Source organism: Bos indicus, chromosome 6 (assembly GCF_029378745.1).
Source record: "Bos indicus isolate NIAB-ARS_2022 breed Sahiwal x Tharparkar chromosome 6, NIAB-ARS_B.indTharparkar_mat_pri_1.0, whole genome shotgun sequence".
NCBI lineage: Eukaryota > Metazoa > Chordata > Mammalia > Artiodactyla > Bovidae > Bos > Bos indicus.
The window spans coordinates 91972288-92380612 of record NC_091765.1 but is presented as its reverse complement, the minus strand read 5'-3'; the positions used below and the strand labels follow the sequence as shown (position 1 = coordinate 92380612).

At 43.3% G+C, this 408325-nt stretch overlaps 1 protein-coding gene, 2 long non-coding RNA genes and 2 other non-coding genes across 13 annotated transcripts; 2 read left to right on the top strand and 3 right to left on the bottom strand.

Annotated features, from left to right (window-relative positions):
* Positions 1-8781: 8781 nt before the first annotated feature.
* On the bottom strand, positions 8782-8853 carry TRNAA-UGC (transfer RNA alanine (anticodon UGC)). Its single transcript has one exon. It is a non-coding gene; the product is annotated as a tRNA-Ala (tRNA).
* Positions 8854-71232: 62379 nt separating this feature from the next.
* On the bottom strand, positions 71233-402604 carry SHROOM3 (shroom family member 3). Of its 9 annotated transcripts, none has more exons than XM_070791627.1 (11): positions 401680-402604; positions 287494-287648; positions 129263-129394; positions 112282-112413; positions 102348-105546; positions 94652-94725; positions 90350-91156; positions 88603-89109; positions 86409-86559; positions 76189-76461; positions 71233-72231 (listed from the first exon to the last, which is right to left on the bottom strand). In XM_070791627.1, exons 1-11 carry the CDS (start codon positions 401845-401847, stop codon positions 71863-71865), a joined length of 5967 nt encoding a protein of 1988 aa, XP_070647728.1. In that variant the 5' UTR covers positions 401848-402604; the 3' UTR covers positions 71233-71862. The 9 variants fall into 9 exon arrangements, with proteins under 9 accessions (XP_070647728.1, XP_070647730.1, XP_019818522.2 ...); XM_070791629.1 differs by lacking the exon at positions 401680-402604 and adding an exon at positions 346994-348153; XM_019962963.2 differs by lacking the exon at positions 401680-402604 and having other exon boundaries at positions 287494-287891.
* Positions 144054-144126, bottom strand: TRNAG-CCC (transfer RNA glycine (anticodon CCC)). Its single transcript has one exon. It is a non-coding gene; the product is annotated as a tRNA-Gly (tRNA).
* On the top strand, positions 253744-257777 carry LOC139183653 (uncharacterized). Its single transcript, XR_011567237.1, has 2 exons — positions 253744-253863; positions 256167-257777. It is a non-coding gene; the product is annotated as an uncharacterized lncRNA (long non-coding RNA).
* LOC109560604 (uncharacterized) lies at positions 272650-295852 on the top strand. Its single transcript, XR_002180951.2, has 3 exons — positions 272650-273015; positions 286968-287153; positions 295166-295852. It is a non-coding gene; the product is annotated as an uncharacterized lncRNA (long non-coding RNA).
* Positions 402605-408325: the final 5721 nt, after the last annotated feature.

Here is a 408325-nt window from a genome sequence, read left to right as displayed (position 1 = left end):
TTAAGGCAAAGAAAGGACAAATTGTTAGCTCAGAGTTATACCCTTAGCAAGCAGCAGAGCTGGCAATAAAATTGGTTGAGTCTGCTGTTGAAGAATCTGATTCTCTCCACCATACTATATTAATATAATAACATAATAAAAACTTGATCAATGTAAATATATTTTTAAACAATTTTTTAAAAAGAATCTTTGAAAAAAAAATAAATAAAAAAAAAAATAAAAAGAATCTTTGGCCTCATGCACAGCATGTGGGATCTTAGTTTCCAGACGAGGGATCAAACCTGCACCCTTGCATTGGAAAAATGGAGAATTATCCACTGGAATGTCAGGGAAGTCCCAACGTAACTGAAATCCTTTTTACCTGAGTTGACCTGCTTCTTCTCCCTGCTGTTAAATCACCCTTTCCCCTTTTGTGACAACTTCTGTTACTCATAAACACATTTCTTAAAATTGTACATACTGTGAAGGGGTTTAGATGAGATAATCAGGTTTCCTCTAACTAAAATCCTGTGATCCTGTGAGATTTGTTGTAAAGAAAGATGTTATGCCTATGACAGTCATCCAAATAAACTGAAGTGATAAAATATGTTAGAAATGCTGAGGGGAAACAGGTGCACTCACATATGACATAATTCATTCATTAAATTTCTTTTAAGAGCAGTTTGAATGTGTCTGTGTGTGCTTGCATGCGTAGGTATAAAAATCTGGTATTTCCACTTTTAGAGGATTACGTCAGTTAGGAATGTTGTGGCCGTAAATAACAAAAATCTTGACGGGGCTTATGATGGCTTAAATGTGTAGGAGTTTATGTTGCTGGCCCAGCACGAGGTCTGGAGGTAGGGTTACTGACAAAGTGTTCCACATCCAGCCTTGTTCAGGTTGGACCTCTGGGACACTCTTGCTTTCTTGTCTAGTCACAGGAAGACTACTTTTGGCAGCCACAGATGTCCACCATCGAAACCCCTTGGTGCGGAAGGAGAATTCACTGGCAGCCTGTCTTTCTGGATTCCTGGATGGTGTTTGTGTTGCTGCTGCTGTTAAGTCACTTCAGTAGTGTCCGACTCTGTGCGATCCCATAGACGGCAGCCCACCAGGCTCCCCCGTCCCTGGGATTCTCCAGGCAAGAACACTGGAGTGGGTTGCCATTTCCTTCTCCAATGCATGAAAGTGAAAAGTGAAAGTGAAGTCGCTCAGTCGTGTCCGACTCTTGGCGACCCCATGGACTGCAGCCCACCAGGCTCCTCCGTCCATGGGATTTTCCAGGCAAGAGTACTGGAGTGGGGTGCCATTGCCTTCTCCGGTGTTTGTGTTGAGCAGGCCCATTTCTGCAAGATGTTTGTCAAAAGGACATTAGGGGATGGGCGACAATTGAATAAGGTCTGTAGATTAGAATATAGTAATGTCCTTTGGCCACTGGATTCGAAGAACTGACTCACTGGAAAAGACTGTGATGCTGGAAAAGACTGAAGGCAAAAGGAGAAGGGAGTGGCAGAGGATGAGATGGTTAGATAGCATCACCCACTCAATGGACATGAATCTGAGCAAACTCTGGAAGATAGTGAAGGACAGGGGAGCCTGATGTGCTGTAGTCCATGGTGTCACAAAGAGTTGGACATGAGATTGAACAATAACAACAACAACAGCGAATCAAAGTTAATTACTTGATTTTGATAATTGTACTGTGGTTATGGGGGGAAAAAAGTCCTTGTTTTTATTTTTAATTTTTTGGCTGCACCGCACAGCTTGTGGGACTTTAGTTCTCTAGACAGGGTCTGAACCCACGTCCCTTGCACAGGAATATGGATTCTTAACTCCTGGACGACCAGGGAAGTCCCCCACATATCCTTGTTTTTAGGAAGTACATACAGAAATCTTTAGAGCCAAAGGGACATTATATCTACAACTCAATCGCAAATGGTTAAGGAACAAGTGTAGGAAAGAACGGTAAGCAAACATGGTAAATGTTAATATTTGGGGAATCTGATATACAGAAATTTTCTTTTATTTGCAACTTCTCTGTAAGTTTGGAATTGTTTCAAAATAAAAAGTGAAATATATTTAAAAAATACTCAGATTCAAATTCAGTCTCACAATACTTGTGAATTTGTTAGGGATAGTTAGCGGAAACATATGATAAATTGTTAGCTGTTTCAGTTCAGTTCAGTTCAGTCGCTCAGTCATGTCTGACTCTTTGTGACCCCATGAATCGCAGCACGCCAGGCCTCCCTGTCCATCACCAACTCCCGGAGCTCACTCAAACTCACTTCCATTGAGTCAGTGATACCATCCAGCCATCTCATCCTCTGTCGTCCCCTTCTCCTCCTGCCCCCAATCCCTCCCAGCATCAGAGTCTTTACCAGTGAGTCAACTCTTCGCATGAGGTGGCCAAAGTATTAGAGTTTCAGCTTTAGCATCATTCCTTCCAAAGAAATCCCAGGGCTGATCTCCTTCAGAATGGACTGGTTGGATCTCCTTGTAGTCCAAGGGACTCTCAAGAGTCTTCTCCAACACCACACTTCAAAAGCATCAATTCTTCGGCGCTCAGCCTTCTTCACAGTCCAACTCTCACATCCATACATGACCACAGGAAAAACCATAGCCTTGACTAGACAGACCTTTGTTGGCGAAGTAATGTCCCTGCTTTTCAATATGCTATCTAGGTTGGTCATAACTTTTCTTCCAAGGAGTAAGCGTCTTTTAATTTCATGGCTGCAGTCACCATCTGCAGTGATTTTGGAGCCCAAAAAAATAAAGTCTGACACTGTTTCCACTCTTTCCCCATCTATTTCCCATGAAGTGATGAGACCAGATGGCATGATCTTAGTTTTCTGAATGTTGAGCTTTAAGCCAACCCCTTTTTCACTCTCCTCTTTCACCTGCATCAAGAGGCTTTTGAGTTCCTCTTCACTTTCTGCCATAAGGGTGGTGTCATCTGCATATCTGAGGTTATTGCTATTTCTCCCGGCAATCTTGATTCCAGCTTGTGCTTCTTCCAGCCCAGCGTTTCTCATGATGTACTCTGCATATAAGTTAAATAAGCAGGGTGACAATATACGGCCTTGACGTAATCCTTTTCCTATTTGGAACCAGTCTGTTGTTCCATGTCCAGTTCAAACTGTTGATTCCTGACCTGCATACAGATTTCTCAAGAGGTGGTCTCATCTCTTTCAGAATTTTCCACAGTTTATTGTGATCCACACAGTCAAAGGCTTTGGCATAGTCAATAAAGCAGAAATAGATGTTTTTCTGGAACTCTCTTGCCTTTTTGATGACCCAGCGGATGTTGGCAATTTGGTCTCTGGTTCCTCTGCCTTTTCTAAAACCAGCTTGAACCTCTGGAAGTTCACGGTTCATGTATTGCTGAAGCCTGGCTTGGAGAATTTTGAGCATTACTTTACTAGTGTGTGAGGTAAGTGCAATTGTGTGGTAGTTTGAGCATTCTTTGGCATTGCCTTTCTTTGGGATTGGAATGAAAACTGACCTTTTCCAGTCCTGTGTCCACTGCTGAGTTTTCCAAATTTGCTGGCATATTGAGTGCAGCACTTTCACAGCATCATCTTTCAGGATTTGAAATAGCTCCCCTGGAATTCCATCACCTCCACTAGCTTTGTTCGTAGTGATCCTTTCTAAGGCCCACTACCCTTACTTAAAAGTTTCGCTACTGATTGATCTAATGCCTATAGTAAATTGCTACTCCTCAACATAAATTAAAAACAAAAATCCTGGGACTTCCCTGGTGGTGCAGTGGTTTAGAATCTGCTTTGCAATGCAAGGAACACCAGTACGATCCCTAGTCTGGGAAAATCCCACAGGCCTTGGGGCAACTAAGCCCTGTGTGCCACAATTACTGACTTCGAACCTAGAGCCTGTGTTCTGCAACAAGACAAAGCACTGAAGTGAGAAGCCCGCACCCTGCAACTAGAGTGTAGTCCTCACTCACCACTACTAGAGAAAGCCCATGTGCAGCGTCAAAGACCCACCACAGCCAAAAATAAAAATTAAAAAAATTAAAAAAAAACCCAAATTCCATTTTTAAAGCCCTAATCTTACAAGGGGCTTCCTTGGTGTCTCAGACGGTAAAGAATCCACCTGCAATTTGGGAGACCTGGGTTTGATCCCTGGGTTGGGAAGATCCCCTGGAGGAGGAAATGGCAATCCACTCCAGTATTCTTGCCTGGAGAATCCCATGGACAGAGGAGCCTGGTGGGCTACAGTCCATGGGGTCGCAGAGTCGGATCATGACTGATCAACTTTCACTTACAAGGGGAAGTTGGCAGGAAGCAGAACTTGTTCAGGTGTACCCCTGCTGATGCACCTGCCTCCGTTTCCCTCTGCTCACCCGTGGACCTTACGTCCAACCTCTGGGCTCTGTGGTCCCACCCTTAGTTCCTTTCTGCCAGCCCCTTTGGTCTTAGTGCTTTGTGTTTGCCCAGGCTGAGGACCTTGAATCTCCTCTACATTAAACTCCCATTCTGATTATGTCTTTGCCAGATAGCTTTTAAATAAATTCCTTGCCTAACCCTGGACCCTAGAAGCCACCACTCCCTCCTGTCCATTGGTTCAGCAAAGCTTCAGCTGTCCTATCCTCCCATCCCCAACCTGGAGAGAAACAAAACCCTTGTGTTCATCCCTTCAACAAATACTTACTAAAAGTCTACTGAGAACCAGGCACTGTTTTAGGCCAGAACAAAACAGACCAAAGCTATGCCCTCATACAGAACCTAAATTCTCGTGAAGGAAAGCAGAAAACAATATAAATAGGCCAAGATATAAGGAAAAGGCAACCCGCTCCAGTTTTCTTGCCTGGGAAATCCCACGGAGAGGGAAGCCTGGGGTTATGCAAAGAGTCAGACATGACTAGTTACTAAACAGCAACAATAGTTTGATAGATGGGGATAGACTCCTACCGAGAAAAATAAAGCTTGCCTTTTGGAGCCCGAGGTAGAGAGAGGTTCATTGTGAATCTTGAGAGGTGACCAGAGAACACTTTTCTATTAGGAGAAACAGAATACCTATGACACCAAATCAAGCTGGTACAAGTGATTAAGTTCTTTCTAGAGAGGAGAAGTGTAATTGGACCTTCTTGGGAAATAAGTGATAGGATCATCTGATAGTAAAGATAAGAAGTACCTCTCTGAGAGCTGACATCCTGATTTCCCTCTGGGTGGCCTGTGTGCTGCTACTATTGAGATTCCTGGGATGGGAAGATCCAGGGTGTGATTTGCTGTCTTCACCAAGGTAGTATGTGCTGCAGTTTACAAAGGCATTTACAACACTGCATAACTGTTCCAACCGGTTCTAATCGTCAGCCACATGATCAGTGTTAGGGTCGGGGCTGGTGTTTGGTGGAGTTTGGACAGAGCGATTGTCAGGAGGACTGGAAGAAATGGAACTTCTCTGTCGAGGCTCCTCCTGCCTCACCCCTACTCCAGCCTCAGCCCCTAAATATTGCAGAGCCATCCTTAAGTTTCCCTGTACCCCTCATCCTGCTCGACCTTCCCCCATAGCAGAGATAATGGTCTGTTCCAAAACTGTATCCACTCCAATATGACATTTCATTAAAAAAAAAAAAAAGGCAGGGCTTCCCAGGTGGCTCAGTGGTAAAAAACCCGCCTACCAATGGAAGAGACAGGGTTTGATTCCTGGTCAGGGAAGGTCCTACGTGTGGTGGAGCAACTAAGCCTGTGTGCCACAACTTCTAAACCTGTGCTCTAGAGCCAGGGATCCACAGCAAGAGAAGCCACCACAGTGAGAAGCCCGAGCACCACAAATAGAGAATAGCCCCTGCTTGCTGCACTAAGAGAAAGCCCTCGAAACAACGAAGACCTAGCACAGCCAAAAATAAATAATTAAAATAAAATTTAAAAATTCGGTCTTTCATGGTAGGGAATTGCAGAAGCAAAACAATCTGCTGAAACTATCTCATTCTTGGCTGTTCTCAAAGTTGAGTGTTCACATCAGACACCTGGGGGCATAAAATGATGATTCCTGGGCCCCAGACCAGATCTACTTAGAATCTCTGCAGTGGACCCAAGGAGCTGGTGTGGTCATGAAGATGGAAAATCTCTGTCCTTTTCCACACCTTGGATATTCCAATGGCTTTGTAAAACAGGTATCACTTTCTACACTGCTCTGGTGGCTCAGGTGGTAAAGAATATGCCTGCAATACTGGAGAACTGGGTTCAGTCCCTGGGTGGGGAAGATCCCCTAGAGAAGGGAATGGCAACCCACTCTGTATTCTTGCCTGGAGAATTGCATGGACAGAGGATCCCAGTGGGCTACCATCAATAGGGTTGCAGAGTCAGACGTGACTGAGTGATTAACACTTTCACTTTTCACTGAGAAGACACACCTAGAAACTCATTAGCCAAACTAATTCACAAGCCCCATCCAAATCTCTGAATCAGAATCTCCAAGACAGAGAGGCCTGGGAATCAGTCTTTTAAATCAGCCCCTTGCATTTTTTTTTTCCCCCAATCATCAGAAAAGTATGATCATGCTCCTAGATGATTTAAAAAAAAAAAAAAAGGACAGGGAAGCCATCATCAGTCTAGCAGAAAACACACATCACAGATAAACTATGAATGGCTACCTTTGGATTAAGTATCCAATTCCAGTTCAGTCTGCTGTGGCCAGTTAGGATGGGGTCACATGGTATAAAATATGACCATTTATATCATGGAAAGAAATGCCAGGAGTTCTGGAACATAACAAGGACGACAAAAAGCAAAGGTAGGACTTCCCTGGGGTCCAGTGGCTAAGACACCAATGCAGGGGGGCAGGATTCAATCCCTGGTCAGGGAATTAGATCCCACATACCTCAACTAAAGATCTCACATGTTGCAACTAAGACCTGCCACAGTCAAGTAAATATAGAAATATTTAAAAAAAGAAAAGAAAGAAGCAAAGGTGTAATCTAACTTCTAAGTAAAGGTTTGAGTGGTTTTCAGTTTATTGCAAATGAAATTGGCAATTCCAAGATGAATGAAGTGAGAAAGGATGTGAAATAAGGGGAGTTTGTGCTGGAAACCAAGTACAAGTAGAGGTCACAGTCTGTGTTCTCAGCGGTGGACTTCATGTTCCCCTTTGCTTGCACTGTCCTGAGTGGTTCAATGACTTTTACAACTAATGGAGCTCTGCCCTAATCGGAACAGTTGCTCAGAAGCCAAGGAAACGGATACATTATGGAAACTTTGATTCCAGGATCCCCATAAAATTCCTAAAAGTCTTGCCAATGATGAAATAAGCTCTGAATATAAAAGTAGAGCCCACTTCAATCCAGTGATTACCTGCTACAATGCCAAACTATTTGGCCCCAAGATATGTCATGTGCTCTTCTAGGCCAATTTTTTGGGTTTAGGACCCTCACACTATTAAAAAATGAGAATTTAAGAGCTTTTCTGTGGGTTATATTTATTGATATTTACTGTACCTGAAATTAAAGCAGAAATCTTTAACATTTTAATCTATGTATTCATTTTAAGTTAACAGTAATTAATGTGTATGTTGAGTGCCAAAGAACTGATGCTTTCAAATTGTGGGGCTGGAGAAGACTCTTGAGAGTCCCTTGGACTGCAAGGAGAACAAACCAGTCAATCCTAAAGGAAATGAACCCTGAATATTCATTGCAAGGACTGATGCTGAAGCTGAAGCTCCAATACTTTGGCGAAGAGCTGACTCATTGGAAAAGACCCTGACAATGGCAGAGATTGAAGGTAACAGGAGAAAGGGGAGGCAGAGGGTGAGATAGTTAGATCGCATCATCCAATCAATGGACATGAGCTTGAGCAAACTCCTGGACATAGTGAGGGACAGGGAAGCCTGGTGTGCTACAGTCCATGGGGTCTCAAAGAGTCGGACACAACTCAACAACTTAACAACGGTGTTCACATAAATATTTTTCAAAAAAAATTAATCAATAAGACTGTCATTGTTTTACATTTTTGGCAAGTATTGTTAATGTCTGGCTTAATAAAAGACAGCTGGATTTCTCATATCTGTTTCTGTGTTCATCAGGTATGACATCATATGTTCGTAAGCCTCTAGGAAATGCCAGGGAATGTGAGTGAAAAAATGAGAGTGAAAAAAGGCGTCCGTGACTTCCTCAAAAGTTTTGGGGGATTCTCAGATGTCCCCAGACTACATTATGTGAATTGGTGCTGCAGCTATTGCAGTGAATAGGAACTGGATTCACAAATTATTGAAAAACATAAATTATTTTTCCTTCTTAAACCTAAAGTGTCTTGGTTGATTCTTAACCTCTTAGTCTTTAGCTTCATAACTCTTTCCATCCCCTCACCGAATTCATTTTCCACTGCTAACAGCATCTTAAAATAATGAGTTAACATTTATGCAGCAGTTTTTACATGCCAGTAAGAAAGAAAGATAGTGCTAAGTAAGTCATGTCCGGCTCTTGCAAATCCATGAACTGTAGCCTGCCAGGCTCCTCTGTCCATGGAATTCTCCAGGCAGGAATACTGGCGTGGGTTGCCATTTCCTTCTCCAGGGGAACTTCCTGACCCAGGAACTGAACTCAAGTCTCCCGCATTGCGGGCAGATGCTTTACTGATTAAGCTACAAGGGAAGCTTCAAAGCAAAAGTTGCTTAGTCGTGTCCAACTCTTTGTGACCACATGGACTGTGGAATATTCCAGGCCAGAAAACTGGAGTGGGTAGCCTTTCCCTTCTCCAGGGGATCTTTCCAACCCAGGAATTGAACCCAGGTATCCCTCATTGCAGGCAGATTCTTTACCAGCCGAGTCACGAGGGAAGCCCAAAAATGTGGAGATGCCGGGGATTGAACCCGGGACCTCATACATGCAAAGCATGTGCTCTACCACTGAGCTACATCCCCTACCCTCTATATGCTAGGTCGTAGACAAAGCACTCTACATGCATTATCTCTTTTCATCTTCAACCTGTGAGATGTTAGAAAAATATATATTTAGTTTCTGTCTGTGGTTCCTGGCACAGAGCTTCTAAAACCATTGACATTTGCTAAGTGATAAGAGCACCCCTCTCCAGTACTCTTGCCTGGAAAATCCCAGGGACGGCGGGGCCTGGTGGGCTGCCGTCTATGGGGTAGCACAGAGTCGGACACGACTGAAGCGACTTAGCAGCAGCAGCAAGAGCACTGGGAGGAGCATCTTTTGTTTAAAGATGTTCCTAAATCCCTTGGAATTTCCTGGGTAACAGCAGTGTCTTTTGTTCTAGTCAGGTGGCCCTGGGTGGGCTCCTGCACGGGGCCTGGTCACCAGAAAGATCAAGCCACAATCAGAAGCTTGGAATTTTCAGCCACATCTTCCATTCTCCAGAGAAGGAAGAGGGCTGGAAATGGGTTGATGATCAATCATGCCTACCTGATGAAACCTCCACAAAAGTCCCCAAAGGACCGGGTTCCGAGAAACTTCTACGTTGGTGAATGCATGGTGATGCTGGGGGAGGGCACACCCAGAGAGGGCAGGGAAGCCCCCACATATCTGACCCTACACATTCCTTCCTTCTGGATGTTCACCTGTAGCCTTTATCATATCTTTTTACAATCGACTGGTCAACAGTAAGTGAACTGTTTTCTTGAATTCTCTGAGCTGCTGTAGCAAATTAATTGATCCTGAGGGGGGAGGGAGTCGTGTATAGTTCATCAGTCAGAGCACAGGGAACAACCTGGACTTGTGATTATCATCTGAAGTGGGGTTGGGACAGTCTTGTAGGACTGAGCCCTTCACCTGTAGGAGTTGACAGTATTGTTAGGGGAAGCACACTGATTGAAACCGCCCACCCTGGCCAGGTACCATAGTAACCATTGGCATGAGTTGTTTTATGACAGGAGATCCTGGTAAGAAATTCGGAACTAATGAGCCACCACCAACCGGAAGAGTTCAGGAAAGGTTGAAAGGAGACACTGCATGTCTGTCCACTTCCCAGAATTCCTCTCGCTAGCATCCATCTTGGCTGAGTGATGCCTGCGCCACCAGGAAAGACTCTGAATTAGAATGATTGGCCAAAGACCACCTGGAAACTAATCCCATCGCCATAATACCTGAGACTGCAAGCCACGCAGCAGAGCAGTTCTCCTGGGTTCCCTTACCCTACTGCTCTCCACCCGGGTGCCCTTTCCCAATAAAATCTCTTGCTTTGTCAGCACATGTGTCTCCTCGGACAATTCATTTCCGAATGTTAGACAAGAGAGCAGTTTCGGGCCCTGGAAGGGGTCCACCTGCCTGCAACAGTATCTCCAGGCAGAGTGTCAGAACTGAGTAGGGTTGTAAGACACAGAACTGGTATCACAGAGAATTATTTGGTGTGGGAAAAACAGCCACTCATCTGGTAGCAGAAGTTTTGAGGGACTTCCCCATTGGTACAGTGGATAAGAATCTGCCTTCCAATGCAGGGACACACATTCAATCCCTGGTTCAGGAAGATTCCACATCCCAGGGCCAGTGGGGGTGGAGGTGGGGGCAGCAGCTAAAATCTGTGCACAACTCCTGAAGCCCCTGAGTCCAGAGCCTTTGCTCCACAAAAAGAGAAGCCACTGCAATGAGAAGCCCAAGCACTCAATGAAGAATAGCTCACTGAAACTAGAGAAAGCCTGCTCAACAGCAGGACCCAGTGCAACCAAAAATTAATTAAAAGTGAAATAGATTATTGTGAATTAAAGGAAAAACATATTAAAAAAAATATTCTGAGTGTGGCAATAGTGTGAGACTAAGGGAGACACAAAGGAGGAAAACTGAGAGTGTTTTCTTTTTTTTTTCCCCCACAATCCCTGAAGACAGTTTTATCCTGGGGAAAATTATTATCCCTAATTTACTGATGCGGAAAACAGGTCTGGAGAAAGGCAGCAACAGGCTCCGAATTACAGATCAAGTAAGTTAAGAAATTAGGATTCTAACCCAGGGAAGCCCCTGTAGTGAAGGACAGTGAAGCATTTATTGCAGGGCACCAAGCGAGGAGTCCTGGCTTCCCTGGTGGCTCAGATGATAAACAATCTGCCTGCAATGCAGGAGACTTGGGTTTGATCCCTGGGTCGGAAAGATCCCCTGGAACAGAAAATGGCAACCTGCTCTGGTATTCTTGTCTGGAAAATTGCACGGACAGAGGAGACTACAGGCTACAGTTCATGGGGTCTTGAAGAGTTGGACACAGTGGAATGACTAACACTTTCGTTTTGAAGCAAGGACTCAAGGACAGTTGGTGCTTAAGACTCTGAACTCCACAAAGCTTGCAGGGAAAGGTTTTTAAAAACAAGATAAGGGAGGGGGGTGGTATCAGCTCAAGTACATACTTCTGACTGGTGGTGAGGTAATTGTGGGAATCAACATCATCAGCCTTCTGGTTCCAACTGGTCTGGGGTCTTCATCCTTGTGGGCGGCAGACAGTTAACTTCTTCCGTCTGGTAGGGGTTTCAGTATTTGCAAAACAGCTCAAAGGACGTGACTCAGAGTATCATGTATAGCCCTCGAGGAGGAACTAAAAAGTCCTTCACTTTGTTTAATGGCTGAACTGTTATTATTTTGTCTTGCTTGACTGTTTTCCTTTCTGCATTTTCTCTTTCCTCTGATTAAACTCACTTTGTGGAACTCAGGGAAGGCCTACAAGGCTACAGTTTTTCTACAGACTAGGGGCAGGCAGAGGACAAGGAGACTGGGGGAGTCTGTTCCAGGAAAACCCCATAGAATCCTGCTCAATTACAATTTTATGCATTCCAAGTGCATTTTAAATTGTTTTAAGTTTTTAGAAGTTCAGCTCAGGAGATTACATGTCTATTGGGAATCCTTCAATTTGAAGTTTTCTGTTTTTCTGTGTATTCATCAGGGTTGCTCTATAATCTAACTTCAGAAAGTTTTCAGTCTTTGGCTAAATATTGGTTTTGGGGAAACCTTTTCTTAAACATACTTTGCATTTGGGAGGAGTATTTTCGTCAATACTGTTTTTTTTTTCTGGCCACACCATTGTAACAGGAGGGAAAGGGGCAGGGCACAGCTTTTGAAAGAATGACATAGCCCAAGGACACAACATAAACCAGTTAGAATCAAGTGGGACAAAGATGGCAGAAAAGACTAGACCTTGATCCTCAAGCAGCAAGTGAAATGACACAACCAGAGGTGCCATGACAGTTCCAAGGGGCTGTCAAAAAATCAAGGAGTGGGTGGTGGCCCCAAACCTGGAAATATCTACCCCTTCCCCCAAATAGTTGGAATAATCCTCCCACTGATGCTGAAGTTGAAACTACAATCCTCTGGCCACCGGATGCGAAGAACTGGTTCATTTGAAAAGACCCTGATGCTGGGAATGATTGAAGGCAGGAGAAAAAGGGGACGATAGAGGATGAGATGGTTGGATGGCATCACCGATTCAATGGACATGAGTTTGAGTAAACTCTGGGAGTTGGTGATGGACAGGGAAGCTTGTTGTGCTGTGGTCTATGGGGTTGCAAAGAGTCAGACACGACTGAGCAACTGAACTGAACCAAATCCTCCCACTCGTTAGTATATAAAATTCAGCTCAGTTCAATTCAGTTGCTCAGTCATGTCTGACTCTTTGCAACCCCATAGACTGCAGCATGCCAAGACTCCCTGTCCATTACCAACACCCAGAGCTTACTTAAACTCATGTCCATTGAGTCGGTGATGCCATCCAACCATCTCATCCTCTGTCGTCCCCTTCTCCTCCCACCTTCAATCTTTCCCAGCATCAGGGTCTTTTTCAAATGAGTCAGTTCTTTGCATTGGGTGGCCAGAGTATCGGGATTTCGGCTCCAGCATCAGTACTTCCAATGAATATTCGGGACTGATTTCCTTTAGGATGGACTGGTTGGACCTCCTTGCAGTCCAACTGACTCTCAAGAATCTTCTCCAACACCACAGTTCAAAATCATCAGTTCTTTGGTGCTCAGCTTTCTTTATAGTCCAACTGTCACATCCATACATGTCTACTAGAAAAACCATAGCTTTACTAGATGAACCTTTGTTGGCAAAGTAATATCTCTGCTTTTTAACATGCTGTCTAGCTTGATCATAGCTTTTCTTCCAAGGAGCAAGCATTTTTTTCATTTCATGGCTGCAGTCACCATCTACAGTGATTTTGGAGTCCCCAAATTAAAGTTATGGCAGAAAGTGAAGAGGAACTCAAAAGCCTCTTGATAAAAGTGAAAGAGGAGAGTGAAAAAGTTGGCTTAAAGCTCAACATTCAGAAAACTAAGATCATGGCATCTGGTCCCATGACTTCATGGGAAATAGATGGAGAAACAGTGGAAACAGTGTCAGACTTTATTTTTTGAGGCTCCAAAATCACTGTAGATGGTGATTGCAACCATGAAATTAAAAGAGAATTTTGAGCATTATTTACTAGCGTGTGAGATAAGTGCAATTGTGAAGTAGTTTGAACATTCCTTTGCATTGCCTTTCTTTGGGATTAGAATGAAAACTGACCTTTTCCAGTCCTGTGGCCACTGCTGAGTTTTCCAAGTTTGCTGGCATATTGAGTGCAACACTTTCACAGCATCATCTTTTAGGATTTGAAATAGCTCAACTGGAATTCCATCATCTCCACTAGCTTTGTTTGCAGTGATGCTTCCTAAGGCCCACTTGACTTAGCACTCCAGGATGTCTGGCTCTAGGTGAGTGATCACACCATCATGGTTCTCTGGGTCATGAAGATCTTTTTGTATCATTCTTCTGTGCATTCTTGCCACCTCTTCTTAATATTTTCTGCTTCTGTTAGGTCCATACCATTTCTGTCCTTTACTGTGCCCATATTTACATGAAATGTTCCTTGGTATGTCTGATTTTCTTGAAGAGATCTCTAGTCTTTCTCATTCTATTGTTTTCCTCTATTTCTTTCCATTGATCACTGAAGATATGAAATTACCCAGCCTATAAAAACTAACTGCACCACATTTCATGGCACACTTGCCCTCTGCAATGGCCCACACTCTGTCTGTGGAGTGTGCTTCTCTCTGAATCTGAATAAATCTACTTCTTACTTATCACTTTGTCTCTCACTGAATTCTTTCTGTGATGAGATATCAAGAACCTGAGCTTCATTAGGTCCTGAAACCAGGTACTGTGTATTTTGACTGGGTTTTCATCCCAGACACGTGGGTTCAAGTCCCAAGCAGGGTTTTGGCTGGGTTCGAGTCTCAATCTGAGGTAAATGGTTTCACCATGAAGCTTGCAGGAACCTAGTTCCTGACCAGGGACTGAACCCATACTACCTGCATTGGAAACATAGAGCCTTAACCACTGGACTGCCAGGGAAGTCCTTGTTGTTAATGGTGTTCTACTCATTTGTAGTGGGTTGGATAGTGTCATTTAAAAACCCAGGTTGGGATGTGATCTTATTTGGAAATGGGGTCTTTTGCAGATGTAATTAAGATATGGCTTAAAATGGTATCATACTGGATTAGGGTGGGCCCTAAATCCAATGAATGTCCTTAGAAAAGACAGAAAAAGACACAGTAATGTTGGGAAGGTCCATCTAGTCAAAGCTATGGTTTTTCCAGTAAACATGTGTGGATGTGAGAGTTAGACCAAAAAGAAAGCTGAACACTGAAGAATTGATGCTTTTGAACTGTCATATTGGAAAAGGCTCTTGAGAGTTCCTCGGACAGCAAGGAGATCAAACCAGTCAATCCTAAAATAAATCAGTCCTGAATATTCACTGGAAGGACTGATGCTGAAGCTCCAATAATTTCACCACCTTATGTGAAGGACTGACTCATTAGAAAAGACCCTGATGCTGGGAAAGAATGAAGGCAGGAGGAGAAGGGGACGACAGAGGATGAGATGGTTGGATGGTATCACCGACTCAATGGACATGAGTTTGAGCAAGCTCAAGGAGTTGGTGATAGACAGGGAAGACTGGTGTACTGCAGTCCATGGGGGCACAAAGAATTGAACATGAATGAGCAACTGACCTGAACTGAACGTAGGGAAGAGGGCTTTCCTGGTGGCTCTAGAGGTAAAGAACCTGCCTGCCAATGCAGGAGACATAAGAGATGCCAGTTCAGTCCCTAGGTTGGGAAGATCCCCTGGAGGAGGGCAGGGCCTCCCACTCCAGTCTTCTTGCCTGGAGAAGCCCATGGACAGAAGAGCCAGGTGGGCTATGGTCCATGGGGTCACAAAGAGTTGGACACGACTAAATCTACTTAGCACACAACCCAGGAGAGAAGGACATGCAACGAAGGGGACAGAGATGCGAGTTGGCTGCCACTGCCAAGGAGCCACCAGCACGAGGCAGGGGCAAGGAAGGATTCCCCTTCAGACTTCTGGACTCCAGAACAGTAAGAGAAATTTCTGTTTTTTCACATCTCCCAGCTTGTGGTACTTTGTTACAGCAGCCCTAAAGAACTAATATACTAGCCTTCGAGATCTGGCCCCAAATTGACCTCCTTTCTATGGCCTTCCCTCGTCATTTAAGATATAACTATTTCTCCCTCCTCTGAACCCCAAGCATCCTTGCTGTCTGCACCATTCCTGAGGACTCAGGGTTTTATTGTGTATGTGTCAGCTTCTCCAGAGAGAAAGTTTGGTTTTTAACCCTTCCTTGAGTCTCTGGTTATCTCCTAACTCAGTGATGTTGTTGCAGGAAAAGTGGAGAGCAAGAAAATGGTCGTGTCCCAGGTCTCAGGCGAGTTCCTGGGATGGCTGCCAAGTGAGGGTCCTTGGCTTCACGCAGGAAGGAATTCCAGAGAGAGCCGAAGCAGAGTGAAAGCATGTGTTTATTCGAGAAGATACACACTCCACAGACAGAAGTTTGCACTGTCTCAGAAAGTGAGAGTGGACCTGAAATACGGCCTTGCCGTGCCAAGTCACTTCAGTATGTCCAACACTGTGCGATCCTATGAACTGTAGCCCTCCAGGCTCCTCTGTGTGTGGGATTCTTCAGGCAAAAATACTGGAGTGGATTGCCATTCCCTTCTCCAGGGCATCTTCCTGACCCCAGGGAAAGAACTGGCGTGTCTTACTTTTAACCTGCAGTGGCAGGTGGGTTCTTTACTACTAGCATACCTGGGAAGCCCGAAATATGGGGTGGTTTGTTTTCATGGGCTGGGCAATTTCACAAGCTAGTGAGTAGGAGGTTTATTCCAACTATTTTGGGGCATAAAAGTGAAGTCGCTCAGTTGTGTCTGACTCTCTGCAACCCCATGGACTATAGCCTACCAGGCTCCTCTATCCATGGGATTTTCCAGGCAAGAGTACTAGAATGGGTTGCCATTTCCTTCTCAGGGGATCTTCCTGATTCAGGGATCAAACCCAGGCCTCCCACATTGCAGGCAGACACTTTACCCTGTGAGGCACCAGGGAAGCTCTGATTTTGGGGAAGGGGCGGAGATTTCCTGGAATTGGGTCACTGTCCCTTTTTTGACCTTTAATCATCAACCTCTGAACTGTGAAGGCACCCGAGGGTATGATTTATCTAATGTGTTACGATGAGCTCATACTGAGGCTCGCCGTCTAGTGGAAGTTGACTTGTCTGCCATCTTGGACCTAGTTAGTTCTAACTAGTTTATGTCACGCCCTCAATGGTTATCATTCTTTTAAAGGTTGTGCCCTGCCTCCTTCCTGTCTCAATATATATTAAGCACATATATTAAGTCCTTAATATGTGATTGTTGAATATAGTTTCCCCAATACTTTCTTCTCATTTAATGAATCCATTCAACAAATAATTATTGAGTGCCTACATTGTGTCAAACATTTTTTCTTACCTCTGGGATAAATCTGTGAACCAAAAAGACAACATTCAGTCCTTATGAAGCTTACTTTCTAATGAGAATGTAAGTTTCTGTGTTGAAATTCACATGCCCTAGTTGCAGGTTTTAGACTAGTTTCTGCAGTTTTTCATGTCTCTTTCTTGTCCAGAGCCAGTTTCTAGTACTAGGACTATCCTGGCATCCTTTCAGATCTTCTCCTTGACTGCCAAGGACAGAGAGGAGGGGGTGAAGTGATTTGAAGAGCTCTCAGTTCATGCAGAAAGTTTCTCTCTCATAAGCCATCCTTGTCTCCTGAGCTTCTCTTTGCCCACTGAAACATGCTTGTAAGCTGTGTTGGAGCCAGCTTGTGGAGACCTTTTTTGTAGTCTGGATGCAAGCCGAGAAAACAGGAAGGCACATGCAAATCTGGGCACAGTGTTAGCTTTGGTCTAGTACCAGGCAGGCGGCTGGTGCCCTTTTGCCAGGATCTGTGGCTCATCAGCTGTCTTCCATTGCTGCCAAAATAAGGGATTCTTGCCTTTCTAAGTGGGTACAAATTCTAGGCAGCAGGACCACAGGTGTGGGATAAGTAGGGTGTATTTCCTTTAGGAGAAATATGTAAAACAAAGAATGGTGTTGTTCTCTAGTCTTATTTTGATGTTCAGCTCCAAGTAAATCTGATGAGAGCCAGTTGCTCTGTAGCTAACTGAAGGGTGGGGGCTGGTGACTGTACAGAGAGAATGGCAGTGTGTCAGTCAACCTTCCAGTAGGCAAATGCATGTTTATAGATCCGTGTGTGCATGCTCTGTCGCTCAGGTGTGCCTGTGGGACACACAGAATCTATGGGATTCTCCAGCCAAGAATACTGGAGTGGGTTGCTGTTTCCTTTTCCAGGGGGTCTTCCCTGACCCAGGGATCAAACCTGTGTCTCCTGCCTTGGCAGTTGGATTCTTTACCACTGCGCCACCTGGGAAGCTCCTTGTATAAAGATTAATGCTTAGTTATTTGAGAATGTGGTGAAATACACTCAGAAACTGTTATTGGGAGGAAGAAAGGTAAATTAACACAGACTTTCTAATATGTATTTTGTGAACATATTTCAAAAGCCTTAAAGTATTTATCCTCTTTAATCAAGTAATTTTATTTTCAGGAATTTATCCTGAGGAAATAATCTTATATTTGTGCCAAGACTTATTCAGAAAGATCTTTGCAGTGTTATTTACAATAATGAGAAACAGCACAAAGGTTCAACAACAGAATTGGTTGAGTTAAAAATGTTACATCTATGTGTTAGAATATGAGCCATTAAAAATTATATTCAAAGGTTGAAAAATGTCCATTTTAAAATTAAGTGAGAGTTACATGTACAGGAGGATTAACTATGGTATTCTGTGTTCCTTGGGGGTATGATGGAAATTTGTGATAATAGAAACTAAAATATTCTCAAAGAATGTTTACATCTAATCTCCTCCTCCAGGGGATCTGATCTTCCCAATGCAGGGATCAAACCTGCATCTCTTATATCTCCTACATTGGCAGACAGATTCTTTACCACTAGTGCCACCTAGGAAGCCCTTACATCTAATGGAAAATGCTTATAAGGCATGATTGAGTGGAAAAAACAAATTATTAAGCAGTATGTATTGAGATAGGGTAGGATTCCATAGGATTTTAGTTTTGTAAAACAAACTAACCTTTCTGTTCATTTTATATATTATATATATACATATATAATGTTAACAGTGGCTGTCAACGGATGGTGCAAATACAGGACCTGCAGATTTTTTTCTCTCACATTTCTTTATATTTTGAAACATCTATTTAAAAAGCATGTAATAATTTTTTATATAAAAAAAAAATTAAAAGGGAGGAGAGCCTTTTAAAAGAAGAGCGGAGAGTCCAACGGGCTTCTGAATACTGTTTCATAACTTACTGGCTACATAACCTGGGGCATTTCTTTGACTTCCTAAGCCTCAGTTTTATGTCTGTAATAAGGGAAAAAGTTCCCTACTTTGTGGGGTTTATATGAAGATTATATAAAACAATGCAGATAAAGCTTTTAATGTGATATTCTAATAGAGTAAGGCTTGGTAAATGTTATTTTAATAAAACCTGTTTGACTTCTGCTGTGGTCATGATAGCATAACTGGTATTGGTTAGCCTCCCTGCAGTAAATAACTAGAAAACTGGACAAAGTATGTAAAACAACTGTCCGCAGGCACTGAACAGCAAGCACTCAGAACTCTGATTCCTGAGAAAAATAAAACAAATTTGGTGAGCCCTCTGATTTCCCAGGCTTTCTGGACGATAGTACAGGGGAGAGAAGCTGCAAGCCGAACGTAGCAGTCTCACTGAAGTGAGGAGACAGATATATAAACAAATCTGAGTTTGTGCAGGTTGAGGCAACTGGAATTTGTAGGGCAAGTTCCCAGACCAAGTGAAGGTTTACAGAAAAAGGGCTTTTTAAGTATATTCTTTTTTTTGTTGTTTAGTTCCCAAGTCATGTCCAACTCTTTGTGACCCCATGGACTATAGCCTACCAGGCTCTTCTGTCCACAAGATTCTCTAGGCAAGAATACTGGAGTGGGTTGCTATGCCCTCCTCCAAGGGATCTTCCTGACTCAGGGATGGAACTCGAGTCTCCTGCATTGGCAGGTAGATTCTTTATTGCTGAGCCACCAGGAAAGCCCATAAGTATTCATGCTGCCAAGTCACTTCAGTCGTGTCCAACTCTGTGCGACCCCATAGATGGCAGCCCACCAAGCTCCGCCGTCCCTAGGTTTCTCCAGGCAAGAACACTGGAGTGGGTTGCCATTTCCTTCTCCAATGCATGAAAGTGAAAAGTGAAAGTGAAGTCGTTCAGTCATGTTCAACTCTTCTCGACCCCATGGACTGCAGCCTACCAGGCTCCTCCGTCCATGGGATTTTCCAGGCAAGAGTACTAGAGTGGGGTGCCATTGCCTTCTCTGATAAGTATTCTTAGGATCCCCTTAAGTCTTTGCCCAAATATTAGGCTGTACATGTGTAAAGTGAGACTCCATAAGCTGGGCACATAGAATAATTACCAGAGAAATAAAAATTACCGAGAACTTGCAAAATAAGCAATAACTGAAGCTTGGAGAGGGTTGAGAGACATTCTAGTTCCAATTAGTCAGAACTCAGTAGACCCTAGAGATGCCATACCTTAGGAGCAAGGCTAGAGTAGTCTGAAAATAAAGGGGACTTTAGATCCTCCTAAGAAGAGCTTGAAAATAAACCTCAAAAAGACCAAGCTGATCCTCAACTAAATTAACTGCCTCCAAGAATAAAGCTCAGCACTTTTTAAGGGAAAGCAGAAAATCAGACACTCAACAACATGACACAAAATCCAGACTCTGGTAAAAAGATTACCAGATATGTGGGAAAACATGAAAATATGATCCTTAGCCAGGAAAAACAAGTTAGCTGAAACAGATACATAAATGACAGAAATGATGAAATTAGCAGACAAGGACTTAGAGAGAGCTATTGTAAATATGTTTAAGGATCTAAAGAAAAACTCAGTGAACACAATGAGCAAGTGTGTGTGAGTGTTTAGTCATGTCTGACTCTTTGTGATCCCATGGAATTTTCCATGCAAGAATACTGGAATGGTTGCCATTCTCTTCTCCAGGGAATCTTCCCCACCCAGGGATCAAACTTGAATCTCCTGCACTGGCAGATGGATTCTTTACCACTGAGCCACCTGTGAAGCTTGAACATGATGAGAAACATGGAAAATAATAATGAAAGAAACAAATGTAACTTCTAGACCTAAAAATCAGAGATGCATAAATCATGGGATGGGCTTAGCAGATGACTGCACACAACAGAAGAAGAAAAAGGGCTTGAAGATACAGCCCCCCAAAAAGTTCAAACTAAAGCTCAGAAAGAAAAGGAGAAAGAAAATTAGCATGTACATACTTACATACATACAGAAACAGAACCCCAGTGACCTGTGGATCAATATCAAGCAATCTAACACATGTAAATTTAGTATGGGAGAGATATTTAAAGAAATAATAACTGAAATTCCAGATTTGATTTTAAAAATATATACTTATCAAGAGATGCAATAAGGTCAGCAAACTCCAAACAGAATAAATAGGTACAAAGAACCATATCTAGATATATCTTAATCAATATTCTGAAAACCAGTGGTAAAGTACCTGTATTAAAAGCAGCCAGGGAAAGAAAGACACATTACATTCAGGGGAACAAAGATAAGGTTTTCCACTAACTTTATATCAAAAATAATGTAACCCAGAAGACACAGAGTGGCATAGAAAGAAAAAATTATCTGAGAACCCTAATATGCAATGAACATAACCTTTAAAAATACAGGTGAAACAAAGATGTTTCTAGACAAATAAAAGCTAATTAATAGAAAGTAATTATTGCTTGCATTATAATAGCTAATGATTAAAATAAACAGCTGCTGCTGCTGCTGCTGCTAAGTCGCTTCAGTCGTGTCTGACTCTATGCAATCCCATAGACGGCAGCCCACCAGGCTCCCCTATCCCTGGGATTCTCCAGGCAAGAACACTGGAGTGGGTTGCCATTTCCTTCTCCAATGCAAGAAAGTGAAAAGTGAAAGTGAAGTCGCTCAGTCGTGTCCGACTCTTCGTGACCCCATGGAGCCCACCAGGCTCCTCCGTCCATGGGATTTTCCAGGCAAGAGTACTGGAGTGGGGTGCCATAATAATTATTACCTATAATGCAAGAGATAGAAAAGGAAGTTCTTTATTTATAAGGAAAAAATACCAGCTTTACACAAAGGAATGACTGTCACTGAAAATCGTAAATATGTGGGTAAATTTTTTTCATTAAATTTTTCTTTAAAAATAATTGAGTTTTTAAAGCAAAAGTAATATCAATATACTTGTGATCAATAATTTTATGCAGCAGTTCAGTTTGATGGTAAACTGTGATAAGGTAAAGATGCATATTGTAAACACTACAGAAACCATTATAAAATTTTAAAAGGTGTACAAACTAAAAGAGAAGATTAAATGACATATTAAAAATACTCAGTTTAAAAGAAGGCAGGAAACATGAATAAAAAAGAACAAAGAAGAGATGGGACTATAAGAAAACAAATAGCAAGATGGTTCATGTAAAAAATACATCAACATTTGCATTAAATACAGATGGACTAAGGGGCTTCCCTGATTGCTCAGTGGTGAAGAATCTGCCAGCTCATGTAGGAGACATGGGTTCGATCCCTGATCCAGGAAGATCCCACATGCTGCAGAGCAACTAAACCCATGCACCACAACTATTGAGCCTGTGTTCTAGAGCCTGGGAGTCACAACTACGGAAGCCCAGGTGCCCTGGAGAACCATCACAATGAGAAGTCCTCGCACCACAACTCTAGAGGAGCCCCCACTCACCACAAGTAGAGAAAAGCCCTCACAGCAACAGAGACCCCGTAGAGCCAAAAATAAATAAATAAAGTATTTTTTTAAACAAAAAAATATATATAAATGGACTAAACATATCAACTAAAAGCAGAAATTGTTATACTGGAAGAGGACAAGATTCACATAGGTTGTCTAAAATAAACACACTCTAAATATAAGGACAGAGTTTAAAAATAAAAGAATGAAATAAAATATACCATGCAAAATGTTAATCAAAATAAGGCTATATTAAGGGCTATATTTGAACTTCAGGACAGGGACCCTTATCAATGACAGAGGGACATTTTATAATGATAAAATGGTGAATTCATTACAAAGACATAACAGTTCTAAATGTTTATTCACTTAGCAACAAGAGCTTCAAAATCTGTGAATTAGGGACTTCCCTTCTAGTCCTGGGCTTCCCAGGTCGGGCTTCCCTGGTAGCTCAGATGGTAAAGCGTCTGCCTACAATGCAGGAGACCTGGGTTTGATCCCTGGGTCGGGAAGATCCCCTGGAGAAGGAAATGGCAACCCACTCCAGTATTCTTGTCTGGAAAATCCCATGGACTGAGGAGCCTGGTAGGCAACAGTCCATGGGGTCACAAAGAGTCGGACACGACTGAGCGACTTCGCTTTCTTTCTTTCCCAGGTGGTGCTAGTGGTAAAGAACCCGCCTGCCAATGCAGGAGACGTAAGAGACTTGGGTTCGATGTCTGCAATATCTAAAATCAATATCTAACCCAACACTGGGTTGGGAGGATCACCTGGAGGAGGGCACAGGAACCTTTTCCAATTTTCTTGCCTGGACAATCCCATGGACAGAAGATCCTGGCGGTCTATAGACCATAGGGTCGCAAAGATTTGGACACGACTGAAGCGACTTTGCATATAGCACTGGTAGTCCAGTGGTTAAGACTTCACGCTCCCAAATCAGGGGCCTGGGTTCCATTCCTGGTAGGGGAACTAAGATCCTGCATGCCACACTGCACAGGCCAAAAAGAAAAAAAAAGTGCATGAGGTAAAAACCGATAGGATTAAAAGAAGAAATAGACAAATCCACAATATTTAGAGATTTTAATACTCCTCTCTATATAATTGATAAAATAAGCAGATAAACAATGGACATCTATTTCTGCTTTATTGACTATGCCAAGGCCTTTGACTGTGTGGATCACAAGAAACTGTGGAAAATTCTGAAACAGATGGGAATACCAGATCACCTGACCTGCCTCTGGAGAAATTTGTATGCAGGTCAGGAAGCAACAGTTAGAACTGGACAGGGAACAACAGACTGGTTCCAAATAGGAAAAGGAGTATGTCAAGGCCATATATTGTCACCCTGCTTATTTAACTTATATGCAGAGTACATCATGAGAAACGCTGGGCTGGAAGAAACACGAGCTGGAATCAAGATTGCCGGGAGAAATATCAATAACCTCAGATATGCAGATGACACCACCCTTATGGCAGAAAGTGAAGAGGAACTAAAAAGCCTCTTGATGAAAGTGAAACAGGAGAGTGAAAAAGTTGGCTTAAAACTCAACATTCAGAAAATGAAGATCATGGCATCCGGTCCCATCATTTCATGGGAAATAGATGGGGAAACAGTGGAAACAGTGTCAGACTTTATTTTGGGGGGCTCCAAAATCACTGCAGATGGTGATTGCAGCCATGAAATTAAAAGACACTTACTCCTTGGAAGAAAAGTTATGACCAACCTAGACAGCATATTGAAAAGCAGAGACATTACTTTGCCAACAAAGGTTCGTCTAGTCAAGGCTATGGTTTTTCCTGTGGTCATGTATGGATGTGAGAGTTGGACTGTGAAGAAGGCTGAGCGCCGAAGAATTGATGCTTTTGAACTGTGGTATTGGAGAAGACTCTTGAGAGTCCCTTGGACTGCAAGGAGATCTAACCAGTCCATTCTGAAGGAGATCAGCCCTGGGATTTCTTTGGAAGGAATGATGCTAAAGCTGAAACTCCAGTACTTTGGCCACCTCATGCGAAGAGTTGACTCATTGGAAAAGACTCTGATGCTGGGAGGGACTGGGGGCAGGAGGAGAAGGGGATGACAGAGGATGAGATGGCTGGATGGCATCACTGACTCGATGGACGTGAGTCTGAGTGAACTCTGGGAGTTGGTGATGGACAGGGAGGCCTGGTGTGCTGCGATTCATGGGGTCGCAAAGAGTCGGACACGACTGAGCGACTGAACTGAACTGAACTGAAGGATATATGATTAATTTGAAAACACTATCAAGATGACTTAATTGGCATAGATGAAATGTTATACCCAATAGTGGCAGAATACATATTCTTTTTAAGTACACATAGAATACTCACTGAGAGACCATATGCTAGGTTGTAAAATGTCTCAGTAATTTTAAAATAAGTATATTTTTAATGACAATGTAATTAAATGAGAAAAGTATACTTGTAAAATCTCCAAATATTTGGAAATTAAAGAATACATTTCTAAGTAACCCATGGGTCAAAGAAGAAATTATAAAAGAAGTTAGGAAATATCTCGAGTTGAATGATGATGAAAGTACAAAATATTAGAATTTGTGAGATTCGTTTACAGCAGTGCTTAGAGGAAAATTCATACTGTTAAATGCTTATATTAAACCCAAAGAAAAATTCTAAAATCAATATCTAAGAATTCCACTTAAGAAGGTAACAAAGAAGATCAAATTAAACTCAAAGTTAAGTTAGAAGGTAGGAAATAAAAAGAGCAGAGATCAATGAAATGAAAATTGGGCAAAAATAGAAAAATCAAGTGAGACAAATATTGGTTTATTTTAAGAATCAATACAGTTGATAAACCTCTAGCTGGACTGAGGAGAGAACACAGGTTACCAGTATCAGAAATGAAAGAGGGGATTTCACTTCTGACTTAGAGCATTTATTATGCCAGCACATTTAACAATTAAGATGAAATTGAGAAGTTCTTTAAAATACAGAGACTGCTATACAGAGTAAAGTAAGTCAGAAAGAGAAAAACAAGTATCATATATTAATGCCTATATATGGAATCTAGAAATATGGTACAGATGAAACAATTCGCAAAGCAGAAATAGAGACGCAAGCATAGAGAAGAAACATGGACACCAAGGGGGAGATGTGGGGTGGGATGGACTGGAAGGTTGGGATCGACATATACACACTTCTATGTATAAAACAGATAAAGAGGACCTACTGTGTGGCACAGGGAACTTTTCTCAATGCTCTGTGGTGACCTAAACGGAAAGGAAACCCAATAAAGAGGGGGTATATGTATACGTATAGCCGATTCCGTTTGTTGCAAATCAGAAACTAACACAACTTTGTGAAACAACTATACCCCAGTGAGACTAAAAGTAAACTGCAAATAACTGAAACATAACAAGAAATGCAGTATTTTAGAGTCTGGTTACGAGGATTCGCAACTCTGCTCTTCCACTTATCAGCTGTGTGAATTTGGGCAAATGCCTTAATTTTTCTGTGCGTCGGTTTCTTCCTCTGTAAAATCAGGATAATAAGGTTTTTCTAAAGGTTAAATGAGTTATTTTGTAAAGTAGTGCATAGCACTACGTAAATGTTAGCTTTGATCATTTCTTAAATCTTAAATGGTTTTTCTGGATTGAGACTTATAATTGGCTCTGATGGCTCAAATAAGAGAGATTTGGGGTTAGTGCTAGAGCTTTTTTTGGTCAATAAGATGGACTATTAATGGATACAGCTAGAAAATTCATATATGGAGTTCAAAGTCTATTGGCAGTTTAAGTTCAACATAGGAAATCAATCGACTTCAAAAAGTAAAAAAAAAAAGCAAAGAAACAAATCCTGATGTAACATAGTCCCCTTTGCCATGACCCCCTACCCCCTGACATCACTCCCTTCCCCACATAATACTTGACAGCGAAAAGGTTGACCTCATGGTGCGTTGGGACAGAGATGTGTGTTCAGCAGTCAAAGTACAGCTAAAAGTGGCTGTTGGAAACTGGAGGGCTTCCTGGGTCAGCTGGCAGATGGAAGGAAATACAGCTTATCTTCTACAGTTTCCAATCAATTAGGAAGGAGCTTCTCATCCCAGTTCTGAAATACTGGAAACGTTTTGCCCATCCAATTTCCTGCTTCTGATGAGCCCCAGAGTCTGAGCCAGGCCGTGCACAGTCTCAGGTCACGGCTGTGCAGTGGGCCTGCCAGCCTGCTCCCATCCATCATACTGAAAGCCCTGGCGAGAGGCCCAGGGCTCTCTGCCAGCAGGACTGGCAGCCAATGACACGCCAACGGCCAAGGCCGGCTCCTCCCTAGAGCCTCTGCCTGCTGCCTGAGGAAACCAGAGGTGGTCTCCTCGCATGCCCTGCTCAGCAGGCTGTGGTCCTCCTCCTTTGCTTTGTGGGGACTCAGTCTCCACCAACCATCAGTTGGGTGGCAGTGCCTCAGGCAGAGAGGTGAGCCAAGGAATTATCCACCGCAAAGGAACATGAACCCAAGCTGAATTTGAACATCTGTTTCCTATGTAACGCCCTTCAGAAAGCATGGCATTGTTGGCTTTCCAAATCAGTTCCCGGCAATCCAGGGAAAAAATAAACGATATTAGTCTTTGCAGTAAGGCTGGGTCTTCTCCGAGAGGACAACAGAACTTCTCTTTGAACCTTGTGGCTCAGCTGGTAAAGAATCCGCCTGCAATGTGGAAGACCTGGGTTCGACCCCTGGGTTGGGAAGATCCCCTGGAGAAGGGAAAGGCTACCCACTCCAGTATTCTGGCCTGGAGAATTCCATGGACTATACAGTCTATAGGGTGGCAAAGAGTCGGACATGACTGAGCGACTTAAAAAAAAAAAGTGATCACACAGACAGTTGTCCTGGCAGGGTCTGTGAATGTCGCTCTTCATGAGAACCCTGCTGAACTTCTCTAGGGAAGGGAGAGAAATAGGCAGGCACTTGAAATCTTCAGAGAACTGGGGCAGGGACTAACTCCTTAAGGCAGAGTATAGCAGTCAGTCTAGAGTCAGGACCTGCTGACCTGGTGAACATCTCATGGCCAGAGATTCCATGGTCATAATGACCAGGGCACTGGCGTGAGGTTACACAGGCCCTGGAATTTACGAGCCATGTGACCTTGGGCAAGTAATATAACTTCAAGGAATTTTTAATGGTCAAACGGAAATAATAATGCTAATTTATGAGGATATTGTGTAAAATAATGACCCAGTACTTAACAAAGCACGTAGATAGCCTGGTGTTGAGTAGATGCTTAGTATTATCAGCTATTTTTATTATTGTCATTATTAGGTTTACATCATCAACAGTTAATCCTCATGAATCCTGTTTGGTACCTTCATTTTTACAGAATACTATAGAAATATTCTGATATAGTCAGTCTTCTGCGAAACTCATGGCAGATCAAAAATACCTGTGAAAGGGACCTCTCTGGAGGTCCAGCAGTTAAGACTCTGTGCTTCTACTGCAGGAGGTATAAGTTCAATTCCTGGTCAGGAAGCTAAGATCCTGCATGCCACATGGTTTGGGGAGTTGGGGTGGGAGAACAACTTGAAAAAAAGTTCCAGAAAGTTCCCAAAACCGAAACTTAAATTTCTGTGAGTTGGCAACTATTCACATAACACTTACATTGTATTTACAACTATTTATGTAGCATTTACAGTGTGTTAGGTATTATAATGGAGAAGGAAATGGCAACCCACTCCAGTGTTCTTGCCTGGAGAATCCCAGCGACAGGGGACCCTGGTGGGCTGCCATCTATGGGGTCGCACAGAGTTGGACACGATTGAAGTGACTTAGCAGCAGGTATTATAAATAATCTAGGGATGATCTAAAGTACACAGGAGGATGTGTGTTATATGCAAATACTACACTATTTTATATCAGAAACTTAAGCATCTGTAGATTTTGGTTTCTAAGGGGGCCCTGGAAGCAATTCTCCAAATCAGGGACAACTGTATATAATATTACAGAAATAGTCAGAAATATTCTCTAATAGAAGATAAAAATGCATGTTGGGTTTTCTTCAGAACATAGAAATATGTAATTCTGCCTTCAAAGAATTTATGTCCTAGGAGATTTAAGATGGTCTAACACAAACGGTGATATTCGCTAGTTTATAATGGTGGGAAGTCAATTAGGAGGGGAAAGTTTTAGGAAGGAAACTGGAGAGTAGGGCCTCAGTAGCCGAAATGACCATTCTACTGCTTTCAAATTCCATCTATTCGTTCACTTAAGTCATTTAGTTATTTATTTATTCATCAAATGTGTTAACCAGTGTTTGCTAAGGGACTTTCTATGCATTAGCCATTAACTCGCAATATGAAAGGCCTAGAGTGTTGCTGTCATGGTATGGAGTGGGAATTAGGGCCTGGTAGTGAGATTTGAAATGAGACACTTTGGTCAGCAAACTTGTTTTTGTTGATAGAGAGTGGTAGCCCCTAAAGAAGTTTTGAGGAGGGTAAAAGCTGGCTACTTCCGGGACTTCCTTGGCGATCCAGTGGTTAGGATGCCACACTCCTAATTCATGGGGCGCAGGTTCCATCCTTGATTAGGGAGCTAGATCCCATATGCTGCAACTGAGAGTTCTCATGCCATAACTAAAGATCCCACATGCCGCAAATAAGACCAGGTGCAACTAAATAAATAAATAAATACTTTTAAAAAAAGATTGGCTATTTTCCTATATTTCACTTCAAGGTTATAATGAAAGCAAGTTTCAGACCAAGTCCTGCCACATATACTGACATAAGTAGATAAATATTTGCTAGTCAACACACACAACAGTTCATCTAACGGTTCTCGGAGCTTAAGTCCAAGATCTCAGCCCTTTGAGGTGTTTCCGCTAGTTGCAAGGGAAAGGTTTGTTCCAGGAAAGCATCTATGGTTTCTAATGGGCACCAGACAATCAGAAATTCTCACAAATCAGTACCTCATCATGGAACCAGTTAGCCTCAGATACCCTCAGTAAAGATCTGGGCGCAGGCCTCGCCGGATTTTTATACTTCATTCGTGGGAGGATAGGGATTACTTTTATTATTTTCTAGCCACTCTGTCTACTTAGAATTCCTTTAATTTCACCACTGAAAGCCCATTTCTAACATCAGTTATGTGCATTAAAATATCATTACTGGGACTTTCCTCGTGGCCCACTGCAGGGGACACATGTTCCATCCCTGATTGGGGAACTAAGATTCCCACATGCCACTACCTTTTACCTTCCTAATAAAAACCCATTTCTGACACTGAGTACAGCTTTTGGAAAATAATTGGTTGTTGATTGAAGTATGATAATCCAGATACTGGCTCTAGAGAAGGACACTTTGATGAAATGCTAGCTGCCCGATGCTTCACTGAGCTTTCTTGGTTAGTCCAAGGATTTTGGCTTAAGAAACACACATGTAATATCACATTGTAAACACTTACAAGTGTGCTAAGTCACTTCCATTGTGTCCGACTCTGCAAACTTATGGACTGTAGCTCAAGAGGCCCCTCTGTCCTTGGGGTTTCCCAGGCAAGAATACTGAAGTGGTTTGCCATCCCCTCCTCCAGGGGATCTTCCCGACCCAGGGATCAAACCCACATGTCGTGCATTGGCAGGTGGGGTTTTTTTTGTTTTGTTTTTAAACCACTAGGGCCACTTGGGAAGCCCTGTAAACAAATGCTTTAGAATAAATTACAGACACTAGAACACCTGGTGGAAAGAGGACTCACAGGATGATCTCAACATCCTTTGAGAACTGACCATCAGTTTCCTGGGCCAGAAATTTTTGTCCTCGAAGCACAAGAGGAAAGCTCAAATTAAGCATGCTTAGGGAGCCTGATGTATAAAACCAGAAAGGCAATGTGTTTGCTTACGGTGAGATCTCAAATCATTGTGCAGCTTTAATTTTGATGGGATAAATGCATTTTCTCCTTGGGCACTATTTCAGGGGGAAGTTATCATCACCAAGTTATTTGTTGAATATTGCAGTTTGAACTAGAGGCTGTGGTTAGCTCATCCACAACAGGTACAGATCTGCCGGAAGTACTTGAATCTCTGAGGGAGCATGTTGGAATGCTTTATGTCTGGTTTTCAGGACATCCTCCACGCCCACATTTAGCCGTACCTACCATTTTGATCCCTGAGCCAGGAAGATCCCCTGGAGAAGAAAATGGCAACCCACTCCAGTTTTCTTTCCTAGAGAATTCCATGGACAGAGGATCCTGGCGGGCCACAGTCCATAGGGTGGCAAAGAGTGGGACACAACTGAGTGATTAACACGGTTTTGACAGAAATACCCACTTCCAGTTACACTTTAAAACCCATAACCCTGGGACTTCCCTGATGATCTAGTCATTAAGAATCCACCTCTGACGCAGGGGACTTGGGTTCTATCCCTGGTTGGGGAACTAAGATCCCACGTGCCTTAGTGCAACTAAGCCCAAGCACTGCAGCTAGAGAAAGCCTGTGTGCTTCAACAAAGCCGGGTGAAGCCAAAACACACAAACAAAAAGTCTATAGCCCCTCCAGACTGATTCCTCTGCCCTGCCTTGCCCTACTTTTATGGCTTTGGCTGGAACCAGAGCCCGGGTGTCACAGCCTCTGGGCTGAAGAGGGCAGCTGAGTTGGATCCAGGAAGCAGGCAGGGTACAGGCCTCTCTTGACCTTAAGGAAGAAAGCAAGAGCCTTATCAGATCTACAGGACTGGCCAAGTGGTTCTTCCTGGGGGTATGGGTACAGACCCAGAGGAAAGGATTTCAGAGTTTGCTTGAAAAAACCCAGACTGTGTGACCTCTGTCAGCACTTAATCTCTGCGGGCAGGGAGTCCTGACAGGCCCAAGCTGCAATTCCATGGCCTCCAACCCTCGTAGTAGCCGGTAGGTTTACATTCCAGGTGAAAAAAACACACTTCTATTTAGCACACTTTGCCATTAGTTATCATTTTTGCCCGACACCCCACTCTGCACTGGTTAGCTTGAGCATGATTGTTCTAAATCAAAGGCTGTTTCCCCTGCAGAAGGAGGCCTGGGCACACCCGTGGCTCTCTACAGCAGCTTTTCTGAGTTCCCGTTCCCCTTCTGTCCATCTTGGGAACTGTGTCAGCATTTGGGGTTAGAATAAGAGAGTGGAAGGTGGGGAATTCCCTGGCAATCCAGTGGTTAGCATTTGGCGTGTTCACTGCCTGGGTTGGTTCACTGGTCATCAAACTAAGATCCCACAAGCTGCTCAGTGTGGCCAAAAAAAAAAAAAAGTGGACTGTGCTGTTTTTATTATTTAAACTGAATGACTAGCTCCCTTACAAAAGCTCTCCCGGAAGCGGAAGAGATGGAGCTGAAGGGCAGACAGACCCCGGTGAGCCTCTCCATTTTCTTCTCTGCCTATTAGTGCAATGCTTTCCCACCTGGTTTCCCTGCTGCTCTGCCTTCTGCAGTCCTCCCACCTCTGCACACTCCTCTCCACACTCCTTTTCCTCCCTCTTCAGAGTTGGGCTAAATTTGGAGAGCTGCCTGGAGTCCCCTTCCCAGGAATAGGGGCAGGAAGGGGGCACCCAGGACTGCTTCCTACCCACAGGGGAATCGCTCAGCCAGAGTGCCTTTCAAACTCTGACCTGTGCTTCTGACCTCTATACCCTGGTGTCCTCCCTGGCCCCAGGTTCTTGCCACTTAGCTCAGGGCAGGCAAATTCAGGCTTTGGCTCCCAGACAACAATATTTGAGCCCAGGAGAGCCTGCTTCACTGCACTGACTCTCCTGGGCTTGAGATGCTCACTGTTTTCTTTCCCGTAACTCCGCACACTTCCTCCTCCCCATTTCATTCTGTTCTCAGTTTTCACTCTCTTTGGAAGAGAAGTGCGGTTCTAACTCCTCCTGTGCGACGCCTGGTACACGGATGGCTTCTTGCTTTCAGCTTCCTGGCTCTGCTGCAGTGACCTTTGGAATTTCATGGCTCCCTGCCACAGACCTCCCTTCTTCCCAGCATCTGTTTAAACACCACGCTTCCGGTGGCAATGCCCTTTGCCTTTCTAACCTTTTTGTCATCTGGCTCCAAATTCCAAAGGGGATTTTACTGCTTGTCAGGTCAGAAACCATGCCCTGTGGCTGGAAGAAAAGCCTTAATAGTACATTTTCCTTGGATACGGGGTTGCCAAAATCTTAAAGGCTGGCACTTGGGAAAATTTCAAGACTTTTCCTCACAAGCTGAACAAAAAACCACAGCCTGTAGCCCAACGTTCGATGCTTTCCCGCATGAGGGCCAGTTTGCCTGCAAGCCTTTCCTCCAGTCCACCCTCCCTTCCTTCAGCTAACACTTGAACTTTATCCAGTACCCTGGCTTCCTGGACTTTGCTTAAGCTCTTACCTCTGCCTGGATCACCTTCCCCCACTCCATCTTCTATTTCTGCATGGCACAATTTCTACTATTTTCTTTTCTTTTTAAAAAATATCTATTTATGTAGCTGGACCAGGTTTTGGTTGGAGCATGGGGGATTTAGTTCCCTGCCCAGGGATCGAACCCCGGTCCCCTGCATTTGCAGCTTGGAATCTTAGCCACTGGAACATCAGGAAAGTTTCTCAACTATATTCTAAGTATTAATGCCCATGCCTAAAAGTTTTCCTTGGTCCCTTCCCATCTGACTTAATCTCTCCCCAAAACCCCTGCCCTTCTATTGTGTTATTTTGAACTATAGCTTTCTTGATACAGCTATTGAGATATAATTCACATACCATCTATCTAAAGCATACAATTCAATGGTTTTTAGCATAGTCACAGAATTGTGCCACCATCTCCACCATCAATTCTTGAATATTTTCATCACCTACCTCCATTCCACACTTTAACTGTCACTCACCAATCTACACCCCTAAACCTTTCCCAAATCTTCTCCGGCCCTAAGCGACCATGGTCTACTTTCTGTCTCTATAGATTTGCCTATCAGGACATTTCATATAAATAGAATCATATTGTATGTGGTGTTTTGGAACTGACTTCTTTTAATTAGAATAGTGTTTTCAGCACTACTTCATCCAAGGGGCATATTTTAAAAACATTCTAACATCTCTGAAATAAGAGTACGTCTTCACATCAAGGCTGTGTATAGGGTAATTAGCAGTAGTCTTTGTCTCTTAGTAATATCTAAAATAAGGATGCACCTTCCAATCAAGGGCATCAAATTCAATGAAATGTTTTATGTCTCTGCCTTACTGCCTATCACAATCTGCTTTATAGTGAACTCACTTGTTTATGAGCTTCCCTGGTAGCTAAGATGGTAAAGAATCTGCCTGTAATGCAGGAGATCCAGTTTCAATCCCTTGGTCAGGAACATCCCCCGAAGAAGGGAATGGCAACCCACTCCAGTATTCTTACCTGGAGAATTCCATGGACAGAAGAGGCTGGTGGACTATAGTCCATGGGGTCGCATAGAGTCAGACACAACTGAGCGACTAACACTTGTTTGTGTATCTATCTTGTCTTGTAACCTATAGGCTCCAAAAGGACAGTACCTTTTAAAGGATGTAGCAGAGTACTTGGCTTTCAAGAAATGCTCAGTAAATATGAAAAAGAGCTAATGCTATGTTCAGAGACATAGTCTCCAATAACACAACAGAGCAGGAGAAAGGTACAGATCTTCATGCATACTTGTTAAGAATGAAGTGTTCTTACTGTTGTAAAGTTTCTGGTGACTGATATCATCTGAGCACCTGTGTGCCAGTTCCTGTGTTCTGAGAAGAGAGTGTTACAAAGATGGTCATGTTCCCACTCCTACTGCTACTGCTAAGTCACTTCAGTCGTGTCCGACTCTGTGTGATCCCATAGACGGCAGCCTACCAGGCTACCCCATCCCTGGGATTCTCCAGGCAAGAACACTGGAGTAGGTTGCCATTTCCTTCTCCAATGCACGAAAGTGAAAAGTGAAAGTGAAGTCGCTCAGTCATGTCTGACCATCAGCAACCCATGGACTGCAGCCTTCCAGGCTCCTCTGTCCATGGGATTTTCCAGGCAAGAGTACTGGAGTGGGGTGCCATTGCCTTCTCGGTCCCACTCCCAAGGAACTCATGTTTTGAAAAGATATTTATATAAATGGTTATACAACAGGGAGGACAGATAAATGTGGCATAGGGGCTGCCAATGCTATGAGACAGAGGTGGAAGAGAGAGAGAGAGAGTGGCATCTGTACTTGAGGCAGGAGGCAGATGCCACCCCCTACAGGGTAAAACAATTACAGATTCATGAAATGTCAAGACAATATAGGACAATTAAGGGAGGAGACTGGGCCCTGCCCAGACCACATATTCTCCATGAAGTCAGGAGACTTCTCTGACCACACATAACCAGAAAAGGCTCCTTGCAGGCCAAAGGGGAGTTATGTCAAGGGATGTTCTACCCAGATGTCTTTTCAGTAAAATCCATCTTGGCTAAGAGATGCGTGTGCACACACAGGAGGATCCTGAGATCTACCAACTATGGTGATCCAGGCAAATCAAAGTGATTGGCCACAGGAAACCCGGAAGAAATATCCCATAAAAGTGATTCAAACAGCCATGAGGGCATGACTCAGTTGCTCTCTCTCTCCCTGAGTCTGCCCATGTGTCTGTCCACATGGACTGTACTCTTTTCCCTTCTAATAAATACTTTACTTGCTTCACTACTTTCCATCTTTGTGGGAATTCTTTTCTGCAAAACCAAAGGGCCAGGGCCCTTGTCACTGACCATTGGTGTAGTGGCTAGGATTTGGTGCTCTCACCGCTGTGACTTGGCCTCAATCTCTGGCTGGGAACCCAAGCCCCACTCCAAGCCATTGGAGGCCAAGACCACCCGAGATCTTACTTAACTCTTAAGCACCTAGAATATGGGCTTTATAGTCTGACAATCCTGGGTTTTGCCATTTCTCTGTAAACTCGGCCATGATAGTGAACTCTCCATGGCTCCATTTTTTTTTTTTTTTTAATGTATTGATTTATTTGGCTGTGCTGGCTCTTACCTGTGGCCTGTAGAATCTAGTCCCCTGACCAGGGATTGAACTCAGGCCCATTGCACTGGGAGCTCAGAGTCTTAGCCACTGGACTACCAGGAAAGTCCCCATGGCTCCATTTCTTTATACAATGGGCATTTAAAAAGTGTGTATCTCTTATAGCCATTGTAAGAGTCAATTGAGACAATGAGTGTAAAATACCTGGCATATTAGTAAGTGCTCAAATAAATGATAATTATTCTTGTGAATTTTATTTATTTATTTACTTTTGGCTATGCTGCCAGATCTTAGTTTCTTGATCAGGGATTGAACCTGGGCCCCAGCAGTGAAAGCACAGAGTCCCAACCACTGGACTGCCAGGGAATTCCCTCTTGTGAATTTTAGATCATTAAACCTTTGGGGATTTTAGAAGTTATTTAATCAACCCTTCTCCTGTACACCTAACTTTATGCTATAGGATCAAAATAGTACGTGGTTTAGTATTGTGGAGGAGGAGGTAGGAGCAGGCTTCCTGGAGGGGAGATGCTGGAAGACTGAGAGAAGTTAAAATGTGGAGAATTTTCACGAGTGAGATGGGGACTTTGAAGGTGAGTTTGAGGAGGCCTGTTCCTCTAGCCCAGCCCACTGGCTCTCCTTTTCTTCTCCCCATTTGCAGCCACTTAGTGTATTTTAATGGAGACTTTACATTTACATATGTAAACTCTGCCCTGTATTTGAGCTGTTCTAGGCAGGAAAGTCTCAGCCGAACGTGAATGACAAGCTCTGATCCTTCTTGTTGTGTATTATTTTTCCCTTCTCAGCAAACTTTTCTCTGGACTATCAGGGGCTGAGCTTGCTGCATTTTCATTCCTCTAGTATGATGCGCAAAGGAGTCTTATGTAAGTGTTTTTGGTTTTCTTTTTTTAACTTTTTCTTAATACTAACAAGAGTTGTTGAATGAAAGAATGACCATTGAAATATTAACAAGAGTTGTTGAAAGAAAGAATGAATGACTATTGAAATACTGACAAGAGTTGTTGAATGGAAGAATGAGTAACTATATATTCTGAATAAATAATGAATACATTAACGAATAGTTACTGGGTGGCCTTTAACAATAGGCTCACCAAAAAAATTACATTTATTTTCCCAGAGAAAAATCAGGTGTAGATGAAAGCTAAAAGAATTCATTCATTTATTAACATTTCTTTTCAGTTTTAGGAATAATATTTCACTTATATCAGTTTAATCAACAGAGCTAGAATGATTCAGTTTATATAGTTGGCTTCTTTCCTGATAGGTGCCTGGGAAACAGTGTTTTTTTATTTTTTTTTTTCTGCTAGTATACAGACTAATAACATTGTTAGTCCTGTGGCTTCCAAACTATGTCTAAAAGAAGATGTTGAAAGATACACCAGGCCAAGAAACACTTTTGGAAACCGAGTCTATGCTCTTTTCTCCCCCTGGGTGTAGAGCAAGGTGGTCTGGCTCCAAGACCTGCTTATGGAATTTAGGCACAAGCGATAAGGTCTCCCTGGGAGCTCCCACCCATCCTCTAATCTGTTTAAGATCTTGATCAAAGGTTTGTAAATTTCACCAGGATCTGAACCTTTTGAAGGTCCCAACCCTTCCTGCCCTTCCCCTCCTTTGTAACTTTCTGTCTCTTACAAAATCCTTTTCACTTGGGTTAATGATCAGTTACTCAACAAATATTTGTATCTAGAACCAGTTTTTGTCTCTTAAGAATTGACAGTCTTCGTGGGGAGATAAGTTAAAGACAATTAAACCGTGTGATTCAGCAATTGTATTTCTGAGTATAACCCAAAAGAATTGAAAGCACAAACTTGAACAGGTATTTGTATACCCACATTCATAGCAGCATTACTCACAATAGCCAAAGTGTATAAACAATCCAAATGTCCACTGATGGATGAATGGATACACAAAATGTGGTACATACAGGGACTTTCCTGCTCGTCAGGTAGTTAAGAATCCACCTTGCAATGCAGGGCACACAGGTTCCATCCCTGGTTGGGGAGCTAAATCCCACAAGCTGAGGAATGACTAAGCCCGAGCTCTGCAACTAGAGCCGGTGTGCTGCAAAGAAAGATGCCACATGACACAATTAAGACCCAAGGCAGCCAACTAGATAAAAACAAATAAAATGTGGTATATAAATACAATGAAATACTATTCAACCTTAAAAAGGGAGGACATTCTGATACATGGATGAATCTGGAAGGCATTATTCTTGGTGAAATGAGGCCAAAAGAAGAGGACACACAAGATTCCACTTATTTGAGGCACATAGAGTAGTCAGATTCATAGTGACAGGGTAGAATTGGTTGCTAGGGGCTGGGGGACGAAGAACGGGGAACTAGTGCTTAACAGGCATGTGGTTTCAGTTTGGGAAGATTGAAAAGTTCCGGGGATGGATGGTGGTGCTGGTGGCACAGGTATGTGACTGCATTAAGGCCACTGAACTGTACCCTTAAAGTGAAGTCACTCAGTCGTGTCCGACTCTTTGTGACCCCATGGACTGTAGCCCACCAGGCTCCTCCATCCATGGAATTTTCCAGGCAAGGGTACTGGAGTGGGTTGCCATTTCCTTCTCCAGGAGGTCTTCCTGACCCAGGCATTGAACCTGGGTCTCCTGCATTGTAAGCAGACACTTTACCGTCTGAGCCACCTACTAGAAATAGTACCCTTAAAAAATAGCTGTAATTGCTAAGAAGGGCTTCCCTGGTGGCTCAGTGGTAAAGAATCTGCTTGACAACGCAGGAGACGTGGTTTGACCCCTGGGTTGGGAAGATCCCCTGGAGAAGGAGATGGCTACCCACTCTAGTATTCTTGCCTGGAGAATTCCATGGCAGGGTATAGTCCATAGGGTCCCAAAGAGTTGGACACGACTGAGCAACTAAACAGTGACAACATTGCAAAGAGGCCACATGACTCGAGCAACTCCGTCTGCTCATCTACTGAGTCCACTGATAACTTTGTCTCTTCAGCTCCTTTTCCTTGGCTGGTCTGGAGGCTTTCCTCTCTCTTGGCCCTCAGTGTTGGCCTATGGGGACTGTTAGGGAGGTTAGCCTGGTTAGTGCTGTAGGTTAGCGCTGTAGGAATCCTGCAGCCAGTGTGTGGGTTGCTGAGGTCTGGACTGGGACAATGTGCAAAGAGTCTAGGCATACAGGCTGAGGCTTGAAGCCTTTACAGCTGTCATTTAGCAATGCAGGTGTGAGACGATGGGAGCCTGCATCAGATGTGGGGTTGAAGAGATGGAGCGAAGTGTAGAGATTTGCAAGAGCTTAGTGGTCGCCGACAGGAAGAGCAGCATAAGGAGAAAGAGCACTCGAGGCAGACACCAGATTTCTGGTTTGGGTGACACGGTGGATGAGAAGGCTGCTGCTGAGAGGTGGTTACAGTGGGTCGAAAGTTTTAGGGGAAACAAAGACGTCTGTTTTCTGTTTTTGGACATGCTGAGTTTAAGGGGCTTGCAAGATATCCAAGTAGCCATTTATTCTAAAGGAAATAGCAGTTTTAATTTCATACAAAGAAGACTCAGAAGGATCCATTAGAAGAGCAGACTGAGACTAAAAAAAAAAAAGGGAGAAAAGTAATGTTCAGAAATCTTCCAAAGAGAATATAGGACCAGATGTGCAGCTTGAATACTTTTGGCATCTTCCAGTACAAGTCTGATTTCTGATTTATGTTTATTTTCAGCAAGTAACCCACACTCAGTTTGCTTCTCTTGGTTCTCATTAACAAAATCACTGATTGGGATCCAGAACTAGTTCTGTGGTCTTGCTGATTGAAAGCCAAGCCATGATTTTCAGAGCTTAAAAGGAAAGAATAAGACCCTTTAGTTGTTCCACATTATAAAATGCAACCCCCTAATTTTATCTCATTGTGAATGGTTTCTTTGTTCTAAGCTTGACTTGCCTTCAAAAGGATTTTCATTGGGGAGGCATTTCTATTATTTAATTTGCTTTGTTTTTAGATTATGCGTACCTCCCATTTTACATCTATCATCACTGTGGCTGCAAACTTCAGACATTACTTCTGGGATCAGTGATTGGCCTTGGCTTTTCCTGCCTGGCCCTGCTTTCTCAAGGCCCTTGCAGGCTTGAAGATTCAACCACATAAATCATCAAGCTTATACCTGAGACCTTCCTCCATCTGCCTAAACTTGGCTCAGTTTCTCTTCACACGCTAGGCGTCCGTCTTTTGAGACCCCGTGCAGAGAACACTGAAGACAGAACATTTGGGTTCTGGATACTGTCTCACTGCTAGTCAGTCTGTGTGACAAGAAACAGTCTTGCTTTTGTGTACTGTGTTGCAATATACCAGGTACTTTTGTGTGTGTTCAGTGGCTCAGTCCTGTCCAGTTCTTTGCAATTCCATGGATTGTAACCCACCAGGCTCTTCTGTCCCCGGAATTTTCCAGGCAAGAATACTGGAGTGGGTTGCCATTTCCTACTCCTAACCCAGGGATCCTCCTGACCCTGGGATCCAAACCACACCTCTTGCGTCTCCTGCATTGGCAGGCAGATTCTTTACCATTAGTGCCACCTGGGAAGCCCAAGGTACTTTTACATTCTTTATTACATCATCACCTCCTGGGCCTCAATTTCTTCATCTGTGAAATGGGGATAAACATATGTGCTTATCAGAACACTTGTAAGGATCATGACTGATGAGATACAGAGTTCACAGGAAGACACCAAACATGATTTTAAAATATATACAGTATTAAATTTACAGCTCATGTTTCTGAAACTCCTCAACAGTTATCCTCCTGGTCTTCTTTCCATCAAAAGTAACCGGCAGTTCCTATTCCAATGCTCTTTTTACCAGGGTAGATTATTATTGCATTAAGAATCCCTGTTAGGGACTTTCCTGGTGGTCCAGTGGCTAAGACTCCTCGTTCCCAATGCAGGGGGCCCAGGTTCAATCCCTGATCAGGGAACTAGATCCCACATGCTGCAAATCCGGCAGGCCACAACTAAAGATTACACATACTGAAACTAAGACCCGGCACAGCCAAGTAAATAAATATTAAATAATAGAATCCCCATTTAGTTTGCAGTCTTGAAAGTAGGTACAAATATGTCCATTTTGCAGATAGGGAAACAGAGGCTCAGCGAGGTGAAAGTAGCCAACCCGGTTTCACACAGTGAACATGTGGCAAAGACAGGATTGTAAACCAGTTGGCTGTGAATCTGGACTTCTGCTCTTAATCGTTACCATTTACTGACTCACTCAGCTCTCCACTTTCCAGTTTAGTTTTTCTTTTTTATATACTCTCTTGAAAGTGAAAGTGAAGTTGCTCAGTCGTGTCTGACTCTTTGCAACCCCATGGACTGTAGCCCACCAGGCTCCTCTGTCCATGGGATTCTCCAGGCAAGAATACTGGAGTGGGTTGCCATTTCCTTCTCCAAGCTCTCCACTTTTCAAAGCAAACTCTTCTTTCCTTCTTCTTCCTCTGCCTCCCTCTATCTCTTTCCTAAAAGTAACTTTACTTCCAGGCCTTGAAAACGCCTATTTTGGAAACCACAAGTACATAAAAGAAACCTGGTTGGTGTTCTTCACCGACTTGGGGCCAGACAGAGGTGAGGGGTTAATGGACAAAGGGAAAGCACGTTTGCCATGTTTGCGTCACCCTGTGGTCTTTATCCGGACAAGAGATGCCAGAGCAGCGGACCAGGTCTCGAGAAGAGAAGTGGATCCTCCTCTGCCTTTCAGCTGCCCACTCCCTGGACTCCTCCTTTTTGACTTTCAGGCTTTCTACCCCAAATCTTGTATGACTTGGGGGCTGGCCAGAGGTGGGAGGGTTTGGGAGCCCAGCCGGAAAGGGGGATGGGGAGAGGAAGAAGATTAAGGAAAGAAAAGCAGCTGGAACTCATCTCCTGGGGACTGGCCAAGAAGGAGGCCCAGGCCCTGGGAAATCTGCTTGTCTCCTGTCTCCTGTTACACAGCCCCCTCCCAGTCTCCTCTGCAGCCTGTGTGACACAGGACTTAGCCCACTACTGGCGGCTCCCAATAGAAGGTGCTCCCGCTGTCCGGCAGATATGGAGACCCCCCTGGGAGAGGAGACGTGCTTCCAGGCTGCAAGGAGGTCCTTGCCAAAACGGAGAGACATCCTTCCAAGTGTCAACACTGCAAATCAGAAAATTAAACAAATCCCCGGGTGGGCAGGACTGCAGTCAGCAAGGCAGTGTGGTGAGCAAACATGTGGGTATTTAGGGATGGGAGGACAATAAAGGTACTGATCTCGATAGAAGGCGAAGTCTAAACCTTCAGTCTTTTCTGCAAAACTCTGGTCTCCAGAGGAGCCCAGCAGAGGGTAGAAGCTGGTGCATAAGGGAAAGAACCATGGAAGGAATTTGACGGAATGAATTTGGGGTGAGAAAAATCCTCTGGAGGATCTTAAAGTCATTCCAAGCTTGTTTTCAATTTAGAGAAAATTAGGTCATCCTGGAATCATCCTTGGTCTGTGCATGAGGTCAGGAGAAACTATTTTTGAAAATAGATTATGTCATGTCACTTCCCTGCTTGAAGCCACTGGAGTTTCCGTCAGAATAAAACTAAATCCCAAAGTTCCTGCCGTGGCCTGCAGACTTCATGACAGGTTCCTACTGATCTTTAACACCTCATTTCCCATCCAACCAGCTCCAGCCCTGCTGGCCTTCCTAGGTTCTGAGAACTTCAAACTTAGGGCCTTTGCATCGATATTCCCTTTACCTAGAAGTGTCCCTGGCCTCTGCTTATGATAGTACTTTTTAAACGACAGGTCATGACCCATCAGTGGTCAGTGAAATTAATTTAGTAGGTCATAACCAACTTAAAAAATATTGTAGAAAATGGAGAATTCTTAAAGAGATGGGAATACAGACCACCTTAGCCACCTCCTGAGAAACCTGTATACAGGTCAAGAAGCAACAGTTAGAACTGGACATGGAACAACAGACTGGTTCCAAATTGGGAAAGGAGTACATCAAGGCTGTATATTGTCACCCTACTTACTTAACTTACATGCAGAGCACATCATAAGAAATGCCAGGCTGGAAGAAGCACAAGCTGGAATCAAGACTACTGGGAGAAATATCAATAACCTCAGATATGCAGATGACATCACCCTAATGGCAGAAAGTGAAGAGGAACTAAAAAGCCTCTTGAAGAAAGTGAAAGAGGAGAGTGAAAAAGTTGGCTTGAAACTCAACATTCAAAAACGAAGATCATGGAATCCAGTCCCATCACTTCATGGCAAATAGATGGGGAAACAATGGCAGCAGTGACAGACTTGATTTTCTTGGTCTCCAAAATCACTGCAGATGGTGACTGCTGCCATGAAATTAAAAGATGCTTGCTCCTTGGAAGGAAAGCTATGACCAACCTGAAAGTGAAAGTGAAAGTCACTCTTTGCAACCCCATGGACTATACAGTCCACGGAATTCTCTAGGCCAGAATAGTGGAGTGGGAAGCCTTTCTCTTCTCCAGGGGATCGTCCCAACCCAGGAATCAAATCGAGGTCTCCTGCACTGTAAGCAGATTCTTTACCAACTGAGCTATCAGGGAAGCCCTATGACCAACCTAGACAGCATATTAAAAAAGCAGAGACATTACTTTGCCAACAAAGATCCATCTAGTCAAAGCTATGGTTTTTCCAGTAGTCATGTACAGATGTGAAAGTTGGACCATAAAGAGCTGAATCCTGACGAATTATTCTTTTGAACTGTGGTGTTAGAGAAGACTCTTGAGAGTCCCTTGGACTGCACAAGGGATCAAACTAGTCCATCCTAAAGGACATTAATCTTAAATATTCATTGGAAGAATTGATGCTGAAGCTGAAACTCCAATATTTTGACCACCTGATTCGAAGAGCTGACTCCTTAGAAAAGACCCTGATGCTGGGAGAGATTGAAGGCAAGAGAAGGGGATGACAAAGGATGAGATGGTTGGATGGCATCACTGACTCAATGGACATGAGTTTGAGCAAATTCTGGGAGATGGTGAGGGACAGGGAGGCCTGGTGTGCTGCAGTCCATGGGGTCACAAAGAATCAGACACAACTGAGTGACTGAACAACAACAAGAAATATAATAGAGAATATATAATAAGGACTTGTCTTATGAAATCTATGTGGATACATATATTCTGGATTATGATATAAAGTAAAATTCTTACTAATGAGTCTGAGTCCTTAAACTTTGACAGTCACTAGCTCAGGAGGTGGTTGTACATAACTCAGGCTTTTATTTTCCTAACAGGGGTAACTTTGATTTACAAGAAGCTTTCTCATCTCTTTGGAGAGCCACTACTATGAATGTTTGATAGAAATGAATTGATCCTGGCCTCAAAAATGAATCAGATTAGATCAGATCAGTCGCTCAGTCATGTCTAACTCTTTGCGACCCCATGAATTGCAGCACGCCAGGCCTCCCTATCCATCACCAACTCCCGGAGTTCACTCAGACTCACGTCCATCGAGTTCAGTGATGCCATCCAGCCATCTCATCCTCTGTCGTCCCCTTCTCCTCCTGCCCCCAATCCCTCCCACCATCAGAGTCTTTTCCAATGAGTCAACTCTTCGCATGAGGTGGCCAAAGTACTAGAGTTTCAGCTTTAGCATCATTCCTTCCAAAGAAATCCCAGGGCTGATCTCCTTCAGAATGGACTGGTTGGATCTCCTTGCAGTCCAAGGGACTCTCAAGAGTCTTCTCCAACACCACACTTCAAAAACATCAACTCTTCGGCGCTCAGCCTTCTTCACAGTCCAACTCTCACATCCATACATGACCACAGGAAAAACCATAGCCTTGACTAGACGAACCTTTGTTGGCAAAGTAATGTCTCTGCTTTTGAATATGCTATCTAGGTTGGTCATAACTTTCCTTCCAAGGAGTAAGCATCTTTTAATTTCATGGCTGCAGTCACCATCTGCAGTGATTTTGGAGTCCAAGAAAATAAAGTCTGCCACTGTTTCCACTGTTTCCCATCTGTTTCCCATGAAGTGATGGGACCAGATGCCATGATCTTCGTTTTCTGAATGTTGAGCTTTAAGCCAACTTTTTCACTCTCCACTTTCACTTTCATCAAGAGGCTTTTTAGTTCCTCTTCACTTTCTGCCATAAGGGTGGTGTCATCTGCATATCTGAGGTTATTGATATTTCTCCCGGCAATCTTGATTCCAGCTTGTGCTTCTTCCAGCCCAGCGTTTCTCATGATGTACTCTGCATAGAAGTTAAATAAGCAGGGTGACAATATACAGCCTTGACGTACTCCTTTTCCTATTTGGAACCAGTCTGTTGTTCCCTGTCCAGTTCTAACTGTTGCTTCCTGACCTGCATACAAATTTCTCAAGAGGCAGATCAGGTGGTCTGGTATTCCCATCTCTTTCAGAATTTTCCACAGTTTATTGTGATCCACACAGTCAAAGGCTTTGGCATAGTCAATAAAGCAGAAATAGATGTTTTTCTGGAACTCTCTTGCTTTTTCAATGAGCTACAAATGAAAGCCTACTCAAACGTTGTTGGAAAAGTTTTTTTTTTTTTTCTAATAAAAGAAGCTCTAGTTGGCATTGTCTCTACCGCTCCTTCCTGCTTTGAATGAAGATGTGATTCCTATAGCTGTTATGGATCTGCAGCTATATTTTGATGATGAGGAAAAGTCCTAGGGACTTCCCTCATGATCAGGTGGCAAAGACTCCATGCTCCCAGTGCATGGGGACCAGGTTCCAGTCCTAGTCAGGGAACTAAATCCCATGTGTCACAACCAAGAGTTTGAATATGGCAACTAAAGATTCTGTGTGCTACAATGAAGAGTGAAGATCCCACATGCCGCAATCAAATAAATAGATTTTTTTTTTAATAGAGAAAGTCCTAGAAAATCAGAGCTGCTGGCTCTGATAATTGGGAGTTCTGCAAGCTTTGTTCATGTCACATTTGTTGATATCCCAGTGGCTAAAGCCAAGCTCAGAGAGCTACACAAGACTGAGGATACCGGGAAACATGATTCATTGGAGCTGTTACTGTAACAAGCTACCATTCAGTTTCTCAAGACACTTGATTTCCATCTGTTGGAAAATTGTTATAGCATATTCATTTTATTGGAACAAGACACTTCACAGTTATCTGCTTTAAAAAAAATCATTGTAGTAAATATGTAAATGTGTGATATCTAAAATGGACAAAGTACCCTTTTAGATGTGGCATCTTGGTGCAGGGCACAGCCTGTATGACTATGCCTAGTGGCCCTAATAAATCTTACCAGCACACTTTGATTGTTTATGTGAGGGTTAGGTTCAAGTTTTATGTGTCATTGGTGCTTCACATTTAATAGCGTGCCTGACATTTTAGGAATATTTGTCTTCTGTCACTTTCTCCAAATTCCTTTTGCCTACTACAGAGCTGCCAGGGTTAACTTTTTAAGCAAAATAACAATAGCAACCAGTATATTTTGAGCTAATATATTTTCTAATATTCCAGACACTGTGTTAAGTATCTCATTTAATACTCACAGCTACTTTAGGAAGCAAGCATCTTTATTATTCCCATTTTATAGGTGAGAAAGTTGACATTTAGACATATTATGTGGTGGTGATGGTTTAGTTGCTAAGTCATGTCCAACTCTTGTGACTCCATGGACTGTAGCCCACCAGGCTCCTCTGTCCATGGGATTCTCCAGGCAAGAATACTGGAGCGGGTTGCCATGTCCTTCTCCAGGGGCTCTTCCTGACCCAGGAATCGAACTCAGGTCTCCTGCATTGCAGACAGATTCCTGTAATCGGGTATATTATTAATATGTGCATGAAGACCAAGGACCTCATTGGGGATGTTAGAGAATATATATGTAGACCCTGTGTTACTGTTTCTTGTTGCCCTTTAGGCTCTAAGTCGTGTCTGATTCTCTGTGACTGCCAGGCTCCTCTGTCCATGGGATTTCTCAGGCAAGAATATCGGAATGGGTTGCCATTTCCTTCTCCAGACATATTATGTAGCCTGTCACAAATTTGCCAGGTAATACAAGGCAAAGTAAAACTGAAATTCAGGTATGTTTGCCTCCAAAGTACATCGGGCATCCTCTGAATAGTATTTCTTATAGTGATCTCTCTGGATCACCTCCATCAAAATTATCTAAGGTTCTTGTTAAAAATGCAGAGTCCTAGGACCCATCCTAGACCTACTAAAGCTTGAACTTTTTTTTGTAAAACTAAAAAAATTTTCATTGCAAGATAGTTGATTTACAATGACATGTTAGTGTCAGGTGTACATACAGCAGAGTGATTCAGTTATATATATGTATATTCTTTTTTAGATTCTTTTCCCTTATAGGTTATTACAAGATATTGACTATAGTTTCCTGTGCTATAGGACTTCCCTGGTGGCTCAGACGGTAAAGCGTCTGCCTACAATGCAGGAGACCCGGGTTCCATCCCTGGGTCAGGAAGATCTCCTGAAGAAGGAAATGGCAATCCACTCCAGTACTATTGCCTGGAAAATCCCATGGACAGAGGAGCCTGGTAGGCTACAGTCCATGGGGTCGCAAAGAGTCGGACACGACTGAGTGACTTCACTTCACTTCCTGTGCTATACAGGAGATCCTTCTTGATTATATTCTTCTCCAGCCACTAGGGAAGTCCCATTTTATATATAGTAGTGTGTACATATTAATCCCAAATTCCTAATTTATCCCTCCCCACTTCCCCTTTAGTAATCATGTTTGTTTTCTATGTCTATTTCTGTTTTGTAAATAAATTTATTTGTACCATTTTTTAGATTCATATGAGTGATATCATATGGTATTTATCTTTCTCGTCTGATTTACTTCACCTAGTATGATAATCTCCAGGTTCATCCATGTTGCTGCCATTGTATTATTCATTTTTTATAGCTGAGTAATGAGTCTGAGTGAACTCCGGGAGTTGGTGATGGACAGGGAGGCCTGGTGTGCTGTGATTCATGGGGTTGCAAAGAGTTGGACATGACGGAGTGACTGAACTGAACTGAACTGCATATTCATATATATATATATATATATATACACACATATATGTCTTCTTTATCCATTTAACTGTAGATGGACATTTAGGTTGCTTCCATGTCTTGGGTATTGTAAATAGAGATGCTATGAATATTGGGCTGCATATGTCTTTTCAAATTACAGTTTTCTCCAGATATATATCCAAGAGTGAGGTTGCTGAATCATATGGTAGTTCTATTTTCAGTTTTTTAAGGAACTTCCATACTGTTCTCCATAGTAGCTGTACCAATTTACATTGCCACCAACAGAGTAGGAGGGTTCCTTTTCTCCACTCTATCCAGCATTTGTTCCTAGCCTTCTTGATGATGGCCATTCTGAGTGATACCTCTTTGTAGTTTTGATTTGCATTTCTCTAATAATTAACGATGTGGAGCATCTTTTCGTGTGACTGTTGGCCATCTGTATGTCTTCTTTGGAGAAATGTGTATTTAAAGTTTCTGCCCAATTTTTTTATCGGGTTGTTTGGTTTTTTTGATATTGAGCTGTGTGAACTGTTTGTATATTTTGGAACTTAATCTTTTTTTGGTGGCATCATTTGAAAACATTTTCTCCCATTCCATAGGTTTTTGTTTTGTTTTTGTTTTGACTCAATGGTAAAAGAATCTGCCTGCAATGCAGATGTAGGAGAGGCAAACTTGATCCCTGGGTCTGGAAGATCCCACCACGGAGGAAATGGCAACCCACTCCAGTATTCCTGCCAGGGAAACCCTAGGAGCCGAGGAGCCTAGCGGGCATGGGGTCGCAGTCAGACACATACACATACATATAATAATCTGATACTTGTATTAATGGTGAAATAATCACAATAAGTCTAGGTAACGTCTGTCTCCACACAGTCACAAAATAATTTTTTTCTTGTGATGAGGACTTTTAAGATATACTCTCTTAGCAAATTTCAAATATGCAATACGATATTATTAACTGTAGTCCCCATGCTATACATCGCTTCCCATCACTTGTTTTATAATCAAAAGTTTGTACCTTAATAAGTCTTAATAAATGTTTTTCAATAAGGTCAAATGCTTTAAAACAATAATAGCTCTAATGTAAAAATCACAAATTAATAATAAACTAGACCTTATATTTCAGATTATACCAAAACAAACAAACAAACAAAAACACACAGCCACTTAAATAAAAGACAGGAAATAGAATGGAGTAAAAAGTTGTTTCTCAACTTATAAAAAAAATTCAAAATAATTTATTCTAAATGCTAATATTGAGAGTAAATATAGATTCAAGAAGAGTTACTTGTTTTTATTTTATTTTTGTTATAGAAAATCACATATACACAAAACTAGAAACTGGCACACTGTCTATCATCTAATAATTACCAGCATTCTGCTGTTTTTTCAAATGATTCCTGTTTTAAAACACTTTTATTAATTCATAGACAAAGGGCTACAAGCAATTAGGTTGATTAGAGAATACCCTTCTTCTTCTTCTAAGTCACTTCAGTCGTGTCCAACTCTTAGTGACCCCATGGACTGCAGCCCACCAGGCTCCTCCCTCCATGGGATTTTCCAGGCAAGAGTATTGGAGTGGGGTGCCATTGCCTTCTCCAAGAGAATACCCTAGTGTGTAATATTGGAAAACCAGCCTTAGTTTGAAAAGAATGACCTTAGCAGCTATTATCTAGTCATCAGTGGTGAACACCTAAAGGCAAGAATCAACAGTTTCCCACTCTAAGCATCTTTTGGGGAGGAGTGAAGTGTGTGTGTGTGTGTGTGTGGTGGGATGGAGAGGAGCTGTCAGGAGAGATGTCTCAGACTCCCCTGGCCTGGGTGCTGGGCTGGTAGCTGGAAGGAATCAAATACCCTTTGCTCTTCTGCTCCAACTCATTAGTGGCTGGTTGAAAGCTAGATAAGAAGAGTGATGATAATTGGGCTAGAAGTTTCTCTGAAGGGAAATGGTATCAAAGGTTTTGACTGGATTTTGACAAATTCACAATGAGTCTTACATTTAGGCTTCTGAGGACGTCTTCTGAAAGCAACCCAATTATGTTGCTTTGTGAATGTGTAATTTAATGTAAACATTAAAAATATTCTACAATTTGTAGCTATTTGGCGTTTATAAATTTTAAAAAAATATTCTGAGAGTTTCAACAAATAGAAGAGTCCTGGGGTGCTCTTGATCCCTGCAAGACTCCAGTGGTTAGAAGAATTCAGAAAATGTTGCTCTATTCTATTCAGCGTTGATCTGGGGGGTTTCTTCACAAGTGGCTCCCTCTGAAGCTGGTGGAGATAGTGGCAAAGTTAGAGTTAGGTCCAGGAGTGGCAAAAAAAAAAAAAAAAAGGAAAGGAAAAAAAGATCAAGAAGCCTTTCGGTAAGGAGGGAGAAGACATTTGGTTGGAGAAACAATACCGAAAAAAATAAAGAGAGACTGGGTGGACATACTAAGACCAGACCTAGGAGAAACAGGAGGAGTTCCATGGTCTCTGGGTCCACAACAGGAAACCTGGATTTTAATTCAGATTTGTGTGTGTGTGTGTGTGTGTGTGTGTGTGTGTGCCTTTCTTAGAAAGGAGAAATCAGGGAAGTTACAAAGCCAAGGTCTTATTAATTACATTTTTTTTTTTAAATCTTGAAAGCACCTCCCAGGGTGCCTGCCCTAGCGGGATGTTCAGGGAGAGCCTGAGTTCCCTTGTTTTAGGAGAAAAGCCCTGTCACTTCCTTCTCCCCTCAGGCCAGGCAGGCAGCTCTGGTAGCTCTCAGATCCCTGGAAGCGATACCCAGCTTCACGGTCAGGGGAACAAGGAGAGGAATTCAGAGTTTCCTGGTAGGTGCGCTGACCCGCGAGGGGAAGCAGCCCCTTGGCAAAGCAAGGAACAAGAATTGCTGGTAGGTTCACCCTCCCTCCCCAGAACCGGGGAGGGTTCTGGAGAGCTGGTGGTGTTCGGGAGAAAGGGGGGCCTTTGTGAAAAGTGTAACTAACGTCAGCGGGTTGCTCGGAATGACTGCTCCCACCGCGCGTTCAAGTTCTCCTCCTGGAAACGCGAGGACTCTCTCTGCGGGACACCGAGGGCCTGTTAATCTCAGCGGGTGAAGAGGACTGGCGTCTGGGAGACCCGCCAATAGAAAAAGCCCCTGGGGCTGCTTGCTAACGAGCTCATCCATCCAGGCAGGTTAAATGACCGGCAACTGGGTCGCCCGCAGACACAGCTGAAGGTTAGAGAGCCAAACCTGTGTGACCGTAACCGTGACGGTTTCTTCTACACGTGATTCACAGTGGGGAGGGCGGGAGAATAGACTAGAAGGGAGAGAATGCCTCTTTTTCTTTCTTTTCTAGTAGTGGGTGTGGTAGAGCCTGAGCATCAAGTCAGAAATGTATTTCTCAGAAATCTAAAAATAAAGTGTCATAGATTTAATTCTTAATATTTCAAAACGATTTTTGACTTGCACCATCTAACTAATTTCATTGATTATAAGATGGCAAGCCTCTTGTTAGTGAATGAACATATGGTCTTGGGGGTGTTCCCCCATCCCCCCAATATAGGCAGAAAACAGAACGCTGGGATTTGCTGTCTGACAAGTATATGCGATCTTTGGCATCCTTTTTTCTGTTTATGCATTAAGAGAGGCCACATGGAAATGTGGATGAGGCATGGCATTCCAAGATGTCAATAAATACCAAACACGAAAAACTAAACTACTTGTTTGGGATGAATGCTGTTCTTTGCCTCTTGGTTTCAACTCAGAAAGTTGAGAAGGAAGGGAGGGAGAGGGGCAGGAAGGAAGCCTCTTCAGAGGGCATGCTGTAATGCGTTCCTGCTTTCCACGTGCACTCACTGGTGACTTTCTTCTTTAGAACTCTGTTTTTATCTTTGTTCTCTTTATACCCTCTTTCAACATTTTTCAGCTTAAAAATGGGTGAGGAGGCATGAAGAAGGTGAAGTACTCAGTCTGGGTCCCCATATGACCCTGGTTTCAAGGAGAGTTTCTTTAGCCCTTGGGTAAAGAATCCACCTGCCAACGCAGGAGACACAGGAAATATGAGTTCCATCCCTGGGTCGGGAAAATCTCCTGGAGAAGGAAATGGCAGCTCACTTCACTATTCTTGCCTGGAGAATTCCATGGACAGAGGAGTCTGGTGGGCTACAGTCCATGAGGTCACAGAGTGGAAATCGACTGAGCATGCGTACTACACCCCTGGCGCAGGTTTAATCCCCCACCCACTCTCTCAGGCTACTTCCTCTCCCATTCCTGGGCTTTCGCAGGCACAGAGCCCCTCTTAGGGTGGGCAAGGAGCAGAAACACCATTTGTTTCTGGCCTCATGGACATCAAGGGCCTCACATATGGCCTTTGGGCATCATCTCCAGATGAGTACCCACATGGGGTCACTGAATTTGTGCATACATGTCAAGAGCATTGGTTTATTAAAGGATCTTTAAAACACACCACCATTCGAATTCTTGTAACTGTTTTGGCATGTCTTCATTTCAAAAATAGGCTCAGAGCGCTCACTGAAGTAATTTAGGCCTCTTTCACCCTCTGTGAAAGTGCACCGAGGTGCGCTGTCATCCGAAGCACAGAAGCAGAGAGTAATCGTTCCTGCACACAGCACTATCCTCGTTGAATTAGGGTGGGGTGTAGAAATTCTTCGCCTGTGAATATATATATTCGTCCCCACTTAGAAGCCAAAGGAAAGATGACGGAGTCTCCGTCGTAGGCGCACCCTTGGTCTCCAGGAAGACTTTCTGCGCTCTGTTCACAGCCTTCTCCGGAGCCGCCAGTGGAGTCTGTGGGTTCGGGGCCGAGGTGGCTGGTCCCCGCCAGGCTCCATCCTCCCTGCGCCCTGCGACCCCTCACGCAGGCCGGCGCGGGGTTTCCTTACTCTGTTCCCTCCTCCTCGAAGGACAGCCGCACCACCAACCACAGACGGCCCTTGTTAAAAGGAAACGTGACGAACCACGGCTGTTTCCCCTTTGAGATAATGCCCACGCCCGGAGAGGTGCCCAACCTGGGGTGGGTTATCACAGAGGGGTTTAGATGGAGCCGGCGCTGGCGACCGCGTCCAAGCAGCCCAGAGGAAATGCGGGATAGTTAGAAGAAGAAAACGAGGTTGGGGACCTTGATAGCGGCTTTTCATCTTCGGATGCCCTAGAGTAGCCGAGGAGATAGGGGAAGGGGTTCCCGGTGGGAGCAGACCACGGGCTACTGGAGAAGACCACTGGTTACTGGAGGAGACTGCGACCTGCGGAGGGAAGGGCAGTGTCGCCTCCCTCCCCGGTCAGTGCCGCCACCAGAGTCTCGCTCCTGCGGTCACGGTCACGGAGACTATCCCAAGGGCCCGGGGGCTGCCGCTGCCAGCGCCGCGCTAGGGCAGGAGGATCCAAAGGTAAGGAACGTGGGATCTCCCAGGCATCCCGAGGCCCGCAGGCCTGGGAGGAGATAGGCGGTGGGAAGAGAATTATCCCAGGAGCGGGGGTGCTAGTGTAGACCTTCTAGACCTATTCACCGAGGGGGGTCGGCGCACAGGAGTGTAAGTCAGTGTTGCCACGGTTATTTATTTAAAGATGATTATCTAGGAAGGCCAAGCACCTGGAGGAGGGCAGGGGGACAACTGTGTTTTTCTCACTGCTGTCTTACTGCCATCTAGAATAACTGCTGGGAACTAGAATGGGAGCGTCCACTGACTTAAATGCCTATGAAATATATTATGTACGTATGTACAGTATATATGTATAGTGTGTATATATTAGTGTGTGTATATACCTTATATCGGAGAAGGCAATGGCACCCCACTCCAGTACTCTTGCCTGGAAAATCCCATGGATGGAGGAGCCTGGTAGGCTGTAGTCCATGGGGGCGAACAGTCGGACACGACTGAGCGACTTCACTTTCACTTTTCACTTTCATGCACTGGAGAAGGAAATGGCAACCCACTCCAGTGTTCTTGCCTGGAGAATCCCAGGGACGGGGGAGCCTGGTGGGCTGCTATCTATGGTGTCACACAGAGTCAGACACGACTGAAGTGACTTAGCAGCATACCTTATATATATATGTTCATATATATATATATATATATATATTCACATATATATGAAGTCATCTGACCCTCAGCATAATTGCATATTAGCCCCATTTTACAGACGATCAAACTAAGGCTTGGAGTGATGGAGTAGCTTGCACAAGGGCACATAGTGAACATGGGTTTGTATATAGGCTGTCTGGCTACAAAACCTGTGCTTTAAGTCTAGATGAGAAATAAATTTTGAAATGAGAAATTGATTTACCAGGGAGAGTGGAAAGCCTTCAGAGATTGGGGAGTGCTTGAGTTTTTCTTAGGATGAAGGATCTTTGCTTTTATGCTCACATTTCTGCTCTTCCAGCAGTTGAGAGTAGGACCCCTAAAAGTCTCCCTTCTGTTTTGGATTCCTGGTTCCAGGAGAGTTGGGCCAATTGCCTGTCTTACTGAATTCTGGAGCAGGTGGCTCAGGTACCTTTTAAAAATATATATTTATTTATTTTATTTTTGGCTGCATCGGGGTTTAGTTTCCTGGGCTTCTCTCTAGTTGTAGCGCGTGGGCTTAGTTGCTCCAAGGCATATGAGATCTTTGTTCCCCCACCAGGGATCGAATAGGCATCCCCTGCGTTGGAAATAGGATCCTTAACCACTGGATCACCAAGAATGTCCTGTCTCAGGGACTCTAGTTTATAGTATAGTGAATAAAAAGGGCAAAACTAAGTTCTAGTATCTTTGTATAGAATGATATTCTGGGTGAAACAAAGAGGTGAGGCCAAATTCAGCTGGACAAATAAGAACTGAAAGGAGTTTGTTTTTGCCCACTCTGAGTTATTTACATTTCCCCAGTAGACTTTTCTAATCTCCTAGATACTGAACTGTTTTCTTTGTCTAGATCTGTAGAAGGGGATGACAGAGGATGAGATGGTTGGGTGGCATCGCCGACTCTATGGACATGAGTTTGAGCAAGCTCTGGGAGTTGCTGATGGATAGGGAAGCTGGCATGCTGCAGTCCATGGGGTCGGAAAGAGTCGGACATGACTGAGTGCCTGAACTGAACTGTACGTGAAAACAGAACTGTAACTCGTTAGTGCATGTGTGTGTGCTAAGTCTCTTCAGTCATGTCTGACCCTTTTCTACTCTATGAATTGTAGCCCGCTAGGCTCTTCTGTTCATGGGATTCTTCAGGCAAGAATACTGGAGTGGGTTGCCATGCCCTCCTCAATTCATTCATACTAAGGTGCAAATTGGAGAAGGAAATGGCAACCCACTCCAGTGTTCTTGCCTGGAGAATCCCATGGACCGAGGAGCCTGGTAGGTTGCAGTCCATGGAGTCGCACAGAGTCGGACACGACTGAAGCGACTTGGCAGCAAGGTGCAAATAGCTAATAGCATTTAATTTTCAACAAGCATTTAATGAGTCTACCCTGCAGCATAGATAGGTGGATAGAAGGAATGGGTAGATTAGTGATAAAACAAGAAGAGTAAAATGTTAGTAGTAGAATCCAGGCAGGGAGCATATTGTTCTCACTGCAAAATCCTTTATTTTTTGTTGATTGTTCGAAAAATTTCAAGGCCTTGATAACTATATGGGAAAGGGGAAGAAGAAATACTGGTAAGGAAAGAAAGAAAACAGATCTTTGTCTCCAACGAGCTTTTAGTCATTAGAGAAGATAAAGTGTTAATCACTCAGATGTGTCAGACTCTTTGTGACCCCATGGACTGTAGCCTGCCAGACTCCTGTGTCCATGGGATTTCCCAAGCAAAAATACTGGAGTCGGTAGCCATTCCCTTCTCCAGGGGATATTCCCAACCCAGGGATCGAATCCCGGTCTCCTGTATTACAGGCAGATTCTTTACCATCTGAGCCACCAGGGAAGCCCAGAGGAGATAAAGCACATACACACAAAAAACTGAGTTCTAACGCTAAGATATTTTGAGATCAGAAGTCAGGTTTTTTACCTTTCTCTATGCTCTCCCGTCCTGCCTGCCCCCGTCCCAAGCAGTGGATATGGCTGAATGCAAAAAGTAGGAGGAGGCTGTAGCTCTTTTTGGCTTTAAATTTTTTTTTTTTAATTTATTTTTGGTTGTGCTGGGTCTTCATTGCTGCCTTCTCTAATTGTGGCGAGCTGGGGGCTACTCTCTAGTTGCGGTGTTCAGGTTTCTCATTGCAGGGGCTTCTCTTGTTGTGGACTGTGGAGCATGGGCTCAAGGCTCACAGGCTTCTGCAGTTGTGGCTTGGGCTTAGTTCCTCCACGGCATGTAGGATCTTAGTTCCCAGACCAGGGATCGAACCCGTGCCCCTCAGCATTGGCAGGCAGATTTGTAACCACTGGACCACCAGGAAGTTCCTTGTTTTGGCTTTTATGTCAAAAAGTCCAGACTCTTAGGAGAAGGAAATGCCCTAGAACAGAAATTCACCCCTAAAAGAGCAGAGAAGGAGCATTACTTCCTAATCCCTCGGATTATTAATAGAAAGAGATTCAAGAAACAAAGTGGCTCTGCTGGCCTGCTGGTTCATGCTAAGTAGTTAAGTGCTCAGATTAGAAATGATTGGTTTAGGAGAAAGTAACCACCTGCTTCTAATTTATTGATCAGATTAGGACACATTTGACAGTGATGAGGGTACTATCGATAATTATACCAGGGCGGTAAGCATAAGGCCTCCCTGGTGGCTCAGGCTGTAAAGAATCTGCCTGCAATGCAGAAGACCCAGGTTTGATCCTTGGGTTGGGAAGGTCCCCTTGAGAAGGGAGAAGCCACCCACTCCAGTATTCTTGGCTGCAGAATCCCATGGACAGAGGAGCCTGGTGGGCTACCATCCATGGGCTCGCAAAGAGTCAGACACGATTGAGCAAACTTTCAGTTTCACAATAAGCATGAATCAAAACTGGCCTGGCCCAGATAAACTGGGATGTATAAACTGGGAACAGGGGCCTCAGGAAAGAACTGAATATCCTAAGCAGGGCGTGTGCGCATCAAGCACTGGTCCGGAAGGGGCCCTGCAAACAGAACTGATGCATGGAGTCCCAGTGGTATCTTGGGTAACAGTTAATTGATGGTGTTCTCCCCTCCCTCTGGGGCCTTTGCTTAAGTTCCCTGGAACCTTGGCATAGCTCAGGGTGATGCTGGGGGAAGGGAGTGGGCCTAGAAGTCATCAAGATAAAAATGAATATTACTCATCTATTCACTAAACTTGGAAGACGAGAGAAGGGATAACTAACTAGACGGTAATAAACTACAAGTCTCATAAGAGCAGGGATCATGTCTGTCTTGTTCAACACCTAGCAAAAGCATTTCAAAGTCAACTTTAAAAAAACTATTTGCTGAATAAATGAATGAATGAGTGAATGAGGTAAATCTGTGCCCTGGGAAGAAAGGCAGTGTTAATAATAGAAACAGAGACAGGAAGTGAAATGGGTTTAGAAAGGAAGATAGTTTTGGTTTGAAAAGCCTTGCTTTGAGGGGCCAGTGGTATAAGCTCAGTATCTAAATGTGAATCAGCTGGGCAAGTGCAGATGGAGCTTTAAGACTGCGGTCGGTGCTGGGCTTGGGAGCCAACTACATGTTGGTAGTGAGTGTCATGGAATAAATTCAATCATTTAGGAAAAACAGAATAACACTGAGCTTTAGGGATGGGGGGCTTCCCTGGTGGCTCAGATGGTAAAGAATCTGCCGCAATATGGGGGACCTGAGTTCAATCCCTGGCTCAGGAAGATCTCCTGGAAAAGGGAATGGCTACCCACTCCACTATTCTAGCCTAGAGAATTCCATGGACAGAGGAGTCTGGTGGGTACAGTCCATGGGGTTGCAAAGAGTTGGACATGACTTAGGGGTAGGGGGAGTGAAGGAAACAAAGCCAAAGGAGACAAAAAGGAACAATCAAGCTATTTGAATTTCAATAAGGTCAAATTTAAGTCAAAGGAGTGACTCTCTAAGAGTGGAATATAATTCCCAGGAAAGGTGGGATGGAAGGGACTAGGCCACCTCAGTTAGCAAGTAAACATTAACCACTGAGGAATGCTGTTAACTGTCTCCAGTATCCATTTTTAAATTAAGTTTTAGTAATACAGGACCTTTGCCCTCACTGAGTTCCCCCTACCCTGCCCCATGACAATTTATTTCAAAACACTTTAAACATAAAACAAAAAGAATTTTACAATGAACAGACATAGACGCAGATTCTACCACTAACATTTTACTCTTTTTGTTTAATCACTAATCTATCCATGCTATCTCTCTCCACCCATTCATTTGTCTATTTTAGTTTTTGACAGTTTCAAAGAAAATTGCAGACATCCCCTATATCCTTCAACATACCTATTATCAACCAGAATTCAGTATTTATTTTTTCTTTTGATGTAAAATTTGAATACAATAAAATGCACCGGTCTTAAGAGTATATTCACTGAGTTTGCCCCAAACATTTATTATAGAGGTTTTCCAAACACACAGCAAAGTTGAAAGACTTTTATAATGATCCCTTACTCATCAACTAGATTTTACCATTAATATTAACATATACTTGCTTTATCATACTCTGTCCATTCATCTGTTTTTCTAAATCCATTAATCTACCTCATTAAAGATTTTGGTTTGACATTCTACAGTTCTTATTTTATTCTGGTCACACAGAAGACTGTGTTTCCTAGACTCCACATTTTTAGAAATGACATATGGTTTCTTCTGATAAAAAAAAGTAAAAGAGAATGTGTAAGATCCCTATATCCTGTTTTTAATTAGAGGATTGCTTTACCAAGTTGCGTTAGTTTCTGCCATACCACAACGCAAATCAGTCACAATATGTATATCTCCTCCCTCCTGGGCCTCCCTCCCGCCCCTCTAGGACATCACAGAGTGTCAGGCTGGGCTGTCTGTGTTACACGGTAACTTCTCACCGGTTATCCATTTTACACGTGATTGTGTATATGCCACGATGCTGCTTTCTCCATTCGTCCCATCCTCTCCCTCCCTCATTGTGTCCATAAGTCCATTCTCTATATCTGCGTCTCCATTCCTTCCCTGCAAATAGGTTTGTCAATACCATTTTTCTCGAGTCTGTATAAATGCCTTAATATATGATATTTGTTCTCCTCTTTCTGACTGACTTCACTCTGTGTAACAGGCTCTAGGTTCATCCACCTCTGCTGCTGCTGCTGCTAAGTCGCTTCAGTCATGTCCGACTCTGTGCGACCCCACAGATGGCAGCCGAAGAGGTTCCCCCGTCCCTGGGATTCTCCAGGCAAGAACACTGGAGGGGGTTACCATTTCCTTCTCCAGTGCATGAAAGTGAAAAGTGAAAGTGAAGTCACTCAGTCGTGTCCAACTCTTAGCGACCCCATGGACTACAGCCCACCAGGCTCCTCCGTCCATGGGATTTTCCAGGCAAGAGTACTGGAGTGGGGTGCCACTGCCTTCTCCACATCCACCTCACTAGAACTGATTCAAATGACTGAGGATTATTCCATTATATATGTATGTGTGTGTGTGTATATTTATATATACCGTATCATTTTTATCCATTCATCTGTAAATGGACATCTAGGTTGCTTCCATGTCCTGGCTATTGTAAACAGTGCTGCAGTGAACATCAGGGTATGTATGTCTTTTAGAACTGTGGCTTTCTCAGAGTGTATGCCCAGTGGTGGGATGGTTGGGTCATATGGTAGATTTATTCCTCGTTTTTAAGGGCTCTCCATGCTGTTCTCCATAATGTCTGTATCAGTTTACACTCACATCAGTAGTGTAGGAGGGTTCCCTTTTCTCCATACCTTCTCCAGCATTTCTTGCTTGTGGATTTTTTGATGATGGCCATTCTGACTGATGTGAGGTGATACCTCACTGTGGTTCTGATTTGCATTTCTCTAGTAACTAGTAATGTTGAGCATCTTTTCATGTGTTTATTGGCCATCCATGTGTCTTTGGAGAATTGTCTGTTTAGATCTTCTGCTTATTTTTTTGATTGGGCTGTTTGTTTTTCTGATATTGCACTGTATGAGCTGCTTATATATTTTGGAGGTTAATCCTTTGTCAGTTTTTTCGTTTGCAATTATTTTCTCCCATTCTGAGGGCTGTCTTTTCATCTTGTTTTAAGGTATGTAAAGTCCCTCTTTCAGGGAAGACTAGGAGATGGGCATTTCTGTCTCTTCCCTTTGCACTGAGCCTGAGGGTGATAGCTGTTAAGAACTGTTTCTAGTTTACTACCGTCCTGTTGAGCCCATGAACAGACATCCTGCTGGCCACCAGAGCCAGCGTGGGATGTGTCCTCTGGGCAGCTGCCATGAAAGCCAAGATGCCAGGTGTGTGTACAACATCCTTTCTATGGAGACGCTGGTAGCCTGGAGCAGGGTAGAGGAAGAGCATGGAATGGTTCCCACTGGTCTCTGGAGATGATTGCGGTAGGCCCCCACATATGTTGGATTAGAAGCCTTACCCTCAAGCTACAGCTTTTAAGATCTGCAAACAGGCCTCTTTCACAGAAAGATGGGGCTTTTCTGTCTGCTGTCTCTGTGCTGTGTCCTGGGTCAGATAGCTAGTGAGTCTGTGCAAGCGCTTTAAACACTCTTCTTCCTTCACTGTAGCCTTATGAGTCTTAGGGACAGGAAGCCCTGCTGGCTTTCAGAGGAAGGTACTTTGAGGGGCCATTTCTTAAGTGGAAGTCTTAAAAGTTGGGGCACAAGGTGTGTAATACAAATCCTTTACTCTTCATGGAGAAGCTAGGAGTTAGGAGTCCCCCATCCCCAGTTGTTGTCAACTACACCCTGGTGGAGTTTGGTGAGACGGTGTTTCAACCTCTCTAGCCTGTTTCAATGTGTGTGTGTCTAAGAGTTGCTCGGCTAGTTTGGGAATTGTTCTATGCGTAGCTGTAGATTCAGAGGGAGGAGGTAAATTAGGGAGATTCCTACGTTGCTGTTTTGAACTGGATTCTATTTTTAAAAATCTATTTGTTATAGCAGCTTGAGCTACATCCTAGCCATAATAAAAAATAATCCCTGGGAGTTTCTATCATTATGATCTCCAATAATTGTATGAAGGATAAAAACCAGTTACCTATTTTGTTGTCATTTGCTGTTGTGTCAGACTCTTTGTGACCCCACGGACTGACTATAGCCCGCCAGGCTCCCCTGTCCAAGGGATTTCCCAGGCAAGAATACTGGAGTGGTTTGCCATTTCCTCCTCCAGGGGATCTTTCCAGACCAGGGATCGAACCCACATCTGCTGAATTGGCAGGAGGATTCTTTACTACTGAGCCACCAAGGAAGCTCAGTTACCTATTTAATTAGTATCAAATAACTAATTTGCCATAATTTCTCACTTTTCCTCATCACTTTTTTTTAAACTGAGGTATAATTAACAATCAGTATTATGCATAGATCTTAGATGTTTAGTTGGAAGAATTTTGACAATTCCATATACCTGTATAACCACAACTCAAAGCAGTATACGGAATATATCTGTCATCTTAAAGGTTCTCTTTTGTTCAGCTTGAATACATCAACTTCTGTTCATCCCCAGGCAATCATTTTATCATTTCTACCATTACAGATTAGTTGTGCCCATTCTTGATAGTTTTGCCTGAATTTGATAGGAATGGAATCATATGTGTAATTTCTTTTGCTTAACATAATGTTTTCATCCACATGGTTACATGTATCAATATTCTTTTTTTTTTTTTTAAGAAATGGATTGGTAATATTCTATCATATTAATATACTACAGTTTGGTTATCTGTACCTGTTGATGGAGGTTTGAATTGTTTTCAGTTTTTTGATATTGTGATTCAAGCTGCTACAAACATCTTTTTTGTGGAGATACACTTTAATTCCTCTAGAGTAACTACCTAAAGGTAGAACTGCTAGATCATGGGGTAAATGCATATATATAATTTTTTTGTAAAGAACTACCAAACAGTTCTCTAAAGTAGGAAAAGAATGTGGAAGAACTCCACTTGCCCCCCCACTAACCTGATCTTAGTCATTTTAGTGAGTGGGCAATGGAATCTCTTGTGTTTTAAATGTCTGTTTCACTGAGAATTTGTAGATGTCCATCACCTTTCTGTGTGCTTATTGGTCATTCATATATCTTCTTTTGTGAAATGTCTCATTACTTCTTTTGCCACTTTTTTGGGAAATTTATTTTATTTAGTTATTTTTGCTATTCTGGATCTTCTTTGCTGCACTCAGGCTTTCTCTAGTTGCAGTGTGTGGGCTTCTCACTGAGGTGGCTTCTGTGTTGTGGAGCACAGGCTCTAGGGCATGTGGGCTTCAGTAGTTGTGGCTCCTGGGCTCTCTAGAGTCCTGGCTCAACAGTTGTGGTGCATGGGCTTAGTTGCTCTGTGGCATGTGGGATACTCCTGGACCAGGGCTCTAATCTGTGTCTCCTGCATTGGCAGGCGGATTCTTCACCACCGAGCCACCAGGGAAACACTGCCAAACTTTTAATTTGATATTGGGGTATAGCCAATTAACAATGTTGTGATAGTTTCAGGTAGACAGCAAAGGGACTCAGCCGTATGTATACATGTATCCATTCTCCCCCAAACTAACCTTTGCCAAGCTCTTTAAACTGGGTCATCTTTTTATTGCTGATTTGTATTCATGTGTTATGCATATTTGTATTTGTGCATGATGGACAGAAGTCCTTTTGTTAGCTACCTCCCAAGGATTTTTTAAAAATACGTATTGATTTTGCCATGCCAGGTCTTAGTTGTGGGGGATCTTGGATCTTCGCTGCAACATGCAGGATCTTTAGTTGCGGCATGTGGGATCTACTTCCCTGACCAGTGATCGAACCTGGGCCCCCTGCCCTGGGAGCGGGGAGTCTTAGCCACTGGGCCACCAGGGAAGTTCCCCTCCCGCTGATTTCTGATCAATTCGATCTGAAGAGCTGTGGTTCTGCCTTTGTTGGTAGGCACATTATAGACCTTCTCAGCCATGCCAAAGCACGTATCCAGAATAATGGCACACATGCACACTTCCTGCTGTACTTCTCAAAGATGCTTTTCTCTTAGCTACCTGGGGAGGCACATTATTTAACCGCATCTTGAAATTATTTCCTTACTTATTCCTAAGCACATTATTCTTTAGTTAGCTTTTAACTGACATTTGCAAGATGGCCTTACAATTTGTTGTTCAACCCTGTTAATATATCACCTTCAAGTTTTACTGTTCAAAAACCAAGAAGTCTTTGGTAAGATTTGTAAATGGAAGATGTGAAGGATCTGCATCCTTACGGTAAAGAATACGTTTCTATTCAGGGTTTCAAACATGGATTAAAGTCATTATTCCTTAATTTGAGGAAAGTTTCCTCAGAGTATTAAACAATAATATCAAAACATGTCTAGTGATGTAGTATTATTATGTTGGTGTAAATGTAATTGTGGTTTCAGACTGAATTTTAAATCATTATACTTAGGCTCAAACACATCTTTATTAAGCAAAATAAGAACCATTACAATCAACACATTTTTTGCCAATGAGAAATAAGTTGGTTTATTCTTGTAGCATAAAATTCTGTGCTTTGGGATTTGATGAACTCTTGGAAAGCATTTTCTGCTTCCTGCTGGTTGTAGAAGTGTTTTCCCTGCAAAAAGTTGTCAAGATGCTTGAAGAAGTGATGGTTGGTTGGCAAGAGGTCAGGTGAATATGGCTGATGAGGCAAAACTTCGTAGCCCAATTCGTTCAACTTTTGAAGCGTTGGTTGTGTGATGTGCGGTCAGGCGTTGTCATGGAGGATAATCGGACCCTTTCTATTGACCGATGCTGGCTGAAGATGTAGTTTTTGGTGCACCTCATCACTTTGCTGAGCATACTTCTCAGATGTAATGGTTTCACTGGGATTCAGAAAGCTGTAGTGGATCAGACTGGCAGCAGACCACCAAACAGTGACCATGACCATTTTTTGGTGCAAGTTTGGCTTTGGGAAGGGCTTTGGGGCTCTTTCTCAGTGCAATCACTGAGCTGGTCATCACCGGCTGTGGTATAAAATCTACTTTTTGTCACACGTCACAATCTGATTGAGAAATGGTTCCTTGTTGTTGCATAGAATAAGAGAAGATGACACTGAAAAATAACAATTTTTTTGATTTACAGTCAGCTCATGAGGCACCCACTTATCAAGCTTTTTCACCTTTCCCATTTGCTTCAAATACCGAACAACCATTGAATGGTTGACATTGAGTTCTTGGGCAACTTCTCTTATAGTCGTAAGAGGATCAGCTTTGATGATGGCTCTCAGTTGGTCATTGTCAACTTCAGATGGCCAGCCACTGTGCTCCTCAGTTTCAAGGCTCTCGTCTCCTCTGCAAAACTTCTTACTGCACTGTACATTTGTTAGCAGTTCCTGGGCCAAATGCTTTGGTGATGTTGCAAGTGGTTTCCACTGCTTTAAGACCCATTTTGAACTCAAATAAGAAAATGGCTTGAATTTGCTTTTTGTCCAACATTTCCATTGTTGTTGTTCAGTCGCTCACTTGTGTCCGATTCTTTATGACCCTATGCACTGCAGCACGCCAGGCTTCCCTGTCTTTCACCATCTCCTGGAGTTTGCTCAAACTCATGTCCATTGAGTTGGTGATGCTATCCAACCATCTCATCCTCTGTCACTCACTTCTCCTGCCCTCAATCTTTCCCAGCATCGAGGTCTTTTCCAGTGACTCAGCTCTTTGCATCAGGTGGCCAGAGTAATGGAGCTTCAGCATCAGTGCTTCCAATGATTATTCAAGGTTTTTCCTTTAGGATTGACTGATTTGATATCCTTGTAGTCTGAGGGTCCCTCAAGAGTCTTCTCAACACCACAGTTCGAAAGCATCAGTTCTTCAGATCTCAACCTTCTTTATGGTCCAGCTCTCACATCTGTACATGAGTACTCTCACATCCATACATTTCCATAGTCTAAAATATATATAAAATAAACAGCAAGTAGTAAGTCATTAATAAAAAAATGTAGAGTGAGAAATATACATTAAAATGATGTATAACATAATCACACTTAAGAATATATTCCAATATCAAATGGCAAATTTCAACAATGCAAAACCGCAGTTACTTTTGCACCAACCTAATAAACTGAGTTGATTATTGAAGTCATCATTACGCTTTTTGAGTAAATTTGGGAAATGTCTATTTACATCCTAAGCTGAAATTTACCTTCTGCCCACCTACCTGCACAGAATCCTAACCTTGGAAGGGATGTCAGACCATCTTCTTGCCTTTTAATAAACTGCTTCCAAATCATATCATACCAGGTAGACCTATATTTTATTTTTTTAATTGTCAGGGAAGAAGATTAATGTTCTTAAGTTCTCAGTTCAGTGCCTATGAGTCCTCTTTGTTGGGTTGTTCCTTCCTATCCCCTCAGTGCCTGAAAAATAAAGCAAATTCCTATATTCTGTTCTCATTAGAGAAGGGAAACAGCTCTCACTCACTCTTATACATATTACAGATTTGGAAAGTCATCCTGTACCTGTCTCTCTCTTTTTGTATGCGCTTGAATGCAGTGAAAATTTTTTCCTAAACTGGAAAAAAGAAACTCATCCTTAACTTTACACTCAGGTCATCTTCCCTTCTAGCTCTTTACTCATTCACACTATCCTAAGTTACCCGCCGCCCCTCCCCCCACCCCCCCCAAAAAAGAAAATTGGACTCATTTGGGAAATGAAAGAGCAGAGAGATGACAACGGTAGAGTGAGGTAGACAAATACAGAGAAAGAAAGATATCCATGTGGAGACATATCTGGAGATGGACAGACTCACAGAGGTGTGCAGAGGCAGAGGCAGCAGGCACAGAACTGCGCGAGCATGTTCAGTCATGTCTGACTCTTTATGACCCCGTGGACTGTAGCCCGCCGGGCTCCTCTGTCCATGGGGTTCTCCAGCCAAGAATACTGGAGTGGGTTGCCATTTCCTCCTCCAGGGGATCTTCCGACCCTAGGAGCGAACCCAGGTCTCATGTCTTCTGCGTTGGCACATGGGTTCTTTACCAGCTGAGCCGCTGGGGAGGTGCCCCAAACGTAAACTAGTTCTCCAGGAACCAATACGTGCACAGCGCAGTCTCCGTGCAATGTGAGGATTTTAGAGATCTTCTAAACTTGATCCACAGTGCGTTCTTCATGACAGAACTTCCACATGCTCTTAAACAGGCCTCATTCTATCACTTTAGGTGTTTTGAGGAATATGAATGTGTGCCACACATTTAAAGTAAAGTGAGAAACTGCTTTCCTTTTGATACCTTCTTCAAAAGATAGGAATTGTCCATTGATGTTTTTTTATCATCAGAAGAATAGTTCTTACAGAAACAACAACTACACAATTCTATATGATACCAGAAGATAATGTTAGGGCAATGATCTAGAAGAATAAATCTGTACCAGTTACCAGTTATCAGTTTATCGCCTCTTAGCTTCACAGTCACCCTTTGCTCTGCGTCAGTGGGCGGTCACTTTAATCACCTTCACAGTGAGTGTGATGCTGGGCTTTCTCAGTAGAGGGCGCTAGAGGGCAGGCGAGGACTACCCTGATGTCTGGGCTGCTGCCTGGTGCAGGCGTGGCGAGGGTGTGAGGACATTTGATGGAGTTCGGCTCCATCCATGGGTCGCCTCAGTCTCAGCTCTGTGGTCTAGAAACTACACACCCTGAAGGATTTCTGCTTGCATCCATGTCCCAGAGGCATTCTGCCAGCACCCACCCCCAGACCCTGTGCAGATAACCTGACTCACAGGCCACTGAGCGGCCACCCCCCTCTGTAGACCCCCACTCCCTGTGCAAAGCTATGCTGTGGGTTGCCTCCTGCCTGCCCAGGGACTGCAAACTGACCTCTGTTCTGGGAAAACCAGCAAACTTCTCTGGTGTCAGTGGACTGAGTTCTCCAAGGAGCTCTGAATCCCAGCCTTTGTGAGGGAGGTGGCGGGGCTTTCCAAGTTTATCTTTCCTTGGTTACTCCTCCATAGCTCAAAGGTATTTTACAGAATTTTGTTATATTCAATAGACACTTGTTTATCAGAATTCAGTAATTTCTTAAACTTCCATGGGTAAAGCAATAGCAATACTGAGGTTTTAGAAAGAAATGCAGCTACTTTTCTACGCACAGAAGATTTGAGAATAATTTTTAGGATGACGTAAGGGATAAGGGAACTGGTTTCTTCATTCACAAATTTTTCTTACCTACTTTCGATTTTGCTTTTGAAATCGGGTGATGGCATCTTTTACTTCTCAAAGGAAATGAACATAGTTTTGTTTCATTAGCTTGACTGTCAGATTCAAGTCAAGAGAAATTTTAACTCATAGATAGTATGAAACTAGTGGTAAAGCAATAGAGATCTGGGTGTGGTCCCCGGTGGGATGGCAGTCATGATTTCAGGTTAGTACAGGTATCATGTATGTGCTTGGGACAATGGCTCAGATGGTACAATCTGCCTGCAATGCAGGAGGCCTGGGTTCAGTCCTTGGGTCAGGATGATCCCCTGGAGGAGGGCATGGCAACCCATTCCAGCATCCTTGCCTGGAAAATCCCATAGACAGAGGAGCCTGGCAGGCTATCGTCCACTGCTGCAAAGAGACATGACCGAAGTGACTGAGCATGCACGCACAGGCATCATGACAGCACTTCAGATTAGTGACATTGTGTGATAAGCTGATTCCTTCAGGGGAAAAATAATTAGTGCACTTGAGCCTGAATAAGAACTTGCATGTGTGTGTGTGCTTAGGAGTGTCCGACTCTTTGTGACCCCATGGACTGTAGCCCACCCGGCTCCTCTGTGCATGGGATTTCCCTGGCAAGAATACTGGAGTGGGTTGCCATTTCCTACTCCAGGGGACCTTCCTGACCCTGGGATCAAACCAGCATCTCCTGCATTGGCAGGCGGATTCTTTACCACTGAGCCTCTTGGGAAGCTCTTAGGAAACAAATTGAGGGGAGAGTGCATAGGGGGAAAAAACCCTACATCACAATCCTGGGGATGATATAATCACAGGGACAATATTAACGCATAATGATGTAATTCATGAGAGTAAATGTGACAGGGCTTTGAACTTCTGGGATTTTTATGACATGTATTTATGCTAGTCTAATTGTGATCCTAAACGACAGGTGTAAGAGGCTCTTGGATGTGAGAATACCTTAGAATAAACTGGGGAACTTGTTCACGTGCAGGTTCCCAGCTACTTGGTTGTGTCCCAGTAACTGGCCTTTTTAATCAAGTACCCCTTATTCTGATGAAGATGCTGACTGTACTTTGAGAAACCATGACTGAGTTAGTGCCTGAATGAGCTCCCTTAAGAAAAGTGGAGTTTAATTTAGAAATAAGAATAAACTGAAACACTGTTCATGTGTCCCTGATACTAAAATGGCCTTTATCATTTTATTCTATGCTTCGTCCCAGAGTTCAGGCAGTAATGAATACCCTGTCCCCAATAACCTGTTTCTGTGTAGAAAGGCCCCCTCATGTTTGATTTGCCTGGCCATGTCTTGCTGGAGATGGAGAAGTTATTTATGGCTGAAGTTCTTCCTTTTTCCTCCCAGCAGTAAGGTGAATAAAACTCATTTTGTTTCAAGAAAGGAAAATAATTCCAATCCAACAGAATAAAGCCAATAATATCATGGAAAATTAAAGGGAAAAGTTTGGAATCATGTTAAGAATAAAAAGCTTCCCTGGTGGCTCAGATGGTAAAGAATCTGCCTGTAACTCAGGTAACCCAGGTTCGATCACTGGGTCAGGAAGATCCCCTGGAGAAGGGCATGGCAACCCACTCCAGTATTCTTGCCTGGAGAATTCCATGGACAGAGGAGCCTGGCAAGCTATAGTCCATGGGGTCACAAAGAGTTGGACATGACTGAATGTGGTGTTGGAGAAGACTCTTGAGAGTCCCTTGGACTGCAAGGAGATCCAACCAGTCCATCCTAAAGGAGATCAGTCCTGGGTGTTCACTGGAAGGACTGATGTTGAAGCTGAAACTCCAATACTTTGGCCACCTGATGCAAAGAGCTGACTCATTTGAAAAGACCCTGATGCTGAGAAAGATTGAGGGCAGGAAGAGAAGCGGACAACGGAGGATGAGATGGTTGGATAGCATCACCGACTCAATGGACAGGAGTTTGGGTAAACTTCAGGAGTTGGTGATGGACAGGGAGGCCTGGTGTGCTGCGGTTCATTGGGTCGCAAAGAGTTGGACACGACTGAGCGACTGAACTGAACTGAGTGACTAACACTTGAGTGAAGAATAAAAAGCCAGCATTTTTTAAGGTCTCCAGAAAAAAAGCCCAATATCTTAATAAAACATGCCGGAATAAGCTGTATGTGTGCTAAGTCGCTTCAGTCATGTCTGACTCTTTGAGACCCCATAGACTGTAGCCTGCCGGTTCCTCTGTCCATGGGATTCTCCAGGCAAGAATACTCGAATGGGTTGTCACGCCCTCCTTCAGGGAATCTTTCAGACCCAAGTATCGAACCTGCATCTCCTGCATTGCAGGCAGATTCCTCACCACTGAGCCACCAGGGAAGATCCCAAATAAGGTAGAAATCATATTAGGAATGACTGTGATCTACCTTTTAAACTCAGAAGTGACTCTGGATCAGATAGTAATAATAGAGTAATAGGAAAACTGGGATGTCCCAGGCTGGTTTCTGCTTTATATGCCCCAAAGAACCTCGGTTAAGCCCTCATTCCTCACCTGAATAGACTCTTGGGAGCTGACCCAAACTGGCTAATGTTCAAGTCTGAAAACAAGTTGAACAAAACAAAACCTAAAATGATCCCCTGGAGCAAAAGAAAAAAAAATATTTGGTTTCGACAGTGCCTCTGGGAGGAACTCCAGACACTTTCACTACGGACCCTCCCTGCATTCTTTGGGGTTAAGCAGCCACCACAAGAAGCAAAACAGCATGAGAAAAGGCTGAGTCAGATGACATGTAGCAACAAGCCCAGGCACTCCTCCAAGGGCCCAGCAAGTCGGAGGCCTCCCAGCGTTGTCCTTTCTTGGAACTTTGAAGGCTTCTTGAGTTACCAGCAGCAAGGCCATCCTTGCTTCTCATGAGATTTACTCTCTCTGAAAGGATCGCATCCACAGGGACAATTATTGATTGAACGAACATTCCTGATGATGTCATTTGTGTCCTGAGATCTTGACCAACAACTTGCTCGTGGTTGCTGTGCTCATGATTTTGGCTGAGGATACTCTTTGGAGGGAAAATGTGGCTTCTACTATAGATGATTGTTTTTTAATAGTGGGGAAAGAATGTGAAATAGGAAAGGGATGAAGAATAGGCTGATTTTCTAGTTAAAGTTAATAATGAAACATGTATTAGAGATTCCCTCTCATCACAGCAGAGGTCAAGTCCTGTTATAAATAGCACATCCACTTGCAAATTAATTTCATAGTCCCACTTGGTTCCTCACTCCTCTCACATCACAGAACAACATTTCAGTGGAGCAAAAGAAGGGATACCGTCCTCGAGTGTCAGCACTTTTGGGTGCTTGGGGTGCCCTAAAGCATCACCTGCTGTTCTTCTCTGGGGGTCACTTACTTTGACATGTATCAGTTAGAGAAGTGATGAAAAAAACGGAATGTGTACAATGTTCCCAAATGCTTAAGGAGAATTTAGAAGAGTGCAGGGGACTTCCCTGGTGGCTCAATGATAGGCCCCTGCCAGTGGGGGAGACATAAGTTTGATCATTGGTCCAGGAGGCTCTCACATGCCGCAGCACAGCCGGGCCTGTGCACCTCAACTACTGAGCCTGTGCTCTAGTCCTAGAGCTCCTACTGCGGAAGCCCTCATGCCCTAGAACCTGTGCTCCACAACAAGAGAAGGCCTCTCACCGTGTGAGAAGCCTGGATGCTGCAGATTGCTGCGACTAGAGAAAAGCCTGCACCAGCAGTGAAGACCTAGCACAACCAAAAATAATAAATAATGAAATTGGGAATTTAAAAGTGATGGGAATTGGGAACCCCAACCCGAATCCCCTGGGGAATTTCACTAATAGCTGCTGGAGATACTTGCTGGTTACCTTTAACCTGCTTTGACCTCAAGACATCACCAAGTGTCAGCGAGACACCCCGATTGGTTAACTACCAGCTGGAGTTGCTCTCAGGCTCCTGTGTTGGCCTAATTCTGATGAAAGGTCAGTAAGAGGCACTGTTTTTTACTTCAAAATGACCACACAGTATGGCTGTTGCATGCTGTCCCCGGCTCTACTAATTTCCTGGGAGTCTGGAGCCTTGAGATGCGAGAGAAGCTTTTGAAAACATTCCTGGGAAAGCAAGGTACAGTCTTGTAATGCAGTCTGACAGTGTAAAACCCCCAAAGAATGTAGCAGTGGTTTTGCGATAGTTCACAAGAAGTCTGTGGGTGGCCTATTGATTCTAAGTTCATCAAAATACATCTGTGTCAGGGACCAAAACTACATTTTTGAAGTGCTTAACCAGAAATCTTTCATTAATTAAACTGTACCAAGATATTCTATGAATTTTACTCTCCCAGTTCTCTAGGACTGGCTGCTATCGTACTTGTAGCCCAGATCAGCACAGGTGGCCCCCAGCTGAGGATTCAACTTGAAAGCACAGCTAGGGATGTACCACCTGCTGCGTGCATCAGGCTGTTGCCATCTCCAGCAGCTGACAACACAGCCGGGTCCCTGGCCCATCACCCCCGTCCATCCTTCAGTCTATCTTAACAGGCTTACAGCTTGGGCTCACGAGGGTCCTCTCAGATGTTGCTATTGAAGCAGAATAGTGCAAAATCCATCTCCAGAGTTTAGGGAGGGGATTTTTCATAAGTGTGGTTGATGAGTTTGACATTTCAGGAGAAGAAACTTTTGTGAAAAGCATGATTAAGACAGCCTGCTACTGCATCTCACTAAATAAGCTGGATTTAGCTCAAATCTCATAGCGGGACAGCAGAAACTCAGTTTTGAATTGACTTGAGTTCCAGTTTCCTTGTCAACAGGTTGGAGTGTTGGCCTCATCAGCGGACTTGAGCTTTGTCTCTGCCCCAGGGATAAAGACCAGCAGCACTAGGGAAGGCTGTGATGACCGTGGTGCACAAAGCCTTCCTGGGAAGGAGTGTGGTGTTCCGCTTGTTGCAGGGGTAAAGTGGTGAGCTGCCAGCAGTGGCGGCTGGGACTTTTCCATACTCAGTTTAAAACAAGCGCTGAAGCTCAACTCACATGTCAGGTAAGAAAAAAAGTCTCCACACTCAAGGTGACTGTCTTTGGAATTCTTGGTTTCATTAAGGTTCTCACAAAATACAAAGCTCAAACATAACTGTCTACATCCACCACAGAACAGAATCAAGTAAGTGGTTAGCACACAATGATCTTTTTCATTTTTAAAAATATAAATAACAGTGTTCAAGGTTGGACAATTTTATCCCGTGTGTGTGTTTCTCTGTAAGGCGTTATGTCGCAGGCCCTTCACTGATAAGTACGCTGTACTTGTCGTCAGGAAGCACTGCCCACAGGCAGGGAAGGCCACTGTGGATGCGGTCCTGAGGGTGACACCCACGGATCCGTGTTGCCTTGGCCTGTGAAAACTAAGCGATCAATCAGACACCCTCCGATCAGTTCTCACAGTTTCATTAATTTTCTTTCTACTACAAAGTAACAATAGAAAGGGGGTCACCTCCCAGTGGCATGCAAGCTCTCGGGAGATCAATCATGAAGGGCAAGAAGGAGAAGGACAGGCTTTTTCCTGGATGGAATTTTTTCCTTTTATCCAGAAAAAAACCCCCAATAACCCACAGAGCTTAATGGGTGGCTTGTACTGAAACATTTTTCAGATTAAATAGTGTTGAGAGAAGGGGTAGTCTTTTGGGTGGGTACTGGAGAAGAGGTTAAAGTGGGGAGGTCACCGCTGGGAAAACACCACTGCCAGTCCAGCCCCCCACGGGAGTCACATCGCCGGCGAGGCCTGGGGGCAGAGCCAGGGCCCCCGCCTTGGGCACGAAGTCCGAGGGAAGGCTCTCTAGCAGGCACTTGACCTGCTCCTGGCCCAGCTTGATCTTGTCATCCAGCTCTCGCTGCTCGATGAGGAGTGTCGACTTCATTTTCACGAAATGCCGGTAATCTTGGAGCTGCTCTTCGGAGAGGTAATTGGCCAGGATGTCCAGCACCACGCGCTCCCTCCGATCCACGTTCTCCTTGAGCTCCCGGGCGTCCTCGTGCTGAGCAGACAGGACCTTCCTCTTCTCGTTGAGTGAACTCTGCCAGGGCGAGATGAGTGGGTCAGCAGAGGGCCAGTTTTGGGGGGGGGAAGAGAGCCACACTGCCTGTAGAGAGATTTTTTTACAGGACAGGACAATATCTAAGATGCTATTTCAACTGTCACTCTTAAGTAGGGAGGCGCAAGTGTTTTGAACATCAGCTTATTACCCTTATGGTGCTTATGTATGGTCCAGCTTTAATTAGACAGGCATTACATTCAACTGGCGGGGGTAATGGCTTTACTTTAGGCTTCTAGTCTTAAAAGGACAATCAGGATTCCACTTGTAGGGGGTCCTTAAGAGTAGTCAAAGTCCTAATGGCATGAAGTAGGACGGTGATTGCCAGGGCCTGGGGGGTGGGGAGAGTGGAGGACTTGTTTCAATGGGTATAGAGTTTTGCGAGATGAAAAAAATTCTGGAGATCTGTTGCACAGCAATGTAAATATACTTAACACTACTGAACTGTACAGCTACAAATGGTTAAGACAGCAAATTTTATACGTGGTGGGGATGGTTTAGTCGCTAAGTCGTGTCCAAGTGAGCCCATGGGAGGTAGCAACCCAGGTTCCTCTGTCCATGGATTCTCCAGGCAGGAATACTGGAGTGGGTTGCCATTTCCTCCTCCAGGGGATCTTCCCGACCCAGGGACTGAACCCTCACCCCCTGCATTGGCAGGCGGATTCTTTACCACTGAGCCACCAGGGAAGCCTAGGTGCTGTGTGCTCAGTTGTCTCAGACTCTCTGTGACCCCATGGACTGAAGCCCACCAGGGTCCCCTGTCCATGGAATTTTCCAGGCAAGAATACTGGAGTGGATGGCCATTTCCTTCTCCAGGAATCCAGGTTGGGATCATCCTACCCCAGGGATCGAACTCGTGTCTCTTGTGTCTCTTGCACTGGCAGGTGGATTTTTTTTCAGCACTGAGACACCTGGGAAGTCCTTTATGTAGTTTACCATAATTAAAAAATTGAAGGGGAAAAAAAGGCCAATTATCAAGGAAGTCAAAGTTATGGTTTTTCCAGTAGTCATGCATGGATATGAGCTCTGGACCATAAAAAAGGCTGAGTGCTGAAGAATTGATGCTTTTGAACTGTGGTGTTGGAGAAGACTCTTGAGAGTCCCTTGGACTGCAAGGAGATTAAACCAGTCAATCCTAAAGGAAATCAGTCCTGAATATTCACTGGAAGGACTGATGCTGAAGCTGAAGCTCTAATACTTTGGCCACCTGATTCAAAGAGCTGACTCACTGGAAAAGACCCTGATGCTGGGAAGGATTGAAGACAAAAGGAGAAGCCGGCAACAGAGGATGAGATGGTTAGATAGCATCATCAACTCAACAGACGTGAATTTGAGCAAACTCTGGGAGACAGTGGACAGAGGAGCCTAGCATGCTGCACTCCATGGGGTTGCATAAAGTCAGACCTCACTTAGTGACTGAACAACAAAAAAACTAATCCTGATGTATTCTGCAGGTGAGCAAGCGCTTATGTGTACTTAAGAGTATAGATGGCATTTAAGTGTTAAGTTGAGCTCAATTCTGGAACAGCTCATCTTCCTCTAAGTACCGCTCCAGTGTTCCCTATCTCACAGACCTGCAGCATCCAGCCAGGTGACCAAACAGGAAACATGGAATTACCTTCTGTTCTGTCCTTCCCCTCATCTAACATGCCCTGCCTGCTGATTCAAACTCATGCTCTAAGTCACTCCCTGTTCTTTATCCCCAAGACAATGGTCTAAATTAACAGCCTAAACCCATCTTTCTAGAAGTCTCCCCATGGTAACATCCTTCTCCCCACTCCCTAGGCCGATCAGGTAATGAAATGAGTTCAAGGCTCTCCAGGCTAAATTCTAAAGTACTGACCCACAGGTCTTGGTGAGGATTTTCTGCACTGGATTCTACTATCCCTCCAGACCCACTCTCCTAGCCTGTCTCAATGTCTGGTGAAGCTGAACCCTGCTGGGTGCTGGGTTCGGCCAGTGGCAGCCACGGCAGGGGACTGGGGGTGGGAGAAAGACGACACTGAGGCCTGTACTCCTGGCTCTCTCCTTGCCAGGTGGCAGTGGCTGAAACCTCTCCTCCAGAGCTATGGCTAAGTTCCGATAAGGGCCCCTTCCTTCTGCTTCTCTGGGTCCAGAGGTGATAATGGCTTCCCCACTGATGCTAGCCCCATGGGGATAGAGCAGCTTCATTATCCCTTCTTGCCTGTATGCTAAGTCGTGTCCAACTGTTGTGACCCTATGGACTGTGAGCCTACCAGGCTCCTCTGTCCATGGAATTCCCCAGGCAAGAATATTGGAGTGGGTTACTGCCCTCCTCCAGGGGATCCTCCTGACCCAGGGATTGAACCCATATATCTTACGTCTCCTGCACTGGTAGGCGGGTTCTTTACCACTAGTGCCACCTGGGGAGCCCTTCCTGGTCTCCTTCAAAAACAAGTCAAGGAATCACTCTATGCTCTAGACATACCAACCACATGTAACTCAGTTCCTCAACATGCCATGGTCTGCCTGGGCTTTGTCTATAACATTCCTTCTAAATGGTGAAGCTTTTCCCATCAGTCCGCCTGGCATAAAGAAAGCCCTCTAGACGCCACTCAAGCGGTACTCGTGTGAAGTCCCTCCTGACCCCAGCACCACATAAGAGTGCTCCCGTGGCCCTGAGTTTATCACTGCGCAGCAGCACACTAGACACAATTGCTGCTTCCACACTGGTCCTCCTCACTGGTGAGTGCCTTCGGTGGAGGGGCTGTTTTTTAGCCAGTGTCAGCCCCAGCACGCGGAGCAGCTGGAATTTGACAGGTTCTTGTTCTCTGCTCGCTGGATGGAAGGAAGGCGGGAGGGACAACACTTTGGAGGCAAGGACAGTTAGTTTCTAGGGAAACTGTCTGGAGGGAACAAAGGCCTGGCACATACGCACAGGTGGGCACTGGTCCAGGGTGCGGGTTTGGGGTCCTGGGCTCTCAGAGTCCCATTCCTAAATGCTTACCATCTAGATCTCTTCTAATCTTTCAAAAATCTATTTGCCAAGACATACCTTTCCTTTTAAGGCAGTACATTCGGAGAAATGACTGGGAAATCCCTAATTTCCAGGATCCAGGAAGCAAAAGAGCTGCCTCTTACTGGCTGGAGTGCTGGTCAGTCGGCATGTACGTGAAGTTACAGCTCTGTTTATTGTCTGACCTCTTTGGTAAGTAAGTCCCATGCGGGCGGGGGTCTGACTGCTTTATTCAGAGTATCCCAAGTGCCTACACCAGATGGTGGCATATACCAGACACAGAGGAAATATCTGCTGCACAGATGAGCAGGTGAAGAATGCTCTATAGCTCTGCGATGAAGTTCAAGGAGGTGGATAACGCCTGGGGACCATAGCAGGACTCCTGTCCTGGCTGCGTCGCTTACGTGCCTCTAGTGAGAACTCCTTGAGGCTGCGCCTACAGCGTCTAAGGCCAGTGCCTGACCCAGAGGGCGCCCTGGGATTCTGCGTCATGTCACCACCGCTGTCGTTCCATTCTTCCAGTGAGGGGTGCGGTGACGACAGGGGGTACGTCCTCCCTTGGCGTCCCTGGCCCCTCACCTGCAGCTTCCCTGGAGCCTGAGCTCAAGTTCCTGGGCCCTCTCCTCATCCCCAATAGCTTCGTCATTCCTCTCTTGTTTTTAATATCCATCTTCATTATGCCTTTTGCCTTTTTCTGGGACAGAAAGGAAGGAAAGGAACTCTGGCGCCCACATTTCTACTTTCCTAGTAAGTATCCCTGAGGCTGAGGTGTCATGACATGACATCCTGGCATGGGAGCTGCCTTCCCCTCTCTGCCCTGCTCACCTGTATGCCGGACCCCCTTCCCTGCCCCAGGGAGATGGTGGTCTTCTCTAGGACTCCTGTCTCACCATACTTCTCTATGTACATGGGACTCGGGGGAGGCAGGGAGGAGACTTGAAGGGAGCTGCTAGGCCGCCTACCCTTTCCTCGTTACTGGCGTCTTCACCAAGGCCGCTGAGCACGTTCTCCACGCGGGCCAGGCGCCCCGAGAGGGACAGGAGCAGGTTCACCACCTTGTCCAAGTCCCCGATGAACATCTTGTACTTGTCAATCTCGTTGGGCTTGCAGAGCTCACTGATCCAGGCCTCCACCTCCTCCCCCAGGGCGTTATTGAGCTTGATGTCCATCAGCAGGCTCCCCTTGGCTTCCTGGAGGGTCTCGAGCTTGTGGGTGAGGCTTCCGATCAGCTCCGCCTGTCACGAGAGAAGAGACACACAGCAAAAGTTAGCCACCAGAGTGGTCAGAGGTGACAAGATCCACTTCTAGTTGCATCCTTCCTTTTTTTTGACGCTCAGCTGAAGGCCCTCCTCTGCTCTGTATGGACTGGCCCCAACCTTAGACCACAGTCTCCTTTCCTTTCTCAGAACCTATTCAGTCCTCACAGGCTATGCACAATCACACGTTGCCTTGGAATATTGTCCAGTCACGTCGTGCTGTGCACAACACTGCCTTCCCAGCTGGTTTGTTCACTGCTCACTTTTAAAAGTCTTTTCAAGACATGTTCTCATTTGATCCTCACAACAATACCACAGGCAGGCAGAATATATATTCTTGTTTAACAAACAGAGCAGCTGAGAGTCAAAGGAACCAGGGATTTGCCTGCGATTACAGAGCTGAGTATTAATCACAGATAACCACTTGTGGAGCAATTACTATGAGCCAGACATGGTGAGGAAGTCTACAGATTATCTCCCTGAGCCTTCCCAGCGGTCTTGTAGGAGATACTCGCTCATCTACGCAGTGCACGAGGGGAGGAAATCGGACAGTGTGCTGAGTTTTAATCGGCAAGTGAGCATTAACCAGTAAGTCTGTCCTCAGGTGTCGAGGTGAGTGGTGAAGAGGAGGGAGAACTCTTCTTCGGAGCTTCTACTGAACTTGGCTCCCTAATTTTCTCAGGCTCCTTCAGTTTAAGTAGGGTTCACAGATGTCCTTGAAATGTCCAAGTTCTGGCTTGAATTAAAGGTGACAGGTCAGCGGTACTAGAAGGGCAGTCACCAGGTGAGCGGGGTTCAGTGGGTAAGGATGGGTCAAAGAAGGCTGAACAGCCACCGGGGTCAGCATCTAGCCCGCTCAGTCTTCCCTCTGCGGACCCTGCCTTTTGTATTTCGTTTCTTAGCTTTAATTTTATTGGAGTCTAGTTGATTTATAATGTTATGTTTCAGGGGTATGGCAAAGTGTTTCAGTTACACATATTCTTTTTTAGATTCTTTTCTCATATAGGTTTTCACAGAATACTCAGTAGTCTTCCCCATGCTATACAGTAAATCCTTGTTAGTTACCTACTTTATAGTAGTGTGTATATGTTAATCCCAAGGTCCTAATTTATCCTTTTCCCCCCACGTTTCCCCTTTAGGAACTGTAAGTTTGTTTTTGATATCTGTCAGTTTCTGTCCTCATTTCTGTTTATTCTGTTTCGTGGCAGCAGTTTCTACCGTTCCGTCTTCCAGCTCACTTATCCATTCTTTTAACAACAGAATAATTGACTCCTTCAAGCGTATTTTTCATTCCTGTTTATTTGTATTGTTGCTCTGTTCATCTCTGTTTATTTGTTCCTTAAATCTTCTACTCTTTGTTAAACATCTCGGGTATCCTCTTGACTTGCGCCTCCATTCTTTTTCTGGAGATCTTGGATTATCTTTGCTATCGGTACTCTAAATTCGTTTCCAGATAGGTTGCCTCTCTCTACTTCACTTAGTTGTGGGTTTTATCTTGTTCCTTCATCTGGAACATATTTCTCTATCGTCTCATTTTGGCTTTCTGTGTTTGTGGTCTCCACCTCTTAGGCTGCAGGATCACAGCTCCTCCTGCTGCTAGTGTCTGCTCCCTGGTGGGTGAGGCTGGTCCCGGGGCTTGTGTAGGCTTCTTGGTGGGAGGGACTCGTGTCTGCCCCTCTGGTGGGCAGGGCTATATCAAGGGGTGTGTTTAGAGGTGGCTGTGAGCTCAGCCTGTCTGCTGATGGGTGGGGCTGTGTTCCTGCGGGTTGTTTGGCCTGAGTGTTCCAGCACTGGTCTGTAGGCTGTTGGGTGGGACCAGGTTGTAATATCAAAATGGCAGACCTCCAGGAGAGCTCACACTGATCAGTAGTCTCTGGGGCCTCTGCCACCAGTATCCTTGCTCCCCAGTGAACCACAGCTGACCCCTGCTTCTCCAGGAGACCTTCCAGGACTCATAGGTAGGTCCAGTTCAGGCTACTGTGGTGTTGCTGACCCAGTGTGCGTGAAACCTTGTGTGTGCCCTCCAAGAGTGGTGTCTCTGTTTCCCCCGGTCCTGTGGAACTCCTGAACTCAAGCCCCACTGGGGGTTCCTCCTCCCGATCCCAGACCCTCAGGCTGGAGAGCCTGATGTAGGGCTCGGGACTCTCGCTCTTGCAGGAGAATGTCTGTGACATAATTATTTTCCAGTTTGTGGGTCACCCACCTGGCAGGTATGGGGTTTAATGATGTTGTGAAAGTGTCCCCCCCCACTCCTTCTGTCTTACTGAGGCGGCTTCTTTGTCTTTTGATGTAAAAATCTCTCTTCTGGTAGACTCCAGTCTTTTTGGTCACTGGTTGCTCAGCAGTTAGTTGTGATTTTGGTGTTTTCATGAGAGGAGGCGAGCTCAGGTCCTTCTACTCTGCCATCTTTCCCAGAACCGAGGGGCTGCTTTTAGTTTGGGTGCTGGCTGTCTCCTTCCCCAGCATGTGCTGGCCGCTGTCCCCTTGATACGCACTGTGCAGATGCAGAGGCCCGTGCACACTCCTGAGGGGGGGGGGGGGGGGGGCAGTGCTTGGGGCCTGCTCGCAGGTCTCAGGCAGGCAGCTGCTGTCTGCACACTCTTGGGACAGCAGAGGCAATGCTTGGCGCCTGCTCTGTTTTGTTTTTCAAAGACACCAACGTTAGCAGAAGAATCATAGGTCTGCCTGTACAGGAGGTGACGTGAACTCTGGGCTTCATGAGACAAGGATGGACAGAATGAGAAGAAAATGCCTAGAAGTGATGCAGGGAGGCTTCTGCAGGAAGAACCATCTGCATTCTGCATTTTGATTTCTGAAAGCTGTTGGCGGGGCTGTAATGTGATCGTCAGAGCCCAGTCAGATCGGCTAATACCAGCATCACTGAGCAGTCACACCAATCACTCCTGACCCAAAGGTTGCACATTTGGATGGTATTTGAATTTTTCATTTTACCAAGCCCTTAACATGTGGAGATTTGGATTTTAAAATGTAGTTAAAGAGGGCTTTGAATAACTGAAGGTAGCAAGGGACAGTTGGCTGTATTCAATAGCCATTTCTCTGCCAGGCAGATCTTTTCAAAAAAACCTACCAACTTATACCCATGGAATTCAATGAGGAGAGAGGGGAGAGGTGTTTTGATTTTTTAAAAATAACTTACTAGTCTCTCAGGAGCTGATTAATTTGCAAAATCATCGACATATAACCACTTCTCATCTGGCATAAACTGTTAACTCACCTGCCTAAGCTGCTGTTAATAAGGGTTCTCGCTGGAAACATAGTTTAACAGCCCCTCCCTCCCACCTTGCCATCTGCAGGCTGAAATCCTTCTGGGCCTGGTCCACCTCCTCACGGTTCCAGCACCAGCGCAGACACTGGACCAGGAGTCAGGAGATCTGGCTATGACAGAAATTCATTCTCAGGCCAGTCACTCGACTTTTTGTATCTGTTTTTCTCATCCACAGCACGGGCATCCTAATGTCTGCCTGAAAATAACCATTCTGTGTAGTTACAGAGCTCTTTCTCTGTGCCAGGCACCATTTAGGCATCTTCCTATTTTCAGTTACTACCGACAGCAACCCAGTGAGACGGGTGCTGTTATCCCCCTTTTACTGATGAGGAGAGTGAGGCGGACATCAGTTATGTCACTTGCCCAAGCTCAGGCAGACAGAAAGGGGCAGCACTGGGCTTAGACCCAGGTCTCCAGCTGCAGGATTCAGGCTTTTTGTTGTTATGTTAAAACAGCTCAGAGGAATGTTGTGAGGCTCAGGTAAGATGAAGCAAGCACTTTGGAAAATATAAAAAGTGTTACACATTCAAGTTGTTCCTCTTTTGTGCTATGGTTAAAATTAGGTAGCCCCTTGAAGAACATATACCAGTCACTTGGGTAGATGACCCTAGGGGAAGATAGCCAACCACTCCCCACCCCCAAGACTGTTTTGCCTTCTGCTCAGGGGACTTGTGCTGACAGGGTTGCCAATAACGTCACTACACACACAGTCAGCCTCGACCAATGGCCTGTCTTCATCTAAACTGAGTAATTCAGGACCTTAGGGCTTCCCAGGTGGTTCAGTGGTAAAGAATCCATCTGCCACGTGGGAGACCTGGGTTCGATCCCTCAGCTGAGAAGATCCCCTGGAGGAGGGCATGGCTACACACTCCAGTATTCCTGCCTGAAGAATTCCATGGACAGAGGAGCTTGGCATGCTACAGTTCGTGGGACAGCAAAGAGTCGGACGTGACTGAGCAACTGACACAGCCCATGGCTAGGGTTTGAGGACAGAGAAATTTAGGCTCCTGCTGGTAAAAACTGGGACTAGTTAAAGACATTCAACTTGAGGATCCAAGCAGCAGCATGGGCTCTTCTCTTTAGCTGCGTTTCACTCAAGAGAGAAGTCAGGGGCGGTTTCTGTCCCGAGCAAGTCTGCATTCCATGTTGGTGGCCTGACAAAGCAGAAAGGTCGGGGGGGACCCACTGCCAAGGCAGATACTCTCCAGCATGCTCTCTGTCAACAGTGGTTCTCATTTTCTCTCAGGAAGGCTTATGACCAGAACGCTGTCACATTTACCTAGTTTGATCTCTTGGTTCTGAGATCTCTTGGTTTCTGGTAATAGGAATCTCTGACATACAAGAAACATGATTAAATTCCTCAAAATTCAATGCAGCTCATCTTCCTCCTTCCCTCTGCTTTCCTATTTCTGTTACAACAGTCCCCTCAGCCAGGAACTCCGGAGTCAGCCCTCTTTCCTCTCTTCCGTGCTCCATGTGTAATATTAATCTGCTACCAGGTCGTCCACTTTTACTTCCTCTTTTGAAAACTGAAATCCATCGGCTTCTCACTGCTCCTCCTACACCTCCCTCTCTGACCCGTATCATCACGTTCCTGGGCAGCTGTAACCCTTCCAACTACCCTCTCTTCCTACTGTCTGAGTCCACACGTAGCTACTAGACTTTCCTGGATGTAAATCTGCCACATCTCTCTCCCTGATGATAAACCCTGGGAGGGGGCTGATGGTGGGCAGATGTCAGAAGCCCGTCAGGCCCCCTCCCCCATTCTTACAGCTAACACCCTGACCCCGCAGAGGGCTCTGCAAGGTTAACTGGCAGCTCGCTGGGGAGGGAGCAAGCCTGAAGGATGACCCAAACGGGGGTGAGTTTCCGGTTTCTCCCCCTTTTTATGTTCTAGCTCTGCTCTGTGAATAGCCTCAACACTGAACAGCAGAGATAGTATGGGAGCAAAACGGCTAAAAGAAGCCCCGCCTTCTGTGGGATAAAGCTTGTGGCAGAAATCCTGTTCTTCCCCTTCCTTCTCATTTTTTCCTCCCTTTCCCAGCCCCGTTCCCTGAGGCGACTCTCCTTGCACAGCCACATGGCGTGAGCACTTAGAACTCCAACAGAAAACCCTTCTTTCTGTCTAGAGGAACTGGGAAAATGACCCCATGGACTGAAACTGTAAGGGGGTCTCCCCACTATTTCTTTCTCTTATTGAGGGGAGTCCCATGTAGACAGTACAGCCATGCAGGCTGCTGTGACGTTGCGAGAACTTGTCTTTCTATTTCTAGCCAGAGGTACAGGAAAAGAGGCCTCTGGGAGCCAGATGGGAGGGGGATGGGAGGAGGCATGGAAATACTGGACAGGAGAGAGCAGGAAAGGGAGACCCCCTAACTCTGGGTCGGAACTGCCTAGGTCCTGGCTCACCCAGAAGCTGTACGTGTGGGACAGACCCAAAGCAGCACAGCTGAGGCTTTCAGGACTGAACTGTGACAGAACAACTCAGCCGAGCCCCCAGCTCAGCCCTGAAAGGTGCCCATGGGGAACAGACACACAGGAGACAGTAGAGGTTCTGAAAACTGAACTGACACCGGGACCAACACCCAGGAGTGGGACAGAACTTACAGCCTGAACCTCACTAGGCTGACTGCTTGCTAAAAAGAACAATGAATCCACATTCTCCAGAGGATTTTCACAGAACCCAGAGTCTCACAACATAATACTCAAATGTTCAAATACCATATTACCCCATATGAAAAGAACCAGTAAAATGTGAGCAGCTCTCAGGGGAAGACCACCAACAGGTGCTAACCCTGAGATAAACAAATACTGGGACTATCGAAGCCTTTAAAAAACTTTTGTAACTATGCTCCATGGTAAAAGTAAACACTCCTGAAATGAACAGCCAGAAACTACAAAACAGTAACTGAATGGAAATTTTACAACTGAAAACTGGAATATTTGAAATTAAAAAAAAAATCACTGGCAGAATGCAGGAAAGTCAGTGAAATTGAAGACAGATCAATAGAAATAATCCAATTTGAACGAATGGACAGAAAACATCAAAAACATGAACAAATAGTTTCAGACTTGCAGGGCCATATCAAAAGGTCTAATATTTGTGTCACTGAGTCCCAAAAGGAGAAAAGGTAAAGATTAGCATGCTAAAAAAAAAAAAATTGAAGACATACTGGCTAATAACATCCTGAATTTAGTGATAGACATAAGTATAGAATTAAGAAGCTTAGCAAACCCCAACAGGACAAACGAAAAAAATAAGGCCCATGCACATCATAACCAAACTGCTAAAAAAAAATCAAAGAAAAATTTGAAAGCAGTCAGATAAAAACAACACATTCCATATAAAACGAACAAGTATCCAACGGCTGTGCATTTCTCATCAGAAACGATGGAAGCAAGAAGAAATGAGACATTTTTACAGTGCTGAAAGAAAAGAATAGTTAACCCAGAATTCCATATCCAGTAAAATAAAAATTCTTTAGAAATGACAGTAGAATATGGACATTCTTAGATGAAGGAAAACTAAAAGAATTTGTCACCAGCAGAAAAATGCTTAAAAACAGAAACATTAAAGGAAGTTTTTCAGGCTGAAAGAAGACAGACCAGAGGGAAGCTTGGAACTTCAAGAATGAAGCAAGAGCAACAGAGACAGGCAGTTGAGAGTCATCTGGGTCACTACTGGTCTCCTGGGGAAAGCCAGTTCTAAGGAACAACAGATTTTTTTTGAAATATTCCACCAAGTCTCTAAGCCAAAGTCTTCTGGCCTTCAGAACAGAGAATCATGGGATCTGGTTAAGCAGATCTTTGTCTAACAGATATGGCAGGGTTTAGCCAGTTAGAAGTATTAAACTGTCTTTAGATTTTATGTCTGTCAGAAGTTCACACAGTGAGTGTTTTATATTTTAAGTAATACTTATATAAAGTATGTTAGTCGCCTAGTTGTATCTGACTCTATGTGACCCCCATGGACGGTAGCCCTCCAGGCTCCTCCGTCCATGGGATTTCCCAAGCAAGAATACTGGAGTGGGTTGCCATTTCCTTCTCCAGGGGATCTTCTTGACCCAGGAATTGAATCCAGGTCTCCTGCACTGCAGGCAGATTCTTTACTGTCTGAGCAATATTATAATTCATCATCCAGGATATATAAATAAAAAGTATGTTAAAGGAGAATGGATTCAAAATGCTAATTTTAAGTTTTAAAATATTAATAAATCAGGACCATAGTTTCCACTGACACTTAGTGAGTTCCATGCCAAGAAATACACGTTAGGTTATTATTAACTTTAAACATTAGGGAGCATATTATTGCTTTGCAGAATTTGGTGGAAGGCTATACTCGGCCTCAAAGCAATCTTGACCAAGCATCATGTTTTAAAACCATCCTTAGAAAAGCTTGTTATATATCAAGAAAGTGACAAGTGAAAGTGAAGTCACTCAGTCATGTCCGACTCTTTGAGACCCCATGGACTGTGGCCTACCATGCTCCTCCACCCATGGGATTTTCCAGGCAAGAGTACTGGAGTGGGGTGCCATTTCCTTCTCCAGAGGATCTTCCTGACCCAGGGATTGAACCCGGGTCTCCCGCATTGTAGGTAGACGCTTTACCGTCTGAGCCACCAGGGAGAGAACTGCATTTCAACTTCATGCTGAATCTATTGATAAATGCCTTCAACAACATCAATTAAAGCCTACATATTTCCTGTTTCCTGACCAGATATATAAATGCAAGTCACACACACACATTCTATTACACATTAATAAACCTGCAGTTTATTAAAACAATCTCATAAGGTTCTCCACTGTCACATGATAAAATCCAAATTTTAGCATTTCAGACAAAGCCCCATGTGACCTCCATGACCTCCTGCCCCCATGAATCCTCCCCATTTCATCTCCTTCCTGCCATTCATGGCCTTTCTTGGTTAGCCTCTAAATTTGGTAAATTCTGATTTAATCATAATATCAAGCCTCCTGGAAGTATCTCCCTTCAATACATACTAGCTCCCAATGCTTTTTCACACCTCTGCCTCTTCTCCCGGGCTACACCCTTAGTCTTGAATGCCCCTCTTCTCTTTCTCTCCTGACTCACTCTAATTAATTCAGCCTAAAATGTGACAACACAGGCATCAAAGCAGTTTTGTGTAAATTAAGAAGGTAATAAAGCACTAAGTAAAAAAAACACAGCCCACATCTGGGACTAAGACTTGCTCGACAAATAGTACCTAACGTCATTTCCTGTGAGGATTAATCCCCTGGTCCTTCAGTTCTCAGTCTAAAAATACTTCTTGTCACATAATCCTTAGAGTGAGAGGGTGATGATAAAGTGATGAAAAAGCAGTGAAAAAAATAAAATTAAGATGGGGAGGAAAAAGCAACAGATAATTTGCCACACTGCTACTGTAGGGCAGGGTATGTCTACACGCAAAAAACAAAACAACTGTAAGATATTCGGTTAAAGATGTTATGGCAACTTGATATTTATAAGAGTGTTTCTATAGCGCCCCCTCTTTGGGATAAATATAGACAGACTATAGCAAGGTGGTTTCTTCCTCCAATCCCATTGAATGGGGGCCAGGAGACAGGCTATGGCGTGGACGTAGGGAGGCCCTGGGCTAGGAGAACCTGTGTTACCACAGCAGCTGCATCGTGTCAGCATGTTAGCCATGTGCTGTGAGTCAGTAGAAGAGAGAATGTCACTGACGGAGGTGTTTCTAAAACCCCTAAATCCTCCTGCCCCATTGCTCCTTGCTCCCACGGTCTATATCCTCTGGTCTCATTCCAACACATAAACAAGAGAGCTTAGGACACATACTATGGAATAAATGAAACAGAATCACATGAGAAGCTTTCCTGGAACTGGCACCACTGAGAAGCACTTACATTCCTGGCTCAGCACGAGGCGAGTTTTTCAACAAAGAGCCCTTTTCAGCAGACTGGCCTGAGACGTATGAAGAGCTATAAGCACAGAGGCAGGCAGCCCCTCTGGGGCTGTGGGGAAAGCAGCCGGGCACAGCTGGGCTGAGATCTCCAGGGCGTGTGGGAAGACGCCAGCATCACGGTCATTCTGAAAGTGCTTTACATTTAAAATTTCTGTAGGAGCAGCAAATGCTAACAACTCAATTCTAACACTGTGCTTTCAAGCTTTTCCCTGTGGTACAGGGGAGGGGATCTAAAGAATAATACTTCCTTTTCTCGAAGTATCTTTTGACAATCAGTCTCTTTTTCCTTAAAGTTTCTAGACTTCCTAGTTTCCTTTTGACCGTGAAACACGAAATGAAAATGACATAGACCACTGGCATTGGTTGGTCAACTGCTGAGAACAGTGTCGGGATCCCCGTGTTGAACCAGGAAGCAGGGGACCTACCTGGGTTCTAGTCCTAGCTGTGTGACTTGTACGAAATCCACCTTAATCCCTCTACCCTTCACTTTTGCCATTTGTAAAAAGGACAATGACAGGACAGCTGTGAGGCAACTGCTCCAAGCGCCTTGCACGTGGAGAATCTCTGATGGCTCCACGAGGCTGGTGATGTCACAGGCCTCCCCCCGGCCCCCACCCGCCGCTACTGTAAGGCACCAGTAAGCCTGCAAGAACTACCTTTCTGGGGGAGCAGAACAAAGTCCCCCATTCTTTCTTTACCTTCTTTTCGTTGATGTCTGCCTGCTCCTCTTCCTCGTTCACCTCTTCTGGCATAGCTTTGATTTTGTTGAGAAGCTCAGCCTTGGGAGCAGAGACGCTGTAGTAGGCAGGACAGTTGACCAACATGCCCACTGCTTCCTTGTCGTCACTCCTGGGTCAGAGAGAATAAGAGTACAGCCACATGCAGCTTCATTTCACCACACGTCTGTCCATTTGGAAACACGTAAAAAAAAGTTCTGGGTGATATCTTCCCAGGGGTTAGGATGACCTAATAAATATTTACGATTGACTGATCACGATGTGTGGGGCTCTTGAAGCCAGAGTACTTGGGATGGAAAACCACTGAGGGCCACATTACGATGGGGAGTGGACTGTGGACGTTTAACCTTTCTGCATGGTTCTCCTCTTGTGATAAATACCAGAATGACACTAACTTCCTGTTTCACAGAGAGACAACAGGGAGCCAAGACTTAGTCAACAGGACAGTGTTTTCAAGGTGCTACACCAACCTCAGGTTTTAGGTTAATTATTTCCTACTCCTCCTTGGTTTCCATAATGTGTCTGATGCCTACTGTAATTGTTGCTTGGACATTTACCAGTTTTCCTTTTTCATGAACGCTTGAGGCTCTAGGTAAGCCTGAGAAACCTGGAGCTTGCTGGTCAACAATGAACACATACAAAAAGTAAAACCTACTCACTGCTTACACAGCAGGGGGGTTTTCGAGGATGGAGGACAATCTAGAAACTGTGGACCTGACAACTACGGTCTTCGTTTTACTATAATCAAGCTGTCTCTCACACTCTATAGGTAAGACTCTCAGTTCAGTTCAGTTGCTCAGTCGTGTCTGACTCTTTGCAACCCCATGGACTGCAGCATGCCAGGCTTCCCTGTCCATCACCAACTTCCAGAGCTTGCTCAAACTTATATGCCATCCAACCATCTCATCATCTGTTGTCCCCTTCTCCTCCTGCCTTCAATCTTTCCCAGAATCAGGGTCTTTTCCAGTGAGTCAGTAGGTAAGACCCTACTCACTGAATAAAGGACTCTGTAGGCATAATTAGTTTTCTCGGACATAATCTTGTGACATTATTTAACATCTAAACCACCATTTTACTATGGAATCCAGAACCACCAGAAGACTGTTTTCACTAATTTCCCAACTGGTGAGGTTAGCCTCTAAAAAATATAGTTACATTAATCCAGTTAGTGGGGGTGGGGAAAAAAAACCAAACATGGTAAAAAGTTCTTCTGATATGCCCTGCCTCCCCACATATTCATTGCCTTACAAATGGGCTTCTTGGGCATCTTATCTGATTACCTGAAGCCCACAGTGGCTATCTGCAGTCTCACATACAACAGGACTATGCCCACTTTAACCAGAAGATGGCGCACATCATCCTTCTGAAATCCCTCAGGAAGCTTTCCATGCTGCCAAAGCCACGTGAGGATTTCACTTCTAAACTTTTGTTCTCAGAGATAATGCCAGGAAATGCTTTTCTAAGAATGTATATGTCAACTACTCTGGTCTTCCTATTGCGAGTGTCTGGAAGACAACCACCCATGGTGAACCGACTGACACATCCATAAAAATTCATCTGTGGGTCCACAGGGGACCCAGTGGACTGCCCTGCACATTGTGGGTGCTTAAGAAGTGTTTGCTAAACACATGGCCCTGGATAAGTCACTTCCTGTTAGTCTCTGTAAGAAACTGAAAGAGGAGGCTGGACAAGGTTACCGTTTAAGGCTTGGATAAAGTGATCAGAGCTTCTGATAACATAGCGGACAGCCTGGAAACACCACGTAGTTCTTCCCTTTCTCCCCTCCCCCACAACTCAAAACACAGTGTTCCCATAATTCAGTTAGGATCAGTTGGAAATTTCTAAAATGCAAGCCCAAATTTAGATGAAATGCTCTCTGATTTTATTTGTTGGTGGTCTTGAAGCCACCAACTGTGGAGTTCCAGCCTGTTGATTCATATAGTTTTCACTGAAAACTTGTAAGAAAATAAAAAAACACTCTAATCTCTCCCATAGTAGCTTCAAGGAAATCAAACATGCAAGAAAATACTGCAGTAACCCAGGAGAAATCAAAAGAAGGAAAAATACAAACTGCTCATGATCCTCTCACTGGATCATCACCCCCTCGGAAGCACTTTAATTTGAAGTCTGTTTGGGGACATTGCCAGGGACTTACCTCTTGGTCTCACATCCTGGGAAGCTGATGGTTTTCTGCACGGCCTTCTTCTTTACGCTGTTTTCCTTCAGCAAATTAACATCTCGAGGAAACAAACCTTCCATCAGGTCCATAGTTGTCTTCATTCTGGAGTCTGGGTCCAAAATGTCTGCCAGAGATTTGTCTTGGTGGATAATTTCCTTGGCTAGCGTCTCTGTTCTGATGTCTTCTGAGGTCTTTTGAGGACCAGAACTGACATTCTTTTCTAAACCTGCAGTCCCAATGGCTGGCTCGTGGATGAGGCTGTGGGTCTGCATGGGAGGTGGCTGTCCTGGGCTTGGCTGCTTGCTTAGAGACCCAGCAGGCTGGGGCAGAGCACCCGTGGTGGAGGGCGGGTTGGTCTCCTTGGCCTCGAAACTCTTGCCTGAAGTTTGCGATCTGGAACCCAGCAGCTGATTATCAACCGGATGGGCTGCACCGGCCATGGACCTTTCCTTGGCAACTGTCACCTTGGCAAGTTTGCTGGAGCTGTCAGGGATATTCAAAAAAAGAGAGGGGTGACAGAAGAGTCAGCAGAGGGTGAAAGAAGACAGAGACACTGGCACAGGGGTGCACCTTTCAACACATAAGGAGATTCTGAGGTTGTTATCCCCACAAACAGCAGGTTCAAAAGGGTCACAGAGAGGCTTTTAAGGCAGGGTGTGTGACTTTCAAGGGGGATGTGACGTTTTTAAGGGGGATAGACTGAATAGGAGTTCAGTTTTGGTGAATGTTGCTCTCAGATTCCAGAGCTTTATGAAAGTGAACTGAGGATAATGTTCACTTTATCACATAATAGTGGTGTTTAGAGGAAGTTACCACAAAGGTGCTGATGTATCTTCAGTGTTGTCCTAGGGAGGTATGTGTTGGGAAATGCTCCTTCCCCATTCTTCTGGCTTCCAAGAAGAGGTTTTCCCTAAACACTACTGACCTTCAGCCTTCCTCTTCATTCCTTTCTATGGATACAGAGTGACTCTGCAAAGAGAAGCGGCCCACAGCCCATTCCTAGTCCAGCCTTTGTTTTTAGAGTAAGGCTGCCTCTAGACTCGCTCTGGCATGCTCACGCGTGCTCGCTGTGTGTGTGTGTGTGTGTCTAGCACAGCCTATGACTAGTGTCAGGAGACTCACTTATACTCAGACAGAAGCCATATTCTCCATGATCAGCTCTCTCAGTAATAAGAGTGATTATTTTTGTCTTCTGTATACCCTTTCCTTTTGCCTTATTTCTTCACTGATCAGGATTTGGACTCTGAAGCTGCCATGCCCACAGAACTAAACCTGGCCTCCTGGGTTCTGGTTTCCATTTCCACTAGTCTCACTCCTCAGCGCCCAAGGGCTGCTACCATAGTGACTTGTTGCTGTGCTTACTTGTGTCTGACTTTGCGACCCTGTAGCCCGCTGTAGCCCGCCAGGCTCCTCTGTCCATGGAATTTTTCAGGCAAGAATACTGGAGTGGGTTGCCGTTTCCTCCTCCAGGGAATCTTCCCCACACAGGGATGGAACCCGCATCTCCTGCATCTCCTGCACTGCAGGTGGATTCTTCACTGCAGAGCCATTGTGGAAGCCCTGCATAAGGACTACCCAGGTCAAGAGAGGAAACAGTTCTGTCATCTGGTGAAACTGACATGGCTCTCCAGGGGCCAGCAGAGGCAGCTCAGGGCAGCCTGGAGTGTGGAAATCTTACCAGGGTGGCAGACCCTTCTCCACTGGCAGAGGGCTGCGATCTCACCTGGCACGGGGCTCCAGGTAGCCCTCCTCCCACTGGGCCGGGCACATAGCTTCGGGAGGAGGCGGAGGGAAGTGGTCCAGGCCCTGGGCCAGGGATGCCTGGCTGGTTGTTGGTGGTGGGGGCGGAGGCGGAGGGGGCAGCAGCAGCTCATCGCAGCGGGGGCTGGAAGTGGCGGTGGGGCGTGGGTCCCTCACAAACACCTCGTCATCCTCGCAGTCCTCGCGAGGTGGCGGGGAAGCCAGCAAGGCCGACTCGGAGATCCGGAGGGAAATCCTGCCCAGAATGCCTGGGGCCCCGAGAGGCGTATCCGGGTCAGAAGTGCTGCTCGAGCTGGGGGCATCCGGTGGCTTGGGGTAGTGCTTCGGGGGGTCCTCGGGGAGGCTCTCCTCTCTGACTATGTAGGTCCGCTTCATCCAGGGCGGGGAGGCCCGCATCCCTGCGCGCTCTTCCGTCTTGCGCTCAGGGCTGGGAGGCTGGGCCGGGCTGTGGCCACTGCCGCTTCTGGGGGTCCCGGCTGGTGTGGAGGGCTGGGCTGCAGCCTGTGAGCAATAGCTCGAAGGGCCAGGGGCAGACAGGACCGAGCTCAGGGGTGCAGCCCTGGCGTCTGGAAGATGCCCATGAGCTCCCGAGGACAGTGGCAGAGGGCAAGGCGTTCTGCTGGCCTGTCTCGGAGGGTCCAGCGGCCCCGGACCCCCGCTGGGAACAGAGGCACCACCACTACCTGCTTTGCAGCCCGAATCCCCCCAGTGAGGGCTGGGGTGGTGCCTGAGCGCTGGCATCTCTTCACGGCTGGAACAGCTGAACGGCCTGGAACAGGATACAGACATGTGGGTTAGTGCTGATGAAAAGGGGCAAACGCTGAGCCCAAGGTGCATTCCACAGACTGGAAAAGCCTCTGATGGGGAGAAGGACCCCAGAGAAACTGCACACTGCTTCCCCCTGGCTGCTCAAAGAACCTGAAAATTGCAATTCAACGGCGGGACAGGCATAAACTCCTGCAGGAAAATGTCACAGGGCATTTCTTTTTATTAATTCTCTCTCATCCCCCTTCCTCCATGCAAGGCAGCATTTGAGGACAGGCTTCAGGACATTTCTTCTGGTCCTTTTAGACCAGGTTTGGGAACCAGCTCCTGACTTCTGGGGGAAAGAATGCTCCCTCATTCTCTTGCCAGTGAGCCCCCATGGGGGTGGTCTGTTTGGAAAGTATTTGCATGGGCTGCTGATTCCGCAGGTTTTATTTACAACTTTCTCTTGGATTCCCAGTGTTTTCATTTCTCCAAATGGAAAGAAAGAAAGAAGTGTCTCACCTAAGGAGCTAATAAGCAGTTACCTCTGGAGAAAGAGACTGACAATAATGAGCAAACAGAGAGCATGGTGGTTTAAACAGCTGTCCTCTAGGCTCCAAGGAAAAACCCAACAATTTCCAGTACTTTTGTTATTGTGTTTGAAAGGAAAAAAAGGAGAACAAAACAAAGAAAACACGTCTGCAGCCCTGCCTGCCCGCCATGCAAGAGTTAATGTGAGGATTAAAAAGTCTCCAGCAAACATCCATAGTTCGTAAACCCCACATCTGTAGCTCCCTGACTAGTGTGCAAGTGAATCTGGAGAGCAGATGGTACTCTTCATTTCACAGACCTGCATCCTAAAGGGGGCTGTGGCTCGGTCCCCAGTCAGCCAGCACAGTCCTGGCCACAAAATCATCTAAGGCCAGATGAGAGTAAAGCAGCATAAAGAAGGAAAAGACCACAAAGAACCCAACTAGCTCTTCTGCTGTTATTTTCTCTTTAATATAAAATGTAGTAAGGTACCCATCTTCCGCTTAGATGCAAACCCTCCCTCCCACCACAGATCTTTTCATTTATAGGCATCTTCTTTATCAGGAACCTCTCAGTATCCAAGAGTGGCTATTCTGTCCTTCTTGGCGGGTTCCCAAATGGGTCCACGAGAAACGCAGGGGTGGGAGATTCGCTGAGGGTGCTCTCTACTCCCATGTCTTATTCACTTTGGGGCCCCCAGATCCGGGCACAAAGTACCTTCTCAATAAACGTCTTTTGAACAATGTCTCTTTTGCCCGCTGCTATTTAGATCGTAGGGCATGAAATATTTCTGAACTTAGCATCCTCTAATAGGACATGGAATAACTGGAATCTGATGTTTTAAGGACTAATTCATGTTGTAATTTCATATTGTTTTAGGGGAGACATCACTAAAACACACAATAAAATAATGTGTATCTTTTAAAGATCCAGCCAAAATAAACCTTGAAATAATGTTTTTAGTTTATACTTAATATTCTTTTATAGAAACTACACTTAAACTGTGTATTTTTGAAGATAGTAGTTTAGTTAAATGCTTAGTTTGACTGAGAATACTTCTTCCTGGGGATTGTTTTCCAAGAATAAAAACTAGTGTCATAAAGATTTTGTTTCAGTCTCTTTTATAATCGAGGGTGAGAGAACGAAGTTTGATTAGTCTCATTTTCTTCCTCATAGCATTTTTTAAAATATGGTTAAAAAAATCCTATAACATAAAATTTACTACTTTAAATTCATTTAAAAATGTTCAGTTAAGTATATCCATATTGTTGCAAAACAGACCTCCAGAACATTTTCATCTTGCGAATCTGAAGCTACGTAACTAGCAAGCAACAACTCTTTTCCCCACTCCTCCAGCCCTTGTAACCGCCACTCCGCTTTTCTACAAATCTGACTACTTTAGATACCTCATACAAATGGAACCGTAAAGCATTTCCGACTGGCTTATTTCACTTAGCATAACGTCCTCAAGGTTCATCCGTGTTGCAGGCTGTGACAGCATTTCCTTCCTTTTAAAGGCTGAACAATATCCCAGTGTGTGCACACACCTCATTCTGTTTATCCACTCAACCACCTGTGGACAACTCAGTTGCTTCCCCCTCTCTGCTATCATGAGTAGTGTTGCAGCGAAGACGGGTATAAAAATCTCCCTTCAAAACACTGCTTTCAATTCTTTGGGTTTATACTCAGAGGTGGGGTTGCTTGGTCATGACAGATTTTTAATTTTTCAAGGAACCTCCATAGTGTTTCCTATGGCAGTTACACCACTTTGTAATCCTACCAATGGTGCACAGGGGTTCCAATTTCTCCACATCTTCCCCAACACTTGTTAGGTTTTTTTGATTGTAGCCATCCTCATGAGAGTGCTTTTGACTTGCATTTCTCTGTGGATTAGTGATGTGCAGTATCTTTTCATGTGCCCGTTGGCTATTTGGAGGAATGTCTATTCAAGTCCTTTGTGTAATCGAGCAATTTGATTTTTTGTTTTTTTTGACTTTAGTTTCACCTTAGACTTTAGAATAGTGCTCTTTTGGCAGAGCTCTAGTTCTAGTCAACCTTCTCTTCTTTCTAGCTTTGAATTAAGGCACCCAAACTAACGTCCTTAGCCTCACCTTGACTCCTTGCTTCACTCTGAGAAGAGCTACAGGAGCAAAAGCAACTATACAAGGCTGCCCTTGGCAGCGAAGGAGGTAACTTAATACTTACTTCCTGACCATGCTGGCAGTTACTAGGCTGAATTATGGAGAAGATGAATACAGAAAAAGAGAGAAACAATGACTGAGTGAAACATAATAAATATTAAAGAACCAGCCTAAAAAAAACAAGCGAGATTAACTATATGACCATCAGTAGTAACCAGATTACAGTAGACAGTCCTACAACGCTGCATTAAAACTACATACAGACACGTGGTTCAGAGGAAATCCTCTTTGGAAATTCCTACTCGTTAAGCTCCAAGTGAATAGTCCGAAGATTCTACTTCTAAAAATTATCCATAATATTTTTCTAAGGAGAAATGATTTCGAAGGCAATAAAAAAAAAAAAAAAAGACTTTCTTGCTGTCTTCTAAGTGCCTACAATGATTGGTCTTATGTGAAGCTGTTCATGAATGCTTGTGCTTATTCAGAGACCTGATCCTGTGGGTCACAGCCAGAAGAGATCAGCCACACCAGAGAGGACCCACGTGAGAAAGTCAGAGGACATGCTGGAGAAGAGCACAATCATCAACCATTCTGATGTAAACACGCGAGAAGTCAACCACCGCCTCAACAGCACATGTTCAAAACCTATTCTGAATAGTATCATTCTTAGACAAAGTCATCTGTGGATAAAAAGGTTTCCCATAGCCTAGACAAACTGAAAAAGGCGGCACAAGACACCATGAAACATCATAACATCTTAATTCAATTTCTAGTAGAGATGAACAGAAGCATTTAACTCCAGCAGCATTCATGAGGCAAAGAGCATCATAACTATAGACACATACCTGGAACCTGGGCCAGTCAAATAACACGGATCCTTCATGAGACCAAAGCTATTGTTTTCCCCCAAAAGCACATCCTTAAAACAGAAGAGAGGCACAGCGTTAGTACCAACAAACGGTGTTTAAATTTACCAAGGGGGTGGAGGTGTAAAGGAGATGAACATTTATTGGTGGTCCACTCTTTATTGTCAGGCTCATGGCGGCACTGTTACATACTAACCCATTTTATCCTCAAAGCCTCAGGAAGTACTGTTAACCCCACTGCGTTGATGAGGACACACACCCAAGAGGTTAACTTTTCCAAGGTCACAAGTGGTAGAACCTCAGTCTATCTCACTGGGTGCCTCTCTTAACCAAGACATTTTCTAAACAAGAGAAGTCTGATAACAATTACCTTCAGAGTTCAGAAACAACTGCTATATTTGAAGTATAAAGATGAAAATTAATTCAAAGGGCAAAACTTTCGAAATAGCAACAGGGAAATACGGGAGATGACAAGAAAAGGACAGTTTACTACATTTAGCAAAATCCCAAGAATCAGATAGGAATCTGGCTTGTAATCAGGTTGATATACATTCTTTCTGGGAAAAACATCTCATCCACATGTCATATCAGTAACTCTGGGGACACTTCAAGGGTAGTCATTTGTTTCTGTTTTTAATATGGGTATATAATGGTTTCTGGTGGGTTATAGGTCAGTTTTTGATAGTGTAAAATCAGGTCATACGTACAGGTTCCTGATGAAGACAATGATGTTGCTCTTGATAAAACTCTCAATTATTTATGATAACAGGAGTCAGGTAGAAAACAAGAAAATTAAATCCACAGGTAATCCATAAACTTAATTTTAGCATTTCCCCCTTTATTCTGTCCAGAGGGCTAATTGCTTTTCATCCCCTTTCTCTTTTTCTTTCCTGCTCCTTCCCCCCAATCAGTGGTAGAGGTACTAAAAAGCAAGAAGAGCCAGAGGTGGGTGGGAGCAAGCCCAAAGAAGAAACAAACCTGAATATTATTAATAACCACAGCTTCCCCTTACTGGGCATTGACTGTGTGTTAGATACTCTGCCAAGTTCCTTATGATCCTCAAGTGAAGTGCCTGGAGTCATGTCAGGCACCTGACATTTCTCCTGTAATTTAATCTATAACAATGGGGAGCAGGGCGGAAACTGCAGCTCAGAGCGAGTGAGTACAGTGCCCACAATTAAGCAAGGAGCTGGGATTCAAACCATGATTTCCTCAAAGCCTAAGGGTGATCTTTAGAACCTTAAGTTGAGAGGTGGCTGAGTTGGATGCAATAAAACATCAATGCTTTGAGAAAAAAGAATTCCATGCGTCTCTGATTTGCTCAAGTATCATTAGATGGAATAGGAATTCCTACTCTTCACAAAACCTTACAGCCCATTTATAACAAGCAAGGACCTACTGCACAGTACAGGAAATTCTGCTCAATATTCTGTAATAACCTAAATAGGAAGTGAAGTGAAAAGTTGCTCAGTCGTGTCTGACTCTTTGCAACCTCGCCTGACAGACTTCTCCGTCCAGAGAATTCTGCAGGCAAGAATACTGGAGTGGGTAGTTGTTCTCTCCTCTAGGGGATCTTCCCAACCCAGGGATCGAACCCTGGTCTCCTGCATTTCAGGCGGATTCTTTACCAGCTGAGCTATCAGGGAAATCCAGGGAAATAAATGGGAAGAGAACTTGAAAAAGAACAGGTCCAAGACAAATTGCCTTGCTATACACATGAAATCAACATAACACTGTTAATCAACTATACTCCAATATAGGGGGAAAAATGTACACATTGTTCAATGAGAGAGAAACGAAACAAAACCAAACTCTTATGGTCTCTTTAAAGTCTTTCTCCACTCCACTCCCTCACTGACAAGAATATTCAGCTTCACCAGTTGTTAACTGGAAAAGCCTCTGCTGCTGCTACTGCTGCTAAGTCACTTCAGTCGTGTCCGACTCTGTGCGACCCCATAGACAGCAGCCCACCAGGCTCTGCCGTCCCTGGGATTCTCCAGGCAGGAATACTGGAGTGGGTTGCCATTTCCTTCTCCAATGCATGAAAGTGAAAAGTGAAAGGGAAGTTGCTCAGTCGTGCCCGACTCCCAGCGACCCCACAGACTGGAGCCTACCAGGCTGTTCCATCCATGGGATTTTCCAGGCAAGAGTACTGGAGTGGGGTGCCCCTAGGTCCCCTCAAAGCTAGTAATGTTCAAATACATACTTCCATTCTATTACTTCCTTTAAATTATAGCATGAGCTTGATATTTATGAGGATATGCATAAAATAAAGGAACTGAGAGCCAGTAATAGACAACTGAGAGAAATTTTTACATCTTCTGTCAATGGAAACACCATTTGGACTGAAGGGAAATTCCTTCCCAACCTAGTAGAAAACCCAAGGAGGATTCATTCCTGCTGCACATATTTGCTTTGATTGGGTAAGTATGCACTGCCAAAGACTACTTGATTTTCTATAAACTGGTAAGCAGTATAAACTTCTATGACAATTTAGGAAAAAGCAGTGGCTATGAGGGATACAGAGTGATACCACTCATTAACTGTCTTTTTTTTGGTCTCTAACTTTGTCTGACTGACTGAGAAGTACACCAGTTCTTATTCTTTATTAGGCACCCTACACTTAAAACTATAAACTTAAATCCTAGCAAATTCTGATTCTCACTTTTTGAGTTCTGAATTAAGATATCCTAATATCTCTACGACCAATAAAACATGAAGACAATATTCATCTACTTTGGAGTATCAAGTATCTGCTAAAATGAATTAGAAATTTTAAAAAATATTATTTAAGTAGTAGTAATTGATAAATGTTAAAATGAAATCAATTCACTGGCTAGAGTTTTCAGATATAAGATGTTTAACTCTCATCTCTCAGTCTTTTTTTATACCAGGAGGCAGCACGGTATAGTGACTTAAAAACCTCTGGAGTTAAGACAGTAGGGAGTCAAACCTCACTTCCACCAGGTAGGGCAAATTCCTCAGTTTTTCTATGCCTTAGTTTCCTCATCTGTAATATGGGAATAACAACAGTATTTCCTCCTTTGCATAGATGTAGGATTAGTTTTATGCTTATAAAACACAGTGACTAGCACATCGTGAACATTTAGTTAATAGTAGCTATTTGCAACTTCACATTTTGTGGAAAGTGATTGTTACTTATCTCCAAGCTTGAATGGGTACTTGTTGAGAAGTACTAAAAATGATTGGCAAGCTGTATCCTACAGAATCGAGACTATTATCCAACATTGTGGGGTTCCATGCAAATTTCCTCAGCAATGAAATGTTTGTCACACCTTCACATGGTGAACGTGTCACATACAAGAAATGAAGATCTTTGAAAACACAGTGAGAACCAGAGAAGACTCTACCTCAACATCTGGGGGAAAAAAAAATACCCCACCAGAAATCTCACTTCTCCAAAAGATTTCTTTTTATAGCTTCTGCTATATTTTAGATCTATGCATTGAATGGGTATAAATTTCCATCTCCAAGGCAAAAATGTTTGAATTTTTTCCAGCTGCTTTGCAGGGCCTACCTAATTTAAATCAGTTAAGTTTTCTAAAGTGTCTTAGAAAACAGAAAGCAGCCAAGAATTTGATGGGCACTTCAGCTGCATCACTAATATTCATTTGTTCTGCAATTACACTTTTCAAATTAAGAGGAATTAAAGGAGAGGGAACAAGGGGTGGTTTGTTCCGAGATGACCACAGCTGGCTAAGGGGCTGGCCTGGGTCTGCTGAGTGTCTGAGCAGGTCTTAGGCTATAAGTGGCAGCAGCCTTCTGCAGCCATCATTTCAGACCCAAGAACGACCAAATTTTATAAACAGAGAAATCAATTTCTGCGCTGACCTTGTTTTGCAAGCAGAAACTATCCTCACTAATGGACCTTTGAAACGGAGCTGAATCCTGGTCCAAAGCTTGCAAAATCCTGTGCTATTAGCATCTGGCTGGCAGGAACAAGCCGCAGTTGTTTGGGAGGCTATTGACTGAGCTGGCACCAGAAACAGACTCCATATTTTCGGTTTAACTCAGGCAGACGGTTTAGTCTCTACAGGGTCACTTAATTTCTCAGAGTTCTCTCAAGCTGAGATGAGAAAAATCCTTATTTAACACCTTCACCAAAGCTTAATGACAATGGTAAAAGTTCCTGGACTTTATTCAAATAAATAATAGTATCTTGAAATAATAACCACAATAATTACGTGGAGACTAGTTTTGTTTTTAACTAGTTCTACAACCAAGGAAGACAATGGATATATGAAGAAGATGTAAGGGGCAGACCTTGCCGGGGAATAGGTCTCAGGGCAGGCATGGTCAGACTGCTGAGCAAGGGGATGCAGGGGGAAAGCTGAGAACAAGGTCTTGGTGAAACTGCCATCTGGGGGTGATAAACTATGTTCAGAATCTGCAGGAGCAAAGCAGCAATATTTCACGTTGAAATATTCCATTCCCCCCATCACATCCCCCACTTTCTAAATATGGCAGTTGCTATATTAAAGAGGACATAAATAATGTTGTGTGTTTAGCTATCTCTAGAAAGTTTTTCAAATAATACCCAAGAATTGGGATTTAATTGGGATCATTCTTCTATACTGCCTATGTTTGAGCTCTATTTCCCAGTTTATCAGGTTTAAGAAATATTTGGAAGGGAAGGCAAAATAATATTCAGAACCATCCAACCACTTCCCCAGAAGAGAATAATGACATGTAGCGAGGAATTAACAACAGAAGAGGATTTGGTTTTCACCTAAACATTTCCATTTTCTTTAGAACATGGGGAGAGAAATGAAAATGCTTGCCCTGCTATGTAGTGAGCCTCTGAAGCCTATCAAACTAGCTGGAATGGCATGCTACATACATGGACCATGTTTTTTCTTAGTTCCCGGACCAGGGATCAAAACCGGGCCCCCTGCAGTGGAAGCATGGAGTCTTAACCACCCACTGGACCACCAGAGCACCTACATATATGGATTGTTCAAGTGTTCTTAGAGGTAGGATAAGCACTGGAAATTAGCTCTGTTCATCATTCCAAGGGGAGAGAAACAGCAATTGGAGGCTTATGGAGGATTGCTTCTATAGATTCTGTGTGGATGTGTGTGGGGGTGGTGGTGGTTTATACTGGGGAGAAAATATTTCTTAAGAGAAAGTGTGTGGACGGGAGTGGTATTTTCCCTCAGAAGGCTGTGTGTATGTGTGTTTCAGAAGCAGCGCAGCAAACAGATCTCTCAGGCAGTGATGGCTAACTGTGAAGCTGTTTCCTCCAACTTATAATGCCTCCGCACACAACCTGCAACCCTTTGCCAACATCTTGCCCATCCTTTACTGCCTGGTTCAAATCCCTTCTCTTTCAAGAGATGCTCTTTCAGATCCCCTCAATTAGAACTAACCAGTGTCCCTCCCATAGCATGTTATTTATGATCACTCCCAAAGCACTCACCATTTGTGTTATCTGTATATAAGTACATATTCTTTGCTCAATTGTAACCCCCAGAAAGGCATGACCTTTATTTCCCTTTATGTTTCCTTCAAACCTATAATGCAGTCCTGTTCATAAAACAGGCTCTACAAATGCTTGTTAGATCACTGTACTCTCTACTGGAGAAGAGACTCTCTGAAGGGTCAATGGAGGGGTGTTCTCCCCTTGTGGTAAAATATATGTGACTTCCTTGTATCTTCTGATCTGGGAAGGGAATCATGAGGTATGCCACCGAGCTGCAGTGCAAGTAAAGCTTGGAGACAGGCCATGAAGTAGGGAAACTAATAGAGCCCTGGGAGTCAGAGTGCTTGGACTTTATTCCCAGCTCTCCTAACATTTCCAGGGGAAAGTTCCTCATGATGTATCCACAGCTGGGAGACTTTATGAGAAAAATCCTTTAATGTGAGAATTTGAAAGTCTGGCATTCTCCTATCTCGTCAAGATAATATAAAGAAAGAGACAGAGATATGAATTTGATATGGATAATATGGGCTTCCCTGGTGGCTCAGACAGTAAAGAATCCTCCTACAGTGGGTTCCATCCCTGGATTGGGGAGATCCCCTGGAGGAGGGCATGGCAACCCACTGCAGTGTTCTTGCCTGGAGAATTCCCATGAACAGAGTAGCCTGGTGGGCTACAGTCCATAGGCTTGCCCAGAGTCGGACACAACTGAGGGACTAAGCGCAGCACGGCAAATGGATAATATATTCTACTACACAGGATTATTTTGAGGATTAATGAGACAATAAATGTAAAAGTGGGGCTTCCCAAGTGGTGCTAGTGGTAAACAATCTGCCTGCCAGTGCAGGAGGTGCCAGAGATGTGGGTTCGATCCCTGGGTCGGGAAGATACCCTGGAGAAAGAAATGGCAACTCACTCCAGTATTTTTGCCTGGAAAATCCCATGGACAGAGAACCCTGGTGGGCTACAGTCCATGAGGTTGCAAAGAGTCGGACATGACTATGCATGTATCCACTCCTAAATGTTAAAGCATTCTGAGTTGAGGGCCTGGAACTCAATAACAAACAATGATCAAAGTCAATAACAATACCTATTGTGTTAATGCAAAAGTCCAACAGAAACAAAAGAGGGTACCAAGATAAAAATCGTTAAAATACTAAGACACAGCTTCTATTGCACGAACTTGGGGGGGAAAAAAAAAAGCAAAACAAAAATCATGAACGATAAAAAGATAATCCCTAACTTTTCCTAATGTAATTCTTACACCGAGAAGTGGATGACACTAAAATATAATTTTTACACGTACATACTGCAGTCCATGGGGTCACAAAGAGTCGGACACAATCGAACAACTCAACAATAAATATAATATGCACATACTACTTTTCACTTTCATGCATTGGAGAAGGAAATGGCACCCCACTCCAGTACTCTTGCCTGGAGAATCCCATGGACAGAGGAGCCTGGTGGGCTGCAGTCCTTGGGGTTGCTAAGAGTCCAACAGGACTGAGTGATTTCACTTTCACTTTTCACTTTCCTGCACTGGAGAAGGAAATGGCAACCCACTCCAGTGTTCTTGCCTGGAGAATCCCAGGGACGGGGGAGCCTGGTGGGCTGTCGTCTCTGGGGTCGCACAGAGTCGGACACCACTGAAGTGACTTAGCATAGCATAGCATAGCATATATACATATATGTGTAAATATATTATATACAGTTGTCTTCGAGTGCTGTGCTCAGTCACCTTTGACTCTCTGCAGCTACAGGATCCCCTGGGATGGATAACAAAATCTCCCTGATGCTATGTAAAATGGCATAATATTTGCATATAACCTACTTATAATGCAAATACTATATAAGTAATTGCTGGTGTGCTGGCAAATTCAAGTTTTGTTTTTTGGAACTCTCTGGAATTTTCCCGAATATTTTCCATTCCAGTGCAAAACCAGAAATGAGGCCTACTATGTGTGTGTATATGTATCTATAGATACACATATATAGATATCTATATTGACATATGTTTCTACATAAGACACAACTTTATAGATACCTATGAATATCTCTATTTCTGTAAGGATCTCATCAGATAGGGGCACTGAGAAAGACATCCCCTTAGGAAAACAAATGCTGCTCTCTTGCACGCTAAAGAAAAACAAAGGGGGAAGGGGGGGTTAGAGGAGTCGAACTAAGGCTTTGCGGACTGAAGCGGTAGTGCTAGGATCCGCTGGCTGCACGTACCTGGCGCTTGTCGGCGGTGGGAGATGACCGGGACCTCATGTGGACAGGGACAGCCTGGACGTCTGAGCGCTCCAGCAGGTCCTCAGCCGACATGGACTTCGCGGCCCTCCCAGCTGTGGCCCCCCACGGGGAGGGTTCCCCTGGGGTACCGTTCAGTCTCTGGGGGCCCTTTGATCCATTGTTAGCTCCACTGAGCAGTTCTCTCGGCGCTGAGTCCCCGCGGTGCTTTTCCCCAAGGTGGCGGCCACTGGCAAACGAGCTGCTGCGATCTCGGGGGCCCCGCTGGGTCTCCCCAGTACTCCCCACCACAGTGGCTGGCAGAAGGGCGGTCTCCCTGCGGGGCGGCAGGCTGGGCTCCCGAAGCGAGCAGAGACTGGAAGCCGCGGCGAGGCCCGGGCCCTCGGGCTGGAGGTAGGTGCTCTGGGTGCGCTCCAGCAGCCGCCCCGGCTCCTGCAGGCCACAGCCGGCGCCCGCAGGCCGCTTGCCGGTCTTGCGCTGAATGTAGTCGGCCAGTGCGCTCTGCTGGAACTGCTTCAGCTCAGGCCCCGACAGGCTGAGGGTAGAGCAGGCCCTGCCGTCTCGCTCGAAGATGCGGCGCCGGTCAGTCACTGAGCCCTCCATGAAATGCGGCCCCTTCCTCGGCGGCCCAGGGGGCTCGGGCTCGGGTTCCTCCGAGACCCCCACCTCGTGCATCTTCTCGGGCTCTGAGTACGAGCGCTTCTTCTGCTCGGTGGTCAGATGCCGGCGCGGGCCCCTCCGGGCAGCAGGGGGCGCGAGGCGGGCAGGGTCCCCCTCGGCCGGGGTCACGCTGTGCCGCTCGCGCGGGGTGTGCGGGGAGGCGGAAATCGGTGCCTCCGGGCTGCGCAGCCCTACGTGGGCCGAGGCGGGTCGCAGGCGCCAGGGCCTGGAGGCCACAGACGCCCCAGGCTCGAGGTCCCGGCGTCGGAAGGACGTGGCTCCCAGGACGCGGGACTGTGCATCCTTGATGCTGTTCCGGTAGGCGCGGCTGAAGGGGGCGTCCTGCACAGTCGACTCTGGCGTGCGGGGCCTATCGTCCGACCACATGGCCTCCTTCTCGGCCTCGCTGAAGAGCTGGAAGCTGCTCTGGCTGCGGAGCAGACGGGCGTCCCGCCTCGGGGGCTCTCCACCCCGGAGTGGGGCACCCCGGCCACCCTCCACAGCGCGCCTCGGCTGTTGACCACACGGCTGCCAGGAAACCTCTTCTGACTTTGGCTCCCCGTTTTTGAAGTGCTGTTCTCCATTGCCTAGGGGTTCAGTGAGTTCGGAAAAATGTATACGGCCTTTAGTCTCCTCCGAGTCATTCCCCAAAGTATTGGAGGCTGGGAGTGTCCTGTGGGGCCTGTAATTATAGCCATAAGTAGAGCCGCCGGCACTCGGGGGTCTCTGGCCAGCCTGCTCTCGCTGCTCGATCTTGGAAACCTTCTCCAGCACGGAGCAGTGGGGCTTCCCGTACTGAAAGCCCTGCAGAGCCGAGGTGCTGCTGGAACTCAGCCTCCTCCGGCCCAGACTGGAGGTCTCCTGTGGGGATGGGGAGGGCGGCTCTTCATACGTTGGGTCTGAACTCTGGAAAGAGGCCAAGGTTCTCCCCTCGGGCCTTGGATAGGACACCGACCTGTCCAGCTGGCTCTTGTGATCAGCAACAGCAGTCCTTCCAGACTCTTCTCCCTTGGTATTGACTGCGCAGGTGGATGAGCCTTCCAGGTAGACTTCCTGGGCTGCTGCTCCGAGATCCAAGCTGCTTTGCCTTCTTAGACTCTCAGGAATGTTCTGGAGGGAGGAGAAGGCAGCTGCAGTCTTGCCAAAGCTGCCTGGCATACTCTGGCCCAGGCTGCCTCCGTGGAGCCTCCCCCGGAGGTTGGCATTGTGGTCTTCATGGGAATCCCCCTCCCAAGGCTCTGAAGGCAGGAAGGATCTCTTGTCTTCACCCACTTCGCACACCTGAGCCTGAGGGGATTGGAGGCTGTGGTAATTAGAATATCTGTTGCCCTGGGTGCTCTTTCTCTCACTGGGATGTGGGCTGTGGCCTTCTAGAGGTGTGAGAAGTCTCTTCAGGGAGGTCTCCTCCTCGTTCTCAGGCACTGAGGGAAAATGGACTTTATAGGGGACACATTTGGCTGAAGTTTCAGGTTTCCTCTCTACTAGGGACACTGAGTCCCGTTCTAAGGCCTGGCAGAAGGCGAAGCCAGGCCTGCTAGATCCGTTTTGGTTCCCATTCTCATCAAGGGCAGCCATTCTGTCGCACGCTCCCTGAGGAGGTGTGTACCCACCCTCCTTGGCCAGGGCAGGGTAGAGGGTACCATTTCCACTCACAGAAGGCCGGGGCACCTGGGCGAAGTGTGGCTCCAGGGAAGGTACCGGGTAGATGCCAGTCGGCAGCAGAGGTTGGCCGGGCTGGGCCTTCTGGGTATAATTGTGCTTGGGCTTCACTGGAGGGCTGTTTTCTGGGCTCTTCTCTAGCACAGTATGCAGCTGTTCCTCTATGAAGGGAGATTTCAGGGTGCCTGCAGAGTTTGCTGGAGGTCGGCAGAACCGTTTCTGATCTAGGCTAGACCAGGAGCTGGGCCTCTCTCGCTGCCGGAAGGCTGCATAACTGTCACTCCGAGCTGGGGGCAGGGGCGCACCCACTTTAGGAGGCAAGTTGTCCACAGTGGTCTCTAAGGAACCGGGGCACTGCTGGCTCCAGGAAGAGGGTGGTGCGCCTTTGCCCCGAGGAACATTATGGAATTTATTGTAGCCCTGACCATCAGTTGAGGCTCGGGTCTCCCTACCTTGGAGAAGCAGGCCTGAAGAGTTCACCTCATACTCTGCTGAGACCCCCCTCCGGGGGTCATAGACTGTCTTAATATAGCGAATATCTGCCTGCTTCATCCCTTCTAGGAGGCCACCTCGAGCAGAAGTGGTGTCCATGGAGCCCGAACGCTCCCGGCCAGAGACGCCAGGGGGTGGATACTCGAGGATGCTGGAACTGGTGGAGAAGGAGCTGTAAGCCGAATCTCTCTTGCTGTGGAGGTGGCTGAGCTGGTCAATGCTGCTGGTGGACTTGGCCGGGGAGAGAAGGTGGCAGGGTGGGTATCCCCCGCCGGCCTCCAGGCTCTCCATGCTCCCCTGGGAGCTGCACCGGTCAGGGCTCTGCCTCAGATATGCGTGGTCATAGCCGGAGAGGTCACTGGTGGAGGAGCTGGAAGAAAGGGAGGCAGGGCAGTCAGCGGTGAGCCCTGATTGTTCAGTAGGCTTCCAGGCACAGGACTAGCTTATAAATGGACTGTTGTGCAAGATGTTTGGTTTCTGGAAGGGTGGGTAAAAGGACCATATTTGGGCCTTGCTCGGCCTCCCTACGTGTCATCACTAGGAGTAACTGCCCAACACCGTAACCTATGTGTCTCTAATTAATCACCCAGGCTCGCCAGGGGAGAAGTGGGGAGCAGGAGGACACCACGTGGGCCTTTGGGCTCAGGCAACACGATGATATACTGTGTTCTGTGCCGGAAGTGACATTCTGCACGTGCCCCAAAAATGAGAGAGGTGAGCGAGGAAAGCGGAGGGCGAGATGAGTTAGAGGGACAGAGACTGACATTTTGTGTCTCTTGGGGCGTCTGTGGGAAGAAGGGGAAAGCTTAGTAAGAGACCAGGCACGCGGATGGGTGAGGGAGACTGTGCACATGTCCCCGGTTTTAGTTAATATCTTTCCTTTTTATGGAGTTGAAGGGCTACTCCCTGGCAATCTTCCTGGAATTTCCACTGTACAAGAGACAATTTGTTTGTGGTAAGAAAGCCAAACACAAAACTGAATGAGAGAATACTCAGAAACATTGAGAGCTAGCAAAAGTGGATGAGAGAGGAAAAGCAGACTGGCTAAGAAGTCTTAATCACGGGAGGCTCTCAGGTGCTGGGAGACCATCACCCATGGACAACTGCCCAGAGTCTGGGCAAAGCCTCATACGCTGGACAGTAAGACATTTTCCTTCACTAGCTCCTCCAAAAAGTTGCCATAAGACAGAATTACTTATAGCTAACTTTAATTATAAACCCCAAATATACTTCACCCAGCATGGGCGAGAGAGAATAGAGATATAGGAAGGAATAAGTAGCTCAAAAATCAAACAGCAGTCTCAATAGTTCAAACATTTGTGATTCACTGTTCTCTAAAGAGGGCTTCCCTGGTGGCTCAGCGGTAAAGAATTTGCCTGTAATGCAGGAGACACAGGTTCGATCCTTGGGTCAGGAGGATTCTCTGGAGGAGGAAATGGCAACCCACTCCAGGATTCTTGCCTGGAAAATCCCATGGACAGAGAAGCATGGTGGGCTACAGTCCATAGGGTCACAAAAAGAATAAAGAAAACGAAGAGTTCTTGCCTGAGGCTTTTCATTTTTAAATGAATAGGCATTTAAACACTATTAAAATCCATGGAGCTATTATTATATTTCTAGATGTCGTATAAGTAAATATGGTGTCTTAATGGCTGAGTAGGTGATAATGCTTTGCTGGACTGTCTCCAGAGTATACGGGAGGACACTAGAAGGATCATATTCTGAGTCAAAACTGGAGCAGAATTCAAGGAAAAGAAGACTACATTTTCAGCAATTGCCCCCCCAGAATAATATTTCTTTTTCAGGGCAAGTAAACTTACTGAATGGAACATCTTGCTTTGGCAGGGACAGGTATAAATTCAAGGAGGAAGGAAGGGTTAATCCCAACCAGATTAGGGAAGCCAGTCCTGGCACTCCATGTCACGGCATATGTCACTACCAGCATTTACCCCCCCACCCCCAAATGAAGAGGATGTGCTGAAGATGCACATGACGTGACTGAGGATAATCCCCTATGACCCACTTGTGCTCCTGTTTATCTCCTCTAACAGAAGACTCAGAGTTAATACTTCAAGGGGACACGGAAGCAGTAGATTCCACAAGGGCTGTTTTTGCTCACCAATTCCATGCAGGTGGTAGACACTACTTAATCCTCCTCCCCACTGCTAAGAATTTTAGCAGTCTTTCACTAAAAGGATAAGCCAGATCTAATTTAGGAACATGTGAAAAAAAAAAAAAAATCAAAGTGAATAAACCGATGGGTTAACTGAAACACTGCTGAATCGGAGGAAATGCCATCGCAAAATACAGATGGATCTAGAAACATGAACTCACTGGTAAACGTATCTCGAGCCAAGCAAGGGTAGAGTGGGTTCCGTCTTGCGGCCAAAGGACACTTAACCCACCAATCCTCAGATGGAATGCATCCCATGAGGACCATTCTTACTCTTCACTGCTACTCAGGGAGGGCTTTGTCTCCCCAAATTCTCATTTCCAAGCTGCCTGGGGACTAAGACCCAGTGACCTATGCCATGCCACGGAGTGCCCTGACATCACCCTGTAGGAACAAGTTCTTCTACCACATTCTGAAAGCAGTCATTCTGATCACCCCTGCCATTCCTGCTTCCAAGATGGCACTCTTACAGATGGCTGCCAAGAACCTGACATGCAGGTCTTCAATCCTGCAGCAGTTCCAGCCCACACAGAGACATCCTTACTCTCAAGATGAGTGTGTCAAGCATGTCAGAGTTCTCACTGTGGTCTGACGACTTCTCTACCCTCGTTTCCCATTGCTCTCTTCCTTGCTCACTGCACTCTGGCATAATGGTCACTGATGGCCTCTCAAACCCATGAAATATGTTCCCACATCAGGGACTCAGGGCCTTTGTACTCACTGTTCCCACCATAAGGAATGCTCTTCACCTGGCTCACTCCCTTCCTTTATTCATGACTGCATCGGAGAATACTTCCTGCCATTCACTATCTTAAAAGTACCTCCCCTCTCCGTATTTCTTGCTGCTCTGCTTTATTATCTTCACAGCACTTACTACTACTTGATATTACATCACCTCTGTTTAAAAGTATTTCCTAAATACTTAAAACATAACAAAGAGCACAAAACAATTATATGAAAACATTTCCTAAAGTGTACTACCAGAACATTAATTAATTCCTCAGATGATAAAATGTCTGGAAAATACTGGGCTGCTGCTAAGTCACTTCAGTCGTGTGCGACTCTGTGTGACCCCATAGACAGCAGCCCACCAGGCTCCCTCGTCCCTGGGATTCTCCAGGCAAGAACGCTGGAGTGGGTTGCCATCTCCTTCTCCAATGCATGCAAGTGAAAAGTGAAAGTGAAGTTGCTCAGTTGTGTCCGACTCTTAGCGACCCCATGGACTGCAGCCCACCAGGCTCCTCCGTCCATGGGCTTTTCCAGGCAAGAGTACTGGAGAGGGGTGCCATTGCCTTCTCCAGATAAGATAAATAATTGTAATTTAAGACATCCGAGTCCTTAATAAATTTGTTCATGTGATATTCTGCAAGGCAAATATACTAAGCAGTGCTTTAAGGTTTTTTTTAATGTAGACCACTTTTAAAGTCTTTATTGAATTTGTTACAATATTGTTTCTGCTTTGTATTTTGATTTTTTGGCCACAAGGCATGTGGGTAATATCCCACATGTTCTCTGACCAGGGGTTAAACCCGCACTCCTGCACTGGCAGGCGAAGTCTTAACCACTGGACCACCAGGGAAGTCCCAAGCAGTGATTTCTAAACTTACATGACCCTAGACAGTTTTCCCCAAGGAGCATCTAATGGATTATCATTCCATGGAACATACCTGGGGAAACAATAAATACTACTTTTTGATGTCTTGCTCAGTCTTGCACTCTCAATAACTAAAAATTATCTCAGACATAGTAGGTATTCCATACATATTTGTTAGAGGAATGAATCAATGAGCATGTACTGGTTCTTTAGTATTGTGATGGTGTTATTTCAGCCTCTTGGGAGGGGACTAGACTACAGGATTTTTTGGAGGTTTTTCCTAAAGTACTATGTACTTTAGAAGTCCTAATACTTTAGGACCATTGTGAGATTTCTGTAGGACAGCAGAAGGACAGTGACAAGGATCTGAGAGAAAGCAGCTGGAACAGTTGCAGTGAAATTTCAGATCTGAGCCAGTTTGCAGGCAGTGAAAATTACATATCTTCTGTCTCTTTGAATGTCTCTCTCCCTCTCTCCTGCCCCTCCCCATCCCTTGAGCTCCCTCTCCTTTTCCTGCTTCTTAATGAGAAACAGATCCACATATTTAGGACGAGGCTGTGTGAACGCTGTCACAGGGATGCTGCCCACCAGACCACTAGATGCCACTGTGCCCCTCAGAAATGTACCAGGAGAGCTTCTCCAGCTACAGCTGCCAAAGGGCAGCCCTTGTGAGCAGAACTCAGAGCTGCGAACCCAAGGCATGGAATGAACAGACCACAGGATGCTTTGAGCTGGGGTAGAAGAAAATCCACATGGATGTGTCATTTTGGGGTAACCCAAGCTTTCCTTTCTCCTCCTGTACCCCCACCCAGAGCTTTTGTGTTGACAGTCATTGTGTCAGGGAAGGCTGCTCCGAAGCTTGCATTAGAGGGCAGAGTGGTAGGTCCAGTGCAGGCTCCATCTGCCTAAACCCCTCTGGAGGGTGGGATGAGGAAGAAACAGCAAGTGGAAAAGCAGAGCCTGTAGAGTACTGCACTTCTGATGTCAACACTGCGACTCTCCTGGGGCCTCTAGAAGCTCACCATAGTTACTGTGGGCAGTGACTCTAGGCATCAATTGCAATTGTCTTATTTCTGTCTTCAGCCCAGTGTATATTTAGGTCATAGTATGACTTCAGATTTAAGGGCCTCCTAAGGTTAATGGGCTTCCCTGCTGGCTCAGTGGTAAATAATCCGCCTGCAATGCAGGAGACCTGGGTTTGATCCCTGGTTTGGGAAGATCCCTTGGAGAAGGGAATGGCTACCCACTCCGGAATTCTTGCCTGGAGAATTCCATGGACAGAGGAGCTTGGCAGGCTCCAATATGGGGTCTGACATGCCGTCGCAAACAGTGGGACACAACTTAGCAACTGAACATCAACAAAGGTTAGTGGTTAGGAGGGGTACCCTGTTAATACTCCTGCATTTTATAAATGTGTACTGGTTCATGCCATTAACCTCGTTCATTATTATGTTTCACTGTGTCTCTGACAAGTTTTCAGCCTTAATTATTATAATTACTTTTCATAATTACTGAGTGCTCACTATGTTCCAGGAACTACACTGTCTTACATCTTACTTTGTTTAATCCTCACTATGATCCAATGAGATATATATTATTAATTTCATTTTACAGACAAAGAAACCAAGATCAAAGCAGTTAAGTGCTTTGCTCAACCTTATGCAGTAGGTAATGAAACTGAGATTGAAACTGAGGTCTGATTTATAAGCCCAAGTACCTCACCATCTGGTGTCACTTCCACAGCTGGGCCCCCGCATCTAACCTAAAAGCCTGTAACACGGCCATGCCCACAGAGCAAAAGCACTGTGCCTCCACGTGAGCCCTGCTGGGGCTGTGTTCCTGGAGCACACAGGGCTCAGACGGTGAAATTTTTTCAGGGTTACGGGGAGCGCTGTGGGCAAGGGAAAGGAATGTCTGTAACAAGGAGGGCGATCAAAAAGTATCCTAACAGGCCATGCCCACCAGTCAGAGCTCTAGGATTTATTTGGCCCTTGATCTGAGCAGACGTGGGTCATGGGGATTCTGAGTCTCGGCCTCACCAAATGTGTAGCCACCATCTGTTTGTTAAGTAATCCTTCCAGCAACATCCTCCCCTCCCTGATACTGACCAGCATTTTGTGCCTGGCCACTCAGTTGTGTCCGACTCTTTATGATCCCATGGACTGTAGCCTACCAAATTCCCTGTCCATGGAATTATCCAGGCAAGAATACTGGAGTGGGTTGCCACTTCCTTCTGCAGGGGATCTTCCCAACCCAGGAACTGAATCTGCGTATCCTGTGTCTCCTGCATTGGCAGGCGGATTGTTTACCACTGGCACCACCTGGGAAGCCCTCCTGCCTCACTACTAATAACCTATATCCAAGTACTTCCAAAAAGTGGTAAGCAACAGGGCCTGCCTCCCTGGCTTCAGGAGATGGACTCCAATTTGCATGGCTCCAAGTCTGAAGTAAATGCAGGGGTGTCTTGACTTCATTCTTTAATAGGTCTGGGGCGGGGGGCGGGTCAAGCTTGGCTCCCTTCTCCTCAGTCCCCTTCAATTGTGTCAGGTCTGATTACTGTAATAAATCCCTTCTCCTGCATCACTCGTGATGGCTCTGCTTTTTCCAGACTGGACCTTGACTGCTGGAGCAATAAGACAAGCAGAAGAAAGATGACTCATACAGCTAGTATAGAGGAAGTACATGAGGTTATGGGCAATGGCTTTGAAACCTGGCTTGGATTTGATTCATGACTCAGGTACTGAGCAGATGTTTGAGCCTGGACAAACCCATCTCTCCAGCTTCAACATCCTGTCCTATGAAATGGAGTCAAGAAGACTATATATGTTTCAAAGGTGCATACGAAGGACCGCATGAGATGATGTACATACTGAACAGTCCTCAGTGTGTTAACTGCTTTGACTGGAGCTAAGTTGGATAACTGGCTTTAACAGAGAGAGAAAAACCAAGTGGGAAGTTCAAACACTGAATAAAACCATTCAGATAAAAAATAGATACCTATTTGACTAAAAGGATGTGAAGCATCAAGGGAGGGAGCCGTCCGTTTTTCTGCTATAGTGCTATGGTGTGTAATTGAGAAATGTCTGATTGAGGATCAATAAACCCCATAAATATCTCAAATGGCTAGTCATTGTTCAAAATAACCCTGGCCTCTCTCCACGCTAGTCTAGCCCAGAAGGTGATGACTCATATGCACATCAGGGCTTTTAAGACGATGCGGATAGTGGGTAGAGAGACTTAATACTTGGGGTGAGTAAAAGAAAACAATCCTTTCTGGGAACAGAGCATTTGAAAGCAAACCGCACCCCCACCCCCAGGTCTCAGCTGTGGTCACTTACCTGGAATGGTAGCTCTGGGGCCAAGGCGTGCCAATCGTGCCCTGAGATATCTGCATCATGCTGGCATCGGGTTGGTTCTCCCCAAGTTTGGTCGAGTGCCAAGAATGAGGCCGGCCTGCAGGTTCAGTGCGTCTGGGGAGACACAGCATACGAACGCCCGTGTTAGGAGCAGTCGCCACTGATCTCTTCACCAGTGAGATTTATGGACTTGGAAGCAGAGACTGCTGTGTCTCAGAGATGGAACACAGTCGAGTAAATACTGGAAAACATCTTACTGTTCATTTCTCTTACTAACCATTGTTTTTTTTTCTGCTTTATTATTATTTTTATTTTCCTTTTCATTTCGACATGATTTCAGTTACATACAAATATTGCAAAGTTAAAGAATTCCTGCATAAACCCTTGTGCCCTGTTGAGAGTGCAAACTGGTGCAGCCACTATGGAAAACAGTATGGCGTTTCCTTAAAAAAAATTTAAAATAGAGCTACGATAGGATCCAGCAATCCCACAACTGGGTATTTATCCAAAGAAACTGAAATCAGGATCTTAAAGGGGTATCTGTACTCCCGTGTTCACTGCAGCATTACTCATAATAGCCAAGATATCCCCTAAGTACACACAGAACTGACAAAGCTGAAGGGGAGAAGTGGGTGTTCTTCAGACTGCACGGCTGGAGGTTGAATTTGGTAGGGAGGATTACACGATTGTACAAGTTCAGAGTCAGAGAGTGGCTGAACTTTATTTTTGACAAAAAAAAAAAGCGAGATGTTTACCACTGACTTCAGGGATTTCTAGACTGAAATCTCAATGGTGAGAAGAGAGGAGGTACCCTGAAGTAGCATGGAGCTACCCAGGCTTAATATCAGCTGGTACACGTCCTTCAGGAAGGAGCAGACATCTTGCTGAAAGTTCTGAATCAGACTCTGAAGCAGGAAAGGCGGCTGTGCAGAGAACAGTGAAGATCAGTGGAACTGTCTCATCTAGATTAAGTGAAAAAAAATTATCTATGTGCTTTTAAAGACAACAGTAGGCTCTCTTTTAAATCAGGGGTCCCAGACCCCGAGGCCATGGACTGGTTACTGGTCCGTGACCTGTTAGGAGCCAGGCCACATGGCAGGTGGTGAGCGGCGTGTGAAGAAGCTTCACCTGTGTTTACAGCTGCTCCCCACTACTTGCATTACAGTCTGATTCTGCATTACGGTGAGCTGTGCAATTATTTCACTATGTATCACAATGGAATAGTCATAGAAATAAAGTACACAATAAATGCAATGTGCTGGAATCATCCTGAAACCATCCCTGACCCCCAATTACTTGGGGAAAAACTGTCTTCCACAAAACTGGTCCCTGGTGCCAAAAAGGTTGGGAACTGCTGTTTTCAATCTAAGCTGTCCAGACAGCTCTTCAATTTCCTTCCCTTTCATTCGAGGGGCATCCACAGACACTTTCTACATGGCAGCCATTATGCTGGCACTCAGGTTACAAAGTATCATTAGACGCAAATAGCTCACAGAGTAGTAGAAGTGACAGCCAAGCAGAGCACTGTAATACACTGAGACGGGGTCCCTAATAGAGATGTGTACAAGGTGCTCGGTGAACTCAGGAGAGGGAGTCACTGGGGGTTTCACAGTTAACTAAGCCATGAAAGATTTCTCCAGATGGAAGGGGATGGGAAATGGAAGGGAAGCACATCCAGGTAGAAGAGACAGCATGGCAGATGCATGAAAATACAGAAGAACGTGGTACAAACAGCTTACATAAGTGGAGACTAGATGATGAGTGAGGGGGAGGCAGCAGATGAAGATGAAGAGGATCCAGATCTCAGCCGGCCTCACTGAAGGCAACAGACAGTACCCTATGGAACTGGAGGCCACTGAAGAACCTTAGCCAAGGAGGGCCATGTTCAAATTTGAGTTTCAGGAAGATACTGCCAATAATGAAAATAAATTTGAGACAGAGAGAGGATTGGAGGCTACTGGACTGGCCACGGTAAGAGATTAAATAAAGACCCAGCACTAAGGCAGGAGCAGTGAACTTAAACAGACAACAGATCTAATGCCTAGCCTAGTGAGCACCTGGATGTGGCTGGCACAGAAGAGTACAGTCCAGGAGGAAGGATGGCCTTTACGTTTGTAGCCTGAGCTAGAATGGTAATATTCCTCACCTATATAAAGAACTGTGAGATGAGGGGCGGGAACAGAGTGCGGAAGGAGGGAGACAGTGGGGTGTGCAATGTGAGGTGCCTGCGGGGTTGCAGTGGGGGACAGGAGGCAGTGGCAGCTACAGGACTGGCGTCTGGGCTAAAGGTAGAAACTGAGGAGGCACGAAACACATGGCCTTTGAGAAAAGATGAGCTGCTTGGGCAGAGCGCCTAGGAGACTGAAAGGAAGTCCCTTAAAGATAGGCCTCTGAGAACTGTCCCAATTTGGGGGTGGAAGGGGGCTGGAGGGGGCTATCAAGAGGCTTCCAGAGGAGCAGGAGGAAAACCAGGAGGGCGTGGGAATTTCACAGAATCCCCCAGTGAGAGGGTGGGGAGAGCAAGGAACTGCCAAGCATTCCAACTGCTACAGAGAGGCTAGTCTGATGCCGGTGCCTGCAAGTGCACTTGACTTGATGGCTGATAAGTCTCTGCGATGGAATGACAGGGAAGAGGCCTGAGTAGGATCAGGTAAGAGGTGAGTGAAGGAGTCCGTCAAGGCTGTATACTGTCACCCTGCTTATTTAACTTCTATGCAGAGGACATCATGAGAAACTCTGGGCTGGAAGAAGCACAAGCTGGAATCAAGATTGCCGGGAGAAATATCAATAACCTCAGATATGCAGATGACACCACCCTTATGGCTGAAAGTGAAGAAGAACTAAAAAGCCTCTTGATGAAAGTGAAAGAGGAGAGTGAAAAAGTTGGCTTAAAACTCAACATTCAGAAAACAAAGATCATGGCATCTGGCCCCATCACTTCATGGGAAATAGATGGGGAAACAGTGGAAACAGTGTCAGACCTTATTTTTTGGGGTCCCAAAATCCCTGCAGATGGTGACTGCAGCCATGAAATTAAAAGACGCTTACTCCTTGGAAGGAAAGTTATGACCAACCTAGATAGCATATTCAAAAGCAGAGACATTACTTTGCCAACAAAGGTCTGTCTAGTCAAGGCTATGGTTTTTCCTGTGGTCATGTATGGATGTGAGAGTTGGACTGTGAAGAAGGCTGAGCCCCGAAGAATTGATGCTTTTGAACTGTGGTGTTGGAGAAGACTCTTGAGAATCCCTTGGACTACAAGGAGATCCAACCGGTCCATCCTAAAGGAGATCAGTCCTGGGTGTTTATTGGAAGGACTGATGCTGAGGCTGAAACTCCAATACTTTGGCCACCTCACGCAAAGAGTTGACTCACTGGAAAAGACCTTGATGCTGGGAGGGACTGGGGGCAGGAAAAGAAGGGGATGACAGGATGAGATGGCTGGAGGGCATCACCAACTAGATGGACATGAGTTTGGGAGAACTCCAGGAGTTGGTGATGTACAGGGAGGCCTGGCGTGCTGCAATTCATGGGGTTGCAAAGAGTCAGACACAACTGAGCGACTGAACTGAACTCAAGAGGTGAGTGAGAGAGAAAACGGATATAGCAAGGGGAGATAATTCTTTAAAGAACTTGGCTCTAAAGGAGATAAAGAGGGTGGTAGCTAGAAGGCTGGGGCTTCCTTGGTGGCTCAGGATCAATGCAAAAGGCATGGGTTCGATCCCTGGTTGGGAAGATCGCCTGGAGAAGGGAATGGCTACTCACTCCAGGATTCTTGCCTGGAGAATTCCATGGACAGTGGAGCCTGGCAGGCTACAGTCCATGAGTTACAAAGGGTCAGACACGACTGAACAGAACAGCTAGAAGGCTAGAAGGGGGCCAGGGAGTGTTATTGCTGTTTTATTTTAAATGATGAGAAGTACGAGCACGTCTATATGAGACAGAGAATGGATGTATGTGCAGCTGAAGAGAGGCTGCCGCTCCTTAAGACTCATGAGGAAATAGGAAAGGACAGCATTCCAGAGCACACGAAGGGCATGAAGGACATGAAAAGCATGACTTCATGTGGAAGAGAAGCCAGATCCATTGGGATGAGAAAGGAGGAGGTCAGGTGGTGCTCATATGAAAGAGGGTGGGAGGACAGCTGAAAGGACTGAACTTCACACCCACTGTCCTCTAGAGGGATGAGTGAGAGGCTCGATGCGGTGGGTGGGGATCAAGGGGCATGACAGGTGAGGACTGAAGTGCTGAAACTGCACTAATGATATTGAAAAGATTTAATAACTAAGATAGGTTCTCTGCTCTTAAGCTTACATTCTGGGGGGGGGGGGTACCAAATGAAGTATTTCTCTAATACATAATAAACTATAAAGAAATAATTCTTACAGTAAAGATAAAGTGCCCAAGACTTGCAATGCCAAGACAGGACACTCACTTGGAAAGATGCTTCTCCAGAGTAGACTGCAGAGGTTGGCTGTTTGCCTTGGATTAGGGGTGGGAGTTTCCCTTGTGGCTCAGCTGGTGAAGAATCCACCTGCAGTGCGGCAGACCTGGATTTGATCCCTGGGTTGGGAAGATCCCCTGGAGAAGGGGAAGGCTACCCACTCCAATATTCCAGCCTGGAGAAATCCATGAACTATAGTCCACGGGGTCACAAAGAGTTGGACAGGACTGAGCAACTTTGACTTTCAGGGATGGAAGTGTGTGTGGGGAGGATGCGTAGATTTCATCACAGTTGTAACACATTAAGAACAGGATGCTTGTGAAACAAACAAATCATAGGTCCTGAAAAACACAGCCCTTTCATTTGGATGCAGAACATATGTTGGGAGGTTTCAGAGATAAATCTGTTTTACAATAGTCTTCCAAAATATGCAATTTAGAAATGACATGAGGAAAAAGAACAATGAAAAAGATGACCAAAATACAGCCCACCAACATTCAGTCTGAATAAAGAGCAATTTGGTAACATTCAGCAAGACAATTTTTAAGTAACATATTCATCAAAAGACTGAAACACAACCTAAATGCTTATCAACAGCAGACCAGTTAAGTCAGTGTGGTACCTCCATACAGTGGAAGATGCATGTAGTCATTGAAAGAACTATACATGTTGACTTGGAAATAGCTCCAAAATATATGGTAAAAGAAACAAAATTAAGACACAAAACTGTGCATACAGTATGCTGCTGAACATGGGGGAAAACATACTTCTGTTTATTAATGTAAAGAATATTTCTGGAAGAATTCTTGAGAAACTAGAACCAATCAATGACTGCCTCTGGGGAGAAACATTTATTTTTCAGGTATTTCCTTTTGTAACTTTTGAATTGTATACCATGTACATGTGTTACCTATTAAAAAGCCAAGTATTAAGAACTCATTTTTAAAATAAAATTCACTGTACCTCGAGATAACCAAAAAAGTCGAACAGCTGTTTACTGACCTTTTCAATGATGCAAGTAATTTAATAAGCATTCCTAAAGAGCACAGCGTGCTTTACCTTTTAGGATCACTTTGATCTTAAAGAAGATAAGCAAATATTTTCCTAAAGCACATTACATCATGAGCATATCAATAAGAGTCAGAGGACCATTTAATTTTAAAATTGAGCAAACTAAGTTTTGTGTGTGGGTGTAATTCAAACAAAGCCCTTGTGTTGCATTCCTAACCACAAACAAGGAAGCTTCATTGCGTGGGATGGGTAGGCTGATGAAACTGGAACTAGGAAAGTGACATAATGTCCTTCTTAGATGATTTTGTCCTAACACACAGAGAGATTTGAATGCAAAGCGTGTTTTGGAGAAATTTACAATAAACTAGTTCATGTCTCTCGAGCAGTATTCACTCATCTCCTTCCATGTGCCTTCTACCTTGCTGGGACTGTGGTTTTCGTTCAATTTAATTCAGACTTAAACTGAAGAAAGTAGGGGAAACCACGAGGCCATTCAGGTATGACCTAAATCAAATCCCTTATGATTATACAGTAGAAGTGACAAATAGATTCAAAGGATTAGATCTGATAGAGTGCCTGAAGAACTATGGACAGAGATTTGTAACACTGTACAGGAGGCAGTGACCAAAACTATCCCAAAGAAAAAGAAATGCAAGAGAGCAAAGAGGTTGTCTGAGGAGGCCTTACAAATAGCTGAGAAAAGAAGAGAAGTGAAAGGCAAAGGAGAAAGGGAAAGAATTACCCAACTGAATGCAGAATTCCAAAGAACAGCAAGGAGAGATAAGAAAGCCTTCTTAAGTGAACAATGCAAAGAAATAGAAGAAAACAACAGAATGGGAAAGACTAGGGATCGCTTCAAGAAAATAAGCGATACCAAGGGAACATTCCATGCAAAGATGGGTACAATAAAGGACAGAAACAGCAAGGACCTAACAGAAGCAGAAGAGATTAAGAAGAGGTGGCAAGGATACATAGAAGAACAACTCAAAAAAGGGCTTAATGATCCAGATAACAACGATGGTGTGGTCATTCCGGAGTGTGAAGTCAAGTGGGCCTTAGGAAGCATTACTAGGAACAAAGCTAGTTGAGATTATGGAATTCCAGCTGAGCTATTCAAATCCTAAAAGATGATGTTGTTAAAGTGCTGCACTCTATATGCCAGCAAATTTGAAAAACTCGGCAGTGGCCACAGGACTGGAAAAGGTCAGTTTTCATTGAAACCCTGAAGAAGGGCAATGCCAAAGAATGCTCAAACTAACACACAGTTTCCCTCTTTGCATATGCTAGCAAGGTAATGCTCAAAATCCTTCAAGCCAGGCTTCAACAGTATGTGAGCGGAGAACTTGCAGAAGTACAAGCTAGATTTAGAAAAAGCAGAGGAACCAGAGATCAAATTGCCAATATCCACTGGACCATAGAAAAAGAGAATTCCACAAAAACATCCACTTCTGCTTCATTGACTATGCTAAAGTCTTTGACTGTGGGGATCACAACAAACTGTGGAAAATTCTTAAAGAGATGGAGATACCAGGCCACCTAACCTGCCTCTAGAGAAACCTGTATGCTGGTCAAGAAGCAACTGTTAGAACCAGACATAAAACAATGGACTGGTTCCAAATTGGGAAAGGAGTACGTCAAGGCTGTATATTGTCACCCTGCTTCTGCTTATTTAACTTATATGCAGAGTACATCACGCAAAATGCCAGCCTGGATGAAGCACAAATTGGAATCAAGATTGGTGGGAGAAATATCAATAACCTCAGATACACAGATGGCAGAAAGTAAAGAGGAACTAAATAGTCTCTTGATGAAGGTAAAAGAGGAGAGTGAAAAAGCTTGCTTGAAACTTAATATTCAAAAAACTAAGATCATGGAATCCAGTCCCATCACTTCATGGCAAATAGATGGGGAAACAATGGATACAGTGGCAGATTTTATTTTCTTGGGCTCCAAAATCACTACAGATGGTGATTGCAGCCATGAAATCAAAAGACAGTTGTTCCTTGGGAGAAAAGTTATGACAAACCTAGACAGTGTATTCAAAAGCAGAGACATCACTTTGCTGACAAAGGTCTGTCTTGTCAAAGCTATGGTTTTTCCAGTAGTCATGTATGGATGTGAGAGCTAGATCATAAAGAAGGCTGAGCGCCAAAGAATGATGCTTTCAAACTGTGGTGCTGGAGAAGACTCTTGAGAGTCCCTTGGACTGCAAGGAGACTAAACCAGTAAATCCTAAAGGAAATGAATCCTGAATATTCACTGCAAGGACTGATGCTGAAGCTCCAATACTTTGGCCACCTGATGTGAAGAGCCGACTCACTGGGAAAAAACCCTGATGCTGGAAAAGATTGAGGACAGGCAAAGAGGGCAACAGAAGGTAAGATGGTTGGATGGCATCGCTGACTCAGTGGACATGAATTTGAGCAAACTCTGGGAGACAGTGAAGGACCAGGGAAGCCTGGAGTGCTGCAGACCCCTCTTTGGGGTCGCCAAGAGTTGGACACGACTGAGCGACTGAACACCACCACCACCTTAATGCAGTACAACTGGACCTCAGGGAGGTCACAGATGGCCTCAAGGAGTTTATAATCCTACTGGGGAGCCTTGAATGGGAGAAAAAATATTAAACAGCATCAGAGTATTACTCATTCACTCAAAAAATACTTCGGTGCCAACTGAGTGCCAAGTATCATTCTGGGCATTTTCTCACGTAACCTTTATGCTCTATGATGTAGGACACTTATGAAGTCTTACTCTTCCTCCCAGCCCTCTCCACCCATTTCTCTTGTCCCTCCATCTAATCTGTGTGGTTAATTTCTTATCTATCTTTTCTAGTGATTTGTTATGCAAATACAAACAGAAACAGATCTCTTTCACTCCCTTCACAATAGGAAAGTTATGTGGTGCTCTGCTGCTGCTTTTTAGTTGCTCAGTCATGCCGACTCTTTGCGACCCTATAGACTGTAGCCCACCAGACACCTCTGCCAGGCAAGAATACTGGGGTGGGCTGCCATTTCCTATGCCAGTGGACCTTTCTGCCCCAGTGGATCTTTCCGCCCCAGGGATCGAACCTGTGTCTCCTGCAGCTCCTGCATTGGCAGGCGGATTCTTTACCACTGAGCCACTGCAATTTGGTAGTTATTGCTAAATTGCTCCTTTTATGCTTTAAAGGGGAGACAAATAACATGAATAATTAAATGTCACTGTGCAAGTGATTCTTAGAGGAGATCATATCTTCTTTAGTATAGAAGAATAGATTATTTGTATTTGAACAAAAATGCCTTTTCAGGCATTTCCAGTTTATGGGAAAATGATGTACCTCAAACACGAAACCCATCATCTTCCAAAATGTTAAAAAAAAAAAAAAAAGGTGGTAATTGTTCTTTGGCAAAGGCACTGCTTTTGAGATATCCTTTAGCCCTTTTCAGCATCCCTCACCTCTAGTTTCTGTGACTACCGGGCTCCTCAAAGCTATACTTGAGATTTTTTGGATTCAAAGAAAAATCTAACAAGCAAACCTTTCCAAGGCTTTCATAATTGCCTAACCTCTGTGTCTTTAAAAAGTGGCTCAGTGGGTAGAAAGGTATGCGTTAGGTAATATAACCCCATAGCAACACACAGTCCTTTCTGGAAAGAGAAGTTCTTTTTAAATGTCACATCCTGATAATATGCCCTGGGGACTTTTGGCTTTGGCAACTGAATCACAAGTAAGAGTGAAGTCTAACATCTAAAATTTGCATAAAAAGTAAAAGCAGGATCTTTTCTTGTAAGAAGCTTTACCCCATTCTTCCACACCTGTTCCAACATCCTCTCACTACTAGTTTATGTCCTCCTCACCCTTCATTTTGAAACATTTTTAAGCTTAAATTTTATTGATGACCACACAAAACTTACCATAAAAAAAAGGGACTAGCCATGGGGGTGGGTCGGTGTTTCTCACTTAGTCACCAGTGGGTGATAATGCTGAAATGTCTTTTCTCACTATGCCCTCTTTCTTTCGTCCTCCCCTCAACTCTGACATCTACAGAGAAATCAGAAGTCAACTCTCCTTCCCACACTTCACAGTCTGCCTATAAGCGATGGCAGAGGTTGACACTAACAGGATCTTTGTTCTGTAACAGCATTCATCTTTGTTTTTCTTTGCCTTTCAAATATAACTACAGTATAATAGCATAGAATAAATAGATAAGCATAAGCTCTAATTAACAACAGTTTCTTCTTCTCAACTCTCAACTTGGAACTAGACATTTTTTTGTTGGAGGAAGGAAGGAGGAACTGGTTTTTACTGATTTCTTCAGATATCAGACACTACAAGTTAAATTTTTTCTTCCCTACTTCTTCTTTGTGCCATAGAATATGTTTAAAGGGTACCCTTTACATCAAATACCAACCAAGCTATTTCCAAAGCAAGCTAATTCATTTTTATCCAGTGCTAAAGTATGAATTAAATTTCATTTGGCAAAACAAGGAAAGAGGGTTTTTGGTGTGTGTAAGGTAGAAGCCTTATCTTTTGGTAGTGACTTTTTTCTAAACACCATTCAATTAAAAAAATAAAAGAAAGAAATGCTCCGCAAATCTCCGACAGTGAAGACACGATTCTCTTCTGGAGCAAGTGTTATGCATTGTATTAGGTTTTTCTCTTCTCTATACCAGTTTCTCTTCATTTAGAGGAAGAAGACACAAATGAGGAATTAAAGGCAACAATAAAACAAACGAAAGAATAGAAAGCATTAATTTTAGATAAGAACCTTAATCAATGGTCAAAAGAAGGATCTATATTTTAAAATCATTCCAGGAAAGAATGTTCATTAAATTTTTCAGATATTATTGAAACTAGAATGAAGAGAATAATGAAAGTTTTAAGGCAAAGAGGCTGAAAACTTTATGAACACTTGCTCCAGCCCTTCAGTTCCTACTTGCTAACATTTCCACGATAAATTTTACAACAAGGAGGAATTTCATTGCTACCACCATTCACACATAACCTGACACTCTGGGGAGAAAATAATAAAACTTGGAAGAATGCTCTCTCTTATTCACCTTTAAGTGAAAGAATGCCAAATAAAACTTGAAAAACCAGCCCTGGATCCTTCTCTCTCTCTACGTGCTTTATAATCTAAGCAGTTCATTTTCCTTTTTACCTTTTACATGGTACAATAATAAAAATAAATAAATGTTCAAGTCACATTGAGATCCAGGACAAGACCACAACCGGTGCAGCCACCTGCTCTTTGCCATATCATATTTTCTTTCAAGTAGAAGCATCCCTGAGGCAAAGCACTGGCACAGCTCTGAATAAAATTTTCGAATCAAAGACTGTATAAGGATACAAGCTGAATTTGAATTATTGTGAATAAAGGAAAAGATAGTCAAATATTTACGCCTTCCATTGTGATGGATGTCAATAAGGGCCACTCAAACAACCTCAATAAACACTTCTTTCATGCAAACTCAAAGTTAAAGGAGAAGACTATGCCTTTCCTTTAAAACTTTAAAGTTGCAGGTTCCTTTTCTTTATACAAATGTTGGCAAAGAGAATAGAGAACTTGGTTACAAGTACATAGATAAGTAGCCATTCCTTGTGAGAAACAGAAATTATTACTCTGAAATTCCCTGGGGAAATGGGGAAGCAAAACCACGAAGTTACACAACACAAAGCAATTGCTAACTTGAAAAAGATAAAAATCACTCTAAACACATACATCATAAGAAATACAGTGACTGTACACGTCAGAGAGGGAATGACTGAAAATTCCCACACAGGACTATTGATAGTACACGGAATAATCAGAGGTGCTCAAATAATGAGAACTTACATGACAATTTAGAGAAATGGGCTTAAACTTAATACAATATAGCACAACATCAATAGACACCTGTGAAAGGCTTGTCAGCTGAGAATCCTGCAATGCAAGATTCTAAATCTCACTCTAACATAACCGTGGGCTTACCTTGTGGCAAAGAGAAACATTCTAGATAACAATCCTCTGGCCACCTGCATGTCATACTCAGGAGTGGGATAAAAAGCCATTGCACTCTACTACTGCTCTTTCTGCTTCTTCTGGGGCTGCCACGGCTCCTCAGTGATGCCAGCATCTCCCATCAGACAGCTTGAACCACCCAGAACTCACTAAGCTTCATGCAAGTGGGAGGGACTCATTTCCAGCCACCTCTGTAAATTGCCAATTAAAACTCAATTCCTGCTCTCTAAGAGGGAAGAAGAGAAACTGACCCTTAGTAACTTCTGAGAAGAACCAGCATCTTAGACAGCAGCACGCAGCTCAGGAATGCCAGAATTCTATTCTGTGGGCAGGAGGAGGAGAGGAGGAAGGAAAACCATCTGCTGATAAAATGCATCACACTGTACTCAGGAAGTTTCCTTTTTAATTGATCTTCTCTGAACCCGAGCCCTCCTCCACATCCAAAAATGCCACTGTCTGCAAAAATGCGTGTTAATGGCGTTAAGCCTCCCACAGTTTGGGAGACTAGTGAAGGAGGTCCTATACCAAACATCCACTGAGGTTTCCTGAGACACGCTGATGGGGACAGAACTCACTGCCAGTGGAAGTGTAAAGTACCTGCTGAGCTAAACTTGCTGCCCAAATGAGAAGGAATAAAGAGTCAAAGCCTGAGTTTCTACGGCCCATTCATCTCAACAGAGCACATATCACCATGTATGGCAAGTGAAGTGAACTCGCTCAGTCGTGCCCGACTCTTTGCAACCCCGTGGACTGTAGCCCGCCAGGCTCCTCTGTCCACGGGATTCTCCAGGCAAGAATACTGGAGTGGGTTGCCATTCCCTTCTACAGGGGATCTTCCCAACCCAGGAATCAAACCCATGTCTCCCGCATGGCAGGCACGTGCTTTATCCTCTGAGCCACCAAGGAACTTTCACTTTCATGTATGGTAATAAGCACTTACTAATTAGATGAGACGGTCATTACAATGATGATGGTGACTGGTGGTGGAAGGTGAGGAGGGGACAAGACGTTTATGGAGAAAGCACTGGCTTGGAAAATCTTGGGTTTTAAGCTGGAACATTTTGTCTCTTGAACTAACTCACTGGACTACTCTAGCCTGAGGCTTGACAGAATTTAGGTAGAAGTTCTGCCAAGGTAAGTTAGATCATAGGATTCCTATTGACAGGTTGGACAAGAGAATTCGGGATCCAACCAGGAAAAGAATAGGACTGGATCTGTGAGAATATTAACCCCTGGACCACTAAGAGCTTCACTTTCTCTCTAACTTGATGATTTAGCAGGTCCCTATATATACCTGGAAGGAGGGAGTTTTTGTTATTTCTCTTATAAATAAGCAAGAAAATAATTTCTATTTCTCCATGAAAAAGGAGCTATATATATCCATGACCCCCTCGGCCTGGAATTGGCTCATGACATGATCCCAGCCCTCTTCAATTTCCATATTGGTGTAGGCTTCCACGGCCTGTCAAGAATTAGACTTGCTCACTGTCCACTACTAACCTTCCACCTCAAAACCTGTAGACTCCTAAGATGATCAGCACATCATTTCTGCTCTCTCTAAAGACATCAGTGTTTCACCCCTTCCCCTGTTTCAAAACAGGACTTAGCAAAGAGATCAAACCAATCAATCCTAAAAGGAAGCAACCCTGAATATTCATTGGAAGGACTAATGCTGAAGCTGAAGCTCCAATACTCTAGCCACTTGATGTGAAGAGCCAACTCACTGGAAAAGACCCTGATGCTGACAAAGATTGAGGGCAGAAAGAGAAGTGGGTGGCAGAGGGTGAGATGGTTAGGTAGCATCACTGACTCAATGGACATGAATTTGAGCAAACTCTGGGAGAGAGTGAAGGACAGGGAAGCCCAGCGTGCTGCAGTCCCTGGGGTCACAAAGAGTCAAACACGACGGAGCGACTGAACAACAGACCACAGCCAACTTGAAAGAACTCTTAATGGCCAAAGCTGGAACAAGTTGAACAATAAAATAAATAACCCACAGAGTAAAATAATATGAAGGAGTTCTTACTTATACAGATAGTCGAATAAATAAATAAATGGAGGAAAAGAGAGCTCTTCCTTACAGAAGACATCTAATTAATAAAGGTAGAAGGAATGAAGGAAACAGACTCATCTTTAGAACATTACACTAATAATTGTCATAGGCAATATCCATTGACAGATGCTAAAAATCAGTGGGAGATAGTTTGAGGAGAAACAATCTTTGCAGAGCCTCAAAACTACCTCCCTGCTACTGAAGATATGTGTCAACTGCAAGGAGACCAACAATGACTTTACAGTGAAGAAACCTCACCTTTAACCAGGAAACAAAGGTTAACATCACCAGTAATAACACATATTGACACCACGTAACACTGGAAATGACCCACTAAAAAGGACACATCATTTCTGTGGTATTCTTGCCGAAAATGCTTAACCTCTATCCAACCATGAGACACCACCAGACAAACCGAAATAGAAAACATTCGACAAAACAATGGGTCCATACTCTTCACAAAGTGTCAAGGTCATAAAAGATGAGGAAAGACCGAGGAAATATTGTGGATTCGAGAAGACTAAAGGAACATGACAATTAAAGACAATGTGGGATCCTGCATGGAAAAAGGACACTGGGAGGACGGGTAGGGGAGGTGATATCTGACTAAAGTCCATCAAGGGTTATAGTCTGTAGTTCCAAGTACTACACCAACACTAAGTCCTTTGTTTTGATATTTACACTGTGGTTTTACAAGATATTAACATTACAGAAAGCCGGGTGATGGGTGGATAGAAAACCTCTGTACTATTTTCACAGCTTTTCTGTGAGTCTAAAATTATTTCAAAATAAAAAGTAAAAAGCAAAACAGGCAGGATTTGAGATCTGAATAAACTGGATGAGAACCAGACCAATTTCCAGGTTCAGTCCTACATCAGTAAAATGTGGGTTGCAGAGATCTAAGAGCATAGGAAAGAATATGGGTGTACTATTGTAGGGGCTTACGATATACCTGTGGAGATAAGATACATACACATGTGAAATCCTTAGAGGACAAGTAGAGTAAAAATTCTGGCCAACAGGACATGAGCAGGCATGACCTTTTCAAAAGGAAAAAGTCTATCTGCTCCCTTCCAGTCTCCCTTCATACAGACCCACCATCATGAGCCAGTTTTGACCATGAAGATGACGGCAACCCCAGCTTATTTCAAAGATAATCTCTTCATGGTTATAAGCACAGTCTCTGCATGGTTAGGACACCACTTAGATATACATTTAGGTTTGTCTGTTTTATCCAGCTGTTAAGGGTTGTTTTATGAAACACTTCAATTGTTTCAAACTCAAACCCAGGTCTGTGTGATCCCACTGTTCACGTTCTCAGCCCCCATTTAGTCTCAGTTCTACCTGCCTTCATCTACCTGTTGAAAGGCCCCACAATTACCCATGTCTGATGGCAGAAACTTAGAGGAGTCACACTCTTTAATCTCTTCTCCCACCCTCACCTGTTCTTGATATGTCTCCTAAATTCATCTCAAATCTGTCTCATCACCTCTTGCTAAGTTCAAGTCTTGATTATTGTCTGCTCAGGCCAGTAACTTCCTAACTACGACTTTCTGGCCTGAAATCCTTCAACACTGATGCTACATTAACCTACACATCTCATGGAGTCTCGTGAAATAAAAGGCTCTGATCCTCTACATTCTGAAGATCCTAGGAGGCTGAAGGGAATAGAGATAACCCTGGGGCTTCTGTTTCTTTGGGCTGTCCCTGGGCTAACCTTACACCAGCGGCTTCTCTCATAGACGGAGGCCTCTGCACATCTCAGCCTGTCCTCATTTGGTATGTTCAAACTGCTTTTGAATCTTTTTTTCAAACGAAACCTTACAAAGAATCCTCATATAAACATCAGATACAAATATTGTTTGATTATATAAAATATATTTTATGTATAGCTGCATATTCATAAAATGGGTCACTGAATAAACCTAAATTTATGTTTATTTATAATCCAAGCTCACACATCTACATGAAAGAACTGCCCCTAAACTGAAATCAGGATAACTGACAGCAATGATAACTGATATACTGAGTGCTTATGATGGGCTGGGTTTTATGTGCATCAGCACTTTCAATCCTCTCAGCAACTGAATGGAGAAGATTAGTAATTAAACACATTTTACCTATTGGAAACAGAACTTAAATAACTTGCCTGCAGTTATATATATAGACATATTTTTTTATTGCTTATGGTTGCTTTACAATGCTGTGTTAGTTTCTGCTGTACAGCAAAGTGAATCACATACACATACGTATATCCCCCCATTTTGGATTTCCTTCCCATTTAGGTCACCAGAGAGGACTGAGTATAGTTCCTCATGGAGGTTCTCAATAGTTATCTATTTTATACGTGCGTGCACACGTGCAAAGTCACTTCAGTTGTGTCTGATTCTTTGTGACCGTATGGACTGTAGCCTACCACGCTCCTCTGTCAATGGGGATCCTCCAGGTAAGAATACTGGAGTGGGTTGCCATGCCCTCCTCCAGGGGATCTTCCCGACCCAGGGATTGAACACATGTCTCTTATGTCTCCTTCGCTGACAGGCAGGTTCCTTACCCCTAGGCACCACCTGGGAAGCCCAATCTCCCAATCCATCCCACCCCATCCTCTTTGCCCCTGCATTATATATTAAATGGCAGAATTAAGATGTGAATTCCGGTAGACTGATTCCATGGACCCCATCTTACTATATTATACTGCCTTTCATGCTGGCACACAGACTTACATGACAGTGACGAAAAGGATAAGAATGAGAACATCATCAATATACCAGCACCTAATATTTACTTCACCCGACAATGAGCAGGCTCTGTGCTAAGTGCTTTGAATATCTCATCTCCTTGAATCCCCACAACTGTCCTATGAAGTAGGCTGTTATGCTAACTGCTGAGTGGAGTCGGTGTGAGCTCAAACTGTCTGAATTTGAACACACCACCTCCTAACTAGATGCCTTTACACTTGTGCAAACCTCATAGCACTGGGGTGAGAATCTGATGAGGTACGCAAAGCCCTAGGACACAGGAAGCACAGATAAGTACTTACAAATTTTCATTAGGCCAACTTTGTAATCTCAGGACATTTCTCAATTAGAGAAATTTTCAATGAGTATCAGCTCAAAGACGAATCCACCTTGTACAATGTAACACACGAGTCATTTCCAAAGTGTAGGACATTGGCCCATCTCTTTGAGAGTTTTTAATTAGTTTTAAAAACAGCTGTGAATGTATTTTTTAGATATTTGCATCAAATGATTTGAGGGACCCCTCAGATTACCTGCCAGGAACCTGATGCTTCTTCAGAACCTAGTTTGGAAACTGTCATCAGGATAGTTATCCTTCTGAATTCCGAGCTTCTGCCTGACCTCCTCACCTCTCTCTCTCTCATCTGTATTCGTGACCAGCCTTGGCCCTCATTCCCTCTTCCCGCAGCCAAGTCCCTCTTCCAGACCACTCAACAAGGTCCTCCGTGCCTCTTACCTGTGCTTCAGCCGAGGTTTAACCCCTCCTGACCATGCTACTTTTCTGTGCTGGGGGTCAGAGGTGAGGTGCTCTGGGCCGAATGAGTCAGAGGTGCCAGTGTCTGCAGGGCCCGGGTCTGCATGTGCATCTCTAGAGAAAAGAGGAAAACAAGAAGTTGAGTGTGGTGGTGTTCACGGGCAGGGTGGATAAACAAATCCAACACGGACAAGGTATGAGAATTCACTGTGGAGCTGGCGCGGAGCAGCGCAGCTGAGCACAGAGGTCTAAGCCTGCACCTACCCAGGTACTCTGTACTGGTGGGGGTTGTCACCTCCCCTATCTGTGTTTCTACAATAAGCAATAAGGTGTACTTCCCAATCTCAGATTTCTAGATTTTTCCAACCAAGCAGGGAGAAAGACTCTTTTGACCATTATGAAGAAGAACCCACCTATAATTCAGGATCTGCAGTGAATAAGTGAAAAACTTGAACTCACTGAAGGAGGTGGTTTCCTGAGACAAGTTTTTGCTGCCTCCCGACCCAGGGTAACTGGAAGGACAGCAACTCCCAGAGCACCAGCCCTGGCTCCGTTTGCACAAGCCAACGCTCGAGTCCAAGCTATTCCAGATTGTTTAGATTCCACTGCGCTGGAGGCAAGCCTTTTGTGTGTCCATTTAAATCCACCCTCCCACCCCCAGTCCCTAACACCATTTCCCTAACACTTTTCCTCCACACACCCAGGGAGCCGGAGAAAAATGTTAAGCCCCAAGTGGCCAGTGTGTTCCCCATGGGAACAGATGCACTCTCCTGTGGAGAGTCTTGGGTTCTTAATTTCCAAACACCCTGTCTGCACCTTCAAGGTCTGCTCTTGATCACTGAGTCTGTCCCTGCATCAGACTCTGAGGCAGGTTCGCCACACTGGGTACCAGTGATATGCTTTCATGTCTCTTTGAGAGCTGACCAGTAGCCCCTGCACTACATCCTATAAGCAGGAATCTGAAGAAGGCGCAAATGCCTGCGGTTTCTCTTCTGCACAGGCCTTGGGTGAGAAGTGGTGGGATTAGGCATGGTATTGATTTCTTTGTATTTCAGGACAGGGAGGGAGATGATCAGGCAGTCAGCAGGGAGTCTCCACTTCGAAACTTTTGTCTAGTTTTGTCTAAGTGTAATCGCCTCCTTTGTTACCTTACTTTTCTCAACGATTTGAGGATGCTTGACTTGAATATATTCAGTATTCCCCTAGACCGGAAATCTGAAAGCCTGGTTGGGGTCCTGTCACTTGTGAGCCGAATGACATTGGGCAAGTAAATGGTGAGCCCCAGGCTCCTCATGGGGAACCTGAGAATATGGCAGAACCCACAGTGTAGGAGCCTGGCCCTGGAGTCTGAGTCAAGTCCTGGCCCCAGCCACTGAGCAAACTCTGTGACCTTGTCCTCTCTGTGCCTCTATTCTCGGATCTCTGAAATAGGTGCAAAAAACAATGGCTTTCATAGCATTGTTGAGAAGTGTTGTGTTAGTTGCTCAGTCATGTAGGACTCTTTGCAAGCCTATGGACGGTAGCCTCCATCCACGAAATTCTCCAGGTAAGAATACTGGAGTGGGTTGCCATGCCCTCCTCCATGGAATCTTCCCAACCGAGGATCGAACCTGGGTCTCCCACATTGCAGGTAGATTCTTTACCATCTGAGCCACCAGAGAGGCCCAATTCAGGTAAAGCACGTAGAATAATAATGATGTCTGTACCTATTCAGTTCAGTTCAGTTCAGTCCCTCAGTCGTGTCCGACTCTTTGTGACCCCATGAATTGCAGCACGCCAGGCCTCCCTCGGAGAAGGCAATGGCACCCCACTCCAGTACTCCTGCCTGGAAAATCCCATGGATGGAGGAGCCTGGTAGGCTGCAGTCCATGGGGTCGCTAAGAGTCGGACATGACTGAGCGACTTCACTTTCACTTTTCACTTTCATGCATTGGAGAAGGAAATGGCAACCCACTCCAGTGTTCTTGCCTAGAGAATCCCAGGGACAGCGGGGCCTGCTGGGCTGCCGTCTCTGGGGTCGCACAGAGTCGGACATGACTGAAGCGACTTAGCAGCAGCAGCAGGCCTCCCTGTCCATCACCAACTCCCAGAGTTCACTCAGACTCACGTCCATCGAGTCAGTGATGCCATCCAGCCATCTCATCCTCTGTTGTCCCCTTCTCCTCCTGCCCCCAATCCCTCCCAGCATCAGAGTCTTTTCCAATGAGTCAACTCTTCGCATGAGGTGGCCGAAGTACTGGAGTTTCAGCTTTAGCATCATTCCTTCCAAAGAAATCCCAGGGCTGATCTCCTTCAGAATGGACCAGTTGGATCTCCTTGCAGTCCAAGGGACTCTCAAGAGTCTTCTCCAACACCACAGTTCAAAAGCATCAATTCTTCAGCGCTCAGCCTTCTTCACAGTCCAACTCTCACATCCATACATGACCACAGGAAAAACCATAGCCTTGACTAGACGGACCTTTGTTGGCAAAGTAATGTCTCTGCTTTTGAATATGCTATCTAGGTTGGTCATATCTTTCCTTCCAAGGAGTAAGCGTCTTTTAATTTCATGGCTGCAGTCACCATCTGCAGTGATTTTGGAGCCCAAAAAAATAAAGTCTGACACTGTTTCCACTGTTTCCCCATCTATTTCCCATGAAGTAATGGGACCAGATCCCATGTTCTGAATGTTGAGCTTTAAGTCAACTTTTTCACTCTCCACTTTCACTTTCATCAAGAGGCTTTTTAGTTCCTCTTCACTTTCTGACATAAGGGTTGTGTCATCTGCATATCTGAGGTTATTGATATTTCTCCCGGCAATCTTGATTCCAACTTGTGTTTCTTCCAGTCCAGCATTTCTCATGATGTACTCTGCATTTAAGTTAAATAAGCAGGGTGACAATATACAGCCTTGACATACTCCTTTTCCTATTTGGAACCAGTCTATTGTTCCATGTCCAGTTCTACTGTTGCTTCCTGACCTGCATACAGATTTCTCAAGAGGCAGGTCAAGTGGTCTGGTATTCCCATCTCTTTCAGAATTTTCCACAGTTTATTGTGATCCACACAGTCAAAGGCTTTGGCATAGTCAATAAAGCAGAAATAGATGTTTTTCTGGAACTCTCTTGCTTTTTCCATGATCCAGCAGATGTTGACAATTTGGTCTCTGGTTCCTCTGCCTTTTCTAAAACCAGCTTGAACATCAGGAAGTTCACGGTTCACGTATTGCTGAAGCCTGGCTTGGAGAATTTTGAGCATTACTTTACTAGTGTGTGAGATGAGTGCAATTGTGCGTTAGTTTGAACATTCTTTGGCATTGCCTTTCTTTGGGATTGGAATGAAAACTGACCTTTTCCAGTCCTGTGGCCCCTACTGAGTTTTCCAAATTTACCTATTCAGCACTCAGCAAATCAGCTCCTATAATTATATGTATCCTGCGGAGTTGGTATCAGGCTTCTAGATAATGTCTGTTAACTGTCCTGCATACTGCCTACACATGGGGTATCTGCTTAATTAATGCATCATTTTCATTATTGTCTTCAACCTTCATTTTAGAACTCCTTTCAGCCAAGATCGTTATGTAAAACAGACACAACTAAAAGACCTAATTTATGCTGGAAATAACAGCAAAAAGAGCCTTGTCTGGAGTTAGCACATCAGAGCCTTTTGCAGAATTCATCATGTGGTCTCTAATTAGGTTTCTCCTACAGCCCTAAGCCACAAGAAAAAGCTCTGACGTGCTAACTCTGGACAAGGCTCTGTTGGCCCCAGTGGCCATCTGATTTAAGCTGAGGTGGAAAGTAGACTCAGAGGCATCTTATCAAATCCATAAACGTAAAGATGACACAGCACATCCACAGCCAGCCATTGGTAGAATCCATTTCGACAGCAAGCTTGACTTTCTGGCTTTCCTCTAGACCCTGCTGCTGTCCATGGGAGAAAACAAGAAAGACCAGGCCTAAGCTTTCACAAAACCTTTGTGGCATTTAATAACTTCCTCATTTTGGGGCCTAAAACACAGTTGTTGGCTCTGCCCTCTCTGAATATGGCCGAGTCCTTTTCTCTCTCCTTAGCCCCTACCCCTCTCTGGGAAGCACCAAGGGATGGAAGGTCCAAGGTGCAGGCTGTCTGGAGTGAAGGGCTAGCAGGAAGAGCAGGCAAATAGGAAAGAGATGGAAGCAAGAAGAACAGGAGGCTGTTTCATCTTTTTAAGGATCTTTTACGCAGGATTCTTCTCACCCCTAGCAGAGACCAGCACCCCAGCAATGACCTCTGGGGGACCAGGCTGAGGTTAACAACCGGGTGTGAGGGCTCAGAAAACCTGGGTTGCATGTTGCTGACGGTGGCACCCAGGCTAAGTCACAGCACAGCCTCCCTGCCAATCTTCACCTCCCCGGACCCTGGGTGGGCTGGCTACGAGGCTCCCGTGTGGGCTGCCTGGATGCTCGACACCAAGGAGGAAGCAAGGCTGAAAGGAAGGCAGGAAGGATGACCAGCATGCAGAACACACGGGACAATAAATAAACACTTTTAAACATGCTCTAGTGAAAAGAAATTCCATAGTGAATCTTGCTGGCCAAACTGGTGAGATGTTTTTGAGGGTTGTTTTTAATATTGTTTCTTACTACTGTCCGTCTCAGTACCACAAACTATGAACAAGGAAACAGAAATCAGAGCTGACTTGAAAGATTTACCAGGGGCCAAAACAAAATGATTGTGATGCACTAGCCCAGTGTCATCTTTCTTCGCCAGATAAGAAACAAGAAATCCAGGCCAACCACCTACATATTTCTACTTCCTACGCTAAGTACATTCATATTCCCAGCCCCCACTGTTCATACATGAATGTGAGAACTGGACCATAAAGAAGGCTGAGCACCAAAGAATTGATGGTTTCGAACTGTGGTGCTGGAGAAGACTCTTGAGAGTTCCTTGGACAGCAAGGATATCAAACTAGTCAATCCTAAAGGAAATCAACCCTGAATAAGGACTGAAGCTGAAGCTCCAATACTTTGGCCACCTGATGAGAAGAGCCTTACTCATGAGAAAAGACTCTCATGCTGGGAAAGACTGAGGGCATGAGAAGGGGACAACTGAGGATGAGATGGTTAGATGGCATCACTGACTCAACGGACTCAAAGAGTTTGAGTGAACTCTGGGAGATGATTAAGGACAAGGAAGCCTGCTGTGATGCAGTCCATGGGATCACAAAGAGTCAAATATGACTTAGCCACCAAATAACAGCACAGTTCATAATTTATAAATATATAGTAACTGCTTCACTATTTGGTATTTAAGTGGAGTCCTTAACTGCTTTCTGAACTGAGCTTCAGCCAATACTGAAGAAGCAGTTCCAGATGGCCCTGTTCCTGTAGCTCTCTTGAACTCCAAGGAGAGGTGTCTGGGGAGGGTCTCTCAGATCCCTTTAGCTCCTGATTTCTACTACATTTCCATGAGGATGGGCAGAGGGGGCTCCAATCTCCTTAGCGTGGGCTGTTACAGCCTTAGGAAGAGCTCAGTTCTGACAATCAGCAGTCTTCTTTTGGTTGTGTTTTGCCTGGGGAAGCTTCCTCGCCAGCCACATCCACTCCAGTCCCCCTCCAACCCAGGGGCCAGCGCCATCTTTAAAAACAAAACTAAATGGATTATGTCATTTCTAATAATAAAACTTGTGTAGCTTCCACATGCACTCTGGAGAAAATCCAAATTCTTATAAAGAACAACATAAAGAACAAGCCTGCCACGCTCTCCACTTCACACATGCAACTCCCTCCGCCTGGAAGTCTTCCTCCTGATTCTCCGCTTGACCGGCTCGTCCTCAGCCTTTTGGTCCAGGGAGCACACCACCTCCTCAGAGACCATTTCATCTGCCTCATACAGTCTCTGCCCAGCACCTGGTCTTTCCTGTCATTGCACCTGGGGCCACAGGTAAATGTTTATTTCCACACGGATTGCACTGGACAGAAAGTGCAGCCAAGTCAGGGTCCACGGCTGGCTTTTCTTCAGTTTTGCGCTTTTAAACCATTACATACCCAGGGCCTCAGTGAGTGGCTCGCGATAGGCACACAATACAGATTTATAGAAACAATCGCAGTTGACTGTAAAGGGAAAAATTGTGTGATGCATCCAAAATGGAGCTCTATGCCCTTCAACTTTTAAAGGCATTAAATTGTTTATGCATTTTGGGAAAGCTGGGGACCTCTTTTAGTCACTTTCTATATAAAGTTATGAGGGCTTCCCTGGTGGCTCAGCAGTAAAAAAAAATTCACCTGCCAATGCAGGAGATTCGAGTTCAATCCCTGGGTTGGGAAGATTCCCCCTGAGGAGGACATGTAACCCACTCCAATATTCTTGCCTGGAGATTCCCATGGACAGAGGAGCCTGGCGGGCTACAGCCCATGGGGTCACAAAGAGTCGGACTCGACTGGCTGCTAAACAACAACAATATGTAAGGTTGTGAGTTGATTCCTTTGTGAAGTAGAATTCAGCTCTAACTGTTGGTCCCTGTCACAACAGCTAGCTTTTGTGGAGTAGACAGGAGCAGTGCTGGGGGAATACCCCCTTCGCCCAACAGTTGGCCCAGCTCAGCACCATCTTGCTGCCTTATGTTTCGAAACCACCAGAATGCCTTTTGAGATTAAACAGACAGAAGTGCATTTATACAGGGCTAAGTTGTCCTCAGAGTCTCCTAGAGAAATTCCTTTGGATTTAGGCGGGGTGCCTGTATGTATTCATTTTCATAATTTGTTCTGTGAAGTTGCGTTTGTGGGTGCCTGGGTCTCTATGTTCTCTTTCTGCTGCTCCAGGTCCATCACGCAGGAAGCTGCATGTCATCATCTCTGCATCCTGTTTCCAGGCCTCTCCTCGGATCAGAACCTCAGGTTCCCAAGCCCCTTTCTTCCCTTCAGTCTCTGGGAGGCAGAGAGGGTCTGGATTCTCCGCCCCTTCAGTGTGTGGCAGAAGATACTAAGAACCCATGCCCTCTGGCTCAGATTTCTGCTCTTAGCCTAAGGCAGCTGTTCTTTGTTTGCTGATGACTGGGCATCTATCAAAGGTGTCACAGATGTCCTCAATGAACTGCCCTCTCTTGAAAAGCCCCTTGTTTCTATTACTGATCTTTTGGTTCCTAGGTATTTAGACAGAACCTTTTGGGTCACTGTCCCTTCATTCTTCCCCTCTCTTGGGGCTTCCCTTGTGGCTCAGCTGGTAAAGAATCCGCCTGCAATGCCGGAGACCTGGGTTTGATCCCTGGGTTGGGAAGATCTCCTGGAGAAGGGATAGGCTGCCCACTCCAGTATTCTTGGACTTCCTTGGTGGCTCAGATGGCAGAGAATCTGCCTACAACACAGGAGACCCAGGTTCAGTCCCTGGATAAGGAAGATCCCCTGGAGGAGAGCATGGCAACCCACTCCAGTATTCTTGCCTGGAGAATCCCATGGACAGAGGAGCCTGGTGGGCTACAGTCCATGGGGTCCCAAAGAGTCAGACACGACTGAGCGACTAAGCACAGCACAGCAAAGGGCATGCTTACAGTGGAACGCACTGAACAGGATACAGGCCTGAGGCAACACAGAGTGAACTTCTTAGATGGTAAGTAATAATTTAAAAAGCAAGTGAAGTGCAAGTCTCTCAGTCATGTCTGACTCTTTGCGACCCCATGAACTATACAGTCCATAGAATTCTCCAGGCCAGAATACTGGAGTGGGTAGCCTATTACTTCTCCAGGGTATCTTCCTGACCCAGGAATCGAACTGGGCTCTCCTGCACTGCAGGTGGATTCTTTACCAGCTGAGCTACCCAGGCATCCCTTTACTTGTCCTCAAAAAAACCTCTTCCTTCTGTTCACCCACCTTGGTTTGGCAGTATGGTTATTACAGGAGGCCACGTATAACCCTTCAGCCGTGCATAGAGGTGCTTTGTAGGTCTCGGCCCTGTGTCTACCTGTACCTCCTGTGCCTCTTGTTGACGCTTTTTCTCACTTGATTTCCCCTGAAACCTCCCAAATGGAACAAGTGTACAACTTACAACACTAACATTCAGCATATTTCTGACTCTTTCCGAAACCATAAGCCTAACTATCTCCAGATCTTAAGCCAGTGACCTAGATGCCAACCTTGCATCTGGAAAAGGGTGGGTAGGGGAAAAAGCCAAATGACTAGCCAAATCTTTTAACCTACCTATTAAATACTTAATCTGCGTCATATTTACTTTTGACTGCAATGCTACCACCTCCAGGGCCCTAAGACTAGTCCAGGGCAAGTGCATAGGAAAACCAAGGGCCCTCATGCAAGGGCTTATATTAAACTGGTGACATCTTTACCACTGGAGTGTATTGTCCTAGACACAAACACTCAAGAGTGTGACCTTAAATCAACACAGTAAGTGGCAGGCTGCATAACTTGTATGAACAATGCGGATTCCGCAGCCAGCTGCTTGGGTTCCTATTCTGGCTGTGTCACCTCGCAGGTGTCTGACTTTGGGCAGGTCACTCAGCCTCTCACGCCTCAGTTTCCTCCCCTATAAATATTAAAATACGCATATCAAAGTGTAGTTGTGAGGCCTGAATGAATATGTGTAACACACTTAGAACGGTGCCTGGCAGTGTTTCCTTCTTACCAATGGCAAGGAAATTTACATTTCTTGGACACATGGTGTGTACCAGATACTGTGCTTTAATAGGTTATTAATCTTATTGTTTGAGACGGCAATGATCCTCATATAGATAAAGAAAGCAAAAAGAAATAAGACAAGTAGAAAGCAGTCCGGCCGGAGACCACACCACCCCTCACGCAATGCCTGAAGGTCCCAAGACTGTGCGTGCTTTTTTCTTAGGCATCAGCCACATGCCAATCCACATGACCATTTCTGCCACATGACCCTTTTGCCATTCATACATGACAGAAAGCAATGAATGAAGACAAAAAACCAGAAAAAGTACCAAAATGTTACTACTGGGTGATAGGATTAAGGGTGATATTTTTTCCCCCTTTTCTGTATCTTGCAAATTGTTTACAATTAACATTTATGACTGTAGTTATCAGAAAAAGTAAAATCAGCCTTAATTTTTTTTCCCCTCACTAGAATGAATCTCAGCCTGATTTCTCCATATTTTTAAAGGAAAATCTTTGTCGGGAAATGGAGTGGATGTACTACCCTGGGAGTAAGTCTGGGCAATGGAAAGACTTCATGCCACTATTCCATCTGAGCCCTAGGACCTCATCTGTAAAAAGGGGACAGAGTTCTATCTGCCTGGTGACATGGCTGTGGGATCTGGTAAGCCTGGCACGTGATAACCACAAGAAGGGAGCTATTATCATTTGATCCAAGTGGCCTACATGAGAGAGATGAGTACGGGAAGGCACCCAAGGGGTGTGACAGGATGCAGGTATAACCATTGGCTCTTTCATTCCTTAAAGAGGGCAACTGCAAATGTCCAAAGCATTTGGTGAGAGATATAAATGTCACAGTTCTCGCATATAAGAACAGGAAATAAAAGGCGTTACCTGGGCCCCTTAGGAACAGACCAGGGCAGAAGGCCCAGCAACCAGCGTGAAAGAAATGGTTTCTGGAGTATCAAGGCTGACAGTATCAGCCTGAGGATTCTTCTACAAGCCTCGTTTCAGCAGAGGGAGCTTCAGGCGCTGAGCAGGGATGGGACTCGGCGAATGTGTATGCATGGCTGTTTTCAAAACACGATAAGGTTGGGCCCAGGTCTTTTTAGATCCTGGAGTCCTCTCACCTCAGGCTTTAGGGAGTGAGACCCCCTATCCTCCTGCAAGTGGGAGTGGATGACAGACCCTGGCTCTGGAAGGGAGGCGACTGCAGTCTGTGGGAGGTGGGGTTTCTTTCTCCCATGCGTGCTCAGCCATGTCCAATTCTGTGACCCCATGGACTGTAGCCCACCAGGCTCCTCTATCCATGGGATTCTCCAGGCAAGAATTCTGGAGTGGGTTGCCATTTCTTCCTCCAGGGGATCTTCCTGACCCAGTGATCGAACCCAGGTCTCCTGCATTGGCAGGCAGATTCTTTACCACTGAGCCATCAAGGAAGCCCTTCTCTCTTCCATCTACATGCAAATAAGCTGCTCCTGTCCTAGACCTGCATGGAGAAGAGGGATGGACGTGCAAAATGTAAATGGAGGTGGTCATTCATCGCAAGAAAATAGGTCCCTGGCTAAATTTGGCAACAGCTGAGGGATCTTAGCAAAATGGAACTCACCCCCTTGTTTGTGGGGGAGGCCTAATCCTTACTTTGCCCAAGAGGATTATTGGGTCTTAGAAAGAAGCTCACATGCACTTTTTTTAAGCTCGTGCCAACTGCATTTGTGTCCACAATATCTAAGATTCGTTCTGCTTTTTGGGGTAGATAATAGACATTCCATGCTATTTACATCCCTCCAAATCTCAAACCTAAATGTTTCCAACCTCTGCTATCACCCAAAGTGGGACTCTGTCTCCCAAGCTTTGCCCCAGCTGTTGCTTTATATTCTTTGGAAGTATATTTTAAATGGAAGGCAAGGTACCCAAACTGCAGTCAACTTGTGGAAAAGTAGGTGTCTGTGGATTTTAATATATCTTTTCAAGGTGTTTGTAACTATGGTTCCACTGGCTAAGTTTCTACTCATCCCCATCATTTTCCCTTTCCTTCCGTTACTATGTGCTGTGCTATGCTAAGTCACTTCAGTCATGTCCGACTCTTTGCAATCCTACGGACTGTAGCCCACTAGGCTCCTCTATCCGTGGAATTCTCCAGGCAAGAATACTGGAGTGGGTTGCCATGCCCCTCTTCAGGGGATCTTCCTGACCCAGGGATTGAACCCGTGTCTCTTATGTCTCCTGTACTAGCAGGCAGGTTCTTCACTACTAGCGCCACCCGGGAAGCCCAGCACCTGAGTAGGGCTTTACAAAGTATTTTTACGTAACAAATTCAATCCTCATAATAACCCTATCAAGTGTTTTCCCTCTTTCATAGAAAAAGGAAACCGGGGAATGGGTAATTTAAGTAAATCGCTCAAGATCACAAAGACAGTGGTAAAGCCAAGACCCCACACACGATAAGGCTCGGAAGCATGCCCTTAACCTTGATCTGCACATCATCTAGGGGCTCAGATACTTGTAGGTGGAGTGGACTGTAGAATAAATAGAGCTGCCTGATTTCAGGAAAAGCATGACAATTCTTCCGGTCCTGGCATCCTCAGGAGCCACGATCTGTGGTGCCTTCTACAGTAACTTCTCACCTTCACCAACAGGGCTGTTTAATTTCCACCTGCAGTTACAGTTCCTGTTTCTGGGGCCAATGGAACTCTCAATGAGTAGGAATCTGGGCCTCAAACTGCTTCTGATTTGAAGCTTCAAGACAAACTCTGAGCTGGCTGTGCTCTCCTCTTGAACCTTTGGGCTGCCCACGATCCCTAGGTTTCCTGAGCCTACCTGGTCCTCCAAGCTGAAGGAAAACCTGCCATGGACACCAATTCCTTCCAGACCAGAGCCTGGTCTTGTTAACGTCCCAGGCATAAACAGATGGTACTGGGCACAAAAGCTAAAACAAAAGCAGGTGGGAAAGTGAGTGGTCATCTTCTTCCAAATGGGCACAGCAGGTCCTACCCCCTCGCCTGGGCACCAGCACACAGAAGGAGGTGCCAGTGGGTAGGGGCTTGGCAGGTCCACCCCAGGCCAGCTGAGAGCAGGAAATACCCTGTGAGCCGCACATCACCCCTCGTCTCCCCTCCCACTAGAATGCCAGCACGCCAAGCCTGGGAAAAGTACAGAATCCACGACAAAGAGAAGGTACTGGACTGTGACCCCATGCCACGAACCAGGGGCGGATCAGCGGCCTCCGCCCCAGCCAGACCTGGCTCAGTGGGGAGGCGGCCTCCTCTCACTACTGAATTCCAGCTGCTGGTGGTGAAGAGGTAACCATGGGAACCAACACAAAGGGCTTAAGTTGAGTGAAAGAGGCTGGAGGCGATGGGGAAGAAGCAGAGGGACCTTCAAGTGACAGTCCTACGATTCTCCCAGCACAGTTACTATGGATCAGACTAAGAGACTAGTGGAACCTGAACAGAGCCAAGCAGCCTCTAGGGGTCAGAGACAACCAGAGAGCTGTAGGGTTTCCCTCCAGATTTCTTTTCTCCCCTTCAGAGTGATGCCCCCAAAGCTTCATCCGCCAGGACTTTTGCCCTGAGATAACATGGCTCACTTGGGTGGACAAAACTGGTACACGGTGACATTCCTTTAAACACAAGCAGCACTTTGCAAAGAGGTTCCTCTCGTGCCCCCTGGCTTCAGCCTGTTGTCCCAGCAGCACCCACTCTGCTTGCTGAGGGGCTTCCCTGGTGGGTTTTACACAGACCTGGGTGGTTGAGGAACTGGTCCGGAGGTTGGCTGACAAGCTACACTACAGAAGACAGCCATGGATGCTGAGAACGTTAAGAGAGCATCTTGCATAAAAACCTGCACTCTGGTGAGGTGGGCTGGGAATTCCGTGAAAAGGCTCATATCTACGTAGGGAATCATGTCTGTATACTTAACTACCTTCCCCTCAAGGCATATTATTTTAATTGGCCAATGTGACTTTATGTGTCTTCATTAACTCAGAAGGGTTTTCAATCTACCACTTGGGATTTTTTCTTTTATAAAGTTCTAACTCAGGGTTCTCCAGAATCTGGCAGTTGAGGAAACGCCATGAAAATGGGGAATATAAAATATCCCGGGGCAACAGTTTAATGTTCCTCTTAATTTTTTAAAAATATAGCTGATTTATAGTGTTGTATTGGACTTAGGTGTACATCAAAGAGATTCAGTCATATATATATTCTAACATATATAATGGAGCTAAAGCTCCAATACTTTGGCCACCTGATGCAAAGAGCCAACTCACTGGAAAAGACCCTGATGCTGGGAAAGATTGAGGGCAGGAGGAGACGCGGGCAACAGAAGATGAGATGGTTGGATGGCATCACTGACTCAAATGGACATGAGTTTGAGCAAACTCTGGGAGATAGTGAAGGACAGGGGAGCCCGGCGTGCTGCAGTCCATGGGGTTCCAACAACAATATTCTACCAGATACACACTAGTATACACGTAAAATAGACAACAAGGATCTACATTTCTCTCGCTTTCAGGGCTTGTGGTACACTTCTCATCTTGCCTTGCTGGTAGAGACCAAGATAATACTGCCCTATGTCAGCCCCTACTAGGGCTTTACAAAATCTCAACCAAATCCACATTCTTTGTTCACAAGTCACAGAGGGCCGCTGACAGGAAGACTTTTGAGGGCCTGGGGAAAGACCCTGACCACATTCACAAGCGTGTCTCCTGTGAGTCCCCCTCCACAAGGTAGAAAGTAGATCCATCAACTATTTAAGATATACATACTCTCCATCACTGGTGCTCACCTGCACACTGCCCAACATTGTAGCCTGAGTGCCACTTACTGGTGTTACTTTCTACCTGCAGTAGTTAAATCTTAAGAATAATTTCACCTAAAAGGGAAAGGCAAATTCCAGGAGATAGTGAAGGACAGGGAAGCCTGGTGTGCTACAGCCCGTGTGATCGCAAAGAGATGGGCATGACTTAGCAATTGCACAAGGGCAACAAGAAGAAGGGAAAAGTAACTGGTATCTATTAATAACCTCCTCAGTTGAGAGGCAAGATCTGCGGGGTTCCAACCCTGGCACCTCCATGCCCTCAGCAAGCTAGTTCATCTTTTCTGTGGTTTTGGAGTTTTCTCACCTTTAAAGGGCTCAATAAGAGTACCTACCTCATACAAGCATGAGGAAGATACAAAAAGAGTCTCAGACAGCACCTCTTAGCAGGGACTCGATACATATTAGATATTAATTCCCACTAGGTGCCAGGATAGTTATTTTTATATTTTAATCCTTAAAACAGCCTAATCTGATCATATATATTAACACTTCTTTTATCACCATTTTACAGATATGGAAACTCAGGCTTAAAGAATTTAAGGACCTACCCTAAATTACTAGGCAGTAAAGCTCAGATTTAGGAGAAGGCAACGGCACCCTACTCCAGTACTCTTGCCTGGAAAATCCCATGGGCGGAGGAGCCTGGGAGGCTGCAGTCCATGGGGTCGAGAAGAGTCAGACATGACTGAGCGACTTCACTTTCACTTTTCACTTTCGTGCACTAGAGAAGGAAATGGCAACCCACTCCACTGTTCTTGCCTGGAAAATCCCAGGGATGGGGAAGCCTGGTGGGCTGCCGTCTGTGGGGTCGCACAGAGTTGGACACGACTGAAGCGACTTAGCAGCAGCAGCAAAGCTCAGATTTGGGTTTCCAGGTGACACTAGTGGTTAAGAATCCACCTACCAATGCACGTAGACATAAGAGATTCAGGTTTGATCCCTGGGTTGGGAAGATCCCCTCAAGGAGGGCACGGCCACCCACTCCACTCCAGTAACCTCGCCTAGAGAATCCCATGGACAGAGGAGCCTGGAGGGCTGCCGTCCAGTGTCACAAAGATACGGACACGATGGAAGCAAGTGAGCACGCATGCACCCAGAGCTCAGATTCAAACCCAGGCTGCTCTGTTTTCATAGCCTAAGACCCTTCCACAATTCTATACTGCCTTTCTAGGAGACCATGTTGTTGTAACTAAAAGTAAGGATAAGAAGAAATTCTGGTGTCTAAGAAAACAGCATCAAAACAAAACAGGATTTTAAATCTCCACCTTAAGCAAGAGGCTTTTTTAAACTAGTTTTTAAAATTAAAAAAAAAAAAAGCATTTATTTGGCTACACTGGGTCTTAATTGCAGCATGTGGGATCTAGTTCCCTGACCAGGGATTGAACCTGGGCCCCCTGCATTGGGAGTGCAAAGTCTTAGCCACTGGACCACCAGGGAAGTCCCTAAAGTTTTTTTTTAAACTAACAAAACCAGCCTAAGAGAATGCCTCTGCCCTGAAAAAAAAAAAGCGCATAAGAAATGGGCACACATTCACACAATCAGGGCAGCTGTGAACCTTTGGGTGTAAAACGTTTTATTATTCATCACCGAATTCCCAGGGGTTAATATGTTCTCAGTAAACGTTTGGTAAATGCTTAGGGAATGAGTTAAATCATTCTAACAACAAAATGCTTCTCTTGGACTTGGCTAAGTTTACATTGTCTTTCCCGAACACTTTGCTGAACCTAAATAATTGAAGATTAACAGATTAAGTAAACTAGTATTATATTTACCACTCTGTACAAGGTATTTTACTGAAAAATCCAGTTATATAATGTGTCCCTTAAAAAAAAAAAGCACAATATTAATTATATAGAGATGATTTTTCTTTCCCCTACTTCTTTGGAAAGAGTTTATAATATGTAAACCTTTCACCTGGATTCTGTGAATGCTGTGAGCCTGGTCTGGTAGTTCAGTTTCAACTACTCTCATGAAATCCTCAAAAACAGAGGGCTTTGCCTAGCGGGTATTTTCTCTTTGAGGTTTACATTTGATAGCAAAGCAAAGCCCTAGTGGTACTTTGATCAGGTAAGCAAGAACTAAATTTAAATTCCCTACAACCTGGGAAAAGAACCCATTAAAATGAAGATACATATAATGTTAAGGATATTTGTTACTATAAGATCCTTGATAATCTTAAATAAATGAGGTGGCTTTTACAAAAAATGGAAATCACTTTCTCATTAACAACAAAACCACATATTTATCACAATACATGGAATTATGAGGGGACACTTACCGAGTTCTTAACTAAGCTAAATACTTCAATTATCTAACAATTCTTAAAACCCTGTGAAGGAGGTATTTCATTACTGTCCAATGGCTCCGGGTTCAGATGCATTTAATAACTTACCCAGAGTAACATACACCTAGAGACAGAGATGAGATATATACTCTTGTCTATCTCTAGGAACTATGCTCTGCTTCGAATTGAGCTAAGGCTTCGAGTACAATAAAATACATGTCTCAAATGCTCAGTTCAATGGAGTTTGATAACTGTGTAACAATCGTTCAAATCAAGACATACAACATTTCCATGGCTCCGAAAGTCACCTCTTGCCAGTCAAACTCTCTCGATCCCCACCCCCAAGCAACCACTAACATCCATAGTCATAGATTAGTTTTGCCTGTTCTAGAACTTCATAAATAGAACTGCTACATATTCTTTTGTGTCGGCCTTCTTTCAGTTTAACATAATGGTTGAGGTTCATCCCGGTTCTTGTGTTTATCACAAGCTCACCCCTTTTGATTGCTGAGTGGTATTCCCTTGGTGTGGCTGTACCACAGTTTATCTGTTTTCTTATTGGTGGACACAGGGTTGTTCTCAGTTGTTGGCAATTATGAATAACATTGCCATGGCCACTCTGTACAAGCCTCTTTGTGGGCATCTGTTTTCATCAGTTTGGGTAAATAGCTGGGTGTGGATATGTTGAGTCATAAGGTTGATGTATGTTTAACTTTATAACAAACAAGTTCTTAACCCCTGTACTCTATTCCCTCAGAATGGCACTAGCTTATTGACATGTTTGATTTCTTCTCTTACATGACGAATTCCTTGAGGACAGAGGACCAATCTGCAGTTGCCGAGCCTCCCACATAGCAAATGTTTGTCGAACAAATGAACGATCATTGTTCATACTCCTATTCCTTCTCTGGGTGTTACCAAAGCATAAGAAAACATGCTTGGCATGCATGGAGAAATAGGACAAGCTGAAGGGTTGTGAGGTGGGGGTAAAAGAACCAGCCAGCTAGGAGACTCCTGACTTGCCCGTTTTTTGTTTTTTTTTTGACATGACCTTTCCTAGAAAGTAAATCCCTCCCAATGATCCTGCAGGGAGGGCGAGGGGTGGCTATTCCTGATCAAGTGACCACGGAAAGGGAGGAAGGTGTCGCTGCAATTGAGGTCACATGGTGGTTAGGATTACAGGATACTTCTGTCAAACAGGAGGGTGGAGGAAGCAGCAACCCATGAAATTCTAGTGGCAGAGCAGGAGCTCAGGAGGACGGCCTCCAACACAAGTTACAGGAATACTTGGTTTTGGTGAAAGTACCACACCGTTTCTACATTGGAAACGGAAAGTCAAGAATACATTTGGAGGAGAAAGTAAAATGTTCATGTAAAAATGTATCAGACTTAGGGTTAGTTGCTCAGTTGTGTCCAACTCTTTGTGACCCCATGTAATATATATAGCTCGCCAGGCTCCTCTGTCCATGGGATTCTCCAGGCAAGAGTACAGGAGTGGGTAGCCATTCCCTTCACCAGGGGATCTTCCCAACCCAGGGATCGAACCCAGGTCTTCTGCACTGCAGGCAGATTATCTACTTTCTAAGTCTTGGGAAGCAGAACTTTTAATTTCCATAAATCTGTTCATTTACTTGAAATTACGGAACTTATGCTACAGTCAACCTAGAACTTCTTAGAAAATAAGTTAATCACTGTTGATTTTTTATCCATCAACAGAAAAGGACTGGCAAGTCCTGGGGGTAAATTTAAAATCTTTTTAGCCAAAGGAAAAAAAATTTTTTTTTTTTTTAACATAAATCAAAACAGGGCTTTGCCACATCCTGAGCTCAGGTGCTTCTGAGGCAATCTTTATTTCCCTCGATTCCAGGTTGCTGAGGACTGAAATTTGTTTAGAATTCCTCAATTTGGGGGTTCTGAGAAGTGACCTTGCCTGCCTTTATCCAAACAGTATTGCACCAAAGCCATCCTAGGCAGATGGATGTTTATCCTATTCTTAAAATCTCCAGGGAAGTAAATTCTCTACAACATCCCTTGGTAACCTTCTCCAGGGTTTTATCAAGTGTACAGCAAGGAAGTTCTGATGCAGAAACCAATAAAAATATTAACTCTATGAACCTAGTTACCAGCACTGAAAAGGCGTATGTGTTTGGGCACTTTGCCTTCATGGTAGAGATGTATTTACAAAACAGGCTATACAAACAGAAACCATTTGTCTGGAGCAGATGTGGGAAGTTGATTCAAGAGAAACTGCCACAATAAATTCCGTCCCATGAACCATGTGAATAAGTTATTGTTGGTTATAACATTTTTTAAAGTACAAATTTATTTCCTTGTCAATTCCTAAACCAGGTTTGTTAGCAATTTTAAAAACTCCAATACAGCTGCAAAGTTTTCAAATAACTAGGCTTCCATGAAAAACTAGGCCTTGACCAATCGAACGTAAATATGATTGTTAAGGACAGTTTACTTCTGTATATGCCACTTTTCTGCCATGATCATGAAACACTTTTGTAATTAAAACAAAATTTTTTTAAAGACAAAAATTAACCATCGAAATTAATTAAAATGTAAACCAACTTCCGGTGAGATTATTTGAGGCAAGATTAAGCATATGTCTGACCAATGTGCTTTTTGCTGGAAATGATAATTTACCTAGCCTTAAAATATTAACTAGTTAGAAATAGGAGACGCACAGAACTATCATCAGAAGCCCCTGTGCTAAGATTTCCTGCCTCACCCTGACATCTCAGAGCAATCTCTCCATGGAGATTATATACATGTGGGCTTCTATTCCCTTCCTCTCAAAAGCCTCCATGCACAAAAGTGCACCACAACAATAACACGATTAAAAAAAAAAAAAAGTAATGCCAAAATACATCAGAGAGAAGAAAAAGCCGGTCACACCTCCCCCACCGGATGCTGGATGTATTGAAATTTCATTACCTCTCCTCCACCCCTCAGCAAAGCACTTTCCTCTCTCTGGCAGCTCACAGTAAAGCGTGTGTCAGGTATCATTTCATTTTCGTGATTTAATTCCTGCAACATGACAGTGGGACACACCTTTAAAAAGAAACTGCCTTAAGAGGTGGAACAAGTGCAAGGGGGGAGGGGCAGGCATGCGCCTCAAAGGCACTCTTGGGATCTTTCCTACAGAAACAAATCCAGTAAAACCAAGAAAGGCCAGTCGTTCTAAACTCAGTAGGAGCCCTCGTAAGAAGCAATTTATCAAAATTAAAATATTTCACAGATCATTTCTCCTGAAAAGTTTTCATGCTGTCAATAATCTGCAATTCTTTTCCTCTTGGAGTAGCAGTTTCTGCCTCCCTAATAAAATTATTTTTTTAAAAAAAAGGCCAAGGTCCAGGAGTGTCAGGAGGACCCTCGGAGGGCGCCACCTACCCCCATCAGGCCGGCCGCCGGCAGAGAAAGCCCGCCCGAGGACTTATCCTTGCAGAGAGGGTTCTTCAGAGTCGCCGCGGGGACCGAAATAGACACCCTTTAGAGAGCAGAAGGCTGGGTACCCGCCTTCCCTCCGCCCCGCCCGGGGAAAGCGGACCCGAGTCCCACACTCACCATCGCCGCTCGCCGAGCCGCGGTCGCCCCCCGGGGCCGCGCGGGGCTCGGGGCCGACGCCAAGTTCAAACCTCGCCGCCGCTCGGAGGAGGCGGCGCGGGGCATCGCCGGCGGGGCCGGGCCGCGCTTAACAATGGGAGGCTCGGCCGCGCCCTGCGCCCCGGCTACAGCCGCGAGCCCGGGGCGCGGGGCTGCTGGGGGTGAAGCGGGACGCCGGGCCCGGAGGGTGCGGGGGCGCCCGATCACCACGCCTACCGGGCCGCCGGGGCCGAGCCGGAGGGGCCGCGCTCGCTCCGCGCTCGCCACCAGGTAATCGCACAGGAAGCCTCGCCGATTGGCCCGGCCGCTCAGGACGGGATTTGCATTTCAATGGCAGCGCTAGCTCCCTAAGGTTTGAAAAAGGATTCCCGGCTACAGGAGCCGGGCTCCGCTCGCCGCCGCTCCGCCGTCCACGTCCTCGGGTCCTCGTGGTATTCAGGGGGCCGACTCACACACTCGGGCGCTGCTTGATCGGTTCACAGTCAGAAAGGTGTCTTAACTCCACCTCCCCGCCCATTTTGAAGTGAAGGGGGGGATCCCAGAACAAAATACCCACTTCAAAAAGCCCGCGCTCGCTTTTCAGGGGCTATATAGTTAGTAATTGATCAAATGAAGCATGAATGAACAAGGTAAAAAGTTCACATCTTTAAAAAAAACAAAAAACAAAGCTCGCATTACATGGAAAATAGCCATCCTTTTTCTCCGTGTGTTCTTTTTCCCGTATAAATCAACTGGAGAGCTTCAGGTTGTTTCTGATAGCTAATGCTGTTGAAACCTCCCTTCCCAGTTCTTTTGTTTCCTGAGCATCATCTCTAGATGAGGAACAGGTGATTATTAACAGGTTATGACTGTAATCTTACAGGAAATTCTGGATTCAGCTTTGCAAACTTTGGGGTCTTAGGCAGTATACACACCTGAATTTATTTTGCATTGAGATAGAGGTACTCCTTTAATATTCTTAAGGAGGGTATGGTGCTATTTTCAGTTTCATCTTTCTTTAAAGGCTCTTCCAGCTCTAACAGAGGTGGGAAAAAAAATTTTTTTTTCTGTAAAAAGTGCGTTTCTTAATGACTTTCACATGCATCTCCAGGGATCAACAGTAAGGTTTGAAATTGGCTTTATTTCTTCTCCCTCAAGCAGAATGCCTGTTAAAATTTTATTTTATATATAGTAGTTTTTAATATATTATTTTATATATATCAGGTTCTATATTTAGGGTGATAAACACACATATAGACCCAGAAAAGAGAATGTCTAATTAGGTAGGAACTAGAAACCTCAGTTCCCATAGAGTTAATATTATTTGCCTTTACTTGGCTGTGCTTTTTATAATATCCTGGCACAATGCAGAAGAATTGGGGGCTACAAAAACTACTAAATAAACCTCTTTATAGATATTTTCAAGAACAGGATTCCCCCTCCCCCAAGGTATTACCCCCCTCCCCTTGAAGTTGTATTTTCTTTGCATCATGGTATCACTGCTGCTGCTAAGTCGCTTCAGTCGCGTCCGACTCTATGCCATCCCATAGACGGCAGCCCACCAGGCTCCGCCGTCCCTGGGATTCTCCAGGGAAGAACACTGGAGTGGGGTGCCATGTCCTTCTCTGTCATGGTATCACAGGCATGTACAAATATATATACACCTGCCACACAGCCAGAGGAGTACCCACCCACATTGTTGCTAGGTGTTAGAAGCAGGGAGGCTAATGTTGCCTGTTCTGTGTCCTAATGTCCTGTGGGGATCTAGATTTAGGTGGAAGCAGATGATGCTCAGAACTTAAGCTTTAAACAAGGTGGTCAGTCCTTACTGCTTAGAAAGCACATTGCAGCTGCCGCCATGTCAAGGAAGTAAGGCGTATTAACTGAGGACACAGCCAGGAGCTCTGTAGGCAGAGGAGATAAGACCTCCTCCCCTGCTGCCCTGCTACCTTGTTTCCTGAGTGCCCAGGGTCAGGTGAAACCTTGTAAGGCTGGACCAGATTCCTCTACTCTTGTGCAAAACATCACTTTAAATTGGCGATTCAAAACACACTGTGGCCACTGAAAATAAATGCATGGTTACCAAAGGGGAAAGGGGGGAAGGGATATATTAGGAGTTCGGGATTAGCAGATACAAACTACTATATATAAAATAAACAAGGTCCTGCTGAAAAGCATAGGGAACTATATTCAATATCTTGTGATAACCTATAATGGAAAAGAATATATATATATATATTTAAACCACTTTGTTGCACACTGGAAACTAACATAACATTGTAAATCAACTATACTGCAATTAAAAAAAAATGTTTTAGAAACACTTTAGATCCAATTTTTACCTCCCACATAGACTTCATGACACCGGTTAAATCCATCACTATGACAGGAATTCCTGGGCTTCCGCTGTACCACAGGTTCTGGAAAAACACTTTTTACTTCTACCTATAATTTAGATGTATTGCCAGATACTTGTAGATAAAAGGAAAACAAATTATCTCCTGGGATCAAAGGTGAGATTGGAAATGAAAAAATCTACACAGCAATAGAAAATTCGGCAAACTGCGCTCTGTTTGAGCTAGGAGTAAGTTCCCTCACCGGGTCCTTCAGTTCCCCTTCAAAATGGCCCATCCCTTCCTCCCAAAGCATAAATGATAAATGACTGTAAACCAGTTACACGTATCAGGTGTATATATGGATAAATGCCAAGACGGTTTCTGTCAAGTCATGCTGCCTTTTAGTTCCGACATCAAGATCACTCCCAGAAATAGTGCATTACACTAGAATCCAGAGCGTTTTATTTTTTCTAGTGAAAACAGATATACTGATCAAGAAATAAAGCTTTAAACATGCTACAATATTTTACGAGGGGGTAACAAATATGAAAAATACACAACCTAATCTTAGAGAAAGGGTTTGCTTGGCCAATCCGCAACCTGCTGTTTGCATATTTTTTCTTTTGTTTAAAGTTATGATTCTTTTAAACATCTTTATTATGATATAAGGCTTCCCAGGGTGGTGCTAGTGGTAAAGAATCTGCCTGCCAATGCAGGAGACCAGACGCAAGGGATGAAGGTTCAATCCCTGGGTCAGGAAGATCCCCTGGAGTAGGAAATTTGACTCTAGTATTCTTGCCTGGAAAATTCCACGGGCAGAGGAGCCTGGCAGGCTACAGTCCATGGGGCTGCAAAGAGTCGGACATGACTGAGCAACTAAACACACACGCATTATGACATAATTTACGTACCATATGGTTTACACTTGGTCAGAGGCACATTTTTGCCCTTTCCTCCCCAACTTTCGCCAATTCCTTTTCTTCCCACCTCTCTCTCTTAAAAAAAAAAAAAAAAAAATATATATATATATATATATTTGTTGTGGACCATTTTTAAAGTAGTTATTGAATTTGTTCCAATATTTCTTCTGTTTTATGTTTTGGTTTTTTGGCCAGAAGTATGTGGGATCTTAGCTCCCCAACCAGGGATTGAACCCTCACCTCCTGCATTAGAAAGTGAAATCTTAACCAGTGGATCACCAGGGAAGTCCCTTCCCACTTTTCTTAATTAGTTTAACCTGCAAACCCAAATTTCAATTTGAGTTAAATATGATAACCTAAAAATATTTAAAATCACATTATATTAATCTATACTGATTAAGGACCTGACACAATTCGAATGGTCTGATTCATTCTGTATACACATTTAAAAGTTTGTCTTTCCACTACGATTATCAGGTCTTATTACTAAGGAGAAACCTGTGAGAATGAGTGTCTTTTTCAAACAAAAAGCTTAAGACATTTAGGATTACTGCCATATGTCTCTAAATTCCAATCTCAGCAGTTATTCTTTGAATTTTTAAATTTTAGTCTAATACATTTAGTTATATCTTTAAAGAAACTACATATAGAAATCATATATGTGATTTGGATTTGAATTTATTTCACAAATTTAGCTTCTTTTCTATATTACGGTAATAAGTTTTTAATATATATTGTACTTTCTTAAATGTCACTTAGGAATAGTCAGTTATTCAGGTGGAGGTGGGGTTAGTCACTCAGTCATGTCCAACTCTATGTGATCCCATGGACTATAGCCCGCTAGGCTCCTCTATCCATGGGATTTCCCAGGCAAAGATACTGGAATGGGTTGCCATTTCCTTCTTTAGGGGATTTTCTCAATCCAGGAATCAAATCCAGGTGGCTCACAATGTCTGCAGATTCTTTACCACCTGAGCCACCAGGGAAATCCAGTCAACCATTACTTCTTACCAATTCAGTTTGGCCTTTTTCTATTATTCCAAGTAAATAAAGTTTTCATATGAAGAATGTAAGTATTTGAAACATGACTCTTTGCTAAATAGTAACAGTAACAGCAACTATAAGCTCTTGCCATAGCTATACAATAAATTCCCTGTTTCATCTGTGCTCTTCTTTTGGATGTTGACACCTTAGAAAAACAGTGTCAAAATCTGTTGAATATTGAAAATCAGAAATAATACTCTTGATTGATTCAGAGAGAAAATATTAGGAAGAACATATGGGGTCCTCCCTTCTCAAATGGCTATTTATTTGGGTTTAATGTGAACTTTTCATAACTTCGAATGTAATATTCACTTTGGCAAATATTTTTATTTTTTTGAACCACTCACAGAAAAATGTGAAAAACAAGTGAACAACCATCCTAACTGAATAAAATGTTAAAATGGATATTGAAAGTAAGGAAATACATTTAAGACTGCTTTAAACCTGGGAAAGACTTTATTTCATGAAGTGATGATTGTAACAGGAAAGGGGGAAACCCTATATACTTTCAGCTTCTCAGAGTTAGTTACCCTCTCTCACAGAGACCTTTCTCATAAATAGCCCAGTAAGCCTGCAAGTCCTCGGAGCTGACACTTTCCTCACTCTCTCTCTTTGTTGAAGGCATCTTCTGCTGCTAGCAGCTGATTCATACTGACAAGAGCACCTCTGTGTTTCCTGCTGTTCTTTGTAGCCTCAGGACCAGGGCCCCAAGTAAAGACCTTTATGCAACCTAGTTATTACCAAGAAAGCTATTTAGAATCTTGCAAAGGTCAGAACCCAAGGAAAATAGGGAAGGACTAGGTAGGCCAAAGTTCAGTTACTATCTGCGACACTACAAATGCATGTCCGTACAGCATCCCTGGTGGCTCAGATGGTAGAGAATCCACCTGCAATGCAGGAGACGTAGGTTCAGTCTCTGGGTTGGGAAGATGCCCTGGAGAAGGAAATGGCAACCCACTCCAGTACTCTTGCTTGGGAAATCCCATGGACAGAGGAGCCCAGCAGGCTGCAGTCCATGGGGTTGCAAAGAGTTGGACTCGACTGAGCAACTAAGCACACACACAGCACTCAACAGCAGCAAGCATGGTTTTGTGGGTCAGCTGTAGGATCCAGTATCAAATCTGTATGCTGCTAAGTCACTTCAGTCGTGTCCGACTCTGTGGGACCCTGTAGACGGCAGCCCACCAGGCTCCTCCATCCCTGGGATTCTCCAGGCAAGAACACTGGAGTGGGTTGCCATTTCCTTCTCCAATGCATGAAAGTGAAGTCTCTCTGCCATGTCCGACTCTTAGCGACCCCATGGACTGCAGCCTACCAGGCTCCTCTGCCCATGGGATTTTCCAGGCAAGAGTACTGGAGTGGGGTGCCATTGCCTTCTCCTTCAAATCTGTATAGGTCTAAACAGAAGCGAAATGAAGAACAGAACTAGCAGAAGGACAGTTTTTGTCGGTGAAGGAAGACAGCAAAATGGAAATATAAGAGATAAAGGCCATTTTCAATGTTAGCAGGGAAGGGTGGTTCACTGATTAAGCAACAGGTCAGCAGCTTCAAGTGATACTGGAGACAAGGATTGACAATATTCTTTCTAGTTTGAAAGACTGAAACACGTCCTGGAGACTGGAAACAACCTAAATGTACATATAGAAAATGGTTAAATTAATTGTGAAGCATATCGTGCAGCATTTAAAAGGCAAGAGGCAGACCTATATGTAGTGACACAGAAAAGACACAGTGATTAAGGAACTTGCCCGGGGTCATATGGGTACTAAGACAGAGAGCCAGGATTCACACCAGGATGGAAGAGAGCACAGCTCAAAGTGTTAACCACGAATACCTACTTAACAGGCTCATGGGGGGATTCATGGTATGATGCAAGATGTGTATTGTCATTTTGAAAGAATAGAGAAGCATTTCCTGTACTTGTTTATGTCATTATAATTACCTGCTCCAATGTAAGGTGATCAGTATACAGTACAGTGTAAAATCTGTAATAGGATAACATGCTTTTCTTTTTAAACATTGATATTCCTAATTTAAAAATGGATAATATTCTTTATAAACATTCAAGTATTACAGAAATAACAGATATAGAATGAATGTCCCATGTAATCCTAAATTGCTCCCCAAATCATTATCCATTGTTGGGTGGAAATTCCTCCAGCTCTTCTCTTTTATGGATGCTGACATGTTATCATTTTGTATGTTAATATTAACATATTTTTTCCAATAGATGATCACACTGTTTTCTAACATGCATTTTCATTTAATAATTTCAGACACCTCTCATGATGAAGGTGAAAGAGGAGAGTGAAAAAGTTGACTTAAAACTCAACATTCAAAAAACTAAGATCATGGCATCCAGTCCCATCACTTCATGGTAAATAGATGGGGAAACAATGGAAATAGTGACAGGTTTTATTTTCTTGGGCTCCAAAATCACTGCAGATGGTGACTGCAGCCATGAAATTAAAAGATGCTTACTCCTTGGAAGAAAAGCTATGACCAACCTAGACAGCATATTAAAAAGCAGAGACATTACTTTGCCAACAAAGGTCCATCTAGTCAAAGCCATGGTTTTTCCAGTGGTCATGTATGGATGTGAGAATTGGACTATAAAAGAAAGCTGAGCACCGAAGAATGGATGCTTTTGAACTGTGGTATTGGAGAAGACTCTTGAGAGCCCCTTGGACTGCAAGGAGATCAAACCAGTCAATCCTAAAGGAAATCAACCCTGACTATTCACTGGAAGGACTGATGCTGAAGCTGAAACTCCAATACTTTGGCCACCTGATGCAAAGAGCTGACTTGTTACAAAAGACCCTGATGCTGGGAAAGACTGAGGGCAGGAGGAGAAAGGGATGACAGAGGATGAGATGGTTGGATGGCATCACCGACTCAATGGACATGAGTTTGAGGAAACTCTGGGAGATGGTGAAGGACAGGGAGGACTGGTGTGCTGCAGTCCATGGGTTGGACATGACTGAGCAGCTGAACAACAACTCCATGTCAGAAAATACAGTTTCATTTTATTTCCTTTAAAAGTTGTGTAGGATTCTCAGAACTTTCTAAGCTCACAGAAGAGCTTAGATAAGAGAATTTTCCCATTTACCTTTTCCTCTCCACCTCTGCCTTTTCCTTCTCTCTCCTTCATCCATTTCAGTTCAAATACCACTTACTAAGTGCACCTGCTAACTGCAGGGTATGAAGCATACAGGATGGATGAGGTTGTAGTCTTGACTTCAAGGAGCTCAATTTACTGGGAAACTCAGATATCTAAAGAAATTATTTCAGTAGAAGGTGATAAGGATAGTTAGGTCTTATGGTCAAGAGCATGAATTGGATTCAAGATCTTGCTAGCAGTCTGCGAGGTTAATTGATCTCACTAAGCCTTAGTTTTTCCTCTATAAAATAAGAATAATTACACCTCCCATTGGTTTTTGCAAAGATTATATGAACCAGTCATTCAGTGTGTGTCTCTGGGAGACAGGAGTAACTGTGAGATATTAATGGTTCTTATTCCCGCCAATGGATTTCCTCATAGTCCTGTCTTTCCTCCCAGTTAGTGTCACTGACTGACCAAGGAAGGGATGACTCAGCAGAATTTTTATATCATAAAAGAATCCAGACTTAAGATCTGAAAGAATACTCAGTTAGAGCCAGTTTTTCTCCAAAAGACATTACAGCTTTCTAGAATGAATAAAGAAGGGCAAGGAGAGTCAGAAGGGAAGTGAAGGGGAGCTAGAAGCTGGAGCCCCTCTAAATGCTACCCAATGCAAGATGGAAGCTCCAGGTAGGTGAAATGATTTGAGAGCAGAAACTACGGGGGTTCCGATCCCAAGCAAAAGCCTGGAGAATTGGCTCAATCCAAGAGCTGCTGGGAACTCAGCACAGAGGAGGAATCAAAGAAATGTCTATGCAGTACAGCTGGGCAGGAGAGAGGCTCAGGCTTTCACCAATCCTCCTAACCCAGAGTGGTCCAGGAGAAGCAGAAGGTGTCTGGTAAACCCAAGGAGGGCACAGGTGCCTGATGGATCTGAGGAGGCTGCAGACACCACTACCCCAACTTGGATGTGATCAGACATGTCAGACACCAGCATGGGGAGATGGTGACATGGAGACCAAAGGGACAACTTTATCCAACTTCCCTACAACATACACACACACACACACATACACACCTGGACTTTGTCTCAGCACCTCACAACTCAGCTGCAACCTTAGGAGCTGGAAGAGATGGGTTGGCTGACACTGCTTGTGTCTCCTTGCTGAATGAGGTCTCAAAACAGAAATTATAGTCTTTTTTTTTTTAAGGAAACAGATACATTTCTCCCATAATTGTGTTTTTGGCTCAAGATTTGTAACCACTGCTGCTGCTGCTACTGCTGCTGCTAAGTCACTTCAGTCGTGTCTGAGTCTGTGCGACCCCATAGACGGCAGCCCACCAGGCTCCTCCATCCCTGGGATTCTCCAGGCAAGAACACTGGAGTGGGTTGCCATTTCCTTCTCCAATGCATGAAAGTGAGAAGTGAAAGTGAAGTCGCTCAGTTGTGTCCAACTCTTAGCGACCCCGGACTGCAGCCCACCTGGCTCCTCCATCCATGGGATTTTCCAGGCAAGAGTACTGGAGTGGGGTAACCATGCAAAATGCTCAGCCCTATCCCCGTGCCTAGCACACAAGAGCTCAAACATAGTATCTCTTTTTATCTCACTAAATAGATGTATGTGCTGGTAGCAAATAGAGGAGAGGAGATTTATGTCCGGGAAGGATGTAGAGAAGCTGTTTGAGACAGGTTCTGTAGGATGTACACGAGCTCACTTGCGTAGGAAGAGAGGAGGAAAAGGTCAGGATGGAACATGTTTAAAGGTCCCGAAGTATCAAATAGCACAGACCGATTGGGGAACCGGAAGAAACATGGCAGGAATGGGCAGGTGGTGAACAGCATAGCTACAGAGGCAGATGGTAGCAGAGGAGGCTTTTAGATCACTTTCAGGATTTAGACTTTCCTTTGTAGGCAGTGAGAAACACTTTCCGATAGTGTCATGATTGGATCTGTACCTTCAAGAAGTCATGCTGGTGGCATGTGAAGGATGAACTGAATGGGAGGTGATGGGCTCATTGATTTTACCACTAGGGTGGGCTCCCACTCCTGTGGGTTCAGTGTTGCATCGTGGTTAATAGTGCAGTCTCTGGGAGGAGAATATTCAGATTTGAATCCTGGCCATAGCACCTACTATGTGACCTCAGGCTGGTCATTACCAGCTCCCTGAAGCAATGTTCTCTTCTATAAAATGAGAGCTAAAACTGAACCTGAGTCATACACTTGCTGGACTTTTAGATGTAAAACTTTATATGATACACTTAGAAGAATGCCTGGCATAATGCCTGCCTATTCAATGTTCAGTCAGTTCAGTTTAGTCGCTAAGTCATGTCCAACTCTTTGTGACCACATGGACTATACAGCACACCAGGCTTGCCTGGAATTTGGCTTCACCATCTCCTGGAATTTGCTCAAACTCAGGTCCATTGAGTGGGTGATGCTATCCAACCATCTTATCTTCTGTCGTCCCCTTCTCCTCCTGCCTTCAATCTTTCCCAGTACCAGGGTCTTTTCCACTGAGTTGGCTCTTCACATCAGGTGGCCAAAGTGTTAAAGCTTCAGCTTCAGCATCAGCCTTTCCAATGAATATTCAATGTTAGGCTGTACTTATAATCACAGTTAACTTTGCATAGAGGAGAATGATGACCATGCCAGAGAATGATGGTAAAATCTTCAGTTCTGGATATTCATTTCAATTTTGGTCCAAATTTCATGGGAGAAAAGCCACTTTGTAAATTCACTTGTAAAATGTGCTCAGGTCAAGCACAATTCAAACAATGAAATCTCACTAGCTTAAAAGTGACTATAGTCGTGCTGGCAAAAGGGTTTTCCCTTTTAAGTCCTAAAGCTCCAAACAGGATTGATGTGAACTGTGAACAGCTGCCACCTCCCATCAGCGGCAGCAACCTTCCGGAAGAAGGTGAAGTGTGCTTGGTATGTGAAGGGGAAAAAAAAAAGACATGTGATCTAGGTGACAATGAGAACTGTCAGCCCAGAACCCTGAAAGTTAAAACTCCAGAAGTGACGGGTCCTTAAGAGCATGGGTTCAGCTGGAGTGCTTTCAAATACCAGTACGTCCTTGTCACCAGGAGACTGGGGAGGTGGAGTGGCCAAGGGCAATCAGGGCTAAGCCAGCCAGCATTCTCAGCCTAACCTGGGCCTGCACACAAGCGTGAACACTGTTTTCTATCAAGGGAGCTGAGTGTCTGCATTGATGGTGCCTAGGAAGCCTAAGAACTGAGGATTGAAATCTTTTCTGGGACATAACCCAAAATGTTTTGATGAAAGGTGTAAACCTTATTTTTTTTTCTTTCTAGAAAAATATTAATAAGTTAATGAAGATATAGATGAAGATAAATAAGGACTGGGGAAAGGTGTGAGGAAAGGGAGGCATAATCAATTTAGGGATGCAATGCAGTGCAATTTCTGCCATTGGTTTGCAGCTTGTATTTTAACAAGGACTGCTTCCTTGTCTGAGTGCCTGCGTGGTGGCTGGGTGGGGAGAAATTGCCACTGAGACAATGCAGGAGATAAGAGAAGAAAAGGAAGAAAGACTGGGCAGCGTAGACTTGAGAAGAAAACAGCTGCATGCCTATGGGGCCATAGGAGGGGTGTTTTATGGTCTAGTTGAGTATCTGAATCTAATCATATGTAATATATAAATACAAAGCACAACTGGAAACAAAGACAGGTGATACTGTGATAAACTGGCATACATATTGAACAAATGGTTTCTAGAAATGTAACTTGGCGCTTCCCTGGGGGTCCAGTGGTCAAGAATCCGCCTTGCAATGGCAAAGGCCAGCTGGTTCAATCCCTAGCCCAGGAAGATCCCACATGCCTCAGAGCAACTAAGCCCGTGAGCCACAACTTCTGGGCCAGTGCTCTAGAGACCTCAAGTCACAGCTACTGAGCCCACGCACTGTAGTTGCTGAAGCCTGTGCACCTAGAGCCTGTGCTCCGCAACAAGAGAATTCACTGCAATAAGAAGCCGGAGCATGCACCAAGCATGCTCACCACAGCTAGAGAAAGCCTGCTTGCAGCAATGAAGACCCAGCACAGGCTCCCCCCATCAAAGAAAATAAACAAATAAATCTTTTTTCCAAAAAAGAAATGTGTCTTAATGTCTAAAGGCACCATGATATTTCACTACTTACAAACTCTTTTTTATTGTAAAGAGCTCCTCCCCTGACAAAGAGAATTCATCAAAAACACCAACAATTATTTCTTCATAATGATACAAAACATCAACAAAACCAAATTATTATTCTTTTAATTGATTTGGTCTTTCTATCATATCCAGAATTTTAGGCCTTTCAAAAAGGACATCTTATTCATAGCATCAAGACATCTATTCTACTGACTAGGTTTTCTTCCTAAGTTTGTATTATAGGAAGTCTTGAAAGTGAAAAGTGAAAGTGGAGGTCGCTCAGTTGTGTCCAACTCTACACAGTCCATGGAATTCTCCAGGCCAGAATACTGGAGTGGGTAGCCTTTCCCTTCTGCAGGGGATCTTCCTGCCCAGGGGTCGAATCCAGGTCTCCTGCATTGCATGTAGATTCTTTACCCGCTGAGCCACAAGGGAAACCCTAAATATACATAAGTATTTTAAATATTTAAATGACATCAACATTGCTAAACGCTGCTTTAAGAACAACCCACGGTGCTACAAAAGTATAACTTCAAGAGATAAAAACAAGAAAGGCTGTTAGGGTAAAACCAACCGGAATTTTTAAAATGTAAATGACTTGCTTTGATAATTTACTGTTAATGAAATTTAAGCAGCATGGTATTTAATGTCTACATATTTTTTTAAAGGGAGTTAAATCTCTTAGTTTTTTTTTTTTAATTACCTTATCTTCATTTGTAAACTTATTTTTGAAAATAAAAGTTTTCCACTAGCTAGTGGGCAGCTTCATTGTTTTTGAAGTATTGGGGTCTCTAGCTCTCCAAATAAAAACAAAGAAATGCAGCTTCTGTTTACTTTTTTGGCAGTCTCATTTTAACTACTGACTTAAGCCAATTTGTCTCCCCTTATTTTTAAAAAAAGCTATAAACAATGTGCTTTACAAAAAGAGTCTAGTCACCAAGCACTATGATCAATAGTTCATTTACCAGGCTCTTTTTCATTTGCCTCAAGTCACACAGTTTTATTTTATACTTTCACATGTAGATTCCACTAAGAGGAAAAACGTTCTCTGCTTTCCAGCTTGTTTGCTTTTAAGTACAACTTTCTCCCAGCAGGTGTTCAGGAAACTTTTCTACTCCAAGCCGGATGTCAGCATTATTCAGCATACTTTAGTTGCTCCTGCCTAGGAACCAGAAGATAAGATGGGGGAGAAAATTTATTTTTAAAGTTCTTATAATCAGCACCTGTGGGAGGTGTCCAGAGGGTGTTTGATTGACCAAAGGCAATACGATAGCAGAGTCCTGGGCAGGTCCTTGCAGGCTGCTGGCTGCCGTTTCTCACTGGTAGACCAGAAACAGCTGAGCGTAGCCTATGAGTAATAGTACCAGTCACCATCCATTTTGTGCCCAGTATTAGTTTTACTCCTGCCTCGGGATTTATATACCTTATTTCTAATTTTTACAACAATACCTCAGGGTAGCCATTTCTAGTCCTGTTTTACAGAAGAGAAACGGAAGCTCAGATTTTATGTAACTTGCTAAGGTCAAAGTGTAGAAGGGGCAGAAATGAAGAGTTAAAACAGTTGCCTGACTCTGAAGCCTAGGCCTTGTGCTCACACCATCCTGCATGACCAAGAGAATGCAGGCCAAGCCACTTTCACCAGAGGACGAGGTCTTGCTGTTTCCTAGAGCAAGGGTCACCAACCTCTGGGATCGAATGCCGGATGATCTGAGGTGGAGCTGATGTCATAATGATCGAAATAAAGTACATAATAAATGTAAGGCACTTGAATCATCCCGAAAACATTCCCTCCACTCCCATCCCATCTATGGAAAAACTGTCTTCTACAAAACCAGTCCCTGGCACCAAAAACACTGGGGACTACTATTGTAGAGGATGAAGGAAAATGGGCACATTTATCCTGTGTAGGTAGAGACTTTAGTGCCATTCAGAGCACCAAGACAAAGAAAGCTACTTAAAAATACTTTTTGCCTATATGTCTAGTGGAATATGAGGAAAGCCTCAGATCACTCCAAAATATTCTTCTTTCCCTTGAGTAAATGGAAAGTTACTATATTTTCCCCTTAAAAATTGTGCTTTTTCCCAAATGAAGGACATTTCACTTTGCTTGATTCCATCCATACTGACTCACTGACTTTTTTGTCAATGAGTCCAGTAATTACCATTTTGCAAGCATGCCTTGGTTTCCCTCCTTAGCACTTGACTCACATTTTCCATTGTCTGGATGGAGGTTCCTTCTTCAACTCCAATTTCTACTAAGGAAATTCTTGCCAACCTCTCAGGACCTGCAAAATATAGTCTTTACTCAATGAAACTTCTCTTATTCTTCAGTTCAGTTCACTTCAGTCGCTCAGTCGTGTCCGACTCTTTGTGACTCCATGAATCGCAGCACGCCAGGCCTCCCTGTCCATCACCAACTCCTGGAGTTCACTCAAACTCATGTCCATCGAGTCGGTGATGCCATCCAGCCATCTCATCCTCTGTCGTCCCCTTCTCCTCCTGCCCCCAATCCCTCCCAGCATCAGGGTCTTTTCCAATGAGTCAACTCTTTGCATGAGGTGGCCAAAGTACTGGAGTTTCAGCTTTAGCATCATTCCTTCCAAAGAAATCCCAGGGCTGATCTCCTGCAGAATGGACTGCTTGGATCTCCTTGCAGTCCAAGGGACTCTCAGGAGTCTTCTCCAACACCACAGTTCAAAAGCATCAATTCTTTGGCACTCAGCTTTCTTCACAGTCCAATTCTCATATCCATACATGACCACAGGAAAAACCATAGCTTTGACTAGATGGACCTTTGTTGGCAAAGTAATATCTCTGCTTTTCAATATGCTATCCAGGTTGGTCATAACTTTCCTTCCAAGGAGTAAGCGTCTTTTAATTTCATGGCTGCAATCACCATCTGCAGTGATTTTGGAGCCCCAAAAATACAGTTCGACACTGTTTCCACTATTTCCCCATCTATTTCCCATGAAGTGATGGGGCCAGATGCCATGATCTTCGTTTTCTGAATGTTCAGCTTTAAGCTAACTTTTTCACTCTCCTCTTTCACTTTCATCAAGAGGCTTTTTAGTTCCTCTTTACTTTCTGCCATAAGGGTGGTATCATCTGCATATCTGAGGTTATTGATATTTCTCCTGGCAATCTTGATTCCAGATTGTGCTTCTTCCAGCCCAGCATTTCTCATGATGTTCTCTGCATACAAGTTAAATAAGCAGGGTGACAATATACAGCCTTGATGTTCTCCCTTTCTTATTTGGAACCAGTCTATTGTTCCATGTCCAGTTCTAACTGTTGCTTCCTGACCTGCATGTAGGTTTCTCAAGAGGCAGGTCAGGTGTCTGGTATTCCCATCTCTTTCAGAATTTTCCACAGTTTATTGTGATCCACACAGTCAAAGGCTTTGGCATAGTCAAGAAAGCAGAAATAGATGTTTTTCTGGAACTCTCTTCCTTTTTCCATGATCCAGTGGATGTTGGCAATTTGATCTGTTATTCTTAACCAAAAGTAATTTCTCCTACCTCTGAATGTTAAAAAATACAGCATTGAATCATCTTCTATAGCTCTTATCACATTTTACCTTGAACAGAGCCACTGGTGTCATTAAACAAAAATCTCCCCTCCCAGATTAGGTGTGTTAGGAAAGGGATTACAACTCCTTCATCTCGATGCCCAAGGTGCATGGCACATGCTGGTACTGGGTGAATTAATGCTTCCAGGTCATTACACCCATGCCCATCACCTTGTTTTTATGAGTCCATGTTGTTTTTGTTCTCTTTGTTTATGTTAAGTCCTAGTCTCTTAAAACGTTTCCCCAACCTTTCTAGCCTTCCCCCCAACTCTTGGAATTTATAGACTAAAGTTTTGGTACTTATACACAGCTTGGAAGCATTATTTGTTTTAATACAGAGTGTACGCTCTGTATTACGTCTACTCCTGGGAGCTAATATCTATCTGGATGATGCTATTATTGATATTAATAAACTTTGTCACTTAACAAACACTATGTCTCTCCACTGAGTGCTTCACTTACCTTATCTCATCCTCTACAGAACTCAAGGGTTGCCTGACTCTGTTTCTTAGCCTGTAACAGCCTTCTCTAGTGTAATATACTCCAGGGTTCTGACAACTAGATGGACGGTTAGATTCGAAAAGGCAGGGACCACATCCTTCTTATCCATGTCTGTTGCAGGGCATGGTAGAGGATGCATGTGTGTATGCTCAATCGTTTCAGTCCAGTCTTGTGTGACTCTTTGCAACTCTATGACTGTAGCCTGCCAGGCTCCTCTGTCCATGGGATTCTTCAGGCAAGAATACTGGAGTGGGTTGCCATTGTTCCCCTCCAGGGATCTTCCCAACCCAGGGCTCAAACTGGAGTTTCTTGTATTTCCTGCATTACAGATAGATTCTTTACACTGAGCAACCAGGGAAGTCTCATGGTACAGAATAAATCCTCAATAAATGTTCCATCAGAGTTTTGGAACTATAGTGAGTTAACAAAACAAACAGTGCTTTAAAACTTGTTTTTTAAAAAATACCAGTGGAAATTTCATATTACTAATTGTCAAGTGAGAACACTTCCTCTATCAGTTCATTAAATGGATGAGTTTTAGGCAAAAGAATGAAAGCCAATGCTAAGCATCTTGTCTTTAAGCTTCCCTCCAGCTTCCTGCCGGCACCCCGCCTTGTTTATCTCTGGTCTATATTCACATTTGTGTCTGAAGAGAGCATCGGTCTCCTCTTCATGAGCTGGAATGAATGAAAAGATCTGATGGGAACTTAAAAGCTCCCCCACAGGAAACTGTCCGAGCCGTGATTTACATCCTAGTTTTCTTATTAACTAACTGCCAGGCTTCAGAAAACTGGAGCCAACCCAAATGGGGACCCTGGCAGCTGGCATGAACCGTGAGACCAGAAACCAGCGAGTCACAGTTGCTAGAGAGTGGAGGGAAAGGGGAGGATAGGAAGGGCAGGAGGACGTGGCTTCTGGAAATTTACTGGTGCTCCTGGTAAGGAGGAAGTTTCTCCATGATTAGAGGACAACTCACATCTTTGATCCCCATGTTAGGGGGAGAGTCAGAAAGGCCAGCCTGCTAAGGGTTTAAGAACCGGATTTGCTTTCTTCCTCACCAGGGCTTCCCTGGTGGCCCAGTTGATAAAGAATCTGCTGCCAGGGCAAGAGATGCAAGAGACATAGGTTCGATCCTTGGGTCAGGAAGATCTCCTGAAAAAGGAAATGGCAACCCGACTGAGAGACTAACAATCAATCACCTATCTTAGGATGTGTAGGAGAGAAGAAAAGATGAACGACCTAGACAAACGTAAACAAGGGATGACTGTTCATGGAAAACAGCTATCTTTCACATTACCTAAGAAACACTTGAAAATTTTGACTTCCTGACATACCAGGTAATGCAGACATTGTACAGAACCAGAAGACCATCTTTTCAATTCCAGTTTAAAAATAACAGTGGTGGTGGTGTTGGTTTAGTCGCTAAGTTGTGTCCGACTCTTGCGACCACATGTACTGTCCTGCCAGGCTCCTCTGTCCATGGAATTCTCCAGGCAAGACTACTCACTCAGTGCTTCACCATTTCCTTCTCTAGGGGATCTTCCTGACCCGGGGATCAAACTCACATCTCCTGCATTACAGGCGGATTCTTTACCACTGAGGAACCAGGGAAGCCGGAAAAACAATAGTAAAAGGGAGAGATGGGAGTTGTCCCTTCATGGGTACAGAGTTCCAGTTTTGCAAGATGACATTCTGGAGAACTGCTGCACAATAATATGAATATACTTAACTACTGGACTGTACATAATGGCTGAGGTGGTACATTTTTTAAAAAAATATTTATTTTTATTTATTCACTTATTTGGCTCTACCAGGTCTTAGCTGCAGCATGCAAACTCTTAGTTGTGGCAGGTAGGATCTAGCTCCCCAACCAGGGATTGAACCCAGGCCCCCTGCACTAGGAGCGAAGAGTCAGCCACTGGACCACCAGGGAAGTCCCAAGATGGTAAATTTGATGTCATGTTTTTTTTAACCACAATTAAAAATCTTTGAAAACTTAAAAAAAAAAAAAAAAAGGAAAAATAACACAACCAAATATATTGCAAAGAAGAAAATAAATTACAGCTCATTTGGCTGTCTTATCCCCCTTTTCTTCTCTTATCAAGTTGCCTGGTGAGTGAAAGTTGCTCAGTCATGTCTGACTCTTTGTGACCCCATGGACCCCATGGAATTCTCCAGGCCAGAATACTGGAGTGGGTAGTCTTTCCCTTCTCCAGGGGATCTTCCCAACCCAGGGATCGAACCCAAGTCTCTCACATTGCAGGTGGATTCTTTACCAACTGAGCTATCAGGGAAGCCTCGTAGTTATACACATATATTATTTCTCTTTATGTGGACAAAAGCAGGAAGCAGAAGAGAAATACATAGGCATTTGCAGAAACAGAGATCTTCCTCTGTCTTTGGAGAATATCTCTTTTTGAACCACTGGCCAATAGGATAGTTTAAAAATTACATTATGTGTGATAGGGGATGGCAAAGAAGCTTTTGAGGTTCAAAGAACAGATGACATTAAGTCTTTACTCAACATGCTAAGTTGCTTCTGTCGTGTCTCTTTGCTACTCCATGGACTGTAGCCCACCAGGCTCCTCTGTCCATGGTGTTTTCCAGGCAAGAATACTGGAGTTGGTTGCCAGTTCCCACTCCAGGGGATCTTCCTGACCCAGGAATCGAACCTACATCTCTTATGTCTCCTGCACTGGCAGGGGGGTTCTTTATCACTAGCACCACCTGGGAAGCCCAGTCTCCATCAGACTTTGTTTTAGAATCAAGTCCTTCCTACTCAATTCCCAGACAAAAGTCTGATGGAAACTCACAGAGCTAACGATTAAGGACAGAGGCCAACAGGAAAAGTAAGGAATCGAAATTTCTTCCCTTCTCGATTCTTATTCCTACCCCCCAACTCCATCCCCCCTCCCCCATTTTTTTTCCTCTTTCTTATCCAGTTGGGAGACTAAGCTGTTTATATTGACTGCTTTGACTTTGGGAATGGACTGTTTTTGAATCTGGCTTGGTTTGCAGTTTTTTTTTTTTTTTCTTTTGGAGATGGGTGTTTGTTGATCAAAGCGACAAACAACAATGTTGTTTTAATTTATGCTTCCTTTAGTTCTGCAAATTTGGGGAGGAGGGCTTTTTTATAAGAGGTAATGAGGCAGAATCTTCTTAATGGCAAGGATATTTTCTCACCAAATTAAAACCCATGTATGCTTAAAAAAATAATGAAATCAAAGTAGCTTTTCTTTAGAGAGTAAATAAATCTTAAGGCAGGAAATTTCCCACACAGTTTGAGCTTGCTGTTCCTATCAATACAGGCTGGGGAAGGGGATAAACAAGACATTTTCTTTTCCTTTTTTTGTTCCTAACTTGAAGTAACAGAATGATTTACAGTAAGAAGAGTCTGATCAAAACATTTAAATTGTAATGCCAGAGAGAATTAAAGAGAAGGGCCAGTGGGGAGAACAGTTAGGAAGTGGAGTGGATGGGCCTTGTTAATTTTGTGTGGACCCTTCTTTAAAATCTCTTTCCTGATACAAGCAGCCATGTTTCTTTGCATCCTGCCCATAAAAAATCTATTTGATTCATTACAAAATATCTAAGTTACTTTCCAAATAAGATGCTAACTTTGTTGTTGTTGTTCAGTCGCTAAGAAGTGTCCAGCTCTTTGTGATCCCATGGACTGTAGCCAGCCAGGCTTTCCTGGCTAACTTTTTGAAAGTGTATAAATCAGGGATTTTTAGAGACTCCATAGATTCTTGCAACCATTGCCATAATCCAGCTTTAGGATATCTTCATCACCTCAGAAAGTTCCCTTATGCCTAATCCCTGCTCTCACCCTCAACGTCAGGCAACTCCTGATCTGTTGTTTGTCTCTACAGATTTGCCTTTTCTAAATATTTCAAATAAATGGAATCATACAGTATGTAATTCTTTATTCCCGGTTTCTTTCTCTTATCATAATGTGTCTGAAGTTCTGCTACAAGCATCTGTATACGAGTCTTTGAGTGGACAGACAGAGGCTCTGTTACTTTGGATTAAATGTAGGAGGTGGTAAGAAAAATCAAGAGCTCAAGGAAGATGCCCAGATTTCAAGCTTAAGCAACTGGTTGGATGATGACATAATTCACTGAAATGGGGAAGGTGCCTCGGTACCTCATATAAGTGGAAAGTGAAAAGTGAAAGTGTTAGTCGTTCAGCTGTGTCCAGCTCTTTGTAATCCCATGGAAGTGGAATCATACAGTATTTGCTCTATTTGTGCCTGGCTTACTTCACTGAGCATAATGTTAAGTTATGCGTACATACTACGTTTTACTTATCCATTCATCTGTTGATAGACACTTGCTTGAGTGGCTTCTACCTTTGGCTACTGTAAATAATACCCCTACGAATGTGGGTGTACACATATCTCTTCCAATCCCTGCTTGTTTGCCATTTACTTTCAAAAAATTTCAAGATATAAGAGTTGGAAGATCTTTGCCATACTGAATCAGGCGGGAAGCGGGCAGGGCACAGACTTCAAAAGAATAACATAGCCCTGGCTTCCATGGTGGCTTAGTGGTAAGGAATCTGTCGGCCATTTCAGGAGACATGGGTTCAATCCCCGCTCTGGAAAGATCCCACAGGCCGAGGAGCAATTAAGCCCACAATTACTGAGTCTGTGCTCTAGGGCCCAAGACCTGCAACTACCGAAGCCCGAGTGCTCTAGAGCCCACGCTCTGACATGAGAGAAGTCACTGCAATGAGAAGCCTGCAGCCTGCACCCCGCAACGAGAGAGTAGACCCTGCTCACCACAACCAGAGAAAGCCTGTGTGCATCACTGAAGGCTCATCACAGCCGAACAAACAAAAAAGAATGACATAGCCTGAGGAAAAACAACATCAACTGGCTAGAATCAGCTAGGGCCAAGATGGCAGACGAGTTGACTTCCTCTAGACCTTGAGCCTCAGTACGAGCTCATTGCAACACATCAGCAAAGCTAAATGACACACCCCAGACTCCATGACAGTTCCGAGGCCAACAGTAAAGGTGAAAAAGTGAGAAGTGGCCCAATTCCTGGAAATCTCCACCCCTTCTCCCAAAGAGCTGGAATACTCCTCCCACTCATTAGCCTGTGAAATTACCCACTCCTATAAAAACTGATAACCCCATACCCTGGTGCCACTCTTACCTTCTAAGATGACCCACACTTTGGAGTGTTTCTAAATTAATCCACTTTTTATTGATCTCTTTGTCTCTCACTGAATTCTTTCTTCGATGAGACATCAAGAACCTGAGCTTTATTAAGCCCTGAGACCGTCTGTGATCTCAGTTAAAAGACAGTGGGTTCAAGTCCCTTTCTGGGTTATACCTTTTCAATACTTTAACTCAGGAAAGCTGTAATAATGTATCATCACTTGAATCAGGTTAAGGTGATCAGGTTAAGATTGTAATTACAAATATTACCTGCACTGAATGAGGCCAAAACTTTCTCCAGCTTTAAGAGATACTGAGTTTCACTGGACTTTTCTTAAACTCTAGACCTACAATTCAGCAAACTGTTCTTTTTTACTTTTTGGGGATTTTGATGATACCACCTTGAATTAATCAAAACTTGAGGCTCAAGTTCCTTATAAAATTTTTCCAATAATCTGTGGGGTCCTGTGCTCAGTTGTGTCCGACTCTTCATGACAGTCCCTACTTTGTGAGGTAAGGATTCAGTGAGTTTACAGCTCTAAAACCACATTCCGTGTATTTGTGTGTGTGTGTGTGTGTTCAGTCACCCAGTTGTGTCCAACTCTTAGAGATCCCATGGACTGTAGCCCACCAAGGCTCCTCTGTCCATGGGATTTCTCAGGCAAGAATACTGGAGCAGGTTGCTATTTCCTTCTCCAGGGGATCCTCCCAACCCAGGGATGGAACCCATGTCCTCCTGCGTCTCCTGCATTGGCAGGTGGATTCTTTACCACTGAGTCACTTGGGAAATGTGGGGTCCTGAAAGTGACCCAGTTCTCTGCTTTTGTGATAAAAGTGTTCACTGGCACTTCATAATGTGCTTAAAGTTTTCTGTGGTTCATCAGGTCAGACCGGTCTGCAATGAGACAGTTGAATTTACCGAGACAGCACTTATCAGGGAATGAAGTTATGACATGGGGTCAGGATGTCACACCTGATGGCAGAGAGAGAGATTAGACACACACCGGCAAACTGCAGGAGAGGTTTTGAAGGAAGGCGCACACACAGTCCTAGTTGCACTAACTTGTATTTTACTCTCAAAAACACCACTGTTCTCCGCATACAGAGCATGCAGCTCTTGGAAAATAACAGTACAGGGCAATGTTTTCACTCTACCTAGCTCGTGAGAGACTGCTGAGAATTGCTAGGAAGTAAGTTAATAAAATCAGCAAGCTTAGATAGCCACGAAGGTCAGACAACAGCATTCTAATGGTAAGAGATGTGGCAAAAAGCAGCGAAATCCACAGAACAGTCCAGCATGCCAGGAAAGGAGTCAATCTCAACATTGCTGGAGGGAAAACCACATGGGCCTGGGCCTTGGGAACATGCTTCCTGCAATGGCTGTTCCTTCTGTTTGATTCCAAGCTCTATGCCCAGGGCGCAGAGGGAAAGCCACAACTTCCTGGAATACCTTCTAGAATGCCCCACCCTCCACTGGAATGGAAGGTGGGACAAGAAATTAAACACAGGGTATCAGTGGCAGGGAGATAAAAGATTTAAAAAAACACCACCACCAAAACCTGTACCCTAGCCAGGCCACACACATGAATTAAGTGCCTCATAGGCAGAGCTGTGGCCACTTGCAGATTTGGAGGTTCTGATGTAAAAAGCCAGCTCACTGAAAAAGACCCTGATCATGGAAAAGACTGAAAGCAAAAGGGGGAAGCAGAGGATGAGATGGATGGATGGCATCACCAACTCAATGGACATGAGTTTAAGCAAGTTCCAGGAGATGATGGTCAGAGCAGCATGGCGTGCTGCAGTCGATGGGGTCTCAAAGAGTCGGACACGACTGAGAGACTGAACAACAACAACACTAATATAAGGCCCGTGGGCAGAGGCTCATTTTTACTCAAAGCCCTCAGAGGTCTTGTTATACAGGCAGTAAATCTATCCTGCCTACCTTTGGATGGCATGGTCAGCTGTGGACTCCCAGGGGAGAACTGCAGAAACCCAGGCCCTTCTTTAGGAGGGGTATCATTCCCTCTAAATCAGTTAATTCTCACTTTAGTCTGTACCTGCAAACCGCTTGGGAGGCTTATAAAACCAGAGGGCCAGGACCAACCCCAAACCAACAAGTCAGAATTTGGGGCGATGATCCTGTAGTTAGTTATAAAGGATCCACAGATGATTCTTATGTGCAGCTAAGGAATCACAGCCATCAGTCAACTTGGGCTTCTAGTTGCATAAACTCAAGAGGAATTATCAATCAACAATGTATTGCATACATTTCATAAGGTGAAACAGAGGTTCCTCTCAAGAAATATGACTTAGGAAGCTCTATTAGTTAGCTAGGGTTGCTGTAACGAAATACTTGTCTTAAGCAACAGAAATGAATATTCTCAGTTCTGGGTGCTAGAGGTTCAAGAATAAGATGTCAACACATTTGTTTTGTCCTGAGGCCTCTCTCCTTAGCTTGCAGGTGGCCACCTTTCCATTGTGTCCTCGTGTGGTCTTTCCTCTGTGTTATCCCTTAGTGCTTCTTTGCATGTCCAAATTCTTCTTATAAGGACAGGAGTCAGGTTGGATTGGGGCTCACTTTAATGGTCTCATTTTAACTTAAGTATATATTTAAAGGCCCTATTGCCAAATATAGTCACATTCTGAGATATTGAGGGTTAGGACTTCAATATATGAATTTTGGGGGTAGGGGGGTGGAGCCACAATGCAGTCCATAATATAAGTTCTTCAGATGACAAGGTGGCTATCCTAAATAAATTCTTTGACTTCACAAATACCAAATGTTTCATTTACTTAAGAAGTCAAAATTTCCTGATGACTAAGCAAACCCATTAAGAAAAGAGTAATTTTTGAAATTATGTGTATGCTGAGCATCCCACATGGTAACTAAGGGCTTACAGAGAGAACACTCTTTTAAATGGCCAGAATTAATGCCAGGAAGTAGCTCACCTATTTGAAAATCTGGCTCATTATTTTCAACTGCTAGGAAACAAGTGCCAGACATATTTGGTATGTGTAACCCAGATAAGAAATTGTTTGAACAGTCTGACAAGGTGTCTCAAAATGGCAGCTTGGGTGAAACAGGTGTCATGACTCTGGTTCCTATAGAACCGAGAAGGCAAATGGACTAAGCTGAACCTGGGGGATTGGAGTAAGTGCCTGGGCCTTGCAGAAAGTGGGCTCACTGTTCCTTGAGCTCCAACTTCTAAAAAAAAAAAAAGGCCATCTGGAATTTTCACATGAAAATTTCCAGTTTTCAATGTTGAAAATGAATTCAAGTAAAAAAAGCACCACCATTCTGTGGGCCAAATAAAACATAGCTTCAGGAGAGTCTGGGCTGCTTTGCTTTTGCTGTAAAGCCATAGCGTGACCAGGTTCTAGTCTTGACTTGGAAGCTGTGTGACTCTGCTATCAGTTCATCTGCAATTCATCTTGAAAAATATGAGATGCCTTATGAGAGTTGCATGAAAGTCAGGTACACAATTCTTTCATTCTCTGTTGGAAGAAATGCAGAGTCCCCAAGTCCAGAAAGATTTCAAGCATGGACTCAAGAACTCCTAAGACCCTAGCATCTGAATAGAAGCAGGCCAATTTCACTGGCTCCTTCCCTCCTTCAATTAGTTTCAAGCCGATTGAAGATAACCTTTCTTGGAATGGATTTAGTTAGTTGAAAAGTTTTGATTTGGAACTAATACTATATACTAATATACTAATGCAAATTTAGGGCTTCCCCAGTGGGTCAGACAATAAAGAATCTGCCTGCAATGAAGGAGACCTGGGTTCAATCCCTGGGTCAGGAAGATCCCCTGGAGAAGGGAATAGCAACCCAGTCCAGTATTCTTGCCTGGAGAATCCCATGGACAGAGAAGCCTGGAGGGCCACAGTCCATGAAGTTGCAAAGAGTCAGACACAACTGAGCACACATGCATGCAATGCAAATTTATTGAAATAATGCATTATTTCAATAAATACTTTCTAGAGTTCCAGAGATTGATGCGTGTTAAGTTGCTTCAGTCATGTCTGAACCCTGCAACCCTATACTGGAGAATACTGAAGTAAGTTGCCATGCCCTCCTCCAGGGATCTTCCCCACCCAGGGATCAAACCTGAATCTTTTATGTCTCCTGCATTCGCAGGCGGGTTCTTTACCACTAGCGCCACCTGGGAAGCCCGTCAGAGATTTATACAGTGACTTAAATCAACAAACCTCAAAATCCCCTTTCAGGAGAAGATACCCCTCGAGAAGCAAGGGCTAACTATCCACTGCGGGATAGTTAATAGAGCTCTACCCAGGAACCTAGGGACATAGCTCTGGGCTCATCTCTGAAAAACCAACTCTCTAAATTAATTTCTCTGATCTTTGGTTTGACTATAAAGTTCTTGGGACTTTTAATCCCTAAGATCCATTATTCTAGTTACCAAAATTAAACTATTAATTCTCAGTTCTGCAACCAGCTATAGGCCCTGCTGCTAAGTCACTTCAGTCGTGTCCGACTCTCTGCGACCCCATAGACGGCAGCCCACCAGGCTCCTCCATCCCTGGGATTCTCCAGGCAAGAACACTGGAGTGGGTTGCCATTTCCTTCTCCAATGCAGGAAAGTGAAAAGTGAAAGGGAAGTCGCTCAGTTGTGTCCGACTCTTAGCAACCCCATGGACTGCAGCCTACCAGGCTCCTCCGACCATGGGATTCTCCAGGCAAGGGTACTGGAGTGGGTTGCCTTTGCCTTCTCCGTATGAGGCCCTAGGAAACAACAAAAATCAACTTGGTTAAATCACTTTAACCTGTGTCTAAGTATTCCAGTCTTATCATTGCCAGCTAGAGAACTTGATCATGTTGGATGGGTGTCAAAACTCAGTGTAGAAGCACTTAGATGTTTTCAAATGCAGGGAGTTTTATAAATGCATAGAACACAAGTGGCAAGGGATAATTCTTGAAGCCACAGTAAATACAATTCTTTAGCGGGAAAATATTTTTGAAATCTCTGGCTTTAAAAGCAACCGGATAGCTCTTTGGTCTCAGCGGCAGAAGCAAGATGACAAACGAACGTCATTGCTTGGAAAGAGTCAGAATAAGACGCACACGCTGTGCCGCCACTGTGGCTCTAAAGCCTACCACCTTCTGAAGTTGACCTGTGGCAAGCGTGGCTACCCTACCAAGCAAAAGAGAAAGTATAAGTGGAGTGCTATAGCTAAAGCTAAAGGATGAAATACCACAGAGACTGGTTGAATGAAGCACCTAAAAATTGTATACCGCAGATTCAGGCATGGATTCCGTGAAGGAACAACACCTAAACCCAAGTGAGTGGCTGTTGGGTTTCAGTTCATCTTAAGGATTTCCACGATTAGTCGGGCAATAAGTGTTCTGTTTTGTTTTTTTTTAAGGAACTGGATAATTAAAAGTGATGCTGGTTTTAAAATTTCATCATGGACTGCTGTGATAGGCAGAACTCTAAAGATGGTCCCAAGACTTCTGCTCCCTGGTTACTCGATCAAGCATTAATTTAGATACTACTGGGAAGAGAGTGTGCAGACGCAGTTATGTTTCTAAGCTGAATGACCTTAAGATACAGAGATTATTCAGGTGAGTCTGACCCCATCAGATGAGTCTTTTTAAAAGCAGTAAGGAAGACAGAGAGATTTAAACCAAGGGGCATGGAAGTCTAGGGAAGCGGGTGAGAAATCAATGTATTTTGCAAACTTGAAGATAGAAGGGGCCATGTGAGAAAAAGATACAGGCTGCCTCTAGTGCAGATGGGCTACCCAGCTGGCTCAGTGGTGAAGAATCTGTCTGCCAATGTAGGAGATGAAGGAGATATGGGTTGGATCCCTGGGTCAGGAAGATCTCCTAGAGTAGGAAATGGCAACCTACTCCAGTATTCTTGCCTGGAAAATTCCTTGGACAGAGGAGACTGGAAGGCTATAGTCCATGGAGTTGTAAAGAGTCAGACACAACTGAGCAACTGAGCACGCACACACTAGGAGCAAAGAACTGCTGTAAATGATAGCCAGTGTGGAAACCACAGGAACTGAACTGAACCAACAATCTGAATGAGTTCAAAAGTGGATTTTTCCAAGAGCCTCCAGATAAGAACCCAGCCCAGGTGATACTTCATTTCAACCTTAAGACCATAAGCATAGAACTCAACTGAGTCATACAGGACTCCTGACCTGTAGAACTATGAGCTAATATATTTGTGCTGCTCTAAGATGCCGTGTTTGCAGTAATTTATTACACAGCAATAGAAAACTAACACATTTGTTGCCAGCAACAAATGTCAAGAAGGTTGTGAAGCCACTGGAACTGTATTGTAGGATGGTGCCATGACTTTGGAAAATAGTATGAAAGTTTCTTATTAGGCAAACATACATCTACCTTATGATCCAGCATCTCATCTAAGAGAATGAGAACATATGTCTACAAAAGGGCTTGAACACTAATATCCACAGTAGCTTTATTCATAATAACCCCACACTGGATACAGCCCAAATGTCCATCAACAGGAGGATGGATAAACAATGAACATAGACAACACCACGGATGAAGTTTAAAAACATTATGTTGAGTAAAAAACGACCATACAAAAGAGTACGTACTGTGTTATTTCATGTATAAGCTTTAGAAGAAGCAAATCTAATCTATGGTGAAATAAATCAGAATACTGGATGCTTGGTGGGTGGGGGATGGACTGGGAGGGGGCATGGAGTTTATGGGGGTGATGAAAATGGTCTGTCTTAACAGAGGTATAGATTACACAGGTATATACATTTATCAGGACTCTGAAAATGGAACTGTAATACTGAAGCATACCTTTCAGCTTGTAAATGATATCTCAATAAAAATATATTGAAAAATAAATTAAAAAAAATTCAAGCCTGTAATGTTATAGACTGGTTGTTATTAAGGTGTTAATTGGTGGATCAGATGGTAAAGAATCTGCCTGCAATGCATGAGACCCAGGTTCCATCATTGGGTTGGGAAGATCCGCTGGAGAAGGGAATGGACACCCACTCCAGCATTCTTGCCTGGAGAATCCCATGAACAGAGGAACCTGGAGGGCTACAGTCCACGGGGTAGCAAAGAGTCGGACATGACTGAGCGACTAATACTAGGAGTATCCATTTAAAAGCACAGGGGGGAAGAATTAATCAGAGGTGAGGGCATATGGCCCTCTGAGCAGCTAGATGAAAAACTGTTGGGCAGTGAGAATTATCTTCAGTTCAGTTCAGTTCAGTTCAGTTGTTCAGCTGTGTCCGACTCTTTGCGACCCCACAGACTGCAGCACACCAGGCCTCCTGAGGACCTCAAACCACTCCAGAGACTCAAATTGTCCTGTAAAAACCTACTATAAGTTTATTTTATGCCCAGGTCCAAAATGCTAAAATGGGCTTCCCTGGTGGCTCAGATGGTAAAGAATCCGCATGCAATGCAGGAGACCTGGGTTCAATCCCTGGGTTGGGAAGATCCCCTGGAAGAGGGCATGGCAACATACTCCAGTATTCTTGCCTGGAGAATCCCCATGGACCAGAGCAGCCTGGCAGGCTGCAGTCTGTGGGGGTCACAAAGAGTTGGACACAACTGAGCGACTAAACACACACGAACAGCATAGAAGACAATGGGGCTGCAGTGACCCAAGCAGAAAGGTCTCTGAAGGGAGCTGAGAGTACAGGGACAAGTGGGAAGTGCCCTGAGACTCCCGTATGAGGGAGATGGAGCTTCAAGCTCTCAGATCTGATGGCCAAGGGTCAGCAACCCACAGGGGTGGCCTCCATGTGACAGCCAGCACTCTGGCCTCCAAGGCCTCCGGGGATATTGCTGCACACCTGCATTCCTGGTCTCTTTAGTATCAACACACTGGGGAATACACAACACATTGTGATGGGCTGCTACAGGTCTTCCTTTTACTGAAGTATAGTTGATGGATCAATATAATATTGTATAAGTAACAAGAGAACAATGTAGTGATTCGAAATTTTAAAAGGTTATACTCCTACAGTTATTATAAAATATTGGCTATATTCCCCATATTGTACAATATATCCATGCAGCTTATTTTATACTTAATTGTTTCTACTTCTTAATCCCCTACTTCTATACTGCCCTTCCTCCCTTCCCTCTCCTCACCGGTAACTGCTAGTTTGTTCTCTGTGTCCATGTAAACTCATCTTTTCTTAGTTGGTGGAGAGGCTTCTCAAAGCTCATAAAAATGTCATTGGATTCTGCAGACTTACACTTTGGTACTTGGGAAGGGACTTTAAACAGAGCCAACAATTGTAGGCTAAAATTTTCTGTTTGACTGACATGGGTTTAAACCAAAATGACCAACATGAGAAACTGTGTTTTAAAATGTGGGCTGCACTTTTTCTAAGGGGCTCTAATGGTTATACAGTGGTGTGTGTGTGTGTTTGTGTGTGTGTGTGTGTGTGTGTGGAGGGGGGAGTGTAAAGTAGTAGAGCCACTTGATTGGCAAGGTGTCTTCGATCTGTTGGACTCTGTCCTTAAAAAGTTCCATGTGTATGTGGGAAGTGATTGGTACTCAGCCCTCTCCAGAGCAGAAGTCAGTAAGGTCGCATGGGGAAGCTGTGCTAGGGAGAGGAGAGGGGAGCTAAAGGATGGGCCTTGAGAATTTATAATGAGAGTTAAAATGAGACCAGTTAGTGAGAGCGGGCACTAGAATCAAACTTTCAGGTAGTCAACCGGAGAAGGAAGAATGGAATCTCGATGATATTCTTTCTTACATGGGTCTTTTGTTTGTTTAATCATACCAATGATTTGGAAAAACTTTGCTAGTGAGTCAGTGATGGGTTTGGCTACATATACCATAAATCAGGACTTCCCAGGTGGCACTACTGGTAAAGAATCTGCCTGCCAATGCAGGAGACCCAAGAGATATGGGTTCAGTCCTGGGGTCAGGAAAATCCCCTGGAGGAGGGCATGGCAACCCACTCCAGTATTCTTGCCTGGAGAATCCCATGGACAGAGAAGCCTGGTGGGCTACGGCCCATAGGGTCGCAAAGAGTCAAAAATGACTAAAGCGACTGAACACACACACTATAAACTAGTTACAATGCCCTAATTATTTCTAAAAAAAAGTTTTACCAGGAAATGATGCAAAATGACACTGAATCCACAGGTTTTGTTCTTTTATGTAAGTGTTAGGTATCTGACTTGTCAATTTTGCAACCTGATTGATTTTGATACTAAGCAGTATTTGATATTTTGGCTTTGAGTGGAGCTGAGACTATTCACTCATTTTTCCATCCAAAGGTGCCAACATTGGCCATTACTTGGATCCTACCAGTTATGTGTGCATGTGTATGCGTGTGTGCGTGCGCTTGCACGCATGCACACACACACACACACACACGGGTTAGAAGGGGTTCCTGCAGGAACGCTTACTCTTACCACACAGTTAGAATTCATTGTTCCTAGCTTGTGTCCCTCACTTGAAAATGAGGTCTTTGGGTGAATGCAATGGTTTGTCTTCTTTATCCTTTATTCTTAATACCTAACAGAGTATCTGACACATAGTTGATGGAAGTATTTTTAGTTTTGCTATTTCCTGTTATGTTCTCTATGGAGATGAAAAAACAGCCCAGGTTTTTCTTTTTCTACAAGAAGACACACATTCATGGCTCAATCTCAAATCCAGCCACATAACCTTTCCTTGGCTTTTGTATCTTTAGACCCTGCCCCACCCCCAGCAAGGTTCTTCCAGAAGTGAAGCAAGAGATTCTGAACAACCTGGTGAATTCCAATTAGGGCTGCTGCTGCTGCTGCTGCTAAGTCACTTCAGTCGTGTCCGACTCTGTGCGACCCCATAGACAGCAGCCCACCAGGCTCCCCCGTCCCTGGGATTCTCCAGGCAAGAACACTGGAGTGGGTTGCCATTTCCTTCTCCAATGCATGAAAGTGAAAAGTGAAAGTGAAGTCGCTCAGTCGTGTCCGACTCTTCTCGACCCCATGGACTGCAGCCCATCAGGCTCCTCCGCCCATGGGCTTTTCCAGGCAAGAGTACTGGAGTGGGGTGCCATTGCCTTCCCTGCCAGTTAGGGCAGGGAACACAAATCACCAACCCTTGGGGTTTGAACACCTGGCATTTGGGTGGCCAGCTCCCCTCCTTCACAGTCTGGTGGGTGCCAAGCACTTTCCTAATTTTCACATCTTGTGTGACTGTGGGGATATATTATCAAGTGTGCAGAAAAGCCCTTGGTCACTGCAAAACAGGTTATCAGCTTCACTTCATGTAGAAAAGGTTCAGAGGTGAAGGGAGATATCTGAATTGCAAACCAATGGCTTCCCAACAACCCCACGAATGTACTGAACTCTACAAAAAATAGGGCCGATTCCAGGACTGCCCCATGTGACCAGAAGAAAAGACCCAGGCGGACACAATCTGAGAACGTGAGTCCTTGGAAAGGGTCCTGAAACCAGTACAGTCTGCAGGAGACCAGGTATAACTCAGTCTTGACTTGTCAGGCTTGGCGACAGTCTGTTCTCTGTGTTTTGTGTGTATCAGGAAACCTAATAGTTACAGAGCTGAGAAACAGGCTTCCTCTATAATTAGTGCAACAGGCCAATGGATGTCACTGTTGCACCATGGAAACCGAATCTCAACCCTGATGGGACTTGGAACAGCAACGCACTCACTGCTTGGTTACTTTAACAGAGCAGAGAGCACCTTGAACCAAAGGGAAAGTACTTCAAGTGGATGGTCAGATGTTGTGATTTATACATATATTCGATCACTCAGATCTTCACTTGCAGTTCCTGGCTCACAGCTCCCAAACTCTGGGAATTTCCTAAGTGACAGGAGCTTACAGGTGTCTCTTATTAGGTTAACAAGGTCTGGTTGCCAATGCAGACAACCTTGTGATGAGAGGGTTGGAACTTTCAGTCCCACGCCTAGACCCAGAGGGCCTGGAGGTTGACTTCAATCACCAATGGCCAGTAGTTTAGTCAATTGGGCCTATGCAATAAAGCCTCCATAAAAAAAGGATGTGTGTGTATGTGTGTATCGGAGCTGGGGGGAGTGGCGGGGAGGTTTCAGAGAGCTTCAGGCTGGGGAGCACATGGGCCTTGGGGAGGATGGAGCACCTGGAGAGGGGATGGAAGCACATACCCTCTACATGTAGCTTGCCCAGTGTGTCTCTTCCATCCAGTTGTCCTGAGTTACAGTCTTTCACAATAACCAGTGATCTAACAAGTGAAATGTTTCTCTGAGTTCTGTGACCACTCTAGCAAATTCACTGAACCCAAAGAGGGGTCTGAGGGCAATGCAGGAGGACCCCGGTTGAACCCCTGGGTTGGGAAGATCCCCTGGGGAAAGGAATGGCAACCCTTTCCAGTATTCTTGCCAGAAAATCCCATGGACAGAGGAGCCTGGCCTGCAGTCCTTGGGGCCGCAAAGAGTTGAACATGTCTGAGAGACTAACACACAGGTAGCAACCTGGACTTGTGATTGTCATTCTGAGTGGGAAGGGATCACTACAGCCTCCCATTTGTAGTGGATAGGTCAGAAGCACAGGTAATCGCCTGGGCTGCATCTACTTCTGACGTGTGTGTGTGTGTGTGTGTGTGTGTGTGTGTGTAGGAATGAACCCTTACCTACGGATCTGATGCCATCTCTGTGTAGTGTCAGAATTGAGTTGAATTCTCAGACTTCCACTGGTGTGGAGAAATCCCCACCACACACACACGCACATACTGAAATTGGAGTCAGAATGCCAAAAGAGATGGTAATTAACATTCCACTTTTAATTTTTAGAGCTAGCAATGAGCAGGTACATTTGGGTTAAGGCAAAACATTCAAATTAAGGCAAATAGCTTTGAACAGAGTAGGGACCTATGGGTGAATGTGTCTGTCACCTACCTATCAGGGGAAAAGCTGAAAAAACAAATCAAACCAAGTCCTTGGACTTCAAATATTGGGTTTCTTCCACTCCACATGACTGCCTTTCACAATTAAACAATGTGCAAAATTATTTTTAAAATACATAAGCTGATACTTACAGTGAGACCTCTCATCATATCAATGGCCTGGCATAAATATTTTGGAAGGAACTTCTAATCCTCAACCTGAATAATGAAAGCCTCCTTGTTTTCCAATGACCCGAGAGAGAAATCCCAGTGGCATTTCCTGGCAGTTCTTAATGTCTTTAGAGCTGTCACAGGTCACAGGTTATAATCATTCTTGGGTTTTCTGATGATGAGAACTGTCACTGCTGTCAGACAGGCTTAACTGGCCTTTGGGGACACTTTCTTAAAATATAAGTAAATTGGGCAACTAATCCTATACTTTTGTGTGTTGGTTCTTCTAGGAGCCTTGAAGTCTAGATTTGGAGAAGGAAAGGTTAAGGGAGCAATCCTGGAGAGAAGTGACACAGGAATTTCTTTGTGTTTATCTTAAAGACATCTATACCACTCAATATTTAGCCCAGTAACCATCACCCCCATTTTCTGGCATATAGTCATTCTTGGTCTTGGGCACATTTAATATTTTCAGATAGAAATGATGGGAGATCATCTTATTGACCCAGAATTTATATATATATATTCACAAACTATATTATATTATATTTAGTGATTTAATTTATATAGTTAATGATTACACATTTATAATTATAAATTTAGTATATATATAAATTACCAAATCATTTAACAAGTATGAGTTATACTCATGTCCCTGGCCATGAGTCTGAAAAGACTGACAATGGACTATGGGCCCCAAGACTTCACTTGTAGGTGCCAGGAATCTGAGATTAAAGCTGCCACTTAGGTGGGTGCCACTTGTATGTAATACTTGGTAGGCTGTTTCTTTTTCCCTTAAACAATTTGGAATGCACTAAAATGATACACAGACATTGGTTTAATTTTCAGTGACACCAGTCACTCCTCTATTTAGTAAGTACTAAGCACCCACTAAGCATAAAGGCCAGTGGTAACAAAGTTCACTTCTTTCTGACTGAAGTAATTTTCACCAGTTTAATCCACACATAGCCAAAGCCACACAGCAGGACAAAGCAGAAGTTAAGACAGCCAAACAGAGCTCAGGTCACTAGCTGTGTGACTTTGGGTTAACCACTTTCCTCCTCTGGGTTTCAATTTTCTCATTTGCAAAATGGAGATAAGAAGTTGTTGATATGACAGCATATTACAGTGGTTACCTTCACTCGGTTATTTTCTACATGCTAGACCCTGAGAGTGGCACCTTAAAACAAATGTGACTGGCAGTCATCCTGACTTGCTCCCTCTTCCTCTACTCTCACACCCAAAGAGTCACCAAGTCATGCAATCTTATCTCTGAAAGATTTCTCAAATCTATCCCCTCCTTCCATGGCCCTAGTTCCAGCCCTCATTATCCCTTGGCCTCCTAACTTGGCCTCCCTGCTTTCACTTTTGTGCCCCTTAAATCCATTTTCTGCATATTGACCACAGCAATCGGTTTAAACAAAAGCATGCTACTGCCTCACTAACAGCCCGTCAGTGGCTCTCCACCTTCCTGACCATGAAATTCTCCAGGCAAGAATACTGGAGGAGGTTGCCATTCCTTTCCCCAAGGGGTCTTCCTGACCCAGGGATCAAACCTGGGTTTCGTGCATTGCAAGCAGACTCTTTATCATCTGAGCCACGAGGGAGGCCCAGCAAAAAGCATAAGCTCTTAGATTGGCAAACAAGGTCATCCTGTCTATCTATCCCGGATTTAGCATCCCCTGCCCAATACACACACACTCTCTAGGCTGCTTTTCATTTCTGCATCTTGTTTATGCTTCAGTGTTGCAACACTGAATTACACCTCTGTTCATCTTTTAAGACTCAGCTCAGTTTAGGCAACTCAGGAAAGCCTTCTCTGATGCTTTTGCTTTCTTGGGTTACCTCCCAAGCTAGGTCAGGCGCTCTCTCCCCTGACCATCTTCACATGCTTGCAGCTCCTGTACGTGTCTATTTCACTGCATCTGTTTGGCAATTTATTTATTAGTATTTCTCCCTTACTAGACTCTTCTCCATAAGGACAGAAAGCATGTCTTCTTCATCCTTCTGTCCCCATCACCTGGCACTGTGCCTGGCACACAGCTAGGGCTCAGGAATAAGTGAACGTGGCAGTGAAAACAACAGTGTGAGGCCTAGGCCATGCTTTTTGTGCACACCATGCTCCATCTCAAATATGCCCTATGTCTGAAACACTGGTTCTCAACTAGGGGTAATTTTGCTCCCAGGGGGACACTTTTCAGTACCTGGAAACCTTCAGGCTATCACGACGACGGGGGTGAGGGAGTGGTGGCGGCGGAGAGAGGGAATGTGCTTCTAGCATCCAGTGGATAGCGGCCACGGATGCTGTCTAACAGTGCCTAGGACAGCCCTACCACACAACCCACAACGGAGAATTATCCAGCCCCAACTGTTAATATTGATAAGAGCCCAAATTGAAAAATCCTGCTCTAGAACAGGATCTGGAACATGGAAGATCTCAATACAGGATTCCTGATGCTGGTGCCAGTGGCAGGAATGATAATCATGATATATATACATCATATAATTGGACAGCATACTGTTTTCAGTTTATTGAGCAGTTCTGCATCATATTCACTCACTTCACAGCATCAGGCCAGAGGGAGTTCCATTCTACTTTTACAAACACACTTTACATAAGGCAAAGTCCAGTGGAGTATGACACATGCCCTCTCTCTCCTAACACACACGTACACAACCTACCTGCTTCAGGCCTCCAACCCTGAACAACCAGCTAGAATGCCTGGACCATGTGGGTAAATCTGTTAGTTCACCAGCTATGGTGTTGTTGAAATACACACACACACACACTCAAAAGTATTTCATATCTTGTGTGAACTCATAACTTGAACACCCTCTCCAATAAGGCCTGGCCTCCCTGGGATCGCAAGGGAAGTGCAACAATGAAAACTTTCAAGCTGTCAGGTGAGTTTTTTTTATTAGCCATCTGACACAGCACAGGCGAGGCAGTAGCCTGTGACATGGCACACAAGCTGACCCACTTCTCAGGGAATGTCGTCCAGTCAATGACACATATACTAGAGTTACTTAATCATCTTGGGCGATTCTTTTCATCCACGTGTATTTCACCCTTGAGAGTTTGGAGATGAAGTGCATGGTGAAGGAGGCTGCCTAGAGGTAGCAAAACCAGGACGTAAGTTCTAAATTCACCAGAGTGACCCCTGCTTATAATTCAGCTGCATGACCCCCTGTCTGAACCCTGAGGCAAATTTATGATCAGTTTCTCATGGTTATCTTCAGCTCCTCTTTCAGCTGTCCTCTTATCAGTCCAGATGTCTTTTTGCTTTTGAGACAAGCCATTTTTCTTGTCTTACCAACTCCCTTTTTTCTTTATCTATTCAAATTATTAAACTGCTAAAACTGATTGCAAACTCTGGATATGTTCGTCCTTGCTTAATACACACTGGCATAGAAGTGGTGGGATCCATCTTTTTGGTAATTAAATTTAACACTCAACTCAGCCTAGAATTTCCAAGCTGAGATGAGGCATCCCCTTCTGCCAACACAAATCATATGGTGAAACCCTAACTTTCAATAAAGTAGCTTTGAGTCCTAATATAAGCAGGAATGACTTGCTTTATTCTTGAAAACCCTTTCAATTCTGAAATAATGGCTTTGTCCACCATTAAAACCATATCCAGGTAGAAGTTCAGGGGAGGTGAAGCTGGACTCTGTAAAGTTTCCCTTGCCAAGGACCTGATTTGCTGGATAGATAATCAACATCCTAAACTGATGTGTTATGATGGAAAATTTCCCCTTGGCTACAGTGCCATTAAACATTACCTTAAGGGAGTTCAAGTAAATGTGCGATGAAGAGGCTTCTGTTGGTTAAGCCGAGGATGTGGTATTCCTTAGCTTGGGCAATTAGCTCATTTAGAATTTAAACAAACAGAAAATGCAGCACTAGCCTGCTGATAGGTTTCTGGATGGCTTGTGAGCTACCCATCCAACTATCCTCAAGGTGGCAAAGGCATTACCCACTGATGCGCACGGGTGCACTGATGTACCCACGTGGTGGGAAGCCTTTTCCAGCTCAACAGTTCCCTAACTTCTTACTTATTATTAGTAGTAGTTTCATCACTAAGTCACGTCTGACTCTTGAGACCCCACAGACTGTAGCCTGCCAGGCTCCTCTGTCCATGGGATTCTCCAGGCAAGAATACTGCAGTGGGTTGCCATTTCCTTACTTATTATGTGGTGTCAAAGACTGAATGTTTGTGTCCCTTGCCAAATTCATATGTTGAAACCCTAACCCCAATATGGTTGTACTTGGAGATAATGGCCTCTGAGAAAGTAGGGTTAAACAAGATCATAAGGCTGAGGCCTTAATTTAAAAGGATTAGTGTCCTTCTAAGAGACACCCGGAGAAGGCAATGGCACACCACTCCAGTACTCTTGCCTGGAGAATCCCAGGGACGGGGGAGCCTGGTGGGCTGAGTCGCACAGAGTCAGACACGACTAAAGCGACTTAGCAGCAGCAGCAGCAAGAGACACCAAGGGAAGACACAGGGAAGTCTGTCACACTGCAGTCCATGGGGTCACAAAGAGTTGGATATGACTTAGCCACTGAATAACAACAACAAAAATAACAAGAGAACCAAAGAGCTCATTTCTCCTTTCTCTTTCTGCTACACTTTTGCATGTACCCAGGAAAGGCCACAGGGAGATACAGAAGGTGGCCATCTACAAACCAGGAAGAAAGCTCTCACAAGAAGTCAAGACTTGCTGAAACCTTGATCTTGATCTTGGACTTTTCAGCTTCCGAAACTGTGAGAATATAAGATTCTATTGTTTAAGCCATGCAGGCTATGGTATTCTGTTATGGCAGACTGAGCAGACTAATACAGATGGTTATTATGAACTGTTTTAAGAAGTGAACAACCTACCAAGGTTGCAATAATTACCATCCACAGCAATCACCTAATAACTGTTATTGTGTACATCACAGGTCATCAAAATACTAGATTTTAGGAATTAAGAAAATAATCCCACTTACAGTTGCATCAAGAATAAAGTATCTAGCAATAAATTTAACCAAGGAAGTGAAAGACACATACACTGAAAATTGTACAGTCACTGATGAAAGAAATTGTAGAAGACATAAATAAATTGTAAGATATTCTGTACTCATGTACTGGAAAAAGTAATAAAATTAATATTGTAAAATTTCCATATTACCTAAAGCCACTGATAGATTCAATGCAATCCGTATAAAAATTCAATTGGTATTTTTCATAGAAATAGAACAAATAATCCTAAAATTGTATGGAACTACAAAAGACCCCAAATAGACAAAGCAATCTTGAGAAGGACAAGCTGGAGGCATCACACTTGATGATTTTAAACTATATTACAAAGCTATTACCATAGCATATAATATATTATAATCAAAACAAAATGGTGTTGGCATAACAGCAGACACACAAAGGAACAAAATGGAAAGCTCAGAAATAAACCCATGCATATATGGCCAATTAATTTGTGACAAAGAGCCATGAATATACAGTGCAAAAGGAAAATCTCTTCCATAAGTGATGTTGAGAAAACTGGACAGGCACATGCAAAGAATAAAACTGGACCAGTATCTTACACCACACACAAAAATCAACTCAAAATGGACTAAAGACTTGAACATAAGACCTGAAATCATAAAACTCTGAGAAGAAAACATAGCGGGTAAGCTCCTTCACATCCGTATGGCAAAGATTTTTAGATTTGACACCCAAAGCAGAAAAAAACAAGCAGAACTACATCAAACTAAAAATCTACACAGCAAAGGAAGCCATCAACAAAATTAAATGACAACCTATGGAATGGGAGAAAATATTTGCAAATCATATATCAGATAAGTGGTTAATATCCAAAATATATGAAGAAATCATACAACTCAGTAGTAAAACTCCCAAACAATCCAGTTAAAAAATGGGCAGAGGGTCTTCCCTGGTAGTCCAGTGGCTAAGTCTCCATGCTTCCAATGCAGGGGGCCCAGGTTTGATCTCTGGTCAGGGTAGAAGTTCCCACATGCCACAACTAAAGATCCTGCATGCCACAGTGAAGATGGAGGATCCTGCATGCAGCAACTAAGACCCAGCCCAGCCAAATATATAAATAAACAGAGAAACTGAACAGATATTTTTCTAAAGACATACAGATTGCCAATAGTACATGAAACAGTGCTCAGTATCACTAATTATCAGGAAAGTACAAATCAGAACCACAGTGAGATCTCTTCACACCTGTTAGAGTGACAGTGTGGAGGTCCCTTAAAAATTTTAAATAGAGCTACCATAGGATCCAGCAATTCCACATCTAGGTGTTTATCTGAAAGAGATGAAGGCACTAACTTGAAAAGATACCTGCACTTCCATGTTCACTGTAGCATTATTTACAAGAACCAAAGGAGGAAAGCAATCTAAGCATCCACTAACGGGGTGAATGGATTAAGAAGTCGTGTACATACACACAATGGAATATCATTCAGCCAGAAAAAAGAAAGAAAACCTGCCTTTTGTGACAACATGGATGGACCTTGAGGGAATTATGCCAAATGAAATAAGTAAGGCAGAGAAAAACAAATACTATATAATTATATAATCTCATTTATAAGTGAAATTAAAAAAAAAAACAAAAACCTCATAGATACAGAGAACAGATTGGTGATTGCTACACACAGGGAATAGGGGGTCTGGGATGAGTAAAATGGGTGAAAGTAGTCAAAAGGTACAAAATCATAAATATAAAATAATTAAGTGCTGGAGATGTGGTATACTGCATAGTGACTTAGTTAACAATACTGGATTGTGTATTGGAAAGTTGCTAAGAGAAAAATAAAATTTAAAAGTTCTCATCACAAGAAGGGAGAAGGCAATGGCACCCCACTCCAGTACTGTTGCCTGGAAAATCCCATGGATGGAGGAGCCTGGTGGGCTGCAGTCCATGGGGTCGCTAAGAGTCGGACACGACTGAGCGACTTCACTTTCACTTTCCACTTTCATGCATTGGAGAAGGAAATGGCAACCCACTCCAGTGTTCTTGCCTGGAGAATCCCAGGGATGGGGGAGCCTGGTGGGCTGCTGTCTATGGGGTCGCACAGAGTTGGACATGACTGAAGCAACTTAGCAGCAGCAGCACAAAAAAAGAATTGTATCAATGTGTGGTGATGAATGTCAGCTAAACTTATCGTGATCATTTCACAAGATATACATACATCAAATTATTATGTTGTATACCTAAAACTAATACAATGTTATATGTCTATTATATTTAAGTTTTTTAAAATGCTCACTTTTAACTCAGGATTTATTTTATGTCAGATGAGGAATCAACTGACAATTAATCTTATATATACACTACTTTTTATTATTATCATTTTAATATATTTATGGATCATTTTATCTAATTTGCAAGAAAAGATAATTTATCTTTCATGACATTATCTTATATTTATGTAATACATTTTTCCCAAGAAGTTCAAAGGATTTTTCCCAAAACTTCTCACTGGTTTTGATTGAAGCCCCAGGATCTGGGCAAAAGGCTGATTTCCATTGCCCTAGTTTTCATTAAATTTCATTTTGCTTTCTCTTGGTATTTGATGAGAGAAGCAGCCCTTTGATTTGGGGATCTTTTTAAAATTGACTTTGTTCTATTTTAATCCCAACTGCTCCAGGCATCATTAGCTCATCTTAATAGAAGTTTCAATTTCCTTTTATCCCTTTGAGTTTGGATTCCAATGTCCTCAAAGCAGCACCTTTTAATTGGCCTGGAAAAGGTCACCGTTTCAAGGAAAGGAAGCCATATCACACATTTTACAGAGTCAATGAGGGTCTCTGAGATCAGACAGGGATGGTTGCAGAGGGGGGATTCACCCTCCAGCAAATGTTTAGGTGGCATGTGATTACCTCCTAAACATTTTCAATGTAATGTTCCATATAATTACATATACCCACTCTTATTTCAACACATTCCCTGCTACAATTAATTGGCCTTTATTTAAAATTCATTTGTCTTTAAGATTTTGTTCTCCTTTTTTAGTTTAGCCAGTGGCTAAGGGGCAGTGTTAATTTGGACAGTGGTTTTTCCTTATATGTAATAACTTTCAGTGACACTCTCCTATACAGACACCCCAGCCATACGCTTTTTAGAAAATGATACAAGGACACCTAATGTATTCTCCTAATAAAAGGGCATCTAATGTATCAGATCAGATCAGATCAGTTGCTCAATCGTGTCCGACTCTGTATAGATCTGATGTATTCTCTGCCTTCAGGAACTCCCTACCACATGTTGTCTTGTATATTCTAGCAGTAATTTCTCCAAAGTCTAAAGTGTAATCAAATCTTACATATACATGGACACAGTTTACCATCAAAGAAAGTTTTTGAGGGAAGCCTCCCTGATTACTTTACTTTCTTCTAGTGTTACAAAAGCTAATCTGGATCTAGAGTGGGTACCTAAATCCTGCAGTGGAGGAGGAGGTAGTAAACCTTTCAAGGATCTGAAAGAATTCAGAAACTTGACTCCATCGGGGCAGCAGTAAGGAAGGGAGGAGGAGAGCTGCTGAAAAAAATCCTAGTCTTTAAGGGGCTAGCCTTCCACTTCAAAGACTCACTGATGTAAAGAAATACTCTACAATATTTCATCTCTTTAATTATCAAGACACTCTTAAGAACCCTCAATATTTGGTACCTTAGGAGTCATTACTCAGACACTTATGAAAATTAAGCATTATTTTTTCCACACAATTCCTATCTTACAGATGGATCATGGATACATATTGTGGAAAAGTAGTATATTAGAAGGATAATAGAATACACAATACACCTATAATACATCTAAATATCTAGGTCCACAGGTTTCTTTTTTCTATATTATTAAAAAAATAAATTGATAAAGTGATTTTTTTAAAACAAACTTTCCAGAATAAAGTTCCTTAGTGTCCCCTTCTTTTGAAGAGTTGGGTGGAATTCTAAGTTGAGTGAACCTAATAGAAGTAGACCATCAAGAACAAGACAAAAAACTGTCCTCATCTAGTTTGCACTGAAGCACTGTGCTCTGCTACATTCACCCACAAAAGAGAGTGACGTGGACATTTGGGAACACAGTCAAGGAAGAGAGACCTTAACAGCCTAGATCTCTGGATCATGACATGGAAATAACAGGTGAAGGAATTCAGTTCAGTTCAGTTCGGTCGCTCAGTCGTATCCCACTCTTTGCGACCACATGAACCGCAGCACGCCAGGCCTCCCTGTCCATCCCGGAGTCTACCCAAACCCACGTCCATGCAGTCAGTGATGCCATCCGACTATCTTATCCTCTGTCATCCCCTTCTCCTCCTGCCCTCAATCTTCCCCAGCATCAGGGCCTTTTCAAATGAGTCAGCTCTTTGCATCAGGTGGCCAAAGTATTGGAGTTTCAGCTTCAACATCAGTCCTTCCAATGAACACCCAGGACTGATCTCCTTTAGGATGGACTGGTTGGATCTCCTTGCAGTCCAAGGGACTCTCAAGAGTCTTCTCCAGCACCACAGTTCTAAAGCATCAATTCTTCGGCACTCAGCTTTCTTTATAGTCCAACTCTCACATCCATACATGACCAGTGGAAAAACCATAGTATTGACTAGACGGACCTTTGTTGACAAAGTAATGTCTCTGCTTTTTAATATGCTGTCTAGGTTGATCATAACTAAAGACTAACTAACCTAGAAAAGATTTGGCAGAAAAATGTTAAATGTCCTCAAAAGGTCAGAAGATGGTGAAATGGAAAAACCATTCAATATCTTCTATTTGGTTCAAGAAGGATGAAAGGACTGAAGTTATGATGGAATTAGTATAAAGAAGAATACCACTGTAATTTGAAGTGGTCTGAAAATGAAATCGTGTGCTTTGGTACTTAGGGGTTCACTTTCCCAGACAGTGTTCAAGTACAGGCTGGCACACCACTCTAGTGAGCTGCTGTAAAATGCGTGCGACAAGAAACTGAACCGCCTGCATTTTCAGTTTGCTTCTAACCCTCAAGTTCTATGAAAACATCTGCCTTGGGGAAGATTATTTGATGCAACAAAATTAGGTACAGCCAAATAATTCAAATACTAACGGTTTCAGGGATCCAGGATGTAGGATTTGTGTAGGCTTTCCTACCACAAAGCTGGAGTTATTTTGTTCCATTAAAATAGATTGAATGTTAAACCAGTCTACTTGTGCGTGTGTGCTAAGTTGCTTCAGTCAAGTCCGACTCTGTGCAACTCTATGGATCATAGTCCACCAGGCTCCTCTGTCCCTTGGATTCTCCAGGCAAGAATACTGGAGTGGGTTGCCATGTCCTACTCCAGGGGATCTTCTCTACCCAGGGACTGAACTCCCATCTCTTATGTCTCCTGCGTTGGTAGGTGGGTTCTTTACCCCTAGTGCCACCTGGGAAGCCCGTACTTGACTTAGATAAGACAAAGCAAAACAACAAAGTCCTCTTAAGGATGCTCCACCGAGACTGTTTATCTACACTCATCTACTTATATTGGCTCTTCTGAAATGTCTGTGTGGGTTCTGTTGGGAGGAGGGATGCGGGCTTTATGCAGCCGTCATGTCACTCAGCTGGGATGTGGAGAAGGCTCCTCCACTCCCCGGAAGAGCCTTCAGCAGCTCCTCCCTGAGGGCCTCCATCAGTAGGGGAGGAACTAAATGAGGTTTGAGCCCTGAGAAGCATCATCTGACTGTTGAGAGGCAGTGGGTCAAACCCAGACCACCTAGTGACCTACAGGGAGGGGATGAAGAGAGAAACAGCAGAAAGGGAGGTGTTTCTTCAACAACTCTCTCTTCGTGCTGGTTATTTGTGAAGTGTTAGTCACTCAGTAGTGTCCGACTTTTGCGACCCCATGGGCTGTAGCCTGCCGGGGTCCTCTGTCCATGGGATTCTCCAGGTGAGAATACTGGAGTGGGTAGCCATTTCCCTTCTCCAGGGGATATTCCCAACCCGGGGATCAAACCCAGGCCTTCTGTATTGCAGGCAGATGTTTTACCATCCGAGCCACCACTTCACAGGTATTTGTGAAGTGCATCATAAAGAGAAGAATTAGAGCTCATCTTTACTAACTGTTACTCCACAATAGACCTCCACATGATGCTACAGAGACCACTTCATATTAATCCATTTAGGTAAAAGACTTGTAAAAGAGATAAAGAGATGGTGTGTTGCTAAAATACACTTAAAGAGCCAGGGTTCAAGTTCTGACTTTCTACTTTCTAATCTTGAGCAAGTAAATTGCTTAACCTCTCCAGGTCTCAGTTTCCTTGTCTATAAAATGGGACTAGGAACAGTGGCTCGCTCTCCCTGAGTACTAGATAAACGATAGCTCCTGTTACATTCACAGAAACAGAAAATTGAGTCCCTCCTGAACTTGCCTCTCCTTGAGTCCTGTCCAAGACACAAAAGGAACAATAGAGGCATTGAGCTAAGAATCTAGGTCACATCAGACCTGTGGCTTTGCTGATTGGAAAAGAACATGAACCCAGACTGGGGCGTGCTGAAAGGGAAAGCGAATCCTATACAACTTTTAAAGGAAAATAAAATGAAACTGTATTTTCTGACATGGAGAGGTGTCCAAAATTATTAAATGAAAATGCATGTTAGAGAACAATGTGATCATCTATTGGAAAAAAGGATTAATATTAACATACATAATATTATGTATGTTAACATACATATGGTAACACATCAACATCTATAAAAGAGAAGAGCTGGAGAAATTTCCACCCAACAATGGATAATGATTTGAGGAGCAGTTTAGGATTACATGGGACATTCACTCTATATCTGTTATCTGCTGTATCTGTTTATAAAGAACATTATTTATTTTTAAATTAGGAAAATCAATGTTTAAAAAGAAAAATCACACTATCCTATTACAGATTTTACATTGTACAGTATACTGATCACCTTCCACTGGGACAGGTAATTATAATGAGATAAACAAGTCCAGGAAATGCTTCTCTATTCTTTCAAAATGACAACACAATGCATTTTAGAACCTCTTTCATCACACCATGAGTCCACCCATGAGCCTGTTAAGTAGGTATCTGTGGTTAACACTGTGGGCTGTGCTGCCTTCCATCCTGGTTTGAATCCTGGCTCTCTGTCTTCGTAACCGTAGGACCTTGGGCAAGTTCCTTAATCACTGTGCCTCAGTAACTTGACCTGTTAAATGGGCCAACTGTAGTACTTCAATGGGGTATTGTAGGTATGAACTGAGATACTCTAGGAAGCACTAAATAAAGAGTTTGGCTGTCATTATTTAATTCCTCATTTAGAGAAAATTGTGGATTCCAATGATACCTTTATCTCAAACAAAACAGCAAACTTCCCAGAATCCTGATATTCATCCCCAGTGGTGCCTCTGTAAGACTGGGATTTTATCACTTAATTCATAGAATGTTGCTGTTATCTTCCCATGTAGGCTTCTTACCCCAACATATCTTTCCTAGAACTGATGGATTCAGCTCTTTTGAGCTTTCCTGCTATCTCTTACGGTTTGGCTTAAATGGCTTCAGTAGCTTCCCACTGTTGAAAGCTTAAATGTCAAACATCTTCATCTGTCCCTTCATACACTGGCTTCATCCTACCTTACATATATATATTTTTTCTTTTTTTAGATTCTTTTCCATTATAGATCATTATAAGATATTGGGTATAATTTCCTGTGTTATACAGTTGGTCCTTGCTGTTTACCTATTTTGTAGATGTTAGTGTGTATCCAAATACCAAGTGTTAATTCCAAATTCCTAATTTATCTCTCCACCTCACATCATACCTTTCTTATCTGTGACACAGTATTTCTAACACAAACCCTCTGCTTCAGCCACACTGTTCCCTGAGAACCATAAGAGCACCCCTGATTCTGAGCTTTTGCCACAGGTCATTGTCTACCCCCTCACCTGTTAACCACCTCAGCTCAAGATTCCAGCCAGTAATACTAGATTCAAGAAAGCTGGCCTCTCACATCCACGGTTACCTCTATCTTGAAATCTTAGAGCATCTGACATCCTGGTCCACTCTCACTGGAAACTCAATTATAGTCACTGAGGGAGGTATCAGATGTAAATTCAACAAGCGTTTATGGATCAGACTTTGGGAATTGAGAGATGAAGAACACAAAGTCCCTATCCTCACTGAGCCCGTGTTCTGTTAGAGAAGATAGAATGTAAGCAAATGGTCGTGTGGCCAGGAGTGGCCACATGCTTTGTCAGAGGCATATGCAAGGAACAACGGCGGCCCGAAGACCGTAGTAGTACTGTTAGTTGCTCAGTCATGTCTGACTCTTTGTGACCCCATGGATTGCAGCCTGCCAAGCTTCTCCTGTCCATGGAATTTTCCAGGCAAGAATACTGGAAAGGGTTGCCATTCCCAAAGACAAGAGACAACCACAGAAGAATGAATCAACATTAAGGGCTTCTCTTTCTCTCTCCCAACCAGATTTGTCCTTCCTCTGATCAAAAGCACAGAGCTGGATCTGAAATGTGTTAAGATCCTGTCCTACTTAAGGTCCCCAAATGACAGGCTCTGACTGGTTTCTCCTCTCTGGTACCAGCCTCTCCCTGGAGTATATTTCCACCTTCCCTGCTACTCAGTTCACCCCTGTCTGCCTATTTGTTTGTTTAAAATGTGAACCAACTGGTCAAGTACAGTAATCTAATTCTGCATTTGGTCTGAGGCCAACGCATTGAGGGCATTCAATAAATAATGGTGCTCGGTGTGCATTTCCTAGATCCTGGCTATGTAGGTCTGAGACGGCACTGGGATCCCAGGTGGCCAGCTTGAGAGAGGTGGTGGATGAAGGGTGGTAGGAGTCTGGAGGCCACGAAGGCAAATGTGTTCGGATTGTCTGACACAGAGATTATACACCTGTAGGGCTTGCCGAAGTGAAACCTACACATGCAAATATTATTCTACTGAGTCGGTTAGGGTGTGACCTTCTTCCTGACATCATTTTCCCAGATTCAATCTGGGTAAAAGTACATCAAGGCCTTACTCCCTATGAGCACACAGACCAGTGTTTACTTGTCTTCATTAAGGGAATTCTCTTTCCTGTGAGTGGGTGGTTCTGGGAGGGGCAAGGCAGGATTATCTGGGCAGTCCCAAAGGAGGAAGAGCATGAAGAAGACAGAAAATCCTCAGAATAGAATTTCCTTGACAATGTAGGTCCACCTAACCATCAATCCATTCATTCTTCTTATCTATCTACCAAGAGATTGGTGGTGAAGCTATAAAGATGAATGACATAAGTCCTCCTGGTTCAAGGGAGACACTCAAGAAAAATTTATGGAATTAATGATTTAAGAATATGCATTAGTTTTACTTTGATTACCATTTCCTACTGGAGAACATTCTGTACTTTCTGTATGCCACATGTTATCAGCCCATAGTTAACAGAGGCATCACAGCCTGCGTAAAAAGGATCTTCCAGCATATCCCCTACATTCCTGAATTTAGATCCCAAATTGCTTTATTTTTAATGTTCTTCCCTATGTCTTCTCCCAATCTCCATTTATGATTCTACTGACTGATCTACTGTTTGGCTTCTCCAGGCTTCTGAATGATAATTCAAATACTGTTTGCTTTCAGGCTACACTGGCGGTTCCAACTTCGCCTCGAGCTCTCCCTTCTAAGCCCAGTTGTCTCAGACAGCAGGGGGCTGGAGAGAAGTCAAGGGAGTTGGCTCCATGTTCTAGCTAGATCACCTGGCTGGAGGGCAATCTGGCTTGTCTGGCTGCATCTCCCATTCCCCATCTGTAGAATGGTGATGAGGCCAACTGGCCCAGGGATCGAGCAAGGGTTGGTGAGCACATAACTGGAAGGGATGATGTATCCAAGAACAAAGCAACATCATGAGGTGAAATTCTGATTTTATGGTTCATCAATACCAAGTCTCATACTGTTTCTGGCTTTTCTGCTTCTGTGATTTTTGGCACGTGACTTCTAAGGAAGACATCCGGATAACGAGCACAACTCGTCTTCTCAAGCACAGACTCCCATATATAGAATGGACTTGGCACAAATCGGAACACCCGGGTGTAGCTGGCTGCTAATCAAACACCGCCAGCAGGTGAACAAGAACAGCACCTGGTTTGGAGAAGCACTTCTGAGGTGGGAGAACATTTTCTAAAGTGTCACTCAGAGCTGGATTCAATTAAACTACAAGTTTGAAAAGAACTCATGCTACAAAATGAGAAATCCCTCTTGATGCTTAAAGATGCAGAATCTCAGCAGATTACAGCTACCACAAAAAGCAAGACAAAAACCACACACACACACACAAAGACACCAGTGAATTATTTTGTTTCCCTTGCAGAGTATACAAAACAAATTCTTTGATCATGAAATGTGGAAGTCACTCTAAAAGAAAACTCCCTTTTCTATCTGATTGTAATATCTGGCAGCTGACAAATATGTTAGTCATGTACACAAAAGAGCAGCTAAAATCCAAAACAAATACTGCTCTCATAAGTGGAATAACAATTGGCAAAAATCAATGTCCAGTAGAGTATGGACAACTGTAGTTGTTCCTCTATTGCAATGTTTAAGCTTAAGAAGGAACAAGCAGCTATTTCTATTAAAAAAAAAAGAAAAAGAAAATTTCCAGAAACAGAATTCTTCTCGAAGAAAGGCCATTTAACCTAAAATCGTCCCCCAGGTTGCTGGAAGATACATTCAACACCCATGTTTGGTCTTGTGTGCCACGCAATACTTTCAATTTACCTAATGGAATAAGTAAGAGTACTTTCTGCTGTATTACTGCCTTCACATTCGCCACCTCTCCCCAGAAGCCCTCACGGAGGAAATTGACTAATAGGAAACAGAGGCCAAGGGCTGCCCTCACTTACGGATTTTGCCGCCTTCTCGAGTTTTGGGTCCCAAGCCTGGGGAACATCAGAGCCAGGCAGCCGCCCTTGCTTAGCACCATATCCGAAACAGGCCAGCAACAAGATTGGGATGGGAGAGGAGGACAGCCCAGAGGGAAGAGGAAGAGGCTCTTACTCACCATCCACTCAGAGCTGGCACTGGTTCTAAAAACAACAGCACTCCCCCACACAGGGGCACCTCCCCGCCACCTTGCCTCAGCTCCCATTTGCAGTAACAGGCTGTGCTGCGGGCAAGAAAGGAAGAGAGCTGGACGAGGGGAGATGGCCAACAGGTGGGAAACAAACCAGAGACCCCAAGCACATCTCAGAGAAATATTCGTTTCCTTGGGGGCACGGCGATTCCAGGGGCTTTTCAACAAAATGTAAACCCCTCCAGAGCAGGGACCGGGGAGGTATACATGGATTGATCAGGTACTCAGTACAGGGCTATGGGCTTCTGCTTAGCTATAACCAGAACCTCCTGCCAAAGGTGGGAGCAGTTCTTTGAGACCCAAGTTATGGAGGTTTCTGAGACCCCCCTCCCTCAAAAACCTGGCTTCTGGCTGCTTCAAGGGTTGTTGTTGTTTAGCTGTTGTGTCCTACCTCTTTGAGATCCCAAGGACTGTAACCCACCAGGCTCCTCTGTGCATGGGGGTTTTTCAGGCAAGAATACTGGAGTGGGTTGCCATTTCCTTCTCCAGGGGATCTTCTCAGATCAAGGATTGAACCCGCATTTCCTGCATTGGTAGGCAGATACTTTACCACTGAGCCACCTGGAAAGCCCTGCTTCTAGGGTACTGCCTTATTCTTATTCACTCTCTTCCCCTAAAGCCCATTCCAGTTTCTATAGAGACAAGGGTTCCTAGGTTCATAGAGTTCTGGGTTGTCTGTGTCACTCATGACCTAAAACCCCTCTCTCCTCAAGAGGTCAGTTTGAGGATTGGCAAAAGCTATAAAATTTTCAGAAGTAGTAAATATACCATCTCTCTTGATCTGATCCATGGGGACTCATTCCTACAATCAGACTGCAGGGGAAGAAGATCTGAAGGGATCATTTCATTTCTACCTTTTTTAATTTCCTTAAAAAAAATTTTCAGTCATGTCACCTTATTTCCTCAAGGTAATTTTCAAGTTTTGCAAGTGAAGACTCAAGAAAATGAGACAGGATGGTCTTCACAAACGACTCATGGTATTTAAAGTATTGAATCTACCTGGCCTGATCCCATCGCATGATAGACAATTAACCTTCAACTTGATCCCTTGAAAGAATATTTTGACTATAAGAATTTTTAATTTCTTTAACACTTTCGCCCACAGTATGAAAGCAATCCAAGCACTAAATATAACTAGTGGCCCAGCAATCCAACCACTCTCTCTTTTTAGGAGTAAATGGAGCATGCAATATCAGACAATTCATTTCTGAAGTTTCTATGCATTCGGTGCTATAAAAAAAAAACTAGGATCGACAAAAATAGAGCTTGAAGTCTCTCGTTGACTCACCTAACAGGCTTGGCAAAAGCTTTCTCTGACGTTCCCAAGAAGACAACTTCTTAGGTGTCCAGGTCCCAGTCACTCCACCCAACCTCCAATCCCAATTCAGGCTACGGGGTGTTGCCTAGTTCCCCTGGGCTATCCAGATGCCACTCATTGCAGAGATTCAGAGTCATTAAATCCTGCCAGACTTGACCTGGAGACCTGGGAGGGGAAAGGCAGTAGAAGAGGCACTGAACCCAGAACCTTGCATACTCCTTTCAAGACTCAACAACACACACTGACTTAGCAAGGTTCCTCCAGTTCCTGGCTTTGATTCATCATCCCCAGGCTTCGTAATGAGGGTGTCTCCCCAGCACAATTGAAAGGGTTTTGCCTCACTTCCAATCAAGGACTTCCCACAACCTCTAAAGTTTGGAATCATCCTAGAAAACATAGGTTCATCATTTGGGGCAGAATTTCTGCCTTCATAGTTGTTTCTCCTTTATCAAATCTCTCATTGGCCAGTGGAGTAAGTGACTGTGAGGTTGCATCAGCTTCTAAAGCCCTATCCTTCTTCTTAAACTAACATCAACCTCTGTAGAGGCCACATGGAGAAAGGAAACACTGAATTTCACACAAGAAAAGGAGAGAAGGAGGACTTTCCTGGTGGCCCAGTGGATAAGAATCTGCCTGCCAACACAGGGTACACAAGTTCGATCCCTGGTCCAGATAGAGTCTATATGCCTCGGGGTAACTAAGCCCATGCACCACAACTACTGAACCCACATGTCACAACTACTGAAGTCCGTGCACCTAGAGCCTGGGCTCCACAAGAGAAGCCGCAGCAATGAGAAGCCCATGTACTGTAACTAGAGAGTGGCTCGTACTCCTCACAACTAGAGAACAAAAGGCCCAACAATCAAAAATAAAAATTAAAAAAAGTGCTTTTAAAAAGAGGGAGAGAAGGAGCCTGAGTTATTCAGAGTGGTCTCTTTCTTGAGATGTTTCCTTCCCCTAAACATAATGATACTTCTCTTGTCCTCATTTTTGCTACCAAGGTCCCATTCCTGATTACATTACCAGGGTGAGGCCAAGACCTCAAACTTTGTTTTCATTAGACCTAGAAAAACATGCAACACCGAGAGGCCTTCTCTATCAGTGCAAGTGCTGGGGTTCAACCCTTCCAGGGACATTTTTCCATGACATAGGATGAAGTGAAAGTTGCTCAGTCATGTCCGACTCTTTGCAACCCCATGGACTCTTCAGTCCATGGAATTCTCTAGGCCAGAATACTGGAGTGGGTAGCTTTTCCCTTCTCCAGGCAATCTTCCCAACCCAGGGATGGAACCCAGGTTTCCCACATTGCAGGCAGATGCTTTACCAGCTGAGCCACAAGGGAAGCCCATTCAGAAAAGATGCCCATTCAGAAAAGCACTGTCATATCTTCTTTCTTGTGAAAACTATTGGTTACTTAAATAAAACTGTATGTTATACAGAACTATCTTTTTCCCCATTTAGGAGTGAATACAAATACTATAATTCTAGGGAAATTATAGGCAAATGGGATTGCTAGGCAGATTAGGAAAAGTGACTTTAAATTAGTAGTAATTTCAAGGATGAAGTAAAAGCCTGCTTTTGAGTCTCTACCTATACTTTCTGTGAAAATAACTACACAGGATGTCCATTAAATACTTACTAACTTGTTTCCCCTTGGGTTGCTAATGGTCAGAGTATTTGTTAAACAACAAATGAACTTGCCCTTAAAAATCAAAATTAAACACTGTATATCTATACTTTCCTTTTGGAAAGCTTTTGGTATTTTTTGACCTGACGGCTAGTAAATGCGATGGTTGATGGATTGGTTGCTTTTATTACCTTCCAGACAGACTCTTATTTTAGGTGTGGTCAAAGTGAAAATATGAGGAGTAATAAGCTCATAGGAGTAGTCCTTATCCTGTAAATTAGAACAGCCTAGCAGTCATTGGAAGTGCCCAAGACTGGAATTGTTGTTTTAATCTGAAAATGACAACACAGAACACAGCCAACAGGCATGCAGCACTTTATCATGGGTGATGCAGCTTTAATTGGTATGTAGAAGGCATACCTATGGAATTAGTTCTTGGAGTATAAGCCAATCAGATCACTTTCAACATTTCTCAATGTTTAGTTTCATCTTATAATTAAGTAACAATGATCATTTCCTGGCAGCTAATGACTGGCTAGAGGAGTTAGAAGCTTCATTAGGTTTATAATTTATTAAATTCTAAGCTCCTCCTCTGCAGTGTTTCAAAAAGAGAAAGCAACCTCAAATTCCAAAATGATTAAAGACAACCTTCAACCATATTTCATATGTATAAGTGTTCACTTGTTCGTCAAAGGCTGACTTTATTATTTTCTGAGTTTAAAAAAAACAACTGTGTATTATTATATAAGCAGGAAATAATGATGTTGATGTAGATTTGACAGAGATCTATTAAACTATGTTAACACACATACATGCATACGCTAAAACCAAAGTAGAGTGAATAGCTCATGCTTCCTTTAAGATTCTTTCTGTGACAATTTCAAACCGTTGACTATTCATTAATTTGAGCAGTAGTATACTCTTTTACTTCTTGCCCACGTTTTATGCATTATAACTTTTGTGCACTTTTGTATCAGCACTGGTTTTATCAAATGTCATCTGCTTTTCTTTTCTGGAATCTCCTTTTCACATGCCTTGTGATAAAGGATGTTGAAGAGCTAGTTTCTGGAGCTTTCAGACTGCCTGAGTTCCAAACGCAAACTGCCATGTAAGCATGATTTTTGTTATTTGGGTGAGGAGAGCTATAAAATTTGAAATTTTGCTGAAAAACAAGCATTTCCAGTACAAACTGTGTTGCAAGATTTCAATGGTAAGTTAGTTACCTGGATTTCAAAGAGTGCAGTGTGACCTTATTGAAAGGGGTATGACAGTCCCTACTTTGTAAGCTAAGGATTCAGTGAGTTATTATATTACAGCTCTAAGAACACACTCCGTGTGTATGTCTGTATGTGTGTGTGTGTGTTCAGTCACCCATTTATGTCCAACTCTTAGAGACCCCATGGACTATAGCCTGCCAGGCTTCTCTGTCCATGGAATTTTCCAGGCAATAATACTGGAGTGGGTTGTCATTTCCTCTTCCACAGGATCTTCCTGACCCAGGAATCCAACCTGCATTTCTTGCATCTCCTGCATTGCAGGCGAATTCTTTACCATTGTCCCACCTGAGAAACTCAAGCAGCACACTAAGTGCTCTGTAAATGCTGGTTTTTCATTATTATTGCCTCATGTTCTACTTGGTTCTGCTGTAGGAGACAGACCCAAGAAACTAGTGGAAGTGAAAGTTGCTCAGTCATGTCCTACTCTTTGCGACCCCATGGGCTGAATAGTCAATGGAATTCTCCAGGCCAGAATCTGGAGTTTGTAGCCTTTCTCTTCTCCAGGGGATATTCCCAACCCAGGGATCAAACCCAGGTCTCCCTCAATGCAGGTGGATTCTTTACTAACTGAGGCACTAGGGAAGCCCAAGGATAATTAGGAGTAGCATGGATAATATCAGGGTGACTCTGTGAAAGCTTAATCCCCCAAGTAGACACTATAGAGGTCAAATTTCCTAGGAATGTATATTAGTTTTGATTCACCATTCTAAAACCTGAGACTAGGAGACTTTCTAGCAATCTTAGTAATGGTCCTGCCTCATGACAAAATCTCCAGCTAAAATGGTCATAGAAACCATCCATGTTATACTGAGTGAAGTAAGTCAGACAGAGAAGGAGAAATCATATGACATCCATTATATGTAGAATCTAAAACCAAATGATATAAAATGAACTTGCTTTCAAAACAGAAAGATACAGAGATCAAATTTATGGTTGCTGGAGGGAAGGATAGAGGGAAGGGATAGTTAGAAAGGTTTGGATGGACGTGTGCACACTGCTATATTTAAAGCGGATAACCAACAAGGACCTACTATATATATATAACACAGGGAACTCTGCTCAATGTTATGTGGCAGCCGGGATGGGAAGAGAGTTTGGGGGAGAATGGATACATGTATATACATGGCTGAGTTCCTTCACTGTTTACCTGAAACTATCACAACATGAATTGACTATCAGTTCAGTTCAGTCGCTCAGTCGTGTCCAGCTCTTTGCGACCCCATGAATGGCAGCACACCAGGCCTCCCTGTCCATCACCAACTCCCAGAGTTCACTCAAACACATCCATTGAGTCGGTGATGCCATCCAGCCATCTCGTCCTCTGTCGTCCCCTTCTCCTGCCCCCAATCCCTCCCAGCATCAGTCTTTTCCAATGAGTCAACTCTTCCCATGAGGTGGCCAAAGTATTGGAGTTTCAGCTTTAGCATCATTCCTTCCAAAGAAATCCCAGGACTGAATTCCTTTAGAATGGACTGGTTGGATCTCCTTGCAGTCCAAGGGACTCTCAAGAGTCTTCTCCAACATCACAGTTCAAAAGCATCAATTCTTTGGCGCTCAGCTTTCTTCACAGTCCAACCCTCACATCCATACATGACTACTGGAAAAACCATAGCCTTGATTAGATGGACCTTTGCTGGCAAAGTAATGTCTCTGCTTTTGACTATACCCCAATACAAAATAAAAGCTTTTTTTTAAACTGTGGCAAATTTTCAATAAATGTGTGCATGTGTGCTAAGTCGCTTCAGTCATGTTCAACTCTTGGTGAACCTATGGACCATAACCCTCCAGACTCCTCTGTCCATTGGTTGCTCCAGGCAAGAATACTGGAGTGGGTTGCAATGCCTTCCTCCAAGTGATCTTCCCAACTCAGGGATAGAAGTTCCAAAAAAAATAAAGAAAGAAACCATCCATGTGGATACACTTACCACTTTATCATCTCCTGCTCTCTCTTCAACCCACTGCAGTCCAGCTGTCATCCTCAGCACTCCCTTGCCACTGCTCCTCTCACAGTCACATCATTCTCTGTTTGCCAAGGTCAGTGCTTTGTGATCATCTCATGAGATCCCTTGGCAGCAGCATACAACACACATGGCTGTTCGCTCCTTGAGAAACACTGTTCTTTCTCGACTTCAACACCACCACACCCTACTGAGTTTTGCCTCCCTCTAATTTACTGACAGTTGCTTTCCACCTGCCTTTGCTGAGTCTTCTTCCTCTCAAGCTTGCTGTGCCTTGGGGTTTGGTCTTCACATCTTTTCTCTAGTTACACTCTCTCTGATGAGTGAATCAGGTCCTGCGACTTTAAATAAACACTTTTTATATATGGATGACTCTCAACTTTCTCTTCTCAGCTCTGACCTCTCCCCTGGACTCCAAATTCTTATATACAACTACCTACCCAGATATCTGATTGGCTTATCAAAAATTCTATGTTTGAAAGGACTTCCCTGGTGATCCAGTGGCTAAGACTCCACACTCCCAATTCAGGGGGCTCAGGTTCGATCCCTGGTCAGGGAACTAGATCCCATATGTCACAACTAAGAGTTCACATGCCACAGCTAAAAGACCCTGAGTGCCACAACTAAGACCCAGGACAGTCAAATAAATAAATATGTTTAAAAATATCTTTGAAATAGAACTCTTGCTTCTGTTATTCCCTGGCACCCCCACCCCTATCCTCCAAACCTGCTGCTTTCCAGCTTTCTCCATCTTAGTTCCCTCCTTTAACCTTTTATTCAGTCCCTCAGTAGGTTGCATGAGTGTGTGCATGCTAAGTTGCTTCAGTCGTGTCCAACTCTTGTAGCCCACCAAGCTCCTCTGTCCGTGGGATTCTCCAGGCAAGAATACTGGAGTGGGTTGCCATGCCCTCCTCCAGGGGATCTTCCCGACCCCAAGATTGAACTTGCATTTCCTGTGGCTCCGGCATTGCAGGCGCATTCTTTTACCACTGAGCCACCAGGGAAGGTTAGGTGATGCTATCTCAGAAATCTGTCTCCAATCTCAACACTTCAGCCATCTCCACTGCTACCCTCCTAGAAACAAGCTACTACCACATCCTCAGATTAGTGTAACAGTGTCCTCACTGGTCTCCCTGTGCCTACACATGCCCTTATATAGTCTAATCCTCAGAAAGGAATCTCAGTGTTATTTGAAAGAAATCAATTAAAATTTTTGTTTTCTGACATGTACACACTGCTATGGGCTTCTTTGGGGACTCAGCAGTAAAGAATCTTCCTGCCAATGCAGAAGATGATCTCTGGGTCAGGAAGATCCCCTGGAGAAGGAAATGGCAACCCACTCCAGTATTATTGCCTGGGAAATCCCATAGACAGAGGAGCCTGGTGGGCTACAGCTCATGGGATTGCAAAGAGTCAGACATGATTGGGTGACTAAACAATGACAAACTGCTGCATGCATGTGTGCATGCTAAGTTGCGTTAGTCGTGTCCAACCCCTTGTGACCCCACGGACTGTAGCCCACCAGGCTCCTCTGTCCAAGGGACTCTCCAAGTGAGAATAATGGAGTGGGTTGCCATGCCCTTCTCCAAGGGATCTTCCTGACCCAGGGACTGAATCTCGATCTCCCTCATTGCAGGTAGATTCTGTACCATCCAAGCCACTAGGGAAACCCTAAAACACTGCTATATTTATTTATTTGCTTATTTTTGGCTGTGCTGAGTCTTCGTTGCTACATGCGGGTTTTCTCTAGAAATACCTTACCTATCTTATTTACCACTGCATTTCCCATATAGAGGGAAACGCCTGGCTGGTGGTGGGTACTCTATAAATATCTGTAGAATGAATGAATGATTTCTAAGTGTAAAAACAGCAGGGGCAACGCTTTAGTTGTAGCACATGGGCTCAGTGGCTCCAAGGCCTGTGGAATCTTCCCGGACCAGGGATAGAACCCATGTCCCCTGCATTGGCAGGTGGATTCTCATCCACTGGCCACCAGGGAAGTCCCTCAAAGAAATCAATTTGGTAATATTGTTGCCTTGCATAAAATCCCCCAATGGCCTCCTGCTACACTTGCACCACAATTCAGTTCCTTACTGGGGCCTATGAGGCCCTTCACCATGTGGCCCCAGCCTATGTTGTTCACGAGGCTTCAGCCATACTGGCCTTTCATTTCCTCCAACAACCTAAGACTGCTCCCACCTCAAGGCCCTAGCTCTTGAATTCTCCCCCTGCCTGGAATGCCCCACACCTCCATATGGCAGGTTCCTTCTTATTTAGGTTTTAGTTCAAAATTCACCTGACCTTCTCTGACCCTCATACCTCAGGTAGCCCACCAATCTCTATCATATGACCCTGTTCTATTTTTTTTCACAGCAAAAATTACTATCTGGAGTTATCTTCTCCACTTATTTGTTCACTTGTCTATTATCTACATGATCCCATGAGAATGTAAGGTCTATGAAAACAAATACCTTACCTATCTTACTTACCACTGCATTTCCCATACAGAGGGAAACACCTGCCTTGTAGTGGGTACTCTATAAATATCTGTTGAATGAATGAATGAATGATCTCTAAGTGTAAAAGCAGTTTGCAAATTCTATATAATGACCCAATGGAATTCAACAACCAATCCAAATAATTTAGGAATTCATCCTAAATCCTTGTTACTGCCACCATCATCTACAGAATACAAACAGTAGAGAACCCTATACTGGAAGGAACCTCCGCCCAGGGGACATCTCATTGCCATGATTTTAAGACCTAAAACTTAGGTTTCTGAACACATTGCTGCTGCTGCTGCTGCTAAGTCGCTTCAGTCGTGTCCGACCCTGTGTGACCCCATAGACGGCAGCCCACCCAGGCTCCCCCGTCCCTGGGATTCTCCAGGCAAGAACACTGGAGTGAGTTGCCATTTCCTTCAATGCATGAAAGTAAAAAGTGAAAGTGAAGCCGCTCAGTAATGTCCAACTCTTAGCAACTCCATGGACTGCAGCCTACCAGGTTCCTCTGTCCATGGGATTTTCCAGGCAAGAGTACTGGAGTCTTAACACATTAGAACTAACTAATTCATCCACATGTCCCCAAAGACGTGGCTATTTTGTTGATTCTTATTCTGGAGGGTCTGACTCAGGCCCCAGGTTTTAGACAGTTTTTAAGCTTTACATGAACCCTAGGATCTCCCCTCCTCCGTAGGCTGCTCTTCAGGAGCTCTTGATTTACCTCCTGGAACTAGTCAGGAAGCCAGAAGGAAGTCTAAGAAAAATGTTAGAGAAAAACCCATGCCAGCATCTGCCAAAGTGATGTGAGCTTAACAATAACAAACAATATAACACGGGCAAATATGGACTATGTACTGTGACAGGTCTATAGAGTTCTGAGAAACACAATCATAGACTCATCATTTGTGGAAATAACTCATCATTTGAGCTTTTTAGACAGATTCCCAACAGTCTGAATTAAAATCCCAAAGTTCTGTGCAGACGGTCTGTGATTACAAATTCAAGAAATGATGAGACCAGGCTAATGGTGGCCACAGCAAAAGATAGCATTCAACAATGATAAGGGCAAACTTACAATGCCTGGGAAAATAATGAAGCTCTTATTATAATGGAAAAGTATATAGTGAGAACAGGGCTTTGGCACAGACCAACCAAATTTCAAACCTCAGATCCGTCATGAACCATGTGATCTTGGAATCTGTTTCACCTCCTTCAACTGTAAAGAGGGACCAGTACATCTACCTATCATGGTTGCTGAGATGATCAGAGATGAAGCAGCAAAAATGTCTGATATCAACTCCACATAAATGGAAATTATAACTACATTATAATTCTACCTAACTTACACTGAAATTATATTTCTAAATTCCACCAACTTCTTTTTCTTTTTTTCCAACAATTTCTTAATTGCCATTTCTTAACTGAAAACATTGTTATCAGAGATTTTTTTCAGCGCAACTTGGAGGTGAATAGCAAGCAGAATTTAAAACAGGCAGTGGGCTACAGTAAAGTTGCAGGATATAAAATCAACACACAGAAATCCCTTGCATTCCTATACACTAATAATGAGAAAACAGAAAGAGAAATTAAGGAAACAATTCCATTCACCATTGCAACGGAAAGAATAAAATACTTAGGAATATATCTACCTAAAGAAACTAAAGACCTATATATAGAAAACTATAAAACACTGGTGAAAGAAATCAAAGAGGACACTAATAGATGGAGAAATATACCATGTTCATGGATTGGAAGAATCAATATAGTGAAAATGAGTATACTACCCAAAGCAATTTATAGATTCAATGCAATCCCTATCAAGCTACCAACAGTATTCTTCACAGAGCTAGAACAAATAATTTCACAATTTGTATGGAAATACAAAAAACCTCGAATAGCCAAAGCGATCTTGAGAAAGAAGAATGGAACTGGAGGAATCAACCTACCTGACTTCAGGCTCTACTACAAAGCCACAGTTATCAAGACAGTATGGTACTGGCACAAAGACAGAAATATTGATCAATGGAATAAAATAGAAAGCCCAGAGATAAATCCACGCACATATGGACACCTTATCTTCGACAAAGGAGGCAAGAATATACAATGGATTAAAGACAATCTCTTTAACAAGTGGTGCTGGGAAATCTGGTCAACCACTTGTAAAAGAATGAAACTGGACCACTTTCTAACACCATACACAAAAATAAACTCAAAATGGATTAAAGATCTAAACGTAAGACCAGAAACTATAAAACTCCTAGAGGAGAACATAGGCAAAACACTCTCCGACATACATCACAGCAGGATCCTCTATGACCCACCTCCCAGAATATTGGAAATAAAAGCAAAAATAAACAAATGGGACCTAATTAACCTTAAAAGCTTCTGCACATCAAAGGAAACTATTAGCAAGGTGAAAAGACAGCCTTCAGAATGGGAGAAAATAATAGCAAATGAAGCAACCGACAAACAACTAATCTCAAAAATATACAAGCAACTCCTGCAGCTCAACTCCAGAAAAATAAACGACCCAATCAAAAAATGGACCAAAGAACTAAATAGACATTTCTCCAAAAAAGACATACAGATGGCTAACAAACACATGAAAAGATGCTCAACATCACTCATTATCAGAGAAATGCAAATCAAAACCACTATGAGGTACCATTTCACACCAGTCAGAATGGCTGCGATCCAAAAGTCTACAAATAATAAATGCTGGAGAGGGTGTGGAGAAAAGGGAACCCTCTTACACTGTTGGTGGGAATGCAAACTAGTACAGCCACTATGGAGAACAGTGTGGAGATTCCTTAAAAAACTGGAAATAGAACTGCCTTATGATCCAGCAATCCCACTGCTGGGCATACACACTGAGGAAACCAGAAGGGAAAGAGACACGTGTACCCCAATGTTCATCGCAGCACTGTTTATAATAGCCAAGACATGGAAGCAACCTAGATGTCCATCAGCGGATGAATGGATAGGAAAGCTGTGGTACATATACACAATGGAGTATTACTCAGCCATTAAAAAGAATACATTTGAATCAGTTCTAATGAGGTGGATGAAACTGGAGCCTATTGTACAGAGTGAAGTAAGCCAGAAGGAAAAACATAAATACAGTATACTAACGCATATATATGGAATTTAGAAAGATGGTAACAATAACCTGGTGTACGAGACAGCTAAAGAGACACTGATGTATAGAACAGTCTTATGGACTCTGTGGGAGAGGGAGAGGGTGGGAAGATTTGGGAGAATGGCAATGAAACATATAAAATATCATGTAGGAAACGAGTTGCCAGTCCAGGTTCGATGCATGATGCTGGATGCTTGGGGCTGGTGCACTGGGACGGCCCAGAGGGATGGTATGGGGAGGGAGGAGGGAGGAGGGTTCGGGATGGGGAGCGCATGTATACCTGTGGAGGATTCATTTTGATATTTGGCAAAACTAATACAATTATGTAAAGTTTAAAAATAAAATAAAATTGGAAGAAAAAAAAAAAAACAAAAAAAAAAACAAAAAAAAAAAAAACAAAAATAAAACAGGCAGTGGGTATGTATATTTAAGAAGGATGGGGAACACGTGTACACCCGTGGCGGATTCATGTTGATGGATAGCAAAACCAATACAATATTGTAAAGTAAAAAAAAATAATAATAATAAATAAATGATAAATGGTTAAAAAAAAAAAAAAAAAGAAGAAGGACTAGTTCAAGGAAGCGGAGAAGGCAATGGCACCCCACTCCAGTACTCTTGCCTGGAAAATCCTGTGGATGGAGGAGCCTGGTGGGCTGCAGTCCATGGGGTTGCGAAGAGTCGGATAGGGCTGAGCGACTTCACTTTCACTTTTCACTTTCATGCATTGGAGAAGGAAATGGCAACCCACTCCAGTGTTCTTGCCTGGAGAATCCCAGGGATGGGGGAGCCTGGTGGGCTGCCGTCTCTGGGGTCGCACAGAGTCGGACACGACTGAAGCAACTTAGCAGCAGCAGCAGTTTAAGGAAGAACAGTTTAAAGTCACTTTTTAGTGGAAATGAAGAAACAAGGAACATGTGTGGAACTCAAACTTCAATACCAACAATTAGTGTTCAGACAAGTTGGATTACTTTTAAGGGAACAGATGATCCACTGTCACTAAAGAGGCAAATTTTAAAATAATCTCGACCTAGAGATGGAAAATCCCATGATTATTTTTACCACTTGGAAGCACTGTTCACTTGGAGTGATTTTTCTTTCTTTGGATTTCCTAGTGTTGTGGATTGCATGATTGAGGATTAGCCCTGGGGGCTACTGTTGGCCCTACTACTGCTGCTGCTGCTACTGCTAAGTCTCTTCAGTCATGTCTGACCCTGTGTGACCCTATAGACGGAAGTCCACCAGGCTCCCCTGTCCCTGGGATTCTCCAGGCAAGAACACTGGAGTGGGTTGCCATTTCCTTCTCCAATGCATGAAAGTGAAAAGTGAAAGGGAAGTCACTCAGTAGTGTCCGACTCTTAGCAACCCCATGGACTACAGCCTACCAGGCTCCTCCATCCATGGGATTTTCCAGGCAAGAGTACTGGAGTGGAGTGCCATTGCCTTCTCCAGCCCTACTACTACCTCATCACAACTCTCTTATGCTTTAGTCTGAAATCTACATGATGCCTTCCCTGCCCTCAAACTATAAGAAGTTGACTCCTGCACAGTTATGAAACACCTCTAAGTACACTCTACCCCTCTGCTCCACCTCCTTCATTAACAAAAAGGAAGGTTGGACTTCCCTGGTGGTCCAGTGGTTAAGAACCCACCTTGCAGTGCAAGGGACGTGGGTTTGATCCCTGGTCTGGGAAGATTCCACATGCCTCGGAGCAACTGAGCCCGTGTGCCACTACTAGAGAGCCTACCCATTGCAACTATGACCCAATGTAGCCAAATACATAAATGTAATACAATGAAAGATCGAGGGATTTTTCTCCAGGTAAAGCCATTTGAGTGACACCCAGACTCCACTGAGCCTTCAACAAAGATTTAGTGACCACCTACTCTGGCCAGGCACTGTGCTAGGCTCTGAGGGGAAAAGGTGAACAAAATGAACACAGTCCTTGCTCCCAAGTTGCTTAAAGTCTTTTTGTTGTTGTTCAGCTCCTTAGTCATGTCTGACTCTTCATGACATCATGGACTGCAGCAGGCCTAAATTTATAATACCATGTGGTTGGTTGTAGGTTAAACAAAGATGAGAATACTCACCAAATTTAGAAGGGGGAGGACGAGCACTCTAGAGAAGTAACCTGTGCCAATGTGGGAGGAGAGAGGAAGCATGTGTGCTTAGGCACTGGAAGTGGATTGGAATGTGAAGCTGGAAAGAAGCAGCCGGTCAGGTACCAGGCTGGAGAAGAAAATCTTGCATACTGTGTGTAAATCTTGACTTTTATCCCAAAGGCAATATGGAGTAAGTTATTCAAGAGAGGGATACCCAGAAGGAAAGGGAGGAGGGGAGCAAGAGAGGGAGGAAAGGGAGAGAGGTTATCATTGTTGATAACAGGAAGATTTGTCTCAGGTCCCCCAAAGAAGAATGCTCTTGTGTATTTCATTTTGGCATGGCTGCATAACCAAGTGGCAAGCTATCCAAGGTTATTTGGGCTTTGTTTTTTTTTTTTTGAAACAAATAATTTAAGGCCTACAGTTTTTCATGGAAATTTTAAACCATATGTTTGATAGCACTTGTGAGAGCTGGACCATCAAAAGGCAGAATGCCAAAAAACTGATGCCTTCGAACTATGGTGCTGGAGAAGACTCCTGAAAGTCCCTTGGACAGCAAGGAGATCAAACCAGTCAATCTTAAGGGAGATCAACCCTGAATATTGACTGGAAGGACTGGTGCTAAAGCTGAAGCTCTAGTATTTTGGTCATCTGATGTGAACAGACGACTCATTGGAAAAGTCCTTGATGCTGGGAAAGATGGAAGGCAGAAGGAAAAGAGGATGAGATAGCTGGATGGCATCACCAATGCAACAAACATGAACTAGGGCAAACTCCAGGAGGCCGGGTGTGCTGCAGTCTACCAGGTCGCAAAGAGTTGGACATGACTAGGATACTGAACAACAAGAACAAATGAGAATTTACTGGGGGGTGAACTTACTGAACCTGTAACCTTACCATCACTATAGTTTGCAAATTATTGTGGCTTCCTAGGAAGGCAAGGATTTGATTGATCATCTCTAATACTGGAACTGCATCCCAGAGGCACTGAATGTTTAGGAAGGTGACATGAAACTATTTCTCTCTACTCTCCCTACACCATGCAAGGATGCCTGAATTATTGAGCAAGGTTTCCATGTCAGCTTTGGTCAAGAGGACCTTTTCACTTCCAACAATGATGTATATTAATATCACTGTACTGAGGTTAATGTGGAGACAATACCATAAATCATATACTATTATTCCTTTTAACTCAGAAAACAAATCCCTTACAGACTAGTTCAACTCTTTTTTGTTTTTTGCAAATATACCAACTCTCACCTAGCTTTAATTCAAACAATCTTTCCAATACTCAATTTTATTATTAAATCCAGAAAGGATGTGAGGCGGTTCTGAGACATGCAACAAATACAGTTTACTCCATATTAGTTCAGATGTACTTTTAACACACTGATTCATGTCAAACACTTGGTTTACATTCTGTCTAGCTTCTTCAAGCCCAGGCCAACTTAAGAAACATCCTCGAGAAAATGTGACCCAGGATACCACATTTTAACAGGGAGTGGTAATGGCCCCTGCTGGGAATTCTCATGTCCCTCATCCACTCTTGGAAACCTGAACAACAAAACAGACTCAAGGCTTTTCCGAAGTTACTCAGGCTGGAGCGAACGTGGCTCACGCTTAATCTCCTGGGAAACCCAGAAACTTCCCAAGAATGAAGTTACCGCGACAAAGCAGGCAGCCGAGTGAACCCTGGGGCTGTAATATCCTTTCTTTTGCAGACAACAGCGCTTCAGTGTCAAAGCCACAAGACCAAGGGCGGGCGCAGCATCCAGAAGAAAGCCTCTCTCGGGGACTCTCGGAAGCCCATCACAGATGGGCGGGCCTGGACGAGAGGGCAGAGGCCCGCTGAGACCCCAAATGCAGAGCACTGTCTGCAGGGCTTATCCTTCCGGCAGTCTCATGAGACGTGAAAGGGATAAGCGAAGGTTTATAACACTTTTACTTATGTATTAAAACTACCAGGTAACTCTTTTAGAATGCCCATGTGTCTCCTACATAAATGTATATTTTTAAGATATTTGAATAGGGAAAACAGAAATTAGCTACCTTTGAACTCCATGTACATGAATTACAAATATTAACAGTCTGGGAATCAAAAACAAAACTAAACAAGAGTTCCCCTCAGAACTGGACCTAAGCTTTCTCCACCCTATAAAGAAAAGGCAGACTCCTCAGAGAAGGTACCTCTGAGCATCCAGGGAAATTATTTGCTCCCTTCCCGCCCACCCCCTCCCCAAAGTTCTCTTATTTCAAATTCCAGGAGTGTTCTTTCAGTTTCACACTCCCAGCTCACAAGGCCGAAAAACACTTTGTGTTTCATGCAAATCTGAAGCTAAATAGGAAACAAGGCAAAAAAAAAAAAAGAAAGATTTTAAAGCATAATTTTAAAGACCATAGTTCTGTATCTTGTTTGTCAGTTATCAGGAAAAAAAGGTCTTTATTTAAAAAATGTTCAATTGGATAATTTTTAAAATATTACCGTTCTTAAACATTTGCAACCGTTGGGTGAGAAAATGTAGAATGTTCTTGCTAAGTCCTTGAAAAGGTCCAGGTCACCATTTGGACTACACCATATATGAGGAATTCTAAGCGGGACCCCAGTGCTTTCCCTCCCCTTCCCTCCCCAATAAGCTCTGTAGCTAGGAGTTAAGCTTTATAAACTGCTAAGTGACCAGACAGACAGACTGGCTCTGCAAGGTAGTGTTTCCAATTTGACTCATGCTTATGGTCTTTGACCTTAACAGTTATTTGTGGTCCAAGTACCATCAGACATTCTGAAGGATGGTGTACTCAGTGATAAGCTTAGACATTCAGACTTGGGTTGACTTCTTGCCTTGCTGTCTGCAGACGTGGGAAAGCAGGAGATATGTGCTGTAGAAAAGGAAGGAAGGAAGAGGAAAGGGAAAGAAGAGAAATAACCAAAATATATTTCTTGAAGACCAAGTATCACAAACTTGAGTCATTTAAGAAGTTAAAGGCAGAAAATACATCTTATACAGCGCTCTTTCCACTAAAATAAACAAATAGAGCACTAAGAGAGTAAACAAAGGCAAACCGTAAATCAAAACCCTCTGCCTAATGCATTCCCCAGGTTCATTTCAGACAGCAAATGCCAGTGAGAAATGGGTATTCAGGAACCCAGACACCACAGAGGTGAGTCATTTTCATTAGAGAGATAAGATCACCTGGCCCTCTTCAGTAGCTTTAATAGCTGAAGGCCCTCCATCTGATTCTGATTCTCAAAAGCATAAATTGAGAAGGGAAAACTCCTCTGGTTTTAGCCATCATTACCCACAATTTAAGCAAAGATAGCATCTGCTCAGTTGCTAAGTCATATCTAACTCTGGGACCCCATGGGCTGTGGCCCGCCAGGCTCCTCTGTCCATGGGATTTTCCAGGCAAGGATACTGGAGTAGGTTGCCATTTCCTCCTCCAGGGGATCTTCCTGACCCACAGATTGAACCCCAGTCTCTTGCGTCTCCTGCATTGGCAGGCGGAATCTTTACCGCTGCGTCACCTGGGAAGACCAAAGACAGCACAGGGAATTATAAAAATATTCAGAGCCATCAATAAGATTCACCATCACATGCATTCTTTGCTGGCAGACTCAGTTCTCCACGGCTTCCTTCCCTCCACCAAAGGAAAAATATGCCTTCCTGGTCCCATCTTTTGGTTCCTTCTCAAATACCCTGGAATATAACGTCTATTTGCTTAAAGAGAGTTCCGGAGAGCTAGAGAAGATTTATCTGCCTGTGGGAAAGGGAATTAGCTGAACACCTAATGGAAACTTTGGTAGGAGGACTATGGTGAATGGTTAAATATTTACAACATAAGAACCAGTTCATCTGAAAACAAATGTACAAGTGCCTGGCTTCGTTCCCTGTCTCAGGAATCAAGAATGTTCCCTTGCTGAGAGCCTGCCATTTTGTTGACATTCGAGTAAGAATTGACTTCAGGAAAAGAGGGTGGGAGTGAGCACAGGAACAACAGTCCTGCAAAGCGTTATTGTACTAGCTGAGTTCACGTGATGTAACTACCCTTTAAATGACAAATTCCTAAAGAAGAAATGTCTAGGAAAAACCATGGATAATTTTGACATTAAGTACTGGAGTGCCCCCATGAAAACTCATCAGTCTACTCATCTAAATGTCCCTAACCAAATAGGATACAAAGAATGTAAGAAGATCTAAATTATATCAGATCTAAACAAAATACTGAAGCTATATTCTTTAGGCACCTGAAACCTGTATCCCACCTAGGGTGGAAGGAAAAAGAAATCACAGGGGAAAGCTTCACTCAAACCACTGTATAAATAACCCCCAAGACTCAACATCCCAAGTCAGCTTTGGTGCAAAGGTGGTGGTTTGGGGATTAGGGAAGTGTGCAAAATGCTTCTTATTAGAGATCCTTCTCTGTATTGTTGGTGTTTTGTCTCATTCAGTGTAAGTCAGTTGAACTCTGAACTGAGATTTTGGGAGCATCAGTTGGACATCCTCAGGTATCTTGCCAGAAACAGCTCACGTGAACTGGCATTTGCGGTTCCTAACTTACTGGTGACAGGTGTAGGCCAAGTGTGAGGCTCTCCAGAGGTGCTAAGACCCCGCCCTTGATTGACAGGAGGCTTAAAACATACAAACAAATATGGCAATAGGAGGCTCTTGGAGATGCAAAATTGAATTGTTGTTGTTTAGTCACTGACTCTTTTTGCGACCCCATAGACTGTAGCCTGCCAGGCTTCTCTGTCCATACTGGAGTGGGTTGCCATTTCCTGCTCCAGGGGATTTTCCCGACCCAGGGATCGAACATGCATCTCCTGCATTAGCAGGTGGATTCTCTACCGCTGAGCCACCAGGGAAGCCCAAAAACCAAAGGAGAAAACCACAAAAATCCCACTGACATCAGCTTTACTTTTCTGGACTTTCTCCATCAAAAGAGACTATCTGGTGCTTTGCACTCCCTTTCAAGGGCTGAATGCTTAAGGATTCTCCATGGGGTCACCCTAGTCCCTTCACATCACATAATGGTGTAGATAAGGTGCTATTTGCTGGCAGAATCTTAGCTAAAAGGGCTGAGGACTGACCCAGGGAAGAATGATCCTTCATTTAATCATCTGCTTGTGGGACGGAAGTGACTGCTGAATGATTTCAAAGATTCATTAAAGATGGGGAAGTGCCTCCAGGTTACGATGAAGGACAGAGAGTTATGGGGTTCCTTAGCCTGGTGACCCCACACTACCACCTTCTCACTGCTTCTGATGCTGGCCATCTCCAGAGTCTTCGGTCCTTTCAGCCCTGCCTCCTTCTCCTACTTGCATCTATTAACCCCCTGCAGGCAGGCTTTGGAGTTCACAGTTGTTCAAACTACTCTCTGTCAAGTGACAAACCCAGCTGCCTCTCCTCAGTGTCCCCCACCTCCTTCAATATGGGCACTGCTAACCCCTTCTGCCCCTTCAACTTTCTCCCTTGCCTTCCAGAACAGCCTGTTCTCATTACTCCTCCTTGTGTCATCTTTGCTGTATAGATCCTTCCTCTAAATCCCAAGGTACACGGCCCTCCTCTCTCCACCGCTTCTGCTCCCTTCTGCAGGATCTCATCATTCTCATCTGTAATGATCACCTTTCTGTAGATAATTCCCAAATCTATATACATTGCTTCAGACTTTTTCTTTGGCTTTGTCCCAATTGCTTACTGGACACTTTCATAAGTAGAGCTTTACACCAGTTCAAGAGCAAAGTCATCATCTGTATCCAAATGAAAAAGCCCCAGATCCCCCTCCTGAATTTCTACTAACAACTTCATGATTCAACAAGTCAATCATTTCCAACATCACTTCCAATTAGGGATCCAATCCAGCGTCCATCCTGACCATCTGATGCTTTTCATTCCTAGTATCACCATCCTAATTCAGGTCTTAGATGGCACATATGACATGGCAAGTGGGGTAAAAGGTCAGTAATCCATGAATCTGGGTAAAGGATACATGAGTGTTCTGTGAGCTATTCTTATTCCTGCAAATTTTCTATAATTTCAAAATTATTTTCAAATAAACAGTTAAAAGATTTTAAAGAACTAAATCCTCATATCTGTATTATTGATAAGCATGGAAGCCCTACACACTGCAGAGAATCAAAAAATATTTGAGGAATGAATGTCTAGTGCAAAAACCTTCTTAAATTTAGTACCTGCTTAGCCTTCCCTGGTGGCTCTAACTGTAAAGAATCTTCTTGCAGGAGACCTGGGTTCAATCCCTTGGTGGGGAGGATCCCCTGGAGAGGGAAATGACAACCCACTCCAGTATTTTTGCCTGGAGAATTCCATGGATTCAGGAGTCTGGAGGGCTACAGTCCATGGGGTCACAAAGAGTCAGACACAACTGAGTGACTAACACTTTCACTTAGGTAACATTTATATTCATGGCATTCAACTTTCCATGCTTTTGAACATCCTATTCCTAAATTCAGCTCAAATCATACTAATCTGAAGATAAATTTGAGGACTTCATAAAACATTTATATATACAAATATATATATATTTACTATAAGCAAAATAATATATCCACAAACATATATGTGTTTATTAGTATTCAATTGTCATTCTAACACCTATTTTAGTGCTAAAAAATCAGCATTCCACAGGACTACCCAGGTATTGTAAACTTGGCTATTGTTTTTCCTTTTTAATTATTTATTTATTTGGCTGTGCTGTGTTTTAGTTGTGGCAGGTGGGGTCTAATTCCCTGACCAGGGATGGAACCCAGGCCCCCTTCATTGGGGGCACAGAGTCTTAGCCACTGAACCACCAGGGAAGTCCCAACTATAAGATTCTATGTGCTATGTATATTACCATATGTGAAATAGACGACCAGTCCAAGTTCGATGCATGAAACAGGGCACTCAAAGCAGGTGCACTGGGACAGCCCAGAGGAATGGGGTGCAGAGGAAGGTGGGAGGGGGGTTCGGGATGGGGGACACTTGTACACCCATAGCTGATTCATGTCAATGTATGGCAAAAATGACCACAATATTGTAAAGTAATTAGCCTCCAATTAAAATAAATAAATAAATTCTTTAGAAAAGAAAGCACTTTGGTTTTGTAAAAAAAAAAAAACAAACTTCTACGCGCTACTTGGTGGTTAAACAAACAGAATAAATGTGAGCCAATTCCTACAACTCAAAACATACCATCAGGCCAAGACTACTATACCTTGAAGTGAAGTGGATTGAAAGTCACTCAGTTGTGTCTGACTCTTTGTGACCCCATGGACTATACAGTCCACGGAATTCTCCAGGCCAGAATACTGGAGTGGGTAGCCTTTCCCTTCTCCAGCCACTATACCTTAGAGAACTAAATTCTTTGATAAATCAAACAAAAGACCCCAGGTAGTTAAATTCCATTTCTGTAACGCAGTGAGGTAGTCAAACACAGCACAGGTCTATAAGGTTGAAGTCTGAAAAATCTGACTGTGGTCTTAGATAACAAGAACTTTCTTTAATCCTTTTATCAGTGTATTATTATTCTGACAAAGCATCCTCACCATGTCACCAGCTTGGACAGAAAAACATTCAGTTAAAATATGTAAATATCATAAAAACACCAACATGGGCTATTATTTGAAGCAAATAAATTATTTAGGGAAAAATAGTAAAATTCGATCCACCAGGTCAGCTCTGTAAACACAGCTACATTCTGCTGTATAATAATAACAGCTGCAGCAGCAGCTGCCATTATGAACCTCACACTATGTGCTCTGCTCAGTTCTCAATGTTTCATATGCCTTCAACCCTCTTACTCATCCCTCATATTCTATGAGGTGGGTACTAACTAGCCTTACCTTCACTTCACAGATGATGACATTGAGGCATCTTGGTCAAGGTCTAGTCCAAAGTAGAACTAGGTTTCAAACACTGTCAACTGGCTGCAGAGTCTGTGCTCTTATTTAGATAAAACAAAAGCTGCTCTGATTCAACTGTGAAGGTGATTTTTAAATACACATTCACCTAGCTTTTACTTCCTGAGATTTCCTACCAGTTCATATTATTTCTATTACCTATTTAACTTTACTATCAATTGTAGGTTAATTTCTTCATTGCGTGCATGCAAAGTCACCTCAGTCATGTCTGACTCTTTGTGATCCTATGGGCTCTAGCCCACCAGGCTCCTATGTCCATGGGATTCTCCAGGCAAGAATACTGGGTTGCCTTGCCATCCTCCAGGGGATCTTCCCGACCCAGGGATTGAGCCTCTTTTGTCTCTTACGTCTCTTGCGTTGGCAGGTGGGTTCTTTACCACTAGCACCACCTGGGAAGCCCCAATTTCTGCATTAGGGAAACCCAATAGGTAGGCAATTGGTGACTACAGATGGTGACTGCAGCCATGAAATTAAAAGATGCTTACTCCTTGGAAGAAAAGCTATGATGAACCCAGACAGCATATTAAAAAGCAAAAACATTACTTATCCAACAAAGGTCTGTCTAGTCAAAGCTGTGTTTTTTCCAATAGTCATGTATGGATGTGAGAGTTGGACTGTAAAGAAAGCTGAGGGCTGAAGAATTGATGCTTTCGAACTGTGGTGTTGGGGAAGACTTTTGAGAGTCCCTTGGACTGCAAGGAGATCCAACCAGTCCATCCTAAAGGAAATCAGTCCCGAATATTCATTGGAAGCACTTATGCTCAAGCTGAAGCTCCATACTTTGGCCATCTGATGTGAAGAACTGACTCATTGGAAAAGACCCTGATGCTGGGAAAGATTGAAGGTGGGAGGAGAAGGGGACGACAGGGAATGAAATGACTGGATGGCATACTAACTAGATGGACATGAGTTTGAGCAAGCTCTGGGAGTTGGTGATGGACAGGGAGGCCTGGAGTGCTGCAGTCTATGAGGTTACCAAGAGCTGGACACGACTGAGTTACTGAACCGAACTGAACTGAATTGGTAGGGAAAGAAACCAGATTATTGTTTTTAAAACAGGATTTATGATCCAGGAAGCAGGAAATGCAGGAGGGTTGATCCTTTCAGAATTCCAAGCCAGAATATTAGACTCATAAACTCTCACAGCCCCACGGGATGCCCAAGTCCCTTTTAGAACAAGCCACCAAGCCGCTGTTTGACTCTGACTCAAGGCCTCTTCTATTTTCAAACAACTCGAATTGTTGGAAAAGTCTTCGTAAGGTCAAACCTGATATCTGCCTCCCTGTAGTGCCTGTCCATGGGTCCTTATTCTGCCCTCTGGAGTCTAATCCTGCTTTTGCACAGTAATCCTTGATGTATGGAAAGGGAGGCAGAATCCTTTGAGTTTTCTCTACTTTAAGATAAATATGCCTAGCTGTGATGAAGTTGGAACATTAGATTGGCATGAGATTCACAAAGTGAAGGCTTTATTTTCCTCACTTAATGCACCGTTCACATCTTATTATCTTCTATTCGTTTTTATTCCAAGCCACATCATGTGGCTTGTGGGATCTCAGTTCCCCAACCAGGGAATGGAAGCCAGGCCCCAGCAGTGAAAGCCCTGAGTCCTAACCCCTGGATAGCCAGGGAATTCTCACTACTCACATCTCACAGGTATTTGAAATTGAGGGACCAGACAGATCTTTGAATCTACTGCCTGATTAAAACTTCAAATCCCAGCCAGTCCTGCATTTTACAGATTCAACTCAGTTCATGCTATATCTATCCAATATCTTTCAGTTGACTGCATGATTATTGGAAGAAGAAGGGTTGGTCACGAACACCTTTCCTTGGTCAAGGATCCTCCATGCCAGGGTGCCTCCCCGTGGTCCCTTCCCTTTGCTCCTTCACATGGCACTGCCAATGAGTTTGTGCTCAATCCCCTCTATAATTCTTAGCTGTAAAACAGCCTCAAAGCAGCAGGATGATGATTTATTTTCAACTTCAAGCAGGATTTGTAAACACCATGATAAACGAGGAGAGGCCCCCAAACCTCATTCCTCTAGCAGGTCCTCTTAAATGAAAACACACTGCGTTTCAGCATCACTTGGCATAAATCATTCGTTTCAAAGCAGGGCTGAACTTCCCCAGCGTTCCTGTTGAGCACCTTTCTCATCTGAAGCCCCAAAGCGCACATATCAGTCGAAATTACGGGTAACTGACCTGTACCTGTGTTCTAGAAGACTGGACAGCATAGATTTCAAATCCATTAACTACACTTTTGGTTGAAAGTTGTTCTTGCAATATGCACTAAGTAAAGGAACTTTTTTAGGAAACAGATGAGTTTAGACATGTTTTCAAATGTGCTTGACTTTCCTGTGGTCTCAATCTTTTCTCCCTTAATGGAGCATTCATTCCCCACACTGCTCCCCTTCTCAGCCAGTTTTCTCCTGGGCATCCTGATGAGGTCAGTTCATCTCAGAGCCAACAGGCATCTCTCTAGGGATGACACAGAGATGAACTCAATCTTTTCTGGAGAAAGGGAGGGATTGGCAGAGGTCAACTGCAGAAAAACCATCTGGATCCACTCACAGCCCCACTCCTGAAGGCCCCCAGCTCAGGACACAACCCACCCATGAGCTTCCTAAACCCCGGACCAGCATCTGCAAACAGAACTTGGCTTGTGGCATGTTTCAGTTGGCCTGCTCTGTGTTAGTATACACGGTGCTTTCAGTTTGAACACTTAATCATCATTTGGGATCTTTCACATAAAAATCCTGATTTCTGGCAACACTGGGTCTGCATTCCTTCATAATAATAAGCCATCAGATTTGAACATCCACTACTCCCTTTAGAGAATGCATACTTGCCCCAGTCCTCACCATTCCCCATTGTGTTCTCAGGAAAAGGGCTCTTTACATTTTGTACTGGCCCACTTCATTCACTTGTGTTTCTTCCTTGGTTGGTTCTAAAGCCATTTAAGTTTGCAAGCCTGGTAGATACTCTGTCAAAGACTATCAAACTTGCTTTCCTATCTGTAAAATACTGAGGTTGGCCTTCCACCTCCAAGATTATATAATTCAGTGGCTTGTTGAGCAAAAGTACTATCATGTCGTTCTTGATCCCACTTCCTCAATGTATGGAGGAGGACACAGCATGACCAACGACAGCTGTGACTGAATGACCATCTCCTCCAGCCCTCCTCTCAGATATGGCCTTTCCCTGAACCTCGGTGTGGCCCTCTCTTTCTTGCCATCATAACAAGAGGAGCCAAATGGAAGTTGAAGATGAAGTTCCGGTTTGAATGGTGAGTTCCATCCAAGTCCTAGCTGATTATTCTAACTTTCATGCCAGCTTGCCCATCAGCACTATGTTCCCTGGACCTTCTAACGGCTTTTTGGCAGAGCCAAGGAAGGAGACATTAGTGAAACAGAGAAAACACTTCTCATGTATTATTGCTGCATGGGAACTTTCGAGGTCACAATGTGCTGAAATAATAACAGCTCATGGTAAATCCTTTATGTGAGTTATGCACAAGTGTTCATAAAGCACAAAACAGCATTAAATAACTCCTTTCTTTGGCAAAGAGGATGGTCAGTGGTTACTCAAGGTAGAGAGTTGAAGACTTGGAGATTCAACTTTCTCACAGTGAGAGCCACACAAGAAGGAATGAGCTGACTTGTCAAGTACTGACTTCCCTGACCCTGAAACCTATGCAAGGAGAGGCTGGATAAGCCTCTGTCCTGTAGGAGTTTCCTGCATTGGACGCTGTGGTGGGGTGGGGCTGGGGTAGTGTGTGGGAGTCCCCTCCAACCCCACATGCTGGGAGTTTTCCCTCTGGGTGTGTGTTTTTGCCTTTTTCTTTTCTATAACTTAGAAGCCCACTGACTTAGTTTACACACCTCACTAGATGCTAGGATGACTGATATTACATGGAATAGGCTCAAACTTGGTCAGTTATCCAACAGTGTTTGTTTTAAGACAAACCCAAATTTATAATTTTGTACTTTTCAGAGTCTTTGTGACAAGGGACTAAATCTTGCCTGAAATAAATGGCCTTACAACACTGAATTATTTTTCAGTATAGAAAATTTAATAATACAGCAACTGATATAAAATGTGAAGCCCACTAAAGCAAAAAGAAGACATTTTAAAGCCCGACTCCAAACCGTTTAGAGGCTATTCCCAGGTGGCGCACGGCAGAGAATCCTCATGCCAATGCAAGAGATCCTAGAGGCAGGTTTGATCCCTGGGTTGGGAAGATCCCCTGGGAAGGAAATGTCAACCCACTCCAGTATTCTTGCCTGGGAAATCCCATGGGAAGCAGAACCTGGTGGGTTACAGTCCATGGGTTTGCAAAGAGTTGGACATGACTGAGCAACTGAATATACACACACACACACACACACACATTGCTCTTGGGCAAAATGCAGTTAAATTGTTCCAAAAATATTCCAGGAAGAGGATGTATCTTATTCAACATGTGACTGGTTCAGCCTGTATTGTACAAACACATTTTCACGGTCAAGTATCTAGACAATGGGTAAAGAAAGTAATCATTCCTTCAGGTATCCGCTTGAAACTCCAGAAGGTGGGAGCAGCAAAGAGACACTGTAAGGAAATCGTCCTTCTTCAGGCGGAGCAAGAGGCCGGGCACATTTGTGTATCTGCTGTAGAGTTCCTGGTATGCCGTGCCCGCTAAGTAAACATTAAAGAACTGCTCTCCACCCAACTTAATGGGAACCCAAGGGCATCATGACCTTAAGCAGTGCTTATCGATGGAAAGCAAACAGAAAAACATGAAGCAGGTTGCCCTACGCAGAGCCAGGAGGTCTCCTAGGCAAAACCTGGGGGTCTCGGTCCTTTGAGAAGGCCAACATGCCCTTTTAGTGCTCACAATATATTTCCAGGGATGATTTAATATTTACCTCACTTCTCCTCTCTTTTGCTAAATTGACTCACAGAAGAGGTCCTTCCCTTTTGCCCTTTCACCTCTGCCATCATTCTTAGGAAAAAATCTAGCATTCCCGATAAGAAATAATCCAAACAACAAGATCGTTTGAATTCCTCTGAAACCAATTCATCATGTAGTGTTAAAAAATAAATCCTTCCCAGTCTCCAAGTAAAATAATCAGGACAGAAACACAGACTCAAGAGAGAGAGCGAGCAGCAGAGTTAATTGGAATGAGGGAGTTGAAGCCAGGAAGGACTTCAAAAATCACCTTGAATTTCTGGATATTTCCAGATAGCAGTGTGGTTGCACAACAGTGTAAACATGCTTAACAACAATAAATTATACACTTAAAAATGGTTCAAATGGCTGATTTTATGTTCTCTATATATCTCAGCCTGTTTGGACTGCTATAACAAAATACCATAGATTTGATGGTTTATAAACAAGAGAAATTTATTTCTCACAGCCTGGAGGTCAGGAAGTCCAAGATGAAGGCACCAGCGGATTCTGTGTCTGATGGGAACTCACTTCCTGTATCACAGATGGCTATAATCTCACACAGCAGAAGGGCTGAGAGAGCTCTCTGGGGTTTCTTTTATAAGGGCACTAATCCCATTCTTGAGGGCTTCACTCTCATGACCTTCTCACCTCCAAAGGCCCCACCCCCTAATACCATCACATTGAGGATTAGATTTCAAAATATTAATTTTGGAGGGGCACATATTCAGTCTATGTCAGGATACTTTACCATGATTTCTTTTTAACATTTTTGTTTTATTTTTATCTTTATTACTATGTTCGGTTTTCTTTGGGTTAACGCTTTTTTTTTTTTTTGGCTGCCCAGCATGTGGGATCTTAACTCCCTGACTAAAGATGGAACCCGAGCTCTCTGAATTGGGAGCACAGATTCTTAATCACTGGACCATCTGGGAAGTCCCAACCATGATTTTTTTTAATGGGGAAAAACTCACCCTCAGGCAAGTCCTTCTCCCATCCCCATCTACGAGGACAAAGCGGTTGAGGAGGTGAAACCTCTTAACGGTTTTTCATTTGAACAAGAGCTACTGAACCTGGTTGGGAGCAACACCTCACATCACCAATCAACAGAATATTAGCCCCACCTCAGCTAGGTTTGGAGTGGGCTCATCCGCTCTTGAGAAGTGGCTCACAGCCTCCCTAATATGGAATTTTTCAGGCAAGAATACCAATGGGTTGCCATTTCCTTCTCCGGGGGATCTTCCTGGCCCAGGGATTAATCCCATGTCTCCAGCATTGCAGGCAGACTCTTTACGATCTGAGCCACCAGGGGAGCCCTTAGAGTTAATTAATTTATTTGGCTGTGCTGAGTCTTAGCCACTGGACCACCAGGGAAGTCCCTACCAAGAGCATTTTAAAATAAAACTCCAGGTTACAGAGCATAACATGGTAACATCAAAGATGGGTTGGAGTGGGGGTGGATCCCTCTGGAGAACACGTAGAAAACAAGAGTCACTGTAGGAGTGTATCAAGATATATGGCTATTTGAGAAATATATGAAAGTAGGTGACATAAAACAAAGGGGTGCAGTTATTTCTGCAAATAAGGATGTTTAATCTCCAAATTTCACATTAATACATACAATACTAACCAGTCTCTGTTTTTTTATACTTCAATTTCCTCATCTTCAAAGCAGAAAAACCCTCAGAACCTATGGTCACCTCTTCAGAAAGCCAAAGTCACCAAAAGTAAATACCTGAGGAACTGCTACACAAAAACAACCTTTCCACAAGATGCTGTAACCTAACTCATACCGCGATGGTCCATTACTCAATGAGAGCAGAAAAATAAACATTTTCTGAAATGAGGGTGGTTTTCTTTGGCTAGACAACCACCATATGGCAGTTATTTTCTGTCCCCATTTTATAATAACGAAAGACTGCACGGGCTTATTTGCTTTGGTTTGACAGATGATGGTCAAGTGTAGCACTGAGATTATACCCTCAGTGCCCTGTGTGAAAGAAAACAACACGCCATCAATTTTCCTCGCAGAAAATGCTTCTCCTTCCTTCTCTGGGGGATTCTTCAAAGCCCTTTGGCCTCTGCCCTCCAAAAGATAAATAAAAATAAAGCCAAATGGGTACCAGGTGGCAAAAGCTGCCTGAAACAAGTTTGAGAACCTAAACTCAAGGCTAGTAAGATGTTTACAGCTCAGTACAAACCACTGGGGGAAAAAAAATTACTGCTATCTCTTTTGTTGTTAACTTCAGACTCTTGAATGGTGTAGGTATATGAACATTCTAGACAGCCTATTTAGTTAAGCGTTAGAAAGACATAGATGGACATAAAGACTCACTTGCCTGTTAACACTGTTCCTGCTATTTATTCCAATCCTGATGAGGATACTTGAAAGGAAAGGAAGAGTTTACAACACTATCTGGCTTTGCATATATAAAAAAATAAAAGCTTGATGTGTTGTTAGTTTTCTGAGAGCTGAATGGAGGACAGTCATCTCATTTCTGGAGGACGTGCTCAGCCTTAGTGAGCCAAGGAATCATTTTCCCAGGCTCTCAGGATCTCACAGCCCATATACACCGTTTCTAGAATTTGGTTCTGTCCATTAGTATCCTCAGGATCACAGTCCTACCTTTTTTTTTTTTTAAATATGTACAAAGCCTGGTGTGCATGCTTCAGTCCACCAGGTCACAAAGAGTAGGACACAACTTAGCGACTGAACAACAACAGCATGATAATCCTATATTCACTTTTTAAAGGAACCACCATACTGTTTTCCATAGCAGCTGTACCATTTTACAATTTCACCAACGGTGCACAAGGATCCTCTTGTCTTGCTTTTTTGATAGCAACCATCCTAATGGGTGTGAGGTGGTATCTCATTGTGGCTTTGATTTGCATTTCCCTAACAATTAGTGATGTAGAAGGCAATGGCAAGCCACTCCAGTACTCTTGCCTAGAAAATCCCATGGATGGAGGAGCGTGGTAGGCTGCAGTCCATGGGGTCCCTACGAGTCGGACACAACTGAGCGACTTCACTTTCACTTTTCACTTTCACACAATGGAGAAGGCAATGGCAACCCACTCCAGTGTTCTTGCCTGGAGAATCCCAGGGATGGCAGAGCCTGGTGGGCTGCCGTCTGTGGGGTCGCACGGAGTCAGACACGACTGAAGCGACTTAGCAGCAGCAGCAACAACAATTAGTGATGTTGAACATATTTTCATGTGTTTACTGACCATTTGGATTTTTATCTTCGGAGAAGAGTCTTTTCAAATCTTTTGCTCTTTTTAAAAATCAGATTGTTTTGCTGTTGAGTTCTAGGAGTTTTATATATATATATATATATATTTATATTCTGGTTAATATCCAGATATGTCCATATGATATACATCCATATTATCATATATATATGAGATATATCCATATATGATATATTCTGGATATTAACCCCTTATCAGATACATAATTTATAAATATTTTCTCCCATATCCCTGAGTTTTTTATTTGAGATCTGAGAATCTGCATCTCTAACAAGTTCCCCGGTAACACTGACATTCCAGGGGCCTACACTTTGAGAGCTACTGCTCTAAGGCAATATTGTTAAACACTTCACAACCTCACCTAAACATCACGTTATCATTTTTGTTTTACAGAAGATGAAATGGATACTCAAAGGAGTAAAACTTGCCCAGGGTTATTCTAACAAGTGGGAAAGCAGGGACCATCACCCAGTCCTCCCGACCTAGCATCATGCTGCACCCATCTCTGCCACAGTAAGTCAAATCGGTTCACCAGAGAATACACGCTAATGACCAGTACAATGGACTTGAGGGGACAGGTGGTGCTTTGCAAGCTCTGTCTCTCTTTGCTTAAGTCAGGACTAAATTTCTGGACATCTTTCCTGGATGTTATGTTCTGGCTTCATTAGGGTGAATTGATAAATCGAAAGGAATCTACAGCAAGGAGGAAAATGGTGGGACACGGGGGTGGACACGGGGCCTAGTATGGCTGGACCAGACGGACCTGATGAAGGAACTCGCTCAAGAGCCAGGCGTTTGGCTTTGGTAGATTAGGCAAGTGTTGTGCCTTCCTCCCAAAGCTGTCTGTGTTTAGACATTTCCCTGATTGCAGCCTTCAGCCAGGATCACCACTAGCCCAGAGGGGCCTTTCTTTGTATGTAGGAGGAAAAAGCACCCGAGTGCCTGGCCAGGTCTGCTGGGGTAGTGAGTTTCTGTCCCTGAGACCTCTTTGACTGGACACTACTCAGTGAGCAGCTAGAGATAAAGCGTGATAAGGTAGAGATAGATACCCCTGATAAAGGTTAACGTTACTATTGCTTTAAAGGCCATATAAGTTTAAGGGTTAGTCACTCAGTCATGTCCAACTCTTAGCAACCCCATGGATTGTATGTAGCCCACCAGTCTCCTTTGTCCATGGGATTCTCCAGGCAAGAATACTGGAGTGGGTTGCCATTCCCTTCTCCAGGAGATCTTCCTGACTTAGGGATTGAAGCCTGGTCTCCTGCATTGCAGGAAGATTCTTTACCATCTGAGCCATCAGGGAAGCCCAAGAGGGAGTATATATATGTATAATATGTATATTTATTAGTATATATAAAAGGGAATATCTATATTAATAAATACATAGAGAGAGGGAATATATGGACTCCTGATTAATCACTTCCATGGATAACCAAGGGCTGGTGGTAACCTTATATCCATGACAGCTCTAACTATTGAGCGTAAAAACAATTCATAGTTTAGTTAATTCATCAACTTTGGTGTGTACTTCATGTCATTACTTACACCCAAACCAGTGACCTATTCTGATGTAAAGCTTGTTATTTAAGGCCAGCCTTGAAATTCTATCCCTTATTAAGCATGAGAGAAAAAGAAAAATCCACCCCTCATAGACACCAAGCCCAACATATTCTTGCAAAACCTGGCGCTTTGTGTTAGACTTCACAGCTGCAAAGCAAAAGTGTGGTGGTTCGCAGGCATTTCTAAAGAGAAAATGTGGGGGTCCCCGGATGAAGATGGGGACTTTATTCGTCCTCAGATGTTGACATTCCCCAGAGCCACCACAACAAAAACAGAATTAAGATGCAAAAGGAATTCAGAACCTTCCTTTGCTATCCCAAGCCTGAGAATCTTTTCAAATTTAAATGAATATCTGTCAAACTAATTAAGAGAAGATGCAATGCTCTCATTCTGCGCTCATTAGAGGACAACTTACAGGTCATAAATTCTGCAGGCAGTGGGAGTGAATAGGTCTCTGCTCTCTTGCTCAAGATTCCCGGCTTTGTTTATTTCCAGTTTAGCCTGTTCATCTCCTAGACTCAGAGAAACTACAAAACATGTCTTATATCAAGTTTTAATTCCTTAAGACAGAAATGGATAAGATTATGATGAGATGTTGCAACTGATGTTTTTTAATCAAGAAAACTTGGAGGAAATGAAGGGAAATTATTTATATCTGAGTGGCATCCTTTGTTTCCCCCAAGACATTTTATATTTATGAGCAGATTTCAACACACACACACACACACACACACACACACACACACACAGAGTGTTTCCCTGATTTTTGCAGCTTCTGATATTGAGACTCAATAAACTGATTTGGTAAAATACACTCACACTGTGTCAGAGTGTGTCAGACTCTGCGTAAAGATTAACATTCCAAAACCACTTCCTGTGTTTATCGGACTCTTGCCAGCTACCCAGCCCAATACTATGTATTTAATTTAATGCATACATATTTAATTAATAATGTGGGTAACTCTGCAGGCAAAGTTTTTACCCCCATTTTACAGATAAGAGGATTAGGAGCAGTTATCTTGCACCACACTGGTAAGCAGCAGTCAGTAGAAAGCATGATGCTTAAAAATATTTGGGACTCCCGTGGTGGTCCAGTGGTTAAGACTCCGCCTGCCAATCTGCCTGCAGGTGACACGGGCTTGATCCCTGGTCCAGGAAGATTCCGAATGCTGTAGAGCAACTAAGCCCATGCACCACAACTATTGAAGCCCTAGAGCCCAAGTGCCTGTGCTCCGAAACAAGAGAAGCCACCGCAAGGAGAAATCCTCTCACTGCAACTAGAGATAGCCCCTGATCACTGCTACTAGAGAAAGCCTGGGTGTAGCAACGAAGACCCAGCACAGGCCAAAATGAATACATTTAATATAGTCCTCTTGACAAATTCTTGGAAATCTGAAATGATAAAGAATGAGTCTGTATCTAAACTGTTATTTTTTAGAAAGAAATTTAACTGGAGCTATTAGAATTTCCACTGAATATCTTTAAAGATGGGCTTCCCTGCTGGCTCAGATGGTAAAGAATCTGCCTGTGACGTGGGAGACCCAGGTTCGATCACTGGGTCAGGAAGATCCCCTGGAGGAGGAAATGGCAACCCACTCCAGTATTCTTGCCAGGAGAATTCCAAGGGCAGAGGAGCTTAGCGGGCTACAGTCCATGGGGTCGCAAAGAGTTGGACACAACTGTGTGACTAAGCACAGCACAGTCTTTAAAGATACACTTCAGAAAACAAGGATTTCCCATTTATTTAAAAGCCTACATGCTTTCCTTATTTTTTCTATCCTCTGGGATTTATGCCACTAAAAATATATTGTTCCTTTCTTCAGCAATTCCATTAGGCTTTCTCCCTGGGGTCACTCGGCTGAGTTGCACAATGCCTCAGCCACGTGGGCAGTTTTGTTTGACCATTTCCTTATGATTTCTTCCTTTTGCTACTTATATCAGATTGTTATCATTTCTGCTTAACCAAGTTAGAGAGATGGGTTACACTCACTTGCTCTCTGTCAACACACTAATAGTTTAATGGGATGCTCTGCTCAGTTGCTCAGTCATGTCTGACTTTTTGAGACTCCATGGCCTGCAGCCCAGCAGGCTCCTCCGTCCAGGGGATTTTCCCAGCAAGAATACTAGAGTGGGTTGACCTTTTCTCCTCCAGGGGATCTTCCCAACCCGGGGAATCGAACCTGGGTCTCCTGCATTGGCAGGTGGATTCTTTACAGCTGAGCCACCAGGGTAGCCCCACCAGCATACCACTGAGTCACCAGGGTAGCCTCATAGTCAATGAGATACAGAATTTGAGGCTATGATTCTGATCAAATTCAAATCTAATTTATGGTGTTCATTATTTTTCAAAGTCTTCTTAGAATTTCTATAAAGTGAAAGTCACTCAGTTGTGTCCAACTCTTTGCGACCCCATGGACAGTATTCTCCAGGCCAGAATACTGAAGTGGGTAGCCTTTCCCTTCTCCAGGGGATCTTCCCAACCCAGAGAACGAACCCAGGTTTCCTGCATTGCAGGCGGATTCTTTACCAGCTGAGTCACAAAGGAAGCCCAAGAATACTGGATAAGGAGAGTTATTCTCTCCCATAATCAGGCAATAAAATGGGGCTTCAAAAACCCCTTTTCTGAGCTGAATGTCACTGACACGTTGTTGTTTCCTGAGTAAATCTCAGCCCTCCATTGCTCCATTCATGCTTTTAATTAAGGTTTACTCTGATAATGCCACGCTGACCATCACCTCCACGGCAGCACCCACACTGCTGAAATCAGCATGAAACAGAGCCACACATTCCCTCATACTGATGCTCTTATCACCATGGGGACATGACTTTTACAGCCTATGTTTCAGTTGTAGAAGAGGATACTTAAATCAAAATCAGTTTAATGTTTATTGGCAAAGCTTTGTTGAACACTGAATCAAATGTGTATCTACTTTGCCCTTGGAGAATTGAACTCCAAAGCCACATTACATTGATTTTAACATTTTAGAGACAAAATGTATCTGAGACATCAACTAGTTCATATTTTTAATTTATAGATGAGTAAATCCATATCATTACACTTTCAAGTATTTAGTCATTAATTTGAAATTCAATCTAGAGCAAATAGAACAGAATTCTCAGATCTTTTATTTTGAATATAATATCACTTCTGTCTTATAAAACTTACAATTTTAGTGTTTCTACATTCTATTCATCTCCCTTCCCACTACTGCTTTTAGGTGGTTATGATTTCAAGAGACTGTCCAACAATTACTAACATTAATCCTTGAAAAATAATGACTTCTAATATGTTCAAGGCATTCCTTAGATGAATCGTTCTTATTTTAACATTTTAAGAAGAAAATTTAGGCTTTTGAGAGATCATTCTGATCAAGTGCCTCTGTTTACTGGAATAACACACAGGCAACGTAGCTATTTCACTAATAAGGAAGTATGTACCAAAATGACATATCAGGCTCTAAAGCAGTCATGTGTCTTTATGCAGGAGGGCAAATGAGATATGTTTCTAGGAAATAAATGGAAAAACCAACGTCCTCTGTTGAGAAGGGAAGGAAAAGTAGGCTGAGGAACTACGGAGCCTTTGCTGTCCCCAGCACCTGTCTTTCTCACTTCTTCCCTGGGGATGGTGGGAGACTCTCCCAGATCTCTCCAGGGAAGCATGTGATTCATTCTGGGGAGGGAAGGTATCTGTCACACACTGGTAATAAAATTTATGAAGCCAAAAAAAAAAAATCCACCAAAGCTGTGAACTCATCTCCACCTGTTTATGCACAGCATTTTGATCCTATCCTGCTTTAGGGACAATAAATATAACATGTCAGGAACTTGGCACACATAGAGCCAGAATATATTTGATACCAACATGCCTTAGAGCACGGTCATCTGCAAGTATTACACCAGCTGAAATTGTTGAAAGCATCCTCTTTCAAGGCAACTGGAAACTCAAATTCTAATATGTGTCCCATGTTGCCTGAAGATTAGGATGCATCCGAGGCCTGGGAATCCAAGCTGTTGATCTTATTCTAGCATTTCACATGGTCATACTGCATAGAGAGCCAAAGGATTCGGTGATACATCAATAAAGCTCTGTCCTGCTAATTACAAAATATGTGTCTTTAAAAGATGACTGTCTCAAGGAACATGAGGAAAGATTAGACACTTTCCCACCACATTAGATTTAGGCAAGCTGCAGTGGCTCCAATCCATCAGTCTCAATAGGCTACATGCCAATAAAAAAAGTTCAGAAAAAAAAAAAACCCTACCATGTATCAAGCACTTACTTTGTGCTAGTGACAAGCATTGGCACATTTAATCCTCACAATCACCCTCTGAGGAAAAAACCATCATCCTCATTGTGAAGATAAGGAAACTGAGGTGCTGGAAGAGAAGTGATCTGTCCAAAGTTCGAGAATCACATAGAGCCAGTGACAGAGCCAGGATCTGAATCCAGCCAGTCTGGCTCAAGATTCTTCTCTCCAGGGACATCCCTGGTGGTCCAGTGGCTAAGACTCCGAGTTCCCAATGCAGGGAGGCTGGGCTGGATCCCTGCTTGGGGAATTAGATCCGACACGCCACAACTAATACCCAAATAAGTAAATAAATAAATCTTTTCTAAGAGTCTTCTCTCTGAACTCATATCACATTTGCACAATGAGTTCCACTGACATAACTGAAGATGTGCTAACATTCATCACCATGAAATGTAATTTGCTTTCCTGCAGCCTGACCAAGAGGGATTCCACCTAAAAATCATTTTGTATCATTGGTTGAGTTTATTTATTATAATTAAATTTACTTCTGCTTACTATTTACCAATTTACTGCCACTAGGAAGCCTACATACTAGAAGGTAATCTTTCAAAGACAAAGCAAAAGTTTTTGAAAGAGAACAAAAGCAGGAAAGCTGACACAGGGCTGTGGCAGTCATTTATCATGAATTTATATAATTTTATAGCCTTCAATAAACACAGTTAAATGCATAGCAAAATGTGGATTAACTTTATATCTTGCAATTTAGAAATGAGTAAAATAAAATATGGTAGGAAAAGCCCTTTGTCCAACCCTTTCTTTTTGAGATGATATGATTCCTATAGCACTTTTTAATTTTTTTTGAGTTAATCTTAGACTCACTGAGGACTTTTTGTATCATGAGCAGCACTTATCTCAGAAGTTGAGTTGGAAAGTACTCAAATCAATAGTTTGTGAAACAATGGGCTTCCCTGGTGGTTCAGTGGTAAAAAATGGGCTTCCCTGGTGGTTCAGTGGTAAAAAATCTACCTGCCAATTCAGGAAACACAAGTTTGATCCCTGATCTGGGAAGATCCCACGTGTCGAGAAGCACCTAAGCCTGTGAGCCACAGCTACTGAGCCAGTGTTCTAGAGCCTGGGAGCTGCAACAACTGAAGCCCTCTCGCCCTAGAGCCCTGGGGTTCAGGGAGCCCTAGAGCCCTCTGAAGCCACCGCAATGAGAAGCCAGGATATAGCAACTGGAGAGTAGCCCCCACTTGCTGCTACTAGAAAAAAAGCCCACAGCAGCGAAGACCAAGCTCAGCTGAAAATAAATAAATAAAACTATTAAAAAATAGATAAAATAGTTTGTGAAATTAAGATAATCAAAGAAAACAGAGGAGAAGGAACGAAAGGAAAGTTCTGTGATTACTCTTGGATGGCTCCACACTTGGCAAGAGTTGGAAAGGCCAACCCTCCCTCTCCTTGAAAAAGTGTTGAAACCTGACAGCACTTCCTCACCCAACATCCCTCTTCGGCTCCTTCCCTTATCACCACAGAACCACAGACGGCTAAACCTCACTAGTTGAAAAATGAACACTCAGTTAATCCAGTTGTTGTTTTTTTTCCACCCACAATCTTCCAAGCCACCAGCCTGATGATTTTTTGGACCAAGGTGCCTGATAATTTGAGAGTTGTGTAGAAAAAAGACAGCCCAGACTAAACCTATTAAAAGGATTAGCAGTTGTTTCCCTATATAGGCAGAAGAAAATAATTTCAGTTCTCAGAAAGCAATTGGAAGGCTAATTTCTCCCTGAAAGAGACAGTCCAGTATTGGATAATAATCACCTGATATTCCCAACAGCATTATTTAACTCAGGATTTCTCAACTTGTGCCATGTAGGCCAGACAATTCTGTGTTTGGGGGCTGTTCTGGGCACTGTAGGACCTGACCTCTCTCCACTAGAGCCAGCAGCACAACTTCCCCACAGTGACAACCAAAACTACCTCCAGACCTTTAAAGGTCCAGATTGGGTGGTTTGGGGGTGGGGCCGTGGGCACGAAACCGCCTCCAAGGTGAGAACCGCTAAATTTGTGACTATCACCGAATTCTCTTCTTTCTCTGTCACAGCAAACAAATTATGGATGGTTCATTTTAAACATTTTAAAAACTTCTCTTGGTCTTCCCTGGAGGTCCAGTGGTTAAGACTCTGCACTTCCATTTCAGGGGGAGTGGGTGTAATCCCTGGTCAGGGAACTAGAGTCCCACATGCCATGTGGCCAAAAAGAGAATGAATAAATTTAATAAATAAAGTAATACACAAAAGTAGCTTTTAAAAAAGCTTTTTCCTTTCTTTCTCAAAGGCATAGTAGATTTCAGAGTAGTACAAAAGACAGACTTTCCACTTTTCCTAGTCTCTGATTCTCATGGTTGCTTCACAGGGATTGGGTGACAATCAAGGACAATAATAAATGGGTGTGCTAAGTTGCTTCAGTCGTGTCCAACTCTTTGCAACCCCATGGACTGTAGCCTGCCAGGCTCCTCTGTCCATGGGATTCTCCAGGCGAGAATACTGAAGTGGGTTGCCATGCCCTTCTCCAGGGGATCTTCCTGATCCAGGGACCGAAGCGGCATCTTTTGGTCTCCTGCATTGGCAGCTGGGTTCTTTACCACTAGCGCCACCTGGAAAGGCCCAGGAACAATAAGTAAAGTGAAGTGAAAGTCGCTCAGTCGTGTCCGACTCTTTGCGACCCCATGGACTATACAGTCCATGGAATTCTCCAGACCAGAATACTGGAGTGGGTAGCTTTTCCCTTCTTCAGGGGATCTTCCCAACCCAGGGATCGAACCCAGATATCCCGCATTGCAGGCAGATTCTTTACCAGTTGAGCCACAAGGGAAGCCCAATAAGAGCTTATACCTAAATGTGTCTTTCTTATCCCAGGCACAGTAACAATGTTAACTCCTGAATTCTCACCACTCCCCTTTTTACAGGTGAGAGATAGAAGCACAGTAGTTGTTTGTTTTCAGTTACAGGGCAGCATAAAACATTTTTAATTTGTGAAAGCATAGCATTTATAAAAATATCACACCTACGGGCGATGAAAACTGGCACGACCATCAGGAACATTCCAGAGCAATGACCAGAGTTACAATCACTATCTTATCGAGACCGTTTCTTGATAAGGAAAATGAAGCATACCTTCTTTGGGTGCAACTGGATGAGAAAACCACATGCTTAGTAGGAAATATTCTTCATTGATTTAATAAATATAAAATATCAAATGTAGCTTCACAGTTGACTGTATATCCTAGAAAAACATCTCAGTCATGTGAAAACCAAGAGTACACAGTGCTCGGCCTTCTTTCAGTGGCTCCTATAGACTAATGGTATGCTTCTCTATCCCCAGCGTAGTCACCCTCATCTCCCAAGACACCTCAGGAAGCAGCAGGGGTGTCTGGGACCTCCATTCTGATTCACGTAGCACGCACCTTCCTCTCCTTGGGCCAATATTAGGAAGGTAACGTTGCATACATTCACCACCTAACAGATGCCAGCCCAAGGAATAATCAAAGTCTGTAAAAGCAAACCGTGTCTTTTCTCAATGTCTGAACACTGGCATTAACAACAAGGATGGCAGCAGCAACAACGGCCACTTCTACCACGTGTGACCAGCATGCTGCCTGCCAGGCTTTATGTTCATTACCCCTTAACCCTCACAACAGCTCTGTGAGCTGAGTCATATTTCCCCCACTTTACAGATGAGGTTCATAAAGGTAAGTATCCTGCCCAATGTGATAGAAAATACTGACTTGGTATTCAAACCCAGGACCATTCAACTCCAAAGCCTGAGCTATTATCCCATGGTGACAAGCATAGGGAGACAGAAAGAACCCGTCTTAAGAGTAGATTGCCCGTCTACTCTTAAGAACAGAACAAAAAATACTTTCTCCAAAAAAATGGGGAGGGACTTGCCTGGTGGTCCAGTGGCTAAGACTCTTGGCTCCCAATGCATAGGGCCTGGGTTCAATCCCTGGTCATGACACTAGGTCTTATATGCCACCACTAAGCATTTGCATGGCACAACTAAAGATCCCACATGCTATAACTAAGACCTGGGCAGCCAAATAAATAAATATTAAAAACAAACAAAAAAATAAAAAGAATGGGGAAAGGGTTTGAGATACCCTAGGTTTATATCATTTTACTTTAGAAAGAACGTGTGTGTGCTTAGTCACGTCCAACTCTTTGCAACGCCATGGACTGTAGCCCGCCAGGCTCCTCTGTCCGTGGGATTCCCCAGGCAAGAATACTGGAGTGGATAGCCATTCCCTTCTCCAGGAGGTCTTCCCAATCCAGGGATTGAGCCCAGGTCTCCTGCACTGCAGGCAGATTCTTCTCTATCTGAGCTGCCAGGGAAGCCCCTTGAAAGAATAAAAGTGATGAACTAGCTGTCTGCAGCTGGGCATTGTTTTCTTGTAAAGACTGACCATCCACTGCAGGAGGCTGTGCTGTACGTGAAACGAGAGGAACCATGTCCTCTGATACCACCCGATCATTCTCTGGAGGGACCCAGCTCAAGACCAGAGTGTTCTCCCTCAATCACAAAAGCAACTCTTAGAGCCTTCTTTTTAATCTTTAACTATAGGCTCATATAAGGAACTTTTTATGGTTACTCAACAGTTAACACCTTACTACACACCGTGTCAAAGTTCTCGAGTTTATCAGTCTTTGCTGGGAAGCCAGAACCTTCCATTGAGCTGCTGAAGTTAAAAAGCTAGGAGTGATTCTGACCATCTCCTGCTCCCTCATCCAGAGAGCCAGCCTGCTACCTGCTCTACCTGTTCTACCTTCTAGATGCCCATCCCGCCACTTGCACCCCTCTCCTTGCCATAGCCTTAGTGCAGGCCTTCACTATTTCTCACCTGGACCAGTCCTCGCCCACTAATTTCTATTCCTCTAGACTTGCCATCTTCAAAACTACCCTCCAAAATGTAGCCAGGATGGCCCCTCCCAAACACAAATCTGATTTTGCCCCCATCTATCATTTTTTAAAAACTAAAACATAGTTGACTTATAATATTTCAGGTATATAGAAAAGTGATACAGTTATATTCAGTTATATATATATGTGAAAGTGAAGTCGCTCAGTCATGTCCGACTCTTTGCAACCCCACAGACTGTAGCCTACCAGGCTCCTCTGTCCATGGGATTTTCCAGGCAATAGTACTGGAGTGGATTGCCATTTCCTTCTCCAGGGGATCTTCCCAACCCAGGGCTTGAACCTGGGTCTCCCACATTGTAGACAGATGCTTTACTGTCTGAGCCACCAGGGAAGTCATATATATATGATGTATACATATATATATACATACATATGTATATATATATTATTTTTCATATTCCTTTCCAATATAGATTATTACAAGATATTGAATATAGTTCCCTGTACTATATAGTCAGTCCTTGTTGTTTATCTATTTTATATATAGCAGTTTGTATCTGCTAATCCCAAATTCCCAATTTGTCCCTCCCCCTGACTTTTCCCTTTGGTAAGCATCAATTTGTTTTTTAGGTCTGCCAGTCTGTTTCCATTTTGTATATAAGTTCATTTGCATCATTGTCTTAGATTCCATGCGTAAGTGATATCACACGATATTTATCTTTCTGCTAACTCCACTGTGATTATCTCTAGATCCATCCATGTTGCTGAAAATGACATTATTTCATCTCCCCTGATCTACCTTTTAAATTCCTCATTAGCTTCCCATCACCTTCAGGGTCCTGTTAAAACTTATGAGGGTCCTCACGTATGTCCTTCAGTCAAAAAACAGCAAATACATTCAGACAGCCCACGAGGCACCTTGTGCGAATTAGACAAAGTCCCTGCCAACTCCAGGGGGTGCAGCTTCTCCAGGGAGCAAAGCCCAGGTGGGATTTCAGCCCTGCTCCCACCCCATCTCTGTCCACCCCTTTTGTGGGTCACAAGTGCACGATCAGCCGTGCAGCCCTGACATCAGGGTCTTTTCAAGCACCTCTTAGTTTACTTTGTTTAGAACACCTCTACCTACTAAATCTCTCTACCTACCTCCTGTTTGCCATTCTGATAATCAAGACAATTATCCTTTTCCAAGAAGCGTTCACCTATCCTATGCGACCAGGATAACTTTGTCCTAGTGTGCCTGTGATAGACTTTCCTATCCATTTCCTCCAGTAGACGCTGCATTCTATGAAGCCAGAACCCTATCTTTCAGATCTCTGTGCCTAGAAAGCCTAGCACAGTGCCCGGGAGACTGCAGACCAAGAGCTGCCAAATGTCACATGAACAATGCCTCGTTTTCTTAGTCTTGTCACCGAGTAAGACCCTCAGCAATTTGGAGATTAGGCTACAGGGGAAGTCTGCTTCCTCAGATTACATAATCCCTACTCAAATAACCAGAAGCCAGACCTCATTTAGCAATCATTTCATTAACCTATGATTAAGAAGAATCTTAGATTTCAACTTCCTGTCCTCTCTGTGGAGTAAACTAATACATCTGTCTTTCACTATTATGTCTTTTACTGGATTCTCCACCATCATTATCATATCCACTTCCCAGACTTTGGGCTCCTCTGGTGGCTCAGATGGTAAAGAATCTGCCTGCAATGCGGGAGACCTGAGTTTGATTCCTGGGTTGGGAAGATCCCCCTCACTTCAGTATTCTTGCCTGGAAAACCCCAAGGACAGAGGAGCCTAGAGGGCTACAGTCCATAGGGTCACAAAAAGTCGGACACAACTGAGTAACTTTTCACTTCACTCCACTCCCAGACTTAACAAGAGCCATCCAGCTGGATGGCAGGTGGGTGTGCTGGAGGGTAGGGGAATTAGAATTAGTGGTACTTTCTACTTTCTCTAGTGTTTGGATGTTTTTGGAATAAAAGTGAGTGAAAATAAATACTAAAAATTAAATAAAGAGGGGCTTCCCTGGTAGTCCAGCAGTTGGGACTCCAAGTTTCCACTGCAGGCAGCGTAGGTTCTATCCCTGTTAGGGAACTAGAATCCCACCTGAGGGCGGGTCGGAGGGCAAAAAAAAGAAAAGAATCCCACATGCCATATGATATGGTCAAAAAATAAAAAATAGTTAGCCATGCTCACTGAACCACAGGCTCAGATTCATGTATTTCCGCCTTTCTTGGGATCTTCTCCACGGGTCCTGTATGGCTCTCCCATTTGGCCTGTCCTTCAGGCCAGGCTGACTTCATGCATGACTCTGCTCAGTTCTCCTGCTCACACCCTCCTCAAACCGCTCATATATCCCTTCCTGACACAAGTCCAGAATTCTCTTCTCTATTCAAGCCAGACCACAGGAAGCAGAACCTGGAGACTTAAAATGTCTGTCAAAAGTACTTGTATATCTGAAATCTAGCTATTCTATTTGTGAAAAATGTATTTCAATAGGGTGCGAGCCATTTTAAGAAGGACCGGGCAGATACCACACAGTTCTGCTCCGAGGTGTTATTATCTTCCTGCTCACAACTTCTCTAAGGGAGCATGGCCCTGCCCAAGCCCCTGCTGCAGGTGTGAGGCCAGACCAGCTCTTCCTTGGCCATAAGCAGAGCCATTCACGTTGTTGCCCATGGAAGATGGACCCAGGGCCCAGGGCCTGAGTTAGAAAGGTGATGAAAGCTGGAGAGCTGGAGGATATGTGGCCCATGGCTGCGTGGTGAGCGAGCACCACACACGAGCGGACATGGGAGGACAGACACCCGGAAGTTGGGGGAAATGCTTGGTGGACTTGGTGGTTGTCATTGCAAGTGACACTGAACCTACAGAGAAATTTAAGCAAAAATGGGAATTTCTCGGGAAGGTCAAGGAGGGAGACAGTCCCAGGAATTGTAACTATTTTCAGGTTCTTCCTTATGCTCATCTTTTTGGATGTGTGTATATCTGTGTGTCTGTCTGTCTGTCTCAATTTCAATGTTTTTCTCTTTCTCTTTTTCATATATATACTTTTCTCTACACTAAATAGGACTCTTCTTCAGTGTGTTTGTGTGTGTGTGCTAGGAGGGTGGATATGGATGCAGAAAGTAAGCATGCAGCAGAGAACTTCAGTTTTACTTCATCCCATATCAGTCCAGTCACTCAGTGTATCCAACTCTGTGACCCCATGGACTGAAGCACTCCAGGCTTCCCTGTCCATCACCTACTCAAACTCATGTCCATACAGTTGGTGATGCCATCCAACCATCTCATCCTCTGTCATCCCCTTCTCCTCCTGTGTTCAATCTTTCCCAGCATCATGGTCTTTTCCAATGAGTCAGTTCTTCACATCAGGTGGACAAAGTTTCAGCTTCAGCATCAGTCCTTCCAATGAATATTCAGGACTGATTCCCTTTAGGATGGACTGGTTGGATCTCCTTGCAGTCCAAGGGACTCTCAAGAGTCTTCTCCAACACCACAGTTCAAAAGCATCAATTCTTCAGCGCTCAGCTGTCTTCACAGTCTGACTCTCACATCCATACATTACTACTGGAAAAGCCATAGCCCTGACTAGACAGACTTTTGTTGGCAAAGTAATGTCTCTTATTTTTAATATGCTGTCTAGGTTGGTCATAGCTTTTCTTCCAAGGAGAAGTGTCTTTTAATTTTATGGCTGCAGTCACCATCTGCAGAGATTTTGGAGCCCAAAAAGATAGAGTCTGTCACTGTTTCTATTGTTTTTCCATCCATTTGCCATGAAGTAATGAGACCAGATGCCATGATCTTAGTTTTCTGAATGCTGAGTTTTAAGCCAACTATTTCACTCTCCACTTTCACTTTCCTCCAGAGGTTCTTTAGTTCTTCACTTTCTGCCATAAGGGTGGTGTCATCTGCATATCTGAGGTTATTGATATTTCTCCCTGCAGTCTTGAATCCAGCTTGTGCTTCATCCAGCCTGGCATTTCACATGGTGTACTCTGCATATAAGTTAAATAAGCAGGATGACAATATACAGCCTTGATGTACTCCTTTCCCAATTTGGAACCAGTCCATTGTTCCACGTTGCTTCTTGACCTATATTCAGATTTCTCCACAGGCAGGTCAAGTGGTCTGGTATTCCCATCTCTTTAAGAATTTTCCAGTTTGTTGTGATCCACACAGTCAAAGGCTTTGGCATAGTCAATGAAGCAGAAGTAGATGTTTTTCAAATTAACCACTTCAAGAAAGAGAAAGCTCTGCCTTCTCTTAGATTCTGTATAAAATCTCAGGGAAGATTCTGAGCTGCTGGGCTTGGATACACTCTTATCTAAGACAGGTCTTTATGACTGTTTATTTAATGGTCATGATCCCCTTATTCCTCACAAACATAATTCTGATCCTATGCTCAGAAAGGTGGATGCTTCCACATCCCCAAGAAGTAAATCTTTCTTCATCAGGACTTCCCTGGAGGTCCAGTGGTTAAGACTTTGCGTTCTAATGCAGGGGGTGTAACTTTGATCCCTCGTCAGGGAGCTAGGATCCCACATGCCTCGGGGCCAAAGAACCAAAACATAAAACAGAAGCAATATTGCAACAAATTCAATAAAGACTTTAAAAAGTTTATTTTAAAAAAATCATTCTTCATCTACATTCATCATGGTACTCTGACTCCCACGTCAGGACTACTCTAGCAAATCAGCTCTGACCCAAAGGAAAGTTTGTAGGAAAGTTTTGGGGAAGATGTTCCTCAGTTTTGCTAAAATACACCAAACTGGGACTCCTTCCTGCCTTTGGACAACGTTATGCAAAGACATGATGCCTGGAGTCACAGCAGCCATCTTGTAATCATGAGGGATGAACCTGAAGATTAAAATCATCATGCAAAGGATGGTAGAATGGAAACAGGTAGAGCTGGAACCTTGATGACATCCTATGCCATTCAGTTAACCCTGGAACCATATCCATTAGGAAGCCCATCTAAAAGGAGAATAATGGAACTAATGTTCAAAGTCAACTGAAATGAGGGACTATATAGTCCAAGGAGAAAGTGAAGAGCTGCCTACTTGCTGAATCATAATAAAGGCTGGTGGTCACACATCTTACTATGTGTCAGGCAGTGTTCTAAGTGCTTTATATGTATTACTTTATTTAATCTATGCAACAACCCAACAAAATATCAATAGATACTTTAATTATTCTCTACTTTTAAGATTGGTAAAAACAAGACTCAGAACCATTGAGGAATTTGTCCAACATCACAAATCCAGCAATGCCAAGGTGGGAAAATCACTGAGACTCTCAACTCCTCCACACTTAATCATCACATTAAACTTGGAAGTGTTCCTGGTTTGCTGCGATTGGATTCCTCAAGCTTCACTGCTACCCTTCAAAAAAACATCTTTTTATTTGAGTTGGTCTGAGTGGGTTTACCCTTACTGCACCCAAATGTTCCCCCAGGCACCAGCACTGGCCAAACTGGGGCTTCCTTTCTCTGCCCCTTAATAACTCTGTGAGTCTCAGGGTCCATTCGTTAAATGTACCGTTAAATGGTGGTGGTGGTTTAGTTCCTAAGTTGTGTCTGAGTCTTGAGACACCATGGACTTTAGCTTGCCAGGCTTCTCTGTCCATGGGACTTCCCAGGCAAGAATACTGGAGTGGGTTACCATTTCCTTCTCCAGGGTATCTTCCCAACTCATGGATTGAATCCACATCTGCATTGGCAAGAAGATTCTTTACAGACTGGGCCACCAGGGAAGTCCCCCAGGTGTTAAATGTTTTAAAATGTTCAGTACCCAAATCCCCACTTTAAAAATCCTGACTTAGTGGGATTCATGGTTCCCTGGTTTGCTCCTTCCCTAATTGTCATGTGGCCAATATTAGTTTAAGGTATTTTAGGGGTACTGTTTCTAGTGTGATAGGACTTATTAATTAAAATATTAACGAGACTTAACAAAAGATGAAGCTGTTGACACTGCCTTATTATATCCTCACCTCTAATTTTATCTGTTTGCAACTTTTCAAAGTTTTTGCATTAAGTGGCATCCTGCATTCACATACATCTCTGTGCCTCTGTGAGATTAAGAAGGCATTTCTATGGCCCTACTACTATTTATTCAAGTCACACCCTCACTCCCTCACTTATTCAACAAATATTTGAGTATCCGCCATGCCCCAGGCACTATTCTAGGCACAGGTATCAACAGTTTTGTTCTCTGCCCTCATAGAGGGCAATAAAGTGTAATGATATGCCAGATCTTTTTTTTTTTCCCCTCTAAATCAACAGGAGTGCTACCACAAATGAAAAAGGTTCATAGGACTAGATAAAGTAGTTGTGGGGCACATTCAAATAGGATTTAAGGGTGCAGGTCCTGCTGGCTGACTGCCTGGGTTCAAACTCTCTCCCTCAACTGCTCTCTCATCATATGACCTTGAATAGTTTCTGAACTGGTATCACAATTGTTTAATAACTTGATAAATGGGGATTAAAATTGTAGCTTTGTCCATAGGCTTTTTAGGAGTGCATGTTTATCAGTTATTTAAAATATAAATTCATACAAGTATTTGTTCAAAAGGAAAAGCAAGCTATAGTCTATTCCTACCCACTGATCATGACTAAGCAATTCTGCATCAAGTAGCAGTGATATGACAACACCCTGATATTTGAATCTGTAAACGGGAGCACAGGACTGCCGATATTGGGAGAATAGGGGCTTCAGGCACCCGGACCAGTGTCACCACTGCAAGACCAGGGTCACCACTGCAGGAAAATGACCCATCTGACCCCTAAGTCGAACAGAGTTTCCACAATCATCTATTTCTTGCTCTCAGAATCCTTAAGATGTCGGTTAAAGAAAATTTACAGTGACTTTCCCTGCAGAATTTAGTTTTCAATAAGCATATCTTGAAAGAAAGCAGAATCACAAACTTGGAAGAGAACTTAAGAAACCAAGCTGCCATCCAAATGCTTGAGAACCCCTCTGCCCACTGGTTACCCAGCCTCGACTGGAATGTTCCCACTGCCGAGCGTACACATTTTTAGCCTCTTCCTTTACCCATCATCTCTAGTTACCATCAAGAATTTCCTTTTATTGTCCCCAAAACCACTTTTCTTGATTCTGGAGCAAGGATAAGATAACCTGGATTCTAAATGATGGCCTTCAAATGCTTGGAGAAGAAGATTCCCTCTCTTCTAGTTTCTGAGCTAGTCACTACTTGACCTGAGTTCCTACCAAAACCCTTCAAAAGTTCAAAGGAGGAGACACAGAGGTGTGTCCAAGAAGATAATTTTGAAAGAGGGTTCTCAAAGCAGCCAGGAAAACCAGTCTTGCTTCTAGGCTCAGAGGAGAAGGAAAAGACATGAATTCCTTGTTTTAATTACATCTGCACTAAATTCCTCCCCATGTGGGATCCTGTGGCCTGAAGGAGGGATCCATATCAAAACTCAAACATGAGTACATTGCGAGAGCATGTGAATTCAGTGGATTACAACAGGATTTTTGTAGCTGAAACTTAAACCAAATGTATCCAAAGACACCTAACCCTAGACAGTATGAACTTAGTGTTTTCCTAAGAGAGATAATGCTATAGTTTAAACAGGCTAGTTTTTAAAAAGTAAGCCCTCATATGTTTGAAGATATAGAATTGGGACCCTTTTAGATAATAAAATCGGACAGCTAAGGGGCTGAGTGTGGGAGTTTAATTCTCATAATGATGATCAGCTTTAATCAGAACAACACTCTCTTCTATATGCTCACATTATCCTATCTTTAAATCCTAGGTGGTGGTAATAATAAACAAAGGAACAATGGCTAACATTTATAGAAGAATTTTTATATGGTAGGCACTTAACGCTTCAAACAACTTATTTCATTTAAACCCTGCGACAGCTCTGTGAAGTAAATCCTTGTAGGGTTCACTCAGAGAAAAAGTCAAATGCTTTGCGGTGGTACAGAGGGCCATGATCTTTGCCACCACTGCACTCATCTGGTTATTCCTTTCACATGCCATCTATACTGCCCCAAGGGCCTTTGCACTTACTGTTCTCTCGGTTTCTATCTTCTTCCCCAGCTCATCCCCAGGCTTAGGTTCTCACCTCCTTCATGTCTTATGTCGTCTTCCTTCATCACCTTCCTCGTAGGCCTTCCCTCACCACCCTTCAGAAAATGACAATATCGCTTCTGCTTATATTCCCTGCTTTAGGTTTTTCCATAGCAGTTATTTTATAACCTAGTTATTTAGGGGTTTGTCTGTCTTGACCAGAATGTATGCAAGGATTTTTGTCTACTTTTGTTCACAACCCTAAACCCCCAGCATGTGGAACACAGCTGGCACGCGGTAGACACTGCATAAATACTTACTGGTTAAATTTTATACATGAGGCAATCAGTACAGAAAGGGTAAGGGGTCATGCTTTTCATAGAAAGACTAAGTTAAACTCAGAGTATACATCCTTTCCCCAAGAGTTGGTCACATTATTTTTGACCATCAGGGCAATATGTTAGATCTGAATAATACTTCCAAACAATACTAGCAATCAAAAATGTAAAGAAGTACTCCACATGTGTACTATATTCATGAGTTCTATATGTGTAGGAAAAATCACTTGTCAGAATATTTTTTGACTCTACAGGAAATATTTTATCTGACAAGATTTGAGGATATATATATTTATATCCTCTTCAGGTTTTTAAATGAAAATATAAATACTTAAGACATATTAGTCGCCGAAGCCGTCTCTCTTTCAAATACCCTGGATCAGCCAGGGCTGGACCTCGGCAGTGGAATATAGAAAAATGATATAGATGATCTTATTTACAAAGCAGAAATAGAGACACAGATGTAAATAAAATATGGCTACCAAATGGAAAAGGGATAGGGCGGAATGAATTGGGAGATTGGGATGGACATAGATACACTACTGATTTTATGGATAAAATAGATAACTAATGAGAACCTCATGTGAAGAGTTGACTCATTGGAAAAGACTCTGATGCTGGGAGGGATTGGGGGCAGGAGGAAAAGGGGACGACAGAGGATGAGATGGCTGGGTGGCATCACCTACTCGATGGACATGCGTTTGAGTGAACTCTGGGAGTTGGTGATGGACAGGGAGTCCTGGCGTGCTGTGATTCATAGGGTCGCAAAGAATCAGACACGACTGAGCAACTAAACTGAACTGAACTGAATGAGAACCTACTGCAGAGCACAGGGAATTCTCCTCGGTGCTCTGTAGTGACCTAAATGGGAAATAAATTAAAAAAGAGGGGACACATGTACACATATAGCTGATTCACTTTGCTGTACAGTAGAAACTAACACAACATTGTAAAGCGAGTATATTCCAATAAAAATTAAGAAAAGAAAATATAAATGCTTAAATATATAAAGATTTGAAAATGTATATATATATTCATTCTCATGAAAACATTTTCCCAGAGTTGTACAACCGCAAGAATGACAGCTTATTATAGATGCCATTCATTCGGGGATCATTTCCCGAGTTCCTTTTATGTGATTATATTTAACCTTCCTAATAATGCAGAAATCCAATTTGCAGATGAGGAACTATGCTCTAACAGGTTGTGCACCTTCCTAAAATAGCCCAGTACAGGGTAGAATTTAGAATGGGATATAATTCTTTTGTCTCCATCTAGAACGCCCACTCCTGCACTCACAGCTGCTGGTTAGGCTTCAGGTATTTAACATTTTATAGGCGCTTCTATCCTGAGGAAGGAACTCAGTTACTATAAATGGCTAATGAGAGCCCACCAACTGAAAAACTAAAAGCGATATATATTACTTTCCTCTCTCTTTTCCCAAAGTCTACTCTTACACAGATTTTTAGAGACTTCTAGTGGAGCCCCTACATTGTCACAGTAAAAGTAGGGTCTTTGTCTGAAGTTCATTTCACTCACTAAACATCCAGTTTTATAAAGCTCACATTATTACAGAGGGGAAAAAATGCAGCTGCTGACAGGATCGCTAAGAGCAACAAATACCAGGAAAATCTCAAAAGTCTGACCACTTTTTTTTTTCTTAACCAGAGTTTTGCCAATGATTTCGCCACAGCTTTAAAAGCTTGTTTTCACCTCTACCCTTTTCCAAAAGAGAATTCCACCCCAGGGGAGAGAAAAAAATTAAGACCTCAAACCAAGTACAAATTGCTCATTTAAAGAACAGGAATTAAGAATGTGGGGGCTTTTCTTCCTTAAAAGCTCATCACTCTGTAGAAAGAATTCAAACTCTGTCTTTCTGAGCAGTGGAGCCAGTTTTTGGGTTTTGTGTTAGTTAATTTTAATTAAAAAAAAGAGAGGGGGGGCACCATTCTTGAGAAGCTGTTGCTATGAGACTTCCTGGGCCTCAACAGATGGCCACAGAGCAGTTCTCAGCCCCAGCTCCGGGCTCTGAAGCCCTCCACTCAGGCATACCATTAACATTCCTGAAATACTTTCGGAGGCAAATGCGGGCCAGCCGCCTTCAGACTGGCTCACCCGCAGCTCCTGGGCCGGCCTCCCTGGCCACTGGGCCTGGGCTGAGATTTGTTATAAATGAATGATCAGGCCTCTCTAGGAAAAGGCCACAGCACAGATGCTGCCGTCAGTGGAGGCTTTGGACAAACTTTACTCACACACCCCTGGAGGTTTTGAGTCCTTCAGGTGAGCAGGTGGGTGCACATGAGTATGCAGACATTCAAACATATGTGCACGCACACACACACATATGCACAGGCAGCTCACTCCACACCCAATTCAGTTCATTGTTGGGAAGCCTCTGACCCCTCCGCATCATAGTGGTCCAGTTGAGAGCAGCAGAGTTTTGGACTGAAGCCTTTTTAGTCTCCAGAGTTGCTGAGGAAGAGGCTTAAGCATTCCTGATTTCTCCTCCGACAGAAAGGAAGGGAGAAAAGCAAAGCGGGGCGGATTCTACGTTCACACTAACTTCTTGGTGCTGCTGGACAAACCATTCTCCATCATCACTTTTCTCGCTCTTCCAAACTGGGATGATGATATTGACCCACATGCATCAGAGAGAGGAACTGATTAACCTGATTAATAAACAACTGTGAAATCACTGCATTAATATCAGTGAATAAATATCATACGACCAGCCTCCGGTGCTGCCAGGGAAGAAGGTAAGGAAGGAACTTAGAGACGGCACTTCGGGGTCTAATCGTAGGGGCCGCCGCCCCTGGAGGGCTGGTATGGATTACCGACCACAGGTTTTGGTGGAAAAGGTCTCCCAGTGCCCGCATGGGTCACTAAGGAGCTTTGGGACTTGGAAAAAAACAAGTGATTCTCAACAGTCACAGCTTTTCAGGGTGGGGCTCATTTAAATTCCATCTCCTGAGTTGTCGCCACAAAACCAGGTCTGGAGTGTACAAGCAAAGTCCTACCGAAGTGTCTGATGCCAGTGTCACTGGATCACTTGACGGGACATCAGAGCCATCCCACCAGTTTCATTTCACAGACGTTCGTTAAGAGCGATCTCCCTATATATCAGATGACAGGCCACAAACACCGCACCGCCACCATCATCTGACGTTCATTTTTAAATCCAATCTGTGCAACTAGGAACAAAACAACTTGAGACTGCTTAGGTTCCCACCTTCCAAAATCACCCATCTGTTCTGACCTAAAGCTTTCCTCTCATCTCCAAGTTGTGAACATTAGGATTGCTGGAAACAATTTAAAAACACAAAACAAAACATGCCTTTTAGAAGCTCAGCCTAACAGGAAGTGCACCTCTTTCCTATTAACCAGGGACGTTTTCATGAAGCCATCTATAGCAGGGTGGAGATGAGGACTTTTTCCATTTGTCTAGGGCTATGGTGAACTCCGGGAGTTGGTGATGGACAGGGAAGCCTGGTGTTCTGCGATTCATGGGGTTGCAAAGAGTCGGACACGACTGAGTGACTGAACTGAACTGAACTGATGGAAGCCCATCTGGCAAAGGGAAGTCTGGCCCAGTTGTTCAGATTCTGAGCTCATAGCGCCCTTCATCCTCACCCGCCCCAGTCAGAAAAGCCTGGGGTAAAGGCTGGAATCTGGGACTCTTTTGAAGAAGGAGAGGAGAGACAGAGGTGAGGGGAAGGCAGAGTCTGACTTGGACGGTTTCATTTGCATAGCTGACCCTTTCTTGAGCAGAGCCACTGGGGCACACGCAGTGTGTCTGGCAGGCAACACTACTGTGCCTCATTGTGTGTCCTCCAGAACACTAGAGGGGTCCATGCCCATGGCCCCTGTGGACGAGGGAGCCTGGCAGTCATTCCACAGCTCCTGAAAGGAGATACTGGGGAAAAAAATAAATATAAGATACTTAATTCCCTGTCCCAATCTAACCCTAACAATGCTGTTCTTGGGATGATATGTGTGTGTGTGTGTGTGTGTGTGTGTTAGTTATTAACCATTGTGTTAAATTAGACATTCAGGGGTCCGCTTATACTCTGTAAATAGGTACAGGGTTTTCTACACTAATATGAAATATGCAGGTTTTGTGACTTTACTTCCTTTTTAATTAGAGCAGGTCAGGAAGCAACAGTTAGAACTGGATATGGAACAACAGACTGGTTCCAAATAGGAAAAGGAGTATGTCAAGGCTGTATATTGTCACCCTGCTTATTTAACTTATATGCAGAGTACATCATGAGAAACGCTGGGCTAGAGGAAGAACAAGCTGGAATCAAGAGTGCCGAGAGAAATATCAATAACCTCAGATATACAGATGACACCACCTTTATGGCAGAAAGTGAAGAAGAATTAAAGAGCCTCTTGATGAAAGTAAAAGAGGAGAGTGAAAAAGTTGGCTTTAAAGCTCAACATTCAGAAAACTAAGATCATGGCATCCGGTCCCATCACTTAATGGCAAATAGATGAGTAAACAGTGGAAACAGTGGCTGATTTTATTTTTCTGGGCTCCCAAATCACTGCAGATGGTGACTGCAGCCATGAAATTAAAAGATGCTTACTCCTTGGAAGGAAAGTTATGACCAACCTAGATAGCATATTAAAAAGCAGAGACATTACTTTGCCAACAAAGGTCCGTCTAGTCAAGGCTATGGTTTTTCCAGTGGTCATGTATGGATATGAGAGTTGGACTGTGAAGAAAGCTGAGTGCTGAAGAATTGATGCTTTTGAACTGCGGTGTTGGAGAAGACTCTTGAGAGTCCCTTGGACTGCTGGGAAATCCAACCAGTCCACCCTAAGGGAGATCAGTCCTGGGTGTTCATTAGAAGGACTGATGTTGAAGCTGAAACTCCAATACTTTTGCCACCTGATGCGAAGAGTTGACTCATTTGAAAAGACCCTGATGCTGGGAAAGATTGAGGGCAGGAGGAGAAGGGGATGACAGAGGATGAGATGGTTGGATGGCATCACTGACTCGATGGACATGGATTTGGGTGGACTCCGAGAGTTGGTGATGGACAGGGAGGCCTGACGTGCTGCAGTTCATGGGGTCGCAAAGAGTCGGACACGACTGAACGAGTGAACTGACTGACTGAGAGGTTTTGAAATTAGCTCTCTCTTCCTTTCTGTTTCTTTTTATAACTCTGAGGTTATTATGGACAGTGAAAATTTTTAAGATAGTGATTAGGGTTGAGATGGTATTTATCCCTCCCTATACAGCAATGACTTATCCTTAAACCAGGAAACCAACTTTGATTTATACATTCTCTAGTTTGTAATTCATAGGTGAAGGTAGCATTTTGAACTTGAACTCAATGCTAAATATTCAGTATTTATTTAACTTTCCACATTTACTTGTCCTTTAATCCCTTCAATATTTATAATTCACTTAATATCTACCTACCAACTGATCTGATTTTTCAATCATCAGCAACCATCTGTACTATGGGGCACATACATTATATTTTAAATGATTCTGTAGACTTGCATGATGATCACATTTCAACCCATGGGCAATGTCATTTCTGATGCTTCTATTCATCAGAGCAGCATTTTTAGTATTTATATTTAGTATTACAAATACACTGATCTTATTACAGGAAAATGTCTTTATAAAGAATAGTTAGCTAACAGCTGAGAAAGATGGAGACTTCCGACTGCCTATAAATAATGAAAGAAAAAAAACATATTTCAGGATGATTAACATAGATCTTGAGTACGTGGTTTCTGAATGTTTATCGCCTTGCTTTTCACCACCTCTGTCTGTTCTATTCCTGTTTACTGGTTAAATGGAATCATTTAGAAGTGGGGAACAGCTTCCTCCTATCTTTGAAATTAATATGGTGGGGAAAGTAGCCTCAGAACCTCTTTGGATTTATAAATGGATCTTCACCCATATACAGAAAGTTTTCATTAAAAAAAAATAAAAATTTTCTTCCTTATCACAACAAGCAGGCAAGGGTGTAAGCGTTTGTCCACACCACTAGTCATTTTACGAACCTTGGGTTACTAAACCCTACAATAAGAGTATGCTGACACCAATCCAAGAGGAAGACAGGATGGCCCCGAAGTATCTGTCGATCAACATAAATGTACATAAAATGAAGTCATAGCAGAGCTTAAGCTTAATCAGAATCATGGCTTAATATTCCAAAGCATCTCACTGTGACTCAAAGTTAAGTCCTTCTGTCTAGAATTTGACTTTCTCTGGAAAATAAAGGTGAGGGGAAGTGAGCCAAGCAGTACAATCAAACCCCATGCTGGAGTGAAAGTCACTAACTCCTCCGTGCTGAGCAAGCCTTAAAAAGAAAAACTGCTTTCCTATCACAAGAGGAAAAAGTTAAAGACAGCTTTAAAAAGAAGTGGGAATGAGAATTAAATGATAGCTCCTAGGATTGCACGGTTGGGAGGAGCCTATGGCACAAGCATATACATTTGTTGGCCTTGATGAAAAGTTACTTTATTCTACCATCACTGGAGCGCCTCATCAAATAGGAAGGAGTGCACAGTGAGGTGCCAGCTGCCTGCAAGGGTGACAGTGGTTTGTCAAGTACCCACCCCCTCACCATGAACATCTTTATTTCTGCCTTGGTATCATTTTGCCAGCACATCTGACACTCAAATCACTTACAAATTTCACCATAAGAGCCTAAACTGAAACAACTCCCCAGACCTTCTTTAGTTTACCTGCCCGATACAAGCATTTATGTCGAATTAAATGGAGAAATCCGGTCGAGAAATACCTGGTTTAAAAAGGACTTACCTTAAGGAAGTCTAAGCCGGCATTTCCACTGTCCTTGATTATCTGTTGGACATCTTCGTCCAGCATGACACGGGGCCAAGCCGGCGGCCCGAGGGGGCTCAGGGGCCGCGGGGAGGTGACATAGAGACACGAATCCGGCCCGGAAAGAATCCCGGGGAAGCAGCTCCGGGAAGGCGAAGGCGAGAGCTAAGACACAGGTGTCAGACACCACCCAGGCACCTCCGCTGGGAACCTGCAATCAGGCGGCTGCCCTGATTAGCCAAGTACAAAAGGCAGTTCGGATTACTGCCCTCCTCCCAGCCAATCGCCGGCCGGCCTGCCTGACAGCGGCGGGCACCCTGATGTCAGGGGAAGGACACGCGGCCAGAGCCCAGAACCGGTTTCTGGAGTGGCCGCGGGCACGCCGGCCCCGGGCAATCGGGGCCCGCGCTCTGCAGAAGCTGGCTCGCTGTTGCAAACAGAGCTCGTGGCAACGGGTAAGCCCTCTCCTGCCGGTCCCCACAGAACCACGATGCGAAGACGGTTAAATGGAAGGGAAGGACGATAGAATGAATGGCGCTGGGGGCGTCACTCATAGGGCGCCCCTGTCCGCTCTTCCTCCCGCCCCTTGCCAGTCCCCACTCGGGTTTCTGGGCAGCTGAATAAGTTCAATTTTTAATTAGCTATAGTTTTTGCAAGCAACAGTTTCTCACAGAAACTAGGAGGAGTGGAGGGAAACTCAACAGAAAGGACTATCTTTCTATTGTCATTGTTTCCGAAGCATAACGTTCAATACTGTTCAACCCTGGCAGACAAAAATTTATAAAAGGCCGTTCTCATAAAAAAACAAAGCAACAGCAGTCAATGTAGTACACTGGAGTGCCACGCGGCTCACCTTTGTGTGTGCAATCTTGGCAAAAAGAATTTCACTTAAACAGATCATCTGAGCCTCTGAAGCAGCAGGCCTCTGCAGCTGTATGGAGAAGCAGTGCTTGATTCAAGTTTCGGTATTTGCCCCAGACTGTAGGGGTCAGCTTAACAGTAACCATAGACACAAAGAGAGAGAAAAGGAATAGGGCACACAGAAAGAGAAAGACTCCAAGTGTGTCTGCATTCGTGGCTATGCAAATGCATTTTCATTAGTTTACGGCCGCCATGTGGGAAAAAACAAACCATGGATCCACATGTAATCTGCAAACCTCCTTGCTACAGAAACTTTAAAAGACGTCCGGATTCTTTTTTTAGATGTGGAAAGAAAGAAGGAAAGGGAGCACACACGCACGCATGCACACGCACGCGCGCACACACACACCCCATTCTGACATCACAGGGGGCATTATACTCTAAACACAGTAGTCATCTCTACTCCAGACACCAAGAAAGTCTGAAGCATCCTTGAGGATGTCAGTACATTTCAAAGGTGAGACTAACTGTATTTAGAGATTGTTCCTGTATTAACTAGCAGGACTGTCCCTCCAGAATGCTCCACTTGAATTCCAGAGCTATTTCTATTCCTATAATATGAAATCTAAGGAAACAGGATTGAGGCAGGTGTGAGATGGGAACAGAGGTGGGAGTGGGACAGAGAACCCTCTTTCAGGAGAGAAAGCTCCTCTAGATCTTACACCTTGGATGCATTCCTTTGAAAGTAACCTTTTTTTTCTTTGCAGAAGACAAAATTCTTTTTATCTTCTTTAAAAACCTTTAATTTTATTTTGGACTATAGCTGATTAACAACGTTGTGATCGTTTCAGGTGGACAGCAAAGGGACTCAGCTATACATAAACATGTATCCATTCTCCTTCAAACTCACCTCTCACATAACAGGTTGCCACGTAACACTGAGCAGAGTTCCCTGTGCTATATAGTAGGTCCTTGTTGGTTATCCGTTTTAAATGTAGCAGGGTGTACATGTCCATCCCAAACTCCCTAACTGTCCCTTCCTTCCACACTCTCCCTCTTCCCCAGGAAGGCAAAATTCTTATCCCAGTTTCATGTTTTCTTCCTCGACCCCACAGCCTCCCCAGACACCACAGCTACTCTCTATCACAGCTACTCTCACCAAACCAGAGTTCAAGGGCAGCCAGGCCACAAAATTCATTTTGAATGTGTCAAATTTAACAACCTGCTACTGCTGCCCAGGCACTGGTCTTTCCAGTGCACATGACAAATGGTTCTACTTGACATGTGTTTTTCACAACCAGCCATCTAGTACGGGAATGCCATGCCCTCCACCAGTGGAACATTCCCACTGATATAAAAGAGCCAGGAGTCCACCCCCTCTTCATTTCACCAGTAATTTTTTTAGTCTAGTTCTGCACAACCTAAGCTCACTTCAAACCTACTCCCATTCAAGCTGCCTGTGACAATATGCTCAACAGATTAGTGGCTCCAGGAATTATGTCATTGCATATGTCCTCCTGGGTGACACGTTACATTAGGAGAGATGATATCATTACGTAGTTCTTTAGAGAAACTAAAAAGAGCAGGCAAGTAAAGAGAAAAGATTGTACTGAAGCAATCAAATCACCTGTCCGTTCACAAATTATGAGATGGATAAGGGAACCATTGTTATATTTACAAAGAATGAATACCTATGTAGTATTACACTGAACCATACAAAACTATCAGTATTTGACAATTTTTGGTAGACTACGACGGCAATTTCATGTGATTCAACCTGTAGCGGAACTATAGTCAAATACTATATAACTAGGACTTAATTATGTGACAATGGGTGCTATGTTGTATTCTCTAACCATCGCAATTCTATAATGTAACACTGTGATTACCGTTACAGTTTTACAGATGAGGCAAGGGAAGCTTGGGGAGGCTAAGTAATGCATTGAACACCTCACAGCTAGCAAGCATTGGAGTGGGGATTCAAACCCTGATCATCTGCTCACAGAGCCTATACTTTGAACCACCCCCATCTCCCCATTACGAAGGAAAATTTGAATTCTGACTGTGGCATTCACTAGCTTTGTGACTCTGGGCAGATTATTACAAAACTTCTCTAAGACTCAGTTTTCTCTCCTCTGAAATGGGATTGACAAGAAACTTACCGGATATGAGGACAGAACGTGCTGACGTAAGCAAAGCACGTAGCCTAGAGGAAGAGCTCAAATGTTACCTCCTTGTGGTGGAAGGGACAGGACAGTCACTCTGCCACCTTCACCAGGACCTGAACTGACAGCGCACGGCGTGTTCTCATCACCCTTCCGTGGTGCAGCGGCCACTCACGGGCAGAAGGACAGTGCAGCCTGCGTGCTCGCGTCTGGAAGTGCCGCTCTTCGGATTCAGTGATGGTTACTCTGGCAAAGAGGAAGTCCTTCACGCTGGACTGTGCAGCAGCCCCCCACCACCCCCAATCTGGAAGAGAGACTCTCCACGCCATGTTGGTCCCCCAGATCTGACTCTCAGCCCCGTCTTGTATTTCCTGCTCCCTCTACTTCAGATTTCTACTGAAAATCTGCAACACTTTCACCGACACCTTAGACTTCTCATTTATCCTCTCTTAGCTTCTTTAGCAATCAGCTGTAGAGGGCTAGGCAATCCACGCTGAAAAGTACTGATGATCCAACCTGAAAGTGGAGCTGTAGAACCCGGGAGGCGGGAGGCTTGACTTTTGGCTCTGCCACTTACCTGCTAAGTGACCCTGAACGAGTCATTTTTTATTTCTGGGTTCTAGTCTTCACTAACCTAGAACATTGCTAAGTTTCTTCCCAGTACTAATATTTGTGGTGAGGAGGAAAAAAAGAATATACTAGATGAGTTTTTGAAGAAACGTGAGTTTTCCTTTTTCCTTTTCTCCAAGAGCTAATAGCTCATCTTCTCAGGCACATCCTGTTTCCTTCTGATTACCTTTTAAACACCCACAGGCAGGAGGATTTTCTGTCACTCTGTTGATAAACTTCAGACCTAGATATTTAATAGATGGCCTTGATTTCAGAACAGCAGACTGCCATGGTATTTGTCCTTAATGATTCATACATGTCCTTGTAGGGTACTCGTTTGTGGTTAGAGATGGGGGTCTATGGAGAGAAAGCCTCACTAAATAATGAAAAAAATGTAGTTTTCTTATTTTCAACTTCTTTGGGTCTGCATCTGTGCTTAACAGTTACACTGTTCTCCAGTAGTTGCAAGGTAGACTCATCCACTATGTCAGGTAGATTTGACGCCTATTGGGCACTTACTTGCCTATACTTTTAAGGCACAGCCCAGAAGCTCAAAGTTCTTTCACGGAGTATGATTTTTAGAATTAGATGTTTGTCCTCAATAGCCTGTGATAAACCATAATGAAAAAGAACGTATACAAATGTATAATGGAATTATGCTATACAGCAGAAAGTAACACAACATTGTAAATGAACTATACTTCAATAAAAGATAAGATGAAATAAATAATAAAGGCATTTCCCATAATCTACCCCCCACTGCCGCAAAATTTATCCTCAATACTCCCAGGAGGAATTGAAAGAATTTTATGAATGGAAGAAATGGAAGCAGACACTTGTCCTCTGGTCTGCTTGCTTTCCACAGAGCACTCACCACCTAACATACTGCATACTTTACATATGTATAATGTTCATTATTCCTTTTCTCTGCTCATAGGATATCAGCTCCATGAGGACAGAGGTATGTCAGACCATGGCTGAGTCCCAAGCACCTAGAGCAATGACTGGTCACATATTAGATGCTCAATAAATAAACTTTGTAAAATCATGTAAGTGATTCAGGTTAAACTGTGCCCTATACATCTCACTTTTAGAAATCACACTGTGTTATCAGCAAGAACAGTCATGATACAAAATATCACAGCTAAGGCGAGAAAAGTGAACAAATGTGGGTTCAGAAGCAGTCTAGTCCAATTCTGCAAATTCCCACATAGAGATTCCAGACTGAAGGAAAACTGGGCAGTGAGCCTAGGGAGAAACTTAATAAGCTCAGTTGCTTTTTTCTAGTCCATTTTCCTTCAATTTCATGGGAAATTGTATTTGGTGGAGAAAACTCCCAAGTGTGTCTAAAGGAGTCAGATCCTGAAGGACACGCCAAGGGAAGTGCACACAGAGCAGCTGAGCCGTGCTCACTTTGTGTTCAAGTGAGCATTTTTCAATCCCAATCTGACCGAATGTTGACATCAAGGTTGATGAGTAATGCCCATAGGTCTCTGAGTGTCACAAAAGATGTCAGTTAAGTCTGAAGTGTTATAACGCAATACCTTTCCTGTACAATAATTGCAGGACACAAATCATTTATGATACAGAAATCAGAAAGCATGATATTTTCTCATTGCTAACATGACTGATGAGAGTCACCTTTCTTGCATTTAAATCTCTATCCTTACTTTTGTGCTGCCTCTGACCACAGAGACCAAGAGGCCTGGGTTATCCTATCACTCTTAGTCTTTCTCCTGTCTTCACGTTCTCTAATTCTTTGCGGGGAACCAAGGTATTTCAGCACAAGAATATTAGTGGTCACAAGGTAGTAAATAAAGGTATTGGGCTTGGGCATCCCTTCAAAGTCCCAGTATCTCCAGTGGGGAATACCAAGCTACCATTTAGTGCTAAGAATAACAGGCAGAGGAATTACATTTGGGTTCACATTTTACCCTTGAGGATAAAAAGAAAACTCTGGAAAAGAGCATGCTGAACACAAATTACAGTATTCTTTATTATTATTTTTTTTTTTACTTTTTATTTTATATTGTAGTATAGCCAGTTAACAATGTTGTGATAGCTTCAGGTGAACAGTAAAGGGACTCAGCCATGTGTATACATGTATCCATGCTCCCCCAAATTCCCCTCCCATCCAGATTGCCATATAACATTGAGCAGAGTTCCCTGTACTATATAGTAGGTCTTTGTTGGTTATCCATTTTAAATATATCAGTGTGTACATGCCTATCCCAAACTCCCTGACTATCCCTTTCTTGCATCCTTTCCCCCTGGTAACCATAAGTTCATTTTCTAAATCCAAATTATGGTATCCTTAAAGACTCATCATGGGCTTCCCAGGTGGCTCAGTGGTAAAGAATCCGCCTGCCAGTGCAGGAGACACAGGTTTGATCCTTGGGTTGGAAAGATCCCCTGGAGAAAGAAGTGGCAACCCACTCCAGTATTCTTGCCTAGGAAATCCCATGGACAGAGGAGCCCGGCAGTCTATGGGGTCACCAAGAATCAGACACGACTGAGCCCACATGCATAATGACTCATTTAAATCTCTAGGAAAATTACACAGCTAAAATAAAAACAATGAGTAACAGGCAACAATACAGACATACACGTATTTATCAGCAGTTTCTTAGCAGGGTGCTTATTTTATATCAGGGAGAATATGAAGTACTTGACATATTTTACCTCTTCCAACAACCCTACTAGGGAGGTACTATTTTTATACCCACTTCATAGGTGAAGAATCTGAGGCACCAAGAGATTAAAAACTTGCCAGGATCACAAAACAAACAAGTGGTAATAACAAGGTTTGAACCTGGGCAGCCTGATTTCAAGGAACATGCTCTTAAACACTACTGTCTACGCCAGATCTGTCGTGACTTAGAAGTGGGATGTGGATGGCACGGACAATGTCGAGGAGTTTGGGGTATTTTTCCAGCTGCCAGATTTCTCCCTAGGGAGACTATGCCATACCGCCCCCAGCCACATATCAGCCGAGTATATCAGTTGAATGGCGCCAGCCAGCAGTAAGGAGAGAGGCTGTCAAGCAATTAGCCTGATGATAATTTGGTATAATAAAACCTGCTTTAAATCATAATTTAAACAGACAGTGTGGAGAACATTCTTCCTTTCTCTTTCCTAACCCTCCATCTTGTCTACAGTCTCAAAGGCAGTTTGAATCACACTGGGGCTGGCAAACCCACCCTTCTGGAAAAAAGAAAAAAAAAAATGTGACAGAGACACATACAGGCAGGCAGGCAGCACAGTGTGCGGTCTACTTGGGTACCTTTCCACTGGACTACATGGCCTCCTCATAAAAATTAGCAAACGATGTGCTTTCTTTTTTAATCGCTAAGTCGTGTCCAACCCTTTCAATCCCATGGACTGTAGCCCACCGGCTCCTCTGTCCATGAAATTCTCCAGGCAAGAATACTGGAATGGGATGCCATTTCCTTCTCCAGGGGATCTTCCCAACCCCGAGATCAAACCCAAGTCTCCTGCATTGGCAAGCGGATTCTTTACCACTGAGTCACCAGGGAAGACTTCTTAATTCTTCCACAAGAATATGATAAATTTCAGTTCTTAATCAGGAGCAAAATGAAACTTACTGTATTCAGTATCTGACTAGGAGTTCATGCTTCACATTATAAGGATTGGTGGTGGTGGTTTGAAGGCTGACATTAAGTATCTAGGTTCTTTGATTTTTAAAACAATTTAATGTTAAAAGAATCTGCCTGCAAGACAGGAGCCACAGGAGTTATGGGTTCGATTCCTGGATCAGGAAGATCCCCTGGAGGAGGGTATGACAACCTGCTCCAGTATTTTTGCCTGGAGAATCCCATGGACAGAGGAACCTGGCAGCCTACAGTCCATGGGGTAGCAAAGAGTTGGACATGACTGAGTGACTGACACTTTCACTTTATCTATCTTTATTTACCTAATTTCCTGGGCTTATGAGAACACTGTCGTGTACGAATATAGTGTGTGAATATAGACAAGAGGCATATTTAGATGTTGAAATTTGGATTTGGACTTTTTCTCTCTCCCTGGAAATTTGTGCAGCGTGGAAATGGGATTAGAACAGTGGGAGCTACAGAATTTGCTACAGGGGGGGGCTCCCTGGTGGCAAGTGGATTGTGTAGAGGTTGCAGGGAACTTATCTTGAAGCTGCGGTCTGCATAGTAAGTTCACTGTTTTCACTTACACCAGAGCCATTTTCTAAAGATCCTTTCAGTCATCCTTAACAAGATTGAGAAAACATCAATGGTTTGTAGCAAGGAATATTATTTTATTGGGTGGGCAACTAATGCAAATTACTGGGAGGTGGAAAGGGGAATTAAAGCTCCACTGTCTGCCAATACCACCCTCGAGTTGCCACCTCTAGAGAGGATGGGCTCATTCACCTGATGCCAAATGACTGGAAGAGTAGCAACAATAAAGGGAGCTAGAAGGCTACCTATTCAAACCACCAGACAAAGCTCTCCCAGTGGCTCATCTTTTCAGCAAATGGGGAAAAGCTGATGGTTTATCATTACTTCTCATGTAGAATGATACTATATGCAAAAATTCCCAACACTATATATATAATCTTTTACCTCAATAGCCACAGTGAGACTGACTATTTAAACTCCAGAATCAGATTGATTGGATCAATTTCTTCATCTACTTATGGTAGTTCAGAAACTCAACTGACATCTGGTGAAATACCCAAATTTATAAGGAACATCTGTTTCCAGATTGAGATCTGAACTCTAACATCCAGGATTACGTTCCACGGATAACCAGTTCAGTCAGGCATGTGACCTTTCCTCAAATCAATACCTGTTACTTAAGAACTTAAGCCATTTTTAACTCTGTACAGTTCAGTGGTTTTAAGTGCAATCATGTTGCTATGCAACCATCACCAGTACCCTTGTCCAGAACTCCTTTTGCCTTACAAAACTGAAACTCTGTACCCATAAAACAATAACTCTGTCTCCCTCCCCCAGGTCCCGCAACCACTATTCTACTTTTCGTGTCTCTGAACTGGACTACTCTAGGTATCTCATACAAATGGGATCATAAGTATCTGTCTTTTTGTGACTGGCTTATTTCACTTAGTGCAACATGCTCAAGATTCCTCAATGTTGTAGTATGTCCAAATTTCATTCCACAGTCCATAGGGTCACAAAGAGTCAGACACAAATGAAGCAACTTAGCACACACACGTGTGTACATTTGGTCCGTTGAATAAGCCTTTAGGCTTGGAAACTGTAAGAGAGGGAATAAGACAATTTGCTGAAATCTTAAAGCTGTGGTTCTTTAGGGTACATCAGAACCACCTGGAAAGCTTGATAAACCATTAGTTGCAAGGTTAACACCCCAGCCTTTTGGAGGAGGGCCCCAGATCTTGCACTGCATAGCAGGTCCTGGCTAGTGACCACACTTTGGAGAACTACTGTAATCCACCCAGGGTTGAGCCTGAAGGATTCCAATTACCAAAGACTTCCCATAGTACAAAGTAGCATAGTGTCACTTTACACTTACCATTCATCTGTTGATGGGCACTGGGTTGCTTCCAGGTCATGGCTGCTATAAACAGTGTTGCTACAAAATTGGGTACATATATCTTTTTGAATAAGCATTTTCCTGCCTTAGACAGGAGATTTGGAGTTATAGAGGGAAGGAAGCATAGAGCAGAGTAAGAAATAGCAAGAAAGTCCAACCCTTGCCATTCTAGGGCATTGTAGGAATGTGGGAGAGACTGGTGGTAAGTCACTGTCAGAACCAAGCTCAGGTTTCACGTCTCTGGTCTCAGGGAGAACAGGGCATTCATGCGAAGAAAGAGAGGGGAATATCCAGGGTGTGAAGGAATCTTGGCTCTGTTGCTCCACTAGAGACTCCAGGAGAAGGTCACTGTAAAGGAAGCCTGGCTCTGCTCAATTTAGATGGATGTTGGATGCCATTCCAATAGACTTGGAATGAGGCAGCTATGGTGGGTGAAATGGGTGAGATCATGCTGGAGTGGACCCCTGGGCTAGGGGATGTTGTGATGGAGAATTTAGCAGATGCTAAGGTGTTTGAAGCTAATGGAAGCAAGACTGCCTATGCCAGTGGGACGTTGCCAGGGCTTTCCAGGGCATTGCCGAGGCCAACACTGACCATGGATTCACCAGCTGCAGAATTCTGCCATGGAGTTCAGCAGTGACAGGCAAGACTGCAGACAGAGCCTAGCGAGCAGGCAACAGTGTGTCCAAAGACCCGTACTTGCCACTGCCACACCCCTAGACAGTATTTTGGTGAAACAGTTGGGCAGTGAAGACAGAGGATGACATCGAAGAGAGGGAGCATTTTATGTTAAAGCCTGAGAAGTACCTCAATGGACTGATTATTCAAATGATTAGATCAGGATAACTTTTAACTTGACTAGGACTAAAATTTATTGTTTCCTTGCTAACCAGCAAGTGTGAGATTGTGAGGAACATCAGATTAAGTTTTGTCAGAATAAAAGGCAACCCTTGTACACTGTTGGTAGGAATGTAAATTGGTGCAGCTACTATGGAAAACGGACTGGTTCCAAATTAGGAAAGGAGTATGTCAAGGCTGTGTATTGTCACCCTGCTTATTTAACCTCTATCCAGAGTACATCATGCGAAATGCCAGGCAGGATGAAGCACAAGCTGGAATCAAGCTTGCCAGGAGAAATATCAATAACCTCAGATATGCAGATGACACCACCCTTATGGCAGAAAGTGAAGAACTAAAGAACCTCTTGATGAAGGTGAAAGAAGAGAGTGAAAAAGTTGGCTTAAAACTCAACATTCAGAAAACTAAGATCATGGCACCCGGTCCCATTACTTCATGACAAATGGATGAGGAAACAACGGAAACAGTGACAGACTTTATCTTTTTGGACTCTAAAATCACTGCAGATGGTGACTGCAGCCATGAAATTAAAAGATGCTTACTCCTTGGAAGAAAAGCTATGACCAACCTAGACAACATATTAAAAAGCAGAGACATTACTTTGCCAACAAAGGTCTGCCTAGTCAAAGCTATGGTTTTTCCAGTAGTCATGTATGGATGTGAGAGTTGGATTATAAAGAAAGCTGAATGCAGAAGAATTGATGCTTTTGAACTGTGGTGTTAGAGAAGACTCTTGAGAGTCCCTTGGACTGCAAGGAGATCCAACTAGTCCATCCTAAAGGAAATCAGTCCTGATTATTCATTGGAAGGACTGATGTTGAAGCTGAAACTCCAATACTTTGGCCATCTGATGTGAAGAATTGACTCACTGGAAAAGACCCTGATGCTGGGAAAGGTTGAAGGCAAGAGAAAGGGACAACAGAGGATAAGATGGTTGGATGGCATACCAACTAGATGGACATGAGTTTGAGCAAGCTCTGGGAGTTGGTGATGGACAGGGAAGCCTGGAGTGCTACAATCCATGGGGTCTCAAAGAGTTGGACACAACTGAGTGACTGAACTGAACTGAACTGAACTGACTATGGAAAACAGTATAGAGTTTCATTAGAAAACTAAAAATAAAACTATCAGATGATCTAGCATTTCCACTCCTGGGTATACATGCATAAAAAAATGCAAACACTAATTTGAAAAGAAACACACAATCCCAATGTTCATAGCAGCACTATTTACAATAACCAAGACATGGAAGCAAACCAAGTGCCCATCAACACGTGAATACATGACTGGATTAAAATGAAGTGATATATATACATACAATTACTCAGCTACAAAAAAGAATGAAATTCTGCCATTTGCAGCAATGTGAATTGACCTAGAGAATATTATGCTTAGTGAAGTCAGTCAGACAGAGAAAGACAAACACTTTAGGCAATGGCAACCCACTCCAGTATTTTTGCCTGGAAAGATCCCATGAACAGAGGAATCTGGCAGACTACAGTCCATAGGATCACAGAGTTGGACATCACTGAGCATGCATGAACATAAGTGGAATCTAAAAAAAAAAAAAAACCCAATGAATGAATGTATACACAAAACAGAAACAGACTCATAGAAAACAAATTTGTGGCTACCAAACAAGAGGAGAGGAGAGACAAAGTAGGAGTATGGGGTCAACAGTACAGCTGCTGCTGCTGAGTCGCTTCAGTCATGTCCGACTCTGTGTGACCCCATAGACGGCAGCCCACCAGGCTCCACGTCCCTGGGATTCTCCAGGCAAGAACACTGGAGTGGGTTGCCATTTCGTTCTCCAAGAACAGTACAGACTACTATACATAAAATAGATAAGCAACAAGTGTACACTGTATAGCACAGGGAATTACATGCATCATCTTGTACTAACCTGTAATGCGATATAATTTGCAAAAATATGGAATTACCATGCTGTACACCTGAAACTAGCACAATGCTATAAGTTAACTAGACTTCAATTAAAAAAAAAATTTAGATAAAGAACCTACCTGCTTTTTTCCCTGTATATCTAAGTTGTAATGTGACTAGGGTTGTTAGATAAAATCAGGGACATACTTTTATTAAAAAATTATTTGCTCATTGAAATTCAAATAAAGTGGGCATCCTGTTTTCTGATGTGCTCAATCGGCCAACCCTACATGGGACATACTATTGCATGTATATGACTTCCCTAGTAGCGCAGATGGTAAAGACTCTGCCTGCAATGCAGGAGACCTGGGTTCAATCCCTGGGTCGGGAAGATCCCCTGGAGAAGGGAATGGCAAACCACTCCAGTATTTTTGCCTAGAGAATTCCATGGACAGACCATGGGGTTGCAAAGAGTCTGTCACAACTGAGCGACTCACACACACCAAACACTGCATGTATACATATGGGGATAAAGTTATTAGAGTGTCCCTGCATCACACTGCATACTTCAACCCAGGAATCTAACCATCAACAGTCTTATTACTGCGCCAACTGAGGGCAACTGACAGAGCTAAACCCAGACTTGCATATACTGGGTTTCAAGCTCATGTTAATATTTCAGGAACAGTCAAGTAGCAGAGAAAAAAAGTTTAGGATAAAACCCACCCTGCAGACAATTCTACAAAGAGGCAATCCATCCTGAAACATACCCATCACTTTCTTTACACTATATTCAAATGAGGATATTCACATCTGAATTATCACAATACAACTTTTGGATGATTTCCAAAGTTGTGAAACGAACGTTTTTATTAAACTTTTTATTTTGTTTTGGGGTATAGCCGATTAACAATGTTGAGGTAGTTTCAGGTGAACAGCAAAGGGATTCAGCCATACATATACATGTATCCATTCTTCCCCAAACTCCCCTCCCATCCAGGCTGTCACAAGTTCATGAAATGAGCATTTTAATTATACTGTCAAGATAGCTGATGTATCTTCTAACCCTCATCCCCAGGGCCCACCATCACTGGCCACCAAGGCTTCCTGCTGACTACCAGGAGTCTTCAGGGGGCTAAGTCAGCCACATAGGCTGAAGGGCCAGCATCAACCTTACAAGGATGATGTCACCTTCTGTCCATGATTGCTGCTGCTGCTGCTAAGTCGCTTCAGTCGTGTACGACTCTGTGCGACCCCACAGATGGCAGCCCACCAGGCTTCCCCATCCCTGGGATTCTCCAGGCAAGAACACTGGAGTGGGTTGCCATGATTAGAAGGCGTCTAATGACAAGATCCACCTATCCATGTGAAAGGGAAAGTCCTCAGTCGTGTCCAACTCTTTTCGACGCCATGGACTATAGAGTCCATGGAATTCTCCAGGCCAGAATACTGGAGTGGGTAGCCTTTTCCTTCTCCAGGGGATCTTTCCAACCCAGGGATTGAACCCAGGTCTCCCGCATTGCAGGCAGATTCTTTACCAACTGAGCTATCAGGGAATCCCAGGAAAGTGCTGATCAATTGTCACAGAGATAACAGCATTGGGAACACATTCCTTTATGGTAAGATACTGATCATCTGCGTGATCACTTTTAAAAATATGAATAATAGCTTTATTTTCGGAGAAGGCAATGGCACCCCACTCCAGTACTCTTGCCTGGAAAATTCCATGGATGGAGGAGCCTGGTAGGCTCCAGTCCATGGGGTCGCTAAGAGTCGGGCACGACTGAGTGACTGACTTCACTTTCACTTTTCACTTTCATGCATTGGAGAAGGAAATGGCAACCCACTCCAGTGTTCTTGCCTGGAGAATCCCAGGGATGGTAGAGCCTGGTGGGCCGCCGTCTATGGGGTAGCACAGAGTCGGACACGACTGAAGCGACTTAGCAGCAGCAGCAGCAGCAGCAGCTTTATTTGTGTACTTGTGCCCAGTTGCTAAGTTGTGTCTGACTCTTTGTGATTCCATGTACTGTAGCCTGCCAAGTTCCTCGTCTACGGGATTCTCCAGGTAAGAATACTGGAGGGGGTTTCCATTTCCTCCTCCAGGGGATCCAACCAGTCCAGAGATACAACCAGCATCTCCTGCATCGGAGGCAGATTCTTTACCACTGAGCCACCTGGGAAGCCCTGCTGTTTTGTATCAGTGTAAGATGATATTGTTCTCTCAAAGGACTTCAACTGTTCTATGTCTTTGGAGCTTTGCAAGTCATCCGCCTGCAAGGTTCTGAGGGAGCAAGAAATGGAAAGGCAAATTTGAATGACAAACCAGGAAAGAGGTGTAAAGGAACAATTCCTAGGAGAGATTCGAGAGAGATGGGGTGGGGTGTGCAGAGAACAGTGGGTACTGAGATGGGGAGAAGCAGGGGGCTTCATTAGGGTGCTGGCTAGAACAGAGAACAAATACAAACTGCATCTTCTTTGGAAGTTGGGTTAGTCCACCCTGCAATGGACAGAGTCTTCTAGGGCTATGGCTAAGTACTCACAAGTTTAGCACTAGCATTCAACCTCATTTAGCAAGCATCTGCTATTTGGGAGAGAACTGATAAAAAATGGTAGATGTTCCAACATCTCAATATTAATCATGTATTTTAACCATTGAAAAATTATAAAACAAGACTTTCCTGGTGGTCAAGTGGTTCACAATCCACCTGCCAATGCAGGGGACACAGGTTTGATCCCTGGTCCAGGAAGATTCCACATGCCGGGAGGTAACTAAGCCCATGCACCACAACTGCTGAAGCCCAAATGCCCTAGAGCCCGGGATCCACAAGATAAGCCATTGCAATGAGAAACCCACGCATGATGAGTAGCCCCCACTCGCTGCAACTAGAGAAAGCCCATGCGCAGCAACGAAGACCCTGTGCAGCCTATATATGTATATAATAGAACAAACTGTGATTGGAATCAAGTTACGGGGGTCTTTTGCTTTGTTTAGAAAGAGTAAAAAATGATATGCCTGTATTCATATCATAATAACCATAAAACCTCCGTCACTTCTCCCTTCTTGCTGTGTTGTTTCTATTTTTATTGGCATGTGGACTTGCTCCCATCAAATGAGCTAGACAAGATGGGAGGGTTAATTTATTTAAGGGAATGTGGATAAACAATGCTGAGAAAACAAAAGGCACCAGTGAGTACTGTCTTTAAAATAAAACAAATAAAAGTGGTGATGGAACCCAACCGTGGTTGCCCAGGGGCTGAAGAATTCATGCTGGTATGGGGGTTTGAGCAACCACAGAAAACCAGCTCGCCTGCTCCTCTGAACACCTACTGACTCAAAAGCCTGGACGTTCATGTAAGACAGGCTGGAGCTCAAATTCAAAATGTGTTCCCTTGGCCAGGCTACCCTATTAAAAAGTTTGTTTCCTCTTCCATATAATAGAGTAATAATAATACCTATTTCAAACACATTACATTTATCTTGTGCTTTATTTCTATTCTTATTACATCAGCTCCACCTGGGATCATCAGGCATTAGATCCTGGAGGTTGGGGACCCCTGGCTTAGAACATCCAAAGCTAACAGGTGAGAGCTTGTAAGAATTATTTCTTTAGAGGTGGCAGGCTAACTAGTAAATCAAAATTGATTCCTAGAGATAACATTTTGCATTTGACACAAATTAACCCACTTCTTCAGAACTTACTAAAATCTTACAAATATGAAGGCTCGGTGGGCCAGTTCAGTCACCTCATGTATATTCAGTGTCAAGTGCCCCCATACTTTTATCCCATGTCCTTAATTTTAAAATGTTAATTCCAAGAAATTTTCATTCTAATACCACTCATGTCATCTGCATTTAGGGGAAAGGATTGGGGTGCCATGAACTATGACACAAAAGAGGAGACCTCTCACTATTGCAGGACTGTTCCAAAACAAAATCAAAGACAAGCCTTTTCTGAACATTCTGCTGAAAGGTCTGGAAGTTACATTTGCAACTCTATGATGTCTCGTAAACTCACAAGTGTGCACAGAGGAAAAATGAAAGACAGATTAAACAAAGGAAAACACTGTGGGTCTTACATTTCTGAACGTGAGCTTATTTTTCTGTTTGTTAGGATCTTGTGGAATGACTTGGAGTTTCTGACCTCTGCCCCTGATTTTGAGACAGTGATGGAAAGGGGATGAGGAGTCACGAAGCAAAGGTTGAAAGGGCCCCGAATCCAAACACACTCATGGGGATGCAGCAGACACCCAGAGTTCCCACAGGCCCCCGAGGGCCCCCAGGCCTCATCCAGTCCGCACTGTTGTTACGAAGGAGTCAGATGGGAAATTGTGTAAACAGAGTGACGCAGAGGCCATTCCTGCTTAGTGACCTGGACCAGGAAGACCTATTTTTAGAAACTGCTGCAAGCCATCATGCCCTTGGACAGAAGGCAGACCGAACACTATTGCTATTTTTGAACACTACTGTGCACTGGGGTTGTGTTCAAAAATGTTTGTGAAAGAGCTCCGAGAAGACAAAAATCATCTCCAGTCTCTATTTAAGGTTGAAAATCTGAATTTTGAATTTCACTTACACACCACGGCCAAAAAGAGGCATGGAGCTAGTCTTTCATCTCGAGGAATAACCATGGAATCGCTCAAATTGACACTGATCCCATCATTTGAGGTTCAGTGTGGGCCAAAGAGACAAAAAAAGATCCACAGGAATGACTTCACAGCCAGAGGAAGTCTGCGGTGCGTCTCCCAGCAGCGCAGGCTGTGTGCTTCAGGGGACGTTAGAATCACTTGGCCAGTTCGCTACAAAAACAGGCTCCCCCCCTGCCCCAGACAGTCTGATCTGGGGGATGCAGGGATTTGCATGTTAAACAGGCACCACAGCTGATTTTGATGCAAGTTGTTTAAATGTGTTTCACACATTGAGGAATTGTTATGGGAAGATGACATGATACATGAAAGATGATGAAGAACGAGAGGGGAGAATCATCACATAAAACAGAAACACACCAAATTATCAGTTCCTTGCACCGAGGAAGGAAAAGCCATAAGATGAAAGGAAAGAGCCTGGCCTTGGAGTTGTCACAGGAGCCCTGACACGGCTGACTTGTGTGTAAGCAAGCTTGGCTTCTCTTCCTAATTCTGTGTCTCTGGTCCTGGAATTTAGGTGGTAAAAATCCACCTGCAATACAGGAGACCCTGGTTCAGTCCCTGGGTTGGGAAGATCCCCTGGAGAAGGGAGCGACAACCCACTCCAGTATTCTTGCCTGGAGAATTCCAGGGACAGACCATGGGGTTGTAAAGAGTCAGACACAAGTGACTTTCACACTCATTTCCATTTCTGGGTGCCTCGACTTCCATAAAGCAGGCAGCAGTTTCTCCAGAAAGATCCCTCGGGGGGTCAGGAAAGGTGCTTTGTCAGTGACCTCTGACCCCCACCATCGTAAAATTCTCTTCCATCTACAGTCAGCAGCAGGTGACCTTTTCCCCTTGCTTTCTTCTTCTGACAAATTTGATTTCAGTCCAGTTTGGGTTTGACTTTCACTGGCGGGAAACATAAGCCCATCCCTGCTCCCTGAATCACGCTCTCTTGCCACATTTTCTGGACTCTGGGGCAGGGAAATTGGGCGAGATGTAAGGAAGAAAGCACTTCTCTTAGTGAAGGATGCAAATGCCTCCTCTCACAGGCACTGGTTTCACTGGCTGACTGAAGGGAGGCGCGGCAAGCCCAGGGCCCACGTTTTTCCTTCATATGTATGGTCTTTATTATCCCAGCCTTCATACAAAGCAACGATGATCGTCTTCACTTCCCAAAGGAAACAAAAGGAAAGCAGGGGGCGAAGGCAATGGGCCCAGCCCTCCCAGTAAGGGGCAGGTTGCTGACCAAGTCCTGCTCGATTGGCAGCCAGTGCCTATAACCACTGCACAGCACTGCCGTGGAAGAGGGGACTGAAAAAGGAGTCCCAGCCTCCAAATGACAGGTGACAGCAGAGGCCCTGACCCTGGTGAGGCTTCACTGGGGACCTAGGAAGCGTCACCAAAGTTGGGCTCCCAGGACCTAACCCCAAGGGAGGGCTAGAGAGCTACCTCACCCAGAGAAGCACGGAGTCGGGGTGCACACAAAGGGAGGAGGGAGCCGGTCAATCTCATTTTCCAGAGGGGAGAAAGCCTTCAAACAGGATCCTTCTTTGGTGAAAGGTGTGGTCAGTTTGGTGATGAGACTCTTGACCATAAAGGAACAGGGGTGGCAGCAAGAAGGAAGGAGCTCAGCCGGCCCACTGCAGTGAACTCTTTTCTTTTTTTTTTTTCTCAATTTAAGCATGCATATGTAGGTGCTAAGTCGATTCAGTTGTGTCCAATTCTTTGTGACGCTATGGACCATAGCCCACCAGGCTCCTCCGTCCATGAGATTCTCAAGGCAAGAATACTGGAGTGGGTTGCCATGCCCTTCTCCAGAGGATCTTCCTGACCCAGGATCAAACCTGCATTGGCAGGCGGGTTCTTTACCACTAGCGCCGCCTGGGAAGCCCTTTCTTTAAGCACAGAGGTTTATTGGGTCACACAACCAAAAGGCTAGGCCCTGACTAGATCAGGGCTTCCCAGGTGACTCAGTGGTAAAGATTCCACCTGCCAAGCAGGAGATGCCAGTTCAACCCCTGGGTGGGGAAGATCCTCTGGACAGGGAAATGGCAACCCACTCTGGTATTCTTGCCTGGAAAATACTATGGACAGAGGAGCTTGGCAGGCTACAGTCCATGGGGTTGCAGAGTCAGACACGACTGAAATCACTAAACAGCAGCAGCAGCAGCAGCAGCTGACTGGATCGGTCTGGATCCAAGGCTCAAATAAAGTCATGAGGAATCCATCTGCATCCTTGTTTCGGGGTCCCTCTGAGTCGCCTTCACTCCCAGATTGTGAGTCACCATGGAATGGTAAAGGTGGTTCACGGCTGGCAAGCTTGCAGCTGACCAGCTTTAAAAACCTCAGCTGGGGACTCCTCTGGCAGTCCAAGGATTAAGACTCCACCCTTCCATTGCAGTGGGCACAGGTTTGATCCCTGGTCTGGGAACTAAGATCCGGCTTGCTGTGAGGTATGGCAAAAAAAAGAAAAAAGAAACCCTCAGTTGAGAGAGAGTACACACCCTCTCCAGTGACAAGATCCATAACAGTCAATGTTTATACAGCAGCTTACGACACCAGTGAGGGAGAGATTGCTGTTACATCCATTTTACTGATAATAAAACTATGTCAGAGGTTAAGGCACTCGACCAGCAACTGCTAAAGCTGGGATCCAAAGTCCGGCAACCTGGCTCAGAGGCTGTGCTCGCATCCATCCACTGGGCCGCACAGCTGCTACTGGGCACATTTTTGTTTTCATTGGGTATGTTTTCCTCCACAAACATTCACTGAGTACATATCATGTGCCAAGGACCATTCCAGGCACTGGGGATACCACAAGGAACAAAATCTCTGCCATTGAGAAGTTTATCATCCAATGAGAGGAAACGAAATGAGTAACTTTATGAGTCTATGTCTCATAAATGAAAATAAAAAGGGCTGGAGACATGTAGGAAGAAAGCTGCAGTTTGTTTTTTTTTCTGTGCCATGCAGCATGCAGGATCTTAGTTCCCCGACCAAGGATTGAACCCATACCTGCTGCAGTAGAAGTGCAAGTCTTAACCACTGGAATACTAGGTAAGTCCCCTTTTTAATTTAATGTAATTTGGGGGCTGCAGCTGCAATTTTTAACTGGCTGTACAGGGGAGGCTGACATTTGAGCAAATACCTAAAGGAAGCAAGGGAACAAGTCAAAGGGTAAAACTGATTAAAATAACTTTTTTTTAACTAATTTTTTTTTAATGTAAATAATACTCAGCTGCTAGTGAAAAACAATGGTTCTCTTTCATCTTTTGCTCCTTTAAAGTCATGAGGGTGAAGAATGGAAGGTTACAAAAACATCTCACTCCAGGGACAGCTCCACGAAAGGGGATTTTCCATGTCAAAGGATTTGTTGACCTCACTCATTTATAATCAATAAATACCAATGGCTGATTCCCAAGAGACACCTTTAAGGAAAGATTCCAAAAATCCTTTCAAAATAGATAGCCAATGGGAGTTTGCTGTATGACACAGGGAACCAAAAGCTGGCGCTCTGTGACAACCTAGAAGGGTGGGAGGCGAGGGAGGTGGGAGGGGGGTAGAAGAGGGAGGGGACGTATGGATACCTGTGGCAGGTTCATGCTGATATATGGCAGAAACCATCACAATGTTGTAAGGTAATTATCCTACAATCAAAAATAAAATATTTTTTTAAAAGGCCAGAGTCACAGTCTTCATGAAAACAATGTAGCAACCCTCCCATATATAAACCATAAACACACTGATCAAGCAACCATCCCAGGGATAATTTCACACATCCTGCTTGCTAAGCCAACACAGCATCAGATAGGAGTTTGACAGCATAATGAGGAGGGAGTGGAGAAATGGCATCTTTCAAATGCACCAATGAACAGACAATCTGGCAGCAAGTGGAAAGAGTGACGGGGGGCTCTAGATCAGTGGGCCGCAGAACAAAAAGTGTTAGTGACAGAAGCAGAAGCAGAGTAAGGCTGGTCTTACGGCCCTTTACTAAGGACACACTAGGCTCCTCAAAACTGCCACATGCTAGGTAGGATGCCAGAGGTTTAACAGGACTGTGAGAAGACAGGTGGCTCAGTCGTGTCCGACTCTTTGCAACTCCATGGACTGTAGCCTCTGTCCATGGGGATTCTCCAGGCAAGAATATTGGAGTGGGTAGCCATTCCCTTCTCCAGGAGATTTTCCCGACCCAGGGATCGAACCTGGGTCTCTTGCATTGCAGGCAGGTTCTTTAACATCTGAGCCACCAGGGAAGCCTTATAGAGGAAAGAACCTTAGGGGTCATGTCTAGCCAGACAGACCCAGGGGTTCCCAGCCTTTGAAAGCTAATCACCTGCATGGGGTTTTTAGTGTTTCTAAACCTATGCTTTAAACCTCTTGCCAGGACCTTACTAGACCACATATGATCTTGAAGCACATATTATAATTAAATAAGACATAACATTATTTAATTCCTTACCATTTGGGCTTCCCAGATGACGCTAGTGGTAAAGAACCTGTCTGCCAATGCAGGAGACATTAGAGACATGGGTTTGATCCCTGAGTTGGGAAGACCCACTGGAGGAGGGCATGGCAACCCACTCAAATATTCTTGCCTGGAGAATCCCATGGACGGCGGAGCCTGGTGGGCTTCAGTCCATAGAGTTGGACGTGACCGAATCGACTGAGCACATATGCACAAGACATAACAGGTTTCTAACAGTGGAATTATCCCGAACAGGACGAAACTGCCAGGATCCTCAAAGCTCGGATGTACCATTAAGGACATGTGTAGTGACTGGCTTTCAACAACTCTTTCTAGAAACCATTTCTCTATCCCTGGGTCCCAAGAAATGGGGGACTGATGCTAAGACTATACCAAGTGTGATTTTTAAAAACCAGGGATGGATGAAATCAATAAAACAAGCTCAAGTGCTTGTTTCACTGAGGGTTTCTTTTCTTTTTTAAGAACTTTATTATTGGAGTATAATTGCTTTACAATGTTGTGTTAGCTTCTGCTGTACAACTAAAAGAATCAGCTGTATGTATACATATATTCTCTCCCTCTTTAGCCTCCCTCCTACCCCTCCTCCCATCCCACTCCTCTAGGTCATCACGGGGCACCATCTCTAGGGACCTCTAGATGTTGTCTTTGCATTGTACACCTCATTAGATAGAATGAGTTCGATGGCGTCAAGCCATCTTTCTTTCTCGGTTGGTTTCTCGGGGGCACCATCCAGAAATGGGATGTAGAGTGAACACAGCAACTGCAGTGTGATGGCTATGGTGCCACCCACTCAAAACAGTGGCCCCAACACCTGCCAGTAAAAATGAGCTCCCAGGGCGATGGCACGTGATAACAGCTTGGGCCACAGGTGTTCTCTGGAGGGCCAGACAAGTGTGCCCCTGCCCACGCCCATGTGTCACTTGATGAGCTTTTTAAGAAGCGATCGTGAGAAACAGATCCCATAGAAATGCAACAGCAAGAGCCACTGCTGGAGCAGCCATGCCCTGCAGGCCTCTCTGGGTCCTGGGAGGTCCAGAGACCTCAGCAGGGCTCTGTTTTTGCACCGTGTTGTTGTTCAGTCGCTAAGTCATGTCCGACTCTTTGTGATCTCAGGGACTGCAGCACACCAGGCTTTCCTGTCCTTCACTATCCCCTGGAGTTTGCTCCAACTTCCATCCATTGAGTTGGTGATGCCATCCAACCATCTCATCCTTTGTCGCCCCCTTTGCTGCCCCCATTCTTGAGGCTCTGCTCTACTTGTTGCCCTTCTCGATTTACTTTTTTTCTTTCTTTTGAATCACACTTGTTACATTTTACGTCTGGCGTTGTTATTATTATTATTTGGCTGTGCTGGGTCTTAGGTGTGGCATGCGGGCTTCTCTTTCGTTGTGGCACGTGGGCTTAGTTGCTCTGTGCAGCATGTGGAATCTTAGCTCCCTGACCAGGGATTGAACCTGAATCCTCTGCACCGGAAGCCAGATTTTTAACCACTGGACCCCCAGAGAGTCCGTTGATTTGCCTTGTTGATTCTCCTTCTGCTGCTATTCTCATGACCCCTTCATATCTGCGTATCTTTCTTCTCCCTCTCAGTTTCTAGCCATTCATTGTTTCTCTTTATCGCTTTGACTTACAGCTTAAACCAGTGGTTCTCAAACTTTACTGCCTATTAGAATCACGAGGGCAGCTATGAAAATGTCCAACACCAAGCTACCCTCTCTTATCAATTAACTTAGAATCTTTGGGGGAGCCAGGCATCAGTTCTTTTGGTATTAACTTCTTAGGTAATTTTAATGTGTAGTCAAGTTTGAGATGGACTATTTAAGCCATTTTTTTTGTTTTGCTTTTGGTCATGCTGCCCATTCTTTGGGATCTTAGTTCCCTGACCAGGGATTGAACTCAAGCCCCCTCCATTAGAAGCACAGACTCTTAACTACTGGACCACCAGAGAAGTCCCAACTTTAAGCCATTTTGATGCAAGGATGCAGAACTACAAATTGGCTCATATTCTAAATCAGCATCATCCAAACTTATTTGTGCTAACTAATGTGCCCACATTTAGAACTGGGAGAAAGGATTTCCACCATAACTTTTGTGTGATCTCAGCCTGAGACTTCATACCCTTTACAAAGGCTCAGACAGATACTTGAGTGCCAGTCATTACTGGTTGGGCATGGAGGGGTGACTCCTGCTTGGAATACATTTGTCAGAAGTAAGACCATGTTATCCCAGGAATGAAACATGGTCTTTTACCATCAAACCCCCTTCATAGGGAACCATACAGCATTCCTTTGTACATGGCTAGTGTTCAGTGCATAGCCTGTGAGCATATGTAACCCAATGAATAAAAATAGCAATTATCATTATGTGCCACAAGAAAAATGTCCCTTTTCTCATTACAGTAAGGGAGTCTTATTGCATACCTCTCAGGAAACCTAATAATGTGTTACATGAATTTTCCACGGAAAGGAACAACTGGTTAGGAAATCAAATACTAGATTTCTAGACAGTGACATTCAAACCTAAGACTCCAGGCAAGCCAAAAACTGCTCTGAGTCTGGTCCCAGCAGGATTGAAATACCTCCTCAAAGCATACTGAGCAAATTCCCATGATGCCAGGCCTCCTGGAAAAGTTTCTGGGGGTCGAAGGCCACTGCAGCTGCCTCCTTCCCATCTTCTCAACCACTTGCTCAAGTGGAAAAAATGCTTAGAGGGTAAGTTACCACAGTTCTCAGTTCTCCTGACTCCGCCTCTGGGGAAGCCTAGTCCTGGGTCCTCTGAGGGGATGCAAACTGTACTGTGGTTTGGGGTTTGTGTTCATGTCCCAGGTATCTGCAGCCCTTGCCCAAGTGAAAAAGCGCAGAGAGTAGAAGAGCGAAAGGACAAGTAAACTATGGGATCGGGCAGCAAGGCGAGAGGGTCATCGCAAGGGTTGGAGAGGCAGGGAGGCTGGAGCTGCGTATAAGAAGCTCAGAGCTGTCCCTACTGCCCAGGGATGTCCTCAGGAGGCACCGGTTCTTGCAATCCCCCACCTCCACAGAAGACTCAGCCACAGAGCACAGCATGAGGCCCCCTTTTATATCCTGAGAGACAATTCTTGGAACTTACAAGGGAGGAGGGAATGGCAAACCACTCCAGTATTCTCACCTGGGAAATCCCATGGACAGAGGTGTTCATGGGGTCTCAAAGAGCTGGACACGACTGAGCAACTAACACAGGCACAAGGGACAAAAATCTTTCTCATGTGGCTTCTGGGTCCAGGTGAGATAGAAGAGGCCATATTTGTTGTCGCCGAGTGCCTGGAGCTTTAAGAACAATTTTGCAACTGTCTATCAAAAGAGTACTGTTCCTGGGCATCCCTGGTTCCAGGGGTAAAGAATCTGCCTCCCAAGGCAGGGAACACAGGCTTGATCCCTGGGTCTGGGAAGATCCCACACGCCTTGGAACAGCTAAGCTCGTGTGCCGAAACAAGAGAAGCCACCACGATAAGGAACCCACACGCCGCAACTAGAGAGCAGCCCTGCGCGCCACAACTAGAGAAAGCCTGCTTGCAGCAATGAAGACCCAGTGTGGCCAAAAAATAAGTAAATAAATAAGTCAATTAATTAATTTTTTAAAAAAGATTATTGTTCCGTTTCTACTTGTCCTCAGCTCCTGCCTGTCCACCCGAGAGTTATCTTTTGACATCATGATTTTCCCTAAAGGTCACATCTTGTGCTCAAAAACACTACCTTTTCAAATTACTCAGCCTGTGCTACATACATGTGCCCATATAACCTAGCCATTTTTAAATTTCATACACCAGGAGATGAAAGACACTTGTCTCAGAGCTTCCTTCAGCAGTCTGAGGGTCCTCTTCCGTATTCAGCCTCCCACCAAGGAGCTCTGATGTGTTTCAGAATCAGAATGATTCCTACTCAAGTTCTCCAGAGAATATGGTCTTTTTCTCTGAATTCTCATTCCAAACTTGGGCCTTGTTGGTACTGTCTTTCAAACTACATTTCCTCTGAGCAAAAAGGGTATAATCAGAAATTTAAAATCCCTATGCCCTCATTTACACAAGCAAGTCAAATTAGTGCATTAAATAGGACAATCATAAGAAAATGCTTCCCTAGTGGCTCAGACAGTAAAGAATCTGCCTGCAATGCAGGAGCCCCAGGTTTTGATTCCTGGGTTGGGAAGAGCCCCTGGAGAAGAGAATGGCAACCCACTCCAGTATTCCTGCCTGGAGAATTCCATGGACAGAGGAGCCTGGGGAGCTACAGTCCACGGGGTCGAAAAGGGTTGGACACGACTCAGTGACTGACACACACAGGGAAATGCAGTCGGGGATTTCTCAGATGGTGCACTGGTTGAGGATCCACCTGCCGATGTGGGTTGACCCTGGAAGACTCCATATTACCCAGAACAACTAAGACCATTCACCACAACTATTGACCCTGTGCTTCAGAGCCTGGGAGCCACAATTAGTGAAGCCCACGTGCCTAGAGACTGCTCTGCAACAAGAGAAACCACCGCAATGAGAAGCCAGGGCAGCCAAAAATAAATAAATAAATAAATAAATTTACCAAAAAAACCCCCAGAAACTTAATCTCAGAGGGATTGATCTGAGCTCTCGGTACCATGACCAGTACACAGCAGAGCTGCGATTGGAATCCCCATGACATGGACTTCTCTTCCCGAGCTGTTTGTCATCTCATATCTGAGAACTGGCAGCTTGAGGCGGCACAGGCTGGTTTAAAGACAGCTAATATATAAGAAAAAAAAGCACACAACAGATGTTTTTCATGCTCTGGGAAAGTTTCCACCCTCTCTTCAGACTGTGTTGCTTTAAAAATAGGGATTTACATTTCAATTTGCTTTTCAAAGCTCTTAATGAACTATTTCTTTAAATTGTTTTGGTTTCAAAAAGATGTTAGGTGGTTAAGCAAAGTAAGACTAAGATGCTTTAAGAATATAGCCACTTTTTTAAGGGAAAAGAGTAAGGCAGGTGTGGGGGCAGGTAGGTGGCAAAAATGTGTGCAGAACATGAGGAGGGGATAGTGATAATATGGAAGAAAGTGTTTCTTTCTTTCTTTTTAAATAAAATGTAACCATGAGTTGGAAAAGGAACTGATTTGCAAAAATTCCTTTTTTAATAAATAGTTATTGGAACTAATTTTGTATTCTTTAGGAGGACCTTTAAAGCATGGCACTCATTACCAGATTCTTCTTACAAGATCACTGACTTGCAAATCCTTGGCGAGTTACAGTCTCACAACTCAATCCAGACATAAAAAGGTCATGGAAACCTGACACGGAGGTAGCAGGTGTGGGAGCCACCCATCCCATTCCATTCCAATTAAGTCATCCGCCCGGTTATAAAAAGAATTATGCTGCTAACCCTCAGAAATGTGGGATGGTCTGCTCTGGGAAGCGTGGGCCGAGGGTGGTGGTGAACTTAATTTCATCACCATTTTTTGTTTAGATGGAGGGAGCAGCTGTAAGGCAACAAATAGTTTTATTTCCAGAGGCTAATGGAGAGCCTCTAGCCAGCAGGGTGCACAGAGCAGTGAGACGCATTTCCTCTGAACTACCCAGGAAGTTCAAGGTCAGTGGGGAATCTAGTTTTTCCTAGATGAGTTAAAAATCAGTTTATTTGGTTTTTCTGGGTTTGTTTTTGCCTGTTTTTTGTTTTTGTTTTTGTTTTTTTTAATTTTCAACTTTTTTTTTTTAACCCTCAAAGGCTTTTATTTTACTTTTTATCTTTTGGTGGTGCCAAATGGCATCTTAATGCCCTGACCAGGGATCAAACCTGTGGCCTTGCATTGGTAGTGAGGAGCCTTAACCATTGGACCACCAGGGAAGTCCCACTGCCTGTTTTTTAAGCATCACAAATATTTCTAAGGCAAAAGGCAGCTGGGTGAAAAGCACTAGCTCACTGCTTGAGATGCCAAAAGCTCCAAAACCTACTCCTCAGAGACCTCCATGTTCCTTTAGGCTACTTGCATGTGGCCTTGGGCAAGTCCCTACACATCTTTGGAAGCAGTTCCATTATGTCTACCTCCAGGCAGCGCTGTGGGCTGAAAGGGACAAGACCCAGATTTTCACCCTGGCCCCTGCTAATTCTGATGATTCGATTCAGGACATGAATCTGAGTCCAAACACAGGGCAAGTCACGAAGCCTGGGAGTACCTGTATTTTAGACAAATGACTATTGTTTGCTTGTGTTTTACAAAGTCACTCTCCTTTCTCCTCAATCTCACTTTTCCGTAAAATGTGATCTTCTTCTACTACTCCTTCTTCTCCTCAAACATATATATTCAGTCAAATAAAAAATCAACAGTCCCAGGAGTTCCCTGGCCCAGGTTCAATCCCTGGTCAGGGAACTGAGATCCTACAGGTCACATGGTGCAAATAAAACGTTCCCTTCTAACATGTAAACTAATCAGTTCAGTTCAGTTCAGTCACTCAGTTGTGTCTGACTCTTGGTGACCCCATGGACTGCAGCACGCCAGGCTTCCCTGTCTATCACCAACTCCCAGAGCTTACTCAAACTCATGTCCATTGAGTTGGTGACACCATCCAACCATCTCATCCTCTGTTGGCTCCTTCCCAGCATCAGGGTCTTTTCTAAGGTGTCAGTTCTTTGCATCAGGTGGCCAAAGTATTGGAATTTCAGCTTCAGCATCAGTCCTTCCAATGAACATTCAGGACTGATTTCCTTTAGGATGGATTGGTTGGATCTCCTTGCAGTCCAAGGGACTCTCAAGAGTCTTCTCCAACACCACAGTTCAAAAGCATCAATTCTTCGGTGCTCAGCTTTCTTTATATTCCAACTCTCATATCCATATGTGACTACTTGAAAAACCATAGCTTTGACTAGACGGACCTTTGTTGGTAGAGTAATGTAAGCTCATAGACTAAACGAATGGGAAGGGGAGAAGCTATTCCAAATTTGCAGGGATAGCAGGAAGATTCAGGAGTGAGATTTCATTTTAAAGGGGGCTCACTATTCTCCCACCCTCTGTCTACCGTTCCAAATCATACATGCTGCCTCCTATGCCCAGAAAGGCCACTTCCCCATACATCCTTCCCATTCAATGGAACCACTGCTGCTGCTAAGTCGCTTTAGTCGTGTCCAACTCTGTGCGACCCCATGGACGGCAGCCCACCAGGCTCCCCTGTCCCTGGGATTCTCCAGGCAAGAACACTGGAGTGGGTTGCCATTTGCTTCTCCAATGCATGAAAGTGAAAAGTGAAAGTGAAGTCGCTCAGTCGTGTCCGACTCCCAGCGACCCCATGGACTGCAGCCTACTGGCTCCTCCGTCCATGGGATTTTCCAGGCAAGAGTACTGGTGTGGGGTGCCATTGCCTTCTCGTGAATGGAACCACTAATCGTGTGCTATGTTCTAGACAGTAAAATGGGCTTCTTGTAACAGGCAATTTATTGCAATACAGAAACAGACTCACAGACTTAGAGGATGAACTTATGGTTGTCAGGAGGGAAGAATGGGGAGAAGGAAAGTTAGGGACTTTGGGATGGACCACTACACACTGCTGTATTTAAAATGGATAACCAACAAGGGGTTATCCATGGATAACCAACAAGAGATAGCACAGGGAACTCAGTTCAATGTTATGTGGCAGTCTGGATGAATGAGGAGTTTGGAGGAGAATGGATACATGTATATTTATGACTGAGTCTCTCTGCTGTCCACCTGTACTGTCAAAACATTGCTAATCAGCTATACTCCAATACAAAATAAAAAGTTTAATAATAATTTTAAAAAAGACATTGCTGCTGCTGCTGCTGCTAAGTCGCTTCAGTCGTGTCTGACTCTGTGCGACCCCATAGATGGCAGCCCACCAGGCTCCCCCATCCCTGGGATTCTCCAGGCAAGAACACTGGAGTAGGTTGCCATTTCCTTCTCCAAAAAAGACATTGGGAGGCAGCAAAAATATATATATAAAAAAGAGGCAATTTATTTCACAAATACACAATTTCTTTTCAAGTGTTCATTCTTCAATCACCAACACTATATAGTGAATGTACATATTTCTCACTTAATTCTCACTACAATCCTTTAAGGTGAGAATCAAATGAATTAAATGACTTGTTTTCCAGGCAGCATCAAGCCTGCGTCACCATCTCACATGTCCTTTCTCCTAGAAAGGATGCATTCTACTTCCCAATGGCTTACATGAGCCTTGCAAAAAAATTATAAAACGTTTACCATGAAAAATACCCCCAAAACTTTTCTTTGCCAAACCAACCATGGATACCAAACTTAGGAGTAGGATAATATTTGGCAAAGTTAGCACCTTAATGCAGAAGTTTGGGAGGTTGGATCTGCCAAGAAAAATGGGGGTTGGGGGACATTCTACTGAGGTTACAAATCCACTGGTTACAAGGCCTTTCTAAGGATCTGATTCAGGACAGGAATCAGAGTTCCAACTCAGGGTGAAAACACGAGATTAGATGCATCCCCAGCAGTTAACCTTAACAGTTTGTTCTGAAAGGGAAATGTAGCCTCTGATTTTTTAAATTTAAAATGTAGGTGATCTGCAAACAGCAGTGAGTACTCCCTGTGCTGAAAGCACCTTGCATCTCTCCAGGGGTTTAAATGAAACTGGAAGACTCCTTCTTCTGTCTTTGCTTTCCATTCATTCTAAACGTTAGTGGCTCTAGGACGTGCATCACACCTATCTGCCAAATAAAGTCTCCGTTGGTTTTAGAGAGGGTCTTGAGTACTGACTCTTATTTGCGTACCTGTCTGCTTTCCTAATTTACATCCTTTGTACTGTCCTTCCTTCTTCAGTTTCCCTTCAACTGTTTGTTTTCCTTTTCGAAGGTCTTTTCTTTGGCTCACTTCACATTGCATCATTTCTTCTCCATTTATCCACCACTAGCTGCAGACCTCTGTGTACTCAGCAGCAGACACATTCTCTGTCCTAGAACATCTGTGTCACCCCGTCACTCCCTCCTCCCAGAGGACTAAACCCTGGCTTCTTTATGGGTCAGCAGATCTCCTAAGGCCACTGACCCACAACTCACTTGAAACTCTGCATTTCTCTTGTCACTGTAGCCTTTTAAGAAGGTGTTTTTACTTTTGATTGTTTCTGGTCACTGGGTAAGACACTCTCAAAACTTATATAAACATCACTCCCCTGATCTGCATTCTTGACATATTTATGATAGATGAGGAAGCCTGCCAACCTGAGGTGTTGCCCTTGTCCACCCAAAACTAACTTTAAGAGAAAAGGAGGTAGGTAGAGATGGAAATGCCGATAAATATACATTTTCACTTACACAAATGATTTCTCCAGGAAACAGATTCCCTGATCACGTTTCCTGGAAGCCATATAGATCTTTTTTCAAAAATACAAAGATCACTTAGGAAAAAAAGGAAAGCTAGTCAATAAAATGGGCTTCCTGGGTAGCTCAAATGGTAAAGAATCTGTCTGCAATGCCGGAGGCCTGGATTCGATCCCTATGTTGGGAGGATCCCCTGGAGAAGGAAATAGCAACCCACTCCAGTATTCTTGCCTGGAGAATTCCATGGACAGAGGAGACTGGTGAGCTACAATCCATGGGATTGTAGAGTCAGACACAAGTAAATGAAATATCACAAGTTTCTCTGTCAGAATCAAGTGAGAGGAGATGACATTTCTGGACATGACATGTGCCAAGATATAAAGGTAAGACCTCAGGAAAGCAACAGCTCTACTAAATACAAAGCCAGATTAATCCAGAGTATAAGGGCGTCTACCCAGTTCTCTGCAATGTAGGGGCGGAATGTCCATCCACGTCTACTAGAGCACATTCATAAATCCCCATCTCTATGTATGTGCTTCCTTGAGAGCTCAGTTGGTAAAGATGTATGAGGAGTAAAGACTACCTTCTTTCGGAGAGTTCAACTTTAAAAACCAACACATAATAGATGAGATAAGACATATTCAAAAGGCATCTTAGAGACAAAATGTTTCCCACAGCAAAAGCACAGAGTGCAAGGACTCTTTAGTAACCTTATCGATCCCATTAACATATCTAAAGAAAGAATGTGTCAATCAGAAAGGGGATTGGGAGCGGAGGGCAGAGAAGTCACGAGATGGGAGAAGAGCGCTTTGGCAGAATGCTTCCCTGCTGTCCAGAGGGGAAAGGGCCCTGATTCAGCAGCTCGGGCATCTGGCCCGCATGGCAGATGCGTTCCTCGTGGAAAGATGGGCCACCTGGCCAACAGCGGGGAGGCCAGCACATTCTGGCGCCTCAGACCCACTCTTCAGCCTGAGATCAGCATGCAACCTCCTGACCTAGTTATGGCCAGACTTCCTATTTCATTTTCCTGTGGTGATAAAGTATACTGATTCTTGGTCACCTTGGGATATTTATTCCACTTAGAGTTGTGTTCTTCAAAATGAGCTAATGTGTTGACATTCTGGTGTATGTCTTTCAATGATGTGAATTAACATTCCTAAATTCCACGAGAGGGTGAGGGTGGGCTTCTTGATAACCAGGCACCCAGCATGTTCGGTAATAGGACAATAATCCATATCACCGCTGGCCTCTAACCTAATTCAGAAGAATAATGAGCAAACAGTGCACATTTTCTATGTACTTAGATTTTGTACATTAAATCTTCACAATTCCCTTGTGAGGCAGGAATTATTATTTCCTATTATTACTTTATAAAAGAGAGCCTGAGGTCACACAATTTGCAAACGACAAAGCCTGATTTCAATCCCACGACTGTCTGTTGCCTGTTCCACTAGACAAAATAATTCAAACCTCGTGTCACCATCAACTAGAAGGCATAACCGGAAGCCAGCATGACTACTGTTCACAGCAGGAAACAAGACAACCCTCTGCAGAGGTTAATCGATAACCAGAGTCCTGTCAAAACATTCTGAGTGTGGATTCCGCCATCAATCCTCAACAGATATATGCTAGGGCTCTCAAACTGGCTTTGGGTTCCAATGTCAAAGTGAGTTCAAGGCTTTCAACACTCTCTGGACATATGGAATAGGCCAATGGTTCTGAACCTTCCTACCCATCTATTTGAGAAATCGGCCACCGTGTTCGGAATGAATGCTTGCTTTACTCAAATACTGACCTACAAATAGTGCCTAGAGTTGGCCAAAAATAATAAAAATAATAGCAGCAGCATCTGTTGTTACCATGTAGAGTATTTCATTATGTTGCTCTAATCACTTTGTAAAGTAGCTATTTTAATCCCGATTTAAAAATAAGGAAACTGAATCTTCAACCAGGCTAAGTAATTTCCCAAGATCACATGGGTAGAAGATGACAGCCCTAGAGTTTGAACCCAGGTCTGATCTGACTCTGGCGCCTATGCTTTGAGCCACGTTGCGTCACTGTCCACCAGAGAAGCAAGGTCTAGTTAGAAGGCCCTGAAGAGAAACCAGACCCAGCCCAGCACACTGCAGAGAGTCACTGGAGCCTGGGGACACAGTGGGACCACACCCACAGCTGTTATTTTTTTGTGGTTGGGAAGAGCTGCTTTTCTCCTCAGCACAGCCTCAGACAGTGAACTTAGAGGAATAAATGAATGCAGGAGTGAATGGAACTCTAGGACAGCGGTCCCCAACCTTCCTGGAACCAGGGACCAATTTCGTGGAAGACAATTTTTCCATGGACCAGGGATGGAGAAATGGTTTGGGGATGATTCAAGTGCACTACATTTACTGTGCACTTTATTTCTAATCTGGGCTTCCCTTATAGCTTAGTTGGTAAAGAATCCGCCTGCAATGTGGAGACTCCGGTTCGATTCCTGGGTAGGGAAGATGTGCTGGAGAAGAGATAGGCTACCCTCTCCAGTATTCTTGGGCTTCTCTTGTGGCTCAGCTGGTAAAGAATCCACCTGCAATGCAAGAAACCTGGGTTTGAACCCTGGGTTGGGAAGATCCCCTGGAGAAAGGAAAGGCTACCCACTCCAGTATTCTGGCCTAGAGACTTCCATGGACTGTATAGTCCAAGAGGTTGCAAAGGGTTGGACACGACTGAGCGACTTTCACTTTCTTTCTAATCTTATGCCTCCACTGACTGTTCAGAAGCCCAGGGATTGTAGGCCTCTGACTTAAGAAACTATGTGAGGCCTGATGAGAAGACCAGCTTACTGTTGACATCTTAAAAATGGCATGGCTTGATTAATGACTCCTGAAGTTCCAGCCAACTTAAACATCCTTAAATATTATAACATTTAGTTGCCATGTGAGGTAGCCAAAACCTGATTAATGAAGAAATACCTAAATGTGTAAGCCCAGGACTTAGTAGGTCAGAGTAATAAGGCTCAAGTGGCCTGGTGAAGTGGGACCAGAGCATCTAGACTCCTCTGTGGCTCGTCCACTTACCAGCCTTCAGTGACCTGCTTAACCATCTTGCCTATACAATGAGGATAATGATAGCTATCTCACCAGATTCTGCACAGACTAAATGAACATAGTTATATATGTTAATGTAAAACATCTCCAGCAATGCTTGGTTTGACATAATGATTGCAAAAAATGTTTTAACTTCCTTCCACAGGTAATTCCCTCCACTAAGAGGTGTTCTCCTGGAGCTAGGAAGCTTCTAACTTTAAGGCATCATAAACCAATCACAAGGCAAACCTTTTCCAACAAAGGAATCACTATCACAATCAGAGAAACGAAACAAATCAAAGCAGGAATTCACTTGTTTTGATGACATCCTCTACCCCTGGGGGTAGGTCAGGTAAGTGGAATGCTCTCCAAGTCTCCAAGCCTGGGGCTGTCTCTGGTCCCACAGGGAGGCAACACCTCATAGAACTCTGACCACATCGGGGATCAGGGTCACTTTCCATCAAGCCCAGAAGTGTGGAAAGTACCGTGAACTCTGCCAAGCCAACACCTGCTGGGAAAACTAGGGTTTCACAAGACAGACATATCTAAAATGTCTTCACAGGCCACAAGATGGGCAAGAAAAAAGGAAAGTTACGTGGTGATGGGGGGGGTGAGGTACCAGGTTTAAAGAATAGGCTCTTTACGGGAGGAGGAGGCGCAGGAGGAACCTGGCGCCCACCCGTCCTGCCTACCTGCGCACCACCAGCCGCAGAGTCTTGTAGGATCCTTTCACCAAGGAAACGGCCTCCCTCCGGGAGCTGCTCAGTGCCACCTCGTTGATGTTCACAACCTCGTCCCCAGCCCGAAGTCTGGAGCTCACCAGGTCCGCTTTGCCCCCTTCTTTGATCTGCTTAGAGAGAGGAGGATCCACAGGTGAGCAGCCTGTTTCCCGCAGAGCCCGCCCACTGCCTGTGGCCACGCCCACTCCCACCGTTTGCATCCAGAAGGCAGGGATGACCTCCTGTCTCCACACCTTCCAGCACCCAGCACCCAGCCTGCCACAGAGGGCATTCAGAAACAGAGTGAAGGGCTGAAAGAACTCGATTTCCACCCAAAAGCCACTCACGACCTCCATCTTCAGCACCCCCTCCAAGTCCCTCAAAGCAACTATTTTATTCCTTTAGAAGAAGTTGACTTCTTCTTACCTCATTTTTTTTTTTGGGGGGGGGGGGTTGTCTAAAATTAATAAATAATAAAATAAATAAATAAAATAATAAAATAGCCCTCTTCTGCTATTTGGGGGCTTCCCAGGTGGGGCTAGTGGTAAAGAACCTGCCTGCCAATGCAAGAGATGTAAAAGACACAGGTTCCATCCCTGGGTGGGAAGATCCCCTGGAGGAGGAATAGCAACCCACCCCAGTATTCTTGCCTGGAGAATCCCATGAACAGAGGAGCCTGGAGGGCTACGGTCCATGGGGTCGCAAAGAGTCAGACACGACTGTAGTGACTTAGTGCACGCACACAAAATTATAACTCACTGGATAAATAAGCGGTGGTGGATCCAGACAATGAAATATTATTTAGCACTAAAAAGAAATGAACTCACAAGCCATGAAAAGGCATGGAAGAACTTTCAATGCATGTTAATAAGTGAAAGAAGCCAATATCAAAAGGTTACGTGTGGGATGATTCTAACTCTATGACATTCTGGAAAAGACAAAATTATGGAAACAATAGATCAGTAGTTAGATAGACAGGCAGAATAGACAGAGCACATAGGATATTTAGAACGTGAAACTATTCTGTGTGATACTATAAGGTGGGATACATGACATTATACCCAAGACTGTACAACACCAAGAGTGAGTCCTAACATCAACTATGGACTTTGGGTGATAAGGATGTGTCATTGTAGGTTCATCACTCGTAACACATGTACCACTGTAACAAGGAGATTGGCAATGGGAGAGGTTATGCAAGCAATCAAGGAGGGGGGATACATGGAAGCTCTCTCTACTTTCTGCTCAACTTTGCTGTGAATTTTAAAACTGATGGAATTCTCCAGGCCAGAACACTGGAGTGGGTAGCCGTTCCCTTCTCCAGGATATCTTCCCAACCCAGGGATGGAACCCAGGTCTCCCACATTGCAGGTAGATTCTTTACCAGCTGAGTCACCAGGGAAGCCCAAACAGAAAATTACCTCACTGCAGCCACTGAGTTAACACGTGTAGTGTTACTCAATCAGTTGTGTTTGACTCTCTTTGAGACCCCATGGACTGTAGCCCACCAGGTTACTCTGTCCATGGAATTCTCCAGGCAAGAATACTGCAGTGGGTTGCCATTCCCTTCTCCAGGGGATCTTCCCAACCCAGGGATCAAACCCAGGTCTCCTGCATTGCAGACAGACTCCTTACCATCTGAGCCACCAGGGAAGCATTTTTTATAAAATAAATGAAGTCTGCTAAGAATCCTAATTCATTCAACAAAGTGATTCAACATTTGCTTTATGCCAGAAGTTGTTCCAGGAGCTAAGGCTTTAACAGTGGGCAAAACATACAGAAACTCTTTCTCTTCTGGTGCTTAAGGCAGAGGCAGAAAGCAAACACTAAACAGAGTAAACAAGTAAATGATGTTAGAAGTTGATGAAGCTGTCTTCCCTGGTGGTCCAGGGGTTAAGAATCTGCCTGCCAATGAAGAAGACACAGGTTTGATCCCAGGTCTAGGTCCAGGAAGATTCCACATACCTTATAGATATGCTTGAAGTACCCCACTCCAATACTCTTGCCTGGAAAATCCCATGGGTGGAGGAGCCTGGTGGGCTGCAGTCCATGGGGTCGCTAAGAGTCGGACATGACTGAGTAACTTCACTTTCACTTTTCACTTTCATGCATTGGAGAAGGAAATGGCAACCCACTCCAGTGTTCTTGCCTGGAGAATCCCAGGGATGGGGGAGCCTGGTGGGCTGCCGCCTATGGGGTCCCGCAGAGTCGGACACAACTGAAGTGACTTAGCAGCAGCAGCAGCTGGCTAATAAGTGTTCTGTGCATGTTTAAGGTGGGCTAAGCTAAGTTCACAATAAACTGTGGAAAATTCTGAAAGAGATGGGAATACCAGACACCTGACCTGCCTCTTGAGAAACCTATATGCAGGTCAGGAAACAACAGTTAGAACTGGACATGGAACAACAAACTGGTTCCAAATAGGAAAAGAAGTACGTCAAGGCTGTATATTGTCACCCTGCTTATTTAACTTATATGCAGAGTACATCATGAGAAACACTGGGCTGGAAGAAGCACAAGTTGGAATCAAGATTGCCGGGAGAAATATCAATAACCTCAGATATGCCGATGACACCACCCTTATGGCAGAAAGTGAAGAGGAACTAAAAAGCCTCTTGATGAAAATGAAAGAGGAGAGTGAAAAAGAGTTGGCTTAAAGCTCAACATTCAGAAAACGAAGATCATGGCATCTGGTCCCATCACTTCATGGGAAATAGATGGAGAAACAGTGGAAACAGTGGCAGACTTTATTTTTGGGGGCTCTAAAATCACTGCAGATGGTGATTGCAGCCATGAAATTAAAAGACACTTACTCCTTGGAAGAAAAGTTATGACCAATCTAGAAAGCATATTGAAAAGCAGAGACATTACTTTGCCAACAAAGGTCTGTCTAGTCAAGGCTATGGTTTTTCCAGTGGTCATGTATGGATGTGAGAGTTGGACTGTGAAGAAAGCTGAGCGCCCAAGAATTGATGCTTTTGAACTGTGGTGTTGGAGAAGACTCTTGAGAGTCCCTTGGACTGCAAGGAGATATAACCAGTCCATCCTAAAGGAGACCAGTCCTGGGTGTTCATTGGAAAGACTGATGCTGAAGCTGAAACTCCAGTACTTTGGCCACCTCATGCGAAGAGCTGACCCATTGGAAAAGACCCTGATGCGGGGAGGGATTGGGGACAACAGGAGATGGGGAGAAGGGGACAACAGAGGATGAGATGGCTGGATGGCATCACCGAGTCAATGAACATGAGTTTGGGTAAACTCCAGGAGTTGGTGATGGACAGGGAGGCCTGGCGTGCTGCGATTCATGGGGTCACAAAGAGTTGGACACGACTGAGCAACTGAACTGAACTGAACTGAAGCTAAGTTCAGTAGGTTAGATGTATCAAATGTATTTTCGACTTAATGATATTGTCAACTTACAATGAGGGTATTGGGATATAACCTTATTGTAAGTCGATGAAGACCTGTATATATATGTGTGTGTGTGTGTATTTTTTCTTTTCACAAAAATGACATTATGCTACACCCACCCCCTCGACCATCTTTTGGCTTTTAACAGAGAGCCATTAAACTGAGGTGATTAAGAGTTTGAGGCGTCAAACAGGTAACTTAGGTAAGAGAAAGTCACTTATTCTCTGGATTCTTCAGACTCCCACGTTAAACAGGAGACAGCAATAGCAGTAGTGCAGGGAGGATGAATGAGATAAGCCACCTGAATTGGTGAACACGGTTCCAGCTCCCAGATTATGGTAAGATTTTATAAGTAGTAGCCATTGTTTTCAAAAGTCATATATATCATGAAGATACTTCCTTTTATAGCAGATCCTACGATAACATCTTGGTACAATTCATTTAGCCATCCTTTCTTGTTGGTCATTTCCCCCTGCCTTTCTACCCTTTTCATCCCACTAAACTTCCCCGCCAACCTCTTGAAGATTCACTTTCCCCTCAAACATACTAGGCACACCCTAACCTCAAGCCGTACCCGAGTGGCTCAGTTACCCTCTACCTGGATCACTCCCCACTGCTCACAGCACCAGGGTCACCTATGAAAACTGCAGTATTCCCTCATGGTTAAGAGCTGGGGCTCTGGAGCCAGATAGTCTGGCTCTGAGGCTTCCCAGCTGTGTGACTTTGAGCAGTTTATTTAACCTTACGGTGCCTCAGTTTCCTCTTCTGTAAGGTGATAGGGTTTACCACAGAGTCTGTCATGAGGATCAAGTGAGTTCATCAAGAAAAGGGCTTGGCACATACTGTGTGTGTGTTAGTCTCTCAGTCGTGTCTGACTCTTTGCGTCTCCATGGACTGTAGCCCATCAGACTCTTCTGTCCCTGAAATTCTCCAGGCAAGAATACTGGAGTGGGTTGCCATGCCCTCTTCCAGGAGATCTCCCCAACCCAGGGGTTCAATAGGATGTATTCAATAAAGTTGATGTCTATCAACTATCCATCCTTTGAGGCCAAGTTTAAATCCCATCTCCTCTAAGCCTTTTCTAATCTCTCATAAATATCCCCTGACTCTCTTGCACCTGCAATCTGTCCTTTAAGAAGTGTCCCCTCACCCGCCCCCCGCCGCATTGTGGGGGAACCAAATGAATAAAATACTACATAAACTGTGAAATGACATTACAGCAATAATAAACTAAATAGATAATTTACCAGATAGATAGTTTATTATTGTTATACTACTTGAACACAATGTTTGTGGTTATCACACTCTGTCTTTTAGCACAGCTATTTAAGTCTGTGCCTGTTCCCTGCCCACAGTCCCAGCTCATCCCCAGCTTGGGCTGTGAACTCTGCAGAGAGGAACTGACTCCATCTTTACTTAGCCCAGAATGCCTCCCCAGGGGTTTGCACACAGGACCTCCTCGTGCTGGTTCATTCATTCAGCCAAGATTCACGGAGTATCTACTGTGTGCCAGGTATGGGGCTAAAAGCTGAGGGGACAATGATGAACACCACAGGCACAACAGCCCTATTTAAGTCCCAGTTTGTAGAATTAAATCTCCTCTCTGCTGCTCTACTATTTGCCAATATTTTCAGTAAGATGAGAATGAAATGAGGCCTAGGAAATAACCGATTTCTTATATTAAAAAGGAAGTCAAGAAAAGCTCATTTGTACAGTTGATATGATGTTTTTCTCATGACTGATTTAAGGTGAAAGTAAACGTTACCAGAAAGAATGGCCTAAAGAGTTTCATTGTTGTTCACTGTTCTGATAAACTATTTCTATAACCCTTTGTATTTAAAGAGTTTCTCATAATCTCTTGACTTTGAACAGAGCTTTGAGGCTTAAAGTGCTTACTTTTAAAAAAATGTATGTTTTTTAATTGAAGGATAATTGCTTTATAGAATTTTGCTTGCTTTAAAAAAGTTAGAAAAGATAATTATGTATAAAACTGAAAAAAGTTGGGGCTGGGATGATTTTTTGGAATGGTATGGCTTCTCAGGTGGCTCAGATGGTAACAGAATCCACCTGCAATACAGGAGACATAAGAGACGCGAGTTCAATGCCTGGCTTGAGAAGATCCCCTAGAGAAGGAAATGGCAACCCACTCCAGTTTTCTTGCTTGGGAAATCTCATGTACAAAAGAGCCTGGCAGGCTACAGTCCATGTGGTTGCAAAGAGTTGGACATGACTGAGGGACTAACGCTTTCATTTTCACTTCTTTTACCAACCATTAGTTGGGTACTTGTTTTGATTCTCAAATCTCTCTAGACTCTCTGATTGATTCATGCTCTCTTCAGATTTCCTCACTGGAGATGACTTTTAGACCTTTCCTCTAACACTAATCTTTTGCATAAGCCTTCACCCTATATTTTCAGTTTCTTTTTTCCTCTTCCTCGTTTTTCCTCCAAATACCCCTCCTCCATCATGAAACTGCCTTATCAACCCAGATAGAATCTCTCTCTTTCTCCTCCACACCATTTCTGCCTGCCTGGAGACAAGCCACAGCTCTGCCTTTGTCATAGGTATTTCTGGCCATGCTCTGTCCCCTCTTCTGGGTTTTAAACTCCTGGAAGTCAGAAACTTCTGTTCACAGATATTTTTTGAGCATGTACCAAGAGTCAGGCACTGTTCTAGGCCTGGGGAAAAGTTAAGGAAAGAAGCGTACTTTATGTTCTCCTTTCCTGGAGTTTACATTTTAGCATATTCTTTCCTTTTGTTAATTGAAGTATAATTGTTTTGCAATATTGAGTTAGTTTCTGCTGTACAAGGCAGTGAATCAGCTATATGTCTACATATATCCACACTGTCCCTCCCACCTCTCCCCCATCCCACCCCTCTAGGTCATCACAGAGCACCGAGCTGAGTTCCCTGTGCTGTACAGCAGGCTCTCACTAGTTATCAATTTTGCACATGGCTGTGTATATATATCAACCCTAATCTCCCAATTTTTCCCACCCTCCTCCTCCCCCCCACCCCATGTCCACTTGTCTGTTCGCCACGTCTGTGTCTCTATTTCTGCCCTGCAAATAGGTTCATTTTACCACTTTTCTATATTCCACGTTATATGCATTCATGTACAATATTTGTTTTTCTCTGACTTGCTTCACTCTATACGACAGGCTCTAGGTCCATTCAGTTTTTAATATAGTTCATATCTTTGCATTAAAAGCCTGATGCCTGCACGGAGGCAGTTCAGAGGACATGGTAATAATGGTGGTTCAGTCACTAAGTCGTGTCTTGAGACCCCGTGGACTGTAGCCCTCCAGGCTCCTCCGTCCATGGGATTTCCCAGGCAAGAATACTGGAGTGGGTTGCCATTGCCTTCTCCAGAGGATCTTCCCAATCCAGGCATCAAACCCAGGCTTCCTGCATTGCAGGCAGATTCTTTCCTGCTGAGCCACCAGAAAAGCCCCTTCAGAGAACATATAGTGACCCAAACAAGGCTGAGTTCTTTCTGTTCTTTGGGTGCTTCAATTCATCTATGTACTTAACTCTCCCTGGAAGGTCAGGCAGTTTGCAGTGAGTCAATGGAGTTCAGGAAGTTCTGCTTGATGCAAGGATTCACCCAGGGGTTCTATTCCAAAAAAAAAAAAATCAAGTCCCAATCGGTCCAAGTGAGGCTGGAATTGAGCCAGCTGGGCACGAAATACAGACCCCTCATCTAATGCCTTTTGACTAACCACATTAAGGACTGCCATCTCAGTCTGTGGATTACCTGGGACCCCCATGTTCCCCTCTTCCTCGTCTGCTACTGGTTCTGCCACCTTCCTATTTGGTAGCATCAGAGTCAGTGGATATTCTACCTGTTGGTCACTCAGGTAGTAAGTCTGATTGCCAAGGAAGTGGAAACTATTGGCCAAGACAAGACTGAATTACCTTAATCAATATGATTGACTCCATTTATTATCACAAATGAGAAATTGAGATACTGAGATGCATTTTCTGATGCACTAACAACGTAATTGATTTCTAATCTACTGAGGCTGACTAAATGCATAAATCTTACATTTATATCAATTAGTCACAGTATTTTTTCAGGTATGTAAAAAACAAAACCTTATTTTTATAGAGTTCAATTTCTATGTCAGATACTAACTTCTGGGGGAAAGTCAGTCATTTCTATCATTTTTTTGTGCATTTTGGTTAAAACCCATCCTATTCAAAACTTCTCTCCTCCCTGTATTTTTTTCAGGATGTGGCAACTGGTTCAAGGGAAGATCACGGTCACCTGATGTTGGTGGACAGCCTGGCCTATTTTTTTAATTATTATTAAAGTAGAGTGGTTGATAACATATTATTAAAGTATGTTGTCCAAGCTCTGCTGGACAGCAAAATGACTCAGTTACACACACATATACATTCTTTCTTTATTGTCTCATCGATTACGGTTTGTTGTAGGATATTGAATATAGTTCCCTGTGCTACACAGTAGGACCTTGTTGTCATACTGTTTATCTAAAATCATTATTATGACTTTCTAAAAAAACTTATATTTACAAAAGGTTTAACAATAATTCTCTTGAACTATTCATCAAAGAGGATTATACTTCTAACCTCATGCCCTGCTGATACTGTCTGTCAGCAAGACTCAGTGAAAGATGAAGCTTATTATTTTAAACCCTTGGACCAATACTGGAGCAGCTGAAGAGGTCACTGGCGTTGTTTGTTCAATTTCACCTGCAGAGACTTTACTTATTCCAAGAATGTGATGGTCAACAAGTTAAATGACTTCAGATAATGTACCTTGTACAACTGGGTGGGAAATCCCTAAGCTAACAAGGGGAGAAGGCGATTATACATCTGGAAAATTAGAAGGCTTCTTCCCTTCTCAAATTCTAAATGCATCCACACCTTTAGGATTAAACTAACTTTCCTCCTATGACCATGTAAGGAGTTGGTTTTTTAAACATTTATAGTCTTTTACATTTCAATACATTTAGCTCCTGACATAGTGCCAATCAGGGCTTCCCAGGTGGCACGAGAGGTAAAGAATCTGCCTGCCAATGCAAGAGACAAAAGAGACTTGTGTTCGATCCCTGGGTCAAGAAGATCTCCTGGAGGAGAGCATGGCAACCCATTCCAGTATTCTTGCCTAGAGAATCCCATGGACAGAGGAGCCTGGTGGGCTACCGTCCATCGGGTTGCAAAGAGTCGGACACGACTGAAGCGACTTGCAGGCATGTAGCACCAATCATAGTAAGTGATTAATAAGCCTTTGTTGAGCACATCTGGAGAAGCTGATTTTAAATAAATACAATACCAGGTGATACATTCATACATTCAAAACATGATACAGGCAAAATATAGGTAAAGGGGAGAGTTGTGTGTCCGTGTCAGCAACTGGATGTGTGTTGCAGAGGAGCAAGAAGTCAGACCTGGGGACTTCCCTGGTGGTCCAGGGGCAAATAATTAGCCTTCCGGGGCTTCCCTGGTGACTTAGTGGTAAAGAATCCACCTGCCTGTGCAGGAGATATGGTTTGATCCCTGATTCGAGAAGGGATCTTCTTCACATGCATCTAGACCCATGTGCCACAACTTTTGAGCCTGTGCTCTAGAGCCAGGGAACCGCAACTACTGAAGCCCTCACGCCCTAGAGCCTGTGCTCTTCAACAAGAGAAGCCACCGCAATGAGAAGCCGGTGCACCGCAACTAAAGAGTAGCCTCTGCTTGTTGCAACTAGAAAAAAGCCTGCTCAGCAACGAAGGCTCAGCACAGCTGAAAAAAATATAGAGAGAAAATAATAATGAAAAAGAATTAGCCTGCTAATGTAGGAGACACAGGTTTGATCCTTGGTCAGGGAGCTTGAATCCCACACACCCTGGAGCAACTAAGCCCATGTGCCACAACTACTGAGCCCATGTGCCCTAGAACCCGAGCTCTGCAACAAGAGAAGCCACTGCAATGGGAAAGAAGCCTGTGCACCAAAACGGGAGAGTAGCCCCTGCTCGCCACAACTAGAGAGAAACCCATGTGGCAACGGAGACCCAGCACAGAGAAAAATTAATGAATTAAAAAAGAAAAGTCAGGCCCTTCCTTTCCCCTCTCCAAGACTCTACCCCCTGCAGCCCAGTCTAGATGCACAAGCATGAAGCTGCCCTCTGGGTCCTGTGTTCCTCTTCTCCCGGCTTTGTGCCCTCCAAACGCAAATACCGCGACTCTATGCCCTGCCCCCCAGCCCTGTTCTCCGTCTTAGGTCATCACAACAGCATCATCTGCAGCATCACTAGGATCAGAAGCACATCGTGGGCAGCAACCTGGTGATCCTCTTGCAACTTCAATTAGATCAGGTCACCCTCCTCTGCAAGACCCTCGTCTCCACACTCGGAGCAGAAACCAGAGCTCTCCCAGTGCACCACGGCCACTGCTGGGTTTGGCCTCCTCACCTCTCCACCTCCTGCTGTTCTACTTCCTGCTTACTCAACTCCAGCCCAAAGCCCCCTGAGGCAGGTGGAGTTTGTCAGGCAAGCTCCTGGCTCAGGCAGGCTCTTGTACCTGTTGTTCCCTCAGCCTTCAATGTTTTTCCCTCGAGTCATCCCTTGCCCATCCTCTCACCTTCTCCAGGTCTTTACACTAATTCAGCTTCTGTAGGAATTTCAGCCTCTTCTCTTCCTTCCCATCTTTCGTTTTTTCTTCAGCACTTCGGTCATGATCCAACTCACTATACTTTTAACTTCTGTATCTTGTTGATTGTCTCTCTCCCCCATGTCGGCTGCATGGGGACAGGGACTTGGGTCTGTTTTGTTCACTGCCATGTCCCCAGTGCTCAGGACTGCATGGGGGACATAGGGCTGCTCAGTATTTATTGTATAAGGGAACATCAGCACTGCTAGCAGCTGTTGCATGCCTTCTGTGTTTTGGTAACTTTATTGCATCATCCGAAAAGTCACAAAGATTCTGTAAGATACTATGATCTCCTTTTGCTATAAATGCAAACAGTAAAGACTCAGAGGGGTCAGATGACCTGCTCAGGGTCGCAGAGTCAGTTACACTGCAGAGCTGGAGCTGAAATTCAGAGCCCACACTCGCCAGACTGCTGCCAGGAGAATTCCCCAGGCCTCTATCCCCAAGCTGACACTTCTTCGTTTGTCTGCCTGATTCTTCACACACCCAAGAAAACAGTCACCCCACACTCCTGTGTCCTGGTCGTTCTTTCAGGGATCCTAGGAACTCTGGAGCTATGATATGAGCTCACAGGTTCACAGCTTCCACAGGACAAAGAGTTGGCATTGCAGTGCCCCGGCACAGGGAGATGGCCTGGCCAAGTGCAGCTGAACATGTAATGGTTTCCATTTACAATTCTATCTGGGGTTTTAATTAAAATCAAACTCTTCTAGTAGACATCTACCACAATTGAATTTCACCTGCACTCTAATGTCTGAGTTCTTGAGTGATTTCTTTTCCTCTCCTGACTACTTTCGTTCCTGGATGGTGCCAAGAAAGGAGTATGGGGAGAACAGAGGACGTCAATAACTCACAGTCAATCCAGTGAAATACACAATTTGTTTGCTGTTTTGTGAGAAGAAATAAACTCTCCATAAGTGGAAAAATTATATCAAAGGAATAACAAACTACAGAAAGATTAGCAAATAAGTAAAAAAATATTGTAAGGATCTTTCAGACAAAGCTGTTGGAGTACTGCTTTTTATTCACTTAGAATTGTCATTATAACTTGGTGGGCATTCTTGGTTTTAGACTGTACATAAAGTAGGAACAACCAGATAAAGTGAAATTTTAAAAGTTCCTCCCAGGAACTGTATGGGGCTCTGAGGTCCTATGAAATGAGCAAGCACTTCTCGGACCCCAGAACTAACCTCGGGACTTAAAACAGAGAAACATCCCCTTGAGTTGCCCTGGGTGACATGAGAGTACAGGTGTGATGCTTCCCTTTCTCATCACCTGCTTCTCATCTAACCCCAAATCATTAGGTTTATACTGTTGAAAACTCCCTTTTCCAGTTATAAACTGATGTGTATGGTAGTAGAAGAAAGAACACTGGGTTAAGAGTCAGGAATGTGCTCACTCAGTTGTGTCAGACTCTTTTGTAACCCTATGGACTGTAGCCCGCCAGGCTCCTCTGTCCATGGGATTTCCCAGGCAAGAATACTGGAGTTGGGTACCCATTTCCTACTCCAGAGAATCTTCCTGACCTAGGGATTGAACCTGAATCTCTTGGGTCTCCTGCATTGGCAGGTAGATTCTTTACCTCTGCACCACTTGGGAAGCCCAAGAGTCAGGAATCCTGTGCCCTAATCCAGACTCTGGCCTTTTTTATCTGTGGGTTCCTGGATGAGCCTCTTATCCATAACATGACCTGTTGGTCATCTATTTCCACTTAAGATGACCAATAAGGAAAATTCCGTTTTATTTTGAATTGGAATACATATACACAGCTTCCCAGGTAGATTTGTGGTAAAGAGTCTGCCTGCCAATGCAGGAGCTGCAGATTTGAGCCCTGGGTCGGGAAGATTCCATGGAGAAGGAAAGGGCAACCCGCTCCAGTATTCTTGCCTGGGAAATCCCATGGAGGGAAAAGACTAGCAGGCTACAGTCCATGAGGTCCCAAAGAGTCGGGCACGACTGAGCACACACAGATACAACAGCTACTACTTAAAATTATATAATCACATTCTTCTGTTTATTTTCTTTTTCTTTTTTTTAAATTTATTCAGCTGCTCCGGGTCTTAAGTGGCAGCATGTGGGATCTTTGACCTTTAGTTGCAGCATATGGGATATAGTTCCCTGACTAGGGATCAAACCCAGGCCCCTTGCATTGGGAGTGCAGAATCTTGGCCTCTGGACTGCCAGGAAGTCCTCATGTTTTGTTATTTTCTAAATACAAGGTATATATCCTTTACTTTCCAAGGTTCATCAATTGGATGGAAGGAAGATAGAGGCAGGGCGTGTAAGAACTGGGGGCTCGAGAGGTAGACTACATGGGTAAGAATCTTACCTCCTGATAATGGGCATTCTTAGGCAAAATATGCATCATCTCTTTAGCCTCAAAATGGAAACAAGACGACAAACCACACAGAGTTAGTGTAAGGATCACATGAACTAACGCAATGAGGTGTCCTTACACGTAGCAACGGCTCCATAGACATGTTTCCCGAATTACAGGGTTTTGAGGTTTTATTTAATAAGTTTAATACTTTTCTGATTGTTTCCACCACAAGAATATAATTACAATTGCAGAGACCAAGGGGAAGACATTTGCTGGGAGGAGGAGAGAAGTTATTTACTTAAGAACAGGAGTCAACTTGATTTATAAGTGAAATAGGAGACAGTCTTTCCTTTGGAGGGAAGCTTTTATTTCAGAGAAGGATCTCAGGGCAGGAAGTTACCCAGTGACACCTTATGAACCATCCAAATGAGATGCAGCCCCTGAAAACCTAGATGTGCCCACAACTCTTGATTTACTGCTCATAGGGCGGAAAGAACTGATTTCTAAGTTAGGGTTTAAGTCAAGCTTCATGAAGCCATCTGAACCACTCAAGGGTCATTAACTTGCAGTTGTGGAGGTCAGAAGTCTAAAATGGGTCTCACTGCGCTAAGACCAAGGTGTTGTCATAGCTATGTTCTTTCCAGGGGTGGAGGGCTCTAGGGAAGAATCCATTTTCTTGCCTTTTCTAGCTTCTAAAGGCTGCCTAGTGGCTCTTGGCCTCTCCTCCATTTTTCAAAGCCAGCGTTCACCAGTCGAGTCTTTCCCATGCTGTCTCGCTCTGACACTGACTCTCCTGCCTCCCTCTTTCATTAATGAGGACCCTTGTGATTACACTGGGCCCACCCAGATAACCTGGGGCTTCCCAGGTGGCTCAGCGATAAAGAATCCGCCTGCAATGCAGGAGACCTGAGAGGAAATGGCAACCCACTCCAGTATTCTTGCCTGGAGAATCCCATGGACAGAGAAGCCTGGTTGGCTGCAGTGCCTACGGTTGCAAAGAATCGGACATGACTGAAGCGACTTAGCAAGCATGCATGCACCCAGATAACCTAGAAGAATCTCCCCAATCTCAAGTTCAGCTGAATAGTAATCTTAATTCCATTAGCAATCTTTTTTTATTTGTCTGTGCTGGGTCTTCATTGCTGCACTCGGACTTTCTCTAGTTACAATGAGCGGGGGACTAGTCTCTAGCTGTGCACAGGCTTCTTACTGTGGCGGCTCTAGGCGCACAGGCTTTAGGAGCTGCGGTTCCTGGGCCCTCGAGCACAGGCTCAGTAGTTGTGGCTCACAGGCTTAGCTGCTCTGCGGCATGTGGGATCCTCCTGTACCAGAGATCGAAACTGTGTCCCCTGCATTCTTAATTGCTGGATCACCAGGAAAGTCCCACCACCTGTGATCTTAACCCCCCTTTGCCATGCAATATATCTCCTGGTTTAAGATGTAGGCAACTTTGGGAAAAGGGCATTATTCTGCCTATCACAACCTCTAACTAGCTCTGTGATGATAGGTGAAATTATTCCTTTCCTCTAAATATCAGTTTACTTTCTGGGAAAATAGGGAAGGTAATGATGATAGCACCTATCCCTAGGAACTACTGAGAGACTAAAAGTAAATTATGATAATGAATGAAAAGGGATCCATAAATGTTAGCCTTTATCATCATCATCGTCGTTTACGGGGGAAGTAGGTCAAGAGGTTATGCACACTCAGTCCTCCCCTCTGTATTGCGTGCGGTAGAATGAGCCACATCAGAGGCCTGGCCTCCTGCCTCTCCCCCATGCTTCCTTCGCCCTCCCCTGGTTCAGGACAGTGAAGCAAGAGCAAGCACCACGACTTGACGGACAAGGGACTACTCCCCTCCAAGTGGAGTCCTTTGAGCTTCTGGTGTTTGAACTAAGCTAGCTCTCACGTCTTAGAAAGAGACTTGTGAGGTAGTTCTAGCCCCAGACTAGTTTCTCAGAGTCCCTTGAATGCATGGAGAAGCCCTGGGAACCCCTGGGCTGTAACAAGAGCAAAACTCGTTCCTGAAGGGACAGGTGTCTGTGTGCCTCCGTGCCTCCGCGTGAATCCAAGCCTTCTCAGAAAGTGCGCTCGGTTTGTTTTCCCTCTCAGTGAAGTCCCTGAGCCCCTTCAGTTATTCTGTGTCACACCCCAGCGAACTCCAAGGAGCTTCAAAGAGGGGAGGCGCTGGGCCTGTCCAGAGAACAAGAGGCCAAGGCTAATTGGACCTCAGTCCCCTGTTTCTGCTCCATTCAGATCAAAGACTTGGGCAAGTACTTTCTTAAACTTCGAGGCATCTGTTTATGTTTTACCTGATTTCTCAAATAGTATCAGGAATCAGCCTGGTTATTCCATGTTCCTAAGAAAGATTCTTTTAATTGCCCCATTTGTTTACATTCAACCTACAGTGTTTTCATTCATTAGACTGATTCTGCTGTATTTATTCATGGAAATATACTATATTGTATATAATATACACACGTATAGAATATATGTTAAAATGCACATATACAGAAAATGTTTATATAAACCACCTTACAAATGAGAGGAGAACTTCTCACATTAACCACATCAATGAGGAGCTTGGATCTTTGGAAAATAAATAAAATCTACAAATCACATGTGTATTTCATGTATTAATATTTCATAAGTATACAAAGTAAGTTCACTTCTTATCATCAATAAGATAGGAATAAGAATCAAAGGCCAATAAACATATATACATGGACATACATATGAAACATACAAGCTTCATCTCATTTTACTTTTGCTTTCTTTTTTCTTTTTCTATTTAATTTTTTGTGGGGGGGGGGGGCACCATGTGACATGTAGGTTCTTAGTTCCCTGACCAGGGATTGAACTGGCACCCCCTGCAATGGAAGCTTGGAGTCTTAACCACCAGACCACCAGAGAAGTCCCCTGTCTCATTTTAGATAACAATTTCCAACTATTCCTTTGTCAAATTTATATCAAACTTTCTGACATACTAAGATGATTTAGTTTCACCTTTTTTTCCCTACTCCTGGCTCTGGGAGAAATTTTAGTGATCAAAAACTAGAATCAGGGGACTTCCCTGGTAGTCCTGTGGTTAAGAATCCACCTTCCCACCCCCCGCAAAAAAAAAAAAGAATCTATCTTCCAATGCAGAGAATACCCATTCAATCCTTGGTCAGGGAATTAAGATCCCACATGCTGTGGGGCAGCTAAGCCCAAGAGCCACAACTACTGGGTCACTGCAACGAAATATCCCATGTGTCACAACTGAGACCTGGTACAGCCAAATAAATATATTAATTTTTTTTTAAAAAACTAGAATCTGTGGCAGCAAGAAGAAAAATGGCTAATGTCTAGATGATTCGAATGTTTGAGAATCCATGCCTTAAAAAATGCCATAGCTATCAAACCTCTAGCACTTAGTAAAAATGCCTTAGCTCTACTGTTTGAGAGCTTCATGGGGATCTAATGGTTCAATCTTAGGCCAGATATCCAGATAAAGCTTGTATGTTTCATATGTATGTCCATGTAAGAAAAAGAAACATAAAGAAAAATCCACCTGAATCAGAAAAACAGTTGTTATTCAGTTGCTAAGTCATGTCTGACCCTTTGCAACCCCATGGATTGTAGCCCGTCAGGCTTCCCTGTCCTTCACCATCTCCCGGAGTTTGCTCAAACTCATGTCCATTGAGTTGGTGATGCCATCCAACCATCTCATCCTCTGTTGCCCGCTTCCCCTCTTGCCTTCAATCTTTCCCAGCATCAAAAAACAGTATTTAACCTATTTAAAACATTTAATTTAAACTTATGAAATTTGTTTCCCAAAATTTTTCAGTTTATCCTAGGTTTTTAGATTTATGATATTAAGAAAGCTTTAGCTTGCAACAAGCAGAAATGTAGTGTGACCAGAGTGGCTATTCTTACTGCTATTATCTTAGAGGAACTGACTTCTTTGTCTCTGTAAAAGAATTTTCAAGAGTGGCTGATTTAGAAGGACCCTGAGTAAGAAAAATCATACAGGCTCACCTCTAGTACAAGATACTGATAATAATAATATTCTACTAGTCACTGTTGTGAACTACAAACGTTTTCAAGCTGCATGACATTCTGAGGGCAGAGAGATACCTGAACCAGCCAAACGATTTCTTAACCCAGGAGTTCTAAACAATGACTTGTTTACTTATCATCTACCAGAGCCATATAGAGGTTAAGCTCTGAAACCAGACTGCCCAGGTTCAAATTCTGCCTCCATGCTTAGAAGCTATGTGACCTTCAACAAGTTATTTGACCTCTGTGCCTGTCTCCCTGTCTGTGAGATAATGTTGATAATACCTGTCACAGGATGGTTGTCAGGATTAAGTAAATGTTTAGAAAAATGCCATTTAGAAAATACCCAGTAATTCTTAATTTCTCTCCATACCTGGAGAGAGGCATATAAATACCTCTTTTATATGCCTCACAGGTTATTTTAAAGGTTAAGATTAGAAAAAGTTTATAAAACATTTGAGACACGGTACTCTAAACTATTAGAGTGACTCTACGCTGATCTGGAAGTTGGCTCAATAATTTTAACTATCCCTGAAAGAAAGCTTCTGATTAGAAGCCAGACACCAGAACTGCTAAAAGCTAGAAATAAAACAGAAGCAGCAGCATTAGCATAAAGGCAAAAGAAGAAAAAACAGAAAGAAGGAAAAGATCATCTTTGGTCTGCCTACTATCTGTTAGGAACTTGACCTGTATAATATTTAATGCTCACCAATACTTATGAGGTAGATATTTTGCTAACCACAAAACTAAGTCCCAGAAGTTAAAATAAGCTGCCCAAGGTCACAAAGTTTTAAATAGCAGAGCCCAAGTTCAAACCCAGATCTGTCCAATGCCAAAACCCATTAAACATTCGCCCACTCAACTATAAAACAGGTAGCACCCCCACCCTTTCAAAAAAAAATAAAGCCGCTTGTTGTGTTCCTATAGCTAAACAACAGAGAAGGCCAGTGTGACATCAGTGATTAAGGAGAGTGACATGCTGATCACTATAGCCCTCGACTCAACTAGTGAGCAACAGACTCTAGGGAAAATCCTTGAAGGGGGACCACCAAACAGCAGCCGGAGCACTGCAGCCCTCCCAGGAGTCAGTCTACCGTGCTTGGCTGCATCCGCAGAGATGGCGAGATGAACAGATAATGGTGCAGAAAAAATATAAATATGTGTTGCTTGAGTGGAAAAATGAATGAAGGAAAAGTACAGAGAATTCCCTGGCAGTCCAGCAATTAGGACTCTGCGCTTCTAGGGCAGGAGACATGGGTTCAGTCCCTGGTCCAGGAACTAAGATCCCGCATGCCACACTCCAAGATGCTATGTGACGTTCAACAAGTTATTTGACCTCTCTGTGCCTGTCTCTCTGTGAGATAAGGTTAATAATACCCTTCATAGGATGGTTGTGAGAACTAAGTTAATGCATGTACATATTAAAAAAAAAAAAAAAAAGATATTTTGTTCTTCACAAAATACTCAAATTTCCAAACAGTCTTTCTAACCCTACCCTAGCCACCTCCAGCTTTGAACTGCCTGCTGCCAGATTCCCACCTGCTAGGATGCTGCCTTGTCACAGTTGTCTGCAAACCCTCCTCCTCATCCCCTAGATCTTTAGCCCCTGGCTCACTGTCAGCCTCTCACCAATGTCACTCCTGCCAGCACACATGATGCATGCAACTTCAGATGATCCTCTGTCCTCCTTACTCCCTCCTCCAAGCCATCGTGGATACTCGCTTAGTCCCTAATTGTGTCATTCCGTTCAGTTCAGTTGCTCAGTCGTGTCCGACTCTTTGCGACCCCATGAATTACAGCACGCCAGGCCTCCCTGTCCATCACCAACTCCCAGAGTTCACTCAGACTCACGTCCATCGAGTCAGTGATGCCATCCAGCCATCTCATCCTCTGTCATCCCCTTCTCCTCCTGCCCCCAATCCCTCCCAGCATCAGTCTTTTCCAATGAGTCAACTCTTCGCATGAGGTAGCCAAAGTACTGGAGTTTCAGCTTTAGCATCATTCCTTCCAAAGAACACCCAGGGCTGATCTTCTTCAGAATGGACTAATTTGATCTCCTTGCAGTCCAAAGGACTCTCAAGAGTCTTCTCCAACATCACAGTTCAAAAGCATCAATTCTTCGGCCCTCAGCTTTCTTCACAGTCCAACTTTCACATCCTTACATGACCACTGGAAAAACCATAGCCTTGACTAGACAGACCTTTGTTGGCAAAGTAATGCCTCTGCTTTTCAATTTGCTATCTAGGTTGGTCATAACTTTTCTTCCACGGAGTAAGCGTCTTTTAATTTCATGGCTGCAGTCACCATCTGCAATGATTTTGGAGCCCCCCCAAAAAAAGTTTGACACTGTTTCTACTGTTTCCCCATCTATTTCCCATGAAGTGATCTGCAAACCCTCCATAACCCAATTCCAAGCGGCAAACCCTCCATAACCCAATTCCAAGCACCCCACTCTCTGATCAATGCCTCCTTTCTTTCTTTTCTTTTTTGTAAGTTTTATTGAGACATCACTCATATACTATAAGATTCAGCCTTTTCAAGTGATCAGTTCAGTGGTTTTAATGTATTCATAGAGTTGTTCAACCATTACCACCATCAACTTTAGAGTATTTTAATCACTACCCACACAAAATACACCACACCTATTAGCCTTCATGCCCCCTCATTTCTCCCATTGCTCCCAGTCTAGGCATCTCTGTGTATATATTTAACTATTTTGAGTATTTCATATTATATGATATATGGCCTTTTATGTCTCATTTCTTTCCATTAGCATGTTTTCAAGGTTTATCTAAATTATGGCAGAATGAAGTACCAGAATTTTATTCTCTTTTATTGCCAAATAATGCTTTATTATATGTATATGTTAGTTTTTACACATTTATTAGTTGATGGAAATTGTGTATAAACTTTTTATGTGATGAAAGCTTTCATTTCTCTTGGGTCTGTGCCTAGGAGTGGAATTGCCGGATCACGTGCAAAGAGTCGGACACGACTAGCGACTGAACTGAACTGATGGTAACTTTAGGGCTTCCCAGGTGGCTTAGTGGGTAAAGAACTTGCCTGCAATGCAGGAGATGCCGGAGATATGGAGGAGGGCATGGCAACCCACTCCAGTATTCTTGCCTGGAAAATTGCATTGACAGAGGGGCCTGGTGGGCTACAGTCCATAGGTCACAAAGAGTCAGACACGACTGAAGCGACTGAGCACAGCACAGCATGGTCACTTTACATTTTGACATTTTAAGAAGCTACCGGACAGCCTATTTTCTAGTAACATCTTATCCCATCAACTGTGAATGAGAATTCCAATTTCTCTACAATCCTCCTCGACACTTGTTAGTGTCTATCCCAGTTATTACAGGCATCCTGTTAGGTATGAAATGATACCTCATTGTGGTTTCGATTTGCATTCCCTCTGCTCTCTTTTTAGCTTGTTTGTTCTAATACTCTAACTCCAACAATTTTTTTTTTTAAATCCCATTCATTTTTCCTATGGTGCTTTCACTGCTTCTCTCCCATTTCAAAGAAGTACTCACTTCCTTTCTTATCTATCTTAATGTCCATGGGCCATTTATATAATCAGTTATTTGTATAAACTCTCAGCTTTTTTGCTCTTCTCTTTCGTCCTCATACTCATCTGGCAAAACCCCAGGCTTGGTTGAATCAAGCTCTCTATCAATGTCACACTTTAATTTGCACCGATGCAAGAAGCTGGTCTCAGCTTAAATCCATGACCTTCAACCTCAAGTCAGCCCTTAATGTTACTTGGCAATGCTCAATCCATTCACTTGTCAATCCCCAAAGTCACTCTTTCCTCTTCTTCCCTGGTTAATTTCATAGCTTTGTCAGCTTCAATCCTGCACCACCATCCTCACACTGACTTAGCTTCCTATTTCACCAAGAAAAGAGATGCAATCAGAAGACAATGCCCCCAAATTTTGCCACCACATGGACTTCTCTATTTACTTTATCATCCTTTCTGTTACTAGGGTTGGACTGGCGATAGTGATAGGCCCTTTTGTACCCCAAATCTCATCCTTTATCACCCTACTCATGTACTCTATTCCAGCAACTGTTCACTCTCAGGTGTGATCACATTTTCCCACTCAACTGGATTAATTTCATTATTGAAAAAGTTTCTATTATTTCTCCCATCTTAAAAAAAGCAAATCTTCTAATCCTACATCTTCCTCCAGCTTTTCTGGAGGAAGATGTAGGATATTCATTTTTTTCTCTATAGTTTTAACTTTAGGATCACATGTGTAATTGCCTGCTGTTAGGAGAAGGCGATGGCACCCCACTCCAGTACTCTTGCCTGGAGAGTCCCATGGACAGAGGGCCCTGGTAGGCCAGTCCATGGGATCGCTGAGGGTTGGACACAACTGAGCAACTTCACTTTCACTTTTCCTTTCATGCATTGGAGAAGGAAATGGCAACCCACTCCAGTGTTCTTGCCTGGAGAATCCCAGGGACCGGGGAGCCTGGCAGGCTACCATCTATCGGGTCGCACAGAGTCGGACATGACTGAAGTGACTTAGCAGCAGCAGCAGCAGATATTAATTTAGCATCTCAAATATTACAAGCCTAAAATTAAACTATTGTTGTTCCCCTGAACCAGCTCTTTTATGGCAAATAGCAGCACTGTCTTCAATTTCTCAAACCAAGAACCTTAAGAAGTCTCTCTCACATTACACGTTGACTCTATCAGCAAAGCCTAAATTACCACCTCAAAAATATGTTCCCAATTTCATCACTTCTTGCCAGTGACACTGCTCCTGACCAGCTCTGACATTTCACCATCTCTTATCTGGATATTTAGTGGGATCCTAACTGGCATTTCTGCTTCTGCCCTTGTGCCCCATCTACTCATTCCACATCCCTATGATATAATGTATTTTCTTTCTTCCTATCTTTTTAATTTTTCCTAGCTTTATGGAGGTATTATTGACTTATATGTAAATGTAATGTGCATAATGTGATGATTTAATACATGGTGTCCCATAATGTTATTTTCAGCATAGCAGCCAAAGAGATCACTTTAAAACTAAATCAAACACATCACTGTTTGGCTTAGAACCATCTAATGCCTTCTCAGCCCACTTAGAGTAAAAGCTCAAGTCCTCTTAAAGGCCTTCAAGGCCCTGCACAATCACACAATCTGCCCCTCTCTATCTCCTTGTCCTTTCTCCCATCACTGTCCCTTGGGCTTACTCTACTTCAGCCACCCTGGCTTTGCTGAGATACCCTGAATTATCCAAGGATACATCTACTACATGGTCTTCGCACTTGATGGACTTTTGTTTGGAACATCTTCCCCCAGGCAGCCATATGTTTTACTCCCTCCCCTCCTTCAGATCTCCTGTGTTTTTTAGAAGCTTAGCAAAGGCTGTTCCAAATCAGAAACTTTCTGAGGCAGCAAGGAGAAGTTGGAACAGGAAAAAGAAGAGAACAGAAACTGGATATTTAAACTTTGAGGAGGTTGTCCTAAAGGCCAAGGTCTTGTTACTTATAATTTGACTTAATATTCACAACCTGCAAGATGAAGATGGTTATATATCCATTTTACAGATGAGCTAACAGAGACACAGAGGGATAAAGTCAGAACCCTTAACAAATCTCTGGTCAATGGTGGAACTTGGTATCTAATCAAAAAATCCAACCTCAAAACCTTTCCTTGGCCCATGAGATCACAGATATTAAGCTTCCTATGTAGTTGAGAGCAAGTTGGGAATGGATGCCCATTACGGAATTCAAATATTTGCAATAGTAAGGAAATCAATATGGCTTATTTTCACAAATTCTTCACCTTGACTCTACCCTAAAATGAAACTTCTGTGTGCTCAACTGTGGGTTAATGAGATTCCAGAGATTCCTGGCAATCTCTCAACTAATCGTCTAGGATCACTTTTGCATGATAAAAATTCCATCAAGTGGTTCACTGCATGAGGACTCTGGCCACAAATTTACTCCTTCCAGTTGCTGCTAAGGAGGCATAAATAGAAGGTCCTGTCAATGAAGGAAATGGAAGGAAAGTAATTTGTTAATGGCTTTACTCCACAACGCCATTTCTAATAGCCCATGCTGGGTGGCCCAAATATTTAGAAATCCATGCTCCATAGACCTTTGGAGATGAGTGGCAACCCTGGGCCTCCTGCAGATGCCTGAGGAAGCTGGGGGTGTCTGGCTCCCCCGTAACTATGCTGCCATAACCCACCCCCACATTCATTATCTTTCAATTATCAGCTTGGCATTTCTTCCTCCCCTTGGCTTATTCTTCTCTCCTGACCTCTGACTTAAGTATTTGCTTTTCCCTGTCTGGAATCCTTGATCAAACTAACTTCAATCACTCAAAACCTGCACTGTGAGGAAGGAGATGAGTGTGGGGGAGCAGTGACAACCAAGAGACTTACACGGAGTTGTTTGCACCAGACCTCCTGGTCAACCTCTCCCTTCTTAGTTAACAGTGATGAGTTACTCATTAAATGACCATGAACCGGCAGCAAGAGGCTGGTTTTCTATAAGCAGTAAATCAACTCAACAGAAAGGCTAATTTAAAATGTCTTATCCATTTCGGTCTCTACTTCCTATAGTTGAAGTTTAGGGATTAAATGGCAGTCAGGATACTATGGAGCAGTCCCCTAAGTCTTATTAACTGCCATCAGTATAATGATAAATTCCAGCTGGAAACATTTCCCAGGTGCTAATTAGTCTAAAGATAATCAATTTAATGCAGATAAAAATCTTGAGAGGTCAGTTAGTATTGCACCCATTTTACAAAGGACAAATGTGAAATATTTGGACTTTGCCACAAAGTCCAATATTAATTATGGGGAATTTAGACTCAGTTTAAGGCCAAATCCATTAGGCAACACATCTTCCTATGGCTGGCAACATCCAATGAAAATATTAATTTCCTTCTACATGCACTGGTATCTTCCATTGTCCACACCCTCCTAGAAGCCAGCTGATTGAGGAGACTGAGAAGTGAAACCCACAGGGGTCAGCCTCCTTGGGGAGGGACCAGGACTGGCCTTAGGGCCATGATGATGGAGGACAAAGGGCAGAGCACCCATCAGAGATTGCATTTCTCTTGTGACCATGGTGAGACGCTGCAAGCTAAAAATGCTGACCTCCCAGCAGTGCTGCGTAATGGTGACAAGTTGCCCTTGGGTGTCCTGTCACGGTCTAGGCTCCATGAGGACACCATTCTTTGGCCAACTTACTGTGTCTCCAGACAAGTCTAAATCCAACTGGCTTGGGCTACATCTTTGTGTTTCAATTGACAATGACAACAATAAAGACTTGTCGAGCGTCTGCTTTGCATCAGTCATTGCGCCGGGTCCCAGGGAGACAGGGCTCCAAAAGTGAGACATGGCATGGAATTCTCAGTTAGGGGGAAACAAACAGCTAAACTGACAATTCATCTGCTATGTACGTGTTATGATCAGAGTAAGTGTATATATTTGAACCTGAGAGCTCCAATAGGGATTGTGTCCTACCCCTAATAGCTTGGAAATGCAAGAAATATGTGTGTTTAATCTGTAAAAATCAATGCACAATGGGTCAGAGTAGAGACAAGTAAAGAAAAATGAAGGAGATGTAATAACCCCTAAAGCACCACCTAGGTCTGAAATCCTGATTCAGATAGTAGAGAATCCGCTTGCAATGCAGGAGACTAGGGTTCGATCCCTGGGTTGGGAAGATTCCCTGGAGAAGAGAATAGCTACCTACTCCAATATTCTGGCCTGGAGAATTCCATGGACAGAGGGGCCTGGTGGGTTAAAGTCCATGGGGTCGCAAAGAGTCAGACACAATGGAGTGACTAACACATACACATACACACACACACACACACACACACACACCAAAACAAAACAGCCATCAGGACCTGCTATATGAAGAAAGATAAAGTTGGGCCCTAATGTTTCCTGTGTATGGAAAATCAACTGCAGGAGGCTCTCATATTTGAGGAAATTATTTTATTCCCAATGGAACTGGACGTTAAAGTGTTTATACTTTCTAGCTACTTACTGTTAAAAAAGGAAGCCATCAAGAGCAAGTTGGCAGAGAGAGCAGGGTTTGGTTCCAGTGGCCATCAACACTGACCTTCCTAGAAAGGAATGATTTCTTTGACGGCCTTGAAAATGGCTTTCAGGATTCTTTCTGTGCAATGAAGTGGGAAGTAATTACTTTTCAGACATTTTTCAAATGCTGGCTAAATTGGATGGCTGGAGAGGACCGTGTGCTTAGGGCATGCTGTCATTTGGTGATCGCTGAGTTCTCTACTGAACACTTTGGGACGGGGGGAGATTGCCTGCATTTAATCCTTAAACTGACCCCATGAGGATAGTATGGTTATGATGAACAGATGTGGAAGCTCAGATTATGGTGATGTTTCTGAGCTTTTTTGCATCACAGTATCTCCTCCAGGGCTGAGAAGACCAATCTCTTGGCACACATGTACACTATTTTTTTTTAAACATTTGTTTATTTGGTTGCACTGGGTCTTATTGCAGCATGTGGGATCTTCATTGTGTCATGCAGGATCTTTCCTTGCAGTGCTCAGTCTCTCTAGTTGTGGCGAGTGGGCTCCGAGCACGCAGGCTCAGTTGATGCACATGGCTTCGTTGCTCCGGATCTTAGTTGGTCAGGATCTTAGTTCCCTGACCAGGGATTGAACCCGCATCCTCTGCATTGCAAGGTGGATTCTTAACCACTGGACCACCTGGGAAGTCCCACATGTACACTATTTGCAGGGCACTGGAGGGAGAGCTTGAGTTGAACAGGGTTAAGTATCTTGCCTGGGGTAAGAAAGTGGCTGAGCTGAGTTTTAAACCCAAGGCTGTGACTACCAAAACTGGGCTCCTAATCACTATCTTATACTACACTGTATCATCACGTTATATATACTGTGTTACAAATTCTCACAAATATCTCCAAAGATGAATTACATTTGTCTTTATCTTCAGAGCTCAGTCCCTCTACAATGCCTGTGTTGGAACATTGGACACACTCTCATTTTATTGGGTTATCCCAGTAGATTATATTTTCTTCAGCTTTTAGGATTCATCTTGTGGGTGCTTATTGCTTATTCACCTAGAATGTCAGGTTCAATGTCAACTGAGAAACAAGGAAAAGCAACTAAATATATTAAGGATAACAGAACAAGACACAAGTTTTAATCCCATGGCAACTGCCCCCATTTCAGTGGTATTACTGTCAGTCAAGCAATGAAGGAAGCAAGAAGTGCACATCTATTAACAAGACCATGGAGGATGGAGAGTAAGCTGTGGCTGTGAGCTGCCCATCCCGCTGCTGATCCAGGGTTTGTTTCAGGAGCCTAGAACTGTTATGAAGCTGATTCCCCAGGGAAAAAAGGGGAATGGACACAAAGTTGCAGTACTACCTATTAAAAGTATTTTACCCAGTGTTAACCCAATACCTCTTTAGTCTGTGCCTTAGAAAACCAGTCCATTACTGGCAGCTGAAATAATTCTCATTTACCACTAAATGCCTTCCCATTTGTTTTGCAAGCAGGAGCTTTTTCAGACAAGACCTTTTTTTTTTTTTTTTTTCAATATTAAAAATAAGAGGACTTCCCTGGTCCCCAGTGGTTAAGAATCTGCCTGCCAATGTAGGGGACAGAGGTTCAATCCCTGGTCCAGAAGGATTCCACATGCTATGGAGCAACTAAATCTGTGCACTACAACTACCAAACTCAAGCTCTAGAGCCCAAGAGTCGCAACTATTGAAGCTCATGTGCCCAAGAGCCTGGGCTCCACACAAGAGAAACCACTGAAACGAGAAGCCTGAACACTGCAACTGGAGAGTAGCCCTCACTCACTGCAAGGAGAGAAAAGCCCAAACACAGCAACAAATACCCAGCACAGCCAAAAACAAAAGAAAAATAAATAAATAAATATTTACATAAATATAAGTAATAAAAAAGAAAAGAAATGTGAATCTCTGAAGAAAAAAGGGAATATTCGATCTCAGTATATCATCACTCAACTCAAAAGAATTGGACCAGGAGCCCCAGTAAGAGAGAAATCATGCCAAATGTGTTTCCAAGAACAAAACCAATAAGAAATTCATTGAAGTATATTGTCCTGTTTCATTTGTGCAAAAGTTCTATTTCAATATTAAAGTTGAGCAAATGGTTCCAAATCAGATGACGGTAGTCAATACCCAGAGCTAGATCAAAACTACTGAATAGTAAGGTTTATGCCATAACTAAGAGATTTAAAAGAATGAGAATTATGTAAACTTTCCCCCTTCCTCCAAACTCGACAGAGAGGTGATTAGAAAAAAAAAAAAAAAAAAAAAGCTTTGCTTTTGCTGGACTAGAAGAAAAACAAGAAAAAGAGCAAAAGAGTAAGTCATTGATCAGGATGGCTGATGCCAAGTTCAACCCTCGGGATAGAAGGTTCTACAGAACAACTGCAGATCTGGGAGCAGGAAGACTTGTCCCTCCACTCTCCTTGGAGAATCCTGAACGGAAACATTCTCACAGACTGTCCTGTGCCAGCATGCAGGGCTACACCAGAGTGGCAGTGACCACAGGGCAGGTCCATCCAGAGAGCCCTCTGAGACAGACTGTCTATGTCCCCCTCCACATCTCCTGCAGCATCAGAGCAGCACAGAAGAGAGGCAGACATCTCCTCATTGTTTCTGTTCTTCCTTCCCTGAGATAGGGAAAGAGTTTGGCAGAGAAAAAGCCAGTGGGCTGGCTTATAGTCTCATGGTGGATAGACTGGGAAGCCTCAGTACAGGGGTAGCCCACAGACATCAGCTAGAGAAGACTCTTGAGAATCCCTTGGATTGCAAGGAGATAGAACTAGTCAATCCCAAACCTAGTCAATCCCAGGTTGATATATGAACCTTGAATGTTCATTGGAAGGACAGAGGCTGAAGCTGAATCTCCAATCTTTTGGCCACCTGATGTGAAGAGCTGACTCATTGAAAAAGACCCTGATGGTGAGAAAGATTGAAGGCAGGATGAGAAGGGGGCATCTCAGAGGATGAGATGGTTGGATGGCCTTACTGACTCAACAGACATGAGTTTGAGAAAGCTCCAGGAGATGGTGAAAGACCTGGAAGCCTGGGGTGCTGCAGTCCATAGGGTCTGGAGGGACTGATGCTGAAGCTGAGGTGACTGGGCTGGGAGGTGGGAGGGAGGTTCAAGAGGGAGGGGACACATGTGTACCTACGGCTGATTCATGTTAACGTACGGCAGAAACAAACACAATATTGTAAAGCAATTATCCTCCAATTAAAAATAAATAAACTTAAAAACTTCTAACCTGTGCCTTCCAGAAAATAACAATAAAAAAAAAAGGATCAGGATTTAAACCAGAAATAATTGTATTATCTTCAATTAGAAAAAATTTTGATTTCTATTACCAAGTAGAAATTAGGGCTTATGAATTAATTCAAGTATAGAGAAATAAAATGACTTCTTAGCTCACTGACATTTGTGTTGATAAAAATTTTCTCTATATATACGTTTTAATGTAAATTCACTGTTACTATTTTGATTTTATCTCAAATTTCAGATTGAGAGGCTTGATGTTCTCTTAAAGGAGTTTTCATCCTCAGGACAGGAATCAAAGGAACCTTTGTCGGGAGATGTAGTGGTGGGCATCACAGTGGCCACCCTAGCATCCACTTCATCCTTCCTTCACTTCGTTCACTGTGAAGCGGCCATGGTGACTACATTTCCGAATGAGCCACCTCCATGATGCAGGGACCGGGTCAGGAGAGCCAAGCTCCAGCTTGCCAGCCCATGATGTTTCCCAAGTCTGAGGGTTGGTTACGGGCTCTCAGCCAGCGGTGGGGACTGGTCTCCTCTCTCTGCAGATGGACATTGAAACAGGGAGCTGGCCTGAGTTTGAAATTGACACCATAGAAGGTAAAGAAAAGATGCCTGGGGCTTCCCTCGTGGCTCAGTGGTAAAGGATCCACCTGCCAATGCAGGACACAGGGTTCAGTCTCTGATCCAGGAAGATCCCACATGCCTCAGAGTAACCAAGCCCCTGAGCCACGACTACTGAGCCCATGATCTAGAGCATGGGAGTCACAACTACTGAGCCTACAAGCCACAAATACTAAAGCCCACAGGCCCGACAGCCCATGCTCCACAAGAAAAGCCACTGAAATGAGGAGCCTGTGCACCGCAACTAGATAGAAGTCCCTGCTCGCCATGCCGCAACTAGAGAAAAAAGCCTGTGCAGCAATGAAGACCCAGTACAGCCAAAAATAAAGAAATAAATAAAATTATTTTTTAAAAAAAGGAAAGATGTCTGACAAGTTACTAAATCAAATCAACTCTGAGCCGACTGCTTCCGACCTTCCAGTGCTGAGTCAATCTGTATGTTTTTTTGTGTGACATGGTTAGAGTTGGGCTTTGTATCTCATGCAACCAAAGAACCCTGAAATGTTGCGGTTGGAGAGCAGACTTTCTCAGCTCCTAAATCTGAACGTGTGAGTAAAGCAGGGCCTCGCAATAATTACCTCGGACTTTCATGTCTTTTGTTTAGAAGCATATTCAATGAGAAAAAAACAACAAAGGAATAAAAGCAAATTCTATGAAGTGGAAACCCCAGTGTGAGTGTGTGTATTTGTATTAGCCACTCAGTCCTGTCCGACTCTTTGGGACCCCATGAACTGTAGCCCACCAGGCTCCTCTGTCCATGGAGTTCTCCAGGCAAGAATACTGGAGTGGGTAGCCATTTTCTACTTCAGGGGATCTTCCCGACCCAGGGATTGAACCTGGGTCTCCTGCATTGCAGGCAAATTCTTTAATGTCTGAGCCACCAGGGAGGCCCTTGAAAACCCCAGAGTATCCTTTAATTTCCCGTATTTATCTTCCCTCCAACTTGTGGCATCATTCTCGCAGGGACCTCTGCATAATGGATCTATCTTGCTTTCCCTTCCTCCCTCTTCTTTTCTTTCTTAAAGACAGGAGGAGAGGAAGAAGGGTGGGAGGTGGAGAAGGCAGAATGGGGAGGGGGAGAAGAAGGAGAAACAGAAAGAGAGAGGAGGAAGGCAGGCCAGCTGACAGTCAGGCACCAGCTTTCTGCTTCTGATTATGTGCATGGAACGTTCTTTATTAGCTCTTATGTAAAAGTCAGAATGTGTGAGCCCATTGTTAGGGGTATTGGGTAACTCCAAGGGAATAATCCATTCCACAAATTCCAGCGACAACTCATGACCAGGTGATGCAAGCAGGGCACAGTGCACACTGTTTGATCCCCAGGAATATCAGGGCTGGCGGCTACAGGATTATTATATCTCACTCACCCCTTTCCCTCTCACGTACCACGCCTAGGCTCTTCCAGGCACCTCCCAGGCCAGAGTTTAGAACAAGCCACTGGGCGGGACGCTTATCAAAGTGCAAACATTGACTTTACAAGGTGGCAGTTAAAAATAACCTGCCAAAGGCCCCAAGTGCGTCAGGGAAGGCCATTGTCCTGTGTGGCATACCCAAGACTTCCTCCCCAAGGCCTCCTCTCCCACGTTCTTCTTCTTCTCTATTAAAAAAAAATTTTGGCTGCACCCCACAGCACATGAGACCTTAATTTCCCAACTATGAATGCAACCTGTGCCCCTGGACTGCCAGGAAAGTCCCAAATTTTTTTTAATTGAAATATATTTGATTTACTATGCTGTGTCAAAGTGTACAGCTGCTGCTGCTAAGTCGCTTCAGTCATGTCCGACTCTGTGCGACCCCAGAGATGACAGCCCACCAGGCTCCCCCGTCCCTGGGATTCTCTAGGCAAGAACACTGGAGTGGGTTGCCATTTCCTTCTCCAACTCATGAAAGTGAAAAGTGAAAGTGAAGTCGCTCAGTCGTGTCCGACTCTTAGCGACCCCATGGACTGCAGCCCACGAGGCTCCTCGGTCCATGGGATTTTCCAGGCAAGAGTACTGGAGTGGGGTGCCATTGCCTTCTCCAAGTGTACAGCAAAGTGATTCAATTATACATAATATATATATATATGTTCTTTTTCATATTCTTTTCCATTATGGTTTATTACATGATATTGAATATAGTTCCCTGTGCCATACAGTAGGCCCTGTTGTTTATCATTGTTTATAATACAGTATGTAATATTGTTTTTAATATAGTATATAATATGTAATATAATTATTTATATATCGTTTTCTAATCCCAAACTCCTAATGAATTCCGTACCCTCATTCCCCCTTTGCTACCCAAAAGTTTGTTTTCTACATCTGTGAGTCTGTTTGGTCACAAGTTTCTGAAGAAAGTTCTGTAAGTAAGTTCACGTGTGTCACGGTTTAGACCCCACATATAAGTGACATCTTACGATATTTGTCTTTTTCCTTCCAGCGTGCTTCACATGGTAGTACACATTCTTCTATTTCCTTTCTGTGGCTGCAAATTGACAATCTTCAAAGGGGGCCACTGTCTCTAGGATGTCAGATTTTTAAGTTTCTGCCCTCTCCTATTATTCTTTGCTTTTTGGGATAGCAGATACATCCCAGACTGTCCAGTGCACAGAGTAGTAATGCACAGGAACCTACTGGCATTTCTTTATTGATCGATTTACTAGCATTTCTTTATTTTTACATCTAGAGGTCACCAATCACTGCAGATGGTGACTGTAGCCATGATATTATTATTATTATTTTTTACTATGATCAACTTTATAAACATCAATATGACAATTTAGATGAAATGGACAAGTTTCTTTTTTTTCTTTTTTAAAAAATTAATGTATTTTAATAATTAAAATTTTATTTATTTTATTTATTTAATTTTACTTACTTTACAATATTGTAGTGGTTTTGCCATTGACAAAGATACATTGACATGAATCAGCCATGGGTGTACATGCATTCCCCATCCTGAGCTGCTCTCCCACCTCCCTCCCCATCCCATCCCTCTGGGTAATCCCAGTGCACCAGCCCTGAGCACCCTGTCTCATGCAATAAACCTGGACTAGCGGTCTGTTTCACATATGATAATATACACGTTTCAATGCTATTCTCTTAAATCATCCCACCCTCGCCTTCTCCCACAGAGTCCAAAAGACTGTTTTATACATCTGTGTCTCTTTTGCTGTCTCGCATATAGGGTTATCATTACCATCTTTCTAAATTCCATATATATGTGTTAGTATACTGTATTGGTATTTTTCTTTCTGGCTTATTTCACTCTGTATAATAGGCTCCAGTTTCATCCACCTCATTAGACCTGATTCAAATGTATCCTTTTGATGGCCAAGTAATATTCCATTGTGTATATGTACCACGGCTTCCTTATCCATTCATCTGCTGATGGACATCTAGGTTGCTTCCATGTCCTGGCTATTGTAAACAGTGCTGTGATGAACATTGGGGTACATGTGTCTCTTTCAATTCTGGTTTCCTCGGTGTGTATGCCCAGCAGTGGGATTGCTGGGTCATATGGCAGTTCTATTTCCAGTTTTTAAGGAATCTCCACACTGTACTCCATAGTCAGCCATGATATTAAAAGATGCTTGCCCCTTGGAAGAAAAGCTATGACAAACCTAGACAGCATATTAAAAAGCAGAGACATTACTTTGCCAACGAATGTCCGTATAGTCAAAGGTATGGTTTTTCCAGTACAGATGTGAGAGTTGAACCATAAAGAAGACTGAGCACTGAAGAACTGATGCTTTTGAAATGTGGTGTTGGAGAAGACTCTTGAAAGTCCCTTGGACTGCAAGGAGATCAAACCATCAGTCCTAAAGGAAATCAGTCCAGAATATTTATTGGAGGGACTGATGCTGAAGCTCCAATACTTTGACCACCTGCTGCAAAGAGCTGACTCATTAGAAAAGACCCTGATGCTGGGAAAGATTGAAGGCAGGAAAAGAATGGGGTGACAGAGGATAAGATGGTTAGATGCCATCACCGATTCAATGGACATGAGTTTGAGCAAGCTCTAGGAGTTGGTGAAGGACAGGGAAGCTTGTCGTGCTGGAGTTTATGAGATTTTGCAAGGAGTCAGACACAACTGAGCAACTGAACAACAACAACTAAGAGGCATGTGGGTCCTGGAAAAAGGTACAGTGTCCAGACTTAGTTTCAGATCATGAAGCTGACAATGAGGTCAGGAGGATGTCTGAGGCTAAAGCCAGGGCTGCTTGCTATGGAGGCAGCACGGGACTAAGGCTCAGGGCATGGCTGGCAGAAAGAGCAGAAGATGCTAGAGAGTATTTCCAAAAGTGTTATGGGAGAAATGCCCCTGTTGAATAATAAAAGGTTGGATCATAGTATCTGTATTGAAGCAAAGATGTTTAGAGTCAACACCCTTCTAGTTAGAGCTAAATTAGAATAGGCTCTGTCCTTGGAAAAATGATATTTAAGAACCTTGAAAAACTGTACTGAGAAAACTCTCAAAACTCTACATTAAAAAAAAAAAGATCCAATTGGAAAATGAACAAAAAGCATGAAGAGACACTCAGACGAAGATGATATGTGATGGTAAATAAGCACATGATAAGGTGTTCAACATTGCTAGCCATTCTTAATGGCACCCCACTCCAGTACTTTTGCCTGGAAAATCCCATGGACGGAGGAGCCTGGTGGGCTGCAGTCCATGGGGTCGCTAAGAGTCAGACACGACTGAGCAACTTCACTTTCACTTTTCACTTTCATGCATTGGAGAAGGAAATGGCAACCCACTCCAGTGTTCTTGCCTAGAGAATCCCAGGGACGGGGGAGCCTGGTGGGCTGCCGTCTATGGGGTCGCACAGAGTCGGACACGACTGAAGCGACTTAGCAGCAACAGCAGCAGCCATTAGGGAAATGCAAATTGAGACCACAGTAAGACTCTGTTATATAACTAACTAAAATAAAAAATAGTATTAATGACAAATGCTGGTGAAGATATGGAGAAATATACATATATTGCTAATGGGGTGAATCTAAAATGCTTCAGCCATGCTGGAAAATAGTCTGGTAGTTTCTTTTAAAACTAAATATACACTTGCCACATGACCCAGCAATTACACTCCTGGGCATCTATCCCAAGGTAATGATAACTATGTCCACATAATAACCTGTACACACAATTGTTCATGGCAGTTTTATTTGTAATAGCCCATAACTGGACTACTTATTGCACGGGAAACTATATTCAGTATACTGTGATAAATCATAGTGGAAAAGAGTATGAAAATGAATATATACGTATAACTGAGTCACTTTTCGATACAGCAAAGATTAAACACACTATTGTAACTCAATTATACTGCAATAAAAACTTTTAAAAAATAGCCCATAACTGGAAACAACCAAAATACCCCTCAGTAGCTGAGTGGTTAAATAAACTGTGGTGCTACCCGCTAAGTCACTTCAGTCATGCTTGACTCTTTGTGACCCTAAGGACCATAGCCTGCCAGGCTCATCTGTCCATGGGATTCTCCAGGCAAGAATACTGGAGTTGTTTGCCATGCCCTTCTCCAGGGGATCTTCCCCACCCAGAGACTGAACCCTCGTCTCATGTCTCTTGCATTGACGGGTGGGTTCTTTACCACTAGCTCCACCTGGGAAGTACATCTTGTAAAAAATTTCATAAACAGAAACCTCAATTAGAGTCCAAAAGGGGGAGCTCTCATGCCGGGGACAACAGTTGGGCCCAAAAGAAAGACGGAAAACTCCTTTCTTTACTGGCAAAAACTCTGTCAGTGAAAAGCCAGGGACTCTCTGTTTACTGTAGCCTTCCCGACTTCCTCTTCCTTCAGTCAAAGTGTTCTCCTTCCCTCACCTGGGGACTTGCACGGGGTTCACCATGGTCGTAGACTCTGAAATGCAATTTTTTGCTGATACTAAATAAACCCATCTTTGCTGAAGAAATATCTTGCAGTCTCTTTCTGCTAGGTCAACAATCCATACCATAAAATACCACTCAGCAACAAAAGGGAATGACTTGTATACAACATTCTCAAGATGACAGAATTAGCAATGGAAAACGTGAGTGGTTGCCGGAGTTAGGGGTGAGGGGAGTGATATGATAGAATGAGGGGGATCTTTGTGGTCATGGACTAGCCGTGTATCTTGACTGCACTGGTGAGTAGAGATTTTATATATGTGGTAAAATGTGATGGATTTATACTCACGCATTTGTACCAATGTTAAATTCCAAGATTTGATAACACGCTGTAATTATGTAGTTTGGGGCAACTGGGGGAAGAGTTCAATGGATCTCTTTGTACTATTTTTAGTAACTTACCGTGAATCTACTTTTTTTTTTTTAATATATTTTTTGAAACCCTACCTCGATTTCTGGTAGGCAGATAAGGCAGATGCTGTGAATTCTGTGGTTTGGGTTCCCCAACGTCCATTCACCAATGGTCTCCTGTTCACTGTGCCCACATTTCCCTTTTGGCCACTCCCAGCCCAGAAAGTTCCCATGAAAACAGGTGACCTGGGCCTGCATGCTCCCCTGAGCCAGGCCGATCTGGACTTATCTTGGCGCTGGGGTGGAGATGGTTGCTCTTTGCACTGGACTCAGATCTGGAAGATTGGAAGTCTGGAAACCACACAAGGGGGCTGTCAATGGCACTGCAGCCTGGAAAGCGTGAGTGAGAAATGGAGAAAGAAATCCATTTCTGAGAAAATTGTTTGACACCTGCATCCAGTCATGCCTGCCTTTGGACAGTTCTGTTTCTGAGCCAACACGTCTCATAAATTTGAGAGCAGGCAGCTCTTTGCAGCTTACCCTATCACCTGGATATTTCACAGTTAACGGGGTACAGGGAGAGAAACGCTTCCACCCTTTCATAAACAAACGAACTCTCAGTGGCTGCTGTCATATCAGTAGAATTCCTGGAAACGGTTCTCTGGAAATCCTGGCCATAAATCTATTGAAGCAACCATAAGACTAAGACCTCAGGTACCCAGACCTCCAACCTGGGTACCTGAGGGGCAAGGCAGAGAGAGCTCATGTTTCATTAATTAAGGGAGAACATTGATCCCTCAGTTAGTAACACAACTATGTCTCTACTCTTCTGGCCAAGTGTCTGCTAAGGATATTCATCCCTATTTGGCTCTATGCTTCCTTTAGTTAAACGCCTGGTCCTTGGCCATCTGACCCGTGCCTTCCTGAAACTTCTGGGATTTCCCAGTTGCAGAACGGAAAGGACTCATGTCCGTCATTGCCCTCAGGCCCTGTGTGCTGTCTCGCGTTGCTGTCACTCCTCTGCACACACACCTTCCTCTTCGACTGGCTCCTGGCCTTCCCCCGACCTCTCTGTCTTCTCTTTGGTTTCTTTGGCTGACCTTCTCCTTTTGTCCTGCTTCTCAGGTTCCACGCCCTACCTCCTACTTGTCTCTACACTCTAACTGGAAAATCTCAAAATCTGGGATTTCGCTTAACCCCAGGATGCCCGCGAGTCACCAGGCCAGGCCTGTTTCCTGGGCTTCAGACATATCAACAAGGCCTCCCTCTGGCCCTTCAAGTTCAGCACGTCAAAACCGAGCAGAGCCTTTATCCCTTCCACCACCCTCTGTCTATAGCCCTTCCTTCTCTGTCTCCTGTAACCAGCCAGTCACCCTGGGCTCCCTCTTCCTCCCCGTTCCTTCCTTCTCTGCAACCTCCATCCGCTCAGCAGCCAAGCCCTTCAGGTTCTAGCTCTCACAGCTTCCCCAACACCCTCCCCTGCTCTGACGCCCCATGTTTGTTATCTGGCTTGTTCCACCAGTCTCCCAGCTGGTTTGTACCCAGGCTTCTCCACACTCCTAGCCTTGGGCTGGTTATACTTGCTGAAAATCTCACCTAGGCTCCTCCTGGCCTTCCGAGTGAAAAACAGCTCTCTCGAGGTTGTGCTTGCTGCGTCTCTCCTGGCTGCCCCCCACCATCCTCACACACATGCCCTCTGCTCCAACCCTTCTGGTCCGCCGGCATTTCCCCAAGTGCACCCTTAACTCTGCAGCTGACTCCCACACTGGCCTTCAAGCTCTGTTCTCTTGGGTGTCACTTCCCACGGAAACCCTTTCCAAGGTGTCTTGGCTGAGTTAGCATCATGTGTAATCATCTTGACTAACTTCACTGTTATTGCTGTTGTTATTACTAAATTTGGAGGTAATGTCTGTTTTCCAAGATTTCTATGCTTATTGTCTGTTTTAATTAAAAGAGTAGTTTACACACACAGTAAATTTACGCTTCTTGGTGTATAGTTACATAAGTTTTGACAAGCACATGCAGTTGTATACTTACCATTACAAGCAAGTTTTAGAGCAGTTTCCTCTCTCCCAAGAATTACTCTGGGCCCTTTGTAATCAACCCCTCCTTCCTGGCAACCATTGCTCTGTTTCCTGACAGTATGGTTTTGCTTCTCTTGTTGTTTAGTCGCTAAGTCATGTTTGACTCTTTGTGACTCCATGGACTGTAGCCCGCCAGGCTCCTTTGTCTATGGAATTTTCTAGGCAATACTGGAATGGGTTGCCATTTCCTCCTCCAGGGGACCTTCCTGACCCAGAGACAGAACCCACATCTCCTGCATTGGCAGGTAGGTTCTTTACCACTAGCACCACCATATGTATATATACACACACATACTATTGCTATTAATATACCTATTAATATAAAATATAAAATCAATGTATATTACTCAGCCATTAAAAAGAATACATTTGAATCAGTTCTAATGAGGTGGATGAAACTGGAGCCTATCATACAGAGTGAAGTAAGCCAGAAGGAAAAACATAAATACAGTATACTAACGCATATATATGGAATTTAGAAAGATGGTAACGATAACCCTGTATACGAGACAGCAAAAGAGACACTGATGTATAGAACAGTCTTAAAAAAAAAATAAATAAAAAAAAAAATAAAATAAAATCAATGTATAATAGAAAATATAAAATAGATATTATTATACCTATTAATAGACATACAAAATCTTTTTAATGAAACATTTGAAAGCTTTAGGCATCATGACATTTATCTCTTAATAGATTGCATCACTGACTCAATGGACATGAATTTGAGCAAACTCTGGGAAAGAGTGAACAGAGGAGCCTGGCATGCTGCAGTCCTTAGCTACTGAACAATAAAACTTTAATAATATGTCTCCTAAGAAAAAAGACATTCTTATATAAATTACCATTATCATATTCCAAAAATGTAACATTAATACAATAAATTATAGAGTACATATGATATAGAGTATGTTGTTATATATTTGCTAAGTCCAACCTCACTGACTGTAGCCTGCCAGGCTACTCTGTCCATGGAATTTCCCAGGCAAGAATATAGGAGTGGATAGCCATTTTCTTCTCCAGGGGATCTTCCCATCTCAGGGGTCAAACCTGCATCTCCTGCACTGTAGGAGGATTCTTTACCATTGAGCCACCTGGGAAGCCCATAGAGTATATATAACATAATATGTAATAATATGATAAAGAGTAGATATTCAAACTTTCCAAACTTCCTAACGATGACATTTAAAGCTTTTTTTTTAAAATTCAGGACTCAATCAGGGTTCATTCATTGCATTTAATTATCATATTTCTATAATCTCTTTATCGTGCAAGAGTTCCCTGGCTTTTTCTTCTTTCTTTTCTTGATATTGACATTTTTTAGAGTGTCCAGGTCAGTTTCATATATCGCCCACAAATCTGGATTTGTCTGACTATTTCCCCATGATTAGATTCAGGTTAAACAAGCTTGGCAGGAACTAACAGGGTAGTACTGTGTCCTTCCTCATGCATCATGTCAGGAGGTACATCGTGACATTTGATTTGATGACCAGTGTCCACTATCACTTTGACACTTGGTTAAAGTGGAGGATTGTGACTTACTGTGATTTGTGATTCCCAAAAGTTATCAATAGGCCTGTGAGCCCTTAGCTGTTAACTGAAGGAATGAATGAGACTTGTGAGTTACAGTGGCCTGTACTGAAACTAGAAAACTTGAAGGTTTGACAAAATATGCAATTTCTTATCAACCATATGTATCACCTCTTATTAATTATGGTCATCACTGGGGTGCAGTGACTTTGCCATCCCCACTTCTGCAATGTTGTGCTCTACACAAAAACATACAACCTGCTGTGCAAGTGGAGTGGTATTGGCTTATCTAGAACTCAGCTGTGAGCTTAGGAGCCTTGGAGCGTAGTTCTCAGGACGCTGTATGAGACAATTAAAAATAAAGCAAATGATGTCTTATGGACTTTAGCAACATTATTTACTTCAAAGATATTTTAAGTAGGTCCCAGCAATTTGGGCCAGAGTTAGTTAATATATTTGTAATAGCAACATTATACAATGTTAACTCTAAAAATTCTATGTTTATCTTTCAATACATACTCAGCCTTGCTTAAACTTCCAGGGCTTACTGCTATAAGTCAATTTCTGTTCATTATATTTAATCATGGGTCACTATTTTTATAAAGATTCTCAACTTTAATCAAATCCTAAAGGGAATGTCAGAGATTAGATCAGGAACGATTTAAAAAATAAAAGGCTCTTGTTATAGAACTAAATACTAATGAAGCCATGTGATGCCATCTCCTCTGAGTTGAACAGCAGCTACAAGAAGCTACCCCAGATCCCAAAGTGATGGACCCTGTCTGCTTTAACAGAAGTGGTCAAGCCTCACATACGATGAGAATGCCCTCCTATCATTTGTGGTTCCTAGTTCCAGGTGCCCAGATACCGGGGGGAAACCTGTAGTAATTTTTCTAATTGGCTTAGTCTGAGTCAGCATCACACACTGAATGAGGCACAGGCATAACCACACTGGTAAAAAGAGCTGATGAACTCCCCTTTGCTTCATTGTTTACAAGGTACCACATACAGCTCATGGACGCTTGGGTGGCGTTAATAGAAATTTACTGAGTAGAAAGCAACCCATAGACAGCCTCTGGAGCACTGTATCCACTACTAGACGTCATTCCAACAGAGACTGCGGGCAGCCTGGATCACATCAGAAGAGTCTCCTCTCACAATGGTGTTAGGCCGGAAGTCTTAGGGGCCAAACCGCCTGGTTCAAAGTCAGGCTTTGTGACATACTAGCTGCAAACTCTGGGCACGTTATTTAACCTCTCTGTGGCTCATCTATAAAGTGAGGATACTGCTCATTTCATAGGGTTGTTATAAGATTTATATGAGTTAATAAATATAGGCTGCTTAAAACGACATCTGGCATATAATATATATATATATATAAACCAAAAAATGTTGATTCAAAAAATGTTGATTATTTATTATTTCTAGTGTCATCATTATCACCATCATCTTCAGGAACAACTGGTGAGAAGAAAGCAGGGGACAATATAAAGGAGACATGTAGGGACATGACTGGTCTCTTCAAAGTCTTGAAATGCTGCCAAGAGGAAGAGGGATGAGATGATTTCCATGTGGCTCTGGGAGCACATACACTACATCAAAGGGTATAAGCTACGGGAATTCAGAATCGGGCTCATTACACAGGGAACACCATTTTAGTGGTTACAGTTGTCTGAAGATCAGAGGCTTGCTCTATCTGAGAGGTATCCTAGGTTACCAGGGTATTCAATCCGACCCCAGATGGTCCTTTGGGATTTAAGAATTAACTGGAAGACTGAATCAGATGATCCCAAAGAACCTAGGCCTGTGGGTCTATCCTTAAATATACCATTAAAGCATCAAGCAGAATTTTAAAGAATAAGTAAAATATAAGAAGCTCTATACAAATTAAACAATGGTTCAGAGACTTCCCTGGTGGTCCAGTGGCTAAGACTCTGAACTCTCAATGCAGGGAGTCTGGGTTCAATCCCTGGTCCAGGAACTAGAACCCACATGCCACAACTGAGACCCAGCACAGCCAAATAAATAAATAAGTACATATTTTAAAATAAGCCTCCTATGTTGCAACAATGTCACACCTTACATCTCCCAAATCTACTGGTCATTCTTCCCATTTCTACCAGATACTCACACAAATGGGAAAGAGTTTCAGTAAAGAAATTTACTGAATAATACATTCAGATGCACCTACAAAAACAAAAGAAGTACTCTATCTTATAGGAGTTTAATTTCTAAAATCTGTCTGTATATGCAGCAAAAATCACATACAGACAAAACTGTGCTGAGAAATCTAGGGATATGCCACCTGAGCAACTGCCTCTTTGTAAGCCCAGCACAGTATCCCCTGCTGTGCTGGGAATGGGCTCTGCTTTTCTGACTAAGCACTGAATAAAAGACTTGAATTTAAGTGCCAAGTTCTATGAAAAACATACGTATTTAAACAGTTCACTTAGTCAGGGGGAAGAGATATTTCTTCCTTGGGGAGGTTCAATGAGATTCATGTCACCCACACCCTCTCACGTTAGGATGTATACTCAGTGAGTGGAAAGTCAAGCTGAATTTGTTGCAACTTTCATATTGCTATTTTTCTATTTCTTTACCTTTTTTCTACTCATCCAAGTGCACAGAGCAGCAGTTGCTGAAGGTAAGTGCATTCCTCTGAACATTTAGGAGCAAGCCAGGACTTCTTAGTCAGCAATCATTCTCATTCAGTCCACTCTCTGGCCCCTAGAAATGAACCTGTTATCCAGCACCCTCCTTTCTTCCAAGAAAGGCATGCCTTTCTTAAAAAAAAAAAAAAAATTATTTACCTGACTGTGCTGGGTCTTAGTTGAGGCATGTGGGATCTAGTTCCCTGACCAGGGATTGAACCCTGGCCCCCTGCATTGGGAATGTGAAGTCTTAGCCACTGAACCACCAGGGAAGTTCCAAGGCATCCCTTCTTTGAAGGGTTTCACCCTTCCCCCACTGCAGTCTGTGATTCTAGGGTGCCACCAGTCACAGTGCCTCACTGGCCACCCGAGCAGCATGTGACTTCAGTCAGTCCAGACAGAAGCCTCCCCTGGGATTTCTGCACTTGCAACCAGAGACCAGTTCTCAGCCTATGGGTTTTAGGAAGACAAACAAGCAGAGAGAAGCAGTGTTGAGAGATGAAGAGAGCATTACTGGCTCCAATCCTGCGCTGGTTCCAATAATTGCTGCAGTCCTGTATATTGTCACCCTGCTTATTTAACTTATATGCAGAGTACATCATGTGAAATGCCAGGTTGGATGAGGCATAAACTGGAATCAAGATTGCTGGGAGAAATATCAATAATCTCAAATATGAAGATGAAATCACCTTTATGGCAGAAAGCAAAGAGGAAGTAAAGAGCCTCTTGATGCAAGTGGAAGAGGAGAGTAAAAAAGCTGGCTTAAAACTCAACATTCATAAAACGAAGATCATGGTATCTGGTCCCATCACTTCATGGCAAATAGATGGGGAAACAATGGAAACAGTGACAGACTTTATTTTCTTGGGCTCCAAAATCCCTGCAGATTGTGACCTCAGCCATGAAATTAAAAGATACTTGCTCCTTGGAAGAAAAACTATGACCAATTAGACAGCATAAAAAGCAGAGACATTACTTTGCCAACAAAGGTCCATATTGTCAAAGCTATGGTTTTTCCAATAGTCATGTAGGGATGTGAGAGTTGGACCATAAAGAAAGCTGAGTACCAAAGAAATGATGCTTTTGAACTGTGGTGTTGGAGAAGATTCTTGAGAGTCCCTTGGACTGCTAGGAGATCAAACCAGTGAATCTGGAAGGAAATCAGTCCTGAATATCCCTTGAAGGCACTGATGCTGAAGCTGAAACCCCAGTACTTTGGTCAACTGATGCAAAGAGTTGACTCATTGGAAAAGACCCTGATGCTGGGAAGGATTGAAGGCAGGAGGAGAAGGGGACGACAGAGGATGAGATGGTTGGATGGCACCACCGACTCAATGGATACGAGTTTGAACAAGCTCCAGGAAATAGTGATGGACAGGGAAGCCTGGCATACTGCAGTCCACGGGGTCGCAAAGAGTTGAACTCGACTGAGTAACTGACCTGAACCAAGCCCCTGCCCTCCCTGTGATGACCCAATAGAAATCCTCATTTTGCTTAATTGGGTTTACGTCACTTTCAATTAAAGAAATTTCAAAACAGCCCTCAGGAATTTGATTTCTTGATCTGCACTGATCTCAATGTTCTCTAGGTAAATGAGAGTCCACAGAAAGAGGCTTGGATGCCTGGTCTCATACTTGTTACAGCACAGGTTCAGAAATATGTTCACTTCCTGGCAGTATCCATAGAGCTCTGCCAAACATGAAGCATTGTTTCAAATCCTTTCAAATTATTTAGACTGTCTAATCCACAGAAGAAAGGAAAGCAGGGAGAGAAAAATGAAAGACACCCTGAGTGTTAATGAAAATACACTCTGCATTTGCCTCTGTCTTTCAAAGTCTTCAGAAAAAGGCTCTCATTTAACAACAGCAAACATTTTCCGGGTGCCTGTTCTGTGTAGATGCTCATGTGGGATGGAGGAGACCATCTGCATGAATACATGCAGCCCCTGCCCTCAAAGGACTCAGCACCCAAAGGATTCTCGAGTTTGAGCCTCTCCCAAATTTACTTCTAACAGGTTCATTGATTCTTTTTCTCCTATTTATCAGAAATGGAGATAATTTGATATTTGATATGATTTCTAAGAGTCCAGCTCTCACTCTTCAGCAGGAACACATGTACACACAATAGCAAAATAACCATCTTGCAATTTCTGAGAATTATTCAAGAAGGTATTTCCTTGTAACTTAAGTAAATCATTTTCAAAGTTGTCCTGGATTTCAAAAACAAAAACCTGAATTAAGGAACTTTTCCACATCCTGGGATCCTGGGATCTCTTGCTGCCATAATGTCTGAAAATAAACCCTAAAATTCTCTAGTAAATCAGCAACTCAATCAAGAGAAATGTTTTCAATTTCATTTGCATGAATCAGAGTTCTAAGTCTTATCTTCTTATCCAGCGCATCATCTGAAACAATGGTAAGTTTAGCCAGAGGGGAATTCTAGAAGCCACCCAGCCAGGGCTTAGACTAGTAGAGTCAAGAACAGTCAGCCAGGAATGCGGGGTTAGGGATGTTCTGTACTTGGGATACAGTTTTCCTGCTGGGGCTGGGGGAAAAGGGAGGAGGCCTCTCTGGACATCCTGTCTTTAACAGTCCAGGTAATTTGCCTACACACCTGTTCAATGCCCACTGCGAGTAAACTGGGGTGACTTGCCAGTCCCTAGACAATAAGGGTGTGGTACAAAACAGGCAAACACACAAACTCTTCTCCACCTGCACCAGTGGCAGATGTGTTTCACTCACAGAGGCTCAGACTCCTTTCATAACAGGGAAGAACCAGTGGTTGACACTTTGAAGAAACCTCACTGATACAGTTGCAATGGTCCTTGGGGTACGAAGTGTCTAATCCCTTTGTAAGATTAGGGGTGAGGAATCACCAGGAAACCTGTTTAAAGACAGTTGTATGCATTTTTAAAAAATTAATTCTTATTGGAATTAGTTGCATTGCAATGTTGTTTTGGTTTCTACTCTACAGCAAAGTGAATCGGTTATCATATAGATATATCTGGGCTTCGCCAATGGCTCAGGGGTAAAGAATCCACCTGCAATGCAGGAGTTGCAGGAGGTGCAAGTTTGATCCCTGGGTCGGGAAGATCCCCTGGAGGAAGGCATGGCAATCCACTCCCTTCTTCTTGCCTGAAGAATCCCATGGACAAAGGAACCTGGTGGGCTATAATCCATGGGGTCTCAAAGAGTCAGACGTGACTGAGTGACTAACACACACACACAGCACACCATGGCGCATTGAGTAGAGTTCTCTGTGCTACCCAGTAGGTTCTCATTAGTTATCTAATTTATACATAGTATCAACAGTGTATCTACCTCAATCTCAATCTCCTAATTCATCCTTTCCCTGAGGACAGTTATAATGATAATGAAATGAACAGAAGTCTCATGAGGGTGTGGGGGGCAGAGAATTTCCTCCAGTGAGAACATCAATAAGCCATCATTGAATTCTGGATATGATGACAGTTTGGTTGGAAATAAAACCCTCTGCTGGCTAGCTCAGAGGAAGTTCCAAGCCTCCCTGGGTAACTTTGTTTCATAGACTTCCCTTTCGTTTGTGGGGCTGGGACTGGCATTGGAGATAGCAGATGTGATTCATAAAAGGACCGGGACCGGAAACTCAGAGAACTAGGACTGAAGATCAAACTCAAATGCATTTATCAACTGGACTTTCCCCAGGGACTGGCATTGGGAATGTACACTGTGGCTTTGTATTTCTGTGATGTGCTTACTTCATAATGTCTATTGTTGTTTAGTTGCTAAGTTGTGTCCAACTTTTTGTGGCCCAGACTTCCTTGTTCTTTATCATCTCCCAGGATTTGCTCAAATTCCTGTCTATTAGCTGATGGTTCAGGTTTTCTTTTTTAAAAAATGATACTCCTTTATTTTCATCTACAGTGACCAAAGTGCTGTTACCCAAAAGTGTCAGTTGATCCAGGCCATTCAGTGCAGGGATCTCTTCCAATGACCAGGTTTGGGCTCCGGTAAAGCAGGTAAAGCAAAATCTGATGGCCTTGTAATGTCCTTCACCCTTGAACATCTCAGCTTATAGCTTCATCTACTCTCAACACAGGGAAGCAATTGGGCAAGGACATAGCATGATGTGGACTTTAGAAATTACAGTTTCATTAAAGGAAGGATGGATTTTAGGGGAGCATGATTAAAGACTAGAAAATTTATTACAAAGCTATTGTATTTGACCAGGCTAAAGATTAAGAGAGAATGAGTGAGAGAAAAGATTGGTTCTCATTTTCTTTCTTTTGCCTAGTGTTTTCTTTTCTGTCTTTCCTTATGCTTTATTTTAATTGTAATTGGGTTATTTATTAAAGGTTTCCTGAATAAAATTTCATGCTTCATATTTTATTGTGATGTAACTTACACACCATAACATTTTAAATACCAAAAATTCATCCTTTTAAATTGCACAATTCAGTATACTTACATTGGATGCCGTCATCATCACTATCTAATTTCAGAACATTTTCATCACCCTAAAAAGAGACCCAGTATCCACTACTGGTCACTCTCCATGCTCCCCTATACCCATCCCTGGACAAACACTAATCTTTCTATCTCTTTGGATTTGCCTCTACTGAACATTTTATATAAATGGAGTCATACAATATGTGACCTTTGGTGTTTGGCTTCTTTCAATGAGAGTAATGTATTTAAGGTTCATCTTTGTTGTGGCATGTATCAGTATTTCATTCCTTTTCATGGCTGATTAACATTCCATTGTATGGCCACACAACCTTAGGTTATCCATCAACAGGCAGCTAACAGGCAAATGAGTTTCCCTCCCCACTTTTGAGGAATTATGAGTAATGCTGCTATAAACATTCATACAAATATTTTGTGTGGATATATGTTTTCATTTCTCTTAGATATTATTTCCAAGAGTGGAATTCCTAGTCTCCGGGTAACTCTATTAACTTTCTGAGGAACTTCCAAACAGTTTTACAAAGTGGCTGCAAAATGCTGTTATGCTTCATGCACATGTGTGCTGAGTTGCTTCAGTCGTGCCCAACTCTTTGCGACCCTACGGACTGCAACCCTGAACCTCCTGGCTCCTCTGTCCATGGAATTCTCTGGGCACGAATACTGGAATGGGTTGTCATTTCCTTCTCCAGAGGATTTTCCCAACCCAGGAATCAAGCCTGAGTCTCATGTCTTCTGCATTCGCAGGTGGGTTCTTTACTAGTGCCACCTGGGAAGGCCATTATGCTTCATATTCCCCCCTTAAACACTTAGCCAGTGAATTGCTTTCAGAAATTTTTTAAGAAGTCAATTAAGTTGCTTCTTGCTTCCCATCACTATTTGGTTGATTTTTAATGTGGGTCATTGGTCCTCGGTCCACTCTAGTGTTCTCCCTGGCTCCAGGAACTGCAGCAGCAGAACTTTGTAAATGATCAGTTAATGACCACACAGTAGTGGGCCATTTTTCAAAGATCAATGTCTGACCCAGATAAGAAAAAGCGAAGTCCCCAAGTCTTTCAAAATGTCCCTCTAATCCTCAGCACTTTTTCAGGGCCTACCAAGTAAGGTCAGAGATTCGTCTCTGGATGTTTGCTAAAGACAATGAAGTCATTTTCTTTTAAAGGCTTTACTTCAGCAATTACCCAGCTCTCTTTTCCCCCTTGAAGTTGTTGTTGTTCAGTAGCTAAGTCATGTCTGACTCTTTGCCATCCCATGGGTATGCCAGGCTTCCTTGTCCTTCACTGTCTCCTGGAGTTGCTCAAATTCATGTCCATTGAGTTGGTGATGCTATCTAACCGTCTCATCCTCTTCCATCCTCTTCTTTTGCCTTCAATCTTTCCCAGCACCGGGGACTTTTCCAATGAATTGACTCTTCATATCAGGTAGCCAAAGCATTGGAGTTTCAGCTTCAGCATCTGTCCTTCCAATGAATATTCAGGGTTGATTTCCTTTAGGATTGACTGGTTGGATCTTCTTGCAGTCCAGGGGACTCTCAAGAATCTTCTCCAGCACCACAGTTCGAAAGCATCAATTCTTTGGCGCTCAGCCTTCTTTATGGTCCAGTTCTCATATCTGTACATGACTCCTGGAAAAACCATAGCTTTGACTATATGAACTTTTGTTGGCAAAGTGATGTCTCTGCTTTTTACTATGCTCTCTAGGTTTGTCATAGTTTTCCTTCCAAGGAGCAAGTATCTTTTAATTTCATTGATGCAGTCACCGTCTGCAGTGATTTTCAGTTCAGTTCAGTTGCTCAGTCATCTCCGAGTCTTTGCAACCCCATGAATCACAGCACACCAGGCCTCCCTGTCCATCACCAACTCCTGAAGTTCACCCAAACTCACGTCCATCAAGTCAGTGATGCCATCCAGCCATCTCATCCTCTGTCATCCCCTTCTCCTCCTGCCCCCAATCCCTCCCAGCATCAGAGTCTTTTCCAATGAGTCAACTCTTCAAGTGAGGTAGCCAAAGTACTGAAGTTTCAGCTTTAGCATCATTCCTTCCAAAGAAATCCCAGGGCTGATCTCCTTCAGAATGGACCAGTTGGATCTTCTTGCAGTCCAAGGGACTTGCAAGAGTCTTCTCCAACACCACAGTTCAAAAGCATCAATTCTTCGGTGCTCAGCCTTCTTCACAGTCCAACTCTCACATCCATACATGACCACAGGAAAAACCATAGCCTTGACTAGACAGACCTTTGTTGGCAAAGTAATGTCTCTGCTTCTGAATATGCTATCTAGGTTGGTCATAACTTTCCTTCCAAAGAGTAAGCGTCTTTTAATTTCATGGCTGCAGTCACCATCTGCAGTGATTTTGGAGCCCCCCAAAAATAAAGTCTGCCACTGTTTCCACTGTTTCCCCATCTATTTCCCATGAAGTGATGGGACTGGATGCCATGATCTTAGTTTTTTGAATGTTGAGTTTTAAGCCAGCTTTTTCACTCTCCTCTTTCACCCTCATCAAGAGGCTCTTTAGTTCCTCTTGAAGTAACCACCTTTAAATGTGATCAATGAAATAGAAATATTGTCTTTCCCTCAACTGGAATTGCAACCAGCTTTCCCTTCTCCCACAGTCCCCCAGCACAGCTTTCTCTTGTATTTAGCGGGGGTTCTCTCCTTTCATGGCTATCAGTTCAGTTCAGTTCAGTCGCTCAGTCGTGTCCGACTCTTTGCAACCCCATGAATCACAGCACGCCAGACCTCCCTGTCCCTCACCAACTCCCAGAGTTCACTTAGACTCATGTCCATTGAGTCAGTGAGGCCACCCAGCCATCTCATCCTCTGCTGTCCCCTTCTCCTCCTGCCCCCAATCCCTCCCAGCTATAGCACACATGAAAACATATAGTAAGGAGCCATGAAAGACCCAACAGTACAAGAGCCCCACAGAGGGTCCTCTGAGGTCAATAGAAGTCCAGGATGAGCTTCTGACACCAAACCAACCCAACTGCTCCAGCTCCCCAGATGGCAGCTCGGGGCTCAGCATTGTTAAGGTAGCTTAGCACCAGGCTGGACTGGGGAGGGTGATACCCTGCAAAGCATCAGTACATTTTATAGGACTTATTCACACTGATGTTACTGTTTGGGTACTTTTAAGGAAGTGCCAATGAAGTCAATCATGATCAACACCCCTTCTTTCTTCCCTGCATTTTAGCCAAATATCAACTATTTCTCGCCTTCAGTTCTGTTCAGTTCAGTCTCTCAGTCGTGTCTGACTCTTTGTGACCCCATGAATCACAGCACCTTAGCCCCTCCATAAATTTCTCCCTAGTGAGTAACAATTCAGGTCTGTGATAGGTCTTTACTGAATTTTCTGCTAATTCTCCCTCCCTGAAATGCTTCACCCACTTGTAAGAGAAACGTGTGACCTAGCATTCAAGGCAGCCTCCCTGGGCCCAGCCCATTAGGCCACAGTAGAGTTTCTTTCCCCTCCCCATTTCCACTTATTTTGGAGGTAATCTGGGTAGAGGCTCCCCCAACGGCCACCAAATTCAAAGGTTAAGCATTTTCCCTCTTTGTCCCTTGATCCTCAAGCACCCTGCAAAGGGTATGACCATTAGAGCAAGCATGTGAAGATGGAAAACAAGGGAGTTTTGAGAAAATAGCCCACACATTCCAAATCCCAGTTTTCAAAAGCTGCTGCTTTCCTTCTTTATTCTGTTCCTACCACTTAGCAGGAAGCATAGGAAAGAAGGAAAAGGATTTTCTCTGAAAAATCAAAACCCAGTTCAAGGCCTGCCTTCTCTTCTCTCGTCTGTAGACACCCTTCCCAGGAAGAACTGGAGCACCCCAAGCATCTGTGCAAGTTCAGGGCCAACCCCACTTCAGTCACTCCTCACCGACGTGTAGAGTGCATCTCAGGAAATGAACTGGTGCCAGAAGGGAGGGTAAGCACAGCTTCCAGTTGCTCAAAGCATATGGCGTATGCCTAAACCACTGAACAACTTCACCCTGGTATTTACATGTCCACTTCCTTCTAGTACTATGTGCCAACACTTTAGCTTGACCATATCTTTTAATTTTAATTTATTTGGCTGAGCCAGATCCCAACAGCGGCACACAAGATCTTAGATCTTTGTCGTGGCATGCAGGATCTTTAGTTGTGGCACGTGGGATCTAGTTCCCTGACTAGGGATCAAATCCAGGCCCCGCTGCATTGGGAGTGTGGAGTCTTAGCCACTGGACCACCAGGGAAGTCCCTTGACTCTACCTTTTTATCCTTTCAGTCTATGTCCACCTGCCCCATTCAGACCACCTCTGTCATTGGAGAGACGTGTCCTCTAGGTCCTTGGAGAATGGTGATCTTCCTATTTAGGCCTCACACTACCACCCTAGCCTACGGGTGAAATTCCTCTGTTAAAGTTCATCCAACCTGCACATGAAGCAGGTCCCTGGCCTTTGCCCCTAGGGGTCCTGGGAGGAGCCTTATCTAGATTCTGAAGACAGATCTCTTATTCTACTTCTGCAACTGAGTTGCTATCTCACTCCATGGTCCACCTCCCATCTCCTTCCCACCCCTTCCCAGCCCGCCTGGCCAGGGGCCAGCAGCCAACCAAGGATTAGTATCCCAACCGCCAGATCTGTCTCTCCTTCCACCGTTTGTAAATAGGACACACTGGTACAGAATGGTAATAAAAGGTGTTTTATTTGAAATGTATTTTCCTGGGTGAGCACTGCCAGGCCCCCCAGACCTCAAATCCTCTCAGACCCCAGAAGAAAGAAGTTTCTGTGAAGCACACAGCTGCCTTTCTGCCGTGCAGCCCTCAGCTTATCACAGGCAAGAACTTGGCAGGTATTCTTCCGAGAAGCTGCAGCCATGATAGATAAAGCCTTGGGGAAGGGTGGTGTGTCTGTGTGTGTGCGTGTCTATGTGTGTGTGTGCGTGACTGTGTCTATGTGGATAGTGGGTGGGGGGGCCAGTGCTGAATGGTGGGTCTATACCTTCTGCGTACATATTGGAAAAATAGGAAAATCCTGATCATAGTGGCATAAGCATCATTCTAGGGATATTAAACCTTGGCTTCTTAGAAACCGCTAGAAGCAGGGGTAATCTTAAGCTGTTTGCCTCCTCTATCTTGTATCACGGTGTAAATTGGGGGATTTCAGCACATCCTACCTGTGGTAGCAAAGAGCAGCCAAGACTCTTGTCTTCTGCTGCCACCTGGTGTTTAAGAGAAGAAAGTCTAAATTCATGGAGTCACCTTGGCAATGAGAAACCAGCATTTTCTAGCAAGAAGAGACCTTGAGTGCCAAGCTGCTTCAGTCGTATCCAACTCTTTGTGACCCTATGGACCGTATGTAGCCTGCCAGGCTCCTCTGTCCATGGGATTCTCCAGCAAGAATACTGGAGTGGGTTGCCACTTCCTTCTCCAGGTAATCTTCCCAACCCAAGGACTGAACCCAGGTCTCCCGCGTTGCAGGCAGATTCTTCATACACAGGTTAGAAATGCTAATTCTCAGGCAGCACCTGCCCAACTGAATCAGAAACTCTAGAGGCTGGGCCTGCCACTGGGCTTGCCCGGGGAACACACCCTCAGGGTATTCTTATGGTTTCAGGTTTATCTGTCCTTTTGTTTATTGTGGAGAAGGCAAAATATACAAATATGTGATTAAATTATTTTTACATAAATGGGATCATAAATGGGGGAGAGTAGCATACGCACACAGAGAAGATGGACAGTATGGCAGTACCATGAGAAAACTAAATCATATTCCATAAGGTGTCTCCAGAGGTAAGGAACCTGCCTGCCAACGCAGGAGACTTGAGAGGTGGGTTTGATCCCTCTTGCTCCTTGGAAGAAAAGCTATGAACAACCTAGATAGCATATTAAAAAGCAGAGACATTACTTTGCCAACAAAGGTCCGTTTAGTCAAAGCCATGGTTTTTCCAGTAGTCATATATGGTTACAAGAGTTTGACCATAAAGAAGGCTGAGGGCTGAAGAACTGATGCTTTCGAACTATGGTGTTGGAGAAGACTCTTGAGAGTCCCTTGGACTGCAAGGAGATCAAACCAGTCAATCCTAAAGGAAATCAGTCCTGAATATTTATTGGAAGGACTGATGCTGAAGCTCCAATATTTTGGACACCTCACGAGAAGAACTGACACCTTAGAAAAGGCCCCGATGCTGGGCAAGATTGAAGGCAGGAGGAGAAGAGGATGACAGAAAGTGAGATGGTTGGATGGCATCACCGACTCGACGGACATGAGTTTGAACAAGCTCTGGGAGTTGGTGATGGACAGGGAAGCCTGGTGTGCTGCAGTCCATGGGGTCGCAAAGAGTTGGACACGACTGAGCGACTGAAATGAACTGACTAAATGTGCTCAATAACCTCAATAAGGTGGGCACTATTAATATTGCCATTTATCATCTAAGGAGTCTTAAGTTCATAGAGCTTGTAAGTGGCGACGTACTGCCTGGCCTCACGACTTGAGAGGTCTTTATACCATCAGGGTCACCTTAGATTAATGGAACAAGACTATTATACTCTCATGTCCAGAAGAGGGCACTAGGGTTGATTTCAATTCAACTCCACTGTTCAAAGAACAAAGCATTTGTATAGTATCAAACTGTTTGAGTGTTAGTAAAACTGGAAGTCCATAAGTGTATATTCTACAGCAGCAGTCCCTAACCTCTTTGGCACCAGGGACAAATTGTCCTTATGGAAGACAATTTTTTCCACTGACCCAGGTGGGAGGATGGTTTCCGGATGATTCAAACACATTACATTCATAGTGCCCTTTATTCTACCGATTCATCAGCTCCACCTTAGATCATCAGGCATTAGATCCCAGAGGTTGGGGACCCCTCTTCTACAGGGTGCATTTGTACCCTGGGGTAGAATTGACCAGTTCTGTACCTTTCTGTACCTCTATTAGCAATGATAAAATCTCATTGCTAATAGAGCCTTCATACAGTTCTCCCTACCCCAACCGTCCAGGGCACTCAGAACATACTGAGGATAGCTGACTGGTACCACCGCTATGCAGTGATGTGTTGTGGATGCTACTTTAATGATTTTCAACAGGAAGAGAGTGGTGAGAAAGAGTACTCTTCGAGGGAGAATGGATCAGACTTTGGGTATGGGGATTATTGGGTAAAAATTTTGGAAAAAAAAAATACAATCAAACGTTATACTTGGAAAATTGCTTATTGTTTCTGTAATACAAAGGGGTGAGGTTTCTTTTTCATGTTATCAAAAGGAATTTGGAAATTTGAGGTCTAGGGCTTCCCTGGTAAAGAATCCACCTGCCAAAAGAGGAGACACAGGTTTGATCCCTGATCCTGGAAGATCCTGCATGCTGCAGAGCAACTAAGCCCATGCATCACAACTACCCAACCTGTGCTCTAGAGCTTGGGAGCTGCAACCCCTGAAGCCCATGTGCTCTGCAACAAAAAGAAGCCACCACAATGAGAAGCCTGAGTACCACAGCTAGAGAGCAGCCCCTGCTTGCCGCAACCAGAGAAAAGCCCGTGAGGAACGAAGACCCAGCACAGCCATAAATAAATAAATAACATTATCTATGTATACATATAAAATTTGTCCTCCGCCTTTAAAAAATTTGAGGTCGGGCTCTATCTTATTTAAACCAATTGGCTACTCTACACAATATTTTATGTTACAGAGCATCAAGATTTCTCTTGTTCATCTCCTCCTTTCCGCATCTACTTCCACTCTCCTGGCACAAGTTCTTGTTTGCCAGTTTCTATTTTGAATGTAGGATAGAGCCAAACCCAGGGAACAGACTTTAGTATTGCGCTCTAAGCTGAGTCAGAACAGAAGTGAATGTCTACTGAGATGCAGAAAAAGCATTTGGTAAAGATCAGCACCCTCTGGGTTTTAAAAAAAATTTCAGGAAATTAGAAATAGAAAGGTACTTCCTTAAACTAATACAGGATACGTACAAAAATTCTTCTATAAATATCACGTGTGTGCTCTGTTGCTCAGTCGTGACCGACTCTTTGTGACCACATGGACTGTAGCCCGCCAGGCTGCTCTGTCCATGGGATTCTTCAGGCAAGAATACTGGAGTGGGTTACCATGCCCTCCTCCAGGGGATCTTCCTGACGCAGGGTTTGAACCTGCATCGTTTAGTCTCCTGCATTGGCAGGCAGGTTCTTTACCACTGGCACCACCTGGGAAGCCCTTATAAATAGCATATCTTATTGAATTTACAAGATCACTAGCTAAAGAGTCAATACACAAAAATCAATTATATGTGTATAATATGTATATATACATATATATTAGCTACAGATAACAATTTTTAAGAATACTATTTTTTATAGCAAATCAAGCACCTAGGAATAAATCTAATGAAATACGTGTAAGATCTCTACACTGATTCCTACAAAATACGCAGATCACAACTACTATTTCCTGAGCACCTATTTTGTGCCAGGGCTTTATATATGATGTAATTCTTACAACCAGCCCACGAAGTAGGGATAGATGAGGGAAGAAAGTCTCAAAGATAATTTTCCCAAGGCCACAGCAGCTAGTAAGTGATCGAGCTCTGATTTCTGCCCAGACCTCTGCAACGACTGTGCTGTTTCTATGATGCCATGTGGCTTCCTGCAATTAGTACAGACTGATGTCAGCTGTGAACAGGCATTTCTCGGCTTTACTTTGTTCATTTGTACAATGAGGGAGGTTTGGATGCTTTCTTAGATTTCTTCCAGCTCTAAAATGTATGATTTTATTTATTTATTTTGGCCATGCCTCGCAGCCTGCAGGACCTTAGCTCCCTGACCAGGGATTGACTCTGTGCCCCCTGCATTGGGAAGGCAGAGTCTTAACCACTGGACTGTCAGGGAAGTCCTTAAAATGTATGATTTTAAAGAAGTAGCTTTGTCTGTTCATATCATGAGCCAGCGCTGATTACTGCCAGAGACATTTCTTCCTGCATAAAACTGGTTAGTAAGTACTGGTGTTCTCCGTTTCCATCACACAAATGCACGAGGTAGGTTTGCTGAAACTGCCTTCTATGGGACTCAGATTTCCCCTTCTTCAGTTTCATGGGTTACAGTGAAGTCAACAAGAGTGTAATTTGTGTTGGCATAAAACCAGAACACAAAAGAAAAGATCCAGGCATTATTGAGCATTCCCATACCGAAAGGGCAAAGTTCATTTTTGCTACTTACTCTCATAATTCAGCAAATATGCCTCTTATCCACTGGTAATATCCCAATGCCAAATCTCTCTAATGTTCCCTCTGCTTCCAGGAGATAAGCAGAAACCTAATTACTATATGGTTAAATTAGAATATATTTGATTATTAAGGAGGTGAAATTAAGGGAACAATAATTCAACCATGCAATTTCTGAACTCTGTGTTTGTCATTCACAAAGAAAGAAAAAGTTCACCAGTCTTCCTGAGTGCTATTTAAACAAGGAAGATTTCTCCTTCTTATTCTTCCTCTCTACTATATATCTATCTGTCCATCCATCCACCTATCCCTCCATTCACCCATCCATCCATTTCCACATGTATATATATATATATATATCCATATTCCTTGAGCTATCTATCCATTTGAATCTTCAACCACATCAAAAAACAATGTAGGCATATAGCTGGGAATTGCCATTAGTACAAAGCAGTCACCCTATCTGTGTGAACTCCCTGGGAACTGAAACAAACACAAAACTGTACAAACACAATCTGTTGTTGTTTAGTTGCTAAGTTGTATCTGACTCTTTTATGACCCCATGGACTGTAGTCCGCAAGGCTCCTCTGTTCATGGGATTCTCCAGGCAAGAATACTGGAGTGGATTGCTATTTCCTTCTCCAGGGGATCTTCTGGACCCAGGGATCGAACCTGCATCTTCTGCATTGGCAGGTGTATTCTTTACTACTTAGCCACCAGGGAAGCCCTCTAACTCATTGTACAAATGTGAAACAAAAACCTGCCCAAAGAAACAGCCTATCTCTGATCATATAAAATTAGATTGTTATGTCTCACGACCAAGGTACACATCTGCATGACCAAAGTCAAGAGAACAAACTAGAATTCAAACCAGAGGAAAGAACTGAAGACTGCAAATCATACTGAAGTGAAGTGAAGTGAAATCACTCAGTCGCGTCCGACTCTTTTCGACCCCATGGACTGTAGCCTACCAGGCTCCTCTGTCCATGGGATTTTCCAGGCAATAGTCCTGGAGTGGATTGCCATTTCCTTCTCCAGGGGATCTTCCCAACCCAGGAATAGAACCCAGGTCTCCCACATTGTTAGACAGACGCTTTACCATCTGAGCCACCAGGGAAGTGCAAATGATACCACTCTGTTCCAAATCCCTGAGTGGTTCCTTATCTCACTCAGAGGCAAAGTCCAAGTCCTTGAGTTGGCCACAGGTTCCAGTGTGGTCTGGCTACCCACCTCCATCCTCCTTGCTTGCTCTGCTCCACCCACTCAGGGCCTCTTTCCTGATCTTCTGGCATGTCCTACTAGGGGACCCTGGAACTAACAGTACCCTCTGCCTTGAATGTTCTTTCCTCAAACATCTGTGTCACGCACTGCCTTATCTCCTGGTCTTTCTATGTCTATTTCACTGTTTGCTTGTGTTTTTTAAACTCTGGTCTTTACTCTTACCTTTCTTCCTACTTATTTTGAAATAATAAATTGCTGTTTAAGCCACTAAATGTAGGACTTATTTGTTACTTAGCAATAGCTTGTAATAGCTTCCCTGGTGGCTCAGACGGTAAAAGCGTCTGCCTACAAAGAGGGAGACTGGGGTTCGATCCCTGGATTGGGAAGATCCCCTGAAGAAGGAAATGGCAACCCATTCCAGTGTTCTTGCCTGGAAAATCCCATGGATGGAGAAGCCTGGAGGGCTACAGTCCATGGGGTCTCAAAGAGTCGGACATGACTGAGTGACTTCACTTTCACTTTCACAATAGCTTATTGAAACACAAAGGAAAAACGGTTTCTCTACAAGTAAGCTACTTCGAGAAGTTCCAGGAGAAGTTTTAGTTAGCCTAAACATGGTGCTGGGGTTAAGAGTTGTTAAGGTGTTTGACTGATAGGCTGTGAAATCAGAAATCAAAGAGTGCTAAAATGAGTCAAGACGTATTTTGCTCAGAAAGCTGAAATGACTTGTTGAAGATCACGGAGTAAATAGGAACAGACCTAGGAAGAGAAGGGACTTCCCTGGTGGCTCAGACTGTAAAGTATCTGTCTACGATGCGGGAGACGCAGGTTCAATCCCTGGGTTGGGAAGCTCCCCTGGAGAAGGAAATGGCAACCCACTCCAGTACTATTGCCTGGAAAATCCCATGGACAGAGGAGCCTGGTAGGCTACAGTCCACGGGGTCGCAAAGAGTCGGACATGACTGAGCGGCTTCACTTTCTAGGAAGAGAATTGGAGCTTTTCTAACTGTCACCTTATCATATGTTTATTTATTTGTTCTATGAACATTTATTGAGTACATTCTTTATATATGGCACTGTGCCAGGAGCTAGGGACACAGAGATGGCCCTTGTCCTTAGGTTACATTCCATCAGGCGACATAGACCTTAAGCAATGAATTACTTCATTTTTTATTTTTTTTTTTTTGGTTTGTTTAGTTACAGCTGTGATAAGAGTCATGAAGGGGAATAAGGTGACTTTGAGAGTCTATCATGGCGAGGGGTTCTGAAACAGTCTGGGGAGAACAGAAAGAGATAGTTTAGAGATACCCAAAGGACATCTGAAAATTCACTGAATGATGAAGGGAATGGAAACATTTCATGCAGAACTAGTGGTGTGAATCATTTCCACTACAACTTCTTCTCAGGTATCATGGTGTTCCCTATTCTTGAATGCCTGGGTCAGCAAGATAATTAGTAGATAAGAATAGCAAGTGAAAATACATAGAAAAAAAAGAGAAATAAAGTAAGAGTGGAGTTTTCCCAACTGAGAGATTTAACAGGAAGGCCAATTAGTCCAAGAAGAGGTGGGACACCACGAACACTGAAAGATGGGAATTATTCAAGCTGTTAACAAGTGGTTTGGGTTATAAACCACCAAGAGAAAGGGTCTCACTAGGAATTCCTGTGCCTCCAACACTCCACTGTAGCCTTCGCTGGCCAATGTTTGTCCAGTGTCTTTATTAAGTTCGCCTACTACACAAAGGCTCAGGTACAAGAAGTAATGACATCTCTGGGGCGTGGGTAAGAACTGATCAGTGTGGATTTCTGGGGTCACTACCACACCTCACTGCTGACAACATCCCTGAGGATGGCTCATCCAACTCTCTAATGTTGTAGTGCTTTGATCTCTTTACCAGGAATCCACGTGATTCAGACAATTGTGCCCATGGCAGATCTAGACCTGTTGTCCTGTTGTTATGTTGAAATGCTCTAACCCTTAAACCTTAAATTCTTTCATTCCAAACTCTGAACACACCCTCCTTGCCTCCTAATCTTGCCACATGTTCTCTACGCTGTGCTCATCACACAAGTTCTTTAATCTTAACCATATCTTTGGTCCATTGACACCTCCATTTTCTCCCAAACTACTACTTCCTTCCTGCTCTCAAGTCCTTTGTTACCACACCTGGTCCACTATCTTCTCATCGTCTCCATCTGTCAGCACTACAGCTGTGTGCCGTGTGCTTCTGGTTTTGTATCTAGGCTGCTGAGTGCTGAAGACAGTGATACCACAATATAGATGGCTCCACAGAAATATGGTCTCTCACCGAAGCTGACAATCAATGCTGCTCCTATTCCTCATGTGAGCCATACACGCCCACCATCAACATTCACCAGTCTTCTCAACCACCTTGTCTACTGTGTCTCCCACATCTCAGAAAATAAGAACCCACAATGCCAGAACCACATCAACTTCCTGCTTCTCCTCCAGCAGATGGGAGATACAGAGCCAGCGATGAATTCAAGTGCAAGTGACTTATTGAGACTTGTTTTGGGGAGAAACCTGTAAGGGAGTGAGGGAGGCAGGATGGCACAGATGTTAAGATGTGGTTCACTCTGACCTCTGTGCTCAGCCTGATTCTTCAGGCTGAAAATGCCACTTCTGGGCATTTTCTGCTCCTTTCAGCAGAAGGCAATTTACCCTGGAAGAGTACAGCAGGGAGCCGGACAATCAATGCTCCCAGTAGCTCAGGGTAGGGGAACACCAGTCCAATCAAGGGGACCTGGGCACGGGACCCACCACAGCTCCTCCAGCATCCAAGCCCACAGCCTTACCTACTTGTCTTCTCATTGCTGAACTTCTGTGTCACCCACCCCTCAACACACGTCTAACCCAGGTGAATTGTCACCACAGCTCTCATTACATGGTCAAACTCTAGTTTAACCATCAGCTTACTCATTTGATAAGCTTCCAGACAGTGGGGGCCATCCATTCTTCTCAGGATCCCTGGTGCCTAGTACACAGAAGAAAGCTGTCCTGAACAAAGGTTTTGGACTCGTTTGTGGTTCTAATAACAGGCATTTCAATCAGGTAGGTGGTAAGAGTTTGTTGTTGTATTTTTTTGTTTGTTTTTTGTTTTTAAAAAGAAGAGCCTTTTATCAATCAGATTGCATAGATGACAAACTTCAGCAGCCGCTTCAGATAGTTAGGGAGTTTGGGATGGACATGTACACATTACTATATTTAAAATGGATAATGAACAAGGAGTTACTGTATAGCACAGGGAATTCTGTTCAATGTTATGTGGCAGCTGGATGGGAGGAGAGTTTGGGGTAGAATGGATACATGTATAAGTAAGGCTGAGTCCCTTTGCTATGCACCTGAAATTATCACAACATTGTTAATCAGTTATATTCCAAAATAAGATAAAAAGTTAAAAAGCAAGAAGTGGCCTTGAGCCATGACCTTCATTTGCTTAATTTTCTGCCTGGCATTTTGGGTCTCAAAGGCCATAACACAAGTACCACTGAGAGCACCACACAGAGGGCCCCCCAAAGGGCCCCTACAGCACCCAGCCTCAGGATAAAAAACCAAGAAGCCAGGGTGTGTGGCTGCTCCCCTTGTGCAATGATGGGGGACATCCCCTCATCATGAGACTCCCACCCCAGCCACTTCTTACACCACGTGTATAGCAGTCTCAGCGTGTTTTTTCCCTATTCATCCTCTTGCTACTTTTAACATCAGGGCCCTGAAATGCTTACCATCTAGGAGAAGGCGCCTCCATTTCTCCCGCCCAGCGGTCCTCTCACTTCATGGGAAAGCATGGTTACCCGACCCAGAGGTGTTAAGTGATCTTGCTTGACAAACTGGAACAAACCGGCAGTGCACAACGCTGATTCGGCCTCTGCAGTGCTACAGGCAGCCAGCCACACACAGGATCAAAACCCAAGGGCAGTGCGTACGTCTCCCGTCCAGGTCTCCCTGCTGCGCTCCAGGAGGGGCTGAAGACCCTCAGCGGGGACTTGGCACAGCCACGTGTGGAAAGGGGCAGTGCTGCCTATGGCCTGGACCCCACCACGACTGGAGTCGTGTTACTGTGCTGAGATGTTCCCACGTAGATCAGCAGGCCTGATCCAGACACTCAGTGGGACCCTGGCTCACATGTGCCTGAGTGTACATGTGTAGGGCAGGGGTGGGATCTTCCCCTGTTCCAGAGATGTCCTTGGACTTCCCCTGGCATGTGTGCTGTGTTTCAGTAAAGAGTGACTGATCATCCATCTGTCAAAACCAAAACCAAACAAAACAAAACCACCCCAGTTGCAATCCTCTTTATCTGTTGTGAAGAGACACACCATGTGGGTTAAAGGTGTACAGACAACTGAAGGATGAATATGAACAAAATTCAAAAAGGCCCCAAAATTTAGAAGTGGGCTTGAGAAATTTGGCAATCATTTTTCTATTGAGAAAGAGCTAGTCCACAAGGGAGGAAAAAAATCAATCCAGGCCACACACCAGCAGAAATCAATTTAATTAGGGAGGGGGCGGTGAGCACAGAGAATGAGAAAAATAAACCAAGGTCTACCCACACATTTCAAAAATTCAGAACAAGGACCATAAAAAGGATGACATGACCACAGCCTGCAACAAAACAGTGAATAGTTTCATTTTCATGAAAACCAATTAAGGTGAAAAAGGGAAAGGAGGTTGCAGAGATGGTCAAGCTCTCGCACCCTGGCTGAACCCACTCAGCCCCCGGCCAGGACAGCAGATCTGTCAAGCCCACTGGAGCTCTCCTGGAGCTCTTTCTTTATCCTCTCCTGAGTAATTTAGGCTGATGTCATTACCATCAGTGACTTGTGCAAAATTCGAGTTGCCAGATTTAAGACAATCCAAATACGATTCCCAGTTAAATTTGAATTTAAAATAAGATAATAGATGTATTTTTTTTTAGCAGAAGTATGTCCCATGTAATAGTTGGGACATACTTATACTAAAAAATGAAATAAAATTCTTGTTTACCTGAAATTCAAATTTAAGTGTCTTGTATTTTATCTGGCATCTCCACCCAGAATCCTACCATCAGAACCAAATTGTATTGGTATTATGCATGCTAAGTTGCTTCAGGTGTGTCTGACTCTTTGCAACCCTATGGACTGTAGCCCACCAGGTTCCTCTATCTGTGGGGTTTTCCAGGCAATAATACTGGAGTGGATTGCCATTTCCTTCTCCAGGGGATCTTCCCGGCCCAGGAATCAAACTTGCATCTCCTGCACTGGCAGGCAAATTCTTTACCACTAGCGCCATCTGGGAAGTACTTCTAGCAAAATTCTTACATAGAATGTGACCTAAATAGTAGAAACCCTAAGTTCCTGTGGACAGGATCTTACACAAGATTTAATCAAATATTGGGTTGGCCAAAATGTTCGTACCATAAAACTCAAACGAACTTTTTGGCCAACCCAAAATTTTCATTGACAAATATGGGAGCTTGGAAACATTAAACGAGATTCCCTCTTGGGAGGCAGAATCAAGACGAGAATCCATGTGGCCTGTTTTTCTCCCTCCTTCCTCTCTGACAAGAATTTTCTTTTCATAAACTTTATATATAACACAAAAGCTTCAGGGACTAAATGGTGAAGTGGATACTAAATTCTAAAATAATTTTGTAAAGTTGAAACAAATAAAATGAGTCAAGAGTATAATAAAGAAAGGGTTAGGCTTTGTGAAATCTAACTTTATAATGTACCTTTTGAATCTTATTTTGAAAGTCTGCAATCAATTACTTTTCAATCAGTCAGTCACCCAGACCTTCCGAATGCACACTTGGTCCAATTCAAAAGCTCCACAAAACAGGCTGAGTCTCTTCAGCACATCCATCACTGGGCTAAAAATGCCTGCCTGCCAGCAGAAGCCTTCCAGCAGACACCAGCCAACGCAAGGAAGGTGGGAGGAAGCGAATGAAAAGAGCAGCAGCTCTGAAAGAAGAAAATGTTTCCTTTGCCCAGTGTGTATCTAGGGGCTGGGGGATGCTTCCATTTACTAAGGAGCCCTGTTGTCATTTGAGAAGCACATTTTAATGCTGAAACCTAACAGGGACTCTCACCTAGCAGCAAACTGGGTCCTAGATCTAGGCCAGGCTCTTTGATCTTTAGAGACCTTTTCGTTAAAGAGCCCTCATTTTTTAGGAATGAGATCTAAAGTGCATTCTCCTTTTTAGGAACTCCCACAGTTTTAAAGGGTTCAGTGGACAATTCTGATGTTCACTCACCATATGGTGTTTTCCCTAAATTAATGTCCAAAGGAGAAAGTACAGCCAAGCTTGGATCCCAAGGTCATCCAGGACCTGCATAAAGTCTGTATCAGTTTGGATACTTGCCTATCAATAACAAAACACCCACTTAAAAGCGGCTTGAATGATGTGCTTCTTTTTGTTTTCCTACATGATAAGTCCAGAGATGGATGGTCCTGGTGTTGTTTCAGGACCTCCCCAGTGTTGGGGCCCTGGGTCAACTTTCCACCTATTTTCTCCACCTGTGCCTCAATACTACAAGATGGCTACAGCAGCTCCCTGTAAGATAACCTTGTGCTTGAAATCCAAAACAGAAAGAGATTTTACTTACTAGATTTTTTTTATCACCAAAGAGAAAAATCTTTCTTCAAAACCCCCAGCAGGTATCCACTTGTGTCCCATGACCAAAGCTGGGCCACATGCAAGGGAGTCTAAGAAAACAGGAATCCAGGATTTTTAGCTTTTATGTAGGGAGATGAAGGCTCTGACATCATCAAGGGGTATACATTGCACACTAGTGTCCTGCCATCACTGCCGGCCCCAAACATCACCCAAGTCCTAAAAGTCTTTGCAAACTGCTTCATCTCCTGAGTTCTCTATGTTTATTCATGACACCAGCAATCTTTCTGTCACTGCTCTGGAGACCACCAATTCTTTGGGGTTCCTTCCTTTCCCTAATTCCCACAACCAATCAGTCTCCATGTCTTAAGGATCATCCATCCCTTCACAGAGAGTCTTCTCTCTCTTTTCTCCTTTTTGTTCTAATATAGCATATTGACTCAGATGCTTATCACTTCATAGCAAGACTGAAGTGCAAAAGCCACAAGACTATTCTGCCCTCATCCTATACCACATTTAAAAAACTAAGTTTCTTGTTCAGAAAACTTTCAATGAGTCCCTATTAATCACAGAAGATACTCCAAAACATTTAGCCTAATCATTAAGGTCAGCCACGATCAGTTGCGATGGTTAAGAAAACTGACTCTGCAGTTAAATGACTTGTGTGAGATTTGGCTATTGACAGCTCTCTAAGGTTCTGTTTCTTCATTCATAAAACGGAGGTGATAATAATACACAGCATACACGGTAAGTGTCAAGCAATGGTAGCTATTATTTTTGCTCTTTTTTGTTGTTGTTACTAAGTAGCAGGCACTCTACTCTGAATTAGATGAATGGGCGGGTAATACACGGTGGCTGCCCGCAATGAGCCAATTTCAATTGCTGAAATAAAGTCCAACCTTTCCATTGGCTGAATGTACCTCTAATCTACCACTCAACAACCATTTTATAAACTGATTCTTTGTCTTTCTCTACTTGACTAAGGAGAGTACCAAGGTTAGCAGCATTTTGGGCCTAGCTCATTCTTCAGGAGAGCTTCTGTTAAAATCCCTAAACCAGGACTTCCCTGGTGGTCCAATGGTTAAGAATCGACATTGCAGAGCAGGGAACATGTGTTCAATCCCTGGTCAGGGAACAAAAATCCCATATGCTATGGAGCAACCAGGCCTGAGGGCCACAGCTACTGAGCCCTTGAGCTCCAGGGTCTGCCTGCCAAAACTAGGACCTGATACAGCCAAATAAATAAATTAATTTAAAAAGTAATTTTCTTCTCCCCAATGGCAACCCACTCCAGTATTCTTCCCTGCAAAATCCCATGGACAGAGGAGCCTGGCAGGCTACAGTCCAAGGGGTCACAAGAGTCAGACACGACTTAGTGACTAAACTACCACCAAATAAAATAAAACCCCTAAACTTCAATTTGTCCTCAAGAAAAACTTCATTTGCTCTGAGGCCATAAACCCTGGCTCATGTCTTGATTTATTCTGTCAAAGCAGTTTATGCTTCCTTCTGAAGCTGTTAACAGTATGTCTTTATCTTTATCCAGCATCTATGCAACTTTGAAAAACTGAAATGAAAAGACATGGTGTCTCTTTATTTTGTTAGGTCACAGTTAGTTTCCATAAATTTTAAGCATCAGAGATTAAAAGTCACACCAGGGATTAAATGGACACACAATTTACACTCTTGTCACATGTGATGGTCTTGTGACTTAGCATTTTCATCTTTACATTTCAACTCCTTTTTTTCTGATTTTTACTTACTTTTTAAAAAATTTTGTTTGTTTATTTTTGGCCGTGCTGAGTCTTCATTGCCGTTTGCAGGCTTCTCAGGGGCTTCTCTTGCTGCAGAGGCGGGCTCTAGGGCGCGCAGGCTTCAGTAGTTGCCGCACGTGCCCTCAGGAGTTGTGATTCCAGGGCTCCAGAGCACAGGCTCAACAGTTAAGGCACACGGGCTTAGTTGCTCCGTGGCATGTGGGATCTTCCTGGACCAGGGATTGAACCCATGTCTCCTACATTAACAGGTGGATTCTTTACCACAGAGCCACCAGGGAAGTCCCCTTTTGTTTTTTTAAATTTTTATTGGAGTATAGTTGTTTTACAATGATGTATTAGTTTCTACTGTATAGCAAAGTGAATTAGCTATGCATTATATACATATACCCCCCTTTCTTTTATTTCCTTCCCATTTAAGTCCGCACAGAGCACCAGAGTTCCCTGAGCTTACAGTAGGTTCTCATTAGTTATGTATTTTGTACACAGTGTGAATAGTGTAAACGGGTCAGTCCCAGTCTCCCAGCTCATCCCATCCACCTCAACTCCTCTTAATTTGACCTCTTTTGTCATAATAGCCATAATAAAAGACAATATTGCATACAATAGCAAGATTGCAGTCTCATTCTCTGTTTTTTTGTTTTTAAGGTATGTCTTTAAAGATAAGTTGGACCTATGCCCTGCTGATACATTCTGGCCACAAAAGAATTCCATGCAGTGAATGCTTCTTTTGCCCTCTGAAATGATCCAAGCAGTGAAAGGCCAGGAGAATGCCTCAGTTCACTAAGTTCATTAGTGGCAAAGTGCCGGCAGGGACCCGAGCCCCTGCCTTTCCTCTTGCCTCCAGAGGCAGGCGAGTTTCTCTGTTTCTCCAGGCTGTGCAGGAACACTTGGTGGTTAAGGACACTGACCCTGGCACTAGACCGCCTGGGTTCAAACTATGGTTGTGTGACCTTGGGGAATTCTTTAACTTATTTGTGCCTGAGTCCTTCACCTACATTGAGAACGAAAACTGACCGAGCTCAGAGGATTGCTGTGAGAATAACATGAGTTAATATATGTAATGTGCTCGGGGCACTGCCTGACACATGATTAAGAGCTCCGTAAGTGTGAACTGTTGTTATTACTAATACTCTTTCCCTTAGCTTGGCCACTTGTCAACAGTCTTGATGGCTTGCTGGAACACTTCCTAAACATTCCCCCAAAGCACTCTATTCAAAACCTCAGGCCAGCCTATGAATCAAACCAATTTCATTCTGTAGAAAAGAGTCCCAGAAGAAAAATGGGGAATGCTGGATACGGTGGGGCTGATGCTTTATCAGGTTCTTCAGAAGGCTGGACAACAGAAATGCAAACTCTTTTGCTTGAAGGGAATCCATATTTTATTTCTCTCCAATGAAACAATGTTCTCCTTAAGAGTCAAGCAGCATTCCTCTCACTGCCTACTCTTTATAACCTCCTACTCAAATATACATGCCACTAAGAAAACCGTTCAAGTCTGCACAGTTCAAATAGCTTTGGCTCAATAAAAACCAGACTTCTGACAAGCTCATTAATCCAAAGATCTCAATCCTAAGGTAATGTTCACTTATTAAAGTTATAACTAGAACACTCATATATAAATATACTACTATGATGAAAATACGATCTATTTTAAAAAGTCATTCTAGTGGTACTTTTTCTCACTTAGTGACCACTTAAAAAATAAATACTATAATTTATACACTTAAACAATTTACTTCCTTTACTATAAGTTCTTTTTACCATCTTTAATAATAAGTCTGACAGTCCAATACCAGAAACTAAGAATAGGTTGAAAGAAGCAGACTGTACGTCTTCATAGTTTCGGGATAAACAATGTGATTTACAAGGCACATAAAATACATGATGACAAACCTATTAAAATTCTTTTCACCTAAAGACTATAAAAATACTTTGGCTCGGTTATCTGTGTTTCAGGCAAGTGGCACTAACGAAAAGCAAAAAGACCAAAAGAAAGAAGGATGGCAAAGAACTAAGAAAGCACAGACCCCAGAATAATCTGAAATTGGCTCCAGCTATCCTTTGAGAGTTGACTGACGGAAACAGGGAACCTCTGTTTCCACTCTATAGATCCAGTTCTTAATGAATACTGTCTGTGTTCCAAGCACAGTAGCAAAATAATAAATCAGAGTGAATTCAACGTAGGTATGACCTACTTGAAGAGACTAAACACTTAGTGCATTCACTTTCTGTGGTTCATAACATGTGTGGGCGCGGGGGCTGGAAGGTTGAGGTGGGACCAAGAAAGACTACCACTGACGCTCCTGCACTGTTGGTGGGAATGTAAACTGGTGTGGCCAGTATGGAAAGCAGTATGGAGGTTCCTCTAAAAACTAAACAGAGTTACCACATGATCCAGCAATCCTACTCCTGGGCATCTATCTGAACAAAACTATAATTCAAAAGATACATGCACCCCTGTCCCTGTATTCATAGCAGCACTATTGACAATAGCCAAGACATGGAAACAACCTAAATGTCCATCAGAAGATGAATGGATCAAGAAGATGTGGTGTGTACACACACACGCACACACACACACACACACACACACAGACACCACTAGTACTGCCTGGGAAGCCCATGTATGTATGCATATACATATATGTGTATATATATATATATTCACATACAGCATGAATGGATCTACGGATTATCTTACTAAGTGAAGTGAGATTAAACGAGAAAGACAAATACCATACGATATCACTTATATGTGAAATCTAAAATATGACCCAAATGAACTTACCTAGGAAACAAAAACAGCCTCACAGCCATGGAGAATAGACTTGTGATTGCCAAGGGGGCAGGGGACCAGGAGGGATGGATTGGGAGTTTGGGATTAACAGATGCAAACTATTATATATAGGATGAATAAACTGTGAGGTGCTAATGTATAGTACAGGGAACTATATTCAATATCCTATAATAAAACATAGTGGAAAAAATATATATGTATGACTGAGAAGGAAGAAACACATTGTAAATCAACTATGCTTCAATAAAAAGACATATGATTAATATGATGGCTTAATATAACACTTAATAATGGAGAGATTTCTAAACAAAAACCTGCCTTTCTCCTCAGCAATTCTACTCCTAGGGTACATATCCAAGAGAACTGAAAATATATGTCCACACAAACATAGCCAAAAAGTGGAGATAACTTAGATATCCATGAACTGATGAATGGATAAATGAAATGTGGCATATCCATACAATGGAATATAATTTAACAGTAAAAAGAAACGAAGTAGTCACCCATGCTAAAACATGGATGAACCTTGAAAACATCATGCTAAGTGAAAGAAGCCAATCACAGAAGGCCAAGCTATATACGATTCTCTTTATGTGAAATGTGCAGAATAAGCAAATTTATAAGGATAGAAGGTAGATTCATGGTTGTTAGGAGAAGAAGGGAACAGGGAAAGTCATAAGCAGAACTCCAGAAAAGGGAGTAAGTGATAATGGGTATAGGGTTTGGGGGAGAGAGTAATGAAACGTTTTAAAATTGATTATGGTGATGGTTGTACTACTGCATAAATAAATTAAAGGGGTGAATTTTGTGATATGAAAATTATATTTCAGTAAACCTGTTCATTTAAAAAAAATTTTTATTGAAGTATAACTGACTTACAATGTGGTGTTAGTTGCAGATGCACAGCAAGGTAAATCAGTTTTGTATATGAATTGTTGTGGTTCAGTTGCTCAGTCGTGTCTGACTCTTTGCGACCCCATGGACTGCAGCATGCCAGGCTTCCCTGTCCTTCACCATTTCCTGGAAGCTTGCTCAAACTCATGTCCATTGAGTCGATGATGCCATCCAACCATCTCATCCTCTGTTGTCCCCTTCTCTTCTGGCCTTCAATCTTTCCCAGCACCAGGGTCTTTTCTAATGAGTCAGCTCTTCGCATCAGGTGGCCAAAGTATTGAAGCCTCAGCTTCAGCATCAGTCCTTCCAATGAATATGCAGAACTGATTTCCTTTGGGATTGACTGGTTTGATCTCCTTGAAGTCCAAGGGACTCTCAAGAGTCTTCTCCAACACCACAGTTCAAAAGCATCAGTTCTTCCGTGCTCAGCCTTTTTTATGGTCCAACTCTCACATCCATACATGACTACTGGAAAAACTATAGTTTTGACTAAACGGACCTTTGTTGGCAAAGTAATGTCTCTGCTTTTGAATATGCTGTCTAGGTTGGTCATAGCTTTTCTTCCAAGGAGCAAGCATCTTTTAATTTCATGGCTGCAGTCACCATCTGCAGTGATTTTGAAGCCCAAGAAAATAAAGTCTGACACTGTTTCCATTGTTTCCCCATCTATTTGCCATGAAGTGATGGGGCCGGAGGCCATGGTCTTAGTTTTCTGAATGCTGAGTTTTTGTTTTTGTTTTTTTTTAAATATTTTTTTGATGTGGACCATTTTTAAAGTCTTTATTGAATTTGTTAGAATATTGTTTCTGTTTTATGTTTTGGTTTTCCAGCCACAAGGCATATGGGATCCTAGCTCCCTGGCCAGGGATTGAACCTGCACCCCTTGAATCGGAAGGTGAAGTCTTAACCACTGGACCGCCAGGGAAGTCCCTGAATGTTGAGTTTTAAGCCAACTTTCTCACTCTTCTTTTTCACTTTCATCAAAAGGCTCTTTAATTCCTCTTCAATTTCTGCCATAAGGGTTACATATAAATATATCCATTCTTTTTTAGATTCTTTTCCCATATAAGTCATTACAGAGTATTGAATAGAGTTCCCTGTGCTATATATACGTCCTTATTTTTAAAATGAAAATAAATTTCCCAGTTGATTTTTATCTATTTATTAATGGCTGCGCTGGGTCTTTTTTTTTTTTTTTTTTTTTTTTGCTGCTTGTGGGCTTTCTCTAGTTGTCATGTGCAGGTTTCTCATTCTGGTGGCTTCTTCTGTTGTGATGCACAGGCTCTAGGGTGTGTGGGCTTCAGTAGCTGTGGCTCCTGGGCTCTAGGGCGCAGGCTCAGTAGCTGTGGCACACAGGCTTAGTTGTGCTGCAGCACGTGGGATCTTCCTGGAGCAGGGATGGAACCCTTGTCCCCTGGACTGGGAGGCAGATTCTTAACCACTGGACCACCAGGGAAGTCCTAGGTCCTTGTTCCTTACCTATTTTATATACAGCAGTGTGGATGTGTCAGTCTCAATCTCCCAGTTTATCCCTCCTTGCTTTACCCCTCTTGTGATTCTATTTCTGTTTCATAAATAAATTCATTTGTACCTTTTTTTTTTTTTAAGGCTGCTCTTTTAAAGCTGCTTTTCTCTCATTTTTTTTTAAACTGAGTAGATATTTATTACTCAATACAAGTGACAGGGTTAATAGTGAAGTATATATTAACTACACAGACAGTATATAACATACACAGTAGACCTTGGTCCTTCACAAGTGATATTCTGGAAATATTTCCAAATCACCAAATGAATGATTACCACTAGGGCTGAGGTATTGTACTACGACAGAGGGGCAGGGGGGTGTCATTCATTTTGGAATCTACATGGATTGTGACCCCAGGAGTCGTGCAGAGCAAATTCTGCTTAGCCAGATACGGTGGTCCTGGCTACCATTAAGACACTAGCATGTGCTCTTATTCCCCTGGATCTCCCCCTGCCACCCCAGCACCACCAAAGAAGCAATTCTTTTTTCTTTTTCCACTTTACAAGAATTACTGAATATGTGTCAATAGATGGGGATACAGATAATGGTTGGTCAGCCAGGCGACAATGGTTTATTCTTAACAGGCATCGCCAGCACTCATGAGGATCTTAGAGTTCCATGATCAGTCCCCCGCCCCCGCCACCCCTCACCCCTGTCTTGATCCCATCTCATTCAAATGTTTACGAAAGAGGTTCCAACATGTGGTTATGAACTGTCAATCTTATTTATAGGCAAATAATCTTTTTCTGCATATTTTAACCATCCTTTTCAAAATATACTAGTTGCTGTCTGCTCTGGCTTTTATGAATTTCCAATTAAATATGCAATCTGCTGTGCTTTTGCAGTAGATATAGTTAGCATTGCAAATACTTATGCTTACTGAGCAAACACCTGTGTGCTCACTTCCACCATAACCCACAGAGATGGAAGCTGCTGACCTTTAAGCAAATGGCAGTGCATACATATTTTCTTCTGTAAGTCATTGAGTGTTGGAAGTAACTAGTCACATCCAGAAAATTCCATTTGTGTTTGTGTAAGGGGTAGGAAAGCAGAAAAAATGGAGATGGCCCAATTGCTGCTCTGTTAGAACCTATGCAAATGAATCATATGACTATGTAGGACTAATTTCCCCAAACCATTTGTTTTGTTTAGTTTCTTTAGTTTGTTTTCTTTTGTTCTCTGACCACGAGGCACGTGTGATCTTAGTTTCCTGATCAAGGATCAAACACATGCCCCCTGCAGTGGAAGCATAGAGTCTTAACTACTGGGTCCCCAGGGAAGTCCCTGCTCTATTATATTTTACAGTTATTGAATTATTATGATCCATCTCAGACATATAAGGCATAAAGAATCGTGAAGCATCCCATTGCTTACTACTACCCCACATGAGCAATAAATGCATGTGGAGCCCCTGCTACTGCTGCTAAGTCACTTCAGTCGTGTCCGACTCTGTGTGACCCCATAGACGTCAGCCCACCAGGCTCTCCTGCCCCTGGGATTCTCCAGGCAAGAACATTGGAGTGGGTTGCCATTTCCTTCTCCAATGCATGAAAGTGAAAAAGTGAAAGTGAAGTCGCTCAGTCGTGTCCGACTCTTAGCGACCCCATGGACTGCAGCCCACCAGGCTCCTCCATCCATGGGATTTTCCAGGCAAGAGTGCTGGAGTGGGGTGCCATTGCCTTCTCCAGTGGAGCCCCTGACCACATTATTATCTCCACTCTTGATTTTCAAATGGTTGGGAAAGGACAAAAAGGTGATGCATAATTCAGAAACTGCAGGGCAAAACATGAGTGACAGCCAAGCTGACATTCAATAAAGATACTGCCCTTTAGAGTCTGATACAAAGGGATTACCTGTCCAAAGTTAACCCCACTCCCTGGAATCCACACTGCCAGGATATTGCAAATGCTCACCACTATGTTCTCTTTTAAGCTAAAACACCAAAGCTTCTATACAGAGATGAATAGACATCCCTTCCCATTCATGGTGGATAGCCCCATGAAAACACCATGAGTGGTTCTATCTCTGAATATTCATTTCTGAAATGAAATGTTCCCAACATACAACACTTCTCTCAGAAATGGCCTATAAATTTTTCTACTTATTTTTAGGAACAAAATATTCATTTAGGAGTTCATCTACTTTCTAATCCATCTTACCAACTCAAGTCAAAGGAAGTTTTTTTTTTTTTTTTTTTAATATTTATTTATTTATTTGGCCCTGCCAGGGGTTAGTTGTAGCCAAGGATCAAACTCGGGCCCCCTGCATTGAGGGTGCAGAGTCTTAGCCACTGGACCACCAGGGAAGTCTCTCAAAGAGAGTTTAAATCTTCCTTTTCAGTGGAAAAACAAAAACAAAAAAAACCCCATATTTGCAGGAAAAAGAGAAGGATACAAGGTCAGGGGAGCAAGAGATGGTTGACTGCTAGTTCAACATAACTCCAAAATCCAGAGAACACACAGGACATTGAAACAATATGGAAAGGCAACCACAGTGGGTTTCCTATGTGATCTGAGAGTTTTTCTATTATCCAGTATTTACTGTGAGTTTATTTATCACATTAGATTCTCTCTCCTAACAGACCTGAGGGAACAGGACACTGGATGGTTAGATGTTAGCCAGAGGATAGAGAAGAGGGGATCAAGGGCTTGAGTACTTTCTGGATACGACAGGCCTGGTGGAGCAGCATAACTTGGGTCCTAGAAGGGGAAGTGGTGGTGGGGGGGGGGGGGGGCGGTAAGGGAGGGAGACCAAAGGACTAACCCTGCCTGTTTTCTCAAATGTCAGGCCCATTGCCCAGGCTCTGAAACTTCAGTTGTAATCATGGCCCTCTTCTAACTAACTTTGCTGCTAACAGATGCTGAGTCTCCAGGTCACTACAGCTCAACCACATTTTTGCAATTTGAGTAAAACCCCTGGTAATAGAAAGGAAAGTTGAAGGGCTGTTCCTGTGCAATTATAATCAACTCTCCCAAGAGCTGTTTTGTTTTTCTTTTTTGTTGGTTTGTTTGCTTTCCATTTGCGTCATCTTTCTATGTGCCCTGTTCATAATGAGTTCAGTGTTCCCTTGATATAAAAGAACATGCTAACTAAAGGTTATGGACAGAAAAAGAATCATTCCTCACGCCTCATGTGTTCTTTGCCATGCTCTCATTTCTCATTTCTTTCCAAAAACAACTATAGATGACTTCATAAGAAAGAAAAAAGTATGTATGCATATATATGTTTTATACACACACACACACACACTCAGGCTTCCCTGGTGGCTCAGATGGTAAAGAATCTGCCTGCAATGTGAGAGACCCAGATTTAATCCCTGGGTTGGGAAGATCCCCACGAAGAGGGCACGGCAACCCACTCCAGTATTCTTGCCTGGAGAATCCCAAGGACAGAGGAGCCTGGCAGGCTATATATAGTCCATGGGGTCGCAAAGAGACACGACTGAGCGACTAAGCACAGCACACATGTGCTCACCTATATCAATTATACCAACTATTTACACATGTATGTTAAAGTAGGAAGATATGATAAAGTTGAAAGAAAAGATCATGGTAATGATTTTAAAATTTGTAAAGCTTAATACAGTCACTATAAGTGAGCATTAAGAATAGTTTTGAGCCTCCAGACAATTCAAGGCAAAGGCAGAAAAAGGTCAAGTGATGCACAGTCTTGCATCAAGTCTGAGTTTCCTAAGGGAGCTGTCCTTTCATCTTCCATATACCACGTTAAACCAAATCTTATTTAGTTTAGGAGATGACGCTCCCAGTCTCTTCAGCCACATAAACTAGTTAAGATATATTTTATCTTTATTTTATCCTTATTTTTCCAAACACACAGGAACTCCAGACTCAGAAACTGTAGCCAAATCTACCCCAGCTCGTCAGCAGTCACGCCGAAGAAACTCATAGCATGTTCCCAGAAGCATTATCTTGATGCAATAGGTTATACACGGGGGATTAAGAGATGAAAGACGAGGCTACATATCCTAACTCTTAATCTTCTGCTATTTCTTAAGCAGAAATAGCTTAAGAGAAGGAAAGACATCTCAGTAAAACGAAACAAAAATTACACACAGCAAATATCTGAGACAGGACAAAGGATTATATAGTTAGATCATTTGAAAGTAAGTAAAGTTGATAACCAAAAGTTCCATGGACTTATTTACAGCTCATCTTTAAGCAAGAAACAAAACAAAATAGAAAGGCTCAGTTAAAAAGAAAAAAAAATAACCCAATGTCTAGAGATGAAATGGATTTTGTTGCCACTAAGCTGTTTTACAAGAAAAGCAGTAATCTGATGCTCAGAGGCCAAGTCTCTTTAATAATGGATGGATCAGCCTTTAGAAAACTATAGGAAACAGATCCTAGATCAGACCTCCTGTGTATGTTGGAGGTCCTATAATTGAAGGAAATGGCTTTGGGAGTCTAGGAAAAGACTAAAGAGATCATCTTTCCTTGTATATGAAACACATCTAATTAGGTAACTGTCTCTCTAACCTAATTAGGTAACTGACTCCTTCAAAACCAAAATACTCTAAGAAACTGCTGTCTTCAGATTCAGATCCCAGAGTCCCCACCAAAGTCTCATTTTCCTCCATATGCTGGTGCTCAGTATACTGCCTCACTCTGCTAGCACAGTGGCTCTAAGATTGTTTTGCATGCCCATGCAGTTCAACAGGTTTAAGTGAAACAAAATATAATTGCAATACAAGCAAGATTGTTTCATGTGATTTCTAGAATGAAGATTTTGTTTGTTTTTAAAGACCAGTACTCTTTTGGTGTTGATTAAACCACATGGATCCCAGGGAATATTGTAGAAAACACAAGGAGAATTCACTACTGAATGTTTTCTCATTTATTGTAAAATTTTTCCCCACTACACACTGTTAGATTAAAGAAGTCTGGGGTGAACAATGAATCTGCAGTTAACATACTTTACTGAATCAATCCTTCTGAAAAACTTCATTGGGAAAGTTAAGTGCTATGTATAAGTTCAAGTGATTTGCTGAAGATTCCTTCACATTCTATTTCATCTTGTAGTTTTTAATCTGAAAAGCTAATATTTACTTTATAAGCTTCCAAAACATCCAGTAAGCATATACTCAAAAAGTTATATGGTAAACAGATTTTATACACCTTCTGCATTTAATATTTTATTTTATAATACATTTCTTAGAGTTTCCAAACACTAATTTGATTATATTTTTAAAAATTCTATAAATTGTTAACTCTTTCACAATTGACTATGGTAAAATGCAGAGTAAAAAAGTTCTTTGTCTCTGACCCAGGAGTCTTATGTCCTTGTGGTTTAGTTGCTAAAGTGAAAGTGAAGTCGCTCAGTTGTGTCCAACTCTTTGCAACCCCATGGACTGTAGCCTACCAGGCTCCTCTGTCCATGGGATTTTCCAGGCAATAGTACTGGAGTGGGGTGCCATTTCCATCTCCCGGGAATCTTCCCAACCCAGGGCTCAAACCTAGGTCTCCCGCATTGTAGGCAGATGCTTTACTGTCTGAGCCACCAGGGAAGTTGCTTAGTTGCTAAGTTGAGTCCAATTCTAGCGACCCCATGGACAGAGGAGCCTGGCAGGGTACAGTTCATGGGATTCTCCAGGCAAGAATACTAGAGTGGGTTGCCATTTCCTTCTCCAGGGGATCTTCCCAACCCAGGAATTGAACCCAGGTCTCCTGCATTGTAGGCAGATTCTTTACCAACTGAGCTACAAGGGGAGCCTCACACCTATTAGGATAGCTTGTTAGTAGGGTAAATTCTCAGATCCTTCCCAATTCTCAACAACTCTCACTAAATTATCATAACACAAATGTCATGCTGAGACCTAGATTAATAGATTATTTTCCCTTTCCTGTTCTCCAAATTAGGGATGTGTGTTAATGAACATGACAAAAATCTTGCTTTGTCTTCTATTTATCACTTCTTACGGAAGACAGTCATGTTTTATATTTTATATATGTATATATCCATAATGCTTTATATTGTTACTGTTACCATTATCTAATTCCATAACATTTTTTAATCATCCCCCAAAGAAATCTTGTACTCATCAGCAATCACTCCTTAGTCCCTTTTTTCCCCTCATCCCCAGCAACCACTAACCTGCTTTCTGTTTCTAATCTGGACCTTCCATACAAATGGAATCATACAAAGCGTGATCTTTTGTGATCAGTTTCATTCACTTAGCATCATATTTTCAATGTTCAGCCATGTTGTAGCTGATATCAGTACTTCATTCTTTTATATGATTGAATAATAATCAATTATATAAACATATCATATTCTGTTTATCCATCAGTTGATGAACAGTTAAGTTTTTTCCCCTACTTTTTGACTACTTTTAACAGTGCAGCTATAAAATTTCATGTACAAGTTCTTGTGTAGATTTAGGTTTACATTTCTCTTATGTAAATACTTATTGTTGTTGTTCAGTTGCTCTGTTGTGTCCAACTCTTTGTGATCCCGTGGACTTCAGCACACCAGTCTTCCCTGCCCTTAATCACCTCCCAGAGTTTGCTCAAACTCAAGTCCATTGAGTCAGTGATGCTATGTAAACTTCTCATCCTTTGTTGTCCCCTTCTCCTCCTGCCTTCAATCTTTCCAGGCACTGGGGTCTTTTCCAATGAGTCGGCTCTTTGCATGAGGTGGCCTAAATATTGAAGCTTCAGCTTCAGCATCAGTCCTTCCAATAACTATTCAGAGTTGATTTCCCTTAGGAGTGACTGGTTTGATCTCCTTGCAGTCTAAGGGACTCTCAAGAATCTCCAATACCATAGTTCAAAAGCATCAACTCTTCAGCACTCAATCTTCCTTATGGTCCAACTCTCACATCCATACATGACCACTGGAAAACCTATAGCTTTGACTATACAGACCTTTGTTGGCAAAGTAATGTCTTTTCTTTTTAACAGGATGTCTAGGTTTGTCATAGTTTTTCTTCCAAGAAGCAAGCATCTTCTAATTTCATGGCTGCAGTCACCATCCACAGCATTTGGAGCCCAAGAAAATAAAGTCTGTCACTGTTTCCATTGTTTCCCCATCTATTTGCCATGAACTGATCGGACTGGATACCTGATCTTAGTTTTTTGAATGTTATGTTTTAAGCTAGCTTTGGGTCATGTGGTAACTGTGTTTTTGAGGCACTACACACAATTATTTTCCAAAGTAGCTACTTCATTTTACAATCCCATCAACAGTGTATGACTGTTTCAGTTTCTTCACATCCTTGCCAGCACTTGTTATTGTCTGCCTTTTTCATTATGGTCGTGCTGGTGGGTATGAAATGGTACCTTTGGGAGTTTGATTTGCATTTATCTGATATTAATGGTGTTAAGCATCTTTTCATATGCTTATGGTCCATTTATATATTTTTCTTGGAGAAATGTCTTTAAACGTTTTGCTCAATTAAAAAAAATATTTATTTCTCCATTTTTGGCTGTGCTGGATCTTTGTTGCTGCATGGGCTTTTCTTTAGCTTTGGTGTGTGGGCTTTTCATGTGGGATCTATCTGGACCAGGAATCAAACCTGTATCTTCTGCACTGGCAGGCAGATTCTTTACCACTGAGCCACCAGGGAAGCCCAAATTTTTTGCTCAGTTTTAATGGGGTTATTTGTCCCTTTTCATTATTGAGGTTTTGGTTGGGTTTTTTTTCCCCTGGTTGCACTGGGTCTTCATTGTGGTACACTGGGTTCGCAGGCATAGATGTCCTGCAGCATGTGGGATCTTAGTTCCCAGACCAGGGATCAAATCCGTGTCCCCTGCATTGACAGATGGATTCTTAACCACTGGGCCACCTGGGAAGCCCCCATTGTTGAGATTTAATAGTTCTTTTTTTTCTTCTTTCATCTTTTAATTTCAGCTTTATTGAGGTACACTTGACAGATGTAATAGTTTTTTCTACATATTCTAGATATTAGACCCTTATCAGATACATGATTTGAAAATACTTCTCCCACTCTTTGGGTTGTCTTTTCAGTTTCTTGATACTTTCTTGTGAAAGCAAAAGTTTTTAATTTTGGTTAAATGAATTTATCTATTTTTTCCTTTTGCTCACTTGTGCTTTGTGTGCCCATCTAAGACACCAGCCTCTAATCCAAGGTCAGGAATATCTCATAATCTTTTTATATTGAGATACAATTTACATACCATTCTTGGGGACTCTTTTTTATTGTGAATTTAACAGGTACACCAAAAAGTTAAATGTAAATATATAGTTTAATTATTATAGAACCGTCCCCAGGCCAAGAAACAGAATACTGCTAGCACCTAGAAGGCCTCTTCGTGCCCCGCCACTGCTTCCCAGGCCTAACACCATGGCAAGACTGTGGTTCTTGAAGGCAAGTCCCAAATCAGATTCACCTTTGCATTCAAACAGAATTCATTACAGTGCTTGACAGCAGGTATTGTTGAGTAAATTAGCAAAAAAATGGAAAGTCAGTTAGTTTACTAATAGCATCTCCTATAAAGTTTTGATTGGTGAAGATATTTAAACTATTGCACAAAGCTTTGTTTCTTGATCTGTTTTTGTCTTTTGTTTGTTTTGCCCCCAATTCATTTTAGGTACAGGATACATTTTGATCAATTAATGGCTGACTCTAGGTAGAGAAAGGAAAATAATAATATCAAAAATCAAATGGCTAAGAGTTCCTTGGTGATCCAGTGGTTGAGAATCTGCCTGCCAATTCAGGGGGCACAGGATCCATCCCTGGTCCAGGAAGATCCCACATGTTGCGGGGCAATGGAGCCCGAGTGCCACAACTACTGAGCCCTTGTGTGGCAACTGAAAGCCTGGAGCCCATGCTCAGCAACAAGAGAAGCCACCAGCAAAGAGAAGCCCTCGCACCACAGCTAGTGAGTAGCCCCTGCTTGCCGCAACTAGGCCCACGTGCCACAACAAAGACCCAGCATATCCAAAATAATAAAATACAATAGTTAATGTTCAAGCTAGATTTAGAAAAGGCAGAGGAACCAGAGATCAAATTGCCAACATCCACCAGATCATAGAAAAAACAAGAGAATTCCAGAAAAACATTTACTTCTGCTTCAGTGACTAAACTAAAGCCTTTGTGTAGATCACAAGCAGCTGTGGAAAATTCTTAAAGATATGGGAATACCAGACCACCTTACCTGCCTCCTGAGAAATCTGTATGCAAGTCAAGAAGCAACAGTTCGAACCAGAGGTAGAACAATAGGCTGGCTCAAAATTAGGAAAAGAGTACCTCAAGGCTGTATATTGTCACCCTGCTTATTTAACTTCTATGCAGAGTACATCATGCAAAATGCCAGGTTGGATGAAGCACAAACTGGAATCAAGACTGCTGGGAGAAATATCAATAACCTCAGATACGAAGATGACACTACCCTTATGGCAGAAAGTGAAGAGAAACTAAAGAGCCTCTTGATGAACGTGAAAGAGGAGAGTGAAAAAGCTGGCTTAAAACTCAGCATTCAAAAAACTAAGATCATGGTATCTGGTCCCATCACTTCATGGCAAAGAGATGGGGAAACAATGGAAACAGTGACAGACTTTATTTTCTTAGGCTCCAAAATCACTGCAGATGGTGACTGCAGCCATGAAATTAAAAGATGCTTGCTCCTTGGAAGAAAAGCTATGACAAGCCTAGTGAGTATGAGTGTGTTAGTCGCTCAGTCGTGTCCAACTCTTTGCGATCCCATGGATTGGGGCCCTCCAGGCTCCTCCGTGCATGGGATTTTCCAGGCAAGAATACTGGAATTGGTTGCCATTCCCTTCTCTAGGGGATCTTCTCAACCCGGGGATTGAACCCAGGTCCCCCACATTGCAGGCAGACTCTTTACCATCTGAGTCACTAGGGAAGACTAAGCCTCTAGACAGAGTATTAAAAGGCAGAGACATTACTTTGCCAACAAAGGTCCCTCTCGTTAAAGCTATGGTTTTTCCAGTAGTCATGGATGGACGTAAGAATTAGACCATAAAGAAGGCTGAGCGCTGAAGAACTGATGCTTTCCAACTGTGGTGTCGGAAAAGATTCTTGAGAGTCCCTTGGACTGCAAGGAGATCAAACCAGTCAATTTTAAAGGAAATCAACCCTGGATATTCATTGGAGGGACTGATGCTGAAGCTGGAGCTCCAATATTTTGGCCACCTGATACGAAGAGTTGACTTGTTGGAAAAGACCCTGATGCTGGGAAGGTTTGAAGGCTAGAGGAGAAGGGGATGACAGAGGATGAGAGGGTTGGATGGCATCACCGACTCGATGGAAATGAGTTCGAGCAAATTCCAGGAGATGGTGAAGGACAGGGAAGCCTGGCGTGCTGCAGTCAATGGGTTGCAGAGAGTCGGACATGACTGAGCAACTGAACAACAACAACAGATAATTGTAGGCTTCCCATATGCCTGAAGCCATGCCAAGCAACACGTCAGTCTTTACAACACCCTTAAATGAGATGTGTATTTTTAATTCTGATTCCCAAAGTACCTGAGAATTGCCCTAAATCTGATAGAAAAAAAGATGCTCACTGAATTCCTGGTGTCTTTCTCAGATTTTTCTCTCCGATTTACAGCTCCTTGGAACAGGAAGTGTTTGATAAATGGTGTGTGTTGTAACACACTTTCTTATTGTGATCTTGGACCCATTCACATGTCACTTTGTGATTGGGATATTAGGCACTATGGGGGAAAAGTGAAAATGTTAGTTGCTCAGTCATGTCCGACTCTTTGCGACCCCATGGACTAGAGCCCATCAGGCTCCTCTGTCCATGGAATTCTCCAGGCAAAAATACTGGGATGGGCTGCCATTCCCTTCTTTGGGGGATCGAACCCAGATCTCTTGCATCTCCTGCATTGGCAGGCTGATTCTTTACCACTGTGCCACCTGGGAAGCCCCTAAAAAGGCACAGACACAACCTTTTTAGACATGTTTCCTGTCAACATAGGACCTTGACAGCCTTGGCAAATTTTTGGACCAGCTTTTCTTAGGTGGACAACCAGGACTTGACTTTCTTTTATGGCAGAATTAACACTTTCTGTTTATGGCATTCCTGACAGGTGGTCACCTGATCATAAGGTAAATCTGTCTCATTTACGGCTCACAAAAGCAAACATATTAGATGAATTAAATTCAGCTTGAAATGTGACATGCTAAATTGCCCACGGTTGACTTGGTGGCAGTGCTCAACAAAATAATGAATTCAGTTAGGGCCTAGAAAACATATCTTTTAGCAAAAGGCTTCTTGGCATTTTCAGCCATGTTTGTTAAGTGAGGATACATTTTCTAAGAGCTTCAATAGCAGCTGAAGGTGGGTGCAATCTACTTTAGACCATGCAGTTATCCTCTTGTGGCCAAGTCAGACCTGTTACAGAAACTGTTCTATACAATGTGGCAATGCAATCACATTGTTTAGCTCTGCGAAAAATTCTCACTCCTTCAAAAAGGCCATTTTTAAAATTACAACTTATCTTGATTATATGTCAATTTTTTTCTTTTTATCCTTGTGGTTTTCTTAACACTTAATTTGCCATCCAAAAGTGTTCCTTTAATCCATGGTTAATTTTATTTTGGACAGTAACTTGCTTTCTAAGTATTGTATTAAAAGGATTGTTCTATAGAGAGAATAAGATTTTCTCTTAAAAACTGGCTTTTAAGTATCTGGTGCTTTGTGATTTTCAAAGTGCTTTCACACACAGAAACTCACTTGATTCTCATGGAAACCCTATGAAGTAGACAGAGAGACACAGAACAATAGGTAGCTTGGAGTCTGGGGTCAAATCACTTAGTCTAAATCTCTTGCCTTCAGTGCAAAATAGGGTTAATGATAGGAGTTACTGCATAGATGTGTTGTAAAGATGAGTTAATACTGAGCATTAAGTTTAGGTTCATATTAAATACTAATTACAAGTAAGCTAAAATTTTTGTTTTTAAAAATGTTTTAAAATCTATGTGTGCCAATGAAGAGTGAAGTTTAAACAAGATATTTTAAGAATTTTACCAGATGAAACTTAGTTGGTGATGTTGATCTCATGGAATGAGCTGAGAAGTGTTCCTTCCTCTATGACTTATAAAAAAAAATTTGAGAAAGATAGGTGTTAACTCTTCTCTAAATGTATGCTAGAAGTCACCTATGAAGACATCCTGTCCTTGTCTTTTGTTTATTGCTGTTATTTAGTTCCTAAGGTTTGTTTGACTGTAGCCCTCCAGGCTCCTCTGTCCATGGGTTTTCCCAGGCAAGAATCCTGGAATGAATTACTATTTCCTTCTCCAAAGGATCTTCCCAACCCAGGGAGTGAACACACATCTCCTGCATTGGATTAGGACCTTTAAAATTACTGATTCAATTTCATTACTGGTAACTGATCTGTTCATATTTCTATTTCTTCCCGGTTCAGTCTTGGGAGAATATTTCTTTCTAAGAATTTGTCCACTTCCTCTAGGTTGCCCATTTTATTGGCATATAGTTGTTCGTAGTAATCTCTTATGATCCTTTGTATTTCTGTGATGTTGGTCATAATGTCTCCTTTTTCATTATTATTTTATTGATTTGGACCCTTTCTCTTTTTTTCTTGATGAGTTCAGCTAAAGTTTAATAAATTTTATTTATCTTCTCAAAGAACCAGCTTTTATTTTCATTGATCTTTTTTATTCTTTTTTTTAGTCTCTATTTCATTTACTTCTGCTCTGATTTTTATGATTTCTTTCCTCTACTAACTGTTGCTCTTCTTCCTCTAGTTCCTTTAGGTAGAAGGTTACGTTATTTATCAATATTCATATCAGTATTATTTTAATTGCCAAGATATGGAAGCAACTTAAGTGTCCATCAACAGATGAATGGATAAAGAAGATGTGGTTGATATACACAAGGGAATATTACTCAGCTATAAAAAATGAAAATTTTGCCATTTGCAGGAGCACAGATAGAGGGCATTATGCTAAGTGAAATAGGTCAGACAGAGAAAGACAAATACTGTGTGATACGATTTGTATGTAGAATCTAAAAAATAAAACAAACTAGTGAATACAACAAAAAAGAAGCAGACTCATAGATATAGAGAACAAACTATGGCTACTAGTGGGGAGAGGGCAGGGGGAGGGGCAATAGAGGGGGAGGGAAATAAGAGGTACAGACTGCGTGCATGTGTTCTAAGTCACTTCAGTCGTGTCCAACTCCTTGTGACTCTATGGACTGAGGCACTCCAGGCTCCTCCAAACTGGTTAAGTACGAAATAAGCTACAAAGATATATTGTACAACATGGGGAACTTAGCCACTATTTTATAATAACTACACACAGAATACAATCTTTAAAATTGTGAATCACTATTGTACACCTAGGACGTATAACATTGTGTGGCAGCTATACTTCAATCAAAAATATAAATAAATAATCTTAGCTGGCCAAAATATTAATAAATATATATACAGGCTTCCCAGGTGGTGTTAGTGGTTACGAATTCACCTGCCAGCGCAGGAGATGCAAGACATGAGGTTTCAATCCCTGGGTCAGGAAGATTCCCTGAAGTAGGAAACAGCACTCCACTCCAGTATTCTTGCCTGGAGAATCCCATGGACAGAGGAGCCTGGTGGGCTACAGTCTGTGGGGTCACAAAGAGTTGGACAGGACTGAGCAACTAAGTGTGTGTGTGTGTGTGTGTATGCCAACCTTTAGCACAAAGGTTGGCACAAAGCACAATTGCAACAAATAATTATTTCCTTCTATTACTCCCCTGGCAGAGAAGCAAAATACTATTTTAACAGTATTTTACTTTCCTTTAAGCCTGTTTGTCATTGCCTCCACAGCCCCAAACATAGGCATTTCTTACTTGTCTATTATTATTATTATTAAAATATATAATTAAACAAGCAAGCAAACTAGAAGAGATTCTTTTAGTACCTTTAGGTCTTAGTTTTGGTTGCTGCTGTTCATTTTATTTCGTTTAATTATTTTTTGCAAGGCTTCTGCTGATTCTAGACTTGGACTCATTGTTACTATTACAAAATGAATGTTTTAGATCTTTCCCAGGTGGCCCTAGTGCTAAAGAACCCACCTACCAATGCAGGAGACCTAAGAGACGCAGGTTTGATCCTGGGTGGGGAAGATCCCCTAGAGGAGGGCATGGCAACCCACTCCAGCATTCTTGCCTGGAGAATCCCATGGACAGGGGAGCCTGGCAGGCTACAGTCCATAGGGTCACAGAGTCAGACACATCTGAAGCAACTTAGCACAGCACAAGATTAAATGTGTCATTATCATCGACTGAAAGCCTAATGCATCCAGGAAACAATAGGGCCCGCTTTTATGCATTAGGTAAAAAAATATTTCAGGTTTCATGGTGCTTAGGCTGCTCTGTTGCTGAGGACGTCAGTCTACAAGGCAGAGGACAGTTGGTTCCCAGAACTGCTGCTGTGACCAAAATCTCTGTCTCATTCCTAACAATCAATTGTACCATGCCTTGAAAATTCACAGAGCAAGTTACGCCAGACCATGAGAGAAAAACAATTTTGCTTTCAGTTTATCTGATTAGGCTGTGATAATACCCTCTACAGACCTGTCCATCACCGCCTCACTTAGGTCAGACAAGAGTCTGACCTGAATGCAGGGGTGACAGAGGGCAAACAATGCCAAATTCAACTTTAGCTGATCTTTGACAGAAGGAAAAAAATGTTTTTCAAGGAGCCTGTTGAGAGTACCACATGAATCCCACATTTTTCATTTTTGACAAGTTAGATCTTAGGTTAACACTTTTTGATATAAAATAGAAAGCAAAACACACAGCAGAGACAGACAGATGCTACCCAGTTTCCCAGTTTCTGCTCCCAATCTCTTCCCTGAATTCAATCTCTTCTCTGGACCCACTTAAAAAATTTATTTCCAAAAGCAACATTTTCTTACCTAAGGAATAGATGTTTTTCCAGAAGAAAGAAACCAACTCTATTCAGGCTTTTTAATACATGATATATTTAATTATTTAAAAAAATTTTCAGTTATTAGGAAAAACTAAAATTATGCTCACCGAAGCCCAGGAGTCTTATACTTGTCAGCAATCTAATATTCAATGGACTTCAGACTATTTTGCATGATTAGTTGATTTCTGTGTCAGCTCAGATCCTCTGAGAAACAGATGCCAAAGTGGAACAAGGTGTGATAGACACATATTGGGGGAAACATCTATGGAAGATAAAGGGGAGGAGGATCAGGAGTAGGAGGGGAGAGGCTTCTGACCACAGTGCAGGTCTGACCCCTGTGAAAGGAGACAGGGAAGGAAGGTGACTGAGTAGGAGGAGCTTCAGCCTGCAGTGCAATTCTGAGAAGGTCTGATGGGGAGCCCCCAGAGCAGAGATCAACTGTCACAGCAGGTATCAAACAACAGGCATCAGCTAGCATATATACACATACTAGTTTGGATAAGCAAGTGATGTGGATCAACTCTGCTAATAAGATTTAAGTAAAATCCTGGCCTTTTATAAAGGGAAATTAAAGAATCTACAGATCTTTGAAATATTCTAGATACTAATTCTGAATGGATGCTAATTCCTGAAGACCCAAAACACCACTGGATATCAGTATTCAAAGAGAAGACCTATAGCAGTCAGGTGATACTGGAGGTTTGAACTCAAATCTACCTTACAGGACTTCCTACCCATAAGGAAATGGTTATGACCTTAGATCTTGAGTGTATAATTGCTGCAAATACACTTGGAAACTGATCTAGTCTCCATACTGGAATGTGGGAAAATGCTGTAGTAAGGCCAAATGGTTGCCAGGATTAATGCCAACATCAGAGACTTAAAAGAAGCAGGTGTGGCAATTCCTAACATTTCCATTTAACTTTCCTGTTTGGCTGTGCAGAAGACGTACTCATGTTGGGTAACGCAGAAGATGTACTCATGTTGGATAATGCTTATAGATTATTTTAAACTCTATCAGGCAATGCTGATTGTCATTGCTGTTCCTGACATGGTAACTTCACTTGAGCAAATTAACACAAGTATCTGGCATCTGGTACACAGCTCTTGATCTAATTTTTTCCCTTCAAACAATTATCAAGGAACACAAGTCTCTTGCTTTCTACTAATTCTTTCTACTAAGAGGGACAACAGTATACATTCACTGTCTTGCCTCAAGGCTATGTCAACCCTTCTGCTCTATGCACATCATCTCTCCACGGTCCCCAGAAGTCTTGACCATCTTGATATCCCACAGAACACCCCATGAACATCACATGTGGCTCCCTCACGAATGATCCCATGTTAAATTGCTCCTCAGGACCAGAGAGTAGTAAATCTCTTCATGCTTTTCCCTGTATTAAATTTCCTCTGCTGACATAATCAGTGTAGATTCTATTTCCGTATTTGACACTCCAATCCCACTTCCCAAATCAAAAATTATGGACCAAATGCTTAAACCAAACAATTATCTATCCACAGAAATCTGAGTTTCTCCATAAACTCAGATATCTTTTATATGATTGATATAAGTATCACAGGAGATATTCAAACAAATTTTACCACTGGTTTCACAACTCCTTTTGGCCCCCTTCTATGATTCTGGAGTAAATTCTGGTCCTTTGACTAAGTTCTTATTGTCTATGGTGCAAAAAGCATGTTGTGGGCTGAATTGTACTGACCCCCATTCATAGTGAAGCTCTAACTCCCAGTTCAGAGTATGACCATATTTGAACATAGAATCTTTAAAGAGGTGATTAAGTTAAAATGAGGTTGTTAAGTTAAAATGGGTCCAAATCCAATATTGGATTGGAGAAGGAAATGGCAACCCACTCCAGTATTCTTGCCTGGATAATCCCGTGGATGGAGGAGCCTGGTGGGCTACACTCTCCATGGGGTCGCAAACAGTCAGGCACGACTGAGCGACTTCACTTTCACTTAATCCAATATGTGTGCTTGTGTGTGTGCGTGCTCAGTCATTTCAGTCATATCTGACTCTTTAAGACCCCATGGACTATAGCCCACCAGGCTCTGCTGACCATGAGATTCTCTAGGTAAGAATATTGGAGTGGGTTGACATGTCCTCCTCAGAGGATCTTCCCAATCCAAGGATCAGCCTTGTGTCTCCTGCATTGCAGGCAGATTCTTTACCATTGAGCCACTGAGGACGCCCCCAGTACAATATGACCGATGCCTTATAAGAAGAGGAAATTTGGACACAGAAAGAGACACAGGGATGTGCGCGCGTGTGCGCACACACACACACACAAAGACCACCTGAGGACACAGTGAGAAGACCACCATCTGCAAACCAAGGACGGGGGAGGCCTCACAGGAAACCAAACCAGCCACCACCTTGCTGTTAGACTTCTTGTCTCCAGAACTGGAAGAAAAAACTCAATGCTTCAAGCCATCCAGTCTGTGTGTGGTATTTTGATACGGCAGCCCTAGCAAACTAATATGTCGCTTCTGGTGTAAAGACGTAATATGGTTTTTAAAACCTTCAATAGAAAGAGACATACGGTCACAAGACAAGGTTGATGGTGTTTTTCCTGTGTGTCCGTTTTGGTGCTTAGTGCATCTGTGTTTTTACTCCCTACTCCCCACTGTCTTTCCCTCTTTTGACAATTCCTGCTTTGTTTTGTTTTGTTGTGAAGGAGGGGGTTTTTATTTGACCCTCTCTTTCTCCTTCCTTCCCCCAATATTCCAACGAACTAGTTAATAGTAATGATATTTACATTTTATATCTTATACCTAAAGTCACTTTTAAATTTATCTAGCCCTTAACACTTTCCTGGGGATTCCTAGGTGGTGCTAATAGTAAAAAGTCCGTCTGCCATGCTGGAGACACAAGAGATGTGGGTTCGATCCCTCGGTCGGGAAATCTCCTGGAGAAGGAAATGGCAACCCAGTATTCTTGCCTGGAAAATTCCATGGACAGAGGAGCCTGGCAGGTCATGGTCCATGAGGTCACAAAGAGTCAGACACGACTGAGCACACACACATACACACAACGCTTATCCTTGGGCAATATTAAAAAACTTTTGGTAATGGCTGAAATCCATGCACACATAATCCAGAAGAATTCTACACACAACTTCTAACTCAAGTATAAAAATCCCAATGATAATGAATTAGAAGTATGTCTCCATATGATAACAAACATACAAGTTAACCCTCTTTGATCCTCACAGGAACCTTGTGAATTACAAGGAGTAAGTATATTATCCATGCTTTACATATAAGGAAATTGAGGCCAGGAGACATTGAGTACAAGCTAGGCTGTAAGACTGTGAGGAGGAAAGTGGGTACCTGCTACAGGGCCCCAAGCTCCTTTCCACCGCTCTTAATGCCACTCACAGGAGTAGTCAAGAAAGCTGAGACCCTAACGCTAGCATTTGTTAAACTGTCTGGACATCACTTTAGCCAAAGCACGGAGAAGACACAATGCAGGTAGGAGGAGATTTTACAGTTTTCTGTGCCGTGGCCTAGACGCCACCATGACTCAGCAGCAGTGAAAGGGAAAAGTGGATCATGGCACCATATCTGGCTGCGTGAGATTTTCCCCCATTGATTTTTTTTCCTCCATCCACTGCTCCGACTGATCCTGTCTAGTGAATGAGGCCTGACGGCAAACCCAAGCCTGCATAAAAAGCTCCCTGCTGCCGCGCTGTCACAGCCGCTCAACCTAGGCTCGCAGGAACTTGGGCAAGCGGAAGAATCCTTTGTCTTCAGACTATGACAAGAGTGGAAAAAAATCCCAACTATTCGGCTGTGTAGCATCATTCAAGCATGCTTTAATGGAGAAGGTCTAATGAGGAATGCAGCCTTTGAAAAATCGAGCTTTAAAAACTCCCAGAGCATTCTCACTGTACAATTCTACACCATTAACATTAATAGGATTCAAACTACAAACCAGAGATTATGTTACCCAGTTCGATGGCCACGGAGGCTTCTTTTCTTTACTGGTTATGTTCAAAGAGATCTTGGCCTGTTATAATAATCAAATGTGCAGGAGAAAACATCCCTTCTCTTCCTAGATTCTATAAAAGAATAAAAGAAAAGCCAATTTTCAAGTCCCAAATGAGACGCAGCTGCCCCAGACCCCTCCATACCCCCCTTCTTCTCCTGCTGTTGACCTATTAATAGATTCCTGCTCTTGAGTTTATCTCAGCTTTCCAAGGGGAGCTGGGCCTAAAACCAGTTTGAATAGTTTTTGAAAGTACCCAGAGGCTCTTTCCAAATACAGAGCACAGGGTTCTGGCAGGTAAAATTCACTTATATTTTTTTCCTCTACAGTTTCTTCCAAAGCAATTCAAGAGCATTCACTTCCAACACTGTCCTGCATGCATGCTTAAAATGTTACCAATTTAAAAAAAAGAAAAAGGCAAGGAAGGCTAAAATGCACTTCAGAAGTGTGTTTGATGGGAGATTTATTTCATGTGTGAGTTACATCTCAATAAAACTGTTTTTGTTTTTAAGCATATGTGTAGGTGGGAAGGGGAGAGAGAGATAAATATGATTGAATATAGAGTGCTCCTGCACTGATGGGGCAGTGGTAATGGGAAGTTATTGCTTAATGGGTATAATTTCAGTTTGGGAAGATGAAAAGTTCTGAGGATGGACAGTGGTGATGGTTGCAGGACATATAAATGCACTTAACACTCGTGAGTTATACACTAGAAAAAATGGTTACAATGGTAAATATATGTATTGCATATTTTACCATAGTAAAAAGTCATCATTTTAAGTAACAAAAACCATTACTACATCAAGACTACATGTTTATCGTAGAAATCTAGAGAAAGAAATGAAAAAAGAGGAAAATATAAATCACTTAAAATACTATTATCTAGACACAACCATTTTTAATACTTTTGTATAAATAGCCTCCCAAATTTTGTCAAAAACAAATAAATAAAACTCAGGTAGTACTCGGTGCATTATTTAGCAATTTGCTTCTCACTCAGTATGAGCCTGGTGGGCTGCAGTCCATGGGGTCACGAAGAGTCAGACACGACTGAGCAACTTCACTTTCATTTTTCACTTTCATGCACTGGAGAAGGAAATGGCAACCCACTCCAGTGTTCTTGCCTGGAGAATCCCAGGGACGGGGGAGCCTGGTGGGCTGCCATCTATGGGGTCGCACAGAGTCGGACACAACTGAAGCGACTTAGCAGCAGCAGCAGTACATATATATATATTTTTCCGTGCTTAGATCAGTAGATTTACAGGTAGAGTTAGCCTTTCATATATGCAGCTTCAACCAATCATGGATCAAAAATATTTGAAAAAAAGATTCCAGAAAGTTCCAAAAAGCAAAACTTGAATTTGCTGCATGCTGGCAACTATTTGAATAGCATTTACATTGTACTTATAACTATTCACAGGGCTTCCCAGGTGGCACTGGTGGTAAAGAACTCGCCTGCCAACGCAAGAGACATCAGAGACACAGGTTCGATCCCCAGATCGGGAAGATCCCCTGGAGGAGGGCATGGCAATCTGCTCCAGTATTCTAGCCTGGAGAATCCCATGAACAGAGAAGCTTGGCAGGCTACAGTCCATAGGGTTGCACAGAGTCAGACACGACTGAAGCAACTTAGCACACAGTACACATTACTATTCACACCTCATGTACATTGTATTAGGTATTATGATTAATCTAGAGAAAATTTAAAGTATACAAGAGGATGTGCTTAGGTTATATGTAAATATAAGGGACTTGAGCTTCCAAAGATTCCAAGAAAACGTGCTGGAACCAGTTCTCCCTTAAATACTGAAGTGAAGTGAAGTGAAGTCGCTCAGTCGTGTCCGACTCTTTGTAACCCCATGGACTGTAGCCTACCACGCTCCTCCGTCCATGGGATTTTCCAGGCAAGAGTACTGGAGTGGGGTGCCATTGCCTTCCCCAGAGGATCGTCCCAACTCAGGGATCTAACCTGGGTCTCCTGCATTGTAGGCAGATGCTTTACCATCTGAGCCACCAGGGAAGGGCTTAAATACTGAGGGATGACCCTGTGTGTGTGTGGGTGGGTGGGTGTACACACTACATCTGAATCATCATTTCTAGTGGCCCCACAGATGTTAGACATTTAGGTTAGTCCTCTTTTTTTGCTCTCTTACATAATATATCAGTGAACATCCTTGTACGTGCATCTTGGATGATTTTATCTTTAGGATAAACCTAGAGTTATACAATTGCTGAGGATGCACATTTTTCAGAGTTAGCCCTTGGTGCTCTCCCGAAAGGGCTTCCCCGATGTCTCAGATGGTCTGAACTAATTTGTATTCCCATGGATATGTGTGAAATTACTCTCTCTCATCTTTCTTCAAAATTAGAGTTTAAAAAAAAAGTTCTTAGTGAAATAAATCAGACAGAAAAAGACAAATACTGTATATTTGCACATTTATGTGGAATCTAAAAAGTAAAACAAATGAACAAATACAACAAAATAGAAACAAACTCACAGAGGTAGAGGACAAACTAGTGGTTAACAGAAGGGAATAGGGTGGGGGGAGGGAGCAAAATGGTAAAGACAATTAATGCAAACTACCAGGTATAAAATAAATAAGTTACAAGTTCGTAATGTGTAGCACAGAGAATATAGTCAATATAATAACTTTGTATAATCTATAAAATTACTGAATTACTATTTTGTATGCCTGAAACTAATATTGTGAGTCAACTATACTTCCATTGTCAAAAATTCTATCTCACTAAAATTTTTATTTCTTTAAATGCTAAGGAGAATAAACATTTTTCCTAAATATGCCACAACTCTGTTATTCTTTTCTTAGGAATTGCATGTTCATATCCCTTGCCAGTTTAGCTTTTGTATGGATTTTTTCCTTATTTATATGTAATAGTCCTTTTATATTAAGAATTCTACCTGTATCATATCATTTATCATATCATTTTAGTTTATGGAGCTTTTGCCATATAAATATTTTCAAATATTTTATCAATTTAAAATATTTATCATTTTATTATTCAAATGCATTATCTTTTCTTTCCCTTATAGTATTTGCCTTTTCTATCATACTTTCCTTCCTCCAAATTATAAAAATATTTATCTATATTTTATTTTAAAATATGACATAATAAAGGCCATATCTGAAAAACTCATAACTAATGTCACACTCAATGGTGAAAGCCTGAAAGCTTTTTCTCTAAGATCAGGAATAAGACAAAGACACCCATTTTCAGGACTTCCCTGGTGGACTGGTGTTTAAGAATCCACCTGCCAACGCAGGGGACATGGGTTCCATCCCTGGTCAGGAAGATCCCACGTGCCACAGGGCAACTGAGCCCATGTGCCATGACTACTGAAGTCAGTGCCTAGAGCCCATGCTCTGCAACAAAAGAAGTGACCACAAGAGCCACACACCACAACAAAGACCTAGCACAGCCTAAACAAATAAATTTTTTTTTAAAGACACCAATTTTCACTACTTCTGTTCAGCATAATATTGGAAGTTTTAGCCAGAGCAAGTAGGCAAGGAAAAGGAATAAAAAACATCCAAACTGGAAACGAAGAAACAAAATTATCTCTATTTGACCTGACCTTAGATGTAGAAAACCCCAAAAGTCACACACACACACACACACACACAGAATTAATAAACAAATTGATCAAAACTAGAGGATACAAAATTAACACATAAAAATTAGCTGTATTTCTAAACCTAACAATGAACAAACCAAAAAGGAAATTAAGAAAACAATTCCAGTTACAACAACATCAAAAAGAAAAATTCTTTAGGAATAAACTTAACCAAGGAGGCTAAAGACTATACACTGAAAACCGTAAAACATTACTGAAAGATTAACAAAGACATAAATAAGTAGAAAAACAGCCCATGTGTGTCTATTGAAAGACTTAGACTTGTTAAAATGTCAATACTACCTGAAGAGATTGATACATTCAATGCAATCTCTATCAAAATCCAATGAAATTTTTGCAGAAAAGTCCGACCTAAAATTTACTTCTAGATTTTCAAAATTTTTAATTAAAAAACTATAGTAATCAAAATAGTGTTGTCTATATGTTTGTCTGTATGCCAAGACAACACTATTTTGATTACTATAGTTTTTTAATTAAAAGTTTTGAAATCTAGAAGTATGAGACCTATAATTTTATTCTTTTTTTAAAAAAAAAAGAGTTTTTGGCTATTTGTAATCTCAGGGGATCCCAAATAGCCAAAAACTGTTTTTTTTTTTTTTTTTTTTTAAAAAGAACAAAATTATAGGTCTCATATTTCTAGATTTCAAAACTTTTAATTAAAAAACTATAGTAATCAAAATAGTGTTGTCTTGGCATACAGACAAACATATAGACCAGTGGAATAGAATAAACACCCTAGAAATAGACTACAAATGATTTTCTGCAAGGGTCTAAGACCATTCAATATTCAAAAGACAGTCTTTTCAAGATATAGTGTTGGAAAAGCTGAATATTCACATGCAAAAGAATGAAGTTGGGCCTTTACTTTACACTACACACAAAAGTTAACTCAAAATGAATCAAATAAATATAAGAGCTAAAACTATAAAACTCTTAAAAGAAGATACAAAGGAAAAGCCTCATGACATTAACTTTGCTCATGGTTTCTTAGGTAGAACACCTGAAGTGTAGGAAACAAAAGAAAAAATTGTGTGCTTCATCAAAATTAAAAACTTTTGATCATCAAAGGACACTATTAACCTGGTAAAAAGGCAATCCACAGAATGGGAGAAAATATTTGCAAATCATACAGCTGATAAGGGATTAGTATTCAGAATATATAAGGGCTTCCCTGGTAGCTCAGCTGGTAAAGAATCCACCTGCAATGTAGGAGACCCTGGTTCAATTCCTGGGTTGGGAAGATTCACTGGAGAAGGGATAGGCTACCCACTCCCTTATTCTTGGGCTTCCCTGGTGGCTCAGCTGGTAAAGAATCCTCTTGCAATGTGGGAGACCTGGGTTCGATCCCTGGGTTGGGAAGATCCCCTGGAGAAGGGAAAGGCTAAGGCCCGTCTAGTCAAGGTTATGGTTTTTCCAGTGGTCATGTATGGATGTGAGAACTGGACTATGAAGAAAGCTGAGCACCAAAGAATTGATGCTTTTGTACTGTGGTGTTGGAGAAGACTCTTGAGGGTCCCTTGGACTGCAAGGAGATCCAACCAGTCCATTCTGAAGGAGACCAATCCTGGGTGTTCATTGGAAGGACTGATGCTAAAGCTGAAACTCCAATACTTTGGCCACCTCATGCAAAGAGTTGACTCAATGGAAAAGACTCTGATGCTGGGAGGGATTGGGGGCAGGAGGAAAAGGGGACGACAGAGGATGAGATGGCTAGATGGCATCACTGACCCGATGGACGTGAGTTTGGGTGAACTCCGGGAGTTGGTGATGGACAGGGAGGCCTGGCATGCTGTGATTCATGGGGTCACAAAGAGTCAGACACGACTGAGCAACTGAACTGAACTGAACTGAACCCACTCCAGTATTCTGGCCTGGAGAATTCCATGAACGATATAGTCCATAAAGAACTATAGAAGAACAACAGCAAAACACCCTAATTTAAAAATGGGCAAAGAAGTTGAACAGACATTTCTCCAAAGAAGATGTATAGATGGCTAACAAGCTCATGAAAAAATATTCAACATCACAAATCATTAAGGAAGGCAATCAAATCCACAATGAGATACCATTTCACACCAGTTAGGTGAGCTGTTTTTTAAAAGGATGAGCAGGAGAGAAGGAGAAGAAGAAAAGTAACAAGTCTTGGCAAGGATGTGGAGAAACTTATTTCATTATTTTGCATGTAAATTTTTAATTCACTAGGTTTTATTTTGGTATTACAAATGAAGTGGAGCCAGTTTTTATCTTTCCTGGTCATAATATTATTATTAAATAATCCTTCCCTCCCTTCTTGTTCCTGCTGATTTAAAGTTTCTCTTTCATCATAAACTAATTCTTTTTTTATGTAGTGAACCCATTTCTAAATTTTCTGTTTTGTTCCATGGTGTCATTGCCCAATTTGTTCCTGCCTCATACTTCAAAGTATCTCACTTTAAGGTATAATTTTATATGATACAAAATGCACAGATCTTCAGGATCCAATTCAATGAGTTTTGGCAAATACCTACAGATAACCCATACTACTATTAAGATATAAATGTTTCAATCACCCAGAGAGATGCTTTGTGCTTCAGTCAGTCCCCAACCATTGAGTTTTGCCTGTTCTAAATATTCCTGGACATGGGATAATTCAGTATGCACTCCCCTGTGCTCTACCTTCTTTCGTTCAGCACAATGTTTCTGTGGTTGATTTATGTTGCACATACCTGTAGTTTATTGCTTTTTATGGTTGAGTGAATTCCATTGTGTGGATATGCCATATTTCTTTACCCATTTCCTATTGGTACATATTTAGATTGCTTCTAGTTAGGAGCTATTATGAATACAACTGCTACAAACATTCCTGTGCAAGTCTTTTTAGAAACATACATTTTCATTTTCCGTGGTGCACCAATGACTTAGAAATTTAAGATCCTGATATCTGACTACAAGGAAAGGCACTCTTCCTTTGGAGAAGATCCTAGAATCCACGACCTAGGTTCTCTGAACATGCATGTTAGGTCTCTTTTCCTAAGCTGTCTCAAGAACAACTTTTTAGGTTGTCCTGACTCCCTAAATAATTCGGGCACTGCAGTGTTTTCATTAAAGCTTCATTTGGTTGTCTTCCTCTACTGCTTTAAATGTGTCAGTCAAATCAATACTGAGTGCTCAACATGGTAATATCTATTTTGTGATTCTTCTTTATTCTCTTTCTCCTTTATTTTTTTTCCTTTCTATAACCAGAATAGAAGTGACTATTTTTTTTCTTTACAATTCAATGGTTTTTAACACAAAGTTGTACACCCATCACTGCCATCTACTTTCAGAACATTTAATCACCTCAAAAAGAAACTTTATACCATTTATAATTACTCTCTATTTCCACCCCTAGGCTTCAGTTCAGTTTAGTTCAGTCGCTCAGTCGTGTCTGACTCTTTGCGACCCCATGAATCGCAGCACGCCAGGCCTCCCTGTCCATCACCAACTCCCGGAGTTCACTCAGACTCACGTCCATCGAGTCAGTGATGCCATCCAGCCATCTCATCCTCTGTCGTCCCCTCCTCTTCCTGCCCCTAGTCCCTCCCAGCATCAGAGTCTTTTCCAATGAGTCAACTCTTTGCATGAAGTGGCCAAAGTATTGGAGTTTCAGCTTTAGCATCATTCCTTCCAAAGAAATCCCGGGCTGATCCCTTCAGAATGGACTGGTTGGATCTCCTTGCAGTCCAAGGGACTCTCAAGAGTCTTCTCCAACACCATAGTTCAAAAGCATCAATTCTTTGGCGCTCAGCCTTCTTCACAGTCCAACTCTCACATCCATACATGACCACTGGAAAAACCATAGCCTTGACTAGACAGACCTTTGTTGGCAAAGTAATGTCTCTGCTTTTGAATATGGTATCTAGGTTGGTCATAACTTTCCTTCCAAGGAGTAAGCGTCTTTTAATTTCATGGCTGCAATCACCATCTGCAGTGATTTTGGAGCCCCCCAAAAATAAAGTCTGACACTATTTCCACTGTTTTCCCATCTATTTCCCATGAAGTGACGGGACCAGATGCCATGATCTTCATTTTCTGAATGTTGAGCTTTAAGCCAACTTTTTCACTCTCCACTTTCACTTTCATCAACAGGCTTTTCAGTTTCTCTTCACTTTCTGCCATAAGGGTGGTATCATCTGCATATCTGAGGTTATTGACATTTCTCCCGGCAATCTTGATTCCAGCTTGTGTTTCTTCCAGCCCAGCCTTTCTCATGATGTACTCTGCATAGAAGTTAAATAAGCAGGGTGACAATATACAGCCTTGACGTACTCCTTTTCCTATTTGGAACCAGTCTGTTGTTCCATGTCCAGTTCTAACTGTTGCTTCCTGACCTGCATACAGATTTCTCAAGAGGCAGATCAGGTGGTCTGGTATTCCCACCTCTTTCAGAATTGTCCACAGTTTATTGTGATCCACACAGTCAAAGGCTTTGGCATAGTCAATAAAGCAGAAATAGATGTTTTTCTGGAACTCTCTTGCTTTTTCGATGATCCAGCAGATGTTGGCAGATTTGATCTCTGGTTCCTCTGCCTTTTCTAAAACCAGCTTGAACATCAGGAAGTTCATGGTTCACATATTGCTGAAGCCTGGCTTGGAGAATTTTGAGCATTACTTTACTAGCATGTGAGATGAGTGCAATTGTGCGGTAGTTTGAGGATTCTCTTAGGCAATCATTAATCTCCTTTCTGTCTCTACAGATCTCCCTCTTCTGGTTGTCTCACATAAATGGAATTATATAATATGTGCTTTATTGTGCCTGGCTTCTTTAACTGAGCCTAATATTTTTGAGGTTAATCCAGTTGTAACATGTATCAATAGTCAGTTCTTTTTTTATTGCTAAACAGTATTTTATCATATAGCTATACCACGTTTTGTTTATCCAGTTCATGGGCATTTGGATTTTTTCCACTTAACAGCTATTGCAAACAATACAGCTATGAACATCTGGAGTATGTCTTTTTTCAAAAATGTATTTTATTTTTAATTATTTGTGTGCCAGGTCTTAGTTGCAACATGTGGAATCTTTTCAGTTGCAGAATGGGAAGTCCCTGAGTATGTCTTTGTATTGACATATGTTTTCATTTCTCCTGGGTATATACTGGGTTGGCCAAGAAGTTTGGGTTTTTCCATAACAGCTTACGGGAAAACTCGAACGAACTTTTTGGCCAACCCGATACTTAGCCGTCTAATTGTTGGGTGATACAGTAACTCCATGTTTAACATTTTAAGAACCTGCCATCTGTTTTTCCAAAGTGACGGAACCGTTTTACATTTCTACCAGCAATAAATGAAAAGGTATGTTTTTAACCTTTATGAAATGACAGCATAAATGGGACAAACCAAGGAATTCTAAGAAGAATGCATCTTTTCCCCTGCATGAGAGAGGGAAGGTTGGGAGTTGATTTTCTTCTGTACTACTTTCTGAATCTATTTTCTATTCCACAGGCTCCCTGGAGCTAGAGTGGGCATGCATGTGCTCAGCAATCAATGCCATGGGGTTAGAATGAACACTGACTTGCCAAGACCTCCTTCATTATGATGAAAAGCCCCTCCCTGTGTGCACACATGCACACGCACACACACACAAACACAACTTTTTAAAATGCTTGTTAATTTCCACTACTACAAAGACAAAAATACTTATCTTCCTTATCTTCTCTCTCTTTTTTTTGATAGACGATGTATTTATTGCTCTCTTACTCAGAGTTCAGACTACTATAAACGTACTTTAGCTGAAGGAAGTAACAACGCCTTTTGCATTGTTATATTCAAATAGGAACACAGAGGAGAGAAGACTGGAAGCATATTTAGTTGATCTTGAGCTGCTAATTTCATATAGCTGACAACCTGAATTATATGACATAAAATGCATTCATTATTCTATCCATTCAAGAGTAAGTTGAGGTTTAAGGCAGATTAATGGCTGTCACATGGAGCTACTGTTTGTCAGTCTTCAGTGAACTCAAGCAAAAAACGAGGAAATTGGGAATGGACAACCTAGGGAGCCAAACAATATTCATATGGTGGAGAAACAGCTCCAAAAGAAAAGCAGCTTCTGGTACTGAACTTTGCGGTGGTACAAGCTACACCAGGAAACTACATTTCAGTGTTGAAAAGTTATTCTGTTATTTTGGGGTTGGGGTGGGTTGGAAATTATATTTTATTGCTTGCTTAGGTGCCAAACTTCATACCACTGACAGATTATACTGTCAAATATTCTGGACTGAAAAATAGTATGTTGTCCACCTTGCTTCTTGTTCTGTGTGTATAGAATGAATTGAGAAAGAAAAGAAGCAACATAACTAACATTCTAGAAAAGAAACTATGCTCAGAGACAAAAATCAGATCTAATTTTCTCTGTTCTGCTCAAGAACCACATTTTCTCTAACCACTCACCTATAGAACCTGAAGAATAAAAGGACCTATGGAACAAAAGACGGACTGGATCTTCCTCTCAGAGGGGAGGGGAAAGTCTCTTGCGGCTTGATTGATACAGAAAATAGAAGCCAGGATGAAAACAGTGAGGCTCACCAACCCATTCAAAGGAGAAAAATGAGAAAGGCAGGCCCATGGGGAGCGGGCAGAAAATGAAAGGGAGACTTGCAAAACATCACATCTAGGAATGAATTTCTCCTTTCCTTAGCACCCATGAAAATATTAGGTCTAAGGAAGTATGAGGTTCCTCCTGCTTGAATTCCAGAGCAGAGTGGAAAGAGATTTACATTAGATTTTAAGTTCTGGCTTTCACATTAGTAAGCATTCCCTAAACAGTGGTTATTTTAGTTTAGGTTTCCCCAGTAGCAGACTCTGAGACAAGAATTCAAATGAGGGGCTTCCCTGGTGGTCCAGTGGTTAAGACTCTTCCAATGCAGGGGGCACAGGTTCGATCCCTGGTAAGGGAACTAAGATCCCACATGCCATGCGGCATGGCCAAGAAACAAAAATAAATAAAAAATAAAATTAAAAACAAAAGAATTCAAAAGCAAAGAGTTTCTCTGGGAAGTAAAGAAAGCTCAGAGCGAAAGTGGGCAAAAGAGATAAGAGAAGGAAGGCAGTCCCATTTTCAAGCCAGCCATCACCATGGGCAACCCCAGGGAAAAACATCACCTCCCTCTCACCTCATTCAAGGGATGAAAAAGCTGAGATCTTCACTCAGTCATGGGTTGAGAGTTGCTCTTAGAGTCATTAACCAAAGGAGGAGGCAAAAGAAAGTCCACAGGCAAAGAAACCAAGATGCTGACAGTAGCAAAGTGTTGGTCACTCGGTCGTGTCCGACTCATCGCAACCCCGTGGACTGTAGCCCTCCAGGCTCCTCTGTCCATGGAATTCTTGAGGCAAGAATACTGTAGTGGCAGCCATTCCCTTCTCCAGGGAAAGTCCAGCCTTTGTGCGGGGGCAGTGAAAGGCTGAGGAATGTGAGTGGTGGCACCTGGGTCAGCTGCAAGTGACACGAAAGTAACCAGAGAACACGTTCCCTCTTGGGGTGCAGGGACCTTGTTTGCTGAGGTTTCCTTGATCGTGTCACATTTTAGGCACTCAATAAATACCGTATTAGTGAATACATGATAATAACTTGGCTTTAATCCTAGCACCATCATCTGTGGAAAACCTCTTTTCTCACATGTAAAAACAAACCTTCTTCTATTATCAATAATAAATGACAGAACTTAACATAGAGCCTGACCCACAGCAGGAACCAAGTAAATAGAAATATTGTTATTATACATCCATTTCCTTTCTTCGTGGCCCTCCCTCCTTTGCTTTGCTTTTCTCTCACAGAAATGAAAGGTGGCTGGAGCACTTCATAGTGCTTGAGTTTTGAAATCTGCAATGTATCTTGGCCCATACGAATGGTTTCTTCCTAAATGTCTAATTCATTGACTTTCATATATAGGGGAAGCTGTGATAGCAATTCTTTCAAGAGAGAACCAACACTTGTTAGTCTTGAGCCAAGACCACCACCATGAATGTGTTTTGAAGATCAAGGCTAACCCTTTTAATGTGACTGCTGCTTATTCTAAGGTCAATGGTTGCCTTTTTCTGACCTGCTGCTTATCAGTAATTACTCCAAAGTGAAAATATGAAAAAAAAAAATCAAGGAGTAAGAAGAAAGTGTCTGGTATTTTCTGCTTTCTCATTCCCCAAAGTTCACTCACTCTCCCTACTCTTTTAAGGTTTTATCTCAATACTCAACATGTATATTTCTTTCAAGTATCTAATAAGATTCCAGGTCTGAATTCCAATAGCTCATTTCCCAATTTCCATGAAACAAACCCTGAAAAATGTTAACTTCTCAGAGGATGGCACATAAGACGATAAAAGATTAAATTATACCCATACAACTTTCTTCATAAAAAATTTAACTTCTCAAAGGAAAAGAGTAAGTCCATTAGCTGTAGGAGTTCAATATTTCTTATCTTCCAGCAAACGTGTAACTCAGGATATAATTCAATACACAAAGTGCTAGGCACTTAGTCCAACTAACCTGAAGAATGCTTATTTCACTTAACTAGCTTGTGTTTTGAGATCTTCTTAAAATGTTGAGATCTTTAGAGTTTAGTATCTGTCTAAACCAGGTTTCCAGGAGCCAAGAACAGGTGAGGGTTAAGGCCACTTGGTGGACACTCCTCCATGAAAGACCATCTGTTGTGCTGCTGAGCTTATAACCAGGTCTCTTTACCAAGTTTCAGTGGCATGAACTTAAAACCTCCCAGAAAATCAGTACTCTACCAGTTTGAAACTCAAAACTGATCGTGATTCAAATGTAGGTGTTTTCATCAACCCGCCTGGGGTCAAACCATTATCTTTCCTCCACCAGTTTTCACCCTTTGCAGCCTCTTTTCCCTCACTCTTCCTTTCAGTGTTATGTTTTTATCCTCTATGTTTCTGAAAAGAACAGTGGGCTAGATGACATATTGTATTAGTTTCTTATTGCTGCTTGTAACAAAGTACCCTGGAATTGGGTGGCTTCAAACAACAGAAATGTATCATCTAACAGTACAGGAGATACTAGCTCAAATGGGTTTTACTGGACTAAAATAAGATTTCAGCAGTGTCATGTTCTTTTTAGAAGCTCCAGAGGAGAGTTGCTTCCTTGCTCTTTTCCAGCTTCTCAAGGTCACCTGCATTCCTTGGCTTGTGCCCTCCATCAGTCTGACCTCTGCTTGCATCTCTCTCCTCTCACCTACAGCCTGTGCTCCACGACAGGAGAAGCTACCACAATGAGAAACTGGAGCAACACAACAAAGAGTAGCCCCTGCTTGCCACAACTAGAGAAAGCCTGTGCAAAGCAACCAAGACCCAGTGCAGCCAAAAATAAATAAATGGAAGGGGAAAAAGGAGTTGGCACAAAAAATCACCTGGAGTTTAATTAAATGCAATTGGCCCATTCCACCATAAGTAGAGACAGAATCATGGTGTGATATACTGTCTCTTCATGCCCTGCATTTAAATTCTATCCAAGATCCTTTCTGTAACTTACAAGGTCCTCTTTGATCTGACCCCTGACTCCTTTGCATTTTGATGTCACACTACTCTCTTGCCTGCTGCTGCTGCTGCTAATTCGCTTCAGTCGTGTCTGACTCTGCAACTCCATAGACGGCAGCCCACCAGGCTCCCCTGTCCCTGGGATTCTCCAGGCAAGAACACTGGAGTGGGTTGCCATTTCCTTCTCCAATGCATGAAAGTGAAAAGTGAAAGTGAAGCCTCTCAGTCGTGTCCGACTCTTCATAACCCCATGGACTGCAGCCCACCAGGCTCCTCCGTCCATGCGATTTTCCACCGAGAGTACTGCTCTTGCATACTACTATATACTAAAACTATGTCCCTTCCAACATTCATATGTTGAAACCTACTCCCCCAATGTGACGGTATTTAGAGGTGGGTCCTTTGGGTGGTGATTAGGTCATGAGGATAGAGCCTCATAAATGGAATTTGTGCCATTATAAAGGAAACCTCAGAGAGTTCCCTTGCTCTTTCTACCATATGAGGACACAGTGGGCAGATGCCATCTATGGACCGGGTAGTGGGCCCTCCCCAGATACTGAGTCTGCAGTGCCTTGATCTTGGACTTCCCAGCCTCCAGAACTGTGAGAAATAAATTTCTGTTTGTAAGTCACCCAGTCTATGACATTCTGTTATAACAGTCCAAACAGTATAAGACACCTACTCTGCTCCCCAATGCCTTTCTTCATGTTTCTAAAACATTCCAAGACTTTCCTTCTTCAGCCTAACTTATAAACCTCTTTTACATCTGATTTCTTATATCGTATCCACCAGGTTTTAACTCAGAAGTCATCTTATCAGAAAACTCTTCTCGAATTACTTCTATTTAAAGTAAACCCTGTTCCCCATACCTTCTACCCAACGGATACTACCATTCTGGAATCCATCTTTCTTTTTTTGTAATAAGTAAGTAAGTGAAGTCACTCAGTCGTGTCCGACTCTTTGCAACCCTGTGGACCGTAGCCTACTAGGCTTCTCCGTCCATGGGATTCTCCAGGCAAGAATACTGGAGTGGGTTACCATTTCCTTCTCCAGGGGATCTTCCCAACCCAGGGATCGAACCTGGGTCTCCCTCATTGGAGGCAGATGCTTTAACCTCTGAGCCACCAGGGAAGATTGTAATAACACTGACCAATTCTGAAATTATCATATATAAACATGCTTTCCACTAGTCTATTTCTACTACACTATAAGCTCCACAGGAGCAGGGAATTATCTGTTCAGGTAGAAACTATCAACAATTATCCATTTAGGCCATGATACAGAAAGTCAGTCAAGTATCATCTTTGTTACGTGAGTTGCTAACTTTGGTATCTACTACTCTCCCATCAGTCCATAATATCACATCATAACTAAACTTTGGATGTGTTTTGTCATTTCTAAGCACCATTGTATAGTTTAATCCTTTGAATAGTTATAACAATTCCATTAGGTGAGAATTTCCATTTTTAAAGATGAGGACACAGGTTTAGGAAAGCTATGTTACTTGCCACAGTGACACAGCCAGTTAAGACTATGGTAGAAATGAAATTTGTTTATTTTCATTCCAAGCCCTACAAGTCTGGGATGTGTATTTTGCTATCCTGGACAGCCTTGATTAAAATGAAAAGAAAAAAGATAACATAGAAGTTATAACCCTAAAGCAATACAGATATATCAAAGGGCATTTAAAAATAAAGACTTTAGTTAGATCTCATAAATCTCTAAGGTAAAATGCAGTTCAAGTTCGAGAAGGATATAATGAATAGATGTATGAATGGCTGAGGAATGAAAAAAAAGTACATGACCTAAGAGGAAATTCAGGCTCAGATGCCCAGGACACAGAGTTCTTCACATTAGTCTGTGAAGTTAGAAAAGCCTCCTCTGAAGTCAGGAAGGAACTGTCACTTCCATTCTATAGATGGAGATACGCAAGTTCTCTTTTGCAGAGATAGTCATTAGAACGGGGGAGAAACAGTGCTCAGATTTAGCAGAGAGTCTTTGCCTCACTTCATTTTGTTGATGAGGGCCCAGGATGTCAGAGCACGAGAGATGGGTGGGACGAACGGAGTGGGAGAACAGTGACTCTGCAGCTCTTTAGATCAAGATGTTTGATGTTTGAAGTACCTCAAAAGAAGAGAAGTGGAAAAATCTGTCTGTGGGTTAGTTAAGATCCAGAATGTCCTTTGGGGTTTTGCTTTTTCAAAGATTGATAGAAAGTCTCTCGTTATGTGTTTCCAATCACATTGTGGATTCACTAAGATGAAACCGACAAGTATGTCTTAAATTGTGTTCTTGGCATAGGAGGCAGTGCCTTGGGAAGCTATAGTTTTAAAGGAAAGCAGAGTTCTCACAGATGCAAAGAGCCATCTGGCACCCCACCTCAGATACTACTTGAAGAGAAGGTATTTCCAACAACATTGACAGGATCACAGATTTGGTCTTTGTCTAACAACACATAACACTTTAAGCAGTTTAGATAGTTTATAAGTGGTTACATCAAAAATACAAATTTTCCCTTTTTCTCCCAGTCAATTCAACAGACATTGAACCAAACATTACATATGTGCAAGACATCATTAAATTGAAAGTCAACTCAACCAATTTATCTTATACTCTAAAGCAGCATTTTCTAGTAACATGTTTGCACATTGCCCTTGGACATCTTTCTAACAAAGACTTTAAAGAAGATCCTTTTTAATATTCATTTGTCTTCTTCATTAATACATTTTCATTTTCATCATTTCTAAGCTTACTCCTTGGAAGGAAAGTTATGACCAACTTAGATAGCATATTGAAAAGCAGAGACATTACTTTGCCAACATAGGTCTGTCTAGTCAAGGCTATGGTTTTTCCTGTGGTCATGTATGGATGTGAGAGTTGGACTGTGAAGAAAGCTGAGCACTGAAGAATTGATGCTTCTGAACTGTGGTGTTGGAGAAGACTCTTGAGAGTCCCTTGGATTGCAAGGAGATCCAACCAGTCCTTTCTGAAGGAGATCAGCCCTGGGATTTCTTTGGAAGGAATGATGCTGAAGCTGAAACTCCAGTACTTTGGCCACCTCATGCGAAGAGTTGACTCATTGGAAAAGACACTAATGCTGGGAGGGATTGGGGGCAGGAGGAGAAGGGGATGACAGAGGATGAGACGGCTGGATGGCATCACTGACTCGATGGACGTGAGTCTGAGTGAATTCCGGGAGTTGGTAATGGACAGGGAGGCCTGGCGTGCTGCGATTCATGGGGTTGCAAAGAGTCGGACACGACTGAGCGACTGAACTGAACTGATGCATAGTTTAAACACTGTGGATAAAAGAAAAAAAAGAAGGGAGAAAAGGAGGGAGGAAAGAAAAGGAAAGAAATGTCCTTAGCTTCCAAAAGTTAGCAGCCTAACCAGAAACACACACACAGTTTATTTGCTATGGCAGAAACCATCTTGGCAAATAAATTAACTTTATTGTGTCTCAGTTTTCTCTCTGTGTAATGAGGAAGTTGAATAAGATGATTGCTGAGATTCTTTACCACTCTAACATCCTATAGGCCATTCAACATTTACTGAGCAATTGTTGCATGTGAAATGGAAAGTATTTTTCTAGAAGAAACAATATGTACAGCCTGAGTAAAACTCTTTGGGCTTTAAAGGGATTATAATTTACTGGCCAAGTGCAAACAACTAACTGTACTAGAAGATGGCATGAATAAAGGTGCTGGGGACACAAGAGGAAGACTTGATACAAATTCAGGACAGAAGGGGATGGAACAATGAGGGACCAGACAGCTGCTTTATGGACAGCAGAGAGATGAGGCTACCCCAGTATGAAGGGTAAAGTGTGTTAAAGGAAACAGCAAGAACAGTAGGGAAGGAAACTCAGAAAATACTGGCTATTTTAAAAGGTCAGTAACAAGCTAATCAAGCTCGGTTCTTGGAAAAAGATGGAAAAGGTGACTTTGGGATGAACTAAATCAACCAGCCCAAGGTCCTGGGGGAACTGCCTAGAAGCCAATTTCACATTGAATTCAGAAACCAGGGCTCATAAACTCATAATTCTTATTTTATGTAGAAGAAATGGACCTAGAGAGATTGTCTGGCTGATGTTGGTGTGTTGAAACTGAGGATCACTAAGGAAGCTAGAAGGTGGTAGAGTGCTCAGCGTGGACAGATGGATATAGAAAAACCAGCAATGAGGAAATCTCAACATGTTCATCCAGACAATTTAAGTATGTTCCCAATGAATCATTTCCCAGCCTATGGACTGTTTCTATTTCTACTTCTCACAATGCAGTGAAGCAGTACATTTTATCTTAAAATGGCAGGTTGATTAGGGTGTTTCAGATGATTGTCTTCAGAGGAAGAATTATGAAGAGGATTCAGGGATGAGCTCATATCACTGAGGCTAGAAAAATCCAGTGAAAGAATCCATTTAATATCTGAGTAGTGTCAGACACCAGGAAGCCAGGGGACATGTGTTTGAGGTTAATCTCCAATGTCACCTAGCAAACACACTCCCTTATACATCAAGAATGGAAAGATGGGGCTGAGCTGGGATAGTGAGCTAAGCCTTGGTAGGGGAAGGCTGTGACTGAGAGGAAGAGAATGATGGTGGTATAGGTGGTAGAAGCAGTTTCAGAGAGGGAGGGGTAATGGTGTAGAAGATGGAACCAACAGCCAGCTGATATCAGGAAGTCTGCCCTGGCATTGGCACAGTGAGCTCGTGAACACAGGAGGCAGGTGGCAGGTATGGAGGTTGCGTATGGACCCAGTAGCATGGGCCCCATCCTCACCAAGGCTGATTTAGCTATCAATGCTGCCAAAGGTTCAACTGGCCAGCAAACAGAGACAAATGCTGTTTCAACATCCCTCATAGAAACCAATTACCTACTTGGTGGCAAGTTGATGACATTGGACTTTTTTTACTCTGGAAGGGGCAGCTGTTCCTCTGGACTGGAACTGACACATATTCCTAACCATAAGCCTTCAGTCAGCATTGGTATTTGGGGGCTTGCAAGTGTTTGATCCCCTCAGTAGGATCCTACATAACATCCCCTCTGATCAAGGGATACACTTATAGTAAAGGGGGTTGGCAATGGGCATATGTTGATGGGATCCACAAGTTCTGTCACTCATGAGAGCTGCTGGCCTGGTAGAGCAACAGGGCCATTTTTTGAAGGTCTAGCTGTGGCTGGCATATAAGAGAGTCCAGTCAGAGCAAAGATACCTCTCAGGGGTAGGAATCAGGAGCGTGTGCTCCTCACATCAGTGACATAAGAGTCAATGGCTGACCTTCAATCCTGAGGCCCAGGATTTTTTTAACACACATGAAAAAAAATGCCTTTCCTTTATTTGTTTCCTACAAGTGACGTCAGAGGCTAAAAACAGAGGACCCGGATAACAGGTGTTTAGCACCAAGACTCCTGCCTGTGGTAGCTTCTTAAATACTCTGTCCTCCAGCCCAGCCCTTTGAGGTACCCAATTTTTTTGAACAAGTGCAATCATTTCCAACAACAGGGCCATTCAGAAACACTTCATTTATCTACAAGCTCTTCTGAGAGGATCTTTGCTTGACTGCTTTAAGGAGCTCTCTGCTGGTGATAGCTTTTCTGTGTTTGTCGAAGGATAGTCTAGTTGCCTTCAGGTTAATCTGTTTCAGGGGCTCCCCAGGTGGTGCTAGTGGTAAAGAACCTGCCTGCCAATGCAGGAGATGTGAGAGAGCAGTTTCGATCGCTGGGTTGGGAAGAACCCGTGAAGCAGGGCATGGCAACCCACTCCAGTATTCTTGCCTAGAGAATCCAATGGACAGAGGAGCCTGGCGGACTACAGTCTATAGGGTCACACAGAGTCAGACATGACTGAAGTGACTTGGCACACACACAATCAGTTTCAGTCACCAGTCCTCCAGAGGACCCAAGGATCCATTGAAGTCAGTGTGTGTTTCCTTAGGATTTCCCCATATAACTAAAATAAGCTTCCTTTCCCCTCCTTTTCTTCCCTAAGGCTGAACTGGCCTTTTCATACTCCCTTTTGGTTGGGATATATGTTTTCATCTTCTTAGACAATCTTAGGCCATGTAAGCACATGAAGCAATGTGGAGGTTTTAATCCTTTGTAGTACAGTCCACGGGGTTGCAAAGAGTCAGAAACCACTGAACACTTGTCAGCAGCAGGACCAGTGCACACAAAAAAATATCTCTTGCTAGGTGAAGACACCCAACAACACTTTCTAAGAAATGTCAAGTGACCCCTCCTTTTAGGGTTCTGAAACTGCTTACAGGAGTTCCGACACCTATTTTGTGCTTAGTTGTTCAGCCATGACCAACTCTTTGTGATCCCATGGACTGCAACCTGCCAGGCTCCTCTGTCCATGGGGATTCCCCAAGTAAGAACACTGGAGTGGGTTGCCATGCCCTCCTTCAGGGGATCTTCCCAACCCAGGGATTGAACCCAGGTCTCCTGCGTTGCGGGAGAATTCTTTACCATTTGAGCCACCAGGGAAGCCCAAGAAATTTGAAGTGAGTAGCCTATCCCTTCTCCAAGGGAGCTTGCTGATCCAGGAATCGAATCAGGCGGATTCTTTACCAGCTGAGCTACCAGGGAAGCCCATACCTATTTTTAGGGGACTTTTATATGACTAACATTACATATAAAATTTTATTTATTTTTGGCTATACTGGGTCTTCATTGCTATGTGGGCTTTTCTCTAGTTGTGAGTGGAGGCTACTCATTGCACTGGCTTCCCTTGTTGTGAAGCACATGTGCTTTAGTAGTTGTGACATATCGGCTCTAGAGCACAGGCTCAATAGTGTGGCACCTGGGCTTAGTAGCTCCATGGCATGTGGGACCTTCCTGGCTCAGGGATGGAACCCGTGTCTCCTGCAATGACAAGTGGATTCTTTAACACTAAGTCACCAGGGAAGCTCCAGGACTAAGATTTTTTTAAGTTTGTTTTCCTCTAATAAATTTAAAAACATATACAATAAAGAGATTAATCCCATATTTTACCCAGATCATAGCTCTAGAATCTAGACAGAGCCAAATATTAATATTTGGTATCCATGGTGACTGAATAGCAGAGGACCCTGGAGAATCAGGATGTCTGGATTCAAATTCCAACTCTAGCACTTTCTACCAGTCATGAGAGCTTCAGAAAGCTGCTCAAATTCTGTGTCTCAGTCCTCATGTATAAAACTAGCTTCATAATATCACCTTCCTCATGGAGCTGTGAAAATTAAATGAGTTAACACATGTGGATCTCTTGGAATAGACCTTGGCACCTAGTGGGCACTCAGTACGTGCAAGCATTTACTGGTGGTTGTTACTGGTTGTTGTTGTTGGTTGTTGTCTAGTTGTTACTTGACATGATGAATCCTAGGGGCAGGTGTTTCCCCACAGCAGGTGGAACCGTTCTCAGCCACAATACTGCGTGAGTCATAATAAAATCATGCTGCCAACTTCCTGAACTATTGAATTACTTGAGCGTCTACATACAATCCTTTTTTTTTTTTTTTTTTTGCTTTAAAGCTACCCTTTCTTTTTGAAGTTCACAGATTACAGAGGCTCTTTCCTCAACTCCACCTTTCCTTTTCAAGGACATTAAATCCCAAAGAAAGCAATTTGGAAATGATTTCTTTTATTGCCACCCTTTTGTAGCTCCTCTTCCCCCAGTCATCCTTCCATCTCATTTGTATCTAAAGAAAAATGATACTTCATTCATTATATTGTCGTGCTGTGCAGCTTATAATTATATAAGTGTACGTGTCTTTCATATCGAAGATTTAACGTGTACTATACCTTCCCTTGATTTCCTTGGTGGTGCAGTGGTAAAGAATCCGCATACCAATGCAGGAGACTCAAGTTCAATCCCTATGTTGGGAAGATCCCCTGGAGGAGGGCATGGCAACCCACTCCAGTATTCTTGCCTGGAGAATCCCAAGGACAGAGGAGCCTGGCCAGCTACAGTGCGCAGGGTCACCAAGAATCAGACACGACTAAGCAACTGAACAACGATGGGAAACTGACACACATTCCATCTGCAGAGATCTGCCCAGTATCCTCACCTCATGGGACTCTGCCTCCCTGCCCACACTGCTCCCTGCTCTGTATTGTCTTTGATTAGTCATTCAGTAGAAGTTATCAAATACCTACTCTGTGCCAGGCACGTCTTGGAAATGCAAGATGAATAAGACATAGCTTTTTCATTTACTCAACAAATATTTGTGTACCCAGGCTCTGAGTTAGATGTGGTAGAGATGGGAAAAAAAAAGTCCCAGGCTTTCAATAGGCTTTTAAACTTCTGAGAAGACAGTTAATGTAAATTTTTTAAAAGTATGATTTGTTGTAATAAATGTATGGTACAGGAGTACAGAAGAGAGACCATCTAACCCAGCTTAATGAAGTCAGAAAAACTTGAGAGAGAGGAAAAAATAAATCCTGGATGAATATGAGTTTGCCAGACAAACAGGATAAAGAGAGAGATTCAAGAGCTTTGAAGCAATGTGGCACTTGAAATCTGGCTAGTGTATATGAGAAACAGAATTTTAAATTGCATTTCATTTTAGGTGTGTGTGTTCAGTCATGTCCGATTCTTTGCTATCCCACAGACTGCAGCCCGCCAGACTCTTCTGTCTATGGGATTTCCCAGTCAAGAATACTGTAGTGGGTTGCCATTTCCTTCTCCAAAGATTCTTCATGACCCAGCAATCTAACCCACATCTCCTGTGTCTCCTGCATTGGCAGGCAGATCCTTTACCACTGGGCCACCTGGGAAGCCCCATTTCATTTTAGTTCCTTTTAATGAAACTGGAAATAGCCACATGTGGCTCTTGGCTACCATGCTAGACAGAGTGGATTGCACCAGACTATACCCCTGAAAAGGAAGGAGACTGTCTTCTCTTTACTCTTTCTCCACTTCTTACTAACTGGAAAGCAGATGCTGTGACAAGTCACCTTAGACCAGCAGACAGGACATCACCCCAGGGATGGAAGTAAGACAGTAGAAAGGACCATCTTTCAGATTAGCTTAAGTTCACATTGTCGTCGGAGAAGGCAATGGCACCCCACTCCAATACTCTTGCTTGGAAAATCCCATGGATGGAGGAGCCTGGAAAGCTGCAGTCCATGGGGTCGCTGAGGGTCGGACACGACTGAGCGACTTCACTTTCACTTTTCACTTTCCTGCATTGGAGAGGGAAATGGCAACCCACTCCAGTGTTCTTGCCTGGAGAATCCGGGGGACTGGGGAGCCTGGTGGGCTGCCGTCTACGGGGTTGCACAGAGTCGGACACAACTGAAGTGACTTAGCAGCAGCAGCAGCACATTGTCGTGTGAAAGAGACATCAATTTCTGTATTGCTTAAGCTATTGTTGTTTTGGATCTTTATACAGCAGACAGATTTGTATCCTAACACAATGTCTCTTACAATAATGAAAAGCAATAGTCATAATCTTGCTAAGATTTTTTTTGAGATTTTCCTGTGTACGAGCCCCTGTGCTAACTGTTCTAAGTGCTTGCATCCCATTTAATCTCTGCACATAATGATAAGGGAGATAATTGTTTATTCCCATTCTGCAGATAAAATGAAGCCTCACCAAAGTGGCTCACTAGTGGTAGGATTAGATCTAACAGCAAACCATATTCTAGGGAACAGATACATAATATCTTTTCTTTTTTAAGGTTCAAGTCAGCTTTTATCAGCTTGGCCTTTGTTTCCTCTTTCTTTAAAACTTATTTATTTGTTTGTTTGTTTGGCTGAGCCAGGTCATAGCACACAGGATCTTCAAACTTCGCTGAGGCATGTGGGATCTAGTATCCTGACCAGGGATCGAACTTGGGCCCCCTGCATTGCAAGTGCTGAGTCTGAGCCACTGGACCACCAGAGCAGTCCCATACATAATATCTTATCATTAAAGAGCAGGAAAATTGAGTGTAAATTAGAGTTTTAAAATGCAGAGATGACATTTATGTCTGTGGCAGACATTCTCAGCCATCTACCCAGCACCTGTTACCTCCCTCTTCCTGAAAACAGAACCTCAATTTGTTCAACTAGTGGGTGGAGATTCTTTGACATCAGGAAGAGTAGGTTTCCACTGCAGAACCCAGGAGAGAAATTCTGAGTGGTCTAAACTAGTAATAGTAGTTTCATTCCCCTTGGCCAGTAATTGGTCTAAGGACAGGTAAGTGGCACAGTTCTGATCAATGAGATGTAAACACAAGTTTGATAGGGAGGGTGACCCTTTCCAAACAAAGAGCCACAAGTCTGCCCAGAATGAAGATGCAGTGATGGAAGTGTGGCATCCATTTTGCAACTTTAATGATAAAAGCCAACACTAAAGAAGGCAGAGTGGAGAGCTAAGTGAAGTTCTTAATGGCATTATTGAGCTTCTCCTTGTCTGGACAACCTAACTCCAGACTTCTTTTAAGATGAAAAGAACGAATCTCAATTTTCTTAGGTCACTATCAATCAGGTTTCCAGTTACTTACAGCTGTAAGCTTTCCTGATACACGTATCAGATCAGATCAGATCAGTCGCTCAGTTGTGTCCAACTCTTTTTGACCCCATGAATCACAGCACGCCAGGCCTCCCTGTCCATCACCAACTCCCAGAGTTCACTCAGACTCACGTCCATCGAGTCAGTGATGCCATCCAGCCATCTCATCCTCTGTTGTCCCCTTCTCCTCTTGCCCCCAATCCCTCCCAGCATCAGAGTCTTTTCCAATGAGTCAACTCTTTGCATGAGGTGGCCAAAGTACTGGAGTTTCAGCTTTAGCATCATTCCTTCCAAAGAAATCCCAGGGCTGATCTCCTTCAGAATGGACTTGGTTGGATCTCCTTGCAGTCCAAGGGACTCTCAAGAGTCTTCTCCAACACCACAGTTTAAAAGCATCAATTCTTTGGTGCTCAGCCTTCTTCACAGTCCAACTCTCACATCCATACATGACCACAGGAAAAATCATAGCCTTGACTAGACGAATCTTTGTTGGCAAAGTAATGTCTCTGCTTTTGAATATGCTATCTAGGTTGGTCATAACTTTCCTTCCAAGGAGGAAGCGTCTTTTAATTTCATGGCTGCAGTCACCATCTGCAGTGATTTTGGAGCCCAGAAAAATAAAGTCTGCCACTGTTTTCACTGTTTCCCCATCTATTTCCCATGAAGTGATGGGACCGGATGCCATGATCTTCGTTTTCTGAATGTTGAGCTTTAAGCCAACTTTTTCACTCTCCACTTTCACCTTCATCAAGAGGCTTTTTAGTTCCTCTTCACTTTCCGCCATAAGGGTGGTGTACATAAGGATACACATATATGTACACCTATCTTTTGTTTTCTTAGGAAAGACAAGGAAAAGTCACACAGCTTACAGTGCTGTTTTGCACTCTCTCGGCTGCCTGCTGGAAGCCAATTCCACCGGCTCACCCACAGTAAGAATTGTTTTGTTGCTGTTGTTGAGTTGATCAGTCGTGTCTGACTCCTTTGTGACCCCATGGACTACAGCCTGCCAGGCTCCTCTGTCCATGGCATTTCCCAGGCAAGGATACTGGAGTGGGTTGCCATTTCCTTCTCCTTTTCCTGACCTAGGGATCAAACCCATGGCTCCAGATTCTTTACCGCTGAGGATACTAGGGAAGCAAAAATCATTTCAGTCTCTCTCAAAACACCTATTTTGGTGAGATAGGAAAACAGACCTTAATAGGTAACATAGTTCAGGCAAAATGCATATTTATCTCTTTCCCACCCTTAAACTAAAAAGAAATTTCCCCTCAATTAGAAATGTTTCTTCAAGAATGCCTTGATATGTAAAGCACTTATATATTCTGTTGTTTTAGACTGCTAATATTCTGAAATTGTAAAATAAATTTCTGTTATCTTTCTTTTTTAATTTATGTTTTAATTGAAGGAAATGTTTGGCTGAAACCAACAAAATTCTGTAAAGCATCCTCTGTAAACTTTCTTAATCTCTGTAGTTTTAGAGAAAAGCAGATGCACTAAACTTAATGCATTAAGAGGATTCATTCAATGGGTATACCTTGCCACACCAAACATAAACGAAGAATTGAGGCATGTTACAGAATGACTAAAGTTTAAAAATGGGCTTAAATGATAGATAAATACAAGAGGCAGAAATACTGTTTTGCCCTTGAATTATACTGGAAACTGATTTATTCTATAATTCTAAGTGTGCAGGAAGAATAAATAATTTTTATGCAATCAATTATCCAGAATTTCAAACAAATTCTAAAATCTTTTGGAATGCTAGATATAACACTTTTAGTTGAAAGGAGAAAGAGCAGATATATCTCTAGCCATATGTTAAATTTGTTGTTTTTGTCCAGTTGCTCAGTTGTATCCGACTCTAAGACTCTATGGACTGCAGCATGCTAGGCTTCCCTGTCCTTCACTATCTCCTGGAGTTTGCTGTGTTACATGTTAAATAAAGATGCACATATACAAATATATACCATGCCACCACCTTAACTACGGGGTTAATCTTTAATCTGATTCACAACTGAAAGGATCATGTGGCAGCTGGTTTTACACTATTTCATTCACAAAAAGAGATTATCCATTAGACAAGCACATTTTCCCCTGGAATTTCACGACATAAAGGCGCCAGACACGTTTTTCTTTCAAACACAAAGCTATGCAAAATATTTCCAGATATAATCAGAAGGGTATGAAACAGCAAATTAAGCGTCAATCTTCAGCATTATCTGTTTTTGAGAGATTTGACAAAAGTTGAAAAAACAGTTTGACTAAGGAAAAAAATATTGGAAAAAGCAACATACCTTAGAGATGATTAATGGTTCCCCATGCTCCAAACCACCTTTCAAAGTAAAACCCCAGGGAGCTCCTCCCTGCAGGAACGCTTCCAGATAAATGTACCGTCCCCTGGAGGTCCTGTTAGGGGTTAGTGTGCCACTGGTCTCATCGAAGTTCTCCGTAGTCCTCATCATGGCAAACACATGATGCCTCGAGTTAAATTTTAAACGCCTGAAGCAGTTTCAGGAGAATGGTGTTTAGCATTATGCCATCCTTCACAATCCACACTGGCCAAAAAAGACGTTTTCAGAAACCAATTCTTTCGGGTGTAAAAGGTTCTTGTGAGCTTAACTCCAAGATGCTGAGCCAGGAGGATTTTTCACTTCAACGTTTCTGAATGCAACTCTCCTCCTGGAATTCCCGGTTCTCACTAAAGCCCCGGAGGGGTGTATATCTCTCCACTCCGTTAAAAAAAAAAAAAGAAACAAACATCTTTCACTGTCACTCGCCAGACTGCCTCTATTTCACACACACCCACGCCAAATTTTTTTCAGCAGATTATACAGAGAAACTTAAAGTCCTCTTACAATATAGTAAGAAAATTGCAAAAACTCAACTGCATACCTCAATTTTGATTGATTAGCAACCCTTTCTTCCTCTCTGAGTGAAATTTACCATCACAATAGCCTCCCATCTTCCCAGAAGTAGCTTTAAAAGAAGCTACTATGCTTCTGCTAGCTTCAGAAGTTTCTAACTTGTTCCAAACAGATAAGCTGTGCTGAAACTTATTTGTCTATGTTTTTCAGCAATAAGTTCAATCTGTTTCTTGAAAAAAAAAAAAAAAGTTTTTCCAGGATGTAGAGAAAAATGGAAAAAAGCATGGTAAATTAACCTTCCCTGGAAAAAATATCCAGGCGGCAGCTCAGTCCTTTTTTTGGTATTTTCAGTGATGAGCAGCCACTACTGCAGCCAAGGCTGTACTTGCCTTTTCTGAGAGAAAGAGTAAGGAAGTGAGAGGAAAATGGATTAAGGCAAACAGAGCGACCGCAACCTTTCTGCACAGTAAGCGCTGCTATGTGGAATTCAGTTCCTCACAAAGACCCGACCAATCACAACAGTCTTTCACTTGATAAACCGTAGACAGTTAAAAGTACTCATGGCTAATTAGCAAGTAGTAAAATAGTTGATGGACTCACCCCACCTTGTTCCAATTAAAGCAGAATCCCTGGAAGTGAGACACAGGCATTGACATTTTTAAAAAAACCTCTGGGCAATTCTGCCCTGAGGCCAAGTTTGCAGAGCTTTTTGGTAAACATTTAAGTGTCAAGGTGGTAGCACAGGGCTTTATTTTGTTCATTAGAAGAAAGTGCCAAGTAAAATTTATAAATGGCTTCTCATCTTGAAATAGGACTCTCCAATCAAATTTCTCCTTGTTTGATTCAGTACAAACAGGTCGCAGGCTTTCTTCTGTATTGTAATTGTTCTCTACTCCAAGGCTCTTTGTTATCCATTCTTTAACTGAAAAATACTTGGTGTCTGGCAAGTAATAAGCACTCAAGGTGGAATGTTGTTTGGATTTCAGGTTAGCAATGGAATTTTGTAATAATGTTATATAAAATTTGACATCAAAACTTTTTATTAAAAATTTAAATAGTGCAAGATAACTGTATCTTTTAGCCAGAAGCCCCAGCTATTAAGTTGGAACAACTTAGAATTATTTCCAGGAGATATTTTGCTAAAATTTTTTTTGTTTAAAAGTATGTGATGTGAATTCTGTTGGATACTGACGTTTTGATATATCACTTTAATTTTGGTGTTTGTACCTATAGTTAATGAAAAGTTAATATAATAAAGAAGCAGATATAATATGCAAAGAAGTCTATACGATGTTTAATGTACAGCAACACGTGACAAGTGTTATTTGCTTCTCAGTAGTGAGTTCATCTGTAGGGCTCAAAGACAAAATAAAGAAAAATCTCATTTTAATGTAATGATAGTATTTTAGTGAAAACAAAAGGTGTACAAAATGAAAGTAAATGGTAAACATTGATTTTTTTTTTTTTTTTAAACATTGATTCTTAAGAGTAATTTATGCAATTTTTATTGGGGCTTCCCTTTACAACTTAATTTATAAATAAAGAATAGAAGGTGAAACCTTGACTTTTCTTTCACTCCATTATTAAAACATATATGTATACAGAGAGAATATTTAAATAAAAACCAAGGTAAATGAAGTTTCTTTCTGAAAAGTATTTTTGTGTGTGTGGCATTTACAGTCTTGCTCCTGATTCATTTTGTAAAATATGGGATTTCATAGAATCAACGTTTAATATTAAAAGTAATAAAACCAAAAACAAGATGGAAAGGAAGTAAGAACACGTTAAGCAGTGAAGAAAGAACTCAGGGCTTGTGGGCTGATGAAACCTCTATTTTATATAATCACCAAAAGTATTTGACATAAATATTTAATGAAACTTGATAAATAATTTGAAAAATAAACCATATAGAACCTGCTGGACACAGTGTAGCAACTGATAGATCAGGGTTAGAATAATTTTTCCCCCTTCTTCCATTGCTCACAATCAAAGAATGTATGCTTGTTTTAAAGGTGAGTGCATAGAGGCCATGAGAAGCCTAAATAATCTGACCAGAGTCATCCTGCAAGTAGCCTTCTTGTTGTTTTTCAGTCACTAAGTCACGTCTGGCTCTTTGTGACCCTGTAGACAGGCTTCCCTGTCCTTCATTATATCCCAGAGTTTTCTCAAACTCATGTCCATTGGATCAATGATGCCATCCAACCATCTCATCCTCTGTCACCCCCTTTTCCTCTTGCCCTCAGTCTTTCCCAGCATCAGAGTCTTTTCCAGTGAGTCTGCTCTTTTCATCAGGTGGCCAAAGTACTGGAGTTTCAGCTTTAGCATCAGTCCTTCCAATGAATAGTCATGACTAATTTCCTTTAGGATTGACTGGTTTGATCTCCTTGCTGTCCAAGGGACTCTCAAGAGTCCTCTCTAGCACTACAGTTTGAAAGCTTAAGTGGGCATAAAATTAAAATCATTAGACCCTTAGGAATGGACTCTCAGTTTAAGGTAGGTCTTTTGCATTTATGGCTAAAGGAAAATTGTTTATGTGGCCAGCATTGCTAATTCATAAGGATAACTTCTGTTAGGGCATGTGACTTGGACCCAAACTCTAATTAGAGAATGAAATTGGACCCTCTCCCCTCTCTAGACAGAGAAAAACAACCCTATTGTCTCAAGGTGCTGACGGTGAAAGGAACCATGAATACAAATGTCTTTGACCTTGCAGACCCAAAAGGGTCTCAGGACTTCCCAGGATACCCAGACTACATTTTGAGAATTTCTGGCCTCAACCAGGTACAGCCATACCTGAAGCTATCCCATTTTTACCAGTTTGGTGAGCTTATAAACACATGTGTACTTTTTCCTTGAATAGCTGGAGTTGGGTTTCTGTTGCTTGCAACTGAAAGAGTTTCGAGTAAACACAATGAAACCCTTCATGGTTTTTCCTAGTTTAGGAAAAGGTTTAGGGAAGCTTAGTGCTGTCTCATGGGGGGCTTCCCAGGTGGCGTGGTGGTAATAATCATCCTGCCAATGCAGGAGACTCAAGATATGTGAGTTCAATTCCTGGGGCGGAAGATCCCCTGGAGTAGGAAATGACATCCCGCTACAGTATTCTTGCCCGGAAAGTTCCATGGACGGGGGAGCTTGGCCAGCTACAGTCCATGGGGTCACAAAGAGTCAGATATGACTAAACACACACACACACACACACATACACACAGACGCACACAGTGCTGTCTCAAAGAGGTAGCTTTGAATGTTGTTTTCTGTTTTTCCACTTCTTCTCTCCTTCTTTGTGCCTCTAAAGTAGAATTACTTTTACTTTCTTATCAAGTTCTTCCTTCATAATAAATAGATTCCACATACCTCACAACTTTCTATCTCTGTATGAAAGATTCCCAATATTGTAATTGTTCATCTTGCTGTTACTGTAATATGGCCCCAGAGCAAAAAATAGTTCAATCATATTGACTCTCCTGTTCTTCTGGAGTGCCTATTCCAAATGTGCTTTTAAATGTCACTTGCTTAATCATCGTTCTGATTTCTTAGAAATCATGCATCACTCTATTTGTTAACATTACTTAAGGAAAAATATGTTCTTTTCAAAATATTCACTCCTTAATTTTCTCATAGTAACCTGTGTGTCTTTCTCTTTTGTTTTAGCATTTTAAGTGTAATTTTTAAATTATTGGGTGTTTTGAATGCCTTCAAATTTAGTATTTCAAAGACTGAAAATTCACTGGGTTGTCTCTGAAAATAAAAAAACTCAGAGTGACATCTAGTGGCTCTTCTGGCTTACTAAATAGTCATCAAAGGAACTGTACACAGTTATTAAATTGTACCTTTGGAAGGTTATTTAGATTTTCTTAGAAAGAATGTCTCAGAACCATCCCAAATAGACAAAAATCAACCTTATTTTAAACTTTGCACAGTCTCTCTAGGCAACCTTTCAGAGGCAAAAAAAAAAAAAAAGATCTCTTCATGTGTCTCTTTCTTAAGGGTTAGGAAAACTTCCAAGCCGACCTTCCCTCACCCTTAAATGCCAAGAAGGCTCACCTGAAGACAGTCACTTGAAACGAGGACTGCAAGAGGACTGGAAGCCCAAAGATTAGTTAAAAATAGTCAAGATGCACCGCTAGAACTGCCCCTGAAGCAGTGTCCTAGCTCTATACAATGTGGATACTCCAAGTGGGGTTCCTTGAGAAAGGAGAGAGGGGCCATGGATGCTGGATTTGTGGTTTACCTCACCAGCTTCACTCACCATCCTGAGGGCTATTACAAAACTGTCAGAGCACAATCAGTTCACATCTTTCGGGGATGATGAAAATGCCATGTCTTGATCAAAGATGTTGTCTCACAGGTGAACAGCTGGTCCTTGAACAACATGAAGTTTAGGGGCACAGAATCCCCTCCCCCTGACCCATGCAGTCAAAAATCAAAATACTTAATTTTATGGTCAGCCCTCTGTTCCCTCAATTTTGTGTCGAGGAGTCAATCAACTGCAGATTGTATAGTACTGTAGAATTTATTTATTGAAAAAAAAATCCGAGTGTAAGTAGACTTGTGTATAAGTAGATCAAACTCTTATTGCTCAAGGGTTGAATGTGTATCTATGAAACCACATCAACTGGTACACTTTAAATAAATGCAGTTTAATGAACAGAAATTACACCTCAATAAGGTCAACTTAAAAAAACTCAAGGGACTTCCCTGGTGGTCCACTGATGGTTAAGATTCCACTGCAGGGGGCATGGGTTTAATCCCTGATTAGAAAACTAAGACCCCACATTCTGCATGGCACAGTAAAAAAAATAATAAATAAGATAAAATAAAGTTTTAAAAATACAAGAATCCCATCAATAAATGAATGGATAAACAAAATGTGAGGTTTTATACTATCATTATTATTTTATATATATATATATATATCTCACATAATAGTGGAACATTAATTCAGCCTTTAAAAAGACAACAATTTTGATACATACATGGATGAAACTTGAGGACATTATGCCAAGTGAAATAAGCCAGTCACAGAAGGACAAATGCTGTATTATTCCACTTATATGAGTTCTTAGAAGAGTCAAATTGGTAGAATCAGAAAGTAGAATAGTGGTTGCCAGGAGCTGGAGGGAGGGTGAATGGAAAATTAGAATTTAATGAGTACAGAGTTCAGTTTGGGGAAATGTTCTAGAGATAGATAGTGGGGATGGTCACATAAACAATGTGAGTTTAACTGAACTAAACACTTAAATGGTTAAAATGGTAACTTTTATGTTAGTGCATTTTACCACAGTAAAAAGTGTTTTTTTTTCCAAGTACTTGTAACAGGTAAAGAAACGTTGTAAAATATGATGCTGTAATTAATCAGTTCATCCCTTCACCATGCTGAGCATGGTTGTGGGTGGATGTCATAGAAATTGTCGAATGCATAAAGAACCAAATAATAATACCTGATCACATATACTAAACATTAGATACCTGGCAAAAAATTATAACTGTTATAGGAATTATTGTAGTAAGTTATAATTCTAAAATCTGGTAGAAATATATCCATAAACTTATGAGAAATGGAGGATTTTAATAAAAATATAGTTCAGCAGAACCCGCAGTATTAAGATCTCAAATGATAGTTTTGATAAAATGCATTAGTTTATTTTGGAAAAACCAGAGCCTGCTTCAAAGACATTAGTGACAATGGTGGTTGACCTCAATGACAGAAACAGCCTAGAGGAGAAAAGGCAATCTGTTCAGGCCAATCTGGCCTTTTGGCTGAATTTTTTTTAATTATTATTATTTTTTATTGGCGCATATTTGTTTTACATACACTGGTGTGTCTTATTCTTCAGTACACCAAGCACATGCTTGGGAAGCTCTGTCTCTGCTCAGTGTTACTTTATCAATGCTGCTGCTGCTGCTAAGTCGTGTCAGTTGTGTCCGACTCTGTGCAACCCCATAGAAGGCAGCCCACCAGGCTCCTCTGTCCATGGGATTCTCCAGGCAAGAACACGAGTGGGTTGCCATTTCCTTCTCCAGCACAAGAAAGTGAAAAGTGAAAGTGAAGTCGCTCAGTCCTGTCCGACTCTTC

Coding starts and splice junctions, on each gene's coding strand:
- SHROOM3 (XM_019962963.2), bottom strand. CDS start 287,876: ATGGAGGTCGTGAGTGGCTTTTGGGTGGAAATCGAGTTCTTTCAGCCC. Junction 94,726..102,347: donor CCACCGCCGACAAGCGCCAG/GTACGTGCAGCC, acceptor TTCTGTTTTAAG/GATGTGCTTTTGGGGGAAAA. Junction 91,157..94,651: donor TTGACTGGCCCAGGTTCCAG/GTATGTGTCTAT, acceptor ATCCTGTTCCAG/GCCGTTCAGCTGTTCCAGCC.